General features: G+C 49.5%; 9 protein-coding genes across 20 annotated transcripts; 4 read left to right on the forward strand and 5 right to left on the reverse strand.

Moving 5' to 3' along the window:
* Window positions 1-929: 929 nt before the first annotated feature.
* Window positions 930-6371, reverse strand: LOC116948886 (thioredoxin domain-containing protein 12-like). Its single transcript, XM_032966100.2, has 7 exons — window positions 6129-6371; window positions 5126-5189; window positions 4568-4620; window positions 3583-3656; window positions 2676-2739; window positions 1331-1417; window positions 930-1135 (listed from the first exon to the last, which is right to left on the reverse strand). Exons 1-7 carry the CDS (start codon window positions 6259-6261, stop codon window positions 1074-1076), a joined length of 537 nt encoding a protein of 178 aa, XP_032821991.1. The 5' UTR covers window positions 6262-6371; the 3' UTR covers window positions 930-1073.
* Window positions 6372-9320: 2949 nt separating this feature from the next.
* On the reverse strand, window positions 9321-24127 carry LOC116948887 (uncharacterized). The gene is made up of 3 exons (XM_032966101.2): window positions 23571-24127; window positions 19625-20684; window positions 9321-14304 (listed from the first exon to the last, which is right to left on the reverse strand). The coding sequence occupies exons 1-3, from the start codon at window positions 23655-23657 to the stop codon at window positions 14129-14131; spliced, it is 1323 nt and encodes a 440-aa protein (XP_032821992.2). The 5' UTR covers window positions 23658-24127; the 3' UTR covers window positions 9321-14128.
* A 167294-nt stretch (window positions 24128-191421) lies between these two features.
* On the forward strand, window positions 191422-200735 carry LOC116948888 (uncharacterized). Of its 3 annotated transcripts, none has more exons than XM_032966105.2 (7): window positions 191422-192029; window positions 192822-192880; window positions 194282-194897; window positions 195091-195357; window positions 196096-196388; window positions 197114-197191; window positions 197707-200735. In XM_032966105.2, exons 3-7 carry the CDS (start codon window positions 194306-194308, stop codon window positions 197737-197739), a joined length of 1263 nt encoding a protein of 420 aa, XP_032821996.2. In that variant the 5' UTR covers window positions 191422-192029; window positions 192822-192880; window positions 194282-194305; the 3' UTR covers window positions 197740-200735. The 3 variants fall into 3 exon arrangements, with proteins under 3 accessions (XP_032821996.2, XP_032821994.2, XP_032821995.2); XM_032966103.2 differs by having other exon boundaries at window positions 191423-192029; window positions 192722-192880; XM_032966104.2 differs by having other exon boundaries at window positions 191423-192029; window positions 192751-192880.
* A 3028-nt stretch (window positions 200736-203763) lies between these two features.
* On the reverse strand, window positions 203764-232963 carry LOC116948889 (uncharacterized). 2 transcript variants are annotated; one of them, XR_012945972.1, is made up of 13 exons: window positions 232707-232963; window positions 220302-220567; window positions 217997-218197; window positions 217663-217793; window positions 216907-216954; window positions 216362-216502; window positions 215477-215709; window positions 213730-214714; window positions 213031-213203; window positions 212178-212375; window positions 211488-211640; window positions 207681-210413; window positions 203764-206229 (listed from the first exon to the last, which is right to left on the reverse strand). XR_012945972.1 is itself a non-coding variant. In XM_032966107.2 (12 exons), the coding sequence occupies exons 1-12, from the start codon at window positions 232755-232757 to the stop codon at window positions 210261-210263; spliced, it is 2733 nt and encodes a 910-aa protein (XP_032821998.2). In that variant the 5' UTR covers window positions 232758-232963; the 3' UTR covers window positions 203764-210260. The 2 variants fall into 2 exon arrangements, 1 of the variants encoding a protein (XP_032821998.2); XM_032966107.2 differs by having other exon boundaries at window positions 203764-210413.
* A 4378-nt stretch (window positions 232964-237341) lies between these two features.
* LOC116948890 (uncharacterized) lies at window positions 237342-253854 on the reverse strand. 3 transcript variants are annotated; one of them, XM_032966108.2, is made up of 11 exons: window positions 252867-253854; window positions 250775-250908; window positions 248264-248355; window positions 247512-247667; window positions 246426-246493; window positions 246077-246207; window positions 245730-245826; window positions 243585-243728; window positions 242557-242838; window positions 241444-241603; window positions 237342-240162 (listed from the first exon to the last, which is right to left on the reverse strand). In XM_032966108.2, exons 1-11 carry the CDS (start codon window positions 252977-252979, stop codon window positions 239908-239910), a joined length of 1632 nt encoding a protein of 543 aa, XP_032821999.1. In that variant the 5' UTR covers window positions 252980-253854; the 3' UTR covers window positions 237342-239907. The 3 variants fall into 3 exon arrangements, with proteins under 3 accessions (XP_032821999.1, XP_032822000.1, XP_032822001.1); XM_032966109.2 differs by having other exon boundaries at window positions 246438-246493; window positions 252867-253843; XM_032966110.2 differs by having other exon boundaries at window positions 237342-240129; window positions 252867-253266.
* Window positions 253855-258064: 4210 nt separating this feature from the next.
* On the forward strand, window positions 258065-271562 carry LRRC40 (leucine rich repeat containing 40). Its single transcript, XM_032966119.2, has 15 exons — window positions 258065-258391; window positions 260738-260922; window positions 261709-261782; window positions 262364-262493; window positions 263065-263188; window positions 263265-263407; window positions 263982-264154; window positions 265421-265511; window positions 265995-266040; window positions 266299-266407; window positions 266914-267021; window positions 268376-268486; window positions 268712-268789; window positions 269594-269779; window positions 270335-271562. The coding sequence occupies exons 1-15, from the start codon at window positions 258280-258282 to the stop codon at window positions 270438-270440; spliced, it is 1776 nt and encodes a 591-aa protein (XP_032822010.2). The 5' UTR covers window positions 258065-258279; the 3' UTR covers window positions 270441-271562.
* Window positions 271563-272424: 862 nt separating this feature from the next.
* Window positions 272425-391559, reverse strand: LOC116948891 (erbin). Of its 6 annotated transcripts, none has more exons than XM_032966113.2 (29): window positions 391121-391558; window positions 349640-349696; window positions 341456-341675; window positions 339792-339909; window positions 328307-328385; window positions 327187-327276; window positions 324704-324760; window positions 314945-315008; window positions 313612-313686; window positions 311238-311382; window positions 309530-309602; window positions 308958-309087; window positions 305404-305519; window positions 303614-303683; window positions 300698-300797; window positions 299812-299936; window positions 299103-299315; window positions 298525-298689; window positions 297785-297917; window positions 296999-297191; window positions 290082-291282; window positions 287253-287513; window positions 281856-282089; window positions 281003-281143; window positions 280379-280495; window positions 279471-279575; window positions 278957-279049; window positions 277890-277964; window positions 272425-276560 (listed from the first exon to the last, which is right to left on the reverse strand). In XM_032966113.2, the coding sequence occupies exons 3-29, from the start codon at window positions 341642-341644 to the stop codon at window positions 276465-276467; spliced, it is 4458 nt and encodes a 1485-aa protein (XP_032822004.2). In that variant the 5' UTR covers window positions 341645-341675; window positions 349640-349696; window positions 391121-391558; the 3' UTR covers window positions 272425-276464. The 6 variants fall into 6 exon arrangements, with proteins under 6 accessions (XP_032822004.2, XP_032822007.2, XP_075927986.1 ...); XM_032966116.2 differs by lacking the exon at window positions 391121-391558 and adding an exon at window positions 383388-383621; XM_076071871.1 differs by lacking the exon at window positions 391121-391558 and adding an exon at window positions 377610-377714.
* A 4280-nt stretch (window positions 391560-395839) lies between these two features.
* PPWD1 (peptidylprolyl isomerase domain and WD repeat containing 1) lies at window positions 395840-417056 on the forward strand. The gene is made up of 12 exons (XM_032966118.2): window positions 395840-396194; window positions 397939-398041; window positions 399804-399907; window positions 400067-400187; window positions 402338-402524; window positions 403053-403313; window positions 404080-404270; window positions 407853-408042; window positions 408374-408555; window positions 409513-409594; window positions 413695-413877; window positions 414543-417056. The coding sequence occupies exons 1-12, from the start codon at window positions 395966-395968 to the stop codon at window positions 414684-414686; spliced, it is 1977 nt and encodes a 658-aa protein (XP_032822009.1). The 5' UTR covers window positions 395840-395965; the 3' UTR covers window positions 414687-417056.
* A 9038-nt stretch (window positions 417057-426094) lies between these two features.
* Window positions 426095-440822, forward strand: LOC116948894 (GTP-binding protein Di-Ras2-like). Of its 2 annotated transcripts, XM_076071872.1 has the most exons (4): window positions 426095-426282; window positions 431125-431264; window positions 432281-433148; window positions 434555-440822. In XM_076071872.1, the coding sequence occupies exons 3-4, from the start codon at window positions 433011-433013 to the stop codon at window positions 435014-435016; spliced, it is 600 nt and encodes a 199-aa protein (XP_075927987.1). In that variant the 5' UTR covers window positions 426095-426282; window positions 431125-431264; window positions 432281-433010; the 3' UTR covers window positions 435017-440822. The 2 variants fall into 2 exon arrangements, with proteins under 2 accessions (XP_075927987.1, XP_032822011.1); XM_032966120.2 differs by lacking the exon at window positions 431125-431264 and having other exon boundaries at window positions 426096-426282.
* The last annotated feature ends 9329 nt before the right edge of the window (window positions 440823-450151 follow it).

A 450151-nucleotide genomic window follows, 5' to 3' on the forward strand; every position in this document is an offset into this window, starting at 1 on the left:
CCCAGCGCCTTGCGCTTTGCAGTTTAGATTATTCTACCCACACTTATCGTAAGAGACTGGAAGACCCTCTCCTCGAACTGAAGCAATTACCCACCCTTGCTTGGGCCTAGATTAAATTACTTTCAGTGTCACCTCTGGTGGCACAACTTGCATCACAATATTTTAACAAAGATCTTAAATTGTACAATCAGTAGGTTACCACGTAAGTATGTTCTTTTTCCATTTCGAGAAAGCAAGACCACCAAAGTTTTGCGAGCTTAGGTGGTACTGATATCTGCTCTGACCCATGGACTAAAATTAGTATTGCACTCAAAACGATGTACAAAACACCACATTTCATAAAGATTACGTGTATAAAACTGCACTTTTGTTGAATTTATTTTGTCAAAACATTTTTTTACAATGTTTACAGTCATTGAGTGTCTACTGATTTTTCCTTCAAAAGCGAGTTTGACTTTTTTTTTAAACGCACAATTTACGTCCTCGAAATAACGGGAGTTGGATTATACCCGTGTTCTCCTTCATAACAGGGTTCTTTGGAAGCCCATACAAAATTTGACAAATGTTGGGAATCAAATCGAAGCTCATGCTTGCAAATTCCCAGAGGTTGAATGTCGTGCAAACCGACGCCGACTTGGTTCTTATCCTTGCCTCGAAGCTGCACAGGAACGCCGCGTGCCAGAGGTACACCGCTGAACCACAGCTCCAAACATAGCTTTAATGTCTGTTTAATTACTTAATACCTGGATATTACGTGTTGTTGGTGTTTTAATGTGAACGCCAACTGTTGAGCACTAAAACGCAAAATTACAAGCTGTAAATTGTCCTATCCTTACAAACTGTCATTCATTTCTCCTGGACAAAAACGGGGATTTGTTGAGAAAGTGGATATGCGAGGCTGTGGGAAAACAATCGCCAACCCACCCACAAATTGGCCCATTATTTCAAGGACGCGATTTACTCAATTCCTATTTACCTGTTACTTCTACGTGTGGCACTACGTACTGGGCAGGGCTCCCCAATTGCCAAGGCGTCGGCGGGGTGGGTAGCGGGCCGCAACCGCTCCGGCGATTTCACAGATCCGGACTGGCGTGGCGCGACAGGTCACGGATGGCGCGCTTCATGTTGGGCGCGACTGCGGAGAGACGGAATATTATCATCGCACATTCACACTGCAACCCCGTGGCTCAAACGGTTCATAACCTCCCAAGAACAATGCCTTGTTTTTCTGAAGGTGCCATTGCCCCAAAATCCATATTGTCTCTATTCCAAGACCACGGTGCTGTTGACGAACATGTCGAGTCTCTGGTGTGCAATGGGAGTCACTCACTCTCCTCGTCTGGGAAGAGGTAGTAATACTTGTACTTGGCAGTGCCGTGGACGTTGTAAATCTCGGGGTGCACGATGCCCATGTAGTCTTCGGGGGGGGGGGGGGGGGGGGAGACGAGAGGACAAAACGAAGCATCAAAAAGGGAGCAGATTTCTGCCCAACGTGGGTTTTGCAGGTGCCAGGGCAGTCCACCTGGGGGCGCGCGTGGCTAAGCAAAGGCTTTTTAAAAGACGGTTGCGGGATAATGCACAATGTGTCGGCAGGAAAGGGTACGTTTCCCGACCGTGTTTACGGGCCTGTACCGCGCGTCGTTTGGCACGATGTCCGACGTTTTGGCCCCACTTGCTGGGAGCTTCTTGAGCAAACATTGGCCATCGTGCGGAACAATTTGCAGTGCAACTCAAACATCCAAGAGCTGAACCGGCGCAACTGTGAAAACCTACACCGCAATTAAGGGTCTGTATCACCATATGCATATAAAGTAACGTTCTGTTCAATCAGCCTTTGAGTCTACTGCATCAGCATTTTCCAGCGGCATTTGTTTAAAGCCGCGAACGTCTGAACCCGGGTCTAACTTCGGAAGGCAAAACTGGGTCTAGAACAGTGGTTCTTAACCTGGGGTGCGAGATGCCCTTTCTGGAGGGTGCGAGGCATGGACAGATTTTTTGAGAAGGTAAATCGTCAAAAACACAAATTAAGCACGGGCACGTAAGTACAACTACTTTGTGTCATCAAACCAAATGTATTTATGAACATACAACTTTATTTACGATTGAGAACCAAAAAGGGGTGCAAGGCTGCAGTCAAGGTTAAGAACCACTGCTCTCGACTACGCAAGGCATACATTTGATTGGGGTTATGGAGCACGTTGCCATCGTCAATAAGAGGAACGTAGGTGGAAGAGCACTTGTATTATTTTAAGCCAAAAAGTCCCCATCGCTACACGGGGTTGGCTGCTCCGATTGTATTCGTTTACTTTCACCGTCTATTTTACTGTCACATCCACCATCGATAGACTTTTATACAGACCCTTAGAATTGCATAGAGAGACCCATCGACTCGCATGCTGTTTACATGATCCACAGACTTAAACAAAGAGCCATGAGGCACACAGACTCGCATGATCCATAGACTTACAGATGGCGTTTTCGTCTGTGCCTCTTTTCTCGGGCACATCCACATTCGTCATATCTCATTCCCCCCACATCATTCTCACCCCTCGGTCACCCTGTACTCCTGCCGGCTGGCAGGCTGGAGTAGGCATCTCCATAGCCCTTGTCATTGCATGTCCATTGTAAGAGGGCAGTTGTGTGTGCCGAGTAAATCAAATCTGCGACCGTCTTACCGAGAAAGAGGATGCGGGGAACGTATCTTCCATCCGGAGCAAATGTATCGTCCAGGGGTTCATCCTTGGTTGGGAGAGATAGGTGGAATTGGGCGACATGGAGGTTAGCGAGTCTTGAGACTCTGTGAGGCTTTACTGGCTAAATAAATTATATTTCCCATGCCGTCTTGTATTTCGGACCAAGATTAAACAAAGCTGCTCTATGTGACCGGGTCTACTTGGCCATTCCTCTTCACGCCTTCTCACCGCCTCCCTCCTCCAGCTCAGCCCCTCGCCACTTACGTAGGGATTCGCCCTTGTCTCTCGAGTTCACATCTGGAAACTAAAAAAAACTATAACTTACAAAACTAACCTAAACATTTTTTTTTATTTTACCAGGTAAGGCTCACTGAGCTATATAGCTCTTTTTTTTAGAAGCGACCTGGCCACAAATGATAGCTCAACGAAGCGGCTTATCACGTGGAAATTTACATCGGCCAAATGCGTGTTTCTAAGTGTGGAGGAAATACCCGGAGGACCCAGCGAAAAATCCACGCGATCACGAGGAGAACATGCAAACTCCACATATACAGGTGTCAGGGTGGGCGATCGAACCCACGACCTGTATACCAGGCGAGGCAGTTAACATCTAGCCATCTTGGCGCCCTGTATGCAAAGTGGATGTGACCAGACCATCAATCCGGAAATTAGAGTGGCACCATGGGGTCGGTGACCAAGGGGAAGACCTCAAATATCAGATGATGATGGGGGTAGTGATTGAGACTGTAAAAACGGCCCTGAAATGGCTGTGTAATAAGGGGAATATCTAAAGTCAGATTGTTGGTGGTGATCAAAAAAATTGTAACAACTATGGGATCTGGCGGGAAGAAGAAAGCGTGGGCCGCTTGGCAGAGTGGAGGACACTCACGAAGAGGTTGACAAAAACCATGTGGTGGCTCAGCCTCAAGATCTCCCTGGAGTGAGCGAAGCGGGGTCTGAGGACTGCACGCACAGACACGGCGGGATCATCGTGTGCACACTGAACATCTGTGGAGAAAGCTTCATAGCTCATCGGATTCCTCCGGTATAAAATAAAGATTGTGATTCTGACACACGAGCACCCATGGTTACCAACCATTATGGAACTTTGCGGCTAAGTCAACAGTGGTTGTCCTATGGTTAGACTCGCCCCTGCAAAACGGAATGTGGAATTTCCATCACTGGCTCGGGGCTGACTTTGAAATTATTTCCTGCGAGTGTGAGAAGTGTATGTGACCCCATCATAACGTTGCAGACGTTATTTCAGTCTCTCTCGGCCTTCCAAAGCGACTTATTTAATTAACTCGTCCCCACAATACATGTTAACATTACACGCCGCTCGAGACACTTGACACTTGAACATTTTAACAAAAACATTACTTGGCGACGCAGCTGCTGCATTGGCCAGTGGGTGCACGGGGACAAATAGCAAACACGACACATTGGTCAATAACACTGGCCTTAAAAAGAAAAAGTCTACAATAGGTGACGTCTCGGGTCATGGTCCTTCCCTGCTGCAACATCGAGAGACCGTGGGAAAGGGCCACTGTTCGAAAACATTGCCCATTATATATATTTTTTTCCCTCTCTCTTTTTAAGGCCAAAGTGTCGTTGACGAGTTTTCTTAAACATTTCAGTTTTATTACATGGCAATTGACAGGCGTGCCCTTCCCCCCCCTGGGTGTGTATGAAGGAGGCGTAATGCGGAGACTTCAGAAAGTAGCCTTTGGAACAACGGTCTGCTACATCCAGGTCCGTTTCCCAACGCACGATGGCACGCCGCGGGCACTGCGACGGCCACTAATGCAAATGGCCCTTCTCATCTCGTGGCAATAATTCCGTTGAAGACGTGCGCCCAATGACCACGACCTCACCTTTGCACATGGGGCACCAGTGCTTGTGAATGAGCATGAGGATGGGTTTACCACTGCAAGGGGGGAGGGGGCAGAGGACGCACACGCCACATCTCATCAGACACTTTGGAAGCCCACCCCACGAAGATAAGCTCGTCGGTTCTACCCAGGGTGGAAAACGGATGCTCGATAAACACAGTCACTGTCGTTCCTTTTTTTACGAGAAATGTCTCGAACTGTGGTTCCCATAGTATGATTAACATATACTAATGTTTTGGGTGGGTGGCAGTAGGGATGAATGTGACGTGAAACAATTACGGAATATAAAAATAAATATCAAGTGGCTATCGACACAGTATATATACCCCGGGCTTCCTTCCCCGTGTTGGAAACTACCCATGGTCGATACTGCCATCAACTGCCACCCCAGGTGGTAAAAACCAAACCTTCGTTCATAGACTAAGGAGGACAGAGTTGAAGCAGTCGAGTTGAGATGCGATGCGATATTATCAGCAGTGGATAGAGCAAGGAATGATAACTACACCATTCCATCCACCCACGTGCTCCCTACATGCTCACAATTCTTCCGCCTCCTCCAAGGCGTCGCCCAGAGAGTGGCTCCAGTTGTAGTGGCTCCCGAAACCTGCAGGTGGATAAGGAGGTGGAGGGTGGCGCGAATCATCGTAAAGGCGTGGAACGACGCGCAGGTCATTTCGTGGCTCAGAGCGCAGTGCCGTGCTGGCATCGCCGAGATTTTGGAATCGAATCCTGGGTTTCAGATTAAGCCGGGTCTGAAAGTGTAAGAAGTTGATGGTTCGCAGCACGGACACACTGTCTGCACACACAAAATAAAAATTGTATTCGGGTTTGTACGTAATTTGCCCAAATCCCAGCTCTGACAAGAGAACAAAACTCATCGATTTGCATGCCGTGGAGCGAATATAATGTACTCTCCGTACGAGGGCTGGTGCTGCCCCCTAACGTGGATCAGAGGACAACTTGAAGAGTTCTCTGACGCAGTTGTATTACATCTCGTTCCGCGCTCCCGTCTCGGACACCGGTTGACTGCGCCGCCTGAAAGAATTCGTAATGGGACCGTCCACTCATGGCGACGCTTGGGATGAAGATTCAAAGACCTTGAAAAATGTATTATTTTTTCCCCCCATTCAGCTCACGACACATTCATCGAATCACGTGGGCAAGTAATCGATTTGTTTTAATATTTGTATATGCAGTGGGTTCACATAACCGCAGCATCCACTAGAGGCAGTTAAATTCACCACAGGGTCAAAAAAAGAATAGATTCTTGAACCAAATCAAAATTTAAAAGTCGTGGAAGGGGAATTATCACTACCCCGTTGATGAATGATTATTATTAAAACTATCTAGGGAAATGGTACGTTTATAGTATTTGGCTGTTATACATTTCAACGTGATACGCCACTTCGTTGGGCTATCATTTATGGCAAGGTCGCTTCTGAAAATAAGTTATGTAGCTCAGTGGGCCATAAACTGGTCAAATAAATAAAAGCACAGGTAGTTAGTTTTTTTAGTCCAAATTAATTTAAAATCAGACGCTCACCGTGATCCAAGCCGCCGGGACAAGACTCCTCCAGCGGGGCAGCTCGTAATCCGCAGGGAAACAACACCACCACCGTCACCGCCGCCACCGTCATCATTACAGTCGCCATCGTCAGCACGCCGAGCGACGACATTCTACGAGAGATCTGCTCGGTCGTACTGTGGTGTTGGAACTCTCTTCGCTCCGATCAAACCCAGCGTGTCCGGGGTCAGGAGGGGGCCTTCAAGTGGATGTCACGACGCCAGCTGTTGGTCGCTTCTCTCTCTCTCGCCCTCTCACTTCGCCATTCCAATTCCCCCCGCCCCACCCCCGTTTTTAAAATCAATATCCCACAATCCCCCCCCCCCATCTCCCTCTTCTCAGTCTCGTTCCCGCACTGACTCTCCACGTCTACCCATTTCCCCTGCATCTCACTCCAAGTCCATCTCTCGTTCCCTCTCTCCCCCTCCGAGCTGCTTGAGAGGACACGTCGAGGCCACTCACGCGGTCGGTTTGTGGATTTTTTTGGGGTCTGGACAGATGGAAGTGGAGAGAATTGCACAACAGCGATGCCATCACACAGCTCACGAGCTTGTATCTCCGAGTACGGTCAAATATATAGCCCATGAGCCCAGAGCAGATATCTTCCTTGTCTGTACCACCCGAGGTTGCATAGCGTTTGTGGTTCCTATTTATTTACGTGGACAATTCCAGTTAATTATATAACCATTTTGAAATTAGGTCAAATTTTCCACCAGAATTAGCAGCGTCAATACATTGGCACTACGGTCGTTGTTACTACCTTTGGTAGTTACCAATTTCTGTTGAAGCCCATTATTGTAATAAAATGTATTCGGTTGATGATGCACACGAACTTAGAGATCCCCCGTATAGCCTTAACAGACTGGGGGTAAGTGCTGTTAGCGAGCACCTCTTAAGACCGGAAGGGCAGACGAGGGGGTGGGTGGCCATCACCGTGGCCGGCCGCTTTGTCTTCCTAAGTGGCGGTGTTTGCACATCGCACCAGGTACCCATTTGAGGCGGAGCCGACCCCAGGAGAGGCTCAGCACTGGTTTATACAATCATCGCTCGTATTGGCCGTGAGCGGGAATCGAACCGGGGTCCGCCAGGTTCGTAGCGCAGCGCGCTGACCGCTGCGCCACCGCTCCCCATGATGCACAACTCAACACACGCGCGAGTCTCCTGCCCAAACCAGACATCCCCCCGTACCGTCACCCACGCCGCCGCTCCCGGCAGCCTCGAACCGGCGCGCCATCGTGTCCCCCCGTCCCCTCCCCCGCGTCTCCTCTTTTTCGCGCTCCTCCTCAACGGCCACCCACGGGAGGGGAGTTTCGCAACATCTGTGCGGTGATCCTCCAACCCTCGCTGACTCCACAGTGCTTGGATCACAGGCGAGCGCCAACGTGATGTCATGGGTTCGCGCACTGGCCTTGAAATTCACGGGTTCACCGGCTCGTCGTATTTCTTCTACCCCCCCCCCCCCCGACAGCCACCCCCACCCAGCCCCGCCCCCAACGTGTGTTTGTCGAACCGGCAATATACATGGGTTTCATCCACGGTCATTTGATAGGTCAGGTCATGTGTGGTAGGGTAAAGTGTGGGTGCTTCCACTTCTTCCGAGACGTCTGGAAGAGTAGGCCAAATGCCCATCGAGAGGGGTTGAACGCCATACAATGGAGGCCCTTCCGCCAGCAAGGGCACGGGGGAGGCATTGCAGGCCTGAACCTTTTGCGTTCCATCTCTTTTGAAGATTAATTGCAACGTTTTGAAGTCCCAATTGTCATCCATCCACTCCATAATCTATCCATGTATTGGCATCCATTAATCCGATGACAACATTTTTATAAACATAGAGGAGTGCAGAGCTTAGGATCGGGGTTTTTTTTGGCACCTGACTGCCTTCCAGCGTCTGTGCTTTTTTCGGCGATTGTGAAATACAATTTACATGGACTAAAACATTAATTATTTATATGTATTAATAATCATCCTGCCGGGCCATGCAACGTGAAGCAATGTTTGTGCACACAGTTGATCCGCACCGCCACATTGCGTCCTCATGACAACCGCCGCCTATATTTGGAATTTCAAATTAAATGTCAGGTGGCCCAGGGGTGAAAGGCTGCGTGCATAGATGCGTGTGAGCACGAGGACTTCTATTCAAATTGTAATGGCAATAACCTGCAAGCTATTGCTGGCCAGAATTGCAACAACAAAAAATAGCCCATGCCCCTCCCCGCACGTTCACCGCGTAAATTGATGGCATCGGTCGACAGCAGGTTAACCGGAAACTGAAAATTGTCACCAGCAACAAACATGCGACAGACGCGTGCGACTTGCGTAGGCGGTTGCGATGCGTTGCTCACCGTCGTATTTTCGTGTTGTCCTCGTTCACTTCGGCGGCGACGTCCGACGTTTCCGCTCCCTCCCCGCGCGAAACCGGATGCTCCAAACGTCTATGCTACCCGCCAACGCAAGCCCGCACTGACCAGCGTGGTGAAGTATGGTCGAAGAACCGAATTCGCTTCCTCAATAATCTCTCCAGCACGTCCACAAATACATCGGAGGGCAATCCACACGTACCGCCAACAACAATATTCATAAGAACTGCATGGTAGTCGTGTGGTCTCCCAAAATGTCCACAATGCAGTTCTTTCGAAGTGGTTTCCCGTAGACGACGGAGACCGTTTTTGTTTTTCTTTTGGCTTGCGCTAATTTGTTCTGTTCTGATGGTATTTTGTCGCGATTTACACATTTGAAATTCACACACCTGTAACTTACCTATCTTTAGAATGAACCTATAGCAACAAGTGCATCACCATTACTCTGGTCAATGCCCTACTGGACGAGGTTGGGCCTCACCACACCGTGCGGGTCGAGGGGTCTTCTTCATCAGCAGAGGGTTGAGTCGGACTCAGATGGGTGACCCACCACCAGGGCTTGCCAGGTGCCGTCGGTGTGCGGTTGAGAAGTGTGGCCAGCAGATGGCAGCGTTGAGTGTCACCCCTGTGCTCGTGTGGAGATTTCTCCACGGGTTCGGTTCTCTCTCAATTTTACTCCCGAGTTGACCGAATATCCCAAATGATAGAGCACGAGCCTCCTGAAAGAGCGTTTACGGGACTCGGTAAGGCCTCCCTCTGGCTAAAATAAACACCGTTTCATAACACCGAACAAATGAAGTCGTCGCAAGGTTAATGTGTTTTTTTCTTTTGTTTTTATTTCATTTTTAAAACCAGAAACAAATAGTAAAACAAACAAAAAAAATGCTCTTCTGTACAGCGTATACCGTTTGTATTAAAGCTACCGCTATAATTCAATAGAACTATAATTTGCACACACGCATATACTATATATAAATAACAGCGACCATCTCTACTGTATACAATAGACGTTGATCATAAAGGCCCCCGTGAGACAGAAATAACATTATCTATTACAATTATTATTGCACGAGAGTCCTGGAGCTCATTCGATAGATACCTTGGCTCGAGACGTGAACGTGGAGCCACGTGGAAGGTGTCGGTGGTGATGCAGGCGGGGGGGGGGGGGGTGCAATATTGTGATAGGAGGGGAGAGGGGCGAGGGCCCCCCCCCAGTGACGCGACAGAAAGCCCAGCTCGTGGGCTCAACAAAGACAGCTCAAGCACCCCACTCCCTGTCAAACCTTAGCACTGCGCGCCCTGCACCCAGTACACTGCAATGATAAGTGACGACTCAAGCAAATTGACAACACCAGCAAGGCTTTGTGAGCATTAGAGAGCACCGTGTGTCAGAACCTATGTAAACGAACGCAGTATCTACTTCCTATACCGTGTATCAAAGTAACAATCGTAATAATTTACAGTCCTTTATTAAAAACCACTGCTGGATGAAGACTCTCTTTTCCCCACCTACCAACACCACTTCCCAAAGTCGTGCGTGCCACGCACGGGGAGATAGTTTGGTTTGACCATACTTCACCACGATGGTTTAAGGCAATGTGAATTTTTTAAAAAAAAAAAAGTTGTACGTAAGTTTGTTTCAATTATTTGTGCTTGTACAACAATGAGCATTTTGAGATTTTTTTTTAGATAGCACCCCCACCCCTGCCCACCTTCCCCCCAAAAATACACACGGTACTCAGCACAGTAGCGAATCGACTGGATATACATTCTCCATAGCTTACGCCTCCTCCCTCCCCGAGAAGAATTAACAAAAACCACGAAGTTATATTCCTCTCCGCGTAAACATCGGCGAACTCAACGATGTAACGCGAAACAACAAGCAAAACATCTCTCCTGCGCGTTTCGCTCGTTCAGTGTCCGTCACGAAACGTTCACTCAACGTTGAACGCCAGCGCAACTCCTCTAACCCGGTCGCGCGCATTGCATTGCCAAAACACAGAAATATACATTTGATCGACAGGATGTGGTAAAAAAAAATATTGTTATTATTACAAAACGTACCCAGTCTTTTTTGTTTGTTTTTACTTGACAAGAAAAGAGAGACGTGAAACACGTCGACAACAACGGCAGAAATACACCACCGCATTGTTCTTGAGCGGTGATGAATACGTGACAGGAATGGTACAGCAAAGGCCTCCACCCGGTGATGTACAGAATTCCGTTGTCTCCACACGTAAAGATACATTGTTATACGTGCGTTTCATTTAAAAGCACCCCAACGTGAGCCGGCAACCTTTTGTTAAACGCAAGCAAACCCTGAACCGCGTTCGACCTTTGCGCGTCTCATCAGCAGAGCCAGGACTTGTTTAAACCAATGCTGCCGGTTTCCCAGATGTTATTGGCAAGATCACTCCGTCTAAACGACGGAGGCGGCGGCGGGATCTGTTCGGCTGTTAAATGGAGACGGGATTCCTGTGTCAGCCGGAATCCAATTAAACCGGCCAGACCCAGTCGATTCTGGCACCATCCCCCTTTCCGCCTTCGGCTGTAATAAACCCGCCTCTCGCGACACAGGTGTGCGCGCGAGTTGTGCGCGTGAGCGCGCAGGTATGGGTAAAGGCGCAGCAACTGCAACTGCTCGCTCACGCCACTGCTGGCGGACGGGTACACCCCCCCCCCCCCGCCGCCCCCGCCCCCACGAGGGGGAGCTCTGGAGAGTTCCTCTCGAGACGGTATGTGGCCTACTCTTCCACGATCGTTGGAAAAGAAGAGGTGGAAAGTACCCACCACTGTACCCAGCGCAGCTAAAAAAAAAAGGTTGCAGATGATTAGCAGTGTGTCTGCTCCGCGTCGCTTCTCATTAAACAATATTATTGTGGGATGTTTATTTTTATTGAATTTTTGTTTAAAAAAAAATGGACGGGTGCTCTATTACGTCGATCGCGTTGGTAAAAAAAAAAAATTCTACAGCGCACGCCGGCGCGAAGTCGCTAGCCCCTTCTGTAAGCGACGATTGCGTTTGCGCAACACAATTGACCCGTTGTTTGTTGCTTGTGCGTGGCGATGGGAACACGCGTGGGGGCGTGCAGGACTCTGCAGAGCAGCAATGCCGCCGCCGCTGCGTGTACGTAGATGCGCATTTGTTAGTATTGTTATAATCGTCGTCGTCGTTGTTGGTATTATTATCGTTATCATCATTGCTGTTGTTAAAGACCCAAGGGGGTGCGTGTGGTATTTCAATTGCTACGAGAACGGCCTTCGATCGAGGGTTCAGGTGAACGAAATTAAAAGCAATGCAGCAATGGTCAGAAGTGGCGCGGTAGTTGTTGAGTGCGCAGGCGATGTAACTGCGCGTAGGGCCTCCCCGCGAGCCGGTAGGTGGCGAATTAATGATACCATTGTCATGTTTGTAGCATCCTCCAGTGACAGAGACACGGTGCTCTTACAAAGACGGAGATTTAAAATTCCGTAAGGCCCCGCGCACTCCCTGACCCCCACCCCCTCTAGGGCGTCTAGGCAGGCGTGGGGGAGGTGGGGAGGGGGGCATCTTAGGAGGTGCAGCCACTTACTGGCACAAGGATCGAAAGGGGCTTTTTTGGACTAACCTTCCACGCTGGTCACACGTCTTGGAAGAGGTGGGGGGTGGGGGTACCCACATTTTACCCCACCCACTCACACGCGACCTACCGGTTGACCGATTGCAGAATTTTCTAACGGTGGGACATTACTTTGACAGTAAAAAGGAAAAAAAATATAAACTATTGTGTTTTTGTTATCGATTGTACAGTGTCATCCGTTAACGCCATAAACCCGTCTTGGTTACCGTTTTGGGCACTGCATCTTTTTTTAAAAATAGAAGACACGCATTCATAAACCTTACCGCAGTGCTTCATTTCGTTTTTTTTTTTGGGGGGGGGGGGGGTGAATATTTCCCGGGGACTGAATCCCCCGGGCGACAAGTTCCGGCTGAAATGAAGCGCCCCCTTCATTGCGAAAACGGTGCGCAAAGTGGCAACACCACCAACACCTCTCCATATACCATACCCTGTGCACGCGACACTTCAAGTAAATGTCTTTCCATATTACTCTCTTTTTCTTTTCCAGCATCCCAGCGCCTTCATTATAAAAAAAATATATATATATGAATCACAGACACTCATGGAAACAAAACGTACAATGCTGCTGCTGCTGCTGCTGCGTTAAAGCATCATTGTACGCACTAAGAAGAGACCGAATGAGCTGCCTGTGCAACAGACCACGTGGTGTGCTGCGTACAACTAGAGCAGCGCTCCGCCTAGCTGGTGCTCTACATATATTTATACTCGCCGATTCCTCACTCCCCCCCACCCCCCCAACTCCGCATTGCTATGGCCGTGAACCGCTGGGACACTATTGGAGAAGGCACGGTTTTTTTTGTGTGTCAAGTCTCGTATACAATTACTCAAAACACTGCTCGCTCGTACCGTGTCACACTGGGACACCGAGACAAACACACACGCGCGCGCATGCACATGCACGGGGGCATTCAAAAGGCGTATGAGAATTGTCATTGTTTTTTTAAACACCGCAGTGACTCGTCTTGCTGTGATAAGAATTTGACCCGCTGCCTTCAGCGCCACACATACGTTCTCACTCGAGGTGTAACTTTCGATTCGCCGGCGATTCCACGAATCCTACGGATTCGGTTCAGCTGTTCGATATGCGTAACATCGATTATATATTTTTGTTCTTGTTGTTTTTACATCGCGGTGAATTATAGCGGCCTCTAGCGGCTGCAGTGCTCGCGTGAATGGAACCCATCAGGATGAAAATGACATTCATATTGACACGTATCGCTGCGTGATATGGTGTAGTTAAAACTGATACGTTCGGATGCTCGACACACAGTTGCACCCCGAGTAACCATCGTGAGCCATATTCATGCATGGATCTGACGGCTCCCCGTGTGTGTGTATGTGTGTAAGTGCACCTAGCATGGCACAAGCGTCACCGCCACTTAGTGGAACTCTGCTGTGTTTGGATATGTACCCGTACGTGTGTCGTTCAGCGTCCTCGAAGAGAATTCATTTCTTGGATGAAGCGAAACGTTGGACATCGTGCCCGAACAACACGCGGTGCACAACCCGAAATCGAACACCGGACCGGTATGAATAAAGACGTTGCGTTGGTGTCTCAATGGGTATTGGAGTAGCACCGGACACGAACATCAGATAAGCTAATCAGAACCCCCAAAGCGTGTTGTGAATTTAACCAATTCAACAAAAGAACCTCAACAGCGGATGGCAGAGTCGACTATCATATTTACAATTTTTTTTAACATTATATACAACAAAACATTACGATAAGGCAATGGAGTCCTTACTTGAAGAGACTTCCCATCGAGATGAAAAAATCTCTTTTGCAATGCAAACGTGTCCAAAAAAAATTTCACTTACACTAAATTATTTATAATAGATATCGAATCTTACTGAGAACGTAAGTCTTAAGGTGTCTCACTCGTCCAGTGGTGACAACTTAAATCAGGCAGCGTCCATGGAAGACGGGAAGGGGGGGATAGAGACGGGGATGGAGTGGGGGTGAGTTTAAAGGGCAGGCGGGCGGGGCGGGGGACCTTCATCCTCACGTGTGGCGCTTCATGTGAAGGGCCAAGTGGTCCGACCTAGAGAAGGCCCGCTCGCACAGGTGGCACTGGAAGGGCCTAAATCCCGTGTGCTTGCGGAAGTGGCGGGTCAGTTCGTCGGAGCGCGCAAATTTCCAGCCGCAGCCTTCCCACGTGCAGTGGTACGGCTTCTCGCCTGCAGAGACAGAGAGGAAAGGCGACAAAGGTGATTAATGTTATTATTATCATCATCATACGCGTGTACAGACGCGGCCATCTGTTACACACAGCAACGGACGGTTAAGAATGGCCCGCAGGGGTTGGTGGTGTGCAAGTCGCCAAAAATCAACCGATGCCAATTCCCGCGTCGATCGATTCACCGGCAGGAAGTTAAATAAGTCGCCACGTGACGACTGCTACAGCAGCAGTCCACTGGCTCACCCACCCACCCATTAGCCACCCACCCAATAGCCACCCACCCAATAGCCACCCACCCAAACCCCCCAAACAACCACCCCCAACTAGCCTCGACTCGGACAAACGTTACCGAGTAACTGCTCACCACGCTAATCGATGACAGCGTCTCGACTCGGTACCTCGCGACCCACCAACACCCACGGGTAGAGATTCGCGCCCTCTACCAACCATCGGGTGCGTGCAGTGTGTAATGTGAAGCTTTAGAGAAGAAAACAAAAGGATAGGCAAATTGCAAAGAGGCGGAGAGTGATGGGTGGTGGCAAGGAATGGGAGTTAAAAAGTGCCCCATCAGCCTGTAAATCACAGCCACTAGAGGCCGCTGAAGAGAAACAGTGTGGGTAAAGGGTAAAACAAAAGTAACCGAAACTGCACGAATACAACATTTAGCACCAACTTTGATTAGAATTATTGGGCCATTTCTCCCACGTGTTCCTGCAAACCTGGCGATAGACCGCTGCTGCGAGTGCTGTTGGTGAGCACATGTGAAGGCCGGCACGGCACCACACGAGGAGGGGGTCGGTGGCACAACGTCACGCCCGGCCCCCCTTTGTCTCCCTGGTGCTAATGTTTTTGCACGCCGCAAAAAAAAATAATGGTATCCATTTAAGAATATTCAGATATTCGTCATCGATGTTAGCTATGTGAGCAGCAATCGAACCCAGGCCGTCGGGTTCAAAGAGCAGTGGCGCTAATCGCTACACTAACGCTCCACACACACTTTTTTTTACCGTACGAAGGCAAAACTAAATACAAACACATGCCGAACATCCGATCTGGGTTAACACCCAACCAGATCGCAGTCGATGGACAAAGCAAAGACGACCTCCAAACTAAAGTGATGACACTTTAGTTTGGAGGGACTCCCGATTGTAGTACAACCAGCAGCGGCAGACGAGACAGAATAAATCCAATACAAACCTGGATGAAAAACCGAAAGAAGAGCCATAGGCTGTGCCCTCCAAATACAAAGACCCCCTGATAGCCTTAACAGACTGTTGGGGCAAGTGCAGTTAGCGAGCACCTATGAAGGCTGCAACGGTGCACGAGGGGGTGGGTGTCCAGCACCACGCCCGGCCGCCTTTGTCTCCCTCGTGGCGATGTTTACGCATCGCACCAGGTACTCATTTGAGGCCGAGTCTACCTAGGGGAGGCCCCAGGACCGATTCAGATAATCGTTACTGCTGGTGGCCTTGAGCGGGAGTCGAACTCGGTACACCGGGTTTGTAGCGCCGCGAGCTAACCGCTGCGCCACCGTTCCCACCTTAATCACTGCCACCCCCTTCCCCACCCCCTCCGGCTTGTCTACATAACAACACCCCCCCTCCCCCCCCCCCATTACAATGTAAACTCGTCTCTACGCGCCTGCCCACCACCTCGTCCAGCAAAGGGCGTTTCCCGAAGCCACCTTCAGACCTAAAATGGCACACAGCCCGCGCGCACTCGTGTTCACTACCAATCACGTACTGAGATATATGTATTCCAAACTTAAAAAAAAAACACATTCTGAAATAACACTATAGCCTTGTATGTATGTACTGTGTGTGTACCATGTTGAACTTATTTCGCACCGTACGTAGCCAACCGTACCTGACATAGAGACATATCTATCGAGATTTTATAAATATAAATAGATGACGTGTCGGGCAATTGCCCCTTTTTTCGTAGCACGTGAATATAATTGTCCGTTCAAGGCCACGGTGTTATTGAGGAATGTGTTGAGCTGTTGTTGTTCATACTCTTTGGTCCTTTCGGTAAAGTCACGTAGGTAGAAATAAAATTAAATAAATCACGACGTTTCGAACGCAACACAAGCGTTCGTCTTCTGGTGAAAAATCACGATATCGTGATATATTTAATGATTTTCACTTGAAGACGAACGCCTGTGTTGCGTTCGAAACGTCGTGATTTATTTAATGTTATTTTCTACCTACGTGACTTTACCGAAATAATCAAAGAGTATGGACTCCTGCAGTCACGAAAGCTTCAAATCAAGTTCTGTTGTTGTTCGTCAATCGCTAAAGAAGCCCAACGCAGGAGCACCGCAGAGCCGTTGCGTTTGTCGTTTTGAACGTAGCGCGTCACGTGCCCGTGAATTAGACGCGAGTCTCAGGAGGCAATGAATACCAAGCCATGCCACGCGTTTGCATAGAAAGAATACGCTAATTGTACCCAAGCGGCGGACGTAATAATTTGTATGTACCATTCGTAATGGTCGCCGCTGTTATCGCAGGTGACGGTACTGTCAGTAATTACCGCATAGCATCTATCATTCATAAGCATTTGTATATGCGATTCGTAATTTCTGCTGCTACTGTTGTTATTATAGCAAGTGACGGTACTGTTGGTAAGTATAGCCTCTATATAATTATTAAATACGAGCATCATAACAAACGAGGTATTCCACAGCGTGCATATACAGGTGTTTTAAAAAGATGGACCCCGATATTGAAATCGTACCGCTTTGAAATTGGGTCCGTCATTTTAAAACACCCTGTGTATTACAGTTGTTAAATATTTTACGGAACTTGTCTTCGCTTGCAAAATAGTTTACGTTAAATTTGCCGTTACGCTTAATGTAGGCGCAGTTAAAATAAGACCGATAATATTTTTTTCGCTTTCCGATATGTTTTGGGGGGTTTCTTCCCCCGGAATAAGTAGGCCTTATAGTTCGTTGCAGTGAAATAATATAATCGTATGGCAAGCGAATAGCCCACGATACAACACATATATATACACCCGAACCATAAATCCTTCCCTGAGAGAAGACAATTTTGACCAATCGTTACTTTAAAAAAGCATGTTTATAACAAAATGACTATTTAATGGAAAGTTACTTTATTCCTCTAAGTAAGCGTAAATGTGTTTGCTTTTTATTAGCAACGCAGCGACGAACGAATATAATTTAAAACATAAATTAATTTTAAAGAAAAAAAAAACCCGTAAATAGATATGTAACTTTCAAACAACAAAAAAAGCAATAATACGATTGGTAACCCTTAAGTTAACCAGGCACCCCTCGCTGTCTCTCCACACTTTGAGGACGTTCGACTCCTTGGCGGAGGTTTTGATTAAATTTATTCTTTGGTGATGCTGCTGTGCTGGCAGTTGGCGTACATACACGATTAACAGTAACATGAAATAAAATATCACACCCGTCAATAACAACAACACTGGGCGTGGCCTTCAAAGGAAAAAAATATATAATAGGTGAATTTACGGGCAATGGTCTTTATTCACGGCGTACGTAAACGACCCTTCATGATGTGCTATGAACAATGGGCCTTTCCCGAAACGTTACTTGCTATATATGTTAAGACCACAGTGGTTTTGACAAATGGTGTTGAATGGTTATTCGTGGTTTAATTAAACACGGGTAGAATCCATTCCGGGTCTTCAAAATGCGAATTAAATATATATTTAGTTCGCCAGCCTTTTTCGGCATTCAAGGCCTATACTACCCAGCAACATGTGTTTTTTTTAAAATCAGGCAAACTCTGGACAGGTTTTGTGCATTGCGGTTCCCATTAGTTGGGCGCTTTTGAAAATAAATGCTACCGGATTTTCCAGACGTTATTGTTAATAAAGTGGCATTATTTAGCCGCTTGATTACAAAACACGTTTCGAAAAGGGCCACTTAACAATTACGTCTATACGGTTGGATTGTTATGTGCTTTCGAGGTTTTTGATGATGGTGGAAGGCCCTCTACAAATGCAATGCTGTTGTTATTGTTTCCCTGGCTTTGGAGTGTTTGACTTAATTCCACCGAGCCTCACATTGGCGCGGAAGCACAAATTAATAAGCACACACACGCACGCACACAAACAAACACAAAGATCCCCCGTATAGCCTTAAAATACTCTAGGGGCAAGTGCTGTTAGCAAGCACCTATGAAGGCCGGAACAGTGCACGAGGGGGTGGGTGGCCAGCACCACGCCCGACCGCCTTTGTCTCCTCAGTGGCGATGTTTACACACCGCACCAGGTACTCATTCGAGGCTGAGTCGACCTAGGGGAGGCCCAAGACCGGTTCAGATAATAGTCACTGGTGTTGGCCGTGAGCGTGAATCGAACCCGGGTTGCTGGGTTCGTAGCGCAGCGTAGCGCAAATCCCTCTACACTACCGCTCCCCACACACACACACAGCTCGCTACTCTGGACGTAATTAATACCTCCGGGTTCACGGCGCAGTGAGTACCTGGTGCGATGCGTAAACATCGCCACTGCACCGCGAACCCGGCGAAGTGAGTACCTGGTGCGATGCGTAAACATCGCCACTGCACCGCGAACCCGGCGACCCAAGTTTGAACCCCAACCCAGGCTAACATCAATAACAAGCGGTAACGTAAACCGGTCATGCGCGTTTCCCGGATTCACAAACGCGCACTGACCGGCGTGGTGAAGTATGGTCAAACACCCCCTAATTGGATTGTTACATCCATCGCACAATGATCTGTGGCGACGGCTTGGAGGGGACAGATCGGGGATGACGATGATAAAGATCGATAGAAACTAGTTGAATTCATAAGGCTCTTAAATTCCTTGGCAATTCAAAGTACCTAACTGCGCATTTCATTTGGACAATTACGAATACACTGCTGCAGTCTAGCCAAGGGGGCCGTCCAGTGGTAGCCATCCCTGTGCGGCGAACAAGGCGCATTCACGCAACATTCTAACAGAGACGGCCACTGCGTCGCACGCTCTCGGATGCGCTTCTGCGGACGTCTGGAACGCTCTTCCTTCCGATATTCGTAAGCCATTGGGGAGCTATTCAATTAAGCATCTCCCAGACTGAAATTTTATTTTCTTTAGACATGTTTTTTGTGCGCGTTTAGTTTGTTGCCCTTCGCCCGCACGCACCTCCGATTAATTATCACGGTTGTTTACGTACAGTGCGAACATTAAGTCTGCCAGTAGTGGGCGGATGGGAGGGCGGGGGTTGGAAAGAGGTGTTAATGTTGCGATGCGATCTGTTTTCTCCCCCGCGCCCCCCCCCCCCCCAATTATTCAATCATCATGATCGTCGTCATCTCCACGCTTACCTGTGTGTGTCCTCAGGTGAGCCTTGAGGTGCGAGCTCTTGGTGTAAGTCTTGCCGCAGCCCGGGAACTCGCACGTGTGGCAAGCCAACCTCCTGCGCCCACCTTGCGCCCTCCGCCCTCGGCGGGGCCTCGCGTCGGCCTCGCCGGACCCCGCGGCGACCGCCGACGCCGCAGAGCCCGCGGGTCGAGCCCCCAGCGAGGGAGATGTGGGCGGCGTGCAGGGGTTCGCGGTGGACGCGGAGGACGTCACCTGTTGCAAGAGTCCGGCCACGCTCTGCATGTGCGTGTGGTAGGGCGGAGGGTAGCGCCCGCTGTAGCTGCAGCTCTGAAGCGTGTACTGCTGATACTGCTGCTGCTGATGATGATGCTGAAGGTGCAGCTGATGTTGCTGCTGCTGCTGCTGACCAGCGACCAGGTATTGTGGCAGTGCACTGCGCTGATCGGGAAGGTGGGACGGCAGGGATTGTGTCGAAGCCAGGTGAAAGGAGGTTGATGACGAAGAAGATGCAGAAGGCTTCTGCTGGTAACATGCCGTCTCCCTACGTTCCACTTTGACGCGAAAGGACGGCGCTTGCTGCTGCTGCTGCTGCGGCTGCTGCTGGTGGTGATGGTGGTGGTGGTGATGGTGGTGAGCTTGCTGCTGCTGGGCACTCGCTGTCGAGGTGGACTCCCAAGAGCTCAAGTCGAGGGTTCCCGGCTCCATCTTGATGGCAAAATTGGCGTGGAAATCGGCGAAGCCGGGGAACTGTGACGAGCAGGGCAGGTCCGGCGTGAAGAGTTCAGCCACCAGACTCGAGCCCCCGCCGCCGCCGCACGCGGTGCCGGCGATGCCGCTCATGCCGCTCAGAGATGACTGATGCTGGGAGCTCGAGAATACACCGCCACCACCGCCTCCTCCTCCTCCTCCTCCGCAGCTCTCAGGGGTATCGGGTAATGGGTAGGATACCCCCGGCGCTGGGGGGAGCGGTGGGATGGGAGTGAGCGAGTTGGCGAGGATGAAGTCCACGATGTCGTCGTCCTCTTTGCGCTCGACCGGAGCTGGGCTGTCCACCTTCCAGCGCTACGGAGGGGAGGGCGGAGCGCACACGGCACGACGCGGTCAGCCACGAGGGTCGGCGATACTTGGTGTGTATGTAGAACTTCTTTCGCGCTGTACGTTGCCAAACGTGATAATCAGAGGTGGTGGTGTGGATGGTTGTGGTGGGGAGCGGTAGTGTAGTGGTTAGCGCGCTGCGCTACGAACCCGGCGACCAGAGATTGAAACCTGACTCACGGCCGACACCCAGTGACGATTACCTGAACCGATCCTGGGCCTCTCCTAATTTCACTCAGCCTCAAATGAGTACTTGGTGCGGTTCAGATAATCGTCACTGGTGTTGGCCGTGAGCAAAAAAAATCTAACTCGGGGAGACAAAGGCGGCCAAGCGTGGTGCTGGCCACCCACCCCCTCGTGTGCCGTGCTGGCTTCATGGGTGCTCACTAACAGCACTTGCCCCAACAGTCTGTTAAGGCTATAGGGTGGTGGTGAAGGGCTGTTGGGGCAATCACTTGCCCCAACAGCCTGTTGACGCTTTACGGGAAATGTGTCTTTGTGATGATGATGATGACGACGATTATGGCTGTAGCGACGTTCACGCCGCCGGTAGTGGTGGTGGCGAATGTATTGATGATACTGGTAGTGATGGAGACGATGGTGGTGGCAATAACGTACAATATAATAAGGGGCTTTAATACGGACACTAATAACCATTCATTCATCCGGTAAATTATCACCGAGTATCGCGGAATTAGGTTTCAGGAGGTCTACGCATTGCGAGGTTTAACTCCCAGAGAAAAAGCAGACCGCACATACGAGAGGAGAGACACTCAAAGCTCCGCGCAGACTTGCTCAAGAAGCGTGTTTCTGCTGTGTCGCAATCATGTGAACCAGCTTGCGGCCACACCCCAACCAACCGCTGGCACGGGCCAGCACCCAGAAAAGCACGAACCAGGTTCAACACCCGCTTAGAGCATCCGAGATGGGGGGGGAGCATGGGGGGCCGATTTGGAAAATGTGGGCGGACGCTGGTTTTGTAGCTCGTCGCAAGCGAAGGGAAACTTCACAAGAGCGAGGCGACCCAACGCTTGCATAATTCATCACGGGAGCAAGGTGGTCCCGACTGCGCAGTGGATATACGAGACACGGCCAAAGACACGGCACGCGCGTATGAACCATAAACTATTTATTTTATTTTACCAGGTAAGACCCCACTGAGCTATATCGCTCATTATCAAAAGCGACCTGGATATCACGAAATGATAGCGCAACGCAGTGGGCTTATCGCGTGGAGTTCCATAGCAGCAGCCAAATACACTCAACGAGTGCTTCTGAACGCATGTATTCATAGCGTGCGTGCGAGCACAACCAACAAACAATTTCAACAAGCGAGTCAATAACACTGTGTGGCGGCCTTAAACGAAGGACGCGTATATAATGGTGCGATGTTTCGGGCAATGTCCCTTTTCGTGTGCATCACTTGCCAACGCATCCATCGCCGAAAACTTCGCTTCGTAACGAACAGTTTCGTATTTAACGTTGCAAAAACGACGTTGAATTATAATTAGCACGGTATTGTTAGTCGCATTAGTTACAATCGACCTTTGTCTCCACGCGCCGCAATGTATGTACATATGCTCACGCTCCATTAGCATTACTGTGTACTTAGCTTGTGCCCTGCATGTAAGTGTATGTACAGTATGTACATATGAATGCCCGTGTTACACGTGTGTGTGTGTGTATATATATGTGCGTACCTATGCGTTCCGGCCACAAGGTTATTAAACAATATATTTTTTTAACGTTTTAAATTTTACCAGGTAAGGTCCACTGAGCTGTATAGATCTCTTTTTCAAAAGCGACCTGGCCACAAATGACAGCTGAACGAAGTGGCTTATCATTACGTAAAAATGTATAGCAGTCAAAAGCGTGTTTATTCTAAATGTGGAAGGAAAAAGCGGAGGACCCGTTGAGAGAGCAGACACAAACTCCAAATATACAGCAGGCGTCAGGGTCGGGATCGAACTCACTACCTCCTGTATACCAAGCGAGAGAGTTAACATCTCACCAGAGTGTTTAGGATGTTATATATACACACATACACAACAACACACTCTGTAGATATCGAGCCCCGATTCGTGTTACCCTTCTGAACACGTACTTACAAACACACACACACACGAAGATCTGCATTGCAAAATAAAATTGTGGAACATTTTTAATTGCGTTCAAAAGTATACTTCCCACCAGATAGTAGTTATTTTTTATCTCCCATGGTACAATCCTTACGTAAATATATGCGTTCCTTTAAAATGCGTTTGCTATTAATACTGTATATATGCATAATGCGAAGTAAAGTTAGTGCGGTGTTTAGCGCGCGCTGCGCTATGAAGTCGATGAGCCAGAGTTTCGTTGCAGACCGATTCTCGACCCCCCTTCTTTCCCTACTCGGCCATCAGCCAGCAACGACCGGCGTAGTGAAGTATGGCTAGACAACCCCCGATGACCCACACGACCTGGGGGCGGGGAGGGGGGGGACCTTCATGCACGAGGGGATTTGAGAACAAGGAGGGTAAATTAAAATCTAATAAATGTTAAGGTATGAAATTATATTTACAAGAGATTGTACATCTCAGTTCAAGGCCATTTCATCGTCCGCGTCGCAGCTCTCACCCTTACGCTATGCACGTAACCGCAAATACGCACACGCCAATTTACGATGAATTAATGCAATTAAACACACGTGTAATTTTTGCAACGGCAATAACCACCAATAACAACAAACAAACCCGGGACCTTAACACCATCCCGGCACGCCAAATGCACACCCTTGAAAGCCACCCGACTAGTAGCGCCAGAAATAGACGAGACGCGGAATGCGCGAGTCGCAAGAAGCGGCGTGGCACTCACAGTGAGCATGTTGCTGAGGTAGCGATCGCCGATATCCCGACTCGAGAAGTTGTTGAACGACGGCAGAGACGAGTCTGCGACTGCCATGAGTCCCAGATTCTTTCTCGAGTTGCTGCAACACAGCAGCAGGCTGCTGATGCCGCTGCTGCTGCTACAGAGCTGCACTTGCAGCCGCTGCAGCAGGGCGCGTTCCGCAAGCAGCCGAGAACGTCCGTTCCGAACCCCGCGATCCGAACGCAGCGTGGAAGTCGCCGGCAATCTCCTGCTCGCTTAAGTCACCCGCACTTTGCTGCTGCTGATGCTGGTGGTGGTGGTGTTCGTTCCCGCCGCCGTCGCCCTTGATTTTCCGTTTAAATGGAACGGCGACAACTCGATGAATACATCTGTACGAAGGTGTTACGGGGGTTGCGCGCGGCACGCCGAATGTGAATAGTGATAATGTTTCAGTTGCTTGGCTGTAGTGGTCGGTGTTGGCTGCGGCTGTGCGACTGCGCGTTGCTGGACCCTTTTATGAGGTCCCCGTGTGATGCTCCAAATGCGCAAGCGCGACGCACGCGGGACAGGCCCCTCCCCCTCCTCCACGCCCCTCCCCCTCCTCCACGCCCCCCCCCCCTCCTCCACGCCCCCCCCTCCTTCTCTTCTTGAACACCCCTCCTCCTACTCTTACTCCAGCACGGTCATCATCCAATACCCCCCCCCCCCTACCTCCAACTACGAAAACGACCCATTGGCTGCACCAGGCTTCCCCCATTATATTGTTCGCTCTTCATCACCATCATCTCCCCGGGTTACCGAAAACAAATAATGTCGCTTGCACTACCCTCCCCCCTCCCACCAACCCACCCCGACCATCATCCATCACCCATCACTCCCTCCCTCCACCTTTCTCCAGCCCCACCCCCTCCCCCCCCTCTACACCTTTGACGTCACGGGATAGCGTCACAGCTGAGAAAAAAAGAGGTGCGGCGCGCCACGTGACGTGAGGAATGCTACGGGGCAAGATTTAGGATGCGAAGTTTATTATGGCGATGGTGGTGGTGATGCTGATAGTAACTATGATTATGGTGCTGCTGCTGATGCTGCTGGAGATGATGATGACCCTGCTGCTGGTGATTATGGTGATGCTGCTGCTGATGGTGCTGCTGCTGGAGATGATAATGACCCTACTGCTGGTGATTATGATGATGCTGCTGATGGTGATGCTGCTGCTGCTGCTGGAGATGATGATGATGACCCTGCTGCTGGTGATTATGGCGATACTGCTGATGGTGATGAGCGCGGCAGGGCGCCTCGCAAGCGAGACTGCATATGGAGTCGAGGAGGGGAGATTCCATCACTGCCCCCTCTTCGCTCCCACACCAGCTACATAACTTATACAGATGTAGGACAAACGATGAAAGGAAAAGTGTTGAAACGTGCAACACAGACACATTAACGCAGCATCGAAGCGCCGCGCGCCTCTGCAAGGTGTAACTTGTGAACTAGCCTCGTTGATGCAACGCACGCCCCCACGTCCAATTCTTTACTGCATATTAATGATTCTGCAAATATATATAAATATATTATCCTAGGAGCAAAAGTAGCTACATATGCAGCTACGGGCCCCGCAATTTCAAGGACCCCGCGCTAAATGTTTTCAAGCTATCTATTCCGGTTCAGTGATTCTGCACTTGCTCTATTACTGTAGTACTATACCGCCTCCAACTTTTATGAACGACTGGGTGTTAAAGGTTAGCGATTTGTGGTATTATCTGGCTGTACAGTAAATGATAACATGCAATTACTTTATTATGCAAGTTAAAAAGTTGTATTTTAATATTTACGTGCTTTTAATTTAGGGCCCATTTATACCATATGCTACAGGCCTCGCACTAGCTTAATCCGGTACTGGCGGTCTTCACAAAGTGTCCATTCACTCAATAAAGGCTGCATACGCAGTCTAAATAAAATGCACATAGTCTACTTACACATGAGTGTACGTACAGTGTACTAAATGAGTCTATTTAAACAGTGAATACACATGATTTCAAGCTTTCGTGACTGCAGGGATTCATATTCTTGGTTCTTTCGGTAAAGTCACGTAGAAGGGAAACAATAAAATAAAATATATATAAAACAATAAAATTATTTATTTTGTTTGTTTCCCTTCTACGTGACTTTACCGAAAGAACCAGGACTATAGTGGATACACAGTCTATAAGAAGCGTACCTGGACAGTCTATATTAAATAGCACCCTTTAAAATCTAATTATAAACGAACACCCTCGTGGTGTCTTCGAGCGACGTTTTGTTTAAGTCGCAAAGAAAAAAAAGAGTTAATGCACCGGGGCTTCACTTAACTTGAGCCTCGTCAGCCTGGTCCGCAGCCCGTTGAGCAAAGTGCCGGCGGGCTGGCTTGCCTGCTGTGAGCGAGAGAGCGCTCCCTAGGCAACGGGCATTTAAAAAAAAAAACCGAGCGAGAATTCTATTTTTTTTAAATAAACATATAAACATACGAAGGCCATACCTTCGAGAAGGCACCGGCCCCCGTACCCCCCCTCCCCTCCGTTCTTGGGCACACCTGAACAGGTGCGCGCGGCGAGTTTGACGAAACGCGATCATGGCTTCCGTGCAATGACGCGCGCTTGCACGCACCGCCACGACCCGAGGCTCCCCAAAACACCAACCACGAATTAATCCAAACACTGCTCCTAAGTAGAACCTTGGGTTCCCAGGAGCGGAGGGAGGGAGGGAAGGGGAGCAGGGAGGGAGGGGAAGAAGGGGAGGGGGAAAAGAGAGAGGAGGGGCGGAATACGAGCTGCGAGATTCGAAAACTAAACTTTTTTAAATAAAAAAAATAAAAAATATATAGGCTTTACCCTTTCTGGCAATAAAACAGGTGTGTCAAGATGTCCAAACACCAAATACGTACCTATTGCAAGGCATCAAGTGTGTGCATTAACCACACATACTTGCGGCAAACGCGAAAAACAAACAAGCTCTGATAATATCACTTTCATCATTTTGATACTGACAAAAGGTCTCATAGATATAATGTTTTCTTTCTTGTTTTTCAGCCGCAAATGATAGCTCAGCCAAGTGGCTTGTCACGTGAAAATGCACAACCGCCAAATATTCTCTAAGCGCACGTTGTTTCTGAATGTGGAGGGAAAAAAAAACCGGAGGACTCGGATAAAAAAATCCACGCGACCACGACGGGGGGAGAGAGACACGCAAACTACAAATATACAGCAGGCGTCTGGGGCAGGATCGAACCCATGACCTCCTGCATACAAGGCGAGGTAGTTAACATCTCGCCACCGTGGCGCCCCCCCCCCCGCAAGAAGTTCGAACAGGGTTGAAGAATGATAACAACAACCACAACCACCACGACGACCCTGCACGGCGAGCGCGTGGCCCTGGCCATCCAGCATTGCGTGACCACGTGGACCGCACAGTCGACATCGCTGCTCATCTCGGTGGCGACTGAGGACAGAACGGACGCCGGGGCAGTCCTTCTGCACCGGTGGCTTCCTGCAGAGGGTCGAGAACTCCTTGTCGGCTCGCTCACAGTCTGTTAGGGCTACACGGGAGATGTTTTTTTATCTTTTCTGGTTTCAGTCACCGCGTGCGATACATTTTCTGGTTGTATCGCGAAGCGCTGGCCGCAAATGCTTAGAACAGCTGTACACGTTTCACGTGGCCCTGCTGATTTGTGAATTCACGCATTCGATCCGTCCCGGTGTTGAAACGGACAAATGAAACATTGTAAGGCGGCAGCAACGCAACAACAACAATAATAATTTACATGTATTTGTAAGGCGCCTTCCACTGATGTCTCAAGGTGCCTTGTAAGAATAAAGGAAAGTGTCAAGAGAGACGCTAATAGAATAAACTCACTGAAGAAGATGTGGTTTTAATAACAATAAGCCCACCCCATGCGTTCTCCAAGTTCTGGAAGCTTCGTCGGGGAAACTCAAGCGCCCCCTCCCCCTTTCCCCCCTTTTCCACGACGTAACAGCGAAACGTCGGACATCATGCCGAACAACACGCGATACCAGCCGAAAACCCACAGCACAACCGCAAAAGGCCGCGCGGTAGAATCAGCTATTCGTGACCTTGGGAAATCTGCATTACTCTCCGTGGTAAAGTATGGTCAAACAACCGCCTGGACGGATATACATGCAAAAAAACCCAGTATATTTGTATAAGAACACATTCAGAAAAATAATAAACTCTTAAGCACTCAGTGACTTATTTGCAGACGCGAAACGTGTAAATATTTGGTTTTGCATGGAGCACACATAACAAATTTACAATTCGAGTACAATTCGAGGACTCGCGTGGGGTACTCGAATTGTAAATGTTGTCGATTAACCCTCCAACACACCGGTGTGCTGTACTAGTAATGAATTGATTAACTCTCCAACACACCGGTGTGCTGTACTAGTAATGAATTGATTAACTCTCCAACACCCCGGTGTGCTGTACTAGTAATGAATTGATTAACTCTCCAACACACCGGTGTGCTGTACTTGTAATGAATTGCCATGTTTTGTTTACGTGACAAACCTTACTAAATGGCTGTGTCGAGCGGTGGCGGGTTTAACGACACATTGATATTTACGCGATCCAACTAAAAAAAAATCTGTTATCGATGGAGCATATCTCTCTATATAGATATACTGTATGTTTTAATACTGAATTAGAGACCCTGGGACTAAATTCCTTGCGTGCGCGTGAATATTCGGATATTTCCATCTAAATGAACGATGTGCAATGTCGGGTGGTGGTGGTGGTGGTATGGGTAACTGGCACGCCCCGGAAAATCCAGAGAGAGACACGGAGAGAGAGAGAGCCTGGCGGTCCGAACTAAAAACAAATTCACGCGGACAGGTGAGCATCCCACGTGTTAAGCTGCCCATCTCATTCAGGTGGAGGGAGGGAGGGTGGTGGGGGGGGGGTCTCTGCGTCACGAACAGATACATATCACCACGTTGTTTCTTTACGCATCGCAGGGCGCAGAAAGCTGTGATCCAAATACCTTTGTGGGGGGGAGGGAGAGGAAAAGGTTCGGTGGATCGCCGTTAAATGTTTTAAACTCCCCGAAATTTAACACGTATCAGCTTTCGCGATTAAAAAAAATATTTGTTTTTTAAACATATAAGCGTGTCGTTAAACCCGTCACCACCCGACAGAGCCTGAAATTGCGAGATGGTCATAGAATGGCAGTACAGCAAGTAGGCTCGTCATTTTCGGGCCTCTGGACGCGGTGGGGGGGGGGGTTGCCTGGTACTCATTCTGCTTTCCTCCAACACGAAGCAAAGCTCTGCTCATTTGGAGCCGTGCACTCTTACATCTAGATTGAAAACTCATTTCTTCAGCACCGCTTTTTTAGTCTTTAGTTTGTTGTCCTTCCCCCGCACCTTCGATTAGCACGGTTGACCACGTACGGTGGCGAACGAAGTTCAACATACATACAGATAATGCACGTACGTATGTTGCACTTCTTTTCGCAACCTTACGTAGCCAACCATGTGCTAATCGGGGTTGCGGGGGAAGGACAGCAAACTAAAGACGAAAAGCAGTTCGGAAGAAATTAGTTTTCAACATACGAATAAAGAGCATACCAATGCTTGTATGTATGTTGAACTTCTTTCGCACCCTACGTAGCCAAAAGTGCTCATGGGAGGTGCGAGAGGACGATAAACTAAAATGCATGAGCCTCCTGCTTTCAAAAAAAATATTTAAACTTCGCAAAACTTCGTAAATGAATAAATAAATGGAATTTGAGTGGAGCAGTGGCATTACATAACCGAGTTCGATTCCCGGCCAAAGCTAATTCTCACACCCCCCCCCTCCCCCCAATTCGCACTGACCAGCATGGCGAAGTATGGCTGAACAACCCCCACTACGTCAGGGGGAGGACATTCACCTGGCAATGTATTTGCTCGACTGCAAGGGCAGTGGTGTAAAGTATAACTCATAAAGTGCAGAAATCGTTACGCGCGCACACACACCCGTACTGAAACATATAATGTGTGGCTCGTTTCCTTAGTGATTAGGACCCCCCCCCACCCCCCTCTCCAATCCCATCTACTTGCTGCCCATCTTTCCTGTTTATGACCGAGGGTGTAAGGAACCCCCTCTTATCACCTCTCTCCACTCGCGTCGCGTCTCCTAAATGGAAAGGCGTCGCCCCCGGTTCCGCGAGCCGGTCCCGTCCATGCCGTGTTCAGCGTGGGTCGTCTGCTCCCGTGAGATATGGATATTGGTGCCCGCGAGCCAAGGGGATCGGTGGGTACCACGTCGGGTGACAATCGCTATCGGTATGCCTCCATGGGAAATGTGTTTACCTATGGGGCAGAAACGTTAGGGTATATACCGTGTGTTGATGGACACTTTGGTATGATTGTTTTGTTCATATTCCTGTAGATGTTTCAAAATATGTATTTGTGCTGGAGGAATCCGATGAGCTATGAAGTTCCTTTTCACAGATGTTCAGTAGGTCGTGACACTTTCGTGTTAACGATGACGGGTTTCCACCATGGGCCATATCCAACACGGTCAGAAATATTAAAATATACGGTGTGTTCATATATATACATTCTTGCTTTCAAAAACATAATTCCGTAAATATTTCAGATCACATTCGTTGTTTTTTTTATTTTCCCAAAACAATATTCTCTATCAAAGTGCTGCATGTGCCACCCTGCAAGGTACCGATAAGCCGACCAATTTTTTTAATTATTCTTAACGAGTTCCCCGAGTCTCACTGGAGCCCGTAACCAAGTCCCAGCGTCTGTTCCCCATCCCATCGGAACCCAGTTGCTCAGCAAGTTTGAGCCTGGATAGTGTCTGGAGAGTAACACCGGAATGCGTAATCATATAGGCGGTCGGTGCAATTAAATCCATTGTTGTACTCTACTCAATACCCCGCGTCTATGCTCCGCGTCTTCACAAAGCAGCACTGACCAGCCATGGTGAAGTATGGCCAAAGAAACCCCCCCCCCCACAACCCACCAGGCGCCCGGACAAGCCCTCATCCAGCAGTGGATTGACAAAATGGCTGGGTTAAAATAGCCATTGAAAATTATGGCATTTGCTCATTACATGAAAGCCTAATTGAGTGTTAAGGATCGCTGTATAAGAGGGTCCCTAATCTGAGATGTTTGGTTAAACAAACAAAAAAACACTAATCAGAATACTGAGTTAAGAGCGTTGTTTTTCATGTTCACCAAAAGCAACACGTGTGGTTAATGCAGACTTTATGCCTTGCAAAAGGTTTCTATTTGGTGTTTGAACATCTTAACACACCCGGTTTTATAGCCAGAAAGGGTAAAACGGCTGCTTATTTTTCATACTTTGAAAAAAAAAGGTCACGTGGTATTAAGCGCAATGATTGTTTTTTTTAACCTGTTCAACGTTTAGAGAGAATATACGTTTTAATCAACACAAGAGGTCGAGTAATAAGGTCAATGGCCCGTGTCTTTAACGTCGAATTGTAAATGTTAATTGTAAATGTGCTCAACGCATTTGTAAACAGCAATGTGGCCTTAAAATAAAAAATAAAGCACGTACGGGCGACGTTTCGGGCAGTGAACCTTGTCCAGAGCACACCGTGAATGGTCATTGATGTGCCATGAAGAAGGGCCATTACCCGAAACGTCGTATTTGTTCACCGCACTTGTGCACCACCGCCAACGCAGCATCTAACACATTTTACCTTTTAAAAAAAAAGCCTCGCGAATGCCCATTGAATGCCTTGGTACGCAACGTAAATGGGGGCGATAATCGTAAGCATCGCCCCAGGTCCATGGTTTAAACAAGTGTACACAAACCCTGTGACCACCCCTCCCCTTTATGAACATATGTTAATCAACACGTGCAGAGAAACCTTTAGTGATGTGCCAGGAGGTTTTGCTATGAATATTCATGATTTGTACATTGGTTCCCATTGATGTTTTTTTTGTTTATATGCCTACTACGCGATCCGTGTTTAGAACAGCAAGGAAGTAATTCGAGAATCAATCGTAGATTTACCCACTGAAACAACCCATGAAAGTGGCACCCTTGAGACTCAGGGAGACAATTAATTGGACAAATCACCACTATCAGCCATCGACAATACAAGACCAATACATAACAATGATATTCTCATCACAGTAGCGTGCGCGAACAGGGACATAAACAACAACAAAAAAACAACCGCCAACAAGTGGCCGTTTGCATCACTTCGGCGCCGCTGGTGCCAGGGGAGGTGCACTTTTGATCACACCTGCGCGATGTGTCGAAGGCTCCCTGGCAGGAGGTCCAGCTAAAAGCTCCAGGTGTTATGGGTTAAATTGCCAAGATGGCTTGCAGATACGCACAGACACAAAGAAAATGAAACAAAGACGCGCATAATACATGCGCGTGTACAAAGACAAACCCACGCGGGGCTAGTTTTTTGCACTATTAAGCTTCCAGCGGTGTCGGGAGCTATCGCTTTGTAAGACCGCCGCTTTATCGTAACGCATATCTAATTATCGAGACATCGTATACCTGCGGCGTGGGGTGGGGGGGGCTACTTTGGTAGGCTGGTGGAGGGTGCCTGGCGACGAGCACGTGGTGGCGTCGCAAGTCTCCCCTAGCCAGCGGGCACGTGCGTGCAGCCGCCTCCATCGGCTCCTGCGTGGACAAATGGAGTTAAAGGCGCAGCCCCTGCAAATTGCTCGCTCGCGATGGTTGCGGGCGAAAGGGCCTCGACGAGAGCGAGGTCTGGAGAGAACCCTTATAGCTTCACAGTTTGGTCGATCTGCCGATCGATGGGCCAACGGTGGTTTATCGGTGGACCATCTACCGTTGATCGATTAACCGATCTGCCTTGTATTTGTATTTCTATCGCGTGTTGTATTGTTTGTTGTTGTAACGTTCTGACCCGCCCCTCACTGGGCACCTACTGGACATGTGTGAAAAAGAGCTTCATAGCTCATCGGATTCCTCCAGTATAAATAAATATCCCGATTCCGTATCGATTCGTATGCCGCCGGGTGGACAGAGGCGAGGGGAGTTCAGAGACGTACCCAAGTGCCACAGACGGGAAATGGATTGGAGCCGGCGACCTGGTGGATCGTGTTCGAGGGATTCGTGCCGTGACACGACGGCACGAACCACAGCAAGAAAAAAAAACTGCTGTGGTTGTCCCACCCGATGACGATTGCTTGTGCTGCGACCGAAACGTCGTGATCTATTATTTTTCTACCTACGTGGCTTTACCGAAATAACCAAAGACTATTTATATTCTTGGTTCTTTCGGTAAAGTCACGTAGAAGGGAAACAATAAAATAAAAATAAAAAATATATATAATGTTATTGTTTCCCTTCCCCTTCTACGTGACTTTACCGAAAGAACCAAGAATATGAATCCCTGCAGTCACGAACGCTTCCAATCAAAACCAAAGACTATATATTTACATATATACACACACGCGGCATACGTGATACACATATATGTACAGCCTTTTTGTAAGTAGAAGGGACGAGCTGTCATCTCCCCAGCCTTGTATGCAAGGAGGTCGTGGTTTCCATCCCGATCCCGACCCTGACGCCTGCTGTATATTTGGAGTTTGCATCGTCTGTCTCCCCGTGGTTTCGTGGATTTTATTTCGGGTCCTCCGGTTTTTCCCTCCACATTTAGAATCAACGTGCATTTAAAGTATTTGGCTGCTATACTTTTCCACGTGATAAGCTACTTTCGTTGAGCTATCATTTGTGACCAGATCGCTTCTGCAAAAGATCGAATAGCTCAGTTTTTAAACTTGATTTGAATCTTTCGCGACTGCAGGAATTACTCATTGGTTCGTTCGGTAAAGTCACGGAGAAAGAAAATAAATTAAATAATAGAATACGACGTTTCGATTGCATCACAAGCAGTCGTCATCGGGTAGAACTAAATTCGAGAGAGAGACAAAACACAGACACGGAGACACACAGACACACAGGCAGAGAGAGACACAACATAGACACACAGAGACCAGTTTTAGTTGAGACGGAGAGTAAGCGCACCCTAATGTAGACACACGTCGCTACACGTAACTATATCTATTCATACACATGAACATACATAGCGAAAGATACTGCAACGCACGTTCGACCACCGCATGTCCCAACACTTCCTTTTCTGCTTCGTCTCTCCCTGTCATCATCTATTTTACAAAGCTATCGGGGAAAAAACAACCGTGCTCAATTCAAGCAAGCGCTTTAACCCTTATCTATTGAAACGAATGGCGGCGCTGTTTGTTGCTGGCCGCTTGCCACGCGGATTTTTTTAACGTAACAATGGGTGCGTCTCGCTCGTTGTATTGTTGACTTTCCGATGATGCAGTTCTCCAGCAATACAGTATTTAACAATGCAATTATATTTTAAGCCAGCTTGTTCCTTTATTTGCTGTACTTTAAGCAGCTGTTTTTTTCATCGATGGTCAGGAATGGATTTGTTGTTTAATGTTAATTTTAAAAAAAAAAACCTTCATCGGTTAATTTCGCAAACGTTCCGAGTTTGTTTTTCACAGGACCCCACAGAGTAAAGTCCGCTATCCAACCAGAAAGTCACGCTTTCCGCCGACTGTCTCACAATACGTAGCCAACCGCGCTAATCGGAGGGAAGCACAACAAACTGAGCACAGCTTTAAAGCAAATGCGTTTTCAATCTAGATGACGTGAAGGTGCTCAGCTCCGGTGGCTTCCTAACATCTGAACGAAGAGCGTTCCAGACGGCCGCAGAAGCGCCGTCTGGAATCGCGCGATGGCAGTGACCGTCCCGGTTCAGATGGTTAGCCAGAAGCCGCTGTGGCGAGGATGGCCGACGTTTCGCGTGATGGTTCACGCAAACCCCACGACCCTGACCGTCAACGTGTCTCCGCATCTCGCCGCGCGTTCTCTCTGATCCGTGGCTTCCTCTTTCTGTTTTGATTTTTGTTTTTCTTCATTCATTCCAAGCATGTCGTTGCTACTCTTTGGTTCTTTCGGTAAAGCCACATAGAAAGAAAATACATTAGGGAGAGACAAAACACAGACACGGAGACACACAGACAGACACACTGCTTGTGTGTCTCGTTGTGTCTCCGTGTCTCCGAGAGACAGAACACAGACACGGAGACACACAGACAGACACACTGCTTGTGTGTCTCGTTGTGTCTCCGTGTCTCCGAGAGACAAAACACAGACACGGAGACACACAGACAGACACACTGCTTGTGTGTCTCGTTGTGTCTCCGTGTCTCCGAGAGACAAAACACAGACACGGAGACACACAGACAGACACACTGCTTGTGTGTGTCGTTGTGTCTCCGTGTCTCCGAGAGGCAAGACACGGAGACACACAGACAGACACACTGCTTGTGTGTCGTTGTGTCTCCGTGTCTCCGAGAGACGGAACACAGACACGGAGACACACAGACAGACACACTGCTTGTGTGTCGTTGTGTCTCCGTGTCTCCGAGAGACAGAACACAGACACGGAGACACACAGATAGACACACTGCTTGTGTGTCTCCGTGTCTCCATGTCTCCGAGAGACAGAACACAGACACAGAGACACACAAACATACACAGTGCTTGTGTGTCTCGTTGTGTCTCCGAGAGACAGAACACAGACACGGAGACACACAGACAGACACACTGCTTGTGTATCTCGTTGTGTCTCCGTGTCTCCGAGAGACAAAACACAGACACGGATACACACAGACAGACACACTGCTTGTGTGTCGTTGCGTCTCCGAGAGACAAAGCACAGACACGGAGACACACAGACAGACACACTGCTTGTGTATCTCGTTGTGTCTCCGTGTCTCCGAGAGACAAAACACAGACACGGATACACACAGACAGACACACTGCTTGTGTGTCGTTGCGTCTCCGAGAGACAAAGCACAGACACGGAGACACACAGACAGACACACTGCTTGTGTGTCGTTGTGTCTCCGTGTCTCCGAGAGACAGAACACAGACACGGAGACACCCAGACAGACACACTGCTTGTGTGTCTCCGTGTCTCCATGTCTCCGAGAGACAGAACACAGACACGGAGACACCCAGACAGACACACTGCTTGTGTGTCTCCGTGTCTCCGAGAGACAGAACACAGACACGGAGACACACAGACAGACACACTGCTTGTGTGTCTCCGTGTCTCCGTGTCTCCGAGAGACAAAACACAGACACGGAGACACACAGACAGACACACTGCTTGTGTGTCTCCGTGTCTCCGAGAGACAGAACACAGACACGGAGACACACAGACACACAGACAGACACACTGCTTGTGTGTCTCCGTGTCTCCGAGAGGCAAAACACAGACACGGAGACACACAGACAGACACACTGCTTGTGTGTCTCCGTGTCTCCGAGAGGCAAAACACAGACACGGAGACACACAGACAGACACACTGCTTGTGTGTCTCCGTGTCTCCGAGAGACAAAACACAGACACGGAGACGTACAGACAGATACACTGCTTGTGTGTCTCGTTGTGTCTCCGTGTCTCCGAGAGACAGAACACAGACACGGAGACACACAGACAGACACACTGCTTGTGTGTCTCCGTGTCTCCGAGAGACAGAACACAGACACGGAGACACACAGACACACAGACAGACACACTGCTTGTGTGTCTCCGTGTCTGTGTTTTTGTCTCTCTCTCTCTAATTTGTTTCCTTCCTACTTGGCTTTACCGAAAGGACCAAAGAGTATTTCCTGCAGTCACGAAAGCTTCAAATCACGTCGTGACTGTCCACGCTTCTCTTGCCAGAACCATGTCGGCGTTTCATTCCATCCGGTGTCTACGTCCACGACGTTTTGTGTGATCCGTATGTCACGACAGGTCACGGATACCGATTTTATTTTTTTAAACGCTCTTCTCTGGGCACGCGGATCCGTTGTTGCCTTTTCATTGTTCGATTCAGTTGTCCGAAAAGCGCGCGCATGCACACGCACGTATGCATGCCGAACTTCGTTCGCACCGTACGCAGCCAACCGTGCTATATCGGAGGTGCGGGAAATAAACAGTACAGTGTGCCTGTATATATATATACCGTACTACATAGTGGGGAGCGGTGGTGTAGCGGTTAGCGCTACGCTGCGCTATGAACCTGGCGACCCGGGTTCGATTCCCGTTCACGGCAAACATCCAGTGACGATTATCTGAACCGGTCCCGGGCATCCCCTAGGTCGACTCAGCCTCAAATAAGTACCTGGTGCGATGTGCAAATATCGTCACTAGGGAGACAAAGGCGGCCGGGCGTGGTGTTGGCCACTCACCACCTCGTGTGCCGTGCCGGCCTTCATAGGCGCTCGCTAACAGCACTTTGCCCCTACAGTCTGTTAAGGCTACACGGGGGATCTTTGTCTTGTACTACATAGTAGGGTTGTTATTCTGAATTACAGGTATTCAAGCACATGTAAAACACAGATAAATAAATAACTGCTCATTAATTAAGGGAGCCACCGCGGTGGAATGGTCAGCACACTGGGGAAAGCGCTGTTAGCGAGCACCTATTAAGGTCGACAAAGCGCACGAGGGGGTGTTGCGCCCGGCCGCCTTTGTCTCCCTCGTGCCGATGGCTTATACACCGCACCAGCTACTCGTCTGAGGCTGAGTCGACCCAGGGGATGCCCGGGACCAGTTAAGGCCATCGTCACCGGTGTTGGCCGTGAGCGTGAATCGAACTCGGGTCGCACGGGTTCACAGCGCAGCGCTGTGACCGCCCCACGTCAGGCGCGGCGGAAACCTCCGTCATCCAGCAGTGGATTGACAAGGGATTGCGGGAAATAGACAGTTACACAAGTACACACGTAATCACTGACATGCGCACACGTAGGTACATACTCAGGAGCAAGCATGGACACCTAGTAACATTCAGCACTAATAGATCAACGTCTGTGCTAAATAACCTGCGGCATAAAAAAAACGTTAAGGAGCCATTTGAAATAACGAGGCAGGCGACTGAAATGAAATGCTGTGAACGACAAGATGAACGCGTGACCTTTCGCAGACAAACCCCATTTATCATGAGAGAGCCAGGTGACAGGGGACACGAAAGACACTCCTGCATTGTTGCCATACAGTGAGGAAAAAAAGTATTTGATCCCCTGCTGATGTTGAAACGTTTGCCCACTGACAAACAAATGATCAGTCTATAATTATAATGGTAGGTTTATTTGAACAGTGAGAGACAGAATAACAACAACAAAAATCCAGAAAAACGCATGTCAAAAATGTTATAAATTGATTTGCATTTTAATGAGGGAAATAAGTATTTGACCCCCTCTCAATCAGAAAGATTTCTGGCTCCCAGGTGTCTTTAATACAGGTAACGAGCTGAGATTAGGAGCACACTCTTAAAGGGAGTGCTCCTAATCTCAGCTTGTTACCTGTATAAAAGACACCTGTCCACAGAAGCAATCAATCAATCAGATTCCAAACTCTTCACCATGGCCAAGACCAAAGAGCTCTCCAAGGATGTCAGGGACAAGATTGTAGACCTACACAAGGCTGGAATGGGCTACAAGCAGCTTGGTGAGAAGGTGACAACAGTTGGTGCGATTATTCGCAAATGGAAGAAACACAAAAGGACTATCAATCTCCCTCGGCCTGGGGCTCCATGCAAGATCTCACCTCGTGGAGTTGCAATGATCATGAGAACGGTGAGGAATCAGCCCAGAACTACACGGGAGGATCTTATCAATGATCTCAAGGCAGCTGGGACCACAGTCACCAAGAAAACAATTGGTAACACACTACACCGTGAAGGACTGAAATCCTGCAGCACCCGCAAGGTCCCCCTGCTCAAGAAAGCACATATACATGCCCGTCTGAAATTTGCCAATAAACATCTGAATGATTCAGAGGACAACTGAGTGGAAGTGTTGTGGTCAGATGAGACCAAAATGGAGCTCTTTGGCATCAACTCAACTCGCCATGTTTGGAGGAGGAAGAATGCTGCCTATGACCCCAAGAACACCATCCCCACCGTCAAACATGGAGGTGGAAACATTATGCTTTGGAGGTGTTTTTCTGCTAAGGGGACAGGAGAACTTCACCGCATCAAAGGGACGATGGACGGGGCCATGTACCATCAAATCGTGGGTGAGAACTCCTTCCCTCAGCCAGGGCATTGAAAATGGGTCGTGGATGGGTATTCCAGCATGACAATGACCCAAAACACACGGCCAAGGCAACAAAGGAGTGGCTCAAGAAGAAGCACATTAAGGTCCTGGAGTGGCCTAGCCAGTCTCCAGACCTAAATCCCATGGAAAATCTGTGGAGGGTGCTGAAGGTTCGAGTTGCCAAACGTCAACCTCGAAACCTTAATGACTTGGAGAAGATCTGCAAAGAGGAGTGGGACAAAATCCCTCCTGAGATGTGTGCAAACCTGGTGGCCAACTACAAGAAACGTCTGACCTCTGTGATTGCCAACAAGGGTTTTGCCACCAAGTACTTAGTCATGTTTCGATTTAAAGCTTTCATGACTGCAAGGATTAATCTTCTTTGGTTCTTTCGGTAAAGTCACGTAGAATGAGAATAAAATAATAAATTGATAAAATTAAATGACACAATAAAATTCTCACGACGTTTCGGCCACAACGCAAGCGGCCTTCATCAGGTGAAGGGACGAGACTGTTTGGAGGACAGCGCTGGAGTGAAAAAGCCACGCTCAGATCGCGACCTTTAAGCTGTGTGAGAAGAAACAAAGTGCCTTGACAAAGGAATTTACATAGATTTTAGCATTGAAATAGCTGAGTGATTAGCTTGTGACTGGTCACAGAAATAGCTATGTTAAAGTCAGAGCATACACATTCACAGAGGCACCTAGTACAAATCAAACAGGAGAATTTAGCATTGAAATAACTAGGCGAATTTAGCATTGAAATAACTGAGTGATTAGCTTGTGACTGGTCACAGAAATGGCTATGTTGAAGTCAAGGCCTACACATTTGAGCTATTCACAGTAACTGGGTATACACTACAATATATAATGAATACTACATAGTGAACCAATAAAAAAACTAAAATATTAATTACCTCAATGTTATCAATAAACTCTATATATTCTCCAATCAGCTAAGCTTCCAACAATAAGTCGTTTTATATCATAATGCTATATGGCGAAAAAATGGGTGGATTCTTACCCTCAACTTTAGCAACACGGATAGCTACGGGCCCCGTTCAGACGGACGAGTTCATCCATGGTCGGAACAGAGGAGGGGGAGAGACAGCTGCAAGGCACTGTTATACTCCATGTTGTAAACCATACCATTAACCGTGGTGTGAGAGGTATTAGGAGTCAATGCCAGCGAAAGAGCTGCAGTCTGAAGATCATCGTAAAATACAATTAATTAAGAACGGAAATGGTTTAAAACATATTTCTAGACCAATTCCGCGACCACATCAATTCCATACACCCAGCCATCAGATTTACCATGGAGGTCGAAAAAGATGGCAAACTACCCTTTTTGGATGTCTTAATTAAAAGGAGACATGATGGTTCAATGAGCCACTCTGTCTACAGGAAAGCTACCCATAAAGATGCTTACTTGAAACCGGATTCCCACCACCATCCATCCCAGAAGAACTCCCTCATCAAGACTCTATACCATAGAGCCCAATGCATTTCCGACCAGGAACACATTACCAGTGAACTCAAGCACGTACACCAGGCTCTCAGGGCTAATGGTTACTCCGACTACACAATCCGCAAAGCCATTACTCCAGTCATGAAGAAGGATCCTCTTGTGGAGCCACTCAAAACCATCACCTTACCCTACATTGCAGGGGTCACTAAAAAGATCTCCAAAATACTGAATAAACACAAGATCCAGGTCCGATTCAACACAGTACATAAAATCCGTGATCTAGTTCCATCTGTAAAAGATGCTGTTCCAGACATACAGTACCCGGGCGTTTACAAACTAAAGTGCCTCTGTGGTAGTAGCTACATTGGAGAAACCAAACGACATATCTTGGACCGCATCCGCGAACATAAAGCAGACTTGAAACACGGTAGAACGAACTCCTCTGCCGTGGCAGATCACTGATAATTCAGTGGGCTCACATGACATTGACTTCTCCAAGACGGAGGTTCTTTGCAAACCAACCGGCTACCATGAGAGATTCGTTCATGAGGCCATTCACATATACAAGCACAGAGACAATTTCAACCAAGAAGATGGATTCTGGCTTAGTAGCCATTGGAAAGATGTTTAAACCATTTCCGTTCTTAATTAATTGTATTTTACGATGACCTTCAGACCGCAGCTCTTTCGCTGGCATTGACTCTTAATACCTCTCACACCACGGTTAATGGTATGGTTTACAACATGGAGTATAACAGCGCCTCGCAGCTGTCTCTCTCCCCCTCCTCTGTTCCGACCATGGATGAACTTGTCCATCTGAACGGGGCCCATAGCTATCCGTGTTGCTAAAGTTGAGGGTAAGAATCCACCCATTTTTTCGCCATATAGCATTGTGATATATAACGACTTATTGTTGGTAGCTTAGCTGATTGGAGAATATATAGAGTTTATTGATAACATTGAGGTAATTTATATTTTCGTTTTTCTTTATTGGTTCACTATATAGTATTCATTATTTATTGTAGTGTATACCCAGTTACTGTGAATAGCTCAGATGTGTAGGCCTTGACTTCAACATAGCCATTTCTGTGACCAGTCACAAGCTAATCACTCAGTTATTTCAATGCTAAATTCGCCTAGTTATTTCAATGCTAAATTCTCCTGTTTGATTTGTACTAGGTGCCTCTGTGAATGTGTATGCTCTGACTTTAAGATAGATATTTCTGTGACCAGTTACAAGCTAATCACTCAGCTATTTCAATGCTAAATTCTATGCTAACTCCTTTGTCAAGGGGTGCCTCTGTGGATGTGTATGCTTTAACTTTAACATAGCCATTTCTGTGACCAGGCACAAGCTAATCACTCAGCTATTTCAATGCTAAATTCTATGCTAATTCATTTGTCAAGGCACTTTGTTTCTTCTCACACAGCTTAAAGGTCGCGATCTGAGCGTGGCTTTTTCACCCCAGCGCTGTCCTCCAGACAGTCTCGTCCCTTCACCTGATGAAGGCCGCTTTTGTTGTGGCCGAAACGTCGTGAGAATTGTATTGTGTTATTTTATTTTATCAATTTATTACTTAGTCATGTTTTGCAGAGGGGTCAAATACTTATTTCTCTCATTAAAATGCAAATCAATTTATAACATTTTTGACGTGCGTTTTGCGGGATTTTGTTGTTGTTATTCTGTCTCTCACTGTTCAAATAAACCTACCATTAAAATTATAGACTGATCATTTCTTTGTCAGTGGGCAAACGTACAAAATCAGCACGGGATCAAATACTTTTTTTCCTTCACTGTAGTTACCGAGGGTTTCCCCCAAGTCTGGCTCTCCATAACGAGGTTTTATTTTTGTTTGGGGGTCGTGTCACGTGTTGCTGCGGCGTGGCCATCCGACGTTTCGCTGCACGTGCCCGGTGGGGGGGAGGGAGCTTCTTTTCGGAGCGAAACGTCGGCCATCGTGCCGAACAACCAGGAAATAATCACATCGGAGAGGAGGAAGGGAGACGCGTTTACAAAATTTCGGACGATTTTGTTCGTTGTTGTTCCTGTTGTTTCGGATTCATCCGAAAGCGTGACGTCAAGCAAAAAATCCGTGGTCACGCGAGGCCATGCATTCCCACTCAACGTTGTCACGTGGCACCGCACGACGTCACTTATGTTCGCACGAAGACACGTGGAACCGATCAGAAAATTACTTGAAAGAGATGCAACAAAAATCAGCCCATAGCTTCCCAAAGTCGGATCCCTATCGGAGTGCCGAGCAGCAGCAGACCCGTGGACACCTCCCCCCGACACTGCTCCCAAAACGTGCCCAGCGACTCGCGGCGTGGTCAGCACGACGCAGCGGTCGCCTTTGCCTCCCCAGCGTTGACGATTTACGCACTGCCTACCAGGTACTCGTTCCGTAGCCCCGTCGACGTAGGTTAGATCCCAGAACCGGTCCACACGTCGCTCGCCACTGATGTCAACCGTGGCCGGGTAATGAACTCGGGTCTGCGAGGTTCGTTGGGCTACCGTAATCAAAAGAATGGGTGATTTTTAGGAATCACGTTTTGTACAAATGCGCATACAGGAATAGGTATGTTAATGGGAGTTCAAAATAACAACGCTTAGTCCGGGGTCTAATTAGACATGCACTTTAGCATAAATGTATGAATTGTGAAATGCAGTTCGTGTTGTTATTGCATGTGTTACGCGGCATAGACGACAACGCAAAACAGGGATTTTAATCCACGTTGTAACGTGGGGGTTTGGGTCACTGCACCACCACTCATTAATTAGCCTCCACGTAAAAATATATATACAACAATTGCTCCCCCGTATCAAAGGCCTTTTAACACACTTTGGTTTGTGCAAGCGCTGTTTACGAGCACCTATTAAGGCCGGCCTTGCCCATTATATACACACACTCACACCACACACGTATACGATAAATAGAGCGAGAGAAACACACACACACACACGAACCGAACGAAAGAGCAGCGGCTTGCACTGTCAACACGCGCACGGCAGTGAGCAAGTAACCCTTTGCTCTCCGAGAGCGAGTACAAAGGCACCACTCAAGCAACACACAAAGGCACCTTATCAGACGCTAAACCGGTCAGAGTGTAAAGCGCCCGACACACACACACACAGAGAGAGCGTACGTCGATTGAAAATTCGACAAAACGCGAAGGGGTCTTTCTTCACCGTGCGTGCAACAATAGCTTGCGTAATCAGCGATCGAGGCCGATGACAGTAGCTCAAAGACGCGAGAAGCCGCTCTTGGGTCCGGCCACTCACGCGATTCCTACTCCCACGACTTGCGGGGGCGAGAGGAAGGGGGGGGGGGGGGAAAGAGATTTAACAAATATATATTGGGATAATTAATTGAGTCAGTCGAGTTTCCTTTATTTCGGACAGGTGACACGTAGACCCCCCCCCCCCGCCTCCCTCATTGTGCAATCAGCCGAGAGTGCACTGAGACTAATAATAGGTAAAGGTGTAGTCCTGTAATTGCTCACTCACGCCACTGCTGGCAGAGTGAGCCTCCGCTTGAGAAAACTCTTCTAGAATTGATGGCAAAACGAAGAACCGCACAATGATCAAATTAAATCTAAACGATCGTACAGACTTCTTTAAATTGGACGCAAATTTAAACAAATTAGCGACATATATGTACGAGGGTCATTGACGGAAAGATGGGAATAACGGGAGTAAACACGACTTACCGGAAAGAGATCAGCACTCGAGTTTACCAAACTAAATTCATTTTGCAAACAATTTTTCACCTTCTGATTGTCGCCGCGTGTGGCTCAATGTCAAAAAAAGTCCAGAGGAAATGTCGATATTTTGGCCCGGATTATTGAGCCACCTGCTGTATGGCATTTGTGTGGCGGCAGAGCGTAGCTCGTCCGCTTCTCCGTTGTGTCAACTTGTCGGGAGGCACAGTGGTCGAGGTTTGAGTAGTCATCACCAAGCTCGGCCGCCTTTGTCTCCCGAGTGGCGATGTCTACACACCGCACCGGGTACTCATTCGAGTCAGAGTCGACCTAGGGGAGGCTCGGGACCGGCTCAGATAACCGTCACCGGTGTTAGCCGTGAGCTGAAATCGAACTCGGGTCACCGGGTTCGCGTAGCGCATCATCAACCCTCGTCATCTTCATCGTAATTATCGCCGTCATAGTCATTATCGCCCGTGTGCGTCTCTCCCCGTGGCTCGTGCACAACACACGTGCACAACACACGTGCACAACACACGTGCACAACACTCGTGCACAACACACGTGCACAACACACGTGCACAACACTCGTGCACAACACTCGTGCACAACACACGTGCACAACACACGTGCACAACACACGTGCACAACACACGTGCACAACACACGTGCACAACACACGTGCACAACACTCGTGCACAACACTCGGCGAAAGAGGTGTGGGGGGGGGGAGCAATGTTTTGACATCGCATTTCAGTCTTTTCGCAAAGTTTTGACCTTTTTCGCGACACGTTTTTTTTCCCCAACCTCTCTCTCCTACACGGGCGACTGCTCTTCTACTCTGATCTTTGCCACTCTGCTCTCTTGTTGCGGAGCTGTAGTTACTCGCGCACTTTGCCACATGTCTCTCCCTCGCCAAAGACACCCTTTGACGTGGCAGCGGCCTCTCGCCGTGAAACACAAAAGGTTTATACACTGACTCACTGGCTGCAAGTACTGAATGACCGTCTGATTGACCGTCTGACGGGTTGGCCGATGCAATTATTCACTGGTTTGACCGACCATCACACTGAGTAATTACTCAATTGGGAATACACTCGCTCCCGTACTGTGACAATACTAGCAGACCGCGTCTGTGAATTAGCGCCTTCGCGACAGCCTTGCGCTAATAGGAATGGCGTGAATACCAAATGCACTAAATTATTATAATTATTTTATCGGCCAAATTACCGAGAGACTAGCCAATTAATTGATTGCCTAGTGAACATATTGACTGGCTATATTGCTGAGTGACCCAACGATTGAGTGGATGACGGACTGAGCCACTGCGAGACCGACCCACTGGTTGACTGGCCGAGTGACTGACTCGCCCTTTGAATTACTGACTGACCAATAATTAAATGGTCGCCTGAAGTTATTATTGACAAACCAATTGACTGACTGGCAATCTGACTACCAAACCAACCGACCGATTGGCTGACTGACATTCCGATTAACAATCCAATAGATTGACTCAGTTGACTCGGCGCTCCTGTAATGTCGTGTGTGTCCCCCCCCCCCCATCCTTCGGGATCTGAGACTCCGGCCGCTGATACAGCCACCCCGACCACTTCGTCTGGCTCACGGACCCGTTGACCAGCTGCGCCGTTCCGCATCGAGAGCGTTAGGAGGCGGACGGGTGGCTGGAAACGTGGCTCATCTTTTATTTAGGCTCCGAAAGATGACCGCGTATCCCGCAGTCTTTTTCTTTTTTTGCCATGAAGAAGGAGCACTGCCCGAAACGTCGCCGATTTCAGACGTGTCTCGTTTTAAGGTCCACGCGGTGTTGTTCTTGACGGACGTCTTGAGTTTGTCTGTTGTGTTCTCGCTAATTGTGCTTTTGTGCACCAACCGCCAAACGCAGCAGTTGCAGGCATCGCCAAATAATCGGTGAAATTGCACAAAGGGGGACAGTGATTTGTTGGCGAGTGAGTTATGTGCTTCACTTTCATAGCGATTGGGTGGGGGAGGGGAGGAGGGGGGGTCGTCGTTTCCTTCAATGCAGAAATAGTGTTCGCGGAGACAGGGAGAGGCACAGTGTTTAGTGGTCATAAAGACAAGGTTTCTTCTCGGCTCCCTCGTGTTTGTGCGAATATAACTGGAATATGTCCTTGTGCATGTTGAACTTATTTCGTAGTCAACCGTGCTGTTCGGAGGTGCGGCGGAATGACAACAAACTAAACGCAATACATGAGTTTGTCCATTTAGAATAATTTAAAAGTGCCATAACTCCAGCGGTTTTATAATATCGCAAGGGAGAGCGTTCCAGACGGCCGCAGAAAGCGCGCGATGCAGTGGCTGTCTTCGTTCGACGGCCAGCCAAGAGCCGCCGCGAGATGCATCGAACAGTTCAGAAACGTGAGTGGGCGTGGGCAGGACACGTCGCTTGAAGAAGGGAATGATGGCAGGTGGTGGTGGGAGATTGATGACGGAATGGCAGTCAGGGAACGGAATCGCAACCAAGAAAACGATCGTCGAAGAGATGGAGCGATGAACTCGGCGGCTAACCACTTCACAGGATCACGAGAGATGGCCGGAGGATTGGGGAAGCATTCGTCCAACAATTATTTAGCCGTGGTTTGACGAAAGGGATGATGATGAATAATGATGAGCCATTTACTTTTAAAAAAACGCAACACATTCAGCAATAACGCTGCCTTAAAAAAATAAAACGTGTATTATTATCATGACGTTCCAGGGAATTGCGTTTCATCATAGCACACAGAGTCCAGATATGTGGAGTGAATTAAATAAGTTGTTTTAATAAAATAAAATGTAAGATCACGCGCAGTATTATTATTATTGACGTATGTGTGGATTCGTGTTGTTAGTTGTGCACCACCAGTCGCGCAGCAGCAGCGGCAATTTACACAGGAAAGCTTCGCCCAGTTTGAGCGCTCGATGTGAGGATGGTCCTGCCTTGCTTTGCCTGGCTCTGGCAGGCGCGCGCCGTTTGAGTGCGCAGAGGAAGGCGTGGGTTGGGCAGCAGAAGAAGCAGCAGCAGCAGCATCGCGATAGCTGCACCTCCCGTGAACGCGACGCAGCCACGCAACACAAGAAAAAGTTCAACAAAATCGGCAAACACCAAAAAAAACCCACAACCCTCACTCGGGTACAAAGCAGCTTCCGAGCTTTTATTTTCGAATGAGTCAGTGTTTAAAGTCAACTCGATGTGCGCCGATGATAACGATGTGCGCGCTGAGTCGGGGCTCTGTGTGTGGGGGGGGGGGGCGGAGAGCTGCAACTGCTCTCGAGCTCCAGATTGCGACACCACGACGCTCGTGTGTAAAGAAATGGCAGCCCAGCAAACTCACCTTGAATGAGTGAATGGATTGTGCTGCGGGGGTGTGTGCCTGTGCCTGTGTGTGTGTGTGCTTGCATGCATGTATGTATATGTGTGTAAATGTGTGCGGTTGTGGGAAGCGGGAGTGGCCGAGTTTAGGGCGCTGCGCGACGAACCCGCCGACCCGAGATCAATTCCCGCTCACGGCCAAGACCAGTGACGATTATCTGAACGGGTCCTGGGCCTCCCCTAGATCGACACAACCTCAAATGAGTACCTGGTGCGGTGTGTAAAAACATCGTCACTGGGGAGATAAAGGCGACCGGGCGTGTTGCTGGCCACTCACCCCTTCGTGTGCCGTGCCGGCCTTCCCCAAAAAGTCTGTAAAGCATATATTGGGGGATTTGTGTGTGTGGGGAGCGGTGGCGCAGCGATTAGCGCGCCAAGATCAATTCCCGCTCGTGACCAACAACAGTTGCGAATATTTGAACTGGTCCTGTGCCTCCCATCGGTCGACTCAGCAGCAAACATCGCCACTAGGAAGACAAAGGCGGCCGGGCGTGATGCTGGCCACTCACCCCCTCGTTGTACCGTGCCGGTGTTAATGCTATACGGGAGATTTTTGACTTTTTTGTATGATAATGTGCACGCGCGTGTGTATGGGTGTCCGTGCATGCACGCGCGTGCGTGCGTGTGCACGCTTCGTGCGTGTGTGCGTGCGCGCACGCTTCGTGCGTGTGTGCGTGCACACGTGCGTGTGTGTGTGCGCGCGGTGTGCAAACATTGCCACCAAGGAGACAAAGATGACCGGGCGTGGTGCTGGCCACTCACCCCCTCGTGTGCCGTATATGTATGTGTGCATGCATGCGTGTGTGCACACGTGTATGTGTGTGTGTGCGTGTGTCAAATGTACACGCGTCGTGTGCTTGCGTGCGCGCGCGTGCGTAATGCTGTCTGCAGCGCAACGTGCATTGTATGGAGTTGCTCGGGGTAACGGGGGAATAAACATCCACGGCGAAACCACGAAGTGCAGGGAGGACACGAGAGGGACGTCATCCGAAGGGTTCCCCGCCACACCCCCCCCCTCCTCGCTTCCGCCGCTCCCCCACGCAACCCCCCACCCCCCAAACACACCCCCTTCATCCCTAACCCCAACCCGCGCCACCCCGACCCCCCCCCCCCCCACATTCACCCGCTTGCCCCCCACGAACACGGCCCGCCTCCTACGTTCACACCTTCTGAACACGTGCACGTACACAGAGCAAAGACAAAGATTCCCCGTGTAGCCTTGACACGCTTTTGGGGCAAGTACATGAGCGAGCACCTATGAAGTCCATCGCGGCACACGAGGGGGTTGGCGGGCAGCACCGCACAAAGCCGCCTTCATCTCCCGAGTGCCGATGGTTTCCACACCGCACCCGCTACTCATTTGAGGCTGAATCGACCTAGGGGAGGCTCAGGACCGGTTCAGATAATCGCCACTGGCATTGGTGTCCGCGAGACAAAAATGTAACTCGCCTTCGCCGGGGTTTCGTAGCGCAGTGCGCTAACCGCTGCACCACCGCTCCGCGAGCACGCCCACGCACGCGCACACACACGCGTGCGTGCGCGCGCGCGTGCGTGTGCGCTCGCCGCATTCATATCCGCCGCACGGACGCGCGCGCCTGCGTTGCCCCTACATGGGGAAAGTGGCACCTACCCCGTTTCCGGCACTGCTTGTGTGGCCGCTTGCAATTAACACGTATCACGCACAGAGGCAGCCCTCGTGTCAATTCCACTGTTGGATGATGGCCTTCACCCCCACCCGTCCTGGAGGGGAGGGAGAGAGGGGGGGGGGTATTAGTCACCTGTATTTCAGGACGGCTGTTTCTGTGCGGGTTGTGAATGCGTCAGTGCATACTCGACTCTGACGTCGCATGCCAATGTCAAGGTCTGCTTGCCGCGACGAGAGAGGCCTTCTGTTTGCCACAAATTACCACAATTACCTTGCTGTCGGACTCGTCACGGAGCTTAAAACCATCACGCGAACTCCGCTCAACAAGGCAGCAGCGACTTTTGGCTGGCCATCGCAACAAAGGCGGTCTCGTTCATCGCGCGCACCTCAGATGCGCTTCTGCGGCCGTCTGGAACGCGCTTCCTTCCGATATCAGGAGGCCACTGGAGCGTTCCACGTTTGAATCTGATGTGAAAGCTCATTCGATTAGAAATTGCTATAATGTTCAAGAGGCAAATGGCAATGTCGAGGTCTGCTGGCTAAGACGAGATGGCTCGGGGAGAGAGCTCGTGTGGTCGCGACAGCCCCCCTCCGTTAAAGGGCGCAGCTTGCAGTGGTTTACGACACGATGCAGAGTCTGGGTGGCATGGCCACAGTCGCACCCCTTCGGCCTGTCTTTCATTCCCCATTCGTGAAGGGGATGCGCGCATGGGGAGGGAGAAGAGAAGGGGGGGGGGGGGTAGCATAGACGTCGGCACAGTAGTGCAGCGCAACAATACCTTTTTGCAGCACAAGGCTGTGCTGCGTCGCACTCCCTTGTGCTGCACCGGGCTTCGCCAGACAGCAAAAGGCTATTCTGCAAGGCCGTCCTTTGCAGCACAAGGCTGTGAGGTGCAGCACAACGTGGCTCGGGAGTAGAACGCAGCGCGTGTCATATTGCGTGCTCGCCCATCCCAGAACAATGCAGACTCCCACCCTCGCCAGCTTCCTAGATCGGACGCTGTTCTCACCCATTAATTTTCGTAATGGTGGTGGTGGTAGTGGTGGTGTGCGTGTGTGTGTTGAATTAAAGGGTCACTAAAGAGCTGTGAATCATCTGGCGGGTTCTCTGCCTCCCGGCAAATCGATGGCCCGAGCATCCGATTTCGCTTCCCACCTCTCACCACCAAATTCTAAACTCGAATTCACCTATTTGTTTTGTCACACCTTCACCTGTAGATCTTTTTTTGCTCTATATATAATGCTCATTTTCACCCATGCCAATCCACTGCTGAATGAAGACCCCCCCCCCACCCACCACGCCACGTGGGTCGTGCAAGGATTGTTTTGTCCATACTTCACCTACGGTGGACAGCGTGGCTTGGTGAAGGATGAAGGGGAGAGCACCGCAGGAAGGGTGCAGATATCGGACCGGAGGATCGAACTCGGGCCTCCCGCTGCCTTCTGAGCGCGGTGTGGTTCGCATTCGTGTGCAAATCGCATGGGAGAAGCCCTCATCAGCAGTGGATCGTACCACGCCTCCTCCCCCCAACCCCCCCCCCGTCCTTACGCAAGAAACGAAACGACAATTCCGCACGTGGTTAAGTGACTCACGCTTACGACAACCGCAGAGAATTCATATCTTGGTTCTTTCGGTAAAGTCACCACGTAGAAGGGAAACAATAAAATAATAAAAATATAAAACAATAAAATTATCACGACGTTTCGACTGCAACACAAGTAATCATCATCAGGTGTTAAACCCACAGCAAGAAAATTTGAAAAAAGTGAGACACTGGTGAGACACTGCTTAACCAATACATACTTCACTTGGAATGGAACTTTCTACAAACAAACTGAGGGCACCCAATGGGCCCCCCCCCCCTATCTCCGGTTGTAGCCAACGTATTCATGGAAAAAAATTAAACTGACGCCATCCAGACTGCCACTCTACGCCCGACCTTATGGAAGAGGTACGTGGATGACACTTTTGTCATCTGGCCACATGGCCAGCCTGCTCTAGACCAATTCCTCGACCACATCAATTCCATACACCCAGCCATCAGATTTACCATGGAAGTCGAAAAAGATGGCAAGCTACCTTTTTTGGATGTTCTAATAAAAAAGAGACCTGATGGTTCAATGAGTCACTCTGTCTACAGGAAAGCTACCCATACGGATGTTTATCTGAAACCCGATTCCCACCACCATCCATCCCAGAAGAATTCCCTCATCAAGACTCTGCACCATAGAGCCCAATGCATATCCGACCAGGAACACATAGCCAGTGAACGCAAGCACGTACACCAAGCTCTTAAGGCTAATGGTTACTCCGACTACACAATCCGCAAAGCTATGACTCCAACCATGAAGAAGGACCCTCTTGAGGAGCCTTTCAAAACCATCACTTTACCCTACATTGCGGGGATCACAAAAAAAGATCTCTAAAATCTTGAATAAACACAAGATCCAGGTCCGATTCAACACATTACATAAAATCCGTGATCTGGTTCCGTCTGTAAAATATGTGATTCCGGACATACAGTACCCTGGCGTCTACAAACTAAGTTGCCTCTGTGGTAGTAGTTACATTGGAGAAACCAAACGACATGTCTCGGACCGCATTCGTGAAGACAAAGCAGACCTAAAACACGGTAGGACCAACACCTCGGCCGTGGCAGATAACTGTTATTATTCAGTAGGCTCACATGACATTGATTTCTCCAAGACAGATGTTCTTTGCAAGCCATCTGGCTACCATGATAGATTCGTTCATGAGGCTATCCCCATATACAAACACAGAGACAATTTCAACCGAGAAGATGGATTTTAGCTTAGCAATCATTGTAAGGATTTGATAAACCATTTCGGGTCTTAATTGATTGTTCACGCTTACGGTGGCTTTCAGACCGCATCCATTATTTTCGTCTCCCCCCTCCTCTTTTCCGAACATAGATGGACTCAATTCTAGATTTTAAGCTTTCGTGACTGCAAAGATCCATACTCTTTGGTTCTATTCAGTCAAGTCACGTAGGTAAAACATAATATAACAAAAATCACGACGTTTCGGCCACAACACAAGTGGCCTTCATCAGGTGAAGGGACCGTGCTGTCATGAGGACAGCGTTGGAGCGAAAACAGCCAAGCCCAGGTCGCGTCCTTTAAGCTGTGTGGGAGGAAGCAAAACGCTTGACAAAGGAATTAGCATAAAAATGAGCACGATGTACGTAGGAGGTGCATGGGCCATGATGGACCAGGAGCGGGTGGGGACCAATTACGGACCAGCAGCGGGGGGGGGGGGGGGGAGTAGAGTGAGTGAGTGGAGTGAGTGAGTGGAGTGAGTGAGTGGAGTGAGTGAGTGGAGTGAGTGAGTGGAGTGAGTGGAGTGAGTGAGTGGAGTGAATGAGTGGAGTGAGTGAGTGAGTGGAGTGAGTGGAGTGAGTGAGTGAGTGGAGAGTGAGTGAGTGGAGTGAGTGAGTGGAGTGTGTGAGTGAGTGAGTGGAGTGAGTGGAGTGAGTGAGTGGAGTTAGTGAGTGGAGTGAGTGGAGTCAGTGAGTGGAGTGAGTGGGTGGAGTGAGTGAGTGGAGTGAGTGAGTGGAGTGAGTGAGTGAGTAAGTGGAGTGAGTGAGTGGAGTGAGTGAGTGAGTGAGCGAGCGAGCGAGTGAGTGAGTGAGTGGAGTGAGTGTTTTGTCGGCAAAACAACCCCCTACCTCCTCGCGGTGCCGGACGGGCAACTCTGTCGTGGACAGCGCTGTGGGGGGAGTTCCAATTTTGATTGGCTCCTCCCCTCATGGCATATGTGTCCACCACAGGGGCTAAACGGGGGCTCTGGACGGGTGCGAGGGGCTGGTAACCCCTCCACCTTCAATTAATTACCACAAAACCACGAATTAAACTGAAATATGTAACAACTAAGCTTGTGCCGGAGGCCCCGGGGGGCCAGGCGTCTATGACGTCTCCTGGCCAAACCCCAATTGGCGGAGCCAGGAGATTGAATACCTACCCTCGGGGCTACTCCAGAAACAACGAAAAGCCACTACGGGTGGCCACGTGGAATGTTCGAACGCTCACTGCAGAGGAGAGGCTGCCACTCCTCTGTCGGGAGCTGGACCGGTACCGCCTGGATCTATGCGGCATTCAGGAGGTCCGGTGGACCGGCTCTGGCTCCTGCCACCATGAGGGGTGGACAGTCCTCTACTCGGGGCAGCAGACTGCCAAACAACAGGGTGTGGGTCTTCTTTTGAACAAAAGAATGAAGGGGGCGTGGGAGCGTGGCGGTGAGGTGTGGGAAGCTGTAAGCCCCAGGCTACTTTGGGCTCGCCTTCCCATCAACCGGAGGCGAGGAATGGTGGTCGTGGTTACTTATGCCCCCACCGAAGATGAACATCCGTGGAGGGATGCAGGCAAAGCCGATGAGTCAGAGGCCTTCTATGACCTCCTGTCACAGGTGCTGGCTAAAGTGGCCCCTCGGGAAAGAGTCATCATGTTGGGTGACTTCAATGCCCGAGTTGGTCATGATACTGGCACCTGGTCTGGAGTGATTGGAGGGCATGGGCCAGATCAGCTCAATAACAACGGTAGGAGGCTGCTAGATTTTTGTGCAGCCCATGGGCTTGTAATTACCAACACGCTGTTCCGGCATCGGCGCATCCACACAACATCATGGATGCATGCCGGGTCCAAGCAAGAACATCTGCTGGACTACATAGTGACGGACCAGCGAATGCGAGCCCATGTCCTTGACACCAGGACCTACCGTGGAGCTGATCTGCCCTCTGACCATCGACTAGTCATCTGTAAGATGCGCCTGCCATTCTTCCACTCCGGTGGTGGGTGTACACCCAGGACCCCATTCCAACCTAAAGTGGCCTGGTCTCAGTTATCTGATGAAAGTTGCAAGCGAGAATTTCATCATCGCTTGCGGCTGGGATTGGCATCGTCCCCGACTCCTCCTGATGTCGAGGGTAAATGGGCGAGGTTTAGGACTGTGACTCATGCAGCTGCAATGGCTGCTTTGGGTACGCGGTCCAGACCTCCCCAGACACCCTGGATGACAGAGGAGTTGTTCAGGATGGTTGAGAAAAAGCGACAGGCCCACTGTCATCGGCTACAGAATCCCACGTCAGAGAATGAGGAGGCTTACCGCAGCCTTCGCTCGGAGGTTCGGAGAGCCATGAGGCGCTGCAAGGATGGGTGGTGGTCACGGGTTGCTGAGGAGATGGAGTCTGCCTCAGTGGCCCGTGATCACAAATCTCTATTTAACTCCATCAAAAAAGTAACCTGCAGCGCCACACCTATTACCATCATTAGGGGAAAAAACGGTGATCCAATTTCCGACCCCCAGGAACAGGTTCGCAGATTTGCTGAGCATTTCTGTGAGGTCCTGGGGGAGGGAAAATCCCTCAGCCAGGAAAACATCGTGGCACAAAGTGAGGATGACCCTGCTGAGGCTGCGGTGCCTCAAATATTGGATGAAGTCACCCCCTGTGAGTGGCTGGCTGAGGTGCCATCTGCTGAGGAAGTATTGAAGGCGATCCGGAGTCTGAGACCAGGAAAGGCAGCGGGCAGAGATGATCTCCCAAGCGAAATGCTGAGGGAGGGTGGCGTTTGTGCACAGACTGCCCTATATGACATCATAACAACAGTCTGGACCACTGGACGGGTTCCGCAGGATTGGAAGGATGCCCTGGTGGTCCCCCTTTTTAAGAAGGGGGACCGCACAGACTGTAACAACTACAGGGGCATCTCACTCCTCAGTGTGCCGGGAAAGGTCCTGGCAAGGATTATTCAGCATCGCCTTGCCAGGCACGCTGAGGAGAGGCTTGCGGAGCCCCAATGCGGTTTCAGGAAAGGGCGGTCCTGCACAGATGCCATATTTTCTGTCCGTCTGCTACAGCAGAGGTGTAGGGAATTCCAACAAGACCTACATCTCTGCTTTATTGACCTGGTCAAGGCCTATGATACCATCAGTAGGCCTGGGCTCTGGGTCGTTCTTCGTGCTTTTGGAGTACCTGACCCTCTGCTCACGATCATTAAGGACCTTCATGATGGTGAGCGGGCCCGGGTAAAACTACGTGGCCGGGAGTCAGAGCCATTCGCTGTACACCTTGGGGTGCGACAGGGATGTCCTCTGGCTCCCACATTATTTAACATCTATTTTGACCACGTAGTTCGTGAAGCCTTCAATAGCTGTACCGGGGGAATCTCCATATGGTACAGATATAATGGGAGGCTAATCGATGCCCGGGTGCGGTCAAGGGATGGCTCCCTATTGCTCAACCACGTTATGTATGCTGATGACTTGGTAATAGCTGCTCAGTCAGAGGAGGAGTTGGAGACGCTGCTGCTGAGACTGGAGCGTGCCACTAAGAGGTGGGGCCTTACCATCAGCCCCACCAAAACTAAGCACCTGCCTGGGTATTTTGTACCATCGGACACTCCACCCCCACAACTCCCAATCGGTGATGGGGCAGTTGTGGAGAGAGTGGAGAGTTTCCCATACCTGGGCAGTGTGCTTATGACTGGCTCCAGTTTAACAGCAGACGTCTCACTCCGAATCAGTCGAGCGGCAATATCTTTTCATCGGTTGCGTAACGCTGTGTGGAAGCTACCTGGTCTGTCGCTCCGCACTAAGCTTCAGGTCTTCTCGGCCACGGTCATTCCCTCCCTTCTCTACGCTTGCGAAACGTGGACCCCCCTAATAGAACATCTTCGCCGGTTAGAAACATTTAGGCTGACCTGCCTACGATCCATCCTGGGTTTAACCAGACTGGATTGTGTGAGGAGCTCACAAATCCTTGAAAGATCTGGGCAGGGTCCCATCGGTGAGCTCAGCCATCGCAGGCAAGGCTGCGATGGCTGGGTCATGTAGCCCGCATGCCCAGCCACCACATGCCGAAACAGCTTTTGTTTGGCCGGATTGAGGGGGCTAAGCGGGCGCGGCACGGGCTAGAGAAGAGATGGAGTGATGTGGTACAGGAGGACGTGGAGCTGAGTGGACTTGCCGATGACTGGTACCAGCGGTGTCAAGATCGGCCTCTGTGGAGGAGGCTCGTGAAGGATGCTACTGGGCAGTTGGAGACAGTCGCCCTCCAACAACAACGGAGGGCGGAGGGGCGACGCTCACAACAGCGAGCGGAGCGCCGGGTGGCTAAAGCACAGCAGGTTGGCACAGTAGGGGGCACAGGTGGTGCATCAGCCAGTCATCTCAGTCAGTCGACCCGTGGCACCTGGGTCTGCCCCGTGACCTCCTGCCAGCGGGCGTTCGACACTTCACGTGGCCTCAGGGTGCACATAGCCTGGCACAAGCGTCGTGGTGACGTCACCGCCACTTAGTGGCGAATGGCCGTTGTTGTTGTTGTTGGAGTGAGTGAGTGGAGTGAGTGAGTGGAGAGAAATAAGCAGCTGTGAAAGTTTGGGATACCACTACTTGAAAAAAAATTACTGTCCCATTGAAAATTAGTTTAATGTTTGGTTTGATTTAGAACATCTTTCCAATGATTGCTTAATTTGAAACCATCCTCTCGGTTGAAATTGTGTCTGTGTTTGTAAATCTGAATTGCCTGTGGACAAATCTATGATAAAAACCCGTGGGTTTGCAGAGAACCTTGGTATCGGAGAAAACTATATCGTGATCACCCACAGCGTTGTAACAGTGATCAGCTACGGCAGAAGAATTCGTTCTGCCGTGATTCAAATCTGATTTGTGCTCGCGAATTCGGTCAGAGACATGTCGCTTCGTCTCCCCGATATAGCAATCACCACAAGTGCAGCTCAATTTGTAAACCCCGGGGTACTGTAAGTCAGGAACGACATCCTTCACGGTTGGGATCAGGTCACGAATTTTGTGTACTGTATTGAACCGGACCAGGATCTTGTGTTTGTTAAGAATTTTGGAGATCTTTTTAGTAACGCCTGCTATATATGGTAGTGTGATGGTTTTGACCGGAGTATCAGGTGTACATGTTTTAATTCACTGGTCAGGTGGTGTTGGTCCGAAATGCAATGTGCCCTGTGGTATAACGTTTTGATGAGATAATTATTTTGAGCTGGGTGGTGGTGGGAATCAGGTTTCAAGTAGGAATCTGTGTGGGTGGGTTTCCTGTAGACAGAATGCCCCAGTGAGCCATCAGGTCTCCTCTCAAACAGAACATCCAAGAATGGTAGCTTGCCATCTTTCTCCACTTCCATGGTGAATTTGATGGCGGGATGTCTAGAATTGATGTGGTGTAGGAAAAGGTTCAAAGCTGGGAGGCCATGTGGCCAAATGACGAAAGTATCATCAGAGTATCCGTTTCTCTTGAGGGCCAGGTGTACATGTTTTAATTCACTGGTCAGGTGGTATTGGTCCGAAATGCAATGTGCCCTGTGGTATAACGTTTTGATGAGAGAATTATTTTGAGCTGGGTGGTGGTGGGAATCAGGTTTCAAGTAGGAATCGGTGTGGGTGGGTTTCCTGTAGACAGAATGCCCCAGTGAGCCATCAGGTCTCCTCTCAAACAGAACATTCAATAATGGTAGCTTGCCATCTTTCTCCACTTCCATGGTGAATTTGATGGCGGGATGTCTAGAATTGATGTGGTGTAGGAAAAGGTTCAAAGCTGGGAGGCCATGTGGCCAAATGACGAAAGTATCATCCACATATCTCTTCCACAGGGAAGGTCTGAGGGTGGAAGTCTGGATGGCGTCTGATTCAAATTTCTCCATGAAAACATTGGCTATCACTGATGATAAGGGAGAACCCATGGGGGTACCCTCATTTTGTTTGTAGAAGGTGCCATTCCAAGTAAAGTAGGTATTGGTGAGGCAGTGTCTAATCGGCGCAGGTGTATCGCGGTCTAGTCCATGTTGTACCAAATGTTCAATTATTTCAATGGTATCAGGGACCGGGACCTTGGTGAACAGGGAGACCACATCGAAGCTGACAAGGATATCGTCAGGGGACAGTACAACGTCTTTGACCATAGAGACCAAATGAGCTGAGTTAAGTACTGCTGAGGAGGTCTTGCCAGTGAAAGGTAGCAAGGTATCTGACAGAAAACATGCTAGCTTATAGGTAGGGGAGTTGATCGTGGATACGATGGGTCGTAGTGGAGTGCCTTCTTTATTAATCTTGGGGAGACCATAAAATCTAGAGGGTCTTGCAGCAGAAAGTTTTAAGGAGGGACGTTTAGTTGGTTCGATTAGGAAGGTCGAACTTGTGATGATCCTGTTGGTTTTTATAGTTAGGCTATCAGTAGGGTCATTTTTAAATTTTAGTAACTTTCATCGTTGAGTAGGTTCTGGATTTGTTGTTGTACGAATCTTTATCCATAATTACAGTAGCGTTGCCTTTGTCGGCTGAGAGGATGACTATATCACTTCTGTTTTTTTAAATTCGCGAGTTCAGAGCGTTCATTTTTGCTGATGTTGCTAATGGGTTTCTTAGCATTCTTAAGAATAGTGGCATTTCAGCTCTCGCAACATCTGCTTGGATGTGTCCTATGCCTTTAAGGGCCACATCGACCTGAGAGATGATATCATCTACAGAAATATGTTTCGGGGTGACAGCAAAATTTAGCCCTCTAGCCAGTACTGTTTTCAGATTGTCCGAAATCGGGGTGCTACTCTGATTAATAACGATTTTGTTAACGTCTAGTTTTGTTATATATGGGACTGGGTTCTTCTACGATAGGCGGTTGAATTTAGAAATCAGGTTAGCTTTGTATTTGACTGAGAGTGAATCGGCAGAAGAAGCAGTCATGTTGTCTACGTGGTTCCAATCAGAAGGAGAGTAGTCTTATCCTCTCTAAGATTAAAGATAGGCTGGCCCTAAACAGAATCTGTTTAGAATTCGGTGAGGATACAGCAGCAGATGTGAGTGTGAAAGCGATAGGTATTACCTTGTTGTCGCGGCATCTTTTGAGGAAGGTCACTCTACTCACTCACTCACTCCACTCACTCACTCCACTCACTCCACTCACTCACTCCACTCACTCACTCCACTCACTCCACTCACTCACTCCACTCATTCACTCACTCACTCCACTCACTCACTCCACTCACTCACTCTACTCCCCCCCCCCCCCCGCTGCTGGTCCGTCATGGTCCCCACCCGCTCCTGGTCCATCATGGCCCATGCACCTCCTACGTACATCGTGCTAATTTTTATGCTAATTCCTTTGTCAAGCGTTTTGCTTCCTCCCACACAGCTTAAAGGACGCGACCTGGGCTTGGCTGTTTTCACTCCAACGCTGTCCTCACGACAGCACGGTCCCTTCACCTGATGAAGGCCACTTGTGTTGTGGCCGAAACGTCGTGATTTTTGTTATTTAATTTTTTACCTACGTGACTTTACCGAATAGAACCAAAGAGTATAGATGGACTCGTCCATCTGAATAACTGCCAAATCGCTCTCCGTGGTGCTAACGTTAAAAAAAAACCGCCACTTTTTTTCAAATTTTCTTGCTGTGGTTTTCACACCTGATGATGATGATTGCTTGTGTTGCAGTCGAAAGGCCGTGAGAATTTTATTGTTTTATATTTTTATTATTTTATTGTTTCCCTTCTACGTGGTGACTTTACAAGAAAGAACCAAGATTATGAAATCCCTGCGGTCACGAAAGCTTTAAAAATCTAAATTTAACCGCAGGGAAGCCTGTGCGATCAGATCGCCCGGATTGAGGCCATCTCATTGGATCTCGGCAGCCCGAGCAAGATTGAGCCCGGATAATATCATTGGTTGGATGGGCCACCACACGAAAACGTCATTTACGTTCGGGACTGACGTTGCTATGATGACAGAGGTGCGGCAGAGTGCAATCGTTGTACCGCACTCGTGTACTGCTATGCTCCCAAGTCCGTGCTCATAAGCATTCACCAGCCCGCACTGAGCAGCGTGGGGATGTGTGGTGAAATAACTCCACCACCTCTATTCACACACCGGAAGGATCAACTATTATAACAACAGTATAATTATGATGTGTAATAGTTTCATTAATCTGTTAAGTTATTTTTGTTAAGGCTGTGCATATACATGCGGTGCCAAAACGAAGACACGTCCTTTCAAATATCCCCCGTATATCCTTTAAGATGCTCATATTTCGTGGGGGCATGGGGCAACCACCACCATGACCAGCACTCTCCGCTCATGTTTGCTGGGGAAGCGAGTCCATAACAGCCAAAGACAAAGATCCCCCGTATAGTCTTAACAGACTGTTGGGGCAAGTGATGTTAGCGTGCACCGATGAAGGCCGGCACGGCGCACGAGGAGGTGGGTGGCCAACACCACGCCCAGCCGCCTTTGTCTCCCTAGTGACGATGTTTACACACCGCACCAGGTACTCATTTGAGGCCCACCTAGCGGATTCCCAGGACCGGTTCAAATAATCGTCACTGTTGTTGGCCGTGAGCGGGAATCGAACTCAAAGCCTCCGGGTTTGTAGGCCAGCGCGCTAACCGCTACACTACCGCTCCTCGAACGCACACACGTGCCATGAGAACACAGAGACGCAAGGTTATATACGCATGTGCGAACGGGTAGGGTCAGTTGTCTTCTCTTAGCACACGACGTGACAGTCCATCGGAGACAATGTCCCCCTTTTGAAAGGTGATGTCCGTTCCATTGAGAACTGAAACATTACACGCGCGCGTGTGCACAGAGGAGGGTCGCGCGCCTTCCAAGCCACGAGCTTCCGGCAATAATACAAGCGGGGTCTTTAAAGGGACTCACGGCGTCAATGATGATGATGTTGCCTGACTATAACATCGTAGAGATGATGAAGATGATGATGTTTTATGTACAATCATACCGATGATGATCTTTAGAGATTTTATTCGAACAACATTTCTACAACAGTGATTGCGATGATCGTGCAGCGATAGAATGAGTATCCTGTTATAACAGCGTGTAGATGATCATGATAATAATTAAATGTGATGTTACATTGTATCACGTTGGTGATGATCTTTCTATCATAAACGATGGCTGCGTTCCTTCACCTCCCTCCGCGCCCTCCACTGCCTTCCCCATCGCGAGCATCAGGGTGAGCAACCATATCGCCTGCTGCGTGTGCCGACACTGCGCTTCTAAACTCGCTGGTGCCCGTGCTGCACTACCGCTCCTGTCTCCCTGCTGCACTACCGCTCCTGTCTCCCTGCTGCACTACCGCTCCTGTCTCCCTGCTGCACTACCGCTCCTGTCTCCCTGCTGCACTACCGCTGCTGCCGCTGCTTCTGCTGCAGTTTTAACTGAGGCAGGGTTCAATCGACAGCGACCTTTAAGAGCCGCTTCAAGTCCCCCCACCCCCCCCTGACCTGGCCGTGATGGCTCCGCGCATCACGGCCACGGTCATGTTCGTCGTGATATATTGCGCGCGTTACAAGCTGCATAATTGTTATTATTCTGATGGCGATATTTCAATTACACGATGCTTTTTACACGGCATAAAGGTGATGATTACATTTCTAATAACACGATGATGTGCTTTATATAAGTAATGATGATTGATGATGAGATGGTCTTTCTACACAATGATGATGGAGACAGGCGCTCGATAGCATCGTATACATTACAGCGGGAGCCATCTGAAACGAAACGCATTCATTCATTCATCACGCACCAGCATTTCCCCTTGGGACGCTCCCCATTGTCAGGACTGCGACTGAGCAACTGAATATTTCTATTCAAGGCACAGCAGTATTTATATACAGGAGCGTTATATTCCGGCAGTCTCGCCACACACTGCGTCGAGTATCGAAATACAATTATGCAATCGCACGTGTAGGGTTTCTGTGATATGGCATTACATCGGAGAAAGTGCGTTTCACTAAACAAGCGCTGAGAGATCGATTTGAGCCACGGTGGCGATATGCTAACGGCCTCACCCCGGACGCAACCACCGTGGGTTCGATCCCGACCCCGACGTCTGTATATTTGGGGTTTGCATGTCCCCCACCTCCCCCCCCCCCCCCCCCCGTGGTAACGTGGATTTTCTCCCCCCGGCAAAATGGTTTAAAGCGGTTCAGAAGTAAACAGTGATGGTATTTTTTTTCATAGTACAGCACTAGAAATTTACATAGCCCCACCATGTAAATGTGGAACGGGGCGCCGCGGTGTCGAGATGTTAACTACCTCACCTAGTATGCAACAGGTCGTGGGTTAGATTCTAATCTTTGGAGTTTGCGTCTCTCTCTCTCCCCGTGGTCACGTGGATTCTTCTCCGGGTCCTCCGGTGGTTCCCTTCACATTTAGAATCAACGTCACGTCTTCAGAGAATTTGTCTGCTGTACATTGCCACGTGATAAGCCGCTTCGTTGAGCTATCATTTGTGATAGCCAGGTCGCTTCTGAAAAACAAAGATTAGCTGCATAGCTCAGTGGGCATCACCTGGTAACATAAAAAAGGAGAAGATAACTGTGGTCCATCCGACTGCTGCGTGGACAGAGTTGGTGGAAGAGAGGGGGGATGGGTGGGGTGATGTCTACGGTTTGATTTTATAATAAGCCTACACAAGTGTTTCAATGGGCCCGCCGGGAGATGGAGTCGAATCGGCGTCCTCTGGATTGAAATTCTCGTAAATGTGGGGTAAATGTGGGGTAAATGCGTGGTAAATGTGTGGTAAATGTGTGGTAAATGTGTGGTAAATGTGTGGTCACTTTAAATGACCCCCCCCCTCCCCCATGAGTAAAAGTCTTTTCTGATTACGTTCTCGTCTCGAACCTATCTGCGCGTCACCAGATCTCCTTCGCAAAATACTTTTGTTTTATCCCAATGGGTTCTCACATGTACGTGCGTATGTTGAACTTCTTTCGCACCGTACGTAGCCAACCGTGCTAATCGGAGGTGTGTGGGTGAAGCACAACAAACTAAACACAAAAAGCAGTTCTAAAGAAATGCGTTTTCAATCTCGATTTTTTTTAAAGTTGCACTGCTCCAGTGCCTTTCGATATCCTGATAATATCGGAAGGAAAGAGCGTTCCAGACGGCCGCAGAAGCGAGTCTGAAAGCAAGCACGCGACATCCGAGTGAGTCGGGAAACACGGTGCACTTTTATTTCGCTGCACGTTGTGAGTGCTGCACCTCGCTCGTGCAGCTCTCTGCGTGTGTTTTCCGCTGAGCTCGTGACATACACCGCGGTGACACTGACGTTGCCCTCTTCCCCCTTATGTGTGTTTACAAAGTGCCATTGTCGGCACAACATCGGCCCCGCACGGGCATTTACAAAGTGTGTGTTGGTGTGTGTCTGTCTGGGGTGGGGGGGGGGGGTCCACAGACGTCACCTGCGCAGCCCGACGCGCGTGACGGGGGATGCCCTCTCACACGCGCGTGATTCATTGTGCAGGTATATCCCAGTGACGCCAGCTTCACCTCGGTGACGTCACTCGCGTGTCTCCCCCTGAATTCCCCCCCCCCCCCCACCACAGACATCGCCCGACCCTCACCCACCTCTTCTACCCCCGTCATCCCCCTACCCCCCCCCCATCTTCTTTCTGTTGGTCTGTTGTACGGCATGGGCTGTGATGATGGGTATGTGTGATTGTACTTCATGGCGTAACGCGTTCCACAGATGCCTAAAGATTTGGCACGAACGTGCCGACTTATCAGTGCTAGACCAGCATTGATAAAGTTCACCTTCCCCGCGCTCCAGCTCCCCCCCCCCGCTCTCTTCCTTCCCCCTCCACCCCCCATTGATTAGTTCCAAACGAATTCAAACTTGTTCACAGGGCCACTGCCACTTGAAATGCGCCGTTCACTTCGTTACTTCCCACGTGTGTGAACGACTCAGCGTTCGTCTTTTTATATATATAAAGAATCGCAACCTCCCTTGCGTTCCTGAACAAGTGGGGGCGTTTGTTCAGCATCGCGTTCGGCCAGGGTCAGGGATGTGAATGGGGTTATGGATATGGTGAAGTTAGTGGATCGGGTAGGGGCAATGGGTGGGGTTAGGGTGATGGACGATGTAGTCTCGAGAGGCGATATTGGGCCGGTCAAGATTCAAATTTTCAACCTTTAAATTGTGAGTTACGCACCTTAACCACATAGCAGGCCGGTCAATAGCTCACTAAAGAAACTTGTGGGCCATTCATGAAAGTAATTAATTAATTAATGCCGCGTGTGCTTATTTATTAAATTAAATCCACTGCTGGATGAAAGCTTTCCCACGCCGTGTCGGTCACGGGGTTGGTTGACCGGCGTGGCGAACCGCTCCTGGGTCTGTGCGGGTTGGCCGCAGGGAAGGGCCAACACGCCACCGATGTAAGCCGTGGCCCGGAATCAAACTCAGGTGGCCCAGGAATCACAGGGAAACGACGCTAACCGCTTCGCATTTCAATGTCTACGAGTTTAAATAAACCTGACCGACATAGAAAAGACGATTTCTAAAACTTTCAGGGAATGCACGGCTATATTACTGCGGGGATACACCGATTCCTGGAATAATGTGGCTTACGATAAATATTTTTTTTGTCTTTATTTGGCGTGTAAATAACATGCAACCGATGTGTAAATATTATCTTAAGGCTGATGGAACAATTACTATTGTGTACGATTGAGATTAAAAGCAATTGATTCTCGATTTGAATCGCGGTCACCGCAATATGCCACAATTCATGGAATCGCTGGCCCAGCGAATGGTTCGCAACCACGGTGCATATCACACATTGGGGGTGGAGCGGTGGCGTTCTGGTTGGCGCACGGCGCTAATTGATGTGTCCTTTGTTAAACCGGGACATTCAATATTTCCATAAAAACACAATGAAGAGTATTGCCTCTGTTGTTGTACGATCGACCTCGGAACTGCTTCTCGGCCACGGCTAACACCAGTGGCGAATAACAATCTAGAACCGGTCCTGGGTATTCCCCTCGCCGCATCGCCAAACCCGCACTGACCAGCGTGGTGAAGTATGGTCAAACAACTGACATAGTCGACACGCATGGGTAGAGTTTTGCGGGGGGGAGGGGGGGCACGGGGGGACAATAACCCCCCCTCCCCTAATTGGACACGTTTATTCATTAATTTTCAGTAGTTTACAAATTAAAAAATATAATAAATACTTAATTATTTTGTCATATGCACCCGCCATTCCTAATGTGAGGGACAAAGCGAACCCCTGCCCAACCTACCCCCCAAATACAGAAGTCAAACCCCGCCTATGTGTGCAGGGACCAGCGGTGAATCGATTTTAAAGTGTAAAATTATTACCGTCATCATTATTATTATTAAACTTTGGCGGTTTGCAGTAGGCGCAGAATATAACCCTGCTGAACCAGTTCTGTGTCAACTCCACAATACAGTATATAAATAACGTCTAGGCTTACACAGAAGTGTAATTACGTGGCGGCTACTCCGGTTCGCGGGGCCTGTCGGATTAACTCGACGACTGACAATGGAGTATAAAGGTCTGCGAGATTGACAGCTTGCCCGGTCTATCCTTGAGGCTCTCTCGCTAGTCACGTGCCCACCGCAGCTCCTGTGCCACCAGTGGCTGCTCGATTTGACACGAGACCACAGGCAGGTCTCTTGAAATGGGGCTATATGCTGGCTCGTTCTGCGCGATGGCGTTCCCACGTGGAGCCGTGGTTTCTCAGATAAGCTCGTCTGTTACGTTATGTCACGGCCGCGCTTTCAACATCTCACATGTCGTCGTCTTCCCTCGCTTGTGAACCAACTCTGGAGCGTAATCTCGTTTAAATGGTGGTAAGGGGAGGGGCATAACAAATTGAATGGGAGACAGTTGAAACGAACATGAAATACAACTGAATGAGTAACGTTGCGATAACTTTTTGTCTATCGTGCAATCTGGCTCCCCTTGTCAACCAGCTTGTACTTGAATATAATACATTGAAATAATAATAACCTCTATTTTATGAAGCGCATTTCATATTGAAGAAGTATCTCAAAGCGCTGTACGTTACAAAATAAAATTACACTCACAAGTATATATACAATGTAAGATTTTTGTTATTTAAAACAAGCTGCTATTAACAATACCAATGACTACTCTCGAAATTCCAATAAATTAAGAACTACGATAAGAGCGAATAATAATGATTAGGATAGAACAAAAACGACCGGGGCTTTGCCTTCAGGAAGCGGTGTACCTTCAGCTGAGCCCCCTTCAGCACCCCCTCGATGCAACTGGGCTGGAGGCAGGACCTCCCTCCCCACCATGTCTCTATGGCAGTGCGCCCCAGAGACACCAATTGACGCTTGATCTAACTTCGTGATATTTGTGCGTTCGCGTTTGTCCTCCCTCCTTCAAGCGAGTGACATAAATGCCGACTGCGCTGATGACGGGACGTCAAATACACGCAGCCGGCGCGGTGCCGAATCAGTAAACCAGCAGCGGCATTGATCAAGTACAGAAATACCTCCGTACAAAGTTTCAGTAAAGCGACCTTTGGATTTATTAAATGAATGGTAATAAAGACATATAAAGTAATAAATGAATGCACTGCAATTAATACATAAATCATAACATTTGCCTGCGACGGTACTGTACCATATAAATAACAATAAAATGTAAAATAAGATACGGTTTATTTTAGCATAGCGCATCGCTATGGGTAACAAAGTTTTGTTTACATTCGTCTCGGCCAATCAGCGCGCAGCAGCGCACTACGTTCCGGAGCAACGGTGTTTGGTGGTCATAGGGCTCATTGCATTTCGGACCAACACCACCTGACCAGTGAATTAAAACATGTACACCTGGCCCTCAAAAGGAATGGTTACTCTGACTGTACCATCCGCCAAGCTGTTTCTCCCTCCATACAGAAACAACCACTTGATAATCCGGTCAAAACCATCACACTACCATATATAGCAGGCGTTACTAAAAAGATTTCCAAAAACCTAAACAAACACAAGATCCAGGTCCGGTTCAATACAGTACACAAAATTCGTGATCTGATCCCATCCGTGAAGGATGTCATTCCTGACTTACAGTACCCCGGGGTTTACAAATTGAGTTGTACCTGCGGTGATTGCTATATCGGGGAGACAAAGCGACATGTCTCTGAGCGAATTCGCGAGCACAAATCAGATTTGAAACACGGCAAAACGAATTCTTCTGCCGTGGCTGATCACTGTTACAACGCTGTGGGTGATCACGATATAATTTTCTCCGATACCAAGGTTCTTTGCAAACCCACGGGTTTTTATCAGAGATTTGTTCACGAGGCAATTCAGATCTACAAACATAGACACAATTTCAACCGAGAAGATGGTTTCAAATTAAGCAACCATTGGAAAGATGTTCTAAATCGAACTGAACATTAAACTAATTTCAATGGTACAGTATATTTTTCAAATAGCGGTACCCCAAACTTTCGCAGCTCTTATAAATTCCCTTTTCACACCATCAATAGTTAAACTCCCCCCCCCCCTCGCCAAACGGCAAGTCCACCGGCACGTACACCACCTCTTTTCTAAAATCGGCCAATCAAATGCTAATTTTTATGCTAATTTCTTTGTCAGGACACCTTGTTTGCTCGTACACAGTTTAAAGGTCCGCGGTCTGAGCGTGGTTGTGTTTCGCTAAATTCTCCTGTTTGATTTGTACTAGGTGCCTCGGTGAATGTATATGCTCTGACTTTAACATAGCTATTACTGTGACCAGTTACAAGCTAATCACTCAGCTATTTCAATGCTAAATTCTATGCTAATTCCTTTGTCAAGGGGTGCCTCTGCGGATGTGTATACTTTAACTTAGCTATTTCAATGAGCCATTTCACTGCTAAATTATATGCTAATTCCTTTGTCAAGGCACTTTGTTTCTTCTCACACAGCTTAAAGGTCGTGATCTGAGCGTGGCTTTTTTCACTCCAGCGCTGTCCTCCAGACAGTCTCGTCTCTTCACCTGATGAAGGCCGCTTGTGTTGTGGCGAAACGTCGTGATTTTTGTTATTTTATTTTTTACCTACGTGACTTTACCCAATAGAACCAAAGAGTATGGATCCTAGCAGTCACGAAAGCTTTAAATCTAGAAGTGGTAAATATATTTTATTTTTTATTTTAATACTCTACAATATAAAATAATATATGAATTTCTATATTACATCGTCTTTTTTTACAATATGAATGTTTACAAAATTAAGTTATGAATTGTTTACAGTATGAAATGGCAAGTTACGATGGCTGGGAACGCATCCTCATAGTCACAATGTTATAAGTAATTCCAGATACAAAGTTTCGATATACGAACGACGCTCCAGGAACGCATCTACTTCGTATATCGAGGCATTACTGGATAGCCAGAGTACATTGTAGACAGGGCCGTCCACAGGAGGGGTTGGGGGGAGGGGTGGGACTCGGGGCAACTCACACTGTGGGCCCCCCGACGCCTTCAAACTAAACCCGAACTATTACATCTGACACCGTGACGTGGAAGCACGGTGCCTCCCCCACCCCCCCCCCCCCAAAGCGCGGGGCCTGGGGCGTTCGCCCCGAATCGCCGTATCCTGGGGACGGCTCTGATTGGAGATGTAGGGATGTAAAGGTGAGCACGCTGGACTTTCATGCCACGGCGGGGTCGTCGGTTCGATTCGATCTTCCAGCGTGGCAGTGAGAAATGAACGACGGGGCAAATATTCTTGATTCTTTGGGTAAAGTCACGTAGAAGAGAAACAATAAAATAATAAAAATATAAAACAATATTGTTTTATATTGTTTTATATTTTTATTTTTTTATTGTTGCCCTTCTACGTAAAACAATAAAAATATAAAAAATGTTTTATATTTTTATTATTTTATTGTTTCCCTCCTACGTGACTTTACCGAAAGAACCAAGAATATGAATCCCTGCAGTCACGAAAGCTTTAAATCAAAACGGGGCAAATGTCTCAGATCTCCCAGCCTGTGTCCAGCCAGCAGTCGATCGGCTGCGGGGTAAAGTGTGGGTACTCTCCCACCTCTTCCGATATGTCTGGCCAGTGGAAGAGTAGGCTAAATACCCTAGAGAGCGGATCGTTTTCCGCTAGCAATTTCAGCGGCTGCGCCTTTAACTACCTCGCCACGGTGGCGAGGTGTTAATTAGTAGCCTCGCCTGGTACGCAGGAGGTCGTGGGTTTGATCCCGACCCTGACACCTATATATTTGGAGATTGCATGCCTCTCTCCCAGTTTCGATTTAAAGCTTTCGTGACTGCAAGGATTCATCTTCTTTGGTTCTTTCGGTAAAGTCACGTAGAATGAGAATAAAATAATAAAATAATAAAGTACATACAATTATTGTGTTATTTTATTTTATTAATTTATTACTTTTTTCTCATTCTACGTGACTTTACCGAAAGAACCAAAGAAGATCTCTCCCAGTTGTCACGTGGTTTTTGTAGGCGTCATCCATAATTTGTGATCGCCAGGTCGCTTCTGAAAATGAGCTCAATAGCTCAGCGGGCCTAACCTGGTAAAATACAATAAGACATTTTAATAGTTTAGAGCAGTGGTTCTTAACTTTTACTGCAGCCTTACACCCCTTTCGTTCTCAATCGTAAAAAAAAAATGCATAATGTTAATCAATACAAAGGGTTTGATGAAACAAAGTAAGTTATACCGACGTGCCCGTGCTTAATTTGTGTCTCGATGATTTACCTTCTCAAAAAACTCTGGCCACGTCTCGCACCCCCAGCAATGCACCGCGAGGGGATTCGTGGTGCGTGCACCCCAGGTTAAGAGCCACTGGCTTAGACGTTGACTTCACCACCTGGCACATGCCAGTAGAAACTTTTCTTATCTGTGATGAATTCGGGGGAGGGTGGGGGGTAAGCGGGTGTTTAACTGCACGAATCCAGTCTGTAATCTAACCAGTCACCACCGGTAAACTGTTCACTTCCAAGGACATTCCCAACTTCCATAGTGTGTCGATCCCCGCACCCCCTGGTACGTGAACCCACAGTGTGGGGAGTGGTAGTGCAGCGGTGAGCGCGCTGCGCTACGAAGCCGGCGACCCGGGTTCGATTCCCGCTCACGGCCAACACCGGTGACGATTATCTGAACCGGTCCTGGACCTCCCCTAGGTCGACTCAGTCTCAAATGAGTACCTGGCGCGATGTGTAAACATCACCAGTAGGGAGACAAAGGCGGCCGGGCGCGGTGTTGGCCACCCACCCCCTCGTGTGCCGTGCCGGCCTTTATAGGTGCTCGCTAACAGCACTTGCCCCTACAGTCTGTTCAGGCTTATACGGGGGATCTGTGTCTCTGTGTGCGTTCCCTGTTAACCGCACGCACGCGGTGTAGCGAAGTTGACCGGCGAGCTATGGAACACTGATCAAGAACAACAGCGATACCAGACACAGACAACAACGCCTTGGAACACCCCACCGCATTGTCGTTGGGGGTGTGTGTGTGCGCGTGTGTGCGCGCGCGTGTGTGTGCGTGTTTACTAAAACACTGGGGAGCGGTAGTGCAGCGGTTAGCGCTACGCTGCGCTACCAACTCGGTGTCCCAAGTTCGATTCCCGCTCAGGGCCAACGCCAGTGACGATTATCTGAATCTGGACCTCCCCAATGTCGACTCAGCATCAAACAAGTACATGGTGCGGTCTCTAAACATCGCCACTCGGGAGACAAAGGCGGCCGGGCGTGGTGCTGGCCACCCCCTCCCTCGTGTCCCGTGCAACTCGCTAGCAGCACTTGCCCCAACAGTCTTCTCAGGCTGTACGGCGGATCTTTGTCTTTATTTTGGGAAAACAAGTCACAGGCTGATAATTCACTCCGCCCGCCTCTACGACGTACAACGTGCAACGTTTTGTGTGTGAGCGAACAAAAACAAAAGAGGTGTGTGGCTTTTGATATTATTTGAACCTACCCTGTGGTTTTCTTTCCGTAATAGTTTTTTTTTAAGAAACAAGATGTGAACCAGATAGCGTGGCGATGCCTGCAGTGGGGGGGGGGGGGTGGCCCATCCATTTCAAGTGGCATTCTGTCACCGACGGACATCTCGTAAAATCAGCACTGTTTACTTGGCAAACCTCACTGCTGATGAGACCTTGCGGGCGCAAAACCGGAGGAGATACGGGACGTCCTCTTCGTTATTTCACTCACCCGGGCGTTCTCCACAACGGCGTCCATCGACATCTTACAATTAGAAACAATTAGAATAGGTCTCACCCTGCCTGGCAATTAAAGAGGTTTTGATTTAAATTTTGATTTAAAGCTTTCGTGACTGCAGTAATTCATGTTCTTGGCTCTTTCGGTAAAGTCACGTAGAAGGGAAACAATAAAATAATAAAAATATAAAACAATACAATTCTCACGACGTTTCGACTGCAACACAAGCAATCATCATCAGGTGTGAAAACCACAGCAAAAAAATGAAAAAAGTGGCGGTTTTTTTAACGTTAGCACCACGGAGAGCGATTTGGCAGTTATTCAGATGGACGAGTCCATCTATGTTCGGAAAAGAGGAGGGGGGGAGACGAAAATAATGGATGCGGTCTGAAAGCCACCGTAAGCGTGAACAATCAATTAAAACCCGAAATGGTTGATCAAATCCTTCCAATGATTGCTAAGCCAGAATCCATCTTCTCGGTTGAAATTGTCGCTGTGTTTGTATATGTGGATAGCCTCATGAACGAATCTCTCATGGTAGCCAGATGGCTTGCAAAGAACCTCTGTCTTGGAGAAGGCAATGTAATGTGAGCCTACTGAATTGTAACAGTGATCTGCCACGGCCGAGGTGTTGGTCCTACCGTGTTTTAGGTCTGCTTTATGTTCACGAATGCGGTCCGAGACATGTCGTTTGGTTTCTCCAATGTAACTACTACCACAGAGGCAACTTAGTTTGTAGATGCCAGGGTACTGTATGTTCAAATGCTAAATATAAACCTTTTGCGAGGCATCGAGTCGGCATACAAACACACATACTGTGATCAAATATGCATGTCTTTGGAACTGATTGGTCTCACCATAGTATAGCGAGGTTCAGCAATATTTATTATTTTGCGCTGACGGGATCCCATCACTTACAGGGAGCGATCTTGACAATAAAATCCGCTACAACCGCAGTGTTTGTTTGGCGAGCCTGCTGATGAAAGCCAGAAGGGTGAAACCGATGCAACGTTTGCCTGAGTAAAATTCTGCTAGTTCGGTTTCTTTTTTTTTGTCGCGTGGCAATGCTGCTGCTTAATGAGCAGTGGGCAGATAGACCCAAACGTCGCTTTAATGTAAGTGGCATGACACAGACAGACAGAAAACGGAACACGTGGAGCAGCGAACAGACACAAATTAGACGTCGAGTTTTGACAATCAAGAGCAGTAAATTGGCCTGGGCTTAGCTTCTCTCGACGGGACGATGACCAAATGGACGAGACTGATGATGGAACCGCAGCCAAAGGAGGATGGGAAAAGGCGTCAGAGAGGTCGACCACGGCGGAGACGGAGCGATTGGGTCCGCTCGCGTGCAGGAATGGGATGGGTGACAGTAGCAGCAGCTCTGAACCGTGAGGGATGGCGACGTCGCGGTGAGGCCTCCCTTCAGCAGTGGATCGATGACGTCGGCTGCTGACGATGCTTCTTCTTTCGTACGGCCGATGTCGATGCTGATAGCACGGAATTACATAAGTGGTGTCTGTTCATCTGTTTCACTACCAGCAATGTTGCCCCATTGTACGTTGAACTTCCTTCGCACCGTACGTGCTGATCGGGGGTCATTCGCTCCGCCAGCCTAAGTCAAGATAAAGAAGTCACCGCGGCCAAAGCCGTTGGTGCCACCACCCCTCGCCACTTGATTTCCACCCTCCGTCAGGCTCCCATAACCTGTTACACACAGGGGCGGAGTTACAGGGGGGGTTGGGAGGGGCTGGGGGGGGGCTCAGCCCCCCCTGAAGTTTTGGGAAAGTCGGTAATCGGGATAACCGGATATCTGGCTGCTGCAAAATGCTGCAGGCTGCCACCTCGTGCTGCCCTGCAGGCTGCCACCTCGTGCTGCCCTGCAGGCTGCCACCTCGTGCTGCCCTGCAGGCTGCCACCTCGTGTGCTGCCCTGCAGGCTGCCACCTCGTGTGCTGCCCTGCAGGCTGCCACCTTGTGCTGCCCTGCAGGCTGCCACCTTGTGCTGCCCTGCAGGCTGCCACCTCGTGCTGCCCTGCAGGCTGCCACCTCGTGCTGCCCTGCAGGCTGTCACCTTGTGCTGCCCTGCAGGCTGCCACCTTGTGCTGCCACCTTGTGCTGCCCTGCAGGCTGCTTGAGCGGCAGCCTGTCGAACTTATCGAACTTATTAGCCACATCAGCGGTTCCGACCTATTAATAAACTCCGCGTTCAAATCCAATAAAAAAAATTTTATACGTTTGTGGCGCCCATTGGAAAACATAAACACTGGATATCTCAGAATATTGAAGTCAGCCCCCCCAAAGTCAAAATCCTGGCTCCGCCCCTGGTTACACAGTCGCCACACGGCACAATGAGAGTCAGATCAGAATATTCATTCACATTGGAGGAATCCGATGAGCTATAAAGCTTTTTTCATAGATGTCCAGTAGGGGCGACCTCCAGCATCTGCCCCAACACTATCCCCTGAGCATTTGACCTTCGGTCTCTCCTCTTGGTCGTAGACCGCTCGGAGACGATTCCGAAGTCTGTCTCAGCAGACGGCCCTCGGCCATCCTGCACGCGGAGTCCCACCCAGCGTGACCGATTCGCCGAATGACGACCACAGCCCTCGCCTGGCCCTGGAGTCTTCTTCCGGACTTCCGCGCCGTCTCGATTACACCCGTGCTCAAATGCCATCGACCTCTTTTAGGGGCTTGCTTCCTTATGGGGGGGGGGGGGTCAAGCTGTCTGATTCATAGTCACAAAGATGGTACTGCTGTCTCAAATACCTATTTTCCATAGCCCATTAAAAAAAAAACCTGTCCTGCTAAAGCAATGCAACTATTGACCTCTTTCTCACAGCCTCCTGCATGATGGACATCGTTGCATAAACATACGCGCAATCCTCTACCAGATCAACGTTCTCTCCTGCCAGCGAGACTTACGATCCTACTACAGGAGCGCCTTTCTAACTGCCACCATCAGTTTTGTCTGAGCAAAGCTAAAGACTCCAGTGTCCAGCCTCGGTGCCCAAGACTGTATGTACGCATGTTGAACTTCTTTCGCACCGTACGTAGCCAACCGTGCTAATCGGAGGTGCGGGGGATGAACAACAAACTAAACACAAAAAGCAGTTCTAAAGAAATTCGCTTTCAATCTAGATTATTTAAAAGTGCATAGCTCTACTGGCTTGCCAATATTGGAAGGAAAAACGTTCCAGACGGCCGAAGAAGCGCATCTGAAAGTGCGCAATGCGGTGACAGCCTTTGTTCGATGGCTCAGCCTAAAGGTTGCCGCGAGAATGACAACAACTGAACAGCTTCGGCCAATGTCCTTACCAACAAACCTGCATTGCGGCCAAGTCCAGCATATTCATCTCGCCTGTATTGATACCTGGATGTGTCGCTGTGCTACTCCCTACGCGTGGTGTTCGTGAAATGCGTCGTCAAGCAGAAACATTAAATGACGTGGGAAACCACAGTCCAAAATACAAACCTCACGAACGCCGTTCCTAACGTCGGCCAATCGTGATGTCGAACCTCCGATTCGTACACAGGCCTAAGGCCCCTTCAGACGCGCTTTTAAAGCAGCCGATGTATGCGACCACGCACAGCGTCGCAGTAAATCCAAAGGTGCTCTGCCAGACTCTCAAGTGCTCTCCACCAGATGTTTTACCGTCAATTATAATCTGATAACCACAGCCCCTCCCTTGTCGAAATCCACACGATTGGAGTTTAGTTATTTCCTATCTGATTCTGTTTTATTTTCGCAAGGTTCCGGTAAATACCTTTCCTGAAATGCTCAACAGTAATGGGGCCCCAAAGTTACTACCCTGCTCTCGATACATCTCCTCCTTACGCAATAACGGTACGATGATTGCCTTCAGCCAGTCCTGCGGAAGCACTTTCATTGCCTCTTGCAACTCAAGTTACACATTTATATAGATTACGTACCAGGTGAGAACTCAAGAGGACCAGGGTGACCTTCATCCGCGCCTCCGATTAGAACAGTTGGCTACGTACGGTGCGAAAGAAGTTCAAACATATACATACGTACCACATTCCCGTTCGTGTCTTCGCACGTTTTAGCACGCACGACACGATGCATGTGTTGCGAGTGTAAGAATCAATATAAATCAAGACGCTCTTAATTGATGCGCGCAGAGGTGCGCTCTTGGAATCACGCGGAGAGACATGGAGAAGGGAACAAATGGATTCGAGAAGATGTGCAGTTTTAATGGGATCACTCAAACTGCCAAGACGGTAATTGTGCTTGCGCAGAGCACGCCATGACGATGGAATGGGTTGGTGGCCGATGGTGAAAAAAATATGTAATCACGAAGTAGGGGATGGGACGCGTGGAAGATTCCGTCCACCAGAGAAGACGGAGCGATAACATCAGTTCGTGTGGAGGTGCTGGGTAGATTGATGGCAAGGCCTTCATCCAGCAGCGGATTGACCATGGCTGATGATGATGCATCATCATCCTCGTGACAGATCCGACGCAGAAGAGCGCTGACCTGAATCTTCCGTGAAATTCATGGGCCACAACCCTATACCGCTTTATCCACACCCAAACCGCACCTACGATTAGGGTGGTTGACTACGGACGGTGCGAAAGAAATTCAACACACATACAACACACACACACAAACCATTGCAGCAGTAGATGCGGATGCTTGATGTACAAACGCGCAAGATTAAAATCCCTCCCGTGCGCGACTGCGGTCACCACCCAGAACACGACGTGCATCAAATCGCGACTCGGTGCTCGATTCACAGCCACCCGAAGCTACATCATCACGGTGGCGATGCACCACTCCGCTACTGCCGAGGCAATCAATCATCAGGCTCGACCATCTCGGTGTAAAGTCCACAGCTTGAGGCTCTGCACCAACAATCAGCCGCGCGAAGAGGAGGAAACCTCGATGACATTCGCCACCGAGGCCATCTGTCCCAAATTGTTTCCCCGTTTCAAATCGGTGCCCGTGAGACATTTCCTCTTTCGTATGGCGCGGGGAGCAGGGGCGGCAACAGATTGTGTAGATGATGCCATCGTTGAATGTTAAGGTCCCTTCAACCAATCCGAGGCGGCGGTAGACGCCGTGAGGATTTGCGGGAATTACCGCCTTGGTGTGCGCGGATCGCGCAAATCGTCGTTGATTCGTTTGACGGTTTGGGGCTTTTCCACAGTCGCAGTTTGGCGATTATTCGAGCCGCCCATTCGTGGAACGACGCGGGACAACGCCGCGCTGCGTCCGAGCTCGGTGCGTCGTGGGCGCCGCAGCCGCCCGTCTCGAGCGAGGGAGAGACGGAGCCGATGGCGATCTCGCGCTCTCGTCGGAGCCGTGGCGCAACCCACTGCTCTTACTGGGGCGGTCCTGGGCCTCGTAAAGTTGTCAAGTTAAGAGCTCCCTCGAGGTGTTTATGAGCTCAGCGGAGCGGGCAAGGTCCCACCATCAAAGACATCGCCGAGTGGGTGTACTGATGGATGCAAACATTCAAGTTCGTACGGACGCACATAGGGACATAAAAAATATCAGTTGGGGCCAAGTGCTAAGGCCAGCACGGCACAGAAGCTGTGGCCGCGACCATAGCGTCTGCGCCAGGCTAGGTGCACTTTGAGGCCACGCGAAGCATTGAAGGCTCGCCGGCGGGAGGCCACGGCACGCGCACTCCTCACGTGATTCGCGTGAACTGAGACGACTGGCGGATGCACCACCTGTGCCCCCCCCCCCACTGCTTCGCCAACACACAATGAATCCCCCGCATACAAACGACTGAGCACAGTGCTGTCAGCGAGCACCTATTAAGGCCTGCACGGCGGCTCACGAGGTCCGCCTTCGTTTCCCCTGGCGCTGATGTTTACACACCACACCCAGGTACCCGCGGGAGGCCAAGGACAGCTTCCGATCATCGCTCGCCACTGATGTCCATCCCCTGGGTGGGATGTACCCCGGGTTCGTCGGGTTCATATCGCGGTGGGTGCGCTGACCACTGCGCCGCCGCTCCCCACAATAAACACCAGAGACAAAGATCCCCCGTATGGCCTCAACAGACTTTAGGGGCAAGTGCTGTTAGCGAGCACCTACGAAGGCCGGAACGGTACGCGAGGGGGTGAGTGGCCAGCACCACGCCCGACCGTCTTTGTCTCCCCAGTGGCGATGTTTACACACCGCACCAGGTACTCGTTTGAGGCTGAGTCGACCTAGGGGAAGCCCAGGACCGGTTTCAGATAATCGTCACTGATGTTGGCCGTGAGCGGGAATCGAACCCGGGTCGCCGGGTTCATAGCGCAGCGTAGCGCTAACCGCTACACCACCGCTCCCCATATAAACACCACGCACAAAGACACACAGATACACACACACAACACACACACCGCCTCCCCCTGCCTCAGCCTTCACCATCCACTGCCGAGGCCGTGTCGGGCAAGGCGGTTTACGATTACAACGCCGAGTAAACTTTACCGACGTTGTGTGTGCGCGTCTCCCCTAGCGAAACGAAATATTGCGCCACGGTTCGCAATAACATCAACACAAATCAACAACAAAAAATGAGCCACGGACGTGGAGAGAAATGCAGCGCTGTAAGGGCATCACACACGCGCACGAGAGAGAGAGTGTCCAAGTGTCTCCCCGGTCAAAGTTCAGAGACACCCCCCCCCCGCGCCCACGCCGCTAAAGACTTACAGAGAGACCCACAGGAAAGTCGTGTAATGTCCACGTTCAGGTGCCGGGTGTGTGTTTTCTTCGCGTACGACAATACGTGTTGGGCCGATGACGCGGCCTCTCTGACGTAGAGAGTTCGTGCCCACGAACAACATGAACATTTAGATGATCTAGAATATTTTGCTGCTGGAAATGGCCACATGATAAGCCCCTCTGTTGAGCTGTCATTTGTGGCTAGGTCACTTCTGAAAAATAAATTGTCTTTTCCCCATAGTTTTGGTCTGTCTTGTTTCCTGCTTTCCATAGACGGCGCGTCGTAATCCTTAGATTAAATGTGCCTTACAAATATAAATTATTATTAGTATCTCAGTGGGCTTTACCTGCTAAGATAAACAAAAACAGCTTAGCTTATTTGTATTTTTTTCGGTGATTTGTTTACCTTTCCTATACTTTGCACTGCGATCGTGGTTTTTCATATTGGTTTTTTGCGATAAAGTTCTGACCCGCTCATACTGGACATCTGTAAAAAAGAGCTTTATAGCTCATCGGATTCCTCCAGTATAAATACAGATTCTGATCTGGAAGTTTGCCGGTGGTGGCTGTGAACGTGGACGTTAGACCCATGAGTCATGCAATGCGGATGAGCCAATTCCATCACTCCCTCTCCTCAGAATCTGAATTTATTTCTACTGGAGGAATCCGATGAGCTATACAGCTCTTTTCCACAGACGTCTTCGCTGGGCGTCCGCGCGGATGAAAACGCCACCTTTCGCTGCCACTCCATCGTTAGTCTCGACCACACCAACCATCATCCCTTGCAGCAGACGCGTCTTGCTACCAATCATGATTTTTCATGCGTTGCAGATCCATGTGCACGTCTTTGTTCTCTGTCGGGCTCTTATCTGGTCGTAAACAATTAAATAAATAACGTCGATCTATTCCAGAGCCACCCAGCAAGTTTTCAGCTATTTCAGTTCTATGGACATTTTGTCAACAAATAAATATACGTTGCATGCACAATTCTTGCGTGGAATTAAGCGAATTCAAACGAGAAATTACGTAACATTTGCCCACCATCACCCCGCCCCCCCCCCCCCAAAAACACATTTTGAACCTGTGGGATCTGGTAAAAACACTTTGGGTAGTTTTTAATAAAAACCGCGTGAGCGAAACGTATTTCTCAATTAAACTGTTAATCTAGGAGCAATGTGATATATCCTGTGGTGCATATGCGGGCAGGGCACAGGGCAATGTTCAGTTGATTGACGTAGTGGCAGCATTTATTTATATGATTATTACGCTTCATTGCGTAAGTTTGATGTAATTCTGCCACGTCAACTTCAAAGTAACTTGCGCCACAGCATTAAATAAACATGCAAAAGTCTGTCAATTGAAGCGAGATCACCAATCACATCCTGCCCTTTGCGTGAAATTGTCATCATATGTACTCACGCACTCATATATACAACAAAGACGAAGAGCCCGCCGTGCTAGTGGAGTGGATTCGGGGTCAAAATATTTGGGAATTCAGAAAAGAGACACATTTCGTTGCGAACGTCCTCGGCAAGAGAAAGTTTTTTTCGTTTAGTTCGCGTTCGCCCCGACGGCGGCGTTTGGAAGATGCGGGGCGTGACGGACGGTCGGACGAATAGACAATCGGCGATTTGTGACTCATATATATAGATGTTTGGGACTGATGCAAGTTCTAACAGGGATATACATCCTTGAATGCGGTATGACTGTGGTAGAGTGAATTGTCATCCGCAGAAATGTTCTAAAAAATCAACGTTTTGAAATCACCCGAAGGCTGACCGATTTCATTCAGAGGACAAGGTCGGCTTAAGGGTGTTCATTGAAGTATCATAAACATTAAAACATTATACGATCCCCATATCCAGTTAACCAAGTAGTTTGCTTCCTGTGGAGTGTGACGTCGAAGCCAATAAAAAGCAGGTGAAACTCACTGTTTTTTTTTAGTAAACTCATAAAAACACTCACGCGCACAACTAATACGTCACTGCCTCCAGCATCAACACCAACACTCCAACCATTATTGCCACATCAACCAACACCACCATCATCGTAGGACCCTCCGGCAAAATGGTTAAAAGCGGTTTAGAAGTAAAGAGTTATTGTATTTTTCATAGTACAGCACGAACAATTCTGCTCAGTCTTACCATAGAAATGTGGAATGGGGCGCCGCGGTGGTTAGGAGATGTTAACTCCCTCGCCTGGTATGCAGGACGTGACGCCTGTTGTATAATTGGAGTTTACGTGTTCTCCCAGTAATCAATTTTTTTTTTATCCGGGTCCTCCGGTTTTCCCCTCCACATTTAGAAACAACATGCGTTTACAGTATTTGTCTGCGATCATTTCCCACGTGATAAGCCACTTCGCTGGAGCTATTATTTGTGGCCAGGTCGCTTCTGAAAAAGAGCTACGTAGCTCAGTGGGCCTTACCTGGTAAAATTAAATAATAAAAACAGTAAGTTAACGGTAGTTTATGTACATACACAAATAATAGCTCAACGAAGTGGCTTATCACGTGGGAAATGCATAGCAGCCCAACCACGTGGCAAAGGCGTACAACACAGACGCGCGCAAATCGTTGCAGTTCAAGGGGTCACAGGCGCATTTGGCGCTCGCGGGAGGCTGAGTCACCCATAGTGACAACGCTTGCAGCTTGATACGTAAGAAATCACATCCGCTCCCACCTGCGTTACCCGCAGGAATTTGACGACACAGACGCATGCATACACATGGCCGCACACGCGCACATGCATGCATATAGTAACAACAACCGATATTCGCCACGACGTGGTGGTGACGTCACCATGGCGCTTGTGCCAGGCTACGTGCACTTTATGGCCACGTGAAGTGTCGAACGCCCGCTGGCAGGAGGTTACGGGACAGACCCAGTTGCAATGGGTTGACCAATTGAGATGACTGGCATAGAGTAATCACATGCAAGAACACACATACATATGCACAAAGGACAACAACAACAACAACGCCAGTAACAATAGCTGCAATTTGCCACTGAGTAGCGGTGACATGACCACACTGATTGTGCCACGCTACGTGCACTTTGAATCCACATGAAGTGTCCAAGGCACTTTGCTTGAGAAGTTACTCTGCCTCTTGCTTTACCTGGTCTCAAGCTCAGGATCACCATTGACACTTCCTCAACAGATGGCACATCAGCCAGCCACTCACAGGGAGCGGATACTTCCTCCAATATTAGAGGTACGGCAGCCCTAGTAGGGTCAACCCCACTTTGACATGCACACACCCACAGATGCACACACATGCACACAGCACACACAAGACAAAGATCCCCCGTATAGCCTAAACCGACTGTTGGGGCAAGTGCTGTTAGTGAAAACCTATGAAGGCCTGCACGGTACACGAGGGGGTGGGTGGCCAGCGCTACGCCCGACCGCCTTTGTCTCCCCAGTGCAAATGATTTCACACTGCACCAGGTACTCATTAGAGGCTGAATAGACCTATACACATCCACATCACACTCTTGAGCCTCCACATACACAATACAGATATCTAGGGCAAGCGCCGTTCGCGAGCACCTACGGAGCCAACACGATGCTCGAGTGGAAGTCTCAATTTCACCTGGATATGTCTGAGTCGGTTTCCTGAAAAATGTGCGTGTGCACACAGCACACCACATGCAGAAGACCCCTCGCTATGGCTGTAGCTAGTAGTCACGTGCCTACTCCAGTCGACCAGCAATCCGAAAAAAAATTCAGCCAGAAATTAAGCCCTGGGGTGATCGTTACCAAGCGCATACCGGGCCACATTTGTCTCCCCATCTCTGTGTTTACGCAACTGCATCAGGTACTCCACCGGGTACATTTTCAGTTCTGAGACTACCCGGTATGCTCCCACGATGGGGAAAGAACCTAAGGCAAAACGGCGTCTTTGGTACTTTACAACCCGAGGGCTGCCTAGACATTCTATCAACCTCCAACTGTTGAAGTCACCCAACAAGGTGACACCGGGGAGAGAAAATCGTAGAAGGCATGTGACCCATCAGCCTTGCCTGGGTCCCTCAAGAGATGCTCATCTTTAGTGGGGGCATCGGCAACCACCACCACACCCAGCACTTTGCTCCTGTTTGCTGGGGATGCGAGTCCATAGCAGCCTGAGACTCCACGTACAAAGACAAATATTCTACGTGTAGCCTTAACCGACTGTTGGGGCAAGTGCTGTTAGCGAGCACCTATGAAGGCCGGGACGTCACACGAGGGAGTTGGTGGCGAGCACCATGCCCGACCGCCTTTGTCTCTCCAGCAGCGATATTTGTACACACCGCACCAGGAACTCATTTGAGGCTGAGTCGACCTAGAGGAGGCTCGGGACTGCTTCCGATAATCGCCACCGGTGTTGTCCCCGTGAGCGGGAATCGAACTTTGGTAGTCGGGTCCGTCACGCAGCGCGCTGACCGCAGCACCGCCGCTCCCCGCGCAGATACGCACAAACGCACGCGCGCGCGGACGCAAAAAGAGCACGTGTAGAAGACACACACAAATAGACACGAGCAGAGATACCCACACACACCCGTACATACACACATGCACATATGCTGGCGGAAAGGCTATACGAATACAGGTTTCTTTGCGCTGTACATACATACACGCACGCACGAGTGAAGGTCCTGTTTTTTTTAAAAAGAGGAACTTGAATGTGCACGCTCAATGCTCAATATGTAGTTCACACACAAACAAACAAAAACTGACCATGACCCTGTGCGTAAAAAAAGCCTTTTCAGAAAGTTTGCGACGAGAGCTGCTATCGAGCTTGCACGACACACCGAGGATGTGGAGGAGGTGGTGTGGCCAGCGACAAGGCTGGATCCACCTTTGGACTTGCTGCCGCTGATGTTTGCGCAACCGGCACCAGGCGACTCTCTCCAGAAGACGCGGGGAGCGGTTCGCATCATTGTCACCGACGTTGGCTGCCGAGAGCAGGAATCGCACTCGAGATCACCGGGTTCGAAACCGCTGTACTACCCCTCCCCACACACATGGCATACACACAAACACAAAGACACAGCACTCAATGTTTTTTTGTACAAAAGCCAACTATAAATCTCACGAATTGAATGCGACAATGTCGCATTCCATTGTGCAGAATAATAGCGATGTCAAACCCACAAACCCATAACATAAAAAAAACATTCTTATCGACGCATTCCTTTTCACAATACGAATACCAATTTCACCCCAATGCGCGAGCAAGACGTATTTGTTTTTCTCTCGTGCTGTGCCTCTGTGTTCTTTGGCGCGATGTCCGACGTTTCGCTCCCGCGTGCCGGGAACTGATGCACGGGAACCTGTCGCGTAGAACGGCTTGCGGTACAAACCGGGCACGCATGCCCGAGCATCCAGCCGCACAGCGCCACAGTGACGGGATGATAAACAAAACCTCACGCGGTGCGATTCGATTCACTCGCGTGTCATCGGCAAACGTTCCGATTCATTTGACTTTCATCGCCACCTACACCATCAAACGTTAGGGCGAATACGGAAGGCGATGCGAGGTGGTTTGGCTGTTTTCACAGCCTGAAAGCAACTTTGATGGATTGTTTTTTTTTTACTTCTTCCCGTGTACTGAGTCTTTAAATAACACGCACAGCGGGAAATCTCCTCTTAAGGTGATTTATTTGCACAGGAAATCCCCACTAAGTCTCAAAACTCCACTTTTTGTGGGCTCCTACTACACATCGGAGATGTTTGGCAAATGGCTTTAATGAGACTTTGGCTTCGTGTTGGGAGGAAACCGGATAACTTGGGGAAAGCCCTATACACACGAGGGGGGTAACCCTCGAAGCCCCACATAGGCAGGAGGCCTTCTCGGAGGCAGCCTCGGCCCCTTTATATCTGAGACCTGGGGCAAAATGCCAACCCCCCCCCACCACCCTTCCCCCCTTGACTGCCCCTGGATTCGAGAACGCATTATTGAACTGTCATCTCCCGGCCCCCTCGCAATGCAAGCCTATAACACCTGGCATTCCCGGGCAAGCTCCACACACGCCTACAAACTAGGGTTGCAAGCTGCTTAGCTTCCTAGATATGACGCATATGGGGTAAAATACTGGACAAATCTGAAAAAGAGCTTCATAGCTCATCGGATTCCTCCAGGATAAATGATTATTTTTATTGTAAAAAAAAGATTGTGATCTGATTTGCATCAGAGGCTTGGAATGAGAGGTGACCGCAATGGTCTCGGCTTGTCACGGCCGGACACAAGTTCGCTCGCCTCAAACGGGCCCTGCAAAGGAAATCCAGTGGTGGAATGTCCACATTCCTATGGCGGGGACCAACCTCTCCACAGAACCTAGGGCACAGTCAACGTTTCACGAAAACGGTACTCATTTAATTGCGCCCGCAGTGGATGTTGGGGCTCGATTGAGCGCAGGCTAGGGAAGTCGCGCTGTAAGCAGATGTGTTGTGCACATGTAATTTTTTCTATTTTTAAATATATTACACACGTGTCAAAGTTATTTCCTACTCGAGTGAGCATGAGCGTTCGGGTAGTGCTCATCTTTTGTTTATAGGCCTGAGACAGTGCTGGTTCACTCCACATTTCCACCAAATCAGTGTGGGGCGCGTCTGCCCATAAGACAAGCACTGTTGACCCCCCCCCCCTCCCCCACGCAAAGTGGTACCAATTTTATTGACCCCGAAGGGATGATGGGCTGAGTCCACACACAACCAGGATTTTAACTTCAGTTCAGCAACGCATTCTCGACCTTGTGATAGCGAGCCGTTCGCTCTACCCCTCGCTCCTCCGCCGTGGTAGCTAGAGGGGTGGTGTGTGTGTATATATAGGGTCTATATATGCATGTGCGTGTGTGCGTGAGTGTGTGCATGTGCACTTTGGCCGAATGTGCGTCATGGAAACACTACATTGGCTATAAACCGCGCTCCATCACAAGAGTTGATCTTTCGGCTTCCCCCTAAATTGCTTTACGACTGCCGGTATCACCGATTTACGGCCGGTTTGTCAATTGGCGACTATTCGGAGCGTTGAGAATTTCGCGATATTTTGGATTCTCGGTCAGGTCAGTTGGACCGACCCTTCACCTGAGCATGGCGACGGAGATGGTGGGACGGTGTCTAGAGGAGACATCATAAAGGCAAGCTTTGTATTTCGAACCCTTTGCCAATTCCAAAAAAAACACATGCACCATCATTATCGTCGTTGTCGCGATGCGCCTGCTGGCGTGTTGATAACGTGTTCGTCAAACAGGTTCGTGGCTCAAGAATCAAAAGTGGTACAGGAGATAAGCAATGCACACGCACGCACGAAAACACAGAGACAAAGACACACATGTGCAAAGTTATTTTTTGAGATGGCATGACCTGACCTGGAGAGCGGTCAAACAGAGCATTGGATGGAGAGATCTAAACGGCCCCGGCAATCGGTGTCTCGTCACCATCTGTGAACCGCATAAAAAAAACATCAGGGAGCGGAGCAACCACGTGACAGTGGTGATGGTTTATGCGCGTGGCCCAATAACCCGTCTGGGTTGCCCACCACTGATCGACGCCGTCCGTAATAGAAACTGCGGGATGAAGAGGGCCCCCCACCACCTACGGTCAAGCTCCGCGCGCTTTCAAAAAGGAGGCGACCCGATGCTTGTGGCCGCCTCTCCGTTCGCGCTCGCTTGCAGGACAAACGACGGCGATCGCGAGGCGCTTTCGGGACGCGGCGCTTCGACGGTCCTCCCATAAAATGCGTACAGCGACGATAGGACAAAAGACAAACAAGAGATAAAAAATCAACGCGTAAAGCAAAAAAACAAACACACGATCGTATTGCTGTTAAAATAAATGTCAGTGCAAATAATCATTGAAGAGACATGTCTTCGGGTGGTGGTTTACAACACCAGCAGCAACAACAACACCCAAAATTGGCTCACGAAAGTCACCGAATACTACCCGAGGTGGCGAGGAGTCCCAAACCGTGCGTAGCAAAAATACGGACGGAGCAAATGGGCCCAGGACTCACAAACGGAGACAATAATGAGGTTCGCGTGAGAATGAGCGATACCGCCTAGCGCCGTGAAAGGTTGAACGTAGGCCCTTGAAATGTTGTTCCCACCCCATGAGTGTCCTTGGGGGGGGGGCCCAATCCCCCTTGGCCAGGAGTTGGGAGTCATCGTGGACAGATCTCTTCGATTTTGAGAAAAACTCTGGGAGCGGCGTTTAGTCCAACTCATCGCCAGTGTGACGTCTCCGCAGGTGTATTCGGTAAATGAGAACACCGCGGTACATCGAGGCAGAATCGAACGAGAACAGAGTGGATTCACTTCTCGGTGTGCGAAGATCGTAGAGAATCTCGAAGTTTGTTCATATTTCTGAGATGGAAACAAGAGACCCTGGTAATACTATGGATTTAAGTGTCAAAACAGAGGTTCCGGATCAACAATAGCTCCACCAGGCGTCGAACGTTTATCTTTTTTGTTTCAGCGACAAGAGCCATCGATGTCGACTCTTCAGCCCGTGACGTTGATGTTGAGGAGCTCAACCCCCTCCGCTTGATTGTTTTCTTTTAGGATGCTCTGGTAACGGAGTAAACAAAAAAAGGGCAATACAGCTCAAAAGCATAAAGTAGTATAGTACGGGCAACAGATCCCCAAAAAAATGAGAGCACGTCACGGCCGAGAACGCCGCATTCATTCACTAATCTTATCAGCTGGGTGAAAACATGGGTTGAGGGTGAACGGCAATATCCACGGCACAGCCGCGGACGTTAATCGCAGGCTCAACAGCTATTACCCAACATTGCTCAGGGAAACGGGGGGAGAAAAACCACAATGCGTCAAAATGTGAACGCAGTCGACTCTCGGCCACAGATAACATTGGTCGCGAAGTGATAAAATGAGCCTGTCGTGGACCTCGCCAAGGTCGACTCAGCCTTAAACGGGCACCTGGTGCCGTGTGTAAAACCTAAAACATCAGAACTAGAGATAGACATGATACTGACCACACACAAACCCAACATTTTCAACTGTGGCCTTAATAGGTGCTCGCTAACAGCTCTTGCACCGATTATCTATAATGCCAATCGAACATATCTTTTGTTGCAGCTGTAGAGTAGCGGTTAGCGCACTGCACTATGAACCCGGCCACCCGAGTTCGATTCCCACTCATGGCCAACACCAGTGACGATTATTTGAACCGGTCCTGGGCCTCTCCAAGATATACTCAGCCTAAAATTATGACCTGGTGTGGTGTGTGAATGTCGCCACTCGGAAGACATGGGCGGTCGGGTGCGGCGCTGGCCACCCACCCCCTCGTGTGCCGTGCCGGCTTTCATAGGTGCTACTCGCTAACACTTGTCCCAAAAGTCTGTTGCAGGCTATACGGGGGATCTTTTTCTTCGTGGTGTTTTTTGTTTTGCAGCGGTGCTACAACAGCTAGGGCAGTCTCAACCCGCATCATCGCACCTCCGCTAGCCCCGCAGAACACCGCACCGACTGCCGTCCCCCCGTCCCCCCCCCCCCACACCCACCGTATATTTTGGCATCGAAGCTGGATTTGCTGTGAGGTTTAAGCGGCCGAGTACGGCACCCTCGTAGCCCGAAGGGTGCAACACGCGAGCGCCAACGCCGCCAACGCCAGCGCCAACGCCAACGCCACCCAGGGTCGCGACAACTTTTGTGTTCGCGTACTTGCGTGACGGGAGAGCGGGCGTTGGGTGGCCGAGCCCGCCCGCCCGCCCTCCCTCCCGCGTGTGTGAGCGGTGTTGGCCGTAGACCAGGGTGGGTGTGGGTTTTTACGTTCGGAAAAAATAATATTTGTTTCTGTTTTGAAAGATTTGAAGGCAATTTTTTTAATTAGTTTTTTTCTTTCTTCTTTTCGGATCTTGGAACAATTTCATCACGCGGGCTGCTGGCAAATGTGTCCGCTCAGTTCGAGCGAGAATTCATGAATGATAATTATTATTCAACAGTAGTAATTGAGCGTGTCTTTTTGCAAATAACATTTCCCTCACTCGGTGCCACGTGACATACTAGGTTCGGTGGGAACAAAATCTCTGGACTGGCCCCTGCCACAAGAATATGGAATTTCCTCCAAAGGCTCAGAGCCCACCACGGTGGTGAGTGCCATGCAATTGCTTGTTTGAGCATGGGAGTGACATCAATTCGTGGGATCGCATTTTTTTAAGCAATTCAAAACTTCATATCCAGACCTGATTTTCAAACTACACGTATTTTTTGAATAATCCTAAAATTGGTAACACCAACCTGAAGTGGACCATGAACCCAGACCATGAGTTTTACTTGTCAGTCACACGTCAGGACCACACCGTTATGTTCGCAGATGCCTCGTGCCTATAACGCCAGGCAGCACAGCGGTACAATATCCACGGGCCGCCATCCTGTTGATGAGACTTATCTGAACCGGTCCTGGGCCTCCCCGAGGTCGACTCAGCCTCAAATTAATATCTGGTGCGGTGTGTAGTAAACATCACCACTGGGGAAGACAAAGGTGGTCGGGCGTGGTGCTGGTCACCCACCCCCCTCGTGTGCCGTTCTGGCCTTCATAGGTGCTACTCGCCAACAGCAATTTCCCCAACAGTCTGTTACAGGCTATACCGGGGCATCTTTGTTTATTTCAGAGTCATCGAAAAATATCGTCACGTTCCATTAATTGTGATTGGCGCTGGCCACGTACAGAAGTTGATAGGAGTCAAATGCGCCGAGTGGGCGATGGAAATTTCCCTTCTGGTCCGTAGCCAAACGATGGATTCCCAATTACAGTGAATGCAATAGTCGGGTTCGGAACGGAACGCGTGGTGAGCGACACGAGGTACAGGATGAGCGGTGCTCAGTGTACAGACGAAGCCTTGGGGGATCGTAAATAATAACGAGGATCGCGCCCTTTATAGGGGATAGTCTCACCGAGACTCAAAATACGCGTTGCTATGTATGCGCAGTTCGCCGCAGCCAACATTATGATTAATATTGTATACATGCTGTGGTTCGGTCACAATGATCTGGCCAAATATCTGTAGTAGGATTCTCCACCAACCGCCACAGTCAAAATAAATAAAGTCGTCAAAACGGCATACACGAGTTTAACAGGGCACCGAAGTTACTATTGTGTCGGCTCACACCGGGCAAGTTGAAGAACCATCCTCGCAACGATCCTCACAACCAAACTTCGCGATCTCATGCGACGTTTCGCACCTCCGATCAGCACGGTTGGCTGCGTACGGCGCGAAAGAAGTTCAACGTACATACATACAGTGAGGGGAAAAAAGTATTTGATCCCCTGCTGATTTTGTACGTTTACCCACTGACAAAGAAATGAGCAGTCTATCATTTTAAAATGCAAATCAATTTATAACATTTTTGACGTGCGTTTTTCTGGATTTTTTTGTTGTTGTTATTCTGTCTCTCAATGTTCAAATAAACCTACCATTAAAATTATAGACTGATCATTTCTTTGTCAGTGGGCAAACGTACAAAATCAGCAGGGGATCAAATACTTTGTTTCCCTCACTGTACATACGGAGCAGGTCAGGTCGACCCACCCGGATTGTTTTTCCTGAAAGGATGCGTCGGCGTAGCTTTAGGGGGAACCTTCGCATTTAATTTGCTGCTCGAAAAAAATAACCGTGAGAATTGTTGTTCGACTTACCCGTCACGCACACCAAATCGACAATTACATTTGTTCGTCCAAGTCCAGGTGGTGGAGGGTCTTGCGACAGAAATGTTGCCAGATTCTTACGTGACCCAACACCCCCGACCGCCGCCCTCCCAACAAAAAAAAACTATTCTGAGTGCATTGACGAGATTTGCGGTGGCAATTTTAATCGGGGCATGCAGACAGAGTTTGTTGTGTTTTACTTTATCCTGCGCTGACTGAGAGTGGACGCGAATCGCCCAAGCGTGACGGTGGTGATGACTTACGACGGCTGCCCACCAGTGCCGGATTAAGCTCGTGTGGGGCCTGTAGCATTTGTTATGAAGGGTCCCTAAAAAAATACACACACACACAAATATTAAAACACAACTTTTTTTAACTTGCATAGTACAGTAATTGTAATTTTTTCATTTCCTATACAGCCAGATAATACGACAAATCGCTAACCTTAAACACCCAGTCGTTCGTAAAAGTTGAAGGCTGTATAGTACTATAGTAATAGAGCAAGTGCAGAATCACTGAACCGGAATTGATAGCTTGAAGGCATTTAGCGCGGGGCCCTTGAAAGTGCGGGGCCCGTAGCTGCTACATATGTAGCTACTTTTGCTGCTGGGATAATCCGGCACTTCTGCCACCCCCCCCCACCACCCCCCAGAAGCCAACACGCGACCGACTGTGACGAGACAAAATTAGCTAAGTCCGAAGGAAGACGCACACTGGAATAGTTTAGTCGAGTTATTCGAGGGGCGTCACAGTGGCGAGATGTGAGCTACTTCGCCAGGAATACAGGAGGTTCGACCCCGACCCTGGTGCCTGCATATTTGGAATTTGCGTCTCTCTCTCTCTCCGTGGTCACGTGGATTTTTCTCCAGATCCTCCGATTTTTTTTCCCCTCCACATTTAGAAAGAACGCTCGTTTAGGGTGTTTTGGTCGCTATGCGTTTCCACGTGACGATGATGAGCCACTTCATTGAGCTGTCATTTGTGGCCAAGTCGCTTTTGAAAAAGAGCAGCAGATCAGTGGGCCTTACCTACTAAAATAAAACATTGTTCATAGTTATTGCGACTGCAGTGCACTGAGGAAGACCAAACATGGCACTGCAATTGGCCACATGTACTCTAGATTTAAAAATAGATCGATTGATTTCGCTAATTTGGCTGACCCAATAATAATAATGAGGGGGGTGGGTGAATGTGAATCCTTTGCATTCAATAACTAAGAGTGTTTGACGGTACGTTTCACTGCTTCAGTCGACTAGACTAAGAGAACGACTCAGTGAAATTCATAAACCAAGACGCGACTAAGCTTCCACAGGCTGTCGCTGATCAGATGGTATGTGTGTATGTTGAACTTCTTTCGCACCGTACGTAGCCAGCCGTGCTAATCGGGGGTGCGGGGGAAGGTCAACAAACTCAACACAAAAAGCAGATTATGTTGGTGAGTTCCTTTTTGAACAACAACAACAACAGCAGCAACAACAAAAATGAGTAGTGCGTGCAGCAGAACGCGTGGAATCAAACTCCATTATTGTGCCGTACTTTCTACGCCTCCGCGTCAATGTTCCCATCCTCCACGAACCCGCGCTCGTCGGCGTGGTGAAGTATGGTCAAGTGCAACCCCCCCCCCCCCCCCACGACACACGCGGCGTGGGGTGGCCCTCGTCCAGCAGCGGATTGACAAGGAGGTGGGAGGAGGGGGTGGCACCTGAAACAGCTCCAAGGAGCGCGCTGTAGGCGTTCCGTCGGTCGCGTTCAATTGAAAAGTCTCCGTGAGCGTTTGCCGCCGGTCCGTTGTACAAGAAGAGTCACTTCGTAGCGGGCGCTGGTTTTTTTTCTCCGTCCTCGCCGTGGCTTTTCATTTGTCGCAGAAGCCGTGCGTGAGTTTGGTCAGAGAAATTGTCACGCACACAAAAAAAATAATAACGCACTTCCCAAACAAACGTCGTCTTCGACAGCAACGGATGTCTTTGTTTTATTATTCTCCCCAAGCGAAGTCGTGAACGGTGAATCGGGTAGTTATGTGTCCAGCCCTATCCACTGCTGGATGAGTGTCTTCCCACGCCATCCAGCTCGTTGAGATATGAGGAGGAGGGGGGAGGGGTAATTTGGCCATAGTTCACCACAATGCCAGTGCTGTTTGGTCAAGACAGAGAGCACAGTTCAAGTTCAGTACAACAACAGATGTTGCTGCACTGCACTCCCGCTGACAACGTCACTCCACAGCAGCAGCAGCAGCCTCTAAACGATTACTATCCATGCTCAGCCCTGCTTAACTTGTGAGATGTGATGAGATGTGATGATATTGGGCACATTCCAGGTGATTTGGTCCGATGCTATTTCGTCGTGGTGGAAGTAAAAATCAGGTATTTGATTCAAAAGATACGATAGCAGGTACATGGTGCCCAAAGATGCCATCTTCATAGAGCACTAATATAACCGGGCGCGGACCCAATGCTAAGTGATACATCTGGGCGCACAGCAGACCCGGGTGAGTGTCACGCCCAGGTGAACTGGGTTCAGAACGACTCTGCAGGGGAACCCAGGCCAAGGTTGTATACAGCGGAGGGCCCCAAGTGGGGGAAAGGGGCGACCGGGGATTTGAACAGGTCTCTGTGACGTCACCAGTTCTCTGTGACGTCACCAAGTCTCTGTGGTTTCACCAGGTCTCTGTGGTGTCACCAGGTCTCTGTGACGTCACCAGGTCTCTGTGGTGTCACCAGGTCTCTGTGACGTCACCAAGTCTCTGTGGTTTCACCAGGTCTCTGTGACGTCACCAGGTCTCTGTGGTGTCGCCAGGTCTCTGTGGTGTCACCAGGTCTCTGTAGTGTCACGAGGTCTCTGTGGTGTCGCCAGGTCTCTGTGACGTCACCAAGTGTCTGTGGTTTCACCAGGTCTCTGTGACGTCACCAGGTCTCTGTGGTGTCGCCAGGTCTCTGTGGTGTCACCAGGTCTCTGTAGTGTCACGAGGTCTCTGTGGTGTCGCCAGGTCTCTGTGGTGTCACGAGGTCTCTGTGACGTCGCCAGGTCTCTGTGGTGTTACCAGGTCTCTGTGGTGTCACCAGGTCTCTATGGTGTCACCAGGTCTCTGTGACGTCACCAGGTCTCTGTGCTGTCACCAGGTCTCTGTGGTGTCACCGGGTCTCTGTGACGTCAGCAGGTCTCCGTGACGTCACCAGGTCTCTGTGTTGTCACCAGGTCTCTGTGGTGTCACCAGGTCTCTGTGGCATCTCCAGGTCTCTGTGGTGTCACCAGGTCTCTGTGACGTCACCAGGTCTCTGTGGTTTCTCCAGGTCTCTGTGGTGTCACCAGGTCTCTATGGTGTCACCAGGTCTCTGTGACGTCACCAGGTCTCTGTGGTGTCACCAGATCCTCGTAGAAAATAGGGGGCATTCATTGCCCAAATAGGTTTTGGCTATGCCAAAATAAACCAAACAAACCAATAAATAATGAGGTGCATGGAATATAAGGGCAATTTCAGAGCCTAATAAACGCATAGCAAGCAATAAGTCTCTTATCTTAAACATTCCATATAAAATATAATAAATGTGATTTTCTTTTTTTAAACATCGTGTAGAGACGGTCGTTTGTTTGCGTAACGTTTCACGGTTTACGTAAAGCACCCCAAACGATAATGTTTAATCCACCCCCTCCCCCCCCATTGAGCTGACACGTCCACTTTGGTACAACCAGCGCTGCTTGAGCGCCCTGGTTTGGCTCCACGAATTTGACGACAAATCCCGGCTCGTCGATGGGCGCCGCGGCAGCGTGGCCTGCACGCCGACGAGCACTTCCTCGTCGGCGCTGCGTCTCGCGGTCACAAACATACGCACGGCGGAGAAGGTTGCCCCCGGCGGCAACGTGCGAGGGTCGTGGGGGGGCGAAAAGCAAAGGAGGCCACCGTGGGGTTTCCACAGAGAATATTGTTTCGAGGGTAATGCGGAGGGTTGCTGTGACGCGTCTGTTGAATGTGACACAGACGGTCTTATGTACACTATAAAGATGTCTGCCTGAGGTGGGCACTGCCCACAGTGTGGATACTGGGGGCGTTTGCCAACCTGTAAAGCGTTTAATAGGCTGCTGGGGCAAGTGCTGTTAGCGAGCACCTTTCAAGGGCCGTATGGCAGGCGAATCGGTCAGAGGACAACACCACGCACGGCCACCTTTGTCTCCCCGGTGCTGATGTGTACACACTGGACCAGGTGTGTGTACGCTTTAAGGCTGGGTCAACCTGGAGGAGGCCAAGGAACGATTCAAATATTCACCGCTGTTTAGGTCACGAGCGGGAATCGAACTCGGGGGTCAGGGGTCGTAGGGCAGCGCGCTAACCCCTGGCGCGTTAGTTTGTTGTCTTCCTCACGCACCTCCGATTAGCACGGTTGGCTACGTACGGTGCGAAAGAAGTTCAACATGCGCGCGTACATGTGAGAACCCACTGGGATAAAACAAAAGTATTTTGCGACTGAGACCTGGTGACGCGCAGATAGGGTTCGAGACGAGAACGTAATCAGAAAAGACTTTTACTCATGGGGGAGGGGGGGGGGGTCATTTAAAGTAACCACACATTTCTGAAGTAATAAGTGAAAAAATCTCAACACAGGATGTAATTTGCGGTCTAAAATAAATATATAATATATAACTGGCAAGGCAAGTGCTGTTAGCGAGCACCTATTTTGGGAGAGGTGTGGCCGTTCAATGAAAACCACACCTAGCACACCGTGTATTTCCAAACAGAGCTACTCTCTGTAACCAACATGTCACGAGTATTCCTTTTTCATGCCAAGTCGACCTAAGAGAGGGAGACTTGCAAACCGTTAATCTCAAGACGATGATGATGATGATGCTGCAAGGCATTGCTGGAATTGTCTCCACCACAACGCGCTGATAAACACAATAATGTACGCACACACACACACACACTCTTCCACTTACACACACACAGCGAGAATGTATACAATTCTGTGTGTGAAAGAATGGATGTGTAAGACTATAAATATAACAATGGGTGTATAGAAACACAATTACACCCTCTCTCACACTACACTATTATATGCATATACACAAGCACACAATTTCATAGACGGTGTACATACACACACACGGTGTCTGGCATACAATTGCACACACTTACACACAAGAATTGTACACATACACACGCACATATTTACCATATACTCTTTCACATTAAGTTTACACACGCGCACATGCTCTGTCAGCACCCAGGAGACATGCAACGTTTGCATGTGGTTGAAACAATTAAACCAACATTCGCCCAACCTTTAACATAGCTGACAACCCGTACGTTTTACCCCGCATTCTTGTACAGGGAAATTGGGTTTTCATGTCCATACGGTGTACAGCCGTTTCAATACGGGCACATTTTAAAAAAATGTGTTTCTCCCTTGTAATGGGACTTTGTAGGATGAATGTTGAGATTTATAAGGGGCACGGGGTGACCAATAAGGTCTGAATTGGTCTGTAGTAAGGTAGGGAACTGATAAGGGGTTGGCAGCTTTGCTTTCACATTAAATGTGTGTACACGAAATAATTTACAGTTATAAACACACGTATTGCTTATATAATTAATCATACTCTCAGATGCAGTCAATTCTAAACACACACACACACCCATATTACCTTGTTTATAGTGTTACACACTTTCACACATACATTATGTACTACAAATACGACATTCTCTCATGGACATGCACGTTGTCATATATACACACACACACCAATTCTCTCAGATTTACACCATTATATACTCAGCACACACACACACAGTTATATACAGTATGCATGTATGCGTGCGTGTGTGTGCGTATACTTGGACTGTTTCCCATATTTTCTTATTAATCCGATTTTTTTTTTAAAAGGTCAGAAATTTAAGCCGAGATGAGAGTTGCCTTACGATCCGAATTAAGTTTATTTTGAGATGCAAGACGTCACTTTTCGCGCTTTTTCCTCCAAAATTGGCATCGTGTGGCGTCGGTTAACATCACGATCAATGGGGAGGAAAAATTTCCTTAACAAAAAAATCAGAAAATTTCAAATCCGAAACTCACCTCGAGTGTACAGACACAACCACACGCGATTCAACACTGGTGCTGTTAAACGTCGTGGGTTTCGCTCTAGAACAACAACGCTGATGCTGCTTGCGGTGATGAGTGGACACCTTTGTTTATCACGTGACAAGTTTCTTCATCGGCCGTGTCGGGTGGAGAAGGGTGTACGACACACGTTTAAAAACAAACAAACAAAAACCTCATCAATTTTCAATCAAAACATTGATCGTCAACGCCTACGTGCTAAATGCACAACAAACGTATGTTACATAACACGCTTGCATAAGCCATTCACTCACATAGTAAACAACACGATACCCCCCTACAGTCTTAACAGCCTGTTGGAGCAAGTTCTGTTAGCGAATAGCACCTATGAAGGCCGGCACGGTGGCACACGAGGGGGTGGGTGGCCATTCTCCACGCGCGGCCGCCTTTGTCTCCCTAGTGGCGATGTTTACACACCGCACCAGGTACTAAATTGAGGCTGAGTCGACCTAGGGGAGGTGATGGCCACCCACCTCCTCGTGCGCCGTTCCGGCCTTCAAAGGTACTCGCAAACAGCGCTTGCTCCAACACACGCACACAGTAGCCAACCCCAGGCAGGGCGTGGACGCCCGCACACACACACGCGCGCGCCCACCTGTGTAACCAAACACTCGAACCCAAGCGATGACACAACAGAGGAGCCAACATTGTCAGAGGATGTCAGTGGACGTATACGATGATGGTTATTTAAATGCGGCGCGAACAGTCGAATGCCTCCGTGGCAACTTGCGCAACTGTGAGAAAGTGCCCCCCGCCCCCCACCGCCACCTCTCCAACCCCCTCCACAACCAAGCAACTTTAAAAAAAAAATCCACCCCACCACCAGGGGCGGAGCCAGGATTTGAGGCCGGGGTGACATTCAACAAATTTTAATTTAAAGAATGATTAGGGAGTCAGGCTGTTGAACTAGACGCTATCGGTTGGCGACACACTCTGACAATGCAGTTGCACGGAGTCCGCCAGACCGAGTGTCGTACACTTATACGCAGAATGTCACCCCTGTCACCCCCCCCTGGCTCAGCCCCTGCCCACCACCACCACCACCACCCACCGCCGATGTCCAACAGGGCAGTGTGAATGAGTGCACCATGGTTCAGACGGTGGGCAAGTCGCGTGCGTTGCGTGGCCTATGATGTTTTTGTACTCTACTTTCATGTACTGTTTGTTTTTTAAACGTCCTAAGAGCTTTATAGCTCATCGGATTCCTCCAGTAATAAATATTCTGATTCTGAACCCGTCGGGATCGCTCACGATCCTGCGGCGAAACGATCCACCCAGACACCTGCTAACGAGCTTGCTTTCGTCGCTCCGTCTCCCTGGGTGGACGTGTTCTCTGGGAACCGCTCCGTTCCTTGGCTGCCACTCCGTTATTAGTCTTGTAGCGTCCTTCCCAAGCGCACACCCTCCTTACTGGACATGTTCTTCATAGTTCATAGTTCCATTTATTTGGTATAGCCCTGTGAGCTATTCGGCTCTCTTGAATCGGGTGCAACCGCAGCAAACAAAAAACATAAACATGAACAAGAAAACATCTTAAAGTGACTATGTGACTGTGCAAACAGAAAATCCAGGAAAAAAATATCAAAATATTCCTGAAATAACACCGTACACCAACGCTGTGTGCAAAAATCCCAGTAAGTCAAACAACAACAAGACAACTAAGATTAAGGCCATCAGTCTAACTCCGTACTACAACAAAACAAACATGTCCAAACCAAAAAACTTTTCTAAATCACCAAAATAAAGCCATAAATGCAATGCAACAGTGATCATAGGGACTTCTTCTTTGGTTCTTTCGGTAAAGTCACGTAGAATGAGAATAAAATAATAAATTAATAAAATAAAACAACACAATTAAATTCTCACGACGTTTCGGCCACAACACAAGTGGCCTTCATCAGGTGAAGGGACGAGACTGTCTGGAGGACAGCGCTGGAGCGAACACAGCCAAGCTCAGACCGCGACCTTTAAGCTGTGTGAAAAGAAACAAAGCGCCTTGACAAAGGAATTAGCATAAAAATTAGCATTTAATTGGCGGACTTAGCATGATGAACGGTGTAGAGGGGGTGAACATGTGCAGACCGGCGAGGGGGCGAGGGGGAGTTTACATATTGATGGTGTGAAAAGGGAATTTAAGCTGCTGCGAAAGTTTGGAATACCACTACTTGAAAAAATATACTGTACCATTGAAAATTAGTTTAATGTTTGGTTCGGATAATTTAGCATTGAAATAGCTGCGTGATTAGCTTGTGACTGATCACATAAATGGCTATGTTAAAGTCAAGGCCTACACATCCGCAGAGGCACCTAGTACAAATCAAACAGGAGAATTTGAAATAACTGAGTGATTAGCTTGTGACTGGTCACAGAAATGGCTATGTTGAAGTCAAAGCCTACACATCCACAGAGGCACCTAGTACAAATCAAACAGGAGAATTTAGCATTGAAATAACTGAGGGATTAGCTTGTAACTGGTCATAGAAATAGCTATGTTAAAGTCAAAGCCTACACATCTACAGAGGCACCTAGTGCATGGAAGCCAAAGGGGCTGCAACAACTCGACTATCATATAGTAAACCGATGTGAAAAACCCAAGTCTAAATTACATCAATATTCTAAATGTACTCAATATATTCTTCAATAAGCTGAGCTATTAACAGTAACTGGGTATACACTATATAATGAATACCAAATAGTAAACCAATAAAAACTAAAATATAAACTACCTCAATGTTATCAATAAACTCTATACATTCTCCAATCAGCTAAGCTACCAACAATAAGTCGTTATATATCACAATGCTATATGGTGAAAAAATGGGTGGATTCTTACCCTCAACTTTAACATCACGGATAGCTACGAGCCCTGTTCAGACGGACGAGTTCATCCATGGTCGGAACGGAGGAGGGGGAGAGAGACAGCTGCGAGGCGCTGTTATACATGTTGTAAACCATACCATTAACCGTGGTGTGAGAGGTATTAAGAGTCAATGCCAGCGAAAGAGCTGCGGTCTGAAGGTCATCGTAAAATACAATTAATTAAGAACCGAAATGGTTTAAAACATATTTCCAATGGTTAATAAGCCAGAATCCATCTTCTCGGTTGAAATTGTCTCTGTGCTTGTATATGTGAATGGCCTCATGAACGAATCTCTTATGGTAGCCGTTTGGTTTGCAAAGAACCTCCGTCTTGGAGAAGTCAATGTCATGTGAGCCCACTGAATTATAACAGTGATCTGCCACGGCAGAGGAGTTCGTTCTACCGTGTTTCAAGTCTGCTTTATGTTCGCGGATGCGGTCCGAGATATGTCGTTTGGTTTCTCCAATGTAGCTACTACCACAGAGGCACTTTAGTTTGTAAACACCCGGGTACTGTATGTCTGGAACAGCATCTTTTACAGATGGAAGCAGATCACGGATTTTATGTACTGTGTTGAATCGGACCTGGATCTTGTGTTTATTCAGGATTTTGGAGATCTTTTTAGTGACCCCTGCAATGTAGGGTAAGGTGATGGTTTTGAGTGGCTCCACAAGAGGATCCTTCTTCATGACTGGAGTGATGGCTTTGCGGATTGTGTAGTCGGAGTAACCATTAGCCCTGAGAGCCTGGTGTACGTGCTTGAGTTCACTGGTAATGTGTTCCTGGTCGGAAATGCATTGGGCTCTATGGCATAGAGTCTTAATGAGGGAGTTCTTCTGGGATGGATGGTGGTGGGAATCCGGTTTCAAGTAATCATCTGTATGGGTAGCTTTCCTGTAGACAGTGTGGCTCATTGTACCATCATGTCTCCTTTTAATTAAGACATCCAAAAAGGGTAGTTTGCCATCTTTTTCGACCTCCATGGTAAATCTGATGGCTGGGTGTATGGAATTGATGTGGTCGCGGAATTAGTCTAGAGCAGGCTGGCCATGTGGCCAGATGACAAAAGTGTCATCCACGTACCTCTTCCATAAGGTCGGGCATAGAGTGGCAGTCTGGATGGCGTCAGTTTCAAATTTTTCCATGAATACGTTGGCTACAACCGAAGATAGGGGGGAGCCCATTGGGGTGCCCTCAGTTTGTTTGTAGAAAGTTCCATTCCAGGTGAAGTATGTGTGGTTAAGCAATGTCTCACCAGGGGGGGTACATCACTATGCAGTCCTTGATGAACCAGGTCTTCAATGATAGCGATGGTGTCAGGTACCGGGACTTTGGTGAACAAGGACACCACATCAAAACTGACAAGCAGGTCGTCTGGGGACAGGGAAATGCCTTTTATTGTCGATACCAGGTGAGTAGAATTTAGTACCACAGAGGTGTTTTTTCCAGTGAAAGGTCGCAGTATATCAGCAAGAAAACGTGCCATTTCGATTTAAAGCTTTCATGACTGCAAGGATTCATCTTCTCTGGTTCTTTCGGTAAAGTCACGTAGAATGAGAATAAAATAATAAATTAATAAAATAAAATAACACAATAAAATTCTCACGACGTTTCGGCCACAACACAAGCGGCCTTCATCAGGTGAAGGGACGAGACTGTCTGGAGGACAGCGCTGGAGCGAACACAGCCAAGCTCAGACCGCGACCTTTAAGCTGTGTGAGAAGAAACAGAGCGCCTTGACAAAGGAATTAGCATAAAAATTAGCATTTAATTGGCGGACTTACATGATGAACGGTGTAAAGGGGGTGAACATGTGCAGACCGGCGAGGGGGGGAGTTTACATATTGATGGTGTGAAAAGGGAATTTAAGCTGCTGCGAAAGTTTAGGATACCACTACTTGAAAAAATATACTGTACCATTGAAAATTAGTTTAATGTTTGGTTTGGATAATTTAGCATTGAAATAGCTGCGTGATTAGCTTGTGACTGGTCACAGTCAAAGCCTACACATCCACAGAGGCACCGAGTACAAATCAAACAGGAGAATTAAGCATTGAAATAACTGAGTGATTAGCTTGTGACTGGTCGTAGAAATAGCTATGTTAAAGTAAAGCCTACACATCCACAGAGGCACCTAGTACAAATCAAACAAAAATTCTACGTGACTTTACCGAAGAACTAAAGAAGATGAATCCTTGCAGTCACGAAAGCTTTAAATCGAAATCATAGGGACTGTGACCGAATTTTTACAATAAACTACATAATGAGGAGAACATGAAAACTCCAAATGTACAGGCGTAAGGGTCGGGATCGAACCCATGGACCTCCTGTATACTAGGTGAGGTAGTTAACATCTCACCACCGTGGAGCCACCAACAGCCTTGAATCAAATGTGACAGCAGTTGATTCAGAATGCTGTTGCCACTCACACTCAATTTCAGTAAAAAAAGAGGCATGAATAAACTTGGCCGTCTTTCACTCTCATTACATATCAAAATAATTACACTCTATAGGTAATTATTTTATGTAATGAGAGTGAAAGACGGCCAAGTTCTTCACCTGAGGACGGCTACTTGTGTTGTGGCCGAAACGTCGTGAGAATTTAATTGTTTTATTTTATTACTTTATTCTCATTCTACGTGACTTTACCGAAAGAACCAAAGAAAATGAATCCTTGCAGTCACGAAAGCTTTAAATCGAAATTTAACTCTATAGGGACTTATGATGAAGATGCGTTACGCCGACCCCATCGTAAGTCAGAAATATCGAAAGTCGAAGATGGCCTAGCCTACCCAGGAGTCTTAAAGAATAGTGATAACTTAGCAAAACAGAGCAATTTACAGTACCGTTCTGTATAAACTATATACTGTATGTATTTATTATTACAATACTGTATTGCACAGTAAAATGTAGAGTAAAAAAAACAAGGTAAATTCTTAGCCTACCTATATGAACTGCAATTTAATAGAATTTTTTTTTATTTAAAGCCTTCGTGACTGCAGGGATTCATAGTCTTGGTTCTTTCGGTAAAGTCACGCAGAAGAGAAACAATACAATAAAAAAAAAATATTATTTTATTGTTTCCCTTCCACGTGACTTTACCGAAAGAACCAAGAACAATAAAGTTTTTTTCTTACTTGGGCGTTTGTAAGACATGCTTTTTTCACTAAAATTGGGCTTGTAAACACAAAAAAAACACGTAAAAAATACACGCGCTAACACCGAGACAACTTAACTCCGTCGACCGCTGTTGAGGGTGAGGCATCGCCACACAAGGCGGGAGATGTGTACATCCCGGCAGCGTTCCAACGTCCAGTATCGTACCTCGTAAGCTGCTGCGTTTGCATCGCCGCTCTGGTCGGGGTCATTCCACATCGGGTTGAGCCTCCCAACACGCGCGCTCAGCGCGGTCGTGATGGCATAGCGAGGCTCGCCGTCATGCTGCGAGATTCCGTTGTCTATGGCATCCACTTCCTCGACAAATTTCTCATACATCTTGTTGAAGAGCGTCGTGACATTGGCATCCTCTTTACCCATAATAGAGGGGGGGGTTGGGGGGGGATAAATCGCGTAAATATATTAATGTGTCGTTAAAACCCGCCACCACCCGACACAGCCAACTAGTAAGGGTTGTCACGTAAACAGAACGTGGCCAATTCGTCGCTAGTACAGCACAACATTTACAATCTGAGTACGACGTTTCGCCAGTAATTACAACTAGCTTCATCAGGTGACGAATCGGCATGTTCTGTTTACGTGACAACCCTTACTAGTTGGCTGTGTCGGGTGGTGGCGGGTTTGTTAACGACACATTTATACATTTACGCGCTCCAAACAAAAACACCTCTATGCATGATATTGGTGGCGAAAACCTACGTGCTCAACTGATGTTCTTGTCTGCGTTCAATCCCTTCGACGCCAGCGCAATTATTGTTTTTTTTCTTGACCGTCCATCCTTCATCATCTCGTCCAGCACATCTGCCCAGCTGGGAAGAGTCGTAGGCCAAACGTCTTCTAGAAGGGCCTCCGGTGTAGCTTTTACGTACGGGGAAGGGGCCCAACCGCTAGCAGTGGCGCGAGTGAGCAAATTTCAGGGCTTCGCCTCTGTCGTTTATCGCCTTTACCGCAACCCACATCTGTTTGCCTTCCCCTCCCCCTTCACCTCGAATTCACAGAACAAACCTTGCCTCTCAAAAAAACACGCACCCATTTGGTGAAACGAGTACAATGTTTAATGCGGGTCGTAAAATACAATGGCGAGTAGTAAGTCCGCAACCCCCCTTCCCTCCTAAAAAGGAACAGCCTTCATTTCTCGTTTTGAGGTTTTAAAACTGTTTGACTTGCGAGCCAGCTTAGGAACATTAAAGAACGAAGGGCATTAAAAAAACACACACACGAGAAAAAAATTAAACCCCCAGAAATGTTAGTGCGTAATTAAAATATATCTCACACGTCAGAAGCGTGTGGTCGTATACACAGCGGAATGTGAATGACCACGAGCTGGTAGCAAGGCTTCCATACACAGCGACACAGCTGGCGAGATGACCAACGAAGGGACCAACGCGTGGGGAGGAACACGGAGTGCGATTTTCGGATCGTAGCGCGTGACTGTTCGGCACAATGTTCCGACGGTTCGGCCCACCGACCCACGTCAAGAGATGGCCCAGCAAACACGGAAACTTCGAGGACCGCGGTGGAACCGCTGAACCAACGTTCAATGTTTACAGGGGAATATTCTGTCAGCTTTAGGGCAGTGTTATTGACGAAAGTGTTGCGTTGTTCTGTCGTTGTCTGCGCTCGTGCACCACTACCAATGCAGAGATCGTGCGTACAAAAGTAGGTGACCGCACGTACGGGTCTTCGCGTCGGCTCCAGGCGCTCGCCGCGCATCGCACTCCACCCCGCGACTCGGGGCCGAAGCCCCAGCCGGTGAAGAGCCACGTGAAGGCCCCTGCCAAAACCTCCCTCCACCCCCAACCTCCCCTCCAGTACCGGTAGAGGCGCGGCGTGGATGGCTCCGGTGAGTGAGCATTCGAGTGAGCGATGGGGACTCCTTTATCTGATCGTCGCTGGGGGTTCCCTCCTTTCAACAGACGTGAAGTGGCTGCCTGGCCGCTCCCCACGGATGAATCTTGGTCCGTAGCTGTGTGCGTGCCTGCGAGTGTGAGCGTGCGTGTGTGCGTGCTTGCTTGCGCGTGTACTTGTGTGCGTTACGGGGGATGCAATGAGAGTGCCGTGCTGTCAGTTGTTTACATTTTACAGACTCATTGTTATGGCTGCTTGTAGGGGGACTTTCAGATAAAAAAATACAAGAGACTCCCAATTTAATATCTGCCGTGTATAAAAACGACACATCAAAACACTGCCACTCCCCACAGTGTGAAATGTCGCGTTGCTATTTTAGACGCAGAAAAAAAACCGCATCTGTCGCTGTTGATGCGAATGCATCTTGATGAGATGTGTACTGAGATATCGGTTACTAAGGGAATCTATTTATGGGGAGAGTGTTGGATGAAGGGGGGGGGGCAATATGACCAGGTGTGGATTCCAAAACAACCCACACTCAACATACAAGCTCGCATAACCCTTGAGAACGCTAACTTGCCCACAAACCGCGTGGGATTTCGCGTTGGAGCTGTACAGATATCCGATGCGCTTTCGTGCTTTGGCACGTGTCCGACGTTTCGCTCGACGTACTTGAGAGCCTCTTCGGCAACTGACAACGCACAACTGAGAGCCACAGATATCCCCGGTTTAGCCTTACAAATTAACGAGGCAAAGTTCTAATGGGACAGCGCCTGTTGAAGGTTGTGTCCGGCAGTGTGACCGGGCCACCTTTTGTCAACAGAGTGCTCGTGTCTACACTGCATCGGCGATTTAGTGGGGATTGATGCCTCCCGTGCCACCACAAACCCATGATGCTCACTAAGCACTGGCCCCTCCACTCAGCAAGGAGAAACGTACTTATTGGACTGGGTTTACGAGCGATAGGGGTGAAAGGGGGATGAGTTGTAGCATCAGTTGGCAGCCAAATGAGATTCGTTACTTTAATGCGCCATTGATGTTTACTTATGTTGATCGAAGTGAGCAAAACACTGCGTGCACAAAACGATGGGGGGGGGGGGTGATTGAAAAAAAGGTAATCAAAAGCAGACGGTACAGCACTGCGGTGAAGCTGACATACGGCTACGTTTTAAAAATAAATGTTATTTAGCAAATTTGCGATAGAAAAAAAAGTTTTAACTAATCACGACTGCAGATTCATTTATTATGGAATATTTACCAAAGCCCCTGAAGCCAAAACTACCACCCCACCCCTTCCACCTGCTTTCCCCCCTACAGCATGGGGTGGCAAATTATTTCATGGTGCTCAGCCCCTGAACAGCTTCATCAGAAATTAACCCCCACGATAAAAACAGGGGCGCTACGGTGGTGAGATGTTAACTACCTCGCTTGGTATACAGGAGGTCGTGGGTTCCATCCGAACCCTGACGCCGGCTGTATATTTCAAGTTTGCATATTCTCACCGTGGTCAGTTCCTCTGGGGTTTTCCCTCCACATTTAGAAACAACATGCGTTTTACAGTATTTGGCTGCTATACATTTCCACGTGATAAGCAACTTCGTTGAGCTATCATTTGTGGCTAGGTCTCTTCTGAAAAAGAACTACATATCTCAGTGGGCCTTACCTGGTAAAATTATGAAATGTTTAAATTGTAAAAAAAAAAATTGCGTTTTTATTAAATTGTTGACACCAGCAAAAATTTGCAACAGATGGGCGACAATTGCATTTGGGAAACCGAGGGACAGAAACAAACATCACCGCAGCCTCCGATTCCCCGCGCCACCAAGCCCGAGCGGCCCACACCACCGGTTTTCATCGCCAGCTTTAAACGAGACATCCATCTATGCGAGACACAATCAAGTAACCTGCAGTTCATTCATCACGATCACACATTAGCCACGGTGAATCGACTGCCTGGTGAAGACGCGCCCGCGCCGTCGCCATCTGTCGCGGGTTCCGCGGTGGAACGATCCACCCCGCGTCTTCACACGGGCCGATTTCCTCGCCTGCCACTCCGTCACTCTTCCTGGCCATCGGCCATCACGTGTCTTTCCCGGCCCGCGGACGCCTCTGAACGGTGTGAATTGTGTCTTTAACGTGCGTATGTTCTCTAAACTAAAAAAAAAAACATCTAAAACTAACCTTTTATTTTACCAGGTAAGGGCCAATGAGTTTCATAGCTTCTTTTCAGAAGCGACCTGGCCACAAATGATAACTCAACGAAGTGGCTTGTCACGTGGAAATTTATAGCAGCCGAATGCTCTAAACGCGTGACGTCTATTCTAAATGTAGAGGGAAAAACCGGAGGGCCCTCAGAAAAATCGACGCGACCACGGGGAGAACATACATACTTCAAACATACAGGCGTCGGGATCGGGATGGAACCCACGACCACCTGCACAACTGGCGAGGTAGTTAACATATCGTGACCGTCGCACCCCGCGGTGGCTTCCTTCTTTCTGTTGCTCGTTGCAATTCCAAGCACGCATCTCCTTGTGCTTCCCTGCACACTTTTCCGCTTTCTAGTTTATTTGCAGTGCATTCAGCATGCGAATTGCTGCCATCGGTCAATCAACACTGGACCCTGTAGACGTTTGTCCATCCACTGGTCGATGAGAGCCTCCCACAATGCCGTGCGGGGTTGTTGGGAGTTAAATCGATCTTACTGCATCACGCCGCGTGCGAGCTGCCATCTTCCACCCCCCAGCAGTAGCTGGGCTCACACACAACCTGCTGAGTTTGCCACCATCTAACAAGTCCACGGGTCTGTGCAGGGAAAATCTGGTCTCAGGGTGACAGGTCAGTCAGTTGAGTGGACGGCTTCATTCAGAAACCGGGCGACAGCACGCTGACACGACATGTCTCTGTTGCAAGGGAGACCTGGGGTTTGCACCAAAAAAAAAGTGTTTATTTTCCTTAAATTCTAATGACTTGCTCTAGGCAGAATGGCAACGATAGCGAAGCAGATTTAATTTAATTTGACGACGTTCATCACCCCGAAGTGCCTGTCAGTGAGGAATGCTGCCATGCAACATGCAGCCGGTGTCCTTTAATATCACACTATTTGATAGTCCAAGCACAACACCGGCATACTTTAATCACGAGTGTCACTCTATAAATACAAGTGTAGCACACTTCGAATGCCTGCTCACACCCCTGCTGGCGGAAAGGGGGGCCTCCACTTTCTTGGGCTACATGACCTGCGCAGCGGGGCGTGCAGCAAGAAGTTCCCGGGTTCGATTCCCGACTCGGGGGGCCTTTCTGTGCGGAGTTTGTACTTCGTACAACACGACGCCACCAAGAGGCGGACTGGGACCAGGGTTTGGAGGTCGTTTCTGGCAAACTGAGCTCGGTGACAAGAAGCAACGAGAAATAATGTGCCCGGAGAAGAAAGTGTGTAGAGAGAGAGAGCATGCTTCCTGTTATGACACCACGCAAATACACGCACGCACGTGCACAACCACAATCCTACAACAATAACGATTCACAATATAGCCTTGGACGGAACGTTTGCGAGCGCCTATTAAGGCTGGCATGGTGCACAAGGAGTTGTCGTGACCAGCACCACACACGGCTCAACTTTGTCTGCCCAGCGCTGATGATTACACACCGCATCAAGTAATCACGTTTAAGGTCGAGTCGACCTCCGTCTGAGACGCCCTAAGGACCAAGTTCGAATCTTACTCGCACACCAAATGTTATTGAACTGGGGCCACTGGGTTTTTTGGTGCAGTGCGCTAACAGCTTGCGCGTTACCGCTCCCAATACGCCCACACACACACACCACACGCGCACACACATGAGCACACATCACGCAAATACACCTTGCTGAACCTTGAACAAGAGCGTGTAAAGTTGAGTGGTGGCATGCGAGTAATTTTTACAGCTGCGCTGCGTGGGGTGATAAACCACCTCTCAGAGCGCCGTAAAGGGGGATACAAAAAACGGGCTCTTTAAACAACACATCACCAACTCGACCCGGTCTCCACTAACCTTTGCCGTGATCGCTAATGATCGGAGAACCATTTATCTACCAAAAAATAAAATAACTCGTCCGAGTCTTCAGGCTGTCTTTTACTGTTTAAAGAGGCTCCCCCGATGCTGCATTTGAGATGCTTTGGATTCATTTTCACGGTCGATGGCTGCTGGAATTCATGTGTGGGAGGAATCTGCAGACCCCCGAAAGAAAACCCACCACGCATACGGTGAGGGAGAGTGGCGCTCAAATCTCAACACAGATGGATTCAAGAATCCATTGGCCTATTGCCATCTCATGGCCTGCAATCTCAGGCTCTCGTATTGCCAAGCGGTCTCCCATCTGAGTACGAGCCACATTCGAATGTTGGTTTTGGGTTGAGGGTAATTGCCTCCCTACGTCGTGGGGCACAGCTCACTTTGTTGGGATCTCAGTGGTGGCTCTGCGATATCCACTTCTGCGGGGCCCGGTTTTAAAACCCGGACAGGTTGCACTGCTCTGCGAGGATGCGTGACAAGGCAACACCAAAAGCAACAATCGCGATACACTTGGACCAAGGTGGTTTTTATTTCTTTACACATCGCTGCCACCCTCATTATCACTCCCATTACGCTCCCATCCATCAGGGGCGATCCACCCCCAACCAACCTTGCAATTTGACGAATCGGCACGATTTTGCGGCATCGATTAAACGAAACCAATCCACTCTGGTTTGTCGCTCGTCGCGGGCGACTGTAGCGCCTCTAAGTGACAGCCAGTTTTTTTTTAAAACCTTCACAAATGGACCCAGCGTTGGTGTTGTGAAAGGCCCCCACCGTGGGAGGGGGGGGGAGGGGGGTTTGTTAGCTCCGTGGGCCGAGAGCGAACTGATCATTGAGTTGTTCACGCGAGGGCGCCAGGAGTGCTCGTGGCAGCGACAAATGCGATGCCGTCTTTGTTCCCCTTTGCAAGAAGCGATCGTATCGCGGTTTATTAAAAAAACACACACGCACGCACGCACACATGGGCGCAACCTTTGCGAAGCGAGGCAACGTAGCGAGCTGTACTTGCTACAAATGTCATGTGGACGTTCGTGTGTGTGCACACGGAATTGTTGTTGTCGTTGTTGTTGTTATGAATGTGCAACGAGCAAGTTCAGAAAGTCCGCATTTCTCCAGGGTTAAAACTCTTTTTTTCCTTTTTTTTTTAAACAGGTATAGGAGCTCTTTGTCAGAAGTGACCCGGCTATCACAATCATCGCTCGACGAAGTGGCTCATCATCGCGTTTATATCAGCAGCCAAAGACTCTAAACGCTTGACGTTGATTCTAAATGTGGAGGGACAAACCGGAGGAGCTGCAGACAAATCCACGCGACAACGGAGAAAGAGAGAGACACGCAAACTCCAACTATACAGCCGTCAGGGTCAGGATCGAACCCACGACCTCCTGCCTACCAGGCGAGGTAGTCAACATCTCGCCGTCGCGGCAGCCCAAGTTAAACGCCTCTTTCACTCGACAGGCTTCTCTTTGGACGTCGAAATACTCCGTGTCTGTGTCTTGTGGTGTCCATAACTGTCTCTCTGCGTAGGAGCCTTTTTTGCACGTCTGTCTCTCCCTCCATCTCTTCATCGCCGTCCTTCCGTGGACGTCTTTGTCCTGCATGGTTCTCTGTCTCGCATCATCACGCCCACGTAGCTGTCTCTCTCAGTGCCTATGTGTGACTGTCTCTGCATTGTCTGCGTGTGTGAGAAGACAAAGGCGTGCTGCTGGCCACCCAGTCCCTCGTATACCGTGCCGGCCTTCGTAGGTACTTGCGAATAGCACTTGCCCCAACAATCTGTTAATGCTATACATACCAGGTGGTATTTTGCCTCTCTCTGTGTTCATCTCTTTCTACGCTTGTATCTGTGCATCTGTCTCGTGCGTTGGGAGGCCCTTTGCGATGCCACTGCATTTAAGTGCCCAACAAGTGTATATTCTTAACCATTACACACAAAAGTTAATTGATTACACACACTGACAGAGATGTCCCTATAGTCAACATAGGCGGCTGGGGCAAGTGCGATGAGCGAGCATCTATTAAGGCCGGCATTGGCGCACGACAAGCTGGTGTGGCCAGAATCACACCCAAGCCATCCTTTCTCCCCAGTGCTGATGTTTACACCTGGCACCAGGTACTAATTTAAGGCTGAGTCAACCTAGGGGAGGACTAGGAGTGGTGAGCGTGCTGCGTTGTGAACCCGGTGGACTGAGTTTGATGCCCAGCCATGGCCAACTTCAGCAGCGAAGTGTGGTCCACAACCGCTTTAGCTGACACAGTGTGGGGGAATCCTTCATCCAACAGTTGATTGCGAATGGGCTTCAAGTCAAGTGCTGGGGATTATGAATATCGATTAAATGTGGTGGTTATTAATGCAAACAAGATCCTTGCAGCGGCAGGGTGGTGTGTGCGCAGTGTTAACACTCGTGCCTCGCAGCAAGAAGGACCTGGGTTCGATTTCCGACCCGGGTGGAGTTGTATATTATCTCCCCCTGTTCTGCATGGGTTCCCTCCGGGTTCTCCCGTTTCCTCCAAGAGCTAAACAAAGAAGAAGAAAAGTCATACAATCTAAGCGGTATTGGCCAAAATAATCCCAATGCTGAAAAATGTTACCTTGCAAATTACTCGATTTGGATTACACACAACAGCGGCAACGTCGCCTACAGCGAAGGTCTGACAGAACCCTCCTGGACAGAACCCTCCTGGACAGAACTCTGCTGGACAGAACCCTCCTGGACAGAACCCTCCTGGACAAAAAAAAGTCTGAAGACCCATTGAAGTTTTCCTGGGTATTAATAATAATTAATAATAATTAGAATACAAGGCAAAACAGAAACACAGTGGTTAACAGTAAAGCACAGATGCAATTGTCCTCGCAGTAGTCTGCCACTTTAGTCAAAGCTATGCTCTTAAACATATTAGAGTGGTGAAGTATGGTCCAACCACCCCCCCCCCCAAGTGGCCAACAGTGTTTGGGGGGGGGAGCTTCATCCAGCAGTGGATCTGTATCCTGTCGCACCTCGCACTGCCTTGACGTGACCCAGGTTGCCCTCGCAAAACAAAAGAGGGCGACGTATCACGTGTCCAAACGGGCCCTGTTTTTTTCATCTCCGTGTACAATAACAGAGCACGCTACTGCTGCTGCTACTACTGCTACATTGACAAAGGACTGTAAATAAATAATAAGAACAGCTGAGCCTGAGGCTGGGTGGGTGGGTTTGTGGGGAGTGGAGAGGTGCGGGGGGGGGTCCATAGGTGTGTTTGTGTGTGTGGAGAGAGAAACAGAGAGACAGGGAGACAGGAATGGGAGTAAATGAGAGGTGGGGGGGGTGGGTGGATAGGTGATGAGAAGGAGAGAGCTTGGAGCAAAAGACGCTTTGGAAATTCCAGGGACTAATTGCCCTCCTAATGACGGGGCTGGTGCAATCACCAGGTAGGACACGAATCGGAGGACCCATGCTGTTTCTGGCTCGACAATTGCAGGTGAGAAGGTGCCACTTTGGCCAGCTTGGGAATCGATGGCGCGACAGGGGTAAGGCAGTGAAGAAGGGGGGCAGGGCAGGGAACGGTTAGGTAAGAGGGTAAAACGCACACATATATAACACAGACAGAGACGCCCCCCCCCCCCCGCCGTGTAGCCTTTATCAGACTGTTGGGGCAAGTGCCGTGAGATAGGACCTACGGAGGCCGGGACGGCACACGAGTGGCTGGTGGCCAGGGACCTCGCCGAGCTTGCCTTTTGTCTCCACTGCGCTGAGGTTTAAACACGCAGCACCAGGTAGTAATTTGAGGCCGAGTCGACACACAGCAAGGCTATTGCTCCACCCACACACTCTGTGTACACACGCGTACACGCATCTACAAACACACGCGCAAAATATGTCTGCAGCAGCCGTGAACAATCCACCGCTGGACGAAGGCCTCACCAAGCCACCAGCGCCACCTCTCACGACCCTGCGATGCAATGATCCGTCGGGCACCTGCACACGATCTGATTTCAGCGCTCCATCTCCGAAATGAACGGAGCCAAGGGACCGTTCCACTCCTTGGCTGCCATTCGGTCTTGCCCAAGCCCACTCGACGTTCCCTCACAGCTTGGATGATGTCATTAAGCTGCGTATGCGCTCCAAACACGCACGCGTAACATGCACACAAAGACAAATATCCCCCGTATAGCCGTGCAGACTGTTGGGGCAAGTGCTGCTCGCGGGATATTTCCCTTAGGCAGCCGCAGCCGCAGCAGCCGCGGGTTGGGGGAGGGGTGATTAAGGGCGACTGGTGGTGGAATTCTCCAACACATCACTCGTCACCACCTGCAGGCGGCCGGGTGAGAGCGCGCGGAGGTGCGTAAGGAGCGTGGAGTGGGGCACGTGGAGGTGGCGGTGGTGGTTGGTGTAGAGGTATGGACAGGTGCGCTGTTCTCTTTGGGATGATCTGCGTCACGGGCTAAGGAATTCCGATCGTCGCGCGCGCGCGCTGCCGGAACCCGGCGGAGCTGCGCCACGCGCATTGCGATCGAGAGACAAAAACACAGGGTTCTGGGTTTTTTTTGCGACCCCTTCACAAAAGGGTACGGAGTTGTATTATATTATTATTACTATTACTGCTGCTATGGGGTTTCTTTTTTTCCTCTTCTTCTTCGCGGTCTCTGCTTTCAATCAGCTCCCCTTGTGCGCGTGTTCCTCCACAATGCTGAATTGGAGACGGACGCCGAGAGCCACAGCGAGACGTGCCCCGCGTGCCTTCGCTCGGACTGCGGCTTCCCTTCGCGTGCGCCGTCAGCCCGAGCGAATTGCGCGAGGTGATTGGAACAATGAGGGGATTGGAGCAACGAGGTGATTGGAACAAACGAGGTGATGGGGACAATCGCTGCGTAGCTCTCCGATGTGAGTCTCAGATTGTTGACCGCGCGTTGTCCCCCGGAATGATGCCCAACAGGCCTGCCAGCACGCGGAGCGAAACGTCGGGCACGGCGCCGAACAACACGCGGGTGCAACCCGCGAGAAACAAAAAAAAAGGCATTCCGCAGAACGTCGTGCGAACGTCGTGCGAACGTCGCGCGAACGTCGCGCGAACGTCGAGAAACCCATCGACTGCCGCGTAAATGTTGTTACAAGGCAGCGCGCGGCGATGTCACTTGACGGTGCAATACGGGCTGGCAGGACCCCCCCCCCCCCAAGCCCCACCATCCTCGATCTCACTCTCGCTGTCGCGCGCCTTTTGCCGTCGACATCTCTCGCTGTGTGCGAGCGTTCCCCATTTGGTTGCCCGCACAGGAGGGCGCAGGCGGGAGGAGAATGGCGAGCCGTGTGGCAGAGGCGCAGGTTTTGGGGTTGTTGCGGGCCCGACTCGCGCCCGTATTCCGCACGACGCGTCGGACTTGGAGCGCTCGCCTCGTCCGATTTACAGACGCTTCTGCCCATCCGCTGCTGAACACGTGTCTCTCGTCAGGGTGCTTCTTTGCTCCGGGTAAGCTCAAGAGGATTGGCCGATGTGAACAAACTATAAACAGCATATAAATAAGCCACGAGCAATATTAACAAATGAAGCATATATTTCTAGTTTCCCCCCCCCCCCCGAATTGTGCTATCAGCATCGTGTCGTATGGGGGAAGAGAGAAAAAAAAACACGTTCAATGCAGCTAGCAGCGCATCACCCTTTGCCAGAGAACGGCCCCAGAAGATGGCATCACGTAACTCGTCGGCCTCATGAAGGGGATTTTAATCCACGCCGTGGGCACAACTTTACGTCTGAGAGCTCGAATGAAGTTGCATGAAGTGAACTACGATATGCTGTTTGTGTGCATCCTGGCCAATCGGAATAATAATAACTATCAGCTTACTAACTTGGGCCACTTACTAACCAATGAGCTTCCTACCTACTCAGTTTACCAACCAATCAGGTGATCAACTGACCAATAAACGCACGAACAAATCATCCTATTTACCAACTAATTCGCTTACTAACCAATCAGTTCACGAAGCAATTACCTTATAAACCCACCAACCAATTAGCCTACTAAATAACAAACCATCCTACGAAACCAGGCAGCTTAACTCATTAAACAAAGCGGCTTAGCAGGCAGCAGTCCAGCCGGATCCCACAATGCACCACACATACCTTCCCTGAGACCCATTATGGAAAATCTCATAATTACACGGATTGGGGGTTAGGATTGTGAGATGAGGGGGGGAGAGGTGAGACGTGGTTGGGTGGCTGGGTGGCTGGGTGAGTGAGTGGCTGGGTGAGTGAGTGGCTGGGTGAGTGAGTGGGTGGGTGAGTGGGTGAGTGGGTGGGTGGACAGTTTAGTAGGTGGGTGAGTGGGTGGGTGAGTGGGTGGGTGAGTGGGTGAGTGAGTGGGTGAGTGGGTGAGTGGGTGAGTGAGTGGGTGAGTGGGTGAGTGAGTGGATGAATGAGTGGGTGGGTGGGTGGGTGAGTGAGTGGGTGGGTGAGTGGGTGGGTGAGTGGGTGAGTGGGTGGGTGGGTGGGTAAGTGGGTGGTGGGTGGGTAAGTGGGTGAGTGAGTGAGTGGGTGAGTGGGTGGTGGGGTGGGTAAGTGGGTGAGTGAGTGGGTGGGTGAGTGGGTGGTGGGTGGGTAAGTGGGTGGTGGGTGGGTAAGTGGGTGAGTGAGTGGGTTGGTGAGGGGTTTATTGGTGCTGGGAGACGGGGAGGGATGTGTGGGAGGTTGCGGGCGAGGGAAGCGAGTTTGGTGCCACAGACGTTTGGGACAGCGCTTGAGCCGCACTCGATAAGAACGAGCCGTTCATCTTTGTGTTTGTGACACCTGATTCACCTGGAGGGAGGGCAGATTGAAAAGATAAGCTTTTATAATGTCATTTTTTTTCATAAACAAAGCATTTTATGACACTTTTTAAGACCCGGTGACGCCTCCCGCCTGAGGCTTCCCAACGCCACCCGCACATTATCGTCCCCACACAGTCTCAACAATCAGATGGCTCGACAAAACACGCTCCCCCCGCTAATAACAGCAGGACGAACGAACCGGAGGGGGGGGGGGTACAACGATCCATTCCGCACCCCCCCTCCCCCCTCTACTTCACCAACTCACAAACCCCCCGCCGGTGATGAACCATCGCGCATCAAGGGCACGACGTGGTCCGATTCAAGAATGGCGTCGGTTTTTGTCACGGTGCCGGCCACCGATGACTGTAGCGGGCAGCGGCCGCTGGATTTACAATCACGCGTTTAAGAGTATTTGTGTCTGCTATAAATTTCCACACGACAATAAGCCGCTTCGTCGGGCTGCCATTTGTGGCCGGGTCACTTCCGAACAAGAGCTATATAGATAGCTCAGTGGGCCTTACCTGGTGAAATAAAAAATAGTATAGTTGATAGTATAGTTTAGAATTGGGGGGGGGGGGGGGAGGTCACGTGAATTCCATCAGGTGCAATGATTCAGACACGAACATTGATGCTTGAACGAAGTGATTCGACGCCTGTAAAAGAGCATATCCACAATTACCGGACGTACGTTTCAGACACTGTAAAGATGTGAGTTATGCATGGGTGTAAACACAAAGCGGCTTCTTTACCTGGGCGCAGAGTAGTCATCCACACAGGAGCGTAATTCAGTTAGAAGAAATTAATTGTTCACTCTTTGTTTCCCATCGATACGGGAAAGATGCCTGACTTTGCTCTGCCGTCCACGCTGGGACGGTGGTGATGGTGAGTTCAATTCTGTACGCACCTTTGTGTGTGTGTGTCAAACGATTAACTAATTCCATCGATAAGTCATGCTCTAAAAATAAAGATAAATACCTTGAAAATTACACCCTGTACGGATTACCGTATTAGGATGTTGAGGTTGCCTTCGATTCAGAACTGCCCATATCATAATCTCAAAGAAGTGATATTCAGCTATTCATCTGTGCATTGTTATTGTACCTCTACTGAGAACAACCCCACACAAAGGCTGCCTTGACGAAATCCGACACGATTTTTTTCATCTACAAACGATGCAGACAGCTTGTGGTTATCGCCAGTGGTCAAAAGATGAAGACGTTTCCGTTCAGAAAACTCTACAGCTAGCTGCGCACCACACTGTGACAGAGGGTGGTCCTGGACAAGGGGACGTCACGGAACTACGTCTGAAGTCGTGTAAATCACCCCTTTATCCACACTTTATGAGATTCCATCTCTCAGAATGAAAATGTTTTGATTCGTATGCAACAAAGGCTGTGAAAAAAATGCTTCTTCAATTATTTATATGCTTATTTACAGAGGAGGGCCTCACGGGATCTCGACATCCTTTTTCCTGCCAAGTTTGCTTTTTAATATATAGTGGGTGAATATCTTGCGACGTGGAATCCCAATCAAGTAATTTGCAGGGACTTTTTCAGTTACGTAGGTATATAGTTTAGTTACGGCAGGAATCCAGAGAACCCGGAGGAAACTCATACGGAATGGGAGGAGAGCGTACAATCTCCACAGAGACAGACACCCGAGTTGAGAATCAAACCCAAGGCCCTTCTTGGCCGTGATGGGCAAGTGTTGCCACTGCGCCATCATGCCGCCCAATGAATTGAAAATGTTTAAATCTCAGAGATGACGTTTTTGCCAAACTAAGCGCAAAGACAAATTCAATACGATGCTTTTGCTTCACTCGAGAACCCAGTTTAACCGTAAGCGGCCGAAACCTGAATTAGAACCCAGCTCCCGGCGGTGCTGTCTCAGTGTCTCTGACCCATGAGCCATTCAGCCACCTTATTATATATAAAAATAACTTTCTATCTGTACGACTGTTTACAAAAATCTATGAAACGTTTAATCCGGTTAAGCCGCGTTAACAAAAGTTCCCTCGAACAAGCAGTCCCTTAGGTAATTGCCGTCACATTGTTTTTGTATCATTATTATTGTCATACAATTTAGTGCGTGGACAATTATTACATTTTGGGATTTAGGCTGTGACACAGCCATGCAGTGACCTACTTGTGTAAAAGATGATGTCATGGGGTCATTAAAGTTCATTTAACAGCTGCTTTGTTTTTAATCCACAGGCCCAAAATGCCAAGCAGCCAGTAACAAACAGGACTGTTGAAGGTGAAAGCGATGAAAGTTAATTGGCTTCCCGAATTGAACAAGAGCTTGGCGAAAGAGACGATTGTTCAGAAATTCCAAAGTGGAGCAGTGCGAGGCATAAAGCAGCAAGAGAAGCGGTGTGACCTGCAGTGTTGTGGCCGTCTGAATGGTTGAGTAAGTGGGTGAAATAATAGCTAGGTGAGTGGGTGAGTGGGTTGTTGTGACCTGCAGTGTGGTGAGTATTTGGCTGCTATAAATGTGCACCCAATTAGCCACTTCGTTGAGCTATCATTTGTGGCCAGGTCGCTTCTGAAAAGAGCTAAATAGCTCCGTGGGCCTTACCTGGTTTATAAAAATTAGTTAATCGAATGTGACATTACAGCTGTTGCGCTGCATCTCATTCAGAAAGAACAATGAACACTCACCCTCTCACTCACCCTCTCACTGTCCCTCTCACTCACCCTCTTACTCACGCTCTTACTGTCCCTCTCACTCACCCTCTCACTCACCCTCTCACTCACTCACCCTCTCACTCACACTCTCACTCACCCTCTCCCTCACTCTCTCACTGTCCCTCTCACTCACGCTCATACTGTCCCTCTCACTCACCCTCTCACTCACTCTCACTCACCCTCTCACTCACACTCTCACTGTCCCTCTCACTCACCCTCTCACTGTCCCTCTCACTCACCCTCTCACTCACCCTCTCACTGTCCCTCTCACTCACCCTCTCACTCACCCTCTCACTCACCCTTACACTCTCCCTTTCACTCACCCTCTCACTGTCCCTCTCACTGTCCCTCTCACTCACCCTCTCACTGTCCCTCTCACTCACCCTCTCACTGTCCCTCTCACTCACCCTCTCACTCACCCTCTCACTGTCCCTCTCACTCACCCTCTCACTCACCCTCTCACTCACCCTCTCACTCACCCTCTCACTGTCCCTCTCACTCACCCTCTCACTCACCCTCTCACTCACCCTCTCACTCACCCTCTCACTGTCCCTCTCACTCACCCTCTCACTCACCCCCTCACTCACCCCCTCACTCACCCTCTCACTGTCCCTCTCACTCACCCTCTCACTGTCCCTCTCACTCACCCTCTCACACTCTCACTCACCCTCTCACTCACCCTCTCACTGTCCCTCTCACTCACCCTCTCACTCACCCTCTCACTGTCCCTCTCACTCACACTCTCACTCACCCTCTCACTCACCCTCTCACTGTCCCTCTCACTCACACTCTCACTCACCCTCTCACTGTCCCTCTCACTCACCCTCTCACTCACCCCCTCACTCACCCTCTCACTGTCCCTCTCACTCACCCTCTCACTCACCCCCTCACTCACCCTCTCACTGTCCCTCTCACTCACCCTCTCACTCACGCTCTTACTGTCCCTCTCACTCACCCTCTCACTCACCCTCTCACTCACTCACCCTCTCACTCACACTCTCACTCACCCTCTCACTCACCCTCTCACTGTCCCTCTCACTCACCCTCTCACTCACCCCCTCACTCACCCTCTCACTCACCCTCTCACTGTCCCTCTCACTCACCCTCTCACTGTCCCTCTCACTCACCCTCTCACACTCTCACTCACCCTCTCACTCACCCTCTCACTGTCCCTCTCACTCACCCTCTCACTCACCCTCTCACTGTCCCTCTCACTCACACTCTCACTCACCCTCTCACTCACCCTCTCACTGTCCCTCTCACTCACACTCTCACTCACCCTCTCACTGTCCCTCTCACTCACCCTCTCACTCACCCCCTCACTCACCCTCTCACTCACCCTCTCACTGTCCCTCTCACTCACCCTCTCACTGTCCCTCTCACTGTCCCTCTCACTCACACTCTCACTCACCCTCTCACTGTCCCTCTCACTCACCCTCTCACTGTCCCTCTCACTCACCCTCTCACTCACCCTCTCACTGTCCCTCTCACTCACCCTCTCACTCACCCTCTCACTCACCCTCTCACTGTCCCTCTCACTCACCCTCTCACTCACCCTCTCACTCACCCTCTCACTGTCCCTCTCACTCACCCTCTCACTCACCCCCTCACTCACCCCCTCACTCACCCTCTCACTGTCCCTCTCACTCACCCTCTCACTGTCCCTCTCACTCACCCTCTCACACTCTCACTCACCCTCTCACTCACCCTCTCACTGTCCCTCTCACTCACCCTCTCACTCACCCTCTCACTGTCCCTCTCACTCACACTCTCACTCACCCTCTCACTGTCCCTCTCACTCACCCTCTCACTCACCCTCTCACTCACCCTCTCACTGTCCCTCTCACTCACCCTCTCACTCACCCCCTCACTCACCCTCTCACTGTCCCTCTCACTCACCCTCTCACTCACGCTCTTACTGTCCCTCTCACTCACCCTCTCACTCACCCTCTCACTCACTCACCCTCTCACTCACACTCTCACTCACCCTCTCACTCACCCTCTCACTGTCCCTCTCACTCACCCTCTCACTCACCCCCTCACTCACCCTCTCACTCACCCTCTCACTGTCCCTCTCACTCACCCTCTCACTGTCCCTCTCACTCACCCTCTCACACTCTCACTCACCCTCTCACTCACCCTCTCACTGTCCCTCTCACTCACCCTCTCACTCACCCTCTCACTGTCCCTCTCACTCACACTCTCACTCACCCTCTCACTGTCCCTCTCACTCACACTCTCACTCACCCTCTCACTGTCCCTCTCACTCACCCTCTCACTCACCCCCTCACTCACCCTCTCACTCACCCTCTCACTGTCCCTCTCACTCACACTCTCACTCACCCTCTCACTGTCCCTCTCACTCACCCTCTCACCCTCTCACCCTCTCACTCACCCTCTCACACTCTCACTCACCCTCTCACTCACCCTCTAACTCACCCTCTCACTCACCCTTACACTCTCTCGCTCGCCAGGCCACTCATATTCGCCGACGTAAAACGTTAAGCTCAGCGACCGGCCACTTTGTCATCGGCGGACACAACGGCGCGGCGGGTTCACGGTGGGGTCACGGTGGGTTCACGGCGGGGTCACGGTGGGTGGCGGCGGCGTAGAGGGAAAGGTGGAGGAGACGCGTGGGACAATCGGTGGCGAAGGAAATGCCACGGGTGAAAATTCATCAAACAAAAAACTGACAGAGACGTCTGGCGATGCAGAAGACGGAAACGCGCGTATGACAATGACGGGGCTCCTATGCGTTGACTCGGTAAATAGCTAGGGAGAATTAAAATAATTTTTCCCGTCTTATTTCGTTCCGCTCTGTGTGATGTATTCTGTAAAGGTACTTTCGTTTGCCTCACCGAACTTCACGCTCATTTCCATAGGATCCCGAGAGACGATGGCGATGTTCGTAAGAATTATTTGAAGAGTCAATGAGCGAATAATTGAAGATGATGAGAGGAAAGCGGTCACAATCTTGACAATATTACACTGCAGTGACGATGATGATGGTAACCAGAATTACGTCACTCATATGTTGATTACGATGACTTAAATGATGATGAAAGGATGTTGACAAGTTAACAATGCCTTTGATGATGATGATGATTATGACAATGATGCTTTTTCTAATTTAATGATGATAAAAATGTGATGACAATGAAGATGTTCCGGTTACGATGGTGGCATGATGATTGTGATGATGACAAAGATGACGATGACAAGAATGATGACGACAACAAAGATACCGCCGTCATCATCATCGGGACGATGACGACGGTGACGAAGACGAGTGAGCACTAACAACCCGATTAGGAATGCGTGTCTCCTCGACCGTTTAATACTTTATTTATTCGCTAAACCCCGCAGCTCGGATCGGACAAGCCCGGGCGATGCCTCAGCCAGCACCGTCCGGAGCGAGCGCCCGACATTTGCGAAGATAATCCGCGGATTACACGAGAGGAATGGGCCCCACGGGAACACTCCGGGCCCCGAGCCGAGCCAGCCGGAGCTCACCGAGAGACGACAAAAAAATAGTCAAGACAGCGAGCAAGCGAGCGAGCGAGAGGGAGAATTCCACCGCGCGAGGTTTTTGCGGTCGCGCTGCGCGGCTCTCCGATGCGCTGTCTTGGTCGTACGAACCGCGCGTCGTTTAGACCATTTGGCAGCTGCTGTTAATTTCCACGCGACGACAGGCCACCTCGTTGAGCAATCGGTTGCGGCCAGGTCGCTTCTGAAAAAGAACGAATAGCTCCAGTGGGCTTTACCGAATAAAATATAGTTTAGGTTTCGTAAATTTGTTCATGATTTGCTTACCTTTCCTATACTTTGCACTCCTATTTGTTTTTTTGTGTGGTGTTTGTTGTTGTAACTTTCTGACCCGCCCATACTGGACATTTGTGAAAAAGAGCTTCATCGCTCATCGGATTTCTCCAGGACAAATCAATATTCTGATTCTGTCGTTCGGCACGGTGCCCGACGTTTCACCCCACGTGCCACACGAGAGCTTCTTCGGGAACTGGATTGAGCACTTCAATTGCATCCCTCGATTGTTGCCGGGTCGAAAAATCGAGTTCAGTTCCTGGAGAAGCTCCCCAGCGCGCCGAGTGAAACACACGACGCAGCCCGAGAACACATCAGACAGTGAAATCCACACATGTACATAAAATGTCTTTTTTGTAAACACACCTACAACCTTGAATTCTGGAAACCGGTATTTTTTATGTTGATACTTGGCATCTTGCTTATCCTTCTGAACAATTTTGGGTCTCGAGTTACAACTGGAATGACAAGTGTGTTACGATACATAGATAAATACATGTGGATGACAGCCCACGCGCTGCAACCACGGACTCCCAATCCAGAGGTCACCGGTTCAATTTCCCCGCGTGGCATTTGAAACAATGGTGCAAGTTTGACCACCACCCACACCACCCACACCACCCACCCCACCCACCCCACCACCACCACCGCCTCTGTCTATCCAGCGGTGTCAAATGGGTTTACTACGGTTAGTTGATTGGCAGGCCACGTGTGGTGGGTGGCTGTGGTGTCTTCCGCAGCACTCTGCACCACAGCCACAGCATTGACCGCGAGTCCCACCCGTGTCTACCCAGCGAGATGGATGGTGGAGTAGAGTGTGGGTACTCCAACCTCGTCCGAGACGTCCGACCCACGCGGTAGAGTAGTTGAGGGGTTCTCTAGGGGTCCCTCTCGAGTGGGCTGAGCAAGGAATTGCAGGGCTGCGCCTTTGCCTAATGACAGCCCGACAGGGTAAAACCAAGAACTCAAGCGAGGCTGATTTCAACAAGAGACAAAACAGAAAGAGAGAGAGACAACAATTTAATGCAGATAAATGCATTTTATATATCAGTATAGAACATTCTATAACATTCATACGTGAGGTTACTGTCTGGCCAATTTTTTTTTATCAGTCAATGCTCCCTCTAAATGAAGTTTTTATGTACACGTGCGCCACACCTATGCGTACAACACATAAGATTGCGCATTACACCGGGACAATGAGAGATTATTTGGGTCAATGTTAAACCAAGTCGAGCTGAGTCGACTTAAGATGGCTTGACGAGGTTTTTTTTATTATTTGTGTTTCAATTTTGTATCTTTCTGTTTTTTCCATCATCTTTTTCATCATCTCTTTCATCATCTTTATCAGCGGCAGCAAAAGCCACATCATTGTAATCAGCAGCGGCAAAAGTAACAGCCATACCTACATCATCATCAGCAGCAGGCACACCTAAAGCATCATCATCACTGGCAGCAGCTACATCACCAGAATCAGCAGCAGCAGCAGGTACATCATCACCATCATCTGTAGCCAGCTACTTCATCAGAAGTGGAAACAAGGAGCTTCTCAAGTTAAACCTGCACTCAATTCCCCTGAAATACACCTCCGAGGTTGACACAGAAGCACGTGGCCACTGAAGACTGCGCTCTGAGAGCATCAACCGCACACAATAACACACCGCTCTTCGTCAGCCACACACAATAACACACCGCTCTTCATCAACCACACACAATAACACACCGCTGTTCATCAACCGCACACAATAACACACCGCTCTTCATCAACCGCACACAATAACACACCGCTCTTCAGAAACCGCACACAATAACACACTGCTCTTTGTCAGCTGCACACAATAACACACCGCTCTTCAGAAACCGCACACAATAACACACTGCTCTTCGTCAACTGCACACAATAACACACCGCTCTTCAGAAACCGCACACAATAACACAGCGCTCTTCAGAAACCGCACACAATAACACACTGCTCTTCGTCAACCGCACACAATAACACACCGCTCTTCAGGAACCGCACACAATAACACACTGCTCTTTGTCAGCTGCACACAATAACACACCGCTCTTCGTCAATCCACTGCCGGATAAAAGTCCCCAAAAATCATGTCGGTAATTGCGTGTCGTTTTTTCGCCATACTTCACCATGCAGGTCAGCGGTGGGGGGGGGTGTGGGGGAGGGGGGTGTTTTAAGTGGGGGGGGGAGGGGTCACCAGGACAGGGTTCAGTCGTCGCTCGCCACATCTCATTCGGCACGGCCGCGGTGCGCGCTAATCGCTGCGCCGCCGCTCCGGCCCGACACGCATCAACGACAGCAGCCGGACAAGTCGAGAGAGGGGGAGCGGGGGGGGGGGCGGGGTGCAGGTGCGCCAGGTCGGGGCAATGGGGTTGCCGAGATTGGTCGCATGCGAGTCCGCCGCTTGCGAACCGCGCCACGCGAGTGACTTGACTCGGGCTAAACGCTCTTCACACTCGCTTGACCCCCACCACCACCAACAACACCACATCCACCAACAACACCAACACCCTCCCGCGCGTCCGCTCGGGGCAAGGTCGCGCACGGCGTTCGCGAAGCGATCTGGACTGCGCAGACCCCACCCGGTGCTGGCCTGTGCTTATTATTTATACTCGCCTACGACGACGAACCACCATTTTCACAATGGGACCTTTTTTGTTCCAGTATCAACGTATGAAAAAATAAGAATAGGTTTTACCCCTTTCTGGCAATGAAACAGGAGGTGTGAAGATGTTCACACACCAAATAGGAAACATTTTGCAAGGAATAAGACTAGGCCTTTGGGTCTTTCGATAAAGTCACGTAGATAGGTTCAAAAAATTATAAGCACCTGCTGACGGTCGCTTGTGTTGCGATCGAAACGTCGTAGTTTTTTGTTTATTTAAAAAAAACTACTACGACAATCGAAAAGTCGTCATTTTTTTAATTATTCTTTTTTTTACCTATCTACGTGAATTTACCGAAAGACCCAAAGAGCATGAATTCCTGCAATCACGAAAGCTTTGAGTCAAGTTCGAAGACTAGGCCCTAAAGAAGGCTGTCTCTGGTGTAGGCCACTCAGTTTCAAAGACAATGCCAAATATTACGAGAGCGCGTTTGTTTGCATGTTCACCACAAGCACTGCGAGTGGTTAATGCGAACTTGATTCCTTGCTAAAGTTTTCTATTTGGTGTTTGAACATCTTGATACCTTCTGTTTCATTGCCAGAAGGTGGTAAAACCTATTGTTATTTTTTCAGATTATTTTCAAGCTAAACGTTTTGTTTATCTTGCCAGGTAATAGCCCACTGAGCTATAGAGATATTTTACAGAAGCCACCTGGCCACAAATGATAGCTCAACAAAGTGGCTTTTCATGTGGAAATTAATAGCAGCCAAATAATCTAAACGCGTGCTTTCCAAACGTGGAGGGAAGACCCGGAGAAAAATCCACGCGACCACAGGGAGAGAAAACGTGGCAAACTCCAAATAAACAGCAGTCGTCAGGGTCGGGATCGAACACGCGACCTCCTGCATACCTTGCGAGGTAGTTAACATCTCCACACCGTGGCGCCCTCAAAGAAACCCCCCCCCCCACCATGTAGCCGACACATGCTGATGGAGGGCAAGGGCTGCTAGCGAGCACCTATGAAAGACGCGGGCACGGAGAACGAGGGGGCAGTGCGGTCAACACCAATGCCCAGCCGCCTTTGTCTCCCCAGTGCAGATGTTTGCACGGCGTACTAGACCGAGTCTTGACAGGCCATTATCGTTTACAGCACCTTTTTTTCAATCTACTGTTGGAAGTTCGCTCAAGCGCAGGAAGCTCTGGAGGTGGTTCAGATATATCCGTCACCGATGTCGACAGCGAGCGGGGAATCGAACTCAGTTTCGCCGGGTTCGTCAACTACTGGACTACAGCAACGACGACCGCCATTCGCCACCAAGTGGCGGTCCACGTCACCACGGCGCTCGTGCCAGGCCACGTGCACTGACCGCTCGCCGTACGGGGACACGCACGCACGCATCGGGTGAAGGTTTATGTCACAGGGGGAGATAGCGATCGCTTCGAATCGTGAGCCAAAATATTTTGTTTTAGTTTTGAAAGCCTGCGGCTCTTTGACGGCGCAGCGATCTTTGTGCGGTTTAAAAAAAAAAGTCTCGTCCTCCCTTGTTTTGTAACAGCACAAAGGAGCAGTCACGAAACGCGTCCTCCGCCTCCTTCGCCGCCACCGTCATCGCCGCTTCCGCTGCCCACATCTCATCGTTGCTTTCTGAATAAACGATCGGCCGATCGCTACGCGCATGGCTCTGAGCGGCTGAACAGGCTATGTGCCCCCCCCCGCCCCCACGTTCAATACTGATCTCTTTGTCAGTGCCACATGGTGTGATGTGAAACTCAGAAGTCTGAATTGGGAAACGTAACAAAACATTCATGGTAATCCTCCCATCAGAATCACCTATCGTGCATTACGTAACTTGTGGGATGCTTCCACCGTGGAGGAATGGTTAGAACACTGAGGACTTGCAATGCAGAGGTACCCAGTCAATTCTCCCGACGCAGCAGTTCCGTTTTTTTTTTCACTAAGTCCACCTCTGTCCACACAGCAGTATAAATGCGTACATCACGGTTAGGCCACCGCATGTGGTTGTGTGAAGTGGGGGTTTACTCCCGCATCGTCCAAGATGTCTGTCCAGCATGGAAGAGTAGGCCAAAGCACTGTCGAGGAAGGGCTCTCTACAGGTCCCTCGAGCGGAGCCCTTTCCGCCAGCAGTGGCGTGAGCAGGCAATTGCAGGGTTGCAGCTTTACACTTTTTTTTAAAAAAATGACCTTTCCACTTGTACTGGCGGTGGCGATAAAATGGCTTGAATTTCACTTTGTGACATCAGCTCCACACAACGGCTGCATAGCGCGGTGTCCCTGCGAAGCGCGGAGTCACTTTGAAGTGCGGTGTCCCTGCGTCGCGGTGTCCCTGCGAAGCGCTGCGTAGCTGCACCGCTGCAAACCACGATGTCGCTGCGAAGTGCAGCGTCGCTCCAAAGCCCGGTGTCGCTGCGAAGTGCGTTGTCACCATGAAGCGCTGTGTAGCTGCGTCGCTGCGATGTGCGCTGCCGCAGCGAGGTGCAGTATCGCCGCTGCACCAAACACCCCCAGGGATCTCCGTGGATGAACAGCTCGTTATAAATAAAGGCGTTGATTGATTGAAATGCAGTTCAAACGCGTTCGAGTTCTGCAACTCAAGTATTTTTAAGCCGACATATTTCACGAATGGCAAAGAATTGAAAGTGTAACATGTGCCTCGCCTAGTACGCCTTTAACTCTCTCCCGCATTGGGGTTCTTTGATTATTTTTTTCATATTTTTTCTTTCTACCTCATTTTATTCGTGCTTTACAATTCCAGGCACTTCACTTGCAGCAAAATTTCAATCCACTGCTGGATGAAGACCTCCCCATGATGTGACTGCCGGTCCTGCCGGAGGTTGCTTGACCATACTTCACTACAGTGGTCAGTGTGGGTTGGGTCAAGACGGCACCCCAGGACCGGCTCCCATAATCACTCAGCACCGATGCTGGCCGTGCTCAAGAATAAAACTCAGGTCTCGTCGGGTTCACAGCGCACCACGCGTAAATTGCTCAACCCCCCCACCAAACTCTTCCCAGGTTGGAACATCATTACCAACCGTGATTTATCCACTGCTAGATTAAAGCCCAGCCTCGCCATCGTGATCTCGCGCGGCCCTGTGATGTAATCCACGTGGCACTTACAAAGTATTTTTTTTACTAGGTAGGGCTCACTGAGCTATATGGCTCTTTTTCAGAAGCGACCTGGCCACAAATGATAGCTCAACGAAGTGGCTTATCACGTGGGGATTTATTGCGACCAACTACTGTAAACGCACGTTTCTAAATATGGAGGGAAAAACCAGAGGATCCGGACAATCATCCACGTGACCACGGGGAGAGAGAGACACGCAAACTCCAAATATACCGGCTACAGGGTCGGGATTGAACCCACGACCTCCTGCATAGCATGCGAGGTAGTTAACATCTCGCCGCCGTGGTGCCCCGAACGCCACCAATTTCATCGCCGCATCGCCACGGTCAGCGCCCTCTCGGGCACTTATGCTCCATTGTCTGTAGTCTGCGTCTACGCCATCATTAGTCTCCATTGTCTTTAGGCTGCGCCTACGACACCATTATTCTCGACCACCGGCCACCACCGTCACCACCATCCCTCCCAGCGACGTGCCCTGCCAGAGCCCTCTTAATGTTCTTGACAGTCAATGTGATACGCCATCGGAATACAGTTGTTGAATTTTCTTTTCAGATTTAATTAAAAATCGGCACGGTTGCAAGCAACCTGATGGGACACCCCTTCCCCTGCTCCCCCCCCCAACCCGCCTGCTCCACCGCTCCCCCTCCCACCGCACCCACCCGCGCTGCTCAAGAGACCCAGCGTCGCGGTTGGCGCGCCGAGAAATGCGACCGCAACGGACGACGCGGTGATTGACCTAATCTACCTCCCTGGGGGCCCTGCGGGAGACCGGCCCGGCAAAACATTTATTTCTGTCTCTGCGAGTTTTAATGGTTTTATATATTTTTTTTATTTATTCCATCGCGGGGGGAACCCAAATGACACCGCTCTCTTTGCTGGGGACATCGGTCGCTCGTGGCCCTGGGTGCAGCCGCTACCCCGGCGAGTGGCAACAGTGAAGCGAGGAGCGGTTGAATGAATCGGCGAAAGGGGCGTGGGGGAAGGGCGTGGGAGCGCTGGTGCGGTGGTCGGCACCTCCAATTAGCACGGTTGGCCACGTACGGTGCGAAAGAAGTTCAACATATATGGTGGCGAGATGTTAACTGCTTCGCCTGGTATACAGGAGGTCATGGGTTCGATCCCGACCCCGAGGCCTATATAGAGTGTGCGTATTCTACACATGGTTGCATGGATCTGTTTCTCCACAATTAGAATCAACACACGTTTAGAGTATTTGGCTGCTATAAATTCCCACGTGATACACCACTTTGTTGAGCTATCATTTGTGGCCAGGTCGCTATATAACTCAGTGGACCTTACCTGGTAAAATAAAAAATATATTAAAATGTAGTTTACATACAACATACATAGCGCAGTGCAATCTACTTTATAAGTATTTCATCAGGTTTTCAGAGCTCCGGCAAAAATTCAGCGGAAACTCGTTTTTAATTATTATTTTACACAATTGCTGAGCGAAAACCTAAAATGTCAAGCGGGCAGCAACAAACAGTGTTGCCAATGTTGTAATCGAGAAGAGTCGGTGCCGTTTCGTGGATCGAGCAAGGTTACTCGAAGAACTTGGGGAAAGGAGATGATGGAAGGGAAATCCAAAGGAGGGCAGTGGAGGGAATAAACCGGAAGTTAAGTGACCTGGAGTGCGGTGAGTGGCTGACTGAGTGAGTTGTTGTGACCTCCATTGTGGTGATTGAACACTGTGGTTGAGTGAGTGGTTGAGTGACTGAGTGAGTTGTTGTGACCTGCAGTGTGGTGGTGATTGAACACAGTGTGGTTGAGTGAGTGACTGAGTGAGTTGTTGTGACCTGCAGTGTGGTGATTGAACACAGTGTGGTTGAGTGAGTGACTGAGTGAGTTGTTGTGACCTGCAGTGTGGTGATTGAACACAGTGTGGTTGAGTGAGTGACTGAGTGAGTTGTTGTGACCTGCAGTGTGGTGATTGAACACAGTGTGGTTGAGTGAGTGACTGAGTGAGTTGTTGTGACCTGCAGTGTGGTGATTGAACACAGTGTGGTTGAGTGAGTGACTGAGTGAGTTGTTGTGACCTGCAGTGTGGTGATTGAACACAGTGTGGTTGAGTGAGTGACTGAGTGAGTTGTTGTGACCTGCAGTGTGGTGATTGAACACAGTGTGGTTGAGTGAGTGACTGAGTGAGTTGTTGTGACCTGCAGTGTGGTGATTGAACACAGTGTGGTTGAGTGAGTGACTGAGTGAGTTGTTGTGACCTGCAGTGTGGTGATTGAACACAGTGTGGTTGAGTGAGTGACTGAGTGAGTTGTTGTGACCTGCAGTGTGGTGATTGAACACAGTGTGGTTGAGTGAGTGACTGAGTGAGTTGTTGTGACCTGCAGTGTGGTGATTGAACACAGTGTGGTTGAGTGAGTGACTGAGTGAGTTGTTGTGACCTGCAGTGTGGTGATTGAACACAGTGTGGTTGAGTGAGTGACTGAGTGAGTTGTTGTGACCTGCAGTGTGGTGGTGATTGAACAGTGTGGTTGAGTGAGTGGTTGAGTGACTGTGTGAGTTGTTGTGACATGCAGTGTGGTTGAGTGACTGAGTGAGTTGTTGTGACCTGCAGTGTGGTGATGGTTGAACACAGCTCGGTTGAGTGAGTGGTTGAGTGACTGAGTGAGTTGTTGTGACCTGCAGTGTGATGGTGGTGGTGGTGGTGATGGTGGTGGTGGTGGTAGAACAGCGTGGACGAGACAAAACCATCAGTCTGGTAGATCAAGTCATCAGTGAGTGACTCGAGTAAATCAGTGATTATATCAATCATGCTGATTGCTGATGATTTATGTGGAGCTATATCCGGTGCAGTGAGGTAGCAACTGGGTGATCAACCACACAGATGCCTCCTGAGATTAGTAACAGCCAATCCGTAATGGTCCGCTGAGATTGATGTACTTAGATGAGTGGTTTTACTCTCATACGTATGCTGAACTTCTTTCACATCGTACGTAGCCAACCGCACCCATCGGAGGTACGGGATAAGAATACCACAGATGAGAATACAATTGATAAATACGATGTAACTGTTGGCATTGACAGCCTGACGTGATATTATCATTGACCGTGGAACGTCACCAGGTTTGTATCACCGCAATCGAGAATTGCGTTCAAGTCGGTGTTCATTGACAGGGGAGCGTCTACACGTTGGGCAGCTAAACGCTTGCTACCTTCAGCCGCGGGATCTACATGAGCACGACGCGCGGAGTCTGCCGTCACCCGCAAAGGCAGTGGAACGCGCTGTGAGTGACAGACGACGCATCATTCAATCGGGAGAAGGGACCATACTGGAGGCAAAAGGGAGCCTTGTGAAACGCCAGAGTGAAAGGGGAAGTTATGAGATTGCCCGCAATGAACTAACAAATACATCGACCTATCCCCGTTCTAATAAAGCTGGACATCCAAACTCACCGATGAGGGTGGATGCCATGTGACTATCGCTTGGCAAGTAGTGGGTGATGCCAGAAAATGCTTTGACGACGAAGAGCTTAGAAAATAATAAACAAGGGAACGTATCGGCGGTACACCGGTGTGCGGTATTAAATAAAGAAAAGTAACATTTTCGCAATAATTATTTATTTCCCGCAATTCACAACCCCCCCCCCCCCGGTCAGAAAACCTTGCGGGGGTGGTGCGTCAAAATCAGTTCTCGGGATGTCGAAGCGGTCGGAAGACAAACGTGAGCTCAAATTTAGAATGTAGAACTGTTTGATGAACACCGGCGTGCTATGCTGCACCGGTGTACTGCCGATACGTCCATAAAAGTCTGTTTCACCGCTCAAAAGATCTAAATCATCATTACAGGTACAACAATCGTCCCGTGCGCCTCATTCCCCATCTCCAGATTTGGTGATTCGTCACGATTTCACGAGAACAAAGACGATTTGTGCCTTACGTTTTGGTGCATATAACCGTCACACCGGTGTTGGTGCACGGGTGCCAGCGAATCCATCAATTGTCATCGAAACAAACCCAACACCCCCATGCACGCAGAGAGTATCACTCGCAAGTGCCACACACACATATATATTCAAGAATCCATTGCTGTTAGCCTCCGCCTCCTGGCCATGCCTGGTTTTCCCGAGCAGCCTCCCACCCAGCTGCTAACCAGGCCAAAGGCCCTGCTGAGCATCCCAGATCCGACAAGATTGGGCGAATTGATTGCGTAGCTGCCGGAGATGGGCACCACCCAATGCTAACGTTATGCAAGAAGCCGCCACGATTATTTTGTGTCATTTGAGATTCATTAAATCTACACCGCAGGGAGTGGTGATCTCAGTGGTTCACGAACTGTGCTATGAACCTGTCGACCTCAACTTTGGATTATCGGCCATGGTGAGCAAAAACTGAACTGGCCCAGGGCACCACCAGCTGCTTAAACTATACCACACAGATCAGCACGGTGAAGTATGGCCAAACAACACCTCCCCACCCCCCTCCCCAACCATGATTGAAACGACACACGGAGATGCTTTCATCCAGCAGCAGTCGATTGACATCGGGCTGTAAGTTCGTTGGATCGTGCCGTGGATATGCCGCTACATTTCAATCCGGTGGTCGTGTCTGCCGCAGTCAGCGTCGCCGAAACTCGAGTGCGAAGCGCCGCGTTGTGAGCAGGGGAGAGAGAGGGAGAGTGGGATCAGGCGGGGACGTTAGGGAGCTTGAGTCGTGGATCTGCTCATCAGCGGGAAACTCGAGAGAGAGAAAATTCTACAAACCCGTACGCTTCCTCCTCATTGCATGCCCTCACTTAATGGCCGCGCATGAACAACATTTAATGAAAAGTCCCCAACACACACGGTGAGCCAAACTTCATTCCTCCTCCGCCATCCATGCACGGCTGTCAACGATGTCAACAGCGACACAATTACGGTTCCGATAAAAGTTTGATTAAATCCGAGGCAGGCCAGCACTGCCGCTAAACTGAGCTCAGCAGTGTGTCATTAAAGCAATTAATGGCAAGCGGCGGCATGCAGCAGCAGCAGCCTCCGAGTTTATTGAAGCCTCTGTTTCGTTCTCCTCTCAAAATCAAAACCGCGTTTTGTTGACGAGTTCTGGTCCCTCGCCAAAAGCGCCGACTCGGTCTGAACGGCGACGAGAGCGCGTGCACGCACGCGCACGCACACGCACGCATGCACACGCACGCACGCATGCACGCGCACACGCACGCACAAAAACGTGTACATTGGCACGGTTGGCTACGTGGGGTGCGAAAGAAGTGCAACCAACATACATACAATGACAGAGGTCTCCACCCCACCCCCCCCCCCACCCCGTATAGCCTTAGCAGACCTTTTGGGGTAAGTGCTGTGAGCGAGCACCTTTAAAAGGCTGGCACGGCACACGAGATGGTCAGCACCACGCCCGGCTGCCTTTGACTCCTTAGCGGCGATGTTTACACACCGCACCACACCAGGACTGGTTCAAATAATGCATAGCAATGGTGGTGGTGATGCTAGTCCTGCAGATGATCATTCCAGATGATGCTGATGATGCTACTGCTGGAGTTCATGATGATTGAAAAGATGATAATTCCCTACCACGATTCACAGCTGAATATTACATTGTTGTGTCTTCTTTCACGTGTAATTATTGCTACCTTTGTATTTACTTTTGTCACTTATAGGGGGGGGGGGGGGTTTGTAGGTCAATATCAAAAATTCAACGTTCATGGTACAGCGTTTTTAAAAGTCACCATTATTTTATTTGTATCAAAGTACCCAACACTTTATTTTGTTGCCAAAGGCAGTCATCATCGCTGGGAGGGGTGATGGCGGGCCGGTGGGCGAGGCAGCCAAAGCAGAGAACCCCCGCCGCTGAGACGGAGCGGGGAGATCGGCCCACGTCCGCGATCTCGACGGGCCGTGGCCTCGCGAGAACCACGAGGCCACGGCGATGGCACGGGGAGTTTAACACGGAGGACGCTTTCGCGACCAATATTATCCGTAAGAAGTTTTATTTTTTTTTATTTGAGGTTAGATCGCGTAAATATAAATGTGTCGTTTAACCCGCCACCACCCAGTACGGCCAAATTAGTAAGGTTTGTCAAGTAAACAGAACATGCTAATTCGTACTTAAATTTAAAATATTGTGGGTTTACTCTCCAATACACCGGTCTGCTGAACTAGCAATGAATTGGCATGCTTTGTTCGCGTGACAAACCTTACTAATAGGCTGTGTCGGGTGGTGGCGGGTTTAACGACACATTGCTATTTACGTGATCTAACCTAAAAACCTCTATTATGGACGGCATGGTAAGGCCTTCATCCAGCAGTGGATCGACCATGGCTGCTGCTACTGCTGCTGCTACTGCTGCTACTGCTGATGATAACGGTGATGATAACAACGATGAATAAGATTGGTCGCACACAGCCCACTCGGAGTCAGAATCTTTACTTTGACTGGAGGAATCCGATGAGCTATGAAGCTCTTTTTCACAGACGTCCAATCGAGGCGCGGGGTCAACGAGTCACAACAACAGAAGGCTGACGAGCCCTATTTGGGACGCGTCAGTAGCGGGGACGGGGGCCGATGACCGATCGCATTTGCAGAATGGCACGAGCAAAACCAGGCTCCTGGGTCCTCTCGTCACTGGACCCTCCCCGGAGCATCGCTCTCTCTTCCATCCGTCCACCGATGGGGCTACTCACGGCCACTGACGATCAGTGACGGGCCAGCTGCTCGAGCTCGTTGGGGCAGCAGCGCTCTTCCCTTCATCGTCCCAACATCATTTGAAGTCGGTTAATAATTCGGCGGCCGATAGATACATCATTGTGTGTATATATAGTGACACTAAAAATAAATATATTGCTTTAATGTCGTGGCCAGTTGGCTCAGGGGGTCAGAGGTCAGACAGCCGAGCAGGCATAGCTGGGTCCCAATCCGGGTTTCAGATTTTAAGTTGTAGCTCGGACACGGTCCCAACTGAGGAAACTTAATTTGGCTAAGTTCCAGTTCTGAGAATTAAAAAGAACATCAGTTTCTTTGAAGTGCGACACTTTTCCAGTGCATTTACGGCGCATTTTCCCACACGACGACTCTGAAGCACACCTGCAGAACGATGTTTCAACCGCAGAACGTGGCCGAGGGCAGGGGCGGAGCCACAGGGGGGGCTGGGGGGGGGGGCTCAGCCCCCCCTGAAATTTTGGGAAAATCGTTAATCGGGATAACCGGATATCCGGCTGCTGCAAAATGCTGCAGGCTGCCACCTTGTGCTGCCCTGCAGGCTGCCACCTTGTGCTGCCCTGCAGGCTGCCACCTTGTGCTGCCCTGCAGGCTGCCACCTTGTGCTGCCCTGCAGGCTGCCACCTCGTGCTGCCACCTTGTGCTGCCCTGCAGGCTGCTTGAGCGGCAGCCTTTCGAACTTATTTAACTTATTAGCCACGTCAGCGGCTCCGACCTATTAATAAACTCCGCGTTCAAATCCAATTAAAAAAATTATACATTTATGGCGCCCACTGGAAAACATAAACACTGGATATCTCAGAATATTGAAGTCAGCCCCCCCAAAGTCAAAATCCTGGCTCCGCCCCTGGCCGAGGGTGAGCGAGTTTTTATTTTATTTTAAAAAGGTCAAGTCACTTAAGCGGAGGAAGGAAGTAGAACAAGATGAGAATTCTTTTTTTAACATTTATTAAAATTGCTGCGTGTTAATTTCGGTAAAAATGTCATGTTCAATAGTGTACACTTAACACTCTTGGTCTATCAATTTATAGCATTAGGGGACTGTTTCTAACATATCGTGTGGACCAATCTATTTCAAGGACAGTGCCATATCATTATCAGAGTTGTCTCTTTTTTGTTTGCATTTTGACTGCTTGTGTTGTGGTTATTGCAAATAATGATCCCTTGAATTTTGATTTAAAGCTTTCGTGACTGCAGGGATTCATATTCTTGGTTCTTTCGGTAAAGTCACGTAGAAGGGAAACAATAAAATAATAAAAATATAAAACAATAAAATTTTCACGACGTTGTGGTTTTCACACCTGATGATGATTGCTTGTGTTGCAGTCGAAACGTCGTGAGAATTTTATTGTTTTATATTTTTATTATTGTATTGTTTCCCTTCTACGTGACTTTACCGAAAGAACCCAGAATATAATGATCCCATGTATAAAGGTGTCACTTTTGGTGCCAGATAAAAGGGTAAAAAACCTATTACTAAAAAATCCCTTCACCTTGTGACATTGGCAGCGAAAGCAACAGCAAAAAACATAAAAACAAAAACCTCAAGGAAATATGTGCGCGTGCAGGCCTTCTTGTGAATCCACTGATGGATGAGGACCTCCTGACCATGCCAAGCGTGCCGTGGAGAAGTTGTGACCGTGCGTCCTCGCACGAGTTGGTGGCGGCCTGGAGCAGCAAATATAATACGCTGCGGGGAGTGTGGGGGGTGGGGGGTGCATAGAAGTACAGCGCAACAACGGACGATTTTTGCTGCTAGCTTTAAAATGTCCGAGCGGATGAAAGTAATCCCCTGGCCAGTGCCGGCGATGAGGGAAGAACGGCTCGAGGAGGCGTTCGGATAACCACAGCCACACGGAGTTACTTTGATCTGCGACAAGGCAACGCTAATTAAAGCCAAGACACGGTCCCCCTCCACTTCCCTTTCATCTCCTGTCCATACGGCGCTCCCACACCGCTGTTTGCCCACCGCGGCGCGAACAGCGCCCCTCGCGCACTTTCATCTCCGCGAGCGGGGTCGTTAATTCAACAGGCTGCCTCTTTTTTTCCGGACGCGAAAAATAGTTTGGTGAGCGATTGGGCAACAGTCCGGGTGGCGCTCGTGCGGGAGGGCGATCCCCAATCGGCCTCGGTGTTTACCGAGGACGAAAACTTCGTCGAACACCATGCGATTCCCCATGGCATACGCAACTTGACAGCTATTTTTTATTTCGGTACGCCTCGAATAACACGAGGCTCGGCGGCGAAATGTTAACTGCCTCGCCTGATATACAGGCCGCGGGTTTCATCCCAACTCCGACGCCTAGAAATATGGAGTTTTGCGTGTCTCTCTCTCTCTCCCCGTGATCGCGTGGATTTATCTTCGGGTCCTCCGGTTTTTCCCTCCACATTCAGAATCAGCATCACGCGTTTACAGTATTTGGCTACTGCTATAAATTTCCACGTGATAAGCCACTTGATTGAGCTAATATTTGCGACCAGGTCACTTATGAAAAAGAGCTCCATAGCTCAGTGGGCCTTACCTGGTAAAATAAATAAAAAATGTTTAGTTTTTAGGTTCAGAGGTTGAGAAAACGGGGATGTTACGGCCACGGCAGTGTACCGGTTACCACACCGGATTTGCAATGCAGAGGTCACCGGTTCCATCTCCCTGGCACGGCAGTTGAAACAATGGTGGCTGATCTCTTAAATTCTAACCCCCGCACCTCCGCTGTCCACACAGAGCGGCCGTAAATCGGCAGGTCACACGCGTGCTGGGTGTGAGGTGCCGGCTGTGGGATCTTCGGCTCTCAGCAGAGCTCGGCGCGCCAGCCACAACACATTCCTCCTCCACAGATTTTGCCGCCACCTCCCTTTCATCCAAAGAGCCACAGCGGACCCGAGACGCACACCCGCACGCTCCGACACTACCCCTGCATGCAGCGATACACGAATTCCCGATTCCCTATTGCCGGATGCATTACAAAGGCCTCGTACCAAGGACAGCGTTCGTGGGATGGGGGGAGTCAACGAATGTGTTTGCACCACAGCAGGAAATCCCGAGGATCTTTGGGGGTCCTGCGGAGGGTCGAGTCGAGCGACTGCGTCACAATCGGTGCGCCCTTAGGAGCGATGGGCACGTGATCGCGGGCGCTCCGCGCGATAACCAATTTATATATAACTTTGTTTGCTACAGCTGCTGAGGGTGGGGCCCAAATGCCCGAAACGTCAAGCGGCCAGCAAGCAAGAGCGCCGCCAACGAAGCGGCGACGGCCGACAGGGAACGTTTTTCGCGAATTGAGCGAGGTTGTGACAAGGGCTTCGCGGGGGGACGAGACGGTGGGAGGGAGCTCCATTGGCAGAGCAGCGCATGGGGAAGAGGCAGAAAGTGAAGTGATCGGCATTGCGGTGTTTTGAGCAGAGTGCGGTGTTTGAACACAGCGCGGTGGGTGAGACAAAACGATGAACCTGGTAGACGATGTCCTCAACATGATGTGATTATGACTGATGAAGGAAAACTGTTTTATTTATTATCGAGAAAAAACAATAGTAATTTAATTCAATGCCCTTTGTCGATCCACTGCAGGACAAAGACCTTCCCACAGGTTTTATTGCCAGAAATGGAATCAAGTACTGCATTAACCACAAGTACTTTTGATGAACATGACATCGTGTGTTTTATTGCCAGAAATGGTGAAACCTGTTCTTATTTTTTCACACTTTGATACTGGCAAAACGGTCCCATTATGTAGCTGCTCACCCCAAGCTAAAAATGCTCTGATAGTGGCATTGTCTTTGTACTGTCTGATGGTGGCATTGTCTTTGTACTGTCTGATAGTGGCATTGTCTTTGTACTGTCTGATAGTGGCATTTGTACTGTCTGATAGTGGCATTGTCTTTGTACTGTCTGATAGTGGCATTGTCTTTGTACTGTCTGATAGTGGCATTGTCTTTGTACTGTCTGATAGTGGCATTGTCTTTGTACTGTCTGATAGTGGCATTGTCTTTGTACTGTCTGATAGTGGCATTGTCTTTGTATTGTCTGATAGTGGCATTGTCTTTGTACTGTCTGATAGTGGCATTGTCTTTGTACTGTCTGATAGTGGCATTGTCTTTGTACTGTCTGATAGTGGCATTGTCTTTGTACTGGTCGCTTTATGACATTCTCTGGTCTGACACTGCTGAGAATAGGGCCTAAAGAAGCCTGTCTAGTGTAGGCCAATCAGTTTCAAAGACAGCGCAAATATTAAGAGCATGTTTGTTTGCATGTTCACCACAAGCACTGCGTGTAGTTTATGCGAACTTGATTCCTTGCTAAAGTTTTCTATTTGGTGTTTGAACATCTTGACACCTGTTTCATTGCCAGAAAGGGTAGAACCTATTCTTATTTTTTTCACACGCCATGTCAGTTGTGGGGCTATTTCACCGTACTTCACCACACCGGCCAATACGTGCTGGTCATTTTGGCGATAATTTCGGGGTGAATCCATTCGCCCCCATCCTCTCGCCCCCTTCAATGAGTCGTCGTTGATTCGACGCGGCGGTCGGTTCCTTCGGGAGCTGTCAGGGGATGTCAATGAAGAGAGGAGGCCGCAAAAGTTGTGGCTCCGGATAAACACGAGCAAACCGGAGGTCACGTGCCACATGCTCGACGAGCAATCGGAGACATCTGTCGGGAGGGACAGCTGTCGAAGGTCGCCTGCGATTTATGTTTGTATGTATGCGATGAAAATTATGGGAATAGGCTGGAGTGCTTTCTGGACAGCTGAACTCGGAAATTAAATATTACGCAAAATCAGTGAACTCAGCGTGCGAATTGCCCTGCTATGGCACGCGGTTTAGAAACGTTGTGGGTTACAGAAACAAACAAAACCTTTAATGGAACAAAAACTGAAACACAATGACGCATTGAGGGAGATGTGCATGCTTGGAGAATTACATTGAGAAACTGAACGAGCAACAGGTGGATTGGAAAACGTACCCAGATCACAGATATAATTGCAATTTTGATTTAAAGCTTTCGCGACTGCAGGGATTCATATTCTTGGTTCTTTCGGTAAAGTCATGTAGAAGGGAAACAATAAAATAATACATCTAATATATAAATCTAAATAATATATTTTTATTATTTTATTGTTTCCCTTCTACATGACTTTACCAAAAGAACCAATTGCTAATTGTTAAGAAATTAAAAAAACGGGGCTTGGACAGGACACAACACCGGAAGGGAATGGTGGCCGATGGTGAAGAGTGACAGGGCCTGCGCTCGGGCACGGAACGTGTTCGCGATGGAACTGAAGTCTGCTCCTGTGTTGCGTTGGCTGCTGTTACATCATCGCAAGCTGGTGCGTGAGAGACGGAGACGGCTTGTGCTGGGCCTACATCCAGCGGTGGATTGATCGTGACCGACGACGACGACGATACAACACGCACACGCACAAACATCCAACAAAGTCAAGAAAAATACCTGCACAGTTATTTAAAAGAAATGCATGACGAAGACGGTAAAAAAATGTGTTTAAATGATGTTCAGTCTTTCTGAGGACGGACAGTTCCTAAAAGACTATCTGCGGAACACACACCGCCAGGGGCTCTATCACCACCCGTCCAGACACAGCCTCCCCCCGGCCAACAAACTGACCATCCCTCCCCGCACGCCCTCCCCAACTCACCAAAAGCCACCCAAGCCCCTCCACTTACACGCACCGAACGGCAGACCCGCACGGTGGATTCTAAGGGATTATTCTAGAACCGCGACGGTGGGTCGATTCAACGGCTGCAAATTCTAATCGACTGCTTTTTTTTTGTTGCGCTCCGAAGAAGGGACATCGCCTGAAACTTCGCCTATTCTCTTTTTTTTTCGGCGTTTAAGGCCGCGATGTTATTGATGAACGTGCGGGAGCACCTTTCGTAGGGGTCGATTATCCGGGCCCCCTTTTTGAATGGCGCTCGCCACCACATCCTGCCTCTCCTCTGAAGGCAGGAAACCCCCCTAAAAGCCACACCCTAAGCGTTACGCGGCTGACAAAGCAGGTGGGGTCACCATAAGCCGCTCATCACCTCCCCGTACAGCGGCACACGCCGTGAATGGAGCGGGAACATTTTTTTGGACCCACAATTATTTTCGTATTAGCCAATTAGTCGAGTAATTGAACCGATGACAGGTAGAGGAATTGAATACTGATATAATTGGGGAGCTCAGCTGAAGATAATTTAGACAGTCAGTTTTTATTTCACCACTTAAGACGGTTTAGTAAGAAAATACTAGGGTCCCACAATTATTTTCAAATTATGAGACTTCCTTTGCCAGTAACAAGATATAGTAATAGGTTTTTACCCTTTTATCTGACACAAAAACTGACACCTTTATACAAGGGATCATGTTTGCAATTACCACAACACAAATAATCAAAATGCAAACAAAAAAGACAACTCTGATAATATATTTCAAGGACAGTGCATATTATCAGAGTTGTCTTTTTTGTTTGCATTTTGACTACTTGTCTTGTGGTTATTGCAAACATGATCCCTTGTATAAAGGTGTCAGTTTTTGTGCCAGATAAAAGGGTAAAAACCTATTACTACGTTATTTTTGTTATAAAAAATAAGGGCCCTTTATGTGTTTACCACTTCTTTGTAAAACAAAAAAAACTAACAAGGATAGAATTATTATGAAGGATATAAATTTATAGTTCTTTCCAAAAAAATATTATCCGACTTGAATTGGATAGAAATGCATCGATCATTGCGGAGGTTTTTGCGGTTGAGTTGTGCGGCTCGCAGGTGTGTTGTTGGGTTGTGCCGCGTGCTGTTCGGCGCGAAGTCCGACGTTTCGCTCCACGTCCTGGGAGCTCAGTCAGGAATGGGAGAAGCTTTCGGCTACGCATTGCTGGGAGCTTCTTTACATTACGTTGGTTGGGTGTTTGCGACGCAGGCTGAGCCAGGACTGGGCAAGGACTCAGCTCCACCAATTTTCACCCAGGCACCCTGGTCACAAGAGACTTTCATATTTCTTGACTTATCGCTCTAACAACAACAATATTTCGATTTAAAGCTTTCGTGACTGCAAGGATTCATCTTCTTTGGTTCTTTCGGTAAAGTCACGTAGAATGAGAATAAAATAATAAATTGATTTTATATAAATAATAAATTGACTTTAAAATAATTAAGTGATCTTATCAATTTATTATTTTATTCTCATTCTACGTTACTTTACCGAAAGAACCAAAGAAAACAACAACAATAATTACATATATTTAAGAGTGCGCATTAAAAAAAGACGCAAATATATATACATATCTACAACTAAAAGAAGAAGAATTTAAATAAAAGGTTTAAACACTTTCCCCAAGCTCCCGGAAACACTTCCCGTCACTGCAGAAGCTGCTCCGAGCGCGCGAAGGCGAAACGTCGGACAACCTTGCCCGGACGGCACGCGGTACTGGAACGAAAAGTCATCGGAAGGGGATTACGGCCCAAGTTTGCCAACCGATGAGCGCCGGGGATTTATAGCGAGCGACATACAAGCGTCCAGAATGGCGTACGGGGGGGGGGCAATGCTTCGTGCGGAACGGCAGCGAAAACATTCCGGGGGCTCACTCCCCACCGAGCTACCGGGCTATCTGCCGCCCCCTCCTTCTCTCGTATCCGCCCCCCACCCCCCCCCCCCAACAACGCTCGCAAAATAAAACGCGATAATTCACTCCCACTGTTGATGAGTTGCACGGTGGAGCCAGACAACTGTCTCTTCTCTGACAAGTCGCTCGCTCCTCTGAAAAGCCTCCCCCCCGTACCCACTCAAACAAAATTTGCCTGAGGCTCAGGGAGCCAGATTATGGCACCGTTTCATTAAAAAAAAAGAAAATGGGGGGGGAGAAAGAAACCCCCCCCCCCCACTGTAATTAAAAAAAATGGACGATTAAAAATAAGAACACGGAGTACAATTGCGAAGATCAGGTCACGGGGAATAATAAGAACATGTCGTTACTGTGCGGTGGCGGCGGTGGCTTTTTAACTTCTCACGAAAGAACGTACACGGGAAAATTAAACTGCGGACAGGAATTCAGCAAACGTTACGTGCCTTGCGGGTGGAACGCTGGCGCGGTGGTGAGCACACCGTAACCTGAGTTCTGCGAGCAGAGCCTGGCCACGGTGGCTAGGAGATGTTAACTACCTCGCCGGCTATACAGGAGGTTGTCGGTTCGATCTCAACCCTGACGCCTGCTGTATATTTGGAGTTTGCGTGGCTCCCTCTCCCTCTCCCCGTGGTCGCGTGGATTTTTCTCCGGTTCTTCCCTCCACAACGTGCGGTGAGAGCAAATTTTCGCACGATAAGCCATTTTGGAGAGCTATCATTTGTGGGCAGGTCGCTTCTAAAAAAAGCGATACATCGCTCAGCGGGCCTTACCTGGTAAAATACCAAAAATAGTTTTTAAATAGTTCAAAATCAGCGGCGAGTGATATCTGACCCGACACCCTCCTTTGACTGTCAATCCGTCATCAGTCTCGACCACCGGCCGTCATCGCCACTGGATGTAGGTTTAGAGCATTTGCATAAGTTCCATCGTGTCGTAACGTGTTTTGCTACGTACGTGCCAAGTGACACCACAGGACACCCCTTGCTAAATGAGAAGCTCCATCTCAAACGGAAATGTCCAGTTTCATTTTACAAATAAATTTAAACATCCTCTCCAGTGACGTGTCCTGGTCACACTCATTTGTCTTCACCGTCAGGACAATGCCTCTCACTTCCATACAGTCTCTCATCCACGTGTTGTCCTTCCCCCGCACCTCCGATTAGCACGGTTGGCTACGTACGGTGCGAAAACAGTTTAATACACATACATAGAAAAATGTATGTGTAGAGATCAATTGTATCCATAATATTGCGAACCTTCTGAATAATTGTTTTTTTGAGAAACTTGCTTAAGCAGGTAACCCACAGATTGTCTTAGACCTCTCCGAGTCTCATCAGCCAGGTGCGGCCTGTTCAGCAAACGCCGGCAAGTCTCTTTAGCTGGCCGCTCATGGCCCGACAGGCACCTGCTGACGAGCCCCGAGCAATTTGTTCGCGTGTCCTGCCCATGGTGGGGGGGGGGGGGCAGAAACACGAGACGACGCAAAGCACGAACACTCGCAGACATAAACATGGCCCTCACTCACGCAGGGATAAACGCGAGCTGACACGGGCCTAGCCAATCATGTACACGCGAGCGCACGCACGCTCGCACGCGACGCTCACGCACGCCGCTCACACTCGCTCACGCACGCTCGTGCACGCATGCACGCACACCAACAGTTCTCTCCGAGTATCCCTGTCAGCTGTGAACGCCTGGGCCAACATTTTTTTTTTCAAGCCACATATATGTATGTTGAACTTCTTTCTCACCGTACGTATCCAACCGTACTAATCGGAGGTGCGAGGGAAGGACAACAAACTAACATGCCAACGTCAAAGGTGCTCATGCCACATCACGTGGGAATTATGGGAAAATTTCACGGTCCTTCGTAAGGCCGAACAAAGTGCACAATCGGTGCGATGTGGCATCAGATGAACGATGTGACTCTCCTTAATTTGTAAGATGCTAGCGTATGATGTAAGCAGGGATTAAATTCGGACTGGTCTGTCTGGGTCGGTGACATGGTAAATATTATACCACCTTGTCACACCATATCCGGTACATCTCTCACAGTGGCTGTGGCTCTGGCTACTACTCATCACATGCCACTTGCTGCAGACGACCAGACACACAGGGGACAATATCCAGTGGGAGGTTTGTAACCAGAATTCAGTTCAGGACCATATCGTGAACCACTACAGTCTGCATAGAGGAATTGCAAAACCACATGAACTCTAACCCCTGAAGCCCTCTCGTCGTGGCTAGCATAACTCGACGTTGGGCATCGAGCGCCTCGACTTAAGTTCATACGCAAGAACAGTTCTAAGAAGCGCGTAAAGTGAAACATCAGAGATTGTGCCCCGAACACACGGGACAGCCCGACAACGCGTCAGAGGGCTTTGTGATTCTTTCACACACGGGTCCCTTCTCATGCAAACGTGCGCTTACGTGCACGCACGCCGCACTCTTGTGCACACACACACGCGCATGCAGACGCACGCACATGCGTGTCCAGACAACACAGGACCCCCCTCAGGGGTGAACCACTGTACATTCCAGATGATCCCCCCCCCACCACCCCCTCCATTCACACAGACACGAGTCCCCAGTGTGCCTACGGTCCTTCAAAGCAGACTTTTTTTTAACGACGCAAAAAATCCAAAAATGAACATTTCTGCCAAAACCCCTGTGGTGTGAACTCACTCGAGCAACCTGAGCAAGGTGCAGACGAGAGTCTCCGCCCCCCCCCCCCAAACCCCCCCCCCAACCCCCCGGCAGAGTTCCATGGGTAAATCCAGGCAAAGCAGATTTGAGTCGCCCGGAGACACAACGGCATCCACCAGAGTCTCCGCATCTACTCATCTGCCTGCTGGCTCCAAAGTGTCTCGGGATTTTCACTCTAAATTGCCCCCCCCTCCTCCCCATATGAATGCATTCCCTTATCCCGACATCACCTGGCCAGTCGACCGCCTCAGGTGCCAACTTCGCTTGCTCCTCATTCACCGCGCTCGTGGGGATTATAAAGCGCCTTCCTCCGGAGCAACCCGAACACAGGGCGAGAATGTAGTTGTAGAAACCGCGCAAAAAAAAACAGACGTCGTAGACGGAATATGTTCTCGATTAAAATCGCGAGCGTTCATCACGACGATTCATTCGGCCACGGAGGGGGTGTGGAGTGCGACGCGTTACGTATGTCTATTACCCAGTCATTCATTTTGCCTCCTGCTAAAAGGTAATTTTACCCTCCCAGCAGGAGGCCACTATCTTTTTTTTAGACCGTAATTAAGAATGAAGCGGGGTTAATTTATGCAAATAATCGTAAAGCGGTCATTTACCTCAGAACTTGTGAAATGAGTCTCAAGACTCATTCAAGAGCATCTTATTTGAGAAGTTTGGCTGATTCCTGCACAATCTATGCACATACAGATAAAATTATTCACATGTGGGGTTTTCCCCGGGCACTCCAGTTTGTACTGTGTGTATTGTACTATGTTACTATGTAAATTTTTACCAGATAAGGCCCACTGAGCTATATAGCTCTTTTTCAGAAGCGACCTCGCCACAAACGATAGCTCAACGAAGTGGTTTATCACGTGGAAATGTACAGCAGCCAAATATTATCAACGCATGTTGAAGAAAAATCCACGCGACTAAAGGGAGAGAAACACGCGAACTCCAAACATACAGGGGTCAGGGTAGGGATGGATCCCATGACCTCCTGCATACCAAGCGGGGGAGTTAACAGCTCGCCACCAGGGTGCCCATGTATACATTTTCGTGAATGTAGTTGGCAAAACATCCCGATAGAGGACCAAAGAGTTTGCGAAATTGTTGGGAGCGCCGGTTCTGGCCGCCTTCCTTGCCTATCTGTTGTGCACGTTACAAATTCCAGTGCAATTTGAGATGGCAATCTGCGTGAATGTTGCTGTATACAAATAAAACGTGACCGTTACTATTTTGAATACTACATTTTGAGATGTTATCTCTCTCGGTGGTACGCAGGACTTCGTGGGTTCTAGCCCAGACCATGACGATGCCTGTTGTATATTTGGAGTTCGCGTGATCACTCTCTCCCCGTGGTGGTGGTGGTGTGAATTTTTCTCTGGGTTGCTCTGGTTTTGCTCCCCAGCCCCTCCATGTTGAGAAACGTGCATTTAGATTATTTGGCTGCGACTATAAATTGCTACGTGTGATGATAAATCAGCCACTTCGATGAGCTATCCCGTGTGGCTAAGTCACCTCTGACAAAGACTTTAGTGGGCTTTACCTGGTATAATAAAAACAGGTTTCGTTTTTTACGATAATTATAGCGAAACATTCAAAAAGACAAATTGCATTGAAAATGAAAAAAAGACATTTAAGGAATTGTAAAAAAAATACTTTTCTTTTTTAAGTAAAAGCTTACTAGTGATAGACTGAAATAAAATAATTCATTTCGGCCTTTGTCAAAGAAGGCCTACACAAGTCATGCCAGTCATCGGGATCATTCGTTGTTTATTGACCATACTTCACCACGCTGGTCAATGCAGAATCGATTAAGGTGAGGGGGGGTGAGTGGGGGGAGGGGGCAACACCGGTTCAGATCTCGAACGTCACCGACGATAGTAGCCGTGGCCAGGAATCGAACTCGGGCCGCCGGGCTCACGGCAAAGCGCAGGAGCCACTGTGACAACGCTTGCCCCAAGTTGACGATTAATGGTAACATAAACCTGACAAAATAATGGGCGTATTACCCAGGGGGTGATGTCATCGAGACATTTGTGCGTAAAGTTCCAAGTGTCCTGAACATCTCTGTCCCAAAACTTTCTTTTTGGCACTTTGCCTACATTAATGTGTGCACGCAGTTCCTGATATATGTGCATATATATATAACAAATCTATAACTTAACATGTAGGCTTATGAGCAAATATATATACATTTTCATCCACAGCCCGTTTCTCAATCCACTACAAGACAAAAGCCTTCCGCTTCCCATGCCATGTCGGTCATCTCATCGGTTATTTGACCATACGTCACCACGCCGGTCGGTGTGGGCTGGTTAAGACAAGATCGTGGACCGGGTTTCAGACACTGCTCGCCACCGATTTAAGCGCCGTACAGGATTCCAACTCAGGTTGTTGGGTTCGCAGCTCGGCGTACGAACCACTACGCCACTGCGCCACCCAAAACGTACCTATATATACACACACGCGCACAAACGCACAAGCGCATTACGTGAACAGCGAGAGAAAAAAGAACAAGCTGCACACACAAGTATCCCACTTGCATTGATTCACCAGGCAAATACAATAAGAACTGGTCACAAATGTAATTGTCAGTTGCACTGCCAGTTGTCTTTGTCAGGGAGCGTTGGGTCCGTGTGCGCGTCTCGCTGTCTTGCGGTGATCTCCGGCCCTCCCTTCCCTGCCCCTCTGACGAACCGCTTCAAAGCCACCGCCGCAGCCGCGGCTGCTCCCGTGAATTAAAATAGCCCCCGCGTGTGTCTCGGCCCGGCGAGACAGGCCCACCGCCCCCCCCCCCCCATGATTCCCCCCCTCCTCGCCCCCACGATTCCCTCCCCCCCGCCCCCCCCAAGACTCCCTCCCCCCCCCTCCCCGCACTTCCAACCCAGATTCGTGTATTTCGTTACAGCGACGCTCGGTGAGGAAAGGGCTTTTGCCACCACGATGCGTGCACGTGTTTGTGTGGGTGTTTGCGTGTATGCACGCGTGTTGTTGTTGTTATTATTCTATTTTACGATTGTTATGCTTGTTCACCCAGGAAAACCTCAATGAATCTCGTGATTGATTTCGGGAGGGTCCTGCCAAGCTTTTACGCGCTATGGGGCGATGATTGCCGTGCGTAATCCCGAGTGAGCAATAACATGCGGGTACATTTTTCTGATTTGGCAAATGTTGACCGTTTCGCCGGCACCCAATGGCCTCCTCTTGTGAACGGCATCAAGGGATCTTTAACGCACACTGTGAAGCGGACGGCGCGTAGTAATTTATCATGGTTACTACACTGGTAGTGATAACCAGGGCGGCTGCTGGAATTCGAACCGTGAACCTCTGCAACAAGCGACTAAACGCGTTACCACTGGGCCATGTCAGTACGTGTGTACGCGTGTCTAGGCGTGCGTAAGTTTGTTTGTGTGGGTTGTGGTGTTGGCCACCCACCCCCTCGTGCCGTACCGGACTTCATAGGTGCTCACTAACGACACTTGCCCCACCAGGCTGTTCAGGCTATACGGGGGATCTTTGTCTTGTATGAGTGTGGGGAGTGGTAGCTCAGCGGTGAGCGTACGGCACTAAGAACCCGGCCACCCGAGTTCGAATCCCGCCCACGGTCAACACCAGGGACGATTATCTGAACCGGTCCTGGGCCTCCCCTAGGTCGACTAAGCCTCAAATAAGTAAAATAAAATGAAATGCTTCGCTTCGGATGACCGCTGCAAAGTACTATCTGTATTTTGATTTAGCGTGCTGATCTTAAAGGTGCATTGAAAAATTTGATACTCCGACTGATGCTTCTGTTGTTGTGGAGTAACTCATGCAGCCAGCTATGGCTCTAGGGTTTGGTGTTACATGTTATTTATGTAGTTTATTGTAAAAAAAAATTCGGTCACAGTCCCGATGATCACTGTTACATTGCATTTATGGCTTTATTTTTGGTGATTTCGAAAACGTTTTTTGGTTTGGACATGTTTGTTTGTTGTAGTACGGAGTTAGACTGATGGCCTTAATCTAAGTTGTATTGTGGTTGTTGTTGTTTGACTTGCATCCCACTGGGACTTTTGCACAGAGCGTTGGTGTACGGTGCTGTTTTTCAGGAATATTTTGCTGTTTTTTTCTTGGATTTTCTGTTTGCACAGTCACATAGTCACTTTAAGATGTTTTCTTGATCGTGTTTTTGTTTTTTGTTTGTTGCGGTTGCACCCGATTCAAGAGCCGAATGGCTCAAAGGGCTATACCAAATAAATAAACTGAAACTGGTGCGGTGTGTAAACGTCGCCACTGGCAAGATAAAGGCGGCTGGACGTGGTGTTGGCCACCCACCCATCATGTGCCGTGTCGGACTTCCTAGATGCTCGCTAACAGCGCTTGCCCCAAAAACTGTTGAAGGCTATACGGGGGATCTTTGTATGAGCAAGTGGACATGCACATGTGTATACGTACGATGGTGCATGAGAGTGCATGTGAGTGTGCGTGCCAGGGCGCAGTTTTCCGCGCATGTGCTGCCCAGCTCCCCGATGCGGTTTGCAGGTCCAACCGCGTGTCGTTCGGCCCGATGTCCGACGTTTCGCTCCGCGTGCTTGCAGCTCCTTCACAGTGCAACCCGAAAACACATGAAAGAGCCGCGCATAATTGTACGTAGCCTGCGCTGTGATCAACCGGACCTCTGTGCGATATCCCGGCCGTGGCTATCGTGGGCGAGGAATGATACCCGATCTTGTCCCGGGTCTCCCCTAGGATGGATCAGGCCGGTTGCTGTGTGTAAACACGCATGCGTGTTTACATGCGACCAGGATCGGCGATTCGGTCCACAATATCCCCTTGGTGTGCCATGTTTCCCTCAATAGGTGTTCGCAAACAGAAACGTGTTAAAGGGCTAAACAAAGGACCTTTGTTGCGTGTTTTTTGGTGTGTATGCTTTGTCAGCTTGATGAAAGTGCGGGCACGGGGTTGCACTGCGGCACTTTCCAAATTCAAACGTTTGATTTGTCGTTTTCCGCGGAGAGAAACTCACAGCTCGGTGCGGCAGCCGAGGCAGGCGGAAAGATGAAATCAGAAATATACAAGCAAGTAAAGCAAGCACAAGAAACAACGTCGCTGCACAAACTGCCCCCAAATAATGCTGTTTTAACTTCCTGACAAACCGACATGTCTGGTGTCAAGCTAGGACAGTGAGTGGCTTAGGCACAGTCACCCGCGTCGCATTAAGTTAAAAATCCCTGCACGGGACGTTCGGCCGAGAAGCTACAAGTCAGGACGCAATCCAAACCGCCGACATAAAAGAAAAATAAACCAAAACAAGCGAGCTATATTTGCGTGGAATTTTTGCCGTTGCCAGGACTGTAATTGCTATAAGTGGAGATCATCATCGCGATCATCATGTATGTTTGGTGTGAAGGCTTCTTTTTTCACTCTGCTAAGAGCAGAGGACGTTATGAGCCGTGACATTCATCTGGTTTAATAGCACGGCAATTATACTCCGCGAGCATACATCACTCCGTAGGCGTGTGTGCATGCGCGTGTGCGTGCGCGTGTGTTCATGTCTGTGCGTGTGTGCGCGCGTGTACATGAGCAGGAACAGCTGCGCACGCGCGTGCAAATGTATTGTGAGGAGTGGCGGTGCAGTGGTCAGCGTGCTGCGCTACGAACTCGACAACCCGAGTTCAATTCCTTCACATTCACGGCCAACGCCAGTGACGATTATCTGACCTGGTGCTGGGCCTCCCCTAGGTCGACTCAGCCTCAAATGAGTAACTGGTGCAATGTGTAAGCATCGCCGCTTGGGGAGACAAAGGTGGCCAGGCGTAGTGCTGTGCCAGTCTTCAGAGGTGCTCGCTAACAGCACTTGCCCCAAAAGTCTGCAAAGGCTGAATGGGGAATCTTGGTCTTATATGTGTGTATTTATCTTTGTAACAATGGTCTAGTGATTAACACATTGCACCACGGAGTCTGGGAAAACCAAAGTTCGATTCTTGGCCAAGGCCAACATAAGTGCCGATTATATCTAAACCGGTCCCGAACATGCCATAGGTCAACTTAACCTCAAACAAGTACGCAGTGTGCAGACATTACCACTGGGGAGACACCGGTGGCTGGGCGTGCTCCCATCCTCAATAGGTGCTCGCTAATAGCAACTTGCCCCCTAGCAGCCTCGAAGGCTACATTAAGTTTTAAAATAAATTTTATTTGTCACGTGGATGATCCCGTTTCGCCAGTTGCACGGATATTTTAAACGGGAGATCCGCGGTTGCATGAACACAGCAACGACAAAAACGAAGACAATACCGTCAGCATAGCAGGGAACGAGTACAGGGTCCCTAAGGAATCACGAACAAACGAGGGATTTTCATGGCCGTAAACGAAACACACGCGAATCAAAAAACAGCGCGAGTGGAATATGAACTGTTGAGGTACAGGTGCACGTCTTAGGGGTTTCTTTGTCTTTGTGTGTGTGTGTGTGTTTGTCCCTCCGTGTCAATTCATAAGTGGGGTTTTAAAAATTATACGCCAGTCGCCTTTGAGTCGTTTTTCTCACGCCATATGTCACGGGTATGACTTTTAATAACTTGCTTGTAATTCCGTATGGAATAGAAATCGCCACCAAAGTTCACCGGCATCGTTTTTTTGCTGTGCTTTTTTTTTTAATCCGCAGGCCTTTTTTTTTCTTCTAAAAGTATTGAATGACTCCAACCGTGGCAATTACTCCGCAAGTAGCAATTCACCTCCCACGCACTGTAACGAATCATCGCGAATTGTCACTCGGTTTTTTTTTTACAACTGTATTTATGACCCAAAAAAATCCAGCGAGTCTCACAATAATTTTTTCTTTCAATAAAATTTATTTCAAATGATCCTTCTCCGATTTGCCACGTCTCGTTCGGACCGTCGCCATTCTCTTCATTCGTCGAGACAAGGGGGGTCGGCAACCCGCGGCTCCGGCGCGGCACGCGGCTCTTTAAGGGACCACTTCGTGACACGTTGTTTATTAAGGGCCACCGTCTCCTCGTATTCACCACACCGTGGATTGTGCCCTCTTGAAATATTGAGTCAGGTTTTTTTGTTCACTGAATTCGAACAAAAAATATCTCTTGGTTGCCGACCTCTGACCTAGACGGGCAGTTCCGAGGATTGTGGATGCTTGCATGGCGAGGGAAATCATCACAGGGGTAATCACGCACACCCTTGTTTGCTTGGGCATAGCTTGTCAATCAACTGCGAGTTGGAGTTCAGATCGCAATAACTCGTCCACCTCTCTCGACCGACGGCAAAAATGCTCGTAAAATACTGCAGTGTCGGATGTACTCGGAATGCATCGACGGGATGGTACGTTCGTGTTCGTCCGCGACCTTTGACATTATCCGTAAATAATACTTTCTTATTATTATACATAATCGCTTTCAGAGTGGCACCCCGACAGTATTAATAGAACGATTTAGTAATTTAGAGTGCGAGGTTGCCCTATTTGTGGAACTGCCCCAATGTAACCTTTGCATTAGACTGTAACTTAAACACATTCGATCCGTACATACATGATCCAACGCGTGCACACGGAGCACAAGAATCAGTATCGATCGAGGATTCACCACGTGCTTCGCTAAGTGCAGGAAGAACAGCGCGGAGAGGACAGCGGATTTTACATTTCCAAAAAGAACTAAAGGATCATGTTCTTGGTTAACATACAGAGTGGATATATCTAAATAAAAAATACGATTTTCTAATCAAAGGATTAGGTTTTTTAAGGACAATTTAGAATATTTTTCTAATTTTCCCATCATTCCCTTTATGCACTTGTGTTAAGATATATTTGTGCTAACGACTGTGACATCACCCGATGCCACGTGACTCCACTTTTGGTGGGAAATTATGAAAATTGTCGTCATGTTCGCGACCCCACTTGCTGTTTTCAGTAGACCAATCCAAAAACAAGCGACACTTTTGGGTCGTCCAAAAAGTAATCAAGCCAGTAAACATGCAAGACTAGGTCGAACGTGGGAATGTGGTCGGAACCATTGAACCAAAGTTGAACCAACGCTGGCCCAACGTTGCTCGTTTACAGGATAGGCCTGAATTTCGGATTAATCTGAAAATTGGAATTACATCTCTCGTGTGTGTGTGTGTACGACAAAGTCCGTCTCGCCACCTAACAGAAACAAAAACTAAAGAACGATCACTCCCCATATTCCGCACACACAACCGCACAGCCGCACACACAATTAGCGGACGCAAGCACATTTACCTCCACAGGCTACAACCACCCGTTGCGCAGAATTACGCATGCAGGAATAAATAAACACTCCTCGCGCTCTGCAGGGGGGGCAGAGGGGGGGGGGGGGAACGCAACAATTACAACCTGGCACAGGTAACTCCACTGGGCATGAATGGGACAGGACGTCACAATGGCCGACAGCCCCTGCTGGGATGGGAGGGGGGGGAGGAGAGCAGCCCTTAACATATCCGGGCTTTGCAATTCTATCCCCGGGGAGAAGAGCCACTTTAATATGCACCTGTGACACAAACGGCGCCTACCAAGCCCGCTCCATCCCCTTACCCATTTAGGAAACTCCAGTTGGGTTAATTGGAGCCAATTACCTTGGCAGAACGATGTGAGGGAAGAGGGTGGGGGGGGGGGGGGCTTGGAAGAAGAGGATCACCCTGGCGGATCAGACTGAGAGGAGCCGTCTCAGCAGGGAAAATAAAGGTGGTCTCCTTGGGGTCTGGTGACGTCGGGCGCACGCGCACACACACGCACTCACGCACACACGCGCACGCACACACACACGCACTCACGCACACACACACACTCACGCACACGCACACACACTCACACACACACACGCACTCACGCACACGCACTCACGCACACACACGCACACACGCACTCACGCACACACACACACGCACTCACGCACACGCACTCACGCACACACCCGCACTCACGCACACACACACGCACTCACGCACACACGCACACACACACGCACTCGCGCACACACGCACACACACACACGCACTCGCGCACACACGCACACACACGCACTCGCGCGCATACGCACGCACGCACACATCACAATCGCGCACACACGCAGGGAATCGTACAGACGCACGCGCGCACTCACACGCCGACAGTGGGCAACGACCAGCGTGTCGGTGTGTCGACCGGTGTGATGGCGAGTAAACCCAAAGTCTGTCAAATCGCCTGATGAAGCTGGTTGTAATCACCGGCGAAACGTCGTACTCAATTGGGAATGTTGTGGGTTTACTCGCCATCACACCGATGTGCTGAAATAACGGCTAATTAGCACGCTTTGTTCACGTGACAACCCTCACTAATTCGCTGTGTCGGGGTGGTGGTGGGTTAACGGCGCATTTATATTAAAGGCGACGCGACCCAAAAAACCTTTGTTATGAATGAGTTATTAAATTCAGGTGGGTAGCTATTACCAAGTGCCTTTGTCTCTCAAGTGCTGCTGTTTACACACCACCCCAGCTACTCGTCTGAGGCTGAATCGTCCAAGAGGAGGCCAGGGATCACTTCAGATACTCGCCACTGATTTTGGCCATGAGTGGGAATGGGATTTGCGTCACCGGGTTTGTAACACATGGCTGCTAGCCACTACGCTTCCACTACCCATACACAAAACTACAGACCCCCCCCCTCCCCTCCCCATATAGCCTTAACACACTTTGTGGGGCAAGTGCTGTCAGCGAGCGTACAAACACCCAGACGCTCAGCGTGAATATTCTTTAAATAATACATTCTATATTTGTCATCATCAGCTGTGACAACATATTGCGGGTATCCCGAGACAATTGATTATTTACGAGTCACACAAACTACGCGGCGACGCTCGGACAATGTTCACACGGTGACGCTAAAGGTGCCAACAAACCCCGGAACAGCGAGCGAGCGAGAGAGCGAGAGAGAGAGAGCGAGATCCAGAGAGGACGAACGTGACGGCAACAAAACGAGGCGATAAAAAAAACGGGGACTCGAATGAAACCACCACAACTGACAGTGAAAATGTATCAAATCACTGGGCATGGAATCATGATGAGCCTCATAGAGAGCTTTACAATGATTCACAGGTAAGCCATGCGCAGTTACTAACGTATAATGCTCCATTAAATCAGACGAACACAGATTACAGAGACACAGTGTGGTCCCCCCCCCAAAAAAAAACACGCGGCAAGTAAGAATTTGCTTCCCCACTTTAGTTTGCCTAAATCTTCCAGCTTTTGAGGATGACAAAGTTAGACTGTCACTCAATGAAGACCTCTGGGTAGCAGGGCGCATTGTAAAGTGCAGCACCCCCTAGTGTGCGTAGAGCTCGAGGCCACACGATGGGATCTCAGAAAGAGTTCCGCGATATCTCCTTCCACGAGCAATTCTATAGACGTCAGAAGGTGCGCTACCCTTTGAGAATTATAATTTTATTGCCAGTGCCGATGGCAATCATTGCATAAATAACTGTCAAAAACACACCAAAAATGTATTTAAAAAGCAATATTTTAGCAGTGGCATGTATATTGTACCACTTATTATGATTTACCTGCGTGACATTTTCCCTAGTACTCTGGTGTACGCTGTGTACGCACACACATGGCAATACAGACTCACGGACGCATACATGGCAGAATTGTTTCAAATAAAGCAATAATCTGGCACGCTGACACTGCAGGGTTGTTATGGGTGCTGGGCTGCATGGGTGATATAGGGCGGTGTGGTTATGGGGTGGGGGGAGGAGGGGGGTTGTTCATTGCATGAGCAAGACTTGTTATGGCACGCCAATAAGTCTTAACAGTAATAAAAATTCTCAAACGGGGAATAATAACTGTCCAGCATTATCACCGGATAGTGTAATTGACCGCGGGTCAAGATAGGAGCGGGCACTTGGCCAATTTACCGCAGGTCCACTCGTGCAAGGACAGACGGGCACACACACACACACACGCGTGCACGCGGGCGCGCTGTCGAGACCCCCACCGCTGGAGGCCACCCCCCCCCCTCCCCCAATGGTACGATTGATGATCATGATCGATGATCGTGTCGGAGAGGAACGGTTTAGACGCGGTCGCAGCAGCGCGCAAATTTTGACCACTTGTTTCATCTCGACTCATTATTTTATTTTTCACCTCCCACAATCGTTTTGCCAGTGGTGGGGGGGGGGGGGTAAGCGACGGCGTGGGCAGGCTGCAGGCCCGAGATGCGCCAATTAAATAAAATAGAGGCGTTTCGTCCGTTATTAAACGACTGCACGGCACCTTTGCAGCAGTACAATCGTTTCGATACAAGCAAACGCTGGAGCGGTTTCGACATTCGCTCTCTCATCGGCGGAATCGCGCTTGCTTGCACGAACCGCCTGCCTGATGTTTATTTGTTAACTACCTCCCGCCTGGTATACAGGAGGCCGTGGGTTTGATCCCGACCCTGACGCCTGTATATTTGGAGTTTGCATTTTCTTCTCCAGGTCCTCCGATGTATTCCCTCCGCAATTAGAATCATACGTGCGTTCAGGACTATTTGGCTGCAATAAACTTCCACACAATGATAAAGCCACTTCGTTGAGCTATCATCATTTGTGATAGCCAGGTAGCTTCTGAAAAATAATTGCTATATAGCTGGTGGGCCTTACCTGGTAAAATAAAAAAAATTGTTTAAATCAAAACAAGTGCCTCTGTCCTCAGGCGTCCAGGCCCACGGGAGGCCTCCTATCTCCGGAGCGCTGACAGATTGCGTGCCAGACGCCTCACAAGCATCGACATAAATCTCACGTGAAATTTACCCAAGGCTTTTTATTTTTTTTGTCATTGCAAACTCTTTTGTCGTTAGGTGGAGGGGTTGGGGTCGTTAGGGGGAGGGGAGTGTGGAGGCGAGCAACGTTGGCAAATATAACAACAGTGTCAGGAGTCATTTGAAACCGAGCGGCGGCACCGTGGCCCCTTGTGCCAGGCTAGGTGCACATTTTGAGGCCATGCGAACGGTCGAAAGCTCGCTGGCAGGAAGTCACTGGAGAAGCCGAACGCGAAAAAAGACCTCTGCAAATAGCTGTTAGCGAGCACCAATGAAGGCCGGCACGTTGCGCAAGGGGGTCATGTGACCAGTGCCACTCCCGGTTGTCTTTGTCTCTCCCCCTCCCCCCGCCCCATGCTGATGCTTCTACACCGCACCAGGCGCTTACTTTAAAGTCGACCAAGTGAATTCCAAGAACGTCCTGCGTCGAGATATTCGCCGTAGGTTTTCGCGGTTGCGTTATACAGCGAAACTTTTCTGAGCGACGCGCGACGGAAGCCTAAACGAGCACCGGAGGCGCTGCTGCTGCTGCTGCTGTCCACTGCCACGAATCTAACTCAGACCACCAGGCTCGTAGCGGCAGTGTGCTCGCCGCTACATCGCCACTCCATCCACGCACAAAGATCCCCGGAATATCCTTCAACAGACTTTTGGAGCAAGTGCTGTTAAAGCGAGCACCGAACCGAGCCCAGCACGGCACGTGAGGGGATGGGTGGCCATGCGCAGCGCCCCACTATCCTTTGTCGTCCCACATGCTGATGTGTACCAGGTACTCGTTTCTGGCTGAGTCGACCTAGGCGAGGCGCAGGACCAGTTCAGATATATCGTCACCAACGTTGGTGACGATATGTGACCGAGCGCAGTGCGCTGGCCACTGTGCCACCGCTCCCCACATCCGCACAGACACAGACGCACAAGGACAATAATTCAAATTAAATGTCAGGTTAGTAGGGCACGGCCGGGCTGCCAAGGACGGATGCCTTGCTGGCAGTTGGGCCCATATACCATTTAATTACCACGCGTGTTCGTGTGTGTGTGTGGCTAGCGTGCTGCACCACCCGGTCAGCCGAGATCAATTCCCGCTCGCGGCCAACACCAGTGACGATTACCTTAACCAGTCCTGGGCCTCCCCTAGGTCGACTCAGCCTCAAATGAGTACCTGGTGCGATGCGTAAACATCGCCACTGGGGGAAGCATAGGTGCTGCTTGCTAACAGCACTTGTCCCACCAGTCTGCTAAGGCTATACGGGGGATCTTTGTCTATTCCATAATGACCCAGCCAGCCGTGCGAGAAAAGCCAGCCTGCAGGTCTAATAGCAGGCGTCAAATCGGTCCAATTATGCACCGAGCGGTGTCATGTGACACGCCAGTAGTTAATGCCTTCCCAACTGTCGCGTCGGTCACACAACGCTGAGAGAAAAAAATACATACACCGCTCTCCGTAGCGTTACAGGTGCTGAAGGGAGCTGAGCCGAGCTGAGTCCCCCCCCCTCCCAACCCAACCAGCCAAAGCCCCCCACCACCCAACCCCTTTCCCCTCCTGCTAAAGGCTCGGCACTCGGCCGACTCTTCGTATCGGCAAGTCAAAGACAATTGTCGCGCGGATGTATTAACACCAGCGGGCGGCGGGGTCCTTCGTCAGGAGAGTTCGTCACTCGCCGCCGAGGGCAGCCTGCCCACCGTTGTGACCACGGGGGGCTCCTGATCGTTCCGTTACTCGCTCGGTCTCGCGTTTGACATTGGGGCAGTGTTTATTTCACACTGTGGTGCCCCCCCCCCCTTCCCCCTTTGAGGCTTGGTATGCTCCCTAGCCCACCCTCCAACCCCCTTTAACACGAGGGCACAGGCTAGAGCAGGGTGGGTGGAGGAGAGCGAATGAACAAAGAACGGGAACCGCGCGGGCGTTCGATGTGGCGACGGCCGTGAGCCGAGTGGGGGAGGTTTGCGAGCGGAGGTCGGTAATCGCTCGATTTTGAGAATATCCAAGCAAACAGAACTCCCCCCCCCCCCCCACCTTGTGTGAGTGTGAAGTGCGTGTGCATGAGTGTGTGGAGAGTGCGTGTGTGTGTTTTAGTCCAGGAAGAATAGTATCAGAGTGGCCCGGCGTGTCCCAGCAGTGAGACCGTGTGCGCGTGTTTATCTGTGTTTGCGAGTGCGTGCCTGCGCCTATCAATGGGCAAGCCGGACTAGGACCGGTCCTGGGCCTCCGCCTGGGATGACTCAGCCTCAAATGGGTACCTGCTGCGGTGTATAACGACGCCACAAGTTGGTGCGTGACAGCGGCCTTAATCGATACTCGCTAACAGAGGGCCATTTTATAGTAACGCAACTGCAAACAATAATTAAATTGTAGCCGATCGTCATTCCGCCGCTTGAGAATGCTTTGCAGTAATTAAAATTATCCACCGTCTCTTAATCGACGAAGCCTCGTTGGCAAAAATCCACAACGCATTCGTCAGTAACACTGCGGCCTTAAACAGAAGCACACGTTCACGCGCCGTGAAGAAGGGCCGTAGCCCGAAACGTCGCCGATTATATATTTCCTTTTATTTTAAAGCCACTGAGTGATTGACGGAAAGTGTTGCGTTTTCTGTGTTGTTAACCGTGCTTTGTGCACCACTGCCAACGTAGCAGAAGCAGCAACATCACCAAACTACGAGTTTGGCGATGTCTACTTGGAGAAAACTGCATCTATGAAGAAAATAAAACTTGGAGGAATTTAACTTTTATTTTTGGGTGAGGGGGGTTGTGGTGAGAGGGTGCGGGGGTGTGAAGGTAAAATCCGTGTTAAATTTGTGCAGGCATACGACGGAATGTGACCCGTCTCGTTTTCAGCGTAAATATAACGCCGAGATTGATTTAACTTCCTATATTGTCGCACATGCAACTGTCAAAGATTTCCCAAAAGCAAAGAGAAGGGGGGGGGGGGGGCGGCGGCTCACTTAACCGCGCAAGTTTATCCAGCTCGTTCAATATGCTCAGCCTTCTTTGCTCAAACAAAAGCGTTGCATTTTAACCGCTTTGGGTTTTTTGTGTCTTCTCCAACTCGCCCCCCTTGCCGCTCCGAGTTTTATTTTTCTCTTTGCCTCCTCCTCCTCCGCGCCCCCCCCCCTCTCTCTCTCTTTCCCCGTCCCGTCCTTCACGCTCGGCAGGCCGTTCTCTTTATTGTTTCGTCAAAAGTCCGGCAAATATTTAGCGAGAGCCGTTATCGGCCGCGCCGAGGTAATCACTTCAGGTGACACGAAAAAAAAGCCGTTTGGACTTTGAACGTGACCCGCCACAAATTCGGGAAGGCCTCGGATGAAAGGGTCAAAGGTGTCGCGGCTTTTGTTGTTGTTGTTGTTGTTGTTGGGAGTAGTATAGCGCGAATGCATTTGTTTTTTTTTACAACAACAACAACAAAAAGCATCCGTCCTCGTCGTCGACATCCACAAGCAATCGGCTGACCTGGGTCTCGTGCGCTGGGCGAGTTTTCCAAAAGCGTGCCAAAGCACCCCCTTTGTCGTTCGCAGCACGGTCGCCACCTGTCCCTGGTTTTTTTTTTTCGCCCGAGGATCGAAGCCTCTTTTCCCGTTTTTTGATTGTGGGAATTGTTCCCCGGGAAAACTTCTTAGGTGTCATGCCAGTAGATTAAGGGTCGCAGAGTGAGTCGCTTGGGCAGCGGTGCGCCACTCAAGAAAGATGACGAGCTGGCACGTTGTCCCCCCCCCCACCCCGCCCTCTCTTCCAGCACAGTGAGATCTTCTTCTTCACATGGTACATCCCGGTTGGTTCGTACCTCAGGGAGGTGGCGACCCGAACGACTTTTGAAGGCTAAATGTAGATGGATCAGGAGAGAAATTCAGACGATGAGTGGAAGTCATTCTCTTGACAAGCGTCTTTCTGAAAAAGTCTTGCGGCTCATTGGAGGCTTTCCTGGATACATAATGCCATCGGCGTCATCATCACCGTTGCTGTTGCGTAAGATTTATACCATTGAGTCAACAAATCCTGCATTTTATTTTACTAAGTAATGCTAAATGCAACAAAGGCAAACGTGATATTTTAAGACACAAACGCAACTGTCCACGTTTGCACGCACTCTCGCAGGTGATAATCACAGCAATGGCAATCATTCGTCTCTCTAGACGCGTTCAGGAGATGTTTGGCCACGTCCGTGTTTTTATTTTCCCTGAGCAGTTCTGCTGAGTGAGCGAGCGAGGGAGAGAGCTGGAGTGCCCGGAGAGACCCCCCCCACCACGCACACGAGGGGACAACAACGCCATAGGTGGATGCACCAGGCACCCGGTATTCTTAAAAGACAAATAATTAAAATAAACAATACCCATTATCCACTAACGCAGGATAACGCCCCCCCCCCCCCCCCACTATACTTCACCACCCTGGTCTGTATGGATTGGTGAAGTGGGGGGGGGGGGCAGGACCGGATTCTGATATAATAATTTAAATGATAATTATTTTTCCCCTTTCTAGCAATAAAACAGGTGTTAAGATGTTAAAACACCAAACTGAAACCTTTGCAAGGGATCATGTCTGCATTAACCACATATACTTATGGTGAACATGCAAACAAAAACACGCGCTCTGACAATATGATGCATTGTCTTTGAAACGGATTGGTCCACACCAGAGACAGCTTTCTTTAGAGCCTAGTCTCAAACGGTGTTAGACCAGAGGACGCCAAAAGACGAACAGCACAAAGACAATGCCACTATCAGGACATTGAGAGCTCGGGGTGAACAGCTACATCATGGGACCTCCTTTGCCAGTATTAAATTATGATAATAGCGTTTTCTACTTTCTGACAATGATGCAGTTGCTCACCCCGAGCTCTTAATGTCCTGATAGTGGCATTGTCTTTGTGCTGTACGCCATAAAGAAAGCTGTCTCTGGTGTGGACCAATCAGTTTCAAAGACAATGCACATACTGTCAGAGAATGTTTTTTGTTTGCATGTTCACCATAAGTATATGTGGTTCATGCAAACATGATTCCTTGCAAAGGTTTCAGTTTGGTGTTTTAAAATCGTAACACCTGTTTTATTGCCAGAAAGGGGAAAAACCTATTATCATAATTTTATACTGGCAAAGGAGGTCTCCTAAAATAATTTATACGTCTAAACAAAACCACCCAAACGATTATAATCGTCCTCGGGTTTTTCCACAGACGTTAGCGGCATGGGCAGGAATCAAACTCGGGTCGTGCAAGCCACTCTACTGCCGACGCAGCTCCGGCAATATTATTCATATTATTATTATTGTTATGATTGAAACAAAATCCTTTCCAAATTTGATTGATTTTATCTCACTGCTGACTAAAGCACCTGAGCATCCTTTGGTATATAAAAAAAGCAAAAAAACCGACAAAACAATAGCGAGCTTTAGTGATTGATGACGAGAGACAGACGCCGTTTGAATTCTGAGACGACAACGATGACGCTGAAAATAAAAAAAAACGCAAAGAAGAGGGGGAAAAAAAACGGCGTGAAAAACGACACCGAACCTTTTACCGTGCCACGCCGGGCCTGTCGCACGGGTTCGAGTTACGTCGAAGCGCACCCGAGCGCGGGCCAGCGCTCACCGCCGCGCGTGGGAATTGGGGCTCTTTTGCCAGCGGGACAGGTGCCAGACAAGCGAGGCTGCAATAATCCCCTGGTGGCCGCTGTTAACTCCTCGACCTGAGAAATCATTCGGTCATGTTGCTGCTGCTGCTGCTTGAGTTGGCAGTGGTACACAAGCACAAACAACAACAAAGCCTCAAGACATTGGTCAAAAACACTGCCTCAAAATAAGATAAATTACAAGAGGCGAGATTTTGGGCCCTTCTCCACGGCACACAGAGCGGCCAGACTCCGCCTCCTCTGTGGCCCCTCTGTGGCCTCTCTATGGTGTTGCGGAGAAGGACCACCGCCCAAAACGTCGCCTTCATCTGACAGCTCGGTACACCCTGGGCCCACCGACATCGAGACGCACCTACGACACAAGGCCTGTTTTTTTGTTTTATCAGATCTGTTGCTGAAGGAGGGCCTCCCCAGGGTTGCGAAGCTATTTTTACTTCACCACACTGGTGAAGGCGGGGGAGCATATAGGTGCGAGTGCAGAGGTCAAATACAACAATGGAGTTGTGCTGCACCGGCCTCTGCTGCCCACCACGTAGCCTATAACAACATGTGTGTGTGTGTGCGCGCTTGGTGGTCAATAATCCCCAGTGATTATTATCTGAACCGGTTCCCGGGCCTCCCCTAGGTCGACTCAGCCTCAAATGAGTAGCTAGTGCGGTGTGTAAACATCGCCGCTGGGGAGATAAAGGCAGTCGGGCGTGGTGCTGGCCACCCAACCTCTCATGTACCATTCTGGCCTTCATAGGTGCTAGTCGCTAATAGCACTTGCCCCAACACTGTTAAAGGCAATCGGGGGATGTTTGCCTTTTGATCGTCATCCATACAGTGACCCCTGTAAACACTGCTTAGCTTTTTAGATCTGATGAGGGTCAGCCACAATCTGGGTGATTAAAGTCACGGGCGTTCAACACAATTCTTTCATTCAAGACCAGGTGAGCGCGCCTGTTGAGAATTTTTTAAAAAAGTCTCTTTTTCAAAGAGAACCTGTGACAAACTAAAGAACTTATGAGAGGAATCGGATTTCGAATGCAATCGAATATGGAAGCAGGATGGTGCAGTGGTGACACTCAAACCTCACAGCAAGAAGAGCCTGGGTTCAATTCCCGACTCGGGCGTCTTTCTGCGTGACGTGTGTACGTTCCGTTCTCTCCCCCCCCCCCCCCCCCCCGTTCCACGTGTGTTTCTACTGGACATCTGCGAAAAACAGCTTTATAGCTCATCGGATAAATCCAGTATTAATAAAGATCCTTTCGATTTAAAGCTTTCGTGACTGCGAGGATTCATCTTCTTTGGTTCTTTCTGTAAAGTCACGTAGAATGAGAATAAAATAAAACAACACAAAATTATCACGACGTTTCGGCCACAACACAAGCAGCCTTCTTCAGGTGAAAGGACAGTTATGTCCTTTCACCTGAAGAACTGTCCTTTCACCTGTCCTTTCACCTGAAGAAGGCTGCTTGTGTTGTGGCCGAAACGTCGTGAGAATTTTATTGTCTTATTTTATTTTATTATTTTATTCTCATTCTACGTGACTTTACCGAAAGAACCAAAGAAGAAAAAATAAAGATCCTGATTCTGTTTCCCTTCGGTGTCCTCCCGTAGCGAAAATAAGCGCGCAGTGTAACCGGCATCGGCCCAAAAACATCCCAGGGCCGAGAAGCGACCGTGGCACGCGCCTCAATTGGCGCTGCAGCAACATCGCACCCTGCTGCGAACACAAAAAAAACGAGCCCAGGCTCCCTCCTCTTGAGATTCGGTGATGCTTTCCGGGGTAAGCAAGCAACAGCAAAATAATAAACAGATTTAAACAAACAGCGACGGTGGAGCGCACACTCGGATCAATTGTATGCTCAGAAGGTGCTCGCGCGCGAGTCTTTGTGTGTCTGTGTGGGGGGCGCGTTCACTGTTCACAGGCGGCGCTCGGCATAGCAGAGCGGCACAGCGGAGACAGAGGCGGCGGCTCACGCCTGTTGCCCTCCGGGTTCACGTCACATCACCCGTCACACCACCCGTCACATCACACGTCACACCACCCGTCACATCACCCGTCACACCACACGTCACACCACACGTCACATCACCCGTCCACACCACCCGTAACACCACCCGTCACACCACACGTCACACCACCCGTCACACCACACGTCACGTCACCCTTCACACCACCCGTCACACCACCCGTCACGTCACCCGTCACACCACCCGTCACACCACACGTCACACCACCCGTCACATCACACGTCACACCACACGTCATACCACCCGTAACATCACACGTCACACCACACGTCACATCACACGTCACACCACCCGTCACACCACCCGTCACACCACCCGTCACACAACCCGTCACATCACACGTCACACCACACGTCACATCACACGTCACACCACACGTCACACCACCCGTCACACCACACGTCACATCACACGTCACACCATCCGTCACACCACCCGTCACACCACACGTCACACCACCCGTCACGTCACCCGTCACACCACCCGTCACACCACCCGTCACATCACACGTCACATCACCCGTCACACCACCCGTCACGTCACCCGTCACGTCACCCGTCACACCACCCGTCACATCACACGTCACATCACCCGTCACACCACCCGTCACGTCACCCGTCACACCACACGTCATAGCACCCGTCACACCACACGTCACACCACACGTCACACCACCCGTCACACCACACGTCACATCACCCGTCACACCACCCGTCACACCACATGTCACATCACCCGTCACACCACACGTCACACCACACGTCACACCACCCGTCACGTCACCTGTCATTCGCACCTGTTTGGGCTGTGCACCTGCATGTCTGGGAGCGAGCGAGCGGGCCGGTGAGCGAATGTTGTGTGCAGCAATGTGACAAAGACAAAGATCTCCCGTATAGCCTTCAACAGACTGTTGGGGCAAGTGTTGTTAGCGGGCACCTATGAGGATCGGCAAAGTACACGACGGGGTGGGTGGCCAGCACCACGCCCGACCGCCTTTGTGTCCCTAGTCACGATGTTTACTACACACCGCACCACGTACTCGTTTGAGGCAGAGGCGATCTAGGAGAGGCCCAGGACCGGTTGAGATAATCGCCGACGGTGAGCGGGAAGCGAACCCGGACCGCCGGTGTTCGTCGCTCAGCGCTCGCTCGCTCGCTCGCTAACCGCCCCGCCACCGCTCCCCACAGCGATGTGAACAGACACACGCACACACTCTGCATGTGTGGGCTTTACAGCCCAGCTGAAGGCTCCGATAAGCAACGCAACAACACAGCTCAATGCGTGCCCCCCCCCCCACCCCACCCCACCGCCTGACACCCAGCCATGACCCACAGAGATAAGGCGGGTGGCCTTGCGTCAGATTGGGGAGGGGGGGGGGGTGCTTGCGTCCTTTTGATGTTCGGCAACCGGGGTGGGCAAAGTGCATCGGTGTGAAGCGGCGAAATTCCTCGGACAGCCCGGCGGCTTTAAGGATGGATCACGGGGGGGTGGGGGGGGGGGTATTGTTTGTCGTGTCAACGTGTGGGCCGGCCTCTTTTTTTTGTTTGTTTTATATATCGTTACCCCCCCAAACCTGGCCTGGGCATCCCCTACATTGACTCCGCCAAAATAAACGGGCGGTCGGCGGACCTCGGCCTCAATCGTGAACGTCGAGCCGCGCAAAAGTGATGCCGGTCCCCCGTGCGACTCCATCTCCTCCCCGCACCGTCCCCCGTCGCCCTGGCGGGCAGCACCGCCCTCAATAGGTGCTCGCGAACACGATTTCCTGGCCCGGTGATCTCCGCGACTAAAAACGGTGACATTTCTATTAATTCCCTTTATATACGCGGTGCAAGTGATACGTAACAATTACACCTCGAGTCAACTTCCAGCAGAGGTTCGCTCGCTCGCTCGCATTGCACGCGCACTTCAAAGGGCGCAGGGCACACCTACGCACACGCTCGGGAAAAGCCACACGCATCGTTTCGTCGGAACGCCGCCAGAGCATTGCTCAACGCCGCTGATATTAATCCGTCAGCTGTTGCGCGAACACCACACAGCCGGCGGCACCAGCTCACTGCTCCCGTCCACGGCTTGTGAGAGCTCCGCTCACGCATGGATTCGGGTTCTGCGCTCGACTACCCAGCCCCAACTCTTAATATGCAATAACCCTACGTCAGCACTAGCCCGAACCATAATCCAGCATTAGCCCTAACCCTAACCCAGAACGAGCCTTAACCCTAACCCAGCACTAACCCTAACCCAGCACTAACCCTAACCCAGCACTAACCCTAACCCAGCACTAGCACTAACCCAGCACTAGCCCTAACCCAGCACTAGCCCTAACCCTAACCCAGCACTGACCCTAACCCAGCACTAACCCAGCACTAGCACTAACCCAGCACTAACCCTAACCCAGCACTAGCACTAAACCTAACCCAGCACTAACCCAGCACTAACCCAGCACTAACCCTAACCCAGCACTAACCCTAACCCAGCACTAGCCCTAACCCTAACCCAGCACTGGCCCTAACCCTAACCCAGCCCTAACCCAGCACTCAACCTAACAATGTCCTTACCCTAATCATGCCCTAACCCTAACAAAGACCTAATCCTAACTCAAACCTAATACAGTTCTTAACCTAACAATTCCTTCACGGTAACCATGTCCTAACCCTAATAAAGTCCACACTGTTAACTGTAACTCATCCCTAACAATGCTCTAACTCCCAACAATGCCCTGGCCATAACTCTAATATCGCCCTAATGCCAACACAGACTTAACTGTAAACGTAAAACAACATAAATTCCAACCATAACATGGCCCGAACAATCACACAGCCCGAAGCCCTAACACGGCGCTAACCTTAACTCCAGCAGAGCCTTAACCTTACATCGAACACATCCCATCTATGTATCAATCGACACTGGTTCGGTAGTTCAGCGTCGTCATCTTTCTCCCAAGATTTTTTGACCTTGAGAGACTCTCGAGCGAGCGAGGAGCGGAGACCGAGCGGTTTGCCTCGCGTCTCCACCCCCGTCTCTCTCTCGTTGCGTGAAGGCCTCTGGCGATTTCTCTCTATTTACGTGTCGGCAATGGTGAGTAATTTTGATGTGGTTGCTGGGGATTTGATGCGCATTACATTTTTGTATGCAACGCGAGGTACACCTAATCCTTACGTGACACATGAACGTGCATATACAACACACATAATATCTCTTTATAATAATGTACCTTAAATTAAATTTGTTTTCGTTTCGCAAAGCACACATTTGCCTCTATTTGTTTAATCCCCGTTCCGATTTATTTATTTATTTGTTTGTCAGATATTTAGCCTTTGATTTTGATTGACTTTTCAGGAGGATTCTGCATTGTGATGTTTGGCCAATTTCATCTTGTTTTTTGTTTACGTGGGGGTGGAATCTGGAGTCTTCCACTTACTGCGCTTCTTTCTCCACTCATCCTGTCCTGGGCCATCATCTCCACGTCCACTCCACAACCCTTGCCATCCAAATTCACCACTTAGAACCAAGACCTACCCATCATCAAACCAAGACCTCAACAATGTACCTCGCTGCTGACTCAAGTCTCTGTTCCCCCTTACTGAGATCGCTGCTGCTGCTGCTGTCACCATCCTAGAATCTCAGCCAGAGCAGAACGCAGCCGTCCAGAATAAACACCGCACTCGAGACGTGAACATCAACGCAACTCCCGGCTTCGACATTCCTCCTCGAAGACACTGCTGTCCCCATCGATCACATCAGGAACCGTCAACAGGCCGATGAGCACATCCGCTTCGTGAATGGAAAATTAAAGACACAAGTCGCAGCAGTGCGACTGTGGCCACGCAACCCAAACTATGGGCCATATAGCAAACCACTGGCTATTGCGATACTCAATGGTAGAATAGGACCACTTAGAAGCGCCTCTTCCTGGGCTTGTGAGTCTCGGGGTCTAACGCCCTTGCACTTTCACATTTACAGAAGGAAAGCGGAATGCCTGTGGAAAAAAAACCCACAACACATACGTGGGAGGGGGGGGCATTCAAAGGTCTGCACAGATGGGTTTACAAACACACGTGTTGTACTGCCATTTCCTGTCTACCTCGCAGCCCAGCAGGTTTGAGATGTTCACAGATCCATACGTGATCTCAGGTGAGCACCGGGTAACTTGGTTATTTTTAAGTTAATAAACCTGGTGGCGGTAGTGGTGCTGGTGGTGATGGTGGCGATGTTTGTGGTGAATTCACTGGAGAAGCTGGCCATGGTGATGTTGGTGACAGTGATGAAGGTAGTGGCGGTGTGGATAGCAATGACGGCGATAGCACCGATGATGAGGATGATGGTGCAAGCCGTGGTAATGCTGATGATGATGACAAAAAACGACGATCCTGATTTTGGTGGCTGCTGGCAGCAGTGACGGTGGTTGTCGCGAGGGGGTGGTGATGCTGTTTGAAACTCCGGCGGCGGCATGAGCGGTGACGATGATCGCGGTGCTCGGTGTTGTGATCTGGCACGTGACGAACGACGCCTCGATTAAAAATCGATTCTTCCACCGACGATGGATGCCTCTAATCATGCGTGCCACCGCCCAGCGGCAGCCCTCCGTGTTAGAGAGAACGGGGAGAGCAGCGGCAGCCCTCCGTGTTAGAGAATGGCCCACAGAAGAGGAAGGTCACCGAGCTAAGTGACCTTTGGCCCACGCGGTTAGCGAGAAATTACCTTCTCACCTACCCTGCCACTGAGAGTAATGTTCACTGGATGAAGGTTAAATCTCATGGGGTTTTTTTTTGTTCTCCTATTAATCTCGGAGCAGGAATTTGGCCGAATGAGATGCAGAACCAAATTTTAGGGTTTTCATGGGTTGGTTTACTTTTTTTGTGTAGTCATCGGTGACCGGGCTGACACCAGGCAGCTTGCCTGGATTTGAATTCAAGATGTAAGCGGTGCCAACTCAACACTATGACCTCTTGAGCCGCCGAGCCCGAGGGTAAGAGCGCAGTCAATGATTGATGGATGTGAAATGATTCATCTCGAGAAATGTGATGAATTGTCATTATTCAGAACCGCAATTCGATTTATCACTTAAGTTTCTTCCGTGGATAATTTTTTACCGTCTTGCATTACGCAAATCGCATAAGCTGAATATATGCCATTCACATCACACACACACGATTTGACGCATTTAAGGCAAGCGTAAGAATCGATTTTAAATCATATAATCGACACATCGCAACATGCAGTGATGGTGTGTGGGAAAGAAACATGCGCTTAAATTATTTCGATTATTTGACTGATATGCATTTCCACGTGATAAGTCACTTCGTTGAGCTATCATTTATGGCCAGGTCGCTTCTGAAAAAGAAGCTAATAGCTCAGTGGGCTTTAACTGGTAAAAATAAAACATCGTTTTTTTGTGATTTGCTTACATATCCTATAATTTGCACTCATATCGTGTTTTCGTATTGTTTGTTGTTGTACTTTATGATCCGGCTCGACTGGACATCCGTGAAAAAGAGCTTTATGGCTCATCGGATTCCTCCAATATTCTGACTCTGATCTTCATGCGCGTTGTGGTGCTGGCGATTGCAATGATGATGATGATAATGACAATGATGGCGCCGGTAGTAATCAAGTGGGCGATTCTTTTTCAGTTAATAATGACGGCGATGGTCCCGCTGGCCGCAGTGACGCTAGGTGACGCTGCTGTTGGCGAAGCAGATGATGAGGACAATGTTAAGTGGTGCTCGGATGAATGACTGTGATGGTGCCAATGGTGCCGATGGTGCTGCCGCTGCATCTGGCGCTGTTGATTTGTGTCTCCAGGAGTGTCCCGTGCGTTTCCCATGACTCCCGGGCTGCACAGCCCCAGGGAAGGCAAAAACCACAGCGGTCACGCCAGAAACTTCGGGTGGACGAAAGCTTTAAGCAAAAAAAATTGTTTAAAAAAAATAATCACACTCATCCCCAATTAATGGGAGCCCCGCGGCAATACGTGCCCGCCGCCGAGCGTCGTCTATTTGACGGCTTTACGTCAGCGGCGGTGACACATTTGTCCTCGCGTGCGCGGTGCAGTCGCGGCCCTCGATGCTCCGCAGACTTTTGCGCGACGCGCCCGACGACGTCGAGCGGCATCCGGTGCCGGGTCCGTGAGTCAGCCGCTGAACCGAGGTGTGCCAGGGAACGGTGGTGACGTGCGACACACGGCGGGGTGGGGGGGGGGGGGAGTGGGAGGAGGGTGGTGGTGGATAGTGAGGGGTGGCGTACGTGTAATACGAATGGTCCTGTTTGTCGATCCACTGCTGGATGAATGCGGTTGGTGAACGTGGAGGACAGCTCGGCGGTGGGCACCATTCAATTATAACGCAGCACAAATCGCACTTTTAAAGGGACATTGAGAGCCACGGAAGAATGGGTTGAGAGAGGAAAGTTTACAGATTCTGACAAAAGCTCGACGCCGATGTGCGGCGCAGTGAGGAGGGAGGAGGAAGCGAATTCCCGGCGACCGGAGCCGCGACACAGAAGCTGCTTTGAGAGGTGTGAAACGATAAAGAGGAGGCCACAGCAAGAACGTCCTGTGTTTGACTCCTGACTCAGGCGCCTTTCTGCGTGGGGATTGTATGCACACGCACCTCATTTCCCCCGTTTGCTGCATGGGTTGCCTCCAAGTTTCACCGGTTTTTTTTTTACTCCCTATAACTAAAAAAACAACAACACTGTCAATGGCATTGGCCAAACATTCCAATGCTGACAAATGACCTGCAAGTTACGCAATTGGGATTTACACAGAGCGGCTACACCGCCCCCTCCGACTGCGACGACCTGGCAGGACCCTCCTGCAAAAACAGTCTTGAGTATGAGGCTCCTCCCGGGCAAACGAGCGAACTCGAGCACAAGAAGCGAACGAATAGGTGCATCGGTTCACAGTCGTGGTGTGTGACAATCCGAAAGCACACCACGTGCGCGTGATCAAGTCAATATTTGCTGGAGCATTCTGCCCCATGTGCTCGTGACACATGCAGGCATCCCCTCTCTCATTTTCTTTAATTGAACCTCATCACAGCCCAATTCAAGACAAAGGAATTAATTCAATTAGAGAATAACAAATGATTGCTCTCGGGGACTGCTAATCTAAAATTGCGTAAAATTGACAGTTACCAGACCTAGAGCGTGCGTGTGTGTGTTTTTTTCTGTTTCAGAAAAGCCCTTTCGTAAAATTACTGCAATTTTGTCAGTTTAACGCAAAAGCCCCACTAAATTGGATTTGTTTTTTTCTTCTCCTCTTTAATGATTATCATTAAAAAGGCATTACAACGGCGCGTCGCCGCACGCAAAGTGTGTTGTCATAGCCCCGCGAGCGCGGCCGTCGCCGAACGTACACAACGCGTCGCGCGTTCGGACTTCGTCGCCCCCTACCCCCGCCCCACCACCTGCGCTCGCGTTCAAAGCAATCAACGCGGTTGAGAGGGGGGACTCGCGGGCCCGTCATGCGGACTCCCCCCCCCCCCCAAAAAAAAATAAAAACAACCGGGGGGTTCTCAGAATCTCCTGTCGGCAGCACGTGGGAGCGAAACGTCGGACGAACGTGAGGAAGGGTGCCCCTTTCTCCACCCACCGCCAGCCGATCCCTCGTCCCGTGAGATGCGAACTCGGCTCCGGGAAGACTCTTTAGATTCACCGTCGCCGCTGCTTTGGAAATACCGGTTGATCCATCGACAAGATAGCGAGCCGTACACCACAACCGCCGGAACATTAGGCTTTTGGTGAGATATGCGGAATGGTGCTGGTGGTGATGATGGGAGGGGGTGGGGGGGGTAGGGGGCTTGTGGGGGGTGTGCGGGCGGAAGCGAATAAGACACTTACAGCGACGAACTTTCCCAGATGCATTAAGCGCAGGCCCCCGGTAATCGCCGGCCGCTAAAGCCGCGTAATTGCCCTGTTTGTGCGTGGCAGGGCGGCCGAGGGAAGTCCAAAGCGCAGGGCTCTGCTTCCGCGCGCCATCTTCAAAACCCAAGGCTGCCACCTCTTCTGGGGTGTAACAACAACAACAACTCAAAAATAATTAACTAAAACCGGGACGTATGATGATGGGTGAGTAGAAGAGGAAGATCTCGTAACGGCGGAACAAGGGGGGATCGGGGAGGAACGACGTGAATTGCGACACAAGTGACAAAACCAGGATCGGTAATGTCGCCGGGAGGCCGGCAGATTTCAACAGGATGGCAGCTGCATCAAAGAGGAGGAGGATTCTGGGAGAACCGGGACAGGTGGCAACCCTGGTGGCACTGCCAGCCGCAGGTGCCATGCACATCCACAGCATTGCTCATTGGCACAGAGATAAAGATCCCCCGGGTAACCATGCTGACAGCCGAGGCAAGTGCTGTTAGCGAGCACCTTGAAGGGGGTGGTGTGGCCAGACCCCACGCTCATTAACACACACACATAATGACCGGTTAACACACACACACACACAATGACCGGTTAACACACACACAATGACCGATTAACACATACACACAATGACCGATTAACACACACAAAATGACCGATTAACACACACACAATGACCGATTAACACACACACAATGACCGATTAACACACATACACACAATGACGGATTAACACACACACAATGACCGATTAACACACACAATGACCGATTAACACATACACAAAATGACCGATTAACACACACAAAATTACCGATTAACACACACACAATGACCGATTAACACACATACATAAAATGACCGATTAACACACACACAATGACCGATTAACACATACACACAATGACCGATTAACACACACACACAATGACCGATTAACACATACACACAATGACCGATTAACACACACACACAATGACCGATTAACACACACACACAATGACCGATTAACACACACACGTACACACAATGACCGATTGACACACACACGTACACACAATGACCGATTAACACACACACACAATGACCGATTAACACACACACACACAATGACCGATTAACACACACACGTACACAAAATGACTGCTTAGAAAAGAGAAAACAAAGACGATGAAACAAAAATGATGACTTGTCGAGAAAAGATTATTAGTTTAACACGTAGGCTTTCGCGACCAATATTATTCATAATAAAGGTTTTTGGGTTTGATCGCGTTATTTATAAATGTGTCGTAACCCTCCACCACCCGACACGGCCAATCAGCAACAAAGTGTCACGTTGACAAAAGACAAATAATTCACTACTTTATCCCACCAGTGTGTTGAAGAGTGAATCCACAACAATTACAGTGGATTCACTCTTCAACACACCGGTGGGCTAAAGTAGTATTTTGTTAACGTGACATTTTTTTACTGTTTGGCCGTGTCGGGTGGTGGAGGGTTACGACACATTTATAAATAACGCGATCTAACCCAAAAAACCTTTATTATGAAAAGATTATTAGTTCAGCGACAGCGGTCGTTAACAAAACGTGGAACATAAAACTTAAAAGTGCACAAAGCATTGAAAGAACTGCATCGAGAGACAGAGAGCGAGATACACGTAATTAAAGAGCGTGAAAGGTTAAGGAAAAGTAAGTGGGCGTGCGCACGATGGTCAAGAATAATAACAGTGGCAGCGGTGGAGCGGACCGTTTTTACGCCAAGGAGATGGAGTGATGGAATCAGCTCGTTTGGCGGTGTGACGTCGATTATAATTACACCGCAGGAACTCGAGGGATAGTGGCAGCTCAAGGGGGGGAAGGCCTTCATCCAGCAGTGAATTGGCCACGGCCGATGATGATTAAAAAATATTTCGCCTTCCTGCCCTTTCCTGCCGACGTGTAAACACTCCCGTGCTGGTAATTTCGCAGATTACGCGGCGCGGATTATTGTGCTCAAAACAGCGCCGGCACCGATGGCCACGCGGACGGACGGACGGCGGCAATTTACCACGACATCAGCCAGCCCGGTGGTGTATTTATAACTTTGAAGTTCTCAAATCCCCTTCACCTTTGACCCCGGGGAGCCAACCACCGCGCGGACGACTGCTCGATCGGGAAACGTCGGGCAGCCGACGTCCAAAATTGTCGGACAAAAAAAAAACCTCCCTCCCGTCGCCGCGGGAATAATTTTTGCACAATCACGGGGACGGTCCGGTGGAAATACGTGGCGAGTGCCGAACGCGAGGATTCTACGGCACGCGCGCGCGGGGGGAGATGGGAGACCGCTGCGGCGATGATCTCAGATCTCGAGTTGGTTTTCTTTCGGCGGTCGTCAGGTGGCTCGTGGTTAAAAGCAGGCCGCGCCGGCGCCGCAGAGATCCTAGCATTACATTGGGCTTCACCCGCGAGTGATTGCACCGGGTCTTTCTCAAGTGTGTGGTAGCGCTGTTGACGGTCTCAGCCAATGGCACACACCAGAAAAAGACGATGACGTTCGATTCGGTTTGCCACCAAACACTGCACCTCAAGCCGTGCAGTAGTGGTGAGCACACTGACCAGTTAGATTCCATTTCCCGGTGCGGTGGCCGAAGCAACCGTGCTAGTTTTTTATAAATCTGCTCCCCTCCCACCCCTACCTCACGGTCTGTACAGCCTGCAGTGTAAATGAGTTCCCCACAGTTCGTTGTCGATTGGAAGGTCGCTCGTGGTGGGGTAAAGTGTGGGAAGATGTCTGACCAGCGTGGCTGAGGAGGTCAAACGACCGCCTTGTCCAGTGGCTCTCTGGCGCTCCGTTTAGTCTCTAGTGGAAGCCCTTTCTGCCAGCAGTGGCATGAGCAAGCAATTACCAGGCCTGCGCCTTTACCTTTGACCTTTGACATTCTTGGTTGTTTCGCTAAAGTCACGTAGAAGGGAAATAATAAAAATAAAACGTAATGAAAATTCTCACTTCGCACCTTCTCCGGATTATTTTGAGGCGAAACTAGGGGGTGCGTTTTATTATTATACAGGTGGTTGTGTGTGCGTTCAGATCTGTGTGCCTTTATTGTTCGCCGGGCACATACGTGGGGTGCGTCTTACTATCCGGAGGCTTCATGTGATCCGGAGAATGCGGTAATGCTAACAACAACGACGGCGACATTGGGGGGGGGGCGGGGGGGAAAGGCAAAGAAGTTAAATTACAGCCTCGATTCGTACAACAACAAAAGTCAAAGTGATCTCCTACTCAAACGTGCCTCGGGGCATTGGTGCTCATCGCCCGTTTACAGCCCTGGGCGTGTGGTGTAAATTCCACATTCCTACGGCGGGGGTGAGTATATCCATCGGACTACCATCAACTAAACTATACACTATTTCACCAGGCAAGGCCTACTGAGCTATATAGCTCATTTTCAGAAGCGACCAGGCCACAAACGATAGCTCAACAAAGTAGCTTATCACGTGCAAACTTATATCGGCCAAATACTCTGAATGCATGTTTCTTAAAATGTGGAGGGAAAAACCGGAGGATCCGGAGAAAAATCAACACGACCACGGGGAGAGAGACACGAAAACTCCAAATATCCAGCAAGCGTCAGGGTTGGGATCGAATCCCACGAACCTCCTGCATACCAGGCGAGGTAGTTAACATCCCCTAGCCACCGCGGCACCCCCCCCCCCCGAACTGGTGACTTCCCCGCCAAAATGGTACCAATTTTATCAACCCCTCCGGAAGGATTGTGAGCCACGTCCCCGCCGCCCCCCCCCCACCCCAGCTCGATCAGCCGCTGAGCCACCTGGCCGGTAAGATTGTGTGGTTTTAAAACAAACCTGAGCGAGGGGAGGTGGGGAGGGGGGTTGTGTGAAATAAGTAGGCGAGGAAGGTTTTGTTGTAAATTGCTGGAGGAAAATTGCACTTAATCCATTGCCCTATGGGCCCTTCCAGATTAGCGCTTCCCAGTACTTAATGTTGAGTCGAAATTTAAATTACTCCTGGAATTAAAAAATACACGAACAGAGGAAGATAAAAAAGGTGCCGTTTACAAGCACAATTATACCTAAACGTGTAAGTGATTGCAAAAATAAATTACCCCAATCGGGGAACACGTTTTGTTCCTGCAGTCATGAACCGGCGAGCGTGGATCGTGACCTGAATATACCGTCCGCACATCCACCTTCATCGTCGTCATCACCAACAGCCACGGCCTATCCACTGCTGGATGAAGCATCCCCACGACACCGTCCCTCGTAGGCCCCATGCCACAATCAGGTCTCGCTCCTTCGTGCACACGAACAGATCTGATCGACGCTGCGTCGCCACCACAGTGATTATCCTCTCAGACGCGCTCAATCCCTCAGCTGCAATTAAATGTCACTGGTCTCTTCTTCAGGCCATCATCGCTGATAGCGGCGCATTATGCAAAAAGTGCACTAACGTTCCGTAACGGTCAATATTATGACTTCCAATCTGTGTTTATTCTCCGATCCATGAGTCCCTTCCCCCCCCACCCCCTGGCTGTAATTCAAAGTACGCATCTCTTACTCTTTGGTTCTATTCGGTAAAGTCACGTAGGTAAAAAACCAAAGAGTGTGGATCCTTGCAGTCACGAAAGCTTCAAATCTAGAATACGCATCTCTTCACGCTTCTTTTCGCACTTTTCACCTGTTGTTCCGTTTTCTTTCTCAGCGACCGTGCTTCTGAGCACTCACGGCAGGTCGTACGCACCGACCAAACAGCTTTATTCTTCAGGCACCATTGGTTTATTGCTCTTCGCGATAAAAAAAAAAATTCAGACATATCCTCGAAACGACGAGACAGGAATTACTGGAAACCCGCCAGTGATGCGTCGTTTACCCCGACACAGCGAGGCACAGCGAGGTGGAGGCTGCGGTGTTTGTCTAGGCGACTGAAACCGCAGCCTTGTCACGAGTGTCACACGAGATTAGAGGGCCCTTTTCCGAAGGAAGTGAGCCCTCCGACAACGCCCGCGTCCCAGGCTACATCAACACCAGTTCCGGGAAGTGCTCGTCAAAGGGCGCAAAGGATTCTTCGAAAAGCCCGAACTTTTAACTCCTCATTTTTAACTCCTCCATTTGATGTTGAAAGCACGAATGTGTCAGCCATGTCCATCCGTCTGTCTGTCCGTAACATGGCGGTCACGAAAACTCTCGCAGAGATGATCTGCTATTAATGACACGTTTGTATAAAGTCGTGTTGCTATTAGCGGCTTAACCCGCTCTCCGGCATGTGACCTCCGCTTCAGCAATAAACACCTCCTGCTTACAAGGCCCACGGTCAACCCCCAATCCATGGGTGGTTGCTCCTACTTGCTTGGAATTCTCTTCTGCTAGAACTCTGCGCAGATGAAGCTGCTCCGGTTCAAGTAAAGTCTTGAGACTAATTTGTTTTCCTGTTCACACAGTAAAAAATATGTTATTTATTGTGTACAATACCCTCATGTTACTCAACCCTTTTAATTATATTTATTTCTGCAGTTCCATGTAGACACTATATCCATTATGAGACCTCCTTTGCCAGAAACAAGATATAGGAATAGGTTTTACCCTTTTGCTCACCCCGAGCCCTCAATACTCTGATAGTGCGCTGTTTTTGAGTTGTACGCCTTTTGGCGTCTTCTGGTCCAACACCAATGGAGACTATGCTCTAAGAAAAGCTGTCTCGGGTGTGGACCAATCAAATTCAAGGACAGTGCATATTATTATCAGAGTTGTCTTTTTTGTTTGCATTTTGACTGCTTGTGTTGTGGTTATTGCAAACATGATGCCTTGAATAAAGGTGTCAGTTTTTGTGCCAGTTAAAAGGGTAAAACCTATTCCTACACTATATACAGTAAATGCAAAATCTATTATTGTTGTATAATACTCGACGGCAAAAACCAGTGCTAAAAGTGTTAGCCTAGCCGGCCAAGGGAAGCGTCATAGCCCCTCCTCTCCCGGTGGCATCATTACGTCGTGACGTCACAAAACGATGTCACATGGTGCACGACGTGTGACGTAGCCGCGTGGCTTGAAACGTGACGGAATTGCAGCCAGATTCCATGCGGCGTATGATGTTTCTTAAACATCATCAAGACGCGGAGACAACGGTGCCAATGTAATAACATGAAAAGTGAGTGCGCTAAGATGAATGGAAAATGTAATTCTTGGAATTACACCGAGAGACAGGAAGAGGAACACGTGGATCAAAGTTAGGCAAATTAGAGGCATCAATCTGGATTCTCCCGTCGCTTAAAAAATGAGTGTTTGGCTATCGCTGGCTTGAAATCTGTTTTCTTTGTGGTTTCTCACATGGGGGACGAGTCTGATCCTAGTCTGACAAATGCGGTCACAGATCTTGCGAGTGCAGTCGTTGTTGCAAGTGTAGTCATCACATCGACTGTTAAAAGTGGGCTTGGGCAAGCCACATCGCGGTGAGAAGGGATGATGGCCAACAGACTGGCAGCCGAGACAAATGATGGAACGGCAGGCAAAGGACAGAGCGAACCCCCAAAAGAACAAGCCACCGCGGATATGGAGTGATGAGATCAGCTCGTGTGCACGATTTTGGCGTTGGACTGCGAGGTTTGGCGACAGGGTGTGTGGAAGTCTTCATCCAGCAGTGGATAAGACCACGGGCTCATGGTGATGACAATGACGATGGAAGTTAATTGCGGGCACTGGAACAAAATCACAGCAAGACCAAGAGTTGGTAAACATCCAACGATCGCTCTCACGGATTGAAATAATACGCGCATCAAAATGCCAACATTGGCGACAAGGCGCAGCGTTTGTGCGTACGTGCGCGGGCGCCCGAATGTTTGTTTGTACGCAACGTGCTTGTACGTGCGTGATTGATTGTGAGTGTGTGTATGCATAAAGCACCCCGGGGCATTGTACGACAATATTTAAAGAACACACATAACGCATGATGTGAGCCTGTCACAAGCAGGCAAGCACTTACGTGCCTATAAAACAAAACCCAAAGAAGCGCACGCGCACACACGCAATGGCGAAAAACGTGTTGGTAGCTGCCAAGAGAAGTACCTACCAAAAGCAACCTCCTTCCTGCTCACGTGCAAGAAACGCCACCTGCCAAACGTACACTGAACAATTCGTTGGAGGAACGTCAAGAGGTGGGGGTTTTTTGGGAAACCCGTCTGCCTTCCACCGAAGCGTACGGTGCGTGGCGCAAGCATCAAGCGCGCGTCTCCGAGACATTGTGTTCGACGCGAGAACGGAATCTGAATATCTGGCACGGGCAGAGAGATCAGCCAGGGACGAGCGGAGGAGGAGGTCGACGAGCAGCGGCGGGGGCCCAGGGCTGCGACGCGACGACTCGGACGTTGCTACGAGTCGCGCGAAGTTGCGGTTGCGCGGTTGTCGGAGGTCAGAGGTTTCAATCGGAGCGAGGCTGGCGACATCGCGCAAAAACAAAAGGGCCTCATTTAACAGGAGTATTTTTTTTTCAGCTCGCCGGTAGACTGCAGTAGGTGAAGCGTGGGTCACTAGGGTAGCCATGAGCCATAGAGGTATGAGGATGTGGTGTGCCGCGTGCGGACATTTTTTTTGCGGACAGACACGGCTGAAATGAAGAAAAACTAAGCCCCGCACGCGACGATTTCGCAGCGTTCCACCTGAATGAGTGAGAATGCTCTGGTTGTGGTTGTTGGTGGAGTGGGGGAGGAATGGAGGGGCGGGTGGGGAGTTAGGTTAATGGATCGGGAGACGATCCAGGATTTGTCACTTGAGAGCGGAGCGGTGCAGGTGGCTGGGCGGTGGGATTTGCGTCGTCCGTTTACGGATGGCTTCACCTTCACGGAGGGCCCCCAGAAGCTGGCGGCGGGGCCGGCGCGTCCTGCCCACGGCAAAACCCCGGCTGAACAACCAGCTCTGTCGTATGGGGGGGGGAGGCAAGGGGTGGGCTAGAGGGGGCTGAGGCTCCACCCCCACACCCCCCTCCTCCCCCTTGCTAAACGCTCTGCACCCCCCCCCTTTCTACATTCCCATCGTCCAGCGAAGCTGTGAAACGCAAACATCCGAGCGTGCAATCAACACGATCGTTTTGATGGGGCCGGAATATCGAAGGTCCACAGCTCGCCTGGCATCCTGCGACTCAACGGCTTCGCTTGAGATCCGCAATCGCCGCTGTTCAAACGCGAGCCGGGCACGTGAAGAAGAGAAAAAAGACGACGGTTCCAGGTCACGAAAATTTTTTGCTCACGCGCACGTGAACCCGATGTGCTGGAGTTGCAGGGGGGCCCGGACAAAATGAGTTTCACTCCGCCACGGACGTCGCGTGCCCTTTCCTCGTACGCACGGGAACGGAACGAGCGATCGACAAAAGCCGATCACATCTGATACTCGTAACTCTTTAACGTTGCACATTTGTTTTAAAGGTTTTTTTTTATATTGACTTTCCCGTGCCCACCCTGATTGTTTGCATGCCCCCCCCCTTCTCCCCCAAGTTTAAACAAAGTCACGCAAATAGTGTCGTGAACAACCCTAATAAATGGCTGAAACAACAATAACAACGACGGCCATTTGCTGCTAAGCGGAGGTTATGCCACCGTGGTGGGTGTGCCAGCCTAGGTGCACTTTGAGGCCACGTGAATTGTCAAAAGTTTGCTGGCAGGAGATCATGGAACAGGCCCAGGTGTTATGGGTTTACTGACTGATATGACTGACAGATGCACCCAGCCACCTGTACTCTTCACTGTGCCAACTTGTGACACAAACCCACGAACAAAGACAAAGATCCCCCGTATAGCCTTAACAGACTGTTGGGGCAAGTGCTGTTTGTGAGCACCTTTGAAGGCCGGCACGGCACACGAGGGCGTGGGTGGCCAACACCACGCTCGGCCGACTTTGTCTCCACCAGTGACGATGTTGACACACTTGATTTGGCGCTTTCGTGACTGCAGGAATTACTCTTTGGTTCTTTCGGTAAAGTCACGTAGAAAGAGAAAATAATAAATTAAATAATAGCATATGACGTTTCGGTTGCAACACAAGCAATCATAGAGAGACACACACACACACGTGTGCCTATGTGTACCTATGTGTGTGTCTCTCTCTCTCTGCTTATGTGTCTGTCTGTGTCTCCGGTTCTGTCTTTTATCTCTCTTAATGTTAGCAATTTTTCGAAGAACGTAATCAACCAGGTAGGGTGTTGACTGTTATGTAAGCCGACTATCTGTGCTGTATTGCATTATATTTCTAAGTTTACTAGGTTTGTTTTATATTTCATTTGTACCTGTTGATGATTGCTTGTGTTGCAATCGAAACGTCATATGCTATTTTTTATGTTCTCTTTCTACGTGACTTTAGCGATGTTTACACACCGCACTAGGTACTCATTTGAGGCTGAGTCGACCTAGGGGGGGCCCCAGATTTGGTTCAGATAATCGTCACTGGTTTTGGCCGTGAGCGGGAATCGAACTCGGGTCGCCAGGTTCATAGCGCAGCGCGCTAAACCGCTACACCATCGCTCCCCAGCACACACATGCATACACACACGCATGCATGCACACACACGCATTCACATAAAACACACAGACACGCGCACACATGCATACTGTAAATTGTTGCTGCATTTGTATCTACACACGTTAGCAATTGCTAAATGAACCGAATAATTGGTCATTAAATGTTCCATTCAAGCCACTAGTTGGGACACCTTGTGGTGAGAGCTAAATACTGATCGGGGGGATGACATGGGGGACTGGCTCCAGGGATGGGCTCGTGTGGCGTGGGGTTTTGACAAATATTCTTCAATCATTCTTTTTATTTTGATCATTGACTACGCTGGTCTACCCAGGACGGCCTCACCGAATCTCAAGACTCCCTTTCAGGAGGGTCCTGCCAAGTTTTCGCAGGTGGACAGCAACGACCGCTGAGCGTTTCCCGTTGAAACAGAATTTTCAAATTTGGAACAGCGATTCCGGCACGCGATGTCCTCCAGTTCTTTTTGAATGACATCACGGGAAGTGTGCTGAGTGTCCGCCGCTGTGAACATCTTACACGTAGGCTCTCCTGCGTCCAACGTTACGATTCACGATTACCGTAATTTCTTTTGGGTCAGATTTCACCGAGCAACGGACGGCGAGTAAAATATTTCATTGCCGACGCAAGCACGGTAATAACCAGGGCGGCTTTCCGGATCCGAAGCGCGAACCTCTCCCTGCAACAAGCGGCGAATGCTAAACTAAATTATTTTTATTTTTACCAGGTAAGGCCAACTGAGCTATACAGCTCTTTTTCAGGAGCAACCTGGCCACAAATGATAGCACAATGAAGTGACTTATTACGCAGAAATTTATAGCAGCCAAATTGCTCTAAATGCATGTTTCTAATTGCGGAGAGAAAAACCGGAGAGCCTGGAGAAAAATACACGCGACCACGGGGAGAACTTACAAACTCCAAATACACAGGCGTCAGGGTCGGGATCGAACCCACGACCTCCTGTATATCAGGCGAGGTAATTAACATCTCGCTACCGTGTGCGTTACCGCTGGAACAGCACGTGGCGCAACCCAGGGATCGCGTCGGAAAGAGCGGGACACTTTGAATAACTAAATCACCTCTCACGAAAACCAATCCCCACGCGTTTGTTCAAACCGAGCGCAAGAGTCGATCCCCAACGTCGATGAATCTTGGAATCGGACCCACTGCCTGCCTCGCTCCACCTGTCAGCCTGCCCACATTCCTCGCGCAGCATGATAGGATGTTACATAACGAGGAGGTTAAACGGCGCAATAGATGATGGATGGCACAATGATCCCACTCGCTGCCTGTGTGTGCACCCATGCGATTCGTCATATGGGTTTATGATCCTTGACATCGAGAGTCTTTTTTTTTTGGCTAATCGCGACTGGAAGCAAAACCGCCGCATGCCAGTGGGATCGCTGCCAACTGCTATCGCATGACACGGCTGTGTTATGTATGAGGAGTGGGAGTTAGGTGGCCGCATCGCACTCTGAATTCCAGCAAACCCGACTTCCATTTCCAGCGATCGCTGGCACGGGTGGCGAGGGTGAACCCCACTACTCGTCAACCCACGCTGAACCAGCGCGGTGAAGTATGGTCAAACTACTCCCCTCCTCCTCCCCAGTAACCGACACAACATGGGGAGGCCTGCAAACAGTAGTGGATTGACGAAGGGCTGTAAATAATCACATGTTATATTGTTACGTACAAAAATACATGCCACAGAAAATATTTACGAAGCGTCTCATTTGTCTGAGAAATGTTTATCTCTCTAATATTCTGGCGATTTGTCTCACCAGCGAAGTGGGAGCCACACAGCTTTCTGAGCCCGTGACCCTAATGGACATCCGTGAAAAAAAGAGCTTTATAGCTCATCAAATTCCTCCAGTAAAAATAAAGATCATGATTCTGACATAGAAAAGCACTTGATTATACTTCACACACGTATATCTAAAAGTACGTGAACACATCGTGCTGCCGGATCAGCCTGTTATTCTGCAGTGCTGTTGAGCATTTACCAATTCCCATCATCAGCGCACCAAGTGATTTTCCTCTCATGGAGTGCTACACTAAATCTGATGAGAAGCAAGGAGAAGCACACTCATTCTTGTAACCCAGTAAACATGGACAACATTGGGCCAAAGTTGGCCCAACATTGGCATGTTCACTGGCTAGTACGTGTAGCTTCATTTACACGCAAAGTTTTGTTTATGCTTGGATGAGTGCCCAATGACGTGTGACAAAAACGCCCAGAATGCACTTGCTCTCGTCACGTCTCTGATGGAGCCTGGAAAGCGCCTGAACACCATGCAAGTCCAATAGTCGTTGTGGGCAGTCGACGGCAGTACTCCAACATCCACTGTTGTTCTCTGCTCTCCCCTCCACCATCACCAACTGACCAACATGGTGAAGCATGGTCCTATGTCCCTCACGGATCTCAAGGTGTGGGGAGGCCCTCATCCAGCAGTGTATTGGAAATTAGGGCTGTACGTGCGGTAGTGAGATGTTAGCTGCCTCGACTGGTATGTAGGTCGTGGGTTCGATCCAGCCCCTCACTGACGCCTGTTGTAAATTTGGAGTGTGCGTGTTCTCTTCCCGTGGTCACGTGGATTTTTCTCTGGGTCCTCCCGTGTTTCCCTCCACATTTAGAAACATGCGTTTAGAGTATTTGGCTTCGACACATTTCCATGTGATAACCCACTTCGTTGAGCTGTCATTTGTAGCCAGGTTGCTTCTGAACAAGAGCTAGAAGGCTCAGTGGGCCTTGCCTGATCAAATAAAAAAAAAGTTTACAGTTTCAGAGAGCCCGATGAGACAAAGGTCTCCTTTTGCAAGGGCAACCTGAGATACAAAACAAAAGTTAAAGTAAGAAAGATGGCTTCAACTTTGCTTTGCATGACTCCCAGGACGCAAAACAAAGAACAATGCAACATCTCTCAGTGGAGAAAGAAACAAACAATAGGATAATTAAAATCAACAAAGATGAGAAAAAAACTGCAAGTTCCCATGAAAAATAAATATAAAATACACCACATTACGCATGTGGGTGGAGCGGTTAGCGCACTGAGCTGTGAACCTGGAGAACCGAGTTCGATCCACCGGCCACAGCTGCGAACGTCGGTGACGAATGATATGCGAACCAGTCCCGGGCTTCTTCCGCAACACGCAGCGATCAGTATGGCGAAGTATGGTAGCAACAACCCCGCATTTACCAACACGGCACGGGGAGGCCTTCGTCCGGCATTGGATTGGCAAAGAGGGGGGGGTTAAAAATTCCCTAAACCTAAAATATCACAGCCATCGCTACTGCAGCCTTTGTACATTGTCACACAAGCATCAACAAAACTGGTCCCAACCAGGCGGTACAATTCCACGGTATTATGACAGGGCACAGTAGAAACATATCACCTTCCACGCAGTGCTGCGGCCTCATTATATGTCATCAACAGGTGGCACAAATTTTCTCAACCAGGGAGTAATGGCGATGATGATTAATACGATTGAGTCGAGTGATGAATGGATGATTGTGATGATGAGGATAATTATTGAGCCTATGAATGGATGATGATGATGGTGGAAATGGTGGAGATGGTATGATTATCGATGATGGATCGGTGGATGGAGATCGGATGATGTACGTGATATGGATGATGATTTACGCTGGTTGCTGTATGATGATGATGATTATTGAATCTGATGGAATATTGTTGATGACATCATCATTATGTCATCATCATTTCTAGTGGCCACAGCTCTGGTGACCCAAGTATATGTACAGGGTCAAATTGATACCTTGACCAAACGGCAAAAAATGCATCACTCTGCATGGGCAATCAGCCCTGGCACTGGTGATAGATGGGACCGACATTGGGAAGCACTAATCCGTAACTTTTCGCGAATGCACTGTCCAACTCTCCGGTGAGTTCTCGAGGTTGCATTGCGCGTTGTTCAAAATCACTTGCGAACATTTGGCTCCATATCCCGGGAGCTTTTGTTCCCGAACAACACGCGGTCCAATCCGCCACCGCATCAAAGGGGCCTTGGCAAGTTTTCCCCAAAAACTTGATGGACAGGGAACGGTCGCAAAACAACACGCGAATTGGAATAACGCCGAATGCCAATCAACCGGCATATTACCGCAAAATGAACAGGTCTTCTCTCTGCACGCTCACATACAAAACGTAAACCAAGATTCATTCTCCTCGATGCAAGTCCCGACACCTCTCTCTCCTGCTGGCCGGCTGGCGTGAGATCAAACAAAGCAGGGCTGGGAAGAGACGAACGAGAGAAGGAGAAGGGGGGGGGGGAGGGGGTTGAAGAGGAGCAGTGGATGGAGAATGGGGCTTTGGAGGACGTGATTAAATCGGTAATCACCGCAGACAGTGTCTGACGCTCGTTCCCACAGTCACATGAGAGGCATTTAAAAAAAATGGGGCGACCACCACTTAGCCACAATGTTTTTGCCCAGAGCTCAAAGCAAGAGCGAGCGAGAGTGTGCGCACGCGCGCGCGTGTGCGTGTGTGTGTATGTGCGTGCGCGTGTGTGCGTGCGCGCGCGTTTCTTTTTTGACGAGCATTCAAAACTTCGGCAGTCATACAGCCGTGGGGCCATTGGCGGCAGGAGGAGCGAGAAGAACGAGTGCGACGAAGCTCGGGCGATGGAGCGGAGCGAAAACAAATAACCACCGCGGCCGTGATTTACGGGCACCTCCGGAACTCCGGCTGTAATTTATGGCTTTCCAAAATTAAGTTCATGCAATGTGCAAACAACTAATCGTAAATAAAGGTATTTTTTTATTAATTTTTACACTTTGCGATTACAGGGGGGGAGGGGGGTGGGGTTATTACTACAATGAGCCAAGAATGTCTGTCTGTGTGTAACGCGCGTGACGTCACTCCACATGCCGCGCCCCCTCCTTCATTAATATTCATGAGCGGGTGGATTTTTACACTCACGCAGAAGGTCGAGCGGAAATTAAAAAAAATATGTAATTTCGCTTTAAGTTTGACGTTTCTTTATTGAAAGTGATTCTAATAAATAATTATACGCAGCAACAGAGTGGATTTGGTGTCTTTATTTCTTCAGCACTTGAGACAAAAGGCAAGTCTAATTTATGCTTCTACATTATGGTAAAATAGACATTTCTCGGTGATTTTCCAGATATTTTATCGAATTCCAATTTATGTCAACACCAGCGACCGAAAGCAGAAGAGAATAAAGTATCAGAGTGGTGAATTTGAACAAATTAAAGGTCAGTTATATACAGTGCTACAGTGACATGCAGTGAAGTATTTGATGATGTACTTTCGTGCAAGATTCACAGAATCTGCTCAATTTTTAAGTAAATATTACAGCTTCTATTCTGGGATGGGCAAACAAGCTAGTTTTTCAGAATGGGTCTGCATGCATTGAATTTTGACTGAATGGATACAAATAAATATGCTGCTTCCTTTGTAAATTCAAAATACAGCAGAACCATCGCAAGCTAAAATAAATCGACTCAACATACTGAACACCTCACGTGGTCATGTGGCCCAAGGGGTGAATAGTAAACACCCTGATTCATAAGAGTGTTGGGTTACTGTGTTGGCAGTCCACCACAGCCTTCCACTCTTGACTCAGCCCCCCCCACCCACGCCCCCTTTATGACCCCCCCCCCCCCTTAACCTATATATAAACCCGATCGTCTCAGAGCTGTGAACTCAACACAGATATTCTGCTGTGACTATTCCACCTGAAGACGGAAGCTTGTGTTGCCTCCGAAACGTCGTGATTTAATCCTTTTCTTTTATTTTGTTTTATTTTATCTACGTGACTTTACCGAATAAAACCAAAGCGTATGACTTGTATATTTAAGGATGGTTTTAAGTGTTGGGTTACTGGTTGCAATTTCACCAAAAAGCAATTGTACGGTGGGTAATCTATGTTGCTGGTCCCCAGTCAATGGTGAAATTCCACATTGCCATGGCAGGCTGCCTCTCAAGTACGGCATCCGGTCGCGACTTCCCACTAGGTGGTGCCACTCTACAAATGGGTACTCGCTTTACCGACCACACGTAACGTTGATAGTGATGATGATGATGACCACTGACAGTGATAATAATGACAATCATGATGAGGATGATGATGATGGTGACAATGATGGCGATGGCGACAGTGATGAGAGTATCACTGAGTAGCGATCCACGTGTCAGAAGGGCCCTGTTACATTGGGATATTTGGGTAATTCCATGAACGAGTGTTTGGCTTCACGTGGGAGGAAACCATCAAGCGTACGAGGGTCACCGCTCAAAGCTCCACACAGATAGATTCAAGAATCTATCACTGTAGCGCCATCCCCTGGCCACCTCACAGCCCAAGCTTAAATCACCTGGCAATGTCGAGGCCGTCCCCAATCACCAAAGCACTGCGCAGGGCCATACCTGCTTAGCTTCCAAGATCAGACAGAAATGGGGAGCCATTCAAGCTGATTTTGGTCACAGCATGAAGGTTAACCCCCAAAACGTTGCTGCAAGTCGCTCGACGGACTTATTAAAGTCGCCTAAAATGTTACTCGACCATTTACCAAGTACCGTGTCTTGCACATAATAAACCGACACGAGATCCTTAACGTAACAGCTCGAGAAACACTGATTTTAAAAATATAATCATCATGGTCCCGCCAAAGTCGAGAACAGATCCCAGCAATGGAGTGAGGGCGTCACCTGCAGCGTGCTGCCTGTTACTGCTGCTCACAGTGTGAGCGTCAGCACGATGTGATGAATCAGTTTGTTCTTCACTGATCCATCATATCAGAGGGGGGGCGAGGGGAGGCACTTTCGCCGATGAGACATCATCAGTGCGTGAGGGCAGCCACACATTTGAAACCGTTGGGGATTTGACAGCAGCACGGTGATGATGACGGGGGGGGGGGGGTGTTGTCACTTTTGTGTATTGTCGGGGGAACGAACACCAGGAGTCGCGCTAAGGCCGTCAGGGGTCGCACTAAAGGCCGTTAGGGGTCGCACTAAAGGCCGTCAGGGGTCGCACTAAAGGCCGTTAGGGGTCGCACTAAAGGCCACCAGGAGTCGCACTAAGGCCATCAGGGGTCACACTAAAGGCCGCCAGGGGTCGCACTAAAGGCCGCCAGTGGTCGCACTAAAGGCCACCAGGAGTCGCGCTAAGGCCGTCAAGGGTCGCACTAAAGGCCGTCAGGGGTCGCACTAAAGGCCGTTAGGGGTCGCACTAAAGGCCGTTAGGGGTCGCACTAAAGGCCACCAGGGGTCGCACTAAAGGCCGTCAGGGGCCGGACTAAAGGCCACCAGGGGTCGCACTAAAGGCCGCCAGGGGTCGCGCTAAAGGCCACCAGGGGTCGCACTAAAGGCCGTCAGGGGCCGCACTAAAGGCCGTTAGGGGTCGCACTAACGGCCGTCAGGGGTCGCACTAAAGGCCGTCAGGGGTCGCACTAAAGGCCGTCAGGGGTCGCACTAAAGGCCACCAGGGGTCGCACTAAAGGCCGTCAGGGCCCGCACTAAAGGCCACCAGGGGTCGCAAGATCCTCCCAATGAAGAATCAAACTCAGGAGTGAATATTTGGGTAAATTGTTGGGAACGGTTGCGCAATTATTTATCGCGCTGTGCTGCGAACCCCAGCAACCCCAAGTTCGATCCCCATCCACAACTAACACCAGTGGCGAATGATATGTGAACCGGTCCCTGGGCCTGCAGTCCCACCTATCACATCGCCTGGAGTGAGCAACGTGGTGAAGTATGGTCATAAAAAAAAAACAAATACTCCCAATCACTGACACAGCGTCGGAATTGATCTCTCTAATGAAGGGTTGTTGGTGAAGTATCAATTCAGCAGTGGAGGGTGATGTAGTGCAGCTGTTCTATGAGCACGTGGATATTGAACTTCTTTCGCACCGTACGTAGCCAACCGTGCTAATCGGATAGGTCCCCCGCGTAACTTGGAAATGCCGTCACTGTGTGTGTGTGTGTGCATCGCTGTCAAGTTGCGTGTCGACATTAACATCATCACCCTTTGCGCGTCCACAGTACAGGTTCGTTGGCTTCGATTGCCTAAATATAAATGCGTCGTGAAACCCGCCACCACCCGACACAGCCAATCCGTAAGTTTTGTCACATAAATAGAACGTAGCCAATTTGTTGCTAGTACAGCAACACCGGTGTGTTGTACCAGTAACTGGTACTAAGATTGTAAATGTGGATTTGCCGCTTGCATTGTGGCCGAAACGTCGTGAAAATTTTATTGTGTTATTTTTATTATTTTATTCTCATTCTATGTGACCTGAAGACGGCCGCTTGCGTTGTGGCCGAAACGTCGTGAGAATTTTATTGTGTTATTTTATTATTTTATTCTCATTCTACGTGACTTTACCGAAAACCAAAGAAGATGAATCCTTGCAGTCACGAAAGCTTTAAATCGAAACTATATTATGGATGATATTGGTCGCGAAAGCCTGCTGCGTGTTCAACTGACCCCTTTGCTCGTTTTAACCGAGTCGGAGTTGCAGTTCGTGCAGCAACATTTACAAAGTGCAGAACGGAAATACTGTAAGCGAGGTGAATAACAGCGGAGTGTTTGGCATAATCGGGCACGGGTGGTGGTGATTGCATCGGTGCTCGCTAACAGCTCTTGCCCCAACATTCTGTTAAGGCTATACGGGGGATCTTTGTCTTTGTATAGTAGTTGTGGTTAAACAGTTCGGGATAGGAATTAAAAAAGAAACTGTCTCCAAACAGGGCCTCCTTCAAAACAACTACAATATAGCATCCCGGCCCACCTTATCAAACTTAATCAACACGGCGAGGGGGATGATGCCTTAAACCCAGTGGTGAATTCTCAAAAGGGGCTGACATTTTTTTGTATTTACAAAACGTTTTTATGTCATGAACAAACGTTCCAGTCGATAGATAACGAGGCTCACGCGCACGACACTTTGCGTGAACAGTCGATGGCGATGGTTCACAGGTCCGATAGCAACAAACTAACTCGCCATTGCAGGGGCTTCCTTTCCGCCTTCTGGCTGCATGGCCGCGAACTTGTATGGACAGGTGCAGGTTCAATCCCAGCTTAGAACCCCGAATGGAAGTCCCGAGCGAATAATCGCATTTTCATGATTATCATTAACATTTTTCGGTATCATTTTCAGCGATCGGCTGCAGTTGCCATGATCGATCCGTTGCTGATCCACTGCTGGATGAAAGCCTTCGCTCGCCGTCTCCCATCTCGCACCTCCACACATGAGCCGACCGCTTCAGATGATAATCGTCGCCGGTGCGGTTGATTGGTTGGTGGCCGTGAGCCCGGAATCGAACTCGGGTCGCCCCGGGTTGATTGGTTTACTCGTGGCACTTCGCCGCCGCTCCGCCTCCGCGTTGTTTGTCACTCTCCTCGAGCCAAAACCTCGCATCGTGCTGTTGTGAGCGAGCACCGATTGCTGGACATCCGTCATAAAAACCTTAATAGCTCATCGGATCCCTCCGGTATCGAATGAAACATTCTGTTTCTAAATATTCTGTCGGGGGGCAAACACTCAGACATGGGGTTGCAGCGAGCCACGCGCAACCACACGTGCACCGGCCACCATTTTATTTCCAAATTATGACGTTTTACACACGGCTCATATTTTAGGCCGAGTCCACTTAGGGGACGCCCAGGATTACCGTAAATTATTTTTTATTAAAAACGAATGTAATTGGCAAGCGACGAACACAAGTCTCATACGTCCGATTAGCACGGTTGGCTGCGTACGGTGCGAAAGAAGTTCAACATGGATACGGTACATAAACAGACAGACTGGTGGTGGATTAGAAGCACGTGGCCTGTGATCCAGCACTGTGGAGGCAGCAGCGAGGGTTGGTGGCTCACCGCACAAACGAGGATGTCCCATACCCTGGTTCGCCACGAGAAGGCGGTTCAGAAAATGGACTACTGTAATCGCCATCTGTGTCCATCTGTACGGGGATTGAGTGTTGCCCCCTCGCGCCCATGGTTAATCTCCAGGTGTTCCGGTTTCCTCCCGACGTGTACAATCAACACGGCTCGTTATCACCACCATTAATCGACTGAAAACATCTTTAAATGACAACGCAATGCAGAGCCCTCCTGAAACAAGAGTGCAAGGACTGAGTGGCTTTCCTGGACACATGCTATTCATTATATGTATGTATAATAAAATACTAAGCGGGCCATATGAAGATGCACGCTGCGCCATTATTCAGCCAAATTATTCGTGTTCACTGATAGAACCTTAAACCATTGGGTTCGGTTTGGTCAATCAACCCTCTTCACCCCGTGGGCGATAGAGAAGAGGCGGTGGTTTGAGTGGCACGCACACACACACACTGTGCTGTGAACTCCGGCGACCTGAGTTCGATTCTTCACCACGGCTAATATCAGTGGCGTATGATATCCGAACCAGTTCTGGGCGCTGCGTTCACTCACCCAGACTGACCGGCGTGGTGAAGTATGGTCGTACAACCCCCAGGACTGGTGACGTAATGGGGAGGTCTTCATCCAGCGGTGGATCAACAGAGGGGATAAATAGTATAATTTTCTGACAAAACCGTACAAACATCCCAATGCTTAAATAATTATAATTATTTTTATTCTTGGTTCTTTCGGTAAAGTCACGTAGAAGGGAAACAATAAAATAATAAAAATATTAAACAATTTTTTAAAATATTAAACAATTTGTATTATTTTACTGTTTCCCTTCTACGTGACTTTCCCGAAAGAACCAAAAATATGAATCCCTGCAGTCACGAAAGCTTTAAATCATTATAATTATTTTGTACAAATTATTATCATCGATTGGAATCTGCGGCAGTAACATCGCTCCCTAATGCGAAAGCCTGGCAGGACCCTCTTGAAAAGGAGTCTTGAGACTCGGTGAGGCTTCCTCTGTAAACAAGTTGAATAATAACAATTAATATCGTTCCGTCGCGAACGACGTCTGCTATTATTATCCCTGCCACTAACCCCTAGGAGGAGTGGAGCGGTGGCACAGTGGTTAACCCGGCCACGGACTACATCAGTGGCGAGTGATATCTGAACCCACCCGCCACTTCCCCAACTTTTATCAACCCCGCACTGACCAGCGTGGTGAAGTATGGACAAACACCCCCACACCACCACTTCCCCCCGCCGCGACCTACAACGGCATCGCGAGGAGTCCCTCGTCCAACGTTGGATTGAAAAAAAGGAGCCGTAAATAAATCGAGAACCCATCCATCTATCGGGAATTTCCACATTCCGTGTCCGTGACGGTGTCTTGGGGGAATTCCCCAGATATTTTTATTATTTCCACCCAACACGACTGCATCTTAAGACCCTCCCACCCCCCTTTAAACCGCTGAAGAGATTAACCAACTAACATCCCTGCTCATGACGATCTTGTGGGCAACTCTTGCCAGATCAAAATTATCAGCAAACTGCGAATTTTAACCCGTGGGCGTAGTGGATTATTATTTTGGTTTTCTTGTCCAACTAAACAGCTGTCCAAACCCCTTCATCCAAAGAAGGAGAGGCGGTGAGCGCGTCACAAATTACGGTAGTTCGTGATTTTTTTTTGTCTTCGTTCCTGGTAACAAACACAAGAAAACCCCAAACTAGTCGCAGTCTGCGAGACCGGGCGGCGTCCTTATACGAAGCTCCGGTTCACAATAACAACTGTGCGTAGCTGTGCATCACAGTTAACTTCTACTTATTGTTTAACACGCAACACACGTGTGTGTGTGTATGTAACCATAATAATGTGGGTTGGTGGGTAACAAGGCGATCGTCGTGAGCTGATTCAGAAAGGGCCACACACAACCCACATGGCTCCTGTAAACGTCGAGCGAACAACGTGATCACGACGGAACATGAAGAGGCATCGGACATTCAGGTAAGCGGCGGGGATCGACGATTGAGGGCACGGGGCTTGGGCAGGACACGTGGCTAAGGAGGCTGTCGCTTGTTTACGAAGAGTGGCAGCCGCAGAAGCCGCAGGTTTAGACGGCGTCCGTCGCAGGGACGGAACGATGCAATCTGATCAGTGAATCATCATCTCGGGAGGCGACGACTTGGGAGACTGACTTTGATCGAGCAGTGGATTGAGCTAGGCTGATTATGATGGTGGTGATATACAAATGTGAACTTTAACAGGGCAGTTTTGTATTATAATATACGTTTTAAAGGACGTCAAATGTAGTCGCAGTCTTTTCACGACGATTTCAACGCGGACGAATGTTAAGATGAGGAAGTAAAACGGAGGCCGTGGTGGCACCGTCCCAAGCTGCACAGGCGGTGCACTTCGCTTGCGTGTGCTGTTGTTGTGTATCGTGCCGGGGGAGCGGTGGTGCACTGGTTATCAACCACTGCGCGATTGGGTCCGATTCCCCCAGTGGAGTGTAACTAAATGTTGTGATTCTGGGCCAACCCGAGCTCGACTGCGGCCTTAAATTAGTCCGGAAAATAGCTGGGTTGCGGTGTTTGTAACACATCAGCAGTTCAGCACCACTCTTAACTCGTGAATTAACACGGGGGGGGGGGAGGGGGGGTGGTGGTGTGCTGGCGAACATCACCTTGCCCCGGCAGTCTGTGAAAGAGTGGATGGGTGGCTATAGGGGAGGAGGATTCTGGCAAGAGGACACTGCGATTCAAATGCAACACTTCATCTCCACGGACGCTCTCGCAGGACGCAAGATGATGAGAGCCTAAGGGCCTGCACAGCCGCCACTGTCGTCACTCTCGCAGGTCAGTAAAAACAGATTGTGCATCTATGAAAGGGCCGTCCAGAAAGTGTTCACTGCGCTGTGCATTTTTAAACCGTGACGTAGAAGCGCGCGCGGGGTCACCCCCCCTCCCACCCCCACCTAAAGCGCGGGGCCGCGGGCGGTCGACCACGATTCGCCGTGCACGCGAGGAACGGCTCTCCATCTCGGTACTGTTTTTAACAACAAAACGTCTAAACACTACTGTCGGGACAAAGTCCCCCGAATTCTCAAAATAAATAGAGAGGCTAGAGATGGAGTGGATAATACGAGTTGGAGACTGAACTTTAGACCTTCGGGCCTGATAAGAAAACATTCCTTTTGAATAGTTGTTTTATTGGCTTGTTAATAATTACACTATTCGTAGCTTTTGAGTACTAGACAACCCCATAAATAATCAATAATCTTATTATATACACTCATTTGCATTAATACTACAAAAATGTTTTTAATGTTGCTGCATGTTGAACTTCTTTCGCACCGTACGTACCATTGTGGATATTACTATTTCAGCTTGGCCAACAGATTAAACAACAGCATAATCCACTTAGTGACCCATTCCTTGACCCAATGGAAATTAATTAAAGAGGCTCTCGAGAGCCGGGTGTGTTTTTTGTATTGGCTTAGATCTTATATACAAGCACGTGGCTGTACCCCTGTGCGACATTCAGGCCAGATACACCGTGCCCGCTCCACTGAGAGCCAGGATTCCAATCCAGGTGTCCCCTGCCCGTGATTAAGCCGGGTTCTCAAGTGTTGACCTTCTTTCGTAGCCAACTGTGCTAATCGGAGGTGCAGGGGGAAGGACATCAAACTAAAAACACAAAACGCAGTCGCGAGTTTACGATCACAGCAAAATTAATGTTGAAACTGGTCCAGAGTTTGCTTGCTGATGAAACTATATCCGCTCCCAGAAGGCCGTGTAGCTGTCTGGATATGTAAAAAAATATTATTTTATGCAAACGGACGGATATGTGGAGGCAGAATTTATTTACGTATTTATTTTGTTACTGCATATTCTCCACAGCTCTAATGATTTGTGTTATACAGACACAATAGGACTACATAGAGACTCATAGACTTACAGTGAGACAAAGTAAGCTTTAATAAAGACTCAAAGACTTACACGTGACTATTACATCTGAAAATATATAAGGTCTCCGATTGGATGACCTTACATTATTCTGGGAAGATTTGTGTACATGCACCGCTCACAACATCACTCATTAATTAAGGGTGAACCAAGTCTTTTGACTGCCTTCGTCAACCAGAGGTTGCCTACATGAAAATTCGCAGATTAATGACCTTGACGAAGATTCCACAGATTGTGCCAGAGATGTATACAAATGCTGACTAAATGAACACTGCCCCTGTTCACCCGCAGCTCCACGGTGACAAGACCACGACGATGGCTCCTTTCACGACGTCGCTCCTCGCGTTCGCAGCGGCGGCGGCGGCGGCGGCGGCGGCGGCGGCAACGTCGAAAACGACGATGCCATTCCTACCGGGACCCCGGGAGCATCCCGTGACGCGCCTGTGCCGCCCGTGCCCAGCCGGCGAGATGGCGCTGGCGGAGTGCACCGCATCCCGGGAGACCGAGTGCATCCCCTGCCAGCCGGGCACCTACACGGACCAACCCAACACGCTGCACCACTGTCTGCTGTGCCGCGGCCCCTGCGCCGGCCTGGAGCGAGAGGAGTCACGCTGCGAGGCCGCCTCGCCCCGACGCTGCGTTTGCAAGCCCGGCGCCTACCTGGTCGACGGGCGGTGCCAACAACACCGCGAGTGCCCGCCCGGGTACGGGGTGCACAGGCGCGGCACCAACGAGACGGACGTGGAGTGCACGCGGTGCCTCTCCGGCTACTTCTCGGTGGAGGTGCCGGGGGAGGCCGGCGCGGCTCGGTTCTGCCGGCGGCACACGAACTGCCGGGAGCGCGGGCTGAAGGTCCTGCGCTTGGGGACGAGGAAGAACGACACCGTGTGTGCCGAGAACGTGACGAGTACGTGGGGGTGTGGGGGTGGGCGGTGCGAGGGCGCGTGAAGGTGTGCATGGTGTGGGTGTTCAAAAGGGTGCATGGGGGTCTCCTCGTGGGTGTATGGGAAGCGTGCGTGTGCGCGGGGGTGCGGTGCACTTCGAGGTGCACGCGCTCCCACGCCAACCCGCGTGTGTTTTCTTGTAATGTGTGCGCACAGTGACTCGCGGCCGTCCCACTCGCACCTCCCTGCTGTCGCCACCCCCCACCAAGCCCGGCGGAGCCGATGACAAGCCCTATGACGGTGCGATGCCCTGGTACCACGCGTACGGCCACGTGGCTGTGGCCGTGGTCCTCGCCATCATCATCGTCGTCCTCATCGGAGTCATCGTGTGGCTGTGCCGATCCTTGAGGGAAATTAAGCTGCAGAAATTATGCAACTCGGATTCACCGGTGACGCACTGGTTGATGGCGACCAAGAAAGAAGGTGCGCACGGCAGTATTTTGCCACTCTTTAAACATGTGTTGTGATTGTTTTGCCACGAGTTACCTGAACATGACCACCCAATTCCAACCAATGGCCCTTTTCCACTGGCACATTCGAGCCGAGCCAGCGGAGGGCCCTCGTCGCATTTGCCGTGCCGAGCCAGAGCCAAACCATGGTACTCAACAAAAAACATTTGAATCTGGCTCGGGGCGCCCCATCGTACTGATGGGGCGCCATGGTGGCGAGATGTTATTTCCCTTCACTGGTATGCAGCAGATTGTGGGTTTAATCCCAAACCCTGACGATGCTTGTATATTTGGAGTTTGCATGTACTTCTCATGGCTGCGTGTAATCTTTCTCTGGGTCCCCACATTAAGAAACTTGTGCTTAGATTATTTGGCTGCGGCCAATGTTATTCGTAAATGTTTTATGGGTTAGATCACGTAAAAATAAAGCCACTTCGTTGTGCTATCGCGGCTGAAAAAGAGCCGCATAGCCCAATGGGCTTTACCTGGTAAAAGCAAAATAGTTTTTAAGTTTAGTTTTAGTACGCTGTTAGGACGCAGGCGCCGCGTGCATATCGACTCGTCGCACGTGAACGCCGACGGCACGGTTCGCCTTCCGCGGTGGAAAAAAATGACGCGAGCGGAGGCTCGGTTTGTGCGGAGGGAACGACAAACGAGGTCACGAGCGCATTACTATGACCCCACGGCCACGACCCCCTCCTGATGCGTGCAGGTGACAGGGTCTACGTGCTCAATGACGTGGCAATCAAGATAGGCGCCGACTGGAGCAAGCTCCTGGGACAGCTGGGCATCAGCCAATGGGCCGACTTCCAGCAGCAGCACCCGCACAGCGTTCACATGCAGGCGCTGTCTGCGCTGGAGCACTGGGCCCGCGGGGACAGTAGGAGATGCGTGGCCGACCTACGCCGAGGCCTGAAGCGAATCAATCGCATGGACGTTCTGGACACTCTGGATGACCTCGTCGATCCGCAGCTGCAGCCCCATCAGAGGGCGTGCAACGAAAAGGTAGCGGGCACGCGCGTGCACTTTCCAGGATCAATTCGATGAGCATGGTCTGGCGACGTGCGGTGGTGCGAAATAAGTTCGACCGTAAATGACAACAAATGAGGAGAGGCTTCAACCCTTTCCGGCATCAGGACAGGAGTTGTGTTAAGATGATTCAAACAACAAAGATATACACCTATTGCAAGGCATAAAGTCTGCACACAAATGTGTTCTGATAATTATACATGGCATTGTCTTTGAAACCGATTGGCCGACACCAGTTACAGCCTTCTTTAGGGCCTTGCCTCACCGGTGTTCGACCGACATACAACCATTCGTGACAGACGCCCGTCGTTCCTGCTAGCCACCTGTCCTGCCCAAACCCATTTACTCTTTGTTCTCGTAACTGACGATACTCTCTGACGAAACCGGAATGTGTCTTGTTCAGGCTCCATCCGTGTGTCATCCAAGCATAGCATTGGGGCACCACGGTGGTAAAAGGTGAACTACCTCGCCTGGTATCCAGGACATCTTGGGTTCCATATCGACTCTGATGCCTGTATAATTGGAATTTGCAGGTTCTCTCTCTCTCTCCATGGTTACGAGGGACAATATTTTAGGATGTTACTCGCATTCGTAAAAAATTCGTTTGTGATCAAGCAAGCTTTGGTGTTTTTTTGACAACATTAACACTGTACTAAAGTTGCATTTTTTATTTTGTTTGTCTGTGTACGTGTCTGAATAAGATAAAGCCAAGGTCTGCCAAAACGTCAGATAATTCAAAGCAGAAAACAAGCACCTTCCCATCGAGAAAGGGCAAACAGGTACTGCAACATCCTGATTCAACATTATATTATAATAATAATAATCATCATCATAATGACGATCGACGAGTCTGAAGACCCTTTTTTTAGAAGAGTCCTGCACTGGGATGTTTGGCCAAATCTATTACAGAGAGTTTGCCTTCACGTGGGAGGAAACCGGAGAGCCCAGAGAAAACCACCAGTGGCGTGGGGGGGGGGTGGCACTCAGCCATTAACCACGTTGCAGCCACATACGCCTACAACACCTGGCAAGCCCTGGCGGACATACCCGACCACAGTAATGACCAGGCTCAACCTTGCTTAGGGTCTGAGATGTGACGAGATTGGACGATGCAATTTGAGCGATTTGATTGTAGGCAATAGAAATAAATCTGGGATTCAACTTTGATCTGAGCCAATTTGATGCCCATGCAGAATCCCCTGCACCACTGACTGGATTGTGGGCGTTTTTACAGTTAAACGATGTCTGCTGAAAAACGTTTTCTCTCTGTCACACCTCCCCTTCCTTCCACTAGGACTGCATGAAACCTCTGTGCGAATCGAAATAAACGGAGGAAATTGTATAGGTATGAACGACAGCAAGACTTAATGAAGAAAGAAAACACAACTGTACACTGTATTTACATTTCGCGCCGTCGTCTCCGGAATCCAATGGGACATCAAAATGATTTGCAGTGTGTTGGGTTAGGATAAAGGTGCAGCCCTGCAACTGCTTGTTCATGCTGGCGGAAGGTCCTCTACGAGAGACGTCCCTAGAGAGCGCCTCTAGAGGGTACTTGGCCTCCTCTTCTACACTTGCCAGACATCTTGGAGGAGGTTGCAGAACCCACACTTAACACCACCAATACTAGACCTGCCCGTTGACTAAATTGTGATGGAAAAAACGGGACCATTTTCTCTATTACTGATTGCAAAATGTGCTAGTTAGTCAGAGCAGCGTGACTTTGTGCGCAATGGAGCTGCAATACTAAACTACTGTGCCACACTACCTGGTGACATTGCTGTGTCAAACAGCTCAGGGACACTACTGCACCAATCTTCTTGGTGACACTGCTGTCCCACACTGCTCAGAAACACTGCTGTCCCACACTGCTCAGGGCCACTGCTGTGCCAAACTGCTCAGTGACACTACTGTACCCACACTGCTAAGTGACACTACTGTGCCACACTACTCGTTGACGCCGCTAAGCCAAACTGATCAGGGAAACTTCTATTGCCACACCGCTCGGTGACACTACCGTGCCAAACAACTCAAGGACACTGTTGTGCCACACCGCTCGGTGACACTACCGTGCCAAACAACTCAAGGACACTGTTGTGCCACACCGCTCGGTGACACTACCGTGCCAAACAACTCAAGGACACTGTTGTGCCACACCGCTCGGTGACACTACCGTGCCAAACTATTCAAGAGACGCTCGTGTAAAGGCACAGTCGCGAATGCATCTACGGTGGAACGCTACAACAATTCGCGAACACCGGCACCTCCGCTCCGAGCACGCCGTGACTCAATGGGCAAAGTGCACACGCAACCTTTCCGCAAGAAGGGGCAGAGATAGAACACTTGTCACCCCCCCCCCCGACACCGCTATCTCATTTGTTGCATCGATGCCCATGCCATCCGTGTTCAGCTACTTGCGTCGACCTATCGTCAAGCACGAAAACCCAAGCCGGAACGCGAATCTCAAAATCATCGGGGGGGGGGGGGGGCAGCACGTTCATCGTCATTTCTCGAGTGCACATAAAAACTCCGACACGGAGAGCCAGTTCGCCTTTTTGCGCAACGGTGTTTGTTGTCTTGGTGCCTTCAATCCTGTCCAGATTTTTCAGACACCCTTCAGTCCCCTGTGCGTGCGCCTGTCCGACCGGAATCAAACGCCAATCGAGGTGTCCCTCGGTGTCGCTCACCGTGATGATTTGGTGCCCGTGGACTAGAGGCGATGGTTTGGTTACCACCTGAGCAGTGCCGGATTAAGCTGGTGCGGGGCCTGTAGCATATGTTATAAAGCGGCCCTAAATAAATAACAAACATTAAAACACGAAATTTTAACCCTTATAATAAAGTAATTGTATTTTTTTCATTTTCTATACAGATAATACGAAAAAATCGCTAACCTTAAACACCCAGTCGTTCATAAAAGTTGAAGGCGGTATAGTACTATAGTAATAGAGCAAGTGCAGAATCACTGAATCGGAATTGATAGATTGAAAGCATTTAGCGCGGGGCCCTTAAAAGTGCGGGGCCCGTAGCTACTTATGTAGCTACTTTTACTACGAGGATAATCCGGCACTGCACCTGAGCAGCCAAAACATTGTTGATGTGAATTTCTAGACCCTAGGGCAGGGGTGGGGAACCTTTTTTTCTGCCAAGGGCCATTTGGATATTTATAACATCATTCACGGGCCATACAAAATTATCAACTGAAAAAATAGCCTGTTATATTTGGTCAAACATTTAATTAACTCACCCCTAATGTGATGGCTGGAATTGCTTCTCTTTGGTGAGGCGTGTGATGATGTTAGCTGGTATTGATGATGTTGCTACTCGCAACTGATTTTCCAGGTTTGCTCCTAGATTTATTGAATTTCGAGTCCCGCCTGCCTTGGCAGGGCCAGAGACCAAATGATTTAATGGGCCTCATACGGCCCGCAGGCCGGACGTTCCCCACCCCTGCCCTAGGGTGTAGTCCTGCAGGTCCTTTATCAGAATCTCTATTTATCCTGGAAAAAATCCGATGAGCTATGAAGCTTTTTAAACTCCCCCGCAACAGCACGATGTCTCCGGCTTACTCGTTACAGGCTCTTGCATTACTGTACCTTGTACACACGTACAGTCTTGTGTCTCTGTCAATCCAATGCTGGATGAGGGGGGGGGCCTCCTCCACACCCTGCAGGCCGTGATATTTTAACCATACTTCACCACGCTGGTAAGTGTGGGTTGCTGACCGTAGGTGATGGTGCAGAACAACAGTGGATGTTTCTTCTGCACCGCCCTCAATGTCTATGTCGTCTGTCTTTGCGCATGATGATCGCCCAACCCGAGCGCTATCCAGGCTCAACCCTGCCAGACTTCTTGGATCTGATTTAGATTTTAGTGGATTCAATGGAACTTGCATAACGTTACACCACACGTTTAACATGCTATTAAACGAAGGGACCAATGAGTTGATATAGCATGCCAACAAATATACGTTGACTTCTTGTAACTTTGACCGTGTCTCCCGGACTCAATCGCTGGATCAGGGCAGGCTGTAGAATATGGGGTTTGTATTCTTGGGATAACAAATGTGATTAAGTTAATTAATAAGTTATGCGGTGTTGCGCAGCCTTGATAGTGATATAATTTTGCCTGCGTTTACTTTACTTGAGTCACTGTAATGCTCCACAGAAGCACAATTATGGGCTTTTGTTAATATAAACATAATTAATTGTTGTATGTATGTACCGTACGTTGAACTTCTTTCGCACCGTACGTAAGCGGTGCTAATCGGAGGTGCCGCGCAACGACGTCTCTGGTTTACGATTAAATGGACCGCACCGTGAAGTTAGATGGCTCTTGTCAATATTGTAACAACAACAACCTGATAGCACAAGTGTGTGTGTGTGTTCTGTTTAACGAGCCTGACTGCTCTAGAGCCAAAAGGTCAAACCAGTCGAGATTTGTTTTTGGTTGTGCTAATAAATTCTGCTGGTATATAGTGGTCATAAAAGCTAAGAACGATGTATATATATTTTTCGATTCATATGATTTCATATGTAACGCCGTTTTCAACTGTAATTCACTTCCGTATATCACGTGGTTATAAAAAAAAATCCGACGAAACCCGACGCAGTTTGTCATCCCAGATATCACGAAACGAAACATCTGCGTCTGAGCACGGTGGCCTGTTGGCTTGAGACGAACAATGACTCGTCGATTTGCATGCCACAAAATGCACATTCACAGCAGCGGGGAAATTTACCGCACGGTGTACGCTGACGCATTTGCGAATCGGCAAAACAATTGTCAAGAAACTCCCCCCCGCCCCACTTCAAAAAGTGTGCCACGTTTGGCGTTACTTTACAAAGGGGATTGCTCATCAGTTGAGATCGTTGAACGTGCCAGGCGAGCCAGCATTTCACCTTTCCTCCCTGACCCATCCATCCCTCCTGACATTATTACCACTGTGAACTCTCGCAGCAGAAAGCAGTGAACCCACCGGGTGCTCGAGAGCGCGTTCCTAACTCGACATTGTGCCACGTGCGGCCCAGGTAATACAAAGGGAGAGGTGGGGGGGGGGGTGGTACCTTTTTATCGTGTCGCTGGTACATTGTGTCTTTAAAGTGGATATTCACAGGTTACACACATCGGGGATTGCTGCCGTGGTTGTAACGGTCAGCGCACTGGGACTTGCAATCCAGAGGCGGCCGGTTCGATTCCATTTCCCGGCGTGGAACTTTAAACAACGGGGGGCAAGTATCTTAAGTTTCTCCCCACAAACCCCCCCCCCCCCAACAACATCAGTCTGTGCCCAGCAGTGTAACCGTACGCACCACGGTTAGGAGTCGACCGGCAGGTTGCGTGTGGCGGGGTAAAGTGTGGGTAACTCCAAAGACGTCTCTAGTTGGAAACCCTCTACCCGCCAGCAGTGGCGATTGGCAAGCCACAGCTGCACCTTGACGTGCATCCACTCAAACAAGATCTCGTCATAGGCCCCTACGAGGGGTGGTGGCACAGCTGGCGTCGCCCGAGGCGCATGCGGCTCTGTCCGAGGGGGGCAGAACGTAGAAGAACGTGCCATCACGGTAGCAGAGAAGAACAAATGTCTCCCGTGCTGTGCCGAAAACTGCCAATATATGTACACCAAGGCCGTAGCCATGGAGTCAACATTGGGGGGGACTAAGTCTTCCAGGGTGTCTGGGGGTCCCAACCCAGAAAAAATTCTACATTTTAAAACTAATTTCCTGCCTGAAATATTTAAAAATAATTCACTAACACATGGGATGGACTTTTTAATTCATTTTTCACAATGTCTAATAGTGTTATTGTATTACATTGCTTTGTTTTTACTTTTTTACCTTTTCTTGTTTCATTGTACGTAATGTCAGAGATTAGGGATTAATAAATTACAACCATAACCACAATCATATAAACATAAATCTATGCATTGTTATATGAAGACAAGTGCAGATATTGTGGCCAAGGTTGAGCAAATTGTTGTTTTTATTTACATAGCCCCCCCCCATATTCAAATATGCCTTGATGTACACACTTAGAACGCACATACACGTGGCTCTCTGCGGAACTCACGGGAACTTTTTGTGCTCTTGGTCTGTTACAGGTGTGTGCACCCCTGATTATAGCAGCGCTCGGAATTGGATATGAACACAAAGCCATTGGGTTGTCGTAACGCGTTTTCGTTCGCGTGAATACGCATCGAATTCACGCGCATCCAACCGGTGCGTTTGTTGTGGACAATGCCCGGCCACGTGTGTACACCCAGTAAACATTGTACAGATGCGGATAGTGCATTGCCATGGAAAAATTGTCAACTTGAGTCAATTGATTTGGTGATGCTGCTGCTGCTGCGTTGGCAGTGGCGTTGTGGTGCAATAAAAGCGGACTGCGACAGAACCATAAGGGGGGGGGAGCGGGAGGGGGGGGCGAGGGGTGGAAACTCATATTCATCAATAACACTGTGGCCTTAAAAAGGGTGAACACATAATAGGTTACTTTTCAAGCGTCGACCTTGTGCTATTAAGAAGGGCTATTGCCCAACAACGTAACCTATTATACTTTTTCATTTTAAGGCCACAATGTGATTGACGAACGTGTTGAATTGTCGTCATGTGGCGACTCAAGAGGTCAAAATGCCGAGACAGCAATTGCCGGAATTCTTGGGTTCGAGTGCGAGCTACAGCCGCCCGCTAGGGGCGCCACGGGAGCGAAATGTTCACTAACTCGCCTGGTTTACGGGAGGTCTTGGGTACCGATCCCTGACGCCTGTTGTATATTTGGAGCTTGTCCGTCTCTCTCTCTGGGGGTTTTCCCTCCACATTGAGAATCAACGTCACGCGTTCAGAGCATTTGGCTGCCATAAATGTCCACGTGACAAGCCACTTCGCTGAGCCATCATGTGACCAGGTCGCTTCTGGCAACGAGCTACGATATCGCTCAGTGGTGGGTCTTACCTGGTAAAATAAATAACAAAAACACACGTTTGTAAAAACTGGATTCTCCAGTGCAGTTAGGCTGGTGGCCCGGCCCGCTCACGAATGACAGCATGTCAACAACAAACCGCGCCCGTGGTAAGTTTTTGTTCTGCGTTCAACCAATCGTGAATACATTCCAGCTCTTGAGAGAAATGCTAAAATATTGCTTCGATCATCACGTGACAATTTAATCAAAGAGTAAACGGCAGAATGCAAGTCCCTGTTTTTTGTAAAGTTAACAAGGCCACTTGAATGATTTCCCAACGCATTCTCCATCTCTTCAGATGGCACCGATGGCACAAATTGGAAAACATTTTGGAAAAAAGACCAACTAGCTAAAACGTATACTTGCAACAATGAAAAACATTTGACAAATCAAAGATAATAAAAACACGTGTAAGGCACTTTAATGGTTATTAATTTGACGATGATTGACAAGTGTCGATGACTGATGTGGACCATGACGATAAACATTCATTATGCTTAGCACGTTTACCAGGAAAACAATTATTATAGCCATTAAGCTGATTATTGTAAGCTTGATGATAAGCATCACAGGTAATTATCATGATCATAGCCGTGACTGTTATTGGGAACGGATCATGAAAATGATAACCATGATAGTGATTACCATGATTATTATATCACTGATTATTATCGATAGATTTCAATAACTGTGATTACCATTGCTTATAAATATTACCATGACCATGATTATTGTACGATTATAGTTATTGCAATATCCGTGAATGACAATTACACCACAAGCATTATTGATCATGATAATTACCACAACCATTATTACCACAAATGGCGACAGTCGTGATGATAATCGTGCAGCTGTGGTGATGACCACGGTCTGAAACGGACTTCCAGAGGCCTGAAAAGCCCTTTTTGTCAATCCGCTGCTGGATGAAGGCCTTATCCACGCCACTTCAGCCATGGGGATCATTTGACCACACTTTGCCGATCTCTGCTCAGCCGTGGGTTGTCGGAGGGCAGAGAGCATCGATACGGGGGCATTGAAGTACAGAACCGCAGTGCTGTGGCTCGGCTCGCTCAAGGCAACAAAAAGCTTCTTCTCGTGAAGATAAACTTGTTATTCCTCGATTACACTTCGTTTGTGGGTCCTTCCCGCGCACCTCCGGATTAGCACGGTTGGCTACGTACGGTGCGAAAGAAGTTCATACACCACGTACTATGATACTAATTACCATGTGTGTAGAACGTATTTCGCACCGTATGTTGCCAACCGCGCAAATCGGAGGCGCGGTTGAAGGACAAACGAAACGAAACGCAAAAAAGCAGTTCTACGGAAGTGAGTGTTCAATCGAGATTTTAAAAAAGCTTAGAAAGTGCAGCACAACAATCGACCGGTTGCTGCACGGCCCTAAGCTGCCCACCCCACTTTGGCTTGCAACCCGATAACGGATTACGAGCGTGATCGACAACCCTGCTCGGTTTCTCGGAAGTGAACTCGACTCGTTGACGCCGCTGCATCTCCTGTAAATAATTCGATGATTAAATTGTCATTTTTTTTGCCCATGGGCACGCGAGTCAATGACACAACATTGCCAACCGTGGAGTGTGTGGAAGAGACGATACGCGCAGAGGTCGCAAGAACGGTCGCACACCCCAATACACAATCATCAGCCATAATCAATCCACCGCTGGATGGAGGCCTCCCTAAACCGTCACGGTCTCTCATTGTCCTGCAGAGTAAGAAAGGTTAAATACCCCCCGCCCCCACCTCCCTATAGACTTAACAGACTGTTGGGGCAAGTGCTGTTAGCGAGCACCCATGAAGGCCAGAATGGCAAACGAGGGGGTGGGTGGCCAACACCACGCCCGACCACCTTTGTCTCCCCAGTGGCGATGTTTATACACCGCACCAGGTACTCATACGGCCGAATCGACCAAGAGGACGCCCAGGATCGGTACAGATAATCGTCGCCTGGTGTTGGCCGTGCAGCACGAATCGAACTCGGGTTGCCGGGTTCGAAGCGCAGCGCGCTAACCGCTCCGCCACCGCTCCCCACGGAGTAACACCCCCACCTAGCGCACGAGCGGATTTCACCGCTCCGTCTCCGCGATGGTAAGTCTCTCGGGCGCGTTCCATCCTTTGGCTGCCGCTTGGTATTCTCATCCACCAGCCGCCCCCCAAACACACACGTGGACTCTGTACCATCAGACATAATTGCGCGTATCGTGAGCCACGGGTGTATCGCTAACATGCCTACTCTATTCACACTATGTACAGTACATGCATGTACGGGATATGCTCTATATGTCGCTAAAGTTCACAGTCTGCCGATAATGTAGGGAGTCATTTAAGACAGCCACTTCGGCAATGCACTGCTAGATGAAGGCCTCCCGTACGGCGTTCCGATCGTGGCGATTGTTTGACCATACTTCACCACGCTGCTCAATGTTGGTGGAGGGGGGGGGGACAGGGTATCACCAGGGCCGGTTCAGATATCGAAAATGGCTGGCAGCAAACTCAGGTCGACAGGTTTATAGTGCGGTGTGCAAACCAATGTGCCGCTGATCCCCCACCCAGGTATAGCATAAGGGACAAACGGGGCCAGCAGCCCTCCCCGCCCCCAAACCCACCCCATCCCAAAAACATTTTGGCTAGAGTGGCAAGACCACCGCTGTGCCCCCCCCCGAGTGATCAACTTGTCTGAGCCCCCTCGGCTCTTCGACATCGGGAGCCCCCCATGGCCACCTGCTATTCTACCCCCCCCCCCCCCCGCAAGTTCCCCAACTTAAAAAAAATTGCCCTCGCGTGTTCGTGTCTGTGTGTGCGCGTGTGCGTGTCGGACCAACATCTCTGCTTTATTGACCTGGTCAAGCCTATGATACCATCAGTAGGCCTAGGCTCTGGGTTGTTCTTCGTGCTTTTGGAGTCCCTGACCCTCTGCTCACGATCATTAAGGACCTTCATGATGGTGAGCGGGGACGGGTAAAACTACGTGGCCGGGAGTCAGAGCCATTCCCTGTACACCTTGGGATGCGACAGGGATGTCCTCTGGCTCCCACATTATTTAACATATATTTTGACCACATAGTTCGTGAAGCCTCAATAGCTGTACTGGGGGAATCTCCATTTGGTCCAGATATAATGGGAGGCTGATCGATGCCCAGGTGCGGTCAAGGGATGGCTCCCTATTGCTCAACCACGTTATGTATGCCGATGATTTGGTAATAGCTGCTCATGCAGAGGAGTTGGAGACGCCGCTGCTGAGACTGGAGCGTGCCACTAAGAGATGGGGCCTTACCATCAGCCCCATCAAAACTAAGCACCTGCCTGGGTATTTTGTACCATCGGACACTCCACCCCCACAACTCCCAATCGGTGATGGGGCAGTTGTGGAGAGAGTGGAGAGTTTCCCATACCTGGGCAGTGTGCTTATGACTGGCTCCAGTTTAACTGCAGAGGTCTCACTCCGAATCAGTCGAGCGGCAATATCTTTTCATCGGTTGCGTAACGCTGTGTGGAAGCTACCTGGTCTGTCGCTCCGCACGAAGCTTCAGGTCTTCTCGGCCACGGTCATTCCCTCCCTTCTCTCCGCTTGCGAAACGTGGACCCCCCTAATGGAACATCTTCGCCGGTTAGAAACATTTAGGCTGGCCTGCCTACGATCCATCCTGGGTTTAACCAGACTGGATTGTGTGAGGAGCTCACAAATCCTTGAAAGATCTGGGCAAGGTCCCATCGGTGAGCTCCTCCGGCGGGGAAGGCTGCGATGGCTGGGTCATGTAGCCCGCATGCCCAGCCACCGCATGCCAAAACAGCTTTTGTTTGGCCGGATTGAGGGGGCTAAGCGGGCGCGGCACGGGCTAGAGAAGAGATGGCGTGATGTGGTACAGGAGGACGTGGAGCTGAGTGGACTTGCCGATGACTGGTACCAGCGGTGTCAAGATCGGCCTCTGTGGAGGAGGCTCGTGAAGGACGCTACTGGGCAGTTGGAGGTAGTCGCCCTCCAACAACAACGGAGGGCGGAGGAGCGACGCTCAGAACAACGAGCGGAGCGCCGGGTGGCTAAAGCTCAGCAGGTTGGCACAGTAGGAGGCAAGGGTGGTGCATCAGCCAGTCATCTCAGTCAGTCGACCCGTGGCACCTGGGTCTGCCCCGTGACCTCCTGCCAGCGGGCGTTCGACACTTCACGTGGCCTCAGGGTGCACATAGCCTGGCACAAGCGTCGTGGTGACGTCACCGCCATTTAGTGGCGAATGGCGCTTGTTTTTGTTGTTGTGTGCGTGCGTGTCGGACCTACATCTCTGCTTTATTGACCTGGTCAAGGCCTATGATACCATAAGTAGGCCTGGGCTCTGGGTTGTTCTTCGTGCTTTTGGAGTCCCTGACCCTCTGCTCACGATCATTAAGGACCTTCATGATGGTGAGCGGGCCCGGGTAAAACTAGGTGGCCGGGAGTCAGAGCCATTCCCTGTACACCTTAGGGTGCGACAGGGATGTCCTCTGGCTCCCACATTATTTAATATTTATTTTGACCACGTAGTTCGTGAAGCCTTCACTAGCTGTACCAGGGGAATCTCCATTTGGTACAGATATAATGGGAGGCTGATCGATGCCCGGGTACGGTCAAGGGATGGCTCCCTATTGCTAAACCACGTTATGTATGCCGATGATTTGGTAATAGCTGCTCATGCAGAGGAGTTGGAGACGCTGCTGCTGAGACTGGAGCGTGCCACTAAGAGATGGGGCCTTACCATCAGCCCCATCAAAACTAAGCACCTGCCTGGGTATTTTGTACCATTGGACACTCCACCCCCACAACTCCCAATCGGTGATGGGGCAGTTGTGGAGAGTGGAGAGTTTCCCATACCTGGGCAGTGTGATTATGACCGGCTCCAGTTTAACAGCAGAGGTCTCACTCCAAATCAGTTGAGCGGCAATATCTTTTCATCGGTTGCGTAATGCTGTGTGGAAGCTACCTGGTCTGTCGCTCCGCACTAAGCTTCAGGTCTTCTCGGCCACAGTCATTCCCTCCCTTCTCTATGCTTGTGAAACGTGGACCCCCCTAATGGAACATCTTCGCCGGTTAGACACATTTAGGCTAGCCTGCCTACGATCCATCCTGGGTTTAACCAGGCTGGATTGTGCGAGCTCAAATCCTTGAAAGATCTGGGCAAGGTCCCATCGGTGAGCTCCTCCGGCAGGCAAGGCTGCGTTGGCTGGGTCATGTAGCCCGCATGCCCAGCCACCGCATGCCGAAACAGCTTTTGTTTGGCCGGATCGAGGGGGCTAAACGGGCGCGGCACGGGCTAGAGAAGAGATGGAGTGATGTGGTACAGGAGGACGTAGAGCTGAGTGGACTTGCCGATGACTGGTACCAGCGGTGTCAAGATCGGCCTCTGTGGAGGAGGCTCGTGAAGGATGCTACTGGGCAGTTAGAGGCAGTCGCCCTCCAACAACAACGGAGGGCGGAGGAGCAACGCTCACAACAACGAGCGGAGCACCGGGTGGCTAAAGCACAGCAGGTTGGCACAGTAGGGGGCACAGGTGGTGCATCAGCCAGTCATCTCAGTCATCTTAGTCAGTCGACCCGTGGCAATTGGGTCTGCCCTGTGACCTCCTGCCAGCGGGCGTTCGACACTTCACGTGGCCTCAAGGTGCGCATGGCCTGGCACAAACGTCGTGGTGCCACTTAGTGGCGAATGGTGGTTGCTGTCTGTGTGCGTGTGCGTGCGTGCGTGCATGTTTGTGTGCGTGTGTGTGTGCGTCTGGTTGAGTGCTCGCCAACAGCACCCCTTGCCCCCAACAGTCCACATGGCCAGAGGGGGCGCGCGTCTTTGTCAAGCGCAGCGCTGAAGATGAACGGACGGCACTCGAGGGATCAACGCTTTTTAACGCCGAAAACGACGCTGGAACACTGCAACGACAGCCAGGACTGATAGAGAGGGTTTGAGAATCGAAGAGGCCCACCTCCCCCCCTGCGTAAACAATCGTCTGAGTGTCTTGGTCTGTGGGACCCGCTCACCCACGACTCAGACACGAGAAGGGGGGGGAAGGATGGGGCTGGGTACCAGGTGAGACAGGTACCAGGTGAGACAGGTACAGGTTCCAAAAACCAAGCTGCAGGTCCCATGTCTCAAGTAGCCGAATTTAGATATAAACACATTTCTAATATAAGTAACATATCCTAATATTTGACAAGTGGAGGGAAGGCAAGGGCAATGTCAGATCAGCACAGCTGTTCTTGCTCCCAAGGGAAGGGCTTATATCTGGCTAAATCCCAAGTTTCAGAGTCACAGGTGCTTCACAACTCAATTACAGATGCCAGGTCCTTGGTTCTGCAACCCAAATCTCAGGTCCTGAGTTTCAAATCCAAGGTCATAAGTCCAAAATCCCAGATCTTCAATTCCAATTCTCATGTACCACATAATTAGTCTCAGGTTCTGAGTCACATGCTCCAGGTTATAAGTCCTGAAACCGACGTCTTTTGTCCTAGAACACAGGTTATCAAGTATCAAAACCCAGTTCCAAGTCCAGAATCCTATACAAATCTTAATTTCTCACCGAATATTCACTTTCAGACGAGAGCACATGACTAGTATCCACAACCAAAAGTATTATGAATGTGGTGTGCTGGGTGTGGATATATTTCCCGGGTCACCGACCCAGACAGACTGCGCCGAGATTAAGCCCTGGTCCCAAGTTTCAGATCTTTGGTCCAAAGCTTCAGGCCCGATGTGCTGAAATCCACAAGTCTCCATTCCCGGGTCCAAGATCACGGGTCCTACATCACAGGTCTTTAGTCCCGAGTCCTTTGTCTCAATAAAAAAATAAAAATCCCATGTCCTTTGATTGGTCCCAAGTCCCGAGTCACAGCTGCCAGGTTCCCGGCGGCACTCAGCAACGGAGGGAGCTTTTGCGCTTGAATGGCTTGGTCATGGCGAGCAGCAGTAGCGGCGGTTTGATGTTCGGCCTAGTGCGAGCAGGGCCCTTGGCGGCGTCGCGGGGTCTCTGCGCGTCCAGCTGCTGTAGCCGAGGGGAGGCAGGGTACTGCGGAGGAGGCAGGGGGGGGGGGGGCACAGACCAGGGGAAATGAGGAGGGGGGCGGAGGAAAAAAAGGCAAAGGCGAGGAACCAGATTGATTGAAGGATGTGTATCAATCAATTCTAAATCCAGACAAAAAATTCGTGCGGAACTTTACGAGGTAGCAAAAAAAAAGCGGCTGAGAAAAATAAACAGGAGGCGATGCTTTTTGTTTTGCCATGGAATCGATTCACCTTTGCCGCCCCATAGTCGGGAACTCCCTTCCATCTGTCATGCGTGTTGTGTTTTCAAGCCCTTACACATCCTTACTCCTTCCTTTGCCTATGACTTCCTCTTTCTCTCTAGAAACTAAACGTGCCCCGGTACATTGGTTGGAAATGCGGTGACAATTTGAGGATGCATACATTCCCATTGTATTGCATTGACTAACACAGAGACCCAGAGACTCACAAAGAGGCCTCCATACTTAGGGAGACCCAAGACACTGGCAGAATCATTTGTCTCTGATAGAGCGCCCCAAACACCAAGGCATCTCCAAGTGATTTAGACACGACTTAAATCACTTCTCATTTCACACATTTCACAGGGCACCCCCAGCGGCAGCTGTCCCTCTGCGGCACAAGTTGACTCAGCACCAACCTGCAAGTGGGCATGTCTGCCAGTAGGGGGCGATGATTGTGATTTGTAATCCCCATTGAGTGGCTTGCGGGTAATTCTTCGAATATCGCCAAGTATGCAGGAGGTCGTGGGTTCGATTCTGACCCTGATGCCTGCTGCTGTATATTTGTAGTTTGCATGTCTGTATCCCCATGGGAGCGTGGATTTTTCTCCGGGTCGTCCGGTTTTTCGCTCTACATTGAGAACCATCACGCGTTTAGAGTATTCGGCTGCTATAAATTTCCACGTAATAAGCCACTTTTGTTGAGCTGTCACTTGTGGCCAGGTCGCTTCTGAAAATGAACCAAGTAGCTCAGTGGGCCTTACCTGGTAAAATAAAAAAAAGTGTTTTAGTTTAGTACCACGCCGACGGATCATTGAGAATGAACTACAATGGCAAAGTGTGCGCCTCTCCGCGCTGACCTCCTGCGATCGCTTCCGTCTGTCACGCGGAGACACGGATCCGTCGCTCGCGCTCCGCCGCGGATGCTCGCTCAAGCCCGTGATTGGTCGGATCGGTGAGGAGGTGTGGCTCCTCAGCCGGATCGGTGAGGGGGAGTGGTCTTCGAGGAGCTCCTGTGCGACGCGCAGGGGAAAGCGGAATTAAACGTCACGACAAAAACTTCGGGAGCTCGACAAGGCAAGGGCCAAGAGATGGTCAGATGGAGGCGGGTGGTGTAGATAGATCAATGGACAGACAGATGGACGGTCAGACAGACGGACGGATAGATGGACAGGTGGACAGACATACCACATTGACGCACACATGAATGGAGCTAGCACACCAACAGCAGGACGGACAAAGATAATCAGACCAACACACTGAGACAGTAGGAAAAAAAAACAACAACTAGATGGACAGATATATAAATATATCGGCAGAAATTTGGGACAGATCTGGCCAACAGACATATAACACAGACAGACAGATGGACGAATGGATACACGGACATAAAAAAAAAACTGACAACTGGAGGAATACGCGCGCACACACGGGTGGACAGACGCACAGACCGACCGGTAAAAGGACAGGCAGATGCACGACGCATACAAAGAAGCGGACACACGTGTACACAAACAGATGCCCGGTCGCGCGCACAGACGGACCCACACCTGCATGCGTGGGGGCGTGCGCTCGGCGCTGCTCTCGCCGCGAGCCAGCCGGGCGAGCGGCTCGGGGATGCTGCTGAACAGCACCTCGCCGTGGTTCTCCACCAGCAGCGTCAGCAGCCGGGCCGACACGAGGGCGTCGCCCTCCGCGCCCTCCCCGTCGCGCGCTCGCAGCACGCACGGCGCCAGCGACTCCACGATCTGCGCACCCCCTCCCAATCACGCCCAAACAACGGCAGCGAGAGCGGCGGAGGCAGCGGCCACAAAAGACAGCGGCGACGTGAGTCCAGCGGCGCTTGTGCTGTACCGTATTTGTACCGCCACCCCTTCTTGCCCGCGTCGCAGCCTTTAGCGAGTTGGGGTGGGGGGGGGGGCGAAGTTTCACAATCAGAGCGTTCGGCACCAAGGCCACGTGGCCCGGCAGGATTTGAGGTAAGTGGCCCAGCTAGGCCAACACAAACGCAGCCCCGGGGTTTGTCGATCCACTGTCGGGTCGCGGAGGGATTTTTTTTGTTCTCCCCAACTCTGGTGAAAGCGGGAAGTGCAGATGATGGAGCAGAGTGCAGTACAACACCGTATTTTGGCAGCACTGTTCGCTACCCCACCCCCACTTACTGACAGTGAGCGAGCAAGTGTGAGCATGTGGAGGCACAGGTGAGCAAGTGCAGTCAGCAGGAACGGCTTAAATCGGGGGCAGGTTAATCGGTGCAAAGGTGAGCAATCATTGGGGGAGTGCACAAGTAAACCAGTGCGAGCGGGTGCACGTGTGTGTGAAAGCACGCGGGCGAGTGGGCGAGTGCAAGCGCGTGCGTGCGTGTGCGCGTGCGTGCGCGTGCGCGTGAGCGAGCGAGCGTACGTGCGCCCGTGTGCCCCGCGTCGTGTGCAGCGGAGGGAGCCGGCCGTTGGCGATGGCTCGTGCCGCCATGCGCGTCACCAGCTGCAGGCGGCGCCGGCTCGGGGGCGGCAGCAACAAGCAGCACACGCGCAGCGCCGCCACGCACGCGGCCTCGCGGCCCGCGCCCTCCGGGCCTGGGGGTACGGGTACGGGAGGGGGGGGAGGGGGAGCAGGGTCACAGGTCAAAAAGGTCATTTCTATTTACTATTTTTATTTCACCAGGTTAGGCCCACTGAGTTGTATAGCTCTTTTTCAGAAGCGACCTGGCCACAAATAATAGCTCAACGAAGTGGCTTATCAAGTGCCATTTAGAGCAGCCAAATACTCTGAAACGCATGTTGATTTTAAATGTGGAGGGAAACACCGGACGACCAGGAGAAAAATCCACGGGACCATGGGGAGAGAGACATGCAAACTCCAAATATCAGTGTCGGGTTCAAACCCACGGCCGACGATTAGGAACGTTAGCAAGGGCTGAATTATTCACAAGGCGGGTGGAGCCCTCCCTCCCCTATGTCTACTCAAATGTAAACGGCGACAAGCCAGCGGAGGGATTGGCGATTCAGGGATCAGGGGGCAGGGGGTGCGACTGCACGGACGGCGGGTGAGGAAGAAGCCAGCAAAAGGGGGTTTGCAACGAGCAACATCGCCGTAACTCACTCGGCACCAGGGTGGGGCCGCTCGCTGCCGACTGGACTCCGAGGTACGACGGCGTGGGGCTCGGCGTGGGGCTCGGCGTCGCTCCGAGGTCGCCGGCGCTGGCGCCGAGCGCCAATCCGCCGCGCCGTCCCCAACCGGCGTCAGCCCGCGCCGCGCCGTGAACGTCGGCGCAGCTGGCGGCGCGGCGCCGCCCGGCCTGCATGCGCCGCTCGCACGCCGACAGCGACGCCACTCGCGGGCGCGGCTCCGCGGTGGAGCGCCGCTCGGGGGGCGGGCTCCGCGACGTGCCCCCCCCCGCGACGCCGCCGAAGCCGCCATCCCACCGCGGGTCGCCCGCGTACTCGGGGAGGCACGTGTGCCAGGACCGTGGGCGCTGTGTTGTCCCCCACTCCTGGACATCCTGATCCAACCGCTCCGGATCCCCTGCCTCCCCGAGCTGCTGCTGGTGCTGCTGATGCTGCTGCCGGTGGTACTGCGGGTACTGTTGGTACTGCTGATGCTGCTGTTGCTGCTGCTGATATTGCTGCTGCTGCTGATGATATTGCTGCTGCTGCTGATGATATTGCTGCTGCTGATGATGATGATATTGCTGCTGCTGCTGCTGATAATGATACTGCTGCAGCTGCTGATGCTGCTGCTGATGCTTCGGCTGCTGCTGCTGCTGCAGCCGCTTCAGGAGGAAACTCTCGGCGCGTCCGACTGGACGTACCCAGGTTGGGAGTTCGGCGGACCCCGCGGCCGCCAGGCTGTCGAGCGAGAAGCAGCGCTGAGCCGGCGCCCAGGGGCTCACGTCGCCGTCGCCGTCGTCCACCTCCTCCTCCTCCAGCACGGCCAGCGCGTGGTGGCTGCGCCCGCGGTGGAGGGGGAGCGGCGCGGGGCGGGGGGCGGGCCGCACGAGACGTGGGGGGTCGCCCGCCGGCGCCGCCCGCGTGACGCTGTCGTGCCGCTTGACCCGCACGGGGGCGGCGCGACGGAACGGCGCGGCCTGCGTACGAGATGGCCGGCGGGGGTTGTGGCGGTTAGTCAGCTGAACGCGTGTAGTAGGCTTTCGCGACCGATATTATATCCATAATAAAAGGTTTTAGTTGTTTGGGTGAGATCGAGTGAATATAAATGCGTCACAAATGTCACTTTTATATTTACGCGATCCAACCACAAAAAAATGTACCTTCAACATGGGTAGCCGTGGTTTGATTGCAGCGAGAGATCACCCCCGTCCTTGAACCCATGCTTTTTCAATATCCACCCAACACCTCCGAGTATAATTGCTTAATCGCCATCTCAATCATCTATCCCTGGAGGAATCCGATGGGCTACAAAGACTCGTTTTTATGGGTCATTAGTATTTACATTACATCATGCCACCGTTACATGATGAGCAACAGGTCGCATGTGGTGGGGTAAAATATGGCGAACTCCTAGGTCTTCCGAGACATCTGTCCGGGGTGGAAGAAGTAGGCTAAAATACCCTCTTAACAGGCCGCTCTCCAGAGTGCCCTCTGATGGAGGCCCTTCTGCAACGTACATGCACGCACGTTCGTACGTTTAACTTCTTTCGCAGCGTACGTAGCCAACGGCGCTAATCGGAGGTGCGAGCAGGGCCGTGCGCACGTCACGTCGCCGCTTCCGCACCTCTACCCGACGTGGGCTGTGGGCCACTCGGCATGGCGCGACCTGCCACCCTCTCCGTGACGAGTTGACACAACGCGCCCCCACCCCGCCCTTCCCCCCGCTTCTCCCCCCTTACCGGCACGGCGTCGCTCGCGTTGCCCGCGGACGTGAAGCTCAGCAGGAGGTTCTCGGCCGAGGCCCAGGGCAGGTGAGCGGGGGCGAGGGTCGGCGTGGGGGTCCGCCGGAGGATGGGGGGCGGAGGTGGCGGGGCCCAGCGCTGGTCTCGCCGCGCCAGCGGCTCGGTAGGCCGGCGCTCCCGGTGCGCGGGCGGCGGCGGCGGCTCCTCCTCCAGGACGTAGCCCGTGAGGACTGCGGGCGCAAGCGGCGAGGGCGAGTGAGGCGGGTGGGGTGGGTGCGGAGTAGGTCAGTGAGCGAGTGCAAGGATGAATGGGTGAGCCATTGGGCGAATCGTCGAGCAAGCAGATAGGTGGAGGAGTCAGTGAGTGGGTGGGTAGATAGGAAAGTTTATGGGTGGGCGATTTGAGTGGGTCATTCAATGAGTGGGTGGATGGATGGGTGAGTGAGTGGATGAGTTGATGAGTAAGTCAATAGGTGGATGAATGAGTGGGTGGGTAGACAGGTAAGCGAGCATGTGAGTGACTGAGTGGGACAGTGAACGGGTAGATAGATTGTGGAGTGGATCAGTGAGAGGATAGGTGGCTGCGTGAGCAAGCGGGTCGGTTGGTGGTTGGAAGGAGTACGTCAACACGTTAGCGGGTAATTGCATAGAAGAGTGGGAGCGATTGAGTGAATGAGTGAGTGGGTGGATGCATAGGTGAGCGAGTAGGTAAGTGGGTGAAGAGGTTGGTGGGTGACTGTGTAGGCGAGTATGTTGTTGAGAGGTGAGGGAGCAGGTTCGTGGATGTGTAGCTGAGTGGGTGGGTTAGTGAAGCAGTGAGTGACTGAGTGATTAGGTGCATGAGTGAGTGGCTCAGGGTAGGTGAGCAAGTGGGATAGGCACCGAGCACACCGACGAAGAGGCGGTAGAGCGGGAAAGTGAGGAGCGGATCGGCGAGCGAGCAGAAGTGCTGCGACACGGAGCCGAACACATCCCTCTCGAAGCCCGGATATGATTCCGAGCGACCCGCCTCGCTGCCCGGCCCTGCGGGACACAATGGGGGTCACAAGGTCACACGGTGTCGCAGGGGCCAGGCGTGTAAGGGGCGGCAGAAAGACCAGGCAAAAGGGAGGGAGCTAGTGCAATAGGACATTTTTTTAGGCACTTGTAATGTAGTTATGGATACTGCCACAGTTAATGCTGTAGTGACCCAAATCTGAACCCGACTGATCACTACTTTCCCCAGTGGGCAAATGGGATGGAGACCTCCAATCACACTAAAAGGCATGGTCACATGACGACCAGAAGTTCTGTACTCTGGTAGCCCGATCGCCAAGGCGACCGAAAGTGGTGCTTGTGATGATGGCGGCAGCTACAACGGTGGTGGTGAAGATGGCATCGGAGGTGACGGTGGTTGCACGGTGATGTGTTCCGCCACATGCACTCACAGTTGGCCAAGCACTTCATGGCAGTGAGGACCCAGTGCGGCAAGTCGTCTGTGGAGGTGGGAAGGAAACAGGGGATCGAGACCAGAAAATCAGAAGCAATTTTTTTTTTAATGAAACTTACATTTGCATTGGTGCCCAGGCACAGCATTGAGAGCAATGGACATGGAAGCAAGGGCATATGAGAGGGAGACGGGGGGCAGAAGGCAATGAGAGCAGGGAGCTGGCAACAAAACTGTACATAATGCACGGTCAGTCGAGGGAGTGACTCGATTTCCGAGCTCACTGTCGGATGAAGCTCAAAAGGCGTTGAAACACTGTGGATGTGTTGATGTTGAACTCAGCTGGGAGAAGTCTCAAGCCACTGGTGAGGAGGAGGAGCTGTGTTGGTCAGAATTTGATCAAGGGGTGAGGGCGCAGGGGGTGAGGGCTTAGGGGGCTGAGGGCTCAGGGGGTGAGGGCTCAGGGGGTGAGGGCTGAGGGTCTGAGGGCTCAGGGGGTGAGGGCTCAGGGGGTGAGGGCTCAGGGGGTGAGGGCTCAGGGGGTGAGGGCTCAGGGGGTGAGGGCTCAGGGGGTGAGGGCTCAGGGGGTGAGGGCTCAGGGGGTGAGGGCTCAGGGGGTGAGGGCTTAGGGGGCTGAGGGCTCAGGGGGCTGAGGGCTCAGGGGGTGAGGGCTCAGGGGGCTGAGGGCTCAGGGGGCTGAGGGCTCAGGGGGCTGAGGGCTCAGGGGGCTGAGGGCTCAGGGGGTGTTATGCAGCACCGGTGTCGTCCTGCAGGATGACGAGGCCGCGTCTCCCCGCGCCCTGCACGTTGCGCATGATGTGTGTGGGGTCGACGCTCGCGGGGTCCAAGAGTCCGGCGAGTGATGGCAGAGACAGCGCCTCGCACAACCTGCACATGCACACACAAAGACAACGATTCCCCGCACAGTCTTCAACAGACTGATAATCGTCAGTGGTGTTGACTGGGAGCTGGCAAATGAGCTCGGGTTGCCGGGTTCGCAGCGTGCTAACCGCTGCGCCACCGCTCCCCACATGCGTGCACGCGCGCGCACACACACACACAAAAAACACGACCCAAAGAATCGCACGTACAGCGCAAGCGCGACGTTGCGCCACTCGTCGGGGTTAAAGGTCGCCTTGGCACGAGCCGGTGAGGTCGACCCCGACCACAGCGACGGCGGAGCGTCGGCCTTGAGGCCGAGGCGCCTCCTGGCCGCGGAGCCCGAGTTCCTCTCGGAGAGCGGCTGCCGCGAGCCGCTGGACATGGACTTGGCGGGAGAGGCCACCGGGAACCTGTGGGGAATTATGGCGGGATTGAGACGTGGCCTCATTAGAAGAACAGCGCTTTTGGTAACAAGGACAATCATCGCCCATAGAGCCTTGATAGACTGTTGCGGACAAATACAGTTCGTGAGCACAAGGGGATGGTGTGTCGAGCACTGCACCCAGGCAAATTTGTTTCCCCTGTTTGAACACCAGGTGTTCATTTAAGGGTAAATAACCGAGGGGAGGTCCAGGACCGGTTCTGACATCACTCTCCACCGACGTTGGTCGTGGCCGGGAATCGAACTGGGGTTGCCGGGTATTGTCACGCAGTACGGTGACGCACGACTACACGACCACTCCCCGCACACATCCACTCTCTCGCACACTCAAATACATTTTTGTTGTTGTGAAAGCCGCACACGAATCCTGAATGCTCTCACGAACTGAATGCAATAATGTCACATTCCTCTCATTGCGGACTAGCAATAATGATAATGTCAAAACTGAAATACCCCCTTCCCCCTGCCCCTCGGGAGTAAACTCACATTCTTGGGCATCTGCCTCGCTGTCCCTCTCGGTGGGCTTTCCTAATCGTCGTGTCGCAGACAGAGTTGGTATCCACATACCATTTTTTTTGTTATTTTACCAGGTAAGGCGCCACCGACCTATGCAGCTCTTTTTTTCAAAAGCGACCTGGCCATCCTCAAATGATAGCTCAACTAAGTGGTTTATGACGTGGAAATTTACAGCAGCCAAGTCGCCGAGGCCACGGATTTAAATCCGGATTCCGGTAGCTCGCGATTAAACAGCCGGGTTCTCGAGTGCAGCGACGCGATGGTCTCGGCCTCGTCACCAATGACCATACGCCAAAAAAAACAAAACACCAATCTTAAAAAATTTAGTTTTGCATTTCGTTTGGTCAAATTCCAGCCGTGGGAATAAAAACAATATATACTGGTTGCAATTTTTCTCCGCGGCAGGCTGTTTGGGAAAGTGCGGCACACATAGCGTGCAGAAGAGGTGACCCGAAGCGAGCTCGGAGGGAGTCCCATTGTCTATCTCGGGGGTAGAGTGGGGGAATGGTCGTGCACTGCACTGCGACCCTTCCCAACAGACGGTTCGATTGCGCAAGAGAAATACATTGGGAAGGGACCAAAGCAGACTTTGTTGGGGGGGGGAGAGAGGGCGACCGACCACCTGCGCTCCCCACCGTGCCACGCTACGAGCACGTGCTCAAACCACACGCTCTGATGGCGCACAAAGGAGACTCCTTTATACGTATGTCGAACTTCTTTCGAACCGTACGTAGCCAACCGTGCTAGTCGTTTGGCTAGGGTGATTGTCCCTTTTGTGTCGTGCTATCGATTGGGGTGTTTTTTTGGGGGGGGAGGCAAAGGGGGCACTTTCTCCAAACTGCTATTTGAGTCAGAAACTAATTTTTGTTCAGTGGGGCAAATGCCGTGACCCCTTTCAGGGAACGAAAGCAAAGTGGTGTGGACACACCTGAAGGTGGCCCCAACTGTCTGCAAATCAACGTACAAGTCAGTAAAGAAAATATTTTGACTTTGTTCATGAATTTCTAAACGTTTGCAGAACTAATCTTTGTTTTTTTTGGTAAATCACGTAGAAATAAGAAAAATAAAAATACATTATATTATGTAATTTTATTTTTATTTTTCTTATTTCTACGTGACTTCACCGAAAAAAAACAAAGATTAATTCCTGCAGTCACGAAAGCATCAAATCTAGTTTGCAGAACTGTTCTCATGAAGACAGTTTTCTTTTAACACTAAGCACATTCAACAGTGGAGGTGGGGGGGGGAGGCGTGGTGGTGAAATGGCTGACGCCGTTGTCATCACACTGTGCTCAGAACCTTAGCTAACTATTCCATTCCCTGTCCACGGCTAACACATCAGCGGCAGGCGATATCTGAATCGGTCCCGAAGACGCCCAGGGGTAGCACCGCTATCAAAGCCAGCCCACCCCACCCCCCCCCACAGTCAAATCGCAGCCTGCGGTCGACGACTCTCATTTCAAACATTTTTTTTTAAATCAAAGCTGTGCTGCTATGAGGCACTTACACACCCGAGTCAACCGTAAACGATTTCAAAGTTGGTTGCCCAGCCGCACCTGTAGAGCTTGGAGTCGTCGCGCACCGCCTCCGTGCCCCAGCGTCCCTTCACGTCCTCCACGACGTGGTTCTTGAGGAACTTCCCGAGCAGCTGCAGGGTCTGCTCGCGCGTCACCGTGGGGCCGAAGTTCCGGTTGTCGCGCAGCAGCGCGTGCAGCCAGTCGGCCGCCTCGGCGGCCGTGAAGCATCGGTCGTGCGATCGCAGGTGCAGGCGGTGGCGGCGCACGGGCATCCCCGCTCGGAAGAGACGCGTCACCTCGCCCCACTGCACGGTCGCGGGGAGGGCGGTACACACGCATGCACGCATCAATACGTGAACCCCCCCCCCGGCACACCACTTCCAGGATACACCTTGCTATGGATACACCATCGCCCTGTGAATAGCCTCCGCCACCGCCCTAGCATCTTCGATAAGCTGCTTTAGTTTGGCTGCTGGAGCCTCTGGTGTTTACACTGCATCTTAAGAATCATAAGCATGGCCTTGTGTAGCTTGGGCAACTTGCAGCGGCCTAGAGTTCCTGAACACGCCGTAAACGAACACATTTATTGTCTTTGTTTCCTCAAATATAAGTATCGTTAAAGTCACATTTAGGGCAATGGGAACAAACAAGACAGAAGAAAAAACAAAAAATACGAAGCAACACAAACGAGATGGCAATAATGAAACAGATGGGAAAAGACTCTTGAATCGATCCATAACCCCCGTCATCGTGACAATCAAACAAATCGCCTTGCAGATACGCCTGCACATTTGCATTTCTTCGAGGCTTTAGCGGGACGGAAGGTGCTACGGCTGGGAGTGGGCTGAATGGGGAGGGTCTGTGTTGAGAGCCAAAGTTTGTATTTGCAAGCAAAAGCTACCCTTAGGCCTGTGGGTTCTGGGTGTACATTCACCACGGTGGCGAGGAATTTCAGGCCAGTGATGAATACAGTCTTCTCCTTTTAGTGAAAACATCGTCCCGCTTAAATGGCGTAAGAGGCGGATATGCCTCCGCCATGAAAGAGTACGTGAAGTGATTTATTGAATTTTTGTTGTTCATTTTGCTGCTGGTTAAAGTTGGAATTACAAACTGCCGCCTGTATTTTCCATGAAATACAGCCATTTTGTTTGCCGCGCAGTTCCAACTCTACATTGTGTGTTGCAACATTTAAGTGTCGGCCTCCGTTTCAGTTGCATTGCATTCCTTTCGAGAATAGAAAGATAGGAAAATGGAGAAGAGGAAGACCAAGAAAGTTTAGTAAAGACTCGATAAACAGTGATTTACAGGTCATTGAAATGGCTAGGCTGACTGAAGACCGCAAAATTGTGGCTAAGCTCAGTTTAACACGTAGGCTTTTGCGACCAATATCATCCATAATATAGGTGTTTTGGGTTGATGAAGCTAGTTGTAATTACTGGCGAAACGTCGTGTGACAAACCTTACTAATTGACTGTGTTGGGTAGTGGCGGGTTTAACGACACATTGGTATTTACGCGATCTAACCCAAAAAAACTGTATTATGTATGGCTAAACTGTAAGATAGAACCTTCTCTTCTCTACGTTTGCCTTAACTTAATGCAATTTGCTCAGATTTACTTAACAGCTTCTACTGGGTAACTATTCGTATGCCAAATAAAAAAAACTGGTCATCAGCAAACATTTTTGTTCAGATGTAATTCTCTCAAGGCCCCACCGATGGTGTGTAAAGTGCAGTCTCCAACTCGTATTATCCACTGTCCGTCTCACCTCTCTATGTAGGTGCTCTGAAGAAGCAAGGCCTCTTGTCCAAAATGTCACCTATTACATTGTTTTAGTTTTAAGGCCAGAGTGTTGTGGGCGATAGTGTTGCAATTGGTGATGTTAACTGTGCGCCACTGCCAATGCAGCAGCAGCAGCAGCATCGCCAACATAATATTTTTAGCAATTCATTTTTGGGTGCAATTCGTTTGGAGGGCAGCACCACTCGCAGCGGGCGTTAAGAATCGATATTGAGCCGATGAACCGATTCACCGTCACACCGCTAACGTCCGTCCACTGGCGTGGCCCAGCGTATCCATTTGTGCGGGTGGTAGAGCGGACCACAATGCCAGTGCTCGAGGGGATCCTGGCTCCGGGTTCGGCACCTGAATATTCAAAACCACAGCGGTGACCACGACCGTGGCAATGTGAATGCGAATTAATTCCACTCGGTGTTTATATGCATTTGGGCCGCCAACAACAGAGCACGTTTAATTATTAACGGAGCAACGCGTGGAGTTTGGCTTGCTACGGATTAATTAATTAAAATCATTGAAGGAAGTTAACACTCAAATTCTCCACACAGATGGCATCATCAATCAATCAATAGCTAGACTCTCAACTCCTGGCCAACTTGTATACGAATTATAAATAATGGAACGAATCAGACAGAATAAATGAGACACCTTTGCTATCACCACAGCACTTGTACCAGGCTAGGTGCACTTTAAGACCATGTGAAGTGACTAGGGACTTGCTGGCACGAGATCAAGGGACATACCTACGTGTTATGGGTCAACAGACTGAGCGTGCCGCACGATACAATACGAAGCTGGTGCCGGCTCCGACATTAACACTATGTCAGTGTGCGTACAAGGCAAATACTTTCTTCTAAGAATCAAACTTTTTCATTAAACCACGACGATGGGTGGTGGGGTGGTTAATCATTACATTCCTACCTGGAGCCACACACATCCACCTTGTTAATTTGGCCATTTCCATGCCCTACCTAGTGCCGGTGGGTTTTTTTCTTGTAACATTTTGTTCTCAAGATCTTCCTGTGGGTTTTATTACAAAACTTGTATTTTTTTGGCAAAGCGCACAAAGTCATCGTATACCCCCCCCCCCCCCAGGGGTTTTCTCCTGATCGGCGTAGCCCCCATCCAGGCAGCGGTCGAGGGCTAAGGAAGGGCACGTACAGTTTTTACCGCAGAAACTCTTCTTCGCGGGGCGGTGTGCGTGACGACCGACGGAGTCAATAAAAGGGAACCATCTTGAGAACAAACCGCACACGTGGACACGTTGACACAGAACAGGCCACCTGCACAACCACCCAAGGTGCCCCCCCCCCCTCGACTCCGACGCCCGCCCACGCTCCCCTCCTCACCTCCCCCCCCCATTGCCGACATCTCAAGATGAAGGACGGTTTAACCGCGCACAAAGGATCCCTCCCCTGGTTTTAAGGAGCTGATAGGGCCCTCATTGCTATGCCTGGGAAATGTTACGGCTGGCTGTCCGTGCGAGGGCACTTCACAGGTTTTTGCACAAAGGCTGGGGAGGAACAAAAACAACACACGACACACAGCTCAGCAGCATTACAAAATCACCGCACAGTTCACCGCCACCACTGCAACTCACGACACACCTCAACCCAGATCCGTAGAGTTTCACGGAAAGATTGCATATTTTTTTGCATATGCCTGTTTGTACACATGACACTTTGCACGGTCAATCCCGCTTGTAATGATATTTTGAGGAATATCTCAATGATGTTATATATCTCGCAATATCGTATACCCTGATATACCCCAAGTTATTTGCACATAAAGACGTAGCCCAGGATGCTATCCGTTATAACATGGAGGCTGCCCTAAATCGACTGGCTCACTAGCTTGTTTGTTATTCGGCCATATGGTGCATTGAGGACGAGGGCTGTTAAATTCCCGTGCTCCACTGTCCAGGCACTAAGTGGATTGTTACATCGCACGGACACGAGAAATGGTGGCAGCATGGGGAGGACTTCGTGCATCAGTGGATTGATCATAACCGGTGATTATTATGAATGTTTTAAAAGCAAGTGTCCAAAAACGCAATCGGTAGTGCTTCAGAATATTCATTTCATCAAAATCTCTACTTATCCTGGAGAAATCCGATGAGCTATGAAGCTCTTTTTTTTACAAATTTCCAGTAGAGGCGGGTCAGAAAGTTACAACAATATAAAAAACAATAGGAGTGCAAAGTATAGGAAAGGTAATCAAATCACTAGTAAATAAATAAAACTGGTAAAGAATATAAGTTCAAATTCCATAAGTAACCCAATTGCCAAGCTTGGGCAAGGCAGCAAAACAACAGAAAAAAACTGTCCCAGACTACACCAAGACAACAACACACAGTCCCTCAACAGAAATTGCACATTTAAATTTAACTGTCGATACATGAGTAAGGATGAAATTTACAAATCACATTTTGCGAATGCGATTATTTCCATTGGCGGTCCCCGACCCAGCGGTGGAAATTCCACATTCCCATGGTGGAGACCAGTTCACCTCTAGCACGACCGCTGTTGAATCCTTACAAAGCGGTACTTATTTTTAATCGACTCTGGAGATATGATGGGGCCCAAATCTTGACTTAAAGCCTTCGTGATTGCAGGAATTCATATTCTTTGGGTCTTTCGGTAAAGTCACGTAGACCCCATCTACATTAAAAAAAACCTATCTACGTGACTTTATCGAAAGACCCAAAGAATATGATGGGCCCAGTCGACCCCTGACTGGAATTTTAACCCCCATGGGCCTTTCCTGCTTTGAATCAGACGCCCGTGCGTAAATGTGTGAGGGTGGTGCGGCCATAAACGTGCAATGTCTGACCGCCTTTGTCTCCCCTTTAACTGGTGTTCGTGCCCAGCGGTTTAACAATTCACTTCCGCTGTGGTTTGGTGAGTTGCCGTGATTAGGGTTTTCAATCTAACTTAAAGAGTCAAAATATTTGCCGCTGTGTTTCATTTGGCGGGAAATCTACCGGCGTCAGTTCGATGCAACATATACGGTATACGAACTGAAACACATGACTACTCACGTTATTCAGTGTATCGTGAGCTTAAGCATCTATGTTAATCAACAAGCAGACACGTTGTTACCCGCAAATGCGAAACAATAGGAGGGACGGCACAGTACTTCTCGCACCGCACGATGGAACCGGCAATCTGGGTTTAATTCATGGCTATGGTGAACATCATGAGTGGCGAGTGCCACCTGAACTCGTTCTGAGCCTTCCCTCCCTTCACTAAACCGCACTGAGCCAGACTGGTGAGCTATCGTACAATAATTTCCATGATCGAAACGATGTGGGGGAGACTTTGATCCAGCAGTGGATTGACAAAGGGGGCTACAATTACGAAATAATTATCGCACAATTACACCAGAACGGCCACACTATTTAAGAGAAAGTACCTGCAACATAAAATATGTCGTTGACCATCACTGTCTGAAAAACAACGGGACTTTGTAATAAACAAAAAAAACGGACCCAAGATGTTTTGCACTCGAATGAATGTTGAAAGGCCTCATCGCCCATATGTACAATGCTGAGCCAGTGGTGAAAATTCTACATTCCCATTCCAGGGAGAATAAACCTATAGGAAAACACCATTTGATTTCCCACAGTGGTACACATTTTAATGACCCCAGAAGAATGAAGGGATGATGGGCCCTAGTCTACCTACAGTTTATACACCCACGTGAAAAATACAAATAATCAACAATCTCAATTCATATTCTTGGTTCTTTCGGTAAAGTAACGTAGAAGGGAAATAATAAAAATAATAAACCAATAAAATTATCACGACGTTTCGATTGCAACACAAGCAATTATCATCAGGTGTGAAAACCACAGCAAGAAAATTTTGAAAACCCCCACTTTATTACAATTTTTCTTGCTGTGGTTTTGACACCTGATGATGATTACTTGTGTTGCAATCTAAAGGTCCTGAGAATTTTATTGTTTTATTATTTGTAATATTTAATTATTTCCCTTCTACGTGACTTTACCGAAAGAACCAAGAATATGAATCCCTGCAGTCACGAAAGCTTTAAATCGAAAAATCTCAATTCATATTACAGTATTATCATCATCATCATCATCAGCCATGACCAACCCAAAAACCGTCACCATCTCACGCGGTCGTGCAGTATCGCAATCCGCAGAGCTTATCTTTTAGCTCCATCTCCCTGGCGGACTGTCCTCTTGGTGCCTTAAACGTCCTCACTCATTTCGACCCCACAGAGCCACCCACTCAATCCAGAGGCAGGATGTGACCCAGCCCAATTACTTTTATTAACGCACATACTAATGTGTAAGGGGCCGTCTATAAATGACGTCACGCGATTTTGGACGATTTTTGACCCCCCCCCCCATCGTCACAAGTCAGACCCCCCCCCTCAAATATGACGTCACAAAGCTCTGTCCCCCCCCCAAACCATAAACATGCTTCAAATCTCGAATTAAAAGCTTTCTTGACTGCAAGGATTCCTCTTCTTGGTTTTTTCGGTAAAGTCACGTAGATTGAGAATAAAACAAAATAACACGATAAAATTCTCACGACGTTTCGGCCACAACACAAGTAGCCTTCTTCAGGTGAAGGAACAGAACTGTCGGGACGACAGCGTTTCAATGAGGCTTCAATGAGGCGCTGTCGTCCCAACAGTTCTGTTCCTTTACCTGAAGAAGGCTACTTGTGTTGTGGCCGAAACGTCGTGAGAATGTTATTGTCTTATTTTGTTTTATTCTCATTCTACGTGGTGACTTTACCAAAAGAACCAAGAAGACGCTTCAAATCGCTTTAAACTATTGGCATTGTAGTGCGTATTTAATTTGGCGCTGCGCTCCGATGTTGTAGGAGAAAACATTAAAAAGTCTATTTAATTAAGTAGAACGTGATATCTATATTCATTTGAAGTTGGGCATTTTAATGTGACGTCACATTTCTCAAACTCCTCCCCCACCCCCCTAGGTGCGTGACGTCATTTATGGACGTGCGCGGTGCGCGTTTGGCATGAATTCAATGGAGGCTCACCGTTTGGCACCGGGAATCCTGGGTTGGCTGGCGGAGAGACCACCATTCACCCTTGAGTATCACTGCCACACGATCTCTCCTCCCACAGCAGAGGGATAACAAGACAACGATCCCCCCCCCCCCCCTCGTGTAGCCTCTCACGGACTTCTGTGGGCAAGTGCTGTTGGGGGGCAGCTATCAAGGCCGAAATGTCCGGCATGATTGCGCAGACACACACGGAAAGATTTACTCAGAAAACACCTTACGCGTCTTGCATGCCAATCGCTGTCCGCATCCGAGCTGTTACATAAGCTATGCCTGTGGTGTGTATAGTTATGAAACGCACCACACCAAAAAAAACATCATTAGCGTTGTTCTTGAGAATCCAAGTTACGCAATAAATAAGGACATAATATTTAAGTCATACGAAGGAGATACAACGACCGCTTGTTTATTTTCTAGGTGGATACGATTGCTGATGTGTGTTTTTATAAATAAATAACAGCAAGTAATTATTTGATTAACTAAGAAATACTAAATTTTGATTTAAAGCTTTCGTGACTGTAGGGATTCATATTCTTGGTTCTTTTTTATTGTTTCCCTTCTACGTGACTTTACCGAAAGAACCAAGAATAAGAAATACTAAATAAACATAGATGTGGCTAATTGGCTTAAGCGTTTAAAGCACTGGGTTCAAATCCGGCTTTCAAAAGCTGCGAGTTTATGATGACAATTAAACGTATCGCCTAAATGTTTAAAAGTTATTTGACCAATGCCCAGCTCTGCGGATTAAAAAAGAATGGTTCACTGCCATCTGTAGAACGTTTCTGTGCAGCAGAGAACGTGGGAAAAAGTGAGCCCTTGAGTGTGTGGCTAAAAAGAGGTCTCTTCAAGTGCGCTTAGAAAGAGTTCTGTGAAATATTTTTTTCTGCGGACCGTTCTCCAACTTGGGGCGAATGTGCCGCTCTGCAAGGGTACCGAATATGGACGCAGTCATCTCATGACACCAATAGGACGACTGCAAAAACATTATTTTTTTAAAGGGAAAGTTCTACCTATTAAAAAAAACATTATACGTAAAGGGACAAGGGTTTGTTTGTACACATACGCATCAAGGTGTTTATGAAACGATGTACTTTATTCTAGATTTAAAGCTTTCGTGACTGCTAGGATCCATACTCTTTTGTTCTATTGGGTAAAGTCACGTAGGTGAAAATAAAATAACAAAAAATCACCTACGTGACTTTACCCAATAGAACCAAAGAGGATGTACTTTATGTATGCCGAACTTCTTTCACACCGTACGCAAGCCAGCCACGTTAATCGGACGTGCGGGAAAGCAGTTGTGCCAATTACTGATGTGCGGCTCCGAACGCCGGAGCATGATAAAATCCGAATAACCAAAACACGGCATCTGCACAGATGAGCTGGCTGATAAGAATGCTGAGAGTGTGTCTGGACTCGAGAAAATGACAACTGAAGCACAAAGAGAACGATCGGAACAAAGTGGTGACACTGAACAGGGAAAAGTTCCAATATGGACAACCCCGGTGGTTTGGACGCGTGTCTAGAATGGATCCGGAGAGAATAGCGCACGTGGCGTTACGCACACACAACCACATGGAACGTGAAAACAAGATGCTTTGGATTGTGAAGAATGATCTTGAAAGGAAAGGGGGGCCCACAAGTCAGATAGCCGTGATGCCAGTACGAGCACCTCCGATTAGCACGGTTGGCTACGTACGGTGCGACAGAAGTTCAACATGCATACATGCGAGACGGGGACAGGCGGGACATATCTAATCTGGCCCCATTGTCTCTCAAGGAGTTGGAAAAGGAAATAAATAACATCTGTTTCAAGACCAAAATATAATATTTAGGCCCGTCAACCTATTAGCCTTCGGAGCCTATATGTTTCCCAGCAGCATGTGTTTAAAAGGAATCACCACGACCAGAAAAAGGAAGGTGTGGACATATTCTGTCGAGCCTCATCGTTAGCTGCCATGTGTGACAATTAATGTATGGGAGCGGATATGTCTACGCAGTGGAACCGATAACCAATTGCAACTTCACCGAGTCTCATCAGCAGGGTGTAGCCCTTTAAACAAATGCAGCTGAGTTGCCTGGTGTATTGGATGCATTTTTTTTAATCACCTGTACTTAAAAGCTTGCTGCTCATGAAAAACACAACTATTTGGCCAATTTGTTTAATGTTTAACTTCTTAATGGGATACTCTAGAATAATGTGAATTCCATTTTTATTTAATCTTATACATGCACAAGCCTATGATCAAATTACCCGGAATGTGCCCAATATTGCCAAGTCTCAGAAGCTAAGAAGAGTTGAGCCTGGATTGTGCATGGATAGGCAACCACCACAGGTCATATGCTGCTGAGGACGATTTTGTGGAAATCTGAGGGCAGCGAAGCAAAACCAATTGTTGGATTGTACTTATCTATGCTCCCTGCCTTCACCAACCCACATTGCCCAGAAATCCAGGAGTGGATTGACAAAATGCATTGTACATCTACATATTAGGGATGAGTTGTGGCTTTCAACATTCCGATATACAACGGTAATTTTCAGATATTATTTAGATTTCCTAATCATTTACATTTTTTAAGAATTGAATGAGTCTTCATGCTCAGAAAAATAAGATCACCCAGTTGTCACGCTAACACAACTTCAAGCGGATATGGTGTCCCACAATGTGACATCGCTTCCCGTGGTGCACGTTTTCATAACAATCCGAAACAAATTGTTTTCTTTTCATCTGAAATTTCATATCTTGGCCCTATTTTCGGATTTTTCATATTCATCTGAAAATCCCTGGTACGTACGCGCACATTCACCCACAGCATTAATGTAACTTAATTCCACACGAATTTGTCGTATTAGACGACCTTCGAGTTGAAAGAGACCAACTGAAACATTTACAGCAGCACATTTGCCAACTGTACATTTAAACAATGCATACCAAGCACACTGCCAAGAACATTAAAAGTTATGTAAAAAGCACACAGCCCTTCATGCATTATGCAACAAATCATCAAAAGCTCATGAAGAACTAGATTGTGGTCCTTTGTCTTCGGTCAGTCAAAATTAATTTGAGTAAATGTGACCGTAGGTTGGTTTCATTCTCGTTAGAGCTCACCAGTACAGTAGCATCACCAATGCTCACCGCTCCAAAATCTGCTTCTGGGAACCAATATTTGTGGATTCCCCACTTTCACACTATGGGGTCCATTTTCTTGCCTAGATGGCAAGTGTAATCTAATCCGTAAAGGATGAGAAAAAATCACAATTTATGGTTTTCCAGCCTGCACTATTTTTTTTTACGATGGGATTTAGTCATCATTGACACAGCGAACCATTAAAACACTGCCCACATTGTAAGCCCTTCAGCCTTGCTCTGATCCTCATGATGGTGGCATGGACATACGGGGTGTAAAGTCAACAACATCTCCCCCCCCCCCTCCCATGGAGAGTGAACACCGGGTCTTCTTTAACTCCCAATCCTTACTCCTGGCTTCGTGAACCAACTCTTCACTGGAGTCCAACGCTTAGTCTCATTCCAACAAAGCTGGGTAAACTTTCCCTGAGTAGCCTGTAACAGACTGTTGGGGCAAGTGGTGTTAGTGAGCACCTATTTAAGGTTGACGAGGAAATCGAGGGGGTGGGTGACCAGTTACATATAGAACGTTGGGCAAGCATTGCATATTTACTGGGTGGTATGGTCAGCAAACGCAGTTTTCATCCAGCAGCTGATTGTCAAGGGGCTGTTGTACAAGTATCACTGTTAATGTTTTGGAGTGTAAGGAAATAGACATATTCGCAGATACCCAGGGACTGATTACAGGCTGAATCAACACGGAGGTCAAGGACCAGGATTGATTCAGATATCACTGGCCACTCATTGGTAACCGTGGCCAAAATTTTAACTTGGGTTGCCAGGTTCACTGCGACGCCGATCCCACGTTGCACACACCACATGTACATATGCACGTGTGCGTATGCACATAGTACACGAATTATTCAACCAAATCAGCCGCAATGAACCAAATCTGAGGTGAAGCGTGGTTGAAACCTGCATGGTTAGCACTTGAATGGGAGGCTGGCTGGGAATTCCACGTGTTGTATGTTTAGCCTTTAAGATAGCTAGCAAATAGGATCAATTGCAGTACAGTACAACAATGGATCGTTGAATCTGTGTGGAGCTTTGAATGTTAGCCCCTTTGTATACATGGGAGGCTTCTAAAAAGACTCTGGTTTTCTCACACTTAAAAGCGAAATGGAATTGGCCAAACATTCCCTTGTAGAAGCCCCCCCCCCCCACCGAATAAAATAATCTTAAGCTTTGGTGAGGCTTTACCTACAAAATTTGAAGGATACATGCGTGTTATGAAACTATAACGAAGGGAGGGGCAACTTAAACGCTGGTATGTGCAGAATGTACAACATATTTCAGTACTGAAATGTGGACAGAACAACGCCAAAAAAATCTGGAATATCAGCCAAAACAAGTTTCACGAATACATTTAAACAATATGGACAAGGCCGCTCACTGGGACAGCAAAGTGGTTACACCGCGCACTCAATCCATCTGGATTGTGCTCATAATTCACACATCGCAACACGAGGAATGCACAAAGTTTTAGGCTGAGCCAACCTAGCAGAGGGGCCATGCCCAGCTTGATGAAAGCAAATGCCACGAATTTCTGCACATTCTAGACGCCGACACACGTGCGGTCAACAGCAGCACACGTGCATGAAATGACCCCGGCAGCAATCACGCGCGTTCGAAGGGAACTTTAATCCAGGAGATGGAGCGACGAAATCACGTGCTAGATCATGGGCCATGGGCAACGGGGCTTGGCGAGACCTTAATCCAGCAGTGGATTGATCATGGCTGATTATTATGATGATGATAACATAACCGGCACAGATATCACTCGCCACTGATGTGTAGCCGTAGTACGTTAACAATATTCTTTACACATTTGCAGATAATAAAGACAAAGCTCGCCCTCCGTGTCGTCTTCACAGGACTTTCGTAGCAAGTGATGTTAGCGAGCACCTATTAAAGCTGGCATGGCGTACACGAGTCGGGGTGGGTGACCGGGACGACTCCCTCCTAAGACAGTACACACTCCGCACACAAACTCACGCGAGACCTCGGGCACAGCTGCACGGACCGCCTTTGTATCCCCCTCCCCTCCCCACCTACCATATAGTCTATAGTCTCTATACGGACTGTTGAGACTTAAATGGGTGCTCGCAAACTGCACAAAGACACGCGATTAAAGATCTCCCCCCCCCACCACGTGTAGCCTGTAACAGACTGTAGGGGCAAGTGCTCTTAGCGAGCACCTATGATGCAGGCCGGCAACGACACACGAGGAGGGGGGGTGGGCGACCAGCACCACGCCCGACCGCCTTTGTCTCCCCCAGCGGCGACGTTTACACAGCGGTACCGGGTACTCATTTGAGGCCGAGTCGACCTAGGGGAGGCCCAGCACCCGGCTCAAAAATAATCGTCCCTTGTAGACCTCACAACCACACAGACAGACAGGACAACGTTACACGAGACATTTAACACCCGCCCGAGTCACTTCGGCGCCTCGCTACTCACCAACTTGGTCGCTCTGTAGGGTCCTGGCGAAATGAGCCTCTGGTCTTGCATGGCGGAGCAGCGTGGGGCGATTATTGAGGCCGGGAAGGGATCAAGTCTCCTTCAACACCACCACCACGTGTATCTCCACAACAACAACCACCATCACCGACAGAGCATCAACCCATCCGCTTCTCGCGATGTCCCCCGAGCGCGTGGTTGTCGAACGAGACGACGGCAAACAATGGACTCGCCCCCCCTCCTCCTGCTCCTCCTCCTGCCCCCCTCCTCCTCCTGCTCCCCCTCCTCCTCCTGCTCCCCCTCCTCCTCCTGCCCCCCCCTCCTCCTCCTGCCCCCCCTCCTCCTCCTGCCCCCCCTCCTCCTGCCCCCCTCCTCCTGCCCCCCTCCTCCTCCTGCCCCCTCCTGTCCCCCCCTCCTCCTCCTGCCCCCCCTCCTCCTCCTGCCCCCCCTCCTCCTCCTGCCCCCCTCCTCCTCCTGCCCCCTCCTCCTCCTGCCCCCCTCCTCCTCCTGCCCCCCCTCCTCCTCCTGCCCCCCCTCCTCCTCCTGCCCCCCTCCTCCTCCTGCCCCCCCCCCTCCTCCTCCTGCCCCCCCCCCTCCTCCTCCTGCCCCCCCTCCTCCTCCTGCCCCCCTCCTCCTCCTGCCCCCCCTCCTCCTCCTCCTGCCCCCCCTCCTCCTCCTCCTGCCCCCCCTCCTCCTGCCCCCCCTCCTCCTCCTCCTGCCCCCCCTCCTCCTCCTCCTGCCCCCCCTCCTCCTCCTGCCCCCCCAAGCTTAGCGAACCCAAGACAGTCAGTCAGTAGGACCAAAGCCGAGATTTAAATTGGATTAGTGAAGGGTTCGTTGCCTGCCGCCGCCGCCGCCGCTGGTCTATGTATAGACCAAGACACAGCAGCAGCGCCACACTGATCCCCTTAGAGGCGGAGTGTGGGGGGCAAGAGCTGTTGGCTAGCAGCAGCAGCAGCGGCTACGAAAGCCGGCACGGCTAAACGCGAGGTCGGTGGGGGCGGGCAGCAACTACGCCCACGGCCGCCTTTGTCTCCATACCGTGGTGGCGATGTTTAACGACAACAACACCAAGTGGCGGTGACGTCAACCGCGCGGCGCTCGTGCCAGGCTACGTGCACGGACCAAGCACGCACGCACGCGCGGGGCAGCATCCATCCCCTCCCTCCCTCACCACACCACCAGCACCACCAACAACAACAACCACACCACCAGCACCACGCAAGAGGCTGCCCTGCATGCCCCCCCCCCACACACACCCACACCCCCACACCCACACCGCCCGTGTTTGAATGAGGCGAGGTGGCTCGCGGAGCCAATCACGGCCGGGCGACTGAGCCCACGCGTCACCGGGGGTCCATTTAAAGAGGAGCGGCAACGTGGGATGATGGGGCGGGGGTGATGGAAGTCGCTCTCCGTGTGGGTGGGTGTGTGTGTGTGGTGTAGCTGGTGACGATTGTCGGAACCGGTCGTGGGCCTCCCCTAAGTCGACTCAGCCACAAATGAGCACCTGGTGCGGTGTGTAAAAACATCGCCACCGGGGAGACGAAGGCGGTTGTGGTGTTGGCCACCCACCCCCATCCTGTGGCTGTATCGTCCTTCATAGTTGATCACGAACAGCACTTGCCCCATCAGTTCTAGTAAGATCTTTGTCTTGAGTTAGATCGCGTAAATATATTAATGTGTCGTTAAAACCCGCCACCACCCGACACAGCCAACTAGTGAGGGTTGTCACGTAATCAGAACGTGGCTAATTCGTCACTAGTACAGCACAAGTGTATAGTGTAGTAGTGTATAGTGTAGTAGTGTCTAGTGTAGTAGTGTATAGTGTAGTGTCTAGTAGTGTATAGTGTAGTGTCTAGTAGTGTAGTGTATAGTGTAATATACCAGTATAGCACTAGTATGTAGTGTATAGTGTAGTGTATAGTGTAGTGTATAGTGTAGTATATAGTGTAGTATACTAGTACAGCACTAGTATGTAGTATAGTGTAGTGTATAGTGTAGGATACTAGTACAGCACTAACCGGTGTGTTGGAGAGCCAAGACAACATTTGCAATCTGAGTACGACGTTTCGCCTGTAATTACATCTAGCTTCATCAGGCGACAGTCAGATTTGTGACAACCCTTACTAGTTGGCTGTGTCGGGTGGTGGCGGGTTTTAACGACACATTTAAATATTTACGCGATCTAACAAAACAATATTATGGATATTGGTCGCGAAAGCCTACGTGTTAAATCGTTGTCCGAGTTTGCGACCAGCTCCGGTTTGGCAGCAGAGATCTCAACTCCTAATTAGTGGAAGCGACATATTTTCATCAGCTGCGTAACGCTGCCTGGAAGCTGATTTGACCTGTCGCTGCACACAAAGATTCTGGGGGCTTCACGGCCACAGATATTCCATCTCCTCTTGTATAAGCTCGTCAAACGTAGACCCCTCTGAAGGAAAATCAGCGCCAGTTTGACACATTCAGGCTGCTCTGCCCCAGACTGGATGGTGTGAGGAGTTCACGGGTCCTTAAAAGATTTGGACAAAGTCCCATCGGCGAGTTCATTTGGCAGGCAAGGCTGCGATGGCTGGGTCACGTATCCCGCATGCCCAAGCAGCCTCTGTTTGGCCGGATAGAAGGGGGTTAGACGGGCATGACACGGGCTGGCGAAGAGATGGGCTGACGTGATTACATCCGGGAGGATGTGGAGCCGGGTGCAGTTTTCCAAGACCGGTACCAGCGGTGTCAAGATCGACCTCTATGGAGGAGGCTCAAGAATCATGGCAACCGGTTTGTTGCAGGCAGTCGCCTCCACTACTGCGGAGGGCACGGGAGCGACGCTCAAAACAACGAGCGGATCGCCGGGCGGTTAAAACGCAGCGAGGTGGCACAGCTGATGCATCCGCTAGTCATCTCAATGAACCCACGGCACCTGGGTTTGTCCCTGTGAACTCCTTTCTGCGAGCCTTCCACACTTCGACGTGGCCTCAATGTACACAGCCTGGCACAAGCGCCGTCGCCACGGATAATTATTGGCGAATGAGGGCCGCTGTTTGTGAGAGTCGTGCCGGCCTTAATAGGCGCTCGCTCAAAGCAGTGGCTCCCAAGTATATTCAAATACTACAGGGGAGATATCTGTACGAATACGTCGGTGGGTACAAATTTAGGGGGTCTTACAATGTAAAAAACATAACAGCTGTTTCCGAGTTCTTATAAAATACACAAACACGTAACTCACGCCATGCAGGTAACAATCGATATATCCAAATATATTTTACGTGAATCGTATCATGAATACAAGAATCAATTATTCAGTGATTTCTAAAAGAGATACGCTCAGATAATGAAAATATGGTAATATTACAGAGCACGACAAAGAGACAGCATCACAGCAAATGAAAACGAAGATTCCAGAATAGAATATCGTCGACAAATCCCGACTCATCTAAACATGGTTGGTGGTACAATTAATTACTTGTGTCGGTTTCAGAAAGCTCGTTTCTCAAAACCCTTTAAGCATGGTCCTGCCTTCAGATGTTTGACCAGTTGCACGCAGAGTGTTTGGCATGTTGGTGGAAATTCAAGTTCAGTACCTGAAGAAACCCCACCACACACATACAGGGTGACAACTCAAAAAGTTCCACACAGCTGGGTCCCATCCATTGCTGCACTGCCATTTCATGGCGACCTCGCAAGTCCAAGCCGAGACCAACTTGGGTTCCAATATCAAGCAATATCTGGCGCTTCCAGGGCGACTTGCTGGCTCCATGCTTGTTCTCTTAACGTCCACAGCTCATGCCCTCTTCTGACATTCTCCAATTAGTTGTGCCTTCGTGTCTCTCTGCAGCCAGACGCTCATTAGCGGTGGCGATGGCTTCCTCGCCTCATCCAGGACCACGTTTCCACAATTCCTGGTCCTCCTCGCCTCCGTGGATGATTGATGGCCGCGTGCACAGATCCTCGAAGCTGCGGAGTCGCCCAGCACCCTGCCCGGCTCCTCACCTGCAAACATCTTCCTCTGCAGCGCGCCCACATCCGGGAAGAAGAGCGGCGAGACAATGAACGCGTGCCTGGGCTGCACGTCTTCGTGTGTCCCACACTGCAGTCCCCAATGAACGGTGCCCACGGGGTAATGACTCGTATCCGCCTTGCTCAGGCGCGACTTGGCGAGCTGAGGCACGGAAGGAACCGGGGGGGCCTCCTGGCCTCTCAACACAAAGCGAAAAATATCAGCCGTAGACAAAGGATGGACGTCGCCGGACACTGGAAGCCCTTGCAGGACGTGGTTTGGCATGATGGTTGAAATTTTATACCCAAGCGAACAGATACTGGCTTTTGTCGGCTCACATTTTCCCGTCCAGACCCAGTGCTGTAGATGAATAAAAACAGCAACAGACCGTTGCTTAGTAACCCCCCCCCCCACACACAGTATACTGTAGAGGGAATTCACTTCCACAACAGGGCCACGTAAACCAACCACACTATTCACCTAAATACCGATTGGCTTCTTGTAAAAAAATACACGCAAGATTACACAAAGTAAAAACAGAAAAGGTTTTGACACTAACCGTTCAGTTGCATTATTGAACAAAGCAGGTTAAAATTATTAAAACCATAAATGCAAAAAAAACAAATTCACAAAACAGAACAAAACCGTGGGTTTTTATTTAACGTGTGGACAACCAGCATAAAATGCACGATCCTTTACATGCCGGCTATATAAAGCACTGTACAAAGAGAAAATACGGTATGTGCTTTTTAATTTATGTATGGATTCCCACTCTTGCCCCTTTTTTTATAAAGCAAATGAATTTAGTGGCCTGTTGCAAACAATGCACCACCCCGAAGACTCCTAAGAATGAAACGGCAAAAGGTCGCTTAAAACACAACAAAAATCGCATGGCGCAAGCATTACAATTTTGTTACAAACATCAAGTACGGTGAAAATCCTGTCAACCAAAGCTGTAGAGACTCCAGGTAGTTATAAAAAAATGCATCTGGCAATTATCAGAAACTGTAGGCAGTTGTGAACTCTATAAACCGAGCCGATCAATTGCCTGTAAAAAAATGGGGGACATACAGTATTTACAAACCAGTATGCAATCAAAAAAACTATTTGAAATCTCAAGACTTGTCATGCTTCATCTTTACAGCAATGTCAGTTGATTTGGGAATTTATAGTTTTTCCAATTAATTTCTCCCACTGACTTCACCTGCCTCTGGCTACCACCACCCCACCAGACACCTTTTAGTGAGGTGAAAAAAGTATTTGATCCCCTGCTGATTTTGTATGTTTGCCCACTGACAAAGAAATTATCATTTATAATTTTAATGGTTGGTTTATTTGAACGGTGAGAGAACAAAATCCAGAAAAACGCATGTCAAAAATTGATTTGCATTTTAATGAGGGAAACAAGTATGACCCCCTCTCAATCAGAAAGATTTCTGGCTCCAGGGTGTCTTTTAAACAGGTAACAAGCTGAGATTAGGAGCACACTCTTAAAGGGAGTGCTCCTAATCTCAGCTTGTTACCTGTATAAAAGACACCTGTCCACAGAAGCAATCAATGAGATTCCAAACTCTCCACCATGGCCAAGACCAAAGAGCTCTCCAAGGATGTCAGGGACAAGATTGTAGACCTACACAAGGCTGGAATGGGCTACAAGACCATTGCCAAGCAGCTTGGTGAGAAGGTGACAACAGTTGGTGCGATTATTCGCAAATGGAAGAAACACAAAAGAACCATCAATCTCCCTCGGCCTGGGGCTCCATGCAAGATCTCACCTCGTGGAGTTGCAATGATCATGAGAACGGTGAGGAATCAGCCCAGAACTACACGGGAGGATATTGTCAATGATCTCAAGGCAGCTGGGACCATAGTCACCAAGAAAACAATTGGTAACACACTACGCCGTGAAGGACTGATATCCTGCAGCGACCGCAAGGTCCCCCTGCTCAAGAAAGCACATATACATGCCCGTCTGAAGTTTGCCAATGAACATCTGAATGATGCAGAGGACAACTGGGTGAAAGTGTTGTGGTCAGTTGAGACCAAAATGGAGCTCTTTGGCATCAACTCAACTCGCCGTGTTTGGAGGAATGCTGCCTATGACCCCAAGAACACCATCCCCACCGTCAAACATTGAGGTGGAAACATTATGCTCTGGGGGTGTTTTTCTAAGGGGACAGGACAACTTCACCGCATCAAAGGGACGTCAAATCTTGGGTGAGAACCTCCTTCCCTCAGCCAGGGCATTGAAAATGGGTCGTGGATGGGTATTCCAGCATGACAATGACCCAAAACACACGGCCAAGGCAACAAAGGAGTGGTTCAAGAAGAAGGTCCTGGAGTGGCCTAGCCAGTCTCCAGACCTTAATCCCATAGAAAATCTGTGGAGGGAGCTGAGGGTTCGAGTTGCCAAACGTGAGCCTCGAAACCGTAATGACTTGGAGAAGATCTGCAAAGAGTGGGACAAAATCCCTCCTGAGATGTGTGCAAACCTGGTGGCCAACTACAAGAAACGTCTGACCTCTGTGATTGCCAACAAGGGTTTTGCCACCAAGTACTAAGTCATGTTTTGCAGAGGGGTCAAATACTTATTTCCCTCATTAAAATGCAAACCAATTTATAACATTTTTGACATGTTTTTCTGGATTTTTTTGTTATTCTGTCTCTCACTGTTCAAATAAACCTACCATTATAAATTATAGAATGATAATTTCTTTGTCAGTGGGCAAACGTACAAAATCAGCAGGGGATCAAATACTTTCTTCCCCTCACTGTATATGCAACAGAAAAGCAGCCATGCATTCAAATGGACGTCACCTACACCCGGGACCATCCATTTACAAAGCTCTGGGTTCACCCTCACAATAGCAGTTCCCAAATCAATGTTGAAAGGGGACCGAGAAGGCTGGTGGTGCAGATAGGCCAAGGAGGTTGTAATCTCACATGCGCTCACACTGGCTCGTGTGAACGCATGTTAAAGACACGTGGACCAAATTATGTAATTGGGTGCAACTCGCATGTACAATCACACTGGCCAGCGTGTTTGCACGTGACTTGGGGACCAACTGCTGTAACTGTATGTAGTGGCCAGCGCGAACATGTGCTAATGGCCACGCGAAAACCAACGACTGCATTTGTGTAGATGTAATAATTGCGGAGTGAGAACAGGCGATTGTGTGCGGCAATCAGAGGCACACACGCAGCTCAATCGCTGGTGTACATGTCTTCCTGCTGATCGTCATCCCCATTGGTGTTGCGCTCGGGGCTCTGATTGCCGCTGTCAGAGCCGCCCCTGCTGCCGGAGCGTGTGCCGCCCTGCGGTGGGGACCCGTCATCGGCGCCTCCAGAACCAGCGCCATCCTCGCGCAGCTGCCGCTCCTTCTCGCTGTCGTAACCCATCTCCTCCTCGTCGTAGTTCCGCGTCACCTGCACGTGTGCGCGCAACACGTCCAACAGGGTCTATGCACCACAGAGCAGCCGGCGTGCAGACGGGAAAGCACGTCTTACTCATTCGTTCACCACAATGCTACAGCAGGATAAAAATGTGTCAAATCAAAGTGGCCTGCCTGTTCAAAATGAGCAAGTGGCGATTTGCTCAGCTCCTGGGTTGTACACCCTTGATTGAGCCTGTGGCGAAAATTCCAAATTGTCAAGGCAGGGGACACTCGTCTATATTATATAACACACACCGTTGACTTCTAAAAGATACTTATTCCAGTGGCAACGAAAAGATCAAGGCCGAGTTGATTCCTGACCAGGATATAAACTGGCAACCTTATGTTTGGCTGCACACTGCGCTAACTGGTCAGATGAATAACAGAATGACCTACAACATAGTGCAGAAGACATGAGCACACAAATGTAGGCTATGGTAAACTTAAAAAAAATGTTGCAAAACCTTACCAAACCGGTATAGTTTGACTTGTCAAACTGTGCAACATTTTTCAAAGAGACAGAAATGACTTATGTAGGGCACTTGGGGATTATATGGCAGCTTAGGAGATTTGCAGGCTTTGCTAATTTTTTTAAACCTAGACTTCATTATTTCTTCATTTTTGACAGCTGCCATTTTATAATCGGTTGAAATGTCACCGAAATCTACCCTTTTCCAGACTCGGGTAAATGCTATACGAGATCAAACAACTGTTCACATCAGAACAGCTTAAAAACTCATCTTCACAAACATTCTTAAATTTCAAGAAAAAAACTCAACTTCCTTTCACATGACAACCTTAACAGGGTCCTATATATAAAAGTCACCGTTTATTTTTAGCTACTATTAAATGTTTTTTTCCAAAGCACCTCACGGATAATTTTAGTATAATTAACTTTATGATAAACGTTTAAGACATTAAAACTAATTTTACACCGACTCCACTGAATCAAAGCATTTCCAATGGAGGACTTGAATCAAATTCCTTTTTTAGGTGTTTACAATTTTGTTTGCAGAATTTATTAATGTTTTTGTACAAGCTTAGCCAAAATGCAACATTAGCATGATTTGCATAAATCATAAGCAACTAATTCTGCCTATTAAAAATGGTTTGCCACAAGGCAAGCAGTGTAAATACTAAGTCTTTCTTAAAAAAACATATAAAGGGGGCTGCGAGGATAAGGAAACAATGATACGCCATGGACCCTCTGAAAATACTACTAGCGTTCAACAATTCGTTAGCACCGACATTTAACGAAGTGCATGCTGTGCATTTATAGTGCTGCCACTGGCTGCACGCCACTCACCTTGACGTCGCCCTTGTCTCCTTCGCTCCTGTCGCGCCGTTCACGCTCCTTTTCCCGTTCACGCTCCCCCTTGTCCCTGCCCTTCTTCTTGCGGCTTCCCGACGAACGAGACTCTTTCTCCCGGCTTCGCTCACGCTCGCGACGCTTCTCTTTCTTGTGCCTGGCAAAGGGGCGCAAGTGCGATAGGGAAAACATACGTGGCACCTCCACGATTAGCACAGTTGGCTACGCACGATGCGAAGTTCAACATGCATACACACAGCCAGCTTTTATTCGCCTGTATATTTTTGGGAGCAACTCAAAAGTTATTCAAGTGGACGCCACAATTTGCAATTGCGCTTCAAGAACAAGCCCTTTTGTCAATGCAATGCTGGATGTTGGGTCATGTGAGGTTCCTTGACTATATTTCACCACACTTGTTAGCAGTGTGGGTAGTGTGGGTTAGCGAAAGGGCGGGACCCAAGAACGGTTAAGGAATCACCACTGATGTCAGTCATGGCCATGAATCAAACTAAAATCGCCGGGCTTACAGTACAGTGTGCGAACCACTGTGCTAAACACTACCAGTATTTAGTTACCTTTATAACTGTTAGGGTAACCCAAGCGTTATGTATCAATGTGATTCAGTGCAGTATTTAATTGTCTAAATTGCGACAAACTTAAACCAAAAAAAACTAACAGATCATATTCTTGGTTCTTTCGGTAAAGTCACGTAGAAGGGAAACAATAAAATAATAAAAATATTGTTTTGTTTCCCTTCTACGTGACTTTACCGAAAGAACCAAGAATGAATCCCTGCAGTCACGAAAGCTTTAAATCAAAATTTAACAGATCATATAAAGTGGATATGGACCTAGGCTGTATACCCAAAAATACTTCATGTTATCAATGTCATTAAAACTATACGATTGTACCATCGACTTACCTATTTCTCATTAAAGCTTCAAGATTGTTGTATAGCCTTCGACGCAGTCTAGGTACGCATGTATTTACACAAGATATATGCGCCCAGTTTTTATTACATCGTGCCTTCCCCCATTTATATATCGCAAATTTATGGTTTATAACTCGGCACACACGGGCACATCATGCGTGTTGTGTCCAGGCTCTCACTTCTTAGGCGACGGGGAGCTGGAGCCCTTGCGCTTGGGCAGAAGGGGCGGCGAGCCAAGCTTGCGACGCGGCGACCGAGACACACGGCGAGGGCCCGGCGATCTCGACGGCAGGCGGCGTTTGGGCGAGCGCGAGCGGCGGCTGCTCGACGGCCTCGGGGAGGCCCGGCGCCGAGGGCTGGGAGAGACGCGGCGAGGCGGAGGAGGCGGCGAACGCGACAGCGGGCGCTTCTTGCCCGCCAGCGAGGGGCTGCGGCTCTTGCGGCCACGTCGGCTGCGATCCCTGTTCGTTGTCGAGACGAGAAAAGAGCACGTCAAAGCGGGGTAATTTTACCCTTGTTCCCTCGAATTAAGTTTAAATGGCATGAACTACCATAATGGCCATGAGAGAATTCGCCATGCGACCGTGTGGTTACAGAGTTAATATGGGATGACCCTTTTTCCCTTTGCTTCCTGGAGCTTAAGACACCGTGAGAACATTCGAGGCGTCAAATGTTAAAGTGACAAAAGCAGAATGCGAGACAAACTTGAAAATAAAATATTGCTGAAATTAAAACTATAAGGCATATCGACAGAATGTTTCACGTAAAATGACTCTACATGATCGAGTAGGATCCAATTCATAACCAGATGCCGACACTGGAATCATGGGTTCATTGTAATAGGGAGACGATCTCTTACAGCTCAACAATAATCTCCAGTTTCTCATCCCACAAAGACAACCTGAGCAAATGAGAAAATACAATTCCGTAATATGCCAATTTTTTTTATTTTAAAAGCAATAACGCAGGCTAGATAATAAAAAGCAAATCAACCACTTAAGTTCACACTTTATTGCGATTAAATTGAATAAAAGTATCTCAAGGCCTCAAAAAGGAATGGGGAGGACGGTTGTTGGGGGTGATATTTAGTAGATGTCAGGAGAAACAACAAAGTTACTAAATTACATTCTGGGAAGAAATGAGAGACCGACAAAGCTGTGCGCCGACGTGCTTTCGGGAAGGGGACGCCCCCCTTGATCGCTCTCACCTGGACTTGGAGCGAGAGCGGCGGCCACGGTCTCGCGAGCGCCGGCGTGGCGAGCGGGATTTGCGGCGTGGGGAGCGGGACCGGCGGCGGGGGCTCCTGCGGCCACGCGATCGCGAGCGGTACCTCGTGCGGCTTCCCGAGCGCCTGCAGTCAACATGCGGCGTCAGGACCAATATAAAAAAAACACTAGCAACCCCTAACCTTTACTGTCATTTTACCACTGTGGTTCGGGTTAGATAAGTCTCTACCTCAAGTGGAAATACGGTCAAACTTTTATTTTAGTGACTTGCTTACCTTTTCTCTACTTTGCACTATTGTATTGATATTTCATCATGGGACCTCCTTTGCCAGTACCAAAATATAATAAGTTTTTCCCCTTTTATCTGGCAACAAAACAGGTGTTAGATATTCTTGGTTCTTTTGGCAAAAGTCACGTAGAAGGGAAAAATAACAAAAATATAAAACAATAAAATTCTCACGTTTCGACTGCAACACAAGCAATCATCAGGTGGGGTTTTTGCTGTGTTTTTCACACCTGATGATGATTGCTTGTGTTGCAGTCGAAACGTCGTGAGAATTTTATTGTTTTATATGTTTGTTATTTTGTTGTTTCCCTTCTACGTGACTTTACCGAAAGAACCAAGAATATGAATCCCTGCAGTCACGAAAGCTTTAACTCAAAATTTAGGTGTTAAGATGTTAAAACACCAAACTGAAACCTTTTACAAGAAATCATGTTTTGTTGCCAGATAAAAGGGGAAAACCTATTATCATATTTTGGTACTGGCAAAGTAGGTCCCATGATGTAGTCTCACCCCGAGCTCTCATTACTCTGATAGTGCATTGTCTTTGTGCTGTACGCTTTTTGGCGTCTTCTGGTCTAACACCGTTTGAGACAAGGCTCAAAAGAAAGCTGTCTCTGGTGTGACCAATCAGTTTCAAGGACAATGCATATATTATCAGAGTATGTTTTTTGTTTGCATTCTGACCACAAGCAATGGTTAATGTAGACATGATTCCTTGTAAAAGGTTTCAGTTTGGTGTTTTAACATCTTAACACCTGTTTTGTTGCCAGATAAAAAGAGAAACACCTATTATCACTGTATTTATAGTTTGTTGTAACTTGCTGAACCGCCCCTACTGACCATCTGTGAAAAATATCTTCATAGCCCATCAGATTCCTCCAGGATATATAAAGATTATGATTGTGAGATACAGCAGAAGTTTGATATGATTTGCTTCCATTACATTGGTGAGGCAAGCACACCTCTGGCAACAAGCGTCAGCGAAGCCGAATCACCAACTCGACTGCAGTTCACGCCTGATGAAACGGCTCCCCCTGCTGCCAAGTTAACTACAATTTCACCTCTCATCTTGCATTTACTGCACCCTACCACTCCCCAATACAGTACTCGAGACAAAAACCATGTTCATGGTCAACTTAATACGTGTTACAATGTTTTTGTTTAGACATGTAACAATACGTTAATGCATTGACTGAAATACTCGTGCACTATGAATTGTGCATGTAATCATCAATCGGTTTGAAAGGTTTTGGTTATTTGTTCACATACACGTTGGAGCAACTAGAAAGGCTACATTTACTAAAATGATAAATCAGATTGTTACCAAATGGTTTGTATTGTTTAGTTTTATCTGTTTTGTGCATAGTATTGTTCACATTAGTCTAAATGTAAAAGCATAGTCTTTGCCGATGCTTTGAATAAACCTCTAAATAAATCCAAACACAAATTGATGCATCGATTGTGGGGGTAATTATTTCAGTCTACGTGATGCGTCCCCGTTTTCTACAGCCATCTGTGCCGTCTCCCTGCGCAAGTTCACGACTCGAAAATATGCCCAGTTCATGTACAGAATTTTGAGCTCCGATAGCATTCATGTGCTATACAAATCCAAACCGTCCCAATGTATTGCATTACGCCGAATTTATTTACATTACTCGCATCCCAATTCGCGAATTTCCATTGCAACTTACATTCCAGTTGGCACTTCTGCTACACATTCTCTTCATTCTGCTCCGAAACCAACACGTGCAAATCTCATTAACGACGACTTGGGACTGGTGTGCCAACAAATGTTGTGCCCCTGGGAACGGGGAGGAGGCTGGAACAGGGAAGGGCTCACCGGCGCCGTGAACGTGAACGGGAACGCCGTTTCCGCGAGCGGGACCTCGACTTTGACCGAGAGCGCTTCTTTTTGTCGTCCTTCTTCTCGGAAGAATCTGAACGAAAAAAAACCCAAGGCCCACTTAAATTACAGTTCCCGAGAACACAGCTGCCATCCAACGTATTCCAGTAACTGGCCAATACATTCCAAGGACAAGCTTACGTATTTCTCATAAAACGTAACTTTTATTCTTTAAGTTCTTCTTTCGCAAAGCTTTGAGCGAGTGTGTGGGTACGATCAAGAACAAGCTGCAAGATGTCTAACAGATAACAAATGGTGTCAAGAGGAAAGGGGTGAAAACTCACCTGGGTCGATAGCGGCAGAGATGAGAGACTGTGCTTCACGGACCCTCTTCATGGCCTCCTCGATCTCTTTAGCAGCAGCGTCCACCCCCTTACCCGCCGGTTTTGCGATGGCATTGTTTGGATGGTTCAATCTTGCGACAGAGGTAACAAAATTACCTTGAAAATTAGTGCCCGTTTCAAGACTTAAACAGTCATGCAATTTAAACACTCATGGGAGCACAGCCACTCTAAAGTAATCTTTCATTTTTTGAAAAACAATGCAGCACTTAAGTTACTGTGTTCATATTAGGTTCAGAAGCAATAAAAATAGATTTCCTATACATGCGGTGCACTGTGTGTTAAACTCAACAGATGAACGTACTTGACCTCGCCACCGACTTGCGAAAACAAATTCAGCAACTGTTCAGCAGTGGCAGACTGAAAAACAAGAGGCAAAGGGTCAACCCGTGGCCATTATGGCAAAACAATGCAAATTTCTGACGCAAAAGCAAATCAACCTTGGGTTACTTGAATTATCTATGCTTAAATTAGAATTCAGGACAACTAAACTAAGAAAATAATGGTAAAATCAATCTTACACAAAGCGTTTACAAATAATATTAAAATATAGAAGGTTGTGTATTACATTTAGCTATTCGCAATTGTTAAAATATACTAAATGTAAAAATATCATTTTTAGCATATTTTATTGGATTTCATTTGTTTAAGTTGGTGAGAGCCTCAAGCTGTATACAAGAACCACCGGCAAAGCACATTGATAGAAAAAAGTGCAATGATGTACCATCTCTCAAATACGTGCTGGATGAAAAGACGTGTATTAAAACATGAGATTATGAATATCAGATAGTGTATATACATTTCGATTTAAAGCTTTCGTGACTGCAATGATTCATCTTAATAATAAATTGATAAAATAAAATATTATTGTGTTATTTTATTTTATCAATTTATTATTTTATTCTCATTCTACGTGACTTTACCGAAAGAACCAAAGAAGACGTATACACATTCCTAACAAGTTTCCAGACTTCCGCCATCTTTATTCAAATTGTGCACGAGTAGCATGTGACGAAACAGCGTATCCATTTCGAATTCTTTAACGCCACATCACAAGACAGCATGTGGGCAACATCAAATAACCATTTCTATGATCCCTTGTAGGGGCATTACACTTACTTACATGCACTGCAAGGGAGAGGTCTGTCCCAATGGCAGTCAAAGTACTTTTTCACTCAGCACCGGAATTGTTTCCAAAAAAGGTGAAAACCCCAACTATCCTTTTGTGGAATGAATAATTGAGCGCCGACACCCGGATTGGATAGAAGCATCCGAGGTGACGACTGTGCTACGGACGCTCCGTGTGCCACCCAATCCCCCTAATCGGTAACAGAGGACCTTCCGATGTTGACCGCGCGCACATGCAGTCAAATCGTACCTGGCCAAGGTGCATGGGCTGCTGCATGCCCTGCAACTTTCCGCCATCCAAGTTTCCGAGAAGCTGTGGCTGTGGGAGGCCGAGCGCGGCCAGTGTGGAGTCCATGCTACCGCCACCGTGCAGCGCGCCCAAAGCCGACAGGGGCACCGCCCCCATCTGTGATGATGCCACACGCACATGTGAAACACTTTAGAATGCATTCACTCAAAGAAGCTCAGTCAGTCTTGAAGGCATTTACACGACTCTTACATGGCACACATGTAAGTCAAATACAAAAAATAACATTTACAGGCATGTCTCACATTCAACTATTAACCCAGGATAAATTCAGCTTAAGATTCTGAGATTATCCAAACTCAGTTATTTAGTTATATGCAAGATTGAATGTGGCAAGGTTATGACTTATGTTTATGATTTTTACACCATTGAAAAAGGTATTCTTATTTTTCATGTTTTAGATGTATTCATTTATGTAAAAACGATTAAACAAGACATTACTTTTCAAACTCAAAGTAAACATAACCAAGTTATTAAATGTATAACTATTTAATTCCATTTATTTGCCCCTTTAACTTAAAAACATATCCCTTCTCAGATTCGAATTATTTTGGGACTTTGTCAATCCCTGCGTTTTTGAACTGTACATAAGATCTTAAATTTCGAGTTGCATTTAGCTATCAGTTTTTTTTTTTTTTAAAGTTCACATACTACACGTGTCAAACCCGACAATAAAAAAAAAACAATCTATTTACCGAGGCCAGCGGGCTGGGCGTAGGCAGCAGGCCGGCGACAGCACTGGCGGGAGCCAAGAGCGACAGTGCTTTAGCCTCATCTGGTATCTTGCCTGAAAGCAACCGAAAAGAAACAGTCAGACCCCTCCAAACCCACAGACCAGCAGACCTGCCTAGAGAGCGCGTTAACGGCGCTTTGCGCTGGGAATGGACTCGGCAGCATCTACGCAATGCCCTCTCATAGCTTATCTTCCCTCACCGTGGGGGAGGTGGGGGCATTGCATTATTCCAGAGCTGCCAGTGGCAATGTCAAGTACATGTTTCAACGAGAGCCCCGTGTTTACTCGGGTAGCTCTGTGTGCCCCTCCAAAACAGGTTCAAGGCAATGGCTGGGACGGAGGATTATGGGCTGAGGGGGAGGTGGAGAGGAGCTGGGTTTTATGTCAAGAGGTCTCAGACAGACACACCGCTTGACGGCACATGCACATCTTAACTTAAGATTTAAAAACTCCTGTGGTTTCAGGGTTTCAAATAAACGCACAGATATCCAAGAAATGACACCATGTTTTTTTTTTTTCTCCCGCACATATCAGTTTGAACGTGACTTAGCTATATCACCTGTCCTCGAAACATACTCAAGGCCAAACGATAAGAATCGCTGGGTTTCTCCAGGCACGTTGCTATGAAATTTGCACGCTCAAGCCGCTGGCATCACTATATGGTACAAAAACAATCAAAAAACAGAGAAAACAAAGGGAATTACGGTCCACAGCCCAAACACTGGCAATCTCTGTACAGTGCATTGGCTAATGGAACAGGCAAGTTTCTTGAGTCACACATTTTCTTCTCAATTGTCGATATTCACATTTGCACACGACGGGTCCTCATTGTACTTTCTGGTTGTGATTTAAGCAATAAATGGCTATTTGAGCACCTGATTCGTGAAGTCCAAAATGTGAGAAAATTAAAATTTTCAGTGCTACTCTGCATCACAAAATGACATGCGCACATTGATTTTACATTGTCGTCCACTATATGCCCTTCCGTCGTGTGTTCCCTATAAAAACGATATTGCGTAAGTATGCAAGCACAAAGAGAATAAAATTGTTTGGAGGCCATTCTCAGTCAGTTGGGTAAACTGGCGTGCTGGCCCAGGGATATAACTGTAAAAGACGACAAGACAAAGAAAACAACCATTGAGAGTGAAAACTTCAACATCACTTCCAAGGCTTGCATTCAAAAAACCCAAACATGATTTCAGTGAATTCAAAATAAAAAAAAAACATCTACCACAACACTTCAACCATTGGCAGCGAATATAACCAAACAGCTGCCGTTATGCACACAACAAAATTCGATTAGCGGCCCTCAGTACAGCAGGAATACTTGACTAAAAAAAAACAGAAGACACACGGACACACAGACACTTGACCACATAAGGGGGGAGCAACAAAAGGGCTGGGGTAGAAAAAGGGGTTGCAGAAATGTATATTTGAGTAACGAAAATAAAAAAAATAAGAAAACAAACAAGGGCAGACAACAGAAACGCCGCCAATCGCGGCGCAGTCTTGTTTGGCGGACGGTGCAACCGGTGTACCCCCGACTCGCTTAGCGGCGAGGAACAATCTCTACTGGAATTTTTTTGGCTTCTGCCTTGAGGCGCCTCTCTAGTAGGCACAAACAAATCACACAAAGAAAGACACAGAGAAGCACCACATTAATCTTTGGGTAACCCCGCAGACCCCGCCACATGTGTGCACTCGACTTCCGCAGCAGGCTCCACCCTTTTTTCTTGCTCCTACTGGAACGAGGCATCTTCTATCATGCATGGGGGGGAGCTTCTGTCTTCAGCACTTTTTGCCAATATCGCCAACATGGGGGGAAGGGAAGGAGGTTGTCGTCGATCGGGTGACGGACGTCAGAATTTTGCTTAAAAAGAAAGTCTACCTAAAGTCCCCCTCTGATCAAGAACCGGAGTTCTGTTGTCCCCTTCGCGATTGTTTTCAGGCGGCTACCAAACAGCGCCTATTAGATTATGTATTGCTCTTACGACCAAGACACAGCCAGCCGACCCACAGCCCCCTCTTGTGAGACAAGTCAGGGGTTAAGGGGCAGGCAGATGCCTTCTGCAATACAAAATAACAGACAAAGAAAGAAAAACAAACATGACGGGTCCGTTATTGCAGAAATGCTCGGGCGGAACAGTCAAAAACGTCTCTTCAACCGGCTGCCTAAACAAATTGAACACTGCACAATTTTATAGAACTGTGAACATTCACAATTATGCATCTTGCCGTGTTCAACCTTTAACTCACAAACGCTTACGAACTTGCCGATTTTTTTTTATTACGGATAATAATTTGGCAGCGCTAATGAGCGAGTTGCCACTCTCACTGTGGATTGCAGCCGCATCCCGAGCCCTCTGCCAGATTGTGTTAGTGTTGAGAAGTCACGCAGGCATCGCAGATACATGCTCGCATACGCTAGCATTCCGACAGCAGTGACACAATGGGGGGGAAACGGTGCACCAACCTTCGGCGTACGGCACCACGATGAGAGCCCGGTCGATGAACACTGTGTTGGTCAGGTGCTGCGACACGCCGACGCTGACCGAATCGCTAAACCTCACGAAACACACCCGCGACGTCACCGGCAGAGGGGAGTCACTGCAAAGGGAAAGTCAACGTGTTAGCACGAGGAGAATACGCCCGTCCGCTTGTTTCTTATCGGCAACATTAATGGAGGTTGGCGAGCCAGTTGCACCCGGCTTCAGTGGTGAGCATTGTCAATCCAACCGATGGCCGAAAGCCATCCCAACTCCGCGCCGAGTCGCAGTGATTAACGTACTTGACGATGCTCGTCAGTAGAGGTTAGAGGCAGGCGATGAGCACAATAGCACAGGAACTAGTTACGCGGCACTCCAAGCCGTTTCCCCACTTGTGGACTCCGGTCACCCATCAAACAGTACTATAATGCAGACTCTACCATTGCGTGCGTTCCGACACGACGGGCATTCGAGAGTGGGACGGGTGGATATCTAAAATGCCGCCCGGCGCCATTTGTCCCACAAACCGGCATGCTCTACTGCGTTAATAGATATACACCCGTGTAATAAGCATGCGACGAGGGCGCACCAAATTCAAACAACACGTACTTTCGCACCGTTTATCGGTAGTGAAAATAAAGTTGCTTTACGTACGCAAATAAACACGCAGCAAAACAAAGAACGGAGTACCAAGGATTCGCGTGAAATCGCACGCCCAGTGTGGTTTAGTGTAAATTGTACAAAGGAAATAACCTACAAATAGCAACGCCGTCAAACAAGTCACCGCCTGCCAACTCGCGCAGGAGATAGTTGGACAGGATTTTGTACTTTTTTGGGCCCAAGTGATGTTTACCAAAAAGTTCAAAAACAGAACAGCAGAGACCTGGTGTGCTCGTCACATTTGTAAGACATCAATGAGTCTAGTTTCGGGCAATTGCACGAATTTAGGGCCAATACCGACAATAAAAGTATATAATAGGCGACGTTTTGGGCAATGCCCCCTTCGTACAATGGAATAACCATTTCCAAAAACGTTGCATATGAGCCATCCTTTGTATTAAGGCAGGGTTAATTAAGGAATTTGTTGTGCTTGAAACAATGCCAATGCAGTCCCTTCATAATACAGTATACAACATAATACATGACCTCATACGGCAGGAGATTGAGAAAATGACTCCTACATAGCGACCTAAGTTTTACAAGCTTAAGCAGTGCTACATGTTTGCAGATAAATACCTGACGTGGCACGTCTACATTCCTATGGCGAGGGACGATGTATGAAATATATTCTCGATCATTGCCCGAAACGTCGCCTCGTCTTCAAGGCAGTGTTGATGAATATGTTGAGCATCCATATATATAAACTACGAGTTAATTCCCGTTAAATAGGGGGTTTAAGCACATATCCAAGTGCGCTAATACAATACACTCTGTAATGTATAGGTAAAAACATGTCCAGTTCTCAATTCATTTGCGCTGTTTACGGTGGCGCATTAGTACGCCTGGGAGCTAAGCAGCATGAGATATGGTCAAATAATCCTTATTGGGGAAGCCTTCATGCAACAATGGATTAACAAAGAGATAACTATTGACAATAAACCGCACAAGGCCACTCAATTGGTGAGCGCTCTTAACGTAACAATGCAACTAATTCGTAAACTCAGTTGACGAGCGCGTAATGACTGCGCGTATAAGCGAGCGAATGAGTCAACGAGTAAAATGAAACGGGAATCGTTCGCGAGTACTGTGTGGAACGAATCACTCACACACATCGCTTACCCGGAAGGAAATGCGCCAATAAACTAGTCAGTTACGAGTTACTTGAAAGATTCACTTGAGTCGCGAGTTACCGATTGAAACCTAGCGGTACTACCGACTGAAAGATTAACGTAACGAGTGAATGAGTCGGTGAATGAATGAATGAGAGCGGGAGCCACGTGCCCCCCCACCCCCAGCTCATTCCTTCCCGCGGAGAAGATGGCGGCCGGTCGCCGCCGTTCTTCGTCGTTAACCACGAAACCGCCTCGACTCAGCCGCACGACAACGCGGGAGACGCGCCGCGCATGGGCGCCAACTTACTCGTGTGGGAAGACGCGAATGTCTTCGATTTTGCCCAGGAATCCGAACAGAGTCTTCATCTGCTCCGTGGTGGCCGCGGGGGCCACGTTGGTCACCTGAATCACGTCCGTCATGGTGCAAACCTCCCCCGCGACAGCGCCCCCACCACCACCACCACCGCCGCCAACACCACCTCCTGTCGTCTCGAGAAAAGAAATGAGCGCTGGGAAATACAGGCGGTTAATAAACTCGCCGGCTTATTAAAGGGATGGATGGAACGTAAAGGAATAAATCGGTGAGAAAGTGAAATTAAAAGGGGAGGTCGAGGCGTGCGCAGCCACCAGCGCGCGGCATCGCCACAAAATGGCGGCAGCAAAGCGGGGGGCCTTCCTCCCAGAGTTCATTGCGCGCAGTCCAGCCTCTTGTAGATTTCATACACTGTATAAGCATGGGTGGTGGGCTCCGGTATGTATTACATACAACATATAAGTATGTGGACCATGTGTTCTATTACATACACCGCATAAGCATAGTGGTGGACCCGGGATATATAACATACATCACATAAGTATATGGACCATGGGTTGAATTACATACATCATACAAGCATAGTGATGACCTAGGATATATTACATACATAGCATAAGCATGTGGACCCTGTATTGCATTACACACATCACATAAGCATGGTGGTGGACACGAATATATAATACACATCACATAAGCATGCGGACCATGTGTTGCATTACATACACCGCATAAGCATGGCGGTGGACACTGAGTTGTATTACATACACCGCATAAGCGTGGTGGTGGACCCGGGATGTATTACATACAGCACATAAGCATGGTGACCCTGGGATGGATTGCATCCTCTTCTACAGGATATATAGTTGCCCACATTGTTTGGCGATGCTTCGTCGGTTGCGGTGCACACGTACAAATAACGAAAATAAAAGAGAAAGTATATAATAGGCGACGTTTTTGGGCAATGGCCCTTACGGGCAAAATGAAGATCCATTGCCACAAAACGTAGCCTACGATATTACGCTAGAACACTCTTCTTAATGTGTTCGAGTTTTTAGCGACAATATTCGCCAATTCCTTTACCTTTAAGGTATCAAACCCCTCCCCCCACCACCTCATCCCAAAACCAGGTTATTGAAGCCACAATACAGAGCTCCACCTGCACATTCGTGTAATTCAATGCGGTGTTAGTAGGGCGTTTGTTGTCAAGTTAGTCGTGGAACGGTGGTGCAGCGGTTAGCGCGCTACGAACCTGGCGGGCACGGGTTCGATTCCCGCTCACGGCCACCAACACCGGTGTGACGATTATCTTGAACCGGTTCTGGGCCTCCACCTAGATCGACTCGGCCTCAAATGAGTACCTGGTGCGGTGTGTAAACCATCGCCACTGGGGGAGACAAAGGCGGCCGGGCGTGGTTGCTGGCCACCCACCCCCTCGTGTGCCGTGCCGGCCTTCACAGGTGCTCGCTAACTCACAGCACTTGCCCCTACAGCCTGTTACAGGATACACGGGGGACGTTTGTCTTCGTCGTCTCAACGTGGTTTTTATTATCCCTGATCTCCGTTTTCAAAGCTTTGTCCAGCACTGGGCTTACGGTAAACCACTCAGGGGTGGGGAAACGCTAACAATGGTGATTATTATTTTTAAGAGCATTTATTCTCAAGGTCACAGATATGTCAAGTGTCACCGGGGGTCGTGGTTTTTTATATATAGTGGAAAGGCGATTAAAGTAAGGACGTTCCAACTTGTGTTTTTTTTGTTGACAATGTTTCGGAAGAAAATGTGACGTGAAGCATCGATGGAACACAAATATAATCATAAAGCGTGGATAGGAAAAAGACGTAGCTGTTAATCTATAGGCTAAGGGGCCGTCCATAAATGACGTCACGCGATTTTGGAGGATTTTTGACCCCCCCCCCCCCTTTCGTCACACGACGTCACAAAAAGTCAGCCCCCCCCTCAAATATGACGTCACAAAGCTCTGCGCCCCCGCAAAAAAATAAACCATGCTTCAAATCGCTTTAAACTATTGTCATTGTAGTGCGTATTGAATGTGGCGCTGCACTCTGATGTTATAGGAGAAAACATTTATTAAAAAGTCTATTTAATTAAGTAGAACATGTTGTCTATATTTATTTAAAGTTGCGCATTTTGATGTGACGTCACATTTCTCACCCCCCCCCCGTCACACATCGTCACGAATGTCTGACCCCCCCCCTTCAAGGTGCGTGACGTCATTTATAGACGGCCCCTAAGCTTTTGGTGGATACCAGGTACTACTTATAGCAGCATCACCAAATATTGTATTTAGTCGAAACTATAGTGCAATTAAGCTGCAAAAATCATCCCCGGTCCACCCTGCAGTATGAATGGGTGCAACGGACATCGAATGACCTTACAATAACATACATAATCTTAGTTCTTTCGGTAAAGTCACGTAGAAGGGAAACAATAAAATAATAAAAATATAAAAAATACAATTCTCACGACGTTTCGACTGCAACACGAGCAATCAGCATCAGGTGTGAAAACCGCAGCAAAATTTGTTTTTCTTGAAAACAAAAACAGCTTTAAAGCTAATCGGATTCATCTTCTTGGTTCTTTCGGTAAAGTCACGTAGAATGGAAGTAAAATAATAAAAATAAAACATAATAAAGAACCAAAAAGATGAATCCCTGCAGTCACGAAAGCTTTAAATCGAAATCTAATCGGATTCCTCCAGTATAAACACATTCCTGCGAAGGGAGCTGGTAGGAACGTTGGGTTGCTCGGTCAATGGCCAGGGTCAACGGCGGCACCACCACGTGGTGTATTCCGCAAAATATGCCCGACTGTGAGGGCGGGCACAAGCCGGCGTGAGTAGGTTAAACGTTGAGTTTTATAAGGGCACCACGGGGTGACCAGCCCCTCCCCACCCAGCCCCACCCCTCCCACCCAGCCCCACCCCTCCCACCCAGCCTCACCCTCCCCACCCAGCCCCTCCCCACCCAGCCCTACCCCTCCCACCCCCCACCCAGCCCCTCCCCACCCTCCCCTCCCCACCCAGCCCCTCTCCACCCAGCCCCACCCCCCACCCAGCCCCTCCCCACCCTCCCCACCCAACCCCACCCTCCCCACCCAGCCCCTCCCCACCCTCCCCTCTCCACCCAGCCCCACCCCTCCCATTTTTGGATGCAGGACGGACGGACACAATAGTTCATAGTTCCATTTATTTGGTATAGCCCTGTGAGCCATTCGACTCTGGAATCGGGTGCAACCGCAACAAACAAAAAAACAAAAACACGAACAAGAAAAACATCTTCAAGTGATAATGTGACTGTGCAAACAGAAAATCCAGGAAAAAAACATCAAAATATTCCTGAAATAGCACCGTACACCAACGCTGTGTGCAAAAATCCCAGTGGGATGCAAGTCAAACAACAACAACAACCACAAGAAAACTTAGATTAAGGCCATCAGTCTAACTCCCTACTACAACAAAACAAACATGTCCAAACCAAAAAAACGTTTTCGAAATCACAATAATCCCTAAGTGGGCTGGTGGTGTAACCAGGAGGTTCCTACCAGTAATATTCAGATTAATTAAAACTCCCCTTATGTTCCACGTTTCCATCTCTCAGTACAGATTCCCACACAGTGTTAGCGGGCACGTTTGGCTTGCGTACGGTGCGAAAAAAAACATTCAACGCACGTGTCTGCCTGTGTAAGTTTGACCTATTTTCGCCTCATCTCTTCTGAACAACCCTCGGTTTAAGACTGCATAATTATTATTATGGTTTATGTTAGTATTAATATTATGTATGAGAAGTAATAACCCGCTATGTAGCAAAATCATTATTCATATAAATTTTGGAAAAAGGCCTATATATACAACAACTTACACACATATATGGGCTCGAACACACACACACATCAACTCACACATATCGACGTACACACACAGCGATTCACACACACACATCGACTTACACATAGACACACACACATCGACTGACACATAGACTCACACACAGCAACTCACACGCATGGACTTACAGACACATCGACTTATGCACACACTTGCACGTAGACACACACACATCGACCCACACACAGACACATCGACTTACACACGCATACAGACTCACACACACACGCATGGACTCACACACAGACATCGACTTTAGATACACACACATGGAGTTACACACACACATGGAGTTACACACACACATGGACTCACACACACAGGTGGGCATCACAGCTTCACATTCCCTATTGCCGTACAAAAACCGGAGGAAGGGCCTTTGCTATTGATGCCCCCAGGGTCTGGAATGCTATTGCCAATTACCTACCTATTACACTACCTATGAGATCTTCACTCAAAACTGCTCTAGAGGAGTTGTACACCCCTAGCTGCCGCAACTATTCAGTGGCCTAAAATACAATAAAATGTTTCGCTCCGGATGACCGCTGCAAAGTATTATCTGTATTTTGATTTAGTGTGCTGATCTTAAAGGTGCTTGGAAAAATGTGATACTCCGACTGATGCTCCTGTTGTTTGTGGAGTGACTCATGTAGCCAGCTGTGGCTCTAGGGTTTGGTGTTACATGTTATTTATGTAGTTTATTGTAAAAAATTCGGTCACAGTTCCTATGATCACTGTTACATTGCATTTATGGCTTTATTTTGGTGATTTCTAAAAGTTTTTTGGTTTGGCCATGTTTTTGTTTATTGTAGTACGGAGTTAGACTGATGGCCTTAATCTAAGTTTTCTTGTGGTTGTTGTTGTTGTTTGACTTGCATCCCACTGGGATTTTTGCACACTGCGTTGGTGTACGGTGCTTTTTCTGGAATATTTTGCTGTTTTTTTCCTGGATTTTCTGTTTGCACAGTCACACATAGTCACTTTAAGATGTTTTCTTGTTCTTGTTTTTTGTTTGTTGCGGTTGCACCCGATTCAAGAGCCGAATGGCTCACAGGGCTATACCAAATAAATGAAAACTGCAAAACTGATAATGCTACTTGTAATTACTGGCGAAACGTCGGACTCAGAGTGTAAATGTTGCGCATTTGGCTCTCCAACACACCTGTGTTGCTGTGCTGGTAACGAATTGGCCACGTTCTGTTTACGTGACAAAACTTACTAATTGTGTCGGGTTTAACAACACATTTATATTTATGCGATACCCACCCCACCCACCACCACCCTACCTCACCCCACCTCTGTCATGTACCAATTACAATTGTTACCAATCTGTAACACCACCCCGAGGGTGGTGACTCTCACTTCGCCCTCCTCCTCCCGCTGCTGCTGCTACCATCACCGGCGACATAAACACCACCACCGCCACCTCATTCACCTCATTCATCCGCAGGCACTCGTCTCCTCCACCTCGTCTCACGCCGCCCGTAGCAGCAGCAGCGATGTCCCGAGCTCGTCGAGGCCCCCCCGACGAGGCCACCGTGCCCCAGGGCCTCCTCAGGGCGGCGAGGACGAGCGGGCAGCTCAACCTGGCGGGCCGCGGGCTCGGCGAAGGTGAGCGAACGGGCGGCGACCGGACGGGGCCAGCGTGCGGCCCGGGCCGGCTTGGGTCGCTAGGCGAGCGGCGTGGTCGGCAGGCTCCTGTGAACTGCGTAACAAGGCCTCGGCATGTTATGTCACGTTTATACATCGTACTTTAGACGTTGAGATTCCTGTGATGCATTAATAGTCGTTTATCGACGTATGCAGTGACGGTATGTGCTTTATGTAACGGCTGTGATTTATATTTTTTTGGGGGGGGTTTTGTAATTATATGTGTCGAAGTTTGTTACGGTCATTGCGGTCCGTTATTTAAGCATTAATCATCGTGTGCAGTACGAACATCCTTTCTTATGACCTGTAATGCATCTGCGAATACATTAATGCGGTCGAGAGAAATTAACCACTTTTTATAATCTAAGATTTGGTTTGGTAATTATTGCAAAACGCAGTGTTCTTGCAGTTCATAATGCAGTGCAGGGAAGTATAGGAATTTGCGGATGATGTAACTGATTAAATATTAAGCAACACTAACGATGGATATTTTACAGATTGTGTGACCAACATACAAACACAAATGCGGCCATAATTTGACTTTTTTTTTTACATTTTCCTTCAAAAATATGGTTTCAAAAATTTCGAAAGTCGAACTTCTTTCGCACCGTACGTAGCCAACCGTGCTAATCGGAGATGCGGGGGAAGGACAACAAACAGAACACAAAAAGTGATTCTAAAGAAGTTAGTTTGTCTATCAAGGTGGTTTAAAAGTGCACAGCTCCCAATGGCTTCCTAATGTCAGCAAGAAAGATCGTTAAATTTCGATTTAAAGCTTTCGTGACTGCAAGGATTCACCTTCTTTGGTTCTTTCGGTAAAGTCACCACGTAGAATGAGAATAAAATAACACAATAACATTATCACGACGTTTCGGCCGCTTGCGTTGTGGCCGAAACGTCGTGATAATTTTATTGTGTTATTTTATTATTTTATTCTCATTCTACGTGGTGACTTTACCGAAAGAACCAAAGATGAAGAAGAGCGTTCCAGACGGCCGCAGAAGCGCATCATCTGAACGCGCGCGCTGTAGTTGTGACCGTCTTGTTAACGATGGATATGGATAATAAGCACAGACACACTGCTCCCTGCTTGTGTTTGGGATTAAGCCACATGGTAATTTTGTGCCGCGATTCTTAGCAGAGAAAATTTGTTCAAAAGCTGAAAAGCGCACGGAGAGACGTGGAGAGAGAGAGAGATGCTCAGATGCCTGCTTTTAATTACACCGGGCGACAGGGAAGTGGAAGGAATACGTGAATCAGGGGGGAGTAAACCAAAAACCTGACACATCATTGACAATTACAAATAAAATTGGCTTGGGCAGAACACTTCGCTAGGCCAATGGACGAGACCGGTGATGGAATTTCAGCCAGCCAAAAAGTGGGAACTCGTCCTTAGAGGGATGACGACCACCGTGGAGACGAATCGATGGATTCGGGTGCAGGAGTTCAGATGGGCAACGGCAGCACTGGACCGTGTCGGGAGAGCACTGGGTTGACAAAGGACGATAAATGTTATAGTACAGATTTGTATTTTTAATATCTCGTCTCTCAACGTCCAATATGTACACACAGTACTTGTTCATACATTTTAATTCATATGCGATCCATGAATTTTGTATAGTATGTAGAAACGAATTAATTACAGTATACACTGCTCATCTTTCCTACATTTACATAAGCTTACCTTGACCCTAGTTAAAGAATATTGATTTTTCCACCACTACCCATGTGCCCATGTCCCCATGCCTGACTTTCTACCCTTTACCCATTGTAAACAAAATTTCAAATGGCAAGCCACGGGACATTGTTCCTCCCAATTGGATGCCTGCACCAAGCCAGTGATAGAAATTACACATTCCCATGGCGCAGCCAGTCTTGTCAATCAGGCAACTACTATAGATTTCCCGCAGCGGTGTGCTTGTTCTTCACTATAGAGTGGTTATGTTAAAAAACAGCATTGTATAGTGGAGAACTGCCTTGTCGGAGGAAATAGAAGACTAGGGAGTGCAACTTGACAGGAAGTATACACGTTCAGGGGATTCTAACCCATAACGTTCAAATGTAAAAGCTGCTCAGTGCATCTGTATGAAGAAAATCCCATTTTTTTACTAGAATCACCTGAGACACATGGCATTACCTAAGCCCCAACTCTCAGCACCTTAGCCTAACCTCTCCCCCACAGAGGCAGGTGAGCTCCCCCTCACAATTTATATACTGGTGGCACTGCCAATGAGACGGATAAATGACCAAATCCCCACCCTGCGATCCATACACCGTTCTGCTCGCAACCCTTCCCTCCCGGCCCAGTGCCACTGGCGGTGTGGCGCATCAACGTGGACCCGCCTGAGGAGGTAGCGCGAGGGGTGGTGTTCGGAGCGTCCGGTGAGCGCTGGTGGGAGCAGGCCGACCTCACGAAGCTCATCCTCGCCTCCAACCGCCTGCGGGCCCTCTCCGACGACCTGCAGCTGCTGCCCGCGCTCACTGTGCTTGACGTCGGTGAAAGAAGTTCAACACACATACGACATTGCATACATACATACATACGAGCGCAGTGTAATTCTAATACGAACTCAGTGCGGTTGTAGTAATTCTTATACGATTCTAATCCCAAACCTCCGATTAGCATGGTTGGCTACGTACTGTGCGAAATAAGTTCTACATACATGCAGACATGTCCATGATGCGCTGTTAAAAGTGAATGGGGAACTGTAATAGGCGGCCGTGTGGCTCGGAGGTCAAAGTGATGAGCTGGATTTCAATTTTGGGGCCCAAGTCACGTGTTAGCAATGACAGTATTCGCTTCTGTGAGATTTATTTGGCAAAATATACCAATGTCTCCTTTGCAATGCATAGGGTTAAATTGAAAGATGTGTTTTTGGCAGTGTTGTCAAGATATTAATCTGGCCCTTGGTGTTTACAGGACCCCCATCTCCTGCCATGTTGCAAGAGGGGAAGGTGTCGTGGTCAAAGTGATGCACTGAATAATAACCTGTTATTGTACGTGTGTTGTTTAGTTAAGTCAGATGATACAGACAAGCTAGTGTTTGCATTAAATAGGTTACAAGCGAAAATCACAGTATTATTGCACTACAGGGGTGGCTTTAAACGCTGGTTGGACGATTCTTTGTTAATCAAGGCCAGTCAAATAACAGTCTTGTGTCCGTGCTTAATTTCACTCATGAATGCCAATGTTTGCATTGACAAGTGCTGCTTGGCTTCACCTCCATTGCATTATTGTAATAGTTTATGATGTTGTATCCCTCACTTGCCTATAATAGGTACATGACAACCAGCTGACTGAGTTGCCACAAGTGCTGGGAGAACTGGTTAACCTGCAGAAGCTGAATGTCAGGTGTGGCAACTGCATCGCATGTATAAGGGCAGTTCCACAATTTTTAGACATTACTGATGTGGTTCATCGTTAATATAAACATCCAAGTGGCTTTCCCCTGGCCAGTAATGTTTCAACCTGTTTGGACCATAATTCAGGTAGAAATAATTTGATGAGGGAGAAATCTTATGATGAAATACCATGGTGTTGGACATTTACGAATGGTCATTTTTATCCACGCTAGAATTGTGATTGTGCGTTCAGTTTGGTGTAGGTGTCAATCCATTGACATATCAATAAGCCATATTTATACAACTATGGATGATCATATTCAAAATGACACCCCGCATGTATTATAAGGATGATTTACAAATTTCGACTGAGGTTGCCTAATTTGAAGAACTGCCTATATATTTATGAACGGCTTATAATCATCGTATAACAAAGGAACGTCAAACACAACTCTTTACTTTTCACAACAGTACCCAGACACTGTATTCAGAAGCAACATACATTCAGTGTGGTAGTTGAATTCATTTCTGCATTTTTTTGTAATGTGAGAAACATCAACAACAAAGTGAAATGTCCTTTTTGTTCTGCAGCCACAACAAGCTGCAGACCCTGCCCGAGAGCCTGTGGGCAATTAGCAGCCTTCTGAGCCTGCATGTGGAGCACAATGAACTGGAGGGAATTTCTAACAACATAGGAAACCTGGCACGCCTCGAAGAGCTGGTGAGGGATATTCCTGCTCGAAAATACATTACACATTTTGCTTCTGATTTGTAGGATCCTAATCACCATCATCATCTTCGACTGCTGGACGAAGGCCTTACCATGCTGTTAGAATACTTCATGGCTCTGCGTTGCCACAGTCTGACTCCTGTGTGTGTAAACCTATCGCATCACTCCATCTTTATAATCATCACCTGAAGCATTGTGTCTTGCCCTAGCCCACTTTTTACAAACACCAATTGGCTGTCTAATTTGCATTTGTTCCTTGAACCTTGTACTCTCCTCGTTTGCTTGATTAACGCATTTGAATGTGAAGTCCATTGGTGTAGCGTGGATGGCATGCGTCCTGCTATGAGGAATGAAATGGTGCCCCCTGTCGAATTTCCCCCCTCTTTGTGGCCTAGCACCTGCGCCCCTCTGGCCCATGAGTCCCGGGGTGTAGTTGTACTGCCTGTCAACTCAGCTATTCCGCTAGCCAATCCTTTACGAATATTATAAATATTGCTTATAGTTTGTATGTTTCAACTTATATACATTTCATCTGAAGAGCTTACGATCTGCTCTCTACCAGGACCTCTCCTCCAATCGGTTGACAGCTCTCCCGGGCACTCTGGGAAAACTGACGCGGGTCACCAAACTGAACGTCGCTGAGAACAAGCTCAGGGAGCTGCCGACCGAGATTAAAAGCATGAAGGGTAACGGCGGCGCCCCCACTACACGCACGGGCGGTGGATGGACAGGTTGCGTCTGACTTGCGTGCCTCTGCCACAGGTCTGTGTCAGCTGGAAGCCACCCACAACCTGCTTGAGAGCGTTCCAGCAGCGCTGGGTGGCATGGCTTCCCTGCAACAGCTCTACCTGAGGCACAACCGGCTGAAGAGCCTACCCGAGCTGCACAATTGTGCAGCCCTCAAGGTGATGTGTGCTTCCCAGCAATGGGAAGAGGTAGCTGGGTTACAAAAAAAAAAAATCCTTTCTCCAATTTTATCCCAACCGATTGCGCGATCGTGCCGATTGTGCGATCAGCACCATGTCTTGAGATGAAGTATCCATTTGCATTTATGGCAGGGCAGTGTAACCCCTTCATGTTGGGGAACAACCCATGCAAATGGATATCACAGAGCCTCCTCTTAGATCCTTTGAAGTGACGTCTGCTCCACACACAGTAGGAGAGGCAACATGTTTCCACCTGCCCTGCCACTCGGCATGATGTGCGCCACACGAGGGTCAAACTGATACATTTTATACGAAACTAAATACAAACAAATGAGGAACAATACAAATGAGATGGTTATGAATTAGATTTGTTTTTAAAGGAATAGGATTGTGATGTCAAATCATAACAATTTATCAACGTGGTGGTGGTGATGGGTGGTGGGTTGAGGGCGGTAAATCGTTGAATGCGTAACAGGAGTTGAACGACGCAGGATTGCACGTCCGCACTACTGCACGTGGTAGAGTACAGCTGAGGGTATCTGTGCCTTCGCAGGAGCTGCACGTGGGGAACAATCAGATCAGCGAGCTGGGACCTGAGCACCTACGTCCGCTGGGTGCCATCAGCGTGCTGGACCTGAGGGACAACAAGTTGAAGGAGCTGCCGGACGAGGTGACGCTTCTGCACGGTCTGGAGCGCCTCGACCTCACCAACAACGACATCAGCAGGTGATCACTGCTGCCGTGAGGCAGAGGTGGCGGGACCTTTGTGGCCTTAATGATGACTTAATATGACTTTTACATAACCTTTTGGTGGGTCACACATTAGCACAACATATTTTGGCAGGGGTGGGGATACTTTTCCTTACTCAGGGCCGAATGGGATGTTCAAATGCCTTTGGTGGGTCACGCATTAGCCGACACGAGACTTTTATGACTCGAGGACTGTGTGCATTGACTGCACAAAAGTAACTTGGAAGACAACAAGAAGACGCCCGAGCGTGCCGAAACTATAATGCAGTTTTGCCACGGTGAAAAGTTTTTCTCCTCTGGTCAATTGTATACAATTCATCAGAGAAATTGCAAATTGTACGATAATGTTCCATCTAGGCTGTTAGAGCGAACAATATGGAACAAACCGTAAAAGAAAAATAATGACATAGGACAAATTAATTCAATTGGAATGGCTAGAAAGAAGACGGTAAAGACGAGACGAGACAGATTCAGTCATTGAATCACGATGACAAACTGACAATTTAGCCAGTCACAGAAACGGAAAATCACGTTCTACCTGTTTAACCTCCTCTGTTATTGTACATGGAGAATCTATCGTGGTGTGATACTTTGGAATCTATTAAAAATTAAATAATTATATCATACATGTTACAGAAAAGTTGTGCTGGCTGCCTGGGGTCGGCGGACAGATGGACGGTCATGGCTGCTGGTTAGATACAAGAACAAATCTTAAGTGCACGATTCAATTGATGTATTGTTACTCATTGGTTCTTTCGGTAAAGTCACGTATGTAGAAATACTATAAAATTATATTAAAACAAAACAATCACGACGTTTCGATCACAACACAAGCGATCTTCATCAGGTGTCAAGAACAAATCATGGAGGTAAATACAACAAGGAGATGAGACACAAGAATTCAACAAACCTGAGAAAAATTATGTGAAGCACATCCAGTCAGGCCAAAAACACAGACACTTCCTGGCGGACCACGAATTTCAGAAGAGTGTTAAATTTCGTGTTCAACTTCTGGATTGGTGTTACCATCATTTCTGTCGCTTCATCGTTATATCTCTCCTTGCAAAGCTACAATCCCTGGGAACTTGCCGCGTGAGCTCTGAATGCAAGTACGCTTGAACAAAATGTGCTCACTTTTCATGGACATACACGTGTAATATTTTAAAAAAGGTGCCGGCTAATTGCGAACGACTGCACGATGAACATGTTGGGGCTTTGTGCTTTTGCTTGCGTGCCATGCAGCCTGCCTAACGCACTGGGAAACCTCGGGAAACTGAAATCCCTCGCTCTAGAGGGAAACCCATTGCGGGCCATTCGCCGAGACATCATCAACGTAAGCTTTCCGTTGTTTTTGTCAATGGATATGGAACAAACACTGCATCCCAACTGCATTGTGTGTCCATAGCAGCAGCGTGTGTGCATGCGCCCAATATAATTCAGGTTTGTTTGATGTTGGATGCAATTTTAACGCTTTCCAACTCAAGTTCAAAGCGTTTATGCATTAGCTCTGTCTATCCCACTGGAACGGGGAGGCACTAATGCTCGTAAAAAAACATCCAATATGAATGAACATGTAGTCTTAAAGTTGTGTTGCCATTAGGGACTTTCCCTATTGAAAACAACGCAAATATATCAATTGGTTGGGCAAAATTTGGAGACCTGGAGAGCAAAAAGGAATATTTCCAAATATGCAAATGTATTTTGCCATGACAGCTATCCATCGGCTTCCATTCTGAGAACATGCACATGTTGGAAAGCATCACATAACCGCATTCATATTCATGATTTATCCTAAACTGTATATTCAACATTCCAGAGAGGAACACAAGAAATCCTAAAGTTCCTGCGGAGCAGGATAGAGGGTAAGCTTGTGCAGCAGCAGCAGCAGCGCACATTTATTTCTTGTCTTGTTAAACCGCACTCGGAAATACCACGGACGCCATAGCTGCAGTCGAGGCACATGTATAGCGGAGCGCCGTTGATTTGGAGCACGCTGGAGTTTAATAGTTGCATGTTAAATCCACGTGGCGCCCCGCCTTTTGCTACCCTTAACGTGACGTCTCATCAAAACGGGCTTCTTGTCGACGTAAAAAACGACCGGAGGACTATGAAACCTGCAGAGCCCACCGGGAGCGAGGACAGCCCTGATACGGTGACGGCCATGACCCTGCCGAGCCAGGGAGGCATCAACGCCTTCACCATCAGCGTGCAGAAAGCTCTGCACTACAGGCAAGTGCGTTCATCAGCGTCACCACGTGAACCTCCGAAACCTCGCTGTTTTATTCGGCTTAATTTCTCCCATCACATCCACGTAAAAGGGACGTGTGTACCCTTGGCCAGGTCATCCAGCATGCATCTGCCAATTTCGTCAGATCTTGGAAGCCAAGCAGTTTTTGAGGGGGTTGATCCTGAAAAAAAAATAGCCCTTGAAGGTATAGGCCATGGGTCAGCAACCTGTAGCTCCGGAGCTGAATCTAGTTCTTTAAGGACCGCTTCGTGACGTGATTATTGGGGACCTTCTCGTATTCACATGCATTGTTGCTCCTAATATATTGATTTGTTTTTTTTACGAATTTGAAAAAAAAATGCTCTTATTATTTTGGTTGCCGCCCGCTGGTATAGGCAGTTGGTGGCGATTACGTAAGTGTTATTTTGTTTCAAATGACTATTCTTGGCCTTCACGTGGCTAAATTAAGGACAATGACTTGACGGTGGTGGTGGCTTGGGGAATGCAGTGGGAAGAAGGCTGCTGATATTCCCGACGAGGTGTTCGAAGCCATCCGAGGGAGCACAGTGACGGCCGTGGACTTCAGCAAGAACCAACTGAGCACCATCCCTCCCAGGTAAACGCCAGCTCAGGTGGACACTAGCCCAGGTAGACGCCAGCTCTGGTAAACAGAAGCCCAGGTAGACACTAGCCCAGGGGTGGGCAAATTTTTTGACTCGCGGGCCACAATGGGTTCTAAACTTTGAAAGAGGGGCCGGGCCAGGAACAGGTGGATGGAGTGTTTGTGTGAACTAATAGAAATGACATGTAAAAATCATTACATGAAAGGATTTGGCCTTTTAACAGGTAGCAAAGCATTTATTTGCAAGGCTATTTAACAAATTGCACGAACATGAACAATACAAAAACATGTCGTAACTTCCGGTCAAAGTACGCCATCTAATGGGGAAATGGGGGCATTACAGGAGAAGGGGAAAATTTAATTTAATAATAATATTTGGACAAGTTCGGCGGGCCGGATTAAAAAGCCCAACGGGCCGTATACGGCCCATGTCTGCACTAGCCCAAGTAGACACCAGTCCGGGTCGACACAATTGCACTGCTTAAGCACACTCCCGCTACGTTTATCTATATTCATTTCAATAATTGGTATCTTGTCACTAGAAGGTAAACAGTTGTGGCACAACATGCTATTGTGTGTTGTCACAACGTGCCACAGACATTGTGATAACATGTTGACATTTAAATATAAGCGACATGCATAGAAGCTGTATATAAAAGGATATATACATTTATTTGTGCACGACCTGAATGCAACATTTATCATTGTGCCATTTATGCAGGAAAGCCACACTGGCGAATTATTTTTCAAGGAGTTTTGACTTAAGGTCACTTAGGGTTCACTGTTAATGCTTGAGGCTCAGAGATACAAGATAGGGGGGTATGCTTCAGGATTCCTATGGATTGTTAATTTCTGAGACCCAGACATCCAGAAGGAGGCACATTTAGATCCCTGGGGTTCAGTGTTATTTTCAAAGGCTCAGAATAAAGCACCCTCATGGATTCTTATGGTTCACTGTTAATATTGGAGGCTCATAAGGACCGCTTTGAGAGCCGAGAAGGACGCGGTTGTTTTGTAAACCATGTCTGAAGCACATAGTTGTTTTTACAAGCCACACTTGTAGTCATTTAGCACATGTGTTTGGGAACAGGATTCGTAGAGTTGGAGCTCGCAGAATTCGGTCACCGCTGGTTGGATCATCAGGTTCCCTGAGGGGGGCGGGGACACTGAATCCAATGCCCCCCGATGTGGTCATAAGGAGGAAGTCCTTTGCATTGTGTGACATGAGTGTGTCTCTTCGCATTCTTTTGATTAAATAAACGGCTCCGCTTGCAAAGTGTACCCACGTTAGGTCTTCTTCGAGTGCATCTCCAGCACCGTTCATGGAATCTAAATGTGTCCACGGCAGGATCGTGGAGCTGAAGGACATGGTGACGGACGTGAATGTCGGATTCAACAAGATTTCTGTCCTCTCGCTAGAGCTGTGCATGCTGGGAAACCTGACTCACCTTGACCTCAGGTGAGAGCTGCACCAGCAGTGTTGTATTTTATGTGGGGTTTGGAAGATTTTTTTCCATCCCCCACACCTCTGATTAGCACAGTTGGCTATGTATGGTGTGAAAGAAGTGCAACATTCATACATCTTTCAATGATCGTAATCGTACTGTAACTTGCTCGATACAAAAATAATGTCGTCGTTATTTCTGGCTTCCACAACTTTAATTTAAATGAAATTTCATTTTAGGAACAATGCCCTCAGCTCTCTCCCGAACGAAATGGAAGCACTAAGCAGACTGCAGAGCATCATCATCTCCTGCAACAGGTTTGGCTCTACGGCACACCAGAAATTGCATTGATAAGGATGTCGCAAATACCATCGCATGCAGTTTAGTTGCCCCCTCGCCTTGACGATTGCAACTCTGCCGTACGGATTAAATTATGGCCTCGGCAAATGCCTTCCACCTTGTCCAAAACAACACCCTCCTCGTCAGAGTTGTTTGCCTGGCCCCACCTCTCGCGTGCTCTTGAAACCTTTTGAAGGAGCTGCATTGGTTATCAGTCCATAAGAGGGGTCCAATTGAAGGTTGCAGTACTGTACTTGCTTTTATAGTAAAGGCAACCAGTCAACCAACCTGCCTGAGCAATGGCATCCACCCATATGTACCATCACGAAACCTACGCTCATCTGCTACGGTGGACCTGCTGTTTGTGAAATCCACTTAGCAGCTTAGGACAGCAGAATGGGCCATTTCATCTGGTCTGGAGCAGTCTGCCAATTGAAGTTCCGTTAGCTGGAACAATATGGGTGCTTTTAAGACCAGATTGAAAACATGTATTTTCTCTTCCGTTTAATTTAGTTCAAATTTCTCAGTACCATCCGCACTTCCGTCTCAGCTTCTCGCTGAATATGGCGCGTTATAAATCTTGTATTGATTGTGCACCGATGTCTCACACGGTGCGCGACACCCACTTCTCCAAATCGCTTGCCCTGCTGCTTGCCCTCGTCCTTTCACTTTGCTTCAACTTCGCTTGTCCCCTTTGCCCCATTCACTTATCCATTCGCCTACTACACCCCTTGGCTTGCCCCGCGCGATAACCCGGGTGCGATTGGTATCGCGTGGGGCAGGTTCCGCGAGATCCCTCCAGTGTTGTATCGCGTGGGCACGCTGGAGACGCTGCTGGCGAGCGACAACCAGATCGGCGTGGTCGACGCGACGGGGCTGAGGTCGCTGGAGCGACTCGGCACGCTCGACCTGCAGAACAACGACATCACGGTCGTCCCGCCGCAGCTGGGCCTCTGCGTGAGCCTCCGGTGAGAGTCGGCTAGATGACGTAGCACCCCTCGGATAATCATTATCCGTGATGGTTAATAAAAGGTGTTCGTGTCTTTGTCGACCTGCAAAACTCTTAAGGGCAGCTCAGAGGTTTCCCGGAGTTCTCTCTTTGTATAGAGTATTTGGCTACTGCTAGAAATTTCCACGTGATAAGTCACTGAATTGAGCCATCAATTGTGGCCAGGAGGAAGCCAAGTGAAAGCTCGGTGGGCCTTGCCTAGTAAAAAAAAGTTAGTTTAGTTTTTAATTTTGTTTGTAAGGCATCGTGTAAATCGCCCCTTTTTCCCCACCCTCTGGGCAGCCCTGCCTCATTCCAATGCTAAACTTATCATCTCCGAGACCGACAGATTAAAATACGGCATTGGACTGACCGTCGGCTGTCGATTTTGAAACTTGGTGATGCGAGCAATAGGACGCGAGGGCAAAACCACCTCTTGAGACGCAGACGTTAACTGTCGAGCTCCCCCATGGTAGCGAATTTTGGTGCTGGTGTATGAAAAGGCGCCCCCCCCCGCCCACCCCATCCCCCCCAGGTCCCTGCTGTTGGGAGGAAACCGATTCCGCTCACCGCGTCCCGCCCTGCTCTCCAAGGGAACCGCCACGCTCCTCGAATACCTGCGCGACCGCATCCCCGTGTAAGTGCGGCCCCAGTGCGCATGGCACTCTGCACGGCTGGCACTCTGCACTTCTGGAGCAGCACTTACCTGTGAACTAGCGTACGTGTACACACTACTGTGTGCACACGGCATGTAAACGTGATGATTCACCACCCCCCCCCCCCCGCTCCAAAAAAAATGTAATTGCATATCAGGTTTTGTACCTTCGTAACAAAAAATATTCAAGTAAATACCACCATTGACACGGTCATGGACGTGTACATAAGGCTTTGAGAAGGTCCCTCAGGGACCAGCCTCTGCCACAAACATTTTTATGACTAATTTTCACGATTCAGGGTTGTGATTCGCCAAAAATTTATATTTTTTCTTGTCTCAATATTTCTTTGATTTGTAAAATCTATAGTCTGCCATGTTGGGAGTTATTTTAGAAGACATTTCTTGTTTTGAACTATGCAGCTACCAGTGGATCATCCTGTGGCAGAGCATGGCCCCAGAAGATGGTAATTACTTAGGTCTTGTATTGTGCCGTTGATAGTTATGTAGACGCGGGATGTGATCATGTGATATAACAGTATAATTTGCATATAATCTGCATTAATCGTAAATATTGAGTCTTATGTGCATGATTCAATGACAGTTGAGCGAGTTTCAGAATCAACTTTAAATTGATCAATCCATTCAGCCTCATATGCCCAGTGCGCATTCAAACGCCCTGTACACGAAGGGTTGATGCCTTCTTCCACTTGACCTGAGCAGTGCAAGTATTTCATGAAGGCTGCATGAACTCCGATGTGCATTTTACATGAAGATTATGGGTATTACTGCCACTTGCCTGCCTGCCTTTGCCTGTCTGCCCAGCACTGGTGCAAGAATTATCGCAGCAGCTCGTTTTGGCACAGAAATGGCCTTTGCCACGTATGAACCACTTTTGTAACTGTGTGCGGAGCCACATTGTTAGGGCGGGAATACTGTGCGGTAAATCACTGTTCATTTTCTGCACGTTGCCATACACAGTCACTCCAGTGTCTCTCTGAACAAGAGCTGATGATTTGATTTTTTTTAAATATGTATAAAATGCCTAATGAAAGTTTACACAATTCCACTGTGCGTGATTTGCAAAAAAAAAAAAACTCAAATGAAGCAACGCTCTTGTTCTGCGCGACTGATTCAGTCTGTGTCCTGAGCTTAAAAGTCAACATTTCTTTACACATTTTCTAGCTTATCTTGCCACGAGAAGCAGTTTTACACTGGGTTAGGCAGCCAAGTAGATCCATCGCTCGAAGAACCAAATATAGTGTGGCTATAACAAGCCATGCATGGGACTGGCTTGTGGTAAACTGCCACCTGAAGTCATTGGGGTTCAGACAAAGCCACGTGATGGTTTAACCGTGGTGACAACAAATGTCAACGCTTTCTGTTTAGCAACCAATATATATATACCGAGGGTCAATTACTCAGGACAGCCTCACAGAGTCCAGACTGTTTTAAACGGTCCTTGAGGATGTATGTTTGTTTCCCCCAATTATATTCATATTGTGCTACCAGCTCATATTATGAGAGGAACACTTGCACTCAGAAGTCTTGGCGGTAGCAGTGCACTGTCCTCTAACAGCCCTTGAAGATGTTGCCAAAGAACTGCGATTGAGGTTACTTAGGTTGGCTTATTTACCCACACTCGGGGTACAGATTTCATTTTCCCTGCATAAAGTATTCATTGCATGTCAAACCGTTTCAAATTCTTAGACAATGAACTCGGCAAGAGTGTAAAGTCAGATTGTTTAAGTTTATTGGTGAGCAAGCCGAAACGGATTAACTCGCTTAACCTGGTGTAATCATGGGCGTCTCGAGACACGACCCCGAGTTCGAAGCAAAGCTCTCGGGCCAGTGCTGGCTCAGTGTTAGGACCACTTTACAAACTCGTTCCTGAGCTTTTGACTTTCGACAAACACAAAAGCGCGCGCTGCAGACTCGTTTAACAACACTGCACACCAACCACAGACAGCAAATGTGGGCAATTTTTCCCAGTGGAATGTTTTATTGTACATCTGTTTTTTTTCCTCTTCTAAATTTTACAGTACAGCTTTGACAAAAAAAACACCTGTTCCCAGAAAAATATTAGAAAAAGAACATTAAATCCAGCTTCCCCTGTACAAATGATTAGGTAAAACGATGGACGTAAACACGCGTAGGCATATATCGCTAAGAATGGGTTGTACATGATATCCGCAAGTCTATTAATTAATTCACCAAAAAACCACGATTGATGCATGTGCTCCATTAACGCTAGTGTCAGCAGCCAAATTTGTAAATAATAAAAACCCCTCCGTGATTATAAAACTGCACCCTGCGATAATACCCCTGTTAACAAAGCGTCAATATAATACACGGTTAAAATCACATCTTGTTATGTACATCAGAAAAAAGTTAATGCGTGGTGGAGAGCTTGAAATAAGCGAGTGGAACGACCGATGCAACCACAGGTCTTTAGTTACACAGGTTAGCGACTCTAGTCACACGACAAAATAAAATCTTGAGTGTAAAAATGCAAAGCAGGCCGTTTTGGTACTACCCCAAGACACCGAATTACATCTGGGAAAGCTCTTCATCAGGCAGGGTTAATTCATTTTACAACTTTCTAATTCCAGTACAAAATCCGTTCAAACATCCCTCGACCTGCAAAAACGTAACGTGACAAATTAGTTTTTTTTTTCTGTTTAAGCGTGTACATCATTTTGGCTCTTTCAAAAATATTGCTCTCCTCCTCGTCCATGGACAGGCAAACTTGTCGAAGGCACTTGTCAAAAGCAGGACAAAACAAGACCAGAGACAAGACTCTACACGACCACCTCTCCTGCCGCTCCATCCACTGCCTCTCCCCCCCCCCCCCCCCCCGGCTTCACATGCTTCTCCCTCGTCCTCCTGCCCCCTTGCGCTGAATGGGAACTAAAACGGCGTCTTAAAAACGTGGGGCAATATCTTGGGATATCTCGATTAATCGCCCTTTTACCAAAGCTCGTAGCAAACAAACGCAGACGACGACCGCAAGACTCAAGCCCCTCTTGGTGATTTAAAAATGCCTCTCGTCTCATCCGGTAGACTCGCTGATCGGGTATTCCCGACACTCGCTACCTAACGTGCGTTGATTTAACGATGGCTCAACAGGCATTCGTTACTGAACTTGGAATGAGAAACCTGCGTCTGAAAACACATGCGCCACACTCCTTCAAGATGTTGCGAGCCATGAGATCGAGTCGATGTGCACCGTATTGTAACCTTTACAAGGCATGTCCACTCTTGTCACACAATTCAATTGTTTTCCTATTTATACTGACGGTACATTCATCCACATTGCTGTGACCACAACAATTATGCGCTATTTATTTTTGCATTATAGTCCCCAATTTCATTATATAGGAACGTCGCTCAACTTGCAAGGCAGAAAAAGTCATCCAATCCCACAGGGCGTGACAAGACCATGGCCAAGTTTTGCAGAACTCCGGTGGAGAATCGATTCCTCTATTCGGGGAAAAAACATCCATCACGACGGGCACCGGTGAAACCCGAACAGCCTGGCCCCAACCGTGCTCCCCAAACAAACCGAAGCTCGGGCCACGGCTTCATTTCTTGACGAATATTTTCCAAGTCGCTGGGAAGCAGCACGTGGACTTGGTAACCAGAGCCATACAGGGCACCGCCATCCCAGCACGTGGGCAGGCATGGGGGATTTATTTTTCTTGCGAAACCACGATTGATATGAGAATGTCCGCCGGGCATGCAGCTGCGCCCCTTGCACGATTACGCAGTAGATCCGAAGTACCGTAAGAAGACGACGACAAGAAGTAGCAGGGCTCAGCTGCCCCCCCCTCCCCCCCCCCAGATTTTTGTACCCAAGGTACGCCAGGACCTCCCGAGCCGCCCTCGCGTCATACCTGGTGCTCCGCCCGTCTCAACCCCACCCCCCCCCGTGTTTATATCTCAAGTCGATCGCGTGCGGTATGCCACAAGGGACCGGTGCTGCACACGTCACATCGGAGGAGCGTTGGGAGCTCGGCTCGGAGCGGGTGCCTCGGTGTCGAGTACCAACGGCCCCCACCCCCCACAAACACCCAAACCCATCAAACCGACTCAAAGACGGACGCGGCCCAACGAATATGCCTTGTAGATGCGTGCCCTGACTGCACGTCCCAGGCAATGCCGCTCCTGATGAGTGCCGTAATTAATGTCAAGCCCGACCGTTACTTTTGATCAGCTTTGAAACTTCGATCAGACAAACCGAGGGGAACGCAGCAGTTTTAGGGCAGGCAACAAGAGGATATTCGTGTCCTGGGCCACACGTTGCGTGTATGTTTTAGTTGTTGCTGTTAATGCAAACTTTATATACACGATGATGCCCTCGAGAGAAGAAATTATCACAGTAAGAAACAATTGATGTTAATTTTTTTTTGCTTGCCGGAATATATAAAGTTTTAAAAAATAAACACGCAACAACAACAAAACTACTATACAGTATCGGTAATGTCTTAACCGCTGCTATTTATACTAATCTTCGCTTGGTGCTCACAGTAAGTGTGACCGTTACCCTCCACCACAGGCCTGGCCTTTTTTTATTGACTTGTTTTTTTTGCAGAAGCTTCAGAATCCCATAGTTCATCGTGTGCTGCTGCCTTAAACATTTTATACATCCAATCCGCGTGACGCGCACAGGCACGCGCAAGCACACACACACACTGGGGGGCTCCTCACACGAGCGCGCGGGCAACGCGGGCAATGCTCACCACCTAAAGCGGACCTCGCTGGTCAATTTCGACAACGAAAGATCAACGGGGGTACACCGAGGGATTTTTTTTCCCCTTCGTTTTGCTTTACGGCAAACGTAGCCAGCAACAGTTGGCCGCGCGACGTGTTATTGTATAAGGGGGGTGGGAAAGAAAAATCATCGGTTGCCCAAACATGGTTACACTATCTGATCACTGCTCCCCTCAAGTAGGCAATTTGGAAGTTCAGATTTTAATAAGGTTATGGAAAGAGAAAAAAAACTCAAAACATTGGTCATTAGCACTGTGGCCCTTTGACCTTGAAAGTAAAAACATCTATATCTATAATTTGTGATGTTTCGGGCAGTCTCCCTTCTTCATAGCTCATAAAACAGGACAATACAACTTTCACAAACGCAATTAACAAATATAGCACAGTTAAAGTTATTATGAAGAAGGGTCATTGGCCAAAAGACCACCTTAAATATACATTTCATTTTAAGGCGGTGTTATTGACGAATGTGTTGAGTTTTTTTTATTGTGCTCATGCCCCCACTGACAACGCAGCAGCAGCATCACCAAATCATTTGTCTTAAGATTACAGAACGAGGTTACACAACTACCAAAACTAAAGCACGTGCTCACATCAGTAGACCAACCATCTTTTTTTTCATCACAAACACACATTTCAACAAACTCCGTTTTCACTGCCTCGACAAAACTCTTATCGACTCTAGGCCAAAGCCGTACCGAGTTGCCAGACTTTCTCGCGGTGGACCGCGTTTCCGGTGAAGATCGCCCCGAGTGTACCGAGCCGTACAGACAGAAGAAACGAGGCGACAGAAGAGCGTGGCGACAGGAGGTGTTCACGCAGGAACGTCGTTCGCTTGCGAGCTCCCTTCCTTCATCGGCGCGCCTGGGAGTGGGAGGGAATGTCTTGCCGTTCGCCTCGCTCCTGACATCCGACCTTTACCCCACCCCCCTCACTTCACCCAGTGTCCGTCGCCCGAGCTGTGTCCAATCATCACTCTATAATATATAACATATATATCTTTAAAAAAAAACCGTTGTTGAACAGCAACGGCTGATATGGAAGCAAACAGTATTATTGCTATTGCGACTTTCCCTCACACAGGCATCGACACCAGAATAAAAACATAAATGACCGACGAACTTCTGGGGGGGGGGATGTGGGTGGGGGGGTACGGGTGGGGGGTAGTGGCAGGGGGAAAGAAAGGGGCAGGGAGGAGGTGTGGTTTAGGCACGTGTGTTTCCCTCGACGCCTCCGGGCGTTAGCGTCGCACGACCAACTCCACCGGGTTCTCCAGGCCCTTGAGCAGCGCAACGGCCCTCTCGTGCGCCACGTCCGCAAAGTTGTAGCCGTTGGCCTGGCGAGTGCACCATGTGACAGCACAACACACGTGCGCACAACACACACACACACAGACAAAAGACGGACACCCTTTTTAGTTTTACGGAGTGCATAGTACACCAGTGACGATTCACGCCCTTCACCACACCGACCCCCTTCCCCCCAGCAGTTCAGTGATTTGCAAATAACAATATATTCTTACACAGTTTGATGCGTTTAATTGTGAGCGTATGAATTGAGCATTTTAAGTCACATAATCAAGGCATTATTATTACAAGCCCGACATTCAGCCTTTTAGACTGCAGTGTCAGGTAGGTTTGTAAAAAAATATGATCAATGCTCTCCCCAGTGGACAAATAGGAAAGCAACGTCCAATCAGATCACACACGGGTCACATGACTATCCACGGCTGTGCGAATTCCGTAGACCAATCACCGTTGATTATCAAACACTTCAAAAGTTTGTTTTCATTGGCGAAGTAGGTCAGGGTTTCTCCATTGATGGCCTGTGGAGCCAGATTTGGCTCGCGAAGGCTTTTGGAGTGGCTCGTCGAGCAATGGGTCGGCGAGTCACAGAGAGGGGTTCAGATGAATGAGATGAAAGAAGAGATTAACGAGACAAGGAGAACTTGAGGCACGAGCGATAAGGATTCGTGGTCACACGTACGGACGTGACGCGACGTCGCCAACGTCCGTCGACGTGACGCACAACAAAGAGCGGCGCACCAGCATGCGCTCATTTTATTACAATTGCACATTCAGTGCGTCGGGTGGTGGCGGGTTTAACGACACATTTATATATTTACGCGACCTAACCCAAAAAACGTGTATTATGGATGATATTGGCTGCGAAAGACTACGTGTTAAACTGACTAACGTCTATGGGGAGGACACTTTTCTTCACACCAGAAAATTGGGAGTAACTCCGAATGAAGCAAATGAAGCTGTTGTCTTCACCGGCGTTCCGCAAAAGATGCAGAGATTACGTCATCACATCTCTCCCTCTATTTAAGGAACAAAACAGGAGGATTTCTCCACAGATCTGGCTGTTGCCTGGTGAAGCTAGTTGTAATTACTGGCGAAACATCGTACCCAGATTGTAAATGTTGTGGCTTTGCTCTCCAACACACCGGTGTGCTGTACTGGTAAAGAATTGGCCACGTTCTGTTTACGTGACAAACTATACTAATTGGCCGTGTCGGCTGGTGGCGGGTTTAACAACAGATTTATATTTTTACGCGATGTAACCCAATACACCTGCATTGTGCATCGCTCCGATCAAAACATTTTCGTCTAAGAAGCCTGCTCGATGCCGACGGACGTGTCGAGTTGCTCCACAATCTCACCTTCACGATCCTGTCCCCTGGACGAAGCAGGGAGGCGGCAGGGCCGTCGGGCTGCACTCGCGTCACGAATATGCCCTGGATGAGGGTCGCGGGAGGTGACACCGAGAGGACAATCAGCCTGTTGCCGCCACCCCAGCATCAGGCGCCATCATCAAAACCATTGTTGTGGCCATCACCACCAAGGACAAAGAAAAAGACCCACCCGTACAGCCTATTAACAGACTGTTGGGGGCAAGTGCCGTTAGTTAGCGGGCAACCTATGAAGGCCGGCACGGCACACGAAAGCGGTGGGTGGCCAGCACCACAACCTTTGTCTCCCGAGTGGCAATGTTTACAAACCGCACCAGCTATCATTTGAGGCTGAGTTGACCTAGGGGAGGTCCCGGACCAGTTCAGATAATCGTCACTGGTGTTGGCCATGAGCGGGAATTGAACTCGGGTCCGCGTATTCAGCGCGCTAACCGCTCCACTACTGCTCCCAACCATCATCACCACCAACAACAACAACCACCATCACCACCAACAACAACAATCACCATCACCAACAACAACAACCACCATTCGAGGATGATCGGACTACGCGCTATGGTTTCTGCTCCTTGAGATCAGCAAGGTATCGTGGTTCATTTGCGGCAAGCGCTTTGTTTGTAATGAGTGCGACCTTAGCCCGGATTCAAACCCATGCGCTCATTGACCCCTAAGCCACCAGGGCATCGACTAACGCCATTCCTAATTGTTTGCTTTTGTAAACAAGGTCTCCATTATAACGGAAACTTATCTCAGCAACGGGCTCTCATTCGGCTACAAAGTGAGTTTGCACAGTGTTTCATCATAACTATCACCACCCACTGTCAAGTTTTGAGATTGAGTGGGGCAATACCGCACTTGTGTTTCGAGAAAGTAGTAAAGACCCCAACTAATAAGATGGGTGTTGACATTAATGAGAAAAAAATATAATTTAGTTTGCACACTTTTTACAAATTTTCCGCTTATCTCTCACTGGTTCCCCCCCCCCCCCCGCTACCAGTGGGCAACTCGTAGGGATGTTTTTAGGGGGCGGAGCGTACCATGTTGGAAGGGCTGAAGGGGCCAGACTGCCCTCCGACGCCCCCAGAGATGCTGAATCCCAGGCCCGGGTTCTTCTCGATGAGCACCACCACCTGCAGCGACATTTGTTCATTTATTCAAAGGAGAAATAACTAAAAACACTTGCGGGGAAAAACGTGATGACTCCATAAAAAACATTAGACTAAAGGCCACAGCAGGTTGTATAATTTATGGGGTTTTTTTTAATCAATGCGGCCGATTTCACGAGCGCAGGTCCCCTAACAGCAACGCAGCTTTACACTACAACTTTATTTACAACGCATCGTCTTCGTGAGTTACCATGTGCCTCCGTTACAGACGGATAGACAGACAGAGCTGGTGCATAAAATGCTTCAGGCGCCCGAGTTTAAAACGACGGACGTTGAACGACGGACGTTGAACGACGGACGTTGAACGACGGACGTTGAACGAACGTCAAAACAACGGCGAAGCCTAAAGTGGCCGCGTGCGAGCCGAGTGGAAATGCCGCCGTGCCTCCTCCGCGTATCCCTCTGGCCGCCGCGCCGCCACGTGTTCCGTGTGGTAGCCGTTGGAGTGCGGGTTGCTGGGAACCCTGTGAGGCACCTGCAGGCCTTGCGTCTGCAGCGGTCACAGCAACCGGGGGGGCAACAGAATCATCAGAATCTTTATTTATCCTGAAGAAATCCAATGAGCTATCAAGCTCTTTTTTCACGCATCGTCCCCCTGTAGGGGGGCGGGTTAGAAAATTACAAAACACAGAAGGAAGACAACGACAGGAGTGGTAAGTGTAGGGAAGAGGTAAGAAAATCACAAAAAAATAAGGCAAGCAAATCACACTTGCTTGAGACGGCATCAGCCTCTTCGGGTGAGCGAGTGGGCGAGCGAGTGTGCGTGCGAGTGGGTAGGTGCGTAAGTTCAAGTTGTGAGTTTATTCTTGTTTAAACCAGCTGAGAACTCAAGAGACTAGGGTTAGTCTCATAAAAGTAATCTGGGTCACCAACATGATAAAGGCAACAAAAGTATAAAGGTAGCGCTATGACGCAAATAGAAATTGAAATAAAAAACAACTGAAATCGAAAGTACCGCACAAACATAAATCGATGTTAAATAATACATTCCCTGTCGCGCAATCAGCTCAGGCAGACTACAACTCGAGTGATCATAGTACAATTACAACTTAAGTTACAGTCAGCATATGAGGGAGTGAGGAAGCGTGTGTGTGCACAGATGAGCGAGCGAGTGTGGAGAGTGTGAGCGAGTGTGCAAAGAACAGCGTGAGAATGCGAGCGAGCATGCAAGTGTGCGAGCAAGTGAATGAGCGCGTGCGCGAGTGTGCGAACGAGCCAGCGGGTGTTGCATCCAGCGGCCGTTGAAGCCAGCTGGCGTTGGGAGTGAGCGAGTGTCGGATCGAGCGCGCGTACCGGCGTGCGCATGGTCTGCCTCTGCACCAGGAAGTCGATGAGCTCCTCGCGGGACGGGTGGCGAACCATCTGAGAGGACGACGGGCCTCGGTAGGGCGCCCCGTTGGGTAAGGAGAGCTGCACCACCGGCACAAGCCGGGCAACGGGCGAGGGGGAGAGAGAGAGAACAGATTTGCCTATGCCCAGCCGGCGGCGCGGTGTGCCACTTTGCGTCGTGTCACGCCGTGGTATGGCACAGTGTGGTGTGGCGCGGCACGGCTTGACGCGTGAATTGTGGCGCGACGCCGACGTGATGTGACGTACGTTACAAAGAAGTTCAACAAATATACACACCATGCTCTGTCACACCACATATGAATGTATGTTGAACTTTTTTCACACATATATAGCCAACCGTGCTGGTCGGAGGTGCGGGGGGGGGAAGGACAAACAAACTGAACAAAAAAAAAAGTACTTCTAAAGAAATGAGTTTGTGAATCTAGATGATTTAAGAGTGCATAGCTCTCCAGTGGCTTTCTGAATGTTCCAGACGGCCGCAGAAGCGCGTCTGAAAGCGCGCGATGCGGTGGCCGTCTTTGTGGGTTTCCGTGATGTGGCACAACGACATGGTGTGATGCGCCGTACCGGTTTGAGCGTCTCCGGCGGGACGTCCTTGCGGCTCAGGGTCCCGGTGACCCCGGTGAACCCGGGATCCCCAGGTCGCCCGGCACCGAACGAGTCTTCGCATCCTCCCACGGGGCCACCGAGCAGCGGCTGGGATGGGAACTGCACGTGACCGACGAGACATTCTGGGTTACAAGCCCGACGAACTTCGCCATGTCGGTCAGCGTGAGTTGGCGAAGGCAGAAGGGTTCAGGAACAGTTCAGATGTCGCTCACTCACCGCCAATATTGGACGTGGTTGGGAATCGAAATTATGGTGCCTGGGTTCGGAGCACACACTTAGCTGACCACTGCGCTGGTCATTCAACCGCATCCACACGAATGGAAATAATCCAATTATTTTCAGCCAATTTATATATTTAAAAATATAAATATAAAAAACCCTTTGTTTTCCCAGGAAAACATGACTGGGCCTGCAGGCTTTTTCATGTGGTTCTTTCATTGGAATGTTGGCCATGCCACCCAAACTACGGACTGTAGAGTCAACCAATGTGGTCTGCGCGCCTTCAGCGGAGGAAGAGCAAAACTACACTCTCTGTCTCTCCTGAAGCCCTCTCGTGGCTAGCAGCCCTCAACATCGACATTTAGCCCCTGAACAAATTGCAATACGCAAGAAAAGAATTGGGATGTTTGGCCCCTAAGACAGTGCAGCTTCAGCGGACCCTGATTATCTTAACAAGACACGTTGCCAACTTTTCTAAGAACATACCTAAGCCTAGACAAATCTCTATGCGATCCATCCGAACTTTGCCTCGACCAGAGCGGGCCCACGGGCTTTGTGCCACCACCGCCACCACCACGGCCACCGCACTCACCCGGTTGTAGTCGCGTGCGGCTTGTCGCGCTCCGTAGGCCGGTCCGTCCACCGTCATGTGACCTCCGCCACTGGGGCGGCCCATCGTGGCCCAGTTGGCCGCCCCTCCGCCACCACCACCTCCGCCACCACCTCCACCGCCGCCCCCGCCGTCGCCGCGGCCAACCGTGCCCCACCCGCGCGGGGGGCCGCCACCGCTTGGGTCGAAGGGGCTGCCTGGCATCCCCGGAGAACCCTGGAGAAGCGCAGCAGAGAAAAACAGCGGCATGAGGGCGGGGAACGGATGATGTGAAGGACGAGCGGCGGTTGGTGGCGCTAGGCACGAGCAAACCACGTGAACGTTTAGGTCACCACCCAAGCAGCTCAAGGGGCCCTGGATTCACCAATAATAATAATAATAGGGGTGGCACCAAATTATCAGCTGAAACCCAGATCCTTTTATAAATATATATTAAGATCCATTAACTTGATTACATCAGATTGTCCAGAATGTAACGTTTGTCGTCGGGTGGCAACGCACGCAAAAACATTATTTTGGCGTAGGGCCTCCTCCGATTGGCTGGCAGCACCGCTGACGAGCGGGTCACGTCGCAGATGGCGCAGATGCGCTTGTAAAGGTACACGCATGAGGCGCATGGTACTTTTGGATCGAGTTAATAACGAACGGTGGATCATCATCGTCATCAGCAGCATATCCAATGTCATCATTACAGTGGCACGTACGATTATTGTCCATAATTGGACATTTTTGAGCCATTACTTTCCACCCTGGGACACAAGCTCAAATCATTGTTAATCCAATTCCACGGAATGTCCATCGCGCAAATGCGAAGAGCAGTGCTTTGCCAATTATACTGAAACACTCCGTGCTCTTTTGAAGCACGACATTCTTGCTAGCCTGAAGAATTTACAGCTTTATTTAGCGACAGCTTCGAAAAAAACCGCAGCCACGTCACGAGATGACTTCGCGACTTCACCTTCCTTGGCAGTAGCCGAGCAGCGACTGACAGCGAATTACAAACACGGCCGCCATTCGACACAAAGTGACGGATGGCGTCACCGCAGCGCTTGTGCCAGGCTATGTGCGGCGCCGAGGCCGTCACGTGAAGTGTCGAAGTCTCTCTGCTGCTGGCAGGAGGTCACGAGACAGACCCAGGTGTTAGGGGTTAACTGACAAGAGTCGACTGGCAGATTAACCACCTGTTTGCATCCCCACTTTTCAATTGGGGAGCACACAGACCAGACAAAGAGCCCCCATATAGCCATAACAGACTGCTGGGGCAAGTGCTGTTAGCGAGCGCATCTGAAGGCCAGCACCACACCCGAGTACACAGAAGCAAAGACACGTGAACTCAACAGAGCCAGATGGGAGCCCATTGGGACATACATCTCTTCAAGCAGAGACATGGAACTATGTAATGGTGTAACTGGATGATACATTTTGCAGTATTCCTATAAAAAACATTTATATATTTTATTTATATCTAGGTCAAGGTAGCCACAACAATCGCCCTGCTTCGTTATTCCGGTGTGGTCGTAACGACCGGGAGGGGGAGAGAGCATGAGAGGGAGGGGTGTGGCTGGGATGTGCTCTTGGCGGTGAGTGGGGTGAAGCATGGCTGACAGTGTGATCGATGGAGCCTGGCGGGACAATGATGGGTGTTGCGTGCGTTTGTGTATGTGTGCGCGTGTGTGGGGGGAGCGATGGCGTAGCGGTTCGCGCGCTGCGCACCGAAACCGGCGACCTGAGTTCGATTCCCGCTCACGGCCAAAACCAGTGACAATGAGCCGAACCGGTCCTGGGCCTCCTGTATGTTGACTCAGCCTCAAATGAGCACCTGGTGCAGCGTGTAAACATCGCTATGAGGGAGATAAATCCGGCCGGCGAGGTGCTTGCCACCCATCCCCTCTCGTGTGGCGTGCTGGCCTTCATAGGTGCTCGCTAACAGCACTTGCCCCAACAGTCTATTTAGGCCATACGGGGAATCTTTGGCTCTGTGTGGAATTAATTCATGGCACCCGGGTCTGTCCCATGACCTCCTGACAGCAAGCCCACTACACTTAACGTGACGGCCTCAAAGTGCACTTCGCCTGGCACATGCGCCGTGGTGACGTCATCGCCACTTAGTGGCGATTGGCGGTTGTTGTTGCAGTTCAGTGCCAAGCCATAAATGTGGCACCAGATGCGGAATGTCAACATCTCGCAATGGGGAGACAAAGGCGGTTGAATGTGATGCTGGCCGTACCGACGCTCTGTATGCTGTGGGTCATTAATAGGTGCTCGCTGATAGACAGCACTTGCCCCAACAACATTTTTACTTTGTATTATACTCGCCTTTATATATGTTTTACATTAATATCGTGTTTGCTTTGTAACCCAGGTCTCACCAGGTTCTCAGAGTCGTTTTGACCCACCCCTACTTGACATAGTAACGTTCTAACCCGCCCCGACTGGACCATCTGTGAAAAAGAGCTACATAGCTCATCGGATTCCTCCAGTATGAATAAATATTCTAATTCAGAGTCGACAAACAAACGATTGAACCGCCGCACCTCGTGCGTGCGTGCGCACGCGACGGGGCACTAGGTGGCGGTCGATGCAAGCGAGAGAGGGAGGGCGTGGTGTGTGTGTGTGTGTGTTCCAGCGTGCAAACACACAGCTGGAAACACAGCGCCAACCCCCCACCCCGCTCGCATTCAAGTGCTTGCCGCAAATGAATCGCAAAACCTTGCTGATCTCGTCGAGGACCATATAAACCATCATCAGGCGAACTCCGGTCATCCTCACAGCAGCGGCTTTTGGCTAACCATCGAACGAGGACGGTCACCGCATCGCGCGCTTTCAGGTGCGCTTCTGCGGCCGTCTGGAACGCTCTTCCTTCCGATATTAGGAAGCCACTGGAGCTGCGCACTTTTAAATCATCAACTCGTTTCTTTAGAACTGCTTCTTGTGTTTTAGTTTGTTGTCCTTCCCCCGCAACCTGCTCTTAGCACAGTTTGCTACGTACAGTGCGAAAGAAGTTCAACGTACGTACGTGCAACCCTTTCAACGTCTCGCGGACCGCCGCTAATTGCCATCGAGTCGCCGGGTTGACAATTGATAGGGGCGCGGGCGTCGGTTTGCCGTGGCTTACCGCTAACGGTGACCTTGATAGAGCGGTTCTGTACACTGCGCCGCACCTCCGATCAGCACGGTTGGCTACGTACGGTGCAAAAGAAGTTCCACGGACGTACTACCCTTGCCGTCACAGCCTTGGCCACGGCAGCGAGCTTGACGGCAGAGAGAGCCCGACAGTTGGCGAGCGCCAAAACTGCAGTCGCGTGGACGTGCTCCACTAAACTCCAAACCTAGCACGGAGTCGATTGCCAAATTTTATTTTCCCATCCTCATGATGCTCCATCGGTCCACCGGTTAAATTACAGGCTTAAGAATTGAATGATCTCTTCTGCACGTGACTGTCACTATGAAGGGTCTTCATATTTCCACCATGCCAACTGCTTAAATCCCTCTCTGCCCTGTAAAATTATACTCCTCAATCCCTACAGTAATTAAATAAATCCCAGCCACCCACCCCCCTTTCTATAGATATCTAGAGGGGCACAATCCCTTATTTGCACATCATCTTGAGATGTGATGTGGTCACATCTTGAGATGAGATGATGTGGTCACATCTTGAGATGAGATGGTGTGGTCACATGTGGACACATTTTAACATGTCTATGGGACATTTTTGCCAGTGTCCAATATGATGAAAAATAAGAATAGGCAATAAAACAGGTGTTAAGATTATCAAAAACCAAATAGATTCCACCTTCCAAGGCTTCAATTCTGCGTTAACTACACACGTCACTGCGCGGCAAAAGCATTATTTGCAAGTCCTCCACTATGCATTCGTCTCGAACTACATCCCCCCCCCCCAACATTCGCCGCCCGGTATGTCGCACCGACGACGGTTCAGAAATCCCGGGGTGTCGCTTGCGCCGCTAAACGTTCCCTGCGACGAATGAGCCCGAGGCTCACTCTGGCGGCGGAACGCAGCCACCGGCAATGTTTAACCGCCGTAGGTAACGAGTGCCACAACCCCCCCCACCCTCCGCCATGTCCGCTGACGGAGGTCGCCCGGGTTCATTTATGACGCGGCCGCGTGGGTTTCAATGAGGAACTGAAAAAGATTAAAGGGACCGAGTCACACACGTTCGCAATCGCGAGGACTCTGGGTGGGTGTGGGCACTCGCAGTGTGGTTTTGAGACCAGTGGTGGCCCGTGGCTAAAGCTTGAGGAGGCTACAGAAACTGGGGTTTGAGTTTAAGGCTAAGTGTGCGGGTGTATTCTTCGAGAAACTGGAACGTGCTTGGTGGTGGATGATTCGTCATGAGTGTTTTTTTTCAGCGATCCCCGTTTTTTCAGCGATCCCCGTTCACTCATGATAAGGGACCCAAAGACTCACAAAAGACCCACTGAGAAACCGGAATGCGCTCATCACCGCTTTATCTGCCTGACGGAGGCTCACAGTCAGTGCAGCTTCCCCCACAGAATTGATCTGTGGGAACCCAGTACTAGTGCATCATCATCATCCTTATCGCACACACTTCCTTCATATTACAATAATCAATTAATCCACCTGCATGCATCAGATTGATTGACTGGAAGGCAGTGCGCGATGATGATCCAATGGTCGAAGCGCTAATTGAACCACTGCCACCGCATTTCAAAAATCAATTAAATAAACGTGCGGACGTGTCATCCGAGGCCAACTCCAACAAAGACACACACCAACAAAGAGACGACACACAAGACACAAAGACAAATACCCACTGTATAGCCTTAACCGGCTGTTCAGGCAATTGCTGTTCACGAGCAGCACCTATGAAGGTCGCCACGGCACACGAGGGGGTTGATGGCCAGCACTACGCCCGGCCGCCGTTGTCTCGCAAGCGGCGATGTTTACACACCACGCCGGGTACCTCACTTGAGGCAAAGTCGACTTAGGGGAGGCCCAGGACCAATTCAGATACTCGTCGCCGATGTTGTGGTAATCGAATTTGGGTCGCCGGGTTGGTCGCAGCGCAGGGCACAAACCGCTGCACCACCGCCCCCCCACACAAGACAAGGTCCCCCCGTGTAGGCTTAACAGATTGTTGGGACAAGAGTACAGTTCGTGAGCACCTACGAAGGCCGGAACGGTAAAACGAGGGGGGGTTGGTGGCCAGCACCACACAAGACACACACGGGACATGCACACGTTCATATGCGTGCACCAATACCAATACGCGCCATTCGCTACTAAGTGACGGTGACGTCACCGCGGCGCCTGTGCCAGGCCAGGTGCACAAGCACACACGCGCACACACACACGCACACACACGCGCACACACGCGCACACACACACACGCGCACCTTCTCCAGCATGCGGTTCTCCACGTGCCGCAACAGCTGCTCGCGCCAGTCCGCGGGGGGTGGTGTGCGGGCCTCCGAGGCGCCGGAGGCCCCCGCCAGCAAGGAGTACTCCGAGCGGGCGCGGGCCCCGGACCCTCCGCCGGGGCCCGCCATCCCCACCGCGCGGGGGTCGACGTCCGAGGGGGCACGCTCACGGCCGCCCACCGCGAGATGTTGGGGACCCGGGCGTGCCGACTGGGGGCGGCCACCCTGCCCGTGGGCCTGGATCCGGGGGGGGGGGGGGGGGGCGGAGGGCCAGGGGGCGAGACGGAGAGATCGTTAGCGATGGCGACGACGGTGCCGAGTGTGCGTCGACGCTGCCATGACGCCGGGAATTGTTCCTCGGAATGCCGAGCATCGGAGACTTGGGATGCAAGGTGGCCAGACATTGGTCGTGTAATAAGCAGGTTGGCTGATCCGGCTGTGTAGAGCTTTCAGTGTCATCCCATTGTACATGCGATTCATCTTCTCCTGGTTTTGCCAGTTATAATGATGATAATAATGATTTTAACTGGTAACGTGCATAATAGTCTTGGTTCTTTCGGTAAAGTCATGTAGAAGAGAAACAATAAAATATTTTTATTTTTTAATTATTTTATTGTTTCCCTTCTACGTGACTTCACTGAAAGACCCAAGAATATGAATCCCTGCAGTCACGAAAGCTTTAAATCAAAATGTAACGTGCATAATATTCGTCCGCTCTCGAAGAGACAAAACGACTCAGGGGCGCGACGAACCACAGATGAGCGGAAGGGCAGCCACGCAGTAAGCCGGCACCAAATTCTCCCCAAAGCTCTGCGGTCCTCTGCATAGAGAGTTGCTATTTGAAGTTGCATCCTGCATGAAGCCAAACGTCCCACAAATTATATTTTGCCAAACCTTCCCCAAGCAGGACCCTGCTGACAAATGTGTCTTCAGACTCATTATTAATCAAGCAAACAATGAACTTGAATAATCAGTGAGAACCCGGTCACTTGCTCTACACCTACAAGAATCGTATCAACACTCAGAGCACCGACTCTGAGAGGTTAAAACTCCTACTTTGTGTTTTTCCTTAATGTACCAGTGTTTCCCTTACTCAAGTTCCTTACGGCGAACAAGGGGCGCTTTTATTCTCCCCACTCTAGAAACACTGCCGTTGTTGTGTCGCCCCATTTGACGGCGAGCCTCTCTCGCACCCCCCCGCCCCCCGCCATTAACTCGCACGGTCAAACCACACGGAGAGGTACGGCCCCAACAAAATGTCGTCCCGGAAGTACGCCGCGTACTTCCGGGACGACATACGCGGGCGAGGTGGTCGGGGGCGGGGGGCGGCCGCAAGAAGTCTGACCGGCTGGTCACCTGGTCCTGGCCTCCGCCCTGTGCCTCTCAACACCCCGCCACCACCCACACTGCCACTACCCCTACTACTACACCCCGCACCTCCGATTAGCACGTACGGTGCGAAAGAAGTTCAACACACACACACACGTACACACTCCCGCACAGTCTCAAATTTTGCGGGACACGTCCGCCGCACGAACGCCGGTGAGCAGACGCGGCGCTGCGGTGAGCAGGGCGCATTCCTGTGTGGGACCCCCACGTGGCTGCACCTCTCTCCTCCTGGTGCCGGCATTTCCCACGAATGCCGTGACGGCTCGAGAGCCTTTCAAGCCTTGATCTTCCGAAGCCCAAGCGAGCGCGGCGTGTCCTCGGGGCGCCTCCGTGCCCGCTCCCCCCCTCCCCGTGCGACGTGACCGCGTCGTCCCCAAATGCCCTGCGGCTTCGCCCGATTTCCTCATGGCGATAATTTAACGACATCAATTATTCGCCCAGCAGGATGTGCAGGGAGTATCGCAGTGGAATTCGAATGACTTTTTTTCTCAGCTCAATAAATGGGGAAGTGAAGATTTTAAAAGGATTATGAAGCAGCTGTAATTGGGTGTCATGTGAAATTGAATGCGTAAAACGTCATAAAATAATAATCATTGGTATAATTATGTAATTTATTCATCCAGAAAAGCCTCACCTAGAGGCAAATCTTTTTTTATGAGGGCACTGCATTGGGATGTTTGGCAGATTACATTTCAAGGCTGTCTAGCTTGACGTTGGAGGAATCCGGTGTACCCGGAGGAAAGACCCCACATACACGAGTGTCCGATTCAATTCATAGCCACACGGCCATCTCCCGGTCAACTCCCAACCCAAAGCCTCCACCAAACATGGCAATCCCAGGCAGTCTCCCATCCACACACAAACCAAGCTCAACCAGAATGAAATGTTCTAATCCCTCACGCTTAGAGCTTCAAAAGGCATAATCCCAAAAAAATTCATTTTTTTACCTTGTATGCATACACACACACACACCCAAGCTGTGCGTACCGGGCTGTCAAACAAAGCTTTCTTTAAAAACCAAAAGAGAAAGTAAACCACTTTCACCTTGTGTCGGAGCAGCTTGGGACGCTCCAACTAAATGTGTACAACAAAGTTAGTCAGTCAATCGGTGGGTCGTGCCTGGTGGGGTAAATGTGGGTACTCTCAACTCCTAGATGTATAGCTACACTAACCCGTCGAAAAATACGGTTTTCTCTCGAGCTCCCTTGAGCGCAGGCCCTTTCGCCGGAAGTGGCGTGAGCCGGAAATTGCAGGGCTGCACCTTTATCCATGTAACCCGACGAAAATCCAACACAAAAGAGCGGACAAACAATTCGTCCGCAATAAAAGCGACGCTAAAACCCAACTCCCCCGCACCAACCCCACCGCCGGTAACAATGCCCCCCGGTCACCGCAGTTCGGCACCGCCGGACCCACCTGCGTGTAGAAGCCCGAGTCGAGCGTGTAACTCCGTGCCGACACGGGCCGCCCGGCGGGCGCGGCAAAGCCGTAGGGCGCGCCGCCGCGGCTCATGGCGGCGACGTCCCGCGGGCTCATGTAGTCGCTCTCGCTGTGTGGCATGCCTCTGGCGTAGCCCTGGTACGAGTAGCCCGTCGCCCCGGACGCGTCGCTTCCCGTCGACGTCACGCTGCCCTGCCGATCCAGGCCGCCACCACGCTGACGCTGCTGCTGCTGCTGCTGCCCCTGCACGTAGCCGTAATCTGCACAGTCGCCCGGCGGCACGTCCACGCAGCGGTAGCCAAACTGCTGCCCGCCTCCGCTGCTGCCCGGCGTTCGTGGGAGCGAGGAGGCCGAGCTGTGCCGGCTCGTGAATATGAACTGCGTGTCGCCGACCGGCCTTGGCGGCTGCTGCTGCTGCTGCTGCTGTTGCTGCGCGTAGCGATCGTGAGTGCCGTGCCCGTACTGCTGCTGCTGCGCCGCCAACGCTTGGCCGCGCTGCGAGCGAGGGCTGAAGTCGCTGTCGAAGTGGTAGATCACGTGCTTGGCGGGCACGGTCGGCGGGGCGGCGCGACCGCCTTGCTCCTCGTCCAGCAGCGGAGCCGAGAGGCTGCGGGGGATGCCCACGTCCGCCGCGTTCTCCGCCGATGCCGCCGATGCCGCCGTCCCCGCGGTCAGGGACCCCCCCCCCTGCGGCACGGTTTCTGCCGCGTTGGCGCTGTTCGACCGGGCCAGGGCGGGTAGCGGCACGCGCGCCGCGCTCGGATGTGGAGGCTCCCGCGAGCGCTCGTACTCTGCCGTCGCGACAACCAGAGTCCCGGCTTCGCTCCGCTCCGAGGGGGGCATCGTCACCACGCTTGCCGCAGTCACCACTGCCGACGAATATTCCGCGGCGGTCACCCGCCGTTCCGGCGCGGTGCCCGCGTCTGGTTGTTGCCGCTCGAAGGCCCCGAGCGGAGGGGGAAGGAAGGCCGGATCGTCAGCTTCGTCGTGCCGGAGAGACTCGCTCGGCGGTGTGGGAACGGCCGCCTTGCTCTGTGTCAGCGCCACGCTCTCGGTTTTGGCGGAGTAGAGGACGCTGGGTTTTGCAGGCACGGTGGGCCGCCCCGAGCCGCCCGGCGTGCCGTTCACCTTCACTGCGCCGCCCACGGCTTCCGCCGCCGCCGACTGAGCAGAGATCCTGACGCCGCGAACAGAGGGTAGGGGGGGAGTCACGAACGGAGGATGAAGGCATTGCCGTAATGATGACGAGGCTATCGTCAAGACAACCATTACAAAACCGGCATCATCCGATGTGCTTTCGGGTTGTACCGTGCGTGTCATCCAACACTGTGTCGCACTTCTTGAGCACATGGAGCGAAACGTCGGACAACACACCGAGCAACACGCTTGACAAACCAGAGCGCTGTGCAGCACTACCGCAGAGATCTACTAAATGGCGTAAACCGGAATAGTTTTTTTCCCTCTCCTTATTTCTACTAACTAAAATATCACCGGCCTATAGCTGCCTTATTTTCTAGCTCCTGCCTACAAATACATCTGGGCTCTATTGTATGTACGGTGTACAAGTCGATATGCCTACAGAAATTTTTTTGGGGGGGGGGGGGGAGGTGAAAACATTTTTTGTGGAAGTTTCATCATTTAGTTGACGGGCCAACGGACAACGGACAAAAAGACAGACGGACAAACGGAACGCCAGGCTTCTGTAATCGATTGAGATGCCCGTAACATGCACTGAGACGAGATATCCGTTCAAACTTTTTCACAGGGCGGTGCATCAGAGGACTCTTCGTGCAAGCTACGTTCACAACTCCACGCTACTTTCACAACTCCACGCTCAGGGGCCACGCGCTCTGCTCGTCGGAAATGTCCGTTGCACGGCAATCAAGCTGGGGTTCATCCAAATTAAGAGCATTTCATGGGCTTTGCAAATTGCAACTCAGGCCCACTTATTAGGTGAATGTCCTTGGAATAGTGACTACAGTGAAGGTTTTGTAAGTGTTGAATGGGGTGGGGTGGGGTGCGGGAGGGCGTGGGGTGGGGTGCACATGTTGAAAATATAAATGTTTTTGATTGCCAATTAAAAAAACAACGATTAGGAATCTTGCTCAAGTGCTGACGTCTTGTTCATTACTTAAAAAAAACACCAAGAAGTCATTACAAATCTGCTGAGCTGTTCGGTTAACTGCTGTCAGCTAACCAAGACAAAGATCCCCCCCTGTATAGCCTTTAACAGACTGTTTGGGGCAAGTGCTGTTAGTGAGTAGCACTTATGAAGGACGGCACGGCACACGAGGGGGTGGGGGTTAGCCAACACCATGCCCGGCCGCCTTCGTCTCCGCAGTGGCGATTACACACTGCACCAGGTACTCATTTAAAACAGAGTCGACCTTCACGTGGACACACACGCATATAGACTGACGAACAACCCTTAGCTGCCCTGCACATAAAACAACTCCACCGGCCGTGTGATCAAGGGCAGAGCCAGGATTTCAGGCCGGGGTGACGTTCAACAAATTTTTATTTCAAGAATGATTAGAGAGTCAGGCTGTTGAACTAGACGCCATCGGTTGGCGACACGCTCTGACAATGCAGTTGTACGGAGTCCGCCAGACCGAGTGTCGTACACTTATAACGCAGAATGTCACCCCTGTCACCCCCCCCCCTGGCTCCGCCCCTGCGTATGATGTAATCGTTCCCGGCCGCCAAAGTGAAAACGAGACCGGCCTGCAATTTCCAGACAGTCCACATTAGGCGCGTTGAAACCCAGTTAAACGTGCAGTTCGCGAAACGCGATATCATTCATTCAACCACTCTCGCTGGACGTCACCGGCGTGCGAGCTTCTACACCGCGCGTGTGCTCACGTGCACGGATTGGCACGGCAAGAGCATAAAATAATGAGGAACGCGGCCACTTGTCAAATCAATTCCATTCATTCTGCCAACTAAACGATTTTATTTTACCAGGTAAGGCCCACTTAGCTATATAGCTCTTTTTCAGAAGCCAAATACCCTAAACGCATGTTTCTAAATGTGGGCGGAAAAAACAGAGGACCCGGAGAAAAATCCACGCGACCACGGGGAGAACGTGAAAACTCCAAATATACAGCAGGCATCAGGGTCGGGATCGAACCCAAGACCTCCTGTATACTGGCGAGGTAGTTAACATCTCCAAGCCACTGCGACGAATCGCATGGCGGGAATCGTAAGGGCATCGAGGGCTACAAACAAGATCGACCCCCGTACACTGCACGTACGCGGCAGGATTGGCAACGTCTACGCAAGTGAGGGGGCGGTGGTGGGTTGGGGGGTGTAGTGAAAATGCCTCGGCTTAAAATTTGCCAAAAATGAGCAAAGCCTCGCCACCGTTTACACTTCAAAGCATTTTAAGCAAAAATGGAAATGAAGATGGATGGTTCCTTACTTTGCACACAGAAAATTCCAAGTTGGTGATTTTGGCCCCTGATTAACTGAGCAAATCCAGGTGGAGAAACAAATGGGGGAAAAAATAACACAGCAGAAGCAATTATTATAAGCCCATCGGAACCACTCAATCCTATACTTTGCAATGCAGGAGGAACAAGCGCCGCTGCTGCTGATGACAATGATAACGACAAAGATGACGATGACAATGATGATGCAGCTGATAACAATGATACCGTTACTGTTGCTGCTAATGATAATGACCAAATCGCCCTCGATGCACCAGACCGAATCACATCTCAGCAGCCAATGTTGACTACAGACGAGCTGGGAACACAAGGGGGTTGTGCAAGCCATTACTGGCAGTACAGAAATGGATTACTAAATCTATCTGTGTGGGTGTGGTGGGGGGGGGGGTGACGCTCATGTGCGTGCGCGTCGGGAGGTTCAAGGCGTGCGTGTAACTTTTCTAGATTTGAAGCTTTCGTGACTGCAAGGATCCATACTCTTTGGTTCTATTCGGTAAAGTCACGTAGGTAAAAAATAAAACAACAAAAATCACGACGTTTCGGCCACAACACAAGCGGCCTTCATCAGGTGAAGGGACCAACCTGTCCGCTGGTCCCTTCACCTGATGAAGGCCGCTTGTGTTGTGGCCGAAACGTCGTGATTTTTGTTGTTTTATTTTGTACCTACGTGACTTTGCTGAATAGAACCAAAGAGTATGTGCGTGTACTGCCATCGTATTTTAGGCCGAAAGTCCCACGGTCGCATGGGGCCGGCTGCACGGATCGTTTTCCTCTGCGCACTTCTCTCTCCTTGTGCCTCTCTCCGGCGGTCAATGCCATGGGGCCTCAACGTCCCGCTTGGGACGCCGCCTTTTGAGCCTCGCAAAAAGCGGGAAAAAATCTCGACCCAAGAACGCCGTCAGCGGTCCCCGCGTGGCCCCGCCACAAGACCCATAAACGGCTGTAACCCAATCCCTGGGCTCGCCACGAGCGAGCGGGCGAACGGTCGGGCGGTCGGACGGGCGAGCGCCGTCGGTCCCTCGCGGGCGGCGGTGCGGAAACGGCGCCGCCACGCAACATTGCCCGCACGGCGGCCCCTTTCAGACGCGTCGCCACGGCGACCGGGCGCGGGGAGGAGGGGGTACACGCGCCAACAATGGCCGCTCGCCAGAAAAGAAGGAGCGCGGTGGGCGATCGCGTGAGGGGTCCGGAGCGCCAAAGCGCAAGAGACCATAAAAGAAGGTAGAGGCGCAGCCCTGAAATTGCTTTCTCATGTCACTGCTGGCAGAAGGGCCTCCCGCGAGAAGCAGCTCTAGGAAGCCCCTCTTGAGATGGGGTATTTTTGTTGGCCTCCTCCTCCACACGCTGGCCGGACGTCTTGGCAGCGGCGGACGTACCCACACTTTACCCCACCAAACACGACCTGCCGATCGAACTGCGGTGAACCCATTTATCGTACTGAGTGAATAGTGGTGGGGGGATTAGGGTTAACTGCCGTGCCGGGAGATAGCATCACCCCAGCGTGCGAGAACCATAACACCGCGGGGGCAGCATCCCAAGAGAGTCCCAACACTTTTTGACAATAAGCAACTGAAGGTCTTTGTCGCTCCACTGCTGGATGGAGGACTCGCCAGGCTCCGTGGCGGTCTTGGGGCTTTGTCAGCGTGGATTGGTGTGGAGGTATTGGGGGGGGCGGCACCCAGGACTGGTTCGGATTGCAGTGTGCTAACCGCTCTGCCACCGCTCCACCACTTTCTCAACAGGGTGCAACAATCTATTTTAATTGTTTTGCTTGCGAATGACGTGCAGTACTTTGCTCACCGAGTTCAGGGAGGGCACTTATTCGTCTCGTGGCTCGATGCCACAGAAAACGTTTGGAAAATAATTCGGGATAAGGAGAAAATAACCTCACCATCTTCGTCATTAACACCGCCTGTAAGAAAACTCTCATCAGCCACGGTCAATCCACTGCTGAATGAAGGCCTCCCCCCACATCAATGCCAGCCCTGAAATTCCCATGATTCTGCCATCAACCTTGCTCCTGAACGTGTACCGATCTCATAGCTCCATCTCCACGATGGGCATCCCTCGGCCATCCTACTTTTGTCCGATTTGAACTCGTTCCCCCGATCCGTGTGCCCCTCTCTCGCTTCCGTCTCCCAGTGAAATTCCCAGCGTGCATCTCTCCACGCCGTTTTTTTTAACGCAACTCATGGCTTTTATTCCATTTCCTTTGTCAGAATCATAATTTCTCGTCCGTGTGATTTACCTCCGATGAGCATGGTTGGCTACGTACAGTGCGAAAGAAGAAGTGCGTTATAGCTGACAGTCCCACAGTGGTTATCACACTGCAGTATGGAACCTGGCAATCAGAGTTCAATTCCCAGACGTGGCTAATGTGCAGTGGTGAGCGATACCCAAGCCGGTCCTGGGCACCTCATCCTTCATCAACCCCCACACTGACCAGCGTGGTGAGCTGTCAAAATAACCTGCGTGCATCTGAAGTGAAAATGTTATATCTTAAATTACTGCTTTTTAACGTGGGTTTTTATTTACTACATATTTATTTGACTTATTGGTACGTATATTTGCGTTATAAGGCTATGCTAATGTAAAATGAATGGAGATTTTTTTTGTAAAGTATGTATGTAGAACTTCTTTCGCACCGTGCGTAGCCAAGTGTGCTCATCGGAGTTGTGCATGTACACCGGTGTGCGCCAATGTCGTTTCTTAATCGTGAGATTTTTCTTTCAACTCTTTTCAGAAGTATTTTTTATTTCAATTCACTTCCGGTGTAATCTTTTTTTACCTACCGTGTTTTTTCAACCCCTTCTTCGTTCACAGTAAACATGCAGAGAAATGCTACGATAAAATGCACCCTGGAGAAAACCCACACGTAGGAGGGGAACAACAACTAACGTTGGCAGACAGCCCGATAACAACCAAGCCACTTGCTGTACCGCCCGATACATGTACCCGACTTACCTCCCTGTGCACCGCATTCCTGTGAATGTAACACTGTGACCATTCTCCCAAAAATAAACAAAATAATCAACTCGGATAACATTTTACACGACTCAAGGGAAAAGTTATTTGGGATTTTTTTCAACTCTAATTTTATCCCGATTGTGCTATCGGCGGCATGAGAACGGCCCACGAAAGCGGATATCACGGAGCTACCTCTGAGATTTCTTCAAGTGAAGTCCTCCACACAATAGTAATGTCAGACAGCAAAGTCTGTCCCCATGGCAATCAAAGTTTCGTTTCTGAAACCAAATTTCACGCGGTGTTTTTTTTTGGCCTGCAGTTGTTGGTGCCTGGGCTGAGACCAACAACTCACTAGACTTGGGAACCCAGTTCAGTCAGAGGCCACTCGGCTTGGATTCAAACCCAGGATCTTAGCAGCAAGCATCACGTTAAATAACAACAATAAATAACCATGAGTGGGGGGGGGGCGGGATTTACCCTTTCGGAGAGCTTTTGGTTTGGTCCGGAAGGCTCTCTTGGGCCTGGCGGTGGAAGCTACCAAGAGCGTTGCTGTCGGCGGCAGGGGGGGGCAGCAGCGGGAGGTCACGCACGAGGCTCAGGCCGTTGCTGTTGTTGCGGTTGCTGTTGTAGTCCAGATCCAGGCCGATTGAGAGAGGCACGGCCCCCTCGGCTGAAGACGGCGAGACAAGGGGGCATCGGGGGGTGGGGGGGGGGAAGCGTGGGTCAAATGACGGCGGCAATTCCGCGAAAGACTCAAGCGTCCTGTCGACACAACTCAAAAGTTGCATGGTAGTGTTGCATCGAGCTGGAATGTAGCCAAGCTAGGCGCAGTACGCTAACCACTCATCCAGAGAGTAGGCAAACTTATAACACTCGCAAAATTTGGCGAGCGGACAAAAGTTTGTGCGAGCCTCGGAGGCGCCCGGCTCAGAGAAACTCGAAGAGCTCGCCAGAACAGGTGCACACCTGTATTCAGACAGCTACGCGGACATTCACCTGCAGCGTATTCAGGTGCACCTGCATTCAGGTACTTCTGTAAGGTGGAGGGTGAATCAATGCTGCGTATTTGAAGGGGGGATTGATTCCAGATAGCGGCGGAGAACCGACGGCCGGCGGGGAATGTCCTTGATCTAGGGATGACGAGTCGGTTTTAGGCGGGAGCTCCCTGCGGAGCTCCGGCCACTGATGAAGATAGGGGTTGGTGCCCAACACGACTGGCACAAAGGAGAAGGGATGACCGACAGTCAGCATTCACGTGGGCACCTCTCTTCACGGGCTGCGACAAGGCAGAGAGTTGCGGCGACCGAGCCACCGATTGCTGTGGCTCCGAGAGGAAGGGCTTCCTCTCTTCCTCCTCCTTGCGTTGCTCCTCCACTTCGCTGTCCTCTTCGCTCTCCTGCGGAGGACACAGGCGGACACAGGCGGACACAGGCGGGCACAGGCGGGCGTGTTAGTGAAAGCGGGGCTCTGACTGCAGCCGGCGATGGCGTTGCAAAGCGAGGGGCTCGAAAACGGATCTCCGCTCGGGTTAAAGTCTCAAGATTTGCACGGTTGGCTACGTATGGTGCAAAAGAAGTTCTGCATATATGATGGGTTTCAGTGATTACGTCATCTTGCTCTATTTAAGAACGAAAGCAGGTGGTTTGCTCGACTATTCTGGCAAATCGCCCGATGATGATGTAATTACCAGCGAAACGTCGTACTCCAATTGTAAATGTTGTGGATTTACTCTCCAACACACCGGTGGGCTGAAGTAGTAACTGACTATTTACGTGACAACCCTTACTGGCTGTGTCATTGGTGGAGGGTTGCGACACATTTATACTTGCGCGATCTAAACCCAAAAACCTTTATTATGAACAAACATACACTCCCCACATATATGTAGACACACACACACACACATAGGACACGGTCAGGAACTAAAATGTTCTTCCGAGGCTAAAAGCAGCTTAACTTTCTGGCAGTCTCACAGGCCGCGTTACGCACACAGAGCCACACACCTGGGTGTAGTGGTTGACGATGACGGTGGTGTTGGTGACGGTGGCGTTGGTGACGGTGGAAGTGGTGCTGCTGCTGTACACGAGGCCGACCGCTCCGGTGGCCTGGATCGTTCCGCCGTCCACTGTGCTCGCTAGCCCCCCTCGGCTGGCGCCCTCCGCAAGACCCTGCGCGGGCGGCACCACCAAAATCGTCATCGTCGCGTTGACAAATACTTCCGTCCGGCAGTCCCACGATGAGTTCAGTCCGGCGGCAAAACACCCGTCCGGTACGTGCGTTAGAGAACACACGCAGGTTTGAGACGTCACACCGACCGGTAAGTGGAGCCACTTACGACGCATCGCTACAAGTGTTGATGGCCAGCAGTCGAGACCACCAATGGAGTTACAGCCAAAGGATGGACACCGTAGAGATGGGAGCGATTAAATTAGCTCGTGCGTGGGCGCTAGATGGATTGTTACATCACAGGACCATGAGAGATGATGACAGCTCCTGCAAAGCCTTCTCCCAGCAGTGGACTACGTGGAAGATGATGATGGCGACGATGGCGATACTCCTGATGGAAGCCTGGCCGCTTTACCTCGGCAGTCGGCTGCAATCCCGGCGTCTGGCTGGCGTCCGCAGGAGCGGACAGCGCCTCCTTGCTGGTGGCCGCCCTGGCGGCGGCGGCGCCGGACCCGGTGCAGGCCGTGGCGCCGTCGCTGTGTATCTTGTTGACGACGCTCTGCGCCGTCTTCACCAGGTTCTTCAGCTCCTCGGGGTACGGCGTCGGGTAACGCTTCAGGGTGCCCTCCTGCCGGCATCGCCGCCGCAACGCCATTAGTGCAAAAATAAAAGGCCGCACGCGGCATGACGGCACGAAATGTTTCTCCCGAAATTAATTATCTTTCGTATGTATGCATGCATGCATGCTGAACTTCTTTCGCATCGTACATAGCCAACCGTGCTCAGTCACCCCCGAGACACTTAATCGACAGTCTAAGCAGTTACAGTGAACGCACGCGGCTACACAGTTTGGAGGGGGGAGGAAAACTGTTATCCTGCCTACACAGTACGTACCGCCACAGATACACGTACCTGCTGGGTCGCCAATGGCCCCCCGGCACATCTAATTGTCCACACTGAAAGCTGCTGAGAGTATATGGTTTAAGCGGCTGGGAAAAAGTTAATAATTTGGCGGGTGACCTGTAGGATTGGACGCAACAAACGACAGAAGAGCGATCGACCCCGATAGTTTATTTAATTCCTGCACGAGTTCTGCGTCTGCACTTGGCGCGTCCGTGTGGCACCTTGACAGTGTCGGGGTCCCTCTCCTCCCGTTGGTCGTCAAACTCGAAGGCGACCTGCGTCCTCTGCTGCCTCTGCTGTTCCCACAGCTCCGCGTTGAAGCTTTCGCTCTCCGACTTGTACTCCACTGCACGCGCACCAAAGACAAAGATCCCCCCCCACCCCCGTATAGCCTTAACAGACCTTTCGGGCAATCGCTGATTCGCGAGCGGGGATGAAGGCCGGCACGGCACACAAGGGGGTGGGTGGCCAACACCACGCCCGACCGCCATTGTCTACCCAGTGGTGATGTTTACATACTGCACCAGGTACTGATTTGAGGCTGAGTCGACCTAGATGAGGCCCTGGACCGGTTCAAATAATCGTCACTCGTGTTGGCCGTGGGCAGGAATCACACTCGGGCCACCGGGTTCGTAGCGCAGCACGCTAATCACTACACTCCTGTTTCCCACACTGCACATGCTCCACACGCACACACGCACCGCACACAGACACACATTCACAAGCAACTCGTGTGCACATCCGCACGCACAAACACACGCATACAACATGCGCGCGAGCCGCTGCTCCACCATCCGCTACTGCTCGACACCCACACAGTCTCCTCGCCGTGCACGAGACGTCTTGCCCTGTGAATTAAAGGGTCCAATGCTCCCCAGCTTGTTGTTGGGCTGTCACAGTCCCGGGCCACGCCACTTGGGCGGCACGGTGGCAGCGCGGCGGTCGACACTCGTGGCCTCTCAACGAGAACGCCCCGGGCGTGCGATTCCCGACCCGGGTGCCTGTGTGGGGCATCTAAGTTCTTCCCCTCTTCTGCGAGTGTGACGCAACAACCGCCGGGAGCAGGTGGCGCACGGTGCGGCTGGTGGTGGCTGTGCGCGTGCTCACTGTCGGGCGCGCGGGGCTGCTGCGGGAACATATAGTTGGTGAGGACCTTCTCTCCGCTATCGGCCGGCTCGTCCACCTGCAGCGGGATCAGCGGCTTCGACTGCAACCGACAGGGGACGGGCGCACGCATGCAGGAGAGGGGAGGCCACCGTTACCACGGCGACCGGCGGCCGTCGCGGTCTCCTCCCAAGGGGTGGGGTGGGGTGGGGGGCGAGCCGCCCCGTCGCCCCCCACTGTAGGGGCAAGTGCTGTTCGCGAGCACCTATGAAGCCTGGCACTGCCCATGAGGGGCGTGGGGTGGCCAGCACCACGTCCGGCCGCATTTCTCTCCCTAGTGGCGATGTTTACACATCGCCCCAGGTACTCATTTGAGTGCCGAGTCGGGCTCGGGGAGGCCCAGAGCCGGTTCAGATAATCGTCACCGATGTTGGCCATGAGCGGGAATCGAACTCGGGTCGCCTGGTTTGTAGCGCAGCGCGCTAACCGGGCAACAAACATTCGGCGATGCACACTGTTGCCTTAAAAAAAGAAAAAGTAAAAACAGGTGACATTTCGGGCAATAGCTGTTCTCTCTTCTGCAACGTACTTTTTTTTTCTCTTAAAGGCGATTGCGCCTGGCACTTGTTATTAGCATACTACTGCCAAGGCAGCAGAAAATATGTTTTGTAATTGTGAAGAAACACAAACACGGGGTGGGGGTTGGCAGCACACAAAAGGCACATAGGGATTCTGTGCCACAGCCTCATCTGTTATATTTTTTTTACTCATTTATCCCCCAATAATTTTGCGATATCGCCCACCCGCTCACTCACTCACCCCTGCCCGTCTGTCCGACGTTTCAACTAAGTTTGATGGACAGGCCGAGATTTTTGAGAGCGTGGGGAATTAGGGTAGCAAACTAAACAGATCTGGAATCTCGGCAAACGAAAACACAACGTGGAAAAATCTAGACGGCACCAAAACCCTAAAACCACTGCTGGCAGCAGGCGTATGAATTAATCGGAATATTTATTTATACTGGAAGAATCCGATGAGCTATAAAGCTCTTTTTCACAAATGTCCAGTAGGGGCGGGTCAGAACGTTACAACAACAAACAGTACACAAATACGATAGGAGTGCAAAGTACAAGAAATGTAAACGAATTACCCAAGTAAAACTAAACCATCCTCATCCTACCAGGCAAAGCCTACTGAGGTATTTCATTTATATTTCAGAAACGACCTGGCCACAAAATGATAGCTCAACAAAATGGCTCATTATTTGGCCATTTATAGCAGCAAAATAATCCAAATAATCTGGGTCCTCAAGTGGTCCGGTCACCAATAACTTGCACACACGATAAAAACTATTCATTTGGTTCTGCACTTAATTTGGTTGGGCTTAAATGCAGAGCTCTGAAAATGAGATGGCAAGCTACCATTCTTAGATGTTCTGTTTGAGAAGAGACCTGATAGTTCATTGGGGCATTCTGTCTACAGCAAACCACCCACACAGATTCCTACTTGAAACCTGATTCCCACCACCACCCAGCCCAAAATAATTCTCTCATCAAAACTTTATACCATAGGGCTCATTGCATTCCGGACCAACACCACCTGACCAGTGAATTAAAACATGTACACCTGGCCCTCAAAAGGAATGGATACTCTGACCGTACCATCCGCCAAGCTGTTTCTCCCTCCATACAGAAACAACCACTTGATACTCCGGTCAAAACCATCACACTACCATATATAGCAGGCGTTACGAAAAAGATTTCCAAAATTCTAAACAAACACAAGATCCAGGTCCGGTTCAATACAGTACACAAAATTCGTGATCTGATCCCATCCGTGAAGGATGTCATTCCTGACTTACAGTACCCCGGGGTTTACAAATTGAGTTGTACCTGCGGTGATTTCTATATCGGGGAGACAAAGCGACATGTCTCTGACCGAATTCGCGAGCACAAATCAGATTTGAAACACGGCAGAACGAATTCTTCTGCCGTAGCTGATCACTGTTACAACGCTGTGGGTGATCACGATATAATTTTCTCCGATACCAAGGTTCTTTGCAAACCCACGGGTTTTTATCAGAGATTTGTTCACGAGGCAATTCAGATCTACAAACACAGACACAATTTCAACCGAGAAGATGGTTTCAAATTAAGCAACCATTGGAAAGATGTTCTAAATCGAACCAAACATTAAACTAATTTTCAATGGTACAGTATATTTTTCAAGTAGTGGTACCCCAAACTTTCGCAGCTCGTAAAAAAATCCCTTTTCACACCATCAATAGGTAAACTCCCCCTCCCCCCCCCCGCGCCAACCGGCATGTGCACCCGCATGCACACCACCTCTACACCACCTCTATGCTAAGTCGGCCAATCAAATGCTATTTTTTATGCTAATTCCTTTGTCAAGGCACCTTGTTTCCTCGCACACAGCTTAAAGGTCGCGGTCTGAGCGTGGCTGTGTTTCACTCCAGCGCTGTCCTCGAGACAGTCTGGTCCCTTCACCTGATGAAGGCCGCTTGTTGTTTTATTTTTTACCTACGTGACTTTACCGAATAGAACCAAAGAGTATGGATCCTTGCAGTCACGAAAGCTTTAAATCTAGAACGCTCTGACCGTCACATAATGAACATTAATGGCTCTCATATGGCAGAGCGGGTGATAAAGTGTCGCCCCCTCCATTGCGTGGACCAGACGTCACTTTAAGGGATCTCAGAGGCAGCTCTGTGACATCCACTTTTGTGGGGCATTCTCCAAAATGAAGGGGGGTACACAGTGAGTGCTTTGCCAGAGCTCTCAATGGAATCTTCATCTCAAGACACGAAGGGTTACCATTGAGCAAAAAAGTACAGCTGTTTAAGCGAGATAATAAAATGTGCGGTAAACTGCTGGGTCGTGGCGGTTGGTGGTGGCGAACCTGGTTGTCGGAGAGCCACAGGGCCGTGAGCTCCTTCAGGCTTGTGAATGAGATCGGAAGGAACTTGAGTCTGAAACAGAAAATTGTTCGCATCAGGTGAATTGTTTGGGTCACGGGTGGAACGACTCGCCCATTCGTCAGATGAATTCTCGCAATTCGGGGTTAAAATTCAAATTCTATCCCATTGTCTTCTTCATGGTTTTTCCCGTCTTGTACGTTCCCCGTCTTGTTTTAGCCGCACAAGAATATATTTGCGCAAAATGTGCGTATAATTTGAAGACACTGCACGCAAAATAATTTCTTAGACACATTATTCCGTATATTTATCACGGGAACACGGATCTATTTGTATGAACGCCTACATTAAAAATGATTAATTATAATAGATATCTGAAAATGATGCTCTATGGATGATGATGTATTGATGATTTGTGATATTAATGATGATGACAATGCTGCTACACCAGCACAGGGCCCCTACTAGACCGGTTCTCCTGCGAATCTACATGCGCCCTTCTGTCAGAGACAGCACCGATGCCGGATGAAGCTACTTCTTCTGGCACATTCCTGTTTTGCTACCTGCACCATGTTTAAACTCCAGTCTAGAAGCCCTCGGATGGAGTCTTGTAGCCTCCTTAAACCTGAAGCCACGAGCCAGCACTGATTTTCACCTCCACACTCCAGCCAGAACCAAACCGTGTCTTCCACACTGCCCCATGTTGGGGGTGTGGTAGGTGGGTGAGTCAACCGTTTGGGAGCAGGGTTATGAAACCATCCTCAAGCAGCACTCTCGTTAACCTCACAGCAGCTGGTCAAGTGACGCCTACATAAAACCAGTTTGGCCTGTCCGGGAACTGAACATGCCGTAAAATGAACCACACCCCATCATCTTTATGGTAATCTATTTTAAGGGCCACATTATTTATTAGTCACAGCACGGCCTTTCTTGACACTGGGGGGCTCAGCTCAGGCTTTGAGCCGCTCAGTTCTGTTCAAAAACATGCAAGCGGCTCAGCCGTGGCTCGGCTCAGGCTCGGCCAGTGGAAATTCTGAGCGTGGCTGGGATCGTGCACAGAGCTGGTGTTGCTGACCGATGTATTGAGATTTAAAATTAGGCGTGGCTTTGAGCAGGATCACTCAGGGCAGAGCCAAGCCTGAGCCGTAGTGAGGAATATGGGTCTAAGACTAACTGTAAGCCACGTGCAGATGATCCTCCTTCATTGGTGGAGCCGTTACAGGTAAGCCCAACTAACGCTCAAAGGATAAGGAGATCACAGCTGAGCGCGCGATAACCAATTCCTTGCCCCTTGATGAATTGTCACGATTGCCCGAAACCGGTTCAAACATTAGAGTGTCAATAAAAAAAACTATTCTGACAATTCTATGCAAGGATCGTGAGCGCGAGAATCTGTTTTAATTGATGAATCGTCACATGTCTAGTTCATATATGCACACAAAGACCACCCATATAGCTTTAACACATTTTTGGGGTAAATGCTGTTAGCGAGCACCTATGAGGGCCAGCACGGTACACGAGGGGGGTGGGTGACCAATACCACGCCCGACCGCCTTTGTCTCTCTAGTGGCAATGTTTACACATTGCACCAGGCACTCATTTGAGGCCGAGTCGAGCTAGGGGAGACCCAGAACCAGTTCAGATAATCGTATTCGGTATTGGTAGCCGTGAGCAGGAATCGAACACGGGTCACCGGGTTCGTAGTGCAGGGGGCTGACCACTGCGCCGCCGCTCCCCCCCCCACACGTATGCAAACACACGCGCACGCACACACCGGTTGTCGCTGACGTTGAGCACTCGGAGGTGAGTCATGTCGCCCATCTCCGAGGGAAGCACCTCGAGTCTGTTGCAGCGCAGGGACAGCACCGTCACGTTCTTGCAGTTCCCGATCTGTGCCGGACAAAGAGAAAAGACCCCCCCCACCACCGTGTGTTGCATTACAAACTGTTCCAAGATAATAATAATCAGAGTAAACAACATTCGGAATGCGTGCATATATCGTAAAATGGATGCAATGTTCGATCGAGAACTCGGAGGCATCGAGCCAGAGCTCAAAGTCCATTTTATGTCAGCCTGAACAGGAACTGGGCCTGAACAGGTGAGAGCCTGAACAGGTGAGGGCCTGAACAGGAAGGGGCCTGAACAGGTGAGAGCCTGAACAGGTGAGAGCCTGAACAGGAAGGGGCCTGAACGGGTGAGGGACTGAAGGGCCGAGAATGCACAGGTGAGGCCCTGGACGTGTGAGATCTTGCAGAGGTGAGCCTTGAAGGTGATTGCATGCTGCGTGTGTGCAGTGGGAGAGCGTTCCAGATGGAATGATGGCCAACGTGGTCAAAAACCGATGATGCCACCACTACAGCTCACTGCCAACGATTTGCACCCTGTTCCAGCCAGTCACTGAGCAGTGAACAAGCAACCTCCAAGATCTGTCATAACAGTGTCCCACCATCGAGTCCTTGGGTGTCATTCGTGAGTACCTATTAGGACAGACGCACGCAGGTATATGTATTTGTATTTTACCAGGTAAGGCTCTTTTTCAGAAGTGACCTGGCCACAAATGATAGCTCAACTAAGTGGTTCATTGTGTGGAAATTTATGGCAACCAAATGATCTAAACGAATATTTATAAATGTGGAGGAAAAAACCGGAGGGCCTGGAGAAAAATCCACGTGACCACCGGGAGAGACACGCAAACTCCAAATATACGGGCGACAGGGGCGGGATCGAACCTACGACCTCCTGCATACCAGGAGAAGGTGTTTTCATCGAGAAATTACTGCAGGAAGGCGGCAGTGTGGCAAGTAGGTTATAAACTCATCTGCGAGGAGTTGTTCAAGTTAGCCGTTTGTACGTGTGGTGAATTTCCTCTAAGTAGACTTTTATTTTTAACCAAACGCAAAGGAACCTCACTGAAATGGAACCGGCGAAATACCAAAATGTTGCAAGCAGGGATTCCTCTTGAAAGAGGGTCTGGAGACTAGGTGAGGTTTTTCAGGATAAATAAATTACATTTTCATTTTTATTCTTTGTATGTCTGATAAACGTTGAATTACATTTCACAGTTGCTGCCCCCAATCTCTTTACAAATTCCTCGCTTTCCGTTTTGTTGAGCGTAGTAAAAACATTCACATTCCACAACGATAAAAGACTCCAAATCCTGTAGAGTATGTTCCTATTTTCTTTGTCGGAAATTTAAATACCTTTAAAGAAACAGAACATTCTAAATCCCTAGAATATCACTGTCAATTATTATGGAAATCTTAACTTTCGCGCTTGGCAAAGCAGACTGCAACAGCGTTTGCACAGGGAGGATCAGGGCAAGAGGGAGGATCAGGGCAACAGAGAGGGCAGGGCCACAGGGAGGGCATGTACAGTGAGGGAAAAAAGTAGTTGATCCCCTGCTGATTTTGTATGTTTGCCCATTGATAAAGAACTTGGTGGCAAAAACCCTTGTTGGCAATCACAGAGGTCAGACGTTTCTTGTAGTTGGCCACCAGGTTTGCACACATCTCAGGAGGGATTTTGTCCCACTCCTCTTTGCAGATCTTCTCCAAGTCATTAAGGTTTCGAGGCTGACGTTTGACAACTCGAACCTTCAGCTCCCTCCACAGATTTTCTATGGGATTAAGGTCTGGAGACTGGCTAGGCCACTCCAGGACCTTAATGTGCTTCTTCTTGAGCCACTCCTTTGTTGCCTTGGCCGTGTGTGTTGGGTCATTGTCATGCTGGAATACCCATCCACGACCCATTTTCAATGCCCTGGCTGAGGGAAGGAGGTTCTCACCCAAGATTTGACGGTACATGGCCCTGTCCATCGTCCCTTTCATGCGGTGAAGTTGTCCTGTCCCCTTAGCATAAAAACACCCCCAAAACATGTGTTCCACCTCCATGTTTGACGGTGGGGATAGTGTTCTTGGGGTCATTCCTCCTCCTCCTCCTCCAAACACGGCGAGTTGAGTTGATGCCAAAGAGCTCCATTTTGGTCTCATCTGACTACAACACTTTCACCCAGTTATCCTCTGAATCATTCAGATGTTCATTGGCAAACTTCAGACGGGCATGTATATGTGCTTTCTTGAGCAGGGGGACCTTGCGGGCGCTGCAGGATTTCAGTCCTTCACGGCGTAGTGTGTTACCAATTGTTTTCTTGGTGACTATGGTCCCAGCTGCCTTGAGATCATTGACAAGATCCTCCCGTGTAGTTCTGGGCTGATTCCTCACCGTTCTCATGATCATTGCAACTCCACGAGGTGAGATCTTGCATGGAGCCCCAGGCCGAGGGAGATTGACAGTTCTTTTGTGTTTCTTCCATTTGCGAATAATCGAACCAACTGTTGTCACCTTCTCACCAAGCTGCTTGGCAGTGGTATTGTAGCCCATTCCAGCCTTGTGTAGGTCTACAATCTTGTCCCTGATATCCTTGGAGAGCTCTTTGGTCTTGGCCATGGTGGAGAGTTTGGAATCTGATTGATTGCTTCTGTGAACAGGTGTCTTTTATACAGGTAACAAGCTGAGATTAGGCTCACTCCCTTTAAGAGTGTGCTCTTAATCTCAGCTCGTTACCTGTATAAAAGACACCTGGGAGCCAGAAATCTGATTGAGAGGGGGTCAAATACTTATTTCCCTCATTAAAATGCAAATCAATTTATAACATTTTTGACATGCGTTTTTCTGGAATTTGTTGTTGTTATTCTGTCTCTCGCTGTTCAAATAAACCTACCATTAAAATTATAGACTGATCATTTCTTTGTCATTGGGCAAACGTACAAAATCAGCAGGGGATCAAATACTTTTTTCCCTCACTGTAACCATTCACCACACCCCCACGATCGTTATGACTGGGGGGTCACAATTTGACTCGTATTTTTCTAATTTCTACACTCATTCGTACTGTTTCCCATTCGCACTGTTTTGTTCACCTCATTTGGTCCAAACGTAACAATGGCACGTAATCGAAATTGAATCGGCATTGCTCGGAAGTGCGTGGATTCTCACACGCGCGATTCGATGTGCGCGTCGCTAGAGACTTGGGTCACCGAATCTCGTTGCTTGCCTAGCAAGAACTCAGACGGCGCAAGTGCGAACGGAGAGCGAAAGCGAAACGACAAAATAGAGCCACACAAAGATTCCGACCCCTGAAAGGGCGACGGCTACGGAGAAAGCGACAACCCAGAAAAGCGACAACCTAGAAAAGCGGCAAGGCCACCACAGGGAGGGCAAAGTTCACAGCAAGGACAAGGCCGCCAAGAGCTAGGACCTGGGGGGTGGGGGGCGAGCACCGTGATAAGAAAGAGAGGGGGGGGGGGAAGACAGGGACGGCATCGTCACCTCGGGGGGCAGGGAGGAGAAGTGGTTTTCGTCGGCGGTGAGCGTGCGCAGGTTGGCGAGACGACCGATGCCGGCCGGAAACAGCTCCAGCTGATTCCCGCTGCAGTCGAGCTCCTCCAGGCTGTCCAGGCTGAGCACAACAGACGCGGGGGGTGGTGGGGGTGGTGGCGGCGGGGGTGGGGGGCGAAATGAGATACACGCGAGGCGTGAAGGCGGAAGAGGGTGGGCGAGCGTCATCAACCCACACGGACGAGGCTGCTGATGGATCGGCAGCCAAAGAAGAGACAGCGCCCGGTTATATGGCAATACTTCACCACGTTGGTCCAAGTTGTCGTTGGGGGAGACAGTAACAACAGTGAATTTTGATGCCCTGCCCCTCCGCTCCTGCCCACAATGCAGCCCTGCGGCAGCCTTCAACACCGGGCTTTATGGAGGGCGGTCGCACACTGAAGCGCAACGCAGGCTCGAACCCTGCTGAGCTTCCAGGATCTGACAAGATCGGGCGCATATCCCGGGCGATCCGGTCGCACTGCGCGGTGATTCTAAAGGGGCAACGGGACAACGGTACTCACTCTCCGAGGGCTTCGGGCAGCAACGACAGCTGATTGTCGTCCACTTTGAGCGTCGTCAGGCTCTTGAGGCACCCTGGGGGCAACATCGCGGCCACAGAAACACGCGGGGGGAGCCACACGGCGTGAACGGCAATAAACCGCGACCGCACACACGACGCTCTCGTCAACCCAGTTGCGTTACCGTCGCGTTGTCCGGAACGTCACAATGTAAAGCGAGCGGCCATTTAACACCGATAGCTACCCGACAAATCGTCACGATTTCAGATTGCGATTATTTGATTCGAGGATCAATTATTTGTTTCATCATGTATTCTTGAACACGTAGGCAATCTGAGTACGACGTTTCGCCAGTAATTACAACTAGCCAGTTACAATTAGTCACAATTAACAAGTTGTAATTACTGGTGAATCGTCGTACTCAGATTGTAGATGTTGTGGCTTTGCTCTCCAACACACCGGCGTGCTGTACTAGTAACGAATTAGCATGCTCTGTTTACGTGACAACCCTTACTAAATAGCTGTGTCGGGTGGTGGTGGATTTAACGACGCATTTACAAATACGCGATCTAACCCAAAAAAACTTGTACGATGGATCTATTCTTGAAATCATGTCACACCCGCAGCAGACTGCCACAGGAAACGACGCAGCCTCATTACAATTTTTTAAGTCTTGCCCTTTGTTACGATGCCTCTGGCGGCGATCCCTTCAAAAACGTGAAATGTAAAAAAGTAAAAAATAATATTGATACGATTTCAGATTAAAGAACAGCACGTTGCGTAGTTGTAACTTCCGTAAAGTGCCGGTAGTTACTCTCCTATCCACACAGGGTGCAGCAGGTGGAGATAAACGACATCACGGCGGGGAGATAAGCGAGGCTACTCTCTTCAAAAGATGTGGCTCATTAAATAATAACAAACCGCCGTGAGGGATGACTTACGTTTTAAGGGATTTTTTTTTGCTTTCTGCCCCCCCCCACCTCAGCTCCCCCTCCAAGTTTATTTCAAACATTTAAAGCAGAAATGAAGTAAACAAAGTTGTCTGAATTTTTTGTTGGTTTTTAAAGTAACTTAATCTGGACCGCTCAACTTAAATGCTTATGTAGTCCACGTGTAACGACTTGCGACACCACAGCCGACTAAAATTAATGTTTAAAAACAATACAATAACAAACTTGGCACATGATTCATCATTCGCTGCCAGCAAACGAGCATTCTTCGGCATCTTAAATCACGACAAAAACCCACCGGTATTCACCAACCGATATTCACCCACCGATATTCACCAACCGATATTCACCCACCGATATTCACCCACCGATATTCACCCACCAGTATCACCCACCGGTATCACCCACCGGTATCACAAACCGATATCCCGGCACAGGAGTTAAAAGTATGGACGCCGTTTTCCTAAATCCCCCCCGCCTCTTGTCCGCCCAGTAACAATTTAGTCAATCGGCAGGCAGGTCATGAGCGGTTGGGGCCAGCGTAGAAGGGGTCAAAAAATAAATGCCCTCCAGAGTGGGGGAGCTCTTTAGAGTTTCCTCTAGTGGAGGCCCTGGCTTCAGCAGTGGCGTCAGAAACGAATTGCAAGGCCGTACCTTCGGTTTGCATTTCAATTCATTTCTCATATTAAAAAACACACACGACCACGTCAAAACAAACACAAACAGAGCGACGAACGAACAAATCGCCGGCAGTGACGCACCGATTTCGTCGGGCAGCTGGCAGAGCAGGTTAGACGACAGGTGCAGGTCCTCGAGGGCTTCGCAGCCAGCCACGCCGGGGTCCATGGTCTCCACCTGGTTCTTCGAGGCGTCTAAGTAGCTCAGCCGCTTCAAATTCCCCAGGCCCTGAGGCGGAGGAATCGCACGTGCGGGGGTACGCACACGCTCAATAATTCAACGGAAACGCGGCCAAACCGTCGCGTGCCCAACTGCCTAAAAATAAACACAATGACACCAACAACAAAAAAAAACTCGTAAAGAGGAAAAGCACATGACAAGGCCTCTTGTTATTGCACTGGGCTCGTTAATCAACTTTGTAAATATTTTCGTGCGATACTGCGTTGGCAATAGTCCACGAGCACAAATAACGAAGTCAACATATCCGTCAATAGGCCTGCCTCCAAGAGGAAATAAACACATCTCAGAATACATTTTTGAGCATTGGCCCTTCTTCATAGCAGATATCGTCTGTCGACTTGTCCAAAGAACTAAACTTATGGATGCCAAATAGACTTACACAGACACTCACAGACATAACAGAGACCCTTTCACTCACATATAGACCCATATAGACTTTTGTGGAGAGTCCTAAACTAATCCAAAATAAGCAGGTGAAAAAGGGCCCTTGCCCAAAACGTTACTTATATATATTCATCTCTTTATGCAAGTGTAGAGGAGTAATGGATGACGTGACGTCATGAGCGCCGTGAGGTGTAATGACGTCATGTCACGAGCACTGTAAGGAGATATCGAGAAGAACGAGGGCGGGTCCGAGAAAGGGGGAGGAGCCGCCCAAGGGGACTTTAGGGGGACCGCCGTGACGAAAGCTAGGTCGTCGTGGGAGCCGGGACCGAGAGCGGCTGAAGGAGGTCTCTCCCGCTCGTGACCGGACAGTGTTGGCTGAACCCCCGTCCGAGTTCGACGAGTGGGAGAGCCGAAGAGATAGCCGAGGGCAGGGCTCGAAGAATCTGTGAGAGCCGGCTAAGAGTTAGAGGGGTTGCGCTCCTCGGTCGGGCGGTGTTGGCTGAACCCCCGTCCCGACTAGAGTGAGAGAACCCAAGGGGATAGCCGAGGCTAGAGGTAAGAGTAGAGCCTGTGGTCCACAAGAAGGACCCAGTGTAGCAGACACCTATCACCTCTGGTGTAAGTGTACTTTCCCTGTCATAGTAAACTGGCGTGAAAGCCCCCTACAAGAGGTTCCGTCTTCGCGTCCATCGTCGCAACACAACACAAGTGCTATGTACAACCTAGGGAGCTGCCACAGTGTGACGGTTCGCACACTGGACTTGCGATCCAGAGGCCACCGGTGGCTTCCCATCTCCTGGCGGCGGCAGCAGCAGCCTAAACAAGTTTCTCAAACCTCCTCGTGCCCCCACGCGCCCCCTGCTGCCTCCGTCCACCCGGCAGTGTGTGCGAATGGGGGTTCACCACGGTCAGTCGATCTGAAATTCCGCGTGTGGTGGGGTAAGGCATGGCGGGGTACGCCCCACCTCGTCCTCCACTGAACGGACTTCCGGGGGGAAGCGCCCCCCCTTCCCCTCGCCTCATCCGTTTTCATCCGAGGTGCCGAGCAATCGGTTTGGCCAGAGAAGCAACGACTCGCTTGCTCAGCTCGAACGGGGGCCGCAGGCTTACTGCCCCAGAGGCGGCCGCCAAGAAATTGATATCAATTGTTCTAAATGGGGCCAACAAGGCTAAGCACAACAATGGCCAAACCCTTGGGGACAAGGTCACGGAGACGTTTCACGTCGTTCGACCGAATGGGGGACACGGGGCACTGTTGTTCCTCGTTGCGTTTAAGGAACGTCTTTGGCAGGCGATGGGAGTTTGGTTTGGCTTTTAACCAGAACGGTTTTTATTCATAAGTAATGTTAAATAATCATTAAGTTGAATTGAATATTTATTTTTAGTTGCGTTGTACATTTTTTGTTCATGGTGTTTTCCACGTTTAGTTGACACTGTAGGTTTCTGCGTAAGCCTACAGCGTCCCTCTGTGCAAGTCGATGGCGTCTCTGTGCAAGTCTAAGGGTCTCGGTGTAAACAATAAAAAGCTCTCCGTGTCGTCCCCCGTGTAAACCTGCGCGTCTCTACGCAAGTACGCGGCGTCTCTACGCAACTCAAAAGAAGTCTCGACATTAGTCTACGTACAGGTCTCTGTGCAAGTCTATATATACGAGACGCCTGGCCTCCAAAGACCCATCTATCTATCTAACCCGATCTTGAACCCGTGCAGACGCACGGCCTGTAAATCGCCCGACCACCCAACCATCCGACGGGGCCTGTCGTTTGGGTATTTATACGCTATCGGGAGAGACGTATTCGTCCGTGGCTTCAACTCCCAAGAGAGCGACTGACCGACGGCAGAGCTTGCAGCTGGTTTCCATCCATCCACAGCTCCTTCAGGGCAACCATGTGCTCCAGCACGGAAGGCTGCATACGCAGACGCACAGACACGTGCGGAGAGACGCGCGGGCACACGCACACGCGGTGAGACAAGGGTGCGCATGCAGGCGCTCACGACACGCACGTACGGAAATGTACAGGAGATGAGCCGACAAGTAGGCGCGGTCACGAAACGCGCGGCAGTGAGAGGCGCGCTCAGACGAACAGGCACGCGTAGGGCACGCAGGCACAAAGATACGCATGCAGACACCCACAAACATAAGAGGCAGATACAAAGACAAACACGTGCAGGTAGACACACACACACACACACGTGTGTATGGTGAGGACATGAATACATTAATTGACGAATCGCTACAAGCCAAGCCAGCACCCACACACCTGGCCCTGCCTGTGTTTCCTGCGATTCTTTTCGCACCAGCAGCCAAAAACGGTGCGGTGGTGTCGTCTCAGGGTGAGTCATCCACCGGCTCGGGGAATTGGGGGGGGGGGGGCTTGGTCGGTCAAATTCAAGGGTGAAGAAAGTCACTAAGAGCATAGAGGGGTCAAATTCCCCCCCACCCACCCAGCCCCCTACCCCCGACGCCGACGAGGTGAAGCATGCCTCGGTTAACTCGACAGCGCAGTTCCGATCCCTCCAAGGTTAAAACGGCCATCACTCACCTGGGCCCTTTGTGTTTGTAGAAAACTATTTACTTTAATGGCATTTTTCGCAGAGGCTGTTTCCCCCCCCCCAACCCCCCACCCACAATCCCCTCCCCGGTCTCCGCCACTCTGTGAATCAAGTTCATTGCGATTGCAAACTGTGGGCGGCAAAACTTTACGGCCGACGTCCGTGAATCAAACGAAACAAACCCCCCCCAACCCCGCGGATAATTTGGTGTTGTTTTCACACGCGCGCCGTTTGCGAGGATCGTTAACGACCGGCCAGGACGCGGACGATGTGAACACGGAAACCGCCTCAGGAAAGGGCACGCACGTTTCATCCTGCACCGGACGAAGCCACCACAACCACCACCGGGACTATCCCCCCCACCCCTCCCTTAAGCGGTCGTATGTACCGTACGTTGAATTTCTTTCGCACCGTAAGTAACCAAGCGTGCTAACTGAAGGCGTGGGGGAAGGAAGAGATCTTCCAAATCCCACACAGGTTTGAGCGGGCCACGTGACGAGTAGCCACGGCTATAGGGCATGCGGAGCAGGGGCTGGGAGCTCCTCGTTTGCGCTCGGGGATGAGAGTATACCAACTAAAAAAAAGCGCGAGCGTTGGGCTCGCCAGACTCACCCAATCGGAGATCTCATTGCTGCCCAAGTCCAGCCTCTCCAGCTGACTCAACTCGTTCATGGACCTGCGATCGAGCAGCAACAACGGCACGGAGAGGGAGAGGTGGGGGGCAGAGGGGGCGAGCGTCAACGAGGCCAGAGGCGTCGCATCGAATCGACGTTCAGGATACGTTAGCTCGCTCGGAGAACAAGCGGGTCCCGGGGTAGAGGATCCTAGGAGAGATAGGTGGCAGGGGAGAGGCGCTCGATGACTGCATCAGAGCTTTCTACGCAAGACGCTTATACCGGGGCCGGATGGAATTGTTACGGTCGCGATTAAACTAGGGTCCTGCAGGTTGCAGCCGCTCGACGCGTAGTAGCGAGAAACACACCGTCACGCAGGAACTGGTGCGCGACGGTGTGCAGAGGTGTGAAACGACGCATCAAATCGATCGATCCGTTCATTAACATCCACCCTGACGCACCCCAGGATGCATGTTGAAAGTGTACCGTGAACCCAAGTTGCAGTGTCTGAGATCTACATCCAGTTCTCTCGAAAACTGCTGCGCACCTCCCCGTTTACAGCCGCTGAGGCCAGTGGTTGAAATTCCACATTCCTATGATGGTGGCAAGTCTTACCGCAGGACAACCACCTTTGACGTCCGCTCACAGTGGCACTCATTCCATCGACCTCGGAGCAATTATGGACTGAGTGAATTCATCCCCCACCCCCCCAAGCTAGGATTTGAACTCACAACCATCAACCACCGCCACCACCACGGCAAATTTACTGCAACAATAAAGCACTTGACTTAAAACGGAGGCTGGTGGTTGGAGGAGTAATAAAAAAACAGGCCGAAGATGCGTTTCCACTGCCCTCCTGTTTGCGTGTATGTTGAACCGGGAGGGCCGATGTAGCATCATGACCATGGAAAATAAATTTTGGTAATCGACTCCGTGGCTAGGTTGGGAGTTTAGTGGAGTATGGGATGACGTGGTGTTGTGTACAAGTGTGAGCCAGTACATCTGTTGGATTTCACATTTCTTCGTGGCCGTGCATTGCACGTCCACGAAGAAATGCCCGCGCCCCTATCAATTGTCAACCCGGCGACTCGATGGCAATTAGCGGCGGTCCGCGAGACGTTGAAAGCGAAACGCATTAAAACGACTCGAGGGTTTATATTACATGAAGGCCCGACGACGACGAGGGGATGTCAGGTCATTTAATTAATTGCCTAAACTTTTACGCGGCAGTGTGGCACGGCAGTGACGCTCATGCCTCGCGGCGATTCGGGACCTGGGTTCGATTCCTGACTCGGGCGCATTTCTGCGTGGAAATTGTACGCTTCACCCCAGTTCTGCACGGGGTTTTTCTCTGGGTTCTCCAGTTTCTTCCCATAGCTAGAAACGTGCCAAGTCATTGGTGTTGGCCAAATAATCCAAAATGTGGCAGGACCCTCCTCGAAGAGTATTGGGAACACAGTTGAGCGGCTTTCCTGGGTAACTAAGTATAGTGCGTGAGAGAGCGTGCGGGGATTCATTGTTTCCTTCGCGGCACATGATGGATAAGTAATGCGGGATTATTAGGGGGGGGATGGGCTGTGAGTGTGTGAGACGTGGACCCCGATTTTGTTGTAATATCTCGATGGTATTATCAACTCTGTCGTTCAATCAACATTTGTTTTAGGGTTCGGCAGAGTGGTAGTTTTTATTCATAATTTCTTGCCATGAACCATCCACCACCCGACAAGATTACCACGTTTACATCGATATTGTTTACACGTAGCCAGTGTTTCGATGAAATTGACCGATACAGCTCCTTCCCCCACACTGGTGGCTTGAGACTCTTCGCGTCCGAGTTCAACATCAATGGAGCACGACGTTTCGCTCAGGCAGTGAGCTCGGAACATAGTTGACTTTTAATGCCTAGCTGAAAGTAAACTTCATTTGGCATCTCTATAAAACGTCTTCCAGTTGGACTGCGGGAGTCACGTCCTGGGATAAAGCGTCCACTTGGAGCTCTCGTACAGCAGTGCACATCGCCCTGTGTGTCCGAGAACAGCCGACAGAAGGAGATACTACGGAGCTAATTCTGAGATCCACCCGCAATGTCCACGCACGCGCGCTGCTACAGAGGTCTTTCCTTTGCGTGACAGTTAAATCAACTTTGCATTAAGTTTTTTTTCTCCAAGCTGGAATTTAGCCAAAGTAAACGCAAATCCAAATATAATGCGATGGTTTTTGCAGAGTCATCGGTGACCGGGAAGAGACCGTCAATCTCGCTTACACACAGCTTAATCACGGGCAGGCTGCAACCTAGATTCCGACCCCGGCCCTCAACGCTACCAGCCCAGCTGGCTCAGACACCCCCCCCCCCCCTGAGCGACCACCCTGTCACCGCACTGGCAGAGGGTTTATAAATAATCACGCCTCCGCGGGGCTCGCTGATGATTGCCGTGTCAAGGGAACAAATGATTGGCAGCGGTGACTCACTCCCGAGGTGGCAGGCTCCCAACCGGCGGCCTCGTAAAATCACCGGCGAGCGGGACGCGAGTCAGCCGAGTGGAACAAACAGACCGCGATATTTTGCTCGTTCGTTTTCATTAAAAAGAAAATAGAATCTGCAAAACCCGTTTCAATTACCCCACACTTAAAAAAAATCCCAACTGCCCAATGAAATATTGCAGCAAATCAATCCAAGGCAACTTCGGCGTTAATTACTGTGCGTGTAACGGTGCGTTGATTCATCGATTGAAATTCATTCATATGCTTATGATGCAGGCGCTGAATTAAAGTGTGTGACAATCGATTGTGTAGTCAACGTAAAAAACTAAACAATACAATCGAGACCACGACAAATGTGACGCAAATAAAAAAGCAATAAACGAAAATAATTTATCTAACTTTGACCCCAAAAATATTAGGCCAATGTTGCATTCAAACTCATGGGAGTGAACAGAACCAACCGTATGAACAAAGACAGAGAACAGACGAGAAACAGTACAAAGGAGCGAGTAAATAATTCGACAAAAAAAATGTATCGATTCGAGCAGAGTTATCATGACTCGCGAATCGTGAAGATTCATCCGAACCACAGGTAGGACGAATCGCTACGGGCCTATTGAGTAAAACCACCTTCGTCGCCGCTGCCGGCACAGGTCGACGCGATCCCTCCACAAATCTGGCTGTTCGCCTGATGAAGCTAGTAGCAATTACTGGCGATACTTCATACTCAGATTGAAAATGTTGCGGATTTGCTCTCCAACACACCGGTGTGCTGTGCTCGTAACGTACTGGCACGTTCCGTTTACGTGATAAGCCTTATCAATCGGCTGTGTTGGGTGGTGGCGGGAGTTTTAACGGACACATTTCTAGTTACGCAATCTAACCCCGAAAAAACCTGTGTCATGGATCCCTTTAAGTTACGTATGAAACAATGTCCCCCCCCCCCCCCGCCGAGTGTCACGCCAGCTCGCGTTATCAGCTGATGGGAGAAGGAGCGCGCCGTCCTTCAGGCTAGACGTCTAATTCTGCTGAAGCCCCCATGAAACGCGCACGAGGATATTTGCCAGCCCGCTCCAGCCCTGCCGCGCGCGACCAAAGGCTCGTCGTAGTCGCAGCTTTTGTTGCGCCTGCCGAAAATTGTCACGTGTTGGTTCCGGAGTGAAATTGCCGCGTGGTTCTTCCACTGCCCTGGCTAGGCTTTTTTTTTTTTTTACAAAATTGTGCCCGAGGCTGCATTGTGCACATCATCATTGCCACCACCGTAGCTATTCACGCGTATTTAAAAAAAAATGTATTATTATCACAAGCCAGACGGGACAGACACATTTCCTGGAATGTGAGAGACAGAAACTTGCGAGCGTCTGGGGTGGCAAGGGGGGTGGCAAGGGGGGGGCGAGCGGGGGGGGGGCTCGCACCACCGCGTCATGATGTGCGCCTCGCCGGTGCCACAGGGATTCCAAGTTCGGATCGGAGGTTCCGTGACCCGTGATTCGACCGGGTTCTCAAGTGTAGCGGAGTTTACGGCCTCAGCCCGGTCACGATGTGATCATATTTGAACGAACATGACGTTATGTTTTGGTTTTCCCATTTACTTTGCCTACATTGCAGCATTGAGAATTAATGAGGATATTAAGTTGGACTCCTGTGCAACAAACATTTGTCTGGAACAGCCGATATAGGAAAGGTCTCCTCTGGTGTGAATAAAAGGGCAATTTGAAAGGACCTCTTCTGTAGTTGTGACATCTCCTTCTACGGACTGTCCTCTGACTGCATCACAAATATACAATGTAAAATTAAGTGTAGGTGGTAGGTGATTAAATTCAACTTTTGTTGTCATTTATGGACACTCTTTGCAGGGCACAAAGGATCAACGTTTAATTTAAAAAAAATTGCTCAGAGAGACCGGCATGAATCTCATCTGATCTAAGTTGTGTCCACAGTGTACACAGGGCAGGCCTATTCAAGGGAAACTCAGAAGTAGTTCTATTACAGCTTCTTCCGGGAGCTGTTCTCTAACCAAAGGTGGTGCCCACCAAGCCAATGTAGGCATCCACAATGGAACTGTATTCACCTACCTCGTGACACAGACACGTGGAGCAGCATGAGGGACACGCAACACAAGGCATGCGGGTAAAAGGGAAAAAAAAACAGAAAAAATATCTCAAGCATAAGAGAGAAATGAATGAATGTGTTTGAGGACATCACCCGACGGATCAAACTGGCTTTTGATCTACAGTAGTGGCCGTTTGAAACCCGACCTCCCGCAAACCCTGCGATTCAAAAATCCGCCACCGATCGTGAAGACGTGCCTTTGTGTTTGCCGGTGCGGCGACGACGTCGCACGGTGCCTCAACCGAGCCGTCGTCGCTCCTCTCCTCGCTTCTTCGCTGAACGCGATTTGCGTTTTCGTGCATTGCGTTTCAGGAACGAGCAACGTACCCCAGCCCCCCCTCCCCACGCACGGGAACGAAAAGCGAGCGTTTTTATCGCCGCGTATTATCTGCCGTGGCAGGTGGATCGAAAAGACGAAGGCCGGTGAGGAAAAACGGACCAAATGCTCACAAGTGCCATAGAGAAGCGTAGGGAGACCAGCGTGCTGGCGGCATTTAATTACCCCGCCTGGTATACAGGAGGACGGGACGTGGGTTCGATCCCGATCCGGACGCCTTTACAATTGGAGTTTGCGTGGTCTCTCTCTCCCTGTGGTCACGTGGAGTTTTATTCTGGGTCCTCCAGTCGTTTCCCTCCAAATTTAGAACCAAACATGCAGCCCACGACGGCGATGCCTGTGTTTTACCTTGCCGCACCACAGACCCGTTTATAACGCCTTCGCGTTGACCCGAGGATCTCCCGTGAACACGAGACTCCCGCTCTCGGCGACGACGAGGACTCTTGCCCGATCTTAACTAAAGCGGCCGTCGTTGCATTATTAACGCGCTCCCGGCCGGGGAGAGGCAACTTGGCAACAACGTGAAACAGGAGCACCGCCCTCTCGCTCCATCTCCTCCATCGCTCGCCCCCGGCTACCCTCAACCTCGTCACCTCCCCCCCACCCACCGACCGCCCCCCCCCCCCCATTCCTTACAAAGCCGTTTCCAATCCGACTCTAACGCAAATATTAAAAAGAGGAATGTCAACACGAAGCAGCAGGGGCAGGTGGACCGTGACGGCGGCGAGGAGGCACGGAACGGCTCGTGCCGGCATCCGCGGGGGGGGGGGGGGGGGGGGGGGGGAGATCGGCGCGCAGAAGCGGGCAGGCCACGAGTCGGATTGCAACTCGCGACGTGGGAAGTGCGCGGCACAGCGCGTTCAGGGCGCCACGGTGGCGAGACGTTAACTCCCTCGCCTGGTTTGCAGGAGGTCGCGAGTTCGATCCAGACCCCGACGCCTGCTGTATATTTGGAGTTTGCACGTTCTCCCCGTGGTCACGTGGATTTTTCCTACGCATCCTCTGGTTTTCTCGCGCGAGGTTGTTCGAAAAAGCGGAAGCCATGTGGGGTGTGTGCAGGCGTCACCGTCAACATTTTGCCAAGGTTGAAAATTACTCGCGAATTTACCTCGACGCATAAAGCCACACGGCGGCATTGCCCCCCCCTGCTGTGAAGCTACTGCACACGATGCTCATCTAGGAAACAGGGGACCCTTGGCTAAGGCCTCGTGCCAAAGGAATGGCACAAATACTAAACGTTTTAACGAGTTAATGATGACTGTTCACCCCTCCCTGCCCTCTAACTTTTCACCCCGACCACACTTCATATTAGAGGAACAACGGCTGTGCGTAGCATAAAGAACATGCCACTAATTTCTGCTGAAACAAACGAGTGTTAGGTGGTTTTAACCTGCAAGTGATAGCCATAAAAAAACGCGGAATCAGAATATTTCTTTATAGTGGAGGAATCTTACGAGCGATGAAGCTCATTATCACAGAGGTCAGGTAGGGGCGGGTCAGCAAGTTACATCAACAAAAATACAAGAAATTATATCAGAGTAAGATAGAAAAGAGTTAAGGAAAAAAGGTAAGAAATAAAATGTATAGATATAGCAAAGATGTACAAATTGCACGAGAATATACATTCCTGCAAATGTCAATCAAGACTTTGATATCTGCTTGGAAAAGGCAGCAAAACTAGTGGTGGAAATTCCACATTCCTATGGCGAGTTTTAGTTTACCCATAAGAAAACGATTGTTGCCTTCGCCACAACGTGATACCTATTTTTATTGATGCTGTAGGGATGATAGGCCTAATCAATTACCCGATTGGGATGTAAATTCTCAACCTTCCAATTGCGAGTTGCTTCCCCTCACCCATGCATGTTACTTGGTCTCTTTTGATTCCTAGTTTTATTCTGATTGATTTGCATGAACAGACGCGCCAATAAAATTAAGTCTTACAGTCACAAGTGCATCACTTCCAGTGTGCTCGACAATGGCTCGCACGAATTACAAAATGACTCTGGAGTTCGCTTCAAGTGACATTTTCTTTAATCCACGCACCAGAGGTTCTGCCAATTTTCTACTCGCCCCTGCTGGAGAACAACGCTCACGGCACAGCAGTAAAATAAACATTTACTTCTCTCAGACAGGTATTTGACCATATCCAGTAAAATTAACGACTTCACAGACGAATAAAACCCCCCAACATTGTCTAACAGATATTTCCTTTGCGCAGTCACTGATGAGCGGGCCAAGAGACCCGCGACTTTCCACCCGAGAGAACCGGCTTTAATCGCGGGCGGCTGAACCCGGATATGACCCCCAAAGCCACTACCGGCAGAGAGCCCCACCTCCCTGCGGTACATTTTCTGTGGTGGCGAAGATGCTAGCGCGTACGGAAAATTCCCGACCATGGAGTCTGCCGACGCTGACTAAACCAAACAAAAAAACTCGAATCGAGGCTCTCTTCAGTAGCGCCGACCCCTGAACCACCCCCCTGTCACCTGGCTTCATCATGGCTATTTATAATAGACCATGGCGGAAGCGTAATCTGGTTACACAACCGTGCTTTGTAGTGTGGGAACAATTAAACCTAAATGAGGAGCAGGCCGTTAATGAGGCAATCAGGCTAAGCTGTGTGCACAGCAACAAAGTAATTGGAAACGTAAACACGCAAACAAATAACAACCACCATCACCAAGGCGCTTGTGCTAGGCTCCGTGCCACTTGAAGGTCAAACAAATAAGGGTGAGTCCGCTCGCTCGCAACAAGGCAGAAAGAGAGAAAACAGATTTACAGATGGCAGTGCTTAATTGTGCTGTTCCACACACCTCTCTGCTTATTTATAATCCTCCACAACGACGCTCGTGATTATTGTGTCACGCATTGTAAAACTGTGCGTCGAACTTGGACCCACGTCGAACGCAAAGCGTTCCCGCCTACAAAACAAACATCGGCACTTCAGCGTTGCTTCAAGCGAGCCTGGAACTGTTGATGAGACACCGAATGACGAAGCCGGTCCAGAGTTTGCCAGCGCCGAATCCCTCTTAAGATTACTCGCGACGGCAGCTCCGTCACGGCCAGCGCTCGCAGCAGACAAGGTTTGTGCTTTGATGGTTTGAAATAAATAAAGTGTGGATGGATGAGGAAAAGGGATGTGACCAGCAATGAACCTGAATAAATGTGTGGGGGGCAAAGGATAACCTTAACACCCCTCCCGCTTTTTTTTGCATGGAGATCGTGTGGGGAAACCCCATTGACCACACACACAGGTCATGATTCACCACCTCCCCCCCCCACCCTAACCGCAATACAAACCCAACCCGCATTGCAAATAATTTGCATCCGGGTTGGGTTTGTAATGACCGGGGCTTAATCGAAAGTAATCATTTGCGTCCTTTGTGGAGAATATAAGTAACAAGAGAAAGAGGCAGACAACCTCCTCCTCCGAACAACCAAAATATGTTTCACACACATCCCATCAGGAGCACGGCCTTCTTGGGGTGTACCAAACCAGGAGTTATCGGTTCTAACGCTAGCGAACTCTGACCCGTTTTTTTTTCACGTTCAGTGTCTCATCAGGCTGTCAGGCCTGCTTGAACCAATGCTGTTGAACTCTCTTTATCGGCATAATGACCAACCCAATATTTTTTTCTGGGATGCTTGGAGACCGCAGTGGGCACGCGAAGCCAGGTTCCACGCCGATTAGCTACGGAGGTTGGGCGTGCGACAGCGCTGCTTTGATAGCGACCGCTCTGAAGCTTTCTTGTTTCACAAATATCCCGCCCCCCCACCCCGCAGGTCGAGATGAAAAAGACACCTCGCATGAGAAACGCGTCGTCGACATCCTCCGCCTGCCTCGTTAATTAATCATTTAAATTGTGCACCTGCCGTGGCGTCACACGCACCCCCCCCCCTCCCCCCTGTAACACTTCAAGCGCCCGACGTGTCACGGGAGGAGAGAATCAAAGGCCCTCGCTTCCTGACCTCGTCGGGGAAGCGAGCGACTGGGATCGCTCGCGAACGCGCGTGTCAGCCCGCGAAGGGGACGACTCATTTCCAACCGACGCGCTTTAGAGGAGGGCAGAGGTGCAAGTGCAGCCCCTGCAACTGTCCCGCTCACGCCAACGCTCGAGGAAGGGCCCTCCCACTCGAGCGAGATCGAGAGAGAGCCCCCTCGGGAAAGGGATTTTTGGCACCAGCCAGATGTCTTGCAAGAGGAGGGAGTAGCCACACTTAACCCCCACGACACACGACCCGACTATGGACTGTGGTGAAGCAATTCACACTGCTGGGTAGACAGAGGTAGCGGGGGAGGGGATTTAAGAAACTTGCACCGTTGTTTCAACTGCCACGTCGGGAGGTGGAATCTAAGTGGCGACCTCTGTATTGCAAGTCCAGTGCGCTGCTGACAATGACCCCACGGCAGCATCCCCGATGTGCTTAACGAACAAGAAATAAAATCTGCGTGACTGGAACTGAGATGCAGCGCGTCTACGCTCCCGCTCCCCACACGCTGTGAGAACTGGATTGCGCAGGGTCATCATCATCATACGCAGCGACAGCAGCAACATAAGCAGCACATCGTCATCATAATCGTCGTCGCTGTAAACTCCTACGCAGCCGGCTAGACCGATCGATTCATTGCAGGAGCAGCTGCCCTCTCTCTCCCCCTCTCGCGCACGCTCGCTGACGTCAGAGACCCTGGCGCCGATGCTCATAACGCAGATTAATGTGGGGCTCGTTGAGGGGGAGACGGGGGGGGTGGAAAACAACAACAAAAGGCGACGGGAGAGTCGAGCGTTTTTGCAGAGGACGTTTCGATAAAAAAGCGTCGCTCACCGAGGCAGCGTGCGCAGGTGGTTCTCACGCAGCTCCAGCACGCGCAGCTTCGTCAGCCTGCGCACGCACAGGCACAAGCGGGGCAACACAACCGCGGCGGCGGTGACATGCCGGCAGGGGAGAGACGGGCAACGCAACACTGTGGGTGCCGTTTTAGTTTCTTAAAGTTGTTGAGCCAGCTGTGGGGGGGGGGAAAAAAATGAAGCCCACTGTTCACCCAGGCAAATGGAGAGAGCACGGACTAAGTGTTACTAACCTAACATTGAAACTAACAAAAACATGTTTATGAGGATCACAGTTAAAATACAAGACAAGATGTAAAGTTAAAAACTAAAAATTACTTTAAATATCGACACGTTGCTTCCATGTCGTTCTCTTATTGCTATTACCGTGCTTTGTCGTGCTGAAGGACTTTACGCTTTGATACCTCCACAAGTGGCATGGCCTAAGTGGAGTGACCAGACAGGTGGTTTCCTCTCATCACACTCTGTTCAGCTACCACATCAGTGGACACAACAAGATGTATCTTCCTCCTTCTTCTTCTTTCCGCACGCTGCTCGACTCGGGGAAATGAGGCGATGCGGAGAGTTCCGAAGTTACAATATTCTCGCTCGATTCAAGAATCGTCTTGCAGGGTGATAAGTTGCTGTTACAAGCAGTGCTTCTCTGCTTTCTGGATTTGGAATTCCTCCCCCCTCGACTATTTTGCCAAGTTGCGATAACCTTGCTCATTGCCATAAACACATGATTCATTACCTAATCTTTTATCACAAGTGCCCTCTGTTGATGACCACTTTGTGTTATAGGCCTTTGGGGCCCGTGCTCAGCAACTGTGACTTTGTTAACATAGAAATAATAGCACAAAGCTCGCATTGCGAAGGTCCGTCATTCATTTAAACACAGTCGATTTAACGGCGGAAATTTTGCGCGGATCTCCAAATTAAATTACATTCCTTTCGTACCATTAATTACCTCCCGGACCTAGCCAGAATTTCCGATCTTCGGCCAATTTGGGCCATGTCATTCCACCTTATACAAATTACCTTTTCGATCATTTGTTGATGGTCCTCGTCTGTCCAATTATTTCTCGGCCTTCCTCTTTACCGTTCCTACTGCATTACGATGATTACAAGAATGACATCGCTAATAGGGGGTCTGGATAAAGAAGATGATATTGACCATGACTGGAATTTGAACTCATGTCATCAGGATTCAGACGCCTGCTGTTATGTTGCTCAATGTACCAGTGCTATTCCTACACAAGGCTAAATGTAACTGGAACAATTCTAATTCTGGATCATTCTACCGTAGGGATAGCTGCGAGAAAAGAACACAGCTGCTTTTCTGTATTTATGGCAAGTAGATAAAAAACAGAGGCAAGATATCAAATTCCGCAAAGTGCTTTTAAAAAACGAATATAACGAATAAAAAAATGTATTTTGACAACACCGAGGTCATCACAACCGATATTTACTAAAAATATTTTGTAAAGGCCACTCCGTGAAACGTCCGTTCCATGGTTATATAAATCGCACGGGGCCTAGTGACGCTCGGGAATTAATTGGGGAATTCCAAAAAAAAAGAGTAAAAAGCCACATTCGACTCTGGCAATCGGTTTCCTGTCATGAAACAAACAAAAAAAAATCCACTTCTAACACCACATTGACCGGCGTGACGAAGTACGGTCACAAACCGTGTTCACCCTCCGAGGCGACGTGGCGGAGAGGGCTCCGGCTCCTTCATCAATCAAATCACAAATCGATGTTTATTTCCTTTCCGAACCTTAACCGCCGGCCGTGCAGGAATGGAGGAGGGCATTGCGGTGCGAGGCAAAGCTACCACGAGACGGCTTTCCAGACGCGCGAGCGGGCCGGGAAGACCGTCTCCCCGTCTGCGCGCTGTGCGACGAGGACCCTCGCTAATTGAACCGCGGCAGCGCCGGGTTCGGCGCTCCGACCCCACAGGCAGCGGCGGTGGGCGTGCACACACACACACACACGCGCGTGCACACACACGCGCGTGCACATCGCGCCACGACAACGCTCTCGTCTCGCTCGCTCTCCTGTTTAAAAATGCCCACACTGACTCGCCGTCATCAAGCCCGTTGGTGGCCACAGAATGGCACAAGTAGACATTCCCAAGACGTTGAATGGCGCGACGGTGGTAACCATAGAAACTCACGTTCGTCAATGGCACTCTGGCCTGAAAAGCAAAAAGTACACGATAGGCGACGTTTTGCACAATGGTCCGTCTTCATGGCACCTGAATCATCGTGCGTCATCATTTTTTTAAAATTTGCTACGAACAAGGGCCACTGCCCAAAACGTCAACATTTATAAATAAGTTCTTCTTTTAAGGCCACAGAGTGTTATTTAGGAACATGTTGAGTGTTTTTGGTATGTGTGCTTGTGCACCACTACCAACCCAGGTTTACAAAATGCCTTTTATGAACGCCTCCACGTTTAGCGACAACAGCTGCTCACCTGCCCATGGTGGCTGGTAGGGCCTCCAGGAAGGCGTCGTTCAGGTACAACTCCGTCAGGCAGGTGAGCTGAGTGGCTCCCTCAGGCAGCCTGTGCCGTAAACAGGGGGTGGGTGGGGGGGGTGGGAGTAGGAGGGGGGCACCAGCGTCACGCGCGTTTACCATGACAGAACGCGCATCGCAACGGATAACGTGAAAATAGTGGGGGGGATAAAAGTCTCGCATCTGTTTCCCCATGCGTGCCGCTGGACGGGAGGTGACGGGCGGGATCCGGTGATGTCAGACAAAATCAGCGTGGCGTGTAGGGGGTTTCCTGCCTTCGGGAGGTAGGATGTGGGGGCGACCGCTATTTTTTAAGAATGCCCGAGTAATTGACGACGGAAAAAAAAAGTAGCCGATCAGAATTAAGTCAACTGATAGACCTAGTTGATGGACGGTGCCGGGTCAATTTCTGGTGGACCAAAGGGAATGAGCTCTGATCTTGTCGATATATACCAAGCACGGGTGCAACGTGAAATTGCGACGTAGGATCGCATCGGATCACTCGCGTGGAGCCATCACAACCCTAATTATGCGCATTTAGAAAGGCCAAGCTTAGTGCTTGAAAGTATGGGGACTTTTGTTGAGATGTTGATGCAGAGATTTTGTCTCCGCAGCCAAGATTATCTGTTTGTAAAAGGCGCCGCTGTGTAAACAAACAAAAAAAACTAATTCACTGTATCCCCGGACTGTATTCCCTCCTCCACCCATTTCCCTTCTCATAACGCTGCTTGACAATGGAAATTCAGAGGCGGTAATATAAAAAATAATTTGAAGGCGTTAACTAATCCGAATCGTCACAACACAATACATTTTAAGGACACCGGCCAGGCAGGGGGTAACACGACGCGGCGTGCTGCTGCTTTGGTTAGAAACGGCAACGCTGTTTGGCGACAAAAAATGCACGCAAATAAGCAGCCCCGGGCTAAGAGAAAAAGAGACCACCATGCTTTATCAGAGCGGAATGCCAACCAGTGCTCCCACGATCACCGGAATTCCGCGTGCAATTAAAGGACGGTGATGGGGGAGAGGGGAGGAGAAGAGAGGGAGAGAGAAGGGGAAGGGGGCCCCCGAGCGCGTACTTGGATATCGGGTTGACGCTAGCTTCGAGCATCGTGAGCAGCTTGCAGGATTTGATGTTCTCCGGAATCTCTTGTATTCCTACGCGGGGGAAGGAAAGACGACGACATCCACGGTTAGCGATTACACCTCAGTACGGCGATGCTTTGTTGCTGGCCGATTGGCGCGTGGGTATTTTTTGGGGCGTGCGCTCAGGAACCGTGATTTAAAAAAAAAAAGTGACATCAGTGCATTTTTCACCAGCGCTGGGAATCAGCAACTTAGATAAAGCGGCAGGTAACGCAGTTGAAGAGCAACGCAAGTCAGAGGCGACGATGGCCGCTGGTCGAGACGTTACGACGGCAGGGGCAGCCAAAGAAATTAACGCAACCGAGGGGATTGTCCACCGCAGGACCAAGGAGGTATTCGTCCAGAAGTGGACTGATCATGTCCGATGATGATGAGTGCATTAGAGGGATCAGTCATACGTAGAAGAGTCTAGATGTGAAAAAGGGCAGTTAGCTGACATCATGGAGTTTGATAAATAGAGTTCCAAATGGTGAGTAGGAGGAAAGAGGGGTAGTAAGCAGCAGCAGAGGAGTGACCTCAATGAGCAAAGGTTGACCGCGGGCTTTGACAGAAAGCCTTGATTACTGGAGGGGAGTGGAGTGAGGGACGAGAGGGGCGAGCGAGTTGCCGAGCTCATGGGTATTCCACCCCCCGCTATGACTCGGAGCGTAGAAAGAGCTTTCAGCTCAAAGCAGAATCTTCCGCTGAAGATGACGCGACTGAATTATTTAGGGTCGGGCGTCTGCTCCTCGTTTTATTCCGAGCAGCCGACGCATCCCGGAAAAACCCGGCCACGACTCCCCACGGGAACGAGCCGCAAGAAATTCTTGAGGAGCGATCGAGGCCGGCCCTCTGAGTGGGGACACGTCGCTGCGGCTCGCCCTCTTCGCTAGAGGACGGCGGAGATCTCGCGACGAAATCTCTGATGTCGGACAACGTCGGGAGGACGTCACGGTCAACTCGCCACCGTTGCCAAAACGTAAAACGACATAAGCCCATCACGGCTCATCGTCCCCACAACCTTCTGGACCAACATGTTCCAGCCCGCATTTGTTGAAGCAGCAAAAACGCTGCAGCGGTTTCAACTTCTCAGAGCCCCATCAGCTGCGTGTGACCTGTTCAACAGATGCTGCCGAGTTGCCTCATGTCACATGCTCGAGCTATCCTGAAGCCTATGGCCTTAAAATGTTATTTTGCTGAATATTACGACTGTTTTGGCAGCGACAAGCATCTTTGTGTGTGCAACGATTCTTTAATTATTTTCACCGAAATAATGCATATTATATTGAATACGATGTCGCTATGCATTGTATAATAAGTGGCAGGAAACTGGGCACTCTGGGTCTCCCGGTTTCCATCACCACAGGAAGCCAACTAAGCATCCCGATAAAGCTGGACACCCTCCCAACCCCTTCCCCTATTGAAAAAATGGTGCGAAGCTTTCCTGGGTAAATCCAGATCAAGGTGTCATCGCGACCAAACCCGATTCAGAAGGCACCACGCTCTGACACTTGCATTCCACCCTCCGCCAGCTGCTGCTGCTGCTGCACGGTAGCCACACGCAGTGGGTCCCCAAGCTCTGCCCCAAAACAGTATCCCCAAGCATCTGCTGCTCTCTTTAAAGTATTCACGGTCCAAACTTGCCTAAGTTGAAGAAGATTTTCTCGCACGTTACCGAATTGGGATTAGGCACAGCAACATCGCCCCCCCCCCCCCCCCGCTATTATGAAAGCTTAGCAGGAGCCTCCTGAAAATGTCAAGATTCAAAATCTGCATTTATAATGGAGGACTGCGATGAGCTATTAAGCTCTTTTTCACAGACGTACAGTAGGGGCGGGTCAGAACGTTACAACAACAAACAGTGCGAAAACACGACACGAGTACAAAGTGTAGGAAAGGTAAACCAATCACTTAATAAAATATACAAATAAAACTAAACTATTTTTATCTTACCAGATAAAGCTCACTGCGCTATTAACTTATTTTTCAGACGTGACCTGGCCACAAATGACAGTTCAACGATGTTGCTTATCACGTGGACATTTATAAGCAGCCAAATAATCTAAATAATCTAAAAGCTCTTTTGAGACCGAGCGAGGCTTTCATGGCCATTGTGACACATAACAGCAGACATCTCGATACGACTCGTCATGTACGTATGTTGAACTTCTTTTGCACCGTACGTAGCCAACCGTGCTAAATCGGAGGTGGCCATGACTCAAACCGAACCGAGCAAGCAGCTCTCAGGTCAAAGAAAAGACTTCCTCCTGTGAAAAATCCTAGCAGGACCCTCTTGAACGAGAGTCCTGAGGCTCGGTAGACATGCCCGGCTAAACAGTGTTATTATAATGGAAATAACTGCTCCCAAGCGATGCCTGTCCCGGGCTTTCAGGTCGCTTACGAGACTCATCGTTCCAGACAAAGGTGGCCATGGGGTGAACAGGAAAATTAAGTTTTCGGCGCAGCGTGACAAACCAGCCGAGAGCGGAGATAAGTAGATGCAACACACATGCACACACACACGCTCCCGTTTCAACACTCGACATCGTTACGTGGCAACGGGGTTCTCGCTGGCTGCTTTGTGCATCGTGGGATGGCAGTGGCCTTAATCTGGGACATCGGGTCGTACGTGGAGGGCCTACGCCTGCAAGCTCGGCAGTTCACTACTAACCACTACACTGCCGCTCCCCCACACGCACAGGTATGCTCAGTCAAGCACAAAGACAAAGATCACCCATATGGCCTTTAACAGACTGTTGGGGCAAGTCCTGCTGGCGCGGCACATAAGGGGGTGGGGGGGTGGCCAGCACCACGCCTCGGCTGCCTTTGTCTCCCAAGTGGCGATATTTACAAACCTAGGGGAGGGCCCAGGACCAGTTAAGATAATCGTCACTGCTGTTGGCCGTGAGCAGGAACTGAAGTCGAGTCACCAGGTTTGTAGGGCAGCATGCTAAACACTGCACTACCAATGCCTTACCATCAGTCAAGCAAAAAGACAAAGATCTCCCATTTAGCCATAACAGACTGTTGGGGCAATTGTTGTTTGCAAGCAACAAAGGCCAGCACGGTACAACACGAGGAGGTGGGTGGCCAGCACCACGCCTGAAGCACACACTCAACTCGCACACAAACACACACTTACCTCTCCGTCACGCACACGCAGACTCACGCACACGCAGACTCGCACAGATGCACGCGCAGGGCCCAACCTCCACCCATTAATTTCGCTGCTCGGCACCAGGTGCGCGCGGCGTTTCAAAGCGCGGGGGGGGGGGGGTACGATCTCCACCAGTTTACCAACCGGACCGGCCGGCTAATGATCTCTCATGGGCAGAGGAGTACACTCGCCAGCATTCATTGGCCAGCCTCGCTCGTTAGCATAGGTAAATAAATGGAGTGTTTGCGCATGCATTAACGCCCGTAGTAGTAATAATAATGGACTGCTAGCGAAAGTGAATGGCCGCGGGCAGGCCATGTCGAGGGTAGAAATGATGATGAGATGCTGATGATGGTGGCCAATGGGCAGGACTGGAAGGGCAGCCAAAGGAGGAAACGTGACCGCGAGTATGACGCTCATGCGCAGGAGCAAGATGCGAAGCGGGACATGGCCAGATGACTTGGGGCGCGCGCCACAGTGGCGAGATGTTAACTACTTCGCCTGGTATGCAGGAGTACGTGGGTTCGATCCCGACCCCCGTTATATATTTGGAGTTTGCATGTTCTCCCCGTGGTCGTGTGGATTTTTCTCCAGGTCCTCCAGCTTTTCCCTCCACATTTACAATCAACATGCATTTAGAGTGTATGGCTGCAAGAAATGTCCACGTATAAGCCCACTTCCATTGAGCTATAATTTGTGGCCAGGTCGCTTTTGAAAAAGAGCTATACAGCTCAGTGGGCCTTACCTGGTAAAATAAAACAGTTGTTTAGTTTATTTCAACAAGAATGATCATACTGTCTGTGTATTGTGTCCAGTAGTCTTGACGGCGATGTCCATCAAAGCAGGGAGGTTGAGAACCACTGCAATACAGCTCTCTGCATCGCTGAGCCTCTTGAGTCTTGGGCACCCTGACTAAATTCTAGGAATCCCCGGAGTACAAAGCAATCGGGTCAGTCAGGCCCCGTGTGTGCAGTCAGGCGTTCAGAGTGTGAGCCAGGGAGCCGCTAAAAGGGGCACCGTCTACTTTCAGCAACACTCGTGGCACAAGAGATCAGTGGGGAATGAATGTTATAAATGCACACGAGTCAGCCGCAGCTGATGGCATTCCATCCACACACACTCAGCTAGCTCGCTCAATCACTTACTCACTTGTTCCCTCACTCGCTGGCCGCGCCCATTCACTTGCTCATCAGCTCATTCACTCGCTCACTCACCTGGTCACTCACTCACTCAGCCAGTCACTGACTCGTTCACTCACTCGATCACTTACTCTACTCGCCCACCCACCAATCCATCTTTTCCCTCTGCTGCATAACACACTCCCCCCCACCCCAGGCCTATTAACGATCCGAGGCAAGCCGGTTGTGGACATGAACATAAAGGGCTCTTGCCTATAACACGAGGAAACCACGGCATCGATAGATTAACGGGTACACACTCTGCTGGACAAGGGTTTTTGTTATGTTTTAAACAAACTTCTGCTGAAAACACTAAAGTGCAGAAGGCCGAAAGGCTGGTGGATTAAAAACGTGATTTTATTGAAATTTTCGGTGGCTAAACAGATCGTTGTTTCAGCTTCTATCAGCCAATATCAATCCACCGCTGGTCGAAGACTCCCCCCCAAAGCTATAGTGATTCGAATTTTGCTTCAGTGGGATTAGCTACCAACAGATTTTTATGATTTTCTGACATCTTGTTCCAAGCCAATTCCCTTAACGAAAGTGAATGACAAAAGCCATACCACGTGTTTGTTTGACCTCTGGATGGCACTGGCGGTCCATAATGGCTGTGTCGCACACGGAGCTCTTGAGCCGAAAATGTTGAGATAGAGAGTGCTGGTTCAAATACCCGCTCGACCACCCGTTAAAGTGGCCGGGTTCTCACGTCCAATGCGTTAATTATGTAATCTCAATCAATAATGTCAACCTCCGTCAGGATTTCTCGCAGCAGGATCATCAGACTGGAGGATGCGTTGTGTTTTGACGTCGGTGCCGAGAGCACAATCGGGATAGAATTGAGTGGTGAAAAGACCCCCCAAAAAAAAAACGACAAACACAACTTGTGATAAAAGCTTTCAAACAACGCGCAAGCAAACGAAGCCCAGCGTTGTCCTCGCTCCCAGTTTTACTCGTCGGGCGAGATAACGTTTAACGTTATTATCTTAGCCGCCACACCTCCTGCAACCATTAACAGTTTCAAATAAAAACTAAAACCGAGGGAACAGAAGCGACAACAGCAGGGGCTGTTTTCATGAGACGACCACCCATCTCTCATGCCCCCTGGAGAGGGTGGGTGGTGGGAGGGAGGTTGGGGGGAGAAGCAGTTATCCGTGCTGCATCTGCTGCCCTAAGAAAGACGACGCCGCAAAGAAAAAAAACCATCGCGCGGGTGACCCAGGCCACGTTTAATTTCACCGTCGCGTACAGGGGATTGAGGGCGAATTGTTTAAATCTCTTACGTCAGCGTGGCATTACTCAACTCAAATTACCGCAAAAACATTCCTGGAAGACCGCCGCGTCGGTTCTCGTGGCTGTGCTGCGCTTTTGGTTCGAACCGCGTGCCGAAAAGCACGCCGGTAAGGGTCAAAAGGTCATCGCTGCCGATGACACTGGTGCGCCACACCGCGCCATCGCTTCCTTCCTCCTGCTAGGTCTCTCAGCCGTTGCACAGTTCCGACGCCTGGCCTCCAAGGTATCATCACCCACTGCCATCTGGCTGTACGTCTCCTTCGGCTTCACAGTCAACACGTCCATGCAGGACCCCTCTCATAGTCTCACCGCCGCCATCTGGCTCGAGGGCTTTCCCTTTGTCGCCGACATCTGGGTGCCACGCCAATGCCACACGCACTGCAGTAGACATCCCGCATGTTAAGGGAGTGGAGGAGAAATTCGGACTATGTTTTTTCAGCTGTGGTGAGGACCGTTGAGCCAAGCAGCTCTGTTACGCAGCCCAAAGCACGTTGGCAGTGGCGGCAGTTATAACGATGCTGAATGCTGAGACGAATGGATAATTGTGATGATTAATCGATGGTAATGCAAGATGCTGATGAATGTGTATAAAGGATCATGATAAAAATGTGATTGATGACGACAAAGAATAATGAACGATGATGATAATGGAAAACGATTACGATTAACAGATGATAATGTACAATGCTGATGTGTGACGATTTGGCCGAGTCAATACTGGACAGGATTTGAACGACATCTCGACCTGTCCTACAAACCAAAGCAAGCTACGCCCCTAGCCGGGTCGTCTTATATTATTTATGTGGCCTTTCCATCCTGCATTAAACCCAGCCACATCTTTTTGACGGTGATGCTCGGTGAACACACGCCGAATCTTTCAGGCCACCCATTTGCAGCACGCGCAACGACAAGTCCTTAGAGCAATAAAAAAGAACATGTTGAAGAAGCGAAAACGAGTTTCTAATTTGGTACAAGAAGAAAATGCATTTCCATGCTTAACTATCCAACGTCTACACTGTTCCCGTACGTCTGTGTGTATGTGGTTGCGTGCGCTGTGTGGAGAGTGGTGGCGCAGTGGCGACCCCGCTCTGCGCCACGAACCCAGCAACCAGAGTTCAAATTCCTGCTCACGACCAATAAAAGTGACGAATACTTGAATCGGTCTCAGGTGTCCTCTAGCTCGACTCAGCCTCAAATGAGTACCACGTTGAGTGTGTAAAACATCAGCACTGAGGAGACATGTGGCTGGGCTTGATGCTGGCCATCCACCGCCTCTCGTGTGCCACTGACCTTCATTCGGCGCTCGTCAACAGCACTTGCCCCAAGTCTGTTAAGACTATACGGAGGAAACGTGTTTCTTTTTTTCCTCTGAGTGAGCAGTAGCGTAGGGCTTTGCACACTGCTCTCTGAACCCTGCAACCCGGGTTCAATTTCCTGCCGTGGAGAACACGAGTGGGCAGATGGTGCGAGGATCTGTTCTGAGCCCACCTGGGGTGAACTCGGGATTAAACGAACAGGTCGTGTAAACGTACAACCAATCAGTGCGGGGGAGATGAAGGCAGCCAGGCAGCCAGGTGTGGTTCGGGCCCTATAACAGGTGCTCGCTTACAGCACTTGTCCCTACAGTCTGTTTTACATGACAAAGGGTCTTTGTCTTCATGTTTGCATGTGTGCGTGTATATATAAAACCGAGCTACGGACTTTTGCAGTCCATACCTCAAATCACTGGAAAAAAAATTCCGTCCACACCCAAGAAAATTTAAAACAGGCTCAATGCCATTCAATTTTTTTATTTTAACAAAGATCCCCCGTATAGGCTTAACAGACTGTTGGGGCAAGTGCTGTTAGCGAGCACCTATGAAGGCCGGAACGGCACACGAGGGGGTGGACGGCAAGCACCACGCCCGGCCACCAGTGGCGATGTTTACACACCGCAACAGGCACTCATTAGAGGCCGAGTCGACCTAGGGGAGGCCCAGGACCGGTTCAGATATTCGCCACCGACGTTGGGCGCTACACACACACACACACGCGAGCACAAAATGTTGGGAGCGAAAAAATAATACCCCCCACTTACGCTGACAAACCCGGAAACTATTTAAAACAAAAGCGACTGCTCCGGCAAACTACAGAGCGGCTTTTAAAGGGCGGCAAGGTGCCGGAGTCGAGGCGATCGCCGCTTTCATCCGCGGCGCTTCCAGTGCCGGGTACCCCGGGCGGGGGGCTTGGGGCCGTGATTCTCGCACTCGTCACCCGAGCCGTCGGCTCTGTCGGTGTGCCCGGGCATGACCCCACCGGGATGTTAAACATCACACAGGGTCGAGGCCGGGGGGGGGGGGGGCGCGTCGCACACACACACACACACGCGCTCACTCGCGCGCACCCACCCAACTGCTGCCCAGCTAGACGAAGCACCTGCAAAGTGAGACGTTATAACTGTCGACCATCCGTGCGTGGATTATCTGGTCAGCGGATTAATCGTGCTTGCGAAATATATATAAAAAGGCAAAAACAAAACATCTGCCATATACCCTTTGTGCTTACCAATCAAATGTGTTTAAAAATGGTTATTAATTAACAAAGGTATGGTATGCATACTAAGCCAAATATGTAATATTTATTTTTGGTTACAATAAATCATTCTACCTCTGGTCATGCCTCCTTTGCAGTGTGCTTTCAACAGGCTGTTTGGGCAAGTGCTGTTAGCGGGCACCTCTATGAAGGCCGGAAACCTATAACCGCCAGGGTGGCCAGCACCACGCACTTCCGCCTTTGTCTCCCAAATGCCGATGTTCACACATCGCAAGAGGTACTCATTTGAGGCCGAGTCGACGTCGGGAAGGCCCAGGACCTGTTCAGATAATCTTCACCGATGTTGGACGCGAACGGGAATACAACTCGTGCCACCGGGTTCGTAGCGCAGCATGTTAACCACTGCACCACCGCTCCACCATATATATGTACTAGCTGTACTACCCGGCTTCGCCCGGGACTTGGATTCACCACGCCCGCCGCCTTTGTCTCCCCAGTGGCGATGTTCACACAGCAGAGGAGTTACTTGTTTGATGCTGAGTCGACCTAGGGGAGGCCCAGGACCGGTAAAAATAATCGTCACCGGTGGTGGCCGTGAGCGGGAATCGAACTCGGGTCGCCGGGTTTGTAGCGCGGCGCGCTAACCACTACACTGCGTTACGCTTCCACATGCGCGGGTCACATGACAGATTTGACGTCACAGCTCACTTGCCGTGCAAAAAAAATATGCATTATTGAGCTCCCCCCCCACCCCAAAAAAAAACTATTTTTATAATTTTTGCATGGTGTACAGTCTGGAAAGTACACACATGGCAAAATTTCAAGTTTGTTGGATGTCGGGAAATACGTTAAACATTTTGAACAGACACATTCACAACTTTGCCTTTTATATATATGGACATATATACATACAGTATATATCTTTACGTTAGCTTAGCTATTATTTATTTCTCACTCGTCGGGAGGGTGAGTGACTAAAACACGTCCGGCAAGTAAAACGAGTGACTTTGAGATGCAATAAAAATAGACGATGACACATTCGACATCTTCGCCCACACTCTACTTAGTGTAACAATTAAAGACGTTTATATGTAGCCTAAGTGTACACGTGTGGTGAAGTAACCGTGTGTGGTTTTTTTAATTATCCAAGACCGGGTCATCCCTTCCTCCCATTTTTTAAGCCTTGGGTGAACGGGGACGAACAACGTCCGTGGTGCTACACTCCCCTGGGTTGCTCTTCAGTCGAGGCAGAAATAAGAGTCGTTCAATGGGGGGGGGGAGGGCGGGAGGGGGTGGGGGGTGAGGGCGGCAGTGAGGGGGAGTGCGAGCGTTAAGGCTGCGGGGAAGGCGGTGTGTTTGGGCAGGTTCAAGCGGGTCCGCCGCGTCTCTTCGCCTGAGCGTCAAAACGTCGCTCGTGTGAAAAAGTTCGCGATGTTCGGCGGGGCTTGATGTGCCGCGGCGATACGGGCAACGACGCGACACGTTCATCGCGAATGTACCGTCATGCTCGGAGAGGAAGAGATAGCGAACACGCCGCGGCGAGTTTATTTTTCAGAGAGTGGGGGAGACGGCTTGTTTCAGATTAGGCAAAAATTAATGTTTGGAGAGGAAAAAAAAATAATCTGTCGAAGGTGCCAGACTTTACATTGCATGTGTACGAGTTGAGCACTTGTCAATCCACTGCTGGATGAAGGCCTCCACGCACCTTGTCAGGCATGGAGGTTGTTTGACCATACTTCACCATGCTGGTCAGTGCCGGTCAGAGGAGGAGAGGAGCCCGGGATTGGGTCCAACTCTACAAGCACTTGATTTTAGCCTCGACTGGGAATAGAATTCAGGTTTCTTAATTCATAGTGCAGTGCGCTAAACACTGCACCACTGACCCACCCTTGTTAGACATACTGCACTAAATCATAATAAAGGTTTTTGGGTTAGATCGCGCATGTGTGGTAACCGTTCACCACCCGACACAGCAAGTAAGGTTTGTCACGTAAACAATGCGCCAAATTAGTTACTACTTCAGCCCACCGGTGTGTTGGAGAGTAAATCCACAAAATTTACAATTTGAATACAACGTTTCGCTGCGCTTGAGCAAATACTGTTGTGGGGAATAGGTCGTTCGTGGGAGCTCTTTGACCATATTTCACCACACTGTTAGTGCGGCGTTGCTAACGATAAGGAGACTAAACAAGGCAGCATGGAAGCACACTTCAAACATTTATTTTGACACCGACTACTGGAGCGGGATGATCGGTTGCGAGTTAATTCCTCAACTGACAATCGAACGTCGCACAACCCTTTAAAGAATTGTGAGCAGCACACTGTAACCGCGGAGATCGTAAATTCCTGTTTTCAAAAGAGTCGAGCGGAGGAGGAGATGGGACTGGCAAAATACGAAAGGTGTGGCGGGCAACAGGAAATCATTGTAGGGTGGGCCGAGGGGGCTATTAAACCGAGAGGCGGCGGGGGCAGCAGGGGCAGCAGGGGGGGAGGAGTACGGGCGGCGTAAATGACTCGTGGGTGTCAACACGTCTGTCACATTAATGTGATGAGAACGGGGCAAGGTCGGGGGTCGTTAAGCCACCGGGCACCGTGCCGTGTAAACAACGAGAAAACACGATAAGTCTCTTTGAATTTCACTTCGCCCCACGCCTAGAAATGTACCACTCGTCTCGCATTGCAATACCAATGAGGGCTTAATAATGCTTGGATCCGGGAGGTCCAACAAGATCGAGTGCATTCGGGGTGACTTTATGACAGGTAGTAAACCAACTTGTCATCTTGGCATGATGCCGAATAACTGATCGATCGAGTGACTGAACAATGGAAGAACTTAAATGGACACGCTGAAGATAAAGAAACCAAATATTATGTATCGGAGGATTAACCAGGGCACATGGTGAGCCGACAGCACCGCCCCCCTCCTCGCTTCCACCATCGGCTCCCACCCACTTTTACAAAGCCACGCCCGCTCAACCCCTAGCCCCGCACACACAGCGAGCGGCCACACTCCGGATGTTCGGCTCGGCCTACTGCGCGTCGGCCCTGCCTACACCTCTGGCAGCTCCGCCCTTTGCGTGCATTGCGAGTCGAGCACGAGACCAGAACACTTTAAACCACATTCAAAGGCCACTTTTTTTTAATTCTTTGGTGGGGGGGGAGAATGAGTGGACACACCGGGGACAGCCTTTCTTAAAAACCGCCGCTACCGTCCCGGTCAAACCAGGACGTTTGGTCGCTTTAACCGAACGGAGTAAAACTCACTTTCCGCGGGGCACTCACCATTCTTACTGATGTCCAGCTCGTGGAGGTTGACCAGGTTGGCGATGGACAGCGGAAGGATGGAGATGTCATTGTCGGAGATGCTCAGCTTGTGCAGCAGGACGCAGCTGAACAGTTGCTGCGACCAGAGTGAACGACATTCCGGAAAAGAGGTTGGTGTCGAATAAAAGCACTCGGCGAGTCACTCCACCTACACGCCAAGCGAGGACTAGGCACTTGACAATCACCGCTGCCTTGTTACGGCGTTAAGTTTCAAGTGACTCTGTTTAACCAGCTGATAAGTCGGAGACCAGGATGAGGTCTTATTTGCAAGAGTGATCCGGGGGGAGTCAACAAAATGACAAAATAAAAACAGTAGAAGCACAGCCACGACGCAAACAGAAACCGGAAGGAAAACCAAAAAAGCGACCACGTCATGTGAGAAATTAAAAAAAACACGGCACGAGCACAAATCGGTCGCGATGACATGTCGTGCCCACAGCTCCGAGTTGGCGAACAAACAACGAGTTGCCCCGTTTCATTACATGTGCGTGCGTTACAAAATACTGTATCATTCTTAACTTATTATTTTAAAATCGCCATTGTCGTTCAAGAATAGTGGTACACTGGCTGCGAAGGGGTTCCATGTGAACAATCGCATTTCACAAATGCAATTCTTAAGGTAAATGAATCTTCACGCAAATGTTACGACGCGTCTAGAGGAATCGATCCGAAGCAGCAGCGGCCACGTGACCAACGAAGTCAACCGCTCCACCTTTCTGTGGGGGCAGCAGTGGATTCGTTCCCCATCTTTCTATTCCCCCCCCCCCCCGCTTCTCATAACCGGTTCAATTTGTGCCGACGGTGTGTACGTGCGTCACAACGCGATATAACGGGCCCGCATATTGCCCCGATTATAAATAAACTCTCTATGGGACGATAATTATTGTTGGTTTCTCATCAAGTTGTAAAGTCATGGTTTGTACCATATGGTGCTCATTTTAACAACGCCAAAGGAACATTAATATATAACCATGAGAGGTTATGGATGATGATCAAAGGGATGAGAATAAGTACTTCGATTATAAGCAAAAGAATGACAACGATGATCATGGGGATGAAAATGAAGATCTTGTTGTTGAGCGAGTTAATAATTTCGAGCATACCGACGAGGCTAGAGATGATGAAAATAATGCTATAAATTCCAGACTCCCATGTCAACAATAATAATTTCAGGAGTTCAACCACTGATATTGTTATATTTTCACAATAGGGGGCTAAGTTACTGTGTGTGATCCCAACAGAGTTAATTTTAAGGTAATGTTCAGCATTGGGATGATTGGCCAATACCAGTAACATAACTTTTTTTATCTACAAAAAGCTACATGGATAACCCAAAGAAAACCCCAACAGACCAGCGACAGAGAACATACAAACGCCACGCAGAAAGGCGCCCGGATCAGGAATCAAACCCAGGAATATTTTTTTGCTGCGAGGCACAAATAATAATTGGTTTTACCCTTTCTGGCAATAAAACAGGTATTAAGAAATCCCAGTCACTTCGTACGAAGCAGTGTCGCATTATCGGCACGTAAGCCGTGCCCCCCCCCCCGCCCACCCCCACCACTTCCCACCACTCTTTCAAGTCGGCATGATCCCTGCAGCTCGCATCTCTCCGCCATCACCTTGGGGAGATCCTCCAGCTGGTTGGCGTCCAGGTAGAGCTCCTCCAGGGTCCTCTCGAACAGGAAGACGTCCTTGGGCACCTGCTGCAGGCAGCAGTGCGAGTAGTCGATGGTGGAGATGGTCTCCTCCTCCCCGCGCAGGCACCGGCAACGCACCAGCCGACGCAGCAGCTTGCTCTTACGGCTCATGATGTCGGGGGGGGCTGTTGGCTCGCGAGCGCTGTTGTGCACACAAAGACAAAGGTCCCCCCCTTGTAGCCCGAACAGACGGTTGGGGAAAGTGCTGTTAACGAGCACCTTGTGAAAGTGCTTGCTAAGGGAGAGCGGGTAGTGTAGCGCTCAGCGCGCTGCGCTACGAACCCGGAGATCCAAATTCGATTCGCGCTCACGGCCAACACCAGTGACGATTATCTGAACCGGTCTTGGGCCCCCGCCAGGTCGACTCAGCCTAAAATGAGTACCTGGTGCGGCATGTAAACATCGCCACTGGGGAGACAAAGGCGGCCGGGCATGGTTCTGGCCACCCACCATCTCATGTGCCATGCTGGCCTTCATAGGTTACGTGCACACACACCAAGACTAAGACCCCCCCTTCTCTCCATGAAGCCTACGTAGACTGTTGGGGCAAGTGCCGTCAGCACAAAGGAGCGCTGTGGCCAGCAATAGCACGCCTGGCCAAATTGGCTTCGACGCGCTGACGGTACTACGTACGCACGCACACGTGTACACGACTAACAAGCGCGCTTACTCTGCAACCGCTCGGAGCGCGAACATCGCCCGCTAAAGCGCCCATCGTCCACACACTCCTACCTTCCACACACTCTCATCGCCAGCAGCATCTTCCGTTAGATGTCTGTCACTTGAAATACTAAGCGCTATAATTATTCTTCTTTGCTCGTCGGCCTCCCTCGCTCTACCCCACCCGCCCACGATCGCGCAGTCATCCCGCGGACGCGACGCGCTCGTGCGGGCGATGAAAAACGCGGAGCGGCCACCGTCCCGCTAAGCTCCGAGAGATTCCACGGCGGTGGCGTCAGCGAGATGAAGCCGTTGCAAAAAAAACAACAATGACGGAGAACCGCGCGGCGGAGCAGCCCTTTTGTGTTTGTCTAAACCGCATCAGCTCTTCCGTCATCCCTTCCCTGCACCCACATCACCCTATAACCCCCCCCCCCCCCCAATACCGGGAACTGGCGGGAGGGTGCAGCGTGGTAGTGCCACGAGAACATCGATGGAAATCTGCAGAAAAGTGCAGCTCACTCTGACGAAATCTGTGCCCTTTCCTTGAAAAATGAGGTCACCGAATTCTCACACATGTCAACTTTGGAACATAGATTTGATGCGCGGACCGTGCGCCGAAGGATCCAAGTGCACCGCCAAATCGATGCAATGTTTTTACAATTCTCGCGACTTGGCTCACCGTCAACATAACCATCCACGGATCTATCCACCGCTGGATGCAAACGCGTGTCGCACTCGCATGCCCAAACTCGCACGCGTGTCCGCGACCGTTCCCCCACCGCCACCAACGTGTCGGTAATTCCCCGGTTGTCATGTCGGTGGAGAACGACACACGAAAAAAAAAAGGACTGCCGTGCTGAATTGCATCAGTGGCAATGACTCACCGCCTGTCGGTGTGATTGCTGCATTGACAATGCAAATTAATTACAGAATGGATTGAGGCAGCTATGGCTAATTAAGACACCCACGTGACTCATTCTTGCAACAGCCACTCCAAGAGCCCACGGGAGATGGTGGTGCCTCAATATTGTTTACTCTCCCTCGCATTCAACAAAACTACTTATGCCCAGTATGAAAAATAATAATTGGTTTTACCATGTCCGGCAATAAAACAGGTATTAAGATGTTCAAACATCAAATATATAGCTTTTGCACACTAAGCCTGCATTAACCACACGTACTTGTGATGAACATGCAAGCAAACATGCTCTGATAATATATGCACTGTCTTTGAAACTGATTGCGGTACACCAGATACATCCTTCTTTATGGCCTAGTCTCACCAGTGTCAGACCAGAGAACGACGCCAAAAGGCGAACAGTTCAAAGACAATGCACTATGACAGCTTTTATAGCTGGGGGTGAGCAGCTTTTTCATGGGATACCTTTATTACTTCTCATTCTTTGATACTGCCAAAAAGGTCCCATAATACTTCTGCCCGGTGGCACCATTCGCTATAATTGGGAGCTCCCTTTCCGGCGAAATAGTCATCAGACTCGGGCGAAGCTTTCCACGGTATACATCGAGTCATAATCATTTGAGAAATACGTGCACGATACGTGGCCTTGTACGTGTTATCTACAGCGTCTGTACGCGACAGCATTTTGCGACCCTGTACCGAAATACCAGTTGGGAATAGTTACTTTATAGACACATCACATCCGCGTTATTGGGCTCGTTAAGATCGGACCAAGTTCGCATGAATTGATTCCTACACACCATATTCTAAGCATGTACCGTGAGCGAAATAATCAATTTTAAATTGGTAATGTTACAATACGTGGATATATGCAGCAATTACATGCAGCCGCATCTCAAGTAGCTGTACAGAAATGCCGGCGAACATTTATTTTCTAGAGAGAAAGAGGCAGTCAGTCATTGGCAGAGCGAAGGTCTTAAGCCTGGACTTGAAGGGCATGGTTTTGAGAGCACGATGTTCAGATAATCGGGGCAGCAGAGCAGAATAAGCGACTTCCCTTTTGAGTGAAGCTTGACAGGGGGTTTCAACAGAAAGGCTTTGGCGGCTGCTGCAGTACAGAGTACTTGGAAGGTATGAGAGTGCGTGGAGGGGAGTAGAGCAGGATCAGAGGGGTAGCAGAGTGCGTGGAGGGGAGTGGTGTGATGAGAGGGGAGAGGTAAGAGAGTGCGCGCAGGGGAGTAGAGTGATATTCACTCGATAATCAAAAACAGTTTCCCTGTGAACCATCCGCCACCCGTCTGCTGCCAACCCCATTTGTCCCCACCAAAATATACACGGAGGCCTCATTTGACCACCGCCATCGTCCACCGCGTCAGCGTTACTCATATTTTATTTTGCTCAATGAATGCACAAGCGTGGGATCGGATGAATGGCTCGCTGTGAATGAATGAGCGCCGGGCCGGCGATGGGATGTGACAAGCAGTCGCGCGTTCCACGCGGGTATTTTAATGCTCGCAGCTGCTGTGCAGAGAGCCTCCTCCTGCCCCCACCACTCCACCCACCCCCCCAGGACCCCAAACGCAAGTGGCAGAATTTCGCTGTAGCATTCGCAAGAGTCATTCCTGTTGTCTGGTCAATACGATATAAATTTGACAATGCTGCGCGCACACAGGCACGAGCAACCAAGAAACTCCCACGTCTATCGACATCACCGCCTTAGATTATTTGGCTGATATAAATTTCCACGTGATAAGCCACTGCGTTGAGCTATCATTTGTGGCCAGGTCGCTTCTGAAAAACAATCGAATTGCTCAGTGCGCCTTACCAGGTAAAATAGAAAATAGTTGTGTTTTATTTGGGGGTTTTTTCAGCAATTTGTTTACCTTTCCTAAACTTTAGCCTCTTATGTTTTTGTTGTATTGTTTGTTGTTGTTGTTGTAACGTTCTGACCCATCCCAACTGGACATCTGTGAAAAAAAAAGAGCTTTAAAGCTCATCGGAGGAGGGTCGCGTAAAGCTCATCATCCAGTATAAATATACCTATTCTGATAAATGGAAAATAAATATACTGTGTAAATATATAATAGGTGACGTTTTGGGCAATTCCCCTCTTCAAGTAAGGGATCAAGACCGTCATCGTCTTTGCCTCGGATTGTTTTTCTCGCTCTCTCTCAGGTATCGCCATGCCTACACATGATGGTGGATTATATTCAAGCAAAGTAAGGTTTCAAGGAAAAACAAATTAATATGCAAGGGGGAAAAACACGCTCAGGGGTGAATTCACTGAAGGAGCCGCAAGAGATCTGGACCACCCTGTATAATGGACACCTTCCCTTGGGCCATTCAATACTGTACACAAATCGGAGCATGGTTTGGGTGTGGCTTTAAGGCCCTGTGGCATTGTCAATTTAGTCAGCCCTTAAAGTATTTTACACTGTACCGGCTTAATTGTCCCAATGTCCACGGTGATAATTTAAAACAACATGTTTTTTTTTATTTTAACGACAAAATGAAATCCACAGACTTAAGACTTGCCTAAAATTTTACACGGGTTGCCATCGACTAGACTAAAAAAATATTAAACTCACCGAAATACCTTCATGATCCATTGTTAATTTATTCTCAAGTTTTATTTTTGTTGTTTTTTTTATTTTACAGAAATGAAAGCCGCACACTAAGAGAACTGCACTCCCTCCTCCACGGCTCCGTCGCCGGCCGAGACCCCGAAGGCGTCGACTACATTCACACTGGGCCTGTTAAAGTTGCTGCCTCGTCTTCCAAAAAAAAAGGAGTAAAATCGCCTCCAGATTAGGCCTGGCATTGCGGTGATTTGAACCGACACACCAAACGATCCGTTTTACGCATCCACACAGAACGGCAAACCACTTCCCGGCCGTCCTCACGAGGCGAGCACGCTCACAAGCTCGACAAAACCACAATTACATCGAAATGGGGGGTTTCATTTTTGTTTGTTTTACGGTGAACAGCCAGCAATTTTGCGTGGAGAGACAACAGGTAAATTACGTGGGTCAGAAGGTGCAGGTGATGAAAGTGGAAGGAAAGAGATCAAGAGGAAGGCAGAAGGAGAGGTGAGGGGGGGGGGTGGACACGGTGGCCCAAGGAGCAGAAAGAGAGATGACGCAGGACAGGGCAGCGCGGAGAAGGTTGGCAAGGACAACGGGCCCCACACGAGTGGGGCAAACGCGTGGAAGAAGCAGCCAGCAAATGCACGCCACGACCTCGCGAGGGTTAGCGCACCGCCACGGGGCAATGCGTAATGCCGTAGGGTTAAGATAAACGACGCGAATTAGTGGACCAAAGGTCGTAGTCTCACCGCTAACCCCCTCCACACATGTAGAAATGCCACCACCTCCTCGGCTCTGCCCCTCGCGTGCCCACAGGAGGGAACGTTTTTCTTTTTTTGCACCTGGCGCATGTCGCGACACGTTGATCGTGACCGCCAAGGCACGGCAAGAGACATTTTTTTATTTTTACGGCCCGGCCATTTTGTTCGTCACACGTTTTTGAGTGCGTGTGGCGGTTGTTTTTTTGTTTTGCCGCTACACTCGGCTTTATTTTTAATTCGTCGTCATCATCAATGAGCCGTGGTCAAACCACTGCTGAATTAAAAAAAAAGCCTTTCTTCCCAAGCTGTTGCCATCAAGCACGATTGTGAGATGTTCACCTGTGCGCACATCTGATTTTATTGCTCCATTTCTCAATATCCCATCGAAGCACTGTCCATACCAGGCTCACTCCCCTCGCGTAACTTCTCAGACACATTCATGGCGATTTGGCAATAGGTGTTCTATTAGTCTCAGCCCCTGTATTTATACTGGAGGAATCCAATGAGCTATGAAGCTCTTTTTCACAGATGTCCAGTAGGGGCGGGTAAAAACGTTACAACAGTACTTGACATTACAGTCGTGGAAAGTACAAGGAAGACAAATAATAAAACACATACACAATTAAAACTAAATCATCCCCATCCTACCGGGCAAAGCCCACTGAGGTATTAACTTATTTCTCACAAATAATAGCTCAACAAAGTGGCCCATTATTTGCAACAAAGTGGCGACTAGGCCGAGACCAGCAAACCCGGTTTAACCACGACATGAACCCCTCCCTTCCCCTCTCGAGCCACCGGGCCCATCTCTGCAATGCAAGCGGCACCGTTCACGTAACGTCGGGCGTACGATCCGCACGAGCGCGCCGGGACGCGTCGCGTCTCCACCTCTGTAGACCGCCCCAGAAACCTCCGCCCTCCACACAGCCGAGTGGGCGGTAAGGGCTGGGCGGCGTTTGAGGAAAGGTGAGAGAGAGACATGGAGGCTGCAATGAACGGGGTGGGGCGAAGCGGAGCGTTCACACGGGAGGCGAAGAGCTCCCAGGTGAACGTGACGGCGATCGACGCGCTGAACGTGTCACGGCCGTTGTTGTTGTAGGGTTTTCGCGGTGGTGCTGCGTGTACGCATGCATTTGTACGGATGTTGAACTTCTTTCGCGCCGCACGTAGCCAACCGTGCTCATCGGCGGTACGGGATTGGAGTGTAGGGTTGATGTGGGCGAGTGGTCTGGCAGCGAAATTTGGAGGACAAGGATTCGAGATACGATCACACGTGATACGGTGTGACGCACGGCTGCTGTTCACGCCACGATGACCGACGGTTTCGCTCCACGTGCCGTGTGAGCTTATCAACTCGGGTTAGTTCTGAGCAAGCGGTCAATGCTTACAGCCCGAGCGTGATCCAGAGTTTCGCGTCAACTCGTGGTGTACGCAAGTCCTATTTGGAGCCTCCGTAAGGAAAAGTTCCCCATTACTCTGCCCTCAAAGGTAAAAGGTGCAGCCCTCAACTATTTCATCACGCCAATGCTTGGAGAAGGACCTCCACTGGAGGGAGCTCTGGAGAGCCCCACTAGGCAAGCCATGGTGGCTAGGAGATGTTAACTACCTCGTCTGGCTGTATATTTGGAGTTTGCGTGTCTCTCTCCCCGTGGTTGCATGGATTTTTCTTCGGGTCCTCCGATTTGTTTTCTCCACATTTAGACTCAACACGCGTTTAGAGAATGCTGCTGCCATAAATTTCCACGTGATGAGTCACTTGGTTGAGCTGACATTTGTGGCCAAGTCTCTTCTGAAAAAGAGTTAAGTAGCACAGTGGGTCTTACCTGGAGAGTGTATATTGGCCTACCATTCCATACTGACCAGATGTCTTGGAAGTGGTGGGAATAACTACACTCTACCCCAACACACATGACCTGCCAATCAACTAACTGGCGTGCCCTTCTATGCTGGTTGCGGGGTGGCAGAGTGGGTAACACTCGTGCCTCACAGCAAGAAGGGACTGGGTTCGACTCCCGACACGGGCACCTTCGGTGTGACGATTCTATGCCCTCCTCCTGTCCGGGATTCCTACAGGTTCTGCAGTTCCTGGCATTAGTCCAAAAAATATCCCAATTACATTAAAAAAACACACCTGCAAGTTACTCGATTAGGATTACACGTAGCAACATCGCCCCCAACTACAAAAACTGTGCACGACCCACATGCAAAAGTGTCCCGGAGACCGAGTGAGGATTTGCTGGGTAAACAAATGTAGTAATAATAATCATATAAATCATACTTTTGGGCGAACAGAGGTGGTTGTAGTGGGGGGGGGCGTGGGATTTAAGAAACTTCGCGCTGTCTCAACGGCCAAGCCGGGAGATCGCGTCCAGCGTGCCAAATAATTTCACTGCAGCGGCATTCCAAAAATTCAGGTAACGCACCACATTCCCTCCGACGGCACGGCACGCTCGGGAGTGAGCGAGCGGGCGAGAGAGCCCCTTGTTATCTCACAGCGGCACACGTGGGCCAGTGGCGGCCGTGCAAACCGGAGCTGGCAGGTGCAGGAAACGGCGACAAACTCAGCAAAAAAATTCTGAAACGGCTACCGTTACGGATGCGCGCACGTGCACAGCGTACAGCGTAGTACGGCGTCACCCGCAAACACCATGGGGCGAGAGGCAACCGGCTTCAAAACCAAAACACGGCACCCATAAATAAACGAAATGCATGTGAAACCAAGCCTGATCGAACTTACTCGGTGTAATTCAAAATATGAGCAACGGACCGAGTTTATGATTGTACGTGGGAGCTCGGAGAGCCATTTAATGGCGCCTCGGGTCGGAGGATGGATTTCGTTTGTATCTTCTGCAAATGTGTGTGTGTGGGGCAATGATTGGTGGTGTAAGTTGATGGATTTCACTTCACACAGACCCATAGACTCACCAGGGAGACCCATAGAGTGGGTGGGTGATCTGATAGGGAGGGTGATTGGATGAGTGGGTGGGTGATTTGGAGGGTGGGTGGGTGATTTGGAGGGTGGGTGATTTGGAGGGTGGGTGATTTGGAGGGTAGGTGATTTGGAGGGTGGGTGATTGGGCAGATTTGGTGGTGAGTGGAGCACATACAAAGGCTGACTGTGACAGGTCACACAACGCGCGCACACAACGCGCGCACACACACACAGGACCACACTTACTGTCAGCTCAAGTAAGGCTTTCATATGCCAGCGTCCGTCCTCTCGCTTGAATATCTTCTACGCAAAAGAGAAAACAAACAAACACAAGAACCCAAATTAGCGTGCGCGCCCACTGTAACTTTGCTTTGATCAACGTAAAGCAGCCAGGGTGATCGATGATCCAGCACTCACCAATTAAATCCCAGCACTCACTCACCAGTTGGTCATTCGCCTCCGTATCACTCTTTGCTTGCTCCGACCATGCTTACTGCTCTCCCGTGAACTTAACTCACGATCCCCCTACCCATGTCGGGGACTCTCGGCCTGCCCAGACTGACCGTTTCATCCCGTCCGTACGGTCACCACACTGCAGGTCACAACAATCACTCACCCACGTCTCACTCACTCACCCACCACACTACAACAGGTCATAAACACTTCTCTTTCTGCTTCTTCCCTCGCACTGCACCATTTTCGGAGTTCCCGCCTCCCGTCATCTCTCTTTTTCCCAAGCTCTTGCTGTTAAGCGAGCACCTATTAAGTAAGGGCAGCATGGCACCCAGGGTGTTGGTGACCAGCACCACGCCCTACCACCTTTGTCTCCCCAGTGGCGATGTTTACACATCGCACCCGGTACTCATTTGAGGCCGAGTCAACCTTGGGGAGGTCCAAGACTGGTTTAGATAATCATCACTGGTGTTAGCCGTGAGCAGGAATCAAACTCGGGTTGCCACGACACTACTGCTCCCCACACACACACGTACACATGCAGTGATATATACAAACCTAAACACGCACATACTTGCAAAGAAAAACATTTACATAGACAAATTTTGCTTGCAAGCACTTATGAATACCGTGTATATACACACACACAAAGTACAGGCATTGAGATAAATATTACCACTGTCATCGCTATCAGCAGCAGCCGCAAAAGCACAATCAGCATTTGCACGTATGTATATACGTATGTGTAACTTCCTTCACACCGTACGCAGGCATCCGTGCTTATCGGAGGTGGGGGATTATCACGACTATAATCACCGGCGGCAGCAGCAGCAGCAGAATCGCAGGCGTCACCAATCACCACCGGCGAGTTCATTTGCACGAGCCTTTCGCAAATACACACAGCTCGCGCGCGTGCGCAGAGGCACGGCGGCAAGCGAGCGCACGCGTGCGCGGCCGATGCCGACGGACCAAACTAAAGCAAGAGCAGGCCACGCGGGCGCACAAACCCAACGGGCACGTGGCGGCGTTACTACAGACTCGCTCGCTCGTGCAACCTCCCCCAGGGGTTGCGTTTCGTCACGCTCGGAGGTTAACTTCACAAGGCTCTGGGCCGCGAGGGTGGTCCGGAATAAAAACATTTCCGCAGCCGGCACACCACCCCTCCAAGTATACCCATTGCCGCGGCGGTGCCCACGAGTCATGTGCCACCTGCTCCAAGTTTACCAGCGATCCGCAATGTATGAATCAAATCCATCACCGTTGAAGGTTCCGTCCCGTTTAAGCCGGGCAAATTAGGAACCCCTGAACGTGTCTCCGCGCCTCCAAGTCGCAACTGGAAATGTGCCTGTTGGTGAAACTGCTCGCGTTGCCAAACCGTCTCTATTATTTTCGCGCCGCCCGCTCGCGCAAACGACCCCAACAACATCGTAAAACAGCGGGGGAGGGCATCCCAAGACCCATTATACCCGTCGCAGAGATGGCAAATGCGAGTGGACAAACTAAATTCAGCGCGGCGGTGGTGACGCACGCCTCGGATCGGCGGGGCGGGGGGCGAGGGTCGGGATGGCGACGGGTGTAATGAATGGGTCAGCGTGGCCACGCGATGAATTATTCCCCAAAGGCCGCGCGTCGAGAGCGGCACGCGCTGCGCGAGCCCAGCCACAAGCCGGGCCAGAAGACCATACCAGACGTGCGTGCATTGTTGGAGGCTTTCGCTCACGCTATGCCTAAAGCAGCTGAATACGCAAAGCCACAGGAGACGATAGCGCAGATACATCAAAGGCAAAGATCCCGTGCGTGGCATCAAGCACGGTTGGGCACAGTGCTCTTAGCGAGCATCTATTAATTGCACCTTCATTAGGTGCTCGCTAAGGGGCTGCGGTGTGTCCAGCACCATACCTGGCCGCTTCTGCATCTGTACCGGGCAAGGGGCTGTGGCCGGTTCCGATATCACCGGCCGTTGAAGTTGGCTCAAGCCGGGAATCCAACCCGTGTCACCGCGTCCGCAACGCAGCGCCTTTAACCACTAATCCACCGCTCGTCCCCCCCTCCCAACATCACACGAATTCAGACGCATGTACACACAAATGCATGACGCGTGCGCGTAGTTGGGGCGACGCGTGAGTCACGTGGAATTTGGCGTTGGGGAGACGTCAACTTTGTATCGCTGAGTGTGGCACCGCGGAAAGGAAAAAAAAACTAAACAGGGCAGCGGGCGGCCTTTTACTCAGGGGAGGTTTTCCAATCCACTGCTGGATGACGGCCTGCCGCCCATGCCGCGCGGGTCATGGGGGTTATCTGACCACGGCGCTGGTCGGTGTGCGTCGGAGAAGATGGCGGAGCACGCACAGACGTGGGAGCATAGACGTACAAGACAACTTGCGGCTTTTGGTGCACCTCCCCCCCACCCCCTACTGCTGACTACAAAGTAGTCCCCCGACCCTCTGTCTACTCGGCATGCAAGGGTTGCCGCTGCCCCCCCCCCGCGCACGCAGAATGTATTTGTTTTGTCTCGTGTTTACCGGCTCGCTTTGCGTTGTCCCGTGTTCGCTCCGACTCGTTTGTACAGCAAAGTCCGGGAGAGTCGACGACGACAACAGGTTTAGCGGCATCAGGCTTGGGTAAGGCCTTCATTCAGCAGTGGACTGATCGTGGCTGTTCATGATGATGCATATATAATTGGCATGAATCGTAAAATGGATTCTCACGCGAATGAATCGATGTGTGTGTACATCACAAGGGTTAAGGATCGAATTTCATTTGGAGGATCGTTGCATCGTTACACCCCTTTGCTGTATATATACACACACACACACACCCATGTACTGTACTTACATTGCTGTTAAAATATGTATCAATCAAGTCCAGCTCCTTCGTTGGCAATGGACGCGCGCGTCGCGCTCACAGAATTCCTGCACGAATAACAACTGAGATGAGAGTGGGAAGGGAAAAAGAAAAAGGAGAATGGTGAACTTAAAAAAAAAACTGCCTCCATGAAATTGGATATTCTTAACGGCCACGCACCAGTCACGCAACCACGTAATCGGCGACCAACTCGGCGTTGGGCCTCTGCCCGGGCCAGCATCGCCGTCGTTTTGAATCCAAAAAAGTTGTAATATATCTTCACTGCATCGTTCTCGAGTGGCGTAAAAAAAACAAAAATACACTCGTATGCCTGAAGGAGTTACGCAATTGCTTGCAATGCACCGCCGAGCAGAATGGCGGGTCACACCTGTTTTGTCATTCATAAAAAATGCCGCCTCAATTCAACAACTCTTCGTCATTGTGACTGTGACTCAAGGTGGCCAAGGTAGCGCACGGGACGATGACACCAGGGATCAGAGTACCGAGCCGCCACTGCCGGGTTTGGATCTGGGTTTCGGATGCCGGCGATTAATTCCGGTTCTCATGAAAGGCAAGCTAAATGGTCTCAACCAGGCGACCAATTACATAACCAACGAAAACCCCTTTGTTGAAAGTTTGATTTGTCAATTAAGATTTTTTCCAGCTGAGAGTTTTCATTACCAAGAGATGTGCCCCCCTAGTGTGCGCACGAAGTAACTAAATAAAGTGACGTGAAAAGTGGTTCTACTCATCTTCCGGGGGCCGTTCCAACAACATCTGGTGCAATTCTTGCTGCTTACGAGGTCCTGGATATATTTTAGCCTCTTGCGGCACGAAGCCAATAGCACAATTGAGTCTTAATCGGTCGGAAAATGAACTAGACAGGAAAAAAAGGGTATCACAGTGCATCTATAATCCGGCAGATGATCGCTTGGGAATTTCATAAATGCACGGGGAAAGTTCGGGAGAATATTGAATGGCAGGGAACTCAATTTTAACATCCGCTGTCGGTGCACGGAAAAATAATTAGGAAATTTAGTTGGGTGTCGCTCACCAGTCGCAGCCACGGAGCAATCCGTGCCGGAGCAGTCGATAGAGATTACTGGATTGGGTTTCATCGCGGCGTAGAATTCCACACGGAGGACTCTGCGTCTCCTCTGTCTCTATACGAACCAATCATCGGCTCACAGCGGAAGCGACGCTCGTGAAAAACACAGTGGGTTTACAATAGCTCCACTGTCATAGGCGCAGAACGCATCCATCATTTTACACCAAAATCAACGCAAATTGCAAATCGGACGTGGCCCTTCTCTCAACTGGGCCCGACAGCGACTAGTTTCAACGCGATTCCAAAAGGTGGCGGCACTTCCAGGTGGCCTATTTATTGGCGGACCGTTGCAAATTTTACTTGGTCAAGGGTATCACTGTATTGGCTCCAGTCCAGTTCACACAGCAATTTAGCATTATTTGCGGTGACTGGGTGGATCTCAGGGTCAAGGGCCCGCGAAACAGCACCGCTGGTTCGAATCGAGGTTTCAGCTGCTTGTTATTAAACTGTATTCTCAAAGTGTTGCGAGTTAATGGTCTCAGCCTGGTCCACCAGTGACACGTAATTTCGCTAAAATGCAGCTCGAGGAAATATTGGGCTGGTGAGCCGGAACCAAACAGGGCAGAAGGCTGAAGCGTCTAGGGGCGTGACTGGGAAGAGCTCCACACGGTGGCTGAAGACCGTGAAGAGTGGAGGGCATTGGGTTACCCAATCTATCAGTCGGGTTGCCACCTGATTACAAAGCCTGGTCACAATCACGGGATGGAGTGATACATCATAATACCAGAAGAGGAGAGAATAACACGAGCGATGTATTATTTACCCAATGGATAAAAAACAGGACTATTCATGTCCTGTTAAGACCTGTAGATTTCCACAAGACAGCAGCTTCCTCGACAAGAGGACGATCCTGGGAAAACCAGGGCAAGTGGCAACCCTATACGTCAGTGACCACAGGGACGGACTAAGTTCATATACCACAAGCCCCCAACAGGGAAGCAAAGGTAGATATATGTCAACTGTTAATTGTCCATTAAGGCTTTTATTATTATTCAAGTGCTGGGTCTGGCTATTTTGAATTTAAATCTGGGGGAAATTATTCCCACGAGTGGCAGATTACTGGAATTGCCCGGACCTGCAAACGCCATGGAGCCAAAGTCAATTGACTCATTTAAAAAGCAATTTGATGGTTTCTGAGCAGTAGGAAGGGGGTTAAACTGCGCGGAGGGGCAGCTCTCGATTGGTGACGTACTGTATATACTCCTCGGCATGTGTCGATCGAATCGGATAACCGGACAGCAATTTCTCCTTACACTTACGAGCCGTGCGACATTCGTGTGCATGTGAATTGGTTTTGTCACGACTGCATAAACACTCGTCATTAATTGCCCGTAAACATCTCAAAATGCAATGCAGCAGAGCCCTGCTCAGAAAAGAGTCCTACAACAAATAAGTCGATTATTGCAACCAATGACTTTAGATCGGTCTTCTTTGGACTGTTTCGTGTGCATCGTGCCTCCAGTGTTTTGCGCCTCATCCGGATCGGCTCACTTGTCCAAATTCGCTTAAAAGGCAGTAGAAATCGCACAAATGAATCATTTGGTGGGACCCTGGGGTCCCGCAAAAATCAGGTAAATAATTATTATTTTTCAGTCCGCCCACTCGTGATCCCGGCAGCAATGCGCCGCCTGCCCAGACTCGCACCAACAAGCGCCAGCAGGCGGCGATCAACACGATGGGCGCCACCCCACCGGCCAAACGCGAGCCCCGGGGGGCGTCCGCCGCAGTCGCGCGCGGCGACAACGCCCTCCGGTCAGCCGTCGATCCTCAGCTTCTTTGCCGAGGCGAGCCCGCCCCCCAGGCAGTGAATTGAACGTGTTTATGTAATTTTACAACTTTTTACGAAACTTAGTGCCCCGAGTAGCTCTCGACGAGGCCAATCGATTGACGCTAGTTTTGTTGTTGGTAAGGCAAGACTCGTGTCGCTACGCGGTTTTTCCCACCCCGGGGCAGTGATGGGACCCCGGGGTCCCGCCAATTGCTTCAAATATCCACGGAAAGTCACTGTTACGAAAAAAACGTAAGCCCCCCAGCGTCATTTGTTTTCCCTTGCACCGGCCATCTGTGCCCGTCAGCCCCTCTGCCCCTGTTCAAATACAGGCTCAAGCCCTTAACCTCTTCTCCTCTGCTTACGACTCCCCTCTTCTCTATCTTCTCCCCCATTAAGTGGCACATCCGTGAGACGCAGCTGCAGTCGGACGCTCTTACCAATCCAGAGTGTCCTGTAAATCGCGTCGCATGAATCGGAAATTTATGGATCTCATTCGCATGATTTGATGCATGCATTGTGAGAAATACAAATGTATATTAAATCATTACATTATTCACAGCATAAAACATCCCCCTGTATTGCCACACAGACTGCAAGGGCGAGTGCTGCTAACAAGTACCTAATTAAGGCTAACGCGGCAAAAGAGGTATTGCTGCAGTCAACACCAAACCTGGCCACCTCTGTTTCTGCAGCGCTGATATTTACACATTGCACCAGTTATTTATTCACGGCTGAGTCGACCTCGTGGAGGCCAAGGAACATTTCAGATATTCGTGGTGGATGCGAGCCATCGGCGGGAAATCGAACTAGGGCCGTCGGGGCTCGTAGCGCAGCGCACTAACCACTGTACCACCAAGATAGAGAGACAAAAGACACACACACAAGGGAGTGGGTGATACGCGACGACGCAGCATATTGAAGGTTATTCGCGGAACATCTGAACCTTGCGTCCGCCGAAACGTTAACCCAGCCCCGAGGTTGGCGCGCGCCCAGCTTGCATCATCGTGCATTAAGCCAATTATAGAGGTGGCAGAAAGTGGGATTAGGGGGGGCAGCAGCTGCACGGATTCTGGCAGCGCCGCAGGAATGCGCCCCGGCGATCCGCTTGCGGTCCGCGGGGATTTGCGCCGCGAGCCGCGCTCTCTACGCAGGCCGCCTGTGCCTATCCGCCACGAGAGCGCACCGCCAAATTACATCGGAGCTCTTAAAGCCAAGCTGGGGTTTGAGCCTGGTTTGTAACCGGGTGCGGGGGGGGGGCACCGCTTGCGAGTACCATGTGATGTAAGGGGCTTAGGTTCTCGAGGTCTCCAGGGGATTCTTTACGACCGTCCCCGCCTGTGAAGCTCGTGCGAGTGGTTTCCTCCCGCGAAAGATAAACGCTCACCGAATGGCGTGGCCAAACGTCCCAACACAACGGGACCCCCCTCACAAAAACGAGTCTTGAGATTGAGCGAGGCTTCCTGGGTGAAGAGCAGCGCGAGTTCTGGAATCCATCTGTACGGTGCTTGTAAAAGCACGTACGGGATTGTTTATTTATTATTTTATTTATCTCTGGGTACTCACAGATTTCCACCCACGCGAACCAACCATGACTCATGGGATTTGGTAGAAATACCAATGGCAGCAGAACCCTCCTAAAAAATAGTCTTGATATTCCGTGAGGTTCCAGTGGAGAAAGAGTATAAGAGTAATTGTTATTGTATTATATCTCCTCTTCATCCACCGGCTCGACCGAACCTCCCGTGTTTGTGACGGGGGGGAGGGGGGAGAACGGTGGAGTCCTGCTTAGTGAGCTGCGCGACGAACCCGCGAGTTCAATCCCCGCTCACGGCTGAAACAAGTGACGATTATCGGAACTAGTCCTGGGCTTTCCCTATGGTGACACAGCCTCGAATGAGTACCCGATCATCACCAGGAGGGAGACCAAGGCTGCCGGGCGTGGTGCTGGCCTCCCACCCTCTGGTGTGCCACACCGGCCGTTTAAGATGCTCGCTAACAGCACTTGCCCAACAGTCTGTGATGGCTAGACGGAGGATCTTTGCCTTCGGAGGGAGCGGGGGACGGGTAGGGGGAGTGGGGCAGTATGGCTGCCTATTCCCGGTGTAACGATTCACCCCAATTTGCGATTCAATTATCAGGTCGCGGTTTCGATTGAAAAAAAAGATCCTTTATTTGAACACCGTGGTCAGATCTCAGAAACTCCAACAGAGTTGAGCTTGGATTAGTGATTACATGAATTCCCACCGTGCACAGCAAGTAGGCTGTCCATCTCCACTGTAGGTTGAAGCAGCACAGGAGGGGAAGAGTGCAGTTCTTAAATGCTTCTACACGTCCATGGCTGCGCTGACTAGCGCGGTTAAGAATGGCAAAATAACACACACACGCGACCCACGGCCCACAGCAATCATGATCCAACGGTGGACCGATTGACAAAAGGGGCCGTGCAAGTACAACTAGCATTGAGGTTTAATGACGCATTTTTAAATGAAGTTGAATTCAATCTGATCTTAAATAAGCAGGCTTGGCTTTATTCGCGCATTTGAATAAAAAACAACCTCGCGTGGCCCTGGCATTAAGACAGTCAAATCATGGTCTTTGTGCAGGCTCCATTTACCATAACGGCACAACCCAGCCAGTGAGACTTTCTTTCACATTGAGAAGCTGAGAGAAACTGCACCTGGGGGGGAGGACAAAAGGTACCTGGGGGTTGCATAATGCGCAGCGTGCTCTGCGTAAACACATCAACGACGGGAACCTGCAGCGGCTGCTCCAACCCTTCCAAAACGACACAATGTCTCGTCACGGCCCGTGGTCCCATCCACTGCTGGATGAAAAGGCTTCACACACCCCTGACGTGTCGCTCACGGGGGTGGAGAAGGGGGGGGGGGTTGTTTGACCGTGCTTCCCCACGCTGTTCAATCAATCGATCTTCATTTCACGCGCCAATATCGCCCTCAATAAAGTAGTGCATCGGCGCACACTGCAGCAGAATGGGAACGGTAAAAAATTAAACCCGTCACGACCACCGACTGGGCCAAGTAAATTGGTCAGTGCTGGGTTGGTGAGAGGGGAGGGCCCAGAACAGGTTCGCTCGTCACCGATGTGAGCCTTAGGGTACACAGTGCCCTAACCACTGTTATGCGCCAACTCCTGAGGCGCAGCTCCTCGTTGTCATATGCGTGTACCGTACACACAAGAGATAAGGAACACCCGCATAAGCCTTCATCATAACATACTGCTCAGACAAGTGCTGCTAGCGAGCACCTATTAAGGCTGGCAGAGCACAGGAGGGTGGAGTCAACACCACGCCCAGCCTACCTGTCTTTTCAGTGCTGAATGTTTTACACATCACAGCAGACACACTGTAGTTTGCGATTGCACTTTGATCATTCTCGGTATAATCTGCAGGAGCCGACTTGCCAGCTGCAGGGTTTTTATTTGTTTGGCTTTGTTTGAAGATTCAAGTTTATTTTAATTTGAGTCTCATTTGCAAGCTGTGACCCTGGGTTACAAAAATGACAAAGGCAAGAACAAACGCAACAAAGTACACCAATTACATAAAAAGAGCAATGAGAGCAATAACTGCTCGAGTTTGATTTGATTCATTTGTTTCAGTGAAGTGTATTACATTTCCTTCGCTGCTGCACTTGATTTTCATTTGGTTTGTTTTTTGTGACTCAGGTCACACTTGCAATTGAGACTCATCCTAGGTCTCTTGACGGCTCACACCTGGGTAAACTAAAATCAACTTAAAACTTATGTTGAGAGACTGAGCAGACACAGAGGGGCAGGTTCAGATTATCATCGCCCATGTTAGCCGTGGCTGAGAATCGAACAGGTTCTAGATTTGAAGCTTTCGTGACTGCAAGGATCCATACTCTTTGGTTCTATTCGGTAAAGTCATGTAGGTAAAAAAATAAAAGAACAAAAATCACGTTTCGGCCACAACACAAGCAGCCTTCATCAGGTGAAGGGACCAGCCTGTCCCTTCACCTGATGAAGGCCGCTTTGTGTTGTGGCCGAAACGTCGTGATTTTTGTTGTCCTATTTTTTTACCTACGTGACTTTACCGAATAGAACCAAAGAGAATCGAACAGGTTGGTAGAAAAATGCGCTCCCCATACCTATTTACTCGAACCAATACCAATACCAGCCATTCGCCACTGACGGTAACGTCACCACGTCGCCGTTGTCAGGTCAGGTGCACTTTTAGGCCACGTGAAGTGTCGAAGGCTCGCCGACAGGTCACGGGACAGACCCAAGTGCCATGGGTTGTTGTTGTTGTTGTTGGAAGGAGACTGCCTCCAACTGATCAGTAGCGTCCTTACTCGTACACAGACATACAACGGCCAGCCATAGGCATTGACGCCAACAACAGACACCTCCGTACGCCGGCACACGTTGCTGCCCGCCACCGCTATCACACGTGACGCCGCTGGGACACCTAACGTGATAAAAAGCCGCGTGCAAGCGTTTATCTTCAGAGCCGCGAGCGTTTATCTTCAGGGCTACGAGCGAGCGAGCGAGCTGAAAGCAGAGAGACAATGACCAGACAGGCCAGTCAGACTTGGCGCGCAAGCCCACGGGGACAGCTCCCACATCAGGACATCAAACGCACGCTGTGTGCGCGCACACGCACAGGGCACGGACGCGATGTGCAGACGGACCGTAAGGATGCTTTACGGATCAACACCGGCTTGTTAATTCAATTACTCCAGGGCGGTTTCTCTCCCTCCAGCTTCAAACGGCAAAGCGGTCTCCCCTGCTCAGTGGTAGGACGCTCATTCACCTCCGCTGCCCCCCCACGTTCTGGAATTCCCCCTTCACAACCCCCCCCCCCCCCCACAGGCATCCATGCTGTTGTCTCCTTCCCTCTGTTCCAGTCCAGGCTCAAGACCTTTCTGCCTGTGGACTTGACTCTCTTTTACCTCTCTATGAAATAAACATGTTGATGGATTCTGTAAGAATGTCTTGAGATGCTGCATCGGTCCAAACCAGATTTTGTAACTGTATTGTAAACTCACATGTCATTTGTTGTGAATTCCACATTCTGATAACGGCATCAAATTCACCCACGGGAAAACCACTGTTTTGCTTCCCACTAGGGAAAATGCTTGCTCTGCAAGATTACTTCCCGAAACTCACACTTGGTGCATTACCCAGTTCATTTATTTACTACTATTATTATTAAAGTATATATATTATTTGTTCATTTTTGATGGCATTCGCGAGATCGACGCTTATGATCTCAGTGTGTCTTGATGCAAGAAAAATCTGAACAGACAAAACAATTAAACAGAGTGTTTGTCAAATAAATAGTTAAACAATGCTAGCGAGCACACACAAACAAACTGCAGATTACAGGAAACAGATTAACTCTGCAAGATATTTTGGGTATAAATAGGGAGTAACTTATATACAGTTTTGGTAACCTTGCTTACTTCACCCCTCAATTGGCATCACAAAGCCGTGTCATTAGGCACGGAAACTTCAAAAGCGCTGCAGCACACGCCCGCAAACCTCCACACTTTAAGGACAAGGGTTGGTGGATCGCGTAGAGATTTTATAAACTCCCAAACACACGAGGGAGGGGGGTGGTTAAGTACGAAGAGTAGGTTTTGAAAACTCATCCTAATGCACCGTCCTGCGTTACCCTCCCCCCTCCGATGCGCAGGCTTTCTCCGGGATCTCCGGTTTCGTTACGCAAAATATTTCCTTCAAATTAAACTGCCCGAATACGCGATGCAGGACCCTCCCAAAAAAGAATGTAGAACTTCGGTGAGACTTTTCTGGATAAAAGCAATACATTATAATTTCCGTGCATTGCAGACACACACACGAACACACCTTATGAGCAGGTAAAAGGTCTCTTGGGACAAATGTCTCTTTTGCAACTGAGACCTTGTGGCCTATGAACTGCATTAAGCTCCAACTCCTGCAAAAGATCATTCAACTCCTACAGTGACAATTTTTCACGTTCCACCAATAAATGCACACCATATCCGCCAAATGTAGCAGATGGCTAACGTGGGTGGTCCAAATTGTTCGGGGGGCCAAAATTGACCACATTCTAAAGTTACCCTCTCGTCGACTGAATGGGAAATACGTGTACCAGACGACTGGGAAACACGAACAAACCCTTCCGCATTTTCGGGGGCCGAGCGATACGGAGCAAAGCCGGAGGGGGGACGTGCCAAGTCTTAACAAATGTGCCCGGCGCAGGGCAGTGTGCAGGCATGGACGGCTTCCAATGAAATCGCGCTAATTGCATCAGGAGGCACGCGACGGTGCGTTAAATCACTCTCAGGTGCCCCCGCGGCGCCCCGCGCGCCCCTCCCGACGCGTCGCGCCACTCGAATTCAACCCACGCTCCAACCGCGCGGCGAGAATTGACGAATCGATATCTCCCCGTCGTGGCAGACCACGCGCTCTCGGGAGTTTCCCCAAGAAGGTTGCGTCGTGACGGCTAACGGCAAAGGTGCAGCCCTGCAACTGCTGGCTCATCCAACTGCTGGCGGAAGAAGGGCCTCAGCAAAAGGAAGGTGTACAGGAGGCACTCTAGAAGAGAACTGTCTGGCCTACTCTCGCACCCTTCCGAGACAAAAAGATTGCCCGCCACTCCAGAGAGTTCCAGCGCAGTGTTCTTCATTGCAAGGCCCGCAGGCCACTGGCGGCCCCTGGTGGCCTTTAGTGCGGCCCCTGATGTTCGGCCCCCAACAATACACAAATGTGCAAACGGCTCTTTGTACGGAATGCACTGGCCCTTACACTGATGTCTTATCGGCGAAAAAGGCCCCCCCCCCCCCCTCTGAAAATTAGCGAATAACACTGCTCTAGAGGCTAAATTTGTCCTACTCCTCCACGGTGGAAGAGCTGGAAATACCCACACTTTACCCCACCACACTAACTGCTGATCGACTAACTTGCAGTGCACTCAATTATACTGCTGGGTGGACAGAGGCTAGGTCGGGAACCGGGGGGGGGGGGGGGGGTTAGGAAACCTGCACGGCTGTTTCAACCGTTTACGTCGGGAGATTTAATTGAACCGGCGACCTCTGGATTGCAAGTCCGGCTGTGCTGACCATCACACCGCGGCAGCGTTTTCACACTCCCGCTGCGCTGGGTATTTCCCTGTAATTTGACAGGCGGTGCGCGATGGAAAACGTTCGACCGAGACATCGGTCTCAATTCACAGGACACCGCCCGCCGCTCACGAGCCAGTGAGCCGGCTGCTGAAAGCTTTAAATGAAACATCAATCAATGTCGGAAGGTCAACAAACATTTGGGCAAGTTCTAATTAAGCCGCCCGTCTGTCTGCTCTGCTCACTCACAGCACAGGCGTTGTGATTTTACAAGACCGGCCTTGTGTACTATTTGCGTGCGCGGTAGTTCCTTAAGCCATGGCATAGTTGGGTTGCAAGCTTAATTGCTTTGCTTCCGGGATAAATTATTTCCTGCTCATTGTGCATTGTTTAAAAAAAAAGAGTCGGGAGAAGAGTGTAGGGTGCACAATGGGCGGGAAGGGGGCAGCTTCGGGCGTTTGAGAGAATTCAGCTTCGTGCACCAAATCAATGGATCGAGGTTCCTTCACTGCGAGCGGTTGAGCTCATTAGATTCACTGCCGCCTTCGCAACAACGAAGCGGAAAGCGCATCGTCGAGAGCCGACGACAGATTTCGCTGTTAAGGAAATTCTCACTTTTTCTTTGACAAATTTGGCCGTCATGACACGGGCCGAGCCCCCCGCTCCTCCCCCCAAAAGTCCACCTTTGCCAACAGCCGCCTCTTGACAACGATGACGAGACTGCCACTGGGTGAGCACGGTCCGGTGATTCCTGGGGGAAAATTATTCAACCCCCCCTTCCCCTCACCCCCCAATCGCTATTCGATGAATTACCCGCACGTAAGGGTCATGATTGTATGATCTTTAACACTGCGGTAAACCGATGTTTACGTTAGGCCATGTAACGGTGCTGCCGAATTTCTGTCCAAAACGCGCTCGTACGCGCAGCCATTTAATTAGTTTGGCTCGACTCGTGTTGCGGGGGGTTCTTAGGACCCTAGATTTTGGCAAATCTTTACATGGCCTTACCCAAAAATAAATCTCGTAATTTATTGTGCTTGCGTACCCAAGGAAGCCTCACACTGAGCAACAAAACTTTTTCAGGTGGGTCCTGGCCAAAGTTGTTGCTGCCAGCCAGAACAATTGCTATGTGTTTCCCCCCAACTAAGTACATTTGCGAATTCGGCAACAATATTATGGCATTGTTACTCTTTTTGAACTGATTGTGTCAGTGGCTGCCATAAGAACAAAACATAGTCGATTCTTGAATAAAAACGTGACCCTGCATTGTCAAAATCTCATTGATTCGTGAGGGGCAGCCTGAGCATAATGCAATAAAACCATCGATGAGAATCGATTATTACACTTGAGATGTGGATTTAATCGAGGCAGACGAGGGGAGAGCCCAATTGTGACAAGCCTAGCACGAGCCACACACACCTTTTGGCCCTGTTTCAGTAGTTGAATTTAAAATTAGTCTTTTCCGGCACTCAAAGAGAATGGGCCCCGGTATAACCTTAACAAACTGTTGGGGCAAGCGCTGACAGCGAAGCAGCTACGAAGGCCGGCACAGCGGCTCATGACACGAGAGGGTGGGGATGTGGCCTGCACCACGCCCCTGGCCGCCTTCGTCTCCCCTTCGTGGCCGAGCTCGACCCGAGGGGGAAGGCCCGGGGGAGCGCGTCTGGTTAATTGTCGCACACGCGCAAACAACAACCTCGCCCCCTACAATCTCTCCGGGTTGCGCCTCGTGCGATGCAAAGTACAGTGGGAGCGCGTCACGGCTGGGGGAAACAGGAAACAATTGCAAGTTCGCCGGAGACGGATCTCCAGGGTTCCGCAAGGAAAGGTGCCAAATAGGGCCGAACGCAAGAGTTGCGAGGCCCTATTTGGCAACAGCGCCAACGGGGGTAGTCCGAGGCAACTTCCACCGTTCGGTCTCTGTTGCGACAAGCTGTGGTGGGTCTCCCCTCCGCTCGTGCAACTCTGTAACTGTCAATAATCGATTCGTGATCTCGGGAAACGTGCATTGAATACATTTCAGGCAGAGAATTTCACGGCCAACATCATTCATAAATGGTTTCCTTTGGGTTAGATTTTGCATTGAGTCGCGCATGGAAGAATGAATGCTGTTACAACTTTGTGTGTGTTGCATTTAATGATTCCATGTGATTAACGTGATCCCCCCACAGCCACGAGAGGCCATTACATTCACTAAAAAGTATTTTCTAGTTTTTTACTCATTTGAATTTCAACCCAAAATGGTGATGGCCCCAAAAAATCGTTATGTTGTGAATTGTTACACTCCGCATGCCGACATTATCATCACCATCAACCATTCTCTATCCACAGATAGATAAAGGTCTTCCACCCAACCGATTAACATCCCTCACGGCCTAGCAACGCAACAATCCATCGACTCCCGAACAGACTCCAAGCCCTCACCTGGTTTATTAATAAAGTTCATTGATCGTTTGAATATTTAATGACGACATGATAAGGACTTGATTGTGCGTGTTAAGCAACGATCTCTTTCTATAAACAAGCACACACAAATAGATACGGCAAAAATGTGTCCGTTGAACGAAGATTACCGGTGCCATCAGCTATTTACATAAAACGTGAACTAAACATTACAACAAAGACTCAGTATTTAATAGACTCAGTACAGTGTTTAAGAAAAGAAACCTATTCCGGGTTGAGTGAAAGTTTAACCTCGGGAACCCATTAAACCCTTTTTTCTTTAAACTTTAACCACTTTTGGGATGATTAACTTTCTTGAGGATTACATAAGCACCCAGAGAGAGAGGCCGCGGCCCGGGTAAACGACGAAGCAAACGTTTCCATGCCCAGGGAGTGGTGAACGTATTGGGCGCCCTCCACGGGCCTAATATACGGCCAACAATTTCATATCATATCACCCACGGCCACACGAGGCCTGCCGCTTTGAAATCGGCCCACAAGAGATATTTATCTGTCGCCGCAGAGGCGGGGAATAACATTTTCCACCTGGCAACAGCGCCGTCAGTGCCAGAAGTGACCGAGCCGTGGACCGTGTGTGTGTTCGTGCGTGATTGGCCCTCCCAAAGGTATTTTAGAATTCTATTCGGCCAGGTGGCTCAGCGGTAGGGTGCGTGAGGTTCGTGATCGGAAGGTTGCGAGTTCAAATGCAGGTTGGGGGCCGACTCGGCCGATCACCCCCCCCCCCCCCCGGGTCGATAAAATTAATGGATGCACCAAACCCCATGTACAGACAGGGTTGGTGATTGTTAGGGCTACCGAATTTGGTTGTAGCTGTATTTAAAATACATTTAGAACCATCATCCTTCTGGGGTCGATAAAATTGGTACCACTTTGTTGGGAAATCAACAGAGGTTGTGTCCTATCAATAGACTCACCGCCACCCCCGCCCACCCACCACCATAGGAAAGTGGAATTTCCTCCACAGGATCAGGGCTGAAAAACGGAGATCATCAACCAGTAAATGCTCATTTCAGGAGATTGCGTGGATGGAACTTATTCAGCTCTCAGTAAGAGGTCTCCACCTGCTTTAGAGGCAACTCTCAGCGTGAAACAGCCACCCTCCCCACCCCCCCCCTCCCCACCCCCCCCCTCCCCCCCCAAACTACGATGCCGGATGTCAGTGTCATGCATGGGCAAGTCCAGCGGTGGGTTATAAAGGTGCCATGTCAACCGATATTTGAACACCAGAGGCGTTAGGAATGACAGTGCAAGGTTCACCGTCAGGCACCCCGTGGGAGAAATGTAAACAGTAAACGCGCGCACAGCCCATGTCAACGCCAAGGAACCCGTTTCGTGTCTGCGCGGCACTATGCGTGTGCCAATTCAGGGTAGAGCAGCAGCGTAATAGTAGTTAGCCCACTGCATTACGTATCCCAGCCACCCGAGTTCGATTCTTGATCACGTCAAACATCAGTGGAGACTATGTGAACTGGTCCTGGGCCTCTCTTGGGTCGACTTGGCCTTAAATGACTACCTGGCACAGTGTATGTGCGTGTGAAACAACATCACTCAGGAGACACACTGGCCCCTCGTGCGCTGTGCCGGCCTAAATAGTTGCTCGCGAAGAGCACATAACACGGGGGGCTCTGTGCTGTTCAGTGGATCGCACGCTGCACTATGAACCCGGCGAGGCGAGGCGAGTTTGATTAATATCTAGGAATAATAATATCTCCGCACCTGGGAAAGCCTCACCGAGTCTCAAGACTTTTTCGGGCAGATGCTGCAACATTGGGATGTTTAGCTAATTTCATGAATTAAGTGTTTATCCTCAAGTGGGAGGAAATCAGAGGTCCCAGAGGAAAAAACCCCACCACACAAACGAGATGGTGGTGGTGCCAAAGCACGACCATCAGGCCACCTCGCAGCCCCTCTGGCATTCCCCAGTGAACTCCCTTTTAAAGACTGAAATAGGCTTAAACCTGCTCAGCTTTGCAAAATTCGGTCGTAGGTCCTCGCTGACAGCACCTGCCCCCCCTCCCAACATTCTACAGGGAGAGGTTTTTGTGATTTTAATCTGAGGGGGGGGGGGGGAGAGACTACACAATACAGGAGGACAGACAGAGTACAGCCACAAAGCCAGACACGCAGGCAGGTGAATTGAAGTGGCCATTGTGCGGAGGTGCATGTGTATTTACCAGACGCGGGCTCTAGTCAAACTTGTTCCTCTGCTTTCAACGCTCACAATGAGGACTCTCAAGGTTAACGACCAACAACAAAAAATAACCCTGCAAATTATTTGCTCAAGCCCCTGCTGACGGAAGGGGGCTTCTCTCCTTCCAGGGTTGTAACCAGGGCTTCATTTCGGCTTCGCCTGTGCCTGTGTCTGGGCGGGGTGTGACACGGTCTGGAATTTAAATTAATTCTTACACTAACCAAATCATTTTTTAGTGCCAGAAAACTCCGCAATGCTTGCGATTTGTACACCTTACAACCATTATCGATGCAACATGCCAATGCATAGAACCATTAAATTAATCGGGACGATAATTATTATTATATATTTCGCTTGTTTACCCAGGAAAGCCTCAACAAGTCCTCATGACCTTTAACAGGAAGGTCCTGGCCAAATTATTTTTTTGCAGTCGGGGGCGATGATTGATATGTACTGTATATTCCAACCGAGTCACTTGCAGGTGACTTTTTTAAATTTTGTATCAAATTCGGACCGTAAAGTCGGCAACACCAATAGGTCACGAAGAAAGGGGACAACCGATTAAATCTTTAGATTTCTCCATCAGCCCACTCCAACGATTTACCCGCCACCTGCCGGCTGCTTTCTGCGATCAACCGACGCAGTGCATTTGCAGAGATGTATTTTTTGTTTCAGCGAAAGGGGCGAGAGGACCTGAGAGGGGCTACCAAAAGTTTGTTCTGCTGTCCACGGTGCTCTGTGGATTGGGACACGCGTCGGAGTGACTTACCGGGCATGCACGCAAGGTCATCCAAGTTCACGCCGCCCGCTGCCCGACGGCTCAGCCTCAAACCAGTCGTGACTGCTTGTAAACAGAATAGACTCAGGGCCCTGCCGGTAAAGCGTAGATGACCGACCGCACACGCACCGTCTATGGCAAATGTATTTATACTTTTGTTACTGCGTCTTGGCCATTCGTGGCCCGACGCTTCGTGCTAGGTTTATGTAAAAAGTAGTTGCTATTCTCGAGACGTATGGAGTCCGGTATTATTCAATATAAAACTTGTTATATTACGATGACACTTGTCGATCCAGGATAGCCTCACCAAGTCTCATGACTATTTTGCATGAGGTTCCTGCCAAGTTTTTGCAGTAGGGGTTGATTGATGTTGCTCTGTGTAATCCCAATCGGGTAATTTTCAGGTGCTTTTTCAGCATTGCCATGTTTTGGGCCAATAACAGTTACATTTTTGTTTTAGCTAGTGGGAATAAAATCGGAGGAAACCCAGCAGAACAGGGGGAGAGATCCTAAAAACTCTGCAGAGAAATTTGCACCCGAGTTGGGAATCGAACCCAGGCCCTTTTTACCACTGCGCCACCGTGCCGCCCGGTTAAGGGAAACACTGCCTGACTTGTGATTTGATAATGATGCCCGTTTATTTTCTTTTCAGAACGCGGTGAGTAATGATGGTGTCGGCTGTCCGGATGACTCAGTGTGAATGCCAAGGCCCCTGAGTGGTTCTTACTCCGTGTGTGGAACTGGATGACCCTGCAGTATCCAGTCATGCCTGGACCTGACCACTCGCGAGTACATTCCAGGGAGACGCAAGAAAATCTGGTACACTCGCGTAAAGACAAAGTTGGTGCTGTTAGCAAGCACCTATTAAGGATGTCATCAAGTTCAAGTTTATTTTAAGTGGGTGAGAACTCAAGAGACAAGGATAGTCTTATATACCAACAGTGACCTGGGGCATTAGTCTGCCAGTAGGGGGCGATGATTGCTATGTATAATCCCAATTAAATCATTAGGTATTACTTGAACTTCTTTCGCACCGTATGTAGCCAAATGTGCTACTCCAAGGCTGGTATGGAACACGAGGGGGTGGGTGGCCAGAACCAAGCTCGACTGCCTTTGTCTCCCTCCTGCCCATGTTCACACACCGTACCACGTACTCATTTGAGGCTGAGTCGACCTAGGGGAGGCCTAAAAATGATTCAGATTATCATCACCAGTGTTGGCCATGAGCGGAACTCGGATTGCCGGGTTCATAGCGCAGTAAGCTAAAAACTACACGACCACTCCTCAAAGACAAATATCCCCTGTTTAGCCTTAACAGACTGTAGGGGGCAAGTCCTGCTAGCTAGCGCCTATGAAATCCGGAATGGCGTACGAAGGGGTGATTGGCCAGCACCACACCCGTCGGCCTTTATCTCCCGATCGGCAACGTTAACACACGCGCACACAGCAACCTGCAAAACCTCAGGCAACAGGAGGGAAGGCGAAATTGAAACTGCCGTGCCGAAATACAGCCGCGGTTTCTGACAGGTGACACCGGTCTCTCCCTTCCCGTGCCACCGGCGCACGGCGACGACGACACCGCGGATCTCGTCGACTCTGCCGCACTGTACGCAAACTTCCTCGCCGCAATCAATTGCGGCAGAGAAGATTTTTTTTTACTCAACCGGTTCGCGGCCGAGTTTTCTGGGCCCAAACCGTGATGCGCCGTTGGCCAAAGATAGGTCTGGCACAGACATAAGTTGCAGAGAGAGAGAGAAAAAAAACAAATAGCCAACACCGTCGCAATCTTAAATTTGAGTTCAAGGCAGCCCGGTTGAGTTCACGGGTTTCAAAAAATTGCTCGTGACTCAGGGGAAAACTGTGCGGTGCAAGGGTCACGAGTGGAGCCAAGGGGGGAAACAGAACGTTTTACAGTGACATTCCTCAAGTTCGAGGGGGCTTAACGCCCTACATGCCAGTTAACCTTTTCATAAAATCCCATGAGAAAAAGGACAGGTTTTTTTTGTTTTAGTTCAACATCAGTAAATTTCACACGTAGGCTTTCGCGACCAATATCATCCACAAGAGGTTTTTTTTAGGTTAGATCGCGTAAAGATATGAATGTGTCGTTAAAACCCGCCACCACCCGACACAGCCAACTTGGCTGTCCAACACACCGGTGATGCTGTACTAGTGACGAATTGGCACGCTCCGTTTACGTGACAACCCTTACTCGATTAAGGGGACGCGCACCGAGAGGACGTCCACCATCCAGCAGTGGATTGACAACGCCTGATGATGAACCGCGTGGTATAACTAGAAGCGCGGATAAAGAAATCCACGACCAGCGCACGCAAACATAACGATGGATAAGAGGGATGGTCACGGAACTGATGCCGCAGCGGGGCTAAAGCTCGACTTCACGGAACCAGTCGCGCTGCATTTTTAAATGGCTTAACGAGCGCGATGGTTTGCTGACAAAGAAACCGGTTTGTTTCCGAATACGTTCGGAAGAAATGCCTTCCGATCGAAGTGGTCGACGGAGAGGATTTAAAACAAGGACCTTATGCTGTAAGGGCAGCATTTTGTTGCTCAAATGAGCTTGGTGCAGAGCTCATCTCAATTGGCAAAGTGGCGGGAGGTTCCAGAATTCGTTGCTGCACTTTCCATCTACTGCCCACCTCGCATCCCAAGCCGACGGGACATTTGGCATTCCCAGGGCAGTCTTCTGCACGTTTGAGTAACAACCAGGGTGTTTTTAGACGATCGCTATAATGAATTAAACATCGCATCACGTTGCCGGAAAACGGGCTGGGGAAAAAAAAACGGAGAAAGGAAATAACATTTAATCCATTGGCCCCGGCCTATGATTGTGTTCCAGACCAGCATGTCATTCAAAAAGTTAACTTTGTAACGGTTCACGCTTCTATGAGACTCTTTAAAAGCAAGCAGCGAGCGGCCTGTGCTGGTCTATTTCGCGTGAGACGTTGAGAAACGGGCAACGTAACAATTCACCTCCCCAGGGGGATACAACTCATTGATTTATGGTCACAATTCGATTCGTAACCTCGTTAATTATCTGCGTCTCGTTCGTTTTGTCCAATTTGTCGTGTCTGTCTTACATAACGTCTGTGGGTGCACCCGTGGCAGCGTTAGTTTCACCCACTGAACCCGGGAGCAACCCCGGGGTTCGACTCTTGTCCACGGCTAACATCAGTGGCGAGTGAAAATCTGAACCGGTTGCTGGGTCACCCTCCTTCACTAAGCCCCACTCACATCGTGAGTGGACCCACCCCCTGTCAGACATGGGGCCCCGCCTACTCCTCCGCAAACCCCGCCCACTACTTCGGTAGCCCTGCCCACGCGATGTGGGGTAAGCACACCACACCCACCATTTCAGGTAGCCCCACCGTTTGCCAGTATCAGGAGTCAAACGTAAAGCCACAAGAGTTTTAAACCTGGGCAAATTCCTGCTGAGATAGACTTTCTGAAAAGGGGAAATGTGTCAGCCAAAGCCGAACGTTTGGGTTGCTTGACCGCTCCCCTTTCACCAACCAGCACTCGCCACCGCGGTGAAGCAGCGCAGTGATAAGCGCCGTAAACTGATCATTTCGTCCGTAACTTTTTGGAGAGAGGTATGGACCCTCTCTGCTCTAATTGCCGTCTCGTATTTGAAACGCGTGGATCGCTTTGCACGAGCCCATCATCAATTCATCACCAAGTAAACTCGCTAAATGCCCCAGTGCACGCGGCCAGATACGACGTATGGAATGAGAAACAAGGATGCGGACGGCCAGGATGGCGCGCGAGCCGACAAGTACGCAAAGAAACAGAGCCATCGTATTGGCCATCAAACAAACAAAAAAACTGAGCCTCGCCAGGACGTTTCGCTGACATGCATGAAGTCCAATCTACCCACTCCCAACACGCACCCTTAGAGATGCGTGCCAGTGTGTGGGGAAGGCCTTGTTCAGCAATGTTTAGACCACAGCTGATGGTGACGACGCTCAAGGGGAAGGCTGCCGACGTTGTGTCATGAGTAGAGGTCTCCAGCGACAAGCTCACAACTCACCACAGCTGCCGACCGCTCCCCACCACTTGCCACCCCCCCAACACTCTTCCAATATACTCATTACCCAGGAGTCACCCGATCCGCACGTGTGGGATTAATCTTTAACTTCTCCGAGTCAAGCTCACCTGCTGCTCACTCATCTCGCCCTCATCCAAGGAGCCCGCAGCAACACACGTAACAAGTACAACCCTCGAGTCAATACCCTGCGGGATGAAGCCCCCCCCCCCCAATCCCCATGCCATGTGGGTCATGGGGAATAGAGAAAAAATTCTGGGTGGTGATTTCGTGTTAACCGGTAACTTCTCTTTGATCCATATATCACACCCTCCTGCATGGCTTTGACACACGGCAAATACACTGGTGGAAGCATCAATGGCAAGCAACTCTAAACGATAGACCAAAAATGAAACTACTCTCGTCTCCACTCCTTAAACGGAGGAGGAATAGCACAACTACATAAATTAACTCATGTAGTACCCTCATCGTGGACAGCAGACCTTGGGCATTGGCATTTAGCTGCTGAACTTATTGCTGCCATCATATGCAAGAATGGAACTTCTCTTTTGGGGAAATGCAAGCTTGGAATCGCATACCGAGAGGCAAGAAGAACAGCAAATGGCTCGGAGAGCAAACTCGAGATGGAGACGTCTCACACTGGACCGTTAAGAAAATCAAGTGGGCTCGGGCAGGATGCGATCACTCGGAGGGACGATGGCCGCTGGTCTGGACCGTCGATGAACTGGCAGCCCAACGGAGGTAAAAACACGGCCAGGATGGGGTGTCACCGCCGCAGAGATGGAGCGATGAAGAAAGCTCACGTGCAGGCGCTCAATGGGATTGGCGCATCGCGAGTCCGTGACAGATGGGCGACAGCTTGGATAATGAGCATTCATCCAGCAGCGACTGCTGACGATGACGATGATGGTTACTTCTCAAATTTCATTCCTAGCTGGGGGGGGGGTTTACATCAACTGGTTGTTTGGCGCCAAATAAAAATCGGCTATTGTCACGCACTAGCGTGACAATGGTACGCAGGGAGTGGTGGTGTTGTGGACTCAGCTCGCCCAATCGGAACGGGGACTCCAACACACACGAGCAATTAAAGGCCGTTGCGTGAGTCACACGAGCATGCTTACGGTCCCGCAAGTTAACATTTATCTAACTTAGTGTTTTAAAAGTTTGGGCAGCGCGGGGGGGGTTAAGAATGCACCATGGTTCGCAATCGGAATGGTGGACTTTCAAATCCTGGTAAGGGAGGGGGGGGTCACAACCCAGGGTTTCATAATCCCTTCAGGGTCACGAAAATTACTCTAACTGTACTGCCGATTTGCATATTGTTTTTTTTTACTATTTAAACTATACACTCTTTATTTTACCAGGTAAGGCCCACTGAGCTATAATAGCTCTTTCTCCGAAGGGACCTGGCTATCACAAATGATAGGACAACGAAATTGCATATCGGGTGGAAATGTATAGCAGACCAAATACTCGATACACACGTTGATTCGAAATGTGGAGATAAAAACTAGAGGACCCGCAGAAAAATCCACGCGATCACGGGGAGCACATGCAAACTCCAAATATATAGGCGTCGGGGTTGGAATCGAACCCACGACCTCTTGTATACCAGGTGAGGTAGTTAACATCTCCTAGCCACCGTGGCGAGATATTAACTGCCTCGCCTGAAGTAAATAGTGGTTGTCCAATAGATAAAGACTTACCCCTGCTATAGGAATGTGGAATTTGCACCACTGGCTCAGGGCCATAAATGGGATCAGAGTTTCCGCCCCGCGTTCAAGTGCGCATAAAACCAATCGGTGCGATGTTCTCTTTACGAGCCCCAAACCACAATTAACAAAATGTGCGAACAAAACGAGGCCGTGTTTGCGCCGCTGCGTGGGTGTTCGCGCGGTCCTGCCGTGCGGCCGTCAGATGCCGCTGTTCGGCAATGGAGTCTGACGCTTCGCTCCACGGGGGGAATCTTCCTTCAGTTCCTCAAGCCCCGGCTGAAGAAAACTTCCCAGCAGTCACGTGAAACGAAACGTCGGGCATCGTGCCGAACAACACGATGGACATCGACGACTGCTGCTACTGCGAAGGATGGTGCAATGTTGCGGTATTTATTTAGTTTTCCCCCTCTGCGCAATGTAGGAAATATTAAACGCGTTATCCAAAATTCCGCAGCCGACCCAGCATTTAGCTGATACGTGATTTTCGGCCGCACTGAAGATGCCCCCCCCACCACTTCCCTGCCCGACTATGCCATGTGATAAGTCACACGGCTGCCATCGCCAGCCAACCCCTTCCCGCCCCCCTCCTACCGCCCCGACCTACATTTCACCACAGACCAGTGCTCGAGAGAAGTCGCATTACTCACCGCACGGTGCCTTGGTGCAGAAACTTTTGACACTCAAAACCCCCGGCAGTCGTTTTGAAAGAGAGGGAAATATGAAATATTTATTAAGTGCTCCCACTGTGGGCATTTGAGATAGCCTCAGCATGACGGGCAATTTTCTTGGATCCGCCATGAAAGCCGCCTCATATTTATAAACCACAACAGCGACACACATCCGAACGTGTTCTTCCATAGGGGGGGCTCTATATGCCACAAACGGTGGACCCATATCCTATATACACAACTACCCTACAAGACCATTGAACCAAGTGGAGGAGCTACACACAGGCCCCACAAACTTCATAAATTGGCTCAATGAACATTACGTAAAGATCTCAAGTGCTTTTTGACTCTTTACATGAAGCCAATGATTTGTCACGGATCACGTTTGCATTGAACACAGTGTGGATGAGACACACACTCGGACTGGTAGACTTCAGCATGGGAGCAGGAATTAACAAGTCAAGTTCAAGGGGAAAGGTGTCGATAGCAGAGTGATTAGGGAGGCGACTGACCAACGATTCGAAGCAGAGTTGGAACCTGGGTCACGACTTGCATTGGACAGCACCTGGAAATATCAGGTACAGTATTTGAAAGTTTTGAGCAGAAAGGTGGAAAAGAGAGGGCAAGACAGCAAAGGATTCTTGAATCTCACCACGTGGAGCAAGTTGTCATAAAATCGTTGAGTCGATGTGTCATTACACACCCCTACAGCGGACGAGACTGGCAGCAGGCATTCCAGACAAAGGGCGATTGGGAAATCTCACAACGATTTCAGATTCGATTCCCATTTTGCAATTTTCTCCTAACCACCACTCTATCAACCCCCACCGTACCCGCCTGCCTGCATATCACAGTTATGAACAGCTGCCAGAAATTAAATGTTTTCCCATGCGCGACCGGGAATGGAATGCGACAGGGGTTCATAACGTGCTCGGCACGGTGAATGTACCTGGTGTACGTGCGAGTGAGCGAGCGAGCGCACCCGCGGATCGGTTAATGAGTGCGAGGCGTTAATCAACGCCTGCCCCCAGCGGCTTTGTGTCGCTCCCGTTAAAGAACACGCCACAAGCGTGAAAACACAAAAGCTAATGGAATCAATTATGGATGCGCAACAAAAGTTTGCAACCACCATGTCCCACTCGGGCATAGCGAAGCCAGACCGGAGGGAGGTGATACAGGCACGCGGGCAAATTAGCGGCGAGAGGGGGGATTTTTTACCACGCTGAATTTTTGTCATGACGCTATATTCATGACCAATAGAAGGGGACCGGCTTAACACACTGCTGCCATCTCCGAGACGATTCAATTGTGGATGCCCGCATCAGTCCACTGCTTGATGGAGGCCTCTATCCAAGGTGTCGCCATCTCTCCGGGGTCTCTTTCCGTTCAGCTCCCGCACAGTGCAAGGCCAGCTCCCCAAGTTGAGCTCGCCTAGTTCTAAATAAAGTTCATCAACTGTGTGAAGATTAATGATTACACAATCAGGACATTGTGATGTATTGTTTATGCAATGACAATCGAGCTTATTTAACAGATCAACTGGGGTGTAACAGAAGTGCAGTGGTGGTTTGTGCGCTGCGCTTTGAACCCCGCGACCCCAGTTTTATTCCTAGCAATGGAAAACATCGGTGGCACACGGTACTTGAACCAATCCTGGGTCCCAATGGTTGATTAAGGCCTCCGTCACACCCCGCTCCCCGGCCCAAGCCGTCGCCATCTCTCGCCGCCCTACAACGTGACGATCTGCCCAGCGCCGACAAATGAGCCGATTTGCTGCTTTCTCATTGTCAATGCTGTTCGTCCGTACTTTTGCGGATGGCAACGCCAGACACTGGAGCATTTATGCAAGTGTAAGTCAGGCGGGTTGGTGCAACGTGATCCACCAGTGTAAAATATGAGACCACAACAGGACAACGCAGGGTCGTTTTTGACGATGCCGGACCACGCCGGTGAGTTATGGGAAGAGAGTGGGCCTTGGGGGCATGGCACGTTGCTACAGAAGGGGTGGCGGGTGGGGGGGGTGATGGCCGATGGTCGAGGGTAACGATGGAGTGGCAGGCAAGGCGCCCGGCAGGACGTTCGCCGTGGCGACACGGCGCAATGAAGTGGAACAAGTGCCAAAAGGAGCACAAACAGGAAGGAAGACAGATGATAGCAGTCGGAACTCCTCCTCGCCCGTGATCACGAGACGATTCACGCAAAACGCCCTGTAATCCGTAAAAAATGGAATCTCAGTCCTCCTGTCCAAGTTTTTCACCATTAAACCCCACGGGGTCGTAATGTTTCATCATCGGTCTTGTCAAAATAAACTTCCAACATCCGACAAACCGTGTGTGTGTCCCCCCCCACACCCCCTGTCCCACTCCACCCCGACAAAACCGGCAGCCTCGCGGAGACCGACTAAACCCGCCGAAACCCCAGGACCCTTGGCTGCATCGGAATCCCAGCTATGCTCAACTGTGGTTTGGTTGAGCAGAGTCCACGAGGCACGCAGGGGAGAGCCAGGTCCAGTGTGAAAGTTCCCTACCCACCCCCCCGCCACGGGCCCGTTCCCACGACAACAACGCAGAGGCCGCCGCATTCCTGAATTGAGAGAGAGAGAGGAGAGACGGGACCGCACCGCCACCTTCCCTTCTTTCCGAAACAACCGCCGGCGCGAGACGGGTGGGGGGGTAGAGCCGGGCCGAGCGCCGCCCGTAGCCGCGGAGGCTCGAGCGGCACAGGCGCGCCATTGTCTCCATCTCACACAATGCGCGTGCGCGCTCGCGGGAGGAGAGCCGTGGTGGCGCAGTTGGAGCAAAGTGCCGCGAGGGATTGTCGAGGCCAGCGCCACTTGCGCCACACATTGCCCCAACAGTCTAGAAAGGTTATACGGTGGGCGGGGGGGGGGGGTGACGGTAGTGGTTTTGAGCACTGCGCTTACCGAAACCTGTGCACACCCCGCAACAACCTGTCACGCGAGCGGCACTCATCCATGCGTAGTAACCAACGATCGAGGCACAAGAACCCTGCTTGGGCTTGAACCGGGAGTCCTTTTTGAGTCGGGAAGCAAAAGCACGCGGCACTTCTCTCCTCACCTCCGGCAGCCGAGGATGCGCAGCCAAGATGGAGCTGCTGCTGCTGCTGCGACAAGGCACGACTTGCATCAGACGGAGGGCAGACGCCGCTTTCAACGGAACCGGTCGAACCAGAAAAATCTGTTTTAATAACTGTTCGGTGGCAGGAGACGGGGGAAGGGTTTGAAGCACAAGACACATTGTCCCATTCGGTGGCTGTTTTATTATTCCCTAGCTGCTCTCCGAGGAATCACCTGGTGACCGACCTGTCACTATCAATAAAGCGGCTCGTGTGTATGGCGCTGGGCCGGTAACCGCATTGTCCAATATTAACGGCCGAGAGGGAGGGGGGCTATCGGTGTTAGTGTAAAGCAATGAAAAGCCACTGACGTAATGTGTATTTATACAATGCTGTACAGTCTCATGTCACTGCAGACAGCGTGGAGAGACGCGGCGCAGTGGTCAGTGAACCGCACTATCCACAAAGTCACCAGCCAAAGTTGCACTCTCGGCCAGTGAATTCTAAACTACAGCAAAGGATTGACAAGGGGCTATAATAAATAAAAACACAATTGTGGCTGGAAGAATCAATGTGTCTTTCTATGTTCGTGTGTATGTTGCAATTAGTTTGTGTGGCCCGGTTCGGCCACTGGAGGCACACAATGCACCACAGCGCAAAAACAAACACAAAACTCATCGATTCTTAAAAACCAAACGTCACTGCCCAAAACTTCTGTCACACCGTACGTAGCCAACGGTGCTAATCGGAGGTGTGCGGGGAAGGGCAACAAATTTAAACGCAAACTATCGTGACAATTCATGCAATCACGAAAAAGCAAGGCAGGAGAGAGGGGGCGCTGGCGAATCATTACATGTCGAGTGGTCAGATTAGCATCGATGCGCATTCAAGGTAAAAACACACCTCGGACCTCAAGTAGACGGGGGAAGTAACGTGGGGATCAAGTTCCGTGACCCTCACGGGAATTGCTAATTCTAAATCAATCAACTAAGTGACCAGCGGACGACGGCACGGACGTAGAGAAGACATCGCGGACCACCACAGCACCGCTGTACATTTTGGCCGATACATTTTCTGAGAAGTGACCTCATCCCAACGTTGCGGGAAAACGGGGCCTTTAACAGACAGCATTCCATCCGATTTTCACAGGATGGCCCAACAAGGCCACCGCACTTTGTGGGATGATGAGCCAGCTCATCGTTGATTAGGGGTAGGAAATCTCCTTTCCTTGGGCCAAATAGGACACTCAAAAACGTTCAAGCGGGCCCACACATTAAACACACACGACAAATTATCCAATAATGCAAAAAATTAGGGTTCGCCTGCACCGCAGTAATACGAGGCCTGGGCCTGCTTTCATCTCACTAACGCGTTGTTGGTGTCGGGTCCAATTTCAATGGTAAGACACGGGGCTACGATGCTTGCAGTCAAGGAGAAATATAATTGCGGCCCGTTTTTAAGTGGTTGGCCTCATGTGATCACAAGACCGTGTGAAACGAAGTCGTGGGTCATACCAGGCCTCTTGGCCTTAGGTTCGGAAACAGTGTTTTAAATGAATGATGACCCAACTCTGCAAATTTGCCAAACTCTGCAAATTTGCACAAAGCTGAATGTGTGCAAATATGCAATAACAATGCCATGGCTGCTTTTCTCTCTCTCAGTTTGACAGAAATTACATTTTAGCTCTGGATTTTTCACTTTGTCCACAGACTGCAACACAAACACGTCAAGGGACAGTTCACCTGTTGTGTCTTTCAAAGACATGAGAGATTAAAGCTGCGATTGGACTTCTCTACCAAGACCATAAAAAAAAGAGACTGACCCAGGGCGGCGCAGTAGCGTGGTTCACATCACTTGTAACTGACGTTAGCCATTGAACAGTACCGCTAACCACAGCAGTGCAAACTACTGCAGCACCGCTCGTCATTGTCATACAGATGAATACAAAAAGACAAAGAACACCAGTATAACCTTCATAACAGATTGTGAGGACAAGTGCTGTTAGCGAGCATCTACGAAGGCTGGCATGGCACAGGAGCCGCCAGTGGAGACATCGCCCCGCCGGGACCTGTTCAGATATCACTCGTCACCGATTTTAGACGTGGCCATGAATCAAACTCAGGGTCGTCGGGTTTATAACCCTGCACGCGAACCTGTGCATTACCGCTCTACTCCACCTCCTAGATAAGAGGAATCACAAATAATAGGCTCGCAGCTAGAGAGCTTCATTTGTACAGAGACGCTCTGATGGTCTGCTAAACTTTTTTAACGAGAGGCCGAGCAGCACACTTCGCTGCAGATGACAAACACACGCACAGCCGCACAGCCTGCAGGCAATGGCCTTGACCTTGGCCAAGTCCTAACCAAGCATGGCAGAAAATAAGTGCTGCCAGGTTTGAGATAGATTTGCCAGTCACCCACACTCACCTTAGATAAACAGCCCTGGGTTTTGTTATAACCCTCAATTTTACCATTTACTTGCCGGCACAGCACATTTTGTTTATCAGTCTCAATGGTCTCGCCCGATTCTGCCAGGTCCCCAAAGATTACATCGCTGCTGATAATGTGATATGCATGTTCTGCACCGTAGTGGACACACCATTTGTTTAGCGTAAATCCACACAAGCTGGTCAATGCTTTTCAAAAGCACGTACAGTGAATCCTGGCGGGAGTGGGTGATCATAAACCGCATCGGGACTTCCCACGGGCGATGTGAATAACTGAAGCACAAGTGGCGATTACAAGACAACACGCACTCTTAACTGTGGCAAACTTCACACAAAGGACAACAGTCCCCCCCCTTATATTCACAACCTGGTGGGATGGCAAAAGGTAATTTCCACGTCCGATGATGTTCTTGACTGCCAATAAAAACTCGATCTAGCAGAATCAGAATCTTTATTTATCCTGGAGGAATTTGCTGAGCAAGAAAACTGTTTTTCACATTTGTCCAGCAGGGGTGGGTCAATAAGTCCATATTAATATTTCTATTCGACAGAAGTGAATCATCATCAGCCACAGCAGCCATGATCAATCCACCGCTAGATTTGGATCTGACAAAGCCGTTGCCACATCTGGAAGTCCTGAAATGTAACTATCCATCTAGCACAGGGGTCGGGCAAACCAAAATAACAAGAGGAGCCATTTTTTTCTAATTCGGTGAGAAATTCAATATTTCAAGAGCCGCAATGCATGTGAATACGAGACGGTGGGTCCTTAATAAATAACGTCACGAGCAGTCCTTCAAGAGCCACCGAATACGCCTCAGGAGCCGCAAGTTGCCACCCCCTGGTCGAGCACCTGCGCTTGAGCTGTTGGAGGTGTTCCCTTCGAGCTACCACTCCATAATTCGTCTTCACCACCAGGCTATCATCGCTTCTGGTGACGTGTCTCACCCAAGCCCATGAGTGTTAAATCAATAGAATATGCCTAACTTACATTGATTATGACATTCAATAACTCAGGTTATTTTTTTATTTTATTTAACACCGTATGCAGCGATGATCGTGACTGAGTATGCTTATTTTTTTAAAATATATTTAAATTTGGCCACAATTTTTTTTTGTATCCAGAAGTCGTGAAGTTTTACTCACAGGGCAGGGAGATAGTCTGAAGTTCTACACTGCTTTAAGTCTTGTGCTGAGCACAAACCTACGTACAATCTCCATCAACTGTGAACCAAGTAATTTGCGTCTCACAAAATGAGAAATTATCACCCGGGTTCATGGACACATTTACTGACTCCAACACAGACAAGAGGCTCCTGGGCCAAGTGCTGTTATACCTATTAAGAATTGATAGGTGCTTAATAAACACACTTAACCACACACACTCGCTGTAATACCATCCGTTCAACTACACGTCTATTTATAAGTGTTCGGAACTTCATTTCCCTGCGTTAAGTCATTTGGCTGTCGTCCTTTCAACAAAACACGTGTTCCCGTATCCACGGACGGACATCAGCTTAGACTACCCCGCCCCCCATCACTTTGACTTGCGCGTCTGGAGCAGATCAGAATGAGAATATTGTATTTATCCTGGAGGAATCCGATGATCTATGAAGCTCTTTTTCACAGATGTCCACTGCGGAACTGCTGGGTGATTTCTTGCTGCCAACACCGACAGTAATCATAGGCGTGCATCATCACCAAACATCATCAGCCACGATCAAGGCTAAGATTCTGAAGCAACAACCTAAAAAAACCACGCTAAAAGAAACATCAGAAAAAGTGACACGCATCCACCAAAGTTATTCACAGTGTCAGAATATTTTACGAAAATCGGGTTTGGACAAAGCCACGTCTGTTTAACGGAGTTAAAGGATCAAGCGTCTCAGAGTCAAAGATGCTTGCTTGAGATGTGCAAATGTACAGATCTGCTCACACAGCAGAGTTTCCATTTGTGAAAACGTTTCCCTCCTTCTCTGGGGGACCAGCATAGCCAAGTCCAGGGGTTTTTTCCCCTCTCTCTCCAAACAAAAGGTCAGGGGAAATAATTTATGGCCAAACCTTCGGGCTGGCGTGGGTGTTTTTGCCGCGGTGCTTTTTAAAGCGAAATTCAGTCAATGATTTTAACATTATACGATTTTACATTATACGGTTTTTACGTTATACGATTTTCCCTTAAAGTTTTTTCATCATGCGATTTTACACTACAAACTATACATTATACGATGTTTACGTTTTTACATAAGATTTTACATCATACGATTTTACATTATACGTACAGTAAATGTGATTTGAAATTGTTCGAGTTCAAGGTTATTGGCACAAAGCTTGTCACAGTTGCCGTGCTTCGATTGTCATCAAGTACAAAGTGAACTGCAGATCGGGGATGTATTTGTCAGGCTCTCTTCAAGATCCTTCCAACCTCTCAACTCTCATCTCACCCTACAACTTCCCACCCAACCACACACACCCTCTCTACTCCATCAACCAAGGGCTTGCTGTGAAAGCCCCGAGTCAACCTTCGCCCAGTGGGAGGTTACTCACTCTCCCCTGCTGCTCCTACCGTCTGGAACTCCCTTTCCCCAGCCATCCACGCTGTCGCCGCATCACTCTGTTCAAATCCAGGCCACCTCTTTTTATCATCTGGCTATGATTTTACCGGCTCTCGCTCTCTCTCTGAATTAATTATGCTCATTTTCTCCGTACAGCGTCTTTCATCAGGTCGCAGTCGCATTTAGGCGCCACAAAAATCACCGTCGTATTCGATTTTATTTACTGCAGGGTAGAGGAAGGGGGCATCAACTACGATTTTTTTTAGGCATCGAATGGTGTATCAATTAATTAATCTGATGGAAAACAGATATCTAATACGTGCATCGAATAATGCGTCTAATAATAATACTGGGACGAATTAATTAGGATTTAAAAAAAAATCAGTGCAATCACGTAATACGGTTGTTACATCGCCGTCACGACTCATCGCATGAAACATCGCCCCTCCCCCCATCGCCCCTCCCCCCATCGCCCCTCCCCCCATCGCCCCCCCCACCCCTCCCCCCATCGCCCACCCCTCCCCCCATCCCCCCCCATCGCCCACTCCTCCCCCCATCGCCCCCCCCTCCTCCCCCCGTCGCCCCCCCCCCCCTCTCGTTACATCAGTCGGGAGATCCAAGCAATGTCTGTGGATCACAGAATTATTACAGCCGGGACGATGCGATGAGTCGACTCATCTCCCCTTCTATTTACATTTTCTTTGTCCCCCCCCACCCCACCTTATTAAAGTCGAGTGACTAAACGATCATTGGCGAGGAGGAAATCGCTCGCCCAACTCACGTGGTCGGAGGAGAGCTCAAATCGCCCAACTCCTGAGCTCTGATGGAACGCGGTCTCCCGTTCCAGGACGCGACTGTGGTGTGATGAGCATGGCCACTTATCTTGCGTTGGTTGTTGTTTTAAATCCAGGCACGTCGGAGAAGGGGGGTGGGGAAACAACCCCGACCTGGTATCATGCCGGCGCCAGGACGTTCGAGTACAGTGCGTGTAGAATGTACCTGTTACGTAACCCGCCCTTTCCCCCCCATGCACAACCCACCAAACCCTCCGAGGTTGCCATTCCATAATCATTCATCGGCGCTTATTGGCGAACAACACTTGCCCCAATAGAATAGGAACACTACACGGGGGATCTTTGTCTTTGCCGCGCTACGAATCCGGCCGGCCGCCCGAGTTCCAATTCCCGCTCACGGCCAACACCAGCGACGAATATCTGAACCGGTCCTGGGCCTCGCCTAGGTCAACTCGGCCTCAAATGCGCATCTGGTGCGGCGTGTAAACAAGCACTGCCACTGGGGAGACAGCGGAGGGGCGGGAGGGTGTGTCGAGCGTGGTGCTGGCACACCCAGGGGTTCGCCTAACAGCAATTGCCCCAAAAAGTCTGTCAAGGCTATACGGGGGATCTTTGTTGTGTCACGGACCCAATGGCAACGTCCCTCATCCCTCCTCCTCCATCCACCGCCCTCCTCTCCAAGAAGTGACAGCACGCATCTGCCACTTCACAGAAAAATTCCGCGACCAAGTGCTTAACAGCGGTGGTGGTGGTGGTTGGGGGTAGTGAGAAAAACAATCATTGTGCTCGCCAGCTCGGTAGATAAATTAAAACTACAGTGCACGCCGGGTAGTAATGCGATGCGCTGTGTTCATTTGCATCGTTGAATTGTGCCGGGTAGCTGGCCGCAGACCATCTTAACCCCCCAAGGAGCAATTCCCGCATGTTCCAAGGGCTCCAGTACAAAATCCTGCAAGACCGGATTTTAATGACTGCCAATTGGTGTACTCACAACAAAAACGCGCTGCAATTGTTATATTTAATAACAGGGACGAACCCATTGAGAGCAGACTTTTATTTTCTTGTTCAAGGAACATATAACCGAAGTGGAGTACACATACCTGTCAACCCCTTACCAGTGCCTATACCTTATTACAGACCAATTCAGATCTTATTGGTCACCCCGTGTCGTTATAAATCTCAACGTTCATCCTGCAAAGTCCCATCACAAGCGAAAACACAAACAAATAGACAATCGCCACTAGTACACTCACCACTACATCTGTCAACCCCTTATCAGTGCCCTACCTTATTACAGACCGATTAAGACCCTATTGGTCCCTGTGCCTTTATAAAGCTCAAAGTTCATCTTACAAAGTCCCATCACAAATAGACAAAACATATTTTTGCCCGTATTGAAACGGATGTATGCAGTATGGACCTGAAAAATAAATTTCCCTGTACATGAAAAAGGGTAAACCGTATAGGTTGACGGGTATGAGTACACACCGTGAAGCATAGGCTTTAGACGGCAGATAATTAAAAGGTGGACTTAAAAAGATCGTAAAAGAGAGCCACATAGCAGCAAAGTTTCCCAAGTTCCATAAGTCACAAACATCGCAAACAGCAGAGGAAACCCAATATCAGTGAGCAAATCAGAAGAGTGAATAGAAGTATCCGAAATGTAAACAACGAAAATGCAAAAGTCTAACACGAAATTGAAATATACATGGAGTTCGGTTCAAAAATTTTTAAAAGCGCAGTGGCATGTTTGGATGAGACAGACGTGCAGACAAATCTATTGTTGAACTACACTTCTATGTGTCCCACACCCATGTCCATCCACTTCGCCAACGCCCACCGACCAGCATGGAGGGGGGGGGGGGGGTGATAGACGTAAAAATAACCCCCACAGCCTGGGGGAGGGCACTCATCCAACAGTGGATTGACTAAGGTGTGATGTACGCGTCCAAATTGATGTTAAAATAAATATATGTCAAGAGCTAATTAATTATCTGCAGTCGAGTGACTTTAGCATTTACTCTCAATATTTCATTAGTATTATTATCATTATATCCGCTTGCTTACACCTCCTCGCCGAGTCTCAAGACTCTTTTACTGGAGAGTCCTGTCAAGCTTTTGTTTTCCTGTAGGGGTAATGTTGCGATGCTTAATGCCAATTAAGTAATTTGCACATCATTTCCAGCACGAGGACGTTTCGGCTAATGCCAGTTGCGTTGCGATGTGTTTTTACGTAGTTCTTTCTTTACCTATAAAATGAAACCGGAGGAACCTGGAATATAGAGAACAAACCCCAGAGCAAAAGGCGCCCGAGTCCGGAATCAAACCCATGTTTCTTGCTACGAGGAGGAAACCAGAGAACACGACGCCCATTACGAAAACGTGACGTTTCTTGTGGTTGCGTGGAACCGGCTTGGAATAAAATATAATCCAACGTAACACAACCTTCTGATGTTCCACGTCACAAAATATTGGGGGGGGGGGGGGGGGGGGGCGGTGAGTAGTGACTCCTCGTCACGAGAGGCCTCGCGGTGGCAAGCCAAAAAAATAAAAACGTACAAGTGCATTTGGATTGCGGAAAAGATGAGCCCACAAGATGGGTATCCACAGGAGGACAGCGACATCTCAACTTACGAGTCCTGGCGCCTACTTAAGCCCGTCCTGACGGTGGGGTAAATCGTAGGCGATGATAAGACGCGTCGTGCGTATGATGTTGCAGTCAGGGATAGTCGTGGGCTTAGGAATCGAGATTGATAACATACTAATCAACCCGTCATTCCCGCCCTTGCTGGAATCGCCGCCTCTCACCGTGGTCAAAAAATGTTATTGACAGCTCACTGTCTTGCCAACTCATTTCGCGAGAAGGGGTCAAGTACCAAGGTCTCTTTTTCGGGTCGCCGGTTTACTGGAGTAAGGCTGCACTTGCCTCGTGGCAAGCACAGCAATAGCGGGAGGTGTGGTGTGTTCAAGGTGAGAAAATATCTTCTGGAACGCTGGTAGACTGGGGGTAGGCACGTGGATATCAGCCATAGCGAAATGCATACTTGATGTTGTGTGCCGGGTAAAACATTTATTTTTTACGGGTCTCTAAGCCAACCAGACCCGCTCGAAATTAATCACGTGAGTGTGTGTACACGTGGGACTGAGTGTTCTGTACGAGCTTAATTGGAAGATAACCGTGGTGGCATGGATTTTTCTCTAGGGCCTATCTGGTTATTCCCTCCACAATAAGAAACATGCATCCAGTATTTAGCTCCTATACATTTCTACACGATAAGCCACTTCGTTGAGCTATCATTTGTGGCCAGGTCGCTTCTGAAAAAGAGCTACACAGTATAGCTGAGTGGAGCTTACCTGATTAAATAAAAATAAATTGTTTCATAACATCTCGCCGATATTGCAAGATGCTGCCCAACAAAACGACGTGATGAACATTCCATCTCACGTGAGTGTGAGCGGGTGGGGGGGGGGGGATTTCCACCAGAAGTAAATGGCACCGAATACCGACCGCATTTTAACTGAGCGTTTCCAGTTTTGGCAACTCCTCTCAAAGTGACTCCGAGACGAATAACTTTGTATGAACCGCTCCTGAAGGAAGTTACTGCGGTTCGTGTTCTGCTGTACGGCAGTGTAAGAGTGACTAAGGCGATAAGTAATTTCCAGTCTGTGCAGTACACGTTGCCCATTCTTGTATTGTATATTATACACAGGTCTCATAACCATCTGGCCTACTTCACCACACTTACAGAGAACATATCTGTGTGTAAAGAACAAAAACGCGCATTAGAGTTAAACTGTACTACGCAATGTGCTGTCTATATATACATTACACACTGCACACACAACACATAAACAATAATGATGATGTGTTTTTAAGAGCTGCACTCCTTTACGGCCGGGCGTTCCAGAGTGCTTTAACATCACATCTTATACGAATACATTTGAAGGGGCACCCCCAGTGGCAGCTGACCCGGTGGGCACAAGGTGGGTCGACACCTGGCTGGCACATGGGCATTAGTCTGTCAGTAAGGGGGCGATTAATGACTGCGGTATGCAATCCAACAATACATAATGCATACACAACAGGAACACAATGCTGTACACACGACATTCTCTCTACTCCTACGTATGTATCACATACATATACACCCCATAAAAACACACATACTATATACACAAAACAGTGTACAACACACAATACATACTACACAACACAGCTGTACATAACAAATACGAACAAATCTTGAACTGCGATCAGAATGGGCAAAAGTGAACGGGATATAGCTGGTGCCAGCTAAGACACAAGGAAATTAGATCTCTCCTACTTAACAGCAACCTTTGATATCGGGGGGGGGGGGGGGAGACGTTAATGGTAAATTAACGAGCGGGGGGGGGGTTAATCAAGAGTTTATGGGCGGCAAGGTGGAACAGTGGTGGCCACTCTTGCCTCGCAGCAAAAAGTTCGATTACAGACTCAGGTGCCTGCGTGGGGGTTTTGTACGTTCTCTCCGTGTTCTGAAAAGGGTTTTTTTTCCCCCCTCCTTTGAGTTCTCCGGTCTGCTTCCAAAGCTAAAATTACACACGATGCAACAGCCCAAAGCTGAAAGGGCCATCCGTCCAACCACACCACAACCACTGCAGGTCACAGAGCACTCCTCTTTTTTGCTTCTTCCGTCTGCGCTGCTCCATCTCAGAAATGCCCCTACCATCGTCTTAACAACAAGGACACAACTCGATTTAAGAAAGAGAAAAAAAAACGTGTCGTGCTCTTTTTTCGACGACAACTGTTTGCTGCTGGCCGTTTGACGTTTTTCGGGACCTTTGGAGCCCATTAAATAAATGAAACAACGCAACACGCAAGACGGAATAGGTGACACGTCAATGTTGGTGCGCAGGAAGGATGTGTTTTGTTGGCCTTCCCAACTCCAAACTTCCAAAAATAGCCAACCCATCATCATCACTGGGGGGGGGGGCGAGGGATAAATGAATTAAATAATTGCATGCATACAGTAATCTCCGTGCCACGCGGGAGGCGAATCAAGATGATGCACATATGATGTATCTTGGCAACAACACCGCAGGCAGGCAGGCAATAACACTTGTACTCGTAATAGAGTACCGGCGATTCGTGAATAACACAATCACGGTGGTGAAGTTTAGGAACGAATAAAACGACAACATCGCGCCGCACAGTTTACACGGGAGTGATCTTGGCAATAACAACCGATGGCCGAGCGGCATTTGCATGACAAGCCAGACTGCCGATGCGAGCCTGAATGTCGAAACCGTTCCACGGTCTTGCTTGCTTCAAGCAAAATGTTGCTGGATAAAACGTGTCCGAAAAAACGGATGGCCGGCCCATGGGTTAAAACATATGCGTACTTACGTGCGAGACTAATGGCCATATTTCTGCTCATATTATTTGACACAAACATGCTTTCTCTGTCATCGTACTCATCAGGCGTGATCAACCGACTGCTCGATAAAAGCCTCAGCAATCACTCGTTCTCTTTAACAGGGAAACAAGCGCTGTGCGGCTACAAGGTAAAATATATGTGGGTTTCATACACATCCGTACTCTTAAAACTAAATTGAAGTCCATGCATCTAATAGCATCATCCCTGGACCGAGAGCCTTTGATATTTTAATAATCCTGTTATTCCCAGTCGCCACGGATTAATGGTTTAGCTGGGACAACTACCCCAGGCAAGATAAGTACAGGAGTGTCGGTTCATGTGGTCACAAGCCCCGACCCGCCTTTGTCTCCCCTAGTGTTCCTTAATCTTAGTTGTCTTGTGGTTGTTGCTATTTGACTTCCATCCCACTGGGATTTTTGCACACAGCGTTGGTGTACGGTGCTATTTCAGGAATATTTTGATGTTTTTTTCCTGGATTTTCTGTTTGCACAGTCACATTATCACTTTAAGATGTTTTCTTGTTCATGTTTTTGTTTGTTGCGGTTGCACCCGATTCAAGAGCCGAATGGCTCACAGGGCTATACCAAATAAATGAACTATGGAACTATCCTGCTAAGCACAACGCAGCGATCAAGGCAGCGTATGAGACGGACGTAATTTTTTTTTAGGCTGGGTTGACCTAGGGGTGAGGACCGAAGCTGGTTACAGAACCACAAGACATCAACTACCGAACCTCCAATTAGTACGGTTGGCTATGTACGGTGCGAAAGAAGTTCTACATACATATACAGTATACAACCGCCAAGTGTGTACAGTATTCGATATCTATTAACCTGGGATTCGAAAAACGGAGTTAGGAACTGGGATTCATTTGGCGAACCACGCCACTTTCTCCAGAAACGCAGACCGAGAGACAAGGCAGGTAAGCGGGCACAAACCATGGAGAGCCATGCAAGCAAATAGGCAGGTAGATGGGCAAAGATATAGAGACACGGGTAGATAGACAAGCGATAAGCAAAGAAACAGGCAGACTGCTCGAGAGATAATGGGCACAAACGAAACACGTTTGTGGCAACGCTAGTCTGGCCAGACCCAGAGGTGCATTAAGCCACGTATGCTCTTGACCACAAAAGAACGAGCTTAAAATCCCACACCCCTCCTAACCTCGAAGAAAGGCACGCCCTTGCCTGGTCTCAGCCAGGTCACTTTTGTATACCCGCAAACATTGATACTGGCTTTGCCGAGCAGTCATATCAATGTCGATACTGTGTTACATATCAACCAGACCCTGTGGTTGGAATCGAACCGTGTGAATTCCTGTTGACTATATTACGTTGTCGCTGGAAATTACACCCTGTCATCAGCCGTATTGTAAGCGCGGATGTAATTGGGTTGCCGTAATTATATTGTATGATTGAGCTCAGATGGCCACCCACGTGTTAATTCATGTAACCGTTCGTTCTGGATTTCATTCATCTTATCCATCCAGCCACACAGAATGTCCCATTAATCCAATCATTAATTCAGACATTCACGAGTTCATCCACCCAGCGGAATCTCAACCGCAGTACAATTACCGTACAGGGATTACGACGGTAGATGTTGTACATAATTAGAAGTAAAGCAACATGTGCGTAACTACGTAATCTGTTTATTTGAATGAGACAATACAGGGGTAATGCATTGCAGGGAATGTAAAACACACCCATTTATATTGTCCAAACGATTGTAAAATTTAGGTGAAAAAACAGGGACTTGGCTCTTAAAATGTAAAAAAATATCCTTCCTACAATTCACATTGTCCCAAGGTTTTGTCTTGTTAAGTTATGGCCCAGGCACTTTAAGCTTCCTAATAATTACCCCCCAATACACAAGACGCTACAGTGGGTGTCCGATGCTAATTCTATCAAGATGGCCCGGAGGAGCTTTCAAGATGATAAGTTGGCACACACGGCGACTAATCTACGCCGATAACCTGCAGCATACAAGATAAAAACCTCCCAACATTTCCCAATTTTGACCCGCTCAACACCAGAAATTACACACCGCGGAGTTTAATCAGTTTCATTCGTGGAGGTGAAACAAAGTGATAGGTTAAGTCACGTTGCGGAAACACATGCACACACATTATAAACCGAATCAACCATCAGCGGCAGGTGAACAGCAATTCGCCTCCCTGTAGTAAAACGCCTCCGATTGCAGCAACCGGTTGTCACGCAGGGAGGGCACTTCCAACTCACATGGCAGAGCGAATCTACTAAACTCGACAAATTGCGATACCAACAAAGGTGGAAACCACGAACCTGGGATAACTTGTCAGAAGATGCTGCCGATGCTGTCGATGGTATCGACGGGTTGGCGACTAGAATAAGCCAGCGACGTTGCCCTCCAAGTGGCGGCCGAAGGCAGAAGAACCCATGGTGGTGGGGTTTTTTTTTTGGTTTTGGCAAAGTTGACTTGCGAGAATCTTATTGTCTCTTATTTGGTTGCCGCGGTTAATGCAACGCCGTGTGCTCGATCGCGGCTGGTACGTCCGTGTGCCCCGAGTGTCGCCCTACTCGCCGTAGCCCACCGCTGCTGTGGTTTGGAACCGTAAAAGAGAATCGTTTACGATTGTTAAGGATTATTTTTTTGTTGGCGGGGAGGGGGTGGGTTATAAGACGGCTCCCCACGCACGACCGCCCACCTCGTCCGACTCCCCTCGCGGCACTGAGCGAGCCCAACATGGGAGTGGGGGGGGCCTGAGGCGCAGAGTGGGCGGAGTTAACTAAATATGGGCGGAGTCAACTAACAAAGTGGGCGGGGTAGGCTCCGTCGGTATGGGCGGGGCTTATATGGTAATGGTGCAGCCTAGATTTGCATAAATATGGGCGGTGCCGCTGCGAGAAAGTGGGGCGGGGTCTGGACGAGAATGAGTTCCGGCCGTGTTTAACGTGACCCTCGTAGTCAAAATACGGGGGCGCCTATCCGTGCTGGGAAATCTAAAAGTTCCTTCGAGCGGAGGGGCTTATCTAGTATATTGTTTGTAAACGGACGCACCGACCCCTCCCCATCCACCAATTTCATTTAACAGTGTCCTTTCTTTAACCAGCTGGGAATCGCAACGAAACTCAAGTGAGCGTGACGTGTTGGTGTTACTCAACAATACGGCGTGCAACGATTTTTTTACGTTCTCAAAAGTGGGACTATTTTTTTTGTTCTGCATTCCGCAGTTCGAACAAAAACGCGGGCCGCGGAAGGATTCGCACAACTGCACTCTGCGTGCTTCGTCTGCTTTAGGGTCAACTTGTTGAATGCACTGTGGCACGGTATTGTGATGTGCGTTTGTAAATCATATCACGATGAAAGAAATGCCAACTTTTTTAGTTTTTAGTTATATAACATTAACATACGTACGCACTGCTATATGGTACTTGAAAAGCAGGACTTTATCTTCCTATGCACGTTGAGTATTTTAATTATAATGGCATATGTAATTAACAGCATTGGGTTATGTAATCACACAGTAATTAGATTCGTTACCAAGATGCCAATTGCCAATCCCCGTCTAATTATTCGAGAAGCTACGACGCAACCTTAACGACATTCCTCTGAGGAAAGTGGGAATATACATACAGTACAGTATTTTGTTTTGAAAGTGGAAACGGTAACCAGGCCAATTTTGGGGAAACATCACTGCGGGTATAGCGACACCATCCTCGAATCTCACCCAGATCCACGTGGACGCTGTTGTGTGAACATCGTGGAACAACGCCGACTTCCACAAAAAAAAACACCGCGTTCGAGACCCAAACATCGCACCTCATCGCTCTAACATTCCTCCCCAAAGACACTGGTGTCACCGTAAACCACATCATAACATCATCAGGCCAAATGGGCACATCTTCACAAACGGTACATTAAAGACAAGGCACAGTAACAGCAGTGCGATTGTGGTAATGCAAACCCAAAACATGGGCCACAAAGTAAACAAACCGTGGTCCGCGCTCATTTAACGAAGGAATAACAATATTACGTACACGAACTCTCTCCTGAATCCCTCTTGTGGCGAGCAGGTCTCGACTACATTTAGCTCCTGAACACACACACATATATAACAGGTTGATGGACCTATTGACAGTTTACTTGCGTGAATCAACTACTGGAAGAGGGCTTTCCGATGCCAAGCGGGGTCGTGGGAGTTCCGTGACCATACTTCATCTAGCTTGTCCAGTGCTGGTGGGGCAGCGTAGATGTGGCAATAATAAAAGTGCTTTACAACAATTGAATGCATCTATGTTGAACTTCTTTCGCACCGTACGTAGCCAACCATGCCAATCGGAGGTGCATTGAGGTTTCGAGGGGGGTGGTGGGAATCGATGTAATTTCTGAAACGACAAAATATATATCCTGAATAGTTCTATATTAATTTTGTATCAAGGTCATTTTAAGATGTCCGTGGCTTTCATTCTTGGCATTACTAAACACAGGACCGATAATGCAAAAATGATACCTGTTTTAGACGATGAATCTCAGTCTAGTAACTCTAGTTCCTTATTGACCAGTCATTACGGTGGTGGTGGTGACAGTATACAGTTCTACAGTTAATAGCCTGTGGTTATGGTTGGCTTATGCCCCCTAGCGTTTGTCTTTAACATTCCAGCAGCTCATTTTGATTGTTTTCATGGACTTGACAACTGAGAAGACATCAAAATTTTATCCAGGGTCTATCCACCGGTGGATGAAGACCTCCCCACGTTATTGTTCTCTCTCGCAGTGCTGCGATACCACAAATTCATCTCATTATTGCACATGAGCCGATATAACTGATCCATCAACACGCTGGGTTGACCTCTCGGACGTGGTGTCTCCTCTTCCTTTGGTTGCCATTCCATCACTCGTATTGTCCATCATCCCTTCTAACAATTTTTGTGTCCCGCCAGTGCATCTAATAATAGTACACTCTATTTAACCAGCACAGACCCTTGAGATTTCGCATCTCATTTCCAAATTGAGTCCTGGCAAGATATCCAGAGGCACGTTAATTCTTAGTAACATTTAAACAATAGAAAATCAATAAATATAGCATAATTTAGTAGCATATCTTTGAAACTACTTATGTTAGAGATATATCTCGCATTTGTGCAAATACTGACTATGCATATCCTTTAAATCGAGCCCATCGAGGGTTTATTTTTAAATGTTGGAAAATCTGGATGTATTAACGTGGCAAATGTTTAACATTTATTTGAGATTTAAACAGAATATACAATAATATTCCAAAGCTGACGACACCCTCTGTTTCTTAAGTCGATAGTTGTGACCACCTGAGTTCGATACCAGGCCATGAATTACAGCATAAGCGTCAATACAATCACGGCGATTTCTTTCAGAACCTGAACAGGGCATCACATACATAGGTTAATCCTAAAAATAGGGCTCATAAGATGGAGAGAACTAAAATAAATATCGGGTGTTTCAAAACGATGGACCCTGATTTGAAATCGCTATATATCTTTGAAATGTTTTAAAACACCCTGTATATGTCAAGTGTCTGATTGCCTATTGTTACAGGCAAGTCCTCTTACAAATAGTATGTATTCTGTATCCAGTTCGATTGCAGTACAGCACAATAGTATATAAGGACGTTACTTATACATCAGCCAAAGTAAATACACAGCTGTATGAATGCCTCCCCATCCCTCACGACCCTGCGATGTTACAAATCCCCCCAAGTGCACGCGTGCGAGCTAATTTCATCGCTTCATCTCCCACGGTGGCGAACCCCTCTCACCCGGGTAACGTTGAGACATTCCAACGTTGAGACGTTGGGATAACGTTGGAATGTGGCTGGGCTAACGTTGAATCAACGTTGGCCCAACGTTCAATTTGTTAACTGGGTCGGACGCGGGTTTTACTCCTTGGCTGCCACTCCGTCATTAATCTTGACCACTTAAGACGAGATTCTCACAACGGGTGACGTCACCTCTCTCACCCAGCAACGTTGGCCCGAAGTTTAGACGTTGGCCCGATGTTGAGACAACGTTGGCCCGACGTTGAGACAACGTTGGTCAGACGTTGAGACAACGTTGGCCCGACGTTGAGACAACGTTGGTCAGACGTTGAGACGTTGAGACGTTAACCCGACGTTGAGACAACGTTGGTCAGACGTTGAGACAACGTTGGTCAGACGTTGAGACAACGTTGGTCAGACGTTGAGACGTTAACCCGACGTTGAGACAACGTTGGTCAGACGTTAAGACAACGTTCACCTGACGTTGAGACAACGTTGGTCAGACGTTGAGACAACGTTGGCCCGACGTTGAGACGTTGGTCAGACGTTGAGACAACGTTGGTTAGACGTTGAGACGTTGGTCAGACGTTGAGACAACATTGGCCCGACGTTGAGACAACGTTGGTCCGACGTTGAGACAACGTTGGTCAGACGTTGAGACAACGTTAACCCGACGTTGAGACAACGTTGGTCAGACGTTGAGACAACGTTGGCCCGACGTTGAGACAACGTTGGTCAGACGTTGAGACAACGTTGGCCCGACGTTGAGACAACGTTGGTCAGACGTTGAGACAACGTTGGCCCGACGTTGAGACAACGTTGGTCAGACGTTGAGACAACATTGGCCCGACGTTGAGACAACGTTGGTCAGACGTTGAGACAACGTTGGTCAGACGTTGAGACAACGTTAACCCGACGTTGAAACAACGTTGGTCAGACGTTAAGACAACGTTCACCCGACGTTGAGACAACGTTGGTCAGACGTTGAGACAACGTTGGCCCGACGTTGAGACAACGTTGGTCAGACGTTGAGACAACGTTGGCCCGACGTTGAGACAACGTTGGTCAGACGTTGAGACAACGTTGGCCCGACGTTGAGACAACGTTGGCCCGACGTTGAGACAACGTTAACCCGACGTTGAGACAACGTTAACCCGACGTTGAGACGACGTTGTCCCGACGTGCTTCGTAAAACCGTGTCGGAAGCGCGCGGGCGAGACGAGGCGGTGACCGCGACCCGGAGATGACGCGCGGCGTGACCCGAGTGAAGGGCTCCATCTGCTGGCGACACCCACCAACAACAACATCACCACCAGCAACACCACCAGCAACACCACCATCACCAACAACATCATCACCGCCATCGCCAGCGAGCATGGCCTCGGATAGTTCGGAGGCCAAGCGGATACGGGACGAGGAGGAGGATGAGGAGGAAGAGGAGAAAGAGAACGAGGAGAACAAGAATAAGAAGGCAAAGGAGGACGTCGTAGAGGAGAAAAATGAGGGAAAAGATGTGAAGGACGATGGTGGTGAGAAGGAGGAGGAGGATGATGCCTGGGTCGGGCCCTTGCCATGCGAGGCTGTTGCCGTCAGTAAGAAGAAAGGTAAGCAGTCCTCAAACACAACGGAGACGGGTTTCGGGATTCATCTGGATCGACTCGGCGTGAATGATAATCGTGTTGTAGGTCGTTGTCTCTGTTGTAGTTGTTGTTTCATTCGTAATAGAAGCGCCCCAAGATGCGTTGCCTCGTGGTTTGTAGCCGTGTCAGTGCTCTGAGAAGCCGCTCGTGTTGTCTCTCGAGTCTCGGCTCGAGTTAATCTTTTTTTTAAATAACGGGGGATTCGTACGTGAAAGTACGATTCATTCAAAAGGAAAGTACAGCATTTAAAGACGGCGTAAAAACTTGATAACGCCGCTCGCGCAGGCGTTGCGAGATTTCCCGCCCAACTGAAGTGCGCCCTCTGTTCCACTAGATGGGGTTATAATATAATAGTGTAATAGTACACAGTGCAGTACTGTGCACCGTGTAGTTTTATTCATTAAACGTGTTCCTTCGGCATAGATTTAGATAGGAAACTCAAACTATTGCTTCAGGACCAGTGTCCGGATTAAGCTAGTGCGGGGCCTGTAGCATTTGTTATAAAGGGGCCCCTAAATAAACAAAATTAAAACACATTTGTAACTTCCATCGTAAAGTAATTGTATTTTTTTTCCATTTGCTATACAGACAGATAATACGACAAATCGCTAACCTTAAACAGCTGTTCGTAAAAGTTGAAGGCGGTATAGTACTATAGTAATAGAGCAAGTGCAGAATCACTGAACCGGAATTGATAGCTTGAAAGCATTGATAGATTTGAAGTTTTTCGTGACTGCAATGATCCATACTCTTTGGTTCTTTCGGTAAAGTCACGTAGGTAAAAATAAAAAAATGTAGCTACTACATATGTAGCTACTAGGATAATCGGGCACTTCATTAGACCTCCTTTGTCAGTACCAAAATGTAATAATAGGGGTTTTCCACTTTTTTCTGGCAACAAAACTGAAACGTTTTTACAAGGATTCACGTCTGCATTAACCACAATACCTGCAGTCAAAATGCAAACAACAAGGACAATGCATATATTATCATAGTATGTTTTTTTTGTTTGCATTTTGACTGCAGGTATTGTGGTTAATGCAGACAGGAATCCTTGTAAAAAGGTTTCAGTTTTGTTTGCCAGAAAAAAGGGGAAAAAACCCTATTATTATAATCGGGCACTGTTCAGGACCATATTAACCCCGCAACTATATCGTGTGGGCCTGCGTGTGGTCTGCCTTGCAAAAACACTCGCCAAGGTGTGCGTACAGTTTTATGTTTCACGGGTGTTGACTTCCTACAAAGTGGTTCCAATTCTAACTACCCCGCAACGATGTAATGGGCTGAGCATAACATCATCAATGCAGGGTTGAGCCTGGTTATCACGTGGATGGACGACTGCCTGGGAATCACCCGGCGTTTGTAGGCAGGGGTTACGAGAGGTACCAACCATGGATACTTGAATCGATCATTGTGGAGGTTTTGACTGTCACCACTTCAAAAATGCATCGTGGGCTATTTTCATCCCACGTAAAACCAAAATACTCACGAACGGAATTGGCCAAATATCCCCAGGCAGGACCCTCTTGAAAAAGTTATTTTGAGGCTGGGCATGTGTCACATTATTATTGCGTTGTCTCCATGTATGTCCGTGTGTTGTGTGTCTCTCTGTGTATATCGTGTGTTGTTGCCGGCCTTCACAGATGCTCGCATAGCAACATCTTGCCCCAAAAATCCTGTGTGTGTTTTTTTTTAAATCGTGTGTCAGTGCTGGAATTCGAGCGGGTGTTTCTCGACAACCTACCGTGTGCCGCCATGTACGAGCGCAGCTACATGCACCGCGACACCATCACGCACGTGGCCGTCAGCAAGTGAGCTCCCTTCCGAAACCTTGATCGTTCCCTGCCAGTTCCATTGTCGTCATACCTGTTGTCACAACCCCCTTATCAGTGAGTGTCCTTACCTGGTGAAAACATAAGAATAGTTGTTACCCGTTCTGGCCCTAAAACAGTTGTGTTAAGATGTTCAAACACCAAATAGAAACCTTTAGCAAGGAATCAAGTTCGCATTGACCACACAAAGCACTTGTAGTGAACATGCAAACAAACACGCTCTGATAATGTGGCATTGTCTTTGAAATTGATTGGCCTACACCAGAGGAAGCCTTCTTTATGGCCTAGTCTCACTACCAGTGTCAGACCAGAGAACACCAAAAGGCGAACAGTTCAAAGACAATGCATTTTGAGAGCATTTATAGCTTGGGATGAGCAGCTACAAAATGTGCATTTTTTGTGGCTACCTTATTACAGACCAATTCAGAACTTATTGGTCACCGCGTGCCCCTTATAAATCTCAACGTTCATCCTGCAAAGTCCCATCACAAGGGAGAAACACAAACAAATAGACGAAACATATTTGTTTTTTGCCCATATTGAAACGGCTGTACGCCGTATGGACCTGGAACACTCATTTTCCCTGTACAAGAATACGGGTAAACCAAATGGGTTAGATGGGTATGAATGCCTGTTGGCCACCTGCCCTCCGCTATCCAGCATAAATTGTCCCACCCATCACAACCGATTGCTTTTCCTTGCAACACTTCCTTGCTAAGTTCCATTTAGATTTTCCAAGTCGCTTAGCCTTCTGCATACACCTGTCTTCAATGGACGTATTACGGGTTGCATTTACAGTAAAACCTTGGATTGTGTTTTGCAAGACGAGCAAATTTTTTTTACTACATTTTAATTTGATAAATGAGCGAGGTCTTGCAATACGAGTAGTGTACGTATACGCTTTGTCTGCCGAGCGTCACGTGATCACAACTGATATACAAGTGCTTTGATATACGAGTGCTTTGGATTACAAACACGTTTCCGAAACGAATTATGCTCGCAATCCAAGGTTTTACTGTATATAGCTTTTTAAATGTGACCCCATCTCAAGACGCTGGTGTACAGAAACAAGCCTTTTAAACTGCTTCGTGAAAGTCTATCTCTTGACTTTTACATAAGCAACAGAGTCTTTACACTGGAGTACCTTTGTGATGTTGGAGCTTGTTGACATGTTTAAGTTTAATTAATTAATACAATCTTCAGTTTGGCTTGTACACCACTGCAATCGCTTAATATTTTTTTATTTTACAATGAAAACTGGATAAACAGCCCTGTCCTTCAGTCAGTTATTTGTAAAAATATATAATTAAAATAAATGTTTCATGGGACTATCATCTGGTTATATTAAGATCTCAATGCTATATAGGTTTGGCACCAGCTCATTGTAAAGTCATTAGAATGTGTGGAAATGTGTGTACTATGGAGTAAGAGAAGCGATGGCATAGTGGTCAGTGCACCGAGTTCGAGTCCTGGCCATGGCTAACATCAGCGGCAAGTGATATCTGAAAATCGTCTGGGCATCCCCAAGTCGATGTAGCCTTAATAGAGTATCTGGTGCGATGTGTAAACATCAACACCTTGGACACAAAGGTGGCTCTGCAGGTTCTGGTGACACCACCCCTTCGTGCACTGCTTTTCCATTCATAAGTGTTCGTTAAAGCACTTTACTCAACAGTTTATGTTGGCTATATGTGCGATCTTTGTACTAAGGAGTACGTGACTGCACGTGTGTGTAAATTAGGACGGATTTCCTCATCACAGCCAGCCAGGATGGACACGTGAAGTTCTGGAAAAAAAACGAAGGCGTCGGAATAGAGTTTGCTAAGCACTTCCGCAGTCACTTGGGTACGATCGCCAATACCACCACATCACCATTACTACAGCAATAACATAATGGCCTTTTTCATCAGAGTGCCAGAAGTCACCACCACATAATGACCATCACCTTCCACGCCTGCATAGGTTTCCTTATGCCTGTGTGTGTGCACGTGTGACATCCCCTAGGTGCGATCGAGGACATCTCTGTGAGCTCAGAGGGGGCACTGTTCTGCTCAGTGGGTGATGATCAGGCCATGAAGGTGTTTGACGTCGTAAACTTCGACATGATCAACATGCTGAAGCTTGGGTGAGTCTGCACTGCAGCAGAGCAGCAGTGCACTGTCACACATCGGTGAATTAGATACATTAATGAAAATCGATTATTTTTTAGGCCCGTGATACATTTCGAATTGTGCATGTAAGAAAATCAATTATTGTCAATTTATACTAATTGTGTGCTAATTATATGGCAGTGTTACCCTTAGGCAAGAAGCAGACAACCCATAGCTAAAAACTAAGTGTCAATAGAGTCGATGCGTTCAATCACAAAACAAAATCGTGACTCAAGTATTAGATAATTGTCACATGCCTGGGTCCATGTTTTATAACAGGGATGGCCAAAACATCACGAGCCCCATGCAGCTCCCAGGCAGTTAGTGTGGCTCCATACACATATAATTTTCTTCTTTCTCATATAACATTTTTTATAGAAAATAAATCTGCAGAAGTGGGAGCTACCTGGTTTAATCAAAGGCATCTGAAATCCAGAGTTGAACCCAGAATCTCAACGGTGCCAGCTTAAGTGCTCTGACCCCTGAATGACCCAACCACTTCGGTCTTTTTAAGGAGATTTCATGGACACTTAAAGAAATCAGCTTAATGTTCCAAATCTGAACCATGTAGAATTACAGTGGTGAGTAAGGGTGTAGAAATGAAATGGTTTGTGGGTCTAATTATGAATGTTATTTTTGTATATGTGAATGCAATGGTCAATTGTTTTTATGGCCAAGTTGTGTGCATGAGTCATCGCGTTGTGTGCAGCCAGTCAATCTACTAATGGACGTCATTAATTATGTCCAAATGGTATTTATTTTCTGGAACGTCTGGTAGAGGCTTTGTAAAGGCCACTATGTAAATGTTCCCTATTAATAATCCCAGCATACCGTAATAAATCATGGTTCTGAAGCTCTACAAAAGTTTATTTTATTACTATAGCATTTGCACATAATAGTTGTAAATGAGTACAGAGGTATTTATAATCAGGTGTTATAAAATGTTGGATTTCAAAAGAATGCAACTGTTTACACAAAAAACACATTTCAGAAATACTATGAACCCTGATGTGCAAATTTATCAAATCGTTTCATATTTTAATAGGAAACGATTTAAAATAATTGTAAAAAATAATTATCTCCATTTGGCCGGATGGCTCAGAGATCAGAACTCGTCGAATCTGAGCAACTGTCTAACTAGATTGGGTTATCAAAGCTCAGGCCAGTCAACAATGACTGCACCCAAAAAAAACATCACGTTTAATTTGGTTTTGCACTTAATTAGAATAAATTCCAGCTCTGAGGCTTAATATGTTTGGTTTTGACGGTCATGTGACAAACATCACTTGGTCGTAGGGCAAATTATGCAATCAGAATACATTTTTATAAAGATTTAGAAACACCTATTTGATTGTGTCCTTGCTGAAACATTGGGCAGCTTTCATATCCATCAGCCACCCTGAGTTCGTGGTGGATATTCCACCTTCCTATGGAGGCCAGTCTATCCATGGTTCAAACTGTCTGTTGGCATCCCTCAATGTGCACCTAATCTATCAACCTTAAATTAAACTAATTGGATTGCTTTATTCGACCCCAATCTTGATTTTAACACATGGCCTTGTCATTATAAGTACTCTGCCAAAGCACCACTAAGCCAGATAGATCTCCTCGTTTCAACGTTGATGTTGCTGGGGGGAAGGGGCACACTCCTGGCGTTTTTCCTTTCACTGTTTATTTACTTATTGTTTTCTTTATTACTTACCTTTCTTATGCTATTCGTTGCGCGCGGTTGGGCTTTATTTTGCGCGCGGTTGAAATTTACTTTGCTCAGTCTGTGTTAGCCGCTGAGGTCGTGACGGGTTTCTTTTTTCATTCCTGTTGCTCCGTGCCCCCTGTACCGTTCTCGTTCTGCTGTAATGTGCAATATTGGCACGTAAAATAAAGATTGATGGTTTCTTGAATGTAAGTAATGCATCGTTCTCACAGTAGCATCCTGACGACAACTGCCTGCCATTGGTCGGATTTGTTCACATGTTGCTTATTTGACCCTTCTCAATCGCTGCATGCTTAACGGATGTATTTGAAAACTACAAAGAATGCGTACAATATTATCCTGTTCTTCAGCGCCTACTCTCGCCACATGGTTGCCCCTTTGCCCTGTTGTCCGTCGCACTTCTTTCCGCAGCTACCAACCTGGCTGCTCCGAGTGGATCTACTCTCCGGGGGAGCCGGTGTGCGTGGTGGCGTGCAGTGAGAAGCTCACAGGGCGCGTGCACATCTACGACGGGCGGGGCTCCAGCACTCCCCTGAGGACCCTTGAGAAGCTGCATTCCTCGCCCGTGTGCCTGCTGTGCTTTAACCCCATCTACAAGGTTCGTCCGATGTCACGAGTCCGCCATGCGCCGTGGTGCACGAGTTCGTTTCTCTTTAAAAGGATGACCTTCGCCAGATAGTCATGCTTGCCGGCTGGGAGCCATCCTGATTGGTTTTGGCTTTCAGCCAATTTTATTCCGGTTGTCCTATCACGGTCTTTCAACTAAGATCTTGTAATTTGTCGCCCAATGTTGGCACTTACGTGAGTAAAATGTATTTTTATGTGTTTTGTATGCTACATTACCTTCTGACACTTGCAATAGGCCCCTGCAGTGATAGAAGTGATTGTGCTTGTTTCCACGTTGAAAATGTCTCCTTCTAGCACCCGATTAGTGAGGCCAAGATGTTTGCAGTGACGGATGCGTAAAGCTGGTGGGCCATTTAAAATTGGCAATCCTGATGCGGCTATGGGTCCTGTGAAATAAAGTCACAGGCAATAGTTTCCCCTGTACTGCTGCGGTAAAGCTTTGTCTTTTCCTTCGCGGCATTGTCATCCTCACGACGGGCTGACGTCTTTTCGAGTGCAGGTGGTTGTGTCGGCCGACAAGACGGGCATGATCGAGTACTGGACGGGGCCGCAGCTGGACTACGCCTTCCCACGCAACGTGGCGTGGCAGTACAAGACGGACACGGACCTCTACGAGTTTGCGCGTTGCCGCACGTGCCCAACGGCGCTGACTTTCTCTCCCGACGGCTCCCGCATCGCCACCATTGCGCTGGACCGCAAAGTGCGCATCTTCCAATTCCGTACGGGCAAACTCATCCGGGTCTTCGACGAGTCGCTCAAGGTGAGGCCGTTCACATGCCAAGAGGACCTTCGACTGTGTGTGTATGTATCGCGGTTGGGGGTTCATAATGACAACGTCGCAGATACAAAGCTGTGCCGGTGAAAGGCTGGGTTTGAACTCGAGCCGCCTTCTGTTCGTAATTAAATGTGGTTCATGTTAATTTTTTGTCTCTTTCCTCGGTTTTATGTCATTTGCGCTCTCGGTGTGTGTTCTCATGAGACAAAGAAACAATTGGTATCTCTCTCGCACAGCAGTGTGTTAGTGCATTTCCCATAGAATTTGATGTCGCCGAACTTTTTATGACCTTTATCTAGACATAGGGCAGACACTACTTTCCCCCCTGCCCCGCTTCTGAGAGTGATTTTTGCCACGTGATAGTCAAGCATGTATTTTCTGTTTTGTTTATTCAATAAAAAAACAAAAACGAAACACTTTTTCTGCACGAATGCAATGCTTGGGCCTGCTTTCCTCTCACCAACATGTTTATTTTGGGTGACAATTCCGAATTCTACATGTAACTAAGACGCTTGCAGGGTCCCAATAAGTAGAGTTTGTGCGCCGTTTCAATGTGGTAGGTCTTGTGTTTGTGGTTCAGTATGAAATTAAGTCCCTGGCTGTATCTAGCCCACAACTTGTAGGTTTTGCTCGCCCCACTATAGTCCACACGTCTCACTTGACAAATGAAAATACTTGGCGTGCCCCAAATTGTTGTCGCGATTGGCCGAACTTCACCTGCAATTGATTCCCCTTTCCCCACCCTCAACAGATGTTCACAGAGCTCCAGCAGATGAAGCAGCAGCTGCCAGACATGGAATTTGGGCGGCGCATGGCCAGCGAGCGTGAGCTGGACAAAGTGGAAGCCGCTCGATTTGCCAACATCGTGTTTGACGAGACGGGGCACTTTGTACTCTATGGTACCATGCTCGGAATCAAGGTCATCAACATTGAGACAAATCGGTCGGTAGGACTTAAAGGATGCAGTTGACGACGCACCCGTTTATTTTTAGTGCAGATTTTCCCAGTTTTGTTCTTTTTTTAAGGCACCACAGTGAAAAGTGTGATCTCTGTTAATCTCGCTGCTGTCTGCCTTCTCTGGAGAATGGTAATTTTCCATAACGTCAGCCGCTCATATGTTTTGTTTTATAGGGGCGGTGTTGGTGATGTATGTGGTGTGGGTTTCTTTGGTTATATTTTAAATGTCATTCTGCGTTACAGAGGGTGGCCGGGTAACTGTCTCGTTCGAGTGCCCCTGAGAAGCAGATTTATTGATATATATGGCATAGAATGATTGTTGAGATCCTTCAGAGTGACCAATTGTTTTCACACACAAGAGCGCAGCAAGTTCCTGAATGCTGTGCTACAGGGAAATGTTACTCACATGGTAGTTGCACCAATATTTTTACTTCTCAGAGATGGAATTGGCCACATTAGGTGATCAACCAAATTTTAAAATGATTTGTGTTATTTTGGGGGCAGTCTTTATAAACAGAATACACGCTACTACAGCCCTTTGTCAATCCAGTGCTAGATTAAGATCTTCCCACAACTCTTGTTACATTTGAGACCCCATTTAGCGGATAAGGATTGTCATTTACTTAACGCTTAATGCAACTTCTTAAATGCTTAATCATGGGCGGTTGTAATCCCAAATCACATCGCAGGAGCGTCGGGAGTGTCAGCTGAGTGCTCTTACCCCTGAGCCATGCAGCAGCGAAAGATAGCTATGTTAACGTACAGAAATAAAAAAACAACTCAATACATTCATCATGAACACTGCCTTATCACAGAAAAATTATTGGCTCATGTTTCAGATAACGTTATTCAGAGTAGAGGGTACAGAGGCAAGTGAAATGTAAACATTTGTGAATTATGCTCTTTGGTTCTTTCGGTAAAGTCACGTAGGTATAAAAAATAAAATAAATTTAATCACGACGTTTCGGGTGCAACACAGGCGTCCGTCATCAGGTGGGACAACCACAGCAAGAAACAATTGCTGAAGTGGGCAAAAGGGCTGCTGTGACAAGAGGCTTATAGGCAAGAGAGGGGGGAGGAGCCAGAGAGGAGAGATACAGGGGGGGGGGGGGGGTGTGGGGTAGGGGATTAGGGAAACGTGCAAGGGAATGCTGGAGGTGGGGGGGAAGTGAGCGGGGCTGGGAGTGGGAGGATGAAGAAACTGGAGATGCGGTTATTAGGGGGGTGTGGGGTAGGGGAAGTGGAGCGCTGCAAAAGGGAATAATGGGCGAGTGCAGCAAAATGCCGAGCAAGGAAATGCTGGGGGGGTGGGGGGAAGTGAGCGGGGCTGGGACTGGGAGGCTGAAGAAACTGGAGATGCGGATATGAAGGCAAACCATGAAGCCGTTAAGGTTTTACCTGGTTAATAACATCCTTCCAATGATTGCTTAATTTGTATCCATCTTCTCGGTGAAGTTATGTCTATGTTTATATATCTGGATGGCTTCATGAACAAACCTTTGATAGTAGCCCGAAGGTTTGCCAGAGTACCTTGGTCTCGGAAAAAGACAATATCCTGAGAGCCCACAGCATTATAGAAATGGTCGGCCACGGCGGAGGTATTAGTCCTGCCGTGTTTCAGATCTGACTTGTGCTCGCGACCACGGTCTGAGACGTCGTTTTGTTTCCCCAATGTAACACCTACCACATGTCAACTTAGTTTGTAGACTCCAGGATATTGCATGTCAGGAATGACATTTTTCACAGATGGGATTAGATCACGGATTTTGTGTACTGTACTGAACCGGACCTGGATCTTGTGTTTGTGTAAGATTTTGGAAATCTTTTTGGTAACGCCTGCTATGTATGGTAACATGATGGTTTTGATTGGTATCTCAGGTGGTTGTTTCTCCCTGGTTGGAGACAAAGCTTTGCGAATAATACGGTCCGAGTCCCAATTCATCTTGAGGGCCTGGTGTACGTGTTCCAGTTCAATTGTTTCTTGCTGTGGTTGTCCCACCTGATGACGGAGGCTTGTGTTGCACCCGAAACGTCGTGATAACATTTTTTTTATTTTTTTCTACCTACGTGACTTTACTGAAAGAACCAAAGATTGGATCCCCGTAGTCACGAAAACTTCAAATCTAGATTTGTGAATATAGTTACCCTAGTTTATTGCCCCACGCAATGTCGGTCATGTTGGTTATTTGACCATAATTCACCATGCCGGTTATTACAAGTTTGTGAAGGAGGCAGGGGCCAGATCTGGTTCAAATATCACCCACCGCTGATCTTAGCCTTGGCCAGAAATTGAACTCTGATTGCTGGGGTCAGTAGTACTAATCATTGGGCCACCAAATTCCCGCTTGGAATTGATATTTGAACATTTTTACATGAATAAATATATACGTTTCAGTTATACTTTTCCATTCAATATTCCATAATGGGGAAAAAACGACTCCTCGTGCATTAATTTAAAAACGTTTAATTGTCTGCTTTATTCAAAGTCCACAGTATCTTTTTGAGGGACAAAGGAAGGTGGATGTGTTCTTTGTGAAATGATGATTTCATCATGCACAAAATGAAGAGTCATTCCGGGAGGGGATTAAATCCTTGGAACATTGCTGACGGACCTCGTGCATCGGAACGTCAAGGGAATTACGTAGAAAAATAACAGTTTCATCGCGGTCATTCATTGCATTAAGGTCAGCCAATGGACTTTAAATGATGATCATCGTAGTCCCTTGTGATTTATCCCCCCCTCTGTGATGGTCTCCCCATCCCGTCGCCATCCCTGAGTGCTGCAATCCGTCAGATCCTTGCACAATAATTCAAGGAATGCATTTATTTTGTTAAACCAGGTGGGAACTCAAGGGACCAGGATAGAGTCTCATGTGCTGAAGTGACCTTGGTCATCAACATTAATAATTCAATAACATAAAAAAATGAAGCAAATAGGCATCTTTGCCAAAAAAGAACGCAATCTCATAGCAGCACCACCTCTGATGGTCAAAGCCAGAACGATTCCTTTTCACACCCAGTGATTCTAACAGGCTGATTCTTCCATTGCAAGTGATGCCATGGCGGGCAGATCCACAGCGACTGGGACTGGGGGCCATAGTTTAGATGTGCCAGTCTTTCATGGTGGCACTATACCGTGCTGGTCGGTGCGCATAGGCATGCAACGATTCATCGTTTAAAGTCCTTCCCAAACGCTCGCAGTATGTGCATCAAATCATGCCGGCAAGAATCAATCGTTTTAATTTCGAATGTGATACGTCTAAATCGGTTCACGTGACCCCTGCGGCTAAATAGAAGGCACTAAGCTAACCACAGCGTTATCAAAAGAATCAATTTCAGACCCGGCATCGATGGGAGGTGAGGGGTGAAAATCGGGTGGGCAGTTAGGAGGTATCCCGCTCAATTTCCAGAATCGATGGGTGACCCCCTAAATTGTGACCATTGATGGGATTCTGCCCGAAAAACGTCGGTTGTGTTTCTTTATAACCCCCTCGTTGCGAGCACGATTATTTCATTTTTTTTGTACGTGACGCAAATTTTAAAATGGGTGCGATGGCCGGGGGGCAGGTGCGTGCGGATCCTGGGCAAGCAGGAGAACTCGCGGCCGCTGCACGTGGCGCTGTTCCAGGGCGTGGCGCGCACCAAGCACGCCGCCCTGACGGTGGAGATGAGGGCCTCCGACAACCCCGTGCTGATGAGCGTGCAGAGCGACCCAACGGTCTTCGCGTCTGCCTTCAAGAAGAACCGCTTCTACATGGTAGCCGCCGCGCACGTGCGCGTGCACACGCACGTGCACACGCACGCACCGGTCATGCGGCATGTGCACCTCACATTAGCATGGTTGGCTACGTACGGTACGTACAGCCACATGCTCCTGAATAAAGATTAACGCGGCTGCACACCCGCGTATAGCTATACAACAACAAAAATACCCCGTCGTATAGCCTTAACAGACCGTTGGAGAAAGTGCTGTTAGCGAGTACCTATGAACACCACTGACTCGTGCCGACAACATCACCATCATGCGCGTGCGTCCACGCTTGGGCACGCATGTGCGTGCGCGTCCCTTCCTTCCCTGCGCCCCACAGTTCACGCGGCGTGAGCCCGAGGACGCCAAGAGCCCCGAGTCGGACCGCGACGTCCTCAACGAGAAGCCGAGCAAGGAGGAGGTGATGGCGGCAACGCAGTCGGAGGGGGCCAAGCGCGTGTCGGACTGCGCCATCATGCACACCACCTACGGCGACGTCACGCTGCGCCTCTACCCCTCCGAGTGAGCGAGCGTCACGGTGGTAGCGTCGCGCTTGAGGGGCTCCTGAACCAGAGGAGCGACGGAAAGCACAGTGTGCGATGCCTGGCAATAGCGGGAAGGGGGCGGGGGGGTTTGAGCGAGCTTGTTAGGTGGCAGCGCATGCCTCTTGATACTACAGTGTGCGTGTCAACCGTCAACCGGACTCTATCTCTAAGCATAACCATATGAGCAAACTAGACGCTTGCCCTACCCTTAATCCTAACCACACTTGCCAACCAGACCTTAACACTGTCCCTAATCGTGTAAGGCAACCAGGCAGATAGCCCTGTCCCTTACTCCTACCACATTAGCAAGCTCGACCTGAGTCCTAACATTTTAACCACACGAGCCAATTCGATTGTATCCCTTTCCATAACTACACTAAACAACCAGACACTTAACCCTGCCCCGAATACTACCAAACTATCCAGACAGCCCCCTTTTACTTTCCATAGCCATACCCGTGCTAGCCAACCACGTCCTAGCACTGGCCCTACCCGTGACCCTAATCCTAGCCTCGCCTCTTGACGCTTTTGCCTGGTCCCCTATCTGAGTAACGGAATGAACTTCATTCCATAAAAGACGATAACGCTGAATAATGCATCTGTGTAGGTCGGTCAGGAACCTACTTGTTGTACTTTGATCTTCTAACAGCCACGTAACCCCAATTTCGGAGATATTATGCAATCGATAAAATGTGCACAATCCCAACAAAGCATGCCGTATTGCAGTGGTCGTTGCCAAGATCTCCGTGGCGCTGATGCGTAACACATAATATAACAGGAAGCCCCGCACGGCTTTGTTAGCTCGTGCTGCAGTGCCTGAGCAATTGAAGGAGAGGATGGGTCCCGCCAGTGTGCCGACTCTTCGCTGTAACACCAGAAGGCCCTTGAGATGTAGATCTGCCTTCCTGCGTGCGCGCGTTGCCGCGTCTTCCAGGTGCCCCAAGGCTGTGGAGAATTTCTGCGTGCACAGCAAGAGCGGCTACTACAACGGGCACATTTTCCATCGCGTTATCAAGGTGGGTGTTGTCCCACCGCCACCACTGTATGTGCGTGTGCCTGTGTGCGATTTGAGCGAGAACGTGAGTGTGTTTGTATTTGTTGGTGCACCGTCATCCAGCAGTGGATTGATCACGGACAATGATGACGTGGTTGTATGTAATGGATTTATGTGACCCCTCCTATCACTAGTAGCACGCAACCTCGAATGATTATTATTCTGCTGCCCCACTGCCTGCAACTCCCTTCCTCTCTTCAAGTTTACTTTGTTTCTGTTCCCATTACTAACTGCCTCACTCTGCAAAATAAACATGCGCACTGTTTCTGTCCGGCGTAGAGAGATGGGTTGCTATATAAATCCACATTGTGTTCTGTTTACTGTGGAATATTGGAGGGCAAATTAACAATGACTTTTTTATGCATGTAGTGGTGCGTCGCATTCTATTCTGGCGCACGGCAATATGTTTCGGAGCTCGGTGCCAATGTCGAGGTCTGTTGTCCACGACGAGAGGGCTTGACGAGAGGGCTTTAGGAGAGAGAGTTTGTGTCGTTGTGCTGTTCCTCCTCTGTTGAAGGAGCGCAGACCACGGTGGGTTTGCTATACGGTCCGTAGTTTGGGTTGCACAGTCAAATTGCTGTGGCTCGTGTCTTGAATTTTCAATTCATGAAGGAATCGTGACATTTAAAGTTCCCAATGCAAATGTTTCATCCCTTCCCTGCTGTCGATCACCCCCCCCACCACTTTAACAATCTGTCCTCGCTCTCTCTTTGGACAAATTGGAACTGGCCCCCACCCCTCCTCTCCCCCTCCCCTTGGCTCTACCATCTGAAGGTTCGAGTGACAACAATTCTGCTCGCCTAATTATTCCTCCGTGGGCGCTCAAGCTGAACATGATGTTTAATTTTTAATTTTCTCTTGTTTTTTTTTGGGAATGTCTGTTTTTGTTTTGTTTTTTTTATTTCATAATTATATTTAGGCATCATTATTTCATGTTTTTTTATATATTATTAAAGCGATATTTCTTGAGGCATTTTAATGACAAAGGACGATTTTTTAGAAAATAATGTGTTGTCCATTCAATTGACGCCTGTCAAGTGAATGGATAGCACAATTATACTTTGTCACACTAAGCTATGAATCTCATTTGCGTGTTCGGGTGGGGACCGGTGGTGCAGTGATTTGCGCATTGTGCTATGAACCCCGCTACCTCCGATGAGCACGGTTGGCTACGTACGGTGTTTTTCAGTTTCAGTTTATTTTTTTCATTTTATTTTATTTTGGCATAGCCCTGTGAGCCATTCGGCTCTTGAATCGGGTGCAACCACCACAAACAAAAAAGACAAAAACACGAACATGAAAACATCTTAAAGTGACTATGTGTGACTGTGCAAACAGAAAATCCATGAAAAAAACCAGCTAAATATTCCTGAAAAAAACACCATACACGAACGCTGTGTGCAAAAAATCCCAGTGGGATGCAAGTCAAACAACAACAACAACAACCACAAGAAAACTTAGATTAAGGCCATCAGTCTAACTCCGTACTACAACAAAACAAACATGTCCAAACCAAAAAACGTTTTCGAAATCACCAAAAAATAAAGCCATAATTGCAACGTAACAGTGATCACAGTCAAAATGCAAACAAAAGAGACAACTCTGATAATAATATGCACTGTCCTTGAATTTGATTGGTCCACACCCGAGACGGCTTTTCTTAGAGCCTAGTCTCCACTGGTGTTGGACCAGAAGACGCCAAAAGGCGTACAACTCAAAAACAGCGCACTTATCAGAGTATTGAGGGCTCGGGGTGAGCATTTATATTAAAACCTATTACTCTATCTTGTTACTGGCAAAGGAGGTCTCATAATATAAATGCTCACCCAGAGCCCTCAATACTCTGATAGTGCGCTGTTTTTGAGTTGTACGCCTTTTGGTGTCTTCTGGTCCAACACCAGTGGAGACTAGGCTCTAAGAAAAGCCGTCTCGGGTGTGGACCAATCAAATTCAAGGAGAGTGCATATTATTATCAGAGTTGTCTCTTTTGTTTGCATTTTGACTGCTTGTGTTGTGGTTATTGCAAACACGATGCCTTGAATAAAGGTGTCAGATTTTGTGCCAGTTAAAAGGGTAAAACCTATTACTATAGACTTTTGGCTGTTGTAGGCTCAGCTGAACCGCTTGCACCACCTCCTTTCCCCGCCGCAGGATGGTGCTCGAGCTAGCCCTCCTTGAGCTCAGCCCACGACTGGAATGTCGTTTCTTGGCCTCTCGTGTCTCTGCTGCCCGACCAGACAGCCCCACTGAAGCCCACACAGGGGACTCTTCATTCACGACCCTTGGCCGTCTTGACGATCTCCGTGAAGTTTTCCAGGAATATAGCTTGGGGTCCGTCGCAATGTTGCCTTGACAGGAACACAGCTTGGGGTCCGTGGCAATGCTGTCCTGGCAGGAACACAGCATGGGGTCCGTGGCAATGTTGCCTTGGCAGGAACACAGCTTGGGGTCCGTGGCAATGTTGCCTTGGCAGGAACACAGCTTGGAGTCCGTGGCAATGTTGCCTTGGCAGGAACACAGCTTGGGGTCCGTGGCAATGTTGCCTTGGCAGGAACACAGCTTGGAGTCCGTGGCAATGTTGCCTTGGCAGGAACACAGGTTAGGGTCCACGGCAATGTTGCCTTAGCAGGAACACAGCTTGAAGTCCGTGGAAATGTTGCCTTGGCAGGAACACAACTTGGGGTCCGTGGCAATGTTGCCTTGGCAGGAACACAGCTTGTCGTCCGTCGCACTATTAACTAGGCCTCAGGCTGCACCACGTGTATGATTAACTAGGTCTCAGGCTGCGCCAGGTGCACGATCAGCTAGGCCTCACTCAGGCTGCGCCACATGCACGATTAACTAGGCCTCACTCAGGCTGCGCCAGGTGCACGATCGGCCAGGCCTCACTCAGGCTGCGCCAGGTGCACGATTTACTCGGCCTCACTCAAGCTGTGTCATGTGCAGTACTACCTAGGCCTCACTCAGGCTGCGCCAGGTGCACGATCAGCTAGGCCTAACTCAGGCTGTGCCAGGTGCACGATTTACTCGGCCTCACTCAGGCTGTGTCATGTGCAGTATTTCCTAGGCCTCACTCAGGCTGCGCCAGGTGCACGATCAGCTAGGCCTCACTCAGGCTGTGCCACGTGCACTATTAACTAGGCCTCACTCACACTGCTCCAGGTGCACTATTAGCTAGGCCCCACCCAGGCCGCACCAGGTGCACGATCAACCAGGCCTCACTCAGGCTGCGCCAGGTACACACACGAGAGCACATCACCACACCATCTCACACACACACACGAGTGTACACCATCGCACCATCTCACACACACACACACGAGTGCACATCACCACACTATCACACACACAGCGCACATCACCACTCCATCTCACACACACACACACACGAACACAGAAGTCCCTCTCGTCACGGCCACTCACACGGCTCACTCACACACACGGATCACTCACACACACTCACACGCAGCTCACACAGCTCATTCTCACTCACATTTTCACACACTCACGCTCAGTTTACACTCGCGCAAAACAACTCACAAAAACAACTCGCACGCTGCTACACACGCCACCGTGGCTGTGGATGAGAAAGAAGTTCAACATACATAAATCTGTGACAAGCGATATCAGAAATCATTCTTGGGGTAACCTCAGTCGACTCACCATTGAGTGAGTACCACGTGCGGTCTGTAAACATCAGCATTTGGGAGACAAAGACGAATGAGGGAGTGGTCCTGGCCACATTAACCTCTCGTACAGTACTGCCCTTCATAGGTTCTCACGAACAGGATAATCTTTATATTGGACTGTAGTCCTGCATACTGTTTATGTGTACTGTGTGTGTGTTCTGTGTGTATTTGTGCTGTGTGTGTCCACTGGGTGTATACGCATATTCATCTGTGCACGTGTGTATGTGCGTATCTCTGCGTGTGCGTGTCCTTGCGTGTACATGCTCATGCTTGCGCGCGTGTGTGTTTGCCGCACTGTGCACGGGTGACCCACGTACATCTGTGTGCATGCGTGCGCGCGCGCGTTTTGCGGTGCTGGTTGGACCTTTTTCAGGGCTTCATGGTGCAGACGGGCGACCCGACGGGCACCGGCATGGGCGGAGAGAGCATCTGGGGCACCGAGTTTGAGGACGAGTTCCACCACACCCTGCGGCATGACCGCCCCTACACCCTGAGCCTGGCCAACGCCGGGCCGGCCACCAACGGCTCGCAGTTCTTCATCACCGTCGTGCCCACGGTTCGAACCGAATCTTGCCCTCGATTTGTACCGTCGGGTGTCGTGCCCTGAGATGGAGTATTCATTCGCATCTCTCGCAGAGAAGTGCAAAATTCGCTGTGTTAGAGAATGGTAAACGGAAGCGGATATTCGCAGAGCTACAGTACTTTTGAGATCCTTTTTTAAAGTGACCCCTTATCCACAAAATAGGCTGCAGCAGTTTCCCACACGCCCAGTCAAAGAGAGCAACGCTCGTCACATGGCAGTTAAACCAATATATTTGATTAATCAAAGATGGAATTTAGTGACTATTAAATTGCAATTATTGAGGCTGCGATTCGATTAAAGAATTGATCGTTTTGCTTTCGTGGACTTAATTTTTTATTTTTTTATTTTTTCTGTCATTTTCTGTTTGGACATTATTCTAAATGTAACAGTCCCAAAGTATTTGCATATAATTTACATAGATTATAAATCATTTATTCTCGTACGCACGATTGGACACATTTGTCATGAGCGGTATAATCAATTTTAATCAATGTAGCATTACACGTCTAATGTGTGTGCATCTGCAAGACAAGACTCATTTGTTTTTTAACCTTGCGCCTTTGACCTCATTTGTCTGTGTGTGTGTGTGCGCGCGCGTGTTGTGTCTGCGCATCATTACGCATCCCCCCTCGTTACAGCCGTGGTTGGACAACAAGCACACGGTGTTTGGGAGGGTCACCAAGGGCATGGAGGTCGTGCAGAAGATCTCCAACGTCAAGACCAACCCCAAGACGGACAAGCCGTACGAGGACGTCACCATCATCAGCATCTCCATCCGATAGCGCAGCGAGGGGTACGAGAGAAGGGGGGGGGGGGGAACCCTTCTCTCTTTCTCTGCACTTGGCCGTCCACCTGGGATTGTAAAATATCGCCTCTCCTCATCGCAGAATGGACCAGACTGTGGTTTCTATTTTCTCTGTCTCGTTTGTTCGGCAGTGGTTTCACGTGGGATGCGTGAGAAAGCACCTCAAAATACCGATCTTAGATTAAGGTCAAGAGGTCGTCGGGGAAGATGATGTTTGTCACTTGCACCTTCTTACCGCTTGATCCCACAGTTTTTTTGGAACATCGATATCGGACATCCCCCTCCCCCTTACGGACTCGTCGACAGCATCCAGCTTCGTGTGTTCGCCTTGCCCTGCAGTTGGTTCTTAACAGTCGTCGTCACTAAATTTTGATTTAAAGTTTCCCTTCTACGTGACTTTACCGAAAGAACCAATAATATAGTCGTCGTCACTGTCGGTTGTACGATTCTACCGTGGTCACGGACCCCTTCCCCCTCCCCCCAGGTGTCATTCCTCTGTCCCGCACATGTGTCCCACCCATCGCAGCCTCCACTTCCCCATTGTGTCTTCAGTGCTCTCCTGCCAAGTTCCATTCTGAGCTTGCAAGGTACTCCACCAAATTGCGAAATTGATCATGGGCATAAAGCACTGACTTTATAACGTCGCTGTCCAGTGCGTGAAGAAGCCAGACCTGAACCTCCATCAAAGCCAACGGTCCTGATTTAAGCTTTGATGCTCGTAAGAACGCAGTGTTTGTACGGCCATGTGGGTGCATCAGCAGTTTGCCACAAGCAGCGGGGGAGATCTTTGGAAGCTAGCAGATTGCAGCTGGCTGTGCTGGAGTCCTCGGGGCCAGTGAAAGTTGGATACGATGGGAATTTTACAGTGACCTTGTAGGTTCACCCGTCTAAATCTCACCTTGCGCGCACACACCTGCCTGATGCGCTTAATTCGACTAATGCAGTTTGCACGGCAACTATTAATCACTCGGCAAAAACTAAAGTGTTTGCGCACGCAAGTATGCCGTGCTCAGGAACACCCTTTTTGGCAAAACAGGATATAGGAAGTTGCAAAGTTCACTGCTGTGGGCCATTAGATATCCGCGGACCAAGTAACGCCGCGCTCGTTTTTCTACAAACAACAAAAACTCCATGCGTTCGTCAATAGCACCGCCCGAAAGAGGAAATGATAATAATAGGTGACGTTATGGGCAATGAAAAAGCAGGGCATTTGCATTGGACGTTAGCTATATATTATTTTTTTACGAATGTGAGTTTTTGTCATTTGTGCAATCACTGCCAACAGCCTCGCAGTTTTTTTGTTTGGTCACCTTCATTTGTGTTGAACATGGTAGTGAAAAATGAAAGTGCACAAACAGTTGAGTCCTGTCCTGTTTGAATGAAGTCTGATTCCAGAAAACAAACAGCTCTTGCCTTGGAGCTACAAACCTAAGCAGTTTGTTTCCCACACTGTCCAACACAAGTTTTAAGCTTTGTTAATGAGAAGATAATGTTTTAAAATCACTTCCCGGTGGTTGTCGGGTGGCTCAGGTGAGAGAACGGAGGTCCATGGTTCGAATCTGGATTTCAGCCTCCTGTGATCAAACTTGGGTGTTTTAAGTGGTCGCCAACACCTGCACGCAAAAAATGTATCATGTTAAATGTTGTTTTCCACTTAATTTGGCTTATTCCCACTGCGAATTAATTGATTGTAACCGTCGTGCCATAAACGTTAAGTTTTATTGCCGTGTAACGAACACTCGGAGGCCTCGAGGGACTGGACAATTCTGTGACTTCATCTTTCGGGGGCCTTGCTGTTGACACGCTGACGCGCTGCTGCTCGCTGCGGAGTTGCAAATGGAACTTTTATCTCGTGACGCCAGTAACACAGTTTGTTGAATGTAGTTGGAAAAATGCATCGCTACGGTATGGCAAAAAATGTATCAGTCTGGTGCGGTGCAATAGTTTAACATCGCCCCATTGATGTGTTACAATGTAAGTGAGCGCTATGAAAGTGATGGTAACAAAGTTCCATTGTCACACACGACTAAAACGTCAAGAGTCCTTAGCACGGCATCAAACTGAAGTCGGCCCGTGGCAGACGCCTTGGGTACGCATCTACAAAGACGTTTGAATTTCGAGTTGCGTTTCCCTAGCGCATATCGTCAACGCTCCGTCGTGCCAAAGTGTGAAGAGAATGGCGTCTGTGGCGAGGAGGTACTTCCGAGGATGTCCGATGTCCTTATGATAAAATTGCGTGCGTAGAACACGCCGCGTGCGAGCGTATTGAAAGAGTGCCCTATCGCGTGATTGTTTTTAACAGAAATAGCTTTCTTTTTACGTATAAATACATTTTTTTTTCCACAAACGAATGCGTCAATTGTGATTTATTTCGAGAGGCCAGATTTTGTTTTTAATTGCGTGCGCTTTGTTCCCGACGAGCCGCGTTTGCCACCAGAAAAGAAATAGCTAAAATCTGCAAAACGCCTGTTTAATGTTGTCCACTCATGATGATCATCTATCACGACAGATGCGAGGCAGATGTTGACCCCCTGACCTACACCCCCCCCTCCCTGCCCCAAACTCCCACTGCATTCACAGTGGATCACAGGCACAATGTTTAGCCTTGCATATGCAGGAGGTGAATCGATTGTGTTATAATATTAACAGACTTGTGGAGTACGTCAATGCGTTTTCAGCTTGCAACGCGTGTATTTTTTACACGATGTCCGACGTTTCGCCCCACGTCTTGGGAGCTTATTCAGGCACCGAAGAAGGAATTTGGTTCCTGATTGAGGAAGCAGCCAGCGAAATGTCATACATCGTGCCGAACAGCACACGGTGCAAACCCAAAAACACAATCGCAACAAACCTACCCAGTAGATTGACAGATAATTGTTTAATGGAACCAAGGTTGAAAGGTCATTCGTAATCGTTAATGTCTCCAGCTTGTGTTTGTTCTTTGATCCATGTTCCTCTTTCTGTCTCCCAGTCGAATTCCAAGCATGGCCTTCCTTGCTTATTTGCGGACTTTTTAGCTGCTGCCGTACACAATCGAATTGAGACAAATCGCCTAAATCACTCGAGCAGGTGATGATTTGTTTCAGGCCTACTCGCATATTTCTCCCAAAAGGCAGTGGCGATTGGAAGGCCATAAACATGGCAAGCCTTGTCTTGAGTTTGTTGGGTATTGGATTGCGAGGCCGCTGTTGTGGGCAGCGGAAAACAGTGCAGAAAAATCCATCGTCCTGTACATCTATGCCTCTTCGTCTGTGCCCCCCCCCCGCCTTCAACCCACATTGACCGGCATAGTGAATGAAGTATGATGGTCAAATAATCCCGAAGACACGCAGGCCATGTGGAGGCTATCGTTCGGTGATGGATTTGGACTACATGTACATTATCAAATGAAGACAGGAAATTTAAGGGATTGGGATATAGGAGGAATTCATCCGATTGGCTTTTAAAAACAAAGGCTCAATGGCCATGGCTCTGAGCCCTTTCGTCTGTACATGGTTTGGGAGTGAAGCAATGGACGGTTTAAATCACGCACAGCCAACATGAAGAGTACGAGGCGACTCAACATAAGAGGTCCATTAAAAAGGCAAACAGACATTTCTTTCTCTCTTCCCCTACCGATTGATAATAGTTACGCGTCTTATTAAGGCCATCACTGCGTGATCAGTGTTTACAAATTGCCACGTGTTCCAACGGCGTGGCTCAATACGTTGAGTAATGGCCGGTGAATACATTGCAGTGAATTAATTGTGCGCCGCCGAACGGAGTGTGGTGTATAATTTTGAGAGCGGGGGAAAAACATGTTTGAACCGATCGTTTGAGCATTACATTTGCGTTACAAAAATGTATTGTGGCGGTTGGGATTTTTTTCGACCTGATATCCAAACAAGAAGATAATCATTTAAACCTATGAAGCCACGCGTGCGAGGCGGAAAAAAATACATCCAATACCGATAGTCCACATTTGCTGTACAGCCTTCTGGAAATCCAGGGTATGGCACCCACGGGAAGGGAGTTTCACAACATTTGTGTGATCCACCGACACTCGGTGCCTCCACCGTGCTGGATTACAGGCCACGTGCAAAAAAAAAATTCGGTCAAAGTTTTTGTGATCACTGTTACGTTGCAATTATGGCTTTATTTTTTGGTGATTTGGAAAACGTTTTTTTGGTTTGGACATGTTTGTTTTGTTGTAGTACGGAGTTAGACTGATGGCCTTAATCTAAGTTTTCTTGTGGTTGTTGTTGTTGTTTGACTTGCATCCCACTGGGATTTTTTGCACACAGCGTTGGTGTACGGTGCTTTTTTTCAGGAATATTTTGCTGTTTTTTTCTTGGATTTTCTGTTTGCACAGTCACATAGTCACTTTAAGATGTTTTTCTTGTTCGTGTTTTTGTTTGTTGTGGTTGCACCCGATTCAACAGCTGAATGGCTCACAGGCTATACCAAAAATAAATAAACTGAAATAAAAATAAAACTGAAACTGAAAAACGTGCAGAGCCACTACCGCCCGGCGAGATGGTTCTCCAACCGCAGTACTTCATCTCTGGATGTTTGGACAAAGCCAATCCAGAGCGGTTAATTCTGAGAAACTGGTGCATGGACTGGCAGGATTTGAAAGGGGCTTCCCTTTAAGCAATGTTTCCTGCCGAAGCCTATTTTCCTTAACAGTCAATGATTCGCATTTTTTCCATGATCTGTGTTAGCGTCTCTGTTCGCTTCTTTGCACACTTTTCAGCTTTTATTCCGTGAAGTAATTTATTCAGCAAAGCCTGACTGACAGAACACCTTTTCCAAATATGTATTTCGATGTTTGGCCGAATCCTTTCTCATGGATTTGTCATACGAGTGGAAATCGGGAGTCTCCAAACAAACCCATCATGCCTACGAGGATATAGCATTCAACATAGTCTGCACAGATGGGTTCACGAACCTCCTCGTTTCACCGACATCCCCAGAGCACTTCGCAGTCAGCCGAGCCGATTTTTTTCGAGTGCAAATCCACGCGATCCACCAACCCTTGCCAACAAAGGGTCGTATCTGAGGATTGCGCCATCATTCCTGATTGCGCATCCCTTCACAGCTCGATTGGACTTGATTTGGAGTAATGTGCTGGCATATCCGCATACAATAGCCTAGGCCCGTTTTCTAGCACTGCTAATTGATGGGCGAAAAATTCCCGATCCCATGTTATATTCCCGAGTCCTTTCGATCAATGTATAATGGAGTAGAGGGACTTCCCACTCATTATCACCAGCATCGGTAGCAGTAGCCGTGATAAATCCACTGTCGGATGAAGGCTTTCCCCAAACCGACGTCATCTCTCAGCTTTGCGATGCAATAATCCGTTTGGAGTCTGCACACGAGCTCATTGTATTGCTCCATCTCTGCGGTGGACGAAAAAGCGGACTCTCCAGAGTGCTATGTTCTTTGCCTACCACTCGACCACCGGGCATCGTTTCTTCTAGCGGTGCGTCCTGACAAAGCCCTCCCACCTGTTATTTATCTATGAAAAGGAGCTTTTATAGCTCATCGGATTCTTCCAGTATAAAAAAATATTATGCTTCTGATATTTTCTGGGCAGTCAATATGGTGTCTCTGACTTTCGCTCTCTAATCCACGTGTTCGTCTGTCTCTCGGTGTGATTCCAAGCGTGCATCTTCGCCATGCTTCTTTGTACTTTCAGCTTTTGTCCCATTTCCATTGCCAATGTCCTAGCTTCTCATGGACATTTCATCGCAGGTAATATAATGCGGGACAATTCACCAATTGCAAACGTTCTTATTAGGCACGTGATCACACACACATGCGGCCAATTAACCTGCTGTTTCAGTGGCCACGGTACAGATGTCCAGTGAATGTGTTCAAGCCGCTTATTTAGATGAAGGGGGGAAAAAATATATTTGAACAAAACTCCGTTCGAATGAAGCAAAATGTCCCCAAATTATTTTAGCGAAAGCGAGGTCCTAAGCCAGTATAATTGTCAGTGTGGGAACACTTTAGCCGTGTAATGATACTTCAATCCACCCATTGTTGTTTCATTTCGTAGGGCATCCTTTTGTTCAGCAGTCTTGGGAATTAGATTTTATTTGTGGTCAATTTGTTGTTCTCCCGAGAGTAATTTGGAGCGTGGGCAGAAAACGGGGCATCGTTACAAAAATAAAAACCAATTCACACATACACGAGAGAATACTCCATTTCATTCGGCGATACACAACAGCCTGCCTCTTACCTACTTGCTGTACTGTGGAGGATGCTCGTGAAGGACGCTGCTACTGGGCAGTTGGAGGCAGTCGCCCTTCAGCAACAACGGACGGCAGAGGAGCGACGCTCATAACAACGAGCGGAGCGCCGGGTGGCTAAAACGCTCCATGCAAGATCTCACCTCGTGGAGTTGCAATGATCATGAGAACGGTGAGGAATCAGCCCAGAACTACACGGGAGGATCTTGTCAATGGGACCATAGTCACCAAGAAAACAATTGGTAACGCACTATGCCGTGAAGGACTGAAATCCTGCAGCGCCCGCAAGGTCCCCCTGCTCAAGAAAGCACATATACATGCCCGTCTGAAGTTTGCCAATGAACATCTGAATGATTCAGAGGACAACTGGGTGAAAGTGTTATGGTCAGATGAGACCAAAATGGAGCTCTTTGGCATCAACTCAACTCGCCGTGTTTGGAGGAGGAGGAATGCGGCCTATGACCCCAAGAACATCATCCCCACCGTCAAACATGGAGGTGGAAACATGCTTTGGGGGTGTTTTTCTGCTAAGGGGACAGGACAACTTCACCGCTTCACAGGGACGATGGACGGGGCCATGTACCATCAAATCTTTGGTGAGAACCTCCTTCCCTCAGCCAGGGCATTGAAAATGGGTCGTGGATGGGTATTCCAGCATGACAATGACCCAAAACACACGGCCAAGGCAACAAAGGAGTGGCTCAAGAAGAAGCACATTAAGGTCCTGGAGTGGCCTAGCCAGTCTCCAGACCTTAATCCCATAGAAAATCTGTGGAGGGAGCTGAAGGTTCGAGTTGCCAAACGTCAGCCTCGAAACCTTAATGACTTGGAGAAGATCTGCAAAGAGGAGTGGGACAAAATCCCTCCTGAGATGTGTGCAAACCTGGTGGCCAACTACAAGAAACGTCTGACCTCTGTGATTGCCAACAAGGATTTTGCCACCAAGTACTAAGTCAAGTTTTGCAGAGGGGTCAAATACTTATTTCCCTCATTAAAATGCAAATCAATTTATAACATTTTTGACATGCGTTTTTCTGGAATTTGTTGTTGTTATTCTGTCTCTCGCTGTTCAAATAAACCTACCATTAAAATTATAGACTGATCATTTCTTTGTCAGTGGGCAAACGTACAAAATCAGCAGGGGATCAAATACTTTTTTCCCTCACTGTAAGTGTAAAGGTGGATCTTGGTGTCGCTACCCTCTGCTGAGAACTACGTTCTCTCGCAGCCTTTTAACACCTGCAATGCACAGTGCTCGCAATGTATGACAGCCAGATGAACACGCTTCCGACTTCAGTGGCAGCCCAGTATTTAGCTGCGCGAGGGAGAGCGACCCTTGACTTCTGGCTGCAGGGGCTTAGAGAGAGGGAGAGCGCGTTTCTGCTTAAGCCTGATTATGAAGATAGCCTCTCTCTAAGCCTCGGCACTAGGGCCCCATCTGTTGGTGCAGGCTTAATTACGGATTGCTCTCGTTAATTGTTGGGATCTAAGCGACTTCTAAAATCCAGCGGCCACTGCCATCGTTGTGGCCGAGTCATTCCCCGCTGTGCAGTTGCCCCTTAATTCGTCAACATCGAGGATCAAAATGCCGTCGAACTCAGCCGTCGCTTCCTTCCCTCCGCCGAAGTTATCGTCGCAACACAGTAAACACCCGCGGTGTTCTTCACATATCTCTCTTACAATGGCATCACCACCACCACAACCATTGCCTTGGCTCTTGGTCTTTTCCTTGGCCGCTGGCCGCTGACCTCTGGGTGCCATTTCAATCTCCGATTCTGCTTCTGTGACCTGCCCTCCTCCACCCCGCACGCGTGTCCCACCCATCGCAACCGCACCGTGAGAACTCCACCCACGGCGCCTTCTTTGCCACATTCTACTCTCAGCCCTGCGAGCCGCTGACCCAGCAGTCATAGGTGCTCGCGAATATCATTGTTACCGATAATTATTGACTACCAATTATTATCCAATCTACCGGGCATATGTGAACACTACTGGACATCTGTGAAAATGAGCTTCATAGCTCATCGGATTCCTCAAGTATTGGTAAATGTTTTTCATTATGAATTTCCCCAAGCAATGCCCTAACTGGCAAGGTCTCGCTCGCTCAGGTCGAGCCGTAGTCGAATTTGGTGAACGAGCCTGGGTAGCCACGCGGGCTTGCCAGACGTTCCTGGCGCAGGGCCGTGTGGTGTGCCAGGCTGGTGCCACTCAGCACTGACGCCTCCCTGACACCACCGCTGACCTCTGGTTGCCATTTCGAAATTCCCGGTGGGATTTTCTCTCCGGGCCCTCGGCTTTTCTCGCGCAGGAATCCAAACTCTCATTGGTCGATTTGGTCAAACATCCCAAAGCGGGGCTCTTCTAAAAAAAAAGGAGGGTGATTGAGGCTCGGTGAGGCTTTCCTGAGTAAATAAAAGGTCATTATTAATAAGTAATCGCCACTATTTACTTGATTGCCATTTGTTTTCCAATTTCGCAAACGGCGTCGTGTTGTCATTGGGCGCATACTGGAAGTGTCCTTCAGGAGGCTCTCGTGGTGAGCAGAAAACGACACTGGGAGGTGACGTCCAACAGCTGTTTTTATCTTCTTCACACTCGAGAGCGCGCCTTTATTTATATGACCTGCAAAAAGCGTTTGTCACATTGCAGCCAAATATATGTTCTTTGATTGTCAGAGGGGGGAAAAAATAAGACAAATTAAGTGACAAAACTAATTGTATACGATAGAATCGTTTTTGTGTGTGTGTGTGTGCAGTAGTTAGTGACCGGGCTGAGACCATCACCTCGCCACAATCGAGAAACCGGTCTCACCGCGGTCGAGCAGCCGAGAGCCGGATTCAAGCTCAGGTGCTCTGCGTTGCCGGCTCATTGTCTCGGGCACGGAAAATTATGGCCTCCCTGAGCCGCCTGCAATTTGTATTTATTTATTTAACGAAGAAATTCAGCAGAATTGCACGCAAAATTAAATCGGACGTTTAAGGAACGATCGCCAAAACGTGGATCTGGCGGGCCGTTGCTGTTGGCTTACACAAACCTCATCATCCCAAGTGCTCCGTCCTCCCCCAGGCCTCCTCCACCTCGCCCCCGCTAAACCCAAACACCACCTCTCAACGTTACACCCCGCCGCTCCCCCCCCCCCCCCCCATTTCCAAAGCTCTAAATCATGGTCCTGCCGCTCCACACAATCATAATTTGAGGAGCGCGTGTCGGGAGAGCGAGCTAATTCCATGTAGCCATTTCGCGTTTACATCCATCGAGAACCCTTTGCCAAAGCCTCGAGACTGCGTGGTTCGAGACGCAAGACGATGGATGGGTTGGGGTGGTGGACGGAGTTGGTGGATCGCGTTGCGATCGAGCGTCTGACGTGACGAGAGACGTCCGTGCTGTGGCTGGTGCTTGTATTGCTATTGAGTTGTTGTTTTTTTTGCGAGGTATACCTTACCCAGGAAAGCCTCACTCAGTCTCGTGATTTATTTGATGCAGCTTGGAGTGTCCTTCCAAGCTGTCGCAGTCGGGGGAGGGGGGAGGGGAGAAGGTGGGGGCGACGATTGCCATGCGCTGAATCTTCACACGGAGTGACTTGCGGGTAATTTTAAAAATAAAAATTGTTGCATCCAATTTGTTGGGCTGGGAAGTGGGGTAAGTCGATCGTTCATCAACCCGCAGCGACCCAATGCCACGCTGATGTTTACGCACTGCGCTGGTAACCGATTTAATGCCTAGTCGACCTAGGGAAGTTGCCTGGGGGTAAGTTCTGCTGCAAAGGTTCTGTCCAGGCTAGATTCAGGTACCCACTTGCTACTGGGCCCCTATCTTGAACCCAAATCCGTCCATACGTGCTAATGCACACTGCATGTATGCATACATGCATATAGAGTAGAGTATACAATTGCACACATCTATATGAACACATATACACCAGGGATGTGTTCCAGATTGCCGTGTTAATCTGGCAATCTGGCCTTTAAAAAAAGTTGTGACCTTTCTGATGTAAGTGCCTGTTTCGGATTTGTCCGAAAACGTGAGGACGCACTTGACGTCACTTTTTTTTCCAAGTGACAAAAAATATGAAAACCGTTATCGTACAATTGCGTTAACCTTACTAAGATTACAATTAAAATGTGAACATCGTTCATAACATGTGAAAGTTCTTAAAGGGTTAATAACGCTGAAATCTGAATATGGGAAAAAATCAAATCTTAAATTATGCCTCAAACATCCCTAACACATACACAACCACACCAAAGACAAAGATCCCCCGTATAGCCTTATCATACTGTTGGGGCAAGTGCTGTTAGCGAGTAGGACCTATGAAGGCCGGCACGGCACACGTGGGGGTGGGTGGCTAGCACCACGCCCGGCCGCCTTTGTCTCCCTAGTGGCGATGTTTACAGACCGCACCAGCTCCACATTTGAGGCTGAGCCGACCTAGGGGATGCCCATGATCGGTCCAGATAATCGACACCGGTGTTGGCCGTGGAGTCAAACCCGGGCTGCCGGGTTCGTAGCGCAGCGCCCTAACTGTTATACTACCGCTCCCTTCAACTCAACACACGCACACACCCTGCACACGCACACACCCTCCACACACACACCCTGCACACACCCTGCACACACGCACTCTGCACACACACACGCACACACCCTGCACATACACACCCTGCACACACCCTGCACACACGCACACACACCCTGCACACACGCACACCCTGAACACACCCTGCACACACCCTGCACACACACCCTGCACACACCCTGCACACACCCTGCACACACACCCTGCACACACACCCTGCACACCCTGCACACACACACCCTGCACACCCTGCACACACACACCCTGCACACCCTGCACACCATGCAACACACACGCACACACACACCCTACACACACACCCTACACACCCTGCACACACCCTGCACACACACACACACACACACCCTGCACACACACACCCTGCACACACACACACACCCTGCACACACACACACACCCTGCACACACACACCCTGCACACACACACCCTGCACACACACACCCTGCACACACACACACGCACAGTCCCTACTATTCTTCCATCCCTGCCACCCCTCCGCCCCCGCGGCCTTCCCCCCTCCCCCCATCTCCCCGCCCGCTCCCCCCTCCCCAGAACCCCCTCCACCCTCCCCTCGCCGTGACTCCCGCACTGAGGAGCAGCAGCAGCAGGAGGAGGAGGAGGAAGAGAGGGAAGAGGGAGAGAGAGGGAAGGGGAAAACGCTTTCCATCGCGACTGCTCAAGACGCGGTCGCATTCCGGCGCACGCTCTCGGCGGGACGCGCGGCTCTCCCGGCAAGGTGAGGAGGGAGGGGGTTGATTTTTATGCTGCTGCTGATGATGTTGTTGGTGGTGATGATGATGTTGGTGATGGTGTTCATCATGTTGCTTTGCACCTCTATAGACAGGGCCGGCGCAGTAGCAGGCTGTGTATGTCGTGCTCCGGAACGTTATTTGTATGCTGTTGGGATGATGATGATGATGCTGCTGCTGCTACGGAGGTGATGATGATGTAGGGATGATGATGATGATGATGCAGCGATGATGATGATGAAGATATTGATGGTGAAGCTGCAGGGGTGTTGATGCTGCTGCTGTGGTGGTGGTGGTGGTGATGCAGGGATGATGTAGATTTGATGACCCAGGGATGATGTTGTCGAGGTGATGATGTAGGGATGATGGTTCTGCCGTGGTGAAGGTGATCCAGTGGGGATGCACGGATTATGATGTCGGAATGATGTTACGTGAATAATTATACAGGGGTGATGATACTAATGTAGGAATGTCGATGTAGGAATGACGCTGAAAAGTGATGGTGTAGGGGAGGTGCTGTCGAGGTTATGATGATGTCGTGGCGATGGTGATGATCTCGTGATCATGTTGATGGTGTAGAGTTGATGGTGTGCAGTATTAAAGTATCGTTGCACGGGATGTAGAGTGATGCTGTAGGGATGATTATGATGGCAAAGACGGGGTGATGATGATGATGTACGGATGACGCTGTAGAGAGCGTGATGGTAATGGATGATGATGGTAATGGATGATGATGGTCATGGATGATGATGGTGATTATATGTTCCATCGCTTTTGCGCACATAGCTTTTAGCTGAAGTTGGTACGAGCTATGTTGATGGTGTTGGATGATGGTGATGTGGGAGGTGGTTGTTGTTCTGGTGATGGTGGTGACGGCGGTGGTGGTGTTGTTTGTGGTGTGCGTGGCTGGTGGTGGAGGTGGTAGTGGTGGTGGCAGTGGTGGTGGTGATGATGTTGATTTATAGTGGTGATGCTGGTGGTGGAAGTTGTGGTGGTGGTGGTGATGGTCGTGGCAGTCGTGGTGATGTTGATGATGGTGGTAATGAGGAGGCGATTATTGTTATGTTTGATGATGATGGTGGTGGTTGTGTGATGGTGGTCACGGTGGGTGTTGGTAGTGGTGGACGTTGTTTTGGTGCTGAACAGTGTGATGGAGATAGGTGGCGAGTGATGATGGATGGACGTTTCTGTTGTGGTGATCGTGTTTTTTGGCGGTTCTGACGGTGGTGATGTCAATTCTGGTTGTGATGGGTGGCAGCGGTTGTTGTGGTGGTGGTTGTGATGGGTGGCATCGGTTGTTGTGGTGGTGGTGGTGGAGATGTTGGTCGTGGCGGTGGCAATCGTGGTGATGTCCTGGTGGTGGTGGTGGTGGTGATGGGGGGTTGTTGTTGTTGTTGTCGTCGTGGTGATTGTAAGGTTGGTGTTTGTATTGTTCGTTGTGGCAGTGGTGATGATGATGATGATGTTGATTGTGGTGGTGGTGGTGGTGGCAGTGACGGTAATGTTGATGTATAGCCGTGATGTTGATTGTGGTGGTGGTGATGATGATGATGTTGATTGTGGCGGTGGTGGTGGCAGTGACGGTAATGTTGATGTATAGCCGTGATGTTGATTGTGGTGGTGGTGATGATGATGATGTTGATTGTGGCGGTGGTGGTGGCAGTGACGTAATGTTGATGTATAGCCGTGATGTTGATTGTGGTGGTGGTGATGATGATGATGTTGATTGTGGCGGTGGTGGTGGCAGTGACGGTAATGTTGATGTATAGCCGTGATGTTGATTGTGGTGGTGGTGATGATGATGATGATGTTGATTGTGGTGGTGGTGGTGGTGGTGGCAGCGGTTGTGAAGGCAATAATAGTGGCGGTGGTGGTGGCGATGTTTGTGATGGGTGGCAGATATTATTATGGGATGATTGTGGTGATCTTGGTTGGTGGCAGTCCGAGTGTTGTTGCAGTGGTGGTGGTGGAATTTATCGTGGCGATATCGATGTGCAAGTGAAGTTGTTTCGGTGGTGGTGGTGATGATGGTGCTGGTAGTGGTGGTTGTGTTACTGGTGGTGATGGTGGTTGTTGTTGTCGTTGTTGTGGTGTAACACTTTGTTTGTAGCGTTGTTGTTATTGGTGGTACTGGTGGTGGTTTTTACGTTGGCCGTAGTGGTTGGTGGTGGTGGTGGTGTTGGGGGAGCGGTAGTGCAGTGGTTAGCGCAGCGGATTCACGAACCCGGCGACCCAAGTTGGATTCCCGCTCACGGCCACCAACAACACCAGTGGCGGTTATCTGAACCGGTCCTAGGCCTCCCCTAGGTCGACTCAGCCTCTAAGGAGTAGCTGGTGTGGTGTGTAAACATCGCCACCAGGGAGACAAAGGCGGCCGGGCGTGGTGCTGAACACCCACCCCTAATAATAATGAAGGCCGTACCAGCCAGCCCTCATGAATAGGTGCTCGCAAACAGCACGTGTCCTAATTGTCTGTTAAAGGCTGTGGTGGTGGTGTACAATGCTATTGTGGTGGTGGTGTACAATGCTATTGTGGTGGTGGTGTACAATGCTATTGTGGTGGTGGTGTACAATGCTATTGGCAATGCAATGGTGGTGGTGGTGTACAATGATGTGGTGGTGGTGGTGTACAATGCTGTGGTGGTGCTGTTACAATGATGTGGTGGTGGTGTACACTGCTGTGGTGGTGGTGGTGTACACTGCTATGGGGGTGGTGGTGTACAATGCTGTGGTGGTGTACAATGCTATTGTGGTGGTGGTGGTGGTGTACAATGATGTGGTGGTGGTGACCGCTGTTTATTGCTGCTCTTACAGTGGCTATGGAAGCAGCAGCAGCAGAAGCGTGAGAGACGAGAGGCATGGCTGGGTGCTTGATGGTTGTTGCCCCCTTGCTTATGCGGCACTCCCCCCCTCTCCACCATCACCACCACCACCACCAGCAAGCAGCAGCAGCAGCAAGCACACGAGCCGCTCGCTGTCGCATATAAACACTGCAGATTCCCTCCGTGATGATGTCTCATAGCTCAGCCACTCTCTCTCCAATTCCCGCTCTCTTCCTCTCTCCCTGGTTGCCTCTCTTATCCGAGTCCCCTCTCTACTATCCTGCCCCCCCCCCTCTCTCTCCTATCCTGCTCACCCCCCCCCCTTCTCTGTCCGCTTCACTCCTCGCATCTTGCCACCCCGTCTCTCTCCCCCGTCTCTCTCCTAGTCCCTCTCTCGCCTAGTCCCTCTCTCTCCTAGTCTCTCTCCTAGTCTCTCTCTCCTAGTCCCTCTCTCTCCTAGTCCCTCTCTCTCCTAGTCCCTCTCTCTCCTAGTCCCTCTCTCTCCTAGTCCCTCTCTCTCCTAGTCCCTCTCTCTCTTAGTCCCTCTCTCTCCTAGCCCCTCTCTCTCCTAGTCCCTCTCTCTCCTAGTCCCTCTCCTAGTCCCTCTCTCTCCTAGTCCCGTCTCTCTCCTAGTCCCTCTCTCCTAGTCCCTCTCTCCCCTAGTCCCTCTCTCTCCTAGTCCCTCTCTCTCCTAGTCCCTCTCTCTCCTAGTCCCTCTCTCTCCTAGTCCCTCTCTCTCCTAGTCCCTCTCTCTCTCTCTCTCCTAGTCCCTCTCACTCCTAGTCTCTCTCTCTCTCCTAGTCCCTCTCTCTCCTAGTCCCTCTCTCTCCTAGTCCCTCTCTCTCCTAGTCCCTCTCTCTCCTAGTCCCTCTCTCTCCTAGTCCCTCTCTCTCCTAGTCCCTCTCTCTCCTAGTCCCTCTCTCTCCTAGCCCCTCTCTCTCTCTCTCTCCTAGTCCCTCTCTCTCCTAGTCCCTCTCTCTCCTAGTCCCTTTCTCTCTCCTAGTCCCTCTCTCTCCTAGTCCCGTCTCTCTCCTAGTACCTCTCTCTCCTAGTCCCTCTCTCCCCTAGTCCCTCTCTCTCCTAGTCCCTCTCTCTCCTAGTCCCTCTCTCTCCTAGTCCCTCTCTCTCCTAGTCCCTCTCTCTCCTAGTCCCTCTCTCTCCTAGTCCCTCTCTCTCCTAGTCCCTCTCTCTCCTAGTCCCTCTCTCTCCTAGTCCCTCTCTCTCCTAGTCCCTCTCTCTCTCCTAGTCCCTCTCTCTCTCCTAGTCCCTCTCTCTCTCCTAGTCCCTCTCTCTCTCCTAGTCCCTCTCTCTCTCTCCTAGTCCCTCTCTCTCCTAGTCCCTCTCTCTCCTAGTCCCTCTCTCTCCTAGTCCCTCTCTCTTATCCTCCTCGCTTCCCCCTCTCTCTCGCTTCACTACCCTCCTCTTGCCTCTCCTCATCCTTTTTCCTCCCTTTCTCTCCTCTCATTTCTTAACCCCTCCTGGTGGCCCCACCTCTCCGCTCTCCTCTCCTTCACCCTCCTCAGCTTTCACTTTCCCACCACTCTCCTTTCCGTCTCCCATCTCCTCCTCTCTGCTCCTCTCTCTACTCCTTTCGCCCACTCTCTCCTCTCTCTCTTTTTTTTACGATCAGAGGAAACAAGAAGATGCTCGGTGTAGTCGGCACTTTGCTCCGTTCATCATTTAGTTTTTTTGTTTTTTTATGCTTTGCTTTATGTAACCCCCCCCCCCCCCTTTTAAATGAAAGAACCAACAAAATATAGTTTTCTTTTTTTTCTGCTCTCCTTACCCCTTCCCTCTCTCTCTCTACCCCCCTCTCTGCCCCTCCTCTCTCTCTACCCCCCTCTCTGCCCCATCTCTCTCTGCCCCCTCTCTTCCTACTCCATTTCGCTCTCTCTCGCTCACTCTCTCGCTCTCTCTTTTTTTAATAACTACGACAAGTGCTGCATCTGCACGCAGCCCTTCCCACAGTCAAACGGCCTCCGACGGGTAGCTTATATCTGCATGCAGAGCTCTCCGTCATCTGCCACCGAGCACACGGCCTCCTCCAGCGCCCACTGCTCCTTGAAGGCCGGCACGGCGTGGGTCAGCCGCGCATGGCGGAACTCCAGCCACACCCTGGCTCCGACCAGAGCGCGGAAGATGCCCAGGTTGCTAGCCGGACGTTGCCCCTCCAGGGCCGCCTTCCTCGCCCTGTATCTCCTCACCTGACTCTCTCTCTCTTTTGTTTACGATCAGAGGAAACAAGAAGATGCTCGGTGTAGTCGGCACTTTGCTTCGTTCATCATTTCGTTTTTTTCCATGCTTTGCTTTATGTAAACCCCCCCCCCCCTTTTTAAATGAAAGATTTCACAAAATATGTCTTGCTCTGCTCTCCTTACCCCCCCCCCCTCTCTCTCTACCCCCTCTCTCTCCTTCTACCCCCTCTCTCTACTCCCCCCCCTCTCTCTCTCTACCCCCTCTCTCTCTACCCCCTCTCTCTACCCCCCCTCTCTCTCTCTACCCCCTCTCTCTTTATCCCCTCTCTCTACCCCCTCTCTCTCTCTCTACCCCCTCTCTCTCTACCCCCCTCTCTCTCTACCTACTCCATGTCTATGTTCCCCCTCTCCCCCCCCCCCTTGCTCCTCGCCGCTCCCTCCTTTTTCTTGACTTTCGAGCCAAAATCCACTTGGATTTTAATGGCTCGAGAACCTGGTTCAATCGATCAATGAGACTCCCCCCGGTTGCCTTCACAGTGGCGCACAAACACACACTTTGCCTTGCATTCTCGCTCTCTCTCTCTTTTCATTTACCTCTCTCCTCACTTATCTCCTCTCCACTTCACGACAGCGATAATAATGCACAAGGTACGGCACCGTTATGTCTATCCACTGCTGGATGAATGGGGGCCACCCCCCCCCCCCTCTTCCCTCACCCTGCATGTGTGGGTCGACCATACTTCACCGCTCCGGTCCGTGTGCGTTGGTGAAAGCGGGGAGAATAAAAGTTGGAGCATAGCACGGTGCACCAATGGATAGTGATAGTATTGTCGTGAATTTATAACAAAAAAATAACAATAGTTTATTAATGTAACTACTCGGATTATAGTAATCATTTTGTGATGTGTGTAGATGAAAGCACAGGGCTTGTACAGGAGTCGAACATTAACTCTCAACCCCGTGGGCAGACGCAACGACTGGAGGAGCTGAAGCGACAAAGACTCAAGAAGCAGCAGCAGCAGCAGCGGCAGCGGCAGCGAAATAAATTCCACCAACACAAATGCCGGCATCAGCAACAGCATGGTCGTGAGCAATATCAGCAGCAGCTAGTATCCTCGGCAAATTGTAGCATCGTCACCTTCATTGTCGTCGTCGTCATGATCGTCATCGCAAGCGACAACAGGAAGCAGTCGTAGGTAGCAGAGGTATCGTCAGCAGCAGTGGCATCGTTATCGATCACGACAGCATCGGTGCCGACAGCATCGGTGCCAACGGCATCCTCACCACCACCAACAACGTCACCATCATTATCAAGAGCATTAGCAGTATCGTCGGCCATCATCACCATCAAGAGTAGCAACATTACCATCATGAGTTGTAAGTAGCAACAGCGGAATCACTATCATAAGCATCATCGGCGAGCGTCACCATCCTCTGTAACTTCGGCATCAGCCTAATCGTTATCAGCAGCAGCAGTATCACTATCGAAAGCAGATGCTTCATCATCAACTTCATCCTTATTAGATGCAACATCACCACAATTAACACCACGATCATCACTACCACTGGCATTGACGCCACCATCACCACCGCGACCAGCGCCGCCGCTGCCGCCACCACCACCACCAACATCGCCACCGCTGCCGCTGCCGCCACCACCACCACCAACATCGCCACCACCGCCGCCACTGCCGCACCATGCCAGAGCAAAGCAACGACTACCGCGTGGTGGTGTTCGGCGCCGGCGGCGTGGGCAAGAGCTCGCTGGTGCTGCGCTTCGTGCGCGGAACGTTCCGCGAGAGCTACATCCCCACCGTGGAGGACACCTACCGACAGGTATATGTTCCGCGAGAGCTACATCCACCACTGTGGAGGACACCTACCACTAGGTATTTGTTCCGCGAGAGCTACATCCACCACCGTGGAGGACACCTACCGACAGGTATTTGTACCGCGAGGCCGTCGGGCCGCTTGGAATAAAACAAATCTAAAACTATGAAACTAAACTCGCGAACTGTTTTTTTGTATTTTAGCAGGTAAAGCACACTGAGCTATACCCTATCGCTTTTTTTTTAGAAGCGACCTGGCCACAAATGATAGCTCAACGAAGTGGCTTATCGCTGCGTGGAAATTTAGAGCAGCCCAAACACTCTGAACGCGTGACGTTGATTCTAAATGTGGAGGGAAAAACCGGAGGACCCGGGAAAAAAATCCACACGACCACGGGGAGAGAGAGAGGGAGAGACACGCAAACTCCAAATATACAACAGGCATCAGGATTGGGATGATACCCACGACCTCCTGTATACCAGGCGAGGTAGTTAACATTTCGCCACCGCGCGTGGAGGCACGGAACAGAAATCCGCTCGTATATATTATTGTTCTATCGCCGCTTTTCGTGGCCGTAGTAAAGCTGCCAAACCCCTACCACCCATCGTCTCCACCCACCACCACTCCTGTTGCTGCGAGCACACTCCCCCACCACCACCGCTACCCAAACCAGCACAACCCTGAGTTTGTAGGAAGTAAACAGGAAGAGGTGGGGCCTATATAGGAAGGTGCCGGGTCCTAAAGAGGTTGAACCTCCATGGTTGTTTAAGACAAATAAACGCACGGAATCAAATTCGTGCAGTCGGCAGCGGCAATGCCTTTGATGCGGCCACAGGCCAACAAGACTATGTGGTCACCCAAGTTTGGCGTGCCGGGAACATGACTAATCTGGTTCGGTGAAGACTCACACACAGCCCCACGGACTGACATGAAGCTCCATAGACTGCATAGAGAATCACAGACTCGCATAGAAACCCACAGACTGGCATAGAGACCTGTATACTCGCATATAAGTCCATAAACATACGAAGAGCCCCATAGGCTCACACGTAGAGAGTCATATACTCACGTAGAGAACCACGGACTCGCATAAACACCCGTAGGCTCGCATAGAGATCCATAAACACACATAGAGACTCATAGGCTCACGCGTGGATCCACGTACCCGCACAGAGATCCATAAACATACGTAGAATGACAGATGCACACGGACCCATCGATGTACATAGAGACCCACAGGCTTGCAAGTAGACTCACGTGTGCAGGCACTCGCACAGAGACCCTCGGTCCGATTCGGCGAAGACTCCCTCCGCAGCAGACGTCGCGGGCAGAGAGGCTCGCGGCGGAAGGACGGACGAGACCGACGGTTGCTCGCTCTGCCCACCCACCCCCTGCCCCCACCCCTCCCGCAGGTGATCAGCTGCGACAAGAGCATCTGCACGCTGCAGATCACCGACACGACGGGCTCGCACCAGTTCCCCGCCATGCAGCGGCTGTCGATCTCGCGGGGCCACGCGTTCGTGCTCGTCTACTCGATCGCGAGCCGCCAGTCGCTGGAGGAGCTGAGGCCCATCTACGAGGTGATCTGCTCGCTCAAGGGCGACACGGAGGCCGTGCCCATCATGCTGGTGGGCAACAAGTGCGACGAGACGACCCGCGAGGTGCAGACGGCGGAGGGCGAGGCGCAGGCCAAGGCCTGGAGGTGCGCCTTCATGGAGACGTCGGCCAAGATGGACTACAACGTGCGCGAGCTCTTCCAGGAGCTGCTCAACCTGGAGAAGAGGAGGAACGTGAGCCTCCACGTGGAGGGAAAGAAGTCCCGCGCGGAGGGCGGCAAGAAGGAGAGGATGAAGGGCAAGTGCGTCGTCATGTAAGAGGGGATAGGGAAGACAACGACGATGATGAGAAGAATAATGGCCAAATTACTTTGATGAAGAGGTAGAACTTTGATGACGATAGGAATGGCCCAATGGTGACCACAAGGAAATCCTCATTATACAGAGGATGACGATGGCACATTTGTAGCGGAGGAAAACCGGTGGACAGAACTTAGTGATTGAAGGTGGTCAAGAGGGATTATTTTTATTTTATATTTTATTTTTATTGTTGTTGTTGTTCTTGCTTGTCTATATTTTTGTTTATTTTTAACTGAACACATTGAGATGTGCCCAATCTTCAGCAAAGGACCTCGAAAACAAACGCCTGATGTGCAATATGGGATATTTATACGGCTTAAAAGGACGTCGGTTCTTTTTTTTATTTTAGTGCTCTTAACAGTGAGAGGGATCTCATGTAACGCTTCTAGAGGACGAACCTGTTGGGTTCACCACTTCAGAGCCTCCGACCTCGTGGGTTCAGTTCCCCTCCCACACGGGGTGGTCCCCAAGCTGTCCCGCGTGTTCGCCGCGGGAGCGTCGCTCCCCACGCAGCGCTGCACGCTTCGGCGTCAACATCGACACCATCATCACCATTAACATGACCCCTGCCATCGTTATTTCCACTACCATAATCATCGCATCCATCGTCGTCACATCATCAGTGAGTATAACTACCATCGTCAACATCACCACGGTCATAAGCAGGACCGTGATCATCATCATTTCCATCAACGTCACCACCGTCGTCGTCGTCGTCACCACTGCCATGATCAACATCACCGCCATCATCATCATTACCATCAACGTCACCACCGCCGCCGTCATCGTCACCACTGCCATGATCAACATCACCGCCATCATCATCATTTCCATCAACGTCACCACCGCCGTCGTCGTCGTCACCACTGCCATGATCAACATCACCGCCATCATCATCATTACCATCAACGTCGCCACCGTCATCGTCACCACTGCCATGATCAACATCACCGCCATCATCATCATTACCATCAACGTCACCACCGCCGTCGTCGTCGTCACCACTGCCATGATCAACATCACCGCCATCATCATCATCATTTCCATCCCTCCTGGACAGAGACACACGTGCCTGCAGGACCACCTCCAGAGATTTGGGCTCGGCAGCAACGAGAGATCGATTTATGCGGTCGGCAGGGAGTGTAACCCATTGCTTTTTTCGGTTTGGTTTGGATTAAATCCAAAACCAATTGAACCGGTCGCAATTCAACAGGTTCAAGATAGACTCTCACGGGTTGATTCCGGTTTTACCGATTTAAAACAATCAATAGTCTCAGCCGGTTCAGTTTACAAAGTGTGGGTTAATGCATTCGACGTTGTACATCATCTTATCTGATTCATAGAGTCCCTTCACTCGAGGCGCTTGACGCCGCTTACAAAACGATGACCGGATGATGTCGTTGGCAGGGGTATGCGACAAGTGTTGAGGAGGAATGAGCGACAGCGATAGAGGAGTACTTCGGGATCAAGAAAAAGGATAGGGGAGGGACGGGAAGGAGTGGAGGGGCGAGGGGAGGAGAAGAGGACAATAATTGGCAACATGAGAAGAGGTGTGTTTTAAGAGAGGAACAGATCAAGGTTAAGGAGGGGGACTGTTTAATGTACAGGGCAGTGTTAAGCTATGGTAGTGTTGAGTCTATCGACAGTGTTGAGTCTATGGGCAGTGTTAGTATATGGTACAGTGTTGAGTCTATGGTACAGTGTTGAGTCTATGGTGCAGTGTTGAGGATATGGTGCAGTGTTGAGACTATGGTGCAGTGTTGAGGATATGGTGCAGTGTTGAGGATATGGTGCAGTTTTGAGGATATGGTGCAGTGTTGAGACTATGGTGCAGTGTTGAGTCTATGGTGCAGTGTTGAGGATATGGTGCAGTGTTGAGACTATGGTGCAGTGTTGAGTCTATGGTGCAGTGTTGAGACTATGGTGCAGTGTTGAGTCTATGGTGCAGTGTTGAGTCTATGGTGCAGTGTTGAGTCTATGGTGCAGTTTTGAGTCTATGGGCAATGTTGAGTCTATGGGTAGTGTTGAGTCTATGTGCAGTGTTACTCAATGTAGAGGGGAGGTTAATTCTAGTGGAGGGGTTCAAGGAGTCAGAAGGACCGTAACAGGATTGGGTAGGGTGTTACCCCCAGTTAATGCGCATGCCATAAGTTTGCCTTTTTTAAATATCGAAATTATTATTGACTCCAGTGTAACCTTGCATTCCAATCGCCAAAAAATTATAATTTCGCACAGGGTCAACACAGCAGGGATAATTACTTGGACTCATTTTCAGTGCCTGTGTTTATCTCCCTTTTGTCTGGAATTTGGTGATTTGGTCTGTACGAATGTTGGACTTCTTTCGCACCGTACGTAACCAACTGTGCTAATCGGAGGTGGTCAAGGGCTGAGTAACAGTAATAATGCAACCAATTACAATAGGGTTAGACTGGCTTCGGTAGAGAGCAACAGAGCTCCCCAATTTAAGATATTTACTTTGAATCCCAAGGGTTAACTGGGCTCCATCATCACCATTATCATCATCACCATCATCACCACCATCATCATCTCTGCAGAGTCGATCAACTACAGGACCACTCGGCGTGGGAAGTGAACGGCGATCACCGTGCCGAGGTCAGGTACATCCGTAATTGGCACGGAATGTCCGCTGACGGCTGTCGGACGATGAACGTATGACACATTTGAAGTCTGGGGGGACGACGACGACACTTCGGTTGAAGAAGTGATTGTGTTGTTTATTTTTTATGTGGAATCGCACCCTTGTGTATTCTCGAGGGAAACACGTGGATCTGATTGTTTTGTATTGCATCACAAAGCCCACGATGGTTACTATGACTACTGCTGATGACGACGATGACGTCGACACACGTCTGGCCAATCGCTCCCAGCCCTTGCACGCGGTGTCACCCCCTCCAATATTGTGTAAATCCAGATCACATGCCGAGAGACGTATACCCCCCCCCATGTATGCCGGTCTCTCATCACCACACGCGTCCCCATCCCTCATACTCCCGTCTACCACTGCCGCCACTCTCGGGGTAGGGTTGGGCAACTTGAAAGTCCTGGCGTGGCAGCACGTGGCTCGCGTGAAGGCGTTGTAGGTGTAACGAGGTCGCGACGGAGGAGGGCGGAAGCCATGTGATGCTGATGATGAGACGAAGAGAGTCCTTGACGGACAAGGTTGTGTAGCAAGGGGAAGACCTCGTGGTGGTGGTGGTGGTGGTGATGAGATGGTAATGTTGGGTATTGAGCTTGCAACAACGTTGAGTTCTAGCAGAAGGAAGGAAGCGATGGCGAGATGAGGTGGCATCGACTCCTGACCGTGGCCACGCGGCTTGCATGTTGCATTGGTATATGTTTTTTCTAGGGACATGATGACAACAATAATAATAATGACAACAATCATGACGTAAATTATTTATTTAGCCACAAAGATTGTTTCCTGCCACATGTAAAATAAACACTTGTCGTTAATTGGCCGAAAACATCTTGAAATAAAAACTCAATGTAGCAGCAGCGGGACCCTCCTGCAAAAATAACAAATAAATGATCGCATTCAAAGCTAAAATATATAATAGGCTCTGATTCCGTCACTGGCTACTTGTACGTATGTTAGGTTGAACTTATTTCACACCGTACGTAGCCAACCGTGCTAATCGGAGGTGCTTCTTCAGAGCACGTGCCGAGTCTCAAGACTCGTGCTCAGGAGGGTCATGCACTCGGATGTTTGGCCAATTACGATGTCAGTGAGTCTTCTCCTTTACACGCACACAGTCCAAATTGTATGTAACTTATGGGGGGGGGGGCAGTGGTAACTGTGTCTGTGTTTGTTGCACGGAGAAGCACGTGGGCTGGTGTCTAACCTATACTCTGAAGCACGAGGCCTATACCCTACCTGTATGCTATAATCTTGTTTTGTACTCAGTGGGGGAGGGGGGGGGGGGTTGCTGACGTGCTGAAGTTTCATGCGACCGGTCCAATGTACCGTAATGTGTGCTCTCTATTTAATTAATCAACTCGTGAGGAAGGGGAGGGTTTCTCAATCCCATATACATTTATGGGAATCATAAATTCACATGTGCATTCATGGGATCATAAAATCCCATGTACATTTATGAGATCATAAAATCCCATACACATGGGGTACAAAAAGACTCCATATAGATGTATATGGGATCATACAATCCCATATACATTTATGGGAATCATAAATTCACGTGCATTTTTGGGATTATAAAATCCCATGTACATTTATGAGAACATAAAATCCCATACACATGGGGTACAAAAATTCCCATATAGATGTATGGGATCTAACAATCCCATATACATTGATGTGGTCATAGAATCCCATACACATTTATGAAATCATAAAATTCCAAGACATTTATGATGTCACATATTGAAAAAAATCTCCACGCGCGTGTTTGGAATGGGACTGCACCGTGTACATTTATGGTGATCAGAAAACTCCTACGTGCGGTATTATTTATGGTATCGGACAACGCCGTGTGCATGTACGGGATCAATAAACCCACCGGGCACAATAAGTCTGCACGTGGCGGTGGGGGAGCGATGGATACCGAAGCGTTCGTGGCGCTGAGATTCACCAACCCCCACCGTTCCCTCGGCGGTGGCGGCGATCCGGACCTCACGTTTCGCCATCGGTTATTTCGAATGAAAATTCATCTGTTTTTTTTGTTGTCTCGGCGATGTCGTGTCCGATTCGTACCCACCCGTGCGATCTTGTCTGTGTGTGTCCTGTCTGTACGTCTCTTCTCGGTTGCCTTGTTCCCGTACTGTCCGTCTCGCTTGTACCGCTCGGCTCATTCTGTGTCCGTCTGAATTTGGTTTCTCTCTCCCTCGTTCCATGAGCCCCAAAAAGGGTCACGTGTTGCGTCATCGATTTTGCGCAAATCGAGAACGAGCAGTCCTCGCACGCACGGTTCGTCGAAGCCTGCATCGTGATTTATAAAGCGATTGATCGATTAATCGCTGCATCCCGTAACACGCGGACACAGGGGGATTCACACACACACGCTGTGCTGGTGTTCATTACGTGCGCAGTGTGTGGGTAGTATCCGTGTGTGTGTGTGTGTGCGCGTGTTGCATCAAATGACAAGTGGGAAATTAAAGACAGGCCCTCCCGAGTGCGTCTGTGGCCATGCAACCGAAACTGCGGACCTTATCGTAAACCCAAGTGTGGTCTGCGCCCCTTCAACAGAGGAGGAGGAACAGCGAAACGACACCAACTCTCTCTCTCTTTCTCCTGAAGCCCCTCTCGCCGTGGCCAGCAGCGGCACCTCGACATTGGCATCGAGCTCCTGGACCACGTTACCCTGCGCAATAGTCGAAGAACGTGCTGAGATTCTACCAATGCTTCAAGCGCAGTTTGCGAGCACCTATCAGGGCCGTCACAAGTGTGGAGAGGGGGTGTTGTGGCCAGCACCAAGTACGCACGACCGCCTCTTTGTATTCCCCTTACTAATGTTTGCACACCGCACCGAGTACTGTACTCAAGGCTGAGCCGACCTAGGAGGTGCCCATGCCAGATTCAGAACCCAATTTGCCACCAACGATATGAATTGCATGGTTAGGAATTGAATCTGGGTGGCGATGATCATCTGCATCGTGTTAAAGTTCAGCTCTGTGTCACCCTCCGTCATATATATAAATCAAACATAATATGAATGACAAACGTAACAATGTATTTTAACAATGTACATACAATATGAACGATCTTTCATTAAAAAAATGTCAAAGACTGCGCTTAATTTGAATCGTTCTTACTCTGTGTGAATGTGTGTACAGAGTAGTACCCCATACGCCAGCTGAAGTGCGCTGAAGCTGTGACGATCGGTGCTTTAAAGTCCAGGCCAAACACATTTACTTCTCTTCTGTTTAGTTTAATTGAGTTTAGTTTTGTCATTACCATCAGCGCTTTCGACTGAGCTTTGTTGCTGATTGTGGCGCGCATTCTAAAAAAAAATTGTTTGATGGATTGACCGTTTTTATGTGAAGTGTCCGAACTGTTTATAAACTCCTTTCGTTCGCCCACAAGTCACGGTACAGAGTTAATTCAGTGATACTCCACCTTCAGAGTCGAGCAGGGGCTGATTCTCACCAGGAGGAACCAGAGCCCTATGATTTGAATATTAATAATGATGATGTTGATCATCTATGACCTAGGTAATACAAAGACGAACATAAAAACCGCAAATGTCCATCATGATAATCTTATAGCAGCGGCTCTCAGTCAGAAACTTGTGCCCCCTCCCCCCCCAATCAAAATCACGCCTCTCCACGCCACTCACCCCCACGTATAGCCCTTAGGACGTCTCGGATTACATTCAACAATTGTCCTGCACCGTCTTCAAACTGCAGCCTATACCGCCACACTCCCCACTACCCCATCCTAACAAAAAATAAGTACAAAGGCGTTATACCCTATAGATGTATAGATTCGGAAACGTCCCCCCCCCGGCCGTCTAAGCTGTTGACTTCCTGTCCCCGCTCAAGTCTTAAACTCAAACCCCACGGTTTGTTTGTATTCTCTTGCCTGGCACGGCCGCTGATCTGGTCTCACAGAGCAGCGCCCTTTGTTTAATCCCCCCGCCTAAGAATAATAAGCGTGGGCATTGTTGTGGAGAATGCAAATAAGAAAATAGGTAAGCGAACGATGTCTCCCTTCACGTAGCCGGCTTAATGAGACACGAAAGTACATTCCACGTCACCCATCACGGTCTTCTGGGAGCGCGTGTTCGCCAGCAGCGTTGATTTGAAAGACAACCCAAAAAAGACTCTGTGACCCGTTTCCACCACGCAGTGTCTCATCAGCAGAGTCAGGGCATATTCATTTGCCCCCCCCCTCCCCCTTGCTCGTCTCTTCAGTTTGCCGGACTGCTTAGACACGCGGCACAGTACTCAACATAAAATCATTCACGTTGAAGGCGGCATCTGTGAGTCATCCGGGTCAAAGAACCCACCAAGACATCTCAATTGTTTGCGCACGATGTTTATTTTTGTACTTCTGAGTCGTCCATATTGCACGCAGCTCGCACATCCAGGTCCCTCTGCAATTCCACTCACCACAACGTCGCCTCCATCTGTGTGCGCGCGTGTGTATACGCGCGTGTGTGCGCGTGTGTGTGCGCGCGTGTGTGCGCGTGTGTGTACGTGTGCGCGCGTGTGTACGTGCGGGAATCGAACTCGGGTCACTGGATTCGCAGCGCAGCGCGCTAACCGGCCACCCGAGTTCGATTCCCGCTCACGGCCAACACCGGTGACGATTTTCTGAATCGGTCCTGGGCCTCCCCTAGGTCGACTCAGCCTCAAATATGTACCTGGTGCGGTGTGTAAACATCGCCACTAGGGAGACAAAGGCGGCCGGGCGTGGTGTTGGCCACCCCCACCCCGTGTACCGTGCAGGCCTTCATAGGTGCTCGCTAACAGCACTTGCCCCAACAGTCTGTTAAGTCCATACGGGTGGATCTATCGTTCGTCGAGTGGGGAGCGGTGGCGCAGTGGTTAGCCCACTACGATACGAACTTGGCGAAATCTGAGTTCTAATCCCGGCCACGGCTAACATCGGCGGTAAGCGCGAAATGTGACGACAGAACAAGGCCTGAGCCTCTCCTAGGTCGACTCAGCCTTAAATGATATAACTGGTGCAATGCGCGACATATCTCCGCTGCTGTACGTCCTTTAGTCTCTGTGAGGTGCGCGTACATGGGGTGTGTGTGTGTGTGTGTGCGAGTGTGTGTGTTGCACGACGATAGTCACACCTCCCAGGTCCGTACAGACGGGTCCAGGAACCAACAACTTCGTTCACCTCGCAGCCCAGCAGGTGTGGGGAGTTTCACGGATCTCTGCGAGATCCACCAACCCTTGCCTCTGCGTCAAAGTCGTGCGTCACCACCAGGCCCGTGGTTGGTTATTCGAGTGGTTGATGGATTGATTGGGTGGTTGGTTGATTGATTGAATTGGTGGTTGATTGATTGATGATAAATCAATTGTCCATATTGCTAAAGGCCTCCTGTCCCGTGAATCAGCCATCTGTCATCTCTTCACCGCTCACGTGGCCTGGTCTATATTCCTAAAGTTCATTATTATCACTGTATCATCATTGTAATTATTATTGTCATCACTCCATTATTTTGTAGCATCATCACGTGGGGTCGGTAAAATGAATACCAGTTATTTAAAATCAATTACTATCCTGGGCCCCGTCATTGAAACGTGAAATTGTCTTCATCCATAATCTCGCACCATAATGTAACCGTGACAATGCACCCCTGGTGCAGCGTTTGATCGTCATCATCATCATCACAACTCTGGATTATTATCCCACGTGTCTAGCATCACCAAGTCTCATGACTCCGTTTCATGAGGGTCCTGCCAAGTTTTTGTTGTTGATTGTGCTGATTTGCGGTATAATTGATAAACATTTTGGAAAGATTCGAACCGTGACGCCGCCGGCACACGATGGCCTACTCTTGCGAATCACGTCTTTAACAATCGCTGTGTATATTTGTGGTTAACAAACCCGCAGAATTCATCGCTATAAGGTATTAGCGTTATACGGGGGAGAAGGAGGGGGGGTTGTCGCGCTAAGCGAGGTCTGCCTGTACTTTTATTCCTTATGCAGAGGGACAGGAATATCTGAATGGAGGCGTATTGTTGTCTGATAATTTTTTTAGCTACTTGTATCCTCCAACACAATCCTGATGATGATGTTGCGTTTTGCATTTCTGCATGGAGCTTTGCGTCCAAGACAGAGAGTCCTTCCTCGCCTTTGAACAACTGGGCCGATCATCTGCGTTGGTTCCACCAAGCCCGACGTTGGCGGTGAGACAATTCATGTGGGAAGGGATCCAGGGTGAACTTTTGTTGAACCATTGCTGCTGAAAGTATTGAACTCTCCGGGAGGCATGTTGACTGCTTATTGCATCGTTACTGTCTTTGGCAGTGGTTGTTCTTCATCTTCTTCATCTGGGGGTACACGTCAGACCCTGGGGGTGCGAGATGCCCTTTCTGGGGGGTGCGAGACATGGCCACATTTTTTTTTAGAAGGTAAATAATCGAAAACACAAATTAAGCAACTACTTGAGAATGAAATGGGCGCAAGGCTGCAAGTCAAGGTTGAACACCATTGCTCTATGGTGTAGATGTGGTATGGACAAAGTACGAGATAGATACTCCCCGTATAGCCTCAACAGACTGCTGGGGCAAGTGCTGATAGCGAGCAGCACCTATGAAGGCCGGCACGGCACGAGAGCCGGCGGGGCGGGTGGCCAGTTCCGCGTTCGGCCGCCTTTGTATCCCGAGTGGCGATGTTTAAACCTCGTGCAAGGTTCCCGTTTGAGGCTGGTTCATATTGATCGTCACTGATGTTGCCCGTGGGCGAGGATCGAACTCGGGTCGCTGGGTTCGCGTTGCAGCGCGCTCACCGCTGCACGACCGATGTGACCACACCCGCGGACCCTGCATCATCTCACAACCTTCCCGGGAGCAGGACAAATACATGCAAGTGTAATGACAGGGTGACACCTGCCGGCCAGAAGGGGCAACTACGGTTATAGCTACTACGTTACATAATGCCTTGTGATGGGGCGTATCTGGGTTGAAGGTCAAGATCGGAGTCAGTCGAGAAGCTCCGGGAACTATCTCGAAGGGTCTAGAAGGTTCTCGAAAGGGGGCGTGGCCAGGCGGATATAAGGAGCACCGAACCAGAGCTTCGGGGCTGTCAGTGTGGGGTCTGGGTCCTGGTTGCGTCGCTGTAGCCGTCATCTCTTCGTCTTCGACCGCGTGGCCGCTCTTCTGCAAGAGCAGCTCCGTCTCAGCCGCTACGCTCGTCGACCAGCCAGAGCGCAGCGCAGGGACGGAGATGGGCCGCGTGTTCGGGCAGCCTCGCGGGTAGCCGCGTTACGAAGTGTATCGCCTTCTAAATAGGAAGCCTTCGACTCCACGTGTGTCGGAGGTCGCTCACTACGCACGCACGCACTCACCCTCAGCTGTTTCATCTGTAAATCCAAAACCCAAGGCATTGAAACATCCAACATTATCTCTGGGACAGGAATAATCGAATCTCAAAGCGAGCCCCTATCCCTTTTACCCCCTTGAGGTGCCCAACGCCCCCGGTTTTACCCCCCTGAGCCCAAACCCCCACCATTCAACACACTGCCTTTGATGTATTTGTGCGCGTGTGTGTGTGTGTGGAGCGGTGGCGCAGTGGTGAGCGCACTGCACTCGAACCCGGCGAACTGAGTTCCTTTCCCGCTCACAGCCTACAACGGTGATGAGCATATGAACCGGTCGTGGGCATCCCCCTAGGTAGACTCAGCCTTAAAAATATATATTTCTAGTACGGTGTGTAAACATCAGCACTGGAGAGACAAAGGCGGCCTGGTGTGGTTCTCTCCACATCACCACCCTCGCGCGCCCTACCGATGTTAATAGGCGCTCGCTAACAGCGTGTTGCCTCAACAGTCTGGTAAAGACTACACGGGTAGAATATTTGTTTTATTAGGGAGAGCGGGGAGCGGTGGCGCAGTGATTAGCACTCGGCTCTATAAACTCGGGGATCTGAGTTCAATGCCTGGCCCAACAGTATGTAACAGTCTTTATGGGCTATATACTGTATCTATGTGCATGTGAGTCCGTGCGATTGTGCGTGTGTGTGACGCTATGCGGCAGCTATAGAATTGTTGCTAGGAGACACGTGATTAGTGTGGATCTCCCCACACACACCCACACACTCCCTATGAATCATCTCCCACTCCTTACGCTCCCCTCCCACGTCACATCACCTCAGCAGAAGCCCCATCACCCTCCCCACCCCCCTATCTCTCATCATCCCAACCTCCATACATCTCCCCCCCCACTTTGCCGCACCCCCTCCACCTATCCCATCGCAATCCGCCTCCGCACGCATGGACTAACACGCATGCATGTGTACGATGCATGCATCGTACTGACGCATGCATCGTACACATGCATGGATCGTGCTGACGCATGCATCATACCAGCGCATGTATGCAACACATGCGTGCATCATACTCATCATGCGTGCATCATACTCATCATGCGTACCCATGCATTAATCATACCCACTGTCACACACACAGGTGCACACAAAGGCGGCGTGGTGCTGGCCACCCACCCCCTCGTGTGCCGTGCCGGGCTTCATAGGCGCTCACTAATAGCACTTGCCCCGACAGTCTGTTACAGGCTATACGGGGGATCTTTGTCTTTGTACACACACGTGGTTGTACACACACGTGGTTGTACACACACACACGCGTGGTTGTACACACCCACATGGTTGTACACACACCCACGTGGTTGTACACACACCCACATGGTTGTACACACACGTGGTTGTACACACAGACGGTTGTACACACACACACGCGTGGTTGTACACACCCACATGGCTGTACACACACGCACGTGGTTGTACACACACGCACGTGGTTGTACACACACGCACCCACGTGGTTGTACACACACACCCACGTGGTTGTACACACACACCCACGTGGTTGTACACACACACCCACGTGGTTGTACACACACATCCACGTGGTTGTACACACACGTGGTTGTACACACACGTGGTTGTACACACACACACACACGTGGTTGTACACACACACCCACGTGGTTGTACACACGTGGTTGTACACATACACGCACGTGGTTGTACACACACACCCACGTGGTTGTACACACACACACGCAGGGCCGTCCAGAGGGAGGTGGTGTGGGGGGCGCTGAATAAAGCGGGGGGCCCACGTGGGACTCTGCAACAGGAACCTCTGAGAGAATCCTGCACACAGTACAAACACACAGATCCGCCCGATATCCTCGAACAGGGCAAGTGCTATTCGCGAGCACATATGAAACCGGTGGTGCAAGCCAGAACCACGCCCGGCCGCCTTTGTATCCCCAGTGCTGATGTCTAAACAAGGCGCCAGGTGCTCATTTAATGCCGAGTTGACCTCGAGAGCCGTGAGCGTAACTCCAATTCGTGGCTGGGTTCGTCACGCAGTGCGCTAACCGCTGCGCCGCCGCTCCTCGCACGCACACCACTGTCATACACACACACACACCACAGTCACACACACTGTCACACACACACTGTCACACAAACACCACAGTCACACACACACCATAGTCACACAACAACAACGCCATTCGCCACCAAGTGGCGGTGACGTCACCACGACGCTTGTGCCAGGCTATGTGCACCCTGAGGCCACGTGAAGTGTCGAATGCCCGCGGGCAGGAGGTAACGGGGCAGACCCAGGTGCCACGTGTCGACTGACTGAGATGACTGGCTGATGTACCACCTGTGCCCCCTACTGTGCCAACCTGCTGTGCTTTAGCCACCCGGCGCTCCGCTCGTTGTTGTGAGCGTCGCTCCTCCGCCCTCCGTTGTTGTTGAAGGGCGACTGCCTCCAACTGCCCAGAAGTGTCCTTCACGAGCCTCCTCCACAGAGGCCGATCTTGACACCGCTGGTACCAGTCATCGGCAAGTCCACTCAGCTCCACGTCCTGCTGTACCACATCACTCCTTCTCTTCTCTAGCGCGTGCCGCGCCCATCTAGCCCCCTCGATCCGGCCGAACAAAAGCTGTTTCGGTTCGGCATGCGGTGGCTGTGCATGCGGGCTACATGACCCAGCCAACGCAGCCTTGCCCGCCGGAGGAGCTCACCGATGGGACTTTGCCCAGATCTTTCAAGGATTTGTGAGCTCCTCACACAATCCAGCCTGGTTAACCCCAGGATGGATCGTAGGCAGGCCAGCCTAAATGTTTCCAACCGGCGAAGATGCTCCATTAAGGGGGTCCACGTTTCGCAAGCGTAGAGAAGGGAGGGAATGACCGTGGCCGAGAAGACCTGAAGCTTAGTGCGGAGCGACAGACCAGGTAGCTTCCACACAGCGTTACGCAACCGATGAAAAGATATTGCCGCTCGACTGATTCGGAATGAGACCTCTGCTGTTAAACTGGAGCCGGTCATAAGCACACTGCCCAGGTATGGGAAACTCTCCACTCTCTCCACAACTGCCCCATCACCGATTGGGAGATGTGGGGGTGGAGTGTTCGATGGTACAAAATACCCAGGCAGGTGCTTAGTTTTGGTGGGGCTGATGGTAAGGCCCCATCTTTTAGTGGCACGCTCCAGTCTCAGCAGCAGCGTCTCCAACTCCGCCTCTGAATGAGCAGCTATTACCAAATCATCGGCATACATAACGTGGTTGAGCAATAGGGAGCCATCCCTTGACCGCACCCGGGCATCGATAAGCCTCCCATTATATCTGTACCAAATGGAGATTCCCCCGGTCAAGCTATTGAAGGCTTCACGAACTACGTGGTCAAAATAGATGTTAAATAATGTGGGAGCCAGAGGACATACCGGCCACGTAGTTTTACCCGGACTCGCTCACCATCATGAAGGTCCTTAATTATCGTGAGCAGAGGGTCAGGGACTCCAAAAGCACGAAGAACAACCCAGAGCCCAGGCCTATTGATGGTATCATAGGCCTTGACCAGGTCAATAAAGCAGAGATGTAGGTCTTGTTGGAATTCCCTACACCTCTGCTGTAGCAGACAGACATAAAAAAAATGGCATCTGTGCAGGACCGCCCTTTCCTGAAACCGCATTGGGGCTCCGCAAGCCTCTCCTCAGCGTGCCTGGCAAGGCGATGTTGAATAATCCTTGCCAGGACCTTTCCTGGCACACTGAGGAGTGAGATGCCCCTGTAGTTGTTACAGTCTGTGCGGTCCCCCTTCTTAAAGAGGGGGACCACCAGGGCATCCTTCCAATCCTGCGGAACTCGTCCAGTGGTCCAGATTGTTGATATGATGTCATATAGGGCAGTCTGTGCACAAACGCCACCCTCTCTCAGCATTTCGCTTAGGAGATCATCTCTACCCGGTGCCTTTCCTGGTCTCAGACTCCGGAACGCCTTCAGTACTTCCTCAACAGATGGCACCTCCGCCAGCCACTCACAGGGGGTGACTTCTTCCAATATTTGAGGCACTGCAGCCTCAGCAGGGTCATCCCCACTTTGTGCCACGATGTTTTCCTGGCTGAGGGATTTCCCCTCCCCCAGGACCTCACAGAAATGCTCAGCAAATCTGCAAACCTCTTCCTGGGGGTCGGAAATTGCATCACCGTTTTTTCCCCTAATGATGGTAATAGGTGTGGTGCTGCAGGTTACTTTTTTGATGGAGTTAAATAGAGATTTGTGATCACGGGCCACTGAGGCAGACTCCATCTCCTCAGCAACCCGCGACCACCACCCATCCTTGCAGCGCCTCACGGCTCTCCCAACCTCCGAGCGAAGGCTGCGGTAAGCCTCCTCATTCTCTGACGTGGGATTCTGTAGCCGATGACAGTGGGCCTGTCGCTTTTTCTCAACCATCCTGAACACCTCCTCTGTCAGCCAGAGTCTCTGGGGAGGTCTTGACCGCGTACCCAAAGCAGACATTGCAGCTGCATGAGCCACAGTCCTAAACCTTGCCCATTTACCCTCGACATCAGGAGGAGTGGGGGAAGATGCCAACCCCAGCCGCAAGCGATGATTAAATTCTCGCTTGCAACTTTCATCAGATAACTGAGACCAGGCCACTTTAGGTTGGAATGGGGTCCTGGGTGTACACCCACCACCGGAGTGGAAGAATGGCAGGCACATTTTACAGATGACTAATCGATGGTCAGAGGGCAGATCAGCTCCACGGTAGGTCCTGGTATCAAGCACGTGGGCTCGCATCCGCTGGCCCGTCACTATGTAGTCCAGCAGATGTTCTTGCTTGGACTCAGCATGCATCCCTGATGTTGTGTGGATGCGCCGATGCCGGAACAGCGTGTTGGTAATTACAAGCCCATGGGCTGCACAAAAATCTAGCAGCCTCCTACCGTTGTTATTGAGCTGATCTGGCCCATGCCCTCCCATCACTCCAGACCAGGTGCCAGCATCATGACCAACTCGGGCATTGAAGTCACCCAACAAGATGATTCTATCCCGAGGGGCCACTTTAGCCAGCACCTGTGACAGGAGGTCATAGAAGGCATCTGACTCATC

The sequence above is a fragment of the Petromyzon marinus genome, chromosome 35, assembly GCF_048934315.1.
Source record: "Petromyzon marinus isolate PM22_M1 ecotype Great Lakes invasive population chromosome 35, UKy_Petmar_22M1.pri1.0, whole genome shotgun sequence".
Taxonomy (NCBI): domain Eukaryota; kingdom Metazoa; phylum Chordata; class Hyperoartia; order Petromyzontiformes; family Petromyzontidae; genus Petromyzon; species Petromyzon marinus.

Excerpts from the sequence above, each read along its gene's own strand:
- LRRC40 (XM_032966119.2), top strand. The coding sequence starts at position 258,280 with ATGTCCCGAGCTCGTCGAGGCCCCCCCGACGAGGCCACCGTGCCCCAG. Across the intron at positions 262,494-263,064 it reads TGGCACGCCTCGAAGAGCTG|GACCTCTCCTCCAATCGGTT; the intron begins GTGAGGGATATT and ends GCTCTCTACCAG. Across the intron at positions 268,487-268,711 it reads CTGACTCACCTTGACCTCAG|GAACAATGCCCTCAGCTCTC; the intron begins GTGAGAGCTGCA and ends ATTTCATTTTAG.
- LOC116948894 (XM_076071872.1), top strand. The coding sequence starts at position 433,011 with ATGCCAGAGCAAAGCAACGACTACCGCGTGGTGGTGTTCGGCGCCGGC. Across the intron at positions 433,149-434,554 it reads TGGAGGACACCTACCGACAG|GTGATCAGCTGCGACAAGAG; the intron begins GTATATGTTCCG and ends CCCCTCCCGCAG.
- LOC116948888 (XM_032966105.2), top strand. The coding sequence starts at position 194,306 with ATGGCTCCTTTCACGACGTCGCTCCTCGCGTTCGCAGCGGCGGCGGCG. Across the intron at positions 194,898-195,090 it reads GTGTGCCGAGAACGTGACGA|TGACTCGCGGCCGTCCCACT; the intron begins GTACGTGGGGGT and ends GTGTGCGCACAG. Across the intron at positions 196,389-197,113 it reads AGAGGGCGTGCAACGAAAAG|ATAAAGCCAAGGTCTGCCAA; the intron begins GTAGCGGGCACG and ends TGTCTGAATAAG.
- LOC116948889 (XM_032966107.2), bottom strand. The coding sequence starts at position 232,757 with ATGCAAGACCAGAGGCTCATTTCGCCAGGACCCTACAGAGCGACCAAG. Across the intron at positions 217,794-217,996 it reads CGCAACGTCGCGCTTGCGCT|GTTGTGCGAGGCGCTGTCTC; the intron begins GTACGTGCGATT and ends GTGCATGTGCAG. Across the intron at positions 216,955-217,662 it reads CATCCTGCAGGACGACACCG|ACGACTTGCCGCACTGGGTC; the intron begins GTGCTGCATAAC and ends CCACCTCCACAG.
- LOC116948887 (XM_032966101.2), bottom strand. The coding sequence starts at position 23,657 with ATGGCAGTCGCAGACTCGTCTCTGCCGTCGTTCAACAACTTCTCGAGT. Across the intron at positions 20,685-23,570 it reads ACCTCAGCAACATGCTCACT|CGCTGGAAGGTGGACAGCCC; the intron begins GTGAGTGCCACG and ends TCCCCTCCGTAG. Across the intron at positions 14,305-19,624 it reads TCACCTGAGGACACACACAG|GCGAGAAGCCGTACCACTGC; the intron begins GTAAGCGTGGAG and ends CTGTCTCTGCAG.
- LOC116948890 (XM_032966108.2), bottom strand. The coding sequence starts at position 252,979 with ATGACGGACGTGATTCAGGTGACCAACGTGGCCCCCGCGGCCACCACG. Across the intron at positions 247,668-248,263 it reads CGCCCAGCCCGCTGGCCTCG|ATGGGGGCGGTGCCCCTGTC; the intron begins GTAAATAGATTG and ends GCATCATCACAG. Across the intron at positions 246,494-247,511 it reads AGCCCATGCACCTTGGCCAG|TCTGCCACTGCTGAACAGTT; the intron begins GTACGATTTGAC and ends CTTGTTTTTCAG.
- LOC116948891 (XM_032966112.2), bottom strand. The coding sequence starts at position 342,294 with ATGCTGCTGGCGATGAGAGTGTGTGGAAG. Across the intron at positions 303,684-305,403 it reads CTCAACGTCAGCGACAACCG|ACTCAAGTTCCTTCCGATCT; the intron begins GTGTGTGCGTGC and ends TTTCTGTTTCAG. Across the intron at positions 300,798-303,613 it reads TGTGGCTCTCCGACAACCAG|TCGAAGCCGCTGATCCCGCT; the intron begins GTTCGCCACCAC and ends TGTCGGTTGCAG.
- PPWD1 (XM_032966118.2), top strand. The coding sequence starts at position 395,966 with ATGGCCTCGGATAGTTCGGAGGCCAAGCGGATACGGGACGAGGAGGAG. Across the intron at positions 399,908-400,066 it reads GCACTTCCGCAGTCACTTGG|GTGCGATCGAGGACATCTCT; the intron begins GTACGATCGCCA and ends GACATCCCCTAG. Across the intron at positions 400,188-402,337 it reads ATCAACATGCTGAAGCTTGG|CTACCAACCTGGCTGCTCCG; the intron begins GTGAGTCTGCAC and ends TTCTTTCCGCAG.
- LOC116948886 (XM_032966100.2), bottom strand. The coding sequence starts at position 6,261 with ATGTCGTCGCTCGGCGTGCTGACGATGGCGACTGTAATGATGACGGTG. Across the intron at positions 1,418-2,675 it reads TCCCCGCATCCTCTTTCTCG|ACTACATGGGCATCGTGCAC; the intron begins GTAAGACGGTCG and ends CCCCCCCCGAAG. Across the intron at positions 1,136-1,330 it reads CCTCTTCCCAGACGAGGAGA|TCGCGCCCAACATGAAGCGC; the intron begins GTGAGTGACTCC and ends GTCTCTCCGCAG.